The following is a 560260-nucleotide window of genomic DNA, read 5'->3' on the forward strand; positions in this document are numbered from 1 at the left end:
TATTGTCGTTGACATATAAAAATGCTTCACTTTTATCCTTTAGTGAATTGATACTACCATACAAATACTATGTTGTGTATAAGTGTATAGTAAAATGGCACAGAGTTGGATAAGGAAATTATAAGCATATTCTATAAAATAGTTGCTTTAAAAGTCTTATGATTAGGTCTATAAATTGTCATCTTCATTTAGGTTCCGGGTCTGGCTTAGGTTTTCTCCTTGGATCACTTACATCCAATGGAACTATTACCAGGTGTTCGTCGTTCGATTTTGATGGTTGTTCATACTCGTAATCGACACCTCTCGTAGGTTGAAACCGACTTGGTTTCAATGATACTGGTTTGCATCTGTAATAGTTTTGCGAACGCAGAGTTTATAATACAATTTTAACCATACGAAGGAAAAACTGTGCATCTTTTTAATAGAGATATTTTTGTTAGATACAAAAGTAAGCGTAGTGTATAGTACGTTAGTATTACAAACAATTTAGTAAGGCAGAAAAGGTAATTAGTTTTGTAATTCTGAATGTATTCAGAAAAACCAAGCTGTTAAAGGAGAAAATTCTTAGAAAGATTGGGTGCGGTGCATACAGCTTACAAGATATAAGAGGAAGTTGAGTGCGGTAAGAGAAATGAGGTATTTCCATAGTAGTGCTCCTATTCATTCTGTTCACACCTGCACGTAGTTTTATCAAAATAAAAACCAGTGGAACAGTCCAGTACATCTCTGCAGGAACAGGCGCACTGTTTCGAATCCCAGATTTTGATGTCGCTGCTCGCGTTGCATTTCCTTGCTTCGTCGACGTTCTTACATTCACATGTGCATTCGTTGGGGTAGTATTCTTGTTTTGCGTTGCAATGCTGAAAGAACATCATCGAGTAAAACGATTGAAAATTCAATCTTACTAGAATTTGATACCGATTCCGTTGCGCGGTAATCTAAGCTGACCGAGTTACCGCTTGCACAAGAAAAGTGCATTATCGCATGAAACCACTGGTGAATTATTAAGTAGCAGACCGTGAGTCGCGTTATACCGGTTTAAGAAGGAAGAACTCAATTATCGACTGTCCTCAAATTACCTCCTCCTTAATTTTGCAGTCACACTGGCAGCTCGTGTGCTCTTCCACCGGTACGATCCGTTTGTCTATATACTTCATTCTGATGCCGGATATATCGATTGTTACCACCTTAAAACCATTCGTATCATCTGATTATCTCGAACAGGGCTATCTGAATCGGGAGTTACAAAAGATGACTCACTACGAAATTTCGTATTTCCGTAGTTAATGGCTGGCACGAGTGTAACTTGGAGCCACAGCAACCTCCGCATCTCTTGACCCTGGTGCAGGATGGATAATAGGCAATAGACGGATCGTTGTCTTGTTCTAGAGATACTGTTTGTAATTCAGGCATGCACTTAGCCGGAGTTGGTTCCTCCGCGTTCGATCGTTCTCCGATTCTACCTGAAAAGAAAGTTACCGGTAGTAAAGCGTACACGTTGTGTCATGTTTCCTGAATTCGTCGAGCAATTTTTCATCGTCCCCAATCGATTCTCGTGGTGTCTGGTTCAGTGTCGTTCTTGTGGGTTCGCGTGGAATGTAGTAGCCAGTTGGAATATTTTCTAGGCGACTAAACGATGGACGAGCAGAGGCAAGCCATTTCGTTCGCCAACAGCTATTTTGCTTTGGCTGATGGTCTTGCTACCGGTTTAGAGAGCCACCTTTCGGAGGACGTGGTCCTCGATTGGTTCGGCAAAACAGTCAGAGGAAGGAGAAACGTGTCCGCCTTCTTGGGAGCTCACAAAGTGAATTCGAGGCATGTATTCCCGCACATCGTACCGATTACTGGCATCGATTACGAAAAGATTGAAGCGAATCGGTAAGGTCACGCGGTGGTAAAGTTACGGAACCGTCCAAGTGCCGGAAATGTATCGTAACGTTGGACTTTTACGCAGGAAGAGGTTTCGTTCGCATCGCTATCAAAGTGAACAGGAATGTTTAACAAAATCGAGTAATAACGACGCGAGCGAAACAGAAGTGTCGTTGACTCGTAACGGTATCACGGATATTAATCAGAACGAAATCGGCGCGAAGGAAGCCATCGCGAGGGACGATTACAATTTTGACGATGGTGATCTGAGCAATCTTTTCAAGCTTGAGATCTCGTCGACCAACACAGAAGAGATCGAGCTGAGCATTAATAGGATAAAATTGGAGGAGGAAATGGCACCAACCATCAAAGCTATCAAGCGAGAGCAACGTCGAGGAGATGGATCTCTTGTCGTTGAACCTACCACGGTTAAGTATGTGGAGGCCTGCGGCGAAATAGAATTCTCGCGCAAATATGGAAAACGAGGCAAGGGTTCACTTTTTCGGTCACTCGTTTAACTCTCTGCTGCCCAATAATAACTTTCAAATTGTTACGTAGCCGTTTGTCTAAATATTCCAATTGGAGTAAAATCTAAATTGGGCACTAGAGAGTTAACCCTCATTTGACAAACGATGATACTCCGTCAGAGTCACCATGTTTTCTGCCGGATGCAAATTTCAGTTTTGTTACAATCGAATTGACAGGTGTAACGAGCGTAACAGGTATCTCGTTTAATGTAATCATAGATTCTTGGAACGCGTACTTCTTGGTCCCAATTAAGTTGCACACTTGGAAACGGCCGTGCAAGTTGCAAATCGCCTATACAACTTCGAGCGAATATCCGACTGCGACACTGTCTAGGAAAAATAAAAGCATCGAGGCGCGATATGGGCAGCCGAAAGTCAAATTGCCCAGTCTGAACGATATCAATGAGATCACCAACCGACTGGTGCCAAACGCGAACGGTTTCGGGGGTTTCCTAAAGGACATCGACTTCTTCGAGGACCGCAAGAGCTTTCTGGAAAGCCTCGAAACGAAGATGATGACTAAAGACCCTTGTACGCCGTTATTTGTTGTCCCGCAATACGTGGAAGACAGACTTGTCTTCAAGAAACGGCGCGTCAGCGTGGCCGATAGCACCGGTGACAAAAATAAGAAAACATTCGTGTTCAACTATCAGATTCGTCTGATAGTATACGAGAGTAACAGTAAGTGTAAGGTGAATCTCATGCAGGAATTCGAAGAGGCGAAACTATAAAGCGGAACTCTGCTCTTGTTCTGTCATTTTTTCGAAAGTATCATGGACGTGATATTTCATTTTTTTTCCTTCAATTCGGGTTTTTTTACCGGTAGATCCGTGATAAGCGGAGATACGAATTATATACTTATGAAATACTTCCGCCAAGTAGGTTTCCTACGCTCCGATTAACCGGATGATCTCATGTTTACCGATAATCGAGTTGGAACAATGAAGTTGCCAGAAGATACCGCTTAGATTACGACGTGTTTATCGAATCGAAAAATATTTGCCACGATTACAATTCGTGCGCACGATACAATGTTTTTTTAAACGCTCAAGGATTTACGAGGGCAGCTGCGCTGCATTCTCACGATGCGTTCTTCCTTTTTTTTTTCTTTTTTTCATTATTGCATCGCGGAATTTTAGTTCTCGTTTTGCTTGAATAAAGTGGTTGTACATTTTTCCTCGAACCGTTGCCGATCAACCGGTTTTCCTTACGCATGTTAGCTCCTATAAATTCACACTAAGCGCGCAACTTGTTCATAATGAGTGCGTTAATAAACAGTATAAAAGGTGTACTTACTGGCCAAGAAGAAGTCTTGTTCCGACGGTGGTACATTTTCGACTAGCGCGAGGAACTCTTGCACGGAATTGGCAGAATCGATTTTTTTCGCTAATTCCATTGTGTTCTGAAAGCAACAGAGCAGTCTTAAAGGTAAAGGACGCAGAACGAGCGGAAGTTTTTCACATTTTCAAACATATCCCAGGATTATCTCGATTAGTCGATCGTCTAATCAACGATGACAAATCGATAAAAGGAGGATTGCGCTCGGGTGGCGCTACTCGAGTGCCTTTCCCGCAAAATAATTGCGATTTACGTTGGTGCACCACGGACGTTGCGCGTGTACAATTTCTTCAACGGGTAGCAACGACCATCGGTTCGTTTGTTTTACCAAGGAATTCCAACGTTTTGTTATGCGTATCGCGAGTCGCTGAATCGTACAAACGAGACAACTATTTAGGTGCACTGCATATCGTTGTCCATGACACACCTAGAGGTTTACCTTAACGATTGCACCTTGCCGTTAATCAAAAGCGATTACATTATCGTTCGATCGATCGGACCAGCCGGTAGGGACACGATCGTTCGTAAATATTCGTCGAAAAAACGAGTCTGAACGAGGGAATCTTGTCGCAATTACTGGGGTATTCCTGCCGCGGTATTCCCAGTAATATCTGACCAGTGAATCATCGACATCGATAGCGGATACTCGCGCAATTAAAATTAGAATTATAAAACGATCGCAGGTCAATCATCCGGGAAACCGTAAAACGGTCTACCCAACGCTCCAACCCCAATTGTTACATAGAGAGAGATCCTCCGTCGAAAAGCATTTTAAAGGCTAGCATCGATCGCCGAGCGACCGTTCGGCCAGTCGTACTTTTTAACTTGGAACAGGTTTTGAACAAGTAACTATCGTCCAGACACTGAAAAACGAGCGAACGCCGAACCGATTTCGAAGAAACGCATCTTCGGTGTTAGTGTATCGGCTCGATAGCCGCTATTTAAGTTATTTCTTTTTTTTTTATATTTCCATGTCGACAAATGAAATATACCCACGGTTGCAAATGAGGAATCGGCAACGATGCTAGAATTCAGAGTAGACAGGCGATTCGTGTCGTGATCCATACGATTAAACGCGAGAAAAGTACCCTCAGACGTTGTATCATACTTTCCAAGAAACGTCGGCTATTTCTACAACTTCGTAAGAATAATGTGGTGGCATTTAAAGGTCGTTTCTTAAACTCGGCGCCAGGTTCATTTTCATAACTGGACCGTAACAGTGATACATACCACGATTACGCAGAGATGAATTTCACTTCGATGAAATAAAATTCGCCCCGGCCTTGCCTACGCAATGGCACTTCGCTTCGAACCTTCCCATTTACGAACGCGTTTTCATAATCACCAGTCCGCTTTCCTTTCGATCGCGAATGTTGCAAGCGATGACACGTAACTGTCGTTTCTAACATTGTTCAGCTACTTCTCCTCCCCGTTCGCGTTTTCATAAACTGAACGAGCATCGCCGCGTCCGTTCCGATCGATATAATTAGCCGAGTACCGCGAGGTAATCGACAAAGTATTCGCACGTACGTCAAATACGTCGTGTGACGTGCGATCAATTACCGATATATCGAGTAGCGGACACCCGTGACGAGCATTCCAACCGCGCCGCGTTGCGCGAGGTCTTTCTGTTCCACTGTCGAGTACATACTTGACATTAAGCGTTCCGCGGCCTTCAGCGTCATCCAGCATCGTCTTTACGGAAAAACGGACGTGCTCCCATTCGCAAGGACGCCTGCACCGCCGACAAAAGGCATCAGCCAAGCCGATTGTCGATCGCGTTAACGAGCTCGCGGTTACGTCGACGCTGGATCGGAAAACGAAGCGGTAACAAAACCGTGACGAACCATTGATTTCCGCGCAATTAACCTACCTCGCGAGATAACGCTCGCCGGATTTTCTCGCAATTACGTAATTTGACAGGTAAAAAGGATGAATGGATAGACCGGCAGCGTTCGATCTTGAACAGCGTAAACGGGCGATGCTGGTACCGTTCGCACCGTGGACCAACGGATTAACTCGGCGCATTGGCCACGTACGATCCGTACGACGCTGAACGACCGGGATAACATAATTGCTACCTACTTATCAAAGTGAAAACGTGGGAGTGTTGCAACGCGGCTCGTGCACCGTTCCGTTCCGCTCACGAAATACCATAACACGCAGACGTATCGTTAGGCGTTCGAATAGTTTTGGACGATAGTCGAAATCGATTTACCGACACCTCGATGGACCCTCTCAGCTTCCGCGTCGGCTGTGTCGCAGGGACTGACGTCCTCCTCTGGATGGGGCCTGGGAACACGATGCCGTCTGGATCACCGTGGTATTGCGTGTTCTTCTGAGCCGCCGCGAACAGTCCGCAAACCATCACCAGAAGGAACGTTCCGCTTCGTACGAGGTGCGACATGTCTGCGCGCGAAACAGACGCTTTGTCGAGGGAACCGGAGGATCGCGACGATCGCTGTGCTCCGCAGTGGCGAACTTCCGGCGTCGCGTGCCCGTCGAATATACTTGCTCGCGATACGGTACAGAACGGTGGTAAAAATCGAGATCGCCAGATAGAAACTCGGCTCGCACGCGTCGAGGAGAAGCGGTACTCGCACCTGAACAGGTTCGTGTGTCGCGCCGCCGATCGACTGCCGAAGTGAATACGCGCCGCCGCGTATTTCTGGTCACACACACGCGAACGTACACGAGCGCACCGGCACACGTACGAATTACGATCGGCTTTTACCGCTCCGCCGTGATTACCGTCGCTCGTAATGACATTTTCTTTCCGGTTAACAACCGATCCTTATCAGGACGAACGTCTTAATGGACGCCGGTGTTATCATCGCGCCCCGAGTTTATTATTTTCCTTTTGTATCTTTCGAAAATAACGCCGCGATTACACTTGCGTTTACCTTGCGCGGCGAAGTAATTTTATTCCTGCGTCTTGAACATCGGTATGTACGCGGACGTTACAGCTTGTCTATTTTTATATGAAATAGGTAATTGCCTTGGTAATTGTTACCCGAGGAAATTCTCTGCACGTCTTTTGACACAACTCGCGAAATTGTTTGTCTTTAGATCGGTATCGAATCGTGGCTCCGTCTCGATGGTCGATAATGAAAATTTTCCAAGCAACACGGATAGTAGAACTTGATACGACTCTCGTTGATGTGAGTACGTCAGTTTGACCAGCAGATTTTCAAGATTGCAGGGCAGATTAGCGGCGTGGGCGTATGAATGTACGCGCAAGATTAATCCGTTCGCGGGTTGCCCTCCGTAGCGCGATCGTTCGGGATGATAATTTGCTTGAAAGAAAAAACTGCGTTAGCCGTGCAAGTAGTCGGGGGACTTGCGAAGCGTAACTCGTTTAACAGTTCCTTTCATGGTTAATTACGTGGATTACACGGATAATAGATTACGTATTCGCTTTCACAGTCGAATCGGATCGAGTCCAGGAAGCCGCCACCATTTTCTGAACAGAAATCTCGATAGATCGATACTCGTAACCGGTACACTTTGAATTCGCGTCACAGTTGCGTCGAATTGCTATATGCGTTACAATTATCAGTAGGAGACAGTTGTATAAACAGGAGAGTAGAGAATTAGCGTTGATAAATCGTTATTTATTGTACATTTGCATGATATTAGTCGTGTATAATTTTATAAGCGTCGATCGAGTTGTACATGCGTTTTATAAAGTTCTAGTATGGGATAGAGACGTAGTCGATCGGTTGTTCATAGTTGATACGATCTATTTAATTAACCGGTGAAGCGTATAATCTAGTCTTTCGCTGAAACAAGACAAAAGTGACTTACTGACTGAAAACGACCTCGAAGGCGATATGTTTTACCTGGTTTGTTAGCGGTTAACTCGGTTAAGGGCGCACTACTTTTCTGCACCCGATACGGCGAATCCAGACTTGTCCTGTCGGACAGCGTGATCGTGACGGCAGGGCTACAGGTTCCGATTTACCCGTGGCGATGAAAACGCACAGCAAAAGGGCGAACAGAATGAAACGCAACGGTGCCATCGCGTGCGCGCGGATTAGAGCCTTTTTCGGTAGGACTTGTTAATTGTTTCTCCTCGGATCGTTTCGCGTGTCACGAAACTGTGACGTCGACGGCGTTCAGACAGAAATTCGAAACTAACGTAGGGAGGTAGGAAAATCCGTGCAATATATTGCCCTTACTACGACCCCCCTCCTCCCTTTTCCTATATCTATCTACGTTATTTTGCGGTTATAATTCATCCTGCTTACGCACTATGCGGTTTCTGATTTGATAATTATAAGATATCGTAAAGTGCTCATTAAAATTAGTCATCAGCTTTTTGTTCGTCGCAAATTTGACTTAAATAGCGCACTGTATCAAGATTGTTCCATAATAGATTAGGATATCTTTTCCGCGTTCAAGTTTTTAATGGTATCGTAATTTATAATTTGGCGCAAAATGCATTGCTTACAGGAATTTAAAAATTACATAGAAACGATGTTACCTTTCGTAGCTTCTTTATCTCTGCATGTTAAGTTTGGTCCGAGCACGTTTTACCGTACGAATGGTACTCTTACACGCTTTCTTTTTTCGCAGTTATCTATCGTTTCGATTAGGATTTACATAGGCGGAGCCTATGTTACACGCGGTGGAAAAATAAAGGCGTTTCTTGTAATCTTTTCCAAGCGATAGCTATGTATTCACGGAAATTTGCGTCAAATTATGTACAAGCGATAAAGCAATTTCCTGCCTCCGTTAATTAGTCGCTAATCGTGACTTCTGGAGATTGAACGTTTACCTTACTCGTATCGTACTAACATCCCGAGACTAATGCTTCCGTTTTCGCGTGATTTTTATCTCCATCCGGGATTTTTTTCGAATTTTTACCGTTCCCATAGATGCCACCCTCGTCCGATAATCCATTCGCGTTCGTCATACTTCCTTACCGACCACACGATCGAGAAAGTAGTATCCTGCACGATCTCAGCGGATTTGCTCGTCCTTCGTGAAATTCTTAAAGTGTCAAATGTCCCAATAAACGATCGACCGGCTCAACAGGAACTCAACTGTGCTGAAAGAAAAAAAACATTGGTCCGTATAAGTATTATCGATCACTGTCTCGTTTATCGATGCCTCGCCACTTCGTGCCCGCGATTCTTCTTATCGGTATTTATCAACTGAAATTTCTGCTCACTTAAAAGACTGCCCTACAACGATCGCCGACCATTACTCTGCCTTTAGGACAGTTGATCGGAACGTTGATGAAGGATCCTTCTTGGACGTCTATGGATGCGTTTTGGGTGGCGTCACGGAAAAGCATGAATTGCTTTTTCCTCGGCGGTGCCGTCGAGTCGGAGCTTGTCGAGCAGAGGTGCAACGAGAAAACGAGAACGCACACTATCACCAGCACGATCCTCGAGAAGTTCATGTTGGGAATCAAAATCTCAGATTCGTCACGATTCGCGCAACGAAGCGATCCGTTTCGATTAAGTGTTCGATGGAACGCGGCGATGGATATCGTTTTAAGCAAGAATCTTAGTGAATCTTCACTGCCGCTCTCCGACGTGCCCTATCACTGCTGAGATTTCACTGCCGGCCACTGTTCGCATTCCTGTTAACCGACGACCACGTTCGAATACGAACACGCCCGACACAGAAGTGGAATAAATATCATCGATCGAGCCGCAGTCTTGTCTCTCGTCTAGAAAAACACTCTTATCGATGGTACAAGTCTCTAATAAAAACCGTTATCGCCGCGATAGCCAAGGTGTCTCGCCTCGAATATATATAGAGAACGATCGTTCGAAGCTTTTTCTTTCACCGTTCTGACGAAACGCGACAATTTTTCAAGGAAGATAACCCAGTTCCGGCCTGATAAGATTCACCGTTCATCACGGGCCCGCGCGAGCACGGAAAAATGCTCGTTCACCACGCACTCCTGCATTTGCCAAATCGGTCCCGTAGTTCGCCCACTTTGCAACGTTTCTTTCGAGGAGGGACCATTATTATCCGGCCAAGGGCTATTTTCTGTGTCTCGGTCGAATTGGCATTCCCGTCGTACGCGTTACTTAAGTCATGAACCGACTCTTCGTCCGAACTCGTTGAGCCCTGAATGGACGAGATGATGTCGCCGACGGACCAGCCATTCGCCAGAATTACGTGAACCAAGAGCAACATCACCGCCGTGCTCCACCAGCGCATCGTTTCACGGGACCGGAATCGGATGATCGCACACGTTTACCTGCAACGATCGACTCTCGAAACGTCTCCAACTTTCGTATTCGAAATCGCGAGCTACAAATTTCTTCTCCCATCCGATTTCCGTTCGCTACTGAGCAACGTTTTGTCCTCCCAAGGCATTTTATTTCTGTCGCGCACACGATAACCTTCGATGACACTCTTAACACAGCATCAGGGCTGATCGATTTTTATTTCGAGCTCACGATACGTTCTATCGAATCGTTCCCACAACATCGTCGGTCGATTAAATTTTCCATTTGCACGGTTGTGTAACGGGCCATCGCGCACCACGGAATTTGCAAAAAATTAGAAGCATAAACGCGTGTGTTCGCGCGTCGCGATAACCCTCGACGATCGAATGTTTCGCGCATACTTTTTACTCGCATCCCTGAAAAGTATCAACGCAAGCATTTCCCGCGATGCGCACTTTCGAAAGGTCAAGTCCGTCGTTTCGGAATAATCTCGGATCGAATCGACTCGAAAGGGTGCGAGGGATTTCGTTTAACGATTCGAACGGTTCGTGGCGCCATCGCGCGTTCGCTGTAAAAGACGAAAGCGCTCGCGAGGCGTGATAAGCGTTCAGCTTAGCTCCCTCGAGATACGATTCGTCGAGCTGCAATTGCGTCGCGCCGCCGTTGCATTTTTTTTTCCAGACGCTTCCGAACTTTGATCGAACGTACTTACGAGAGATTGCGTTCGCCTTCGAATTTCCGGTTCGTCGAACCGATGTTTAACGAGGCGATCGCGTGTTTCGGGTAGATACGTTTAAACTGTCCTATCGGTTGTTCGCGAAAACGTTCGAAACGACGCCGAACGGAAGGTGAAAATCCAATGGCGAGGAAATCGGGGCGAGCCGGGTTCGCGTGCACGGGAAAAAGGATTCCCATTATCGCGGGAACGAATCTCGAGCGTTCGTTACACTTATCCCGTATTCAGTGAAGGGTTGACTTCTCCCCGGAGGGTATGCTTCACGTGCGGATCGCGTCGCGACGATTTCTCATGCGGTCGGATTATATCCGCGATTCGCTTTGCACGAGCGGAATACCTGGCCTGTCGGTTATCGATTTGCCAGACGTCAACTTGTTCGCTTATCATTCGTTGTCGTCGGCCATCAGCGTTGTCGAAAAAAAGTGTTGGAAAATTTGCACGGCCGTGGTGCGGTGTAGCCTCTTTCGTGGTAGCACGGGACCAGGTTCCCACGGGTACGGCACGCTCGGTCTAGAAAGACAATAACAAGAGACGATTAAGATATAGTTGCGTTGCTTTTCGCTTCCCTCTTCCTGGACACTCGCGGTGTCGTGCACGAACGGCAATCGTAACTGCAGCGAGACGTACAATTATTCGTCATCGGTACGTTCGATTCAGAGAGGTGTGTAATTCATCGGCCATTGCTAGCCTCCGATGCAGGTGAAACGTTTCCTTTGGAGAAACGCGCGGAACTGTGTTTCGCTGATCTCGATTACCGACTCTGTTCCGGAGGTTAGGCAGGTTTGAAGGATCGCGGGAGACCGCGAATTTCGGAGCCATTGGGTAGGTTGTCGAATCGATCGAGGCCCCGACAAGTTCCCCGCGGATATGCGAGGCGGAGACGCGTCAGAATCTGTTGATCCGGTGGCTCGAACCGGTATTACTCGAATAATTTTCGGGTGAGAAGACGCGAAACGTCGTGAAGGAGAAGATGGTTATCGCGGATCTCGGATCTCGGACTCTGAACGTTGGGAAATTCTGCGTGCCGCGTGTAGGTACATTCGTATTGGGTTCTGTAGGTGCGCGTACGTGGTCGAAACACAGATATAGAGAAAAAGAGAGAGAGAGAGAGGAGCGAGTCAGTCCGGCAGTCCGTCAGCCAGGCAGCCAGCCAGTCAGCCAGCCAGTCAGCCAGGTAGAGGTAGGTAGGTAGGTAGGTAGGTAGGTGTAGGTAGGTAGGCTCGATTTAAAAAGTAAATGACTGACGGACTGAGGTCGCCTACCAGGCAATTCCAGTAGCGGGCAATTGCGTGCAAGAAATTACTTGGCAATGCTGACTGGCACGCAAGCTCGAAGCGGACGCGAACGGCGAAGGTTGATGGGGGCCGGAGCGGGCACGCGGAGGAGGAGAGCTCCGGGGGCCTTCTCTTCTTCTTTCAAGCATCGACGATCCCGTCATCGTGCATGCGAGCATCCGCGTCGCGGAATCAACCTCCGAAATTTTCATTCCTCTTCGGCTACGCGGTGTTTAAATTTCATCGCAATGCGACCGTTAATTGAAACATCGAAGACGGTTCGAAGAAGAAAGAGATTTGCTCGAGAGGATTTCGTACGGATAGGAGTTAGATCGAGGACGGATAAGGGGCGCGCGATCGAGACGACGAGCCCGGTTAGAGGCAGAAACGTCGCGTCGCGTCGTATCTGTCGCGGCCGATGCCGGGCTACGCCTCTTGTCGGCATTATACGGGACGCGCACACCGATTATCAAAACTGTCGCTTCCTTCGTTACCTTTTCACGGGCATCTGCGTCTCTCCTACCGCGGTCCGATGGACCCGTCGCGTTCCCTACCTTGGAACCGTGAAATATGATTCGCTCGTCCGCCGGCTCTCCATGATGCCGGATTCCATGGAACTCGGCCGCGTTTAAATGTCATTCCCTTCGTTTCAGCTCCGAGCTGGCCAAAACGCTCCGGCTCCCGGTCAAAGACTCGATCCCACTTTCCTTCCACTCTTTTGCTCGCTCGTCGCCTCGATCGCGCCGGGGACAGTTACTCGCCACCGAGAAAATTATCTATCGGCCGATACCGGCTAATTTTACGAGGGCTCGCAGGTTTCGCCAGCCAGCCAGCCAGCCAGCCAGCCCGCGCGGCCGCCTAATTTTACGAGCCTGTCCCTTTTAACGTCTTCCCCTTTTCAACGAGATCATAGCGTAGAGGCTTGCGTGCCTTTCGCCCGGCCACGATCCCGTTTTTCGAAGATCGTGCCATCGGTGACCTCGAGCTAATTCGAAAATTGAACCTGTTCGTGTCCCTGCCAATTGACGTTTTCATTCCGCTGTTCGTTCTCGATGACCAAAAAACGACGACTCAAAAGTAACAGGGCTGGGGGAGGCTATAACCAAAGAAAGAGAAAGCAGTAGGAAGCAACGAAAGAACGGCGGTTTTTGCGTTTACGCAATACCGCAACGTATGGTCCCCTCTTTTCTCGGTTCCTTTTCTTTCTTTTTTCTTCTTTCTTTTTTGGGGTGGACGGAATCGAAACCGCAGCGACAAATATCGTCGTGAATAGGGACATCTGCTCGGAACAATTACGTCCACGTAACACGGACGGGGTTCGTTCGTTCGTTCGTTCGTTCGCAGTAGTTAAGGCAGCCGCGAAAATTCACGGGGCCGAGGTAGCCCGAAGAATTATGCCGTTGCACCGACACCGACTGATTTTACGATGCGCCGCGTTGAGCTCGTATCTAGCACGTCGCCGCCTTATTTTACGAGGCTGCCCCAACTTAACGCCTCCTTAGCCACGTCGAGAGATCGGGCAACACGCGCCCGTAAACGTAAACGGCTATATAGTGTGTACACCGTACGCCCCATATACGTATGCGCGCACGTTACGTGCTAAATTTCCACCAGGCTCGACACACTTCGTCCACGATCATTTTCCTCCTCGCCCTCTTAAGCCTGGAAAGCCCGCCAGCTACCTTATTGCGCGCACCCTGCGAACCGACGCCACTTTCGTGTCCGCCCGTTCCTCCTCCTTCTCGAGCGACGCTCGCCGCGCTCCTTTTGCCCCTTTTCGCCTCTCTCTCTCTCTCTCTCTCTCTTTCTCTCTCTCGAGTTAGTATAACTCGACGTTTTACGCTCGGTGCGGACGAGCGAGTTTTTGACGCGCCACTGTACGCCTCTCCTCTTTTCCTCCTCCTCTTTTTTTGTTTCGTTTTATCCCGTTTCTTACCGGCGAACAGGAGAAACAGAAGCGTTAACCGTGCCTTTAACGCGTCCGTCGCGGACGAGTCGAGTTTCATTTATTTTTACGAGCGTCGACAAATTCGGACGACGTATCGGTCGCAAAATATTTAGAAAGGCTCGAAACCGGTACGCGAAGGAGATCGACGCGCGTCTAGGTAACGCGTTCACCCGGAAGGATCAGGCAGGAATCGTTTTCCCGCCGTTTATTATTATCGCGTGCGCGACTCGGTTGCGACATTTAAAAACGTACCGCGATCCCGTTCGCCTCGTTCAGGCCTCGTTATCGTTCGTTAATATCGTCGTTACGGTTCCGGTAATAAGCGTTCCTGTTTCGTCTAGCGAGTAATTTCAGTTATTATCCGGACGAGGTGTCGGGAGGAGGCGAGGCGCGAAAAGGGAACGGGCGCGATGGAGCAGCCTCCGGAGAACAATGATCGACTGCTCTGCCGAATTTTACGACGTGGCCCTTTTCTTCGCGCCGCGGCGCACGGGCCCCCTGCGTGCCAACCACCTTGACGGATGAACGCACCATGCATAACGAATGTGTTGCGGGTATCCCGTGCAGTAACCAGAGTAGAGAGAGTAAATATCATCCTGCCGCCAGCCTGGCTACCCGAATACGCGAACGTACCACGGAAAACGCGTACGTTAGGTGTCAAAGTGGAGAGAGCAGGTCAGAAGGCCCGGGGGCGTGCGCTACCGTGCGTACAAGGACGGTATCCGTATCAGAGATCGGAAATCGGGGACCGCGGCGGTTCCCTCTCGCCGCGTAGCCGCGCTCGCTCCTCGAAAAGTAATTAAAGAATTAATTAAACGGAGGGTTACTCAGCTAAGTTCAGCCATCGATCAAGGCTAACCATGGCAGGCCCTTGTTTGCCGCTGACAAAAAACACCGCTACCGAAATCATAGGGAGTCCATTGTGGTCCGTTTCGATCCGTCCACCCACCCTCCTATCCCCTATCCACCATGGACGGAACGCCGCAGAGAGGCATACCCGATGGAGGCCGCTCGGAATAGTAGGTAGGCAGGAGCTTGTTTTCGAACCGATGCTCCCGATCCGGTGAACGGCGAGGAAAAGGTGAGAAGAAGAGGTCCGTCGCGAGCACCGGGATCGACAAAGTAAGAATACAGCTCGCGTGCTCCGTTTCTGTCGTTACAAATTAGAGTAAAAATCATGTAGGAGAATCGTGGCAAATAACTTGCGCAGCGGGAGGGTTCCACCGGGTCCAGCCCAGCGAACAATACCTTCTTCTCCTTCTCCACCTCCATCGTTCTCTTCTCACCGCCTTGCACACCCGGCCGAGGGCCGAGGCCCTCTCTCGCATCTCCGTTTCCCCGTACCTTTCTTATTCTTTTTTCGCCCTCCACCTTTCTCTCCTTCGGTTTCTCACCTTTCCGTCCTCTCTCTTCTTTCTCTCCTCCACCCTCAGCCGCCCCCGTTCCAGGCCCTTTCTCCGCTTTCTTATTCTTCGATCGCACCGGTCCGTGTCTCCCGCTGTCTAATAACGATCGAGAACCCCGCGGTACAGAGTCGAACGCTATCCGTTCACGGGACAACGTTCCCTGTTTCATTGTTCATCGTTCACCGCGTCGCTACCGTTTCCTCGTCATCGCCACGGATCCGTCGATAGTTATCCCCGTTCGAGATTCCAGCACTAGCTACCCGCTACCGCATCGTTTTCGTAATGAAACGAGGCCACCCTTGGAGACTCTTCGATCGAACGATTCGACGAGCGCGACAGTTCGAACGATCGATGCTCGTCGCGATCGTTGGAAGCTGGAGGATTTCACCGGTGAGGCGAGTGTTGGCGAGCAAGCTGGCGAACAAATTGGCCAAGGCGTCTAGGCTGCCGGTAGCACGCCGACAGCTTCTCACTTCGGGGCCCCTCGATCGTTTTCTCGTTCGACTGACGAGGCGAGGCGAAAGCCCGTCGGCCATTAATAATTGTTCGTAATAATGGGCCGTCCTTGGGACGGGGCGAGGGGGCGGCAGGCCCATCGACAGGGGAGGTTGGATAGAAAAAACGAGGAGGCGACCGGTAACGAGGCTGACCGATTCACCGGTCTAATGCTGCTGCCGTTGCTGCTGTTGCCCGGCGGTGTTGCTCTTGTTGCCGATGCGAGCGATGGTGGTGTCGATGCTACCCGGAGGCCACCCCCGCTGCGTTCCTAATAAACCCACTTGCTGGCGGGATAATGGATCCGCGGTGACTACACAACTCTCCTCGAGAACGGTGGGAGACGGAGGATGGGCGAGAACGCCGATACAGGGGCACCATCGACGTCGCGATACCGACTACCGAGTGGTACCGTATCGCGAGCGAAAACGTTTCCAGCTCGATTCCAGGGTTGGGGTATCGAGAGGAGGTGCCATTTGCGACGCCGTTAACGAAACCCTCCAGCGAGATGAAAACCTCGCCGTATTTACGTCCGGAGAAAATGTTGGCCGAGTATCCACCCGAATGGGTCCACCTAAGGAGCGTCGAAGCGAGCGTCGTCTCGAATCGGACGCAGCCTGGCTCGATTCTTGTTTCCAATCACGAAACGATCCGGCCGCCGCGTAGTAGTAGTCGTCGCTCCTGGATCCAATTTAGATGACTCGACGGATTCGTAAATCGACCGACGCGCATCTCAATCTCTAATAGCCACTTTACTCCGCGGCCCGGTGTAATTGGGTCTTTCTTCCGTCTTTGCCCCACGAGAGCTTTAATTTCCCCGATAATCGTGCCTCCTTGTTTCCTCGCGCCTTCTCTCGGTCGGCCCGGAGCGAGCTACGTAGCTAACGGTAGTCCGGGATCGTCGGCACCGCCGATAGCGATCTTCGACAACGATCGCGTGATGAATCTAGCCGTGGAATCTGAAACGAGACGCCTCGATCGTAATGCATTACGGCCTCTCGATAATATCGAGAAGCGTCGGCGCGAATCGATTTCATCGATAGTTAAAAAAACGGCCAGACGGCTGTGAATCGAGGAAGAGCGCGACGTAAGAATCCTCTCGACGATTCTTCCGAGAATCTCCGCAAGATATAACGAACGGGTTTTCGATTTCGCGTCACGTCCGATCCATCGAACGCGCGTACATATGACAGCGATCAATCAGCCGGCACACGGGGGTGTGCGATAGATCGCATCGCGGGCGCGATCGCGACACCCCGCGTGAGGGATCGCCGCGATTTGCATCGGCCGTGCGCCGAATAATGCATTAGAACCCTCTCACGGCCGGGATCCGTTCGGATCGAAGCGACGCTGTCGAACTAATTACCAGCACGCTCGTGAATCGATTCGAGCGGCTCCGCTCGCTCGGGGGCGACTCCGCTCTTTACGATCGCAACCCTCGCCTTCGTCTCTCGTCGCGTCGAACCGCGCGCGAACAACCATTTCCAGAGGCGCGCGTTTACAAACGACGACCACTGGCGATATCGAGAGAAAAGGGAGTCTCTCTAGTCGCGGACGTCGTTCATAGAGCGCATCGCGCATTTGCGACACGTCGGGCGCGCGCATTCTTCCGAAAAGGGAGGGAGAGGAAAAAAGGAAGGGAAACGGCGGAGCTAATTTTTTATTCATTCGGGAGCCGGGATCGGCATTGTGCGAGTCGCGGCACGGTGAAAAGGCGCGGCAATTAACTCCGGGCACAATGCGTTTTTCCTCTTTTGTTAGCAGCGCCGGTGGATGCCTCCGAAGTCACGGTTCATCGCGAAAATTGTTCCGTCACGATGCAAATGATCCGCGCGTAACGATCGCGTTCTAGGAACCGGATGGCCGATTCGGCTCGAGGAACGGCCGAGCGATCGCGAGGCTGGGGCCCCGGTCGAGCCGCGCGTTTCCGAGGGATAAATTCATTAACGGAGCCGGACGGGGGAGGGGAGAGACGCGGTTCGAAGCGAGGTGGAAAAGGTGTTCTCGCCTCTCGAAAATTGGATAACACGAGGCGACGGGACCCGTGGTTCCACGTGTAAGAACGAGCGACAGGTAGACGCGGAATCCTATCGGGAATCGGTCCGGTTCGGCGATCGTATCGCGGTCATTAGGCAACCGACACTATCGTCGGTGAGATCGAGCCGCTTCCCTCGACGGAACGTAAAACGAGAGACAACGATTCCCGCGGGTATTCCTCGATCTTCGCGTCTCTGTTACCAACGCTATCGGCTCGATCGATCTTGCTAGATGTCCACGATCGTCCACGATCGTCCACGGATTCCTAACGTGTCCATCGTTCGTGGACCAGCCCTATAGAGTATTTTTCACCGTGTCCCGTTGATTATCGCATTTTACCAGGGGGGAACGTTGGTTAAACCGGCGATCGATCAGAATTCCATTGTGCGCGAGCTTTCGCGCAGAAGTGGGCTGTCCCGTGGTATCGCGCGTGTGCCTCTCCGACAGTGTCGCCGATGTTTCGTCGACACCGCCGGTCGGTCAGCCGGTTCCGAGCGATAGGCGCGATCATTTGTATGGGCTGGCCGTTGAAATCGGCTCGATACCGATCGTGAGCGGGCGGGTAAGGCGGGGACAGGGTAAGGAACGGGACATTCCAGGGCTAGGCGTATCCCCAGAAGGTGTTACGCGCGGCACGGGACACGGGGGACGTGTCTAATTGATCAGAAATACAAAAGAATCGGGTTAGGGCCCTCGTCGACGGGACGGTCGCATGCGTGTCGACCGGTCGCTTCTATAAACATGCTAATGGCGGTTCCCGATAATAAGTTAGTGGTCCCGATAGTCTCGCTCTTTCTGCGCGCGACACCCTGCCCCTATACAAATCTCCGTATACCTACGTAAACGACGACACGGTCGCGCGAGATGCGAGGATGAAGGAAAAAAGAGAGAGAGAGAGAGAGAAAAAGAAAGAAATGTAGAGTGAGAGGGAGGGGGAGACGAGGGATCGAAGAATCGAGGAAGATGGTCGCGAGACGAACGAAAATAGAGAGGGAGAGAGACCCGTGGTGGAGACAGAAGAGGAGAAAGAGGCTCTGGTCTGACCACGAGAGCGTGCTTTACACGCTGATGCGTCCGAACACGTCGGAGCCGGAGAAGCAGAAAGAAGCGAAAGTGGCGAAGAAAAAGGTTGCGGAGGAGGTGGAGGTGGTAGCGGCGGCGGTGGCGATGGTGGTTGCGAGCAGGGAGAAGGTGGCGAAGGGAGGAGAAGGGTTAGTAGCTCTTGTAACGCTATCAACCCTGTCGCTGTACATCACGTCGACACCATCCTAGTCGACTCATTTCAGCCCGCAAGAGTAGTAGGAGTCGGCTTCTGCGCCATTACTTCGCTCGCCGGGGCTACGTGCACACGCAAACCACGGGCCGAAGAGCCCCACGTACGCGCAGGTTGCACGCGAGCCCGGCCACCGATCGACCAACAGGGAGAGTACGCTCCGCGTCCTGGAACCGTATTTCCTCGAGCAACTCGACTGATTACGTGAAATAAAATCGCGCGAACGGAATTTTTGCCCAGGGTTAATCGCGCTCGTTACGCGGCGTGGTTCGATCGTTCTCCGTTTGGCGATGCGCCGCGACAAGAACGAAACTGAAACTCGGGGACAAATTCGCGTCCGGGGCTCGGGAAGGACGTTCGTCGATAGAGGGCCGCGGTCGCGCGGTCTCGGCCCGAATCAGACGAGTCCCGAGACGTGCGAGAACGTCTGTTTCTCGTGGGATATCTCCCGGCCATTTCCGTTTAATTGATCGTCCTGAAACGTTGCCACGTATATGTGCTCCGTGGATCGAAGACGATACCGGGACGGCGGTTTCAATGGTCAGTGGACGAGCCAATTAGCTCCGTCCCAATGCTCAGGTACACTCTTCTCCACCTCGGTCTTCCCCCCTTTTGACACCCTTCGCGTTCGTTCGTCCCTCTCGTCTCTTTTCTTTGGAGAGGCGCGCGCGTACACACGCACACGCGGACGCACACAGACGGGCCACGGATTCCTGGTCTATATGCGACCTGGAAGGCTTCCGGGCTGAAGCGGGACATTACGGGCCCCCCTTCTGCCTCGGACGGAACACAGAAAACCGTGGTCCTATCTTATCCGCGAAGAAGTTTATAGCCCGGTCGACTCTAATTGGGCGAGAAATCATCGGGCACTCCTTTCCTCTGTCCGCTCGCTCAAAAAGACGCTCACTAATTCACGATTTCTCGCGTATTATTGCCGGGCCTTGTCACCCTTCCCTCCGCCCGGGGCAACCCTCCTCCCTCGGTTTTCGATACTGTTCCTCTCGATACGCGTCCTCGTCGTCGTCGTCGTCGTCGTCGTCGTACGCGGCGTCGACTTCTTCTCACGGTGACAAAATTTCGTTCGGCAATTTTCTCGAGGCAAGAGCGGGGACGCGGCCGCGAACGTGCCCCGATACGCGCCGATATCGAACTGGTTTCGAGAGAGCCCGTCGGAAGAATAGGTGGAATTAACGTGGAAAAAAAGGTAGGTGTGTTACGCGCGAGGTCCACGGCGAAAACGACCAACAGGAGAGGAAGCGCGCCCGCGATTTACCGCGCGCACGAAAAGGCGGCAGGCAATATCTCATTGAGCAAAGGAGGAGGTGACGTTAACGTTGAGCCCCCTCTTGCCTTGCCATGAGCAATCGCGGTTCAGACGGGCCACGACGTGCCACGACGTGCCCGCTGCTGCGAGTAAGATCGTTAATCTTACCGTACCGATCGGTCTCAGATAGTAATTGTTACGTTCTCGTTTCTCCTGGCCCGACTGCCTGAACGTGTCCGACGATCCCTCCCTCTCTCTCCTCGCCGATTCTCGCCTCCTCTTTGTCCTCCTCGATCCGAGCTACGAACAATCCTCACCCACCGCCCGGTGTTAATGCCTTCGGCAAGTTTGTTCGCGTTACAATAACGCCGATCCCTTTCTTCTATGTCACTACCCTCCTTTTTCTGCCTCGCGCGATTCGTCCCGGCCCATTGTAACCAGATTTCACTCTCGCCGGATATACGCGAGATATCGTTCCGCGGGCTAATTTCGATTCCCGCCACTCCCGAACTCGACGCGAGATTCCTAAAGGTTCGACGGGACCAACGACCAGCCCCTCTCTCTCTCTCTCTCTCTCTTTTCAATTACCCGAATTCGAGCGAGCTCTTTTTTCACGGTGACGACGATTCCTCGCGCGCGCACGCGGTTCGCTCGAACGCCCTGCCCGGTTATAAATTTGGTAGCCGCGTTAACAGCTGACGGGGGCCACGATATCCGAAATGTCGGCGGATCCGGTGTTTTCGTGCGCGCTCGCCGGCGACAAGCGATTCCACCCGTTCGCCAAAAACCCCGTCGTCGACCGAGAGAAACCAGTTTCGCGCACGGATTCCTTATTTGCGAACCCGACGAAACCGTAGATTCGTGTTAATCGTCGATGAGCCTTCCTTCCCTCCGTTCCGTCTTTTATACGCGCGTCTGCCCGCGGATCACCGCCGAGGGGGTGCCAGCGCTGGCTAAATTGATTTTCTACAAGAGAGAAAAATAGAGGAGAGGATGGATCCGGATGCGGGCAAGGTTCGACGATGCTCATTAAAATCGTTTCCGCAGAGGCAGCGGTTATTTACAAACGAATTCATTTAAATAAAAGATCAGTTTAACAGAGTTCGTTTACAGGATTACCATCTGTGTATGTGTGTGTGTGTGTGTGTGTGTGTTTCGCCTACTCTTATCTAGGTAGTAGCGCCTAGGTAATACATTATCCGTGGCATAATGATTCGCTAGGACTAGGCGTTTCCGAAATTCGGCTCGATACGTCCGCGTTCGTTCGGACGCGGGATGATCCTCCTGCTGCTGCTGCTGCTGCTGTTGCTTGCTGCCGCGTCGTCGTCGTCGTCCGTCGTGGACAGAGGAGAAGAAGCGGGGCCGCAATTACGCGGACACCCGACAGCCCGTCGCCGAGCGCGATACGTATCGAGCAAGCAATTAATTACCTATCTAAATCCTCGGTAGTTCTAGCTGACGACAACGAAACGACGACACCGTTTATATTGCGCTTTTACGTTATTACACGACCATCCTCCTCGGGCACTTAACGTAATCTTAATCGTAATAAATGAACCGTAATCGTAGTAAGTAGCTGTATAGGTACTAGAGACGTATCGAAAGCGAGACCAACTATTATTTAGACACCGTCGACGAAACGATCGATCGATCGGCGTTCAAGCGGATACACTCTATTAAACGTGTGTCTGTCTGTCCGTCTCTCACTTCGTCCCGCGATCGATCGGTCGAGTACGCGCTTCAACGATCGTGCTTGGTCAGCTCCAATGGTTGCTGGTCCGTCCAATGGTCCCGCCAGGCCACGGTCGGCGATGAGGGAACGTCCTGGTCCGAGTCTTGAACGTCGATCTCCTCGTCCTCTTCCTCGTCGTCGACGCGCTCGAACTCGTCCTTGCGAGCCGAGTCGGATCGCGCGACGGAACCGAGGCTGGTCTCGTGCCTCCGTTGCTCGTAGGTCGGGCTGGACGGCCTGAGTATGCTCGGCGAATCGTCGCCGACCAGCTGGCTGATCATCCTGAACGCGCTCGGCTTTCGTTCCGGCTGTTTAGCGATCGCGTCGACCCTGTCGATCCTCTCGTTCCGTTCCGCGGTCGAGTTCGTCACGACGGCACGGAACGCGCTACTTTCTCCTCCCATTCCTGCGATCGAGCAGCTTGACGCACGGCTTATTTCCATACCGGATGCGGAATGCGGTTGCGGCGGCGGCTGCTGCTGCTGCTGCGGCTGCTGTTGCGGCAGCGGCGGTGGCGGTGGAGGCGGCGGTGGTGGCGGCGGCGAACGCTTTAAGAGGTTCATTCGCTGATGACGACGCCACTTTGCCCGTCTGTTGGAAAACCAAACCTAAGAGTCACGAGTTAGGTCGTTAGATGGCTCGTGATCAAATTTCTAAGCTTCCAAACAGAAGAAAAAAAAGCAGAAGAAGAAGAAGAAGAAGAGAAAGAAGCGGGGCTGCGCGCGCCAAGACGCAGGGCCTGTTCGAGGGATCGCGGCGTTCGTCGCGGAATCAACGTCTCGCTGCGCTCGGAACTCGAAGCACCGACGACGAAACGAGTAGAAACGTGGCAAAGCGGGGGAACGACGAGGTGGGAAGAAAACTGGCCACGAGGACATGCCCTGCGAAATCAACGCGCTAGCCCCCCCCCCCGGACAAAGATATCTGGGATGGAATTGATCCTCACCTGCACACGAGCTTCCGAGAGCGAGGTCTTCGAGGCTAGCCGTTCTCGCGTAGACACGCAAGGATAGTGCGATCTTTCGAACTCCTTCTCGAGTTCCTCCAGCTGTTCCGGGCTGAACGTCGTGCGATTTCTACGGAACTTTGGCTGTTCCGACCCGTCCAGACTGCCGTCGTCGCCGTCACCGTCTGCACAGAGAAACCACCGTCTCGTTCCACTAACCACGTCCATCGATCTCGCATCAACCCTCGATTACTCGTGCACAGAACATTCGGGAATATATCTCGCGGGACAAGTAATCAAGGGCGAATACCCGTCGTGGTTCGTCGTCGCTCCTCAACGCTTCTCACACTTACTCTCCCTGTTACTCTTCGCCAATTAATGGAAGACTAAACAATCACCTTGCAAGTATCCACGGGCGATCGCGTCCGCGTGCAGAGAATGATCGGCCGCCCCAGCCGCCGAGGCGGAGGCGGCTGCGGCCGCGGCAGCCGCCGCCCCTGGGCTCAAGGACGGCGGAAGTAGCAGCGCGGAAGCCGCCCCGGAGATACCAGTGGCCAACGGCGGTAGCATCCAGGGGTGGCCCGCGGCACCGGGTGCCGGCCATCCAGCGGGCAAATGGTGGCTAGTCGTTGGGTGCTGATGGGCGCTGTTGAAGTACGGATGCGGGCCAGCCGCGTACAGCCCGTAGCCAGCCGCTCGCGCGAATTCAGCGGCGGCTCGTTCCGCCGCGCGGTTCCGCAGGATCCGATTGATGCTGCTCACGGACGGAGCTGTCGCGTTGCTGCACACTCCTGAAAGTGGTAACAGAGAATGCACGCGGCGCTCGACGAAACGATAGAAGCGCACGGTCGACAGCGGGTTTGTCTTTGAAGCGAGAGCGTAAAGAGGCTTCGCGTTGGATTATACGATACAGACACATTGCGCGACACGAGGTGTCGCGCGTTATTGGCAAGTCAGTGGTTTCCTCGACCGACGTACTTACTTCCGCAGCGGTAATCGATTTCTCGGTGGAATATCGGTGTACAGGTATGTTAAGTACGCGGTTGATACTGAACGGGACTCTCGAGCCTTAAAAATAGACTTCCTGCCGTACGTCATCCTTTGAAGATCTCGTTCTTCTATTAAGAATCAACGATGAACGCCTCGCATCCGGTTCTTTTTACGCTGCTAAGATGTTCTCGATTTTCATGCAAATCGTTGAAAAACGAGGCGCGAGTTACGGTTTGAAAGGAGAAAGTGTCCACGGTAATAAGAGACGTGAATTCGGTTAATCGACGGTCAAAGGAGAGAATCGCGGACGAGGCTCGGCGAGCGTCGAGTAGTGCTCGCTTTGAAAAGTATTAAGTGTGTCGGTGGACAAGGCCGTGGAAGAGTTTCTTGATTCAGCTCGCAATTGTACGTTTGCTCGTAGACAGACACCGTACTATTATTACGTGCGATTTGCAACGGTGCGCGAACCACGCGGCTCGCGTAATGTTGAATAAAATGTCAGCTAACCATGTAGCCAGTCGGCCAGTAATTATACCCACGTGGACCGAACTTGTTGACTCGGTTATATAAACGCGCAGCGCGAACAGCAAACTCTCTTTCGAGCAGCGGGTCTTCGCTTACCTTCGGAGATGAGTCTCTCGCGGATCTCCCAGGCGAAAATCGTCGGATTCTCCCTCTTGTATTGCTCGATCTTGGCGACGACAGCCGGCGTCGCGACTTTTGGCTTGCTGCCACCGATCAGACCCGGCGGACGTAGCGTACCTGGAACACGTTAGAAGCGCGATTCAACCACGCGTTGTCTTTCGTCGTTGCTTCTGCTTCCGCGTCGAAAATCGCCGGGGAACGCGCATAATTTTCGAAAATCACGCGATCTCCATCGGACGTCGCATGGTCGTGTTACAAGTGTGCTCGAAGCACACGAACCGCTTCGCTTTCTACATACTTCAAAGGCAATGGCCAAAACGCTTTCAGAGACGCGGAAGGAAATGTTAGACTCTGGAAGCTTCCTCCATTTTGGTGTCATCTCCACTGGCCTACCATGAATATTAATATGTACCGTGCACATTGGCAAGATGGAGGCGCGGAGTATCGAAGCTCATCCCTCGTTAAAGTCTCCGGGGGCACAGGAGCCTCGGTCATCGGATACCAATCGCATCGTATCTGGGCGGATCCACGCGGCAGTCATTAGAAGCTTAGCGCGTGAAACGATACCTGCATGCGATAGTCTGCGATAATCAGAGGTATCTAATACGAGCCGATCGGGGAATAGACGGCCGTGTAACGTTTCCGAGACGCGTTCCTTCCTCCGCCTCTAGTTCGCCCTTTGCCACGTATTATGCGGAGACGTACGAGTCTACCGTCTACGCTTGCTTAATTATTCAACTGCACCGCCGTCGTTAACAACAATGGCTACGGTTAAGCCGAGTGAATCTGCGTCGAAGACGCGCAGGTGTTACGTGAATGCATTAATTGACGTAGAGAGAGAGAGAGAGAGGTTCGGTAAAATCCTCGAGCTCTGTTGTGAACGTATCGACGGTAGCTGGAATAAAACGAGGAGTTCGCGTCGCATTTACTTATTATGCACGCACGTAGCTCTAGTTCTCGGTAAAACTAACGCGGCATCCGCTGTAGCTATCGAGGCATCCGTTCGATCCATGTCCTACGATAACCGGTCACGCGATTGCCGAGAGAAAAAAAAGCGTCTCGGTTGAAAGGAGCAGTTGTTATCTACGGAAAAGTCTGGAGAGCAGATAGAAGGCTGTTGCACGCACAATACGCGGCGGTTGGAAAACAACCGTACGCCTCGCGTCTCTGACCGTCCGCGGAGTCCTCGGTGTTGCTGGCAAGATAATGGAAAGCAGAGGCGCAGGCAGACTTGAGCAATTATCGGTGGTTACGTCCTATTATTAATAACAATAATGACGGTTAAAGTCGACAGGATATCGCGTGCGCTCCCACGGGTGAAGTGCGTGCCTGGTATAAACGATGTACCCACCTAATAGGTATCCATGCCTCGAGCAAATTCCTTGCCTCGATCCGATGTCTCTCCCTCTCTCTCTCTCTGTTTCTCCCTTTATTCCTTCTCCTTCCCCGGGAAGGCCCCTCGCGTTTCCTTTTCCCTTCCTCTCTACTTTGTTCCGCGTGCACGGGTGCACGCTGGACCGTGCTCGCGCGTGCATATAAAATTTTCGAGAACGAACCACCGTTTAATGAAAGAAACCGCACGAACCGTCGATTCCTCTCTGTCCAGTGGCTACTCGTTCCTCCATGAGAAGAGGAGTCGAGGCTACCGGACCCGCGCGGATGCTTATCGGGGTGCTTATTCGTCGCGTCCATCGCGATGGCTACCAGCGCGTCCCTTCTCGGCGAGGATCGCCGCGCCATTATGGATATATCCGCGCACGGGCAAATATTATTCCGATTTTGATTAACGGGGTATCGCGAGAGTATCTTACACCCGCGATCGCGTACGATACCAGAAGAGTCCAACAATTATAATTAATTGGCTTAATACGAAATCTAGAAGCTAATGATCGGTATAATTGGTTCGTGTCGCGTCCGCGATGGCGTACCAATAAGATACTGTAATACGATCGCGAGCAATTAAAAAGAGAACGTACGCGTATGCAAATCCGAAGCCGCGGAGGGTTGAGCCGCGCGTGAAACGGTCTCTCTCCGCGTCGGGGACATTTCCATCGGCGACGATCGCGACGATCGATCTTGTTGCTCGCGGATAAGACGACCGATAGCGGAACGGCGGAATTAATTATCGGGGCGTACCAGAGAAATTAGACGATATCTACCGTCCCGCGGTGTACATTCTTCTCGACTCTTTCCTCGAGAAATTTATTGTTTGCTCCCGGATCCGGCTGCTCGCGATACATGTAACCGCGTCCAGATCTATCTTCGCGGATTCGTCGATCCCCGGCAGCCTCGCAAGATGGATATTCTAGTCGGATCGAGGGTTGCAACGGCCGGGGAACGCTCTCGACATTGTTGCGACCAGTCGAGAGCCGATAATATACGGTTCGCCTCTCATTGCGAACCCGCGGCGGAGGTTGATACGAACCCCGGACTCGGACACGGTCGCCTCCAATCGGCGAGAAGGATCGCTCGAAATACGAAATCGGCAATTCTACGGAGGCCAGCGACTACGGCGCGGCCAGGGGATTAATTGTTTGCCGGTGTTAAGTAATTGGCCGGCCGATTATGGTACATTATATTCACCTCGAGAGGCCTAAGGAGTCTGTATCCAGTGGAGATGAAGACATTACCGGCGAGCCGAGAGAGCAGCCCGAACGGTATTTTTACGAGCGGCTCGTAAAGTTAACGAGGACCAAGGTGGAAGCCAGTCCGAGAAAGAGAGAAACCAGCGTTCCACCGATGCTCGGCGGATCGCCTCCATTTCTTTATTGCTACCCATCGGCCACGTTCCCGCGTTCCTCATCCAGGTCTGCGGACGGAACGGACCACGGTTCGCCGTCGTCTCTTCTGCGGCACGGATCGCGAAAACTCTAAGAACAGTGTCGACGAACTGTTCGATCGGGTGTCGCGCGAATTCCAGCCGTAGGCGATGCCGCTCCCCCGAGCACCGCCGGCACGGGCTACGATCGGTTGGCAATTATTGACAAATTATTCGCGAACGGCCGCGCGGCGGCGATGCACAGGTTTTACGCGCGAAAGAAACAGCTGTTACGAGTTAATTTCTGTCGGCTAACGAGCTCGAAAGAGCGCCGCTTCTTCGTAACGATCGTTACGCCTTATTTGCCCGCGCCGATACGGAATGCGTGCTTCTTATTCAGACCCTGGCATCGTGGATGGAAAATGCACCGGATGCCGATCGATTTCGTACACGCGGTTTTATCACGGCCAGCGTCAACGGACGGTGATAAACGTCAACCGATTCGAATTCGTTGCACAAAGGGAACCGAATAACGCTCGCCGGTACCTGTCGTAAACGAGCACCTCGAGCAGCTGTCGAGTGTTGCCGGGTGATTGACGATTTTGACGTACGCCGAGTCAACGTAGCTTGCCACGCGTTACAATCTAGAATCGTTAAGCGTGTTCGACGCTTTCTACGAGTCGTAAATGTTCCTCGTATTCCCGTGGAATAAAGTATTACAAGAAGTATCTAATTCTCGAGATCGGCATCGAATCGTACGAGAAGAAGGTACCACTAAAACCAGACTCTCCACGATTAGCGCTCGATGCCGTTCGCCTGGACGAGACGAATTACTTCCTTCTTGGAATATAAATTCCAGCACGCGTCGGAAACGCGAATTACCCGCAATTTTCGAAGATACCACGGTCTCTCACCCCTGTAGACACTGTTGCGAATGCCTGCGCGGACATTATAGAAATTTCTGCGCAATGTAATCGCTTCCGTGTTACAAAGCGTTCAGCCACCGATACCGCGGTAGTAGTACACGATGGTATTCTCTCCGCTCGCGATCCCCGCGATTTTTCTGTCGCTTCGAGCGGAGAGCATGTGCGGCAAGATAACTAATTTCGCACGAGTCACACTCGGACGGTTTCCGCGGCGCGCGTGTCCTCGCCTACGGGCAGAGTTTGTCGGATTTTATCGCCGCGCGAGCCGAAGGATCTCGCGGAGAGGAACCGCGCGCGGTCACGCACCGATAGACGCGCGCGGAAATCCATCCCGGCTCGCGATGATACGCCGTTGTTCGCGTCGGCTCGCGATCTATGGAATTCTATTACGCGAGCGCGAACCGCTCTATTAACCAGCCTCGTCCGATTGAAACGGTCCCTCGAGCAGAGGTGAGTCCGGTTGCCCTCGCCGCGAGGGTGATTCATCGAGAAAGGGATCGAGCGTTGTTTCTTTTCCACAGGTCGCGATATCTAGCCGCTCGTTTTCTTCGCTTTATACGCGGACCAGCGAACGGAGCGCTCCGTCGCGAGGTTATTAACAGACTTTGCTCGCTCGATGGTTTATCAGCGGCTTATCGTTCACCGTTTCGTAGGACAAGGCGGCCAATGATCGACAGACTCGCGAGCTGGCAAACTCCTGGATAGTTTTTCGTTCGCCCGTTTCGTATTTAACTCGATCGCCGTCGGGAATTAGCGGGAACGGGAAACGGTGGAACGTTTACTACCGCTCGAGACGCCTCGCGGACTATCGGAGACGCGAGTCTCGGACCATCGACGGTATTTGTTCGAGTCGTTGGTTCCGATCGAGCGATCGAATTTATACGAGATTCAACTGGTTTATCGCGCTGGAGAACTTACCGAGTAGTTTGGTGACGACCGCGCCCTGTTGATTCAGCGACAGCACATGATTGGCCAGGTCGTTGTAGTGCCTCAGGGCTCCTAATCCGTGCGACAGTTCGAGCAATCGTTGTCGACTGGTTCCGCCGCCGTTGCCGCTTGCGAATGGCCCCGCGGTACAGTTTTGCAAGCTCACGCCTGAAATTGTAACGAAGCAGCCAAATTTTAGTGTCGTGCGTCGTGTCGCGTCTTCGATTGAGAAGGTTCACGGTGGCGTACCCGAGGGAGACTAAGGTTCGCGAGGAAGGGTGAAACAGTGGGACCAGATTGATACCGTCGTCCGTTCCGACGCGTTCGCCTAAACGCGAACGATCGCACGGCGATTCTTCAGCTGGTGAAAATCGGCGGAAACCGATAACGGGTACGATTTCATTAATAAACAAGGGTGTAACGAGGCGCGATCGCGCGGTCTCCGGTACCGGGCGTAATCGAGCGAATTAATTTAAATTACTCGCGAGGCGGCGGCGTCTCGCGCGATCTCGTCGATGCGATCTCGTTCGAGTTCGGGTAGGGATGTCGCTGGCTGAACGGACGAGGAACGGGCCAGAGGAAGAGAAAAGAGAGAGAGAGAGAGAGAGAGAGAGAGAGTTGTGCATCTGCCGGTTGAAATCGCGCCGATTAATCACCGGGAGGTGCGAGGGACCTCGTAATTCCTCGAAGGACACGGGCCGGGGCCGGTGGTTCGCTACTTCCTCGTGATTTTATAGGCGGCTAATCTCGGGGATGCGACCGCCGCTCGAAAGGTTCCGTTTCGTGCCACTCTCGCGCGTTCACCGGTGGAACAGGCGACGATTTACGATCGAACGGGCCACAGGTATTGAGAGCGATCCATTTTTCGCCCGGCGAACCTCACTTTAAACCTCGAACACCGATCGTATCTTCTCGCCGAAGGGTGGCGAGGGGTGCCGCGATACGGGAGGAGGATGACGGGGTCGTCGAGTCCTGCTGAATTTTTGCGCGAGACGGCTCTGGTTTACCCGCGTAATGGGCCCCGTGAATCGGTAATTGCCGGAGGAATAAACACGCGAAGGGTTTCCTCCGCTCTGCGAATTCATTTCGAAGAGGAACCACGGGCCCCGGAGAATAATTGCAATTATCGTCGAGCTCGCGCGGACAGACAGCGTGATTTTACGAGCGGATAATCTTAACGACGTTTCCGTGCGATCCGGCGTACCACGATTATTTACGATCGTACGACGATATTAAAGAACCGTTTCCTCGGGATCGGTCGCCCGCGGACCGGACGCGGCGAGCCGGCGACGACCGGTGAAACGGGAAATTAAATTCCCCCGGGTAGACGTAGAAGAGAGGAGAGTCGGTGGAGGACGCGCGTCTACTCGTTAACACACTCGGGGCCGTTTAATTAATTAGTGTTTTACGGGCCGGCCGAATTGCCGATCGGCGATGCCGCGATGGATTTAAACGCGGCGATGGATCCTTCTCGCGACTCGTTAACCGGGACGCGCGACGCTCGTTTCTTCTCGCCTCGACGCGTCGTCGCCTCGATACCGCGACAAAGTAACCATACCGGCAGTTATTACACCGGATCCCTCCCGGTATTTATCGCGACGCCGCGCGACTAATGGGTTAAACTGTAACCGCCTCGCGTTCGCGTTCTTGATGCATGATTCAGGGGTGGGTTATTAATACCGTCCGACTTGTACACGGTGCTGCATCGGATGCGTATCGTACGCGTATCGTACCCGTATCGGTGGTACCCCTCTCCGAAAGTATGCTCGTCGAAATACGTTTTATCGCGACCGCGACGACCTCGTTCGAGTCCGGACCGTGAGACGGTTTTAAAATATCCGCGAGTTCTCTTGGAAACCGCGAGGCCGTTCGAACGTAAGAAATTTCGACAGAAGTCGAACTCGTCGATTCCCGACGAGTGGAAGTTCACGGTGGAAGGTGTGCATGCGGACGGTTAGCGGATATACGTGTCGCGAACGATTTCGACTTGAAAAAGAGAAAGAGAGAGAGAGAGAGAGAGAGAGAAGGACGAGGCAGTTTGCACGGAGACGAGAGGCATCCGTTCGAGGATCGTCGTTCCGCGGAGCGGCCGGGCAAACCTACGCGTTCTGACCGTTCTGCCCGTTCTGGAAGGCGCACGGACGCGCATTCCGCGCTCGTTTCGTGTCAAAGCTATCGGGGGATGCCGTGAAAACGAAAGTAGCCGATGCACCGAAAGAAATGCGTCGTGTCGTTGCATCGACGCGAGGCTAGAACCGGTTCTGAACGAGTTCCGAGCCATCGAGACCTCTATATTCTTTCGTATATACGAAATTGCCCCGTGGAAAAGACCGATCGTTCGCGCGAGGCGACAGATAATCGTTTCGAAGGAAAAACGAAAGATCCGTTCCGTCCGTGACCGGATCAATGAAAATCGTTCCGATCCTCGACGCGATAAACGCGAACGGATTCCGGATCCGTCTAATCGATGGATCGACGCTCTTCTCTCGTCGCGATTCTCCACCGAAAATCCACGAATCCCACGAAACCGAACAGCCAGCCAACGAACGAACGAACGAACGAACGAACGAACCTGACCGGTACCTGTCTCGAAACGCGCTGGGTGTGGCTATAAATTCAGCCGGATAGGAACGAGATACTTAGGTTATCCATCGGGTATAACCCGAGAGGATAAATGGTCGCGCGGCTCTGGACACGACGAACGGACACGGAATCCAATTAGCTGGGCATACTCGGATCAAATATTGCCACCGTTTAATTAGTCGAAACGGCGGTGGTAGTTGCGCGGTTGGTACGGTACGTGGCCACGCGTAGGGGGTGGTTGACGCGCTGAAGTCTGCCAGAAGATTCTAATTAGGGACCGGTAGAGGGTCGCCGCTCGTCTCGACGGGGACGTCCGCGACAACGATCGTTCGTTACCGTAGAATCGAGGATATAGGATAGATAGGAAGAAGTCAGAGGGGCCGACAACCGGCGGCGGGGTAGCGGCGCGGGGAAACAAAGTGGCCGACACCGGACAGATGAAGATATCCGGGCAACTACCGGGGGCCCCGCGACTCGAGATACCTGCTCGCTCGAAAATACCCGGAGCTGGGTGTGGCGGTGAACCGGGTGAAACGGTATCGGGGCAGCAGCGCACAGAAGTCCCAGTCCTACCGATCGCGCCACGAACGGATATTGAAGGTTCAACGAGAGCAGCAGCAGCAGCAGCAGCAGCAGCAGCAGCAGCCTCCTCGCGAAAAGACGTACTGTTGGCAACGCAATGAAACCGGTTCTGAACGAGTATGGCTGGTAGCCGAGCGTCGTTCCATCCGGCAAGTGTAAACCACGGAAAGCATCTCCCCGAGTATATACCAGTAGTTGCCGTTCCCGGACACCTACCCGATGGTGTTTCGTCCCTCGCCCGTTTGTCAGCCGATTCTTTCGGCCTTCGCGGAAGGATCGACGCGCTCGTCCTCGATCCTACGCCCGAATAGCAACCACCGCGAACGGGAAGACGGGGCCCCGATCGCCGCGAGAATGATCCCGTGGGCGTTTCACCGAGCTCGTTACGATCGCCGTCAGGAACGATTCGACCCGTTCCCCGCCTTAACCGGCCAATTAACATTCGCCGGCTAAAAACGAGCTGCGCCGTACATTCCCGGTAATTCATGGTAAACATCGTAGTTGGTAAACTGCCGCGTACCCGCGAGAAACACCTTGCGCGTCCCCCCCTCGGTATCGATTCACCGAAACGATATTGCCGTCGTTTGTATCGCGACAGTTTCGATCTCGATCGAGCTCCGTCCGTGCATCGCGCGTCCCGCCGTATGGAAAATTGCGAATCTCGATCCCAACCAATTTGCGCTCGCCGTTCGATAAATATCCTCGTTACGCGCGCGAATCTTTCATCGACGCGATTGACACCCGTAAATATGGCCCGCGAGAGACCGTTCGCCGATTTCTCGCGTGCTCTTTTTACGCGCGTTTTAACGCTCGAGAGGGCCCGGAGAGGCCCCGCGGGAAGATACCATCGCGGACAGGGGAAGATCGTATCATCCCCCGAGAATCGTCGGTTTACCTACCGAGACCCCGATTTCGACACCTGGAGCACCATGAAACGACGTTGTTACGCTCGTTTAACGCGATTTAGAATGCCTTCTCCTTTCTTGCCCCCCTTCCGGCGGTACGAATCGAGGAAAGACACGCTCGACGGGCTCCCAAGAAAATTCTACTCGTCCCACCCCGTTTAAATTAGTCCAACAATAAGTTGTGGAACGTATCGCGTTCCGCTATCGTCGCTCTTAACGTAATTATCCCAATTAGCATTTTCGAACGTTCGGTAGAAACGAATCGACGCCGATCGTATCGTTCGTAACGAGATGGCGTGAAAACTGAATAACTGGTGGACGCGAGGACACGGTTCTAGCGAAAGACAGGGCGAGACGCGCGTAAACGAACGGAGTGTGGTAGGAAACAATCGAGAACGTGAAATCGGTTCCCCCGGTTTTTGCGAGCGCCTCTCGTCACGAGCCATCGACGGTCTACAATGCAAACGATACCGGTCCCAGGCGGCGAACAAAAAACAGCTGGGCGCCTTTAACGATTTCCGATTGTGCTCGTGGTACACCGGCGACCGACGGTTGTCCAATTAAATTTAATTGTCGCCGTTTTGTTGCGATTAAAAATGTGTGTAGCGCGCGACATCGGGGACGGCGCCCTCCACGGTTTGTTTGCGTTAGTTTGCGGAAATTTTCAGACCGGGACTAATCGAAGCGGAACGCGGACGTCTCATCGATTATCGCGAGCCACCGGTGTACTCAAGTGTTCAGGACCAGTCGATTAGACGAGCAACGCGCGACTTAATAAAGAAACGAATCGTACGACGTGTAACGTAGATACGCGGGCTCGTTATCGCCGTACCTGAATTAATTAGCTCGCCTTTGTGCTCGCGTGCGTTTTATTTCGTCGCGAGTCGCTGTTTCGCTGCTTCGACAATGGCGACGGCAAGGGGACGCGATCGTATCGTCTGGTCGATAGAACAGAGAGCAGAAACGAGATATAGGGTAGATCAGGGTTGAGAAGGGCGAACTGACCGTCGATCAAAGACACCGGTGGCACGGTCATCTGTTGATGGTGGTGCGCAGCTGGATGCTGATGATGGTGCGGCGGATGGACCTGAAGCAGATGGGACCTCGTCTGCGAGAAGGTCGGCGAGGGTGGTTCCCAGGGTCGAGCGACGCCGGTGCTGACGGGGGCATCGTCGTCGTGACAGCAGAACTTGTCGGTAGCCGCGGCTGGACCGCTACCGCAGTTCACCAATGCGTGTCCCTCGTTGTTGTTGTTGTTGTTGTTGTTGTTATTGTTGTTGTTGTTTGCGACGTCCCCGTGATTGTTGTTATTATTGTTATTGTTGTTGTTGTTGTTGTTGTTGCCGCCAGTGTTACTGGTGTTGGTCAGACGCGTAGTAGTCGCGCCTGTCGCAGGGCTACCACTACCACTAGCACTGCCACTGACACTACCACTGCCAATGCCGTCGACCTGTACCATTTCGCTGTCGATCGCAGCCGCCGACTTGGCAGTACCAGGAGGGGTCGCGACGCCGCCACCGATCATCATCACCAGACGATCACCTCCACCACCCCCTCCACACCACGGGCACCAGCTCCACCTCCTCTTCCTCCCCCTCTGCCTCCACTTCTGCAGTCACACCGTCCGTCCCCTATGCCGGAGTCGTTTCTTTTCCTGCTTTCGTGTCCGTCGGATGCGAGACGCGCGTCCCCTCTGTCGCGTATCTCCTTCCACGGCTGGCTGCGATTCTTCTCGCACCCGATCAGGGTGCGGCGGAGAACTCCCTCGCAGGGGTGGCGATCACCACCGGGTTCGCGATGTTCGTATCGCGCGGTTCACCAAGCGTTCGCCAAGCTTCTCGAGCAGCGGCAGTCCCGTGTTGTCATAGTAGTCCGTGTCGCGCGACGTACTCCCAGAGACGGACACGGACGGAACGGTGACACGGAGACAGAGAGACGGAGAACGGTGTGGATCGGCGGCACGTATCGCGTAGAATCGTCCGGCCACGCACAGTAGTGTTGTCACAAGAGCGGTTCGGTGGTCGTTGTGTCGCGCTGGCGCAGGACCGCGCGAGCGCAATCGACGCCACGGTCCGGCGTGGCTTCCTGCGTCCGATCAACGAAGCAGAATGACATCCTGTCTGACGGTCCGTCGGCGAACGGGAGTCATCGCGGCGCGAGCTTTCACGTCGTGCGTCGCGTCTCTGCGTGCGGACGAGCGTAGTCGATGCGAGGAGGTAACGGCGAGGAGTGCTCGCGAGCGCAGGCGCTTCGTCGAAGCTCGTGACTACCTATAGACGTGTGCCCTTCTCTGCACCTACCGCCCTCCACCTCCCGCCTCCACCTCTCGCGCGGCTCTCCTCTCTTTCCCTCTTCCTCGACCCTCCTCTGGCGTCTTTCGCTCCGATTTCAGCTTCTTCCCCTCGGGCTTCTCTTTCTCTTTCTCTTTACGACCGTCCGCGCTCTCCCTCCCTTCTCCAATAACGGCCGACGAGCGTACGCGCTGCCACGGGATAACCTGCTCGCGCTCCGCCGGATTCGAGCGGATTGCCTTCCGTTCGAGCTCTCGAAGCGCGCCAACGACTAGCCTTACCCCCACCTTCTCGCGGGAGCACACCAGCGGCTACTCGCGTCCAGCTGACATCCAGATTTTTTCCCAAGGTAACCGCTATTTCATTTCTCTACTTGCCGCGCCTTTCGTCGGTCCCCGACCTTGACGGGTTCTCCGTCTTCGCCCCGCGTTCCTCGCACCCTTCCCGGCGCCACGCCGAACTTGCGATCCTCCCTCTCGCCAGTGCTCGCCGAGTAGATCGCACCGTCCACCCACCAGCCACGCGCGAGCTTCTCTTCACGATCCGCCGAGTTCTCTCGTGTTTCACCCTCCGCGTCGAACAATAGAAAACGAAACGGACCAACGGGAACCAGAATAAGAATAAGAAGAAGTAGAAGAAGAAGAAGAAGAAGAAGAAGAAGAGGTACAACGATGTAACACGAGTACGCGGGGTAACCTGCTCGCGGTCCGCCGGATTCGAACAGATTGCCTTCCGTTCGGTGGCTCGAAGCGCGCCCAGACTAGCCTTACCCCCACCCTCCAGGCTGCTCAACCGAGGTGAGATCAAGATTTAAGGCGCCGCGGCGCGGTGCCGGTGGCGGTGGTCGCGGTGCCGGTGCTGACGAAGACGAACAGGAGGACGAGCGTACCGAAGGGAGGTCGTGGACGTCTCTCGGAGGAGGAAGAAGAAGAAGACGACGACAGAGAGAGAGAGGCGAACGCAGGCCTGCCTAGAAGACGAGGCTGGCAACGCGCAGCAGGGCATGCACGATTACGATCGCGCGCACAGCCCGACGAGGAGGCGATTACGGCTAGAGAAAGGGTGGGAGAGAGAGAAAGAGAGAGAGAGAGAGAGAGAGAGAAAGAGGTGGACAAAGAGCGGCTTAACCGAAGGGGGAAGGATGCATGGAACAAGTCGTCGCGTCGGCTAAAGGTAGCCAAGTGCGCACTCGTTGCCGCGCATCTGAGCTTACCCAACGCCCACCGACCATTACCGGCCCGATCGACCAATTGGGCGAACCGGTGGACGCCCACCGATCTGTACAACCTAGCGTTCGTCGTCGCCCACGCCAACAGCCGGGGCGCCCTTCCGCCTTCCATCGGCGCCCAGAGGCCTCTTTGTCCTTTCCGCGGACGGGATCGATTAATTCCCGAATCGGATCTCGATGTCGGATGCCGGCTATGCTCCGCAATCGCCGATTCGAACGATTATCCTGCCTCTCGTTACCACTCGCCGCTTCCGTTCCCGATTTCCACGCGATTTTTCCTCGCCCGTGTCGTCGTCACCGCTTTCCTCGATCTCGATCGCACGGTATCCTCGCGTCGCGGTGCATCGACCCGTCTTTACGGACCCGCTCCTCATTTTTCATCGTTTCTAGGTAATTACCGATCGGAAGGCTCGAAACGGGCGTCGTTTTCATGGGAAATCCGAGCGCGGCGGATGCGCTGGAAACGCGGCGCGATTGCGTGGCGAACACGACCGTTTCCTGTTCTCCACGCTCGTTTCGTTCCGCTCTTGTTCGATCGTTTGCCGGGTTTTTGTTCGAGCGCGTCTCTCTGTGATCGAAAGACACCGAGAAAGGTATCCAGATCGCTCGTCTCAATTTTTAAATGGCCGCAGAGACTTTTCCTCGTTCCTGCAAACGCGAGCAAACGAAGGAAGAGAGGATCGTGGCGATGCGCGTTCCAGGAACGCGTGGTTCGCACCCCGAAGGCGAAGCTGTACGCGATGGTCCGTATAAACCGGGGAGAAACAATTTGCTAGGCAATTCCTAAGTAACCGGCGAGGATCTCACGCGAAGATTCCTCGGGGGCAGTGTCCTTGCTAAGCGCGGATCATCAATTTCATCTGGTTGCGTGCACGCTGTCCGCCGCCACTTAAATTCCTTTCAGCTCGTTCGTTTTTCGCGTAATTACGTCCGCCACGGAGGCTGGGATCGCTTTGGTGACATCTGACGAAGAATTCAGACACGGGCGTTCGACGGTTCAGGAAGCGTTCGAGCAAAGAAACCCGAGCGGCGAGCCGCGGTTACCAGAAAATTACTGGCTGTTGGCCGGGCAAGACCGCGGCTCGGTTGTATTTTTGGCGCGATAAAGGCCCACTAAAGAGGATTACCTCCGAAGTTTCTTCACGGAGGCGAGTCACGCGCGCAAATCGAACCGACCAGAGGGAAGAATGCAAATTCTTTCTTGCAACGGTGGCCCCTTGCGTGCTCGACTCTCCGGTGCATACCGGCAGATCGATGCTACCTACCCCTTGGGAAGAGGTTCTCGAGTATCGATCTCGAAACGCCGCGCTTCCGCCGCCACGCTCGCGTCGAGATCTTCTAAATAACGCGGCTCGAATCATAGTTTAGAAAAGCAACGAGAAAACTGTTCTCTCCATCTGGCCATTTGTTCGAATGCGCGACCATCGTTGGAGCCTTTCAAGTTCTGCATTCGCATACTCGAAACATCGTTTAATTGGAGATCGAAACGGGTACGGTTGAAACGTCGAGAGGATTCGGTAGCGAGTTCTTATCGACTAAATCGAACGTGGAGACACGATGCATCGATGATCATCATCGCTCCGGCAACAGGAGCAATCCCCCGTTTCTGTTTGGACAGCTGAATAAAGCAATTTCCATATAGAGACGCCTCGCTCCCGCAGATAATAAAGTCGTTGACCCCTATCGAGCAACCAGTTTTTGGTACATCCTGTCCCTACTCGTGCGCGCCTCGAGCGGAATGCATTTCAGGGTTCTTAGAGCAACTTTTCTTATTTCTCGAGTTCGATCCCATTGTACCCTACCCTTGGTTGTATCTCTGGTGATTATCTGTCGCGAGATGGAAATCGCTCAAGGCCGTTTCGCGTAGCCGGTAAAAATCGCCGCGACCCAAGCTCGAGGAGCTCGTGACTAATTCAATTAAGGACGACGTTCCTTTTTCACGCAATGCGCCACGCGACCTGCGCGTCGTGTCCTTCCTCCGGCTATGCGAACCGAAGAACGCGGACGAAGAGAGCCTCGCGAGGAGTTAAGGGTGGGAGCAAGGCGGACGGCAGGACGCAAGAGGAAAGAACGCGAGGGAAAAAGGACGGGAAAAACAGCGGTGCATGTATAGGCGGAGAGAGAAAGAGAGAGAGAGAGAGAGAGAGAGATTACTCGTGGCACAAGAAGCAAGGGAACGCCACACATCGCATGAACGAAGATTTATCGCGAACACTTTGCATGGTCGTAGGCGCGCGGCTCTGTCCGCGGGGGCCACCGGCTATTACCACTATTACTGGCCGCGGTACACGGTTGGAAAAGGGCGACGGTGATAAATCATGCGACAGGAATGATTCGGCTAAATTGCTGCTCGCACGTATCCGCGCTCGAAACTGCCCCTCGCTCGTTCTCCTCTCGTGCCCTGTCGATTGCCGCGCGCGCGGGGGTTCACTTCCGCCGGGTGGAACCGTGAGAGGAGGCAATGTCCGTCATCCGCGTCAACTACGCACGCGTCCAAGTAGCCATTGGTCTATTGATTTTACCGGATCCCACGGGAGGGCTGGTTGCTCCTCGATCGTGTTACCTCGGCCCGCCGTCTACACCTTCGCCGTGTCGGCTCGCTACCAGGGATAGGCGTGTCCCACGGAGGCGGAGAACGGCTGGCCAACAAAGTGGGGCATAGACGAGCACGATTGGTGCCCAGGAGCGGGTCGCGGTGGCCAGCAGCGACGACGACCACGCTATCGTCACGGGTACCGACTCCCGCGCCTCCGACTCGCAGCCTCTTCTCTTCGGTACCGTAATGTCGACACCTCTGTCGTCGCTTCCGTGGATCTTCCATTTCGCCGTTTCGTCGCGGCTAACCTTTGCTACCGCTCTGCTTTCCGACTACCATCCCAACTTGCCACCGCTGCCATTTACAAGAACGCCCTTTCGCGTTCCGGTCTGCTTGCTCGCTCGGTTTTTCGTTCGTCCCGAAATCTGCTCGACTTTCGACCAGTATCGTTCGATTTCCTCGTGGGTGGAGCGAGTCGTCGGGTATATTCAATGACAAGAGCAACGGCGACGGTAGACTCTGCCATTTTAGATCCCGCGAGGATAGGATCGGTGGCACTTTAAGTAGAATTATGCGATCAGTCGGACCGATAGTTCTACAGAGCGGCTGTACTGCGAGTAATTTAGCGGCGGTCGCGGGGGCAAAGTTAATTGCAGCCCTCGCGTAGCTAAGTTAGCGGTGCGCTACGCTGTAAATACGTCGCTGGCCGTGTTCGTGGCTACGAGAGCGTGAACCGCGGGTATTTGCATGGAACGCACGATATTCGGCGCTTAATTGTCCTGTCGCGGCGCTTCTTCGTCCTTTGTTTCGACTCGCGCTGCGAGAAAAACGCGGGGAAAAAAAACCCATCACGATCGAGGCAAGTAGCCGTGTAACCGGTGTGCCGGCTCGTCTACGCCTTTTCCAGGAAGTGCGCGGATCTTTTATCGCCCTCTTCAACTTTCTCCAACAACGATCTATTCTTCCTGTATTCCCGTTTCGATTCTTCGGAGCGAAAATCGCTCCGTGCCTTAGGAAGCGCCATTGTCTGTGTTCTCCTTAACGCTGTTCTTTTTTTTTCTTCAGCCGATAACGTTGGACGTTACGGCCTATTATTCTGCCATTCTTCGTGCGGCACCGCAACGTGGGAGAACATTGACAAGTCCTGCGGGACAATAACGTTAAACGGTACCTGGTCGCGTCCGGCAATGTTCCATCGTTTAACGATAATTCGAGACAGAAGAGTTTCATCGTCCCCAACGAACGCGTCCTCGCGAACCGTTCGCCAATGTCGGATCTGTGATGGTTTTTATTCGCAGTTCTGACATCAGCCCGTTAACCCAGTTACACGCGGGACCATCTGGACGGGAAAGCGTTAACAAAAGGCTGCGGGAGCAGGATCGAGCAACTTTCGACGTCTGTTCGCGTCCTCTTCCCAGGGACGAGGACGCGCGCGACCCTGAGCGTTCGCGGTGCACGCGAACACGATTCAAGGCTACGCGGACCAGATGAACAAAAGGGACGCGTTCGTTTAAATTTCAGCTCGCGAGGAGAGTCGTCGAGCCGGACAAAAAGGTGAAAAGAGCCGCGCGGCCCGCCCTTCCGTTGCGAGCCGCTTTCCCTCGACCGGATGGAAACACGTGGCCGATGCCGATTTCTCAAGCCGTGGAAACGCAACCGACTGTGCTGGTTGTTGCCGCTGGTAATCCCGAGTTTCTCTTCTCCGTCCTCTCTTCCTGCCTTGGCCCGCGCAACAATGGCCTGTCCGTTCCTCGAGAGCTTTCGCGCTCTCGACCCCGAGATCCTCGCGCAGGGATCTCGATCTCGTCGCCTCTTTCGAAATTGAAACGGTCTCGACGGCTGCTCGTAATCCTTTCGAACACGCGGCTATTGTCGGTCCGAGGCGCGCCTAAAATAATTCGAAGGCAACGGCGTCGGGCAATAATGACGCACGAGCGGCTCAGCCGGCCTCGGGGTGCCATCATCGAGAGAGGGCAGAAGAGCGGTAGCAGCAGCCGCAGCTTCGCATACTTAGGTGTTACATATTAAACGAGAACGTCGTATCCTAGCTAGCCGTGGCAACCACCTGTGCGCATAGCTAATACCATATAATAAGGGCTCATGCATATGAATTCGGTGGGCCAGTCGACCGGCGCTTATCCACGACGAATCTATCGGACCTCTGCTGCGCCTCCGCGACCGTGCAACCCTTTTTTCTCTCTCTCTCTCTCCCTTCCTCTTCTTTCTCGATACGCCTATGAGGAACGCGCGGCGATAGTGTCTTTCACCGGTCCCATCGTGCGTGCCACCCTTTCCTTTTATCGGAGAGAGCACCTACGTAAACGGCCCCGGGGCAGATTCGAGCCGCGTCGCCGGAAGAAGCCTCTTAACCGGAACATTCGACGGGACGAAAAAACGAGTCGGACATTTTCGACGGGTCAATTTACCCTGGCGACTGTTGGAACGTCGGTTAATTAGCGCACGTCAATGTACTGTTCCTCTAGAAAGATTCCTTCGACTCTCAACGGTCTTTGTATTCGCCCCTCTTCTTATTTTCTGTCTCTCTCTCTCTCTCTCTCGTAGGAGTAGCATATGCATCGTTATTGGAGCAGAAGGAGAATTTTAAGCTCGTCGCAACGTGACGGATAATTAAGCGGATTGGTTTCGGTAATACGTCCTGTAGTTTGACTTGTAAATTACTAAATAATACGCGCGTGCTGTTAGACAGCAGCGGTGGATACTCGAGCGCCGACAAAAATGATAAAGAAGTACGCGCGAACATGACTATAAACATCGAACACAAATGGCAAAGTGTCGCCGGCGAGAGAATAATAAATTCCGACGACAAGTCGTGTGAATAAACTCGAGCGTTGCGCCGAACAGGTTTGCATACAACTTTGTCCCGACTATAGTCGAATGCACCATGTGCAATCGAACGTGGGCGCAGCGAGGAGATTAAAAAGTGCACGATCCCTTAAAGATAGATCCTCGATGAGGTGCAAATGGAATTTCCACTCGATTCCACGACCAATTTCCTCCTGGCGCGTGTCCGCTCTTCTTTCCCAGCGCGTCCACCGATTTCTTACGTTCTTACGGTGCAATAAAGACTGGCTGAAGGGGGACAGATGCGCGCTCGCGTGGCAGACGCGGCGATAAATTCCTGCAGCGATCGATTCTTCTTGTTTCGATCGGTGCGGCTGCAAGGCTGGCCCTCGGCGTCCGCGGCTCGATCGGTGATTTCAAAGAAATCGGTTTCGTTGAACGCTGACGGGCGGACTGCCGCGAGCGGGCTCGAAATTCCGCAAGGTTTCGCATTTATTCCCGAGTATAACGATACTTACACACCATTCCATCGTACGATTTCCACTGATCATTCGTCGTACGTTCGTTAGATATGCAAGCAAGACCATCGAGTAGCTATTATTAATAGTAATCGCCTACGCAGGAACGATATCCAAGCGAACGCGGCTATTAATTAACAAACGTTCGTCTCTTTAAGCGACGTCCTCGACGATATATCGAGAGGGCAGCTCGCGTCCGGACAGATGCTCGCGCGCAGGCGGTCTCCTTTATTCGCGCGCTGGTACCGCGCTCGAGACGCTCTCCTTTCGCGCGTCCATCTGTTACCCGGTGGCAGCCCTCGCAGAGAGACGCTCGGACGACGAAAAACCGACGAGTCCTAATGAATTCCGCCGCGTACGCCGCTCGCATATGCATGCCGTGCCGCGTTTAACGGCCGATTCCCAGATAAACATTACGGCTCCGCGCAACCGGAGCACCGCGCGGTGATCTACTTATGAATTAATTCCCTCGAACGGTCTCTCCGCGTGATAACGAATTCCTGCTTCCATCGCGAGCCAGCCCAACAAATATCTCCACCCCTGCGTATAATTTACGCGCGCGGATCGATCCACCACGGGCATCGGTCGAACGGTTTGGCCAGCGCGACGCGCGCGCTCGCACATCGACGCCCCGTCCTTTCGTACCTGTCGCTTCGTAATTCCTGACCGATCCGTCATTTTCTCTCTCTCTCTACCCCTCTCGCGGTGGCGCTCCGTAATGAATAGAGGACGATCGACACAGCCCTGGTTGAAACAAAAAGAGGGGCGGCGGAGATGGCCGAGATAGAGAGAAAGGGAGATCGAGAGGAACACCTGTGCCAACTGGGGCGCAACCAGGCCGCAGACCGATGGACGGGAGAGAACGGGTGGACAAAACAGGTGGGCCGTCACGCCGGGATTTTCTCAGCTTCTCCTCGTCGATTCCTGTCAGGGCGCCACCGCTTCGTCCTCCGCTTCGTATGCATTCGGGCGCGCGCGCGGCACCGTCTCTCCTCGAGGATCGCCCGCGGCGGTCCTGCCGTCGAGAATTCCCAGTCCTCGGCGATTTCTTCGCCGCCAGGTTCCTTCGTCGATCGATTAACCAACAGGAAAAGCCATTGTTTCCTCGAAGATTCCAGGAATCGCTTTTCTCGCGGTTTCTTATGCGAAATACTTCATCGAAGACCTTGGACGGTGAACAGTATAATGGCGTGGAAGGATGCTGGTGCGTCGATGACGTTCGAAGCGTAATTGAGCGACTGGTTTCGGTTCTACATCGCGGCTTCGTCGACCTCCGTCGCCAGTGCACTGTATTTTCAGATCCATTTTACCTGCTGTCGCGTGGAAAGGGGACGAGGGAGTATCGTGGCGTTCGCGAAACCTGTCCCGAGGACGGGATTGATTTTCGACGGCGCGTTTCCACGGTCGTCCCTGACTTTTATCCGAGCGAATTTTAATTTCGCGTGCGTGATCGTGCTCGTTTATGCAATTGTGCGCGGCTCGCGTGCAGCGAGCGGTAAACAGAGTAATCAGTTGCCGCCGCGCAGGGAGCCGAGAGCTCTCTGCGAGACGCGGACAAACATTTAATCGGGTGAGTTGCAACTTCGTTAACGCGTGTCTAAGGTGAGCGCGTGCTCCACGTAACGCCGCAATCGTATCGTAAACCCAGTCGGGGGAAAGAAAAAAATGAGAAAAGAAATACGAGAGGAAAAAAAGGTTGCTCGTTAAGACGTGGACTCGCGTCGCGTTAATTTATACGATCGATAACCTAGTTTATTCGCGCGAGAACCTCCCCCGCTTCCACGCGAGTCGAAACGAGCGTTCGTGAATTTTCATTAGCACCGCGATCTCTATCGCGGCCGGGATAATCCCGAGGGAAACGTTAATCCTAAGCTGCTCGACTTCCGTCCCGTTCGTTGCATACGTGCACACGTTGATCGACTTGGCGTTGGCCGCTGATACGAGCAAAACGATCGGCGGAACGATTGTTCCGCCGCAGCAAGAGTCAGACCGCCGTCGAAAAGGTGGGTCGAAGCGAACGGATCGAAGGGCCCCGTTTTTAGCGTTCCATCGAACGGTTCGACCGGTGCTCTCGATAAATCATAACATCGTCGAGGAGCACGCCGTGGATCCGTTCTCCACCCCCGCTTCCGGGCACGGTGGCCGGATATCACCTGCCGAATCGGGCGTCGAATAACTCTCTTTCTCTCTCTGCGGTCAGGCGAGTAAGCGTCGAAACCGCGGCCAGATGTTACCGCGGGAACCGACGATGAAGGTGGCGGAGATCGCGATCGTACATTACGAGAGTCGGTTTTATCGCGCGTTCTACGGGACCACTGGACGGGGGCCAGCTGCGCGGATCCGGACGACCCGCCACGCCGAATTTATCGCCGCCATCTCCGTATAATAACCTAATCGGACATTGTATCGTTGTTGGCAAGTTTTTTTTTTTCCGCCACCGTCTACACCCTCCTCGTTCGTTCCTCGTGAGACGCGCGTCACGCCGCGGCGATTTTCGCCCTGCCGGGAGGAGACCCTTTTCTTTCGCCGTTCCCACCCTTCCCCCGGTGGTTCGACGGAATCGATTCCACGGAACGAATTGCCGTGTAGGAATCGCGAGTGATTAGACGCGATACTCCTCCTGGCGACGGTTGCGCTCGGATCGAGCCACCCGGTTTTTTGTTAACCTCGATGGAATTCCTCCGCGGAGGCGAAAGAAACGTTCTTTCTCGTCGAACGGTCAGCCATCTATTAACGAACGACGCTTTCCGTCCCTGCCGAATGGTATCTTCTAATCTTTGCCTACACGCAACGCTGCCGGCGGATATCGCGGCGCGGCTCGAGCCACCGTACCGGCAAAAATCGCGTAAAATAATCGCGCGTACTCGGCCCAGATCCGGCGCGTCGAATTTATCGATCTGTCGATCTACGCATAATGAGCTAATCGGATGTTACATCGTTTGGCCCCGGCTGAAAGCGGTACGCGGATACTTGCGCGAACCGACACGACGAAAAAACGAAGAGAGAGAGAGAGAGACGATCGAGTTAAATCGAGTCGAGAAAGCATCGTCGAGGAAAGGGTGCGTAGGACGAAGAGGATCGAGAAGGGCGAGAAGGAGAGACGAGCCACTCGGGAGTAGGGTGAAACAATGAGAGGAAGTGAAGGTCCAACGAGTGCGGCTTCTTTCCATTCTCGATTGCCATGGAACTTAACCGAAGATATCATCCGTCCCTCCATTCTCTCATCAACGTGCCCGTTAGCTGTACATCCAACCGAGATATATCTAGCGTACGACGCCCCTCGCCATTATCTCGATCGCCTATTCACCCAGCCTATACCATCGCGATGCCATGCTAAATTACCACTCCAAGTTTCTCCGTTTATTCGCCCCTTTTCCATTTCGCGCAGCGGCGAACAGGCTGCTTTCGCGAGGCCTCGCGTCGCGTACTTATGCTTACTATGATTCTATCGTCGGTCTTTTTGTCGACTTGGTTTCGCGATCGTTTCCTGTTCAACGTCTAACGATTGCTCGATAAAAGATCGATAAAAGAGAAAATCGACAACCTAACCCTCGATTGGGTATCGCGAATTTCAAAACACTCGAAGAGTCCTCGATTAAACTCTAAACTCACCGTGTCTCTATCGACGATAGGGTAAACTGATAGAGACACTCGTACGCAGCGGTGGAGCGGTTATCTCGTACGCAAAGTGGACACTGGTAATTATTGGCATAATTCCGTGGAGGACGCGTGTACGTCCATTTCCAGCGGTCATTAGAGCACAAGCTCCTCAGCTTCCACTGCGTTATCCGGATCGATTGAGTTTGAGAGCCGAGCAACCCTTCGAGAGGAAAAACGAGCTCGATCAGCCGGCGATATGCTCGCGTACGTGCCTCACGTCTGGATCGGCTAGAGTCGATGGCATCGCGTGTCTCCGGCTAGTGAATCATCGACGAGGAATGCCACGGCGGCCGTCAATTATGACGACGCGAATTTTTCCAGAAAAGTCATCCAACGTCGATCGTTCGAGCGGGCTGCGGTCACGAATCGCGAGGACGCGCATCCGGTGCGACTCCACGAGCGCGCGAACGCCGAGCCAAGGGTATAATCAATTTTTTCGTGCCAGCTTTCTCTTGGACGATGTCTCGCTGCGCGGATTCGCATCCCGTGGCGTCGACGCGGTGCGCAACGGGTTGCGAAACAACGCTTCGATCGAGGAGAGAACCTCGTACAGGTAGCTAAACGCGTTCGATAAAGACAGCGATGTCATCGACGAGTCCTCGAGTGCCAATAGACGTGTACACGCGACGCTCTTCGCTTGGTAATTCTTCCGCGAAGCAAAGTAGCTCGCGAGTCGCGCGCTCCAAGGGTTAAACGACAGGTACGAGGCTCTCGAGGAAGGCACGAGAGAAAGAGAGGCATGAGAAGCGTTCTCAGCCGCGTAAGTGTGCGTAAACGGTTGTAATAGCCGGGGAGGTGCGTACCAGCTGGCGTCAGAGTGACAAGATCTAAAATTAGAGCGTTTGCGTGTCGATCGTCGCATGCGCTTATCGTACGCCCCCTTCCGGCTTCGCCTCGTTTTCCTAGCTTCTTTCGGTCTCTTCGCTCTCCCGCCCGTCCCTCCGCCTGTTCAACCCTTTCACCGCGACGGCCTCTGTGGCTTTCCGTTTGGGAACGCGGTTCCTCGACTGACGAGGTGAAACCGTGAGAAGGAGATCGATCAGCGAAGGAACGCGAGAGGCAAACCGGTGGCTGCTGGTCGACGTCGAATCGCTCGAGAAATATGAAAACGCTCGCGTCCTCTCGAATGGAGGATCGCGAGGAAATTCTATCTGTTATTTAAGCGCAAGACGAGTACAGGTCTGAAACGTACGGAAAAATTGAAGGGACACGCGACGTGGGCGGACTGAATCGTGGGGTTGTCCATCGAATCGCACCCCCGTCCCATTCTTTCCTCCGCTCGAGAGCCTCTCCGCTGACTCGTGACGCGCCGAGGCGTGCATAGGAGAGAGGACTAACGGCAGCCGGGCCGCGTGTGTCCGCCTGTAATTTAACCTAACTACGGTAGGTGGTTGGAACCGTGGCGGTTTGCGCGCGTCGCGTAGATAAGCGCGCACCACCTACTTTATGCAACCGACTCTGTCGTTTCGTGTCCACCGCGAAAAGAGGCAAAGAGTCCCTTCGGTTGTATTTAAGACCGCGGCGCGTTGCTCCCTTCGTCGTTAAAATTCTGCTACCCCGCGTTGCAAGCTCGCGCGCAAAACTTCTCGCGTAACCCTTCGCGACGATGGAGAGGTATTCACGGAACGATACGATTTCAAAGTCCCTTTCTTCCAGTGAGTGCGCAATCCGAGAGCAATTTCGAGATGTCTCGATACAGAGGGTAATTGGTATTCCGTGGGAGCCGGACGAACAGGGAAATTACACCCGTGTCTGGCGTACCAGGGCGACGTGCGATTCGGCTCGAGCGCGTCGATGGGATCCGAGGCTGAAACGGGCGACCGCTGGAAATAGACGCACGTCCCGTCTATTATCCTTTTATCGGCGGATCCGCGGGCTAATTAAGGATGCAGTTATTCCGCCCCACGGCGGAAGCCACCTCCTCCTCCTGTTGTACGGTTCCTCGAAAGGGAGCGCAAACGGGAGTATAGAGGTTCGTTTAATCGCGACTCGCGATCGCGCTCGTCCACGCTCCACATCGTTTTATTCGATTGCCACCGGTCCTCTCATTGTTCCGTTCTCTTTCCGCGTTCGAGGGATCTCTCCGGGGCTCTCTTTATCGGCGGCGATCGTTCGCTTCTCGCGGGGACAAACCGCGGCTGTCTCTCGCAGCCTGTCCCCGATTTCACGTTGCGCAACCAAGTTCGTACGGCGCGAGCCAACGACGCTCCCGCTTCCTGCCGGTTGTGCAGCTGCCGTGAAATCGCGGATCACGGCCGCGGTGTGAAATCGCGCCGCAGCTCCCTCCCTCGTCGCTTCGATCTCGCGTCCACGTGCCCACCGTTTTTGCGTCTACCCTTCTCTCTCTCTCTCTCTCTCGATTCTTCGAACGGGAGCAAAAAATTTGCATACGCGCGACGCGATCCTCCTAATTATACTCAGCGACGACGTACGCGAGAGCACGTAAACGACGACACGCCTATCGAGCCTGGCAAAAAAAGCTCGCTCGATCGGTTTTTCTCGCGGCGAATCTGCCGGGCGGACCGGCAGCGAGATCGCGCGGAATGCGAGCCGGGTAACCAGTGCGAAACCAGGGCGGCACATCTGCGCGCATCGCGGCGCAGCGAAAAGGCGAGCGGCGTGTGCAGGTTGGTCGTGCACCGGGTTAAAAGGAGGGTGTGCGTACCAGGGTGATAAGATCGGGCGCGGTAGCCGCGCGCGACCGGCTGGCCGAGATTACGATCGCCCCCGTCGAAACGAACCGCAACCCCTTCTTCCACGGCTGACTTTTCAGCCACCTTGCAACGATTCCTCTATCGCCGTCGATCTCTCTCTCTCTCCCTCGCGTTTCGGCCCACTTTAGATCCTGTGTACACAGCGGCGTGCGCGAACGGTGGGCCCCTCCGATACCTATCGCCATCTGTGGCTCATTAGCCTAAGCGGTACAAACCGGGCACAACGCCCGCCTCGCTTCGACGAGCCTTTACCTACCGCCCCTGGGCCCGCGACTCCTCGGCTATCGGACGCTTAACGGCCATTATACGGATTATTACCAAGGTAACGCCAACTGACGCGCCATTTTCGGGTGCACGTCCGAGACGAGGCTGCAATTTTTATTTCGAACTGAGACCAGTAAACGCGAGAACGCGTTCTCGTTCGATTAATCGTGCCGTGGGAACCGCCCGTTCTCGCTTCGACGGTATTTCTTGCTCGTTTCCTAGCAGGCGACGCTAGGAAAGTGTCGATCTCCGTTGGTATTCGTCACGCGGATTAGAAGCGGATAACGCGGCTCTGACGCAAACCAGCTGGATCGACTAAAATTGAACGATCCACGCGAGGTTCTGGGAATCCTATTAGCGACGCGCGTGTGTCTTAATCGGTTTTGCGACGCCCGCGACGTCTGAGAGGTGTTCAATCGTTGGTCTTCGCGCGAGTTCGATTAATCGGAGGATCGAGGATCTTTCGAATGCATGGCTGGCTCGTTTTCTGTTAGACCTTCGCTGGGACACGTGTAATTTTTCGAGAACGATAGTTTAGCGCCTGGTATTGTCGTAGCAAGAATATAGACAGAGTTCCGAGTAACGACGCTATTCTTCTCGGCTGGTTCGTGTGGTGCGTGCTGAATGCAGCGGGAAGGCCGCGCGACGGCAATTTCTCCGGGAAACGCGGTTTCCAGAGAGGAGCCGATGATCAGCTCGTCGACCGCCGCCACCCACGCTGCCAGGAACACGGACGAACAGGTAGGTAATACACGTTGTTACCGCGGCGGCGGCGACAATGCCCGCGTCGTTGCCACAATGGCAAGGCGAAGGGAAACCGGTATTGAAAGTCAAATGAGTGCCACCGGTGCTCTTCCTCGGCTTTTATGTAGTTTGTCATCTCTTTTCTGTCGCGCACCCACATCCGTTGCCTTTCAAGTAGCACCCCAAAACATACCTTACGCAAATTAATGTCGCACGGTAACAGCGGCTCGAATGACCGGGACAACGAAGCGCCTAAGGACAGTCGGCTCGTCATCGTCTTTAATATAATGATTCATCGCCATACGGCGCGACTAATTGTTTACCGGTCGTCCACGACCATCTCCTTCATCGTGGACGCGTCGCGTATGCATATTCTCACGCGGGGTCCCCTCCTTTCTTCTCTTTCTCTTCCTACCCGGCATTTCACGGACCGTTTTCTCGCCTACAATTCGATTTCCCGGTTTCCTGTTGCTCCCTGCCTCTCGTCACCGTTATTTCCTGCCCCGATTCTGACGAACGCCGTCGATCCCAACGAAATTGCTACGCGGATCGTCTTCGTTGTTTCATCGAACTTTCGCCGTGAGTTCTAAACTCTTCCGTCGCGTTCTTGGATTTCAGATATCGCGAGTTTTTCGTATATCGCGTGTAGTATTAACTTTAATTCGATTTGAATCGAATAGCGCGCAGTGTAACTGCATTGCCGGCGCTCTAGTCTTGTGGCGCCATGTGCGAAGGATCGTCCGAAGCACTTATATCGATGTTTTGTCGACTGGTGTCGATAACGACGATAAAGTTGGCATCTATAAAGGTGGTAACACTTGTTCACGATCGTGTGATTAATAATTAAGGTGTTTAATTGTTCTTCCAGACTCTCCAAGCCCTTCATTCCTTTGGATAGACGGAGAGGCGGAAGCATTGGAAAACGAGGACTACAGTAACTTTAACCAGTAATACAAGATTGGTACAAGTGGATAGGAGATTAATTCTTTGATTTTTAATGACAATTAATTAGTTATCTTTATCAGTCTGTATAATATTTAGTTGTAAGATGTATAGTTTATAATAATTAGTCTGTAAGAGTATTTCTGTAGCATGTATATTGTCCTAGAGCTTCAATAAACGTTTTATCATTATTAAATAATTGTTTAAACATTATTTATCTACCTAACAATCCTTCAATGACCTAATCCTAGTCCTTAAACGAGTGAAAACTCGTAAAAAAGAACTCCAGTCACGATTAAATTAGTTGTAAGAGCGAGTATAGCGACTTGTTTCTGAAAATTTTACCACTAACCGGAAGTGACGTCAATTTCCGGTTTTACGAATACCTCCTCTAACATCATGTTCTCCTGATACAAAGTCCGAAAATCGAGGTTTTTCGATCGAAAATCTGAAAATCCGGGGTACCGGCAATTCCAGGAATTCTTGATGACGTCATTTCCAAGAAGTGGCACTATTCGGATACCTCCTATGACGTCATGTTCTCCTGATACATTGCCGATTTTTCGAACAATGTCTTGAAAATCCGACTTTGTATCAGGAGAACATAAGTGGTGAGGAGGTATGCGCGCCACTTCTAGGAAAATGACGTCACTTCCAAGAATCGCCGAAATTCCAGGAATTGTCGATGACGTCATTTCCAAGAAATGGCACTTTTCGGATACCTCTTCATATGTTATGTTCTCCTGTTACAAAGTCGGATTTTCGAGATTTTGTTCGAAAAATCAGCAATGTATCAGGAGAACATGACGTCATAGGAGGTAAGCGCGCCACTTCCAGGAAAATGACGTCATTTCCAAGAATCGCCGAAATTCCAGGAATTCTCGATGACGTCATTTCCAAGAAATGGCACTATTCGGATACCTCCTCATATGTTATGTTCTCCTGTTACAAAGTCGGATTTTCAAGATTTTGTTCGAAAAATCAGCAATGTATCAGGAGAACATGACGTCATAGGAGGTATCCGAATAGTGCCACTTCTTGGAAATGACGTCATCGAGAATTCCTGGAATTCCGGCGATTCTTGGAAGTGACGTCATTTTCCAGGAACTGCCGAGTTTCAGTGACTCTTCTATCGAAAACCTGATTTTCAGACTTTGTATCAGGAGAACATAGCATGTGAGGAGGTATCCGAAAAAAGAGCGGGAAATTCAAATTTCAGAAATTATAGTCTTAGTTGAAAAATGCCGATTTTCAGGCTTTGTATCAGGAGAACATGAGAGGCAAGGAAGTATTTTACTGTTTCGTAGAATATGACGTCATTTCCGGTTATTGGTATGATGGTAGTTACTTCAGTTAGTTCTTTCAGGATAGGTGAATAGGTCATTAAAGAATTAAACGCTTAATTATCAGTAATGGATATTTATTGAAACCTTCTTATAATTTACAGGCTAATTGATACAAACTATTCTTATAATTAATTTACAATACATCTTATAATTAAAAACTACACAGCAAATCACATAACACTTCAAGAAGCACCAGAGTATCAGAGTGGTATTCCCAGGTTCCTTAACGCCACAGGAGTATCACCAGGATGATTAAATAGCATCAGAGCCATGGTACCAGCTGTTCCACTGCTGACACTGTCTGTAAACGCCGTTCATTCATTAATTTTGTATATTATATATAATAATTATAGCAATATATAACAAATTAGAGTAAAACTAATAAAATGTACAATAAATTACAATAAAACTTAAGTTTTATAAATTACAAATAGTTGTAACGTAATATTCTTTTGTCTATCGATGCAAAATTAATGTATATTACACATCTATTGCCTTCCTGACTTCGTTCTCGCTTCTCTTTCCTTCTCTCTGCTTCTCTCTCTCATCTTAATTACAGAATTTTAGAATACTGTTTGTTAAATAAAGAATTTCTTTAATTTTCATTGATTAGAAAGCGCTAAGTGTATTATATCTCCCGCTTTAGAGGTAAGAGAGAGAAAGATATATAAGAAAGCTATAGGAAAGAGTGAGATAGATGATGCTGACCTCACTCGGAAACCCCTGGTGCCATCTCTGTGAAAAGTGCTCAAACTGGTCGCACATAATTATCGACAGCGAAGTAAACTACTCAGGAACTACTATCGCCATCTCTTCGAGAAGTCCTGAAACTGGTCGGGCATTAGTTTCCCTACTTTCCGTAGAGATGACGCCAGTAGTTCCTGAGTAGTTTACTTCGCTGTCGATAATGCTGAGCGACCAGTTTGAGCACTTTGCGAGGAAATGGCGCGACGTGGAGTAAAATTAAATTTAATTTAAAAAAATAGCATTTTGGACCTTTACCCGCGCTTACTATTATGTCTCACGCATAGAAAGCAAAGTGTTAAAGTATAAAAAGATACTGGCGGACAGCTGGCAATGAAAATGTAGACAACAGTTCGGAACGGAACCAGCAAGCTGCGTACAGTTACATCTAGATAACTTTTATTAACCAATATAATCGTATATCGTTACAAATGACGGCGGCCCGGCACACTGTCATGCCGCCACAACGGGTTACAATGAAACGGCGTGTTAACGTTATACAATCAAAATGGGAATCGATGAATGAGCGAATCACTTTACGAGTGTTTAAGGTCGTACCGTCGCTACTCGACGTCGAAGAACTGCATACACGACAACATGTAATTTGTAGAAGTTTTATCCGTGTGTCCTACGTGTTTGAAACGTTATCCTAATCCCCAATTGCTCGCATGAAACCATCCCCGATCGCCACTACCCCCGATCCCTCCACGACGGTTGCCCGTATCCATCTGACAGAATGGTGAAAGTATGTCGGTTGTGCGCGCGTATTGTGTGTGTGTGTACAAACTGTAATTATGCTCGAAGACATCGAAAACTCACTACGTAATGTTTAAATGACGACTCGTCGCGGATTCGACGCTCTTCGACGCGTGTCAAAGCTAATTCCTAGTTCCTTATATCAACTGCAACCCCCTCGACGCGCCTTCTTTCGAGGCCGCGAGTACCAACCGGTTCCCAGCGAATCCGCGACCGATTGGTTAGGCTTACGGCTACTATCGAGATACTGATGTACATATACAAGAACCATGATGCTCCCCTGTTCGCTAGAACACGGCCAGAGTATACAAAGACGTTGTTCGCCGAATAAAAATGTGTCGCACGCGCACCATTCGCTCTCGGATAATCACGCTCGCACACGCACGCTCGATGAACGATTGGAAGGGTATTGGGTTCAACGTATCTCCGCTTGTTCGCCGCGTTGTCCGCTGGAAATGGGACGCCATTCTGGTTCCCAGTTTGAATTAGTCGCGCGCGCCACTCTCCGCTCGATTCCTCCCGGTCGACCATCGTTCCACCAACTCGTGACGCTTTCCGTTGGTCCTGTGTGTGGCAGTGCCTTTGTTAACTATGGTTCCTCTGTCAACCTCGCAGCGATTCCATCTTTTCATCCCCCTCTCACCCTCTGGCTGTCTCGACTCGAGCGGAGGGCAGACCAAACGAACGCTCGCTTCTCAAGGAGTTTTGATTTTTTTTTTTTTCCCCCCTCGTCGAGTTCTGTGGACGCGGGCGTACGATCGCGTTCGTTCGTCTATCGCGGTTTCGCGGTCGCGACGAGGGTAGGCGTCGAGGCCAAGGGGGTGCGAACGGTCGATTAAACGGAACTATCGAACCGGTGGCTGGCGAAATAATCGACGACGAAACCAATGACTCGCCGTCCTCGATATTCTGGATGTGACTTGGTCGCGAGGGGTTTTAATGGGTATTTTAAAGGGAACGCCCGAGCACCCCCTTTCCCTCGAGGTCGCCTCGTGAACAAAACTCGCGGCGCAATTGCTCTTCGTTTCACAGACACTCCGCTGAACAATAACTCTTACTGTGCATCGTTATTTACATATTCGCAGTCGCGCACACCGAAGTCAATAAAAGATCTCCATAATCGTATTTATATTTATATATATATCTATCTATATATATATAATATATTTTGCAATTCTTTTCATATTTATATCCTGTTGCTTCTTAATAATGTCGTGTCTCGGATTACAATTATGTATAATTAATCTTTATGTATAATTAGTTTCACAACTCCGTCCCTCTCTCGTTACCCCGTGTCCCACCCCACCCTGCGCTCCCACCCTCGTCTCGTTAACAATCGCCACTCGTCTACACGTACGTCTAAGAATGAAAATATTTAGACTCGGACAGCTAGGTACGCAGTTCGACCGGGTGAACGTCCTGTCGTGAAGGGGTTGGCTTCGTTTCCTCCCCAGGTATCGCGCGTGGATCCGCGGAGGGACCCTGAAGGTACGCGGAGATCTTGGCTCGCTCCTCCTCGCGACGAAGAAAACGCTCCTACCCTATCTCGACCCGTCTCTCCCCCCAGCTCCTCGAGATATCGTTAAACGCTAATCGACAATGGTAATTAATAATAATCATCGGTGAGAGTGGTATGCGTGAGACTGTGTGTGTACGTGTTCGTGTTGTGAGATATCACTACCAGTGTACCCGACTATTATAACCTCGTCTTCGTATAATCCTCCCTTACACGTCCGTCTCGAAACGTCGTCTACGATGTTCCGTTACCCCTTTAGCCTCTCCCAACCTCGCGATAAAATTGTCTCCCGTCTCCTCCTCCCTCTGCCGTCTCGCGAACATCCACCAGCTTGCCTCGAGATGTTCGATTCTACGTGAAACGAGAAACCGAAAGAAAGATAAAACAGAACAATACGCTCTACTCTTCTTCCTCTTTTTTTATACACAGTCAACCCCCCCGCCTTTCTCCACCTTTGTCGTCGTCGTCGTCGGCCGTCTCAACCCCCCCTCATCTACTGTCTCTCTCGTTTTGTCGCCCATCGAAATCGTCGGAAACGCCCTACGGAGCGCGAACGTCGAAACGGTGCGTCGATAAAAGATTCTAAAAGTTAGAAACAATTTTGTACTCTGCAGCACGCAACGAGAAAGAACGTCGGAATATTGCATTGGCGCGTCTCCATCTCCCACGACTTCCGTTCGCCAAGTTCGCCGGCGAGCGAAGACGGACGTCTGCGCTCGCAACCAAATTACCCTGTTCCTGCATCGAGCCTCCCGTCTCTCCCATCGCCGTCTACTTCCTGCTCGCCTTTCGTTTTCGATTATCCCTGCGCGAGAAATGGATCGCACGGTTGCTCGCCTACAAACTATCGTGGGCCACGCTAACGAAGAACGTACACGTTCGCTAATGTGAGGTGACTTCTCAACGGATCGTTCGCTCCCCGTTCCTCGAGGGTGAAACGCGAGGCGATGATTCCGTGGCCCCCGACGCGCGTTGGTCCTGGCGGAGTTTTGGGTGTTTGCCAAAAATCGGGAACTCAAGGAACGAATCGATCGTTGAGACGCTCTCGATGCACGATGGGGCGAAGAGAAGGTACACGTATAATATATATTTATAAAAGTAGAAAATTTGACGGCAGTATATAGAGATCGTAAAAGGGTGTGAAACATGGTGAAAGGAAATGGGCCCTATTTTCGTGAAATGGCATTGCACGTAACATCGTGTTCGTTTTTTTTTTTTTGGTTCTCTCTCTTTAATATCTATGGTTAATCCTCTTTTTGTGCTTCATCGTGGCGAATAGAATCGTCTAATCATACGCTTCGTCCCTGTACGTAATTTTTATTCTCTCGGCGGTGATCGATCGACCTGTCCCTCTTTCTCCCTCGCCCCTTCCTTCACCTCCTTCTCGCTCTTCTTTCGGTCCGATTTCACCGATCGAGAAAGCAACATGGAAGCTGCTTTTCAAGCTAAGCGAACCGAGGTGAAAATATACGTAACGCGCGTAAAAAAATAAAACGACGCTGCGCGAGCCCTCGTTTCCGGTGGCCGCAGCGTCGACAACCCGCGCCATTCGCTCTCTGATCCTCGACTTCCGAATCCCCGACGAGGACCCGTTCCACGCTCGATCGCGACCCGTACGATCTTCTCAAACCTCCACGGCGATTCTTGCGAGGAACGCCTCGAGATACGTCCTCGAAACCTCTCTTACCTTGCCTCTTATCGTTCGAGCCTACGACTCGTCCTCGTCGTCGTTCCAAATCTCTCTTTCTCTCTCTCTCTCTCTCCCTCTCCCTCTATCTCTCAACGATTCCGCTTACGAACGACGATCGCTCCGAGCCCGTCGATCTCGAGGAACGGGTGCCCCGTCTAGTCGAGGCGCGCCTTGTAGCTGGTCTTCCATATCTCCGCGAACGTGACCGCGCTGTGGAACCTGTGGAAGATGCAGAGCGGCAGGGTGACCCTCTGCACGATGGCCCAGGCGAGGAACCCGTAGAAATCGAGCTGCACGGGGTTCGCCATCACTTTCTGCGACTCGAACGTGTAGATCACCCACATGGTCAGGTTGCAGATCAAGAGGAAGGTGACCACCTGCCGTCCAGGCTTGCTACGGTCGTGCTCTGGCAGGTGGACCCTTCTGCGGGAGACGTCCGCGATGAACAGCATCTGCAGGATCACCTGCGCTACGGACAGCAGCCCCGTCAGCATCACCAACAGATTCGGCTCGTGCGTGAACGCGGCCAGAGAGCCGGCGATCACGCTGAACACCGCGTAGACGAACAGCCCAAAACCAGAGACGCGGAGGAGTATGTCGTTCAGGTCGCTCTGCTCCTCCGCCTTGAACTTCAAGCTCTGCACCCGTATGAAACCGACGATTATGGCCACGATCGAGAGGACCATCAGCACGCAATGGGAGACGTCCGCCAGGTAGATCGCGACCAGGCCAAAGTCCGGATGGTGGATCAGCACGAAGAAGAGGATCAGGCAGATCAGCGAGCCGACCAGCAACAGCAGCCCGAAGAACAATCCTTTGCTCGCTCCTACACAGTCCACCCTTGTGTGACCTATTTTTCCGTTCAGAGATCGTTCTTTAGTATACACGAAAACGGATCGTTAATTCGAAGCAAGCTTGCGGTCGATCGTTTCCAAGTCTAGATCAAGATCGTCTCGTCGCGCGACCAGCGAAAGCAATTAGCTGAAGCGGAGCATAACCTGAGAAAGATGGAGAGTTACCTGCGTGAGCCAAGGCGACGGCTCGACGGGACAGCATCGCTTCGAGGCGGCGTTCGAGGTCGGCCTCCACCTGGTGCGGCCAACGGGGATGGCGGCCAATGTGCTTCCACATCACGTAAATCACCGCTGCGCCGATCAGACTGTACTCGATGATGAACGGGAACAGATACGGCTCCGCGTCCTGCACGATGGTGCCCATTATGTTCACGCGGCCGCAAGAGTTCGATATGATCTCCTCGTCCGTCAACGCCTCCGCGTACACTCCGATGTTCGTCTCGATGTTCGCCAGGCTTGGACTCCAGTAGTCGCTGCTGTTCGTTTGATTGCCCACGTCGAAGGTTTGATGTGGCATCTGTTTCGCAAGTAACGAATATACATTTCATTCTCATCGTTAATTATAATCTTGTACGGTTCGATGCGATCCTACCTCGTCCTTGCTGTCCGCTCGAGGCGCGTAAAAGAATTCCATCAGGGAGAACGAGGCGGTGGTCGATGGAGTGGTGGTGGTAGTGGTACTCGTAGTTGTCGTGCTCGTGGTAGTGGGGCTGATCCTCTCCTCGGTGGTAGTTTTCGGCGTGAACGCGGTGAAGAGTGTGGAGAGGGTGTTGGCGGTGGTCGTGGTCAGGTTGGGCAGTGGCGCGGAAGTGGAGGTGGTCGTCGAGCTTGGGGAGTTCCAGACGCTGGTACCAGTGGACGTCGGTGTGGTGACAGCTCTGGCGATCGCTCTAGCCGTGGTCCTCATCATTCGACCCAACGAGGCGGCCGTGGTACTGGCGATGGACGACGTGACGGTCGACGACCGCGTGGCGGTTAATGGCGCCTCGTGTAACAGAGCCACGTCCCGAGGCGCTGTCCCCAATATGGCTCCCGCGTTTCTCATCGAGTGCTGCTTGATGCTCTCTGAACGAAGTGAGACGTTATCGAAATCTCGAGATAAGCTCGCGGTGAACTCGCACGGAATGGACTTACCAAGAATGCCTGCCTCGTACTGGCCCATTTTCTGATGGTGTTTCGTGATCTCCTTGATGCTCTCCAATACGAGGGTGCGGATCCAAACGCAGAGATTGGTGGCCACCACGTGCATCAGCCCGAAACGAGCGATCACTTTGAAGCGGTGGATGTTCAGCTAGGGAAACGTACGATCAACCCTCTGTTTGGAATACCATCACGAGGAATGGAAGATTGTGGTAAACCTACCCTCGAGTTCATGAAGATGAAGTACATCTGCATAAACGTGAAGATCATCTGGAGGACTGGATTCACGCCCTGGAGGATCTGGTAGCACGGTGACGTGGGTGGTACCTCGAAGAAGGTGCCGAATTCTAGACCGTTGTAGACCATCGTACCCAAGCCGAAGGCTGCGAAAAGAATCTCGATAATCTATAGTTCGTCGACCATGAATTTCATCTTCTCACCGATAGCTCCGATTCTAAGGAAGAAGCTCCCATGGCTCTGGTCGTTCTGCGAGGTCTTCCGTTTTCGTAGAGCTCTGGTAGCCACGCCAGCTTCGACGTCCGCTGCATCCTAAATTAATTGTTCCATTCTCAAACAATTGTTCTCGTTAACTTCTAAATTCCTATCGATTCGCTCGATGGAGATATCGAATCTTTGCGATCTCGACAACAAAAAGAACAGCGGGGAGTTTAAAACGAGGACGAAACTGCCGACGTTTCCGTTTAGAAGTACGTTCACGTGATAACGAATGGGCGGACCGTGACGCGCGTGCCTTCTAGTAGATGCTCGATGACTACGGATAACCCACTTACGTCAGCATTAGCAGCGTCTCTTTTAAAACGGTGCCATCGACTGGTGTTCCGTCTTAACCGCGAAGGACGTCCACGTCGACGAATTTGGTACCGGTTTCGCGTGTACTCTAGCCGTCGTAACAAAGAGGAAATCTAACCTGGTACTCCTTCTTATTCTTCGCAGACTTCTGCTCCTTGTCCTTCTTATCCTTCTTCTTGTTCTTCTCCTTAGGCTCCTTGGGCGGTTTCGGCGGTCTCGGGGGCGGCGGTGGCGTGTCGCTTCCTCTCGCGCAGCAGGCGCTTTCTTGCAGCAGGAAGCAGAACACGTACAGGAGGAATAAGATGCTAACACCGTAGAGGTACGTGAAGAAGCCCTCGTAATAATAAAGCGGCAGCTTGTGCGTGACCACCTCGCTTATCACGTAAGCGATGCACACCACCACCAACAGCTTCGCGTAGATAAAGCTCATGATGATGAACAGCGACGTTCTGGAAGAAAGTAAAAAAGGAAACGGTCATTCCTGGGGTTGTTTCTATCAACGCGAACCGCTGACGGATCCCGTAAGCGTCTCCTGAAATTCGCTGCACCCTCGAGTCTCACCGTGTTCTTCGAATTATCTGAACCCTACTACCCTGTCTCGGAGCATCCCCCGTTTTGTTTACGTTGTTGTTCTCCAAGCACGGGACGATCTCGATCTCCATTTTGAACGTTTCCCGCGGAACTGTACGCGTCCCACAGTCACTCTACCTCATCACCACGAATATACCCCGAGTAGATGAACGTCGAGTCGCGTTTAGACGCGGATATCAATTAGCGTCGAGGTTGGATTATTCGCTGGCGTCGACTGCCGCGCTGGACTTACGCGTCGATCGTCTGGCATGCTATTTTCGTTACACGACTACCGTTCGACCGCGATCACTGAACTCGTCGATTGTTCACAGTCTCTTCTGCTGGCGCGTTTCTTTCGACTCTCGCCACCACTCGCCGTGGCCACCGCTCGTACGATTTCAACGGTACACGAGTGGCGATCTCAGCGTCTCGATACCCTGTTCCCTCCGTGTTACGGTAATTCAGCCGTTCGCGAGACACCTGCGAAGCAGAATGGTTCGGACGTTTTCGCTACGCCTCGAGCTCTCTCACGCACTCCTGCACCGTTCTTTTCTCGTTTAAAGGTTAGGTCGCGAGATCGATAATTTGCGTAGGGGAGCGAGCGTTGTCGGCCGATCTCGTCGGAAATTAATCGCGCGCGAAACCGGATCACCATCCTTCGGGCAGCTCGGACCGGTAGACGCAGGCGTGAAACGGCACAATACCGAGGAGACGCCGACTAAGAGAACGGAAGGAGGGTGCCAGAGGAGCGTTTCGAAATCCGCGGAGAGTCAGCAGTGCGAGCGGTGCACCGCGTCGCGACGCTTGCACGGGAATATTGGGGGCTCGCCGACGTACGGTGCATCTTCCTCGAGAAGGGCTTAACCACCCTTTGTCACGCTGCTGCCGTTCCAGGGGCTGGGGCGCAGACTTTATTGTGCTCCGCACGAGTCTGTACACTCGTGTCAGGCATTTTTTTCCCCCTCCTGTTTCTTTCTCCCTTCGACGATCACCGCTGCGCTGGATAAAGGATCGTCATATTTATCCAGGCACAGTCTAATCCGTTCTCTAATCAATCTTCAACGAGCGACCCGATGATATTTCTTCCAACACCTACCTGCGGTTTACCTACGCTGTTCTTTAAATAATCCCCAGGTCACCCCGTTGCGTAATAGCCAAGCGGTATAAAAATACAGATAAGAGATCAGCCTTGCCACTCTACCAGGAAAGGAAGCTCGAACGCAGCCGTGGAACGTTCCACGATGCAAACCGCGAGTACGCTCGCGGCAGCTTGTTCCCAGTTCGAACGTCGCTTCGAATTATCGCGAGAATTTCGCAAACTTTTCCCACGGAACGTATCTTCCAACCCTCGCCGGCAGCAACGCGGCAAAGGGTAGCCGAGAGGCGGAGGAGGGCAGAGGCGGGCGACGCCTCGAGGGATGAAAGTTTTCCAAAGTTTTTCCGCGGCGATGGGAGACAGGCTTGGTTAGAGGGAATAAAGAAAAGAGGCGCATGCCGCGTGTCCCGCGGTACAGCCTTTTTTCCACTTCTCGAGGAGTAAAGCGACGAGAAGTGGAAACACCGGCGGATCGCGGAGAGCGAACCAGGCTGCGGTGGCACCGCTCGATATTTCGAAGTGCCTACTTTCAGCCGCTGGTCTTTCTCTCTGTACCTCTCGCCCTCTCGACTCACCCTCGCCTCATCTGTGTCCTCTCGACGAATTTTCCCTCCGCCTCACCCCCGGCCGTTCAATCACGCCCGTATTCTTCCCGGGGAGCCGTTTACAACCACCCCGGATCGGCTCTACGGTCAACCTCTCGCTATTGTTCGACGCGGTTAAAATCGACGCCGTTCACCGTCCCATTCTGCTGGTATCCCTCTCCTCCTAGTTTCTTTTCAGGACCCGTGCCGCGTTAATTTCCCGTTCTATTTTAACGACGGACGAGTTTAGCGCGGCGTTTCGTACGCGCGGTTCACTCCGCCAGAAGGTTTTAGCGTTATTCTGGGTGTTGCTGGTTGCACGGATCGCTTTGCTGTCGCGCCTCGTTTTGCTCGTGTTACAAGCGGCGGTGGTATGTGCAGCCGCGTCCACGGGACCCGTCACACTGTCTTGTCCCGAGCGTCTAGACCGACGCTAGCTTCGCTTTCAGCCTCTGTTAATGCAATTGCGACCGTGTAACCCGAGATGGTATTGCTCGAGCCGCGTACGCACCGCCGTGTACGTATCGCTGTCACGCTTTACCGCTTGATCGATATTAATAAATTGTAGGTCCGTGCGAAACCAGCTCGCGCCATTATCGCGCGATCGATGCTCGCTCCACGCGTGATTTCATCTCGTAGACATCTCAATTTCGTTCTGCGTCGTTCCATGAGAATGTCACACGGGTAGAAGAGAGGGACGCGCCATCGAGCTCGTTCGCGTTGCTTCGAGAAGCGAGTCGTTCCCCGGTTTCACGCTCGACACGCGTCCATCAATTTCCACGGGAACGGAGGAGGGTGTCGTCGCGCTCAGGGTTAATGCTCGACGGCCTGTCTCACCTTTTCTACCCTGTATGCGAGCCCACCACCAACTGGGGGTTGGCTCGATGTATCGATGATAAATACGCGCGTACGCGGTCCCAAATTAAAATACGCTCGCGCTCCACTTCCTCGATTCCTTTTCAGGAACGATTTCCATTCGTTTGACGGCCGCAACCTCGGTCGGTTAGCTTGGTTCTCTCGGTCTGGGGTAGTAGGTGGTATACGTGCGCGAGTGCATAACTCAGGGGGCGGCTCGCGTATAATGCACACTAGACGCAAGACGCCAGCCACCGCTACGGCTAACGAAGCGCGTCGTAAATAGACACGCCGACGAAACCGTCCACCTCTTGCCGCCATTTCGAGTCGAACGGAACGAGTGTCCCGTAATGAATGACACGGGTACGAAAGGTTGCACCATGGACGCGGAGGATTCTCCAGTAGTCAGGGGAGAGAAACCAGACGCGTCGAGATCGCGAGTCTAGCTGTGCGCGAGAGAAGGAAGCGATTGTAATGCTCGTGAGGAATTTAGAGATTCGTTCGCCCCCTTATATAATTCGTGGCGTTGTCGGCTGGTTGAAAAATTTATTTACCATGCACAATCGCCGACGATTACATCATTCATTACGAGGCTCTGCATTATTCTCTCGTTGCGCCCATTGAAACGGGCACGCATTCACTCGATCCGTTCGCACCCCTTGTCTGTCTCCTTAAATCGTGCGCGCGCTTTGAAAAGCATCGCGCCGCGAGATTCAATGAATGCAATTTATTCCGTCGGACGAACGCCTCAGATCGGCAGCGTGTGATTGGAAATCGTTACGGCCGTCTGCTTAGCCGTCCTCCGAACGGAAACGGCGTTGGACGGCCGTCGTTTCCGGACGCTGGTTTCAGCGCGGACACGCATCTCGTGCGCCGCGCGGCGCTCGCTCCAGTATTCTCGTCGATGCGTTATCGAAATTCCGGATATCTGACCGTACGTCCCACCGGAACAACGATCCTCCCTCCCCCCGTATCTCATCGACGAACTCTCGGAGCTGGCCAAGTATCGAGAAACTGCGCGCGAGCTTGATCGTGGAATTTCTGATAACAGCGACCTAATTAAACCGCGGACCGCCGTGTGCTGTTCGAAATTTTTCGTTAGTTTCTCTCTCGAAATCGAGGGCAATTAAAGAGAACTCAGCTGCGCTGAGCGAACAATTGAAAACTCTGAATCTCGAGAGAGAGAGAGAGAGAGAGGGGTTCAACACGTAAATAATTACCATTCGTTAGCGCGCAGATTACGGTAGTTCCGGTCAAGTGGATTCTTGACCCAGTCCCGTTCCACCGGAGTAATTGCGCCACGGGAAATACGTAACGTTCCAGCTAATCGTAACTTTGAAACGCGCTCGGACGGCGCTGTTCTAATGGCGCGGTTCGCGCGGTGATTTAATCGCAATGATAATGGAACAAGGAGGAACGAACGTCCCAGTTTGATGGATGATTCGATCTCTACGTTCTACAGCCGGTCTTACTTTTTCGCTGGAGTAGAGCGCACGTTCTTCAGCTCCATCTCTTTGTTCGCCGCGTTGTTCTTCTCGGCGTTGTCCTGCGCGTTCGGCGAGGAGTTTTGCGGATTCAGCGGCCTGGTCACAGGAAGCGTCGCTGTGTTGTCCGCCGCGGCTGCCTCCACCTCCACGGTAGCGACCTTGCAATCACCGCCACCGACCATCGCGGATTCCTTCGCCCCTCGGAACGGACCCTAACGATCGGCAAAAGAGACGAGACTGGATCTCACCGGGAAATCGACCGCGATTTCCTATCGAGATCCGACAGGACGAGCTACTGGATTGAACGTCGATTACGCCACGGTCGCCATTTTGGCGAACACCCTCCGTACCACCCGTCCGGACTTTCCACGGAATTTTCTATCGGGAGAACTTCGTTCTTTTGCTATCACCCGTCGAAATGTCCGCGACACTCGCGTCCCGTTTCGAACGATAGGTATAATTCAGGACGAACGAGAAGAATTTGTACGAGTCGAGCGGGTAGTGGTCGACAGGGGCGCGACGCGCGAGAGAGTCGACTCGTGATACGGGTTCGGAGACACCATTTCCGAAAAGGAGGGCAGCAGGCGCGAGTCAAAAACTCTCTCTCCCCGAATTGTTGGTGTCTGTTTATTCGATTCCACGGATCACGCCTGCGCGTTCGTTCCTCGAACTCTTTTTTTTTTTCGAGGACCGCGCTCGAGGCGCACCGCCTCCTGCGATTCGTCTCGAAGGACGATCGAATGAACGTGGGGGTTGCGAAGAAAATTGACGGAACGAAAGACGATCTTGCGTGAATGTTTTTTCCTAGCGAGAATTGTATCGCGAGACGACGCGTACTGGTGCGATCGTTTCCCATCGACCGCGAAGAGACTTGGGTCGAGCCTCGGTCGACCGGTCCTGTCTGGACGATAGAGAAGAAGGGTGGGTCGAGATTTTGGGGCTGGGATTGAAGCCGGGCATAGCCACGATCGAATGCGAGAAAACAAAGCGATAGACGGCGAAGGGACACGAGGGAGCAAAAGCGGCGCAAGGGCGCAAGGGTGAAGGGGGACGCGATCAGAGTTGGGAAAGAACGACGTCGAGAAGAACGGAGGTGGACCACCCCAAAGGTTCTCCTCTCCCTCTGATCCCGCGCACTTGCTCGAACGAGCTAATGGAAAATCCCGTGCACACGACCGAACCTGAACCACGGAGGATCGAGCACTCTCGCTTCGATGACTGATGACGAGCACGGCGACGCGCGGTTGTTGCGATCACCAACCGAGTGCAACGCGCGCGCACACCTCGACGAACCAACTCGACGCGTACCAAACGAACGAACGTACGAACGAACCAACGAACTGTCCCAGCCACCGAGTACGCGACCAAGAAAGCTCACCTGCTGAAGAGGTGGTTGGCTGAAGGTTCTCGCGGTGACTGCACCCAGGGTTCGGCGGAAAAGGGTGTGAAGCGGAGAGACGGAGAAGGGATGGAGGACGGAAGATCGGCGAGAGAAAGAGGAAGTTGATGCTGTTGGGAGAGGAGCGGTGAGGGGTGTAGGAGGAGCAGGCAGACACGCAGAACGGGGGACAGAGAGAAGGAGAGAGAGAGAGAAAGAGCGTTATATATAACGCGTACGTCGCGTAGAATCGGGAAAGGGAGACAGAACGAGCAGGGAAGAGAGAGAGTGAGAGAGTGAGAGAAAGGGAGAGGACGCAGGCAGAAGCTACGAGGGTTAATTCGAGAGGAACGAGAGCGAAGCGAGAGATGGACGGACGGACAGCGGCCAAGCGAGATGGACTATGTTATCGGAGCACGATGAAATGGGGGTAGAATCACGATCGCCGCCCCCAGCATCCCGGAGACTGAGGCTGGCCGGGAGGTCTCTTCCCGGGCAGCGGCAGCTTCTTGCACAAGCGCACTGCGATCCGCGGCCTTTCACTCTATACCCGCTCTTTTCGCCTGTCCCTTTCCCGCTTCCGGCACCCCTTTTTCTCTCCCACACCGTGCACACTCCTTCTCGCGATCTTTCCCCTAGGTGTCCCTCGTCTTTTTCACCCCTTTCGCCTCGTCCCGTCCTTCTTCGACGCGTCTCCGCGTTCCCTTCACCCTTCGCTGTGGTCTCGTACGCGGCAGGCCCAACGAGAATCCTCCACCATGATTCCTCTCGGCTGCTAGGCTACCACCACACTCTGGAAACTCCCTTTGTTACCCAACGGAATCTCGCGTCGCTTCATGAATTTTTTCTCCTCGTACTTTCCATGTCCTCGTTTTCGTCCCCGTTCCTTCCTTGCGCTCCTCTTCTCCCATCTTTCCCTCCGACCCCGCTCGCCGCCACTCTCATCTTTGCCTACGAGACGTTCCCTCGATCCAGCATCGATTAACGGGGCGGCACCTCGATTCGATCCGCGCTTTCCTTTTCAGCTTTTTCCGCGGAACGTCTTCGACTCTTTTTCTTCCTCTCTCTCTCTCTCTCTCTCTTTCCAGCGTTCCTCGCGATCGCGGTCACTGGGTTTTTAGAGTAGCTTCATCGCGTAGCCCGCGAGGTTTCCCATCGGTTGTAGCTCGAGTATTTTCCCGCAACCACCGTCTCGTTTCAACGGATTTTTCAATCTCTCCACCAGCCTGCTTCACCGCCCCGCCTCCTCCCTTTTAATCCGCGCTTTCCGCGGAACCACGACGGCGGAAGTGGTAACGGAAACAAAAATTGCTTATTCCCGGTCCCCGTTATCCTACCCCTCCGCGCCCCATTTTCCTTCTTTTTTTTCCCTCCACGAGTGTTCATTCAGACTCAGCCGATGATAAACGGTGAATAAATATTCAGGCGACGTCCTCTTTTCCATTTATATCCACCGCGATCTCAGGGGTTATTTAAATATCCTTTTAGATCTATTTTCAACCTCCCGGACGTAGCGGATGTTAAAGACGCGGCATCGATGCGTTTACCTAGCCGCCTTTGTACGCCGATCCTCCACCCTATCCGAGCGCGGAGTCGCTGTCTACGGTTAGCGAGAGAATCGGTGAAGCACCCTTTCGCCGGTAGCTCGTCCTGCATCGTCGCTGGGGGAGCCGCGTCTTTTGTCTACCATCAATTCCACTGTGGCGAACGCGTGCGCTATTGCGAATTCTTCTCGCGACCGGTCCCCGATCGATCCCCTCGAAAACTCGCACCCATCGTCCGACCACAACTTTCCAACGAGACGCAGCAGTCTCCTCTCGATCACCCGGCTCCTCCTACACTAACGTCTGTATTAATCATCTCCGTTTCGATCGGACGATTCCGCGCAATTTATTACCGTCCAAATCCCTGTCTGAAACGACAGAGCTGTTTCATCGATATTTTACGATCGCTTTCATCCCCCTCCAGCTGAAACTGTCTTCATTGACACGAAGATCCTCGTCCCCCATTTACTCCGCGTCACGAGAACCGCAAGATCGCGTCCCGGACGCGATAAGTTTTTAATTCCAGGAAAGAGGAGCCAAGTCTCTCCCGCTTCCAGGGACCGTTTCCCTGATAGTTGGTAGAGTTGGCCGCGCACATTCGGCTGCGTTCCCACGGGAGCACCGGTGGATGGGGTGAGAGGTAGGAGATCTGGACTGGGATGGTCGTCCAAGAGGGGGAGGGGGTGGAACGGGGTGATATGCTCTGTGGTTCTGCGACCCACTGACCCGCTCGATAACGCTAGCACCGAGGTCAGTAACCTTACCCTACCACTAAATTCTCCACCGTACGACCCTTTTCGAACCTACTTGACTGGAATCAGTCCCTGATTACGATTGCGATCGGGGATTATCTTTCGCCCCGTCGAAGATTGCCGCGGCTTTGTGTCCTTTGTACAAGGAATCCATCGAGACGTACCTTCATCTGTTCTCCCCCTGGATACCGCGATGGGAAGCTCGCGTAAACCCCGGAAATTCATTATTTTCCAGTAACAACACGCGATCGGAACGAAGCTCGACGAATCGATCCTTCGCCGCTGGGCACCCGCTCTAACCGTTAGCGGGGTTGTTTTTTCGATTCCGGAGGTCGGTGACCGGTTCGCTGCCGCGGATGATCGAAATACTTGGCAAGCGTCTACGGGAAACGAGCGCGGACGCCAACCACGATCAGAGTTTCCCCGTTTTTTTTCCACCCCCGTACGTTAGACAGGTTTTTCGACCCTCGATACAAGCGCGTATCCGATCGCGAGGAATCTCGAGCGCGCGATCGACTGCTGCCGTTGCGATAATCCGTACAAATGGTCGCGTGAGAATAATCGTGGCGCAGCGTGACACGCGATAGAGGCGACCATGGTTCTCGGTTCCTCGTTTCTATTTTTTTTCTTTTTTCCCCCCGTTCGGTTCGCGTTTATCCTCCATCTTCGTTCGATCGTGTCGAGCAGTTTCTTTAAGGGTGGAAGACCGCAGGAGATCGCCAGGCGTGGGGCAACGCGCGGCCGATCGCGTTCCCAGCGATGATCTGGAATCGGGTCACCGATACGGCGCAATACCGGTGTCCCTAGTACCTTTTTTTCTCCGCGTGTTGTAATATCGCGTTGCACGGATTGCGACAGGGCAGACTCACGCACAGCGAGTATTGATTTCGAGTCTCGCTGGCGGTGCTGCCACGATTCCGCGTCTCTAGAACTAAACCCCGGATGAGAGCTCGGAGCGAAGATCAGTAAAATCGCGACCTCTTTCAATTTTAGTCGAATCTGGATAAATCTCTGTTACGAAGATACTATTCGATAAGCAACTGGATACGAAGACTCGTTAAGAAGGCGGTCGATTTAGAATTTTTTTAAACTTATACTGAGAAATACTCGAGAGTAACGGAAATCTTTCAAACGATCGTATCGCAATTTTAATTCAATCGCAAGGAGAATCAAATTTTTTTAAATAAAATCGCGTCCTTCAGCGTGCGCGGTCCTTTTAAAGAATCTCGAGTAAGTCTCTCGGTTTTTTACCACCGATCGAGCACGGTACACCTCGAGGTCGTCGACGCAGCTTACCTTCTTCGGATGCAACTCGCACCGCCCGAGGGCCGCTTCAAGATGGCGTTCCTCTTTAACCGCGCATATTAACGAGGATAAATCTTGACGCAGAGGGAGGTTGCCCTCGTGTACAAAGACACGTTCGACGAGCCAGATAACGAAACTCCGGAACTTCCTGCCTCCGTGCATCTTTCCTCTTGACGCACGGCTTTCAAAGCACGACGCAAGTTCGCGCGTTAATCACCCCTCGAGAGCGAGCCTCGGGAGCCGACGATGCATAGATCGCGATCTTTTCTCTCTCTCTCTCCCTCCCCCGTGACTTAATCTACGATGACATCCGACAAATCGGAGCGCGGACGGAGCATAGTTTCGATCCTCTGCTCTCTCGGGGACGTAACAGAGATTCCAGTGGACCGCGTTATCGTCGGAACGCGGATGTTCGCAATGGACTTTCAAGAGTTCACGTACCGTTTCCGTTCGTAAACGTCAATACGGTGATTCCCCGAAATAAACGATTCCCCGGGCAGCCGGTTAACAAACGAGCCGCGTCCCCATGGAATTCGACGAGTCGAGGCAGCTATCGGTGCGTCTGCCAGCCGATGGGGTCGTAAAACGCGGAACAGTGCTCGACTTTGGTTATTTTCGGCTGGCTGACCGAAGGATACCAGGAACGGTACGTTTCGCGATAGCGGGAAATCGTAACAGGCCACGTGGCTCTACGGTTTCCTTCTATCTTCGAGCTGGAGTCGCGATGCGAATTATAATTAACCGGCGAGGCGTTCGATTGTTCTCTGAACCCACGCGCGTTTCCGTAATAACCTATTTTTATTCACGCGTCGAAGACAGCAGCGAGATGAGAAAACAAAGGAGGCACGAGGAGGCGCGGGTCGCGCGTTTATGCAAATCTCGGTTGCAGCCGCGCGAAGGCAATTGCGCGACACCCGGCGAGGAAGACGTCCTCGACAGGGGACACGGAGCGCGGAAAAAAGGGGCACTCGCGAGCGGGGTCCCGTCGTCCCGGGGATGTTAAGAATGCGCTCGTAAGAATGTACTCACTTTGCGTTCTTTGGCAGCGTGCCAGCCGCCGGGGCAGGGTGCGTAGGAGTGAGACAGAGGGGTGGATTGTTCGCGTTTTGAGGCACCAGGGGCTGTCTCGCGTGCGCCGGCGACGTGTGCGAACCGTAACCGTCGGAATTCAGCTGGAACCAACAGATTAGTCGTCTGTAATCAGCCGCCTCCAATGGTCGACGGACGAGTGTGCGTCTTTTCGCAGTACGGAGAAATCGAGCGAGGAATCTGTCGAATTAAATGCCAACGCCTTATAACTCGCGGCGTCTACTTAAATGCGTGAAACTGATATCGTTGAAATCTGCTTCGATAAATTCCTCGTGCCTCTCCGCGTATTTAGTACCGTCGAGTCGACTAAATGAACGAGAGTGAAAGTGAAAGTAACCACCGGCGAAATCGAACGATCCCGCTCGTTTAGTCGGATGTCACGGGAGAAACCCTCCAAGTTGGAGCGGCGCGTGTACCTTGACAACGGTGCCGATCAGCGAATCTGGCGGCATTTCCGGCGGCTCGGGTATAACACCCGGGTTCGTGTGGGCAGGGTAATCGTTGTGGAGATTCGGCTCCTTGACAGGAGTGCCGTCTAGCCGCTCCATGTCCAGGCTGTCTGTCGGCGTCGGCTGTGAGAGCAGGCGCTCCTTCATCTCGTGGAGATACGGACACCGTTGCATCTCTTCAGAGTTGATGTTCCTCGGTCGATCTGGAAAGCAACCAGGCATCGTCCGGTTAAGAGACGTGGCGAGAGGAAGCTGGCTCTCTCAGAAGCTTAACCGTCGTTCTACCCGTCAAACGTTTTCATTCGACGACGTTAATCACCGGTCCCGCGATCGATAATCGCGACAGAAGCGTTCCCTCGATCGACGCGAGGGATGATCGCCAGAGTCCAAGGGGGACAATCGAATCGAACAGTCCGAAGGCTTCCCGCGCACTTAAACCCATCCCGTCCCATTGGGATTAGAACCTCTCTCACCTCGTTAAGTTCCATCGAACGCGCGTTTACCGTACGCTCGTACCTCTTCGACGCGATTCACCTAGTTCGCGCGACCAGCGGCGACCTTCGAAACGAGACACTCGAACGCGGGGATGATCTTACCGCGTCTACCTTTCCTGCCTCTTCTCTCCGTTCTCTCGACAACTAGCCTGGCGAACGCGGAGCGCATCGTTTTCCTCGTTAAGAAACGGCGAAACGATCGATTCGGAAGTTCAGAGTTCACCAGTCGACCCCCGCGCAGCCTTCGAGGTTGAGAACTTACTCGACGCCACGGTGTCCATCGCGTGTTAGTCGGTCGAAAGGTCTCGCGATCGACGACGCGCGATAGGGAATCGAACGCGATCGAACCGGCACTGGTTCAAGGGGAAGTCTCATCCTCGTCGTAGTCGCGGCTCGCTCTCTCCCCATAGCGGAGATCGCCAAACATGGCACTGCGAACGGGCAACGCCGGGGACCGCTAGTCACGCGCGTTCATCTTTCCGCGCGGGCACGCTTCGGGGAACTCGAGGAGCACGAGACGGGAAAGCGAATGAGAGCCGTCGAGCACGTATCGTGGCTCGTTCGAGTTCTTTTTTACGTCCTCCTCGAGTGGCGCTCGACGGAGTGCCCGTAGTATCGAGCGGGACTTTGCGCCAATTATCGTCGAGGCGATTGATACCTATTTGTGTTCGCCGTCTAAATCGTTGTTGTTTCGATATCGACGCTACAGAATTTGTATTCCGTTCATTGGTCAAAGCAAACGGCTATCAGCTAAACCTGACGAATGTAAGAAGAAAGTGAACATCGATCGGGGGATGAATTTTTAATTTTCCAGCTCTACGCTCGAATTACGGTTCGGTGGAAATGGCACGGTTTTCCAGTGAAAAGCGTATCGATTCTCGTGTACGCCAGGTAAATAGGTCATACGACGCAGCGCTGGTAATTAGCAGGACTAACGAGTTTACGTAAGAACGGGTTGCTCGCGCGTTTCGCAGGTAGCCACCGTTTCGTGGACGATCGGCGAATCGGATTTCTAAGCCGCCTCCCTCTCGCGGAAAGGTGTCGATTGCCGTCGGTTTCGCGTGATTAACTGGGTCGTTCGTTGGGGAACCGTTTAATTTCCACGATACGACATATTGAGCTACATATTTAATACATATTGAGCTACGTATTGGGAAACGGTCAGCATTTTTCTTCGCCGCTCTCGCAGCGAAAACGGGGTGAAATGAAATGGCGCGAGGCCTGGTGTCAACGCGCTTCGAATTCGCGTTGCTCTATATTTACCGGCGCGTTACTTGCAGCAACGGTGTTCAAACAGGGGAGAAATTATTGATTATCGAACGTTGCTGCGCGTGAAGTTAACGGAAGCGATTATTTATAACTGCTGGGGAACCGATGACACCGGCGCGAACAATAAATAAACCGGTCGAACGAAACGATCCCGTGTACCATATACGCGTGGTGCCGTGGAAATGTCTAAGCGGAATGAAATAATCGCAATGCGTAACACGTGTGACGCAACGCCGATATTTTCAAGCAGATCTTTTTCAATTGTCTATTTCGCGGAGGAAACACGACGGCATCTTTATTTTTATCGTTGACCGTACGCGATCGGAGTTACGTACCGTCTGCTACGATTCGAATCGCATACATATTTCCGAGGCCGCAGCATCGAACGAATCAGACGATGTACCGAACGGAGTAACCACGATGTTGCGTACGAATGTTAGCTGTCGAATAAATTCTAACGAGCGCGTATTTCTACTCGCTGCGCATGCCGAATTGCGTAGCGGACCCAACGAGCCGTTTCGTAGAAATCCTCCACTGTCACAAGTATATTTCGGTTGTCAAGAGGTGTATATTTGGGACGCTCGACGACTTTGAAACATCCACTGGTCGGTTAATACATAAAACGGGAACAATGCTGTACGACGACAACGAGATGGAATCTGAAAAAGTTATTCGCGAGGGAAGCAACGGTTACTTGAATGAAACTGGGAGAGAAACGTGGCTCGGTGGATCGAAGGACGAGGGGTGGAGAGAGCGAGGACGTAGTTACTGACCTACCTCGAGTTACGATTGCGAGCTATTTCCGCGAAGAAACGAGCGAGAACAAGAAGATAGTAGCGGCCGTGGGGTGGCAACGACCGACCGCAGCGTAAATACACGGAAGCGTCTTCGGAGAAGAACAAAAGAGGGATCTAAAGGGGGCAAAGTCGCCTCGAAGAGACACTTTTTCTCCCTCTTCCCGTCGTACCTTTATTTATTTTTATTTCCCGTCTTTTAAACGGGGGTAATGTAAAATGTGCACGCGAAAGTGAAGGGGTTTCGAGGAGAAATTGAAGGGATGGCGTGACGCGTATCGCGAGCACGAACCGCGGCGGTGAGTCGTACAAGGGGGAATTCAACAAGTGCAGGGAACGGTTAAACGGAATAATCGGTCCGGTTAGAAGTGCGGAAGGGGTGGAACGAGCGCGAGATGATGAGCTCGGATCGCGGAACAGTCATAATCGATACGGGTGATTTCTCGTTAACGAACGAGCACTGGAAAGCGATCGAGTTAAAACAGCGAATGCGGTTGTGCGTTAAACAGAGGTCGGGAAGAGGGAGCGACAGACAGAGAGAGAGAGAGAAAGACAGAGTGTAAAGTAATCGGAAAATCCTTGGTTACCTGTGTGCGAGAAAGGCTGATACAGGATTCTAACGCGAACCCGCCGGCAGCTAGTTTGTTCCGCGGGAGTAAGCGACCTATCCGAACGCGGGTCCGGGTGACGCCGCGGCGTCGCGGTGCCCACTGCAAGCTCACGTTCCATTCGTTCTCTCTCGAGACGCGCTCGCGAATCGTGCTGATTGCCTCGTATTCTTGCACATCGCCGGCTGTGTATTTAGAAATCCGCGGTTCGTCACCGTCACGCAGAGTTTTAATCACGATCCACGAAGAGGGCGCGGGTGGCGAGAAGAGGTTCCTCCGCCTTCCTATATTCTCCTTCCCATATCCCCGTATTTTTGTCCTCCTCTAGAGGCAGATAGATCCGCGTGGCGTCCCGGCTTCTCTCCTACTTGCTTCCTCTCTTTCACCTTCCGCACGCTTTGGTTCACCGCGGTTACGGCCTCCGGTGTTCGCGCGTCCCTGTCCAATTAACGGCGCGGCCGCCCGTCTCTCTACTCGCGAACGAACAACGAAAAGGGACACGCGTGTGCGCACGTGTGCGAGCGCTTCAGCGTGCGACACGTGCGAGCCAGCTCGGCAAATGTGGAATTATTTCTGCCTTTTGCCACGTACCCCCTACCTGTCTCTTCCCACGCTACCTTGCTTTCCCCCTTCCTTCGTGCCTGCCTTCGAACGACGCTTGCTCGCTCGTGAGCCCGACGACGGCGTCGACGCCGATACCGGCCTCCAGAACCGCCAGCTACCCGCCACCATTCCGCCATTCCGCGCGATTCACCGATCGCTATTACAGATCTCGCCTTGTCAGCGAGCTACCGTCCGTTCACCAACCACCCCCATCCCCATCGCTCCCATCGATCCACCCTAGCGACCGCTAATGGAACACCGGGATAGGGAACTTAATTTACTCCCTCGTCGCTTTTCAGTCCCTCGCGAACAATTCGCGCGCCCGATAGATATCAGTTTTTCTCCCTCGCCTCTTTTGTCTCCCCGCTTCCAACCTGCTCCCGTCCGGAATCACCAAGATCCTGCTCGCGACGCGTATTTTATTACGTCCCGCGTCCGTTTTCTCTCCTCCCCGTTGCCCCTCGATTCGACCTCGTTCGATATTTTCGAATTCTGCCCGCGCTCATCCAGTTTGCGACCGGATTTAACGAGCAACCCTCCATCTCGTGCACCCGGCTCGAGGGCGTCCCGCGTGTTCAATCCGACCGATCCTCCGCGGGCCACGTAAACGTTTCAATTGTGCGCGCGACGCATCTGGTAATGGATCAAAGATCTTGAATGACGCGTCTTGGGATGGTATTCCTTTCAGCCTGGCTTTCGCGCGATTTCGGTCATCGGTCGCGGTTTCTTCGAGTCCGCGATCGATCGATCGATAGACTCGAGCCGGCTAATGGATTCTCGACTGCGAGACCGCCATCGAGACGGCATTGTCGCGCGTCTCGATCTCCTTCTTGTATTGTACTCTCGATAAGAATTGTAGAAACGTCGCCAATTATCGTATCGCCGAGGAATCAAAGAATTCCGTGGAAATCGCTAATACAGCCGGCGGATGCCTAATTAATTTCTTCTTTTCTCGTTGCATCCTAGAATTAGCATTTGAAATGCACCGGCGGCCCGTCCAAGTTCTCTAGAACGGCTCTACGGTTCTCGAGATCCATCCCCGTTTTCCTACCCCGGCCGCTTTCTCGTTTATTAATATTCACCCCCTCGTGTTCCCGTTTCGCTTGATTTCTTCGAATGTTTTGTTTCCAGCTCGAGTGCTTTCCGCTTCCGCGGCTTTTCGATTCAATTTCGCGCATCGAGCCGAACCTTCGTCCTCGCCCTCCGCTCTCTCGACCTCGGCTGTCTTTGTTCGCGAGCGTCTACCGCGAATAGAAGCGCGGAGGACGCGTCGAGGATCGTCGTCCCGGAATAAGCTCTCCTCCACGTTTGAAAGCCCGCGATAAACGGCTCGTCTTCTCGGAGATCGGTGATCTATAACGAATCGGCTGGTGACACACTTTCCCGACTAATCCCAGCGCATCCGATTGACTCGTCGCGAGATCGATTATTTCATTGCCTGAGAACGACGCCAATTATTATGGAAATCTACGCCTCCGTTTCAAGCAAGCTAAGCGCCGGAGATATCGCGATGCAGCAATTAAGACGCGGCTTTTACACGGCATCAACGATTATTCGTTTGCGCCGCAACCAACGTAGCGTGCATTCCGTCCGTCGAGGTTTTCGCGCGAGCCTTGCTTCCTTCAGCGTCGCCCACAATAGCCATCGCGTAAAAAGACCGCCGTATAAATGTCCGTCGGCTGAACACTGAAATGGAACTCGAGCCAGCGGGGTAACCCAGTTTCGCAGCTCGCAATTTAATTTAGACACACCGCTGGATCGCTGGAGCGCGCCGCGCCGGCTCTGTGCATCCGTCGTACGGTTTTGCGGCGGTGTGTCTTTTTAATCTCCGTGCCCCGGGATGCGGTAACGAATCGCGCGAGTGAAAGTTTCGGTTGTTCAATCCCGGTCGGTGTTTGCGGCTACGCGAACTCCTGCCCGCGAGCAATTGCGCGCGGCGAGGTCGAGCTGGCACACCGCGAGGGTGCGTGGGATAAAGTGGGCATGTAATTAAAAATGAAGCACGTGCTTCTATGCAATCGCAGCGGGAGTCGAGATCCTGTCGCTCCTCGAGTTCCGACACTATTACTCTGCGCTCGTCGAATTCCTGTCTACGGTTAGTCAGCAATTCCCCCGCGATTTCAGGCTACTCACCGCGTAACGGAAGATCGCTCAGAGGAATCCTTGCCTCGAAAGAGGAGAAAAAGAGAGTCGAATGAATCGAAGGGGGAATAGTATCGTCTCTCGGTCGAGGTAGTAGTGAATGGCGGACCGTTTCGAAGGGGAATCGGATCGCGCAGGAAGCCAGCGCGTCCAATACGTACGCGGATTTGCGCGATGTCGGAGGAGCAACACGTATCGAGCCGGAAGGCTAGCAAGAGGTTTCAATGAGCAGGTCACACGAGAACGTAGGGTCACAGATCGTACGGTAGTAACCGGGAAACAAAAACACCGCGGGGTTATCGCGCCGGCTCCGCCCGTACTCGCGTCCTCGAACCTGATCGATATGCCCGCTTGCTCTCGACATTCTCGGCAACATATCGAACCTGACCTGGGTATTTCGGGTCCACGAGATGCTGGTTACCCTTTCCTTCGCCCCGACCTTCTCCTTCGTTCTATTTTCTTGCCCCAATCTTTTGCCCCGTCGAGTGGAAACGCGATTTGCGATTTCATTTCGAGAACGCCGTCCGCGATTCACCGTTCAATCAATTTTTCGCAGTGAAAATTGGACACGACACGGTTCCCCACTTTGCGGACCGTTTTCTCCAAATTATCCGAATCTCTGAACAAACAATCGCTTGTTTACGACGCCTCGCTGATCGAGTGCAGGCCGTCGTACAGGTTAGAATCGAAATAGGTTAGGGTGCATCCACCCTTCGCGGCACCCCTTCGAACCATAACACCCTATCGTGCTCGTTTACATCGTCGTCAAAGAGAACCATTCTTAATAACCCATACGCACCTCTTTTGCGTATACACGTAAACTAGATCACCACCGACAGTTCACCATTCCTATACCAATTCGATCATCGTAACCGATATCAAACAGTGCTCTAGTCTCGCGACTCTGTCAGATCTAATCTGAACACGGTTCACCCTGTTCACTGCTCCTCGAGTCCCTGTTATCTAGCCTCGCCACTGATGAAACCGACCCCTCCAGCTGCCTTTTTACGCGCGACCATAAAAAAGGTTAAAGGGGATGAGCGTTGTCTAAGGTCGAACACGAAGAGGGAGGCTTACGGTAGTCCTCTGTCCGTAGTGGCCAGCGTAGAGGAGGAGGCCTCGAAGCCGGCGCGGTTCACGTACGGCGCGTCACGCGGCGTCACAACAACAATCGGCAACCGGAAGCGGAGGCGGCCGATCGATTTGGCCGGCCGGTCGTGGACCTCGAAAAAGCGGCACGCCGAGCTGCTGCCGCGGCACCCGACGCACGGAACACGGCCAGACTGCATGGCGACCACCTGTGAGCTTCGTGCCGGCGCCGGCGTCGCGACGCCCACGTACCGTCCATCGACCCAGCCGCGTCACCGCGACGAGATACCGCGACCTCGCTCGACCGAACCTGCGGACCCGGGATCGGTCGAGGATCCGCGCTCTTTTCCTCCATCGGGTAAAAAATGCCACGGTTTTCATTTCGTAACGCGATTCCACGGCGAGGAGACGCTTGCCTCGTCCATAAATGGGGGCGGTTTTTATGCTTAAGATTGCACGACCGAACGAGCGAAACGTTTCACTCGAGAGAGCGAAATAAAGAATTGTTTTTTTTTGTTTTTGATTATTCAGGAGATGCGAGGTTTTGTTCTCGCAGCTAGGGAAATGGTACCGACTGCGAGTGGGGCAGTAAGAAATAATTCAAGCGACTGCAACAAAACGGAGTCACGGGGCGGTGTTGTGCTTCTCGGAAAATGGAGCAAAGTGTTGGCGCAGTTTTCCAACGAGCCGGGGAGTCGCAAACATCTATTGTTCCGCGAGTCTACTAGAACCGAATGCTTCGACTTTCGTTCGAGTTACGAGTTCGTCGTATTCGATCTACCTCGTCGTTCGAATCAAAGTCATTGTCGTGATCGATAAAACTCGATGGAGAAATAGACCGTAGGACTGTTCGTCCAGCGATTCGAAATTCCATTCTACGGTTCGTTCCTTTTTCTCGTGAGCGGGGTATGCGAAAAAAGCGATCGTAAATTCAGGCGCGGATGCTACGTGGCTTTGGGAAGGCCTATACCGCAGGAGCGGGGTATCGCGCTCGTAAGATAATAATCGCAGCAATTACGATGATTACAACCGCCATTGTTCTTCCCGTCCGATATTATCCGCTTTCCGCGCTTCTAGGTATTCTCTGCCGGTTCCACGAAGCGGCGAAAGCGCGCGCGTTAGTTGGAGGGTAAAAAAAGAAAAAAAAAAGAGAGAGGAGACGCGAAACGGAGGGAAAAAAATATGACGCGGAGAGGGATGTTTGAAGGCAAAAACTGGGTCGGACGGTGGGACCGTAATCGGGAGCAACGCGCTTCGCGCGACGTTTCCAACAATCGAATGTTTAGACGAGTTTGCGAGAGCCTCCCGTAGAAACGACGTGGCCTGTGAAACGAGAGACGACATTCGATCAGATGCAACCGTCGACCGGAGGAAAAATTCTATTACGACGGATCTGTTACTCGTCGGTTTAAGCCAGCGATCCTCGCGCGTGCTTTCACCGGTCGGCGGAAAGCGTCGCGTTCGACGAACAATAAAGGAGAAATCGTGACTGAAGCCACTGAACGTTTTGCAATAATCTTCATCCTTAAATAACCTGATTTCGGTTCCTTACCTCCATAGCGAATATCGATATTCTTCCACGAAAGGTCAGCGAGAGATCCACTGGCAAACTCTGCTTCGAACGAGGCTGCTCGATTAAACTCGTCGATCACTGATAATTTCGAAAAATGCCACTAATCAAAATCGACGTACAGACCAGAGAGCGGTTGACTGTCAGGCAACGAAAAACCGTCTGTCTGGGTTCCTCGACGTCTGCCCTCTCGAAACCTCGCGAACCTCGTAATTGCTGGTGGCGAGGCACTCGCGTCGCGATTGGCGGCTCGCACACGAATAATCGTGGTTTTATGATGGGCGCCCGTCGCGATACCTCGTTCCTTTCTCTTCGAGGATCGCGACTTCCCTTCGGCTCTTGTCGCTTCACGGTTCGCGCGTCCTCGAAATTTTACACCACCGGTCGGTACGCGCGTCCCAATCGAACGTTTCCGTGTTATGCGATTGTAAAGTGTTTCGAATTACGGCTGGCCAAATGCGCCTTGATAAGCTTTAGAAAGCGAAACGCGGCGTTTCTTCTATTGTCGCTATTCGTGTCCCCGGTGACAAGTGACATTCGTTTGATTCGCCTCGCAACGCAAGATACGCGACGTGCTTGTTAATGCGGGTCGTAACACGAGACTACCGCGTACTCTGCTCGTTAGCTCGCGACGTTTCAGTGTTCGAATTGTACTGTTGGAATTTGAAGCCTGGAAATTCGCGTTGCCACGGTGCTCGCGAGGGACGCGTCTCCCCGACAGACGTCCCAGAAATTCTTCCCTGTTCGCTTTAATCTTGAACGCTCCAAAGCGTCCTTGCGCGCGACGAATTTCTTTGATGTACGCTAAGCACTGCGAACTGTACTGTCGTCGCCCAAGTTTCCGCTCGTGTCGGAAGAGTACGAAGAACGTTGTGTTAAGTTGGACACCTTCTAAATCGTATTGAAACCGTCTCTATAATTAATCCTCCGAGTAACGCAAGAATTTAAGGGGGTCGCTGATAAAAATTGGAACGTTGTTTTATTATTTCATAATCTTCCTACGAAACGAGCTATTATTTCCAGGTTAGAGGCAATCAATGGCGTAATTTGTAAGAATTTTATCGCTCGTTACGTACGAGGACATTTTACGGGCGTCCGAAAGGAAGAAGGGTCGGCCGCCCCTTCCAGTTTCCCATTTTCAGCACCCTCGTCCAACTCGCACCCCGACCTCGCCAGCGTGGTTCAATGCCACGGCCTGGTGAACCCAGACACCCGGTACACACGCGCGCATCCACACGATCCTCCCCGTATACGTGGGTGTTCGTGTTCGAGCGGGTCCGCGATTTTTATTTGCCGGACCTTGACTCGATTTTTGGCTCGTGCGTCGCTGGAAGTGCTGGTCGATAAGTTTGGTAACCGCCATTGTTCGCGTCGTAACGCGAGGGCTTTCAATTACGGCAACATGTTAATTGGCCCGTTATCGATTAGGGGTGCTCGCGGTGAAAGTTCCACGCTGGTGGGGAGGACCGATCGAATATTTGTGTCGAAAAAAAATTCATGTTCATGGTCATCCCTCCATTGATCGCGTTGCCATTTGTTATTCGTCGCATCGAATGAAAATCTCAACGAAGAAGTGCGCTGCGAGGAACAGAGAATCGATAAGACGAGATAAAAAGTAGGCAGCAAGATGCAACAATGGAGAAAAGAGTCGATTCCCGCGTCAGAGGCGTTAATTAACGGCGATCTGTCCATCACATTCGCTTATCGATTAGCGGAACGTTATCCCGTAATCGGACGATGTTGCGCGAGTAATTAGCTCGACCTCCGATGCTATTATCCCGGCTGTTATGTATACCTGTACCTGATGCGTTCGTTACACGCGACCGGCTTGGTGATCGATAAAGCTCGCGTGGAAATTGTTTTGCTGTGAAAAGTCGTTGACCGCGAAAGCGTCGTCGGAACCGAAATGCATCGCGTTCCGATCCTCCTCGCGCCGTTTACGCGGCTTTTCGCACTCGATCCACGGCCAAACCATAAATTCTCTAATTGGCCATGATCGCGTTCGCCATCGCGCGATCTTAACGCGACATCGTATTCTTCGTACGACGGTTCCGTCGACATTCGTGCAAAGAACGATAAGTCGGTAAGCGTCGTTGCAGCATGGCGAGCGTTTCACGGGACACCTTATAGGGTGCGTCATTAAGCGACAGAGCGCGGGAAAAGTCTGAGAACGCGTTTCGGTTGTCCACGTTCCCCTGACGAGCGTGGACTCGCTCTGACTTCGAATTTCTTTCGTCGACGACAATCGTACGAGCCGATTCTCTCCCGTAAGTTTGCATAAAACCTCCGAGACGGTGGAGCGTCTTTGAATAGTCGGCAAATTGCGACGAAATCGGATAATCCCGCGCGGCGAGGTAAGGCAAGGGATGAAAAGCGCAAGGGAGAAAGGCCACTCGACGCGCACTTACGCGAAGCATACTCACCCGTCCATTAAGCAGCGACGATGCGCCCATAGAACGCCATGGGTCGCGGATGGCCCCGAATCTATTCTCAGCGTGCAGCCCACGGAAACTTCGTTCTCCCCTGTCCGGATGCTCGTCGAATGGAATCACGGTGGCCTCTGTCCGGCGTCACGCGTCCACGTCTCTGGAGCCGCTTCGGTAATATTTTCCTCGAGCAACGTGCTCTCCTCTACGGCGTTCGACGAATGTAAACAAGGTGTTCGGAGCTTGCGCCGTGCCCGGAAGCTTCGCCGCGAACCACGCAGACCTTTCTGCCCGTGCACACGCGACTTCTACCCTGACTGCTGTTTCTCTTTCTCTTTCTTCCACCCTCGCTCGTTTCCCTCCTGTTCTCTCTTTCGCGCGGCTCCCTCCGACCCCTGTCCGGCTGTGCTTACGGTCGCTCGACCGTCTCCGTCGCGCCTCTGCCCGCGTCGGGCCGTCTTTCTTCCGTCAAAAGGGAAAAGGCTCCCTTCGTAGCCCCTGTGCGCGCGTTACGGTCCGTGGCTCGAGAAGTTCGGCCGCTTTTACCGCCGCCGCCACCGCCGCTTCGTCCCCGTACGATCCATGGCGCTGTAATGGCGACGCAACTGTTATGGGGGTCGTCGCGCGCGAAGCCACCCCCATGCACGATGGGGAAGCGCGATCAATACCTTAACCCCCCGCGATACGCTTTTCCACTCCGCGTGACGCTCGCCTGTCCCCCGACGATGTACCCTGCCCGCCTCGCCCCGCGCCACTCACCCCCGTCCACGACTATATATCGAGTCGAATCGGTCGTGGCCTCCACCTACCGCCTTTCATCCCTCCGCATCCGTCATTGCTCCTCTCGTCTGGTGCTACCTCGAGACCTTTCGAATCGGCTTCGAATCCTCCTTGCCTCGGCACGAGGGCGACTTGAACGGAGAATGAACGCGACCCCCGCGACGGTGCCTCCTTTATCTTATCCAATGCAATTGCATAGGAGGGTGGCCTCGAGTGGCCAGAGCGACGACTTAATCGGAGCACCGCGGAGGGAGGTTCGAGAACGCGATGGGGTGCGACTGTTTGGCTACCGGTTGCTTCGTCTGCTGTGCTTTCGATAAAATTTCTCTCTGCTCGATCTTGCGGTGTCTCGTTTCTGGACAGTGTTTTTTTCTTGAAACAGCGTCGCGAAGACCTTCATCCTTCCGTGGAGGATGTTCGAGCGCGCGTTGTACGGCTTGGGTAGTACAGATTTCGGGGGAGCTCGTTCGAGGTACACACCTTCGAGGTGCTTCTTCGCGGTTATTGATTTTTTCTATTACGATTTAAACGAGTCCCACAGTAACGATGGATACGAGAGCGTATTACGCCAGGTTCGACGACTAAAGCACACCCTCGCTGGCGAAGCGGGAGACCGACAACGCCCAGGAGGGTTGAATTTAGCCCTTAATTACGGGGAACCGGCTCGCGAACGATCAGCCACCAGAATGTTTGGTTCGTCGAGGGTTATCACGCTTCGCCAGATGCTTCCTTCGTTTACCCTAAAAAACGATTATTCTAATTTCGTTCGAGACTCGTCACGCTCGTCGAACGATATCTAAGTATCGTTTCTGTCATTCGCTTGGGAATGACGCGATGTTCAATAGGCTTCGCGACTGCTAAAGAAGAGCTGCGCCATTGAAAAGCGTTGCAAGCGAAACGCGTCGAGGGTAGGGAGAACAAAACGCGCGGCAGACAGGCAAAAGGCGAACGAAGAGAGCAAGAACCCACGTCGATCCACCTGCGAGCGAACATTATTATGACCGTGTGCAAAGGGTCTTTCCGTTCGCACGCTCTCTTATGCAACGCTCCCGTATCCTCCGCTCACGCGCCATCCGATGAAAATGAAGTGCGTCCACGTTCCGCGACCGATCCCCCGATTCCATCGAACGCCTCGAGACCCTCTGATCCAGCTCGATCGTTCGTAAACATTATGATTCCTCCTACGCAACGATCGACTCGAGAATTCGCTTTATCGCTTACAAATATTTCGAATAGCTCTCGATTAAAATATAAGGCGATAGCAGACGCGTAGAGTAGCTATAAGAGAGGTGGTTAAACGATTCGCAGGTGTACCAGATTAGAGCCATGAACGATTGTACTATAAACTAGTTCCGCGACGCCAACTTTACATACTACTACTCGATATATATACAGATACGTAGACGGAACATCGTTATCGCAAGTACTCTTCAAAGCCTTCGTCGTTAACAGCTCTGCACCGTGTACTTAGTATAATTAGAAATCACGTACGAAGCGATACAACACGGTTCCCGGTTACGCTACGCGACTAGGCTGCATTACGAGACTTTGATGCAAGCATGCACGCGGTCTAAGACGTCCTACTAGTTCCGTTCAAGCTGCCATCCATTAATCGCGCAATTAGGACAAATTGGGCCGCGGAAGCGCGCTAAGTGCTTCGTCGCGAACCACGACTGGCCTCAGACAACGGTTTGAACTTGAAATCCCCGACGGATCGAAGAAGCGGAAGCTGTAAACCGTATCGCGATGCCTGAAACAACGTTGATCGCCTTATAAACGATCGAGGCGACCTCCTGATTAAGAAATCACGCGTGTAACGTGGAAACCAGTTGCGTCTAGCGCGCGCGAAGGATGCACCAACGCGTGCATATCAACGAATGCAGACCTTGGCGATTTTAGTACATGCTCGCGAGAAACCAACGCGATTAGCGGAGGATTCATTGAAGATGTCGTCGCCTGTGATGCAAGATTTCGCGTCGTCACGGTTATTTTTGCATGAAAAGATTTTCTGCCTTCGTGAAATCGTAATTCCAATCACGAGAGAAGATCTCGCTGTTACCGGCACGAATATCGTTTCCGCGTGAAATCGCGCTCGAGATAGGTCGGTTCAGGTTCATCCAGTTAGCAGGAAAGTCGCGCATCCTGGCTCGATTTCCCGTCTTCCTCGGTTTCGGCTGTTCTCGCTTCTAATATCCGTGGATTCGAGGCAGTCCTACCTTAACATCTCGAGATCGTGACTGCGGAGCCGGGACCGGAATCGGAGGTATTTAGGTCGACGCTCCGCCTCGCAGTCGTACGACTCCCTGCTGCTTTATTTGCGTTGCTAAACCTCTCGAGGCAGATGGGATCGTTTTCCATCAGCGAAGGGAGCATCGAAGGAAAGATTGCGATCTGGATATTCGTGGCGTCGCGCCTACTTTTCTCGTTTCCTTACTTATCGCACGCCGGATGGGTATCTACAGGATGCCTCGCAAAGCTTTTTGCGTAGACTTTGATGCGTTCTAAAATGTTCCATTGGGTACCTTGAAACGAGACGAAGAAAAATGAAACGTAGAGAAAAGTGAATGATTTGTCTCGTGTACTGTCGTGATACAAATGAAACTTTGTCGAACGCTCCACGCGATGGATGCTGTTCCCGAGTCCCTTGGATTCGTCAGTCGGAGTGGGTTTATTCGAGGAACGTGCGTGGACGTTTTAGCGAGCGTAGTTATTATTGCGGACGAGTGTATTGCAATTCGTAAGGTACAAATAGTACAAAGGGTATAAGAGTACAAACATTGCGTAGGAACTAGAGTATGCGGACATAGAAAAAGTACAGTTTAGAGACGTGACATAGAAGGGTATCTTTTATCCCCCGTTCGCAGTTGCTCGAGTTTCGAATTGCGCACATCGTGACTTACCTCCGACTCTTCGTTTCGTGTTTCGCCTCGGTTTCGGTTCAGACTCGCGCCGAGATCGCGCGCGCGGCCGAACGCAGCGCTGACGCGAGGGTCGCGCGAGGAAATTGAACGGAAATTGAAGGTTCCTTATATTTTTTTCTGCCCACCCCTCCCACCCCGTTCGAAGCGATTCGAGAGGTTAGAGCGAGTGACGCACGGGACAGATAACGATAAAGAGAAGAAGAGACGAAGAGAAACGAGCATGGCGGAATGGATCTCGACACGAGCCACCGATCAATAAACGTAACGTGTCGCGCGTAAATCCTATATCTGATAATACAATAAATATTATAATAGAACAACGCAATAATAAATATATTTATATTTATATATATGTGTATATATATTATATATAATATAGGAAGAAACATGTCGACACAACTAGCTCTAAACATCGAGAGGATTCAATTCTTATCTTTCCGCTTCGCCTATCGTCGTCCTTCTTGCCACTTTTCCCCTTTTCTTAAACTCCGTATTTACAGCCGCCTCGCAGACGAATTTACATATTACAAAAGAATCAACCGGATCAACCGTGCACCGTTGAGACTTCGGTGTCGCTGAATCGTGATCGTTATCGACGAAGAGGAAAAGCGCCTACACCACGAAACACGCGATTAACTACGTAGAAAAAATCTTCCTAAAACCGAACGTTTTACGTTTCTGACGCCCTGCCATTTCTCTCTTATCCTTCGTTCGCCCGTTTTTCGTCGGTTTGTTCCCAAAGAACACACACACACACGCACCCATACACACGGAACATTGGAAAACAGTCGTTCGCCTCGCATTCTCACGGGACAGTAGTTATTGCACACCGATCGATTAGATTCGTTCTACGCTCTCTCGTCAGATCGTCTTAGACTCATTCTCCTTTAGATCGGAAAATGTACGAAACACGCTTGAGCAGGTCTCCTCGACTTCTTCTTTTAAAGTAGCGCTCGCGCGACTGTATCTATTTATTCTTCCATCTAATTAAACGAAGTTTTGGACAGCACACTCGACGGATTAAGGCTTAATGATATGATTCGCTGTGGTACTCTGTTCCCCCTTCGATCGTCACTCCGCTTTTCGATTTTCAGCTGACACGTCGAATTTAGATTCGCGAGCAACGTGGAACGCCATGCGAGAAGTCCTCGAAGGTGTGTAACTCCCATTCGATTCGAGTGGATTGGTCTATGATAATCGTTGGGTGGTTGCATGTCCTGCACTCGTGGAGGTTCGTTTTCCCCGAAACGCGAACAGTCGATCGATCGCGAGACGTTTCCACGCGAAATCGAGAGAAACAGACGTACTCTGCGATTATCGTGACGGACGCATTCTTCGTTTTCTTCGTTTTCATCCTCGAATTATCTACTTGGACGCGAGAGACGCTACGTTAAGTTTGCGGTTTTGTACTACGTGGAAGACGGATGTTCGTGAGAGTAATCGAGTAACATCGAAGGGCAGATCGATCGGAGGTGTACACCCTGTCGACGAGGGACACGGGTCGGCTCGCGTTAAAAACGGAATCGCTCGTCTATCGTCGTTCTAAATTCGCTTAGATCTCAGTCTTACGTTCACGACGTTCACGACCAAGAGAAGGGAAGAGCACTCTTCCCCCTCGCACTCTCTCTCACACTCTTTCTCCCATACTACATTTTGATCAGTAGAAAATCGTCTTATCGCTTACGTATCGAACAGAAATCTCATTGTTCCCGAGTCGAAATCGAAGGAACGGCTTCGACGATTCTAACCGACTCTAATCGTCTACATCTAACCACGATAAAAATTGTGCGTCGTTTATTGTGCCTCCTGTTGCCGCTGTTTCCCTCGAACCGATTACTATTAAAAAATCTGGAAAATTTCGAGGATTCTATCGCAGTCCGTTTCTGTATCTCGTCACGGACGAATCGCGTTATGTACATCGCACGAGGGGGGCTATCCAGCGCGAGAACGATTCGATGAGAAGCTCGTCATAAAGTTCGTCGAGTTCGTTCGCTCGTTATCGTACGTCGAAACGCGTTTAATCAAGTTAAAACATCGCGTAACGCCTTGGAACGCACCCTCGATCAACGTTCCCACCCTGCGCAGCATTCGCGTCGATCGCAGCCATTTTGGAGACGCGGCAAAGAACTGCGGGACACGCTCGACTGCCTGGCGAACGCGTACGCGATTACATGAAGTAAATCGGATCGTTCTCGATGATGACGTCCAGCCTGGCCGGCAGGGTTTTCGGTCGTTGAGGAGCCGCGGTCTTGTAGACGACCTCACGGGACCCCTTGCGTCACATGTAGGTGGGTTTCACCTTGTACGCCCGTTTCCAGACCTCGCACAGACAGACCGTGCTGTGGAACCTGTAGAAGATCGCCAGAGGCATCGACACGTGCGTGATGATCGTCCAGGCCCAGAGCCCGTAGAAGTGCAACTGCACCGGATGCGACTCCGCCCGCGACTTCTCCAGGGTGTTGATCGCCCACATCGCCAGATTCGTCACCAAAAGGAACGTGACGATCTCTCTGCCTGGCTTCCTCCTGATCTGCTTCGCGGTAGCAACCGATCGCCTCGACGCGTCCAATATAAAGATCGTCTGGAACGTGGTCTGCACGACGCTCGCTAACGCCGTCACTAAGACTAGCACCGTGTGCTTGGCTAACGTGAACTGGGCACCAATGATCGTGAACGTGGAATAAATGAACATCCCTGTTTGAGCAGCGACCAGAAGAATATTGTCCAGTTCCAGGTTCCTGTTGCCGTCGTAGCGGAGCTTTCGCATCTGGAACATCCCTATCAGCGTGGCCAACGTCGACATCCCGTACAGCGTTAACTCGCAGACGTTCACCTCGGTGACAGCGAAGCTGACCAGCTCGGGACGAGATATTAGGACGAAGAACAGGATCAAGGAGATGATCGTTAGTACTAGGATCAGGATGCCAACGAACAGGCCTTTGTGAGCGCGTGCACAGTCCACGCTGTAGTGGTGAGGCGATCGCCTGTGGAATTTAAGAGTCAGTTAGAATTTTTAGGTATCAGAGGAGAGAATACGAGTAGGTAGATATTTGTAAACGATATTTACCTGTAAGCGTGCGTGTGATGACGGGATCCAGGCGGCGTTTTAGGCTGCGAGAACGCCGCCTTCGATATGTTCTTCCACATTACGTACAAAATGGCCGCGCAGATCAAGCTGTACTCGATGGTGCACGGGAAAAGAAACGGGCTGGCGTCCTGGACCAACGACCCCATTATGTTCGTCCGGCGACACTCGTACATGTGATGCGGTCCTTTCAGACCCCGCGGGAGCCTCAGGTGTTCCCCGTGGTGGTAGTGATTGTTCCCACCGAGATTAAGATTGACTTTCGAACCTTAACATCATTTCAACTTCAATCTCCGTTCGATCGCGTTCGATCTCTCGCGTGTACGACTCTTACCTAATCTGTGAGAGATCCTCAGCGAGTTGTTCTCCGGATTGTAGAACGTCAGTATCTCGTGCTTCGTTTCCTGTACAAGAACGTTCAGCCAGACCGACAGATTCGTGCCGATCATGTGCATCAGTCCGAAACGCGCGACCACTCGATGGCGATAAACTTTCATTTGCTGTCGAAGAGAGCAGAGATTAACGTTTCTCGCGGCTGCCAGGAACGAGAATTCGTGTGCCTTGGTCGATTTCGAAGGCGGTGAGGATTCTCGAAACGTAACTGAGGAATCGCGACGATCGATCAGGCGTTCGAGCAGAATGATCCGATGATTGTTTCAACGAATCTCTACCTCTCCTCCTCGTTCAATGAGGTCGCGGAGAGGCAGAGGTATAATCGTATTTAAAAGACCTTTCTAGCGCAGAACGGTTCGAAATCCCCGATCGAGGAGCCTCGACGGAGTGTTTTAATCAAAAGCGGTCGAGCACGGCCGAGAGATATTCATCTGTCGCGAGGCAAAGGAAAGAGCAAAGCCGGCCAGGGTAGGCGACCGGACGACTCGTGTTCCAGTATTAGTTTCAGGGTTGTTCACCCTTCCGTTTCATTAACCTTTCTAGCCGAGGTTCTCGTTTTGCATCGACGCTCTCGCTCTTTCATTACGAGCCGCGCGCAGCATTCTGCAGCATCGATGCCGCCGATATTTTTAGCCCCCCTCACCTACTAAGCAGCAACCGTACCACCCCCTCGGTGATTTTCAGTCGATCGTCCTTTTCACCTTTTTTTTTTCGAAACAATCGAACCGCGTCTCACACGATTCGCTGGGAGGAGCACCCGAAATACTCACCTCGTTGTTCAGAAATATAAAGTACATTTGTATGAAGATGAACGCCATCCTGGTGGCTGGCGTCAGGGCTAACATGATGTTGTGGCACTTGGTGTTCCTCTCCAGCTCGAAGTACTGTCCGAACTCGAGGCCAGAGTAGATCATCGAGCCGATCCCGAACGCCACTGCGCCCATGCGTAGGTAAAAGCTGCCATAGTGTTGAGCCGGTCTGACGGTGGTCACGTGCGGGCACGTGGTGTCCGCCGCGTCGCTGTCGCCGCCGGCACCGCTCGACGATCGCGACGAGTCCAGGTCGCACACGTCCTTTCGTTTCTCTTCTCATGCAAATTATATGGTAATCGACCGGTTAAGATTAATACGATTTAAACGCGAGCTAAGATCGCTGTACGTCGCGTCAAGTTAGACATCGCCTCGCGATGTGATACTTCGACTCTTTAACGCAGGAGCAAAGATAATTACGTACATCGCGTTTCAATGAATAGCTGTACAGTTTGCGGCCTGATCAGTCTTGTCGTAATTCTACTGTCGCGGTCAGATCCGTGGGGGTATCAATTGAGAGGGTGGAATAAAGAATTCATAGCGATCGACTCACTTGACTTGGGCTTGCCATCCCGGATCAACGTTGCGTACGTGTAGACCAGAAAGATCATGCTCCCAAAGTAGAGGTAAAGGTAGAACCCTTCGTAGAACGACGGCGGTATGTAGGTGGATATCACTTCCGCCATGGGAAAGGCGATTCCCATGACGACCAGCAGCTTTCCGTACAGAGCGCTAAAAGTCGTCGCCAGGGCGTCGCTGCGCAACAAACGGAAATTGTGCTTGAACGAGAGTGTTCGATGTTCATCCGAGAGACGATTCGCGTTCGATTTTCTCCGTCAGGGAAATTGGACTATTTCCTGTCCTACCTGTTGTGTCGCCATCGCATACCAAGACTTCGAGCGTCTCACCGCGATTACCAGCATAAATGATCATCTTTCGATATCGTTCGCAAATCAGAGTCGCGAGCTACATTTTGTTCAATCGAAATATTTTCAATTGGCGAACATGTAGATGGAACGATCGTCCAACTGATGGACAAAGAAACGAGACGGTCCAGGAACGAAGCGTCGGGAAGCTAGAGTGGTGATACCATTGGCTGCGAATCCATCCACCCCCGTAAGAATTGGCTCAATTACGGGTAATCGTGTGCTCGGCCCTGTACGCGTGTGAGTGCGTGTTTGATTCATAAAGTACCGGTAATTGCGGTACAGACGTCGGTCAGGATAACCCGGAGGATCACGTGAAATTTCCGTGGCGACCGGCATATATTCTCCCCCTTCGCGTTAATCCGTCCGGAATAGAAATCAGTCGAGATAAAATCTTTCAGCTGATCAGTGGGTGCCCGTTAATGGGACGCTCGAGCGTTGAATCGCGAATATGACCCGGTTCGCAGTTAGCCACGCGCGTCAAGTTTGCCCATCTGGTCGCGGCAGGGCACAATGCGGCTTCCAAGTGCACGCGTTTATTGGCCGATTCATGCGGCGTAATTCGTGCCCGCGTGGAAATTAAATGGAACGTCTTGGCTGAAAAACTTACACCCTTCTCTCATTATTCGCGTTACAAAATATATACGTACACGTACGATGGATAGAGAAGAAATAAAGAGGAGCAATCTGCAGAAGGTACTCACCATCCGAGCTTCTTCCACATCCGGTCCTCCGCAACCTCGAGGAACGCCGGTGCTGGATAGCAGACCGCGGAAATCGGCTGCGAGGAGCATTGCAGGGCCAGGGCGAACTGGGGTGGCCGGTGAGCGCGGGAGGGTGAGCTGCTGCTGTGTCTAGACAGCGTTTCCGGTGAAACGATTACCGCGGACGGTGAAGCCGGTGACGGCAGCGCAGCCGGCAATCCTGGCCAGCTAAACAGAACCCGTGTTTCCTCATTATTTCTATCCAGTTCTTAGCCGATCGATTCATCGGTATCGACGGCTCAATTACCAGACGGATAATTACGAGCCCGCGTCTCCCTCTTTAGCCACCGTGCAGTTATCGTCAATGATACCGTCTCCGATAGTCTCCGCGATGTCTTTTTATCGTCAAGGGTGCTTTAACTCGTCGTGATTACGCGCTTGGCATCGAGTTAAGTATCGTTCCAAGAAGTACGTATACGAACCGTCGATCTGACGGCGCGCGAGGCGATCGTTCGAATGAAACATCTCTAATCAATCCGTCGCGCGAGTGGTACGCTTACGCGAATCACGTTGGCTCGTTCTTCCTCTTCCCAATCTCCATTTTCCAGTCCCCGTACCAATTTTCATCCGTTCCACGCGGATCCACCCGAGTCTGGAGTAATCTATCCCGAAAGCGTTCGGCGCCGAAGCTTATCGTTTCCGAGAGGGCTCGCGTCGCCGCGCCCTGTCCCCGTAATTCGCTTAAACGAGTTTCCCCAGCGTTTGCCAGCAGATCGCGGCGTGCCCCGATCCTCCCGCGTGGCTCGAACTTCGCCACCGTCAAACTGGCTGTCGTTACCTACCCGCTAATCGAGACTCGTTAAACCTCGTCGACTGTGAAAGTCAACGGATTCCTGTCGGAAGGACGCAGCTGCGTGTCTGAGACAAACCTCCGACGCGCGAACGTCGGTGGAGACAGTTCGTTCGACCCGTGATTCGACCGCGACACGACGTCGACGAGTATCGTCGAGGGGTTCAAAGGCGGTCGCGCGAATACGGGAAGGAGTAATTAAGCGGCTCGCGGGGGGGAAATATATTTTCCGACCCGTTTTCACCTCGCGATTCGCTTAATGAAAACGCGAGCCGACGAGTTGCGACACTCTAGTTTGCGTGGTTGCCTTCTTTTTTTTTTTTTTCACGCATTGCAGGCGTCGGTAATTAAAAAGGGCGTGACCTTTTGCGTTTGCTCGATCGTTTCCCATCTATCGCACCCTACAGCTTCCCAGCTGAAGCTTGTGTTCCCTTATTATTTAAAACAAAAATCCGGGGAAAAGGAGGAAACGAGGACAATTAACGTGTCGGCTGTTCAAAGAGGGATCGATGTCGAGGCATATCGTGCCTCCGTCGAGCCGAAACGCAACGGAATAGCGGCCTGGCAACCGAACGTTTCGAGGAATTGAAAAGGGTGCTCCGTTCACCGGTGAACGGTCTCTCGTGCGTCTAATTTAAGGTCAACGCGATGCCGTAACGGTTGATACACGTCACATTGACACTGGCTGCAGGAAGAGACCTACTATAGAGCATGCACGGTCTCGCGAGCATCATTACTGCGACGACTTTCGAACCGGTGACCGTTTATCTAATGATAGAGCTCCTCCTCCGATCCGGTGCCCGGCGAAACACGGTCGAACCCGTTTCTCACACACGTGCCGGGCTTCGAGATCCGCTCCCGCGTCCACCCTCGCACCGCGGAGACCCGGAGGAACGCCACCCCGCGTTACCATGGAATTCGCAACGACAACTTCCGCGCCGCGGTAGGACGGGAAAAGGAACGTAAATTATTTGCACCGCCGCGATATTGCGTCGGCGTATTTTCAGCGAAATTTCAATTTATCGCGAGACGAATCCATCGCCAACCACCCCGCTGGTCGGTCACCCTGCACCAGACGTGAGAAAGAATCTTCGAGACGTCGAGGCAGGAGTTATGAAAATTGGGCGGAAGCGCGAAGGATGGGTCTGGAAGGATCGAAACGTGCAGGGAATTCGGGTGAACGTATTCGTACGAACGATATTAAATTAACATCGACGTTTATAGAAATCGGAACGGGATTAAAAATAAATCTCAGTTCGGAGCGGTACGATCGACAGAAGTAAAGTAATTAAATTATTCCGTTCGTCAATCACGAAAGCGGGTCAACCGCTATTTTCGTATCCAAAATTTCGAAGGTATTCTCGTCTGCGACATCGTTCGTGGAACTTCTGACATCTCAGAATTATTTAACAATTCCATAGCTGTCCAAAGACGTCCATCCGCGAGACCTCGTTCAACCGTTCCCTAAATATATCTAAAACCGGGAGGACGTTGTTCCGCGCGTTTAAGAAGGTAAACGAGGCTCCTCGTAAAGCGACCTACCCCTACGAGGTCGAAAGTAGGCAGTGAGAGGGACGTGGATAAGTTTCGTCCTTTTCACACAAGTGATAGGACAGGGGTAGCTACCCTGAGTGTGTGCGCGCTGTTCTACGCACTGTGAAAGAGGAACGAGAGAAAGAGAGAGAAGGAGAAAGAAAGAGAAAGAGAGAGGAGGATAAAGAAAGGGTGGTCGAGCGTGGACGAGATAGAGGAAGCGGGGAAGAGGGGATGTCTCGCGTCTTGGAGCTTTTTGAAATAATCACGTAGTGTTGGAGAAGCAGAAGAGCGCGAGAGAGTGTTGCCGGACGAGTGAGAGCCCGTGGAGGGGAGCAAGAGGGCACTGAGGGGTTGATTCAGTGGCTGAGTGCCGTTCCCTCATTGTGGCACGAGTGTATCCGTGGCTCAAGGACTCTGGGCCTGGCTCACCCTTGTTTCGGTGGCTCCGCTACTCCGTCACCCCTTCGGGATATCCCTCAGGAATCTATTCCGTATTTTCTTTCCTCCATTCGTTCTCTTCTTACGTACACCCAGAGAGATGCGCCTCGAGAAATGCCTCCTTTAAATCGTTTCTCCGTCAAACTTCCGCCGCGTAAATACCTGCTAAACGTTCCTCACCACCTTCCCCATTCTTCCTCGTGGCTGTTTCCGCGAGCAGCCAGCGGGGGCTCGCGTTTTCGTTTCCTCGATTAATGCGGACTCTCCGGGTCGGGGATTATGCTTTTGACGTTCCACCTCGGAGGGTTGAGCCTTGGCTCGGCTCGATACAGCGTCCGCTCGGTGTTCGCAAATTTTTCGCGTCACTCTCCTCTCTCATTTTCGTTATCTACCTTCTCCTCGACGCTCGAGGGTTAAATGCACCGATTTATTCTTTTAACGTTACTCCCGGCTGGAAATGTATCAACCTCGTGCAGCTGAGTCTCGCGAAACAATCGCCCGCCTGCATCGATCGGCACTCGAACAGACCAAAATTCCAGGTCCCGTCCCAGGAATGAGTTCCGTGCAGGACGTTTCGAAGCGTTCCAACGCGGTCGATCGCAACCCCCGTAGGAAAAGCACGCGAAGCACACGAGAACGAAGCTCCTGCTCGTCGTCGGCGTCGTGCCATCGGAAATCGTAGACGGACGCGTGTCCGTGTTCGTGTGCGATTTTAGGATTCCCGACCGGTCGTCTGGAGCGAGAGAGAGAGACGAGGAAAGAGAAACAGCGAGCGAGAGAGAGAGAGAGAGAGAGAAGGAAGCTGATCGATCCGTGGTCTCGACAGGATGAAATCATAGTACCTGAGGGACGTCTCCTTGATGAGCATACCCGTGACCTTGGCTGCCGGTTTCCTCGGCCGTCTCTGTTGAAGGAAGGTTGGTGCTTTCGCACACCGCAGCGGATCGCAGCGCAGTCACGACCCAGCGGCTCGTGTCACCGGCACTCTCGGACCCCACATCGCAAACTGAGGCCCTGCCACTCTCGCGTGTCTCTCGCATGGCTCTCACTCTCGGCTAATCTCGCTGCCTCTATCTCTTTCTGGTTCTCCTCTCACTCTTTCTCTCTCAGTCTGTCTACCTCTTCTACATCTATCCTCGTCCCACTCGCCGGCTCTGTCCATCGTCTCTGGATACGTAGCCGTTTGATAGCGAGCTCGTTATCCGAATGAGATTCGCAATGGCGTAACGCTCGCGGAAGGATCGACCCGTAGCACGGTTTTACGCCATGGGAGTCGCATGGTGCGATTGGCCGAAGGGGTTGCCTCGACGCACGCGACGGGTTGTTCGAGATGAAAGAAGGATGGTCGTATGGAAACGAAAAGCGAACGGGTCTCCTCTGTGGTATGGCTCGAATTTCGAAATTTTCGCATCACTTGGTTACTTAGGACAGAGTTAAAGAGGGAGGTAAGGAGGATAGTCTCTTACTCTTCTCTCCTACTCCGGATGAGTTTGGTTTAAAGGACTCGAGCGTCGAGTGCGCGTGTACCCTGATCAAATCTGCATGTAAATCGAGGGAATAGGCCAGTCTCCCTGCTCTCGTCCGGATCGAAGGAGAGGACGGTTCACCCGGTGTTCCGGTGAAACGGGAAAGGAGGAGAAAATTGGTAGCAGCGGGAGCGGCGAGAAAGAGAGAGAGAGCAACGAGTTCGACGAGATGTAACCAGGGTTGCGAAGAGAGGAGATGAGTGGAGAGGAGAGGAGAGATAGGGTCAAGAGAAGGTCCGGTCGAGGGAAAAGAGAGAGGGGGAGGCACGAAGGTCGTCCGTTGGCCATAACGAAGCGACAGGTCAATATTAACTTGGGCGCCGTTGGCCTCTCGCGCGTTCACGAATTCACGTTCGATATCCGCCGGAAGTAATCGAGTTCCGAACGGAATGGAGGCGGCCCACGGATCGACTGCTCGCTGATCGATGGAAACTGCTGTCCGTGCGGCGATTAATTTGTCGATTCGTGGCGTCACGAAACGAGCAAACGGCTGGACAAACAATTCAGGTTTCGACAGTGACAACGCGTTCGCGGGTCGCGCGAATTAATTATAAGCGTGACCGCGATCAGTGTACACCGACGGCTGATCCATGTACGCGTCGATCGCCGCGATACGCCTTTGACGTCTCGTTTCTTGGTGACCGGCGGATTAAACGCGGTAGAAGCGGCAATTTCGCGGATTGAGGTCAGTGTTTCGCTTTGATCAGAGGCTCGCGCTCCGTTTCGTCAGAAACTAGCCCCTTTTCGGGCCGTCGAGCACTGGTGAACAACTTTGCTCGTCGTCGGTTAGGCTGATCGGATGTACACGCGACCCATCGCTCTCCCGATTAGGTGCACGTTCGCGACACGAACGGCGAATCCAGCCGCTCGTGGCACGAGTGGAAATTGATGGAGCAAAGTGGAGATGCTCGCGAAACGATTTTTCACGATCAAGTTCAATCGTCGACGGTGTACAAATCGGTGCAGACCGCTTCCCTACTGGATACACGGGAGTCGAGGGATACGCGTTAATCGCGGACAGTGACTAATGTCCCATGGCTGTGAATAGTGGCGGTCATTCGAACGAGGAGACGAGGAGGATCGTGGCCGTTTAAGGGGAGCGGGAGTAATTTACATCGTGACGTTGCGTACCTATGGGCCGACAAAGCGGGAAATAATTGACGTAGTCTGGAAAAATTTGCAAAATACTGCTTCGACCGATCGATACGTTACAAATAATCCATCAAACATCAGTCTGATCGCTGCGAGGTAAAAGTAGATGTAAATCTGGACCGGAAACGATTAGAACTATTTAAGAAATCGTTGATTTCCCCCGCACTTGACCGAGCGAACCGTCGAAAACGTAATTCAGACTTCCTGCCGCGAGGTGCCCGCGTCATCGCGTTAATATTTCCATTGGCCGTCGAGCTCGTGGCCGTTTTCACGCAAGTCCCAGCAAACACGCGCCACCTCGCGAGGCTACAGACTTGTTGGAAATGTTTTCGTTTACCCTCCGTTTTCCCGCGTTTCGTTCGCTCCGACGCTGAAGCCTTGTTTACCTACTTAACCAACCATTTTTACTTTTTCTCGCTTCGAGTTTCTCGCGCAATCTGCGGAGAATACGTCTGAGCGAGACGCATGGGGGATCCGTTAATGGCTCTGGAGTATCGCCGGCAAGAAACGCGGCGGTGCTAGAAGTGTGGCAGTCGAGAACGGCGTTAATCGCTGCCCGGTTATTTCTTCCAGTTTCCACGCAGCGATCTCTCCAGTGAAAACCATTTTCGCAACGCATTTCAACGGCCCTCCCCCTGGTTTGAATGTCGCACAGACATCATTTACGCGACGATAGAACATCGTTCCGATATATTCAGGCTTCAACCCATTCTCGACACGAGATTGCTACTCCTCATAAAGGAAACGAGACACCTTCTTTTAGAAGCCACTCGCCAATATTTACTCGAACCACCCTCCGACGCCTTCCTTCTAGGCTTACAAAACCGAACGGCCGTCGATCCTTAACCGCAAATACCCTCGAGCTTCGGACAGGCTCGTATTATTTACGGCCAGCTGAAATCGCGCCCACCAAGGCGAAGGGCTCTCGCGACCACTCGCCAAGTGGAGAAAAAAAGAAACGGGGAATTCCAATTAAAACAGAGATCTCTGCGGCGCGGATTAAATTGCCCTCGCAAGGAGACGCGCGCAATTTCGTTCCGCAGGATTTCCGTAGCGGCGTACTTACTCTTGCGGGGCGAGCGTGGAGAGCTGCGGCGGGGGTTGCAGCCTCGGTTTCTCCGCTTCCGTGTTAATTATGGGGCCCTCGGGTGTTCGTAGCGCTGCCTCCAGCGCCGCGGCTTCCTCCTCCTCGCGAAGCTCCTCCGAAGCCTCCTCCGGGATCGTGGTGATGTCTTCGATCGGCGGCAGTTCGCTCTCGTTCTCCTCTAGGTGGTTCTCCATCATCGGGTCCAAGTTGTTATCACCCGGACGCGTCACCTCCTCGATATCCGAGTCGATACCCTATGTTTCACAGCAATACCCGTGTTAATTTATCAACGCAGATTTATTCTACTCGATATACTCGAAGCTTTCAGACATCTAGACGTAGAGTAGCACGATTAAATGTACGTATCGTTGAACTACACAGGGCGGCTTTGAACACTCCATGCAATTATTAGTCTATAGCCTGCCGTTACTCCCTTTCAAAGCCGCTCTGTATCGATGTAAAAGCAAGCCCGTTAAACTTTCATCCCGGTGCCCGGCTTCCTTTATCCTATCCGTCTTCTTTTTACCAGCTACAAGTCAATCACCAGGGATCAAGGCAACGAAAAGGTTCCCCGCCGGCAAAGAAGCCTCTACCCGCTTATTAATATAAATTTTCCGATTTCCCTACCCCGGAGGCTGTTATCAAGGATTATCGATGTATCGTCATCGGGTTGATACCTGAGCGAAGTCCATGTAAAAGGAGTCCCTCGAGTCGGAGCTACCTCGGCGAAGCCGGAGGCTGAGATCCGGTGAGCTCTCTCCCATCTTTCTTATCTCCTTTCTCGCTCCTCCGTGTCCCTTGCTGTGTCTCCCTTCCGTGCCTCCCCTCTTGCGCCTCGCCTTCTCTCCACCCCCTGGTGCTACCAACCCCCTTTGTCTTTTACGAGCTTCTTGCTCCACGGACGGGGAATTCTAAAGAGGGTGGCCCTGCACATACAATCCAGCGAGTTTGCAGCCTGAAAGAATCGTCCTTGAATGACAGATCGTCGTCTCGTTCTATCCTCCTCCGCCCTCTTCCGTCGGTCGCTCGTTCCGCGGAAACGAGCACGCGTTAGAACAAGAGTTCCGTTCCGTCGCCGGCGCGAAACAAAAATGCCCCGATGAAAAGGAGGAGCCGCCGAGTGGTCGTACGTGAGACCGTGAATGCCGAGTCCGGATCTCTGAATATCAAACGTCCGCGCGAATTAAAATTTCACCCCTCGCTCCCCCGTGCGACGTCCGTGCTAGTTTCGCGTGGAAACGATCGCGCGATTCGGGGACAACGGGATCGTCCTGCTATTATTTCAGAGTCAACGAGGGCAGAAACAACGCTGCCGCGAGTTTCCTTCGTCTTTTCTTCGTCGCACGCCTGTTCTCCCCGCGAGGGGTTGTTAGACGCGCGCGCATCCTCCGACGATCATTCCGAACGTTCGAAAGGTGCGAACGTAAAACGGCAGTTCGCGATGATCGATCCTCGGTTATTCGGAAGGGCGGCCTTCGAAATCTCGATCGCAGCCAGGCGCCACTGGATTCGGTTACGTCGAAACTAATTAGGAAAGCTAGGAAATTCAATCGAGCCGCCCGTTTGTCTTCGAGTTAATTGCCTTAGCCGCGGCTCCGACCGGGTGGCTTTAATTAAAACTAGGAGATGCTGCTCCCGCGGCCTCCCCACGGGATCGAACGACGCGGAAAAATGCCTCGTTTACGCGAACGAGCTTCTTTCTCTTCGCAGCTTAATTAAGTTCGCTTACGTTCGAGCTGATATGCATACAACGCTGCTCGAGATCGGTCGACTCGTATATACTTTAGCGAGCTTAGTTCACCCGCTTTGCGAGCCTTAGGAGGCGGCTTAACGCGACGTTCCTTGCCGACACCGTAATAAGATACCTCGCGAGGAAAGCTCTTCGCACCGGACACGTTAACTCCACGTTCCAAGCGCACGAAACCGTACTCCCCTTTCGTCTGAGCTCGAGTCTCCCGAGACTTCGGTGACCGCTGCGTACCGGGGTGGTATCGTATTCGGAGCAATTAGTTCTCTGTTAAACTTGCTCGAAGCACAAATTTCAGTACCTGCTGTTACCGTTCGTTCCCTTTAACTAAGGGTATCGAATTTTCTTCGAGAATTCCGCTAGAATATCTCCCTACGAGGCAGACGTCTGCCACGGAGGAACAGGATGAGCTTCGAGCGAGTAAAATGTTTCAGGGAGAAATGTGAGAGAACGCGAGATCGTACCTTCAGAGAACATTCGTCTTTCTTGTGCGCGATCCACTCGCGGGCCAGTCGGACGCCGCTTCGCCAGGAACTCGTAACCCTGAACGTTAATGAACATTCTTCCTGCTCGGGATCAGGCTCGGGCCGCGCCGTGCCGCACAACGGGCTCCTCTTCTCGATCCCCCGAACGTTTTATGGCCAGCGTGCGTGGTGTCGAATATTTCTCCATCAAACGGCTCCCCGTTACGACATTACTATGGGCCGTGGGAGAGACAACGTGGGGTAAGACGCCACTGTATCTTTTTTTCACCCTGTGGGGACGACGACACATCGTACGGGGGTTGGAGTATCGTGTCGGGTGGATCTGCGACGCGTTTCCACGGCTGCCGCTCGATTATTCTACCGCGTATCGTTTTGCGAGTTATGCGAAAAATTTGAGGTGAGGAAGTTCATCGTTATCGCTCGAATGACTAATTAGAGGATCGCGTTACGTGTAACAATTTTCAAGAAAGCTACACTCGGAATCGATACGGCTAGTCTATAGGCAGCCAGTGCAATAGGGCTCTAGCGTAAATGTATTTCCCAGCGATCCGCAGCAACGATTTTCCGTCAGTTGTATCGCGTGTTCCGGGAAAGGCCAGGCATTTCCATCCGCGTTCATGCCCGACGGCAGTTCATTGGCTTTTCGCGTCGATAGCCCATTTCGATGGTTTATCTAACGCGTGCCACGATAAACCGGCCGGCGAGGGACGCACGCAACCGATTCGCCACTTTCCGGCGACCTTTATCCGCTCTCTCGGAGAGGGAAAGCGCACCACGGCCAGCAGCGAGCAAGAGTGAATTTAATTAGGTCGAGATTTCATCGAAATGGAAAATGTAAATTCGAGATGGAATTACTACCGGAAGCGCGAATTAAAAATTCTCTACGTCCACTTTACTTGTGTCCCCTTCCAGCACGAATGCTTTCTACAAATATACCATTGCCGTGGCTTACGCGCGTAAGCTGTAAAGAAGATAAGCGATCAAGCGAAACGTACGCATGTTCTACTTCAATTACGAATTAACGCAGAACATACACTATTATCAGTATCGTTCAATCTCTGATTAACTTAATTGCCGGATAATTCTTCTATAAGTGCACGGCATACAATGCGAAAAGTCGTAACGCTGATAACAATGTACGACGCAGAGGAGATACGAAACCCCATACCTATAAGTAAACTCTGCTTGTAAATGGTGGGAAAAGTGTCGTGTTTAAATTGTACGGGGATAAAAACAATACAGAGGTGTACAGACACGTTTCACTTACGGGGTCTCTGTACCAAACGATCGGACGTTCTCCACGCAGCGTATCCTTGCCCGTTCATCCCCCCGTGTCGCGGTCCGATTCGTTTTCACTTTCATCCAGCGGCTCGTAGTCCCTCCTACCCTCCCACGCGGACATCCGATCGCGCCAACCGACTCGTCAGCTAGCCTCCGGTATCCGGAACTTCCGCGGTCCCATGGTCAGCCGCGAAACGGTGTCGAACCGCACAAAACCACCCACACCACTCTCACACGCAACGGAGCACCGGTGCCGGCGGAGTAACAGCCGCGGGAAGAGGATTCGAAGCAACGCGAGCAACGGGAAACTTTCGGTACTCGGTACCGATGTTTCAACGCGAGATCGGCTGCAATCACAGCGCGTTACACGCGATGCACCACGCGTCTTCTCACGATAGCTGCCGCGTGTCCAAAGTCGCGGCCCCCGGGGGTTGTTTTCTATTGTATTTTAGTCTGCAACCGGAACTTGTTGATGCGACCTTGTACTCGCAATCGAATGTGTTTTCGAAGCGAGGGTTCAGGGACGACGTACGAGATCAATCGTGGCGCCGTGACCAACCACCGAGACGACACTCTTCGGCACCCCCCGAAGGGCGCGCCACGCGAGCCATCGACATCCTGCTGCCAGAACCGCCGGGCTGCTGCGATGGCCCGGGCGTCGCGACCACAGCGCCCGCGACGCCGCCACCCGTCCCACGCCGGCGATGTCGTTGCAGCTAATCCAGGGGCGTATCTACCCTCGTCGATATTTCTTATAAGCAGAAACGGAGATTGGAGAGCTTGTGATATGCGGATTTTTCATTTCGGAAGTAGGAATTTGTCGTTAGGTGATTTCTTCGGCTACTGAAAAATTCATCTACACTGTACAATGATTGTAAAGATTTGAAAATGATTTCTTTTACTCGTACATCCTTTTCATTGGTTCTTTCTACCCTATGGAATAAGATGAGGGAAATTTTTAAATCGGATAATTTCCAGTAGAAAAATGATTTTATTAAATGAACAGTTATTTGAATTAAGTTTGCGTAGGGTTTTGTTCAGCCTAGTCACAGGTCATTGGAGAAAGAAAAATGCATCGGAGCATGCGCTCGATGTTGGGAGCGGAAAAACTGTGCGCCCGGTGCGCCGTTCGAAGGCTTCCGCGTGGAAAAAATGCAATGCGTTTAATGGCTCGGAAGAGACTGAATATCCGATAAATTTTTGTCGCAACTCCATCTAGATTGCAAATGAAACACCCTCGCTCGATGATAGCATTTTCGATTTAACGGAATCGCTTTCGCGAGGGAAAAAATATGAACTATGTTTGTGATCTTCACTTGTTGCACTAGACTGTAAAGCCATTAAAACGTACGAAGGAGTCACCAACTTACATACTACAATCGTTTTATTTTTTTTTTTTCACAGAATGTATATAGGTATGATACATTATATATACGAATGATGTTAAAATCACGTCCGTTGTTTGGGACATGCGAAGGATATCGATATTATTTTTTGGAAAGATAATAAAAATAATATAAGCGTTATACACATTTACGTCTATACATTTCCTAACGGCATACCTTATCCTCCTACATTGTTTTCGTTTCGTTAAAGCCGCTGCACTGAACGTTATCTCTCAATTCATCGCGCGTATAGTGTACGAAAAAGTGAAATCTGCCCCATGGATTCTTTTGTCTGCTTCAGATACCTTATCGGCCTTACTCAAATTCTTATCACAATTTAGAGACACGACATTTAGAGAAGGACATGTCTGAATACCGGGAAGGTAAATTAATTTCCGACACACTTTGGCCAAGCTAGACCCCCGCAGGATATAGATACAATAACGTATATCACAACCTGTGAGATGTAGAAAATTATATTGAACAGAATACTTTGAATTTGATCGCACCTGAAATGTGATAGTGGTACTTACAATTAGGATGAAGCCAATAATTACGTAGATTTTAACGTTCTTCCAAAACAATGAACGCGCCAAATTTCTGCTGGTCTTTCTAAACGTAACTGACTGAAAACACACGAAATAAGTGATTTCTTTTGCAAGAAATCGTTAGCGATATGGTCGAACTCATACTTACATTGGCAGTTAAATTTTCAGTCTTGTTTACGAGAAGCTCTAATCGTTCTCCACGCATTGCAACATTATCAATATTTTTACTCATTATATCTTTCAATTCATCCAAATCGCCAAGGACATTAGCTAACACATCAATTTCTTGATTGGACTCGCTGTAGTGTTTCTGAACAACAAATGAACATAGTAATAAAAACGTCGCAAAATCAAATTTGAAGACATTTATCTATCTGTTTCTTACCATCGTGCTAGCTAAAGTCCTACCAAAATCTGTATTCATCGCATAAGGTACTGCGGTTTGTGCCTCCTGACCATATGCAGCCAAGAATCTTCTTTTAATTTCTGTAAGATATAAAAATGCTCTGGATCTTTGAAATTCCTGAAAAGTAAAAATGTCCATTACCGATGAATTATACACCAGATATTTCTCTAACAGGTTTACATTGTCTGATTACTTACATCATCTGTAATGCACATGTAAATAATATTATCTTCGCAGATATAATGGAACAGATACTGTCCTTGTGAGTATGTAAGGTTATCATTTTGTTGTGGTATCGTGGTTAGAATGTTATCTGTCACCTCATCAAAGTTTCCAGTGCAGGTAGCATGCTTTGCTAGTATGATTGTCCCTCGAGCCACCACGCTATATAAAATTGGCATGATGAATGCTAGAACGAGAAATAAATATTGACTTGAATTTAAACGAGAAACAATGATTAACTTGAGAAGAATGTTATTGAACCCACACGAATCTACCCAACTAGTGATAAAATTTTATTTTCACTACAATTATCTGTTATCATACTGAATAATAAAGAAAACATTGAAGTTCGTGCAAAGAATTGCTGTCTCAGCATGTAAATAATATAGGAAAGGAATTGTTACAATTCTCGAAAAAGCAGGGCAATCAACAAGTTTACGAAATAACGAAGAGAATAATTAAACGCATATAACGTAAAGTAAGACGTCATACTTTCTAACCTCTAAGAAAAACAATGAATCTTTCATGAAATCATGTCTACGCTAAGGTTAGGTTGTCAGAATGAATAAGAAGCGAGGTGATTCTGAAATAAATAGAATTCGAAAGACGATAATGGTAACATTAGGCTACTTTTTTGACCTACCTCAATTACTGGGGTGGCGCGAACAGGTTAACGATATTGCACTTTTCTCGATATTAATCTCAAAATCAGTATTTTTCTTCCTCTCGATGTTGTGTTTGTCACTGACGTGATTAATTAACGAACTGTCACTTCATGAGGAGCGATTCGAAGTAATTGAAATAGAACTTTGTTATGATTCACTGACAGTGTCCGTGACTATCTCCAACACATGACAGTTCATCACCAACGTCGCGACTATGCGCGTGACGTATGCTTACCATCTGTGCCGCGCGATTTAAAAGAATTCGCCTCTTCGCTCCATATCCTTTTGCTCGCAGAAAAGTACGAGAGTATTCTATACAACAAGACGAATTTATTCGACAATTAATCTTTAATTCCGGTATCTTTCGAAGTAATCATATACGCCGATATAAGATGAAGGCCCAAATTCTTAAGTATTGTTTGAAACTAGAGTATTTCCATTCCATAACTCCGCACTCTGATTCTCGATTTAATTACTTGAATTGGATAAAACTGCAATTAACTGTAAATACAAAGACCTATATAATAAGAAACTACTTGGAAAATTGCACATCGATATCGTAAAATCATTTTAGATCTCTCTCGATACTCTGTCTGTCCTCAATATCAACTGGAATTACATCCACTTGTTACGTGTATGGCGTTCTCCAAAATGGTGTTTGAATTTCGCTCCAAAGCGTACGGGAGCGAGGCATATGCGCGTTTTGCTGAGGAAATTCGGGGAATGGCATATGGTCGGCTTGGTAGGCGCATGCCAGTAGCCGTGAAGAGCCCTGGCGCATTGGTTTTCATCTGGTCTCACAGCTGCGTACAATTTGATGGCTCCTCACACGTGGATACGTACCGAGCGATGAACCAACGTTTGCATACTACAATGGAGAAGGGAGGTAGCAAAACGTAAGCGTGGATAGATAACGGTGTCTTCGTCGTGAGGAAGAGACGGGGTCTTCTGCACGCGGAGCCTACATCAGTTCCAGTCCGTCGTCGAACGGCAGACGCAAGACCGCTTCTTCAAGTGTCTCAGTTCCACTTGCTCTTCCGCTCTTCATCGTCTGTGCTACTGCAATCTTGGTCTGGTTTTGGGTCGTCTGGTTTCTGCAATCTTGGCAATGATATTGGGTAAATATATATTCATATATATATATATTGTCTCGTAACTTTTATACTATTTCGTTAAGCACATGTACTTTAATCGAGCATTGATAACTTGATTCGCGTGGACCCTACAATCTCTTGCCGGTATTGATCGCATTGCAACGATTTGTTGTTGGTCGATGAATGGTGAGACTGGTTCATTCATTTGTCCCTAGTTAGTTCAGATTAAGCATTGGAGAATAGTGAAGCCTGTTCCTTCGGTACTTCGACCTCGATCGTGAACTGGTTCCAAGGAAAAAGCGGTACTGGAGGACATGGGTCAGTTGCATGGAAAATTTCTCACGCCACGTTTTCACGCAATTTTCCAGCATAATTACAGTAGACACGGTATTGCAAGACTATATAACGTTAATTATACACGTGCATCATCATTTGCTGTGGTTTTCAATAGGTAAACTCGTTAAGAAATCGCGTCTGTAAATCCGATTATACGAGTCTCGGAGAACGTATAATTCATTTGAGATTCCCAATTTAAATCTCTCGTTTAGAGATACTTGCAGGAAGCATAGTGCGAAAGCAACGCCCTTGGTATTGATTCGAGCAGAAAGGTCCGTTGTCTCCCCTGTGCGTTTTCCCCTCGTTTTGCGACTCACTCGAAAATGGTAAATCGATAGCATCGAACGAGACCTCATACATTTGCGCCAGATATACTGTGCAGGGCAAGAAGTTGTCGCACGTTTAATTACCTGCGAACCTCTCGACCAATGTGTCGTTCGCAGAAACTAAAAATTCCCGTGTTAAATGAAACGAGTCTCTTCCATCCTGACCAATCGGACTCGCGTTCCTTTCGTAGGACAAATGTTGGCGGAATTTGAATGTCTTATTTTAGGTGCATACACCAATGGTTTACAGCCGAAACAAGATAAGTACGTTATTGCCATTTTTGCATGAAACGCAATTCCGTTATCAATAGCTGCATCTAAATATAATAATGGTAATAGTCATGTTGTTTACTTGAAAGGCCTTTTAAACCTGGTTTTGAGACGATATGTGTGCATATAACGAAAGTGTTTCGTCGTATATAAGTAATAATATCTGTTTGTAGTCAGACTAGATCAAAGTAAGGTCTATCTCGGTTTATTGATCGAACCCACCTACGTGGGGCAAATATTTGTGTCCCACTGGAAATCTTTCCGAAGCCATTAAGAACGTGTACAGGTACGATAGAAAAAGTAAACGTATAAGGTGCGACACTCGGCGCGTTTTTCGAAAGTGCACAGTACCTCTTTAGCCTACTTTCCAGCGACGATATCAACGACACGGGACATTTTAGCGCGAACGAATTGTGCAAGCTGTCTAATGCATGCCTGCTGTCGGTGTTCCGTTAGTCTCGTTCTGAATTCATACCAACGAAACGATGCTACTTCGAATTTTCGCAATCCGTGAATAAGGTTATTTCATCTCTTTCCGGTCGGCTGAGAAGAACGCCGACTTCTGTTTATCCCGGTACCGTTAATCGCGCCATGCTCATCGATGTTCAATTTGCATCGTTCGAGGCTGCTTTTTATCATCATCAAACCGGTAACTCCCGACGACTCTACTTTAAAGGAGGTCCGGTATCGACGCTCTGGTTAGTGTGAATTCAGATAGCGACGAAAGGTCCACGCGAAGATATGGATCGGTTATAAGGGTTTGGTCGAGAGTCTTCGTTCACCTCTGCTTCTCTTTGCAACCGTCCGCTTCTGTGGACATTAGCATTGCAAATGGCTCGACTCGCTGTTCGCACGCACTTTCCTCTGACGGCCTGAAACACGTAATCAAGAGTTTGAAAAATTCCAGGCAAGAAAACAAACCCCCTTTTGGCAATAAATATAAACCAGATAAATGAAAATTAAATTTAAATGAAATACCGTAGCCGTAATAAACGTTTTACATTCATACGTAAATTGAAAATGGCTTTGGTCGGTACGGGCTATTGTATGCGCTATTTTTTACACGTTTATCAACAGATAGAACGCGGCTGACGTACGTGTCGGCGGCCGCGGTTGGCGCTGGGACGGTGGTCGTATTCCTCTGGTGGTGGTGGGCCAAGAGGCAAAAGGATCAGCCACCCTCGCAGTGGCGGAAGGTCGGCGAGTTGAGCGACCTGGTTGTGTATCCGGTGAAATCCCTCGGTCCCATCCGAATGAACATGATGGAGTGCACGAAACTGGGCCTGAAATCTGGCTGGTTGAGGGACCGGACTCTGATGGTCATCGACTTGAACGGGCACTTCGTCACTGCCAGGCAATGGCCGAAAATGGTCCAGGTGAGAACCGAGCTGACAGAGAGTCCTGCTGTACAGCTAGCTAATTCCTTACATGTATTAAATATTCGTATATTCTGTGCGTTATAGTAAGTACCTACTGGTTTTGGTGTTTTCCAAAAATTGTCTTCGTCCATACTTTACGGGGCGATGATTTGACACTAGCGGATGTAATTAGTTCCTCCATACATCATGTTGCGATAACATGTGATATTAGATAGCCATACAATCCGTAATCAGGCAATTCGTAAATTACGTAATCTAATCAGTGCGTGTCCTCTACAAGACCGGTTATGTTTCGTCGTTAAGGCAGGAAGCGGGAGGTCATCCCGTATGGGACCGCGAAAAAAAGAAGAGTCATCGTGAAAGCTGTGGAGCGATGCACGTTAATCATGCCCACTTTTTTTGCCCTCTGTCCTCTTCACGGATCGAAAAATATCGTCATTTGCACGGTCCTGAAATTCTATCCAGCCGAGTTTCCTCTCATAAGAGCCCACGTTCATCCGGTTCACGTTAACCCTTCACTGAATGATACTTTTCTAATCAGGATTAACGAGGCATTTTATAAGCTCGAAGACTCGCGGATCAAACGATCGAAATCAGATGCGAACAGTTAAATCACCCCCTGCGGCATTTTTCAACGAGCACCTTCACTTAGTCAGTAGTTTCCGCTCTGATTCGTCGCAAACGCGTTCGGTGCTTTCGAGATTTCGATAAGAAGATCTCCTCTCATCTTGAGAGTTCGGCGCCTCTACATTTTCTCAGTCGTTTATCGATGAAACAACGAGTGGGGTTTGTGTGTGCTCAAAGGTATCACCCAGCATCTCCGACGCGATCCTCACGTTGTCTGCGCCAGGGATGATGTCAGAGACTATTGATCTGTCGCGACTCCGGGGTAAAGGGTTCCGCGTGGCTCTTTGGGGTCAACCCGTGGACGTCTACGACTGCGGCGAAGCACCGGCCAGATGGTTGTCACGGTTTCTTCTTCAGGAAGATACCGGATTCAGACTGGTTTACCACCCCTGGGATTACTCCAGGAGAGGCTTGAGAGAAAATCACAAGCAATTCTTGATAACTACTGACGATACAGTAAGTTTCGTGATTTAACCAGCTAAATTAAATACTCATTAAACATGATTCTATTAGATCAATGTAACGTTTGTCTGAAACAGGGAATTTATCCAGACTCAACCAGCTACTGTCTGATAAACGAGAGTTCGGTGACTGAATTGAATACTCGTTTGGACGAGCCAGTGACCACGGAACACTTTCGACCAAATTTTGTTATAAAAGGCGCCACTGCATACGAGGAGGATTGCTGGGGTTGGGTGAAGATTGGGAACGTTACCTTCAGGAGCGTTAAGCCGTGCACCAGATGCGTGTTCACCACTGTCAATCCGGAAACAGGAGTGAAGAATCCAAAGGTGGAGCCTCTGAAGACCCTGAAAAGGTTCGCGTTGAAATGAAACTTTTCGTTACCCATATTTCCTAATCGTACCTGATCCTCGCCCGTATATTAATCTGCTCTCAAGTCTAGATCAAGAGAACCATTGTCTACGTTACAGTTACAGACAAATAATGGATCCAGTAATTCGTCCCGTCGTTGGCGAGAGTCCAGTGATGGGAGTCCACTTGGGTCTGAGAGGATCGAATGGTACCGTTCAATTAGGTGACCCAGTTTACGTCAGCGTGCCGGACGAGCAGCCATTACTTATATCGCCTCCCTAGCTGTACCGGTGGTCTTCCTGCGAGGACGACTTATGGATTGCGTCCACAAGGAAGCCATGAAAATCACCAAAGGATCCTTTCTTTGGCAAGCAACGAAGATTCGTGGGGTCGAGCTTAAAATCGTGTGCGTGACAGTTGAATTGGGCCTGAAAGGAAGTGCTTGTGAGAGTCAATTAATTGTTCTCCCGATCGCAGGCGTCATTAACGGTGCTGATCAGGATCAACATTTAGCGCGTTGAAGATGAACGAATGTACCCATTGGACTAAAAAACATATTAAAAGATACGCTTATAGATACTACTTACGTGTGACATCATCAGGCTTGGCTCGGTTATTACCAGGTTAGAGGAGGATTCTAAAAAAAAACGGGCGGTCAAAACGTTTTTGCCAAGTGCATTCTGCTTTCTGGACGAAGCGTTTCTCGTATGAGATAATTAGCGAAGAGAATCTTGTCGGTTCTCGCATATCGTACATGTGCTAAACATTGATCGTCGATCAATATTAATCGGGGACAATAACATGGTTCGTTTGTACTTGTATCGCGTATACATATATTATCATAAGAAATAAACGAGTAATCAAACGAGCGAGTTTTTCAATTTACATCGAGGAAAGAACATGAAACTTTTTCTTGCACTTCTACTACACCCTATCGGCTTTCTTGCGACGATTCTTTGCTCGAAGCAGGAATAGAAGGGGTAAAAGAGACTTCTTATTCACGCGATCACAGCTTCACCGTTACGAGCGAGGAGAACGATCATCGATCGCGGCTTGAGGTCGTTCTTGCGATCATTTCGAACGGTCCTTTCTGCGCATGATCTCGAGCCCGTAACGGAGGTTCCGATTCGCCATGCTTGAACCGGGTGAAGGATGAACACACGAATTCCGCGGGATGTACGAAGCGTGAACGCGCTTTCCAGCCGATGACCGCTTCTTGCCAGCCCAGTACGTTTGACGGAAGTTACGCATAATGAACGCGAGATTAGCTTCGACCAGTGCCAACACTCGCTTGCACTTTCGCGGAAAAGGGCGCCAAATCGCTTTGACACTGGCGCCTCTTAATCACACGGCCCTGGAGGTGGCAGAACGTAAATGTGAACAGATAACAGTGCCTTAGTCGTGAGAAAGATACGCGATCTTGCGTACGCGGAGACTACATCGGCTTCAGTTCATCGCTGACGAGCGGTTGCGAGACCGCTTCCAAGTGTCTCGTCACCGTAATTCGTTCCACTTGCCTTCACGCTCTTCATCGTCTGTGTTGTGGCCTCAGCAACCCTGGCAATGATATTGGGTAAATATACACACATTATCTCGTCACTTTCCTGCTATTTCGTTACACGTATACAATATACGTATTCATATTCTTCTAATCGCGCACTGATAACTTGACTCGCGTAGATCGTGGGATCGCTTGTCGGTATTGATCGGATTGCCACGATTTGTTATCGGTCCAGTGTGTTCCTTCGTTACTTCGACCTCGATCGTAAACTGGTTTTCAAGAAAAAGCGGAAAGATTGGTGGAGGTGTGTCAGTTGTATGGAAAATTTCTTGCGTCATATTTTCTGGCAATTTTCCATCATAGTTATCATAGACACGATATCTCGCGACTATATAGCGTTACTTATATAATGCAAACGCATCTCAATGTGATGTCATTTCAATAGATAAACTCGATGAGATATCACGTCTGTTTGTGTGATTACATAACTGTAGGAGAACGCATAATTCGTTCAATGTTACCAATTGAAATCTCTCGTCGAGAGTTACTCGTAGGAAGCATAGTGTTAAAGCAATACTTTTAGCATCGATTCGAGCAGAAAGATCCGTTGTTTCTATTAAACGTCCCACGAGCAGATAAAATGCGGCTGACGTACGTGTCAGCGACCGCTGTTGGCGCCGGGACGGCGGTCGTAGTCCTCTGGTGGTGGTGGACCAAGAGGCAAAAGGAGAAGCCACCCTTGCAGTGGCGGAAGGTCGGCGAGTTGAGCGATCTGATTATGTACCCGGTGAAATCCCTTGGTCCCGTCCGAATGAACAAGATGGAGTGCACGATACTGGGCCTGAAAACTGGCTGGCTGAGGGACCGGAGTCTGATGGTCACTGACATGAAAGGACACTTCGTCACTGCCAGGCAATGGCCCAAAATGGTCCAGGTGAGAACTGAGCTGACTATGCAGCATTCTTACAGTAAGAAATATTGCTATGCAACTACCTAATATTTTAAAAGTATTTAGTTTATGCTGCGTATATTCGGTATGTTATGTGTACCTACCTCTACATTTTCTTAGTCGCATGACGATAAAATAGCGAGTGTTACTTGTATGTGTTCGAAGATCAAATGCACCATCTTCGATTCGATCCTCACGTTGTCTGCGCCGGGGATGGTGGCCGAGGTTATCGATCTGTCGCAAGTAAAAGGTAAAGGATTCTGCGTGACTGTTTGGGGCAATCCTGTGAACGTCCAGGACTGCGGCGAAGGACCAGCCAAATGGTTGTCACGGTTCCTTCTTCACGAGGATACCGGGTTGAGACTGGTTTACCACCCCTGGAGTTATTCCACAAAACACTGGAAAGCTAAGATAAGGAAGCAGTTCGCGATAAATGACGACGATGTAGTAAGTTTCATGATTTAGTCAGACAAGTTAAACACTCGTTAAAAATCATGATGTTAAAGCCATACGTGTAACGCTTGTCCATAACAGGGCTTTTACGCAGACGAAATGAGTTACTCTGTGATAAACGAGAGCTCTGTAACCGATTTGAATACTCGCTTGGACGAGCCAGTCACCCCGGGACATTTTCGGTCAAATTTCGTTGTAAGAGGCGCCACTCCGTACGAGGAGGATTGCTGGAGTTGGCTGAAGATCGGGAACGTCACCTTCAGGTGTATTAAGCCGATCGCCAGATGCGTTTTCACCACCATCGATCCGGAGACCGGAGTGAAGAATCCAAATGTGCAACCTCTGAACACCCTGAAAAGGTTTGCCTTGAAATGACACTTCTCGATACTCACCTGCACCTGATATTCGCCTTTAAGCTTAGATTAAAAGAACCACTGTCTACGTTACAGTTACAGACAAATATGGAATCCAGAAATTCGTGCTCTCATTGGCGAGAGTCCAGCGATGGGACTTCACTTAGGTTTGAGAGGTCCGGGTGGTACCGTTCAATTAGGCGACCCGGTTTACGTCGGCGTGCCTGACCAGCAGCCATTGCTTATATCGGGTCCCTAGCTGTACCGATGGTCTTCCTAGGAGGACGAGTTATTCGCGCACTAGAATGTCATGAAAGTCGCCAAAGGTTTCTTCGTTGGCAAGCAACAAAGATTTTATTACATTCGTACTGTTGTGCCGATAATCGTGCGCGTGATCGTTGAATGGGACCTGAAAAGAGGTGCTTATGAGAGGCAATTAATTGTTCTTCCGTTCGTATATTGAAAGATACGCTTACAGATATTACTTACCTGTAACATCATCAGACTTGACTCGATTATTACAAGATTAGAGGAGGATTGTAAAAGAACAGGAGGTCGAAACGTTTTTGTCAAGTGTATACTGATTTCTTGATGAAGCGATTCTTGTAAGAGATAATTAGCGAAGATAATCTTGTCGGTTCTCGCATATCGTATCTATGCTAAACATCGAACCTCGATCAATATTAATCGGGGACAATAAAATAGTTCTTTTGTATTTTGTATCACATATATTATCATAAAAAAATAAACGAGTTTTTCAATTGACATCGGGGAAGGCGAGTCGTGAGACGTGTTGTATAATTTTAGGATAATAGTATTTATTTATTTACACTACAAAACAACAGGGACGATTTACAATAAGACCGATAATACGTTCAATTTGGTGATCGATACGCTTTCACGCATAGGTGACCATTTGACGACGATGACCATTCTCTTATTGCGTATACGTTCCTGGACGATCCGAGGAGAGAATGACATCGTTCTCTTCTCGTGTGCAGCGTGTGGAACGATCGAATAAATAGTGTCGAGTACCAAGACCTACGTAACGTAATCTTAAAACTGTGCCCAGCTTTTGTACAAGGATCGCGAAACTGTTTTCTTCTTTAGTGATACCAGATGGTCGCCGCAATCGTCGCAGCGGCTTGACAGCCCTTGGGAAAGTAAGCGAACGGGGGAAAGAAACGGGGGCTGTTGAGCGAGGGGGGAAAAAACTACTTGGTCGTGCTGTGCAGCGACGAGAAGATAATTCGCTACGGAGAATTGAGAATCGTGCGTGTTTCTAATCTAAGCGTGGGAGCTGAGAGCCAGCCCCGTATCTCTGCACGGTGTATTTATCAAAGGGGATAGGTGAGCAAAGAAAGGCTCGATGCTTGGCACTGTTGCGTTTCGGGAACATCTATGTACAAGTTCACACGAGATTCAGCTCGAAACGTCATCGACACAGTTGCGTTCTGGGATCACGGTCTTGAGAAATTTTCAGGCTAGATTTCCACGAGTGCTCGAGCAACAGGAACCTCGACAATGGGAACTTCCTAATCGCTACTATGTAGAAACGGCAAGGGCGTAATAAGCTACGTACGAAGTAAAAAGAAAAAAAGGGGGAGGGGGGTGAATATAACGGGAGGAGTGATACGACGTTAGAGGACGAGAGACAGGAAACGAAGAGAGAAATAGAGAAGAGTAGAAAAATGTAGCACGAGGCAGGAGGACGGAGGGAGAACGAGAAGTAATCATTTTGTCGCGAGGTTACGGCTGTTTAGTATAAACGAGTGGAGGATTCATTGACACATCGACGAGACGTAATTCGGACCTCGGGGACAAGGGGGCAACGGCCAAACGTTGCCAACGTCGTACCCGTGTTCCTGCTCGAGACTAATCACACTGCTCGGCAATGTCTCCCACGTGGCTTCCGAGCGTTTCAGGACCATCGAATCTTCTCTTGTACTTCCACACCCTATCGCTGACGCGCGGCCTCGATCCCTAGATGATGGAAGTGATCAATCTCGCCTTGAAGTTGACGATGCGCTCGCTCGTCGCTGCCAGGCGCTGAAACAACCGAACCAGCCGCGGTTACATGGATATCAATGGAACGCGTGCAACTTCGCCGTAGAATCGAGCGTGAGCGTCGGTGAAAGGACACGAAAAGGGGAAGAGAATTTCTTTCCACTTAATCTCGATCGACTTCCCGATCTTATCAACGCGGTGGCAGACATTCTCTGGCTAGAAAGCCGCATTTTGAGCCGAAGAAATCACCAACAGCGGCGTTCAATCGCGTCGATTCTTTTCCCGCCGACGAGTACCATTTCGCGATTCTTTGCCCGATGACGGGGAAAAAGGGGGAGAAAGGGAGCAGCGAGGTACGTTCGCAACGCTTTCGAGGTGACGCCGTTTCAACGCCGCTTTCGACACTTCTTACCCACGCGACCGCAGTTTCACCGTCACGAACCAGAGGAACGATCATCGATCGCGGCTCGAGGATCGTTCTTACGACCGTTTCAAGCGGTCGTTCCCGTCCGCGGTCTCGCGCCCGTAACGGAGGTTCCGATTCGCCATGCTTCAAACCGGGTGAAGCACACGAATTCCGCGGGATGTACGAAGCGTGAACGGCGCTTTCCAGCCGATGACCGCTTCTTGCCAGCCGAGTTAGCTCGACGCAGGTTGCGCATAATGAGCGCGAGATTAGCCTCGGCTACCGGCGTCAACACCCGCGACACCTTACACCCGTTTTTCTCCAGCGTTTCTTTCGCGCTCGTTTGCTTTCTCCGATCCCTCGTCTGGAGGAGGTTACGGAGAGACATAGCGTGGGCAAATTACGCGCGCGACGCCAGGGAAAAACAACGGAACGCGGGCCCCGCTTGTCGATCGCGGATGATCGTTTTCGCGCGAACCCTTTTTCTTCCACTCGCCACCAGTTTCCTACCCGCTTCGAACTCCGAGACGAAAGTCGCAGACAGCCTGGTGTTCGAAATCGCGAGACCGATCGATTAATCGCGCGGGATTTTTGCGTCGGGTAGCCACGTTCTTTTAAAAATGGGCCAGTTTTTACGGGACTCTGGCGTGGGAGAACCGGTGGACCGTTGTGGGAATTTCGCGGCGCGAGCAACGGCCTCCGACCAGGTAATTCCTCCGCGTTTCTCTCGTCGATCGATTTCGCTTTCGTTCGGAGCGTGTGGAGCCAGTCAGAAGAACGATCGCTGTTATTTGCTCATCCAAGCCATTGCGATTGACGTTATCACTCGATACTTTCGAAACTTTCGAAGCGATGGCAAATGTATTTGAAATTCCAGCGAAGAGAAGAGTAAGAATGCTAATCTGGAGGTCGTTCGAGGGCGAAGGATCCCGCAGGACCGTGATCGAAGGAGCTAGTGAACCATGCCCCTGACAGTATCGCGTGCCAGGAGCCACGTAGCGGTTGCTTGCATAAGTCAGCCGGCAAAGTGGACGAGCTATTTCATAGAGAAAGTCGCTTACATTTTTGCTTTCCATCGATTCTGACGGGGACGGTTACGTAATCGGCCGGTTTTATATCTGGAACGACAACGCGTCACGCTTGCGCGACTTTCGTCAGAATACTCTTCGCGCGAAGGGTTGGTCCGGCTCGATAAGATTGCACGATCCTCACCTTTGTGGCTTTTCACGATTTTCTATCAGCGACGATTGCGCGGTTGGTTGCAATACAGCGAACAAAAGATAAATTACGAAGCAGAACGCGAGTAATTCGTGGCATGTTGCTTCGTCCAGATAAGAAGCAACGATATTAACTAATTGGCTACCATGTAATCACGCGGTTCACGAGTATCGCAACTTGTCCACGCAAATTAACCCATTCGCCTTCGAGCGTCGATCGAAACGGCGATTCGAATCGTGCGTCACTCCAGACGGATCGCTCGTGGCGAGTTACCAGCTTGATCGAAGGGTGCTCCTTCGTTTCGCGATCGCTAACGCCGATAGACCGTGCCGGGAGGTACGCGTTACGTTAATTAAACGAAAGCATGGATCGATACGAGCAAATAGGAACTGAAATCGAAATCCGGCCGCCGGTTCAAGTGCGTAGTTTCACTTCTGATCGAATCGGTTACATAAAGCCACATTAAGAAGGAAGAAATATCGCGTACGCGTAGAATTCGAGCACGTTTAAGAAAAATGATTGCCAATAATCTGAACGGGGTAAGTGGCGCTTTATCAGAGGCTCGACGTGCTGGAAAATCTCGGTGGAAAGTCCTGCCCGTTCGTTTCGCCGTGTCGTAACTGAGTTTCGTTTGGCTCCTTTTTGTTCACGCATTTCGTTTCGTGGCTTCGTTAAGCATAATCGATTTCTAACCGTGGAAAGTTCGCTCGACGATTCTTGCGACACGATCGATTCGCCGGGTTTCATTGATATCGTTTGCTCGCGTGGAAACGGACGTCATTGTCGGACCTTCTTTCAGCAATTATTGCGCAACCGAGTGGCAACAATTCGTTGATCGACTTGCTCTGATTCATTCTCGCTATCTTCTTTCATGATTTTCTTATTAATGGGAATTTTGTCTTTCTTCTGTTTCACTGACGCTCACACTGCTACTTGGCAATCGTAAGCTACCGACTAACGCGCTTGTTACTGTTACTCACAAGAATGAGGTCCTGTATGAGGTTCGAGATTCCTCTGTTAGCTACGACGAACAGCCTGGTAACCGGTCCTGGAATAGCTTCCTGAGATTCCTCGGCTTTCCCGGTGGAGGCGTTCACTTGGCTTCCGCTTCCGGCCACCAGCTGAAAATAATCGGAGCATCGGGTTAGTCGGATTCCTCCGTCCGAGCGGGGAGGATTCGTTCACGCGGAGAGAAGGTGAATGATAGACTGGTTGCATAGATCGTTCATTGTCATCGATCATCGTGTGCGAATCGTTGTCGTATCGTTTTAAAATTGGGGAGATAGTTGCGGTGTCTAGCAGCTCCACGTCCAGCATCAGCGCTCCCGACACTACGGTGCTTTTACATCCTGAATCCTACTTGCGGCTACGATCCATCGATCTTGCTGCTACGATCCTTACGTGCGCTCCTTCGGCTCGTTACATTGTATCGGTTATACTTTCTATAGGATGTCCATACGCGGATATCGTACTTTGCGCTCGCGCTGTATGGACAACCTACTTGGTGCACAGAGACTAGATATATGTATATATATATATATGTTCACCAGGACCCAAAGAGACAATAAAATTACTGTGATAATTACAGGCAGCATGACGCACGACACTCGATCCGCTCGATACTTACCCTTTCGCTCGGTTCGTCGATGAAACGTACGTCACGCACCGTGCTATCAATTTACTACTAGAACAATTCCGCGTGAGCGACCAGACGATTCAGCTACGATGAAAGTTCATCGATTTAATCATATTATAATAAGAAATTCTCATTGCTCGTTCTATCGACAATTCGAAGCGGAATCGTCTGGCGACGCGTTGCTTTCGGTGCGTTCCAGCAGCGACAATACGAGCTACATCTACGAGACTAAGGTACAACGACGTGTGTGCAATGGACGAGTACGAGATCACAACAACGAGAGAATCGGCAATCGATCAATGGGTTGCCCTTAGTTTCCGAGTCGAATCGGCCGGGATGTCGTCCATCAGCCAGCTGCTTCGTCGACTGTCTTTAGTCGCCGGTAGTTGGTGTCGCGTCGGGACCGTTGGCCGGGTGGAACGATCGGGAGGGTGTTTCGAAAGAGGAGGAACGGAGTCAGGGATTCACAGGGCCACTCGATACTTGTCCCAAATCGGGGAGGACTTTTTAACGACGATGGTTAGTATCGGTGGGAAGATATGACTGTGAGTCGTGTTAAATGGCCCTCGAGAGACTAAAAGGCACGTTACGATAGAGCTCTGGTTCTTCGTTGACAGACAGACATCCTTCTAGTCGCTCGAAACGGGAAGAGAGGACAGACGTGAAACGGGGTTCGGTTAGTGACAACGATGACGGTTTACGTCTAAGACTTGGCCCACGCTGGGACCGTGAAAGATCAACGAGCGTCGCAAGAATCGCGCGCCAGGATTTCGCACGGCGACTGTTCTCACGAACGAACTTCCTTAAATTGAACCAGCGATCAGGAGTCCTGGCGGGCGACTCGCGCGCGATCGAGATGCGGGAGAACGAAAACGAAGTTGAAACACGGGGACGTTAAGCTGACGAAGAGAGAAGAGGGGGCAGACAGACTGAGTCGAGAGGCTGTTCGAGTGGTTAAGTACATGGAAGACGAAGAGTAAACGAGGAACGTGCAGAGACGGGCGACGTGCGATCGTTAGCCACGCGCGGGAGTACGATACATGCAAATCAAACACGGTTACGACGGTGTACGGAGGATCGGGTGCAGTTAAATACGCGGCTCGCTGCTAACAAACGTGCAAAGTACAAAGCACTCCTTTCGAATACGAGAACAAACATTTAACGTATTAGACAGTATCGCTACCGTGAAACTACTGTTGCTACGTCCAATCGTTTACACGATATCACGACTTCAAGTATTTCCTACTTTTATAACGAAACACCAAGACAAATTTCGGAAGGCGTGCCTCAAAGTTCAAAGGGGGGCTGCACCGCCACCTTCGTATCGGCCAAGCACCACGTACCTCAAGCTTCGCGAACAAAAAGAAACGGAACGCCTTTGCCAAGTACCAACCAGGCAGAATCGCTACCAAAGAAACCTGTGGTATCCGTTCACCAGGTAGACAATTAAGTGAAAAAGAAAAGAAAGAAGAAAAGACACAAAGAGAGAGAGAGAGAGAGAGAGAAATAGAGAAAGAGAAAGAGAAGTAGAGAGTTGGCAGTGTCCGTTCGGCTCTGCTAGGAAGGATTGGCGTACCGATGGTTGGGTGCCGGCTCCTGACGCGGCCGGTGCGCTGGTCGAGGATGCCGCCATGGTCGAGGAACCAGCCTGAGCGGCAGCAGGGGCGGCACCTTCGGGAACCGGGCTCAAGTCGCGAGAGGCGCTTAAGCCGAGCCCTAGGCTCTGCGTACCTGCCACCACGCGGTACACCGTGCCCGCCGCTCTTGCCGCCCCGTCGGCCGCTTGCTAAACGAGAACAGAGACGAGAACTTTCGTTTACTGATCCGCTCCTCGATAGAACGCCTCTCTATTTACTTGTTTACTTTTTATCTTTTTTTTTTGTTTATTTTTTTCATTGCTTTCACATTCGCGTACGTCGTATCGACGATGAGCGACTCGTTCGTTCCGTCTTCGCGATGGTAGAGCTTGGTGTCCGCCGTCGAGAGACTCGTGGTGGATGATGTCCTGTAAAGCGGCTGAAAGTGTCTTTTTAGCGACTGAATCGGGCGAACCAGACTGCTCGAGTCTTCCTTGAAATCTCGCGGTATAGTTGATGTATCGATCTTGTCATTACTTTAAAGGTTTTGGGTCCCGCAGGGGCGGCATCGCATTTGTTTCGCTATCGGATGAAGGGTTCGAGAGAACGAATTGCTTTGGTTGGAATTGCTTGGTGGTTGGAGTACGCAACGATCCGATCAGATCGTTCGCGACAGGGTCTCAAGGAAACGGACGACAGTTTTTCGATGGCGTAAAAGGAGGTCGGCTTGGCGACCAGTTTCGACCGGTTGCACGCGTTACTCATGATCGCGTGGGTTTCCCCTGAACCCGCGCGGATCGTGGCTTAGTGGATTATCGTTGTTAATCGAATCGGTTATACGACTAGGTTTTCTGTTAAACTAGAATGAAGAACTACTGGCCGATTTGTCTGATTTTTAAGTCGGTTGAGCGAATTTTTATGATAAATTCAGTGGACAACCAGTTAGGAGACGTGAAAAAATGAGGTTACTCTCGCGACTGAATTCTCGATTTCTTTTGTCGCGTTGCGGCAAGGTCGTTTTGATCTCGTCTAATGGTCCGCGAGGCTGGGTCGCTCCTAGGTCAGGAACCTTGGAATCGTAACCAGACGACAGAGCCTGGGCGATTCGATCGATGACTTTCACCGGTGCTTGGAGTTGGCGCCCTTGCTGACGTCAACTCTGCCTACCTGTTACTCGAATATTTCACAGTCTGGCCATTCGTGTTTGCTCATTATTAGCAATTTATTATCGATAGTCATGCAAATCGCGTTATTAATGCGAAGCTGTATATTTTTTACGCGTATCTCTCGACGCATTCCTTTTTCCTTCCGAGCGTACGAAAACCAGTATGATTCGAGGGATATTTTGAAATCATTCAAGTTTGCGACGCAATTAAAATCATATAGGAAGGGGAGGGTCAAACGGAGGGCGAGAACTGTAAATCTCTATCTTTCATCCGATACTGAAACAATAAATAAATAACGCGAAGGAATCACTAGCCGTGGAGAACTCACCCTGATTATGTCGAAGAGGAAGTTGCCGGAACCGGCGCCGCTACCGGAACTGCCGCCAGACCCGGCGAAGCTGAGGAACCTCTTGTTTCTGTTCTCGTCGTCGTCGTCAGCCTCGGCCTCGTCGAGAGGCGTCAACGGCGCCGCGGCGTCGTCGCCACCTTGCTCGTCCGCGAACTGCACTTTGACCTCGTTCGTCTGCGACTCGGCTGCTACCTCGTTCGCCCTATCTTCCGCTTCCGGGTTTACGTCCTGCGGAGAACAGAAGGTTCACGGTCGATGTCGTTGGTCACGCACAGGCCGCGCCTTCGCGGTCTCCTCGCCATGGAACTCGACGACGAACAAGTGTCGAACGAGCGTGTTCAGGTCATCGATTAGTCGACGGTCGTTTATGTAAATTATTCATCCAGGCATCGAGTTCGATGGCGATCGAGTTACGCGAAACGTGCTGTTTCGCGCACACTGGCCACTTTTCCTTGCCAATGGAACCGTCGGACAAGAGAGATGATAGGCGTTTGGAAAATTGTAGCCAGTCCAAAACGACAGAGTCGATTGACGCGGAGAGTGGGCAGTGCATGCTGGGTAGAGTTGCAAAAAATGAAAGGAGACGAAGCGTGCGACGCGCGTTCTCGCGATGTCTCGTGATCGGAACGCACGCCGATCAGGAGCCGTGGGTGGCTGCCACGCTCCGCAAGCGGCGCAAAGAAACGTAAGTGGAAGCGCTACTGAGTCGACACGCATGGTTATTGGATTAGAACAACGATTGCCAACCGTTTTACTTGAAACGCGTTGGGAACCATGGTACATTGCGCGAGGAACCAAACAGGCATACTACGTGTCGTAGGTTTCTCTACGTTTGGCAAAGCTGTTGAATAGTTTATGGAGTGCAGAGACAATTGAACTTTGGTGATATTCCGCCGGTAGCCCCTTTTCATCGCCTCGCGTAGGCGAACGCGTTCACGGGGCGACGACTCGTTGGCAGACGTCCAACGAATCGGCTCGACGAGCGAGCGTGATGAATATATGATTGTCGATGGCGAGTCGAAAGACAGAGAAGCTAAGCGACGCGGTCGAGAGAGTCGAGGGTAGACAGAGCGAAAAGCCTCGTGATCGAAGATCGACGGAAGTCCGGGACCGGTTACGTCGAAGCTTAACGCGGAAGGAAGGCGGGCCTTGTGTAGATGAACGATAGATAGCGATGAATGTTCACAGGGAAGAGCAAGTGGCTTCTTGCTTGCCTCGATACGAACACAAAGAACAAAGAATGATTGTGTCGAGAAGAAGAGCGGATACTGAAGACGAACACAACGTGGATAGACAGACAGAGACAGACGGAGACAGACGAGTAACAGAAGGTAGGTGAAACACGTAGGTGCAGACACGCAAACGCACACAGAGATAATAAAATAAGAGAGCACAGTTAGCGGACAACAGAGAAGGTGTTGGTAGACAAAAGTAGAGCGAGACACGCTCCCGCAGCAGTCCTAATTGCGCGGTGATCATCCTTGCCGGATCGATCTATTCGTCTTCGTTCTGGTTCATTAACCTCCAACGTGTGTTACCGATCCGGGCAGCGACGCGATCACGCTACCGTCGTGGTAGCGGTGGTCGTCCCTTCCTGGTCTTTAGCTGTACCGGTCGTCTGAGTGCTGAAGAGGTCGGTAGCGGTGGAGGTCGCCGTCTCGCTCGTGGCGAGCGTCGGTTCTGCGCTTGTTCCGGGGCTAGACGCCGCTTCTGTGTTCTCCTCGTCCGGCGGGAATGTTGGCAACGATATCGAGACTTTCGAACCGTTCCCGCTGGTCGAATTAAACTCCTCGTCCTCGTCGTCGTCGTCGAAAGGCGAGTCCGCGACCGCCGCCGTTCCCTCGTTCGACGTGCTTTTCGACATCGCGGGCTGATTATTCCCGAGGAAACTGCGCAGAAGGGACGGCCCGAGCACTCGGATGATTTCCGCGACAATCGAGTTCACCTTTTGTTCGACCATCTAGAAAACAACAGCTCTTAGCTGGCCCGTACCATTGGGTTTCCGTGTTCTCTTCCTCCATCGCGTCAAGTTTTTCGCGAGGCCACGAGCTTTTCAGACAGCGTGGCCTCTGATCGGTAGGATTGTCGTGCGTTTCGTACTGGACGAACGGTGGCAAAACGTGTACGACGCTTTCCGATCGTTGGAACAGCTCTGTTGTCGTCGAGTTCGCGTCGAAATTGCCCGTCCACGGGATCGGTTATTCGAGCAACGAGACAACGTTCGTCGAGCTCGACTCGACGATGGTAGGCGACGGCTATCGAGAAGATCTCAAGGTAGCAAAGGCCGGTTCGATGGCTTCGGTTGCGTAGAAGCGTCAAACAAGGGGTACGACGGTCGTTCTGAACCGAGGAAATTTCGATCGACAACCGGGAGAAAGGGTGGACGTGTGTACGCGGCACGAATCGGTGGGGACTCTCGATTAAATACACGATCGTATCTGAATTCATGAGGCTAATTGCTTAAAACGAGCACGTAATTACGTAATCGAAAGACAGGACGCAGCGGGAAACGAGGAAACTCAGCGTGAATCGTGAATCGACCGTATAGCTTTCTTCGACAGGAATGCCGATTTTCGCTGGGAACAATTTCTCCTTCGCTTTAAATCGACCAGGGTTTACTAATGGAACGTTCCCGTCGCCGATGTAATTTCTCAATTATCCGCTGTACTGCGAGAAAGTTCGTAATTAAAAAAAAATGAAAAAACACTTCGACTGACCAAAAACCGATGCAGCGGGTACTTTCAAACAGTCTACGGGAAATGGCGGGGGGGTGGTGGCTAATCCGCGTATATAAATTAGTCCTGGTCATCTGCAGGATTTTACTGCGCTTTGTTCAGCAGCGGCTCACCTGAGATGCTTCGGGGAATAGTTCTCGCAGGATACCGATCGTCCGTTTGCTCCTTAGGGCGGCCACCTTGTCGGCTTCGACCATCACCAGCCGATCGAGTGCCTGAAAAAAGTTTACCCCGTTGCCCCTACAATGTCTTTTCAATGCTCTCAGATTACCCCTCGAGTGTTTGCTTTCGCGATGCCCTGTCCGCTCGTGCGATCGTCGAAACCTCTCGTTAAACGACTCGATAACGTGGTAACGTTGTTGTTCGACGGGAAGCTGGTCGAAAGTGTCGAACAGTGTCAAAGTGATCACGGTTGCGCAATGCGCTCACGATGATCGGTAGAAGAGAGAGGCGTGTGGACTCGGAAGGATCCCGTCGAGGCTGTTTTCAAACGGCAATCTTCCGAATTACGCACAATCGTTCGACGTGCGGGGAATGATAAGGTTCGGGTAGAGACGAGAAAACGTTGGAACTGTACCGTCGACCACGGCGAGATCGCCTCTACGGAATTGCACCGTTTAACGACGTGATTGCGTATTATTACGGGAGCTGCATTAGCGTCGGTACTAGTTTCTATTACGATACGAGGCTTTTATGGACTGGCTACGATTGTCTTGGTTATTGGAAACGCACGCCCCTTGCACGCGTACGACGATCGTTAGATATAAGAACACTGGTCGAGTTGCTACCACCCGCAATTGTACCAGCCGTTACGTTTCGCAGTAACTCGGACAACGAGGTGTTTGATAAATTAATCGAGCCGCCGCGTGGCGATTGCACGGTCATCGGACTTCAAAGTTGCTCAACCTGGTTACCGTGGTTCACTTTCCCTTGGACTGTGCTCACGTCCAACCAGCTGTTACGATATTCGTCCCTGCGTGTTATCCGCGCTCACGACTACCTTCGTCCGTTCGTCGTCGTCTGAGATCTAACAGATATGCCACACGTATTCGTTTTAGAATGGCCGCGTTCAGATCTAACTGCATCGAGTTGGACGTTATCGCTAGATAATTGCCACGTAGAGAAACATTTAAGGATGGAAGGTCGCGCTTATCCACGCGTCGAAGTCTCCACGGGTTGATACGTAACGACCGCCTCGAATTCTCAGAATAATCCATTACGATTCTTTTGTTTCCCGCTGGAAATCGTTCTCGTCACGGAACTAGAAGCCACTGGGGATCATTCGATACGAAGAAGCAGGAAATATGACGGCAGAATTCGTTTGGCCACCACTGTTCAGCGTGGTTGTCTGAGAGAGCCAGAGACACGCGTGCACGCGAGCCTGTGCTCGTGCACACGCTTACGCACGCGCTTTCCATTGGGCATCGATCGAGCGAAGAAAGTGTCCGCTGTAACTCTGTAAGTGTTCGCGGCCAGTGAAAGTGTCGGGCCGAAGAAGAGAGCCGATCGAGGTCCCTCGTTGGGTTTTCGTCGCTCGTCGAAGCTCGCCCGCCCTCGAGCTTGTCTAACGGTCCTGGTTAAAACAGGATTCCAGGAAAATCGCGGAACCACTTTCGCGCCTGACCTTCCACTACCGCCAGATTACATTGAGTTGCGTTAATTCCTCGATCGTTCCAGAGAGGCGACTATTCGAGCGCAGTTTCCATGATGGTTACTGTTGGCGTTTCGCATGAGCGTATGTGTAAACAGCTCATTAGAAGACATTAGCGACAAGATACTTCCTGCGAGCTCTATGTATATTCATACCGTGTCTGTCAAGATGCTACGAGCGCTGACTAGTCGATAAAAATATTTGCTCGCTCTGCTGCATCGTCTTGTTCGAAGGTCGCGGAAATCTCAAGCACCCGGTGGCAATGCAATCCGTCGTCGAATTCGAGTGGCTGTTCATCGATCAAACACGTCGATGACGTCCAGCTCGGCGTTGTTAAACGGAGATCAAACAAACGCCTCGCGTAGATCCGATGATCCACGGGCGCCGTGATTTCGTTCTCGCCGCGAGGTCGTAGCACTCGTCTCGAGTGAAAGAGGCCCCCGCTCGAAAGTGAAACATCATCTCCAATCGTCGGATCGATCGGCTCTGGCATTCAGCCGAACCTCGAAACCCAGAGAGTACAAATACCATACTTTCGCGACCTGCGACTGTGGTCGTCTCGTTCGTTGTTTATCTCGACGATTAACCGAACGGTTAGCAGCCGCTACCGAGAAAAATTTCGCCAATGGACAGCTGCGCTTTCTCTGATTCCGGTGCCTCTGCTGGGTAATAAGGTACGCGGCTCGGATGAATTCCGATGGGCGTCCATCTTGATGGCCCAGTAACACAGAGAAAGTGATCGTAACACCAATTACGTAACCCAGGGATCGGGAGTTGCTCGTTTCAAAATTTAGAGCGAACTCTTGAGAACGTAACGGCGAGGAAAGTAACCCTCCAGCGACTCGTCTCGTGTTCTGCGAGCAGAACACGCGACCGACGCTGGAAAGTTCAAGGAACGAATTCGAAGGTTGCACGACGGTGCCTCCAATGCGGCATGGAACGTACCGCGTGCCTATGGTATCAAGGTGGCTTGGTACGCCAGTCGAGACGAGTCGAGGGGAAGCCTGTGCAAAGTGTAAGTCGAGAAAGGACGTTTGATATATGGTCGCTTCTCGGTGGACTTACCTCGGAGCGAAGGCGATCCTCTTCGGGAATCGGGTACGAGCTGACCGTAGCCACGCATAACGCTGTTGCCAAAATGAAGATTAACTTCATGGTTGATCGAATGTTGAATAAAACTGAAAGAGAGATGAAACGTTATACTTTCACCCTGAAGAGCGCGTATTATTTTATGTCCTCGACGGAAGAGATATTTGGTAGCTTAAAATGGCGTCTATCCGCGGATGGTCCATCGACAGGAGCCGGAAACGATACGAGGGGATTCTGAAGAAGAACGATGAGAAGGTGAAGGAGTCCCGGACGATCTCGTGGTAGAGGGGAGCAATGGCTCTCCTTTCTCGAGCGTGGATACGTTCGAAACTATCACTTTCGACCGAATGAAAGTCGAGAACGCCGCTGGCATCCGCGACGCCGAGATTCTCGCGGAAAGATGGCCTGCCGCGTTTTGTCATTTCGTTTTACGACGCCGAGTTCTCGTTGCAACGACAGCGGATGGCGAGATCGTTAAGCATGCAATTTATCTCGACAATTGTTGCATCCGTACTGGGACAGATTCGTTAGATAAGGAGAAATTTGATAAGACTCGCGTCTCTTAAGCAGTTCTTCCGGTGCGACTAGCAGACTAGAAATTCAAATGCAATCGATACGACAACTAAGATCTAGACTATAATTGCGATAGCGAGCAGTCTGAATACAATGGTGGCCACACACCAAGGTGATATAAAATTCAACGCGTGCACCATCCAGGCTGATGGTGCAACAGTGCGCATTCGAGGTTAAATATTAGCAAGCTTCATTAACCATTCGCTATTGTTGCTGAAACTAGGCTCCAACTATTTTTGGAATACAAATTATAGGCGGTTCCCAATTATACGATTATGCAACTCGATTCGATCGAGTGTACTTCACTTTCCATCGTCGTTTCGAGAAAATTTACGATCCAACGGTGAAATTTTCCGCGATAGCTACCAAATATTTCTTCGATCGGGTGAATACTAGTCGACGACATTTCGTTGCCACGCGAAGATGACGATCGAGTGACGAAGGAAAGACACGTGGGTTTTGTGACAGCGTCCAGCGTATTTTCCACGAGCTGGAGCGGCAGCTGGACGCGAGTTTCGATTTTCTCCTCGAGCTCGTCGTTCCGGCGAGAACCACTTCACGAAGACTTTTCACTCCGATAATGCCTCTGCTTACCCGACGCAATCCCGTGACTGGGCGTTCACTGTCTCGTGCTCTCGAGGAAACTCGAGGAGGAAGCTCGAAAACGAACACGCTCTGCGTCCAGGAAACTATCGAGCGTTTACGCGGCTATCGATCGTCTCGAGAAAAATTTCCGTTACGTTGCGGAAAGAGAAGAGAAGGATCCTTCGAATTTTCCAATATACTCGATAGCTTCCACACTGATCACAGAACCCGTCACGTGGACCGTTCCTCGTCACTGAACGGTCGAGTAAAAATTTCACGAGGCCGCGCGTTCCACGCGACGGAACTCACCACACACCGATTCGTCGTCCCGTAAACACGTACGAACTTTTAAACTGGCCGCTTCTTAAGAGGACCAAAACGGAGCTCTCCGCGGCTCCTGCTCTCTTCGACTTTTCTGTGACTGTCTGTGTAACGGAGCTTAGTGAGCGGCTTTTATTAGAAGGAGGGGTCTGGCGCCACCTCCACCGTACACTTAAACCTCCGTCCTCTCTGTTTCTCTTTCCTCTGTCTCGCTGTCTCGCCGGGATCCTGAAGAAGGGATCGCCGTCGAACGTGGCCACCGGCCAACCGAAGAGATCCTCGACGCGGCCGTGAAGATGAAGGGGACGGAAGCGCGAGGACTCGATCTATCAATAGTTATCGCGTATTCGAATTTATGTTCTTGATCTATGAAATTTGCATTCCTCTGCTCTCCGGGCTAGAATTATTGAATTTTTAATCCTCCCAATACCCCTGAACCATCGAGAGTCTAAATCTGAACGTTCTTTTTTTTCATCTCTACAGATTTCACGATATCTTCATTTTTCAATCGTTGAACCTTGGCTAAAAATTTGTCAAAAAATTTCAACGTCGCTCGTCGCCTCGATTAATCGCCGCTTTCGATCGAAGCTTTTTCTCCACGATCGTCAGAGCTTCCGATCGTTCGCGAATGAGGGCACAGCGAACACTTGTACGCTTTTTTTTTACAGAACGCTCTCGCTAATTGTTACATCACGTGATCGTTTTCTTTTCTAAACGGATGCATATATGTTACACCGATTGAATCGTTTTTTGTTTTCACGCTTACGGCTAATTAACAAACTGGTTCTTCCATGTCCCACCATCGCGTGCCGCCGCGACTAAAACCTATATAAACGCCTGCAACATTTCATCAAATTCGATCACTCTTGCCGCGAACCTCGCCAAGAACGCTTCGTCTTTTAACCGGATCGCCGATCGCACTTTTGCATGCTCAATTTCCTGCAGCTGGACGAAAAGAAAGTGGCGATGCTGCGGTCGAAAGATGGCTCGGTCTAGCGCGGATGGCGCTCAGTAGATTCAGCCCGCGCGTGGTCAGACGCGCGCGCCGTTCTCAGCCGCGAGCGAGACAATTGTTTCGTGTCGTCTAATTAGCTAGGCCAGGGACCAACTTTCCAGCAATTATTCGTGAACACGCGCGCAAGGCAAATCGTCAGACAAATCGGATTCATCTCGATAACGCACCGTCCGTGCTTTCTCCGCGAATGGTTTCCAGTTTCGTTCCCGGTTCCATCGACCTTGCCGCGCGTCGCATGCGGTGAAAATCCCATTAAGATAGCCGGCGGATCTCGAACAGACGGCCGATTTTCATCGCGAGCCACTCGTGGAACCGCGAAACTTTCGTTCCAGATTATTGCCCAATTGTTCGCTCGACGAGAACCAGTTAGGAATTCGCAGATACGATTTCTAACGTTTTCTGCTGGCAACCTCCGCGACATCGTCCGTGAATTAAATAGACCGATTTGCCCGCGTTCTTGCCGTCCGTTGGACGTTTTAGATTTTCGGAAATCGCCCCTCGACAGGCCGTTGCTTTTTCACTGTGGACGCAGACCGAACGAGAAAATAGCGCTAGACACGCGTCGCTAATTCCTCGCGAAGAAATCGTCACGAGCGATCGGGTTCAGGAAACGGTGTCCCTCGCTGGTGTGCTCGTCTGGCCAAAAATTTGCTAACCGATGTCGAAATTTCTCTCTCTTGCGCCAGCTGCTGATTGAGTCCGCGGCTCGTTTCCCAATGATCGCGGAGTCAATTCAATTCGTGGCTACAGCGTGACCGGTTTTGCACGTGTTTCGGTGTTAGCTGAAATAGACCGCGGTCTTCGTGGGAATTCTCCACGATTATGAGAAGATTGCTTTTCCGATTTTCCTCGAACGATTGTGGTCGCGCGTTTCGTAACGCGCTCGTCAACGTTTTGTAAGCGATCGTGGCAACGTATTTCGACGATCCAAGGAGCAGAGAACTCGTTAAACGCGAGGTCGGAAGGGACAGTCCGAGTGATCGCCTTGAACTCTGATCGCTCGTGTAATTTCCAGGTTCTGCGCGTTCCACGGCCTCCAATTTTACACCGAAAACACGATTAATCTAACTTCATCTCGTTTACGACGAACAAGTGGCTGTTTATCGAACGATCGTGCCACGCTGACGATGTCCACGTCGCATTTGTATTACAGGAAAGAGGCACGCGCACGATTTTAACGCAATTCACGATCACCGTACATTGTAAACATTGCAAACCACTTAGGTTCCCAAGAATGATACGTGTCGTCGTTGAAGTTTGCCCTGTTACGACGTTTCCGCTTATTATTTGTCAGCGACCCGAACGACAGAAATGAGAGGAAGAGAGGATTATCATTGAATTACGAAATCGGGAATCTCCCAATCGAGCCGCTTATTAGTTACGAGAGGCAGATCCAAAAGCGAAACAAGGTAACAAGGAAATCTCCTTTCTCCGTGGAGATTGTCTGAATTTCAATCGAGGAAAGTCTCGGCTCGACTTACCGATTGTATCTCGTTTCAATTTTCGACGCAGCGTCGATCGGAAGATGTTAATCTCCGTCGTGCGTGGACCCGCATTCCATTCGTATCGATGCATAGTGCGGTCGTTAAGCAGCGATAAAATGTTCCCTCGATACCGTGTCGTTAATGATTCAGTGAATTTTTGTCAAAAATGTCCCTGGAGGAACTTTCGACGTTACGTAATGGCCACTTTCATGCATGATTTGATTCCGCGACCGATCATATTTCAAAAAGAATAATCATTCTTCTCATTCGACTGCAATCGCGACACGCTGAACCATCTTTTTGCGAAACCCACGAATAGAATATTCTCGATTTCTCCTTTTTTTTTCATTCACGATAGTCGGATCGGATCGAGCCGCGAACGAACGAGCCAAGACACGAGAACGACAACGCGCGGAAAGGCCATTGGAAATCCTCCTTGAAACGAATAAGAGGATCGATAAAATAAAGAATGTCCCTCGTATGACTCAAGAATGCGGCGATTCCTTCATTCCCGGTGGCATTTTAAACGACTTGCGTAATCCCGTGGCGAGAAAACGCTTGTTCGATTCTCGAATCGGATATCGCCCGAATATCTAGCCTGAATTACCATTGCTAGTTCCGGTACCGGTTGCCCGTCGAAATCGCCGCTGGAAACGAGCGAGACGCGAACCTCGTGCGTTAGGTGTCTGTAATTCCGTAAGAACCAACAGGTTTATTTCCGCTTCGCTATAACGTATCCGCGTCGGGGCAGATAAAATGAATTACCGTATAAAGTCGTTCCGTGGAATGGCGCTAGTATTCTACAAGGCTGGTATACTGTTTCGAGGCTTACGCGTACGTTTTAGTACACACTCCACACATCGTTATTCTTCTCACGAGAATTCCAGGAGTCCCGTCGATTCTAATGTGCCGTCGCGGCCGTGCCAAGCGGCAGCGGTTTCGTTTCTAATGAATTTTTCAGGGTCGTGCGTTTTTCCACGTCTCTTAATAAATAATTTACGATGCTGCGTCGCGATACTGCGCGCGAGCCGCGTCCGACGCGGTCGCGTCGAAGGGTTAGATCGAATCAGGAAGCAGAACAGAACCGCTACCTGGTAGCACTTCCACCTGGGGGTCCCGCCAACAGGCCAAGGACTATCGTTCCGATATATTCTTACAAAACTGGGTTGACTCACGATGTTTTTGTTCATATTCCCGTGCAACGGGGCCGCTTTCGACGGTGACGTTAGTTTGACGTTGCTAAATATCGTTTGCTCACGATTGTGCGGTTACCTGGCATACTCTCGTAAAATTGAAGTCCTCTATCATTGCGGTCCACGTATTTTAATTACCATGCGATTCTTTGAGACTTTATACGCATTTATGTCCATTAAATTGTTACTATCGGGTATATTTCTTTCAAAAATATCCCGTCTGCTGTACATTTGCATACATTTCCATCGAGAACCGAGGTTAATACTCGAAATAAATTTCTGGTACGCCCCGAGAAAGAGTATTCGACCGGTTTTTACATTCATAGACGTAAACGTGAACTTCTCGATTTTTTCCTCCTAAGAATTCTCAACGATTCGACGATCCGCGTTCATTGTGCAACGGAGTACTCCGTGCTCGTCGTCTGGCACGTTTTTCGCGTAACCCACCAGGGGTTTCGATGAGTCACAGGGTTCTCTCGACTACCACGGGCCTAGTTGGTTTTAGAGAAAGTGTCACGTGACACAATTTTATCCCAATAACCCGTAATCGCGACGAGAAAAAGGTGGACAATGGTGCACTGCGTGGGAACGTTCACCGATAATGTTCGAATTCACGCTTTTGTTCTTTCGGTAGGACGAATTCTTGGGTAATTTCCTGGTAATTCGATTATGTCGGAATTTACATAAAAGCGGGGTAAAAAGGTAGGCAAAATAGATACGAGACGCGGTCCAATTGTCAGGTCACCGTCCGAAAGAAAATCGCGACGGACTCGCGATTACGTGAACCCGTTAGAAAATAAGTTTCCGCCAAGTTTTCTTGCCGTACGAAATTCGCAACTCGGTCGCCGCCGGCAGCCGTCCTGTTTTAAATAAATAACGACGATCATCGCGTTCGTTTCAGTAATGCGACCGCTCCTCCGCGATAACGATCGCCATGAGGAACGATATCTGAAACATTCCGCATGCGCACGTTGAAAATTCCCGCGGAGAATGCTCGAAATTTATTTAATGCGACACGATATTTCTCGCACCGTCGTAAATGTAAAGTTATGGAAAACTATGTAAACGTGGTAAAGTCGCATAATTCATGCATAGACGATCGTATATTTAAAATAATATTTAAACCGTGAATGTTGCTAACCTTATAATTGCGCGATTTGCATCAGGTTGGGACCGACTCAGTGAACTCGAAACGGTTTTCAAACGTGACTGGAACCAGAATTTCCAGCGTCACCTCGGTTATTCCTGGATGATTGCATTTTTTATCACGTCGCGTGAAAGTGAAATCGATTATGACCCAGCAGCGGATATGCGACTTACGGCGCCTAGATTTGCATATGGAAAAGTATTCGTGCGCACCTCACTCCTCGATCGTTTCATATTCTATTCGGGGAACTATTCCGCGTAACCAAGCTGAAGCGTACCGCGAGGAACTAAGCGAGCGTCGGATGAACTTCAAAGCGATCCTAGCGCGATTCATAGACCAAACCAACAGTCTAGCATTTTGCAATGGCCAACGATCAATCGCGATTTTACCGACAGTAAGAGTCGACCGGCGAATCGGTCGCTGAAGTCCTCGATTATTGTTGCTTTCGTGCACGATCGCTAGACGGAGACACCTCAGCCGCCCTTTCACCGTTAAAACAACCCCCGAATCGGTCCCTTCCTCGCGGTCCTCTGCAACCCCGACCTCCATCTCGCGGAAGTAGAACCTCGACGCCCATCGCGCGTTGCGAAACGCGGGGATACGTGCCACCTGGCGTTCGCGCAGCGACAGGTGTTGGGACACTCCATTAACTGTAATATAACAGGGTGTGTTTTTTTTTTACCCGTTCGCCATTTTCTTGAGACACACAGATTTAAAATGTCGCCTGTGCACGGATCGACGACCTGCCGCGAGCTGGCCTCTATGTCGCACGGATGGCAAATGAAAGGTAGACGGTGCTTGATTATAGATCGTACAACCGGCGTTGATAAGTTCCTACGAATTCCACGGAAACCAGTTTCTGCTGGGTGCCGACGAAGTCGAGTGTGTTTGCAATCTGGTCAGCTACGGTCGCTCGATTCTGTTTGCCCTTTGCGAACGCTAGGCTCGATTTTTTCCACTTTTTTCCTCTTTGCGTCAAAGCATTCTAAAAATAAGCGAACGAAGAAAGGACAATCGTGGAATACTACGGATACACATGTTCCTTTCGTTTCGTTCCCTCCTCTTCGGTGTTCCCATTCGTTCTAATTGGATAAGAGACATCTGGTCGATATAATTGTGACACAATTCTCTCTCTCTCCTCTTTTTTTCCTCCTTCGACTGTTTCCCTTTCGTGGTGAACCTCGATCGAGCGCGATCCATTCTTGCGATCTCATTGTACGCACAGCGATGGTCGATGGAACGTGCACCGTTGGAGACGTCGAAAGTGAACGCGTTCGACACCGCCAGATATTTCAGATACTTATCGGCCGTTAAGAACTCGATCGCGAGAGATTATGCAACGGTGGTCGATCGTGTTGAATTTTTCATGTCCTCGGGTGAAGTTTTGCCCCTTTTATTACGCCTCGTCGGAGAAACGCAGGGGTTGCCGCGAACAAGATACACACGTTCCTTGCGCAACACCAACAAGCAGTTACCGAGAGAGAGAAAAAAAAGGACTTGGACAACGCGATGCTCACAGGCGAACGTTTTGACGGAGTCTAATAGACGGAACGGGTTCGATCGATAGAAAGTAGTGTCGCGCGTTTCAATTCTTCTCTTCTTTTTTCTAGCCCGTGGTGTGCTCGCTGAAGCGTCCCCGAGACGTTTATAAATATATTTATTAGACGCTAACGGGATGATTTTCCGATCGCGAAAGCTACTGCTAATTACCGTTGTCGTTACGTCGTCGCGCGTATCGGTTCGCTCGACATCGCGGATCCAGGAACCAGGAAGGAAATTAATGCCCGTCGATTATTCGCCTACCGAATCTCGTTTCTCCTTTTCTCTTTTCGCCGGCTGAAATTCTGTAACGAGCATTTTTTTTTTTTATTTCTCTCGGCTCGATCGACGGCATTTCGACGAATCGGAAGCGTAATTAATTACGGCTGGGCCTGTAAAAATTTCACGAGATTCCTGCAATGTCACCGAAGGGAAAAAGTGAAAGGCATCTCTCTGCTTTCGTGGCTGCTCTGCCTCGGATCACGCGCCGGGGGGATACGTGAAATTTGAGATCGAAAGCATGAAATTTGAATGACCCACTGCGAGCGGAGGCGAGGGATACACTTGCGAGCTGGCTTTCCGCGCGGACGCTTGTACTTTGAACCGAATGATTCAACGTTGACTCGGATTAGGTCGTGCGTTGTTGCGAAATAACCATAAAAACTTGACAATCATTCGCGTGTTATAGGGCGCAATGTCGTAGAACGTTTTTAAATAAGCGGTAATCACTTACAGCGAATTAGCCGGGAGTAGAAGTAATATAAATTACAGCTTTGTGAAACGAGCCCAGGGTAATCAACGCGAAACTGGGAAAACAACTCAAACTGAACTGCGTCGTAACGAAACTACTTGCTTACCATTGCCTTAGGAATATGCCATGCATTGGGGAAAAAATGCTACGGTATACGAAAACATCCAGTCGTCAAGGGCGGGTCGACGGGAGGAGAACACTTCTTGCGGCTGTCGTGGCAAAATCGTCGATAAAAAGTGAAGACCGACAAAAACGGCACCCGTTATCCTCATAAAAGCAACCTCTGCTTGCACAAGAAAAGTCCCCGATGCATTCATAATTTTTTAACAGCCGCCCGATTCTTCAATGTAACTTGCAAATTTGTATTGCATCGGTGAGCGCGTGAAATTCTACGAACGTGCGCAAACATTCGAGCGGATGAATGCTTGGCTAAAAACAGATGGCCGCGTTGCCCGGCGAACTTTCCAATCCACGTGAACGATCAATAATCGCTGGCAAACGCGCGTTAATTCTCAAACATATTTCTAAAGTTGAATTTAAATGTCGAGTAACGAGAAAATTTTAGCGTCGTTTCGCGAAGAGCCGTCGCCGATGACGGAAGCGGCGAGGGAACAACGACGCGTCTGATGGCAGCCGTGACGTAACGCGGTTGCACAAATAAGAATGGACCCGGCTACGCGTCGTTCGCGAGCGAATCGCGAATAGCCGCGGGTATTGAAATTCTATCGAGCAACGATACCGACCTTGGAGGGATCTGCACCAGAAAAGGTGATCAGCTGGCGTCTGGCGCGATCGTCGTGGCGCGATAAGGTCGCTTGAGGCTGGTCAGTAAACCGATCTAACGGTGTTTGTCGTAACACGGTTCGATCTCTGGCGTGCGTTGCGAAACCTGTTCGACCAAGAATGGTCCGCGCGAAACCGTAATAGAATTTACGTATCACACCGTAACTAATCCTAGCCAGGTCTCGATCGAAGCGTATTACTATTGATATTCCATCGAAAATTCATCCTGGCGTTATCTTAAAAGCGTTGCGTCGACAAGGGTCGATGTAATCCGAGCAAAGTCTTGAATCGACTCGAGACCGCATGTTATTAGCTTAACAAACACCAGCGAACCAGCGTGGTAACTTTCATCGGCGTGGGATCACGTTGAACTTGTCCTTGCTTTGTTTTTTACTAGGTATGATTAATGGTCGTAGTAGTAGGAGATCGTTCACCGCGTATAGAGGGCATTGTCACAATCAAACACCTCGAGATCGCTACCACCAATTGGAGAAGATTCTGCTGCTTCAAATGGTATTTATCAGGACCACGATTTGAGGAAACAGTCACTCTCGACGTAACCCTTTTGCGAGACACTTCGTTTCATTCAGGAAACATCGTCGAAATGTAAAATAAAATATGGAAGCTAGCTCATCCGTAAAGTATCATTCCCAAGTTCTTCAGGGTGTCCATTAAGAACCATAAATTTGACGTTCTTACGAAATTCTCGAATCGTTCGCAGACGATTTTCAGATTAGACGGACCCTACGCGTTGCGGAAGCCTGTCGTCAGTTGCGTTTCGCGTGTGCCGTTCCTCCTACTGGAGAACGCACCCCCGTAATTAAGAACGCAACGACGGAAGTGAGTGCACTAGCCGGGACGCAGTGCATTGTCATTAGAAATGCCGATATCACGATCGACTCACGGAAAAAGTGCACGCTTCCACGATCAAGAAGAAAGGAAAGGGGCGATCGATCCTCCATTCGCTATAAAACAACCACCTCCCGAGGAGTACGTTCAGTTTTCACGTCGCGATTCCACGTCGATTTTCTTTTTTTCTTTTAACTACGTTTGTGACCAACATGAGGAGCATCCACTAGAAGCGTACATGTTCCTCGTATCATTCGAGCAACTACTCATTTTGTGACGGCTTCGCGGAGATGTCACGGTGTCGAGAATCGTCGATTAAATTCGCGTGGACTTTGAAAGACGATTGATCTTTCGTCTAATTAAATACCATACACATATATTCGTATCGATTACACTTCGAAAGATTCCTGTTGCCCTCAGGATAAGATCGAGAAACGAAAATGATGTTCCTATTGTCGAGAATGCCACCAGGGTGTTGTCTGATGCTGGCGGTAGTAGCGACAAGTCTGGTGACTTCGATGCCCGCACCACCGTCGAAGCGATCGACGGAGGACGCGAGCGACGCGAGAAGCGGGTTCTCCAGTGTGCCAAAGATTCTAGAGATCCAGTTACCACTGAAGATCGCGTCCAAGGATGATTTGGTGGCCTGGGCGAAGTACGTGATGGGTCTGATGGCGTCCAAAATTAATATCACGTTGACCACCGTGAAAGAGGCGCCATCGAAGTCCAGCGGAAGCGTCAGGGTTCCCGATAACGCGAGGCAACCGCAGAACACTAGAAATTCCGCGTTCAAACATTTCGAGGACACCAGACCAATCAACAACGTGCGACATTTTGGAAACGTGAACAACTTGGAGAGTTCTAGATACGCGGAGAACATTAGGAACCTTGGACACTCAGCGAACTTCGATCGATTTAGAGTCCCCGCGAACGACGGACGTTCAGAAAACATCAGGAATTCATTGAGAAATGGCAATATTCAATTGCCCAAGGAAAAAGTACTTCCCAATCAGCAATTACCAACCATATCGATCAACGGGATAACCACAAGCGGTTTGTTCAATAATCGACAATTGTACCCGACGTTTGGCAACATCGAAATCTCGGACACGACTATTCCAAGCCCGTTGGAGATAGCGGCGAACATAAATGTCGCGAGATCGAAGATCAAACTGACGGAGCAACCGTTCGTCCCGCAGTTTCCGGACTTCGTACCTATCACGGACACGGATATCGATAGTATCTTTCGAAACAGAAGCGGAATTACGCCTCCCTCGAGGAACTATCTACCCGTCCCTACGACCACCGATAACATCAAGTTCCCGAACGACCCTTTCGTTACCAGATACTTCTTCGACGGAGTCGAGAGGAACATTTCCAGCAACGTAGACGTCCATCCGTCCGAGATCGCTCTAACAACGCGCAACCCTCTGTTCTTCGGCGAGGATCTACCCTTACCCGTGAAGAGCGTGGACCTTCTATCGCAACAGAGGAACACGAGCTCAATAAAGCCGTTATTCAACGTTCCTTTTCAGGCAGTGGTCACGTTCACTCGCGGTGAACCCGTCGAGGTGACGACATCGCGGAACGAGGGTAGTAAGTACTTCACGGTGGCGACCAGGGATCCTCTCGATCAATTTCCACCGTACTTCGATACCAATTACACTCTGAGCAACGAGCCAGGGACGCAGATCAACGTGGTTTTCGACGACGGCAGTCGGGTAACGGAAGTGAGGAACGACACGCGGAAGGAAGAGAGGAAGAAGCAAGAGAAGAAGAAGGGTGGTTCGAAACGGCAGAAGTCGCAGAAGCAAAAGTCGGACACGCGTCAACCGTCGCCGATTGGAGAGTTTCTGAAGACGTTCGTCGCGGTGAGGAGGAACAACACGCCGTCCGCGGATCTCACGCCACCCCCGCTGAATCAACAGGTGTCCTCGACGACGCAGAGGGTGCCTGCGCGACAGAGGGTGCCACCGCCTCAGAGGACGCAGCTCTATCCTCCGCCAAAGCCACCTGTAAGTACGGTTGCGACACGTTGCAGCAGGTTCCTGGAAAAATTCAACTATTTATGTACAAGTGCAACGAGCCTGAGTCCGTTGGTCTCGCTAATATTAATGCGACGGCAGTAGATAAAGTCGGTACAAATCGACCGGGCATGTCGCGCGTTTCTATTGGCGCGACCAATATCGAGCCAGAATCCGCAGCACATAGGCGATTGCAGCATAGAAAGGAACACGCGTGTCACAACGGTAGTTAAGTAGGAAAAAATAAAGAGAAAAAAAAGAAACGAAAGATGGAGAACCGTATGATTTGGTGATAACTAGTCCGGTGAAAGGCGCGCGCGTGTACGTGTCAACCATTAAAGCGGCGTCTTTTATAGCGCGAAATTTGGCGAGCCTGCCCTCGAGGTTCTCGTCGGCGCCATTTCGATGCGCTGATTGCACAATCCCTGACGAACACGCATCTACGAAATGGCGTTAGCGTTCAAAGGTTTCGCTCCGTTGGGAAGCCAATGAAATCGAAAGCTGCCGTTGCGTAATAGGATTCGTTAAACGATACGTATGCGACCGTAGGATCGTTACAGGAACGACGGAATCACGGGAACGAACACATCATGTTTAGCGAGAAAGCTAATTTCATGGTGTTACGAGTTCGTCCTGTTCGATTTTCCGGAAGAGACACCCGTCGACTGAGCGTTGTTCAAAACGATCGTCTCAGACTACGATTTCGTTAACCGCTTGCGCAATCGACATGCCGCGAAGGTTCCTCAGATCCGTCGAACCAATAATCGTTGCCTAACTCGCGTGTGACCTGACTCGACTTTGCTCGATGTCGCTTGAAAAGATTAGCGGACGCGCGTCAATGGAACTTTATTGAAGCTCGCCTCGTTTATTTCAGTCAACGCTCAGACAGGGAAGACGTAATCAGACGTCTTTGGCGCAACAACTCGAGGTACGTTCGATTTTCTCTTTCGTCGCGCACCCCCATATTGCGAGTATTTAACTGGACAGGGATTTCGATCGCTAGGACGACGATGAGGGCGGAAATAGCATGGAGGGTAGCAGCAGCAATGAAAGTAACAAAAGTAACGAGGGCGACAAGTTGGGTAACGTCCAGGGCTCCGACGAAAGTTCTTCCAGCGAGAGCGACTACGATGACTCGGATGAGGAAGGCGGTGGTTTCGTTAAAGCGTTGATCGATCTGCTTCAGCTAGCCGCGCCCATCTTGGACGATCTCAGCGATGTAAGAACAATGACGAGAATCACGTATACGTTTCGTCGTCGCGTTTACAATTGTTAATGCTTTCAGCCCGAATCGGACGCCGACATTGGCGACGTGCTAGCGGCCGCGGTTCCACTGCTCGAGGAACTTTCGGAGGTAAGAACCCGAGCGAGTCACCTTGAGCCACTTCTTTCATTTCACGGCAAATAAGGCAGTTGCGAGAAGAAGCAATCGTATCGAATCGATGTCGACCATATTTGAAACTTACTTTTAGGGCGACGGTGAAACAGAGGGGTTCGACATCCCGGCACTGCTCCTGCCGATATTGCTGCAGATCAGCGGAGTGAGTCGCCATGGTTCGTGCGAGGTGTCAGGTAACGTTGTAACGAGATTTGTTTCAGGGTATGGACGGGCAGAGGGACTCGGCCGCGATTTTAACGCCGCTTCTTCAATTAAGCGCACCGCTAGTTGGTCCGCTCAGCGGTCCATTGCTCGTACCACTGAGCCGTCAGAGCAGCAACGTATGTATATATATACAACAATGAACACTAATTATGTGTCGTTAGAAGCTAACGCAAATTGTAGCCTCCAGGCGAAGGTGGATCGTCGTCTGGTGATATAATCAAAGTCTTACTGGAACCCCTACTTCAGGTGACTACCATCATCTATATTGGTCATCTTCGAAGAGCATTTTATATACACAACTAATTTGCAATGAGATAACTATTTATTTTCAGCCTGTTGGGCCTGGGAAGATGACCGTACTCTCGAACCTGATCGCCGGAGTTATCTCTAGTCTTAGCAAAGTACGCATTGATCTTTCTGTTAATACGCCTCTGTTCTACCCTAATAAATCGTTTCGTCATTAAACCAGTGTCGTGTGTGTTATCGTATACCGCCTTTCGATGTTTTATTGCAACCGTACCGTTTCTAAAAGCCTCGTACTGTGACAAATATACAAGAGTTGGTTTTCTCGGACCTTTTCCAGAACTCAGCGCCCGGTGGCAAATCGGACATAACGAGCCTCGTGAAAGCAGTGGTCGCAGGGTCGATAGCTGGTACCAGCGCTGGTTCCAGCGGTCAGAAGGACAGCTATGGCGCGCCCACTGGCTACGCTGCTACTCCATACGGTAACGTAAGTTCTGCTCTATCAATTTGGTCTCTCTTATTTGGGAATCTAGATTCAACCAAGCGCCAAAGTTAGCCCGCAGTACTACAGGCCGGAAACGTCTCTCGAGATCTCGTTCCACGCCCTGTGACACTGTGCTTCTGAACTTTTCAGCCGTCGGACAACCAAAATCCGTTCCTCGTGATCGGCTCTTCGGTGAAAACCGTCGTTGACGCGGCGTTAAACTTGGTTACCTCTTTAGTGAACGCCTTCACGGGTATTCTTGGCGCCTCCTCGAGTTCTTCGAACGAACCGGCACCCTACGGTCCGCCACCGACCACCTATACCAGACGACCCTCCTACATGGTTCCTCCTAGCGATTCCGTTAGCATAACTACTCGCGGTCCCGAGCGTTTGAAGGCTTGAAAGACGTCGATCGTTAACATTTCCGACGAATCAGTGGAAAATAAAGCGAAACCTCCTCGTGTTCCATGTTCTTTTCTGATTTCGCTCGATATCGCGAGACCGTCGAGTCGTGCAACCGCTGACGATGATGCAAGATGTTATTGTAAACGTGTGATTCATTAAAAAATATGTAACGATTATAAGCGCGCGATAATTCAAGATCGCAGAATACGTTAACGAATAGAAACCTTCGATCCGGCCTGATTCGAAACTGTTCACCTTGCCACTATACTTGAACCCTTTATTTGTACCAGAATGCGTTATTAATCGAGGAGTCGCGTAACGATACTTTCATTATTTATAGATTATGGAAGTGGACCGAGCTGATTTTACGTAACGCGAAAACATAGGGGGTAAAAAGAAAAGCTTTTCCGTGAATAGCTCCAGGTATGCGCCGCACTTTCTCTAGTAGTACTTCCTCTGACTCTTATTTTAAAAAGTTAATTTACGCGTTGCGATAAAAAAGAAAATCTGTGCATAATCCGTGGTCCAATTCCAAACGTACGCTGTTACCGTTCACCGTGTTCCTTTTTCAACTGTAAATCAATGTCGACGAGACGTACAGCGCGAAATCGGTTGAACGGCGATAAACGATACGTATGGTAAAAGTGCGTGACGCGTAACGAGATAGTGGATGTTCCGGTCTCGAACAAAACCGATGCAATTTCACGTAACGATCGTTGGCTCTCCTGAAAAGGCTAGGGACGCCAATTAATTCGCGCGCGCCGCCTACGAAGCAAATGACTTCATCCTTGTAGGAGTCGGCGCAACTTCGAATTTCTCTATTCAAATTTCGAACCTTCGATCGAGACATCGAAATGTCGTTTAAATACGAAATGTAACGGTGTCACGTCTGATATTTTAGACGCGACACGTTAGGCGCACGTCTGCGAGCATTTCGTAACGTCCTCCTCAAGATGCGACCACGTTGCGCGGTTTTACGAAACGATGCCAATTAATCGTACGCATAACACTAGGAAGATTTATCGATTTATTTCCGCGCGTGTAAACGACTCCACGACACGCATCGTTATTATTGTCTCGTAACGTAACGTAACTCTTACGCGTCCATCGTTGATACTATCTGTCTCATTGCAGACTATCGACGAACCAACCCAATTCCTCGATTACGAGGATCGTTCTACTCGAACGAAAGTGTCTGTTAGAAAAATTCCGACCTCGCGTGACGTTCGAGTTTCTCGAACCACGTTTTACGGTACACAGTTTACTCAGCGATCGTCGATGCCTCCTACTAGCGTTAATTAAGAGTTAATTTACGCTCGAACGTGTTACACTTGGTGGGATCATGTAACGAGGCTGGGGGAAACGGGATCGTTGCCTGAGGAACGATCGCTCGCGTCGAAATCCTGTTCACGGTCGAGGCTGGCTCCGCGGTCGGATGGTGAAAGCACCATTTTCACCGTTTGACCTATGAACAACCGTCGAAGACCGGCAATTTCCGTCCATTCGCGGTACCACCCACAAGCCACTCGTTTTACCTGCTCCTTACACTTGGCAATATCGTCATCGGACCGTGAAAGTCACGGGTGGTACCAGCGAATTACCGGTTAACCGCAGGATCGACGGACACGAGTATCGATCACGGTATTTCCACGTTTTCGTTTTCGCGATTTTCCCATTCACGGATCCATCGACCGTGCCGTGCTATCACGGAAAGCCACGATCGATGGGTGTTCGCGAAGTTGGGAAAACCCGCTGACGAGATACGTAACCGATCTATTGCGCGCGTTTCACGTGTCGATCGTGCGTTAAATATGAACGATCGGTAATAGCGCGAATATTCCGCGCGATTTATTAAAAATAGTGAAGTAATCGGTGACAGGTTAAACCGCGATAGCCAGTCGGGCATTTCTCTTCTTTCTTTTGCGCGTAATAACGCGGCACGCAGATCGGGCGTCGACTCCGTCCGAAGGCCGTTCACTTTCGATTCTGGAAAGAAAGCCGGATTTTTTGACCGGTTGATACTTGGACATTTTTTGCGAAATTTCTACGCTCGCCTAGCTTCCACCAGTTCGACATCGAGCTGACCCGAGTAGACAAGCTGCAAGAGGTCGCAAACAACTTTTTACCTGTCAGCCATTTCCGATTTATACCCGGATTTTGTAATGCTGGTCGATATGCACCTAACGTCGAATTATGTCGCAATCCGCAGAAAAGATCGTAGCTGCGGGCAGCCTAACCTCTCGATTGCGGTTCGTGTCATCGTTACGTCTCGTTGTCCATCGTATCTGTACGTCTTTTGTTGCGTTAACGAACGCGTGGGAGTGTACGATAAGTTTTTCTCAGACGAAGGGGTTAACAGCGCGACGGAGAGGAGTTGCGTTGCCACGGTGGTCGAGATCGTTGCGGTTTCTCGGAGAAATAAAGAGGAAGAGGCCGTAAGAAATCGTTGGAGCAAGGGTTCCGTATGAGACTTGGACCGTGCCACGACAAAATCAACTTTCTACCGGAGGATATAAATTCATCCTGCTCTGACTACGTTTCGAAATGTTTTATTCAACGATCCTTATGACGAACCTCTCTCTCTCTCTCTCTCTCGTCTGTGCATCCGGTGTCTTCGATTCGAATTTGCACGCGGATCAGAATCTCGCAACAGTTTCGCGGTTACGAAATATCGCTAGATGAAATTGCAAGATTGGATATACCCGGGCTGAAGATCGATATCGTGGACAGCTCGCGTTAATAGTTTATGGCTTTGTAACCGGCTTCTGCGACGGAGAGCCAAGCCGATGTGATCGATCTCGAACCGATGTGACTCGGATATATACCGTTTTTATGTACGCAATCGGAGAAAAACCGATCCGCCGCAGAACCTGTTCGCTATTGAATGCGAAAATTGATAAAAATTGGAACGCTGACCCAATTACAATCCATTAATTGTTTTTTTCTTTCTTATGGCATCCCGTTGAATAACGCATTGCCACCAACCTACGCTTCAAGCGTGCGTCACGTCGATTCACTTTGCATAACTTAATTATTCCCCTTTCGAGCGAAGTGGGACCGTTTTTAAGTTTCATCGTCGTTAATGTCATCGTAATGACTTGTTCGTGGCTTTCTTTTTCAGGCCAATTGCCAGCGGCCCGGCGGAAGGTGTTGAGGAGTTTCGTCGCGACGAAGTAAGTCCCATCGTTAATGGCGGACGGAGCGGCGTAAAAGAAGAAGGAAGAAAAACTATGGTTCGCAACCGCGTGGATGTAACTGGGTCAGAAAACGTGCACGGTGTCAAGAGATCAGAGGACGGGTGATGAGTCTGTCGCAAACGTTGCGGTCTGGTATGCGTCCGAGTAAAAAGCAGCGCCGAGATTGAGCAACGTCGGTCTGCGAACCGTCCGTTTATATCCATCAGCTCTGAATGAATGTTGTCGTCGCCTTGTTTTCCAGCCTCTGATTACGCGCACCCTGCAGAAACTCAAATCAGCGCTATCGATCGGGCTTATCGCCGGCAAGAAACAGCCTCGCTCTTTTTCCGTGATTGTTAATTAAGCGCGAACATACTTAATCTTGTTACAATTTTTTTACATAATCGCAAGTGATCGCTGCTCGTGTATCGTCGATTAGATATCTTTTTAGAGCGTGCGATGTTAATTACCGTTTAGTACCCACTTCGGATACATCCATTTACAATCTAATTGAACCGATCCGACGACCGTTTTCGGCAGCTCGTGGACCAAATCTTTTTTTTTTTTTTTTTTGTCAATCTGCTCGAACGTAAACAGCAGCTGCAAAGTTTAAGGTCTTGGACTGTGTACCCTTTCATCCGGAAGTTTCGCAAGTTCGTCGCGTTACGCAACCGAACGGCGCGAAGGACTTTTACCAATCGTTTCTGATCTCTCGACGCGATCCAACTTTCTACTTCACGCGTTCTTATGTGCCGCCTCGAGATAATTCGGGGCTGAACTACAAGAATGATTTTAAACGTTTTTAATTAAGAAAGCCTGTCCTGTTCTTCGCCGGATTGAAGAACCGCGTAAAGAACCACCACCACTGCAACAATCGCCTCCGAAACTTTTTCTCCTTCACAGGAGAAATGTTCTCGTTGCTTTATCGAAAGGGCTGAAACGGTCCGCCTCTTCGCTCTGGTCTCGCAAGAATAATTATATAAACGTATTGTACGGGGACTTTCGTAACCATGTAATAAAATTGTTATGGCGAGTCGTAACGCTTCGCCATGGAATTCAACTGGGTACCCCGGGTCAAAGTTGTTTCCCCAAGGCTCACCTAATCACGGTTAATCTTATTCAGCTACGAGCTCTAACGTATTCTTTCCTCATTCTATCTCGAAGAGCATTCTCGAAGGAAACGAACCACGATAGAAGCTAGAAACTCGTTCGATTTAAGTAACATGTACGCGCCCACACGATGCAAGTGCAAATAAACGCAAATTGACTGTCACTAAAGTATCCTTATCACCAATCGTAGCTCCCTGCAGATCTCTAACCGATCGATATCGAAGCTTCGCTACGGCGAGGCTGCTACCAGCGACGAGAAAATAAGCGTTCGTTCTCCAGCTTGCGAAACCGACGTTAGAAATAGGCGCACTTTGCTGCACGGTGCACGCGTCGCCGAGGAAGGCTGCATCCTGCAATTACACGCAGGCTGGACGCGTGAAATTGATTCATTACAGACGAAACGATCCGTTTCGTCAATCAAAGCGGTTCCATGGAAATTCTATCCGGACACGAAACTCCGTGGCGTCCAATGGCCATCCAGGTTCGATTCGCCATCACGCGGCATGATTACGATGGAAGGCTGGACCGAACTTTCATCGGGTTAATCTTATCCGTTGCTCCTAATTGTACGATAACGCCCGTTTTCTATGGAACTTTCTCCGCAGAAAAAGCTCGCATGTCGTAACGCGTTATCCTTTTGCAGAAATAAGTCCGCGGAACAGATGTAACTCGCGTACGAGTAGTACGATAGAGTGCTGTTTACAAACATGTTGCCGATTCGTAAAGATAGTGAGAGTGTAGGAAGTTCCGTGGCCGAGCACTCCGGAGAAAGTAAGGACGGATATATTTATTCGACTTACGGACTGATATGCATATACGTAGCGATGACTACGAGCTGCTTTCGAATCTTATTTTAGCTATTATCACGAAGAAGTGCGATTGCTTGCGCTTCTCGCGCGTCTATGAACGAAAATGTTCGCGACAATTTTTCAAAATGTCGTTAAGTACCGTTAAGAGAAAGGAAGATGGAACGTGTCCTCTAAAATTGATCAGCGTTTCTCTCGGATGTATCAGAATTGTTTGCACCACGCAGATACCCATCGCTGTCTGTAAGAACACGTACGCGACCACGTGGAACCATTACACGCTAACAGAGCTCTGGGTAAAAGGATACGCGTAAGTATTAGGCACGAGCCACGTTACATAAAGGCATTCCGTTCGATCGACGAGGAAGAAACCTGTCGACTTTCCTAGGATGGGATCCTGTCGGGACCTCGCGCGAAAGCTACCATCGAACAAAAGCAACAGGCTCGGTATCGATCGTCGGATTATCCTGCGCCGTCGATCAATTCCATGAAACGCGTTCGAGAAAGTCGCCCGACAGAACTGGGCCGACGAGAGTAAAAACAGGTTCTGTCCAAAACGCTGGAAAGTAGGTTGAAATTAAAGCAGAACGCGCGATTAACCAAACTGTTACCTTGAATTACAGTATCCAGGTCCGTGAGGAGATTAGTCGTTTCCCACGGTATGCGAAGGTATGCCGTTAACGCAATCGAGACTCGATCCTTCGAATTTTTATTATCGACCATGCAGACCAGGTTCAAAAATGCTGGTGGAATTTTATGAAACGGGTAAACGTAATATACGCCTGGCTAATTAGAAACGGTATCGAGCTCTTACGGAGGCAGGAAACGGCGGTAAATACAGGAGAGGTAAAAGAAGGAAAAAATCGAACGGGTTGAGTCACGCGGCGTTGGGATTACGCCATAAATTTCGCCCACCTTCGTCAGTGGCGGCGTGCGTTTCGTACGGCCAATTTCCCCGTGACGACTTTCCTTCGAGGTGGCCGTCTCCACGCCTCTATTCCGGCATCGAGGCGTCGCGTATCGAGTTTCGACGTATCGACACCGGCCCGTTGGCACATCGCGATCGAACCGCCTAGCGATCCCTCGATTCGAAGCTAAGACCGTGCCATCCTCGCGGCTCCCGAGCGTCGAAGCCGCGTCGGATACCAGAGTGGACGACTACCACCTGTGACAGTGAATTTCGTGGTGATTATTGACAGAGAAAGTTGCGAATCTTCTCGTACCGACGTTATCGAGGAAAGAAAAAAAAGAGTTACGCGCGTAAATGGAAAGTCAGTTTCCACGAGTGTTCGACGGAGTTTTTTACGTGGAAAACTACAAGCTATGATACTAATTTAATCGCGCTCTTGATTGCCTGCAATATTTCTACTTTTCCATTTTTTCCCCGTCGTTTTTTGCGGTGACAATTCACGGGAAAGTGAGCGCAGTTTGTAAATTATACATAAATAAAACCAGTTAGCCCAGATCCTATATACGTCCCGCGTAGATCGATCGATATAATGGAAAAATCCGCGAGTGTGTGAAACAGTGTGCTTGAACCGTTGCGATATCCCGGTGAACTCTCGCGATCGATCTGCATGTCCTCGAGGTGATCCGGACAGGTAAGTAACTTAATGATCCATTGACGTATCTCGAGTCGAACGCGTTGCGTTCCAAACGCATCGAGCATAAACGCTTACCTTTCTTCTGCGTTCGAAAGTATTTCGTCACCAACCGGAAACCGCTCACGAGTGCGTCTCGCTTTAAACGACATAATAAACCACGACGAGTTCATCGCTCGATGTAACGCGTTGCACGTCGCAGAACGTCATCGAAGCATCCGTCTATGGATCCTGTTCGAACGACCGACGCGGAATGAGAGGAATCGAAGCATCCGCTTTCTTTTCGAGCTCGAACTCGGTTGCGCAACCGCCGCCACATCCGGGACTAGGCGTGCATTTCGTCCCGTCCTGGATCACGCTTCTTCGAAGCCCGGCAAAAAACCGTCCGTTTTTCTCTCAAAACTCGAGCGACCTGTTGCCTCCGTCGACTTTCATACGAGACGAAAAATCCACCCCACTCGTTTTACGTAACCGCGTGTTACTTCCGGTTTCTCTCCACTCTTCTCTTCTCTTTTTCGCTTCTTTTTTTTGGAAGATTACCAGAAGTCTTTTCCCTCTTCCCCATTCGCTGCTCGTCCCTCCCCACCCTTCGTTCCTCTTCCCGCTACATACTCTGTCCCTCTGTTTGGAAAGTTACCCGGTTTATTCGAGATCGGAATACCAGGTGCGTTTACGCATCCGAACGCTGTGTGGCACCACGCGGCGAGATACAGAAGATGACCGGCCGTCTGACCGCGTAACAGCTCTACTACTTGAGCGGGCAGTTCCTTGGGTCCTCTCCTCGTTCGAGGATAATTGCGTCGCGACTATTGCCACGATGACGTCTATCGCTTGTTTTGTCATTTTCGTTTCATTGGCAGTACCAGGCCTCTCAGTGACGAAACGCCCTTTCCTTTCTAAACGACGGTTTGCCTTCGCGGGAGACCAACGGTTGCAATCGATCAATGCAACTGTCGCATGAATATTAAAATATTTAATAACTGGGAAATACAGGTGTAAACCGACCCTGTCCGCGAACGGAACGTTGACGAAATTGTTGGGAAGAATTGTTAAAGGAAAAGGAAGGATGGTCGCGTTCGTTGAATTCGTATTCCGTTCTCGTCGGTGCTTTAAATCTTGATGTAACAAAGAGACGCAGAGGAGCGACCGAGTGATTTCGATTACACGGCGAACTTAGAATTCCATCCTGTTCTCGTGCAGCGGCCGTGAAATTTATTCTAATCCATCGGCGGTGCAAATAAAAAGTAAACGTTGCTCTCGACCGTGAAGAGGCGCTTTCGTAACAGCGAATCGAGCGGCAGTTCGATACGTGATAAGTATTAAATAAGGACGAGCTTTGAGATCGCCAGCCGTCGTTGCGACAGCTCCGTCGAGACGCATAATTCTGCCAAGTCGCGATCTTCCTCGCGTGTATCACGGAACTCGAGGACCGCCAATGCGCTAGCGTTTCGCTCTAGCTTTTCGTAATGTACCAAAACGGTCACGCGGCGGTTTTGCAAGAGAGTGAAACAAACCGACACCCGATGAAATAATGCGAGCACGTAGGTCCGCTGGTCGATAACACTCTGGGCGGCTTACCTTATGAGCCGCCAAGTGCATTCGAGCACCAACTCGGGAAACACGTCCTTGATCCTTTCTATCGGCGCGTTCGTGGGCTGCATTTTCAATCGCGCTTTCGAATTTCGCGCTAACGTCACACGCGTTGCAACCGCGAGCTAATTGGTTGCCCGTTTTACGGAACAATGGGAGCGTTCGATGATGTTGAACACCGATAAAACAATTTCTAATTGGCAACAACGTGTAATGGAAATTTCTAAACGCGCCTCAGATCGATCAGTGAAGATACGATGATTTTGTAGAAGTTTTCTCCTTTCCTAAAAGCGCCGCCTCGTTGTTGGTAAGGGTGGTCCGTGAACGGTATCAGGGTCGAGGTGAAAGTACATCTGGTCCCTCGATTGGCTTCCACGATCTCTCGATAAATTTCGTCTTCATCTTCGATCCTGATTGGCGCACACCTGTGAAAAATCAAACTCAATCAGAGATGGAAAAGTAGACGCAAATCGCGGAGATACGCCCATCGTTTTGTCGCTAGGTTTCAGGTTCGAGCGTGATATGCAAATCGAGAATGGTCGAACAGTCCAATTTAAGAGAAACTGGCCGTTGCGTAATTGGCGTTACGATGTTTCGACGTCGTATGAGATAATGCCACGACGAGAAAGCGACACCCGTGGTGCACCGTCCTAGGCGTCGGGAAAGAAACTGCAACCGAACCACCCGGCTTTTAACGACCACGATGATAATAGAGACAACTGTCGCTCGTGATTATCGTTCGAACGATCCGTTTGACCATTTCTGTTGGCGATCGTTGTACTTTAATAGAATCGCTTCGTGTCGCGTGTACAAACAGTTCAATTATATAAGAGTGTGTCATCTGGATTCACGTTTTTCTCATTGTTACGCAAATGAGTTTGCAGTAGCGACAAAAAGGTGACTACCACGCAGGACACGATTACGCGTTAATCGAAATTAGACGAATTAGTTTCGACCGCGTGGTTGATATCGCAGCCGTGGATGTGATCGTCCGATGACACCATTCTAATCTTCGTCCTCTTTCATACTTTCACGCCCGAATAATTCTGACCTTTCTAGCGTCCCACCTCGACGATCGACCCCACCATAGCCGCGATCCCATTAAACGCACCGCCACGCCGCGATTTTGAAACGCATCCCCGCACGACCGTCTGGACGGGCGTACGTCGCGACTGTCCCCGGTGGCATCTTCCCCCTGGATGGGGGACCGGTTGCGTAACCTCGCGAATCCCCTCGCCGCGGTCCTCGCGGGGACAGATACGCGGCGATTTCGAGAGCCGAGAGAACGAGGCTGCGTGGGATTCGCGGAGCAAATCGAACGTGCCCCACCTTGGCAGGCGAGGTGAGGCGAGGCCTGGCGATTCTCGAAGCTCGATTCTCGATTCTCGAAGGGGCACACATGCTCGCCATCGCTCCCCTTCAGCCTGCTAAGACATCGGGATCTCCTTCACCGTGGTCCTCAAACGAGCCTCGCGCTTCGCCAGGAACACATCTCTCGGCTCACGCACCACGCGTCCCTCGACACACGCTGTAAGTTGATCGCGCGCTCGTGCACCGCTCCTTCGACTCGCGCAACTCGATTTTCCGACGACCACGTGGTTCGAGTCGATCCGTTCCCAGCTTCCGACTAGAGCTTTCCCACCGTTTCGCGGCGTTTAGTTTCGTTCTGTCCGCCTTCTGTGTCTCGCAATTAATATTCCGCGCGGTTTTACTTTCCTTATTGCTCTCCGGTCGTATCGACAAGCGTCTCGGTGGTGTCTCGCGTATCGAAATCGAGCTCGTTCCGAATCGACGGACGATTTCGCGCGGCTAGTTTTTTTTTTTGTGGACGCAAACCTTGACCGATGTCACGCTTGACACTTGTACCAGCTAGTGTCGATCGGTTTCGTTGGTAGATTTTCGGTAAATCGTGCGTACCCGATCATCATCCTTTCACTTGACATTTCGGGTTCAACGACCATCGCGACACTTGGTCGCTGCCAACGCTTAACCGAACACGTTTCCACTACTACTCACCAGACACTGTTTTCCCCAGAGTAAACAAATTGAAACGAAACAGCAGGAAGCAAAATGAGAATAACCTGCCTGCTCCTTGGCCTCTCGTTGCTCGTGGCGTACGCGCACGCCAGCCCTGTCGTCAAAAGGGAAGCGGAGTCCGACGATCTCAGCCCGTTGAACGAGGTAAGACCTTAAACGCATCGATCCATCTACTAACCCCCTTGAAATTCGACTATCCTCGATACGCGGACGAGTTAGTCGTTCGTTCGGCACGTACGAATCAAAATGTGCCTCGTAAGAGCAAGCCCGGCGGGAATCGCGAAAGTGAAAGCGTCCGATTCAAAGTTTTACTCGGCTGTGTTTCCATCGTGACGAGGCAGAAGCTCGAATTTGTCATTGACTCTGAGAAACTCGCTCGGTTCTTCTTCTTCTTTTCCAACAAAGGTTGCATTCGCGACGGTCGAACGAGACGCGAAAGGGGAAGAACGATAGAGGAAACGACGGACGAAAAGTGAGAATCGCGACGCGGCGAGGAATGAGTAAAGAGTGAAAGTGGTTGACTAACTTCACGAACGCAGAGACGCGAACCACCAGCGGGCAACTAAAGTCCTGACGCGCACACGTGGCCTCTACGCGACGGAGTTGTTCGCCATGTCCTTCGCACGCGTTCAATGAACGGTTCTCAAAAACGTTCCGTCGCCGCGTAAAGGAGAACGTGAAATCGGGACCGTTTCGCACACGCGGCGTCGAGCGGATCTTATTGAACGATCGGCACGATACGTGCAACCAGTTTCACTGATTTCTTATTACTTAAACGAAACGCTGAACGCGTGTGATCCTTTCTCTCCTTTCCCCGGTTATCCAATCCGCTCTCGCGCATCTTGCCGCGTCTTACTCGATTATATAGGAGAGAAAATGATTCTACCTGATGAAACGGTTTTACACAACGAACTTCCTGCTACGAGGAATAAAGGCTAACGCGATTTCTATCGTCGTTCAGGTGTACATCCTGGAAGCTGACGATGACCAGGCGGCGGACGGCGAGAGATCCGACAGGGACAAGAGGAAGATCGGTATCGTGAAGCTGGGCGTCTCCAATGGGATCATCAATTTCGTGTTTGGCGTAAGATCGTGTCCTACAGCGGGGATCATCGCGACGAATCGCTCTTAGTCAGTTTAATCAGCGCAGCGATCACATTGCAGAAGCTGGACTCCCTCCTCGACGCGAAGACGAGGGCTCTGAACTCGTTGGAGGAGGCGAACAAGGTGAAGAACGCCGCGTACGGCATCGACGCGGATCACTCGGCCACCAGCAAGTTCATCAGCGATCTGGTCGCCGCGAAAATCAAATCTGCCAGCGGAAGTATCGGGCCGGTGGTGAACAGCGCGCAGACGTTCTTCGCGAACGCGAAGGGTGGCCTGACCAATGCCTTCATCTCGAAGTTGGCGCCGCTCAGCTCGATCGCCGGCGGCCTGTCGGGCGGCGGCCTGTCGGGCGGCAGCGCCGCGAAACACGACAACGATGGAGGTAATTTAGTCTGGCGATTTAAAAATCGACACAACTTACAGAGAGCGTTACAGTTTCAGGAGAATTCGTGAATACCGCCGCGCAACTTCTGGGACGTTTGCTGGGCAGCAAGGCCACTAGCCTGGTGGCGTTGCAAGAGAACAAGGGTGTACCTTCTGGCACTTCGAGCGAAGGAGGCGCATTAGGAACATACCCGAATGGCGGAGGGGTAGGATCACGATAAATCTTTTTCTTCTTCTTCTTATTTTCTCTCTTTCTTTCTCTACTTCGATCCGCATAACCTGGTGGTTACCCGATAATCGACGAATGTTCCTCACTGGATGCGGGACAGGAATCCGAACTGTTAAGAGTAACCAGTAACGAGTCTCGCGCATCTTAGTTTCATTTCTCATTCTGTCCGCCTCCATTTAATCCGGTCGAAAGTGGCTCGAGAACAAAAGTGGGCGTCGTTTCCTTTCTGCACGCGAAAGATAACAACGACTAAAACCACGATCTTGTCCGGCCTTCTATGCATGCGCCCGATCGGTCTATCCACGATTTAAATTCCTTTCACCGGATTACGCGCTAATTTAATTCATCGACTGTTTCCAATATCCACTTCACCAACGTGGTGCATTCTCATGGTAGTTTGCTCTCTAAACTAATCGCTTGTATGTGCAAACGGAGAACTAAAAAACGCTTAACCGAGGCTTCCAGTGCTGAATTAACCCGCTAAACGATCACGCTTGGAAGAATCTCTGCGAACGAGAGACACTCGTCCAAGCGACAACTGTCGTTTCGCCATAACCATTCCTGGCAATTAAAATTACCATTGTGCATAAACAGTACGAATACGATCCACCGTTGGGAGCGTATTATACGGCTTAAAATGCGGACGCGGTGCAGACGAGGAGGTTTGGACCCTGGACTTTGGACACGTCCAAAGGGACCATCGAGCAGCAACGCTTGTCAGAGGATCCTTGACGCAACTAAAAAAAAAAAAAAAAACATCCGTCTCAAAACGGAAAAAAAAAGAAAATACGAAAAGGGAAACCAAAAAAAAAAAAGAAAGAGAACAACGCTTTGGCACGCAGATATAAGTTTGGTCAACGACAGTACTGTATACGACAATGGATTTTTGTTTCTAGCACCGCCGATAAAATGCCAGGATCTTCTCCCCCCCTACTTCTGTGACAAGCCCTCCCTGACACAGTACCCTTACGTTTAGAATGATACGCAGGAGACCTCCCTAGCCCGTGTCTCGTCGCTTCCGGGCAAATGCCATCGAGATGCCCCACCCGTGACAAAATCGGTTCATCGCCGTGCGAGCTGTAAATAATCGTTTAGCTGTAGCTTAACCGCGGGACCCCCGTGTCTCGCGTACCTCGACGCTATGCGAATCAATGTAAATAGGATATCGTTAACCGCTCTAAGTACATATATACTTTGATAATGATAACAACGACGATGGTGATGTTGCTGATAATGATACTGATGTCAAATAAAATCACGACTACCTGTATTCTGACTACCAGTCGAGTACCTGAGTGTTTTATGAACGTCATCGACGTCCCCCGCTGTCCTTTCCTGTCCTTGTCCGAACGGACGATTAGATACGAAGGGAGATAACGAGGTGTAACGCAACCAACTCGTTCAGCGGGAATAATCAGGACCAAATCGACCGTAGAACGGTCCTACTACTTATTTACAAAGGCACGCGTGTACCACTCTTTCGCTCGCTGTGCGCACAAAAACGTTTGCGCAAAAATGCGTATGCAGATTCCGTAAGCGAGGCATGGCGCCATAGGTATATTGTTCGCATAGAAACGAGTCCTAGCCGAGCCAATCGTAAGAGCGAAATCGAGCTATTCCCGTTTCTCGCGCTCGCACGACGCAGCCAAGTTCCTCGAGGCACAATTCCATTGCGAAACCTCAACTACCATTGGCTATTTCTCTTTTTTGTCTGTGTTCAGGCGGCGATCTCGACCACCACGGAGGACATCCCCGTGTTCGATAGGACGAGGGTGTCCTTGGACATCCCAGGGCCCGCGTTCGGCACTGGTTTCACCGTCATTACCAATATCAGCAAAATCCTCAGTAGCGTGATACTCGTAAGTGGAAAACCGTCCTCGAGTAACCTAATTCGATCTCGATCGGTCGCGGCGCGACGGACGATTGCTCAATCCAGTCTACGACCATTCACAGCTGCGAGAATCGACGTTCCCTAATCGAGCGGCGCCAGGATAACCTCTCGCAACGATCCACTGGAGCTTCTATCCTATACGATCAATTTTCTTTCCACGATTATCGCATAAAATATAATCGATTGCCATCGAACGCGTCGCGTTGTTCATCGAGGTCATAACGAAGACTGATCTTTTCATGATTTTCAGAACTCAGCCCGCAGAACACAGACAGTACTAGAGGTGTTCAAGCCATACTTCCGCGGGGCGTTCGCGATCAAGGGTCTGGCATCGGATAACCATAATTAGAAGGATGTCTACGAGATACCACCATTGATACAGCTCAATCACCACTTCAGGGATCCCCGCGAGGCTCTGGTCGACTGTTCGCTATCGTTCTTAAGCGAAGAATCGAGGAACAGCGATGTCGAGGGCTCGCACAAATAGTCTGAATTGTCATCATAGTACTGGCATACAAGAATAGTCACTCTCTAAGAGAATAGTAATTAGAATAAATTAATTAAACGTACGGCAAGACATCTTGTCCGACGAAGGACAATCGCATCGATTTTTTTACGATATACACGATCACGCTAATCGCGCTTTGCACGTATAAAATAGCGCGCTGGTCAAGGCGACGGTTCAGTGGTCGCGTGCCACAGTCGAGAGAGTACAACCATGTAATATTTTAAGTATTCCTCTTAGCCGGCTCTAATTGTAATACAAGCGCGTTAATTAAAATACCTGCGGAAAGTTATTCAGTGGAAAGTTATTCAAAATGCCTGTTACCATTTAGAATTTACCCGATGGTTTCACAACAAACGCGCGAACGTTTTCGTGAAACGATATCAGCCGCGTTCTTCCTTCGATCCTCTCCCAGCAAAAGCCCTGTCCTTCCAATCTGGGATACTTTCTAGATACGAAAGAAGCGCGGGTCTGTCACGTAATTAGTTGTTTCATTAATAACGTCTGGCGTCCCCGTGTCGCTGGTATTATTAAAAAAAAAAAACTAGGTTGCGCAACGCTCAACTCGGTTCAGCGAGTCAAGTCGCGATTGAAAAATTTTCTACAAAGTTGAATCTGGTTCTTGTACGTTGTCCCGTAATTATCGACGGTGATCGAGCGGTTACCATGCAACCGGGTGATATAATATTTCTTTGCTCCGCGTCAGATCGTAGACGTAAGTAAAAGTATAATTCGACCTGTGTCGTTAAAAAATACATTCTTGTTAAATTTTTTATGGGTACCGCGAGACGGACTTGAATGGCGCTTGCACGCAGCGATGGTGCTGGCTCCTATCAACTTCCACTTGATCGTGCGTTATCGTGAGGCGTCGAAAATCGTTCCCCAGACTTCCGTGTCCGATGGAAACGTTAATCATGTTCGATCGACGATCAAAAGCGAGCCGCGTTCTTGCTATTTCCTATCGACGAACTGTCTGAATTATGCAATTAATTTTTAAGTTGATAAAACTATGCGGTCGCCACGAAAACGCTTTGTCGAATGGAATGTTCTTTTTTAAAATGACACGAAGAACTACGGAGTCGGAATTACTGGGAGGTAAGAAGCCCAATAGAGCAAGGATGGACGTCTTATCGTGAGATGTGGGTTTAAAAATTGAATGAACTTTCTATCCTACAGAAAAGAGTGCGACGGGAGGTCGACTCCTCTGCGAAAAGATGCAGCATGTGGCCTAGTTCCACATCTCCCAAGACACCGACGAGCAAAGTGCATTGCGACCGATTAATTATCATACCAGGTGTACGCTCCACTTTCCTCCTTCACGGCGGCCACGCGTTTTTTGCAGCCGCGGTAAGAATCTTTTACAAGACAGGCGAAATTACGAAACAGAGAGCGATAAATAACATCGACCATTCATTTATCATGACTCCTATCCGTGCCCCCTTTTTCTCTCTAACAAAGTCGTTAAACCTTTCGTTCGTAATATAACAATGCCCCTTCGTGCCGATTTCTCGTTGAACACGAGTGTTCGCCAGCTTGTCACGCGACAGGCGCTACATATGATTCTAGGCGCCAATTACGATTTTCCAGGCGCCATTCGAAGCCGATTACTAACAATTACGGCTAACAATTATCAATTTCACTACATACGATGCTTAATCAGACTTAATCCTTGTTATATCCAGCTCTCACTACGTTTTCCATTTAGTTCGCGTTCGCTATTCTAAAACGAAGAGCCAGCCGACAACTGGTCGCATTTACATAAGCATCGCTCGTTGCCCAATTTTCCACTCGAGAGGAATGTCGGAGGTGCGTCACGGGAAATTTGTCTACACACGCGCAATTACGTGCTGCTAGAAACGTACGGCGGGACCGAGGGCTGTCTCCGTAGTTTCGTAAATTCGCTCGGACAGCGGGGTAGGTGGGGTCTTTCGTAAAAACGCGGACGACCTTCGGGGCTGATTCAAGGCATCGAGAGTCGGAGAGGCTCATCTCGTTAGTGTCGATTCTGCCGTCCGGCAAGATGCATTTGTTCTTCAGCGGTTTCCCGATACACGTGTCGCTCCTTCGCTGCGCCACGAGGACCGGTCTGTGACGCGAGGCCAGACGGAAGTGCCGCCTGCACCAGCCAGTTTTTCAGCAATCTCGACAGATCCATTGTCTGCGACAAGGTGAGACGGAAATTTTTACGATTCCTCGTCAAATAATTTACAGTCGACAGGGTTGGGACGAGAAATTTTCAGCGACGTGTCGATCGTGAAATTGTCAGCGACGCTATTGTGCTACGAACAAAAATGTTCTTTTCCACGTTTGCCGTAAAAGATAGCGACCAAGCTCCTAGATCGGTATCCAGGTTAGAGGATCTACTTTGACTATTTCATAAGCCATTACGAGACCGTTGCGTAAGCATAGATTTGACCATGTCAGATTATACAACTGGAGAGTCGAAATGTCGCGCGGATGAAACTTTACGTGAGAGAAACAAATTATTTCTGAAATGAAACTCGTCGCGCTGCGCAACAGCGGTGTCGAGGACGAGGTGATCGATACGGAGTCGATGTTTTCTTGCAATCGATGAGGAAAATGTAATTTTTGCCGACACGCAAGTGACACGGCAAACTGCACGCTTGTTTCTTCCGTCCACAGTGCATTCGTGGCTGCTGCGAAAGATATCTGCGTTCAGTTCGTGCCGGCTGTCCCGTAGGTCGCGTATCGATTTCGAATTCAGCTACTCCATCGTTCGCGCGACTCGCTCGAAACCCGATTCTCATGGCCGTTCAGATTTTGCGGGTAATTTTTTCTAAATCGCCATCGAAAAATTAGATTAGTCATTTGCTGCAGGTACCAACGAGATAAGAAGGCGTTGCATAAGGGCTGTCGAACGAGGACGGCCAGGATTGCGCAATAGATATTTGTCCGGGGCAAATAAAAGTGAGCAGACGGTGAAACGGAGTTTTCGTCGAAAGGAACCGATTATCGGCGATTTAACAGCGAGAGATTGCGAATCCTTTCAGCGATCTGAAAATGTGAGTTCTCCTTCGAGACCGTCACGCTTGAAAATTTGAAGTAAACGGAACGCCAGGGTTGCTTTCTAAGGTCATTTCTCTCGATCTCTCACTGAGAACCGCTGGCCATAGGTTGGCACCTATCTTGCGTAACACGCATACATAAATACTTGTACGATCGAGAGAGATTTTAAATGACCATTAAAACGTCCGACGAGACTCAACTTTGAATGAGTCACTAATGGACATGTGAATGTACTTTTTAAACAGAGTTCACATTTTATTAACAAAAACGGAAATGAAGTAGTAATAGTTGAACGTGTTTCACAGCGAAACGTAACAAATAAAAGGCCGCGAGAGAATTAGACCGTGTGAGCAATGAATTTACCGGAAGCGCCGCCGCTCCTACCCACCCTCGACCGAACGGACGATTTTCGAATTGCATCTGATTCACTGCAACGAAACGCAACTATTCCGTAAGAGTGTGTTCGAGGGACGCTCGAAACGATCGAACGAAATTCGAAAAATGCGGAAACTATCATTAGTGCGTTAATTTCCGACGTCGAGTACGCGGAAGTGAATCGCCAGGTGTAATCGGAACGAGGCGCGATTACGATGGCGACCGAGCCATTTGCTACAAGTTTACGTACGATGGAACACGTGGTGGCGAGCGACGAGAGCCAGGAGTGAAAGTGAAAGATGGTGTCCACGTGCGTCGAACAGCAGACTGCGTCCGATCTGCAAGTACCGATTCTACCGAACCCAGCGCAGCACGCTTGCGTTCTAGCTTACCGATCGCTTAAACCTTCGCGCGCGCGAACTTTCGTAACAGCGTTCGAAAAATCGCGGATGACTCGCCGCGTCGCGTCGCGGAGCGAGTCAAAAGTGTCATTGAACGATCGCCAACTCGGAAACTCGAGAGTGTCGTGAGAAAGACGGGCAATCGCGACGATCGTCGCGGTTCGTTACCATTATTCGTTCCGTTGTTCCTGTTGCGTGGGAAGACTCATGCGAGCATTGAAATATCCTCGAGACATTATGTTCGCGAGGCTAATTTGAAGAAATATTCAAGAGCTATCGCCTTGTTAATTGTACCGGGGATTTCCACGACCGGTTTGCCGATTCTTTCGCGCGATCGCGTAATCGACAGAAGCCCCCCGCGATAACTCGCGAGACTTCCGTAGAAAGTCTCTATCGTTTGATTACCGGTTTGACTGCGACGAGGAAACCGACGAACAATGACCAGACTGTGAATCGCTCGCGTCGACGAGTTGCAAAAGATCGATGGTCGAAGGTGAACCCATAAAAATGACCGAAGTAAATGATCGTCCGGGGATTGCTGAAAAACTGGGCGGCCTCGCGTTCGATTTTCGCAAAAGCGCAACGTTCACCGACCGATCTGCTCGTATATCGGTCGAGGAACGCTTTCAAACGACGAGGAGGTACAGTCGATCGTTGTTCGCCATCGAACTAACGACCAAGTCGATCGTTGCGTCACATCCGAAATTCGTTGGTCGATCGTCGTTTCGCAATCGACGAAATATCGCCGCTACCGAATTCCTTGCACGCACCAGTCCGAGGTCGTGTCCATGTCAAAATGGAGCACAACGGACCCTTCGGTGAGTCGAGATCTCGACCGTTGCCGGACAGTCATACCCGACCTGTCTCGAAGGTTACAACCGCTCGCTCGAGACTGCTCGTTTAAATCGGCGAACAGAAGACTCGCGCGTTGTTTCGTCGCATCGATCGGTCTTATCGCGAGTGTTGAGCAGTGCCAGAAGTGAAAGCGCGACAAAGCTGCACGGAGGTTTTTGGAAATTTTTCTCGCCGCTAGGGCAGAAAGTTCGCTCGATTCGGGTCTCGCGCGTCTATGACTCATGAACTATGATCCTGTATCCGCGTCGCGTAGGACGTTCCGCGTTCCTCTAGCCGCGAACTCGCTGTTAGCTAATCAGTACCTTTTAAATCGAATCAGTTCGCAAAAGGAATAGGAATCGCCTCGTTAGCTCGCCGTTTTCCTCATTTTCCTGGCGGCCGCTCGCACCACGCCTACGTGATGGGAATACCGCGAATCGTTATAGGTACGAGTGTCTAACGGCTCGAGCAAACGGTCTAACGCTCTCCTGGCAGTCATCGTATTCTCAGTTTTCCAACTACTTTTCTCTCTCCACGCATGTCCTGTGTACCACGATTCGATCGATTTGGCTCGTGTACCCTCGACGAGTTCGGTGAAGCAAGTACTACGATCTCATTCAAAATCAGTCCGAGTGCGCTTCTTGCGGGTGGCATTTCTGTGATCGATGAAGAGCGTTTGATTGCAGATGCAGCTGACGTCGATCAATTTATTGGCAGCCGGCTTGTCGCTACTGTCCATCGTCGATCCCCTCCACAGTGACCCCCAACGATTCTACTGGGCGAATTACGAACCGTATCCTTCGAGCGATCCTTCGAGTATCCAGAAACCTTTGCCAAGCGTGACGAACGTTCGCCAACCGAATCACTTTCGAACTCCCTCAGCTCCATTGGATTATCCTACGGAAACACTCGAAACGAAATATCCACAGTCAGCTGAACACAGAGACTACCATGACTTTGGACCGAGTAACCACGAGGAGAAGCCAATGGAGCGTGGGGTAAAGTTCAATGATGAGGACGCAGAGGATGACACGAGGGAGCAGGAAATCGAGGGGAAAATGAAAATCCTTGACGACCTGTTGTCCGACGATTTAAGCGAGAAGGATCTGGACAAGAATGGAATCGATGACAAGATCATGTCTGAAGAGTCGAGGAGGGTTGTCAGGGCGGTTCGAAGGTGGAGGCCAGGGTTCTTCTGGACCCTAGCAAGGGTGACATTCGAGGTAAAAATTTGCGCGACTATTGTAAAACAAGTTTCACTGGAATTCTTCTTGATTTCAGATGGTAAACGACACGCGATCTGCGATTAAACAAATCAGTGACATCGTCAACAACAACATAGCGCCAGACTCTGCTACTCAGAGTTCGATGATGAGGGAATCTTTGGTAGCTGCGACGAGCACCGTAGGAAATGCGACTACGACGAACGGGACGGCAACGACAACCACCGAAGCACCCTTCGTCTTGACCAGATCAGGACTGCAAAGAATAATCAGACGAAACGTGCTGGGGCTAGTCAGACTCTTCAACATCGAATGGTCGGAAGCGTGGAACGTAAGACGATTCTTCGAATACCTTCCTGGCACCGTTTCTCGATGTCACTGATCGAACCTCTCGCATTCCAGCAATCGGAGACGAACGTGAGAGAGTTCCAGAGGGACCTAGGGAATCAAGTTGGCATGTATCTTCGAGACAATCCGAACGCGTACTAAAAACCTGCTCAAGACTATCCTACTCTTCACGAGAACTCGTGAACGACTATATTCTCGTAGCTCGTAGCCAAAGACTGAAGCACATATCGCTATTTATGACGTATGTTCGACTAGCAAACCGTGTATAGATCATTTTGTACGATTCGAATTAAAGCAGAATCGAAATCGATTGAACGAGGACTTCGAGTAGACATAGAACCCGATAGATTCTACTGTTAAGCGGATAATAACGTTCGTCCGAGTCTAATTGGTTCTGCGAAAGAGCCAAGGACAGGTAACCATAATTTCGACACGTACGAGGGATCGAAGGCATTTGTAACAGGTCTGGTTGCGACAGTTTTAAAAATCGTCTGATATTTACGTAACGCGATCCCGCGTATCCCACGCGCTGCTCGTGTACAGGTAATCAGTGGGAGGTCAGTAAGGATCAGACGTAAATTCGAGAAGCGGGAACCGGTGTAAGTAGAAAGCATGGATTCGATTGGTCGACGAGTGATACGACACCTCTGGCTTCGCCCTTATATGTGGATCACCCAGGTGAATCGTCAAGAGCAGGTTCAGTGCTCACCTATGGATCGCGTAGTATAAATCCAACATTTTGTTTATCGATCGTTTTTTGCTTCTAATGTCTTTTGGTAAGTATGGTAAACGCTGTTGCATCCGGTGATTCGTGAGCAGGTTTCACTTTCGTGCGAGTAATCCACCTACGGCAGTGCACGTACGTAAAAGCAACAGGATCGTACTGGGAGAGAAGATGAAGTAGGGGCTCAATCGTGTATGAGAAGATTACGTGGAATAGAAAGGACCAACGGTCAGACTGTGATTGGCTGATGCTCCGCGTGGGATCTTCCAGCCACCCTTATAGATCGGAGGATCGTCGACCCGTCTTGCAGTTTGTCGGTCACGAGAAACGTTCGAGTATTGCGTGGAGAACTCGAAGGAATGTTTCGAACGGGTTACATTGTTTTCACCGCTGTCATCAGCGTGGTAGCTTCGGAAGTAGTAAGTGTTTAACGCACGCTTAGATTTATATTCTTAGGACAGTGAATTAGTTGATTAGAAAGAGAAGGAATGTTGGTTGATAAAATTTGGAAATTTCGAACGCGACGCTGGTGCAAATAAAAGTACAGAAGACAACGACGATCGTTCGAAAGTCACGCGTTAACCTAACGATCGCCGCGCAGAAAAATCATTTGGCGCTCTTTATACGTAGAAAAGTGAAAGCTGTGGAGAAGCGTAGACATGATAATCGTTGAAAAGCAACGCTACGTAACGTCTTGTGCGAGCGTCCCCACCCGCATTCGCAAATTCGCTATCGCGTTCCCCATATACGGGACAAGTTTATTATCGCACTTTGCATTTACGACCACGTCGATATCGAAAGGCAGGTTAACGTATAATTTTTTATTTCAGGTGATTCTCGATCGAATAAAACGGCAGGACATCCCGGAACAGAACGGTCGTGTGATAGATAGCATCTTCAACGTGAGTACTTAATCTTCCCTCGTCCCCTGAAAGGTATAATTGAAATTCAATTTAACATTTCAGATACCCATCACGGCGATCAAGCAAACAGCAGCTGCAGCGCAGTCGTTCAGTCCAGAAAGTTCCCAGGCCATCGACAGCATTTTCAACGTACTGAAACACCAGCATATATCGTTCTATTAATTTTTATATCTTTATTCATCTGCAAACCTTCAACTCTCTCTCTCTTTTTTTACCCCTAGATCCCTGTATCAACTTTGGAGGCCGTTGGCAACCTCGTCAAGGCAACGTCTGGTCAGAGACGGCAAAATGCCGATGAGCTGCAACGAATACGACAAGAGAGGAGGACCAGGGTGATAGCACAGAGGGAACAACAGAGGCTGCAAAGGGAGCAACATCAGCAGGAACGTTTGAAACGACAGCAGATGAAGAGGACGATCAAGATTAATAACAAAGATCCGTTTGGTTTGAACAGTTTGTCCGTTCTCGTTGGCAATCATGGCGTTTTAGGTAGCATTCAGGGTGTGCTAGGTGGTCATGGCGGGCACGGAGGACACGGAGGACACGGAGGTCATGGTGGTGCTGGAAATCATGGTAGTTCTGGAAATCATGGTGGTCCTGGAAATCATGGTACACGCCTCGTTTGTTTCTAAGTAATTGTTGTCAGGCAACGACACAAAGAATAGAAGTTCTTGCAAAAGCAAAATGTTTTACAGGCAGTCATGGCGGACAAGGAAGCACAGGTGGTTACGAAGTTCACGAGAATATAGAGGAAGATACGAACTACTCCTGGCACGGAATCACCGCTGGAATTGGAACGTTCTCCGGTTCTCGACCAACCAACACCAAAGTTACCATACAGAACAAGATCGCACCCAAGTATCATTACAATAGCCAGCAAGTACAGAACAAAATTGCACCGAACGAGGAAAACAGATTGGAGTACGAAGATGAACCGCCACTGGAGAACAAGATTGCACCGAAAAGCAACAGGATATCCTTTCGATCGTAAGAAAATATCAAAATGGACGACAGAAATAAAACGAACTGAATTGTTCGCCTTTTAGTACGCGCTTCTCGTGTTTGAACAAAAGATAATAGTGGATAGTAGGACAAGCATGATATTAGTATCATATGAGGGCAAGTTTGACGTAGTATTTAATAGCGCAATGATTGTCTGCCACTTATACAGATAAGAACGACGTAGTGCGCGATTGTGGCATCCCAAAAACAATTTCGATCATTACCGAGGCGAAACAATAATTAACGAATGACTTCTGTACATTTATATCGTTTACTAAAATAAACCTTCCAAAACATAGGTATTCTTACTCCAATTATTATATTCGTACACTCTGCATCTATTTTTAACAGCAATTATTATATTCGTGTTGTGCAACACGCGACGTTCGCAGCAGGAAGTGCAGGAAACGAAATCGTTGTTTTGAAATATCGACGAAAACGCAGAGAAGTCGAGCATATTATTTCCTTGTCCTGCACTTATGATTAAATGTCGAACGTTTTACCGTAAATGGACTGATAAACGTATGTATAAATATCATAAGCTGGCAGAAAAAATAAGCAGAGCGACGAACGAAAAATAAAACTCTAGCGTCTCGTTATACTTGAAGCAAACAAAACCACGCAAGTATGAAAGGAACAGCATTCGTATTGCTTTTAATACTAGCCGGAGCATTAGCCTTTCCAAAAAGCAACACGGAGGTAGGATATTCCAGAATATTTTCTTAAATATTGTATTTACTATTAAACATTTCGATTCTGTAGGAAGGAAACGACGAGCGGTATTCCACGGTCATACATACCATCGAATTAGTCGAAGTAACCACGCCAGGTAATCGTTGAGAACTTTAAGAGTGCTATGTCCGTCAAGATTTAAGAATAGCGTGCGCAGAATATGCAACGACGAGGATAACGAGTGATAATAAAGCTTTAAACTTACCAGTTGCGGTAGTGGAGACAACCCCTGAAGATGGAGAAAAGAACGACGACGAAGACAGCCGAAGCACTTCTCTGGAACAGGTTCTAACAAAAGTGCGTCGAGAGATAGAGCGCGTAGGTACCGTGTGACGACTGCTTCTACCACCGCACGCGACCACCCTCTGCGACAGACTGAGGTCGACTGAAGGTACCACTATGCACGATTACACCGGACAGTTGTTCTGAGTTTTGTACATCTCATCGATTCTTAGTATCTGAATAAAGATAACGCTTCGCATTATGTAAATAGACAACCAAATCAATACCGCAAAGTTTCTGGGGATAAACGTCACGCTCGCGGTATTGTTACGCGGAATCGATAGAGCGAATGGGAATAGTTTAATTTAACGAGCGAACTTTGAAATCGCGTTTGTCTGCAGTTTTACGGTCATTATAATGCGCATTCCGAATTGAGTGAAAAATAATCGCGCAGAACATTTTCTACGGACTGTGTGTAACGCTTTTAACAGTACTGCGTTTATTAAGTAACAGAACGTACGATTTTTAGAGATCGAGTGTAAAGTTCGTTTCTCTTCTTTGTCTGGAATCATCGTTCCATTACGACCCTCGAACCTCGGAGTCACGTATGTACCACGAAAAATGTCCGTGGCTTCGGGTGGGGCGATTAAAATGCGCATTGAGTAGGCCTCGTGATACGGAAAACATTAGTATTGTTGGAATGTAACGACTTCGATGAATATCGAAAAGGGGCAACGATAAGCACGCGTAGTTGCGTCGAATAGCGAAAGAAGAACTTCTTTTGTCTTCCCCCGTAGACTTAATATTTCCCTCTACTCAGGATAGAAGTCGAGTATCGAAACTAACGATAGCGAATCTTGATAACAAATGTGAACTCGTTTCGACGAGAAATCGCGTGACGGTCTATGCTCATTCTACACGCGCGTATATACTTGAGACGTCACGACGGATGATAATTAGTTCATGATAGATTGTTATATTATTCCGTGGTTACGCCTGAACGGAGCATGGAAAACGCAGCGTACGCAAGGCTGAATGATTCACATGCATGGACTCGTTAACGATCTACCGGTCTGGGAGAACAACAAAGAATGTTTCCTGATTTTGTAGCTCTTGCAATACGCTACGCGTAAATGCAGGCGCTTCTTGCTTTTTACTGTTCCACGTACGTACGATACATTAATATCCTAACGGTTAACGTTAATGATATTCACGAGATTGAAATAAAAAATTGGGATATTAACGGGACTTTAAAAGCCATCGTGACTAGCGAAGAGGATCCTGGATCATAAAAAACTGTTGTTCCAACAATCGAATATTTTCGAAAGACCATTCGACAGCGATGGAATGAATAGCAGAAACTAAAGCACACGTAACCCGCAGACGACCGGTTAAACTTTGCTCGAAGAAATTAACATTCGACTGATTTCCATCCTCTTTTTACCGCATCGATGACGATCGCGTGGTCAGTCCAATTTGACAAAAAGTCGTTGTTAATCACACCGTGATTCAATCGCTGTTCCGTGTCCACTTTTTGCGTCGACGATCCTGAAATGTATTCCAATATCATTTCCCAGAATTCGTGATAAAAATTCGCGCATCGAGATTACCATAGGAAATTTAAAGCCCCCATGGATGCACTGTACATTTAAGACACGAGATCCTGAACAAATCGACGAGGATAAGGCGTTCGTGCCGCGTTTGCATTACATTCCAGCGACCAGCTCGACTAGTTCCATTTCGAAGGTTTAATTTCTTTCACCATCACCCACAGCGCAGCCTTCTCAAGGTTCACGCAGAGATGAAACAATTACTGCAACCCGTTCAACCTGTTATTTTACTTCCAAGAGTAAACACTCTGAAATCTAAGGGAATCGAACGAATCGTACCATCGACGATAGCTGTACGAAGACTGGAAATCAGTTCTGTCAACTGTCCACTGTTCCTCCGCGTTCATCACGGCCTTGACCCCAGCAATAATAGCATATTCGGAGAACAATAGTCGTTTACGATGGACTGTTAGTCACGCAGCGTCCAACGACTGCCGCTCTACGTCGATGCCTCATCCCTTCCCGAGGAGAAGGTAGACCCGAGATGCCTTCGAGGTCTTTTTAGAAATCGGTAGTAAATGCGTCGAGCACACGGTGCCGCGGCTCAGTCGAGAGAAAGATGCTGCGCCGCGAAGTTGCTGCTGTCCTCGCGTTCTCTGCACTCTCTCTGGCCAATGCGATGCCGCAGGATGGCGACAAACAGGATTCGTCCAGGGTAAGCACCACGATCGGTTCTAAAAATCTGTTCCCTCGCACGATTCCTTTTTCGCGACGACGTGAGACAGCGATTTATCGAATTTTACGTGTCACTGTGTTATAAATTTTTATGGCACGCAAACGGAAGTGTTGATCGACGAGCTTAAACGATCGTCCGCGTGTTTGCGATCTTCGAAACATTGTTTCCATGTTGCTTGGACACTTGTTTCGCTGAATGCACGCGTAGCTTCTTTCGATTTATATCGTCTAACTTTCTAACTTTTCCTAACGCGTGACGCAAGTATAACATCGAATGGAATGTTTCTTATTGCTGTTGATCGTCGCGAACGGGAAGGAATATGCGGCATCGAACGAAATGTCAATGCAAATTTTGTTAAAGAAAGGATCGACGTAGAATGTTATTAGGTAACCAACGGGCGTAACAACCACCGGAGAAAGGATCGCGGAAGCGTGCTAATGCGTTAGTTATTTCCGATGATTATGTAGTCGTTCGAAAACGATTAAAATTAATCTATACGAGCGAATGACGATTAGACTTTGAATTTCAATTATGTACGCCCTCTGACCTTTAATAGTAACTGTTTACGTCTACGTATCATTTACGGTTTCATAAAAAAGTGATGAACGTTTCTAAGTCCATGTAAATTTTCCAACAAGTCTCTCGAACCGCGACAACTTTGTCCTGGTATAACAACTTTTCCCTTTCTTGTCGCGACACCTGCTAAACGCTTCTGTCTATTTAAACTATTCCGCTAATCGAAACAATTCACACTTTTGACACTATTGTTTAAACAGCGACTGCCACACCGCACGCAAACAACTGTCCACCGGAAAGTTATTCTCAAACGCTTGTTTAACAGTTATTTCCAACATCAGTTTCGAGTAACTGAAACCTGGCCGCTAATTAACCAACGGCGTCGTACTCAGCGCAGAAATAAAATAAAAATAAAAGTGATTACTTCGATCTGTTCGCAGCTACCACTCTTCCAGTTCACCAACGACGGTGTCAGATTCAATTTCGGTGGCTACCACGCGCAAGCTGGATTGGGCGGCCTTCTGAGCGGGTCGCGAACAGGGGGTGGACTTCACGCGAGCGCTGGGACACCCTGGGGTGCCAATGCAGCCGCTGGTTTGGGTGGCTCGCTCGGCGGTGACGACGCAACTGCTGGTTAGCTTATAATTCAATCCTGTCACCGCGGTTTTTTCTCCCCGTCAGCAAGTTGTAACTCGTGTTTTCCTTCAGCCGTTTGATTTAATCCTTGTCTTCGTCCACTGAAATATTAAACGTCTGCGTGTCGAATCGATTCTACAGGCGGAGGCCTTTACGCGAGAGCTGGTCTCGGAAACGGAAGGCACGAAGCCGGGGCTGGATTGGGTGGTCTGTTAGACGGAAGCGGAAGATCGTTGTCCCCGCTCAGAGGAGGACTCTATGCCGGTGCAACCACTGGAAATCGTGGCATTGGTATCATGGCCGGAAGACCACTGACTGGCCCAAGTGCAAGCGGTGGTAATAACGAGGGGAGTAACCAACAGAGTGGACAAGGAAGCGACGCGGGCAAATCAGGCGGAGGTCGCTCGAACATCCAAGTAATTTCACGCTCAGGGAAGAAGCAAGACAAAGAGGTCCGTTGAATTATCAATTAGCGTATAGATAGTAACACGATGTTTTAATGAGAAAGACTTTCAAAGGTAAATATTTGCAGGTAACATCCGTGGAAGACGTCGCGTCAAAGGATCTACCTGCGGGCAAAGAGGTAAGACACGGTCGAATTTGTTAACTTTCAACTCTTAACGATTTGTCATCTGTGTACACACGATTTCGTCAGATCCGCGAAGTACATTCTTCTCAATCGGCACCTTTGGCAAGTTCTGAAGTATCCGGTGGTTTATCGGCGAATGCTGCTCCTGAAGTGCCGTCGTTACAGTCGATAGGGAAGGTGAAGTTATTCGGCGACACGATCGAGCCAGCTCCTCTTGTACCTCCTCTGCCCAACGAAGCGGACGACGCTTACGGTGAGAATGGATCCATTCGATGGGTGAATGGGTCGGTTGTAATGTTTCGTTGCACGTTTTGACCGGTTGACGTTTGTTTAACAGGCTATCGAAGGGTGAGGATCTTTCGTCCTAAGAAAAGATTTTGGTCACCGAGAAAACAGGTGATCATCGATTACGTACCTCCTGTAGAAGCTGAAGAGGTCGTCAAGTCCAATATTCAGAAACGTCAGACAAATACTCGCGTGGACATTGTGCCTGGCCCGGGAAACCGTGTGCCAATACGGGTACCCAATGGCGACGGTTTCTTCGACGATATATTCAAGGTAAAGAGAGCGATAGAATTCCTGATTCGATCCTGATCCTTTCGAAAACTCGTTCACTCAAGTAATTTCCATTTTCGCAGATACCGATATCAACGCTCGGCGCAGTCAATGAATTTTTGAACAACAACGCCGGCTGACCAAACGCTCGCCAACCTTCCTTTTGAATATTTATCACTTACTTGTAATAGATTAGCTGTACCGCGAGCAATTAGGTACCAAGGAAGACGGAGATAATTAAGAATGTATGGAGTTCTCGGAAAATTTTGTAATAAAACTGTTATAAAACCAGTTCTCCCCTATTCGTTCCCAATCTGATTCGCGTATTTCCTTTCGGCGCGTGGATTCTATTAGAAATGTCCTTCGGGGAACCGCACAAGCAATTTTCGACGGTGGTCTTGACTTTTAACAAATTAGGACGAATAATTTTTTGCAAATTGTCCAGATAGGTATTCAAATGCGAACGCTTCTAGTACAAAAACAACTGAAAGCAACTGAAAGAAACACCTCAATTGCAACCTGTTCCCTTCATTCGCGTGAACGAAGTTAAAGGAAAAGCATTGCTGAAACTAGACGCGATTGCCATGAGGTTACCGGTACTTTTGTTCATCTTCGTCCTGATAGCAGCGTGCGCTCCAAGTTTGGCGGTAAAACTGTATTCTAAAACGCAAATATCCACGGGAAAATTACCAAGTCCTCGTTGAACGATCTTGACGTTTCTTTTTGTCTTTCAGAAGAGTGAATCTGACCTGCAATTATCTACTACGCTCACAGCAAGCGTTGCGCGTGCCATACAGAAGCGAGCAGCATTTGGTAACGTTATCGTTCGATCAAATCAATATCAGATAAATAAAAAAAAAAGGAATACCCGTTTAAAGAAACTAGCAAGTTTTCTCTCGAGTAGACGCGCGAAGGCGGTGCAAAATTGAATTCACTTTATTAACGTTAATTTACTTTTGATTAGGATTGGACGACAGTAAAGTGGACCAGTTTGCAAACTTGTTGCAGCAGTTACGCCAAATTCCAGGCGCAGATCAAAATAGCGTACTTGATAAAGCCAACCACGATTTTGATGATGTAATCAGTAACTATTTACCCAGCAATCTTGCGCCTGTGATATACAAGATACCGATAATAAACATCGCTGCGCGGTTCATAGAGACCGCAGGAGGCGTAAGTTCTCGTTGAGCTACTTCTCCTGAAAATCGCGATCGTCATTATTGTAATTAACCACCTTCCCATATTTCAGGTTCCATCTCTAATAACCGTCACAGTGCTTAGATTGGTGACAGGTGTATTGAAAATTTTAGTATCGTAAGTTCTCCGTCGAGTCTCCACAGAAGGAACCGGACCACCCTACAAGCTTGATGATGCGTACTATAAAAAACTTATATAAAAAGAATATGTAAAATAAAATTTGTCCTGCAAATACTTGACAGTTCATTTTATTATTTACGTTATTCGATTCCCGATTCGCAAAGTATAGTAATTATCTGGTAGACATCTCGTTAAGTTTTCAAAGTATCGATTTCTACTCAATAATACCAGTCCCCCTAAAGTCGAGACACTGGCCATGTATGTATTTAAAAATGACAGGCAAGCAATCATGCAGACAATGTCTGCATCATGTATCGGTTATCATTATGTATGCTAATTACTGTTCAGTCGATGGCGTACTCAGAGTGAACGAGATAATAAAATCTATTTATAGTTCGATTTTCAAATCGACACGTGCCGAATTTCATTTTTCATTAATTCCGGTAATTTAATTAATTTAGGTAATTGTGTGCAAGAGTGACGCGAATCGCATCTTTCATTTTCAATCTGAAATACTAGATGATATTATATATTTCTGCTTTGCAATTTTCTTCTTTTTTGTTTTTTGTTACAAGGAGAATATTTTTCGTTAAATTAGCGATAAGGATTTGATAAGAATAATGCAAACATACTATGTTACTTATAACGACAAGGGGAAACCTCTCTGTTCTTTTGACAACCATCTGTACATCAAATAAGTAAACTAAATAATGATATGGAATAATAGTAGTATTTATGTCGATATTTGTAGTAGTAGTGTCGAAGATAACAGATCGCAATAAATCATATACCTCTGTACGGAACTGCGTCTTTTGGCCTTGCGAAACATTCAATTTTCGTTCGGTTAATTACCTTCCTGTTCATGGATATTGATAGTAATGCTAATCGTAGCTAATCATTTGTTAAACAGTATTTTCAGTTATCTTTGCTGTCTAATTACGATATTAAATATAACATTAGTCATACCACGAACTTACAATTGGCAACCCTCTTTCAGGCAACCCTTAACCTTTATCTTTCTGATGCGATGCGTTAACGATGATAAGGATAGCTGCCAAATTTCAGAGCAGGCATAATCAATTCGCTGCTACTTATCTTCTACAGAAATTCGTATCGATTCGAAACCATCGGTTATTTTTAAAATGGTACACACATTTTTTTTAATTTATGCATTTTTCGTATTTAAAATAAACTACGCAATTTGTCATATTATGTTACACAACGTTCGATGCACGAGGACGTTGCAATTTGTCAGGAAACACACGGAACAAAATGATATCACTGACGCTTAACCATATTTAAGCGTTATTAAAACTATCGAACATAATGGACAAGCAATTCGGATTGTTATTAAGTAGTTACAGCTAAACGATTATTTTGTTATAAACTGCTCTCGGATCATTTAAATACGGACAGCTCGGCTACAATAGTTACCAGAGCTGAGAACGGAAGACAGGACACTCTTTTTTGCGCTAGGACAAAACTTGTGTAGAACTCGATCAAGATGAAGTCGACGGCGTTCTTGTTACTCTTCTTGCTGGTAGGAGCTCTGGCCATATCGAAAAGGAGCGACGACGTAAGATTTATTTCGACGGATAATTCCTCGAGACGTTTACCCTATATTCTTCTAAATGTTCATTTTTATGGACTTGTTCTTACTATTTATTATCGATCCGTTAGGACAACGGCAATCAGAGTACAGTAACAGCTTCAATAACAACTCGTGGACGAATTGGAACAACAACTAGCAGTGAACTTTCAAAAGAATGTGCCGAAAGTTCTACAGATGGTAAGTTACTCTCTTTTTTTTCTCGATAAGTGAATATTGTCTATAAAAACCGACGAGAACAATTAATCACGTTACTTTCCTACGAGGCAATATTCTCTAAATATTTAACCGAACCATATTTGGCTCTGACATCTCGATGTCCGTGCTCTCTTCAATAGAATTATTTTCTAATTCCGCGTATTCGATCTCGAACCTCGTCCCTTCATCTAACTATCACATCGATTCGAATATTTTAATTTACAACAATAGACGTTTCATCGAACTTGTATTATTCTCCACCAGTATTGATTCAACTGGCTGAGACGCTCGGAACCGCGATAAATCTGCTCTTGAAGCCAATTGTACAGCTACTGGGATTCAGCAGCGTAAGAGAACTGCTTGTCTTCCTCGTAAACGTTGTCACGGACCTACTGGACGCGGTTGTTAAAATCTCAGCATCAACTCTGTTAACCTCAGACAATCCTCAGCAAGTTGTACAAGCATATCCCTCGCTTGTTACGCTGATTGGACTTCTGGTAAACGTTTTGCGGGTGAGTATCGTTTCATCGGATGGTCTCGTTAAACGATAATCCTCGCTACAGTCCTTCATTTCATGTGTTTCAGATCCCACTTGGCCTGGTCGGTACTCTGCTTGCAGTTGTCTTAGCCCTGCTTTCAGCATTATTGTAGATCCGCCGATAACCCGTCCAATACATTCGATTATATAGTGTAAGTTACATCGTCACAAAAATATACATGTATATTTATAAAAATAAACCTGTTTTGCAAGCGTGAGCGCTCGTTTTCTTCATCTACCATTTTCTTTCGCGTAGCGCCAGTGACAGATATAACTTGCGGCAGTTCAACCCTCTGCGCGACCCTATAAAGAGACTGAAACTAATTGATCGTTGACAGGTGTCCAAAAAAAAAACGGTCCACCGTTCGAGGTGATACCCGAGCGATCGATGTACCTACACCGTTGCTAGCGTCGCGAAGCAAATCGAAAGAGAAAGTAAAGGCATGTCGCAAGACCATAGGCTAACTTTATAACGGGGCACAATGAAATCTCTTAGTTGCCGCGCAGCTGCGACACCAAGAGCACCTTGCATCCGTTTTCCATTCGTTCGCGATTCTTCTTCGTTGGGGTGCGCGACGCGACGATCCGCCAGCAAGACCCGGCAGGACGAACTCTGCTGCGAGTACCGCGAATTCCGATCAAGGGACTTTCGTTCGAGAAAGCGGCGTTACGACACAGCCTGTGCTCATCGAGGAACAACGATGCGTAGGATACTCGAAGGGAAAGGAATCTGTTGGAGAGTATGGGTTCTCGTCCTCGCGTGTTGGTTGCATTCGTGCCTCGGTGTTCCTCTGGGGTATCCGGTCAAGTACTCGTTGAACACCAACAACGCGAACCACAGAGATGTCGCACCGCAGACGGGCTCCGTCATCGAGCAAGGCCGAGTGAGTTTCATTTTCTCGAAACCCCTTTCCTCCACGGTACGAGGAACGATCAACGATCGTTTGGTTTGTCCCTGGTCCCCGTCACGATTCCAATTCCTACGAATTCGAAAGCGACGCGCCTGTCGCGGGAGGAGGTCGAGGAAGGTTCAGGTTGAAGTAAAGAACGACACTGAATTGGAATGGTTGGGCAGGTCAAAATTGTGCTTCGGTTTTTGTAGGAATTGTTAGGACGTATCGCGGACGCGATAAGAATCGGCACAGGGAGGTTCGTGAATTCCGTCACGTTGGCCAGAAACATCATTGCCGGACGGTGGGAGGTAATTGGCGCACTGACTTCATTAGCATTCGATCTTTGCCTCATCCAGTAGATTTCTAGAGAAATATGTAAATACATGCGTCGACGGATAGATCGATTAATTTCGTAACTATCCAGTGCAATGCTGGCCTCTTGTACCCGACCCCATGTGCCAATAACGAACGAGCCTGACTCGGCAAAAAAAGTGGTTGCGCGCAATACCTCGTTTTTCGCGCGAGGAACGCTTCGATTACACCTCGAATCACAGCTCACGAAACGCTACTAGAACGTTCACCTAACACTCATACGTACACCGTAACTGAACTTTCAGCTGGACATACTCAAAATCGATTTGTGTTATCGCTTGTGAAGCAGGCGTTGGCCTCGCAGAACGACGTGGTCCCGGAGAGCGCGACGAAGACGACGGAAGCTCCGCGAGAACAAGTACAATTGGAGTACACGTCGCAGTATCCGGTAGTGTCGAGCACTCGACCAGGAACGAGGGAAACGGCGAGATTGCTGACCCAATCGGGGCAAGCTATCCTGGAGAAGCCAATCTCGAAGCCTATCACGGGTATTCTGGAGTCCATCTTGCGCCCTGTGCCAGTGGTCGATAATATAAGGGAGGAAGAACGGTACGGAAACACTGACGGCAGAGTGAAGGGACTTAGCACAGCTTTGGTCAACGGATACGAAGAATTTACCAATTTCCTGAACTCTTTCATCGAAGTAAGCTGAGTTAGACAGAGTAGTTTCTCTTTTCCTTCGTAGGAGTAAATCGATGATCGTTTTGCAGTTTCCACGCAGCGCCGCGCAAAGGAAGTCCCAGGGGCTCACAGATATACTGTCGAGAGTGGGGGAAAGATTGATCGGCTTCGTATGATGCGTGTAGATTGTTCGAAAAATGATTTGTTTTGTTGTTGTCTCATTTCTGAATAAATTAATCATTTTCTCTTTCTCGGTCTTCACTGGATCGTTCCGTCGAACGTTGCGCGGGACACCTCGTAACAGAGCGTGATCGCATAAATATATTATTTATTAATCGAACAATATACCAATGTAACGTAACAAACATCGTGTCTCGAACGTCTTTGCGAATACATAACAGGCGTCACGTGCTGCTAGATTGCCTACTACGCGATGGCGTGCACGATTAAATACTATGTACGACGAGAACGTTCGATCGGCGCACCGGGGGTTGGTTTAAAGCTAAGCGAGAGGAGAAATCGCGGTGGCTTACGAGTCGATCTTAAACGCTAGAAACGGGTAGAAATACTTGTGTGCTCGCGCTCGTACAACCAGGCGACGCTTGACAGACGGACAGAGAACGATCGTCGAACGGGGGTTGCACGAGAGCGGAATTTTGGTATGCGCCGTGTGCGATAACGATATCTCTAGTGAATAAACAGATTCGCATGCAAGATATACATAAATATTCGCATCCTACGAGAGAAGAGACAATGTCCTCTTGGTAACTGTCCACTTCCGTGTCCATCAACGAGAGTACAAGCAATCGTTACTGCTACCGACCGTGTGCGTTTTATTAAAAGCTCGTCAAGCTACCCTCTCGAACGAAGCAGTCGTGTATCAAAGTCTAACGTGGAGTGCCGTTCGATCGCTCCGCTTCACCGTCTCGCGGACGCTGATAAGCAGAAATTTTACGATCTCCGCGGCGATCTTTTACGACACGCGGACCTCTGCGACGATTCGCGGTGATCACTGCTTCTAGTTTGAACTCCGCGGCGAGCTAAGAATCGATTCCGCCTTGGGGGGTCGCAGAGGAATCTGTCAAAGGCAGGTAGGATCTACGGGAGTCCATCAGCGCGAACAAGATCGTGATCATCGCGGATGCATCGTGTGATATATAAGAAATTTGTTGGGACTCGATGGACCTTAGACACTGGTCTCGTCTAAGATCCATCTGAAATTCTAGGTGTTCGTCGTGTCGTAGCTCTTGTACGTGTGGGACGACCTCTTGTGCCTGACCGTGCAGAACAATATCATGCTCGCCACCTGGCCAAACAACTGAAGGAAGGCTACCACTAGACCGACGATCCCGACCACGTGGAGCCTGGTGACCAGCCACATTTGAATGGCCGTGGCGCAGCCTTCTTTGTACCAGAGCTCCTTGTTTCGACCAACGAGCTCGAGACGACCGCAGTATCGTTCCCTTTGGATGCAACAGGAATCAGGCACGCGATCCTCCGTGGGCCACGCGTCGATCCGGAACCAATCGGTGTAGTCTCGTACACCGCAACAGTGGAACTGAAATTTCGATTCAATTAGAGGAGTATACGTATGTGAAGAGACTTTTGGATACGCTTACCTCCGTGTGAATGTGGTCCCAAATGGCGGGTAGGGTTCCAGGTTCCCTGGTCGCGTTATAATGTTTCTCGATACCAAAGAGCAGCTCATCCTTCAAGCTTTTCGCCAGGTGCTCCCTGAAGATGAACGCCAGAGTGCCCAGCATGAACTCGGCTAAGAACATCAGTATTACCAAGCCGAAGTACTGCAAAGGGGAAGAAGATTGGATAACAAACGTTGTGATAATGTCCAGGCGGTGGTGGCTTAAGGTGAAACGGTACCAACCGTGATCAGCATGCATCTGGATTGAAACCATGCACCGCAGCATCCGAAGAAGGCGATGACGAAGGTCACGCATCCGGCGGCGAGGAGCAACGAGTCAGCTGACGCGAAACTGTAGTGCGGTACCAAGGTCGTGTATCCTGAGTAAGCCAGCCGCAGCCAGAGGCCTGCACCCAAAATTCCGCAAGCGCATAACTGTAAAGAACGTCACATGGGTCAGAATGGGAGCGACCGTGGAGCGCGTTTTTTGGTGTCGACCGTTCGTTCTGTAAACCAAGTAACGGAGCGACTGCTGGGTTCTGATTCGCAGCGGAGTCTCGCGAAATGAAAATTCGAAAAAAAGAGAAATGATATATCGTACACGATGGTGACGCATCGCTCTGCGTATTGGAGCAAGGAGAGCCTCTCCTTGGCGATTCGATGCACAAGCTCCGCGAGCAACTCGATCGCTTCCGTATTAGCGTCGTCGGGTTCGATCGTTGCGAAAGTTCGCCAGCAACCAGCTCGAAGCGAACTTCCACCTGCGATCGTTCGATCGACCTTCAGCCACTGTGCAACTTTCGATCGTCGCGGACGATTTCGTAGCCGGTCGATAAATTATGTAGAGGAGGAAGACCGTCGGATCGTCGACGGAAATAGTTTCCACGCTTGCTGAGAATCGCGATTATTCGTCGCGCGCGTCCACATAATCGCGGGTAAAAAGTGGGTCGCGAGAAAGCACGCTCGTCACTCGTATTGTAGCGTTAATGGAACACTAACGCGGCCAGACGATCCGGCAGCGTTTCTTTCCGCACGACGCGAACTCGAAACGCGCCAGATCGACTTACGCGCTCGGTTCCTTCCTCGTCTGGTGGTCAGGTGAAACGGGGTTTAAAGTGTGCTAGGCCTGGACAGATTATTGACCCATCGCTGGAAATTGTCGCGGTTTAGAGCGAGGTAAACGCCGCCATTTACGATTTCTACCTTTCATCACCTGCATCCATACTACAAGAGCATGTACCAGTTTCGTATTGACCTGCGTCGAATCAGACGCGTTTCCATCGCATCAGATCCGACGCGATCATCTTATACTACTTCGAATACAACAGCCACAATCCGATTTCGCTGCTCGAAATGGCGCGACGCGCGATCCAACAACGCAGAACGCAACCCAGAACCGTGCAAAAGAAAAGGGAAAGCCAGCAATTCCTACGAATCACTCGCAACGAGTAGGCAAGTGGCAGTACGTTATCAATTTGTCAGCCGTAAGTGCTAAAGCTGACGGTCGGTGCGGCGGATAAGACAACGGGTAATCGTGCCGCACAGAAACGCCGGCTGGCAGAATATTGACCCTTGCGCCAGCGATGTATCGAACCGGTGCGAATTAGCATCAACGTGGTAACGACGGACCGCGTTATCCAATCCAGTTAAACTAGTTCGAATGAGGTAATTTAAGCGTCGATGGAAGGAATCGTGCCCAGCCGACCTAATAATCCCGTCCGTGCTTTATCGTTGCCCGGCATCTGGATCTTGGCCGCGAGGAATGAATGAACTAACGAACGAACGGTCCAGCCGATTGGCCGATTAAACGCTGTACGATTTGCGTCGCGAACGAAACCGGGTACCGTTAATCCCTCGCTGGAATCGCGGAGTCGCGTATCGGCGAACGCGATTATCGTTCACCGTACAAGGAACCTTCTCGACGACGTCTGCGCGTTCGATTTGCAAATTCTGTCGAGGGGTCTGATTTATATTCGCTTCTTCGTGAGGAACGTTGGTACTCGCAGCGCGTAAAGTTCGAGCCCGTAAATTCGAATGCGCGACGAGATACGCGCGCGTACGGAAACGAGGAGCGAGCGGCGCGCACCTGTTGAAAGATTCACGGCGGGGAAACGCGTCTTCGCTGGTACCGTAAGTTCGTAGCTCATAGAGCACAGGTTCAACGTCCTATTTAAGAGCGGCTCGCGGCGGAGACGGCCGATTTCAAGTGGCACGATAAATTCGAGAGGAGAGACGAGGCTCGCGCGCGTTGGAATGCATCGGGAATGACAATGCGCGTCGATTTAATCGCATGCGTGGGCCGTTTATGCTGTTCCGTCCGCGCGCTTCTGCGCCGCGTCCCGCAGCATCGCCGCGATGGAGATCGACCCGGTCGCGATCGCGATTCCAGCCGTTCGAGGACGCTTGCCACCGCGTGTTTTCGACTCGCGTCAGCGGGATCGCGAATAATATTTATTTTTAACCGCAGGGTGGAGTAGAGACTTTTATGGTCGGTGATGAAACGAACGGGATCGGATGTTGCATGCGTAATTACAATTACGTGGAAACCGAACAAATTGTCGATGAGAAAATGGCTATAAACGGTATTTTCGTCCTTGATGGTTAATTGGTAGCCGTCAACCGAGTCTACGTACCCAAATGAGAACGTTGAGGGAGCAGAAGACGTGCCTGATGCACGTGTATCCTGTGCGGCCCATGGCTCGTTCCCTCGCAGGGTCCTCGCGTCAAGGGGGCTGGCAGTGTTTCCTGGAAACACGAGGAATTCCATCATTCTTATCCGCGAATCGCTTCGAGGCGACTTTTACCGTCGCCTGCACCTGTCCCACGACCGTCTAAACGGCAGAACTCGTTCCAGAATACCGTAAAACCCGACACGTGGACGCTGGTCTGGCACGGTGTTGTCTTCCGTCGCGAATTTTAATTGGCCCACGCGCCAGACCGTTGGATCGTTAGTATTCGCATTTTGCCGGTCGTTAACTGCACTTCTCGGGAACTTTCGCTGTTTGGTATCGCGTGAGTCACGCCCGGTCGAGATCTCGTCTCGAAACGCACGCTCGATCGTAACCGGGTTAACGTTTCGGGTGAACGACGCGAGACGAACGTACGACGACCTGCGAGTCGTCGCGGAGTTACCGGGAAACACGTCGACCACCCGCGAAACGGACACAGGCGAGGAGAAAGGGAAGAAGAAGAGGCGGCGAAAGATGAAGATAAAGATTTACAAGCGTGCTCGATGATAACGCATTCTGCTCGAGTAGCCTCTCGATAGGCGTGTCTACCCCTTACAAGAATCTGCCAGTTTTGGCTCGCGAAGCGCGGAGAACTCGATCGAAAGAATAGACGAACGCGAGAAGCTTCTTCTCCTATGGGATACGAAAAACTTACAGTCAACTTTCGACGTGAAAGTCCGCATCCTTGACACACGACGAATTCGATAAACAGTCTGCGCACTGGTCACCGATGTTTCAGCTTCGTATTGACAAGAGAAGAGACACGCGGCGCACCAGCGGACACATAAATTACGCCGGTCGACTGGATCAACTCGACCGGTCGACAGTCGATCCTCATCGGACGAGGACCCGTTCCGGTGTGTTCGGAACCAGGTTGATACGATTGGCTGTGGCCCCTTCTGGGCCTTCTAGGTCCCCTAACGGGACACCCTGCCGACAGCGAGGCCTCTCACCTATACGCGATCCCGATCACGATCGCGTAGGTCCGCTCCGTCGCGGAGGCACCACCTATGGAAAGGCGCGTTCGCGGCGAGACGTCACTTTCCTACGATCGCACGCTCAGAGAGACCACTGAGACTGCCAAGGTCGCAGGAAATCGTGCTTTTCCCTCGGTACCGGTCACGTGTCCGACGCGCGCGATGCGACGCTTCCGGACGATCGAGCGATAACTCACGTATTTACAAATAGATATGGTCGTAGCTGCGTTTTAATAAAGCGTGCATACATTGCGAATTCTTGGTCACCTCGTACTCGCATCTGCTGTTTGAAGAGTAGTCCTCGTTATCGTGTAACCAAAGGATTGTCGGTGAAAGTAGAGAAAAGATTGCAGATTCGTGGAATATCGTTTCGATAAAGTTATCAAGTTGCCAAGATCCACGCGGATATACTGATGCATAGGGATGCATCGCACGGGGATCGCTTAGAAAAAGTAACGCGGGAAATTCCACGGCCGCGGTATCAAAAGTCGGAATCTCGGGAAACAGAGCTCGCGTGTTTTTTTTTCTTTCATGCATTAAACATGGGCACGCGCGCGTACATAATGGATCCAGTGGCGCGTATCAGGTCGCTGAATAAAAGATCGACGATACGGTTTTCCTCTCGATGCGTCGTCCCAATTAATCGCGAGAGGCGCGCGCTTCGTCCCCGTCTAATTGGGACAAGTGATTTCACTGATTCCTAAAAGTGTTCGCGTTCAAACTCGCCGGACACGTTGGTCCAGCGATTCATTGAACTCTCTGATCCGATGGAATAAACGTCGCGTTCATCAACGCGCGTGAACGAACGGCCCGATACTGCTGTGCGTACGCGAATCTCTCACCTGAACGCGCTCGGCCGTGGAATGGGTCTCTTTGCACAGGTGAGGCGCCTCTTCGAAAGCGCGAAAAGAAAGGGAACCGTGACACGGCTTATCTTAAGTGCGACATTAGTTTCCCTCGATAGTTAAACAGCTGCAAATAACGCGGTAAATGGAATTTCTATTACCACCTATTACACGTCGATTTACGTCGATGATGGGAAACGAATTTTACGATCGCGAGTACGATTCGTCTTCTTGTCAACGTTTGCACGCGCGACGCGATTCCAACTACGCGTTCTGATCCGTTTTCTTTTTTGGAAAGCTGCCACTGTTGGTTGCTCCGTCGCTCTTCGACTTCTCGACGGAGTAACGGAAAGATCCCAAGACCCTTCAACTCGATTCGAATGTGCTTATCAAAATTGGATAATATTGATTCACCTTATCGCCGAAGCGAATACGACCACACCGTGTAACGCGTGGTACCACTTGTTGCAAATGGTGCTCGTTAAACAAACGAGACCCGAGAACGTGCTCGCGACTGCTTCTACGAACGTGTCCCCGCTGCGAGGAATATAGTCTTCCTCTCTTGCCTCCGAAATAACCAACGGGGATCGCGATTAAACTTACGATCTAAGAAAAAGGTAGCCACTCGCCACGCCTCGACTGTATATGATTGCAAGCGAAAAGAAGCTGAACTATCAAGATTCTAATTTAAGATGACGGCAATACCCTCGTAGGCAAATGGCTAGCAGAATTCCGCGAAGGTGATACCTACGTACCTACGTTCGAGTTTCTCGCGCGGCATGGTTAATCGTACTTGAAATCAATTCGTGCGAGCGAAATGGAACCGCAAACGCGGCTAATGAACGGCGAAGAGAGTTGCGAGGGGGCGTAGGAACGGTCCCCCTTGCCACGACTTCCTGCCAATTGCGGACAATTTGCGATCATCTATGATCTCCCCGCTCTCGTCGCCTCTCGCCGGCGCAACGGTGTGGATGGTGCTTAAGCGTGCAACAGTTAACGCGGCACGATTCTTTTTTCTCCCCCCCGTCTCACTCTTTTTCCCTCTTTCGCGCTTTACACGACGATCGTGCGTTAACGCGTCCTACGCAGCTCATTTCCCACGTGACGTAATCGAGGAAAGGAACGACGAGCGCGGATGGTCCCGTTTCGAATACGCGCGCCGCTCTACTCTCCCAGGTTCCATCCATTCTATCCATCCTTCTTCTATCTCGCCTCGATCGCGATCGATACGCTGGTCGCGTGGCGATTCGCGTTTCCCCGCGATCGAACCGCAGGTATTCGCGTTTTTCGTGTCGACCGCTGCGACTTCTTGCGATTGTACTTCGCCACGTGGCTATCTGGGTCGCGATTCCGATGAAATCGCAGCCAAGCGAATTGCAAGCGTCTGGATTCTCGTCGTGCATTCGAAAACGTTCACTGGAACACGTAATTCCTAAATTATTACACAGCGCTCGTTAATCGCGAGACGATATGCAACAGCGTACGCGATCCTCCCCTCGCGTGACACAGCGAGGAATCGAACAAAGGGCTGTGTATATGAGTACAGGGCGCCGATTCACGGCCCTTAATCCCTCGTTACGTGATCGACTGCCTTATCGCCGGATTACGCGCGTAGAACTGTTGGACGGAGACTTTTCTTCCTCTTCGAGGCGAGAAGACGATGTCGCAACGATGCTACTACCCTTTATTTTTCACGGCGGTCGATGGTTGGAAAGTTTCGGACAATTTGAATGAGAAGCGGAGATTTCCCACGGACGCGAAAGAAAGCGAACGATAATAACGAAGAAGAGCGTACGGGCGAAGAAAATAACCGCCACCGGCGATTGTTCCTCGAAGAGGAACATGGGAAGAGAAATCGACGTTCGGCTGGTTCGCACGATCGATTTCCTCGTCCCCGCGATTACACGACGCGGATTATCCAAACGGTCCGCTGCGACATTTAATTAACGTTTCTAATCCCTAACCGCGATGGGGGACCGCGGGGTCCTTGATCTAGAAACCTGTTCTAATCAGGGATCATTAAAAACGACGGCTTACGAACGTGTGCTTAACGACGCCCACCGCCGCCCTATCTCTGGCAGACGACCTCCATTGATTAGCCTCCTCTGCTTAACGATTCCGTTACAGCTGTTTGGAAATTTCTATCGATCGGAAGCAAGACGATCCGGGTAAGAATCGACGCTGAGAACGTTTGAGAACGGTGTCGAGTAACGCGACGATTTGACCATAATCGTGGGGCAGCGTCGGTTCGCGACCATGGTCAGAGAGGATCGTTTCTCATGCGGCCGCGGGAGAAACATTGGGGAACGGGGCCCGTAACGAGACTAGTGTCATTGAACAATTCGCGTTAGCTTGATTATGAGATTCGTTTATAATCATTATTATGTAATGCTCGTCACGATTGCGTTACGCAACCGGTTCCACCTACGAAATTGCGCGATCTCTTCTCTCGCAAGATCGCTTCTCGTTTGATAAGACGATATTAGTATGAAAAGAAAGAACGAGAAGAAATCGTTCAGCGGAGGTTATTTGAGTAATTCCAAGGATTTAGATCATTAAAATGCCAGAGACCGGTGACGAATTAACTCTTTCCGCCGTGGGTTTAGAAACGTTTCTTATCTAACGAAGACCTCGCGAGAAAATTATCTCATTGGAGTCGCTAATTTTCTGCACGAGACAACTCGAGATGAATTGCACGGTGGTCCAGTTACGGATTTTGCCAGTCTAGAAATCTTGAAACTTCGTCTCGCCTTAGGAAAGTGGAACCAGGAAGAGAAGTCGTAAATATTATTTCTCGCGTAGGAAAACCTTGGATGAAACGAGAAACAATGGAGTTATTTATCACAGTAGGAGACTGTTCCTCGTGTAATTACGTAATTTTATCCGCGTACCAACATCATTCGCAAAACGTTGGAGATACGCGGCGAATGCAAATGCGCGCTCGCGCAGAGGCGCTGAATCTTTTTTAAACCGCATCGCGACCGGAGTGAACGAATAAATGGGACTTGTTAAACGGTGAATAAAAAAGTGGACCACGACGACAACGCGTTACGATCGCGACGAATATCCACAACGAGGCGTCTTCATCGATTTATGCTTGCCACGCAGAATTCTGAAAAACGATACCACTCGCGGTCGCAACATACGCCGTTTGATACCAACGGACAGGACGCAAACTGTCACTTTTACCGCGATTAAACCGTGAACCAGAGGAAAGTCTCGAGCATTTCGTTTCATCCTGTCCTCTACTCTCTGCTTTTACTAATTTACAGGCGAAGGCGAGGATGAAACCGTCGCAGCGACAGCGATCGTCGATCGAATTGCGCGAAGCGTTCAAAAAGACGGAAGCGTAGCAAGCCGGAAGACCGTATTTGAAACGGGCGAAGATAGTGCTTTGGTACCACTTACAGGTGGGATGAAAGTGTGAACGGTCCAGCGCAGCGGTGCTGACAGGAGCTGTCACGAGCTCTTCGACACTGAGTGAATCACGACAGTTCATGGAAAACGGAGTCAAAGGTCGGCTTGCGTTCGCGACAGGTTTCGAGTTCCCGGATCGACTGGACGCCAGAAACGAGCACGGCCCTCGCACATCCGTTCTCCATCGGTCCTCGCGGAACGAATGTCGCCATCTGACGAGCACCGTGGAAATGCGAGCGGACGATGGAACGCGGCGTGACTGATCGCCCGCGGACAAAAAAAAAAGTCGTGTCACGGCTACGACTCGTAGAACTTCCTAACTTAATCCCTATTTACCATTTCGCTCGTATAGGCAACCGCGCGATAAACATTGCAAGATGAATTCAATTTTTCGTCTCGATCGTACAATTTGAGCGAAAATGTATGCTTATTACATGGAACCGGAAACGGCAAGAATTACCTTGGTGTTAAATAAATAATTAATGCCGGTTACGCAAAACCGCTACAACGAAGGTTCTTGAGTCACGTTCGCGTCGTTTTACACTCAAACCATTTTCTTTATAAACAAGATCGAACATTAAAAAAATATACAAATATAACAGGGGGAAGGTGGAATGAAGTGGAACTCATCTTCAGCTCTGCTTCTTGTACTTCTGCGAGGATTCTTGCATGGAATCGATCCACAATTGTGCATCCTTAGTTAATTCAGGTCGTTGCGCGGTTGGATCGACTTCAGCGATTAATTCCGCCATCGACACAGGTAAACCTGTGACCGTTTGTTTAGCCATGGCGACCGTATAAACGAAACCGTCAAACAAGTTGATAAATTCGTGCTGCAGGTAGACATGTCTGTCTTCCCAATAAAGCACCTGCAGGAGAGAGGCAATCATTAACGGTTACTGTAAAGAACTAAAAAGCACGTTTAAACGATTGTCTAACCTTTGTGACTATCTTAAACGGTGTGAAGATAGGAATAGATCGACGATATCGGATAGATACAGCACCTTGTACCGCGTTACCGCCTTTTTTCAAGACCAATGAATAAATTCCATTTCTATCATAAAAAAGGAAGCGAGCAAAGTCCAGTTCACGAAGATACCTTGCATTATTCATGTGCCGAAGCACGAAGTCTATATCTTGCGTAGTACAGATACCTGAAAGGAAAGAAGACATTATTAATGTTTTCCTCTTACAATGTTAACTTTTCTACCTTGTTTACCTTCCTAATAGAAACCGCAAATGTGTTAAATGTAAATGATTGAAATGACAAGTATTAGTTACATAATCACTTATCGCCTGGCGATATTTATATTCCCTTGATTCAGGATTATATCTATTTTATTACGAATAAAACTGTTTTTCCAAAGTCAATTCTAAGTATACGGATACGATGCTTTTTTTATGAATAACTTTTGTCCGTGCTCGATATACGTACAGAATAAGATATGTATTTATAAACAGCTGACAAGCGAAACAAGCAAAGGGAGGCAAACGGGACAAAAATGAACTCTGACAAATTCATATTTTCGAGCCTTCGAAATTATGATTGCGAACGTACTTCCGGTTTACGCGTCTGTCTGCCGGCGCAGCGACCTTCTCTGCCGATGAAGACGATTTTGAATGCAAAGCGCGTGTAAATCAGGTGATTTAAACTTATAATTCCTAACATTGTCGCATGTTTTATTTATAAATTTTAATTACACTTAATTCGCCCAAATAAAATATTTCTCAATATTTTATTCAGCTAGCTGATACCGTATATATATATATGTGTGTGTATATAATCAGTTAGCCGGCTAACGGTCAAGGGTCGATATTTGAGCCGAGACAAAAATTACGAGGGAATTAGGAATATTAAATATCTGTTGAATTTTTTTTTTAACACGTTCACGCCGGGGTGACCCACCGGTGGGTCACACTTGACCGTTCCGTGAGGCTGACCGTTACATTTGACTGTTCTGTGGGGCGGCGTGACCCACTCGTGAGTCACACGTTTTCAGAAAATTAGTCGATAAAAAAGATAAGTGCTTGATGCAAGAAATGTGCGCTCAAAAAAACGTAGATTTTCGCCCCGGCGTGAACGTGTTAAAGGTGTTCGATATTTAAAAAAAAAATCGATAGCCTGTAGAGAAGCAGACGCTCCAGATAAATATTACCATAAGTGGTAACGGTGTCGAGGACTTTGCTCTTCTTCCCCATGAGCCTGCCCAGGCCGATGATACAGATGATCCTGATGAAGTAATTCACATCGAAGAGTATGTACAAAAGAAGGGCGAACGTGACAAGGCAAGTGCACACCATTTTCTTATTTCGTTGCGACTCCGAAGAACGGGACTGGAATGGTCGACGTACGATGTTCACGGAACAACAGTACCCAAACGACTGCGTGCAGATACCATGAAACTCCAAATAGCAGAGTCACTTCTTACACGGCAGACGTTCTAACCGGTTCCGTATTCTATAACGTTACGTGGATTCGTTCAACCGATAACTACTCCACGTAGTCGTAATTCCACGTGGATTACGCATGATAACATGCGTGCATATATGTGATATTGAACTTTGTCTGCCCTATCGATCACTTCTATTTACGCTCGTTTCAATTATATACATGAATAAATATCTCATCATGAATAAATATTATTATAGTTCGTGATGAATATGAAGCGCGTTGCTTCAGTTTGCTGTGAATAAAAAAGGAAAGATGGAAGGAAAAGAGAGGGAAGAACGTTTCGTCCTGGGCCTGTTAGTGGACTCATCAGTCAGGCTACCTACCAGGACCTGCCTTAGACGCGGAGATGTTAGGGACAGATCAAGAAGTGGTGTATATTGAAACGGAGAAGGAAAATGTGCACTGTCGAGAGTTCGCGGGTGTTCTTGCCCCACTAGTAACAAGTGTTGGAGGGTCGCCATAAATATATATCTGTGTCAACAGTTATTACATAGAGTATACATAAGCTGACCAAGTATTCGCAAAAGGAGATAGATCGACGGCGCTAATCAACGTATTTGAGATCGATATTGCGTTTAATTTGAATTAAAATCACTTAAACAGGGCGTTTAAAAATATGCCTTAAATGTTAGAAAAGAGCAGACTTTGCTTAAAAAGTTCCGTTGAACTTCATTATATTCCGTGACCTCTGCAGTAAATTGTATGAAATTATAATGTTCACGCCGGATTTTTCCACGCCGGAGTCTTGTCGAGTTCTTCGATTCGAACGCCTCAATATCGTATGCCTCGATCGAAATTGTTTAAAAGAAACCACTAGCGAATTTCAATGCGAAACTCGTGTTACCCATCTAACGAATATTTATTCTTTCTCTTGGACAATAATATATTCAACGACGTGATCAACACAGTTATTATCTGACGAGAATGGCATTATATTATTATCTAGAAGTATAGCAACATTTTAACGTACGTATGTGCACAATGCTATTTACCTGTTCGAGACTCGCTAAGTCTTTGACTACTTAAATGACCAAACTATCAATACCGATTTAATTTGAAATTTTAAGTGGAATACACTTTACGGATTTCCTCGCGCAAACGACGTCGGTAATTATTGAGGAAAAAAGAGAATTCTATATATCGTATTTAAAAGATCGGTTACACATTTGGAGTCATCTGGGTGCATTCAATCTGTAAATCGTTAGACTTTCAATGGTCGAAATTATAACGATAATGAAAATGATACTTAAAAAGGCAAACGATCGAACGGAAAAAATTGTGACCGCTTGGTCGAGAATGTCATGGTTAAAAGTGATCGATAATCGCAGGAAGGCGAATATTCACCACTATTTATGTGAAGGCACGAAGAAGTATAAACGGTCGCTTGTAAATAGATTGTTGTTACATCTCTACCGTTCCTGCGACAAAAGAATTCCTCAATCCTAAAGGCATCGACTTCGTTCACTTGCCAAGGATCATTACCGACGTCGATCATTAATTCATTTATAGAATATGTACATAATAAAAAATGTACGTGTAAATATAACGTCTCGTATCTCACGATTACTTTCAACGAAGAATATTCAACAAACACGGCTCCGCAGCTTTGGAAGCCTTTATTTTTGGAGTAGATAAATCTATCTCCGATCTGCGATCGTCGAATATCTTTCTGGCGCCCCGTTTCACGGTTGCGCGACAAGTATTTCGTAAAGGTATTCCGAGAGTAATAGTATCCAGTTCACGTATCGAACGATCCATAAAACAACTTTATTTCTCGCTCCCCACGCGGGTGCGGAGGCTCGCCTGATAGTCACGCGTATACTGTCGTATACTAAAATATTATAGTTCCGCGTCTCTGTCTGGTCTTTGTACTCTAGATTTTTGTTTCACATCAATCCAAAGGTACTTTCTTTCGCGTGCAACTCGAACCGCGTACAAATTCATGTACATATACATATACACGCTCTAAATAACGTTGAACGAACATCAACCTTCGAAGCTCGCCGGACGTACACCTCAATACTTGACTCAATCGTTCGGTCAGCAATCGATAAAAGCTTCAAACTTAACGATCACCCGTAACTTGTTCACCTAAGACATTGATTCAAAGCTAGCACGTGTGCCGCTCGTAGCAGAGAAAACGGGCGACGCCATTGACGCTGGTCACGGTACCAACGCAAGCCAGAATCGATCGATCTTCGACCTTAGACGGTCGTGGTCGCGTAGACGGAAGTGGAGATGACATCGTTCGCGGTGGATGCCGTATCCTCCTTTTGTCAGCAATTCGTCACCGGTGCTGGGTTCTGTCGCAGGAGCGCTGACGAGATCTCGTTACTCTCCATCCACCTGGCGACTTCCGGCGGCATCTGCGGCCTGACGTGAGGTATCTGCGACACGTGTTTTAATTAACTTACAAGATCGCTGGTTGCTAATGTGATAGTGACAACGAAAACTTCAGATCGGTTTTTAGAAACTTTTCAATACTGTTTTAAAACATCGATTCACGAGACAAGCAACCATGACTGCATTGAATGCAAGGATAGTCAGGAATATAACACCGGTCACACCGGTCGGAACAGGTTTAAAGGAATAATTCGAATCTTCTTGCCGCTTGAAAACCAATACTCTATCCTACGCTTGGGTTCAAGGGCATCAATTGCAACTCGATATATAGGGTAGACCTAATCGAATGTACATCAAGGCGGAAAAGGCAAAAAGCGAACTTTACGAACTTCAGGGTGAACCGCAGTTTAAACCGGTCCAGCTGTAAAAATCTAGGTAATTGGAGAGGATGTTACCTGTGTTACTCCCGCCTCGACGCTACCATTTTGCTTCACGCTCCGTTCCATGAGGGTGCTGATCACGGACTCCGCACTGCAATCCAAAAGCCTTTGTCTGCAAATCGCAATGGCCCTGATGAACCCGTCACTGGGAGTGATGAACCGGTGTTCCATGAACAGGGTTTTCTCGTCCCAATATATGATCTACAAAAACAGGTTCCATGAAATCGTTCAGGAAGCGCAATTCGATCCTGGACTACCTTGCGAGCGCAATTAAACCGCCTCTTTAACGAAACGATCAGAAGGGCGCGACTGATTCCTATTTGATATTCCGCGTGTACAGCGATAAAAGTGATAGTGGACGGAATGGAATACGCTTCCGATACGATGCGTCACGCAACCATCGGAACGCATACAAAGCTAGAGTAGTAACCTGCGGACGTTTCGATGCTAACTCCTAAAGTGCCATTAGGACAATCGCCTCGCGGATTTGCACTGCCAGTGTCAATGGATACGTTTCCTTTCCGGTCTTATCGATGTTCCAAGAAGTCCCGGACAGCAAATGTTGATAATCGGTGAGAGTCGCGAGATCTCTTTGCAAAGGAATCGTAAAAAGCGGCCAGAGTACGACGAACGTGACTGGGTAATACGATTTCAATGGAATAGATTAACGACTGACCTTGGAGGTGATTTTGAAGATCGAGAGGGGCTTCAGGAAACGGCGATAACGAATGGTCGTCGCTCCCTGCACGACGCCCGATCCTTGCGAGCAAATCTCGCGATAGAGACCCGTCCTCTCGTAGAAATCGGCTCTGGCGAAGTCCAGCTCGCGGAGATACCTTGCGTTGTTCATATGGTACAGCAACGTGTCCACGTCAGTGGTGGTACAGATGCCTAAGAAAAACAAATATCGTTGTAACCATGAGAGTGCGAAGAACAAATGACCGATGTTTCCTTGGGACTCCATTATCATAAATTTTTCAGACATTATCAACTACGAAATAAACAGGAAGTTGTCAAGGTCGAACAGGTTACGGTTGATCTTTTTTGATAATGTGAATATCGATTAGAAAATTTCCCTCCTATGTTGGCTCTACTATACTCTTTAATATCGCCGAGAAATAATTAGAAACGTTATGAAATTCCTCGAAAGGTCACGTAATCGCGTGCCACACCTTTGATCCTGAACCGACGAGGGTCAATAATGTTATAATAGTTCGATTAGTGCAATCATTCAACGGTTAAGTGAATAAAAGAAGAAAAAAAAAAAGAAAGATTAAAGGAGCTTGCGTTTCCTTGTTAGCCGTAACGATTGATAAATAAAAGATCAGTACTGGTCAGAATATACAGGCATACTAAGCGTTTACGAAGAATGAATTATTTCTCGTTGAAGTTGCATCACGGAGATGCACGTCTTCTCGTTGGACACAAATCACTGGTGTGAAATAAGCTTGCCGTTCGAGCAGGAAGTGATTGTTTACATTAATACTCTAATATTTACGTTCACCGCGTAAACGGACCCCTCTGGTCCAGTTTTGTGCAATTTCATTGCACCGTGCACTACCCGGAATCAATACTCGCGCGAATTTGCGACACGAGCAACTGGCCGGACAACTGATTCGCGCATGGTAGGTCAAGGTTTACCGGAATGAGTCCCAGATAAGTCGATGTATCATAAGGATTCCGAACTTAGGTAGAGACGTAACGGCGGCCCGTAAAAGGCATTTACATGGAATCTCTGTTGTTGCCGCGGTGCAGATTCCAGCGATATCTCGGCTTGTCAAAGTAGAAGGTAAAAATCAATGAACGTACCGTAGACGATGGTCTCGTCGAGGATGTGGACCTTTTTCTTGCAGAAACGCGCGAAGAACAGGGTAAGGAACATGCGCAGGAAATAGTGAACTTCCAGTAGGCCGTAGAGCAGCACAATGGCCCCGAAGACACCGGTCAGGACCCAGCAGGTCAACATGCTTGCGGACTGGCCCTCTCACTCGTCCTTGAACCGAACCAGGAAAACAGATCTCCGCGTGGTCAGGGTTTGACGTTTCTCCACCGTCGTGCAACCGCGCTCCACTTTATCGATTGGTCGTCGGGGCTGACGGCGGCGTTTCCTGGCTCGCTTCTCGCCGATGAAGAGTCGCGTTGCTCGACTAGCATGACAGAGGAGCACGGATGAGCGGACGGTGCACGGCGAACAGACTCATTTTGAGATGCGTCGTCGGGTCATGACACGATGACGGCTGCGCGTATCAAAAGACAAGCCCGGCTCTCGTTCGACGGTTTGTATTACATGGGTTGCACCGCGAACCTGAAACGTGAGAGGGAGAGACGTCTGAGTGCTTCAGGCGAATATTGTTAAAAGTCATGTTTCCATAAAGTGTCTTCGCTTTTCATCAATAGCGCACGCAGACACGCGCGCGGCGCACAAGGATGACTTCACTCGAGGGGCTTTTAGCACCACCGCGAAGCGCGCGTTCGATAGCGAAAAACGCGAGAGATAACAATCAACGTCAAATGACATCTCGTTTCCGGAAACGGGCGACTCACGCACTCCGCGAAACAATTTGTGTAAATAAACGCGAAGCACACTCCGAGAGGTACGAAACTATGAATCTGTAAAAATTCTATTAGCTAATCAGCAAGGTAAATATTTAGCATGCGCGTTCCCCGGAATAATTGCGCGTTGTACCCCTGCCAGGGAGGCAGGAGGATCGTTCACGCACGACTGGTACATCGGAAATAACTATCGACGAAGAGCGCGCGTCTGGCTATAACGTTGATCGCTGCACGTAGATGAGTCAAAAGAATTGATGACGAAGCACGGCCGACCAAGAACGACCAGGATACATTGCCGCAGAGGTGACCACTGATGCAACGTTTGTACGAGCATTGGATATCTGGCAGACCGGTAACACGGGCACGGGTCAAAATTTCCAGCGAAAGCTACTTTCGATACTTTCCCCCTCTGTTACTCTGGATAATTGTCACGCGAAGCACGTTCCCGGCCGGTCGCGTTCTTCCAAAAAAATAGCTCCCGATATTGGCGGCGTTTTCGATCTCGAGGTTCGCAATGCGTCACTCGCGGAGGCGGCGTACTTCCTTCTTTCTATGCGTCCACGGAGGGTCACTTCCGTGGAAATCCCTTAAGCGTTCAAGCTCCCAGAGAAGAGCTTAGCTCGGCGAATCGATGTTGGCACCTACCTAGAACTGGCCTCCGTCAGCTGAGGACACCGAGGACGCGCGGCTCTGTGGATGTGCCCGTTTCACGGCTGCTCGTATCTGCACATGCTTAAGAACGCGCGCACGCACACGGGAACGCTGGTGGACGGGCAAGGCTAAAAGATATCCGTTCGTGTCGACGACATCTCACGGACTGCTGATGTGCGCGTTCCCGGGTTCGACGTCGTCGCCGGCGTCACGGGCGTTGGGATGTCCCTTTCCAGAAATCGCATCTGCGCCGAGGACGCCAAACCATGAAGCCGGTACCCAGTGGGAGGTGAAGCCTTGTCGCGTGTTGACGTCAAAATCCTTGTCCGCCTCGCTTTTAATGGAAAACTGGACTTCGATAGTACGCGGCACGGGGATGTCGTTCGTCTTGCCATTTTTACAACCACGGCCTCTAACGGGGGGAGTATTGCAAAAAATGGAACTTAAAACGGCAGAGTCGACTTATTCGATGCGACATGCTCTTTGCGTAGACTGTAAACAGTAACACTATCTTCCTGTGTACATATTCCAACGTATAATTTAAATGTCCATTAATTTTTAGTGGACCAAATGATACTGACATTTGCAATTGCAATTTGAACAGATTTACATGTACAATATGCCAATACGGTATTAATATCACTTCACTGCTACAAATAAGGTATAATTATGAAGTTTAATTACAGTAAATTAAGGCACTTTCAGGAAATTTTTAATCGATCACTCATTTCAGGTTGCGCGATGCATTCACAATTATAGTGCGGGTATTATCGATAAAATACTTATATTTACCACAACCTGACTTCGTCGCAACATTTATATTCATTTACACTTTAAAAGGACTTTTTACGTCTTACGTCATTCATTTCTTTCACAAGATGCATTTACTAATAATGCAAGCAATAATAAGAAGCTTGGAAACACTTCTGCATTCCTAGATCGTCCTTCATTTAAACTCCAAGGTTTTCAAAGTTTCGAAGTTAAAATATCTCTTCAATAGTTAAAAAACCTTGTTAAGACCGTGGAAAGTTTGTGATCTTGTTGGTTCCTGGCTCACTTTACGAAACACACTACGTGTAATTGGTGCGGAGTAGAAGAGTAAGCAAAGGTTCGTTAAACGTTGTTTGAAGGCGGGGCATGCACAAGCAATACGATGCCACGTCGGGCAGGCGCTGATCAGGAAACACTTTCCTGCTGATGTTTTATGGAAAACACGTAATCCGCGAACGAATAACCACGAAATCGGCACGAATTACGAGTTAATCGACAAATAAGTCACGTGCATAGTGAGAATTTCGGACAAACATAAAATTTCTATTAGTATATTGAGAATATCATCATGTAAATCATTACATTCCGATTTTTAGTATTCTTTCACTGAGATCCTGATATCAAATTACCATATTTGATTTAAAAATAATTAATACCGCATTTATTATTAAAAAAAATCACATGTATATTACATTTGTATTAATATTCTGCTTCCCAAAAAATAGACGAAAATAAATAGGCATTTCCAGGTATTATTCGCTGGAGAAAAATTCGGTAACAAAAGGCTTATCATCACTCCTGTATCGAGTTAAAGGTAAGTCGTACGGTATAGGAAAGACTGGAATGCCCGCTTCCTCTTCTTGAATAGGAAATGTTGTCGATTGGACCTATAAAAAACAATATTAATATATGTCTTCATTGGCGAAACATACATATACGGATAACAATGCTTTTACATACAATCAATTGCGGAATAAATACAACGCCTGCTTCATAATTCATTATATAATGGGATTGGTCCTTTCCTACTTTCCCCCACGCGGCTTTACTTAAATTGGCGCTAGTGAGAACGAACCAAGGAATTTTCTTCAAATCGGGCGAAATTCTCGTATAAGTTTTTATATGTGGCATTGCTCTATCCCTTGCAGTACGCGCAGCCTTCCATTGGCTGTTCAAATTTGATTAATATTTGAGATGGTTTAATTAAAATAATATACATATTTAAATAAAAACGTAGAACTTACTACATATGGGATTCTATCCATTCTTGTTTCGAATGCGTTTGAAGACTGTACGGCAGACAGCAAGACCCGACTTGACAATCGAAACTCTCTTTGTAATTCTTCAAAGAAGGATAAATAAACTGAAAATGCGGCTGACTTTTCAGACTCCTTGGATTTTCCTTTGACATAGAAGATGTTATATTCTGTTGAAGCCAATCTTCGTAGTTAGCACCAAGGCTACCGATACTAGAACTTTGAGCAACTAATGTCCACTGTGGCGCATCTGGCGGTAATTTAGCATATTGAGAAAGTATCGAACTTAATCGTTTATGCCCCCAATAATCGTTCTCCATGCCTGTGTGTCGCCCAGGGACTGAGGCTAGGAAGAATACATTCACTGATGAGAAGTCTGCTCTTCTGACAGCAGAGATCCATTCTGTTATAGCTGGCTGCCTGTATTTGTGGAGATAACGTTGCAAATCTCTCTTAAAATATGTCTGAGATTCTCCGTCGTTGGAATTTGCAGATTCTGGTAATGGCGGAAGATGTGGCGATATCCAAACTCTGATCAACGAAATTGAACGAATCATTATCCCCATTAAGTCATGTTAAACCAAGCAAAGGAATAACCAATGATATTACATTCGTCCCTCGATTTACACAAGAGTTACTTTGACGCATATAAAAAGTATCGCGTAAATCGCGGGACGAGCGACTACATTCCCACACACCCTTGTGTTCTATTTTCCCAATCGTCCATGTACAAGTTCGCGGTGGATACAACGACACGTATGCCTTCATCTTTATACCGCAGGATCATAAGTTTCGAATGATGGCAACCAAACTTTGTTGGCATCTGCACCGGTAGCATGGTAATATTTAAGCTTAACTTTTCTTCGTCTACCCTTTCCCCATATAAAATGGTCATGTCTGTGCGCTGACCAGCCAATAAGTATTGCAAACACAACCATCCAACATCAACCATGAAATTAATATGGAAGCTACAGACAATCTCTCCTAAGCTAGTATCTAGTATCTCAGGAAATGTTATAGAGTACTGTTGATCATATGTCGGCTTTGATTTCTCAATCCTTGAAAAGAAAAAATGATACGGCGCCGAAAGAGCATATTTTAAGGCAAAGTTTCCCGGTTCAACAACGGATACTTCAAATCCCTGTTGTCGTAACTTCCTAATGGCTTGTTCTCTAACTTCATTTCTTGACTTTGCAGAATTGCATGATTCAAAAGTTTCAATCAAAGACGCTCCTTTTGTGGAACTAGAACTTTGAACACTTTCTACACTTTTGCTTGTACTTTGAGTAGATTCATGAACTTTCTCTTGGCGTTTATTATCATTTGACTTTGATTTCTTTGTTTCTGTTTCACAGTCAGCGAAACCATTATTACCTCTCTTCCTATCCTCAGAAAAATCTTTCTCTGTACTTTTCTCAACTATTTTAATATTATCTAACTCCTGTCTTACTTGAATAAGTGTTTTCGCATCTTCATTACTTTTCTGGTTAGAAGACTCGTTAGCAGAATTTATTTTCTCATCTAAAGAACTGCCTTCATTTCTATTCTTCTCTTTCCTCAATACCATTTGTAACACTTTCAATTGATTTCTCAAGCGAAGTCGATCGGTGCAATCGAAATTAAGCTTTTCAGGTATCTTTATTTCACCTTCCAATTGATTCGCTATAATTTTTTCCACTGAAATTGAATTTATGTCCTTTATTCTTTACGATGATATCCGTATCAGTAGATTATGAATATATATATATATACATTTACTAAAGCTATAAATTTGTAGAAACATACAAAATATATGTAATATGCAAAAATATTTAAAAATATTCAAAATGCAGAATACATTATAATATTCAAAAGGTGATGGAAATCTTTATTTGTCTCATTCGTTTGGTGTATTTGTACAAGTATGAATTTGCATAATCATTCTTCGTCTATCATACTTACAGTGCGGATGTGACATCTCGTTGAAATGAATCGGATTTTGGCGATAACATTTCTCCATGTATGGACACTGTTTCTTGGATAAGACTTGTATAAAACAGTGCAGATCTTTATGTATTATGACATTCAGTTTTAACCTCAAAATCATCATAATTTAACTTACCATTGCTGAGATCAAGACTTGACATCCTGTATTATTATTTATTTCATGTAAAACGTGATAAAGGAAACTGTTTAGTACTTGAAAGGTAACAAAGCGATTACACTTGACAGTATCAAAATTTCTATTCTAATCGACAAACAATTATCTTACTTTATCGACAAAGGAGAACAGATGGCACTGCAGTCGACATGGGGGAAGTATATTTTAAATCGAAACTAGTTCCGGTCTAAACTTCTTAGCGTGTGCGTATATCTTATGATAAATCGGTTAAAAAAAGTTCAGAAAACATAGAGTAATACTGAGATTATGCATCTCTAATTGTCAAAATTCATTGTGCAAGTGTCAAGTTGAAGTAACAAGCATATTTATCGTTGTTTACCAGACTGTTGCTGCAAAATCGTGATTTGCGTCAAAGCTTTCGTAAACATCAAATTCGTGTACCAAAATGGTGTTCAACGCAGCTACCGATTTGCAACAGTGCACACCGCAAATTGTTCGTAAGCTTCGAGATGCTGTTAATCAACAATAAACAGAGAAGAAGAAACAACATCGGTAAGTCAATAAAGGCATTAGTATCTTTCTTAATGCAAAGTTCGGAAGTAGAATCTTAACTCTAAAGTATTAATATAAAACATATATACATTATTCCAAATAATTCCTTTCCTTACATTTTCACTTCATTTTTTCACTTATACTTCTCCATTTCACTTGTAAATATACATATATCCTAAATTTGTATATTTATGCTTTATATCTCTACTTTTATATATAGAGATATACGTAAATATTTATATATGTGCAAAAATTAGGACTCTGATGATGTAAAGTAAGCCTACAAATAATTTCGTTCTTATTTTCCATATTAAAATCGTTCGATCGAGCATCAGAGCCAAGAATTTTATAAAAAATGTTGATACCTGACAGCAAGGTGAAAGTATCGATATGTTATCCCATTTTACAGTTAGAGATACTACTTCCCTTTAAAATATTTATCTCTAAAGAGGTTAAGAATGTCTCGAGGCGTAACATCGCATCCTTTGACCGAGCGTGGGTTGAGGTTTCGGCCAAAAAAACTTGTCGATCGCGTCCTGCCGCATTCAACGCTCGTAAAACATCTTTCGGTAAAGAATTGTGCCAACGAATTTCCATTTATGCAAGAACAATTAGTCGCAGCGCAAAGAATCGGGGGACGGTCTTGAAAATCGGTCCGCTTTAATATGCATGCGCATAATTTACAGGCCGCTACCGGTATCGGACTGATTAAATTAAAGTCACCTCAAGGGGTGGGATGTTCCTCGAGCGTGCATCTCCGTTTTAAAAAATGGGATGTCGTTCGGAAAAAAAATACACGCGAACACGAAACGGTCTAAAATTTACGTTACCTGATTGAAAAATGCGGAATAAGGTTGGCTGAAATGAGTTGGCTTCCCTAGCGCAGATAATTTCTCTTTTTATATGGGCAACTTGTAAAGCATTAATCTCACCTTCTGAATAAGCGTAATTAAAAACGGTTGTCCTTTATTTTTTAGTAATTTAAATAATTTCGAACGGAATACGCACGCAGTCAGCTTGATTTTAATCTATATTCCATCAAAGGGTAGTTCATTCCCTGTTTCGAGTGAACTACAAATTTTCAACGAGCTCATTTTCGTCGCGTTAACCGGAACAAGCTAAACGGGGAACGTTTCCGGCGCCTAAGCAACGACAATTCGTTATTCGCTTGGCAAGAATGGGGCTGGCTGCTGGGTGGATTTAACAGCTTGCTTCTTTAGTCGTAATTGTTTCTGGAAACGTTTGTTCGCCGGGCTGCGGCACGATCGAGTGGTTGGTAATTGAAAAGCCGTTTCGTCATCCAGGAACGCCCAGTATCCAGAAAGTCGACATTCGCATTGAATCGATTCCTTCTGCCGCTTTCTATTTTCATCGACTGGAACACTCTTCTCGTACGAATTCGTCTTCGTGAATATTTCACGAAATTTTATTTCCCTCTGTCTGTTCGGCTGCGCTCGAGGGCGATCTGAAACGGTATAACGTACGAAGAAACGAGAACAAGCTTAATCAAAAGATCCAACATTTCTGTCGCCTTCCTTCTGTCGAAGGCTAGAGAAAAAGTGAAATACAGTTGACGAAGATTCGATTATCCTTAGGTTTCACTTGCGTAACATTTCTACAGTTTCTAGGAAGATCTGAACTTATCGATGATCGAGTAGCATAATATATCTCGTCGTTACGACTTTGATGCAGTTGCCTATCCAACACCTTCTTTCGTCAACTACATAATTAACCCGAGCGTTAACACCGAATTTTTTATAGACCATTAACCACTAAAAAGAGAAGAAAACGCCAGCGATATATCCTCGTAAAGCCGCGGGTACGAGCAGCGAAGCGTATCGCGGTATAGTAAAACGAGATGATAGATCGCGTAACCAAGGAAGGGTTAGCGCTACCCCTAATTCTTATTGCCAGCCGTTCCATTCCCGTTCCATTCATCACCTTTGTCTAATTTCTTCGTTTAAAAGGGCCACGAACCGTAAGGGTCATCTCCCTTGAAATTACCGTAGCGCACGCATCTCGAAGTTCCTACGCAGACACACGCGTACCACGTAAGTCTCGGAGTGCGCGTCGAACGTGCCGCGGAAAGGGTAAATATCAACAACGTCGGATATAACGCGGCAAAGTCGGAGGCGGACTACGGTACAGCCGAAAAGTGGTATCCGTCAGGCTTGCAGGATGTAGTGAGAGCAAAAGAGAGAGACAGAGAGAGAGGGAGAGAAAGAGTGAGTGAGCGAGAGAGGGAGGGGGGTGTCGAGGGGAGAGATGCCGTGCGTCGAGACGCCTCGGTCCGCTCAGTCACCGCCCAGACCGCGCCGCGAACGATTCAACCGTGGAAGGTTTCGCGTGCTTCGATCGGATCCTGTGTCGGTGTCTTTCGTTTCACCCTCACCCTCCCACCCCCTTTTTTCTTTCTTTCACCAAGAAATTCCAACCACCTCAGCGTCCCTCGGATGTATCCCAACCTCTGGCGTCGCGGTGTGAAACGTTCCGGTCACGTGCCCGTGTTTTCCGGCTATTCTTCATTCAAAGAGTCCGGCTACCGGCTACCCCCGGTGGCAAGAGGACCGCCGCTGATCCAGGAGTCGCGTGACCGTGTGATCACCTCGCGTTGAACGCACGCAGTGATTCCCTCTCGCGCATCGATCACGTGAACCGCAGTGCGAGGTAGAGAAGTGGTGGTGCCGTGGCGGAGTCGGCTGGAACGCATCCCGTGGAGAACGGTTTCCTCTGGAGGCACTCAGAAAGCAATCAAGATCTATCGCCGCCCGGAAATGCCAGAAAGTCAAGGTCGCTTTATTTACACCATTACATTACCGATTCGCCCAGTTAAAACGTGCCCGCTCCTCAAAGAGGCAAACGAAAGTTTCGTGAATCACTCTTTATTTTCGATCGCGCGATATTGTGCGACCCGTATTTTGGTTTTTTATTTGCCACCTTCCCCCGCGCTGGTGCGCCCGAAAGATTCGAGCATGGTCGTTCAACCGGAAGGTCGAAGACGCTTATCGGAGGACGAGCGTTGTCTCTTATTTGTTTCACGGTGTAGAAAATTTGTCTCGTAGTTTTGTAAACACTTGGCAAAGGCATGGTGGATTCGACCGCGCGATATTTACAGGAAAATTGCGATACCAAGCGTGAAGTGTGCAGCGAGATTACGACGAAAGAGGTTCTCTCGATCCTGCCATTTCTTGTCAGTTTCATCCCGTTCGATAGCTTCGCTCGATTTAAAAATTGTACGCACCTTTCAGTCGGATCGCGCAACAAATTATTCTCGATTATGTACACCTCTTGGCTCCATTCATAGCCAACCGACAGGAGGAGCGAAAATTTTCCGTGGGAAGCACAAGTTTTAAGCCCGTTATTGTTACAACGGGAACGGCAGCAGCATTGCAATAAAAAGCGCGCGAGCTTTCGCAATTACACTCTCGTATTTCGCAATCTCGTTCCGTTTCACCCTCGAAAACTTGCATCTGGTTACCGTTAAAAGTTTCCGAGCCGATCGATCGTCAATCACGAGCGTAATTTCCAGACAAATAGTCGCTCAATGTCTACTCAGCTCGGAGAATTCGCAGATCTCTAAAAATCACCCTAGGCTCGTAGGTGTCTGGAAACTCTCATCCCGCGTGTCTCCGATTTTTGCCCTGTTTCGACGCTCCTCGCCTCAACGACACGGCACTCTATCCGAGCATGTCCCGCTGATTGAACTATTCCGGTAACCGAGGTGACGGACCAGTCGTATAACTTTAATTAATTTCAAACGACCAGCAGCAAAGGCTTCGCGTAGCTGCGGCGAAATTTATAAACTGTAGAGATCCGTTAGCGATCGTTACCGAAGGAATGCACATTTCCCTCTATCGAGGCGGAGCTAGTTCACGAAACTTTCGTTTCGCTCCTGGAACGACAACAGGTATATATACATTTTTATTTCAGCATCAGTGGTTTTTATCCCTTTTTTATGTGTATAATTTCTATCGAAATGCGTCGCAAAATGGGAACGATGGGAGGGAAATCCCGTTATACCGCCTGAGCGAAGCAAAAGAATGAAGCTTCGTTCGAAACTCCATTCGATTGTGGTGCGCTTATCCAATTAAAAACATTACTCGCGTAACGAATATCGGCGCAGAATCATCCCTCTCTATGATTGTAATTCAATTCGAGGCCGGAACGTTTACACGAGCGTTCAAATTTAAAAACGGCTCCGAGTATCGACGCGACTATTACTGTAGATTAAGCAGAATTAAGCGTCTCGTAAAGTGTTCGCCGTTCGATAAATCGAAATTCGAACGGCTGGCCGCCCTGTGCCCCCGAATTCGAGTCGACAGATATACGACATCATTTTTCGACGATGAATCGTTCGCTCGCTCGTATGAATCATTACACGCGGAACATTCCGCCGTTACTTTTCTGCCCGCCGTATGATTTATTAATTTTACTTCACCCGGCAACGCTTGGAATAAAAACTACGCTGGCAGTTGGTTGGTTATCGAATCGGAATTCGTATCGTTGCACGTTACCCGTGTCTCTCTACAAGCGAGGTTATTCTCGACTGTGATTCAATTATGTCGTTAAAGATGCCGGTCGTAAAAAAATCGTTGAGGCGAATTACCAGATGCGAAGTGCTTCCTTGCTCGAAATGTTCTCTACTGTAGTTTATAAAAATGGCCGTTGCAAGTGTAATCGCAGAAAACGGCGGGCGGAAGGAACGAATTCTAAAGGGACACTCGATGCTTTAGAGGAGCGAGGATCGTCCGATGATTTTACGAATAATCGAAATACCGTTGAATCGTTGTATTATAGATAGTTTTCGCCGAGTGGCTCTCGTTCTCAGACACAAAGGAGCTCCTTCATATTTGCATTTAAACAGAAATTTACCATAAACATTGGCTTTAGACGAGACGTCTCCTCAAGAGAAGAAAGGGTTGAAATCCCCTTCGAAATATTTGGCATATATCGCTCGGTTACGGAAACGTTCTCCTTGGCTTCACCGGTTCCCTTTTTCCCCCATTTGTCAGCGAGGGTGGCGGCTATTTATTATAACTCCGTTTAATGAAATAACGTGACTGCGGACTAATATTTCAAAATCACAGTCGAAACGAATCGCATTTTTTATTGAATTATACATCCGACCCGGTGCGCCAGGACACGTGCCCCGACGTCGGGAAATAGTGATAAACATGGCGCCGATTGAAAAAAATGCCCGCGCATCCGATAGAGCGGAACGAATATAAATTGCGTTCAGCTTTCGTAGATTATTTGGTTGAACGTTGCTATTTTTTTCCCACGGATAAGAAACGCCGGCACGGTATTGCGCCATGTGGCAAATTGTTACGTAATCCACCCGGATTCATCCGTTCGTCATGCTGGAAGATGACGAACGAACATCACTCAAATTCAATCGTGATATAAGTTTACGCGTTCTCCCTGCTGTTTTCAAGAACCCCTCGTTCGTTTCATCTTGAATAATCGCACGGTTAATCGTTAGATACTACAATTGCTCGATTTACAAAACGTCGGATGATAAACGTCCTTCGATCGAAAGATAATCTTCTGTTCGTTAAGAACTTGGAAATCTCCACCTCGATACATAGTTTCGAACACTGAAACCTGGTTACCGGCAGCGTTCGCGTGCACTTCTTAATCTATCCGCACGATCTAGTTTAACCCGTTGGATTTCTCCTCCATTGTCTGATAAACCATCCCGAAGACGGCACGCAATGAATAAATTCATTCCGCTAACCACCGCCACTGTTTCACCCGGTTTAGTTGGTGTAGACAAATCGAATGAATCCCGGACCCGTTCAAGCGGTATAATTAATCGTGTCGCTTTCGAGAGCCTTTCCTACCTATCCTCGGGCCCGTTTCAAAAGGGTCGTGCATTTTTTTAAGCAACGCGAATCGGCGAGCACAATAGGAGGAGGGGTCGCGGGTGAAAGTTTCTGCGCGAGTCGAGAGAAACGTTGAGAGCAACCACTGAGTTTTCGTAATGGAAGTTGTCGCAGGGGATGACGCAGGAGAAGCGACAACCCCTTGAATGAGAATGAGACGTACTTTAGATCCATCCCAGAGGAAAGTGGCCATTTACATTTGTACCGTACGAAATAGGACGAACTGTCTCGTGTCTCGTTGTCATCGTTTCAATCCGCGTCTTCGCTTATATTTTCCTGAAAATAGACAAAATTTAGGGAAACATACGTACCGCGCTCCTCCACTGATTTCTCATCTTCTGAACAGTTTTCTCTCTTCGCTGTACGTCGCGTACCTACATTCGTCCAGTTCGAGATTTCGATCGAGCAAAGTTTCGAGAGCAATTCCTGGTCGAACCTCCCTCCGCCCCGCTCGAGTCAATAATTTCACGGGCACCGCGACGATAACGAGGAAGCAATCTATCAGCACCCGACATCTCCACGGTATCCCAGCTTCTTCCATTTTTAGTTTTGTTTGAAGCGATAGGACGTAAGTGCGGACTTTTGACATTTTATTCGAGCGCAGATCCCCCCCTGATTCGTATACAAACTTCAATCTCGAGGTACGACATGTTTACACGAATCCACAGACATTTCCCCAGATCGCTTGGCCGTGCTGCGTTCCTCTCTGTCTTCCAACGAAGAAGCTCCGTTTGCGAAATTCGCTTCCTTTGAATCCGACTTTTGCCAATTCGGGCCCGGGGTAACCTTAGTTAATCGAGAAACGTCCACGTAAATATTACATTCCCTTCTTTCTGTCTCGTATTTTCTGCAACTGGTCTTTCTACCAGAGAAAAAGCGATCATTCTCGTTCGAACGAAGCGTCGTCGCGTTCGTGAAATTCGCAATTTTAAACCAGCCGATTTTTTCCTACCCGGAGAACGAATCAGCACAGCTTGAGGCTTGCTCTCTTCCGGTTATACGCAACAGCTCCCTCGTTAACCCACGGCGGCGTGTCGAAACAAAGAAAAAGAAAAAGTGGGCGAGCACTCGAAGGAAGTGCAACGCCCACGTTTCTCGTCACCTCACCTCACCTCTCGACTAAAGTCTTATTATCCTATTTCCACGCTTCTTCATCGGTCGAATCGGGGTTATCGGAGCGCTCATCACTATTTGGGTCGTCCGTGGCTATCGTTTTGTGCCCGGCCATCGGACACATCCGGTTTTGCACGGACTATTTTGTTAGCTGCAAATAATCCCACCTCTGCGATAAAACAATGTAGTGGAGCATACTTAGCCGAGGGGAATTCCCGTATTAATTGTCGCGCGAAGTTGGCGCGTTTCAAATATTAATCGCACTTCCGCTAAGCAGGAGGACTCGCGAAACGCCCCCGAAGTTTTCGAATTTTCTACGTTGCTCAGGATTAACCGCGTTGAAGGGTTGCACGCGCGATTAATCGCAACGCGTGAACCAACGCGGTACTCTTAAAAGGTTCTTCTATTTCTGGATCCGGGGTAATACCAACGGAATGCGTCTTGCGTCTATTTGGAATTAGTCGGAAACTGTTAAACAGGATCGAATGATCGTTGTACAATTTAGATGGGATTAACAGAGGGAGAGCCGACGTGCAATTGATTGGCAGCCAAAAATAGCTATATTTCGCAAAGTTTCAGTCGCGGAAGACCGTATCGTTTATTACCAGCAGGTTGGAGTCTGCGGGACACAATTTAACGCGCGTCTATATACTCCGTTTCTGAAACGTCCAAAAGAACTCGGTTCGATGGATGGTGAAACGACGTCTTTCAAACATCTCGATTCGCGACACGAATGACCGTCGTGCATTCAACGATACGTACCAAATCCCATTTACCTTTCGTCTTTCTCGTCATAGACATCGTCCAACGTATCTACCAGCCAATACCACCGCCTTTGAAGCATTATTCTTCGTTTCTCGTAACTTACGTTCGTCCTCTTCATTCTCTTTCTTCGAAAAAAGAAGAAGAAGAAGAAGAAGAAGTTGCAGGAAGTCTGAGTGTTCGATCGAACTCACTCGACGACCGGTCCGCTTCGACGAATCGAAGTGGCTACCCGTTTTAGAAACGGAAGCGCCGGTTGCGAGAGCTCCCGGAAATTAAACGCCACGTACGGGTTGCAGGAAGAGGATCACTTCTTCCGCGACGTGGCGTGCATACGGTTGTTTACAGAGCCACGAAATTAGGAGCCGCACGAGATGACGATTAGGGCGAAACAATTCCAACGACTGAATACCTCCGTAATAGATACCCTCGGGGATTCTATCGGTACGCGTGCACAGAGGAAATGTATCGCACACGCGTAGTACTCGCGGCGGCTGTGCCGTCTACACAGTGTATTATGGGTACGTACGTATATCGACATCACCGACCAGGCTCCGATACACTTCTGCATTCAATGTCACGGTGCTCGCACGTGCGCCTATCGCGTTTCTATTTGCATGCGTGCAATTTGTATGCGCCAGTCGATGCGTATGCAGATTAGCAAGCGATCGCCGTTCGCCCCGGCAGAAATATAAACCTTGCCAGGTCGTACGTCCGCGGGAAAATATCACGGGACCCGTCGCGGAAAATTGTAAATCGACAGGGGGAACACGCGTAATTCGATCGACGAAACGAGTTTCCCCTCGCATCCGCGACGTTTTACGCGGTGTTCGACCACCGCCGGTATATCCGCCCGCACAATCGAACCGTTTCGATAACAGGCGGCAACAGACGTCGCGTAATAATTTGCCACGGACACGACCAATTAGAGAGGGTTCGATTCTATTTCACGCACTGCCCTGAAACGATACCGCGCGACGATCGAGGACTTTCAACTACACGCTGCTGGGATATCACATAAATTCCTGAGCGCAGCGTGATGCTGGACACGACTCCGGGACGACAAAAGCCGGTGCTCGCCCTCTTTTCGCGCTGACAATCGTAAACAATGGAAGATTGAACGATTCTCGATAAAACCCTGACGCTGTAATTAAGGTTTAAAGGTCTCAGCGTGACGTCACGCGTACGAATTGTCTCTTTTGGAGCGCGGCACCAGCGACGGAAAAACTTTCCGTGGAATCTGGCTAAAGACGGCCTCGGGTAGTGGGACGCAATTACGTTTGCGCGCGGGTGCAACCTTAAGAGCAACCGCCACCGCGTCGATTGCACTCTATTAAACGTTGTCCCGCGTACTTGTTCGCCGCGCGAATTCCTTACCCTCGATCTAGATTCACCAGTCGGTGACGGTGATTTGTGAGTTCATCGAACTTCTCTGTCTTCCCGAATCGATCCCATTTTGCCTAGGTACCGCGTTAAATTCATAACGAACAGTCAACGGTTCCCTACGCTTGCCGATGCAACTATTTCGAAACGCGAAATCGTTGCCCGCTGCGAACGGTACTCTCGCAAATTTTCGCTGGAAAATCCACGAAACGTGTTTGAACGGAACTTCGTTTAAGTTAAGTTAAATTAGAGTTTCAACAACCGAAACAACTCCTCGAACCGGCTCGCGGCCTTTTGTTTGCCGGCGTATCGTAAATTTTACGTTGCTCCGCGGGGCGCCGGAGTAGGCTAGAATTTCCTGGATTCTACGCTGTTAAATTCGATTTAATTCGAAGTCGAATTATGAAGACTCGAGGGCGAACTCTCGAGCAACGGGCGAAAAGGCAATAAGGTAATCGCCCCGATCGAGCGAATTCCGTTTCTGTTTATCTTCCCTCGGTCGGATGTTTGAGGAGGCGCGGGACTCTCGCGAGTAGTCGGCGTCGCGGCGCGTAGCTAAACGTCGACGCCCCAGAGCGACGCCATTCTCATTGATTCCCCCGGACCATTCACAGCCCTCATGCCGCCCTTCCTCCACCCTGTCCTTCAACCGACCTCGTTACCTGCCATTCGACCCTTCCTCGGTCACGAGGATCCTTCGAAGATCGTCGTTGTAGCGCGTCTCGAATGGGAACGACGGCCGCGGAAAGTTCTTCGGGTGTTCCCCGTCGAACTTTCGCAATTTTCATGAAATTCTGTCGTCGTAAGTCCGGGTCGCGTCATCCCCGGGGGAACGCAAAGTCGACGATTAAAGGGCTTACGACGCGTTCGAGGTCGAAGCCGACCGAATCGTAATCTAACGATCGCTCGAAACTTGCGAGATCGTTTTCGAACAGATCCTGGACCAACCTGGGACTAAGAAGAATGGAAAACTATCGTCGTCCGGCTAGTCGTTTTCCTCTGAAGTCGCTCTCGACGGAATCGTCTGCTCCGTATTCGTCATTGTGTTCCACTCTCGTTTCGTAATTGGACCGTTTCCTGGTCACGCGTGGCCGCGTACCGGCAAAATTGCAAAGAGAAAATTTTCATCGCCATTACGATCCTCGAGGGAGAACCGGTCGGCTCGAGAGGCTCTCAGAATTGCCAGAGTAGGAGTAATAGTAGAACAGACGGAGTCACGATGGTGCGGTAGACGATTCGTGAATTAAAAACCCACGAAAATTAGTATTTCCATATTCGGTACGAAGGTGGTTACCATTAGTCCCGTCAGACAACGGGCTCTCGTGGAAAAGAAGGATTAATTGCGTCGCATGGAACGATGAAAATTCTATCCAAACCACAACTCCGCGAGGCACTTGGATCAAAGCCAGACAAATGCATGAATTAATTAAATGTTTCTCTGATAGACGATGCACACGCGATTTTACCTCACTCGTCCAAAGGTTTATTGTAATAGATGCTCCTTCTGAAGTGGATCCTCCTTCGTATCGTGTATCACAGTTATCTAAATAGACGCAGTAACGATGTGATAATTTACGATCATCATCGATGGCGACCAATGAAACGCGTTAATCGACTTTTAACTTTGATTTCCTTACAGTACCAATTGCAAACTGAAACAATTACGGCTCGCAATTGACACGAGCGTGAACGTAACGAGCAGAATTTCGAGAAAATTTCTGATGACTGAGCGCGAACCGATTCGAAGCTTGAAATATTTAATCCAACAAGCGGCGGGCATTAAAAATTTACGCGAAATCAGCGCGACCGCGAACGTAACTGTGTAATCCGCCAGAAGAACCGTGGGCGTTCCTTTTTTCGAACCCGCAGTCGGGAGCAATTTCGCAGCACGCAGGAAAACTTGTTGCTCTGGATTCCGTCCAACCGGACAATCGCAATTACTCTTTCAATCGATCACGCGTTTCGACCGCGGGCAGACCGGCCCGTCATTTGATAATCGATGATTTCAAGCTGTGGATCGACACCAGGTTTCAGCGAGCGTCCGCTACCGCGCCGGAACCACGGTCTGCCGATCCTCCAACGAAAAAATCAGACTGTCACCGTTTGACGATGGAAAATATACGACTCGTCCGATTTTCCAGGGTCAAGGCTCCCACGATAACCGTCTGGAAAATCAATATGGCTGCAGGACGCGTCCCGTAAATATTCGTAACAGCGAACCTCGTACGAAAAATAGTTCACCATCGATCCCTGTTTAAACCCGCATTTCGATACCCTGTTTGATAAACCAGACGCGGCGCGATCACGGTTTATACCGAACGTTTCCCTCGTCCGCGGAGCGCGAAGCACGCATTCGTTTCCGGTAGCGCGCGTCAACCATTTGTTAGGCACGTACCACAGCCCCAACACACGGAGGACGCGAAGATTTTCAGGAAGTACCACCCCGTGACTTCTTCTTTGATCACGGAAGCGAGCGTGTAGCCTCACGATTCGTTTCCGTTGGGAAAAACAACATTATTCGAAAGTTTACGCTCGCTGAAGTTTTTCCATATATCTCAGCCGAGAGCCACTCTGTGCGGCGCGGATGGGAAATGAAAATCTGTCCCAGCCTCGAGTCCCCGTCTCCGCGTACCTGAGCACCTCGGATAGACGCGTGCGTGTATTTATGGATGCGTTTCGACGACACCAGGAGGTCCCACGAGCTACGAATAAAGCAGAAATGATCCGAGGGAGCGGTGGATGTTCTTCAGTAGAGATATCGAATTCTTGTTCGTTCAAGTTCGAGCACGTATACGCGTTATTTCGTTCTGTCAGCAACCCGAATAGAAAATTCTGTGATCGCGTTGCGACGAGGGTAGATTTTGGAAACTGCTCGCAGGATCCTCGTAAATGAATACGTAATTTCTGTTCGCCAGGCCTTCGATATGGATAACGAAATGATCGGGGATCGAAGTTCAATCAACGCGAACACTATGATTTTAATCTGACCTGGAATCGAAATCAACTCGAAGACTGTTCCGAATGAAAATACGTACTTCACGCGAGCGTACTTTGTTGGCTCGACGAACAATTGCAATTTTTTAGTGAAATAGGAAAGTGGGTCAAGTTGAAAAAACCAATTTCACAGGGAAGACGCGGAACGTTTCGAGTCTTCTCGATCGTTCCGCCGTTTACCTTCTCCGTTAGGGATTGTCCTGATCTCGACGATTAATTAGAAAAAGTTACGAGGGACGTCTCATTGGCGGAGTTCCACGATTCCACCTCGCGAACACGTCCGTTCTTTATCAGACGGCGGAGCGTAACGTCTTAATCAAGCCGCTATCGTCGAATCTCTCGTGGTTTTATGAAAATAGAATTTAATATCCAAGCTCGTGGCGAAAGTAGCGGCTATGTCCCGCTGACGCGGTATGAAACTGGTAATAATCCTTATACGGGACCTCCTGCCGCGACTTTCTTGTCTACGACATTGTAATCACTCATTTAATATCCGCCAGGGAGAACTAATTCCTGGTAGTCGAGATGAAAGATCCTGCGGCGCGGCGTCGTCGATTGGTACCCACGACGAGCGAGCCTCTCTCCGCTTTATCCGATTAAACAAAAATTCCCTCCCACCAATTTTATTACCGGCAATAAAACAGCCAGCATAAATTTCATCGAGAAGCGACGAGGGTTTCCCAAAACTGTTTTCCATCGTTTCTTTTAGGATATTTTACTTGCTCGTCAGAGATCCAATAAAAATCGTCGTTAACATCATCGCGATCCTATTAAACCGACCCGCGTGGATCGACGTTTCGATCGCAGCTAGCATAATCGTCGAGAGAATCGAACGACCGTGAATCAGAAGTGGAAAAAGTCAGCTGAATGGCCCGGTTGAACAAACCGGACGACGTTTCGCTCTGACGTTCTTTCATCGAATCACGTCGGGTAATATTTAACGTCGAATTACACGGTTCACTTTCTTTAGACCTCCTCGCTCACGCTCTGTCTATATTCCCCGTGGCAATATACGAATAAACGTTGACACTGGGGCCTTGCATAGAGCCGTCACGCTCGCACCGGTTAATTAAACGTCTGTATGTGCAATTGCACAATTATCGACAGCGTCCGAATCGAACGCGCTAATGAATTGTCAGCGTTCGAAAGACAACATTTCACGTCGCGCCCGTCCATTTCATCCGTTTTGCGGCGCCATATGGGCCGGTCCTCGAACGGCTGGGGGTCTCGTTTCCATGCGAATTCGAAAATTGCTCGACAAACTAATTCCGTCGAGTCCTCGCGCCCCCGTTTCGTCTGAATCACGACCTATCCACGAATCGCGGAAACTTATCCGTTAACCTCCCCCGATCCCATTCGTCTTGCAACGTTCCGCCTTGTCACGTACTCTTAGCGGCCAGCCGACCGACAGCGGCGAATTCGATCGATCGGTTTCCGATATTCTCATTTTCCACGGGAACGAAAAAAGTTGCCCGTTCACGAGAAACACTCTGTGGCGCCGTTCGCACCCAGAACGTCCACTCTTCTCGCTTTCCTCTTTTTACGATTGTCACCTTTCCTTCGAAAGTGTCCAGAGGGAAGAAGCAGGTCTCGACGCGAGTTTATCGTATTTCTCTCGGAGAACTTCGCAAAAGGTGATACACATTCGCGATGGCGTTCCTTCGAACAAGTCCGCTGGGTATATATACGCTCGCTGAACGATTTGCGCGAACTCGTTGGATTGGTCCGCTCCGCGCACACAATTATTAGCTCCGCTTGGGATTACTCCACGTTACGCTGACAATTAGGCTATTTGCGTACCATCGAGTGGCCTGCCAGGCTGATTACGATTTTTAGGAGGGGAAATCAAGGAATACCGTTCTCTCAGGAAGTCGGTAGCAAGAAAGTTTAGTCTGCCCCGACGTAACACGAGGAAAGAAAAATAGCGGCAAGCCAACAAGATCGATTGCCTATATATTTCCCTTTGCAATAAGCGGAGCTACTTCGAAGCGTGAATTTTGCAGAGAAGTACATAAACCGAAATGAACCGACGCAACCCAACTGATTCCCAATGAATTTCAAATTACGACACGAGGCGTGGTTGGAGCCAAAGAAGATTCCCAGGGAAATTTAATTTTTATTCGAACGCCGATGGACACTTTCGTCGGGTGATCGATAAACGAATCACTGCCGACTGGAGACCGTTCGCCAAAATGATATCGAGTCGTTTCTTTTACTGTCTCGAATTGTTTGGAATATCGCGCGGGTCTCGCGTTCCGTGAGATTTCGAATTCATTCCCAGAACGTCGACCAGATGATATCAACGCAGATCTCCCCGCTGTCCGTGCGCGGGTTAACAAAGCTTATACCCTTCCAATAACACTCGCCGTAGTGGTGCGTTTTATTGGCCAACAGAAATGTTTGCCGAGACGTGAAGCTCCTCTTGGACGCAGTCGTCCAATTTTGTTCCGTAGAACCCGAGGAGACCCTAAGGGTATCTTATGAAAAAAAGAAAAAAAACTCCTCTAATAGAATGACTCAGCTATACAGCGTCCTTTTCTTCTAATAAAACTGCGTCGTTTGTTTCTATTAAACACACATGCTCCGAGAACGAGGTGAAAAAAAACCAACGATAATTAAAAAGAAACCGGGCGAAACCGTTCCGGGAAGCACACGGTCGACTTCTCCTTAGTTTAATTATTCTCTCGACGACTGAAAAGTTCGATTACTTTTCTAGCTACAGTTTAGCCAAAGAAACTTCAATTACGTCTGAGTGGAGCATTATTTTCGAGGCGAGCACCTTTTTCCGACGCTGCCCGCGCTGGCGACGCTGCTCCCTCGGCTAGGGGTGGTAATTCTCCGAGGGTGTTCCTCGAGAGCGGAGCCTGATCGCCCGAGGCGATGCTCTGAATGTACATTAAGCTCGCTTTCCCTTGCTCTGTTTCCTATTTAAATGTCTGTCACAACAACCATCTAAAATCGCGATCCTCCCGCAAACCGAGAAGCAAGTTATCGCAACGAGGTTATTCCATGCGCCACGGATATTATACCTAGCGAAATTTTCAGTCTCATCATTGAATTTCATTGCGCGCCTGGGGGAAACGTAAATAGAGTTCCAGCTGTTATATCGTAGGTATAAAATTTTCGCGAAAACTGCACGCGCGAAACTTTGAGTCAACTTTACGTGCCAGCCAGCGGGATAATGGCTGCCTGACGACGAACTTGAAAACGCGAGTCGAGGGTGGATCGAGGCCCGCTAATTTCGTGGATGCTGCGGGAACGTAATGGCCGATTCGACGGTGCTCGTAAACGCGTCGACGAGAGTCGTTGAACGAAACGCGAGAGTCTCACGTGGCCGGTTTGCCTCGCGAGTTCAACAGCTGCGGGCCATCCAAGAACGTGTACGCTGGTGGATCTCGCTGGGTGAAATCGTTCAGCCCGGAATTATCATGGCGCCGTTCCGTCGTTCCAGCTTCCTGTTGCAACCGTTATTTTCTCCGTGTTTCGTTCAGCTTCCCACTAAACCCGCGTCAAGATCGTCGCGATTAAGCTCCGAGCGTGGCCCTCCGTTTTCGGGAAAGTTCTCTCGTTACCTTTTATTTTATTCGATGGCTTGGACCCGCGCCCTCTTTCCTTTCATTAAACCAGGCGTAATACCCTGCTCGTCGCACTTCCGTGTTCCTCGCGGATGACCAGCGAAATTCCTGTTATTACCTGGGTAGAAACTCGGTGGCATCCCCGATAATTTCGATTATCCGGCCCAGCATAGGAACGCAACTCGGTCGGTGCTACAAGTTCGCCTGGTTCCGAGAATACAGGCCGGTCGTAAAGTTCGTTTAGTATCCCGCCGGTTGTTTCGAAGCCCTTAGCTAATTGTACGTATCTGGCAAAGTGTGAGATATGATTATGGAAGAGGCAACCGTGTACTCGGGGAGTTACGAGCCATTCGTTGCCCATCTTTATTTCCTACGCTCGTCTAGATCCATCGCGGTGTCTGGGTCGCATCGGTAAATGGGGGCGTTTCCGTCGAAACTGTCCGCGAGATGTAACGAGAGTGATCGCTCGGCGGTACGCAGAAGGGACGCTCGACGGAAAGGAAGCTATTGTGCTTCTCGTCGCGCCGCTGAGTTCCTCGTTTGTCTCGACAATAACGAGTCCTTGAAAGAAGACAACAAGGAAAAGGGAACGCGACACGGGATCGCCTCTGTCGTGTCGGCTACTTTAATCCCGTCGCTGGACGAATGCTTGGTATAAAAGAACGTGGGAGATACGGATAATGTCGAGTTCGAAAACTGGGTATACCGCGCTTTCTATCGCCTCGACTGCATCCCCTTAATTACTCCTGCGGACGGTGTACTAATTAACAGAAACGCCGTTCTTTGTTCTAGGTGAGGCGAGGACGTGAGGGCTGATCCGATGAATGGGACTCAGCTCTGGCACAGGTATTGTTTAGAAATAATTTCGAATGGCAGGCCACCAGCACAGGGAAGTGGCCTCAGTCGATCGTGAGTTTAGCTTGATATCCGGTTTCGTAATTCGTCGATGATTCGAATTCCGAGTCGATATTCTTTCGTGGAAATTTTAACGGGACGCGAGACGTTCGAGAATGGATGCAATTAGGCTAGCAATTTGGGTCACGCGTCCCTCGAAATACGACTGACACGTTTCCGTTCGCTTCGTCTTCCATCGCGGAGAAGACCCTCCTGTTGGAGCCTTTCGTCGGTCGTTTAATTATCCGAGTGATCGCGGGAGCCTTCGTTATTAAAGCGCACAATTCCGTAATCGATTATATCTGACGGGGGTTTGTCGCGGCGGCGGAAGTACCTAGCCAATCTGCGCGGAATTGTCCGCGAGGATTCACGGATTGTCGAGCAGTCGGAAACGGTGGGCACGGAATTCGAACGGATTCCACTCGAGCCTGCGACGGAGGCATAGGTATCGAGCTTCAGTCGATGAACTACTGGCGTAAGCCAGGATTATTTTCTCTCACGCGAGATACAAGGCCGACAAGCGCCCCTGAATGCTTTGCGACGTATAAGATTACGAGAGGCACGCGCAGCTCGTGCTACGCGCGATAGAAATCGACTTTACCCAATCGATCGAGCGCGTATAATTTAAACGTTCAACTCCCCCGATCCAATTAACCCAAGAAAAGTAGAGGAGCAAGAAAGTTGTAACGAAATCGACCCATCTTCTTTATTTGAGGGAGCTCGCGAACGCGACGATAAATCTCTGCGAACGTTTCGAGCGTGAAATTCTGAATAAAGAAACGTACGGAACGAGATTTAAATTTAATCCACGAAATAGGAGTCGCGACAATCCGCGCAGAGGGAAGCTTGCGACGAGCGATGGGAAGAAGTGTGTACTCAGTTTCCGTTTTTAATATGCAAGCCGCTTGGATCTGGGCGATCAGATATCCTGTCGTAACACTCTCGAAAAACACCGGGTTCCGCCGTTGGGAACATTTGCATTAGCACCTCAATGGCGAAAGTACGGCTTTGTGCCGGCATTCCGCACGGGCCGGTGTTTGTACTTTCGAAAATTAAAGGGTCGAAACCGCAAGGTTCGAATCGCAACGCCATTTGCATCAAGGGGCGGCGGAGCATCCGGCTTAGTCCGAACACTTCGTTGCGTTTTCAACCCCTCCGGCCATCCCACGCCACGGCAACACCTCCACGATTCTGTCTGAAAATAAAGAAGAAACGGAAGAAGCCCTTTACGAACGGCCTACCTATCCTCTCTCCTCTCTCAACGTGCGCCACGATCCCCTGTTTTCCACGTCGCTTTCATCCCTTACGGTCTTTCGTTCCCTCGCGCTAAGGAAAGGCGAAAAACGGCGACGCGCCACGCTCGAACGGGCCAATGGGAAGGACAGTGAGAGAGGGAGGACGGGAAAGAGTAGGTCGAGGAAGAAAAGCCTGAGGGACGGGGGTATACGTGGCTTATCTTCAACTCGACACGCTGAAAGCGTTTCTGCCGCTTTTACCACGCCGTCCAGACAAAGTTGAGTGGCAGCAGCGCAGCATTATGGCCTTTTCCGCTGTCCTGTGTTCCCCGCGCGGCTCACGGATGTCGTTGAATACCAGCCTAATTGGAATTGAAAACGGTGCCCGTGATCCCGTCTTGTAATGGCATCGATAACGAGCGCTCCTCTGGATTCAGCCTCCACTGCGGATCGGGGCGCATGAAATGAAACGAAACGAGACGAACGGTCGAAGGACGATTCTCATACGAGAGAAACAAATTTGCAATCGGTCAATAGTACCAAAATGGGTGGATTTAGCGATTATAAAACCATTGCGAGTAGTATTTATTACGTAAGGGACATAGACTGAAGTCAGTGCTTTAGAAGTATGCTCCCTTTCAGTGGAGAAACGTAACGTATCGACGAGACGTTTCGATTATGTAAGAGTATCGTTTAAATATAGCATTGCACCCAGATGTATCAACTTCCAGGTGTTTCGTAAGATCCACTTGGTCAGGGTAGAAATTTAAATCCACTAGGTAGCTAGAAATTACAGGGGACAGTAGTCTCCTCGACGGTTTCGATCGTTTCGCTGAATTCCACCCTGTCACGATGGTGGTCCGCGTCGAGGTGACAAAGAGTCGAACAGGAGGATAGTCGAGTGGGCCGAGTTCATTCGTCAAACGGCACGTTCCGTGGGAACGCGAAGTCGATTTTCGAATAAACAACTGACCGGACACCGGCGCGGGTCCACGGCTGATTGCGGCCATTGTGTATTCCTGAATCCGTGTCCTTCCATCTTGTTGAACATTGTTTAACCCAAAAACAGCCGTTCGCCGCGGCGCGATGGGAAATCGAATGGAAAACTAGGAGGTTCGTTTGAGTTCGAATGTTTATTTTCTAGCTGGATTGAGCGCGTGTCTTCCGACGCGGATGAATCTCGCGAGGGAACCCTTCGTTCGCTACGAAACGTTTGTGGAACTTGAAAAAACTGAAGCTGAATGGAATATTTAATGAGCCGTCCGCGCAGGTGTTGCATAGAATACTCGACTGTGCAATGCGCTTGCGAAGGCGTAATTAAATTTCCAACAATGTTTTCGCCGCTGAGACCAGTCGCGAATCTTGAAAAGAAACATCGCGCAAAGACGGTTCGCTAAACCGAAGTATCGCTTTCCGGGAAAGTTGAAAGCAGGCCGAGGTGGGAGCAAGAACAAGCGCGTGTACTTCGCGAAACATCGTGGTCAATACCGACAGTCGTGGCTGAAAACTCGGGGTGGAATTCGCGCGCGATTTATTAAAGCCGCTCCCGTGCTTTCCGCGGTGTTGACTTTCCAAGTCTTCGTCTGCGCCAGACGGAAACAGGCTGCCCTACGAGACAGTTCCGTGGAACTTTCGCGATGAACTTTCGCGCGTTTGCCAGCCGCGAATCCAGCTGCAACTTCTCCGCGATCTTTTCGCGCCTAGTAAGACGATCGGAACATCTGCGACTTTCCCTCGTATTTGTTCCGACGTCGGGAAATTCTTTGGCAAGGGAAACGATCGTATAGCCGCGCACAAAATTGAAAATTGTAGGCTTCGTAATTCAAAGAACGCAACCTTTGATTATTGCCAAGATCAATATTTCCATTCATGTACCACGAAGTTTTATAAAACGTTTAGTCTGTCCCACACCCCGTCTGTGTTTAAACGTCTAGCGGTGGATCGATAGTTACATTTGTGGATGACAGTCCTGGCGGTAATTTACAAAGTAGGCGTCGCCAGTCTGGAATAATTACAGGATGACGACGGTGTTGCATCAACCGTGCAATCGGATGCAATCTGCTACTGGGCACTTTTAATTCGTGTCGCGAAGGAGTTTCGACGATTCGAATAAATACAGAAGATCGCATAAGAATCAGTAGCAGCGATAGAATAAGAGCTTCTCCTGCCACGCGTAAGAAAGGAGAGAGAAATGAACGAAAAATGATTGGCGCGGCGCCAGACCTCGCTACACCTTCCCTCCTTTCACCCCACGAAACGGTTTAATTCCGATTATATGCAAATCGCAGCCGCGAGCACCGCCACCGCGCTTAATTATAGTTTACCAGGCGTCGCGGTTTACGATCGGTCCTTTTGCGGCAAATCGGTCGTCGATACGTCCTGCGAAATCACTGCCCCTGTTGGAACGAGGCTCCCCGCAATCCCCGCGTTTTGCAATTCCAACGAGTGTCTTTGAATTAGACACCGCGCCTCGTATAGTGGCGTAATAGGTAATAACGTGAAAATCAGCGGACCCGCTTAGGTAACGACATTCGAGCGGCTCCGTGTTATCCCGCTTCGAAGGCGGTTACATCGTTTATAGTCCCGTATGAAAATACAGTAACATTTTTACTCGGGAGCCAGTTTATTCTTCTATCGGGAGGAGAACACGTAAACCGGCGACGTGATACGAATATCCGCGTCCAAGGCGGGTAGCGTCGTCTCGTTTCCATCCTCGGTATTCCTCGACGAAAAGCGTTTCAAGGAAGCTTGTAGGCGAGTAATCTGTTTTCCAGCGAGCATCGCGAGATATGTCTGTTGCCAGCGAACGGAAAGAAGGATGGAAGACGCGACCGATCGCGGATATGTAACGCGGTCCCGATTGCGCGACGGTCGTAAAACGGTTTCGGTTTTACGCTCCGCTCGATTAATGCCCGGCAGCGCGAATTTAACACGGGCGACACGATCAATCGTATAAGACGATTTACGAGCGGCAACTTCGGGTGGAAATCGGCTCCGTCCGTGCGGTTCGATATTATTTACTTCCATCCCCGCGAACTGGAGTGGCTTTCTCGTGGGATACATTTGCGACGCGTCTGCGGGGACCGTCGTTTCTATCTTGTATGGTTGTCCAGTCGACTCCATTGTCTACACGCGGAGGGCGTAAAGATAAGGCTGTTGCGCGAAAACAAATTTAATGCATCCGGGGGAATCGCTGATGGCGACCAGGAAACCGAATACGGAATTTATGGGTAGTTACGACGAGCTTCCCCCGTGTTCAGTGTCTCGTACTTTTTGCAAATCTTCTCGAGAATGCACTCGCCTCGGGGGAAAACAGGGGGTAGAGCTGGCAGAGAGACTTGTTGCAATTTCTTTTTTTAATGATACAAAGAACTCTCCACGGTTCGTGAAGATCCAAGAGGAATGGGTTGCTTTTATCGCGACTTTCTGTTCGTCTACTCAGTTTATCTTGGAATATTTTGGTGGAGTAAAAATAACAATTTCGTAATAAGAAACACTATTTCTCGTTTGTCTATCGTACAGTCTACGAGTGCGAACAATGGTAATTTCACCGCGATCGCATTTGTTCGAAGGCTGAGTACCCGCAATTTCGACACCCACACCAGCCTCGATCTAATGCTAACGACCGTATCCGGATTCCGGTCGTTCCGCTTGGCACGGTTTTTCCGCGGAAATCTGGATGCCACGCGAATGTTCAAAATGGTTCCGGTCAGATTAATATTCAAAACGGGGCGCGCGAACCTTGGGTTCGAGCGAAACTATCTTAACTAGCATCCAGCCGCCGCCTGAAATGCATTCGAATGCGAAGGGTGCGCCCAAACCCGCGGCAGAATTATTACCTTTCGCGTTCGCCATTTCATCGTCCTGCCTGACGGTGATTGCGTTATTAACAGCCCGTAATTGTTCCATTCGCCGAAGGTTACGATCCGTTTCGCGTGCGACGCACAAAAACACGAAGCAGAATTCAGCCAGAAGGGTCGTCCGCTAAGCGAAAGATATGGCCCATTTTCCATACGTTTTTATTTCCACGGTATACATTACAATTTGTCAGCGAGTATCGAGAAAACCATTGCACTTACGTGTCGCCAGTTTACGATCCCGATAAAAGCTGTCGCGATGAAAACCGGGTACGAATAACACCGCGTCGACGCGCGCGCGCGTATAAATTATCAAAGGACTCGACACGTATTTATCAAATTCGAGTTTCCTTCGCTCCTATTGCCCGTATCGATAACGATTCCCTAGCCGTAGTTGTTCGTAGGCGAAAAATTGGTTTCCCCGCGATAAATATCGACGATCCTGAAACTCCCTCGGCTACAGCTGTTATCGGGCGTAGCCGAGGACCGTCTCGGTGATGGTTGATTTATGACGGCGAATTCACCCGCTACGTTTCTCCATTGTTACGATCCTGTTGTGCTCGATGGAATATCCCCGTCTATCCTTCATTCTGCCCGCTATCATTATCTCCCGCCCTTATTTTCTGCCTCCACCTCGACCGGAGGATCCCGTTTCCTGGAAACACACGTCGAAACGGGGCTTCATTTATTTTGACGAGCGCGGAAAGGGCGGAGGTGAAAAGCGCAGGAAGAAACGGCGAGTCGCGATATCGCCGCTCGTCGTCCATGGTTTCTTCGCTTCCCGATTAGAGTCTATTTTCGAGCTGTTCCTTCTCGTTCCGACCATTCAAGCGACTCGTTTCTCTTCGTTCCCGCGACTCTTTTAGGGAAAATCGTTTACGGTGTCCATTCTCGGCTCGTATTTCCACGGGACGAGGCGTATCTCACGTGTCAACGCCGGCAGAAAGAGAAAGATATTGTTCCTGGCCGACCCTCGAAGAAAATCTAGACGCTTCCCTCGAGTCGAGCGCTGGGGAGGATTGCTTTGAATCTCGGGAGATACAATAAACGGACACTTGCGAACGGACTGACATCGCAATATGCCCGAACGGTTCCCATCATATCTCATTTTCCGCGGGACAGATAACACGAGCCACTCAAAATCGAGTTCACGGCGTTTTCCAATTAAAGGAAGAAAATATTACGATCGAAACCACCCCCGGGTGTTCTTGCACGGTCCCATAAATCCTTCGTCCGGGCTACAACGAGGAATAGCTCGAAATTTATAAGCAACGTACATTCGATCCGAACGTGGAATGGCTATCGATGTTAACGTCTAAGAAATAAGCAAATCTGGGAATTTATTCGATTTCCTCGACGCCATGCATCACGATAGCTCGACACCCGGTGAGTTAGCAAGCAGTCACAAGGTTGAAAGTCATAAATTTCTTCAATCGATTCGAAACATCCCCGTTCCTCTTTTTTTCAGCGACGCGTTTCCCCCAGTGAAAGGGTTGCTCGGATCGCGGACGATAAAGAACGAAAACTCGCGCTCTGTCAATCCCCGGAGGACTTTCTCGTACGGAGATAATGTTCGTTCCTCTCCGTTCTATCGAACGTTGAACATTTCCAGATAAAACGGGCAATGAATCCGTCCCTCTATCGATTGTCAAACTGGAGCGAACGCCGTTACCAATTTCGCTGTGGGTGTTCGAACGCGATTTACCACCCCACTGCTTGCCCCTCGCCTCGTGATCGGTAACTCACAATTAAGGATAATCGATCGTTTAGCCGGTTCCTCGTCGATTTCCCGCTCGAACAAGACTGAACTGGGAAACGGGCTCGCGTCGCAGCTTCGTTTAAATACGTATCGCTCTGCGCTCAGATTTAATTAATCAACGACGCCGCGCGATTTAATAATCGAAACCGAGCGAGAGAATTCTGTTTGGGAAATCGCTGCTCCCACCAACGGTTAACCGTAATCGGTACGCGATTAATGTTTCGTTTAATCGCCGACGCCGCTTTCGCTCCGCGCGTCGCCGCAATTTTTCACAGTTATCGCAGTGACAAGGAGACGGAAAGTAATAGCCCGATGCTGTCTCCGGGATCACCGTAATGAGGGTCGCAGGTGATTAATTTTTATACTACGTAATGTCTTGTTTCCGATACTCGGTTGAAAGTTCTTCTCCTTCTGGTCATCAGGCTGGACGGGTTAGGGATGGATCATAATCTATATCAATAAGAAAATGGCAGAAGGTATCAAATTCCCCGCAGCCAGAAGAGTCGAGATTGTCTTTCAAGCACCTTGCCCGATCGAATCGATTATGAGGCGATTTATTCCGCCATTCCTCACCGTTCGAGGGTGAAATATTTTTTTCAGAAATATAGAGGTACATTCGCGAGGATTAGGTCGTTCGCCGCCTTTGTAAATGGTTGTGGGAGGGTAGGAACAAAAGGGTGAGCCACTGAACCGCGGGAACGAGGAGATGCTCTGCTTAACGGGCATTGAAACGATTTCCTGTTGCCGAAGGCAGTAGAAAAGTCGTTCGGAATTGTTCTCACATAATGTCCCGGCATGGCGGAGCGCTGCTCCGCGTTATCGCGGACACTTTTCCAAGGAGTACCCGATTACGGTTATTTCCATCGCTAGACTAGTGGAATAAAAATTTCGTTGCGGGAGCATAATCTTCGAACTATTCTCGTCTTCCTGGACATTTATTGGATACGTCCTCAACGGGGAATCTACAATTTACAAGCGATAAGTACAAGCACGCGACGCTTCTCCGATATCTCCTTCCCACGTAAAACAATCGATATCGCGATTTTCACGGATAACTCGTTTTGCATCTAAATGATGGAATTTTTCAACCTCCGACCTCCCACGGTCGTTCGAATTTCGTGTCACCCGGTGTGTCTCATCGGACTCACGTCCCGTCCCGTCGCCTCGTTTTTGCGACGAATCATCCTCGCTTCGACTCGCGAAAACGAACCCAGCGAATTCCCCGAGACACACCGCCCGTCCGAGTAAAAAGCCGATTCCCAGCTAGGGAAGAAATTTCCAGGGCGCGCTCGCGCGGAAGATATTTCGTCGGATCGACGCGGAGAACGCGTCACGTCGATATTGCTGGCTCTCGCGCTTCTATCCATCGGTATATTTACAAAAATCAACCGCGCCGTGTGCCTCCGACGTTCCACAAACGGACCGTATCCCATTGAGGACGACTTGGACGTTTCGTGTCAGCGGAGAACCCCCGTCGCGTTCCTCTTTCCGGAAGCGAAGCTAACGATCCCGATCGCGGTTGTTTCCGAAGCCTTCGAGGCTGTGTTACACACGATTTAATCGAACCACGAAGCTAGTCGACGTCCCAAATGGATACGATACCCGTACAGCTGAAGCTGAAACGGAGGATGCAACCGTGTATCGATTCGATGCCGCGAGTGATGGCACTCTTTCGCTCGCGAAGTAGAAAGCTCGTTTACGGGTAGACGGCGCTCGCTAGCTCTTCGCGAGCAGCTGGGAGTTTCGCGCGTTGCACGGCCCCGGAAACCCTCTTTGGTTTGACTTCTATTCCTCGTTGAGGCAGGCTTTGAATAAACCTGGTTTTCTTTTGGATCGCGGGTGGGATCTGTTTTCTTTGGAGAGTGGAGGTTTGCGTTGGAACGTCTGAGGTGAACTGTTTGCGTTTGTTGGTGTTTTAACGTATTCCCCGTTTGGGGGTCATCCGTCAGCCCTCTCTCGCGAATTAATTCAGCGGGTTGCGAGATGCATTCAGGGCTAACAGACATAACTCTGAATCGAGGATTGTACAATAATATCGCGTTGAGCTCGCAGTTTCAATGCTTCGAAAATACATGCGTTCCTCGGCGTGCCGGGTACTGGCTGCTTAACCCAGAAAGGATATTTTAAAGTATTTCCTGCGTGTTTACACAGCTGCCTCTCGACGTACTAATAAGGCAGTGAGAAGAAGGCGATGAAATTATGCACGGGCTTCGAAGCGTGCGTCTAGAATTCGTCGACGAGATGATCGAGCAGCGGAACGAGTACAGAGAGTAGAGAGGATAGGGAGTTGGATACGGGGCAAAAAATATTTTATTACCGAGGATCGATGTCCGCCATCAGGAAACCGATAAATTTTCTTCTCCTGGCAGTATCCTATCCCATGCTAAAAGGTTTCCCTCCCCTCCGATCCATTTGGTCTGTCTTCTCTTCGCTTCGAGGGTGTATCCCATCGAACGCGTTCCATTAACACGGAAATATAAAAAAAAAAATCTGCCCACGGAGCTAACCACGCGTGGATACGATCTCTGTATGCGGCGAGCGGAGAAAGGGAAAGCGTTTAGCCCGCGTGAGGTCTCGCGAGAACCACGCGACCAGACCGTCGTCCTCCTTCAATCTGCTCTTCTTTCTGTTTCAGTTTTTCACCGAGGGAAATCATGACAGGAACATACAGGAGATCGGTGAGTACACGTAACGTAAAACTTTGAGTACAGATAATACGAGGTAACCGTAGAACGGATAAATAGTTGAGAAAGATCGTCGCCGCGCGAACGCGTGGTCCGCGAGGGGTGCACGTAGCGCGGCACCAAGGGGTTAACTCACGTTTCCCGATAACACCATACACGGTACTTCCCTTACGAGCTTCCTTTCGCGTCGCGTGTTTGGTGCCCGCGTTGCATCGATTTTTCCGTTGGTTCGTAGACCCTGAGCGATCCCTGGTAAAATCGCGCGATGCATTTGGGGAACGCCCACTAGCGCGAGGAGCCGCGACATCGAGGGAACGTTTTATAGTGGAAGAAGCTTGAAAACACGTTCTATGGACGTTCCCCCGGTCGTTCGTGTCGGTCGAACTCGCATAAATTTCTTTACTGGCCGAGGCGCCCGGGCAAAAATCGCGGCACGCGGCTTCCTGCTTCCGGTTCTCCGCAGCGCCGAAGACCACCCGTGTCTGGGGTCGTCTTTGTCCCTCGAAAATTACCTGTCGACACGAAATGCGGCCGAAAATTATTCTCGGTGCATTTCGACCGGCGCCGTTTCGCGAACTCAATTTCCTTCGTTCGTTTCTCACGGGCAATCTCTCGATCGACTTCGACTTCGACGGGACGTAAACGGTGCGCGCGAGGGATGATTAATGGCGGCCGGCTATTCAAACGCAACGTGCCAACCGAAAGGAACCCGCGAAATTCTTCCCTTATCTACGGAAGCCAGGTCATTGCCTCGGGTCACGCAGCCTTCGAATTTTCAGCCGATGCACCGGTGCAATTTCCTTTCGCGTTATCGCGCTGGCACATTCATTCGCTTATTGTTAGAACGCGGTGGTAAATCCTCCGCGAGCGTGGAGAAACACCAGTCCCTTTCATCGTGAACATCGCGGTGATGTTATCGAGCTCTGGTTCCAGCCACGTAAAACAATGGGAAAGTTTACCAGACGGTATCCGACCGTATTACATCGCGAATTCCCCTACTTATGCAGTACACGTTGAGCTGACGACCGCCATCAGTACGTTTCGAACATCCCCTTCTATTTACTCGCGGCGACACCGTGACACCCCTTGAATCGACGCAACGATGCGACTAACTAGAGCTCCGCGCGACGAACGCCTGGTAACAGGACACGATTGTACCGCGTCGCTAGCATTTTCGACGTTAATTTCATAATAGCGCGAGATTAATAAGTCACGGAACGCTACTCTGCTAAGATTCATGGTCCACGGTGCTCTATAAATTCTCAACGCTGAAAAATTAATATTTTCGCATGGCAATTCGTAGAGTTTACGGAAGTTCCTGAACGTTACACAAGAGGCGACTTGTTCCATCAACGTCTAAACTCTCTCCATTTATATGTGTCTCAGGTAATTGTAACCATACGTAACCAGCGTGCATTGTCTCGCAGTCGCGAGCACCGAAGAATGCGCGGCTGAAAATATTTCAGCCCCGATCCCCTGGCTCCTCGTCAGCGAAAATAATCCCGCGTTTTCTTCGTAAACGGACCGACCGCTAGCCTGTCTATTATTAAACGTTACTTACTAGAGGATGCAAATCACTTTACGCGAACGAGACAACGTTTTAATTGTTTGTTCACGCGATTCATGAAACGACATCCGTTTATCCTCGCCACGCCCCCGCTATTTTCGCCTCGGTTGTTCCGTGCTCGCACGAACCCGGCCGACCGTAACGTCGCCATAAATTCCGCCGAAAGTCGCGCGGGGCCACGTATATGGTGAAAATTATTTAAATATTCCGCCTGTGCTCGATCATAAACAATCTGGCGAAATTGCATTATCTCTGTTAGATAGAATCGGTGAATCTTCTCTGGAAATAGACTGTATATAAATACGTAGGGGCCGTGGTACTCGAGGATCGTCGATAAAGAAAACCGGAAATTGAGTTATAAGTGGACCAAGTCACTCGACAAGACTGAAATACCTTGATGACGCTAAGCACGACGAAATACGGAAGGAAAGTCCACGGTCGAAACTTGGAACGGTGATTCAATTTCGCCCAGGCGGAACGACGGAAGCTGAAATGTAACGGTGGAGAGAAGAAAAAAAAGAAAAAGTAGTAGCCATAATCCAGTTGATTCCCTGGGAATTGCATTTGCCTCTTAGTAGCCAATACCGTGGCGCTTCCTCGGAGACTCGGGTCACCGAGGGGTGGTTAGCGCAACGCCAGGCGGACGGTCAAGGGTGTTGAACCTGGTAGTCTCCGGAAAATATACAGGATCGAGGGGACGTCCACTCGGAGCGTTGCGCTGGGGGAAGCTTAATTCCGTGACAGGATAGGGGACACCGATGGCCGAGATACGGATTTATGGAAAAGCCCTCGCGCAACTTTCGTCCCTGGGCTGCTCTGCTTGTTTATACGTTCGCCACGCACGGAGATCCCCGCTTGGCAGCGACGTTGTTTTCGAAGGATCCGCCTTTTACGTTACCCAGGGAGGGTAACTTTGAACCGATTTCGTTTCGGTGTCGAGTTTCGCGCGATACGATCCCTCGATCACGAGGAAACTTTTCTATCGGAATACGCGCGGCAGGAGAAAATTACGGTTACGCGCGATCAATTAGAAAAAGTTCGCCACGGTTTCACAGCCGTCGATTACCGTATCGCCTGCTTCGAACTCGGGTTACGAACGATCCATTATCATCACGCGTACTGATTTTCTAAAGTTTTACCGGGGAACGTTCTTCATGGAGCTCCATTTCCCCATCGAGCCAGTGGATCCATTAGTACGATCCAATATCGTGGCCCTATAAAACGTTGCGAATGGATCATCTGGTAGTTCGCTATCCAGTCGGTAACGAGATTGGTGATCATAAGTCGCACAACAGCTGCAAACCTGCCCATAGGCTTATTAGTTAATAGCCAAGTGATTATCATCTTGCGAGCTAGGTAATGGCATTCCCGCTCAATTAATCCTAATTAACGATAACAGCTTGCGTGGGACACCCTGGCCACGTTCATCTGTTATCCCGCGGAATGATCCCAAGGTTTTAATTGCACGCGAAGCAGCTCGCGTTCCGTGAAAAACCACGCATCCGATGAATTACGCGTTCTCCAACTTTCATTCCGTACGATTCCGTTCTCGCGTTCTCCAACGCAGTCGTCTCTATTACACGAGGCAGAGCGTGCAGATTTTTAGCCTCAGATCGAAAAACACTCCCGCTCGAGCGACTAAATCCGCCTTTCAACCTAATTACAATCACGCGAATGTCGCGTTGTCTCACGCACGGTGGCATACGCGATCTGCACAGTTGCGCGAACGCGAATTGATTCGTTTGGAAGTTCGAAAGTGGCTCGATCGATCGTAAACGGATCCGTTTAACGTCCTATCGAGAGAAATCCCCGTGAAATCTGAAGGCGCGAGCGAGACGCGGCCGTGCGAATCTAATTAGAAGCGCCACTCTGCAGACCTTCGTTAGCGACGAGTCGCTTAGAAGGCACTCCGGCGTATCTTTGACCCGGTCCTCCTGATATACCGGTACGCGATCGCGCGCTAGCTGCCTGAAACCCGAGACTGCTTCAGCGGAAAACTTCTCAGAGTTCGCGTTTTAATTTGCAGTTTTTCCCAGCGAAATTTTACACTCCTCCACTCCGCGACTTCTTTAAATACACGGACACAGGTTGAACGTAATTATCTCTACAAAGTTTAAAGAAATTTCCCGGCGAGTGTCAGGCGTTAATTCAGCGAGACACTGCGACGAACTGTTTGGTTTTACCTACGCGAAAGATTCCGATCGATCCTCTCGAACGAACGAATAAATTAATTACGCTAATGGCGCCTGCCAGCGGCGAGGAAGCGTCTCGCGAATCGATTCATCGAATCATCGTCGCTGCTTTTTCCTTCGCACAAAGGAGGCTCGAGTTTCAGAGAGGCATTTCCGTCGCCTGGTTTCCCAGTCATCTCTTTTTTTACCGAAGGAAGACAAAAGTTCTTGTCGCTGCATAATCTCCGAGCGGTCAGCTCTCTGCCGCGCGAGCAATTAGCGAATAACTCCGATAAATGTCTACGACCTGAACCAGCTTTCAAAATTTTCTAACAGTGTCACGCACGCTTCGTCGCCACCCGCGACGCGACACGCTCGCAAATTAGCGAACTAATAAACGGGTGTTCCTGTTTGGAAAAGCAGGGATGTCTTCTCTCGATGTCGAACGATTTCGCAGCGCGCGCGGCGCCAAATGGGAAATAACAACGATTAGTCAACCTGTACTCGAGACAGGTGAAATATGCGGGCTCGCACGGTACCTCCCGAGGGAATTATGTTTCAGGAATGCCGTCTACTGTCGACGTAGAGCGTTGGGAATTAGCTAAGCTACAGGAACCTAGCGCCACGGTCCGGGCACTAAATTTCATTTAATTTACCGTTTTAGCAGCGATCGAAAGACGTCTCGTTTCTCTACGAAAGTTGAATTGTTTCTAGATAGTTGTCAGCTGAAAAATCCCGACTTGGTACACAATGAATGTACTTTGCATCGGAAGTGATATATTATTCAGCTTGGTGCACGCTTTAACGGAATAAGTATGCAGCGTATAACGCAGGAAGAGGGGTCGAACGGTTGACCGCTCAAAGAGTTGAAACGCAAATCGGGACGAGCGCGAATTAGCGAAGTTAACGCGATAATAACCGACTGTCCTATTATCGAGGCCGCGTTCCGCTGCATTTAATTAGAAAAGTTTATTCCGAACGACGAAAATACAGCAGCCGCGGGAATCGTGGACGCGTTTAAAAATCCAGGTTAGCTTGAAATTTGCAAACACCGCGGCCGCTTCGGGCAGTTCCCGAACATCGGCCAGATTTCATTAAATATTCAACTTCGTCGTCCAAGTTACGTCGAAGGATTATTGGTTCGATTGGGAAGAGAATTTCGCTCGACAGAGTGAACAACGACAGTCGCGAGAAAGGGACGAGGGACAGATCCCGTTTCGCGTCATTCATTTTAATGCGTCTACGTTTACGACATTACGATTATAACGCGAGCTCGCTCGCAATCGAATTGGTTTACCATCGATTCCATTTATGATAATTTGCGTTCGAGCTCATTAAATCTTTTAACGTAGCGCAGTCTTGTTTAACTTGCCCCCTTTGTCATGCAGATCAGTCGGCGAATTCTCTGTTGGCAGCGTTAAAATTGGCATTCGGTAAAACGCTGAGCAAGCACATGTTGCGTGCAGGTGTACCCCTCGCTCTTTGCGGACATTTCCCTAATTGTAAGCAGCATTGTAATTAGCAGTGGCGATTTCATTGAACGATCGATATTGATACGCGACCAGCATCCTCGGGAAAGTATGCGGCCATTATTTGCCATTATTCCGTCTACGTAATCCGCGTGACGGGCTTCCATTTGATAGCCCCGCGCGAGATGAATATCGATGATGCGCCACTTGGAAATTGAGCATCAAACCGTTAATTGTCGAACAATACCGATACGCAAACGACGATTAATCGAACGATCGTGTAACACGAGAAACTCGAGGGTCGAGACCAGTGAGAAGCGGTCAAGTGGTAGCGAACTGTGTTGCGTCAAACGTGGGCGACGTGATCGCGGGACGAAAGGAAGTTATTGAATTCCCCAAAATTCGTTTACTTCGTTACGCGCGTTGCTGTTCTCTCGACTACGAGCTCTGCTTTCAAATGAAGGCTAAATAAAGGGAACCGCGCAAAAGTAGGTGCGCCGAAGAGAAACAGGACAGGAAAAAGGGACAGCAGAAGTAGATCACGCGAAGTCAGACAGAGTCGAGAAGCGGCCAGAAGGGACCAAAGTTTAACCGTCGCGTCCTTCCAATTTCTCGAAAGAAGCCATCGCGCAACAAAGGGCAGAGACAATGTACACGTGAACTCTCGGCAAGAATGTTGTCCGTTCGAATCGATTAGGTTTTCCTGGCCATGTTTTCTCCACGGAAAAAGGTAGTAGGAATTTAAAAACGGAGAGTGTATATCTGCTCCAGAGATGACTGGGGTCAGACGGAATGACGCCCACTGTGTTAAGCTTGATGAATACCTTTTGCGCGTCGACGGGGTGGGTTACAAAGGCCGTTTCACGGCATTGGCTTTCCGCCAAGGCACATCTCCGCGCACCACCACACGGACGTCGTCGCCAATGCTAACGCTTCGATGCCGTATACATTTCCGCCGATGTTCATTTGTTTACTAACGCCTCAGAGTGACAAAGAGAGAGGGAGAGAGAGAGAGAGGGATAGAGAAGGAGAAGTCCTGCGGACTGGAGAATTCGCATAACTGGACAGTCGGAAGGATGGGAATTGCGGTGTGACAGGATGCAAGGGACTAATCGATGCGAGGACACATTTCCTGGGTCACTGGCTGCGATATCGTGTTGGTGGACGATGGATATGTGCGAGTGCGCTTCAGGTGTGCCCTCGTATCAATCGTCTCGATGATAAGCGATACCGAAATTCCTCCATATATAGCCTATTCACGCTTAATGCGCGATTCATTGATTGCCTTCCAGGCGGATATTGTCCGCGAAATACCAGCTACATAAAGGGTATTCATGAACCAAGGAATCCGGTTAGTCTCTCGCCGTATATCGCAGGAGATTACGAAGGGCGTTGATGATCGAAGGCTTTCTTTGCGAACGTATCCGACAGTGATTTTTCCGCCCTGTTACACGTGGTACGAGGAGAAATGGACGGATTAAGCTCGTACATTTATATTTTCCCTTAAACCAGGCAAGCAGAACTTACACGCGCGACACACACGAATGTCGCAGGCAAAAGTATGTTAACGTTTACCAGAATGCTATCCCTTGACAAACAGTACACCACGTCCCCCAAGCGTGCGCTAATCCAATTAGCGTAGGCACATCCCGAGTCTTTCCTCACGTCTGGCCCCTCGCGTTTATCCCAAAGGTGTACGCGGCTCGACATGTCAGCCGGGATGATAAGCGGTTTCCTCGAGTCATGTCTTACTCGTTTCCTGTCTGGGAATTTATGGCGACCCATGGAAACGTAACACACGTTGTGGAACGCGAACTACCGACCAAACTGTACCTATCAATTTGCCTAATGAATCCCGTATTAAGATTAATCCTTTGATCAGCCAGACGTTTCTCTACTGTTCGGTGAATTTTAAATCCCCCGGATCTCGTAAACATTCGTAGCCTGCGCTTTGAAGGGTTAACTTGCGACATTATTACGTGGCTAGCAGAACCACGGAGAATCCAACAAAGGTGGATTGTCGGCGGATGGTTCGTCGTTAACTCGAACCTAGGACTCGACCATTAGAGGGTGGGACTGTAACACTCGACAAGATGAGGTCGGCTATGGTAATACCAGCCGAAATCTGGGTCAATCAGTTGATCGTCTTTAGTTAAGGGGATACGAAATAGTGCAATTAGGCTCACCTCCCTTGCAATTAGGCTTACGTCACGCGGGTGTCGAATCACGCCTGTACTTCCTAACCGCACGGGCCTCGATACCCGAAAGAAATTAGTCTGCTGTCGAGGAAAGTAGGTCATCGTAGCTACTTTACGTGGCAAAGGGGGAAAGCAGAGGAAGAGGTCGGAAGGAATTTTTATTATACCACAACGACACCGTTGCAATGTCTAATTTAATTATCTCGGCGGTGATCGTCGTACGCCTCGTAAACGACTATACCCCTCTTCGCCCAGAGTCACGTGCGGGGGACGAGCATTTTTCTCTCTGACGACGCGAAACTTTGAACCGTTTCAGACAATCGGTCCGTGAACCGGGCAGAAACGAGAAATTTCTGCTCGATAGGATTCCCTCCGCCGTTCTTTCTTATTTCCCATCTCGGGCGAATATCTGCATGCGCTTCGCGACACACCGTTGAGCGAAAAGGATGATATACGCCCGAGCCGATCCCCGCTTTCGACGGGGAGGCGAGTTGCACGGTCTTCCCGACCTTGGCAAGTCGTCCTGATAAAACGGATTCTGGTCGAATCGCCGCCGCGCGTGAAATTTATAGCCCCGGATGTGAATCATCATTGGCCGAGGAAATGGCTTCAGCCGCGACACGGTTGCGTCGCTCTCGCGATCCCACCTGAGAGGCAACAGCCACCGCCATCTTGGTCTCGCTTGGTCCCTGCCGCTGGCAGCTGGATGAACGCGAAAAAATTACTTTTCCGCGGCGTCCCCGTTTCCCGGCTATCTCCGTCGACTGTTATCGACCGTTTACGATTCTAAAACGACCCCCACCAGCGGTGGCGGAGGCTCGATGCCCCGTGAAATTGCCGCGGCTAGTAATCCGTGGCAACGCGATAACTTGTCCAATCAACATCAACTTCCAGGGTCGATGAACCGCTCATTTATCTTGGCGCAAATTGTTTCGCGCGAAAGATCCGCCAATTAAGTTAAAAGGGATTCGATTAATCTCGAGGCGAGAGCTCGTTCCGGGGGAAGGCGGTCGAACGAAATTCTTGTTTCACGATGCACCGTAATAAGCTCGATCGATAGTTGCCTTGGAAGTGGATCGCGGTCTCGCGGAGCACCCAGTAGATAGGAAGTTTGGATTCCTTGATTTCGCGGGTTTATATCGATTGCCGGATGGACGAGGATTAAGCTATCATCTACGGGGTTCGAGACGGGGCAGAAATTGGCGAAGTTTCCGAAATATAATGGAGCCAGCTGGTCCTGCTCGTATTTCAGGCCTGTACCTAACCATCCGAACATTCCCTGTTCGAGAAGTATAAATCGTCGTCCTCTTCTACTTTTTTTTTTTTTCTTTCCAAAGAGACCTTCCTCCTTTCCGATCCAACCTTTCCTTTCGTACTCGAGCGCAAGGGGAAGGAACGAATAAATAAAGAACGGTTCGAAGCGGGTAAGGGCCGTAAAGCTCGTCGAAGCTGGAGCGATCGTACATGCCACTGAAATTTAACGGGCGGCGTCCTTAGCGAGAAATACTTTTGGAATCGTGCTCCCAGGGATTATTTCCGTTTCGTCGGAGTCACTTCTTCCCACCTCGGATCCGAGGACTCGTCCGTCGCGTTCGAACTGCGATCGCATGGCGGTATCGTCGATACAGTTTCCACGGTAGAACGATTTTCATCGCAACCAGGTGACGAGGAGCTCTCTCTTTCTCTCTGTCCATCTATCTCTTCTCGCGTTTAAAACACCTTAATTGGTCGTCGACGACGCGAAAACGTTACAGCCTCGTCGAGGGTATCCCAGATCGATCTTTCCTCTAATTACCTATCAGCGAAGTTCGTGCTCGCGCACGATGCTCGAGCATCGATGGATTGTTCCGGGAAATTTAGACGGATTCGCTGCGAACTTGACACCGGTGGAACGAATTTTGAAGGAGAACACGGGAATTCTTAGCGAGTTGCTTCCAAAGGCACGGAACGAAGTGGTCCTCGAAATAATAACGAGGTCTTGCCGCGGTCGAGTACAATTCCACGTTCACGATCCCATTGCTTTACGACCCGATCGATGCGGAACTTAAACGTACAGCAACTTCTGCAGAGACGAGTGCGGGGAGATTCTTGCACGACTAAGTAGTATCGGGCGTCGATAATCAGCCGCGTCGCGGCTGACAGTAGCGGTGGCACAATTACGCCAACTTAAACTCCACGAGTCTGTCTTCCTTCTGTCAGCGTCGCAGCTTCGATTCCTAGCTTCGTTTAAACGATCGCTAATTAACCGCTCTAAATACACAGACTGGCGAGTTACGAAAAACGCGGTTGGTACTCCTCGGTCCGCAGTTTCAGGTCCTTTGCGTTTCACAAAGGATCACGGGTCTCAAAGCACCGCGCAGATCACGTGACTTATGCATGAAATAACACGGCTGCGGGCACTCTCAAAGGAATGCTTAATTAGCACGCGCGATTGTGTGGAATACGCGCGCGAACTGATAAACTCGTATGGTTTTAGGGGAAGGAGCGCGTCATTTGTCTTCGAGGGATGAGGGGTTCTTAATGATCGATCCGTTTCTACTCGGATAGGATCATCTTACGAGCCGGTGAAAGCTTTCAGAAAGTGAAAGGACCACTATCGCACTGGCCAATATTGGGACGGTCTCGAAAGGTTTGAACTCGATGGCCAGGCTTCTGTTACGTGTATGATCTCGAGAAGGAAGCTTTTAACGTTTCGAATTAAACTCGGTGGAGCCCTACCCTCGACCAGTTCCGTCCTTTTATTGACCAGTGTTCTTCACGACGATACTCGCAGCCGTTGGATCCTCCTCTTCTTAGCCGAATTTCTCCCCTTTCGACTGCGCCATCCATTGCACGCGCTCCGGATCGCTCGTAACCGTTCGATCGACTCCGGGGATTCCGTTTATTTTCGTTATGGAAAATATATCTCCTTTAAGCCTGGTTGCATAAAACTTGGAACCGAAAAGTAATATTAGACTTTACAACCGACGCGTGCGCGCCGCGTATTTCTCCTGGCGGCCATTTAAATCTTCAGTTATCGAAACGAATTTCTATGCAAATGCCCCGCCGTAGAACCGGAGACCGCGTGGGGCTGCATTACGCGAAACGAATGCACTCCCGTGAACTCTCCCGTGGCAGTTATTCGGGGACGATACGGCGATATTCGAGAGGACAAGGTCATCCACGCGGGGATTATTACGCTACGGACGGGGAAACTTCGGTCGTGGATTCCCCAAACCCTCGTCGCGTTCCTCCTCCGCCTCCCGTCGAGGCCGCGGTAAACTTGGGTGCCTCGCGAAATAATCGAGGACAAACCGTTCGTAGATTCGGAATAATCCTTCCGGAGGCGGCTTCGCGGCTACCGAACTTCAGCCCTCGGATACGAAATGAATTCTACTGAAACGGGAACGGAGCAGCCGTTCTGTTTTCATTCTCACCCCGCGTGTTACCGCTCCGTCGGGGTACGCGATATTTACAAAAACCCGGAGAGCGTCGATATTGACCGGGAGAGTCGGTTGATTGAATTTCAAGGGGTGACGCACACGGCAAACGTTACAGAATAAGTTTACAGGCAAAATTGGCAAGCACGACGTACGCACTTCGCCGTTCTATAATTCATACAGCCAGGCAGGAGGATGCGCGCGGCAGGACCCGTTCTGTTTTTTCTTCCTCGATCACACAGAATAAATAAGCAAACAGACAGGCGAAATTGTTGGTACGCGCGCACCGAGCTGCAGGATTTTTTTGCCGTCGCGCTAGTTTTTGTTCGCCAGCGTCGTTGTTATCGGGGAGGGCGAGTTCGTTCGCCGAAAAACCTGGTCTCAATGGAAAGGATGCTCCTCCGTACTCTCGTGGCTTTTCCTACTGGTAAATCGTAATTCGCCATGGGACTAACGCGCGTCGAGCTGCGTAATGGATTCGCGCGTGTGTCGCACCGGGTAGGTCGATGAACTGACGCGGGGGCAAAAAGTAGAGGGATAGGTAAAAAGAGGAACGACGCGCAGGGCTTTGTCTCGCGAGAGTTATTAGGGGCGAGCTGTAATTTATCCACGGTACAAGGTGTCCGAAAAAGCGTACCTCGACGTGTCACAGAAAGAATAAAAGAGAACCGGGAGACGAGATCCAGAGGAAAAAGGACGGATAAAGTATTACGCCTGCCGCGTCTTCCGCTGGCCCATTTCAAATCTGATCCACGCGTTTCGCGGTGGTGTTTCAGGCGGCGTTAGTATTTGACGCGCGGTGGAAATTTTAAATTCGACCGTGCGGCTCGATCGAACGTTCTCTTTCCCGGTCGCTCGATTGGACCGCTGTCCCGTTTCTGTCGGCCAGTTATTTCTGGACAGCGGTGGGAAAAAAAGGCAACGTATTCGTCCATTAGTAAAAAGAGAGGCGGAAGCGTACGCTGGACCCGTAACGACGTTAGATTAACTTTCGAACGTGGCTTCGAGTTTATTCCCCGGCAGGGTTGAATAAAAACAACGGAAAGGGAGCAGAAAAAAAAGAGACGAAAACTACGGCATTCCGAACGACGCGATTGGAATAAAATTTGCGATCCCTTGATCGCTGAAGAATCCCGTCGTTGCGTGGGAACGAGAATCTGTTTCCAGATACCAGTGGGGATCCGAGAAATATGAGAGGAAGAGAATGTATACAATAATAAATTCGCAGAGGAGCATCAAATTTTTTTTTTCGCGCCACGCGTTGCGAAGAACCGGGTCCGGCTTTCGACGAAAGTCTAGACTGGTTGGCCGATTTCAAACAAACGTCAAAACGAGGCGGTTTGACCGAGGGAGAAGCATGTTTAGCATAAAAGGGACACGAATCGGGAGCATTTCCTCGAGCGGCGGCGGAATTTCGCTGGGCTCCTCCTCTCGCGACAACTTGGCCATTTTTGCCCGGTGACACAATGGATATTCCGACTGACGAACAGCTCCTGAACTTTCACGCTCGCGTGCTTTTCAACGCGCGGAATTTCGACGGGGTGATTTTCTACAATGCCGGCACCAACAGCCGCCGGATGTTGATCGAACGCGCGTCTCCGCTGTCGCGAACGATATCGCGGGCACGCGAGATAAACGGGCTGTGAACGAGCGCGCAGGAATTTAGTTCCGGTTAATTGGAGATCGAGGACAAAAAATAAATTCGTTCCCGATACGTTAGCCGTTCGAGTGGGGCCGGCTTATTATCTGGAAAAAATTGCATTGCTCGCGGTTTTCCGTATCGATTCCGCTCGCCTTCCGCGTTTGTTTCTTTTATCCTGCCGATACATTTGCCGATCATTTGACGCTAGCAATATTTAAACCGTCTCTTCCCCGAACAAATTCTTTTCTTCAACGAGTTTGTTTCGCGCTTTTAAACGCGCGATACATCGGAGCAAACACCGTTCCGTGTTCATGCCAACGATAATTAAATTGCACGCTGATGTGTTCGCGAGTTATCGATTTTTTCCGTGACAAATGAACCACGTCGCCACAACTGTTTCGCGTTTTTTTAACTCCCACCCCGTTGATTCTTATTGTAACGCTGGATTTGCACGGGTTTGCCTCGTAAAATTGCTCGTTGCCAAGGGAGCCAACCGCTCTCATTAAAAATGCTTACAGGGATAAAGCGTAATTCGTGAAAATGCCCAATGAATCGAGGCGATAATAATAACGAACTCGTTCCAGGGGAATGAAAGAGAAATGTAATTTTGAGACGGGAACGATTGTGCAAGCGAATTCACACGAGGGACCTGAAATAAAAAGGGGAAAAGGGGAAAAAGATTCCGACTAACGTATTTTAGTGACTCGGGACAGATGCTGGAAACGAGGGCAGCGAAGAAAAAAGGAACGGAAAGTACAGCGTCCCAGAGGTTCGCGGCTGACGGAATTTCAATCCTGGACGGACGTTTATTGACTACTGACGAGCCCGAATGCGTCGCGTAAATTTAACTATCCCCCTGTTCATGACAACGCGAGTGTCGCTGATGCGAGAAAGAATGAAACATAGCCACTCGGAACACCGTGTACCATTTATCACCTATATGTCTTGATTATTACACTATGCGAACTCCATTCGCGAATCCATGATTTATATGTCAGGGTGCACGGAAAAAATCTCTGGAACCTGGAGACATTCAAATAAATGACGTTTTTAAAGTCTTCGCGAAACACCGCGAAACGTCCCATCGCACGAAACTCCGTGCCATTACACAAAATGAATGCGACACCGCCAAGTCTTAAATTGTTACAATTTTCCTGGGAAAAGTCCGAATGTTCGAAGGATCGCTCGCAGGCCAGCCATTCCAGCCAGAATTTTTCCGTACAATGCCCATAATTTTCAGTCCTTTCGCGGGCCCTGGATCCTCCAGGACCGCGTGCCATCCGCTTTTGCACGTCCGCGAAACGTAATCGGTCAACGGCGGTTCGTATTCAAATAATCCGGCGCACTTGCACACGCGCTTCGTACGTACGAGAACGGAACGCGAAAATGCCCTGGAGCCGAGCGATGATTCGCGTTAATTTTTCCTGACGCGAGGGCGGCCCTTATATTTTCCCACGAGCGGGTGAAAAAGAGAGGCGAAAAAAAAGAGAAATCCCGAATATTTAAACGCGCGTGCGGGCTTCCGTCTTCGGGGAATTTCATTTCCATGCAGATTTCAGGGAAATTAAACGCCCCCCTTTTCCACCGCGGCGATAATAAAACGACCGTCCCTTTGCCGCGCTGCGTGTCACGTAGTTTTCGTTCGAGGGCGTTGCATTCTACAAACGATTTTTCTCACGGATTAATCCGAACCGTCCTACCCGAGGCAGGAGTTCGAGCGAGAAAGTTGCATAAACGCGGGGACCAACGGCGGCGTTGGTAATTCAATTGAGGAGGCGCCGTTTCAACCCTCCCGGAGCCACTAATCCGGTAATTAGCTAGTTCTTAGCCGTTCTTTAAGCCAATTCGTGCGACGAGTCCCGATTAGCCGAGTTTCAAAGGGGAGCGATTCAAAGCTCGCGTTTTATCGAGAAACTTATTATATACCGTGATTCCATTCGTCCGTCTCCGCGAGTTTCGTCGCGGAAGATCGAAAGCGAACGTCCTGGTTGCGCAAAGTCAACACCATCTTCGAATACCTCGACGTCTACTCGATTTCCCTTCGAATACTTCCCTCAAACTCGTTTACCCTTCGAAGGGACCCATCGATGCTTCGTCGAAACCGCGCACTTTGGAAGCGTTTCGATAAACAGAAAAACGACGGCTCGATAAATCTCGCGGCTTCGTTTATCCTCCACCTACGACGTTCTTTGAACCATCGAACGGTGCACGCTCGTCACGTTGACTGGCCCGGTTGCACGATGATGACTTTGACTCGTGGAACGCGTCCCGTTTGACGGATGCGCGCTGATTTACGGGAACGCCTTCAGGTTTACGATAGAAACGTTCGCAGCGCTGGTTTCGTTTTAAGGGGGCCGTAAAACGAGACGGAAGATGTTAACTACACCGCTCGCCGTTTCGTCGACTGCCTTTGCAGGCGAAACTGTTATTCTGTTGTCAGATCCGCGGCGAGTAAACCGGTGGATGCAGCAGACGTTTACGCGTGCTTGAACATCGCGAACCGCGAAAGGTCTCGAGAAAGAGGCTCCGCTCGTTTCCTTCGCTGGCAGCCGAGCACCGTTCTTCACGGATTTACGGGCATTCGAAGCTTGATTCATACGTTTCACTGCCCCGTACAATTTCAATCTTTTACGATCCGTGCGCATTGGCGATGAAAAAGATCCGCATTACGCGACACAATTGGTACTGCAACCGACAACCAATTACGCTCGATACGGTAGCTTAGTTTCCATTGGCTTCCGTATTATTTAATCGTTATCACTTTCACGGATACCGGGCGTAATCGAAGCGGAATCCTCTTACAGTTTTTTTTTTTTTTCTCGCTGATAGTTTAGCGATCGATCGAATCTTCCGAACACTGATGCGCCATTATCGAGGTGCAGCCAAGCCAAGTAGATCCTGACAATCGCGTCGCCATTTTGCGCATTTCACGGGCGGTAATTCTCGATCACGCACCGAAGCAACGCGGACGCGCGAAATTGGCAGCTATTAGCGGCGGATAATTAGGCGACGGCCCTCTTACGGGTTCGGCCGATCGTGCGGCTGTGTATTCGTGACGAGCGTGGTTCGTTCGCGTGCACTCGCGCCTCTCGTTTTCTCTATGCGGCCCACGCACGCACACGATCGGGTAATTACAGGCGAAATTCGCGCACGAACGAATGTACGCGCGATCGTTCGGAGTCCGGCGCCACGCCATTTACCAAGAATTATTGCATAATTCGCTCGGGTCTTAGTCTGATTCGCGAGCTAGTTATTTTCTCGATTCCCCGCTCGTTGAAATCCTGCGCGATATACATAACGCGTCTAATAAAATGGAATACGATTCCTTGCAGCTATACCCTCTCTATGGCTTCTGTAAATTCCTTCGAGCCACTCGAGTCGTTCGAGTCTCGACGAATCTCCGCGACGTTTCGAGACTCAACGTTAACCCGCGCTCGCACGAGGGTGGATTCTGTGAAACGCTTTGCCGTGGAGGCACGGGATATGCAACAGGTGCGGGAACACGTAGTAGGCTGCCGCATAGGCGAACCTGCAGTTCCGTCCTGCTTCTGATCGCCGATTAAGTGGCAGATTTCGAAACTTTGACGACGCGCCGCCCATTAGCCACTTAGCAACGCAACCTGGAGCTCGCGTAACACGTTCGCCACTAATATCGAGCAGTCGAATCCTGCATCGTTTTCAATTACGATCTCCTCCTGCGCAAATTGGAACGGTCTAATTAGCCTTGCTGCGTTACCAGCGATTCCTCTCGAGTCTGTTTCTAAATGTAATTCCAAAGCGATTGTCGCATCGTCGATGTTGAATCGTCGAGGGTAAAGGGAACGCGAGGATTAATAAAATTGTCGAAGAATCGTCGGATCTCCAGTTAAAAAAACACAAAGTAAGATTACCTCGGTGAAATTCCTTCTCTGCTGAACCATCCACTTGCCCCGCGTAGAAAGAAGATTCCGTGACCGGAAGAATTACCAGAGGGTACCGGAAGTACCGGTGCTACCGCCTCTGGGACCTCCGTGCAGCCGAGGAAAAATCAGCGCTCGTACGTAACATACCATCTCCCTGGCTCATTTAACGTGGCTATCGTCGGATACCTCTTCCCGCGTACGATCGGAAACGTTGGCCCGCGTAATCGACGCGTCGGCTATCGATCATCGTTTACAGAAATAACCAGTCGATTCGTCCGCCGAAAATTCTTGTTATTCTTACCACCAAGCCGGGAGTATCGGCATGCTGCCGCTTATTTTTGATTCGACGCGCGCGTAGACGCCAGACTACACACGGGCGACGAGGGTATTCGTCGAAAGTCGCCTATCCATTACGTCCACCGTGCACGTTCGCACACATGCACAGATTTATCGATCTAGGTGGGAACACGCGATTCGCGGCGAGCTCAACGACCCGCGCGAGGTCGAAGTACCAACGGTTAGAGGGTATTTGCCTCCCCAGTGTATTCCACGCTTTCATATTCCCCCGTCCCCCTCATTCCGAGTGCAAAAAATGAACAAAGCCGATGTACGATACCGATCACGGAGATCGGTAGGAAACAACCATCAAACGAACCGACCGTTTGCTTTCGCCGCTCGCGTACATACCTTCGGGCTTCGTTACGCCAAGTTAAACGCTTTCGCGTTTCGAACGCGTTTAAAGAGTCGTCGTTTCCTCGAAGTTTCCGTTTGAACCGACCAAGCATGGACGATGCCAGGCACCGATGCTCGAAGCGTGCTTTGTACGCGATGTTAAGAAACTACCCGAAACTCCTGGCTATTTAAGGAGCCTGCCTTGCCTTCGCGGAACGTACACAAACGCGTCGAGTGATTAAAGGTCTGGAAAGTGTAACTCGCTGGCGAACGGAAACGGTGCGACCTCGCGGGTTTCCGATTTCTGCGATTAATCTGTCGATACTCATTTTTCAGGAGCAGCTCCACCTTTTCGCGATCGATGCATACACGTATTCATGAGATGATTTTATTTCCGTTTACGTAGTCAGCGAATCAGAATATAAATGGTTCTCCTGTAACGCCTCGCTATGGGAGAAGATATCCCATTCTTCCGTGCGCCGCTGGATATTTTATCCTCTCGACGCTCACCCCACTTCTCTTTTAATTACCTCTGGAGGTAACGAAATATGAAATTATTCGAGGTATTACGTATCGTGAAAAACTACGGGGCGCATTCTCGATGGCACGCTGCAATAAACAGCTTAACGAGATGCCACGGGTATACCGTGGAGTCGCGAACCATGGAACACTTGGGGTGGAATTTTCTTTTCCCTCCGTTCTTCGAGGCGGGTCGTTGTTCCTTGATTCCGATTCATTACGCAACGCACGCGTGGCCATCGCCTCGAGGCCCATTCACGTGAAATACGGTGCACGCACACACCTTGGCTTATGTAAATCCTCGGTTTCTAACGATCTCGTTGCGCAACCCCACCGCAACGTCGCGACGTTCGATAAACTAACGATGGAACCGCTCTCGTGATACCCACGTATTTACGCTCAAGATTAATAGCCCCTAGAAGGTATTGTTTCGATCACTCTCGACCACCTCTGCTCCTCGACGATTCGAGCCGTGGCGTCATCTTCTAGTTCTCCGGCGCGCGCTCAAGTGTTCAGGAAAGATGAAAGATTTAAAAGGCGATGGTGGCCAGGTGGTCGTTCGATTGCCACTACAATTTTTAAACCAGAGAAGAACGGAGGGTTTACCAAGCGGTTTGCCAAACGGTTTACCAAGAAATAGATGAACGGACGATACTCTTATCCGCCTTTCACCGAAGCGCATACGGGCCGACAATCGGGGATAAATGGACTGGAAGGATTAGAAGATCGGTTAGAAACGATAGCGCGGTATCGAAGGGGAAAAGTCGTCGCGCTGCCGAGCGTCGATCGATCCGTATAGAACGAAACAACGGTATTCGTTCGGTACCAGGGACAATGCGTTTGTTTAAACGCAGCCGGAAACAGTTGACGATTTTTCGATCGCCTCCCACGAGGCATCTGCTCGACGGTTGAACGGCGGGCATTATTTTCTTAAGAACTTTGTTCCATTGAGGAGGGCCGCCCATTGAAGTCGAGCGAGGTCGATTCATCGATCCCGGAGGATTTTGCGTCGCAATCGACGTCCTCGGGCGGAGAACGCGAAAGCCCCCGAAAATTACGTCGCGAAGAGCTGCAGCCGTTCGATGGTACGCGTCTACTGTTTGCGCGGTACCAATAAGGGTGAGTGTATACCGCGATCCATCATCCGTTTCGATTACCAATAGGATGTATTCTGTTTCGTCAGCCGCGTCGTTGCCACGCACGTCGCACACTGCTACCGCGTCATTTTTCCGTTCTCGGTTTATTTACCTTCCCGCCGGTATCGCGAGCTACGCGACATAATGAAAGTCGAGGGTGGCCGGGGGTGGTGCCGCCGCGCGATTTAATATCGGGTGTAAGAACGCTCGAATCGGACGCGCGCTCTGTTTACCGGGAAGCAATCGCGTCTAAAAGGGATGCCAGTGTCGATTTTATCGTCGTTGTCGAGGAAAAATGTATGCTCGCGGGAGGGCCGAAGAGGTTTAGGATAATACACTTGTCATTGTCACCGGTAAATCCTTGAAACGGAAAACCGAAAGGGGCGACGATGTCAGATCGTACTGGAAAACGTCACCGCTGACAAATCGTTATTTTTAAGGCGTTCGAGGGACGTCTCACGACGGTGTCGTTCGAGAAGTGAATTAATTACCGCGCGTCTGTTTCAGAAAGTGCGCACAAAGATGAGGAGCATGACGCCAGGGGCGGGAGATCCCCTGGTGAAAACGGTGCCGGCGAAGAAATCGGTGCTCCAGACGAGGATTCCGCGAACTCTTCTCTGAGGATGGACAGCAACGCGAACAGGGGCTGGAACTCGAGCGTCGGGGGCGGTTTTCTGCGGAGCGTCGGTCAACGCGTGACCTTCGACCCCGAGGCGCCGCCGCTGCCGCCCCAAACGACGCAAAGAAAAATCGACGATAAGGTCAAGGTGAGTCTCTACGCGTTGCATTAAATAGATTAGAAGAACGCGAAGGAACCTGGCGAACATTCGACGGCAAGAGGGCGCACGGTGGAACGCGAATTGCGCAATATTTTGCAACCGAAAATGAAGTTTGCGGTGAAGTTGCCGTCGCGAATCAGAACTTCTCTTTTACGACACTGTATACCCTGCAACCCTTTATCGCATTTCTCGAGTGTTCTCCCCGGACCGACAATTATCTCGCGATCATTTGAATCCTCGGTAGCGAATCAGGTCGCGGGAACGTAACTACTCCCCAGTCTAATCACGGATAATCGGATTCCGCTGATTGACGGAGGTGATTGCACTTTGCGGATAGAATGCGAAACGTTCGCGCTGAGAGAGTCATTCCCATCGTGTTCCCCGTTATTATTGCCCCTTCTCAGCGATGGATATCTTCCCTCTGGATCGGAAAGAGACGAGCAACGGACAGAAAATTGTTTCGTAGAGGCTAGAAGCAGGCGACGATAACGCGTACGCTCGTACACGCAGGGCTTTTACGAGTGTACGCCAAAGCTTTTACTTTTATTGCCTCGTAAAAGCCTGATCGTGGCGGTCCCGCAAAGGCAGACCGAATGATAAGCCTCGCGCCACGCAGGGTCATTTGTATCTCGTTCAATCAAACGTTCCGCCCAGGAATCTTTGCATGACAGTTCCACCATAATCCTCCGCAGATAGTCCTTGAGAGGACCGTTCGCGCGTTTAGACTTTTTTCCCTAGTGTCTCTAAGGGGTAGTAAATGGGATCTCACAATTCTCCCTTTGGTTTATTGCCTCGTTAAACGTTCTCGACCAGCTTCGTGCCTATCAAATTCATTCGTAATCCCAACGGTTTCAACCCTTCAGGAGCAATCTCGCGTTTGCTCCTCGGTCTTGGCGCGGTTGCGATCACCAGCGCGATCCATCGCGTTCGCCTTTGTTTCCCGAGAGAGAGGTTTGATTCACGGCGCGGCCACGACGCATTAAAATCTCCTCAGCCGCGCGAAAAAGCGGCGATGAACCGCAGCTAAATCATCCGACGAACCCCTGCGCGCGATCGGTCGGACAGAGAATGGAGCCACGCTCCCTTGAATAGCGAACAGCGGGGGCTCGTAAAGATCCAGGTGGCTCTAACGGGGGCTCGCCGCGAATAAAAAGGGTCTGCGGAAGAAAACGCTTCGTTATGGCCCCGTTCGACAGAGGGACGGATGGAAAATAATGAGGCTACTAGAAGAAAGGGGAGAGGACGCCACCGCGTACCACCGTACTCGCGAGGTACGCGTAACCTCGCGATTACCCCTCTCCCGTTCAAGAAGATGACACACCATGCCAAGAGCCGACGCTGACAGAGAACGAGTGTTTGCCCGGGCGCACCCTAATTGTCGAGCCGCCACACCCTTGGCAAACACTGTCCATCAACCCTCCGCCAAGCCTCCTCCTCCTTCTCCTCTCTATCGCAACCCCTGTCGGCCGACCCTTTTCCACAGGGATCAGATATGTATGGTGGTCTCCGTATACGTCGATGGTGTCCTTGTGGCCAAAGGACGCGTACAACTCTATGATTAGAATCGGAGAGCCGCTTAATTGCTCCAGACGCCGTCATTAACCGTGGGATCTCGTCTCGCGTTACCCCCGTTCCCATTCCCAGCCCCTAGCCGCCGATAATTTCATTTCCGCTTTGATCGTCGATATGTTTGCGCCCGGCTGCTGCTTAGAGTTCGGTAAATAGATGATTTCTAAGTTTAACGTCTTGGGCAAACTTCCTGATAGGCCGCCTCCTCCTCGATTCTTCTTGGCAATTTTTGGGGGGAAACCGAAACGTCGCGAACGTGGCCAACGCGACGGCGGAGATAGAGTCTTTTCTGAAAATTGGTTGTTACGTAACCGTCTCCATTTTGAGAAAAGTAGTCGAACACGCGATAACACCGGAACCACGAACAATTACACGGTAACCTCAGACACCTTCCACCGTCGGGTTTATCTCGAGGATCTCGAGGAACCGGGTAGAAAAGCTCCGCGGTGCCGGAAAACGGTGTCTCATTTCGAAGAAAGTATGCAAGCATAAAGGTTAATACCGCCTCTGAATGGACCGCCCCGGCCAGAGTTGGCATTGTTTCCGTTCACGCTTGATCTTTACGTGTTGCATCGGCTACCATTCTTCCCTTGTTTTTGCAATCTAATGGCAGCCGTAACGAGAAGTTGCCTCGTAACGAGAGCTTTTCCACCGTCGAACAATGGACGGCTATCGGAGTCGTTAATTGCTTTCCTTCTTCCTCCTACGACCGTCCCAATTGCAGTCGGACCTTCGATCCGAATTCCCATCCCTGCCCACGCCTCTGACCATCTCTTCTTCGTCGATCGATGACACGATCGAATATTACCGTCGTCCGCGTGATCGAAGTAGCCAATGCTCCGCGACGCTTGAAACGAGTTGATCGGCTTACTATTCGATTTCAGCGGAGAAGAGATTCTCGTAAGGAGAATGAACAACGGTCCTCGAAATGAACCCTGCCTCTGAGTGAACAGGGTGATACGACGTAAGTTTCGAAAATTGGAAAAAAACAACCCCGAACCTTTCGCACTCCCTTACAAAAAGAAGTTTCGGAACCTAGTTAGCTAGCAGCCCGCGAGAGTATCAACTTTAGGGGTAGCAAACTTGAAAGTTCCTCGAAACTGCCGTAACACCGGGATCCCCTGATGGAGCTCGTACGTTATTACCCACCGCCACGTCGAGAAGTTCGATAACGTCGTTGCGCTTTAAATCGAACGACTCGCGACGCTTTCCTCGATCCCCGACGCGAGATCTCTCTCTCCGTACGCGCGTCTCTCGCTTAAGCAACCCCCGCCAACGTAGCGGTACATTTATCACCCTAATATCATCCATCTTTCAGCGGAGCCTCAGCCGTCGATCAATAACCCTCGCGACCACCCTTCCAGTTCCTCGAGGATTCGAGGGTCTTTTTTTTTTTGTCGCCAGAAGAGCGATGGCAAAGTGGTAAATTTTACCCTCGAGAAGAATCGCGTCTTAGATCGGTGGATAGTGCCTGGTGCGTACGAACGGAAGCGCGCTGAAATTGGATTAGAAATTGTGAAACGCGGACAATTTCGGTGTCATTCGTAATTTAGGAATATTCGCGGGAACGAACGGGCGCTGCACCTGGAAAAGAGCGCGGTGGACGGGCGAGAGAGGACGAAGGGGACGCGGTCGCGAGTTTTGATTAACCCTGTCGCGGGGATGAATAGCACGGGGATGAAATAAAGCGGAAGATAGGTTCATTTTTCGAACCGTGGACCTGCCGCGCTGTTCCCGTCCTCTGTGTAATAAAAAGTTACGATTATTTCAGAGGCACAGTATCCACGGCATGATAGAGGAGGAGAACGTGGTGAGACCGCACCAGGAAATGGCCAGTCTGTCCTACCAAGAGAAGAAATACCTTCTCGCGGTGGAACGTGGGGACGTTGCCTCTGTCAGAAGGTGAGACTACGGATAATCAAAGGTGTACGTGACGCGCCTGTGTAGACGTCGCGTAAACGAGAAGTAATCCTGATGAAAATTTTTAAAAGCACGTACCCGGCTGCGTTACCTAACGAGGATAACGAAGGGTCGGCACACTTAACGCAGGATACTTTCACGGGGAATTTCGCTGTTTGCATTTGTTACGACGATAACATTTACCGCGCGCATGCTGTCTTGCGAGCAAATGTTGCTCGCGCTCGCGATTCAGAACATCCACGCTGGTTTTCACCACTTTTTCCCCGGAACTCGTTCGCAGACAAATTTACCATCTAACATAAATTATCGCGGCAGACGAAAAATAACGGTATCACCGGGAATACGGGCCGGTGTTTCTCGTATAGGAAGAGAAATTGAATTTTCCTTGGCGAGGATACGTGGGATACGTGAATATTCATCAGGCGAGAATTAGCGAGAAGTAACGTATTGTTCGGTACGCTTTCAGTGCGACTACAATAGCTAATTTGAAAGGTGGAAAGAGAAACGGCGCGTGCAAGCATCGCGATCGTGGCTTTCGTGCAAACGAGCACGAAATGCACGCGAGCGCGGACGGAAATCGGTCTCTCGGATCTAGGGCTCCGTCGAGCATCTTTCGTCTCGAGGGAAGGTCAAAAGGCGCGGCGTACATAGAATCCTCCATCGCGCCGACAAAGGATCTAATTATCCCGCGATCCCGAAACTTCTCGGAATTCTTCGCGTTGTTGCTCGCCCCGGCGCAATTAATACCGATTGCGATGTACGAGGAAGTTTCAGCGGCCGTGGAATTCTCATTTGGCTCGCCCAACGGGCGAAACGGGGCAACGAAATGCGTTTGTCAAGCGGGAATCGTCGACGACTCGTGCGAGCAGCGTTTAAATAAATAAGGAAGAGATAAAAGGGAAAATAGAGTGTGGCGAGAGCGTGGGGGATGTTGTTTCAGGATGCTGCAGAGGGCACACGAAACCGAAATGAACATCAACTGCGTGGATCCGCTGGGACGGTCGGCGCTTCTGATGGCGATCGATAACGAAAACCTAGAAATGGTAGAGCTTTTGATCGAGCACAAGGTCGACACGAAGGATGCGCTTCTACACGCCATCTCCGAGGAATTCGTCGAGGCGGTGGAGGTGCTTCTGGAGCACGAGGAGAGCCTTCATCGAAACGGGGAGCCACACGTTAGTCATCGTCCAGTATATGTAACTGTATCGATCCAAGATATTTATTCCCCTTTTTCTCCTCCGTAGATGTATGAAATAGATATGTCCGTCAGCTCGTTCCCTGTCGATTCTTAAATTCTTTGATCGATCTCGACCGAAATGTAAACTAGCACGAAACCTCCTCGACGCTTTGCAGCGCGTCGCGTGAACTTTTAAATTACCTGTCGCCACCTGCTACAAAACTGTGTCAACTTGGACGCGTAGTTTACCGATTCTCACGTTCTCGCGAGAAATGCCGGTTAACATCGAGCGCTTTTTATCTCGCGAGTGTAGTTAATCCTCGTAGAGCATGCTCCTCTTTCCTATCGGGGACACCATGATTTCGCAGCGACAAGCTTCGCCTCGCAATTAACCGGTGATTGCATTTTTCCGGGCAGGCAATTTCGTTTCAGTCATCGAAATTCCATCGTTGATTCTCGACGCGTTGTCCGCCGCTACGTGAGCAGTTAAGTAGATTTCGATCCGACAAATGGCTCGAGCCACATTTTGCTCAGGTGTAGCCCGGGGGATTGTCTTTCGCGGACCGGCACCCCCTGGCCATCGGCCCTCGACAAAGCGCGTCTGTCCGTTCAAAGCCAGCCAACTACCGGATCCCATTTCCGGCGAAGCTTGGAAACGCTCGCGCCGTATAAATGTGAAATTCCCGCTGAGTGGGCATCGACAAAAACGGAAAAATAAAGAAATCGCAAACAAAAAAGAGGGAGAGACGGTTTAATCGGCTTTTATCCAACTCCTCGAGAGGAGGGGAATCGGCTTACGCGGAACTTTTCGAAATAATTGTGTCCCTCTGGTTCGCGACGATCAAAGTATTTATTATTATACCCAGTGCGTTCGTTTCGAGATAAATAAACGATTATCGCAGTACATTTATTGATACACGTTGCTGTCCATAACTCATCGAGCCGTTAACATTCCCGCGAACGATCCAATCTGACGATACCCTTTCGAGATCTCGCGATGATTTATGGACAATGGCAGCGTGAGTCGTGAAACGTGTAAAGTCGGAATCTACAAGAATCTATAAGAATCTATCCCACGATCCTGTATCGAGAAACGATTTGTCATCCCCACGAGCACGCGTAAAGGCAGGGTTTATGTGTCTCTGTTTCAGAGCTGGGAAGCCCTGCCATCGGACACGGCCACGTTCACGCCGGACATCACACCCCTGATCCTAGCCGCGCACAGGGACAATTACGAGATCATTAAGATCCTCCTCGACCGCGGATCCACGCTGCCCATGCCTCACGATGTTCGTTGCGGGTAAGCTGTCCTCCAAACAAACAACCTCTCCCTTTCATCGCTCCCACGAGCATAATGAAAGTCCATTCGTAAATAAATCCGACGATACGTAGGCGTCGCCGGCTATAGTCTCTCGTTAAACGCATCGTTCCGCGTCGATTAATTTCCCATGGATAATTAGGATCGGTCCACGCGATCCTCGCGTACAAAAACCCACGCTGATCAATTAAACTGTGGGGGTATCCACGCTGCAACCTTCGTCCCTAGACGTACCTTCGTGAGGGGTGAAATTTCATCCGTTGAATAAAATTGATCGCAAAACGTTACGCGTAAGTTGGACACGTCAAAGCGTACGGATGGCTGGGAATTATTCACTGAAAAGAGGTGAATAGCGGAGCTGACGAATTGCGGTGGCGTTTTTTGTCGACAGGTGCAACGAGTGTGTGACATCCCGAAGGGAAGACTCTCTGAGGCATTCCAGAAGCCGAATAAACGCGTACAGAGCCCTCGCCTCGCCGTCCTTGATCGCACTCTCCTCAAAGGATCCGATTCTGACTGCGTTCGAGCTCTCGTGGGAACTTCGCCGGCTCTCGTTCCTCGAGCACGAGTTTAAGTGCGAATACCAGGTGAGACGGCAGTCAAACGCGTACCGAGAATTGTCGATAAAGGAATGTTAACTCGATCGATCGATCCCCCGCTTTAACTGCCGGAATTCGAGGCGATTCGAGGCGATTCAAAGACGCAACTGTGTTTTAAGTAATCTTCGCTGCAAGAGGAAATATTTACACGGAAAAGAAAGGATTCGGAACGCGAGGGATTAAAGTAGCGGAGTCCAAAGCGTTCGTACGCAAAAAGTGAAAGGGAATACCTCTCAAAGGATCCTTCCTCTAATAACTGGTAGCCGGTGTTATTTCGTCAAGTAGCTCGGTCTCGTGGCTCGCGATTTCATTCGGCAGCTTTGAAGTTGTCGCTTAAGGATCTCGATTACTCCGGAAAATAGAGTCCGTCGTCCAATTTAACGTTGGGAACGCGATCCCACTCTAACGTGTCCGCGGAACGACGAGAGGGAGAGTACATAAAACAACCGTTGAACTTCAGAGTTCGCCAGGCTTCTCAACCGTGTTGGCCCACTTTCCTCTTCGTTCGATTACTTCTTTCGGGCCACGAAATTCCTCCGGCACCGTTCACCGAACCGTACGTCCGCGACGCTTTTACAAACGATCCACTTCGTCGGTTTAGAAACGGCTCACATATTACGCCACCTCGGGGAGAGGGAATTGCGGAACGAGAAAGAAATGCTTCCCGAAACGCTACCCCGTGATTTATCGAAATGTAGGCGCCGCGTAAATGGGGAGGGTTGCGAAGTTTCGAGACGAAAGGATTTTCGAAAAATACGCGATGGCGCCCGCGTATCATCCCCTTTTCAGACGGCAACGTATAGGCCTCTCCCCGTGGCTCCGACCCATATTATTCCTATCATCCGTTTCGTTTGTCCACGCGAGTAGGGCGCTCTTGACCCGGGGAGATATTCCGTACTCCAGGGAGGAGTAAAAAATTCGCGGATCAGCCGGAGAACCAATGGCCGTTGGAAAGTAGCGAGATATGTTAAATCAATACGATGCGAATCGATGGTTCGCGGAGGCATCCACTCGAATTGTTTATTCCGGAGCAAAGGGTGCGCGCGAGGCGAAGCTGGTCCTCGGGGTGGCGGATATCGAAGGGCGTGTACAGGCCGTGGAACGCATGAATGGAGCCGATCTGGAGCTCGGCTCTCGCATTTGCCAACTGGAACCGGTCTCTGCTTATTTCTGCCAGGCAACTCTCTGTTGACTCAACGCGTCGTCTTTCTCGCGTTGCAAACGCGCCCGTTGTTAATTCGTGTAAACAGCCCGGGCACACGTGGCTGTTCACATTCGAGACGGTCTCGAAATACTCCGGATTTGTCCTCCCCCGAGATAGAACGTAGGAAGAGCCCGACGGACCAGCGACCGTCCGGAGGTTTCATGGCCGAGTCGATGGCGAATATTAACGTCTCGTTAACCGATCGCGAAGTACGCTGCCACTCGTCGATATTACCGGGCGTTTGCACAGTTTGGCGTGGCGCTTTGATGTCGTAAATGTTTATTTTGGCGCGGAGCCGTACATGAAACGGCGATGCATGGGATTCCAGTTAGTCCACCGGTTTGTATCTTTTTCTAGGAAGGCACGCGGTGCGTGGCATTTCTAATTTCGCGACAACGCCGCATCGATCGCTGCGAGTGACGGAAATAAATCATCGTCGATAACAAATTAATTAAGCCCGTGTGGGTGGGCCGACGAACGATTAACGAGAATTGATTATGGGAGGCTAACCCTCATCTGTCTCTACGTTTTTACGTCGCGGTAAAAACCTCTCGATTCTTTCCGCGACCCCATTCCCGCCCCGTCGAACGACATTTTATCACTTGCCGGCCATTTCAAGTTTTCTCTTTGAGACAGATGGTCCACGGAGAGGATTCTGAAGAACTACATACTTTCGACACGTTTTTTTCTTTTAATATTAAATTTCAAGCTGGAAGCTGATTACGTTTTGAGCACAGTTCGATCGAGACTTGGATCCAGTAACGCGTGATGTTATTACGAAAACGATATTTTCCATTTAAACCCACAGCTCTCGTGGCGTATGAATATTTTACTCGGCGATATATTTTCTTTTCATTCAAGGGTGGAAACAACCCTCCTCTCCAGTCACTCCCCACAATTTGAACGCAATAACGATCGAACATTTCACTCGAGATAATCGTCTCAATCTTCCGAGCGATCGACCAGCGCTAAAGGGGAATAAATTACCGATCCATCAGTCCCTGTTCTCGAACCACCCTCCGTCATCTCAGGGATAAAGTATCCACGAGGTTGGTACCCGTTTTTTCGCGAGCCCCCAGCCTCGTCGAACGGCCGATTGTCCTTCGACAAGTCGATTGACAAACGACCTGGCCGCGAATCAAATCTTTTTATCCGTCCCATTCATACTTCTCGTCGTAATTTCCTTCCCCGTTCGAAGGACGGAGGGTGCGCCCCCCGAGGAAGCGTCTTTACAATTCGGCACAGCTCCTTCTTGGCGACGTTTCGCACACGATCGTACCCGGGAGAGATCGTACCCGTCTCCCGTGCATTCGAAAAAGTTTCACAACGATATCGCGTGTCGCATTTAAGAGCGTCGCCAAGGAAACTTCTGCCTGGGAAAAGTTGGGACCCGCTCGGACAAAGAAGCTTTCCTTGGCGCGTGCGACGCGCGATTCGAGTTGCGAAGGCCTGTCGCTCGAGCTTTTGGCAACGTTACGATTTCAGGAGCTGCGAAGACAGTGCCAGGACTTCGCCACCGCGTTGCTCGATCATACCAGAAGTTCGTACGAGCTGGAGGTGCTGCTGAATCACGATCCCACCGGGCCGGCGTTCGAACACGGCGAGAGGATGCATCTGAATCGACTGAAGCTGGCCATTAAGCTGCGACAGAAAAAGGTGACCGTTCGAAATTGCTATGCTTTAGCCGTCGCGTCCTAAACGGAAATCGAGAATACCGTAATGGTTCCATTTCGACTCGATTCGTGCCCGAGCCGAATAAAGACGGTAATCGCCGGGTCGAGATTGTAAATTCCCGGGGAAAATACATTGTCCGTTGGTAATTTGTCCACGTAAATCTGAAATCTCGACGGATGGTCGAATCGAATCGGTCCTTAGAGATAGCCGTCGGCGAAGGGTATCGACGTAACCTCGTTAAGCCTCAGCGGGATCGGCCGCGACGAGTCCTAACTCCGAAATTAGACCGTAATAAGTACAATTTCCTAGTGACATGACCGGAAACCGTCGACCAATATCGGATTAACTCGGAATTTCCAGTTTGTGGCGCATCCTAACGTGCAGCAGCTTCTTGCGTCGATTTGGTACGAGGGTCTTCCGGGGTTCCGCAGGAAAAACATGGTCCTCCAGGCGCTGGAGATCGTCAGGATAGGCGTCCTCTTCCCTTTCTTCAGCGTCGGATACATAATCGCGCCGCACAGCGTGGTCGGCCAGACGATGAGGAAACCGTTCATCAAGTTCATCTGCCACTCGGCCTCGTACTTCACTTTTCTCTGTGAGTATTCTCCTCCCTCGTTCCTCGACCCGTGGTACACTCGAACGCGCCGTTTCATAACATCGCGCCAACCTAATAAAACGTTCCAAAATTAATCTCGATCAAAGCGGTCGCGATTCTCCTCGCCCCCCTCGAACGCGAACTCCCGGCGTTCCGTCGCTCGAACGGATAAAACGGGAATTGAAAAAAGCCCTCGTTTACATTCAACAGTTTTTTGCTCGATAGTTTATCGAATTCGTTCGGCCTAGTTTCGACGACGACGTGGCTCACCCTTCGCCGCGTCAACGAATCAAACGTCGGCCACTGGTTCTAAACAGTTTACAAATACCTCTCACCGGGTACCACGGCCCGCGAACACCTCTCACTACCAATAATAGCGGAGTGCGGTAATGCTCTAAATTTGAGACATCAACTACCATTACCGGGGAGCGATAAACATTTCAGACGTACGCTGAACGGGAACACCCTGGAACCGGTTTCCATTCAATTATACCACGGAATTCAACCCGCGGAATACGACCGTGGACGTGCGCAAATTTCCGCGCCACCGTATACAAGTCTCGTAAATATCCGTGGATCGCCAGCGGAGTAAAAAAACAAAAAAAAAAAAAATAATCGACGCACGAGCAAAAAGAGCGAGGGATCCAAGTGGTGGTCGAGAGAGAAATTTGTCACGTGCGTTGTCGCGAACTTCGATTCCACTCGAACTTTTATCGGCCTCCTCTTATTTCTATCCGTTACACCGCGGTTAAAGCGATCCGCGTGTATGGACCGTCGAGTTTTGAACTTTTGTCCACGACATCCACGACAAGAGAAAGTTGCTCGTTTCAGCTCCATAGAGGAACAGCGTGGACTCGTGTCCGTGGATAACGTCGTTTCCCGATCGATACGCGCGCCTCGTTGAAAGTACGTACGCGTAGATTTAAATCTCGGCTGTTAGGAACTCGGCCGGTGGATATCGGGGAGCAGGCTCGAGGGTGCCGCTCAAAGGACCAGGGCAAAGAGAGAAGTTCCTCGCCTGGTTCCAGGCACCCTCGAAAAGCGTAATTGACCTCGAAGTTAGACTAACGACGTTTTGAGTCACGGTGAACGCTGGGAGATAATGTACTCCTCCAGGTCGCGGGCGGGGCGCAAGGAATTTCGGGAGATTATTCAGGAACAAGCCAAGTTAATCCCGCTGGCTGTAGCAAGAGATTAGCCTCGCGCCCGGCCAACGAGCATCATGTTCTACCGATCGCGATAGCGGGGAACGGTTCTCGTGCCAGCCGCTGAGATTTCTCCAATCTCGAACTTTCCGACAACTTTTACAACGGTATCGCTTCGACGATCCGACGGTTGATACACCTGCGATTAACACGATGGCGCATTTCGCGATTCGCAGTCATGTTGATCCTGGCCAGCCAAAGGATAGAGAGCCTGATCGGGAATTGGACGGGTTACAACGTCGTGGAAGCTGAGCACGAGCCAGCGCCGACGAAGAGAGGCGCTGCTCCGACGATCGTCGAATGGTAAGGCAATATACTCTTAACCGTCGCTTACTTTTCATTTACACGCGCCTAAGCGAAGAGCCTCGACGGATGAAATCGAAATAGAGGACCGCTGTTATTCCCTCTAACAATGTTTTCCTAATTCTGCTGGACGGTTAACCCGTCCCACTGAAATCGAGTGGAATCCAAATAACACCTACATCTCGAAAGTAAATCCTCGAGACGGATCCCCTCGCGGCTTCGACGAGCGTCCGAAACGTTTCGCGTAGGTATCGTAAGGTATCGACGCTGTCGCAGGTTCATCCTGGCCTGGGTGTCCGGGCTGATTTGGTCCGAGGTGAAGCAGCTATGGGACGTCGGCCTCGAGGAGTACGTGAACGACATGTGGAACGTGATCGACTTCGTTACGAACTCGTTGTACGTTGCGACGGCCGCGCTCAGGGTGGTCGCCTACTACAGGGTGCAGAAGGAAATGGAGGAGCGCACTGGTTCCGGATCCGAGCTGCAGCGCGAACAATGGGACACGTGGGATCCGATGCTCATATCCGAGGGCCTTTTCTCCGCCGCCAATATATTCAGGTCTTTATTATACTTTGGTATTTCGTTTGAAACGCTCGCGTCATTTTAATCGAGTCCCGTCGACGGTAGCGCTCCGCTAAGCGTAAAATTCCACGGTTTTATCAGAGAGGGTAATCGTTGATTTCTGTAACCTTGCTTCAACGAGTCGTTTGGACGTTGAATTCCCGTGAGAAGTAATTAGACTCCGCTCTTTCGACATAAATTCCAATTCCACGCCCTTCGTTTGTACAAACGCAACGCCAGTGTTTCTTTCTCGATCTGCATTGTAGCTCGCTGAAACTCGTCTACATTTTCTCCGTGAACCCGCACCTCGGCCCGCTCCAGGTCTCCCTCTCCAGAATGGTAATGGACATTATGAAGTTCTTCTTCCTCTACGTGCTGGTGCTGTTCGCGTTCTCCTGTGGTAAATGTCCACCTAAACGATAACGAATCGATCCGTTCGAAGGTGAATTATAGGTAACGAAACACGATCTCGTTGGCTCAGGTCTGAACCAGCTGCTCTGGTACTACGCGGACATGGAGAAGAAACGGTGCCCAGCCGCGATGCCCCATTCCTCCGTCGCCAACGTCACCACCGACTCGAACGCCTGCATCGTTTGGCGCAGATTCGCAAAGTACGTGACACACCTTAATATTACACGACGTCGTAAACCGTCGTCGAATAGCAAGCTACGAACTCGACCGTAATATTCCAGTTATCCAGCTGAATTACGCGGGAATCGAGTTCGTACTTTCTGACTTTCGAAAACCTATGCCCCCCCCCCCCCCCCCCATAATCGATTTCGAGAGCACACGATTGCATTCGTCGTTTAAAACAGCTTGTTCGAAACCGCGCAAACGCTGTTCTGGGCCGTTTTCGGGCTGGTCGACCTCGAGAGCTTCGAGTTGGACGGCATCAAAGCGTTCACCAGGTTCTGGGGCATGCTGATGTTCGGCACGTACTCCGTGATCAACATCGTCGTGCTATTGAATCTATTAATCGCCATGATGAACCATTCCTATCAGCTGATCTCTGTAAGTGACCCGCTCGCCATCCGTCTAATTGTCTTTCGCGGACACAATGGAGGAGAGAATCGAGCGAGTTTCCTTTCTGCCCAGGAACGGGCGGACGTCGAGTGGAAGTTCGCCAGGAGCAAACTCTGGATCAGCTATTTCGAGGAGGGCGGCACGGCACCGCCGCCGTTCAACATCATCCCGACACCGAAGAGCGTCTGGTACATAGGCCAATGGATGTACAGGAAGCTCTGCGGGCACAGCCGCGCGGCCAAGAAGGAACACATGAGAACGATCAGAGTGAGATTGATTCTAGTCCGACGTATACGACTTTCCGATCGGATCGTTGTCAATTGCGCCGGGTCGACGTCGGCTCGCGAACACGATGGAATCAGGAGGGGCGTTACGTTTGGTAATTTCGTTTGTTCGACAGAGAAAGGTGAAGCAAGCGTCGGAGAGGGACTTCAGGTACCAAAGCATCATGAGGAATTTAGTGAGAAGGTACGTGACCGTCGAACAAAGGAAGGCAGAGAGCGAGGGCGTCACGGAGGACGACGTGAACGAGATCAAGCAGGACATCAGCTCCCTCCGATGCGAATTGATCGAGATACTGAGGAATTCCGGCATGAACACGTCCACGGCCAGCGGCGGCGGAACTGGTGAGACATCCTCGCGCGATAACTTCGCTGCCGCGAACTACTTCGATTTTCTTGTAGCGTATCACGTAGAATCCTTTGTTTCCATCTTGTGTATTTGCCTCCTGCACTGTCCTTTGAAACCGTTCGAGTTCTAAGACGGACCAAGTTGCCGGAGCGTTCCTGTATCGTCCCAAGGATTGCCGCGTCGCGACGAATTTCATCCTCCGTAAACGAAAGTTCCGAACTTCGTTACAGGAACGTTATTAATCACCCGGCGTCCCGCGATGTCCTAATTAATGATATGAAACGCCGTGCGGCGGGAATATCGTTTGGTAGTTGGCTGGTTGAACTTAACGTGGCGCGAAAACTTCCTCGGAATCGGAGCTGCGCGTAACGGCGCTCACCGCCGACCTCCTCGCTTATTAACGCAACGCAATTAATCGAGCCTACGCGCATCATCCCGCGTCACCCTCGTTAGGCGGTCGTTTAAGTTGCTTTCAGTTTGTTAGTAGCCGCTTCAGAGTAGTTCCTTGGTTTTCTGTCTGCCCCATAGACGGTAGCCTTAAAGAGCTGTCCATAGGTGCGGGCGGTAAGAAGAACCGTCAGAAGGAGCGGCGGCTAATGAAGGGCTTCAATATTGCCCCTCAGCCGAGCGGAAGCGGCACTCTGCCGCCGGTTGACGAGTTTACAGCCTCGCTGCAGCAGGTGCACCACGAGAACTCTCACGACGTGTTCGGCTCCACGTTGAGCGCGATATTCGGCCCGGGTACCACCCCCAAGAAGAGTCCCCATCGTACCAGTACCAACAGCGTCCCCGGACTCGGTACCAGTAGACAAAGCCGTCGAATGAGAAGCAGCTCGAAGGCGAAGAAGTGGGAGAACATCATCGAAGCGGCCAAGGTTCGAGACAGAGTCTCGCGGCTAATCGGTAAGTTAAGCATGATTGCGATATCGTGCGTGCGTCTCTGACGTAGATTAAGCGTAATGAAATCCCTACATTTACTACGATAGAATCCTATACGTCGCTTCGCGTCACGTCCAAGGTCGAGCGTGGACGCGAAGCGCGACAGAAGAATATTAAAAAGCAACTCCCCTCGTTACCTCAGGTAGATCTCGTTCAGAGGATTCCGTGTACTCGCCCGCGTCCGAGGACGGCGGCTCGAGGTCGGAGGGATCGTCGGACTCTAAATCCTCGCTGGAGACACCCGGACCCGAAGTCCAGCCCGCGCAGCATTCCCACCACGCTCATCACGCGCACCATCACGAGGGTCATCACATGCTTGCTCATGGCCTAGGCGCGTTGGTGGCGCTCCGGAAGAAACGGAAAACGTTCTCCGACTCGAGGTCCTCGAGTTCTGGCATGAGGAGCGGGAGCACCACGAATCCTATACACCCGATCACTTCCGCCCTCGTCTCGAGGATCTCGAAGAAGCAGCAGTTGCAGAGGGCCAGCAGCGTGCCTGCTAGGGGACCGGAACTGGGCCAGACGATACCACCCAGGAGGCATGAGGTCACGCAGAGTCAGCAGCCCAGCATCGACACCCCGGAAGGTGCCAGCGCTAGCGAGCAACCCGGTGAGTACATCGAGACGATGTCCTGTCAAATAACTCTAGCCTGACACTCGCATTCTAACCGATCCATGTGTATCTTGATTGTACGCTACGCGTTTCAATGTATCGTGTCTGCTTAGCGGTTCGCCGACTAGTTCGCTAGACTACAGGAGTCGGTGACGAAGACTCGGTCGAAAGTACTTCTCGCGACTACCCGTCCCTCGAAATTAAACCGCGATAGTTCCGGCTAGTATGGATTAACCTAACCGAATCTAACCGAATCGGCGAGCGAAAGTTACCGACTCCTGGTACTAGAGGAATAGGACGATCGTGGAGTTTGTTTAGAGAGCGACGGGTATGAGTGAATTCTGGCAACAGCTGGAAGGTCTCGTTTATTTGTGTTGCACAGTGGTTCCCGCGGCGGCACCGCTAACGCCGTCGACGACCGAGGAGAGCGTGGTCGCTCACAGCTCTCTACCCGCGACCATGAAGAGGAACGGGTCGGCGACGCAGCTGCAACGGCTGCCGGGTATCGAGCCGATATCTGGCCACGACGTGTCCGGCGGGTGGCTCTGAGAGGACCCGTCGGTCGCCTCGTAGCGACGCACCAGCTAGCGGAAACGGAACTCGGCCGTGAACCAGCGGACAGGGGGGAACGGACGAGAGACGATCGTAACCGGTGGATCACGCGAGATCGCGTGGTCGTCTGCACACGCACAACGATGCCTTCTCGCGACGACGCGCGCCTCGCCCGAGACAAACGGAGACTATCTTCTACATTACTTAAATAAGCGACGTCGCCCGTGAATATCCGAACAACGCCAGCTCGTCGACCTACCGTACGGCCCTGTTTCCCTTCAACGTCTCGAGGAGAACGAGGAGCGATCCACGCTGGAGATCCCTCCCACTTTAACGCGAGAACTTTTCCCAGTTCCTAGGAGATTAACTTTCGCAGTGCTTTATGGCGGCGTATGACGTCACGCGATACACAGCTTGGAAGTTTCTGAGAACACGCGAACGCTTCTTCGGAGATGGGAAAAAATGTTTCCTCGGGAGAAAGAGATAGAGAGAAACGTAGCGTCGTGGGGATCCTTCGTCGAAACGGGCCAAGTTTCCTCGCGTCGATTAGGTCGACCGTATCCGTGTTCCTAGCCGGCCATCGAATGGCGAACCGTTCCCACGAGGTCGGAGATAAGTAAGCAAACGTTGTCACTGATTTCGTACCGCGGGGAGACCGATCGGAACGGACGGCCGGATGAAAATGGAGAACCTGGCTTTCGATCCGTTCCGTATCGTCCCGCGACGCACACACTACTGTACTGTTACTACATACTACTGCTACTACTGCCAGAACGGAAGGGGGCAAGTGGGTTGACGACAACTAGCCTAATCAACATTAGTCTGGACGATCTTGTACGGAAGAGGATCACGAAGATTAGCCGCGTTGTTGCGTTTACCTTCAACGGATAATTGCAAGTCGTTATCGTCGTTCACGACTGTGGACCGACGAGCGCCTCGAATTTATCCTAGTCGCTTCGGGAAGCTGGTCTGCCGAGGATCGAAGCTTTCTTCGGTCACCCTTTTTTCGTCCTAATAGCCTTTATTTTCTTCTTATTTATTTCACCCACGCAACAGACTCTAGTCATTGATCTAGTCGAACTTATCGCACCTCCTTTCCTTTTCTCTTGCATTAGCGAGGAGACAGACTCGACGAGGAACAGTCGCGCTCGAAAATTAGGGCAATCTTCGTTCGAGCCGTCGCGACGGTGCCCGTTCCCGGGGGAGAATTACCCAACAACTACAGAGAATCTGCTGACAACGACTTGGCGAACGAAACGATCGGGGACAATTGCCTCTGGCTTTCAGGAAACTTCGAGCGCGGCTCGGCTCTCGAGTTCAGTCCCTTTCTTCTTTCCCGCGAGAACGAGGAAACCGTGTGCGGCAGTGCTTTCCTATTTATTAAAATAGCGGTTCACGAAACAGGGAGGACGAGTCACGGTAAACGTGTCACGACCAAAGAACGAGCCGTAGCGTAGTCGAGTAGAGGCCTAAAAACAAGAGATTTAAGATCCGTACTACTTCCTAGATATTACGTGTACCTATGGTAATTAAGTATAATTAACGCGAACGGCCTGTCCGCGGCGCGAAATGAATGTCTCGCGATTCTAAAGGACTCCCGCGAATCTCGTCCGCTTCGTGTCCGGATCGAGTCTCGCGAGCCTAACAGACAGTAACGTAATAGTAACTATACCGCCTACGTGTATTATTTATGAGATTATTATTGTAAATGTAAAGTTAGATGTCCACTTGGCAAACGTCGTAGTGAGTGTTATCCTGTGAGCGGTTATTATTGCGAGGAAACAAAAAAAAAGAGAAGTATATATCAGAGAGAAAAAAATATAACGGAGCGAGAGTATGTGAACGGAAAAAGAAATACGAAAAGATAAAAAAAAGAAAAAAAAACGAAAAAAAATACAGAACCAATCAAGTTTTATTAACGACCTAAACCGGTTAAAAACAATAGATCATATATAAACGGAATGTACGTTGAAGACGAATCGTAGAATTTAGCGGAATTTTTTAACGATTGAAATTGATATCATTTGCGACAGCGCCAGCATCCATTCACGAGAGTTCAGATATTTTCTAGGGAACAAGCGATCTATATATCGGGGACAAGAACGAAGTGAAATGGGAGACCTTGAGTGTAGCCGTTTTGCAGCGTTATTGTTTCCCAAATTCGTTGAAGCTTTCAGAGGATCTAAAACTTACCGAAACATTGTAAGCGTTTAATGATAACGAACGACTTTTGTATAACTGTCAGGGTACGACTCGAATCATCGACGGTTCGAGAAAAAACGAAAACGAGAAACAATGAGACTACGGCACAGAGAAACCGATCATTGGACGAAATTAATTTTTTGGAAAGAACTTCTGTGCTTGTTTGTACAACAACAGCGAGACTTCAACGGTTTATCAAATGAAGATGAAAACCGTTCGATTCGTTTGCGATCGTGACCCAGCGTACTCGAACAACTCGAACGAGAGTAGGAAGATCACGAATGACCATTAATAAAATACCATTTATTCTGATACATCGGTTTATTTTATACCTCTCATCTTGTAAAAAAATATATGTATGTATATTCAGCGTTTTTATTCGTCTCGAGGATTTATGACTTTCGTTGAGAAACGATGTCTCTTGAACAATTATCCAAAAAAGCAAAAACAAGAACGCATTTTACTAACTACTAATCATGTTTCTTCAAGGTTCTATTCGCACGGCGCTAGCTGACACTTGGAACGCCGATGGAGCTTCTTCGGGCAAGGACGTCCTCCGTTTCGCGCCTCTTGCTGAACGTACCAAATCGATACCGTCGTTAATCAAAATTAATACTTTCGTTTCACCGTCGCAGGATTCAGCTAACTCACCTGGATTGTACGAACGCTAACGACACGACCGGTACCACACGTAACGCTGCAGGGTGTCCAACGTGACCAGGAACTCACGATACAATCGACGGGTGGTAGAATCGGTGGTTCCGCGTCTCGAGTTCTAGCATCGCTGAAGGGTTGCCCAGTAAGGAGCGATCTAACCTGAAAGTCATCGAACATTCTCCATCGTCAATCACTGTCCAATGCAAGTCCTGGCGAACAGTGTACTTACGATACCACAAGTGTTGTTACACTCTTCAGCAGTCAAGAAATTGTTCCTATTACCACGACAGCCACCGTAGCCGAAAGGCACGCACATTAACTTCTGAGGAACAAACGCCCATCGCTGGAAGTAACCTCTGCAGGGACCAGGATCTGCGTCCTCCATGCAGACCACTAGAAACGCAATAGTCGGACATTAAACTCCACCTTTGGGATCTTCTAAAACTTCGTAATACCTTTCGCGGTTGCCATGTCGAAGGTACAATCAGCCTGCTCCAAGCAAGGTCGTTGCTGGTGCAGTTCCACTTTGGAGAAACACTGTTCCTGCTGCGAGGGATCCACCATCAACAGTCTGGTCCTGAACTTCACCCCCTTTCCACAGCTGGCACTGCACGGCGACCAATCGGTCCAGTCGGTCACCTTGTGATACCAAAAACAATTCATATGCGATAGGACATGCTACGATGAATGCGGGACACTGCGCATCCAAGTGACAAGATCGCGACACATACCTTGCACGCAGGATCGATCTGTTCCTCCGTGCCAGGCAAACATGGCGGATTCATACATTTCTCCTTTTGAACAAGAGACACGTGAGGACACTTCTTACGACCCATATCATTTATGAACCGCCTCGTCCTCATCTGCACGCCCACGCCGCACGATGAGGAACACTCGGACCACTGACGCCAGGCGGTGGTTGCACAGACACTATGGTCGAAGGGGATGAGACCACCGTTGTCTGTATCCTCCTCGCTCCTAACGTCAGATCCGCGCGTTCGAGTAATCGAAGATGACCAGGTCTTAAGGTGGAATGGAACCAGAACTTCATATAATACTTACGAGCACTCCGGAATCGACGCGACGCACATCTCCTTGGACACCAGCTGTCTGTTGCACTTGAACATGGCTGCCTTTTCAGGCATCACATAGGACCTGGTGCGCATCCTCAGCCCTTTGCCGCAACTAACCGAACAACTGGACCACGTCGAGTAGTCTGTGGTCTGACATTCCGCTGAAGAGAGCGAGAAGAAAGGCGACGTTAAGCGGGAACAAGGAATTGAAACGATTCATCGATAAGAGAACATCGAATGGTCCCTACGTCTGACGGTATCCTCGGTGTTCTCAGCGACCTCGAGCTGCGCCAGTTGCCGTTGAAGAGTTTCCTCGTCGCAGCCACGCGGAATGATCTTCTCCCTGTTCAGGTAGAGCCTGGCCAATGGTAGCATTGGTCTTCCGGTCGGATCGTAAAACGGTGACCTGGGATCCTCAGGGTACAGGGTGGTGATCGGTTTCATCTTCTCGCGTGGCTTCGTCTCGGAATTCGGCGACATGTAAGAAATTCCGTTATCCGTTCCAGCGTCCCACGGGTAGAGATCGATTATCTCGCTTTTGGTCCACGTGCAATCTTTCCTGCAGAGGTTCAGCTTGCTGACACCGACCACCCAATCCGGAGAAGGTCCGAGCATCGACGCCACGGAGAGCAGGGGATGTTTCTTGTCCACGCTGGGAGACAATACAGAGGTAAGATCGAGATCATTTTTTTACGCAAAGCTAGAAAGAATCGGGTACAAGGTTTCGAAAGGAGAAAAATAGAAGCAGCTACCTGAAACTAGTGGTGGTGTTAGTGTTTACGTTCGGGTACCAGAGTCCAGCGGCCTTAATCAACGTTCTCAATTGATGAGAGTTAAGTCTAAGCTCAGCCTCGACACCGGACGCGGAGCCCCACTCGGCCAACAGCCGGAAGCCGTCGGTGGCTATGTGGTCCTTACCCCAGAAGGAGAAGTTCGACACGTGAGAGGCGCCGATTATATCGCTGAAGTGGGTTAGCCAGAGCGAGAACGGAAAGTCCTTCGGATGGGTCACGTTCGACCAGATTCCTTCCATCGTCAACTGGAACGAGGAGGTAGGAATTGCACGAGGTTCGCCGACACCAGCTTCGAGGCTTTGTATTTCCGTATGCTCGATAAACACTGAACGTACTCACCGAGTACTTTGCCTCGTCGCAAGCGCAACACTTGCCGTCGTCGCTGCTTTCGACCTCGGACGGCTCCATCTCGCAGAAGGTCTTGGTCAGATGTCCGTCCTCGGCATACCAGCGCACGTTATTCTCCAAGAGCATGGCCGTAAAGATAACGCACCCTGATCCTGACGGCGGTGCCCTCCACATCGCTTGGACCTGCGCCAAGGTAAGAACATTTTATTGTCTCGTTGCGGAAATTCGCGGCCCCCTGGCAACGATAACGCGGAGAGAATCAAACAGCCGACGACGGTTGGCCGTCGGCCAGCTGTTAGATATTTATCCACCCTATCTGCTTCCGCGCGTTTTCACCGACACTGTATGCACCTAAAGCTCGATACGTCTCGTTTAAATAAAAAAAAAAAAAAAAGGAAGAATTCGACTCGAACGTAATTCACCTCGCTCTTCGGATAATCAGAGGCCTCGGATATCGTGTTGACGCAGTCTTCGTTGAAGGTGGTCAGACCATCGGAAAACAGTTGAAAGTATCCCACGCGAGCTGCTGGACTGTTGGGTGCATGCTGAGAGCTCACGGATAGCGTGAAACGAGTGAACTGTTGCAGCCTCTCGTGCGTTTGCGAGCCTATAAAATCAAATTGTCCCTTAATACAAAATACACTCCTCCTCGAAAAGCGTCCGTTTTGAATATTTCTAGTAGACTAGGGCTGTAAAACGGATGGCAAACATTATTACCTCGCAAACTAATCGTGTAAACAGCGTTAGGAATATATTTGTCGGCCTCCCCGCTAACTAGTATCCTGTAGCCACCGTCGCCCGCTGTCCTCGGGGCGGAAGTTTGTTCCGTGGTCGGTCTCATCGGGCATCCGGCCTGGACCGCGATAACCAGACACGCTGTCACCGTCAGGAACAACATGGCGCAGCCTGCAATGATCGATCAGGCTCTGAATCGAATCTGACATAGCCAAAATTGTCCTTGTTAGAGCAATAATGAAACAATTCGATCATAATTATCCCAGCCAGTTGATGGTACACTTGCGTGAACCAATTTAACTTCAGACCACACCGGCGGCGGCTTACAGTAGCACAAGTGAGAAGAGTCGGACAAGAGTTTTCATTCTAATAAACGAAGTTCTAATTGCCAAAGTGTGCAACGCTAAAAACTTTTCTCGAACTGCAGTTACGTGATTTCGCCGGCATGATTGGAAATGGACGAACCGAGAGTGGAACGCGCAAACAAGCCAATATCTTCGATCTTGATCCACGCGTACGAGCGAGGCAACGAACGATGTCACGGGGTCGCATCCTTGAATTCTCGTTTCGTTTACTTGGCCAATAAAAAGAAACAGAAAAGATGGCGTTAATCAGCGGTGTCTCAATCGAGCGGGCGAGCGAATCGTCGCTCGTAACCGGGCCAATAAACCAGCTTAGTTAAAAGTTATTGCGCGTCGGTCGATTACGGTTTCCACGATCGCGATTTAATCGAGAAATCGAAAGTGCGGCTCCGAAACCGGATCGTTCGCTCCCAAAACGTTTCCTGATCGCACATCGATCCTGTCCCCCTCTCGATCGAGAGGTTTCTCCCGTTGGCTGATCCCGCTTGCGACACACGCGCGTATCCTCATATTTCGCGTGCATTCGGGACGTGACGTAAGGAACGAAGTTACGAGACGGTGTAAACTGGCCGTGACGAGAAACCCCGACGCGAGCCGCGATTAGACGAATCGTTCAAAAGCCCTCGATGATAAACGACCGTCGATTCTGGGGTCGTGCCTCCTCCACGAGGGGAGAAACACCGTAACAATGTCCCATTGAAGTCGCACGTCGTCCAATTGACGTATTAGAAGGGAATGTTCCCTCGAACCTTTTGCGATAAACGAAGGAAAAGGAACAAACGGATAACTGTACGTAACGTCTGCACAATGAACGTCTGATCACGATTCATCAAACGTAGCGATCGTTACGAAACGAACGCAACCTCTCCAGGCGGTCCGTTAACGAATTCTGAAAGACACGAGAGTGCCAGAGGGATAAAGAGAAACCGATCGAATGGCGAACACGCGCGTGCTCGAGAGATTCAGCCACGGCACAATGAACGGACGGCTAATGGTCCAGCAGAGGACTGGAGATGCATCGGATTACGCGCGAGCGTGTCTAGGAAGTGGGTCGTGAGTTCGAACCGGCTCTCGAGATCGCCATTCCCGACATGTAGGTGTAGGTTTCTAGAACGCTGGACTCGCCGCTGATCCGAGAAACAGGGACACCACATTTGACAAATGGCAACCGCCGCGTGCTTTCGCCAGGAATCGAATGTTTTCGTTTCATCTTAAGAGTCAGTCGTTCAGCGCAGGAATCATTAGCCGGCGAATTGAATTAATTTCACGAAACGTCCGTCGCCATCTATTATATTATCCCTCGCGTGGAAGGAAACTTAACAAGTGACACGCAATCGATTCATACCTTCCGACTGAATCCGTCAAGTGGGAACCTCGCCGGACAAACGAACGACGAATCGCAAACCCACGAGCGCTCGTCGATTGCGGGAACGTTCGGCCATCGCCGAGCGCAGGGTCTTCGCGCCCCCGACCGATTCCGCGTGACTCAGAAAGAAGCCTCCTCTGTAATTAAAATTAATAACCGTCGCGAAGCGTAGCGTCAGGGGAATTTTCGAAACCTCGAGAAATCGACGAGCCGATCGTTCGGTTTATCGGGAAGGAAATTAACGATTGCGCAAGTGGTCGTGTTTGTCCGTTTGCTCGGAGCCTCGTCACGGCGCAAATATAGCTGCGAGGAATAGATAAGCGAATGGTTACAAGGGTGCGCGTGGATCGGAGGAGCACACGAAATCGCGGATATCGAACGAGAGAATGAAGCGAGACGCGAGATTCTTAATTATCTGCGAGGCGAGGTATTCTTAATCCACGTCAACTACCACGTCGAATGATCCAATTACTCGGCCGAGGCGGCAACGATCGTCCGAGCCAATTTACTCGCGGACTCGTCGATCGTTTCTGCCGCGAAATAACGAACACAACGAGATCGCACCGTCTCTGGCCACGAACCTTGACAAGCGACAGAGCTTCGCGGGTGTCCGTTGCGCGCCGTGCAAGGTTACGACCGGTGAACTTCGCGTACGTCGCCGGCGAATTAGAACGGACCGAGTGTCGGCGGAGGACGAGATGCTGCTTCTTTTATGAGGCTCGCCCTTTCACAAGCGCTCGCGATTCCACCGCTTCGGGGTGTTTCGCTCGCGGCCAAATTCGAAGCGGCGAACATTTCACCGTCGATTACTTAACGGTGGGCTCGTTTAAAAATCGACGCGCACGCGGGCGTCGGGACGCTGTACCCCGCTGCGTTACATTTCGCAACAGAAGTGTTGCTCGCGGCTTTGTTCGCAGTTAGAATGGTAATAAAGTCCACTGAAAACGTCCGCGAAGGAACTAGGCACGGAACGAGAGAGCGCGGATCACTTTGCGATCGATCGAGGACCGCGGAACAGCGAAGCGTCACTTCGCGATCGATGAGAGAATTTCGTGTGATCACGCACCTGCCTCGATGCTGCACGAAGACACGATCACGCGTACTCTTTCGCGCAGATGGCCAGCAAGAAGTCGGGTCGCGTCGAGCGTAGCAGAGTATGCGGGATGTTAAGTAAGACTGGTGAACGATCGTGAACGACTGAACGAAATGACGAACCGGACAGCCAGTATCGCGAATCAGGAAAGTCAGCGGCGGCCGCTCGAAAAAATATCCGCTCCGGAAGTACGCCCGCGTCTACAATTTTTTTATCGAATCTTCGATCGCTCGTTTCTCTCCCTAATTTTGTTTCTCTCCGAGATTTGCCTATTTTATAATTTTCCTATTCAAATTTTCCATTTCGATAAACGAAAGATTTAAAACGAAAGAGTTATAAGAATTCGTTTTTATTCGTACCAACGTAAACATTATTCGCCACTTTAAACATCTATTAACATTTTTATCAAGTATTTTATTTTCTTTTTCAAAGAAACATATACGCGGCGCCAAAGTAGCAGACGTCAGTCAGCAGCCATTATCTGAAGTCACGAGGTCAATTTCGGATCGTCGTATCTCCCTGGAAGTGGCGTTGTCTTCCAGATAACGCGTACCAGATAAACACCCACGTTTCCATTCGCCTAACTAAAACGACCCACTTGAAACGCAATCGTCACCCTCGTACCTCGTTTCCATCGATCTTAAACCACCCCAGCGCTCCTCTCGATTTCAATCGTCTACTCACCCTCCGCGTGCCCATCCGCGCGATCCTCTCGACGCTAGATCGAGAAAAATAACTCGACTGTGCGCCACTGAAGTCCCTTTCATTTCGCCGTTCGAGTCGTCGGCGAGTTGCCATCGAGAGGAACTCCGTTCGAAAGGAGCGCGCCGCTGGCGCGAGTGAATTCCTGCGTTGGCTCGCATGCGCGGAATTATCGACGAGTCGAGTCATCGGCTCTGTTGCCTGTCCGTCCGTCGTAGAAGCGTGAACTCGAGCGTATGCTGGAGACCCTCTGACAGCAACGACAGCAGTAGCGGTGGATCGTGACGCGAGGCGGTATCATTTCCTTCGGTTCTTGTCGCGAAAACGCCAACAGAGGAGAAGGAGAGAGGCCATTATCGTGGCAGCTATGGCATCATCCTCGCGGGCGACGGTGTAAAGCTCCGCTCTAGATCGCCGGAAGAAGCGTGGATCCAGCGACGGGAGGCATGACGTCGATCGCAGCCGGTACGCGATGACCTCTGTCGTTCCGTTCGGTTCCATCGCGACCGCGTCTCGACCGTGATTCGACGGAACGCGCGCGTCGCGTTCGTTGTTTGTGTACGTGCGACGACAGCTGGGACCGAGGAGGGAACGCGGACCACGAGGGGACCACCTGGGTATGGCCACTCTGGCGGGCAACTCGTCCTCGGGCCTGGCCAGGCCGCTGACCATGCTGGAGCAACTTCTCGAGGAGATCAACTTCCAGCGGACGAAGGAGTCGCGGCAGGTGCTCAAGGACGGTTCGTATCGCCGCGTTCTCTTTTTCGAGTACTCAGGGGAAAGAGAAGTAGAGCCGTCGAGTCGACTCGAGTTTAAGCGACGTTTACTGAGGTCCGAGGGTGGCGAGTGCACGCGACGAGGGTGTGTTCTTCGAGGGAGCGGACCCTTTGTTTGGTGGACGCCGCCAGACGAGGGTGATTCCGCGATCGATGGGTGCGTGAGGGGAAAACGAGCGAAACTCCTTCGCGTATTCCTATGGTTTTAGGGACGCTCGCCTACTACTGCGACGAATTATTCTCGAATACAAAGATGTAGGTGCAGGTGGGATGCACATGTGTAGACTCGTGTTTTCAAGAGTATACGATATGCGTCGCGGCTGGTATAGTTGCGTGCGATCTACCGTGGAAGGTTTGATCGAGTTGAATATATTTAAATAAATTTGTATTCCGAATAAAGGTGGCACGTCGCGGTGGAAAACAACGGGAGACGCACCAAAACAAACGCGATGCGTGGTTAAACACCCACGGATCTGACGTTCCTCTTCAGCGTCCACGCAGTTGTCGCGCGCTATCATTTTTCCAGGTCAACGATTCTTTCCCGATTCCGACTATCGACGAGCTAAATCTAGGTGTTGGCCGCGCGAAACGTACGCCGAGCAATTGTTAAAAACTCCGTCGTTCTATAAATGCAACGTGACGTAACGCGGTGTCGAGAGGAAATTAAGCGCACGATTCACGAATGAGTCAATTCTAATAGCTGGAGTGCGGTTGTCTGCGCGTTCATGGCAGATCGAAATGCGTGTGGAAATACACAACGCGTAAAATACGTAAAAAGAACCATCCCATTCGAAGAGCGATGTTTACACGGAACATCTCATTATTTCTCTTTATTCCAAAGATCTGTCGAAGATACCACTCGCTGCTCGCCAACAATGAGAACATCCTCAGGCAACTATTTATACGCGAGATCGCGAGCATATTTCCGCTTTAAGGTAACAGGCGGAAAAGGTCAACTTTCAATTAGAAGTTTAATAAAAGCACGCAACTCCAGGTTTAATAAAAGAGGTAGGGAATCGGGAGAGCTGTCGAGCTGCCAATGGAGGCTGCAATTAAGTCCTCGCGGAACGTTCTTATCGATTATCGATTGCTTCCGCCGAGATTCGGTCGCTTTAGTCCGTGCTCCCTCGAGAGGATTATTTTGTTCCGCTGCTCGTTCGCGGATAAGATCGGGTCAGCCACGTTGCCGCTCTTAATTGAAAATGCCAACCCTATCGTTCATCGCGTACATCGAGAACCCCTCTTTCCTTGACGAACTCCTCCTCCTCCTCCTCATCTTTTGTCTTCTATATCGACTGAAATCCATCGTATGTGTTACAGACTCTGGCTTCGTGATTCTCCAAGGCACGACCTACTGGACGGACCTCTTCGTCAGACACTTCCTCTTCCAGGCGGAGCACACTATAGACGGCGACGATCTGTTGTTCTTCGTCCGCAGGAAGCACGTGAAAACGTCGTCGCGGTACCTACCAAAGTTCGAGACGGAGGTGGACGTGTACCGGAAGGACAGCAAGAAACTGCCAATCGGCGATCCCGACATCGATTGGGAGGAAACCGTGTACCTGAACCTGGTCGTACATCAGTTCGACTACACGCTCACGTTGGCGATCTGCACAAGGACGAGCCCCAAGGAATTGCAAGTGAGTCACCACCAGCGACGGCTCGCTTTTTCGTATCGACTTTCTAACGCGGTGATATAATCGCAGGTATTACGGAGGCACTCGCAGAAGGTATACGCGAGCCCGAGCCGGCGTCGAATGGACGCGAAGGGCGATCTAGAGGAGATGACGTACCCGCACATATGTTTCATGGTGGACAATTTCGACGAAGTATTCTGTGATATTCTAGTCAGGGACGGGGAGATGGTGTGCGTGGAATTGGTCGCTTCCGACAGAGAGGGCGTCATCCAGGGCGTCATCTTCCTCGGTTCCATCAGATACGACGCGTTGAAGAAGGTGTACGACGCGAGGGTACGTTTAATATCATCGAGCTCTCGTTCATTTTACGTAGCCACCTCCTGAGAAAAGAACGCTTCCACTTTCAGTCCAGCCTGAGCACCAAAATGGCGCAGCGTATGACCTTTGGCCTGTTCTCCGGCGCGGCGTCGCAGCGGATAGAATTCGTTCGAATGAAGGGACCCCGCGGTACGAGATCGCCTCAGTAACAATCGCAAAAACCTTTTAGTTCTGTTCGTTGCACGCGTCGACGACGTGTCGTCGCTGCAAATTCACCAACACGCGACTAAGCAGACGTTCTCTCGTCGCGTTTCAGGCAAAGGCCACGCAGAAATGGCCGTGACGAAGCCAAAAGGTTCAGGCGCGGAGACGCCCACATCAGAGCCCGGTTACTGCGCCACGGATTCTCTCTGGGACGCTGACTGGGACGACGCCGAAGAGCTGTTCATGTATCGACATCAACGAAGATTGTCCGACCCCAGTGCCAATCTGAACAATTACGTACGCGGCGGATGGAGAACGAAGCCGGACACAGCCGCGACGAAGGCCAGATCGGAGAACGAGGGGCTGGACTCGATGGCGAACGGGTTGAACGAGATCGAAGCCGGGGACGTTCGAGATGGTAACTAAAAGTAGAAGCTCTTCTATCCTACCCATGGAAATTCGTCGAATTTAGACGAAAATGGGGTTGAATGGGGGTCGCGGGCAAACAACGACACGCATACTCTTGCTCTTTCTCTCTCTCTCTCTCTCTCTCTCTCTCTCTCTCTCTTTTTCTATTTCTCTCTTTTTCACTTACCTTCTCCCTGTTCTCTCTTGTGCCTGCCGCCCTTCATGATCGACTGCGCATGCTGTTGTGTTACGTATCTGTGTACTACTTGCACATTTCTTTCTCTCGATAGCTAGTTGGCCCTCTTACGAGTCGGTCTCGACTTTTAATCGATTCGTTGCTGTTATTATTATTCGCAGAGAGATATATGAACCTGTAACATAGCATTTTTGTTTCTACGTCGCGTTCGAGTGATTCTTTCGACACGTTGCGATCGAGACGCGATAGCTGTGCATGCCACCGAGCGCTCTTTTTCTTTACCACGCCTCTGCGATCCGAGTATACAATTTGGTTCGCTCGTTCGTCAACGAGCGGTCCGTTCAAGATCGTTTGCACGCGGTCACAGAGGCGCTTTCTTCTCCGTGGTTCTCTTTGCTCGCCGTCGCCGAGTCGCGAAAGCCTCGGGATCGGTCCGGAGGGACCGAGTTGATTCGTGCTCTTGTATTCCCTCAGACCACGTCAGTGCCACGAGACGCAGTGTTTCGATACGTTTCCAGATTAGCGTTCGAAAACCGCAGAGAAAACGAAACAGAGATCATAAACGGAAACACGTCGAGGAGAAAACGGCCGTAGAACACCACCACCAACACCACCACTCGCGTATCTCGTACATTTTTCATCACGAAATGGACTAATCGCTTCGAGAAAAAAAAAAAAAAAAAAATAGAGAACAAAAAACAAATACATACATACATAGATAGAAAAAAAAAGAACGAATCGAGAAAGAAACCGAAACGAGAAAAAAAAGTAAAAGCAAATGCCTTGTGTCTAATCTGTGTGACGTGCCATGCCGGCTCTTTCCTTTGTAGCCGACCTACAGGATAGCAGCTGGGGCGGCCGGGGCTCACCAGGAAATCACAGGAGTCCTCACGCCAGACGACGAAGATCCCCGCATCTTCCCGGCAGACAACAATCCTCAAAGCAAAAGCAACGTAACTCGTGGGAGCGTACCGGAAACGAGAACTCGCCGAATCGCAAAGAGGCCTACCACGAGACACAGGGTGAGCGTGCTCCTGCGCGTCCGAGCCGCGTAACGATCGTTCGTCCCTCGTGCACTCGCTCTGGTCGATCAGGAAACGGGGGAATCACGATAGGGGAACGGGAAGAAGTCTCTCGCGTCGGACGCGAACGGAAACGAGCCGGAAAGCGAGAGGGACGAACGACCGCGAAGGAAACGAGAAAGTAGAGAGAACGCGGCACGAGCGAATGTGTCTGGTGGCAGGCCTCCGAAATCACCGGCACAACAATATCGAGGTAGGAAGCGAGATACTCGTCCCATCCGCCGCTTGCCTCACGGACGACAACGTCCGACAGAAGCTGGACGCTGGCGCGATACTGGTCCACGGCAAGGAGGAACTGCCCCTCGGATACGAGGTGCCGGACAATAACAGGAAACGAAGGCCGTACAGCACCGGGCAGATCAATCAGGAGCGGATCAATAATCTGGAGAACGACGAGGAGCATCGACGGCTGAGCGACGACGAGCTGGTCAGGGTGCGCCGCAACGACGGCCGCAGGCGCCTCCGTTCAGCTGGCTCCGACCACGAGGAGTACTACACAACCGTACGGAACAAGAACAAAAACGACGACCAGTTGAGAGATAAAAACGCGAACGCGCGTATCACGCGCGGGAACCTGACCACGCACAGGCAGAGCGCCACCCTGCCGCGAAGGAGGCGAAGACGAGCGTTGTCGGGCAGCTTCGCGGGCAACCCACTACCCCCGCATCGAGTCACACCAGACGGCACAGCAATCTACTATTGGTGCGAGCTCCCGCGCCGCCCCGGCTCACAGGGTAAATTCTTCTTCCCCACCCTGACCGACACACCTCTACACCACCCTACATATATATGTATATATTTATTGCTAAAACGATCACACGCGACCACGCGTTTACAGCCACCACGGGTTGCTCCGTGAACGACGCGTCCCTCTCGTCCGTTACGCGCGATTTTCGTTTCTGTAGAGGAAGCTAGACTGGTCTAGTTAGCCGTCGTTCACGGTTCAGCCTGTGGAACACCATAAAGAGCAGTCACGCTATATCCATTGTACTCGATCCGTACCGCTCGCGTGCATTCATTCCTCCTTAGAAAGGTAAACTTGTACAGCCACGCTCAGCCAATGACTGTGTTTATGAGGATGGTGAAATGAATGGTGGCAACAGGGGCTGCGATCCTGAGGCTATCGAGCGGCGAGCACCGCTCGTGTTTCGTAGTGCTGGTGGTGGTTTCTGACGGTAATTGGTCCAAACGATTGACAATGGTTACACACCACGTGAACCGACGAAAGCAAAACGACCGTTTCTATCGCGCGAGTTTCACCACCGGTATAAACATAGTCATCCTCAACGAGGAGGCAAAACATTCGCCAACACCGACAGAACCGAGATAGATCGAATAGTATCGATTGGAAAATGAAAATCTGAACGCCTGTTCACGGAAAGAGGAAACATCATAGTGCATCTCTGTTCGTGTTGTCTGTTCTACGCACCTGTAGCTAATGTGTATCATTGTACCACCTCTACATACTATCGTGCTACACCTGTTCGTCCCTGCCAAACGATCGAATCCACCCCACCCAGATTCGTTTCTGTCCCTGGACCCGTCGTAGCTCGTCCAACCCGTCCTCTGTGGCCGACACGAATCATTCCAGGTTGTCAGAACCGTAGGTCGAGCCACCGACGAAGCGTCGAGAGTGACTAGCTATAACCAGGTTCGTTCTCTGTGTGCTCGCAGAGCTGGACGACGGCGCTTACAACCCGCTGTGGACGATGCGAGGGTTCACGCAGACCTTCCACTTCTGGAAGGAGACCAGACGGGCTCAATCCGTTCCATTAAACGCGTTTCTCACGTACATTACCTTACCCTGGTGGAGCATTGCCAAAGGTGCGTAACTGCTCGCGTTTAGAGATAATTAAGAAACTGGACGAAGAAGAATGTCGAACACCCGCGTGAAATTTGCCTTTGCGTTTCTTTTCAGATATTCTTGATCATCGAGAAGGACCTATTCTGACGTTCTAGCCAACGCGAGGACGTTTCGTTTTCATTTCGAACGAGTCTCCCATTTATTTCCTCACTTTGTACGCACTCGGATAGAACTGTGGCCCAACAAGATCGAAGTGTATAGATTAAGAAATAAACGAGATACTATTTATAATCCCGCTTGAGTCGATACGATCGAACAATACCGTAGAAAGGGATCGACCAACGTCGTAATCTTGCGCGCACGAATGCGAATGTACTTTGGCGAACTTTATTCCTTTACCCGCAGCCTCCCTCGAATTCTCGCGGTTTCAGCTGACGTTATTCTCTAACACGTTCCGGTAGTCGCCAAAATTGGTCCACGTGTGGTCCCACAGCTCTGGATCGGCTCTACTGTCCCATGGGAGGTTACCAGGCCGCACCGCGGTAGCGTTCAATCTGCTCAACTCTGCTCGTAAACGATTCACCACGCTCGGATACCTTCGACGCAACGAAAAACGTTTTTACACCAAGAGAAACTCTCGCCAGTTAGGCAAACGTAATTTCACTCACTCGTTTATAAGATTATTGTCCTCGCAAGGATCCTGGCGAACGTTGAACAAGCACGGCGCCTCCAGAGGCTTGCAGAGCGGCAAGCTATCGTTTTTCACAGGACACTTGACCATGGCTTCCTTCTGGAGCCTGCGAACGGTGTCCGCGGACAAAACGGAACCAACGCTGGCCACTGCTCGACTGGCCGTGCTACCTATCACGCCTCCAACGTCGTACACCCATTCTCTTCCGGATGGACCGTACCATCTGTCCCATTGACCGTTGTACGTTGTCCCTTGAACGTCACGAACGACGTACAGATGAACGAACGAACGTAAGGATGCATAGATCGTACGAAGCTTCCTGGTGGAGGCGATGCGCAATTACTTTTTACCCTGAATGAATTTCCAGTCGTCGATCATGATTCCAGCGATGGCAAAGATGTCGTCGATATTGTGGAGAACAGTGGTGCGAGGCGATTGCGTGTCCTCGCTCAAGGCGCGCCACATGTCCATACCGTCGATGTTTAAGCCGGACGGATCTCCACCAGCGGCGGTCAAAAGCGTTGGTAGCCAATCGCTGATGTGAAACAATTGATTGCTGATCCTTCCGGGACGCACCAGCCTCGGGGACCACAGTAAACCGGCCCCTCTGACGCCACCTGATCAAAACCAATTGGTTAATGCATCTGCAACGAACGAGTGTGACTGTAGGGAAGAAGCAGTTGGTCTTAAGCGGTCTGTGTCTGGCTAGACGCGTCAGGATCTACTGCCGCGGTTTGACTCATCGCTACCGTAATCTACGAGGTTCCCAAATGGGTCTATTCGAGTATTTTTGATTGGTACCTTCCCAGAGAGTGTTCTTCGTGCCTCTCAGAGGCCAATTCGAGGCGGCGTTCAAATTGAAACCGGCTGGCGGCCCGCCGTTGTCCGTGGAGAACACGATTATGCTGTCTTTGAGCATCCCCTTCTTGCGCAACGCCTCGACCACCTTGCCGACAGATTCGTCCAGCTTGCTGAGCATACCTGAAACGAAGTTGCGATGTCTCCTCTCGAGGAACCAGCGATCGAGGTGTCGCCAGGATCATTTTAAATCGCGGACAAGCGTACTCTAGTTACCAGCGAAGCGTCTGCGGTTGTAGTCGAAGATGTTGGTGAACTTGGCGACGTCCTGATCGGGCGCAGGCAAAGGATTGTACGGATTCCCGGAGTGTACGGCTCCGTGAGCCAAGTAGAGGAACATAGGACGACTAGAGTTGTGGTTATCGATTAACTTTACCGCTTCTCTCGTGAAGATGTCCGTGGAGTATTGCCCGTGGAGGTCCCAGGCTGGTTCCATCCCTCTCCTCATGTCGAATCCCCAATACGGCTACGTTCAGGTGTCAATTCAGATCGTATCGAAGCTCGAGTCGATGGAACGCCGGGTTACTTACAGATTCCACGGCGGTGTGATCGAAATAGTCTTGGTGGCCGCTCCAGAAACCGATGTGCGAGTCGAATCCTCTGTACGTGGGCGTGTACTCTTTCGTGTAGAAGCCCAGGTGCCATTTTCCTACGATGTGCGTGCTGTAACCGAGCTCGCGAAGGTACTGCGGCAGCAGCTTCTCTTGAAGAGGCAGTCCCCTTGGTTCGGCACACTTCAGAACCTAATCACAGTCATCATTTTTCTTTGACGATATCAACGTACTCGTTCGCATTTATTTCGCGCGATCGCTGATCGACAAAGTTGTTCGATCCCCGCGATTTCTACGGCACAGAAATGGCAATGACCTATGCGATTTCGTAACGGAAATAGAAAAAGGTCAGCCGTTCTTTTGCCAATGTGCGACAGTGCGAGAATTGAATAGTTCACGTAGACGCTAGAAACGATCGCCACTCAATCGGCACGTGACTATTTCAAGGAAAATCCTACGATCCCCTTGAAACGCACAGTACAGCATCGTCGTGCCGTAACTAAACACGAGAGAACGAACGTTGCCGCTGTACACAGTTATAACCGTTTTATTTACAAGCTGATTGCGCGGTTAAATAGTTAATGGCGGAGTCACGTACCCCGTGCTGCATTCCAGTGTGAATGGGATGCTTGCCAGTCATCAGAGCGCTCCTGGACGGCGTGCAGATCGGGGTGACGTAATACCGGTCCAGTATCAAACCGGTGTACGCGAGAGCGTCGATGTTCGGCGTAGGGATCTGACCCGACCCGCGAAATCCAACGTCGTTCCATCCCTGTGCAACGAATTCCGTCCAATTAATTAACATTCGACCTGTAACCCGGTTAACCAAACGAATCGTGCGAGCAGTAAACAGCCTAGCAGCTGAAATTAATTTGCAAGCGTTGCATGACTAGTCGTTGCACTGTTTTCCTCTCCGTCGTGGCATCCGTTGCAACGTGAAGCAGCGACGTAAGCGAAGCAATCGCAGAAAGCTGACGACTCGTTCAAAAACGAGTATCTCACCAAATCGTCGGCCAGGATGAACACGATGTGCGGCTGCACGGTGGAACCAGCGCAACCGATGGCGAACATCGCCAAGCAAAGGGAGAATGCTGTTCTCTTAGCCCTCGACATTCCGCTCGACGTCCACCCGGAAAATGGCTCGCCTTCCAGGGACCTGCAAACCGGTTTCCTCCAGACGGTACCACTTGGCCGTTTCTGTCTCGCACGAGTCAATTCTTCGAAAAGTCTATTTGCAATCGACGCGGGTAACAACGTACGTTCAATCGCGCTCTCGATGGGAACGTTTGACGACGGTCTTTCGCGGTCTTAACTGCGCCACCGTATGCAGGATGGTACCAAGGTTGGACGATACGAATGGCGTTACGATAACAGAGAGATAAACGGGTGGATGTAGATTAAAACTGACGGATTTCGTTGTTATCCAGTGAAGAGCGACACGAGAGACGAGCACTATGGCCGGCAGCCGTTGTTAAACTGCCTGCGAGTCGTCCTCCTCCACGCGTCCATGGTGGGGCGAGCCTCCCACCTTGAAGAACGCTTAGAAGAAGCCGGGATACCGCTGAAAGGACCAGGATTTTTGGACACCGGGTCGTTGACCGCCGACTAGGGACCAGTAAATGTAATTACAGGAATCCTTTGACGAACGTGTCCAAATTGTAAAGGATTTGATCGATAATGCCCGGAAAAAGCAAAATGTCGCTCGTTCTCGTCGCAATTAGACCTTATCGGTCGCATTTCGGTGAAAGCATAGGCCACTATCTGGTCGTGAAAATGGAGTCGGGTCGATTTAGATGTTTATCAAGCGGAACGGTTACCACGAACAGGACGTGTCTTTATTCAGAGAAGCGACCGTTTCAGTAACCACATCGTCGTTCAACAGTGGCACTGTGGCGAGCTTTTCGAGGGACTTCGAGCCAAGGATCGAGCCTGCGGAGGCTACAGTTATCGCCCAGCGGGAATTACTCCAGGAAAGGAGTCTCGAGCGAGCGGCACCGCTCTCGACGCGGTTGGAATTGAGTCTCATTAGCATCACTTGACCCACAGTGCACGAAGCGAGGTTGTTTGTTCCCAGCGATTGTTCCGCAGGAAAAGTGACGACGCGCATGCTAATCGTGCCGCGAGCTATGCTCAGGTGGAGCATCGTCCTGTCGCTTACCACGCTGATTAGCAACGCGAGTGCGGAGAAGAAGGTCACTTACGACGATCTGGTCCAGCGGACGGTACTCGAACGTGTTTCTTAACTTTCCACCATTAAAATTCATCTTTAACGATCCATGCTAGCATCGAATACATCGTTTGACGATTGCAGAGGATAATGTAAAGGGTTGTCAAATTTCGCGTGTCCTCAGATGACCATCGTTCAATCCTGCGCCGTGTCCGATCCAAGCGACGTCCTTCTACTAGCCGGAGATTACGAGCGCTTCTTCGAACGATCGCTCCTCGAGGATCTACCCGTGGCCTTGATCTCGGAATCGAGGTCGACCGCCCCCGATCACATCATCCTCAGCAGACACTCCTTCGAGGCGTTCAAACAGTTCGCTTTTCTGCGCGTGCTGCACAGATTGAACCGATTCGTTGTAGTCGCATCCTCGCAGTCGATGCTCGATCTCCTCCTGATGACCATAAGGAACTCGCCATGGGCGAACCCCAACGGTCTCCACGTTCTGATCGACAGGGAGACCGTGGAGAACGGTTGCGCGAACGCTTACAGGTTCCTGTGGACAGGCTGGATGTACGACATGCTTCGCGCGATATTCGTTTGCATCGATCCTGTCGAGGGACTCCTCATTTACACCTACAATCCGTATTCCAGCGAGGCACCAAGTACTTGGCGGCACGCTGGAAGCTTCGAAGGTCGCGGTGGCCATCCTTGGACTTTACTCAAGAGGAAGTACCAATCTGGTAACTAATATTTCGAAGAATACCATCGATAGTGTACTTGTTGATTAATTTAAAGGGTACTGTGTGCGTAGGCTCGAGAATGTGCGTCGATTTGATGTTCGACAAAACGAGGAACCTGAATGGCTACGAGATCAGGCTGAACGCTGTCGCCTTCACGCCCTATCTCGATATCCACCCAACTAAGAAGGGCTGGGATCAATTTTCTGGTGATAACTGGGAGATCCTGAAGATTGTGTTCCAGAAATTGAACGCTACCTTGAACGTAAACGTGCATAATGGTACTGTGTACGATCTGGGCGGCTTGGACAGCGAGGGGAACGTGGTGGGAATGATGGGAGACGTTGCCACTGGGGTAGTGGACATGGGAATGAACGCGAGGGGACTCTACGCGATGTGGAAGGTCCAGTACGTATCGTTCCAGTTCTGAGACGAATGTAGAGCATCGTTGAATGGGATACGAAGCGTTTAGACGATGTGCGATCGTGACAGAGCGATCGTTGTATTGTAGTTTTATTTTATTACAGGTACACGTATCCTCATGTGACAATCAATCTCTGCGCGATCACCCAGAAGACAGGGGAGATATCAGAATTCATCAAGATCTTATCTTTCATGTCACCGCTAGTGTTCTTAGGAAACGTTGCTATATTAATGGTCGCCAATTGCATCCTCGCGAAATATCAAGGGTTTCTGCCAGCGCTTCTGAATATATTCCGTCTGATAACCTCAGTATCGGTACATGGACTGCCTAACAGAAGTTCCATCAGGATCTTCTTCTGCATGGTGTTCGTGCTGAACTTGATAATGAACGCGTTGTTGGACAGCAATTGGGCCTCTCTGATCACCGTTCCTATTCCTCAGTCGAAGATTAGGACCTTGGAAGATCTCAAGGTACGTGATCGTTTAAATATGCCACTCCCGTGAAATGTAATAGGAGCGACGAGTAAATAATTGACGGAATTGAATTAAATCATTTGTCTCGTCGTTTAAAGAACTCCAACTACAAGATCCACAGCTCCAAGTATCTCCTGAACATATTTCACGATCCAGAGCTGCGCTCGAGGATCCAAGAGGAGACCTACGATGGCTGCAAGCAGCGCGTACTCGAATCACGTTATTCAGCCTGTTTGGGGAACTGCCTTCATCAGACGATGAGGATCCAGAACGACCGCCTCCAGCGTTCCAAAGCAATAATGCGGAACAGGCAGGTGTATGTGACCAGAGAAAATTGGCCGCTGTTTAAAGTCGTAACGAAACTGATCCAAGCTACCGTGGAGGCTGGATTGGTGGGCATGTGGCGAAGGCAGAACACGTACGGATTATATCTGAGATGGAGGAGGAAGCAAGTGGAGAAGAAGAGGAGATTCAGGATCTTGGAAGTCAGGCACGTGTCGTTCTGCTTCTACGTACTTGCCATTGGACATTCTTGCGCGATCTTGGTTTTCCTTACGGAACTTATTATTAAGAAGACGTATAATCGAAGATCTTGAGAACAATCGACAAGTTTCGTTCGATTAAATTACAGAATTTTAAGGTACTGCTGATTAAATAAAGAATTTCCTTAGTTTTCATTGAATAGAAAGAGTCAGATAAATTATATCGCCCGCTTTAGAGGTAAGAGAGAGAAAGATATATAAAAAAAAGCTAGAAGAAAGAGTGAGACAGTTGATACCGACCCTACTCTCAAACTCCTAGCGCCATCCTTGTAAAAAGTGCTCAAACTGGTCGCACACAATTATCGACGGTTCTTAAGAAGTTCACTTTGCTGTCGATAATTGTGTGCGACCAGTTTGAGCACTTTTTACAGAGATGGCGCCAGGGGTTCTAGAGTAAGGTCGGTATTATCTGTCTCACTCTTTCTCATAGCTTTTTTATATATCTTTCTCTCTCTTATCTCTAACGCGGGCGATATGATTTATCTGACTCTTTCTGTTCAATGAAAATTAAGGAAATTCTTTATTTAATCAGCAGTACTCTAAAATTTTATATCGATATTCAGTATTTATAGGGGAATTATTATATTTTTTATATAAGTATACCCTTAAACTATTTAATTCCATCGATAGATAGAAGAAATATTATATTACAATTATTTGTATTTTATAAAACTTAAGTTCTATTGTAATTTATTGTACATTTTATTAGTTTCATTGTAATTTATTATATATTTCAATAGTTTTACTGTAATTTATTATATATTTCCTTAGTTCTAATATAATTTATTGTATATTTTATATTATATACCATATGTTACTACTATATATTATATTATAAGAATAGTTTATATCAATTCGCCTGTAAGTTATAAGACAGTTCCAATAAATATGCATTACTGTTAATTATGCGTTTAATTATTTAATGACCTATCCACCTATCCTAGAATGTTCTCCATGTTCTTTTTTCGAATACCTCCTCGCACATCATATTCTCCTGATACAAAGTCCAAAAATCGAGTTTTCAATTGAAAAATCACTGAATCTTGGCGGTTTCTGGAAATTGACGTCACTTCCAAGAATCGCCGAAATTCCAGGAATTCTCGATGACGTCATTTCCAAGAAGTGGCACTATTCGGATACCTCCTATGACGTCATGTTCTCCTGATACATTGCCGATTTTTCGAACAAAATCTTGAAAATCTGACTTTGTAACAGGAGAACATAAGTGATGAGGAGGTATGCGCGCCACTTCTAGGAAAATGACGTCACTTCCAGGAATCGCCGAAATTCCAGGAATTCTCGATGACGTCATTTCCCAGAAGTGGCACTATTCGTATACCTCCTATGACGTCATGTTCTCCTGATACATCGTCGATTTTTCGAACAAAATCTTGAAAATCCGATTTTGTAACAGGAGAACATAACATATGAGGAGGTATCCGAATAGTGCCACTTCTTGGAAATGACGTCATCGAGAATTCCAGGAATTTCGGCGATTCCTGGAAGTGACGTCATTTTCCTAGAAGTGGCAAGCATACCTCCTATGACGTCATGTTCTCCTGATACAAAGTCGGATTTTCAAGATTTTGTTCGAAAAATCGACGATGTATCAGGAGAACATAAGTGGTGAGGAGGTATGCTTGCCACTTCTAGGAAAATGACGTCACTTCCAGGAATCGCCGAAATTCCTGGAATTCTCGATGACGTCATTTCCAAGAAGTGGCAAAATTCGGATACCTCCTATGACGTCATGTTCTCCTGATACAAAGTCGGATTTTCGAGATTTTGTTCGAAAAATCGACGATGTATCAGGAGAACATGACGTCATAGGAGGTATCCGAATAGTGCCACTTCTTGGAAATGACGTCATCAGGAATTCCTGGAATTCTGGCGATTCCTGGAAGTGACGTCATTTTCCAGGAATCGTCACGCTTCAGTGATTTTCAAGTTTCAGAAGTTTCATTTTAATTATGACCAGGTCTGTTTTTACGAGTTTTCTCTCGTTTAAGGACTAGGATTGGTCACTGTAGGATTGTTAGAGCAGGTTAATAATGTTTAAACAATTATTTAACAGTGATAAAACGTTTATTGTAACTTGGGAACAACGTACAGACCACAGAAATGCTCTTACAAGCTAAATATTGTACATTATTTATGTATAATAGATCTTACATTAACGCTTTACATAAATTTACAATAAGGACAATGTAGGGTGTAACAATAATTGATTGAAAATCTTGTACCCATTGCCTTTAGCATGCTGATTTCTTGTTGCAATTGTTGCACAAGTGTGCTGGTAACCCAAGGATCGGGAATACGTTGCATTTTCTAACTCCTCGTTGCAATTCCTCGTTAAATCATGCATTACGCTGATACAGATCTACTTGGACGCATCAATGTCGTATCTCTATACTCCAATCAGCTGGCAAAGTACTTGCGTGTCCACGAAATGGAGTAAGAAACCTGCACACACAATTAAAGTTGATTAGTGATAAAATCATAAAGGTGTACGTAAGCATGAATCATAAATCTGTAATCAACAAGTACTAAATGATAGGTACTGCAGATGGGATATTAAAGAATAGATGTTAATTGGTCAATATTTTATTTATTCCTTCACTTTATTTTAAACAATTTGTTCATTCGAAGGATCTCGTAAATCCCCGTAAAATGAATATGTTATAGTAAATACGTTCCTTTTTACAATTTATACCATATACACAATAATAGTAATAATAATAATAATAATAATAATAATAATAAAATTAATAATAAAATTAATAATAATGATAAAATAAGAATATAATGATAATGACGGTGATAATAATTAATTAATAATCATCAATAATAATAATATAATAATAATATTAATAATAAAATAATAATATAATAATAATAATAATATTAATAATAATAATCAGATTAATTATAATGCAAGCCTAAGGCGCAAAACAAACAAAACGTAGAGTATACGACATAGTGAAACCGTCGGAATCTTTTTAGTCGACGATTAATTACCTATCTTTTATGTACGCAATTTACAAACCGTTTGTCAGCTGCGCATTAAATCTCTCTCTTTTCTCTCCCTTCTCTCTCTCTCTCTCTCTCTCTCTCTCTTACTCTCTGTCTCTCTCTCTCTCTAACCACATGATCGCAATTTATATTTCTTCACTCTCTTTCTCTCATTCCCTTTGCCTCCCTCGCTTTCCCTTCCACTCTCTTTTTCTCTCTCTCTCTCTCACTCTCTCCCTTTCTCACTCGTGTCTCATTCATCGTGTTTCTGTAATTACATCTTGTTTAACGAAACCATCTCACTCGCTCGCTCTGCCACTCGCTCTCTCAATCCGCTTAAGCTGAGGTTACTATAAAATAGATAAAAAAGCCCTGCTCGCAAAATATTTTGCAAATATATAGATATATATATGTATATATATATGTATATATATATATATTGTCACGGTCTTTCTGTTTTCTCCGTTCTGTCTCGTCTCGTTTCTCTCCTCTCGCCCGTCCTACAACCCCCTAAAACTCTCGCAGCCCCCGATCCCCCATTTGTCTCTAAAGATCACGGCCACGAATCGGTCCTCGAAGCGAATCCACCGTCGCGATTTCCGCGTTTCCGTTCGAACGGGATCCACCGAAGCGAAGTAATAAGAGAGAAAACCATCGCGACCGACCGGTTCCCTCGCAACGCGACAGCCTGCGCGATCGTAAAGACTCCCTTCCCATCCCACCTTTCTGCCCTCCTTGCTGGGATTTCTCCGAAGAAAACAACACCCCATCCGGTTAACACCGCGACAGAGAGATTCGGTAAAACGGCTGACTTCCGGTCGAGGAATCGCGCGTGGCAGCCAACGGATCGCAACTACTTGTTCGCCACTTTGGATCGTCGAGACCGGAAGCGCGCGACCTGCGTTGCGTCCGTTCACCAAATCGAGCAAGGCGAGGAGTCGAATCAAATCAGTACGCGCACGCGCAAGACGGGCTTCCGTTTTGAATCTTCCCCTATCCGCGTATCACGTTCGACTTGAATCGTGTCGAGTTTCCATCGAACGAAGCTTAAGTAACAATAATTCCATTGCGATCCTAGTCTTCTGTTATCTCGCGGGTGGGGATGGTCGGACCGAGTTCCATCTACTTCCGGCGTCTATCCCGCGAACCCCAGCGTCCCTCAGCCTTCCGCGCCAATAAATACAATAATTAATTAATTAATCAATCGATATTAATAATTAAAATAAATAAAAAGCAAATAAGTAAGTAATTATTTTTCGTTAAGCGAGTTTGGTCTCTCCTTGGTGCGGTTGCCATTCTATGTATCTCTCACTCTCACTCTCTCTCTCTATCTTTCTCTCTGTTTTATTGCTTCTTCGTTCTTCCCACTTGTTCCTATCCATTTCTCTCAGGCACACGTAAACGACGCATTCACTCGTACGCACGCACATACTCTCTCTCTCTCTCTCTCTCTCTCTCTCTGTCTCTCCTTTCGCGTCACAGCTCCCTTTCGAACCTGCGAATCTGCTCGGTTGCTCGTCTGCTCCGTCTGGCCGTCTCAGCGAGATGATCTCTCGGTCGGGCGCGGCCGATCGACGCGCGATTCCTACTTAAAATTTCCCTGCCAAGCCGTCCGCGGGACTCTGACGAGTGAAGGGTAAGAGTCTACCACGAATACGAGACCGACTAGAGAGAGACACTAGGAGCGTCGTTCGTAAAGTAGAGATTCGAGGGGGTGAAAAGGCCTGTGCGCTACCAGGGCCTTCGCCCCTCTCTGAGAATTATTGCGACACGTTGCGGGTCAACGGAAATTGGCTTACCCCTCGAATCGTGAACAGAGTCCACGCCGTTTTGCGCGTCGATCGCGCCGCGCTTTAAACGTTGACTAACTAATAAATTGCTTGTGCATTGCTCGTTGCTACTTAGTAGTGTACGGCTGCTCGTTCACCGTTTACGTGAACTCTCTCGTCCCCTCGTAGCACCTCACACTCACTCATTCTTTCTCTCTCTCTCTCTCTCTCTCTCTCTCTCTTGCTCTCTCTTTCTCGCTACCACTTGCCACCTCTGTATTAACGTATAAATATAGGAATATATGTGTATGTAGCTCGACAGCTACGTCTAGCTCGTTCCATTCGACTAGTCCCCGCGATGTTTCGCGGTGCTCCAAGTCGAGGAACCTTTTGACTTCTCTTTCTTTCTTTCTGAACGACGAATCGATTCGAATAGTTACGCAGAGGACCAGAGAGGTCACCGAGTGGAGTTGGTGAGCAACGCGTTTACGAATCGGAATTAAATACTACACGCGGGATACGACCGTATACGAGACTATAGTAAAATAATGTGATCGTATAATACTATTAATATAATAATATAATTATGATTGCATGTCTCTATGTTTACATATATATGCTGTAAGTGGGTGTACTCCTCGTGTATGTGTACCTGTCCGTTTGGATGGGGTGAGCGTCTCCTGTGTATACATGTATATAAATATATTACAGTTTTATCGGCGTACTCGGTAAAGAAGGCAAAAATCAAACAGTAATTTAACTAAATTTCTCGAGATTATCATACGTGTGTGTCTCTGTGTATATACGTATATATACGCTCCAAGTATATTGTATCAAATTGTCGAAAACCGTTTCTGCTGCTGTATTAGGTACAATGTACAATTTGTCGTTACGACGTGCATTGTTTAATCGTTCCTTTCTTCTCCTTGCCATTATTCGCGATCTCTCCTCTGCTACTTTCTCTCTCCCTCTCTCTCCCTCTCTCGTACGCGCATACACAACCACACGGAACACTCGTTTCACTTTTTCTCTCAGCCTCGTTCTCATCCTTCTCATTCATTCTTATAAATACCTCGAAAAATAATAACGATGAATAGTACCAATAAATCAAAATAATAATAATAATAATAATAATATAATAATAATAATATTAATAATAATAAAGGTGTAGATATATAATAATGACAATATATAATAATAATATATAATATAATATATAATATATATATAATATATAGGTGACGATAAACTTTTCTCTAAACCGTAGCAAAAGGCTCGCGTGACCCGGTATAAATCGATCGTTTGTCGATCGGTACAAAAGAAAAAGGAAAAAAAGAAACGAAACCAGAGAAAGGAAGTAGAAAATAAAAAACTGAACCACGAAAGGTTAGAGGGGCGTACACAGCGGCCGGATAAACGTCCGCTGCCATCATCCCTGCCAAAAGGAAAAAAAAAAAGAAAGTACCCCCGATCATGGCGATTATCAGAACGGCAGCACCATTCGCTGTAGTTTGTCTCTTTGAAAGTCGATAGGAACGTAAAACTTGTCCGAAACGTGCGCGCCTCTTTTCTCAGCAGGGCGGCCGAAAAAGTGCGCTATTCGATAACACGAGAAGAATTGGGGAAAAAACATAAAACAAGAAAGAGAAAATAATAAAAAGAACAAACTGGTCGCAGTAACAATCAGCGAAAGAGAATAAAATCACAAAGAAAATGATCAAAAGCGCGTGGCTTGGAACAAAAAAAATAAAAGAAGAATAAAAAACAAACAAAGATCCGTGAGCTAACGATGGACGCCCGGTTGCGCCCCTTCGACGAAGTGTTTCCCACGCAGAACACCACCCTTGCACGCAACTAATTTCTCGATAAAAGCGCGGGTATGCTCGATTTTCATTGCAGCAGCCGAATTGCACGAGTCGCCGAGGTCGTTTAATTAGTCCTCGGCCTGTAACTGTGTCTCTGTGTAACCGTGTGCCTCTCCGTGCATCGTTCAACGCGGTCCGACGAGACCGAGGGGCCTGATATTATACGTATCCGCTATAAATATGTGTCTCGAAAATATCAAAACTTTGTTTTTTTTAATAGACTTCTCTTTTTTTTTTTAGTCTCTTTTATCCTTTAGTCCGTGTGCACGCGCACACGAGGTATAAAATTGTATCCCGTGAACCATTGGACCGCGCTTAGTAACTCTATATGGGCACCCCGGAGTCTCGTCAACCCGCGCCCTCGATCCATTTGTTTCACTCCCGTCGTGCTTGCTTCGTTCTCGTATCTATTTACTTGCTCATTTCTCTCGTGGTTGCTGTCTAACTCTCTCGTCTTCCCGCCTCATCCTCTCTCGCTCTCTTACGGAAAAGCGTTGGCGACGAGCCGGCCGATGCAACAGATCTCGTCAAACGTTTCAGCGGATAATAAGATTGGTCCGATTTCTATGTATCTCTTTCGTGGTACCATCAATTTGAACGAAAAAGGCGAGTTACGTGGCGTCTTAAAATTCAATTGAATGAAATTTCGATATGTTTAGCTAATTACCGTGGCAAATGATTCTGGCCCAACGAATGATCCGCTCTATCTGAATGCCAACGTACATTAATCGCCAACGCTCTTCCGGTTCTGTCCTCTTCGTAGTTTCTACCGTACTCATCCGGTTACAATGATCATATCGAATCGAATTCGCCGTTTTATCGAGAAAGGCCGGAACTACGTTCATTTCGTTCGTCTATTCTGCATTCTCGTCCCTTTTTCAACATTCAGGCCTCGTATACTTTGAACCCACATTTCCACAGCTGCGAAAATATAGGAAAAACGTTAAATTGCGCGCGCATCCAGCGACATAACGGTTTCTCTCTCTCTCTCTCTCTTTTTTTCTCTCTCTCTTCACTTTGTCGGTGATAGAATAACGAAAAGAAAAGGAAGCGTAACGAGTTAAGTATTTCGAACGAACAAGAGACAACCGATTCGAGAGAAGCTCGGATGAAGGATGATCGGTCGAACAACGGAAAATGACTGACGATAACGGAAATTAAAAGTAGGGGGGGTTTGGGGGGACAAAAGTTCGAACGCAACGCAAAGCGTTTGTAAAGAACTGGACTCGGAAAGAACCTTCGGGACAAATTCGGCGGACATGTAATATCTTGTGTACGTGTATTTTAATATTTTTTTTCTTTTTCTTTCATTCTTTATACCAGAAATTTCCTGATTCTCGATAAGATTTGTGGTAGCAAAAATTGGGGCGGGCCGGCCTGTCGCGTACATTTGAACGTCGACAGGTCACCCTCAAGGCGGCGGCACTCGCAAATACCTATTTACAAAAATATACACATGAGCAACTTACTTATCCGTTACGCGTGGTTTTTTTTGCATTTTTTTTTCGTTTTCTCCTCGCACGTCTCGTGTAACGAGAGCATCGCGCGGTTAAACGCGTACCCTCCACTCCGTTACACAAGCTACTTTGTTAGTTTTCGTCTGGTGTCTGTTCTCTCGCTTTCTTTCTCTCTTTTCATTTTTTCCTCCTTTAATAATCGCACTATTTATAATGTGGTTTATGCGCTATGTATATTTATCTGAATATTCTTTTTTTTTTATTTCTCATCGCTAGAACCTCTACTTATTTCCCCGTTTAATTCTAAGTAATGTAAATAATATGTATTGGTTGTTTTGTATTTTTTTTTTTTCTCGTTACCGTTTAACTTTGTTTTCATTTTTGTTGCGTATTAATTATCTAATCTAAATTACTCCTTTTTCCTTCGTAACCTATCTACAAAAAAGAGTCGTGTCCTTCGCTCGCGGACGTCAGACATTGTATAGTAGTAGTGTTGTGTTCGGTTTCGGACAACCGTTGATCTTGTTGCTCGCAACGCATCCCCGTTAAAGAGAAATGCATCATCACACTAAATTCTTTCGCCGCCCTTTGCTTTCACATCTCGCCGCCTCTACTCGCGTTCTCCTTCTCTATTTCTCGGCCTCTCGCTTGAAACCCTCGCGAATCTCGCGACCGTCAATTTCCTATTACCTTTTTCTCTTTGCTAAAAACGAAACGCCAGCGTGCGCGACGCGTTGGTTCTCTTTTCATCTTCATTAAATATATTCGTATCTATGTATTTATAATTATTTATATATTTATATAGGTAATAAACTATATGCATATATGTATATCCTTGTGTATTCGTCGCATTCGAATCGCCGAGACGAAACTCATGCTTCAGGTAACGTCGGCTGCGGCGCACCGTAAAGCGAGAACACACGGGCGCTTCTGTGGCACTTCTTATTTCCATCTCTCGTCGCTTCCTAACCCCTATATTTACGGTCTATCCTCCCCGTTCTCCATTGCCGGGTTCTTTTTTCTCGTATCGATTACCGTTCGTTAATTTACAAAATTTATCGTTACTCTGACAAAAAATAGGGACACCGAATATTTTTTCTTTCCCTAACATCTTCTCGTTTCGATCGCATTTATCTTTCTTCGTTTTCGTACTCAGTATCGTTCATCGTCTCGCCAGCAAATGTACACATCTCGTTTCTCGTCTCGAAAATAAGTAACGCGTGCTACGCACCACCGATCGCGGATCCGCAAAACGATCCATCATCTAGCCCCCTTCCTCTTCCGTCGTTCAGTAGACGAGTAAACTCACTTCAATTGACTATAAAGTTGGTGCTAGGAGTTTTTCTTTAAACAAAAAAAATAAAAAAATGCCGTCCTCCCCGTAACGGAGGTACGTGGACTCGGAGCTTCTCTAAGCGCGAGTAAGTAATCGGACGATCTCCTCGCTCGATCGAATAGTAACACCCTCTTTTCGTTGCTCCCCCAGACCGTCGTCGATTTTCTTGCGTTTCTACCAGAACAGTCCCTTATTTCGTTCAGAATACAGTCGACTTCTCCTCCCCGATTATTCGTCGCACGTCGTCGCGTTACCGCGAGCGCAACGGCGATCGCCATTCGTACACCGTTCGAATACCTGCGAAGATCGCTCTCGACGTCTTTACGTGTACATCGTTGGATACGTGGCCATGTTCTGCGGGAGAGAAGTAATGTAATTCGGGGTGGGCGGTCGGGGGCTGTGCCACTGTGGTCAGAGATCTCGAAGCTTCTTTATGCCGGCTTGAACATAGCGAACGAGATCGCGCAAGGAGCTTTTCAACGTGAGGGGTCCCAACTTTTCGTCCAGCTCGACGAAGAAATCTACGGGAACGGAACCGCGTTAATTCTATGTCACTTCCTCTACGCTACATCTCTCTACGCTTAGAGTTACCACTCACCTCTGTGCTTATCGGTCACCAAGGCGTTCGCCTGGTCCCATAGATCGTGGCAGCTTAGCAGCAGGTTGAAGTGGTAATACTGTTTCGCCATAGCGTTGTGAACGCTTAGCGGAACGCTAACGTACGGAGCTGCCTGCGGTTGACCCGAGGCCGCTCCTCGGTTCGCTAGTTCGCCGCTGCTGTATCCGGAGCTTTGGCTGCCAACGGACCCCACGGAACCGGCTGGCGATGGTGTCGGCGATAAGGAAGGCGTCCCTTGTCCCTCCGGTTGTACCGGTGTTGCCTGAGCAGGCTGAGGGCACAATGAAAAATTCGCGAGATTCGTAGAGACGTCCACGACTCGAAACTCCTTCTTCAATCTCCTATTATTTCGGTACCATGACAAAGGCGCGCTCCTTACCTTGTGATGATAGTCGCTAAGGATTTTGTGGTTCTCTTTGGCTTCGTATTTTCGCATCTTGAACAGCTTCAAGTATATGAGGGACTGGCAAAAGAGACTGTAACAAACAAGCGGGAGGGCGGTGCAACAGCGTTTTTGAAACAGGCGCACGACACTCGCGCAACTACGAGATAGACGAGAAACGCTCAAAAGTGCGCACTCACCTCAGAATGGCCAGCTTGTTATGTATACTGCTCTCCGGCGAGTTGTTCTGCTGACTCTTGAACTTCGAGGAGATGTATCTGAAAGCGGATGACGGTGGGTGGTACAGTAGGGGAAATCGGGGATCACTTTAATTAGGAACTACTATTCGTCGTTGGTTCGCGCTTAATTAGAGGTGTACTCACTTGATGAGACTGAGAGTATCCTTGTACATGGTGAACGACGCACCCTCGGTGAGAGGATCCGACTCCATCGCGTTGCCAGTGAGCAGGAAACAGAGAACGGCTTCTAGGTAAAGCATTCCCTGCGCCGTGAGCTCGCACTCCTTGTCGGCGCTGTGCTTCAGCCGTTTCGCTTCCATCAGGTACTGATTCTGGTCCCTGGTAACCGCGAATCACGCGAAAATGAATTAACGTATCCATCTGCGTGGCGAACCGTGGAAAACGTTTACTCACCACCTATCCTGATCCTCCAAAACTTCATTCTGAGGATTAAAGTAGGAATAATAGACGCGCTGAGGCGGGGCTGGTGGCGGTAACAAACTGGTGTCAGGCTTCTCTTCCCGTTCGTGGTTTGTCGGTTGTATATCACTTTGCTAGGTCGACAAACATCATCACGTTTAAGAAACGCAAACGGATCCCTAGCGGAATTTTATCAACCCTCGTGCACTGGCCCTGACTGAAAGGAGCCGCATCGTTGCCGCGGAACACGAGTAAGCAACGCCAAATCGAACAGTGCACGGGGGTTGAAATACCTGTTACAGCCTGATTACCTGACTGGAAGATGGCCTGGACGTGATAGCTTCGACGTCGGCGTGTTTTCTCTTTCTCTTCTTCTTCTCTTTGTGCTCGCCCGATCCTTTCGTCTTCGTCTCCACGGAACACACAGTACTCAAACTGGACACAGAACTACAACTCGGATTACGTTTCCTCTTGGGCGCGCTACCCACGCCACTAGCACCACTACCACCTCCACTAGCACCTCCACCAACGGCACCGATGCCGCAATTACTCTTCGTGTCCGACATAAGTTCGCATTTGATCATACCGCGGCTCTTGAGCTCACCGTCGACCAGCAACGCGTCACCGTGGATCCTCGTGTCCGGGACCAACTGTTGAGGCGGAGGTGTGTCGACGATCTCGCCTTCCTCGGGCGTGGGCGGTCGGGGCGGCTTGATCGCCAGCGAGGCTTGCCTCGACGACGGCCTGGTGTCCGGGAGTTCCGTTCGCTGCCTCAACTCTTGCCCCCTGGATATTTGCGACATGCAAGGAATTTTGCTCAGCTCGATCCTGCAGAGCAGGCTGGGCACGCCGTTCACGTGGACCAGCGTCGGGAACGACTGGATCACGCTGGACGCCTGCGACGACGGCCTCTTGTACGGGCTCTCGCCTCCGGTAGGTGTGTTCGCGGACGTCGTGTACTCGGCCACGTAGATACCGCATTTGCCGCCACCTTTGCCACCTTTGCCACCTTTACCACCGCCCTTCCCGCCGCCCATCGACGGGAGGAACACTTTGCGCAGCGTGTCGCTCTTCTTCTTGTCCTGCACATTGCCCGCGTCCTCCTCCTGCAACTTCGGCCCCGGACTGTTGTCGCTGTCCGAATTCTCCGGCGATGTGGCGCGAGTCGGCGGTGCCCTCGGCCTTGGCGGTACTCTGATGGAACGGAAACGGTGCAAATCATACTGTAATAATGAACTCAACGTACGGCGACTATCGTCGAAATACTCACCTGGCGACTTGGATGCGATTTCTGCTCGACAGCTCCGACTCGCTGTCGGAGTCGGAGCCTCCGACAACGTTGGTGACCCGCGAGCTGGATCTCCTTGGCTTCGCCTTCGCTGGACTCTTCTTCTTCTCCTGCTTCTTGGGCGAGTCCGCCAGCTTGCTCCTCTTTATAGGCATTCTTCTCCAGCGACTGGCATCGTCCTCAGAGGCACTATTGTTCTTCCCGTTGACGGGACTCTCGTCCTCGCTGGACGAGCCGCTCAATCTGGTCCTCCTCTTCTCGGTCAGAGCCGGCGACACCCTGGTCTGACGATCGCTGTCAGAGTCGCTGGAGGCGCCCTGCGATCTGTCGTCGCTCCCGTCGTCGCTGGTCGAAATGGTGGGCTTCGAGAGCGGCGCCTTCTTCTTCCACGGACTGCCCACTCCTCTCGTTCTGCTGCGCGGCTTCCCGTTCTTCAGGGTCTCCTCGGACGGCCGATGGCCACCCTTCGGGCTCTTGGTGGGCTTTCTGGGTCGTCCACGCTTCCGCGCGTCCGCCACCTTCGGCTTCTCCGGCTGGACTCGGCTCTCCTCCGTCGGCTGAACCTTCTCGTGATCCGACGGGCTGTAGTTGTCCAGACAACTCAGTATCGTCGAGTTGTGGGTCCTCTTCATGGCCTCGTCCAGCTGCCAGTCGTGCGCCGTCGTTTTGTCCCTGTGCGCTCTGGCGTCCGCCGTCACCGCTGGAGAACCCTCTCGCCTGTTGCAATCCTGTGCACACAATCGCTTTTTATCGAACCTGCCAGAGGTGTAAGGGGACGGGGGGTGTGACTTATGGTTAGGAAGCGGGTCGGACTGTTAATGCGAGTCGGTCCAAGTCCACGTCTGGACTCGAAGCTGAACGTGGGTTCAGCGAAGTCCGCGGGAACCGGACGGTGATCGTGATGCGTGTCCTAACAGTTGCCAGCGGTCATAACGAATCAATGAGCACGCTGTCGCTATCGCCACACTATCGATTACCGCTAAACGTGACCAGTATTAAATCCTCCCCTTACACCGGGCAAAATGTAAAATCTGGACTAGGGTCGGTTCGAAAAACTGCCACTCGTAAACCGTGACCGTAGACGCAACGATACGTTTACCCCTGGAACGGGGTCAGTTAAACCACGGACGAGGCAGCGATAATTCCCTGAACCAACCCTGATCGAAATCCGAACACTCGAACGCCATCGAATCGAACACAGACCAACGACCGTAAAACGTACCTGCGCCTGTTTGTTCTCCGAGTTCTGCTCCCCGTGCGGCATGGCGGTCTTGTTGAAGAACGAGCTCAGATTCCATCTGGGCTTGGCCTCCTCGATCGCGGGCGGCGGCTCCTCGATCAGGTTCTCTTTCTTTGGTGAGACGGAGGGCGGTGTCGAGGGGCCCTTCGACGGTTGGTTCCCGGTGTCGTCCTCGGAGTCGTCGCTGCTGTCCGAGCCGGAATCGGAACCGGAATCGGAGCTGGAGCTGGCGCTTCCGGAACTCTGTGGCACCTGGCCAGCCGGACTGGACGGCCTTTGGTGCATCGTTGGGCTCGGGGAACGTTTCGACTGCAGAGGACTGACGGGTGGCGGCGAGAGCACTTGCTCGGGCGTCAGTTGCTTCGTTGGCGAGGGTGGCCTTCGCGGCGACGGCCTCGTTGGACTGAAAGGCCTCGTTGGGGACAGTGGACCCACTGGTGATAAGACTATTGGTGACATGGGCGCTAAGGGCGGAGGGGCTGGAGTCATCGCTGGTAACGACAGGCTGTGAACAGGAATACAGAGACACGTTCGATGAATTTGTTTGAAATTCTATCGACTTAGGTGGCGGCGATTTATGGGACGTTCGACGATATCGTATCGGGGAATAATCGAGTATCAAAGACGAAGGTAGAGGTGGGATAGTAGGTTGGTTCGTAGAAAGCTATCAAATGGCCGGGCAATTAGTTATAAATAGCTCGGGCGCATTAATTTTGGGACGAGAGATAATCGAACAGTGTATAACAGGAGTATTAATTAGCGAGCGTATCGATAAACGGATACTTACTCGACCGTGAGGTCGGGGCTTCTGTTTCCCCTCGTCGTTCGCGATGACGTTTCCTGCGGAAGAAAAGCGGAACGATTACCAATTAATTTTATACGCCGATGTGATCGCGATCTCTTCCCACGTCCCTCTCTATTCGAACGTACGCTCTAATAATCATCGCAAATAAGAACCGTAACCTATAAATTCCGCGATATGCAAACATTTCTACCTTGCTTGCCTCATCCTCGCTGTCCTCGGACAGGCTCAAGTCTCGTTCCAATTCTCTGCAACAGAAAACAGAAGCAAAACGTTAACAACGGAACTTTTCGAATAGCCAAACGGCACCTGTCCGCGAGATAGAACTCGTTAAAAAAACCCTCTGGCGTGCGCGTGGTAACGTACGGGGCGTAGAAACAGGGGCGGATAAAGGAAGGATCAACGGAGCACTCTCGATTAGAATCAACAAGAAGAAGAACGCGTGACTGCAGGCTCCGGCGACGCGACGCGACGCGAGGCGACGCGCGGGGCAACCTGTAGAACACGAACGACGCGAGAGGCAAGGTAGGAAACAATCGTTCATTGATCTCTGAAACTGCTGTTTCACGCACGCCTCTCCTCCGCCGGTTCCTTTGTCGCCCAGCCATCGACCTGTTTCTCGCCTTCCCCGATCGCACTTTCGCTTTTAACTTTTACTAAACTTCCCATCGCATCGCTCCGTCTAATTACTCTCGTCGTCCATCGAGACGTTCGATAACAATACTCGTGTAGCGATAGAGCTGCGGAGGGGCGAAAAAAAGAAACCATCGAGATGAGAACCTAGAGGCGAAGAGGAAGATGAAGAAGAGGAAGAGGCTATCGAAAGTTTAACGCGAACGTGGCCAAGCTTGGCCTAGAAATGTCCGCGATATTTCATCCGAATCGAGCCACGAGCCGCGGTAATAAAGTAAACACATTATTCGTTCGACCAGTTGAAAAAGACGTTTTGAAAACTGTGAAAGTTGTGAAAGCGGCGGCTCGTGAAAGTAGCAAATAAGAGGCGCGCGATAACCAACGGTATCGTTATCACCGCGCCTTCTCGCGAATTTTCTTAGCCAGCGGAATTTCGTGAATCGCTAAGCGACGAGGAGGACAGAACCGTTGTCAAGGGTCGCGACGTCGAGCGCACGCCAGCGCGAGTGGTACGCGCGTAGGCAGGCAGGGGCACGTGCATATGCAGGAAACGAGGATGGTAGAATAAAAACGAGGGTCCTTTCACCCTCGATCGACGAGGCACGCGAGATGCGGAGATGCCGCTCTAAGAACCGGGTAAAGTACAGGCGCAACCGGAGGGGAATGGAAAGCAGCGGCGAGAGAAGTAGCTACGGGGAGGCAGCCGGCGCACACCGATGCGAAAGAGAGAAGAGGGAAAGTATATATACGCGAAGCACCGAACGCGGATGTGCGGAGGGTCATCGACCCTAAACACGCTGTCCTGCGTCCTCGTCGATGCCCGTGGATACGGCTGGCTGGCTGGCCGTTCCTAAGGTCGGGGGCTTAGTCTCGCCTGGCCTCGCGTAACCCGTTAACCCTTCCCGTGCAGCCGTGGAAAACTCTTCACCGCGTCCGATCGAGGCCCGGATGCCCCGTCCATTTTCCTCGATATTCCTCGATTTATCAAACCAGAGAGAGTTTCGCGTGTCTGCATTCAGATTGAACACCGTGCCGCGAACGACTCGACGGTGGCCCAAGCGAGCCGCGTTCGAGTGAAACGAGAAAGAAGCGAGGGATACAGAGGGTTTAACGATCGCGGGTCGCAAACTCGTGGGAACCCTTTCAATTTCGTAGCCACGCCGTTCGTTACCTTCGACGGATTCCTTCCCTCCCTCTGTCTCTCCCGCGGGAGAGAAGACGGCCGCATTATCTTCTATCGGAGCGCGGCCGAACCGGGGAGGTACAAAGTGGCGTTTAGCAAAGTTCAACGATCTTATTCTCGGCGGAGCGCTCTTCTTCTTCTTATTCTTAGGAGCGTTTCGCGCGTCGTTACGCGATGGGACGAGCGCGCGGGACCGAGTCCGAGCCGCTCTCGCGAGCCGCGCCTCGCGTAACGGTGGAACGCCAGCTATTCGCGCGATTATCAACAGCGTCGCCGAAATAGCCGCGTAACGTAATACATTCCCGCGACGGAGGGTACATTTTTCCTGGTCGCTCCTTTAAATCTCAACGATCTCCCGTGGGAAGAATTCCGACTGGCCAGCGAGACGAGGAGGGACGCGATCGTGACGCATAAACATCGCGGGAGCCGGTCGCGAGGCGAGAAGGAAAACGGTACTCGCGGCTGGAATCCATTTCCATCTGTCAGCGCGTTAACGCGGTCCCGTCATCGCGAAAAAGGAGCGGAACCTGTTTGCCACGGGCGGAGGAACGGGGCGAGAGGGCACGCTTCTCTTAACCTCGCGTGATCGCGCCGCGCGGGTCTCTCCTTGCAACGGGGGAACCGGCTCGCGGTTACGCGCGTGAAAAGCAAACGGGCGAGCGGCGAGAAAGCGCGAGCATCCGGCCCCCCGCGTTCCTGCCCGCGCTCGTAACGTGTTTCCGGTGGAAAAGAAACCAAAGAGAGAACAGCGAGAGAAAGAGAGAGAGAAAGAAAGGGCCGTGACATTATCACGGCCCGCCCTTTCATCGAATTAAACGCTTTGACGACGTCCCTGTGTAATTGGCAACGAGAAAGGGACGGGAATCCGGCCGCGAGAGGAGTCCTTCTGGCCGGCGTTCAATGGAATATTTTATTCGAACGGGAAATCCGGTTATCCGGTTGCGCGTTCCGGTTTAAAACGTTTGGTCCCCGTCGAACGCGATCTATTTTCCGTCGGGGTTATATAGGAGCGACGCGTCCTCGCAATTCCCTCGCGGTGTTCGCGCGGAACAGAGGCGGAACAGACGGAGAACGATATCGTTCATCGAGAGGACCGTTACGGACGAGGGGACAGTCGCGCGTGTCCATTGTCTTCGATAATCGAAGCGTCGCTAGACGTTTACCAGGAACGAGTCGATGGACGATTGTAAAAAGAGGCTGGAGAACGAGGCGATGGCGATCGCTGAGTTGGTATCGAGCCACGGTGTGCTCGGCTGGTTATCCATTAGCTCGTCCGGCAATGTTCTAGCCGTCCTCCACGGCGCCAGCACGTGCTCGCCAGCCAGAGCTCGTCTAGAGCTCGATGAATCTCGACCGCGAAGAGTGCCACCCCACCAATGTGGGAATTAATTAAGCCGGGTAAACGCGGAGGAGCACGTAAGCAAACGATCCGCTTAGAGCACGGTTTACCTAATTACTGAAACCGAACGGTTGGGAATCGGGTCGAGAACTAGCTGGAAAAACAGCGGAGAAGCTTCGCGAGAGTTCAAGGGAAACTTTGGCTGTGATTCTCGCCAAACCGCCGTTGTCTAGCTTCGCTGCTACCGTTCGAGCAACCGAACGATGGGAATGATCGTTTTTAAAAGTTTTACGAGAAGAAATGCGAATCGTCCGGCCGCGTCTAGAAAGTGGTAGTTGGACGCAATTAAAAGGATTGTCCGGACGTACGATGGCCGCTCGCGCGGCGGCCGTGTTCGAGTTGCATAATAATTAAAGCGAGAAGTGCGCGTCGGGCGAGCCGCGCGGATCTCGAACCAGCGACTGTTGGGCAATTCGCGAAACGAGGATCGCATTCCTCGTTCCGGGCGCATTTATAGACGGTGGCGGTCGCCGACTGCGATAGTAAGTTCTGCTGGCCATTAAAACAGGGACGACGAGGCGGTAGGAAGTGTGGAAGGAGGCCGTCGTCGGTGGCGCAGAGGGTGAGCGCGGTGGAACCGTTCGAGGTGGCGATGGAGCACAGAGGAGAAGAGACAGAGAGAGAGAGAAAGGAGCATAGAATTCCACGAGGCAGACTAGCGAGCTGCCTGTTGCGAATAACTTCGGAAGTTCCAGCGTGTATACCACCGTGTTTCTCTCTCCTTCTCCTCCTTCCCTCCCGTATATATCCTCTCTCGTTCTCGCCGTGGTGAACCCTTCCGTCTCCTCGCGACTCGACCCGTCTCTTTTCGTCCTTCCTCTCGCTCTCTCCCTCTTCCACTTCGTGGTACCGCTTCTCCTGCCACCCTTCTCACGCCACGGATAGAGTTCGTTCTCTCGTGTCTCTCGTCGTTCGTTTTTAACCCCCTTCGGTGCCGCGCCACGGATATACAGGGTGACACAGCCAGGCAGGAAGTTGTTCCTCACGAAGCAGCAAAATGAAAACGTGGAACAAGGTATCGTGTAATCGAATCTGAACGTTCGATAAAGATCTGGTTCAACTTGCTTTGTACGCTCACTAAATTGTCGATTAAGTACAAACGTAACTAGCAAACTTCTGTTAGAACGCGGAACAATCTTCCGCCCAATAGTACCACCCTGTATGCACGTTCATCCTCCGTCACCGCGACCTCCCCTCGCGTTCCACATCTCCGTAGGTTTCCTTTTAACCCCTTATTATTTCCCATTGCTTCACCGCGATTCGACTGTCTCCTCCCTCGGCTTCCACCCCCGCGCGCCACCCGATCCTCTTCACAGGGCGCTTCCTCCTGTTGTCGGTGTCTCGTTTCTACTTCCCTTCTTGAACCCCTCTCACGTTCCGCCCCTCGCTTCGCCGCTTCTGGTTATACGCCATCTGCATCCGAGTTACCTCCACGAGTTGCAACCCGTAACACGCGTCGCACACCCCTTCGCTCCATCCCTCTGCCCACCCTCCTCCTCCCTGTCATCCGTTCCTCGTTCGACCAGGACTTTTCTCGCTTTCCGCTACCAGCGTAAGCGAAGACGTCTGTTTCCGCGTCTTCTGTCAGCGGCTTCGAAAGCCCTTCGGAGTTCGAGCCCCTCGCGCGCTCTACCGCTTCCGGAGACGCGCAGCATCTGCGTGCAGCGCGCGCGATCGTCGAATACGCGGTTACACCCATCGACGATGTCGAGGGATTAGCCGGAGACGACGGGAAGGGTTGGCGAACTGCGACGAGCGTACACGGGATTAAACGATTAGCCTTTAATCGGCGAGCCATAGAATTTTCAGAGGAACGTACGAATCTCGTCGAGCGGCGCCACGACAAAAGAGCCACGGGCCCGCGCACAATGCGCCCGGGGGAAATTGAATTTTTCACGCAGGATAACGTTTTCGGAATTCCCGGCCGCCGTCAAACGCACCCCCGCCGGCCTGTCCCGCTTCGATTTTTATGAAATTCCGCGGCATACATCTCGCGCCGCTGGGAATACGTGCACCCCCGCCCCTGCGATCGGCAAACGAAGTCGAATCTCTCCCTTCCCGGATCCATCCGGGTCGCGTAGAAATCGGGAGGCCCGAAAATAATCGGACGGGTCGGTGTTCCTTTCCTCCGCAATTAGCCGTCGATCGCATTTAATTCTCTCGTTGTTTGTCAGACGCGTGTCGTTGGTCCGTCGACGACGCCGAGTTAATTCCGTGCCGGCCGCGAAAATAGACGCGCGCTGCGAATCGAACCGGGGACCGGTCCGCGGCGTCGATCGACGCCGGTGAAAAACCCGCGTCCTCGCGAACCGACTCGCGTCGGCTCTTCTATTAATAAAACATCAGAGGCACGCGGTTTCCCGCGTCGCATCGAGCTACCCCCGACCTGTCCCTCCTCCGACGTCGACCGTCGCTTGAAAATTCCCAACGAGATCGGTGGGAACGGATCGCGGTGTCGTCCGCGACGGCCTCGAACGCGGCCCGCGAAAACTCGCGGCTACCGACTGAAATTTCTATTGTACGGATTTCTCATCGAGAGACTTGCCTAACTGCTGCTACGATTTACGTAACGCCACCTTTTTTTTCCCCTCCTCGAGCAGTCGAATCGGCGTGAACCGTGCAAAGTCGACCGTTCGAGGAGCGGACGGGCGGCCGAGGGGGGTGTCGGAAAAAAAAGAGAATCCCGCGCACGGAACGCCGGTCGTGTTTCGCGTTTCCACGCGAATCGCATAATCGACGCGGTATCGTCGGCTTAAACGGCTCGATTCCGTGAGAACGGGGTTCGGGATAAATTGAATAACGACACGCTTGTTCCGGCGAAATTGCTTAGGCGCACCGTTCCGCACGGCTCGATTTAACGGCAATAAAACGACTTCCAGCAACGTGAGACGACAGCGGGTCCGACTAGGTCGTCCGTCGAACCGAAGCCTTCCTTTTATTCCGATCGCGCGAGCGGGTACCACCGGGCCAAGAATTTCGTGGGCGCCTCCTCTCTCGCGCACGGGATGAACGCCGTGACAAAGAGGGATAACGAGATTCCTCCGACCATCGATGACTGCTCGACTGTTTTAAACGGAGCCGGAAAACCAGTTAAGAGCGAACAAACGGAGCCACGGGGCCGCGCCGTTGGTCCTCGATCAACGATCGCGCTGATCCGGCTTAATCCGCGACTTAGTTAACACCGTGGAAAATCCGTGGCACATCCTGAGAGAGAGAGAGACACCCCCGGTTGAACCTTATTCCCGCCTCGTTCCACTTGCCTCCACTCCCGCTACCTATTCCTGAATCACGCTGAATATATTTCGTTCCTGACTTCGTTCGTAGCACTTGCGAAGAACACTGGGGGGGTGAAGAGTAATTGTAACAGGGGGTGGTGCGAGAGCGATCAACTGGTTTGGAACAATTTATCGAATCGTCGACCGTGTACGACAATATCTTCTGAGAGGTAACGGAGACGGTTACCACGGATGAAGTATCGCGTCCCAGGGATAAATATCAGAGGGTCGGTGGTTAACTCGTTCCGGCAAACGGGTAGATTCTTCCGAGCGGAGACGCTCGTCGGAAAGGTCAGGGGCTAATTCGATAATTTCGATTAATTTCGCGAGAAGAAGCTTATCCCTGGAGGTAATGGCCATCCGGCGCTCAGCTCGCGCCTACCCCCGCGGGAAAATTCAATTGAAGAAATTACGCGGCGTCGTTCCCGTCGAACGACAGAGTTTCGATGAATCCCATTAGCCCCCACCGCCGGCGACGATTCCGTTTCTAATTAACCGCGTTCGATCGGATCGTTGCGATTTAACGCCGTCGTTCGTCCCGCTGTTTTAACCAATTTATCGGTAAGCAACGTCGTCGAGGCGATACGTCGTCTCCGGGAACAACCGGAGCGATCGATGTCGATCGAAATGATGCGGGTAATCGAGAAACGGCGTCGAGGAGTGTTTAAAGAACGCGTCGTTGTAGCTGGCCGACGTTATCCTTGCCAGTTCCTCGAAGGAGCGAGCAATCAGCCGTGGATTATCGTCTGCTGCCTTAACGAGTACGCGAAATACGTTAATCGCGGTCAGGCCAGTCCGTATTTACGTGCTTGCTCGCGTACGCGAGCAGCCAAGCTGATAAATCGCGGCATCTGTCGGGGCGCGGCATCGCGATAACCGTTCGCGCTAGAAAATTAAGAGAGATCAACGGGAGAAAAGACAAAGAGCCGGGACGGAGAGGGACACGGTGAAAAATAAAAATTCCAGGCTTATCGCGATCCGGGGCGGGCAGCGAAATCCGTTATCGCTTTGCACAGAACTCGCGGTCGACGTTATCGGAATTGGACAAGGCCGTGGAGCCTGTTGCCTGATAACGCACGAGCCTCTCGCGTTCGACGTACATCTTCGCGATACGACGGTAACCACCGTCTCGTCGGTCGCTGCCTCGTTTTATCGACGCCTTAACGATCTGTCACGGCTGAATTATCGTACCCGTATCGACTGGCTAATTAAGATCCGCGTAGTCGTATCTTCGAGATCGATAAGATCCATCGAAATTTCCAAGGGGCCACCAGACACTTTTCCCGCTGATTGATCGACCCGCCGTAGAAATATTAATTAGTCAACACGCCTGGCTCGATTTATCGCCCCGTATGATACTCGCCGCACGGCTGGGGAATAATTGGCAGCGAAACGAAAAGCGGAACGCCTCGACGACACACCTGTTCCGAGTTTAGTCTTCGAGGCGATTACACGACGGCTCAGGAAACAATTAGGGCCGATGATACACGTCCCGACTACTGTATCGCGTGCGCGCACCAGATCCCAGCCCTTTCGCCTCTCCGTCCCTCTCCCTTTAAAACCGAGTACCCACGAGGTGTGTTCGTTCGAACGTGAGTCGACTCTTGCTCGAAACGCTCCGTCGAATCGATCTCGCCCATCTCGATTACCCCCGAGACTGTCGACGCCTCCCGGATACACCGCCGCTTCGACTAGTGTTTTTTTTCCTCCTACTTCTTTTCGACGCGTAAAAACGCGAAAATCGCGCAAAGTACTCCGATAGGGGCCTCGACGCACGTATTGGCTCGAAACGAGTTAACGAGCTCGTAAACTCGACGCAGAATCGCGTCATCGACGGATCGAATCGCGTTTACGCAACACCGAATTCCGATCGTGGCGAAAAAAAAGTCACGTCGACCACGCGATACGACCCAGTTTTCTAACGAGGAACCCCTGGCAGGGTTATTAGGGGCAGTTACGACGGTCGAAAACCCACGACGAACTGCAACGGACCGGAGAGAAAGAGAGGCGATCGAGAAAGAGAGAGAGAGAGAGAGAAAGAGGATTGAGGGTTGAAAGTGGGAACGTGTCCTGCCTACCGTTTCGAGGCTCGTTAATTTTCTTTCCGGCTCGATAGGGGAACGATGAACGCGCCGATTTCAGGAAATTGTCCGACCCGTTCTATAAAGATACTACCCTACTAGTCTCCCGCGATATTGCCCCGTGCCCGTCTAACTTTTAACCCCTTCGACCAGGGAATTTTCCCTGCTTTCGAAACGACTCGCTACCCAAAGAGTTAAGATGGAAGAATGACGCGGCACGCCGTGTCGTACGGTATGCAAATCCACCGGGCATAATAACGCACGCTTCTGATTAACCATTCAAGAGATTGACGGCCGTGTGCAGCCAGTAAATGCAACGTAGTCGGCGATTCCATCTCGGAGTGTGGCAATACGGTTGACTCGACCTACGACGCTCTTCGTCACGTGTTTCTCAACGGTGTTTACGACAGCCTGTCGTAAACAGTTCGAAACACGCGTGCCTTTTATTCGAAGCAACGTACTTTGATATATAAAAAACAAGAAAAAAGCGCTACAGAAAATAACGAGCCGAATCGAGCGAGCGAAACTCCCTCGCAAATTCACCGCTCGAGAAGTACAACGATCCGGATCGCGAGAGACACGCGAAACGGAAGTTCCGGCGGTGCGGAGGGGCGAGAAAACGGCGACGCCGCTCTTCCTGCGTCGACACACGTGGGAAAAGTGTTCGAGCGGTCGTTCGTTTCCAGGTGTGCGTGTCCTCGACGCGGGGCACCGACTGACGAGTCAACGGTCGAGAAAATTGAGACGTACGGGGTGGAGGGCTCCGATCGGGGGAAGAATTTAATTGAGGCTCGCTGATAAGGTGAACGCGCACGCATAATTAATCCCGTCTTTGACGGATTGATTCCCGTTTAATCGGCCCCGCTCGCCATCTACGCTGCGCGACCTCGAGTGGAGGAGTCGTTCCGGGAGTACTCGTTAAAATCGTTCGACGTCCCTCCAGAGCGGAATGAGATTCGCGAAAAATCTTGGCGATCGATCAACGTTCCGCTCGGTTCTATCGAGGATAATTGGTTCCACGGAAAATCGATAGCCTCCAAGGAGAACGGCTCGCGGCTCGTCCAACCGGACGACCCAAACTTTTTCGGGAAATTGGTGAAAATACTCACGTGGATGGCCTCCTGGGTGCGTTGTGCCTCTCGCGTTCTGGAACAGAAAGAAGAATAGACGGCAATTAGCGTCGGCTAAGTTAATTAGCGTTCGATTATCTGCGTCCAAGGACGGGGATCGAGATGGAGAGAAACGTGCCAGAAACGATCGTTCCAGCTGGCGTAACGACATCGTCGCGGCTACGTCTAGGCAGGACGTGATAAACTGTCGCTCTGTTCGCTGATAACGGACACGTGAAAGTAGAAAAAACGATCACCTGTGCGATAAATCGATCGCCTGGCTTGTCCTTGTTATACGCTACCATTCGACGCGTAAATCGGATGAATCACACGATGTGGGTACACTCACGATTCCGTGAAGTTTCAGCACCAAGATTTCGAGCCGTTTCGAAATCGCCAATGCCTCATCGATCGATCGGTCGTTACGTCTCACGCGTGCGAACCGCGTTCAATTTACAATCGCGAGCGTTACAGCGGGACCGCGTCGATCCTCGACATCTGCCGCGAAAAGAATCATTTTCCTGCAAGTTCCAGCTCTCTTTTCATCGAGCTGCCGGAGAGATGAATCGCGGGGCCGTGAACGCGCGAGGGGGAACGTGAAATCTCTCGGAGAGATCCCCAACCGAGGATCAATTCGTCCGGCGTAACCTTCGTAACGCGCGCACCGTCGCCCCGTTGCACGAGCAGCTCTCGCACCCTAGGAAGCCCAACGAGCTGACGAAGGAAGAAAGGACGAAGAAAAGGGCCGAGAGAGGAAGGCATCGCGTAAACAATGGAAGGCAACATGCACGCGCGCACGTACGCGATCCATGGGAAAGGGGCTCTGTGCTCGTAGACGAGGATAGGGCGGTGGGACTGGGTCAAACAGAGCGAGAGGGGACACCAGCAGGAAAAGAGGGTAGCTCGGCCTCCGACGAGAGGGTTGCACGGCTCGACGGCAATACTGCCGTCGAATTCGATCGCAACGCGTTTCGCTAGCCGCGAATAAAATTCTGCCTCGTGGCTGGGAAACTGGTTTCAGAATGAGAAATCGTTTCCGTAAAGATCTAGACTTCTACCAAGCAACAACGACTATCGACTCTCGAGCGTTAACGTTGGCATTTCTAATCTACGCGCTTTTTGCCGTCTCTATTAATATTGTAGCTGTAAATATTGTTTATGCCACGACAGAGAGAAATTAATGAGCAACGCGGACTTAAATTACGCGTGGAAATCCGAGGGACAAAAAAGTGACGTATCCCGGCAAAAACTGAATCACATAATCAAATGGTTGCACGGTTTTTCTAAGGCCAAACGCGGACGATGTTTGCGTCTTCGCTCGCGTATCCAGGAAAAATATGCGTATCGTTTGACGCGCGCATTAAAATATCCTCTGACGGAGAGGATACTCCTTGATCTCTGGCTGGTGTTATTTCCATGCTGCGTTAATGAATTCCATATGTAGCGCGATTAATATACGATTACCGAGTTAGATGCGTCGCGGTGTCCAATTAGAGGGATGATTTATCGGCACGATCGTCGGCCGTGCGGAGGAACGCGGCCGCTAGTGGTGTACACACGCGGATCGTCATAACTCTCGGCCGTTTCGAACAAAAGCTACGAAATTCCCTGGCAATGTTCCACCGGCTAATTATCACTGTTCTCGTGCCCCGCGGTAACGGAAACCCGTGCGAAACCGTTCGAACGGATCGCCGCGATCGATCAATGACACGCGCAATCGCGCTCGATACAGGCCTCAGGGGTGATCGGAGGAGGACGTTGCATAATTCCCGCGATCGCGTCACGCGAGAGCCGAAAACTCGAGCCTTTCTCCTTGCGCCGCGCCCGTCGATCGAATCGTTCCGTCAACCGACGACGCGATTTCTCTCTCGACGTCGATGACACGAGCCGACGCGTCACCGTCGAAGACTTCTCGCGCGTGCAACGAGGACGCAATGGGAAATCGATGCAACCGACCGCACGAAAAATCGTATCACAAGCTGGGAGACCCTGCGCACCTGATAGCAGAAGATAATGGATGGCGCCCTGGAGGAGCTCGAAGCCCGCGAGCATGACTTATCGGTCCACGTTCCAGTCGATAATCGATGCTGGTGGTGCTTGGCGTTGCATATTTCGCGATCGTGCGTGCACGCGTCGCGTTCTAACACTCGGTCTCGCATAGAGGAGCTCGCGATCGGGTTCAGCGAAATCGAATCGATCGCGAGGACGCGCATGCAAATCGCGCGCGAACGCGCGGCTCGCCCTCGATTCCGCGACGCGACGTCTGGCCCAAGGTCGTCCGAGGAGCGCTCGATCTTCTCGTAACCGGAGATTCGATCGAGGCCTCGCCTCGATAGAACGCGCGTAGAGATTTGATTTACGAGGGACGACGTACGTACGCACAGGCTGGACACACGCGTGACAGGAGTCGGTAAAAAGCGTGGTGCCGGTAACGGAAGCGGGCGTCGTGCCGCATACACTCGCAGTGGCGCGCATCGGTCGACTGAGGCACGGCTCGAGGCCCACGAGGGCCTGGCCCATTCCTGCCGGTCGAGTTTTACTCTCTTCTGCCCGGTGGTAGTCGCACACGCGCCAACCGGGGACTCCGAGCCGCAGCTTGCTAAGCAGACGGTCGCTTCACCTGCGTACCGATGCCTTTTGTTCGATGCGCCCCACCTCTCGTTCTCTCTCTCTCTCTCACTCTTTCTCTTTCCCTCCTTCGATCGCCCCTACACCCAGCGATCCTCCGCTCCGTTCGCGTCCTTTACAGCTACCGGTCGTTTTTCGTCTACGTGCCAACTTTGCCCGTCTCCTGCGGGCACCCTCTCCTCCTCGTCCCTCGGATCCTACCGCGTTATTCAGACAAAGCGCGCCAACTGTATCTCTCTCGCGACTCGATATTAAAGCGAGATTAAACTAAACGATCGCCAAGGACTTCGTCGATCGTCCGATCGTTTTCTTTTTTCCCGATCATCGAGAGCTGCTCGATCGAGCGAGATCGGTTCAACGTTCGATCGAGCTGGCATAAGAGCGACTGGCATCGATCGGTGTATAACGCGCAGGCTGTGTTTATGGAAATGTGTGCGTGCTCGCGGCCCGTAAAGGATCGAGCGTGTGTTATTAAGGTGTGCAGTTAGCCGGCACACGCCTCGACGGATGGCAGACCGGTGCACCTGTTTCAGCGAAGGGATCTGGTTGGACCACCTTACCCCTTCGATTTTCGCCGTCTCTCTCTCTTCCATCGTCCGCCACCGCTCGAACCCGGGCCCGCTGTTTCGTCCACTCGTCGAACTCTCTCTCTGGGTCTCGCGCGATCGAAATTCAATGAGACGATCACGGACGCGACCGTATTAACCGGGGCTCGATCGCGAAATTAGGTATCCCCGATGCGCCACCGAGCAGAACAGATGAGCTCGCCCCGTTTTTGTCCAACGAAAAAGGTTCCCGCTTCGCGAGGACGCTCGTGTACCCGTCGCGTCTCTCGACGTATCCGCTCGCTTCGTGATCCGAATGGAAACCACCGGACGTCCATCTCTAGCGATCCATTACGATTCGACCTGCTGGCGGTGAACGCGTAACGAGTATTATCCTCGATGCTCCGGCGTTCGTTCCATCTCCGTGGGTTGGTTATTAGGAACGTACACGCGTGTACGCGCGTCCTTGCGGATAGGGTGGAGGAGATCGTTCGATCTTCCACGTAACGAGCCGCAGAGGAGATTTGAAATATGGTGTCGCGAGAAGATACGAGGCCGGGGCCCCCCGGTTAACAGCGCGCGATTACTCGCTCGAGGCTACTAATGAGAGCTTGATTGTATTTGCAAACGCTTGCGCAACAATGGACGATTGTTCCGCGCCGCGAGCGGATATAATCCTTCGACTTTCGTTTAATTGATACAGACCGGTTGCGGTGCGGGTTTATCGGTGCGACGCGTCCGCGAGCGGAGAATGGAAATCTCGCGGACTGGTAACGCAAACAAGTCGAGCGCGGATCGCTCTCCGCGGGGATGGAATATCGCCGACGAAGAGGCGCTCGAGCCGTGTCTTTCGTTTGAACGCGTAACGAGATTATCGAGGCGGGTCTGGCTCGGTTTTAACGAACACCGGAGAGCAGCCGATCGCGAATAATGGAAATTCTCGTGGGCATTGACGGTGGGAGCCTCGATGCGTCCGATAGGACAAAGGACGTTTGAAAGGGGAACGATGAGATTGATCGTTAAGGTAACCCAGATCCGCAGGAACGCAACAATGTTCTGGCTCGCTTGCCACGTTACCTGGAACACCGCCTCGTTGAAAAGTCACCGTGAGGCAATCGTTCGATTGCACAACTAATCGATGACAACGGCTGAGCTGAGCTCGGTTATGACGATGATCCATTTGCATCCGTCCAAGGATACAGCTGGCGGACGATGGAATTTTCAGAGATCACGCTCCAAACGCGATAAACGTTAACGATATCGCCGTGGATTTTGGATGAAACGAGAGGACTCTCTACGAAAGAGGAACAATGAGAATCGAAATCGACAGGTGCCAGAGGCAACGTCGACCTAGTTGGCCGACTCCCCAGGGTGTCCTAACGCGAAATCGTCTTAAATGAACGCTACGAGGGTCCGAACCTACAACTTCGCCCTTCTCCGCCTCTGTATTTACTCGCTTCCCGACATTTACATGATTACAAGCCTCGATTACCTGTTTACCAACCATAAATATTCGATCGCCGGTAAACAGAGCCGGTTACGTGCGGAGTAGCACGAGAACGGTAACCGGATGGAGGCTAAATTTAGGAGAACGAAGCGTATTCGAAGGTAGGAAATGAAACGCGGAAGACACGGAAGCGTTGAAGGTAACGGGGCTCCTCGAGACGTCGGTCGCGGGTGCGCAAACACGGATTCCACCGATTCCCCACGCATCTACGTATTTATTAAGGAGGTCGGCCTCGGGCGACGGCCGGATCTCGAAGGACGGAAGCTCCTTTCAGTGAAAACCGGAAGTTGGCCGAAGTTCGAGGGAAGTTACCATCGAAGGAGAACCGCTCGCACTTGCGGCTAACTTTCCAGTTTCTCAGCCGAAGGGAGTTCCCGAGACCGAGTCCCCTCGGCTCTGGGGGCATCTCGAATGAAGAGCAAACATTTAACTGGCGCCCGCAACCACGGAACCCGGTGATATCGCGGAGGTAACGAGACGTTCCGTCGACCCCTTCGACTCGAAAGACGCACGCGGTAGCGCTTACGATCTCAGTTCTTTCGAATTCCCGAATTCCCGAATTCGCAGCAGTCGATGAAAATCGATGCGATGCCCGTTTGGTTAATAAACTCGTATACATCGACACACGTCGATGGCTTCGCGTCAGTATTTTAGCCCCGTTCGCCGCGCGAACCGCGCCAACCGACGGCCCTCGGCGACCGCCACGGTCCGCCACTTCGAGACTCGATATCTCGGAACTGGGTCAACCGAATGATGTATTATCGAATGCGCCGTCCCATCAAACCGTGCGTTCCACGGGCGACCAGGTAAAAAATAATAAACCGCGTCGAGAGAATCCGCGCGCGGCGTTCGATCCGATTCGAGGCGCTCACCGGTCTCGTCCACCCACGGGCTGCTGCCCCGCGCGTATTTATTTGCTTGGAAATGAATGGGCCGTTGACCTAATAATATATTGATTTCGACCGCGTGCACGCTCGATTGACCAGCAATTGCTAATCATTTGAGCAAATCCGATCGAACGGGTAATATAGCCAACGATATTAGATTATCATCCTCGTAACAGGATTAATGTAACCATTCGGGATGCCGTGGAAATTGTTGCGAGGAATACGATTCGAACCCCCGTCGATCGCCAATATTCTTCGATGGGGGGGCTGTTAACTGTTAATTCGTTTTGGAACTCTTCAAATTTAACCAAGTCCCAAGTATATCCTATTCATTTCTCCATCGATCCGTACCAAATTACCTCGGATAAATTAAACTCGACGCGTCTGCGAGTAACTTCAATGAAAATATTGACTTTCTATCCGTTAGGAACGTCTCTATCCCCACGAGTCGTTTCAGCCGCGAGAGTTTCTACTTACGTTCGTTGGCGAACGAACTGCCGCTAAATTTCTAACCGAGAAACAACAGGATTACGGTTAAGTGGAATAAGACAGAGCGAGGTTACGTTTAAGTAGAATAATACAGCCAGATTACGCTTAAGTGGAGTAAGACACCGCGATCGAATCAGAGAGGAGGACTAGCGAGAGGCGGAGCGGGAAAACGAAACTACGAACCGCGGCGGAACGGAAAGTTTCCGCGGCGAGAAGTTCGCGGGCTCGTCCTTCGTTAGTCCCGCGAGTCGCTGACTGGAATAAACGAGCGATATCGCGTCGACGGGGCCGTTCGCAGATTGATTGGCCCACAAACCGCGGCTTGCTTCCTCGGTTTGGCATTGCGCTTAATCGATACGCGGCCGAAGGTCGTACGCTCCGGTGGCGTCTCCGCCTTTTTCCCTCCTGCCGCGAATTCGGGACGCACGCGAGGCTGGCGCGTCGATACCGCGACGCCAACGGGACGTCCGTCGACTTTGAATCGCGATAAGCGATCGCGCGTCGCCGATTCGCGCACGGAATCTGATATCCACGGGAGGGAGAAACGAAGGGAATTTTCAAGCACTACCTCGGTAGACCGTAAAGATTTAACTCCCGTGAAGTCGCAGTCGAGACCTTGAACTTGGAGAACGCTCGGAGAACCCACCGAGTTTCTACTGGAATCTCTAGGTGTACGCGCGGTCGAACAGCCGTTAAAATTCCACCGTCACCTTCCCACGTGTATACCCGCGCCCCTTCCCATAAAATTAACCAATTGGCTGAAACGCAAACCGAGCAAGCCCCCGAGAAAGAGGCACCGGTTAAGCGAGAGGGAGGGTTAAACGAGCTCGAAGAGTTTTAATCAAGCCTCTTTTGCTTCTTCCTTCCTACTCGTCGTTCCGTTTCTTCGTTCCTTTTGTTTTTTCCTCCCCCCGCCCGCCAGTCGTCGCCCCCTCAACGAGGAGGAAAAACGAAGATGCTCGACGTTTCGGCTCATCGTTGACTTCCGCTCGATTTGCATTCGAGAAGCTGGCTCCGATATCTGCCTTATGAATAACCAGCCCGGCTCCGGCCGGATCGGCAACCAAAGGGTGAACATCTCCGTCCCGCCCTTCCGACCCTGCTAATACTACCCCGCGCACCTTTTCATATAAGATTTCCCGTGGAAAATCCTGCCCGTAGACGGGCGTATCGCGCGGCCCAACCGTTGGTTCGCAGAGGCAACGAAGAATCTCAATGGCTCGTCCCTATTCACCTAAAACTGGGGATATAAAATAAATTTCGCGGACTTAGACGGCCGGTTGCCCAGCAAACCTCGCCTCGAATGCCAAGAAACGCGGTGAGAATATATATATATAGGAAGCGAGAGAGAGGAAGAAAGAAAGCAGAGGCCGTAACGATAGAGAAGGGGTGAGAGGAAGGATGAGGGAGAAAGGGAAGAGTAAAGGGTTCCGCAGGATGTTCTTGAAAGGTTCGTTTATATCTTCGTAACGGCGAATTATTAAGAGAAAAAGAATTCACTTCGCGTTCTAATTGCTAAAAGAGCCCTCCAATTAAGACGAGAGAAAAGGAGGGACCGCAACCTCCACTCTACTCTTCCTGTCCACCGCTGTACGCCCGCTCGCTCGCTCTTAATTAACTTCTCGACGCATAACAATTCGTCCGGGCAAAAAATTGCATTCGATGAACCGAGGAAGCCCCGATCGAGCTGGACGAAAGCCGTGCAAACGGACGCTCGACCGTTTCGTCTTCGAAATATATTCCTCCTCCTACGGTTTCCACGGGTCGAAAAGTCGCGCAGGAAACAACGTCGCGGCGCGTAGATACGTCCGATGAAAATCGAATCGGCGACGCGATACCGGATCGCTTCATCCTGCGATTACGAGAAAGTTGGGGAGACGTCCGTTTCCGCGGCGTGTTCTCGCTCGCGTGTGTGCGCGCTCGCTTGGGCCGTGTTGGTGCGCGAACGGGAAAGGAGGAAGGAGAAAGAGAAGGTGGAAGAGGAGGAGACGGAGGTGGGTCATCGACTTCCTCGACGTGACGCAACGTGCACCATGCGTCGAGACGCTTCGCCCGAGCGGATCGGCCTGGTAACCTCTTCCTTCCGGAAGTGGCCCCTCCCGCTCGCCTGCTCCGTTTCTACGCCGAGTGAAAGAGACGAAACGCGCCGGCGATACACGCTCTTCTCGTACCGCGACCCACAAAATATCGCGGCCGCGTGCGAATCGAACGTTTTCGAACTCGGCTACGCTGTTACGCGGAGATCGTCGGCGGTAGCCGACAAAGTGTTTACGAAATACAAACACGAGCGACGAAGTGACTGAGTCATCGGCCGAATGCGCGAGATATTACGTGACTCGCGTGGCGGGTCATCAATCCTGAATTATCGTCTCGATCAGCGATGCGTGGTTAGGAACGTTTCGCTTTTGATACGAGCACGCGCGCGTACCTGGGATTACGCTCGAAAATACCGTTCCGCGTCGGTTTCCAACATTATTATTACATCATGACATACCGCCGGCGATTACGTAGCCGAGGTGCGACTCGAAAGCGACTGTCATGTGTCGGGTAAAAATACATGAGTCACTGTTTTCGTTCGGAAGCCAAACTATTCATAGACGTCGAGCAGAGGCGAAAGTCTAGAAAGATTCCTCCTCCCGCGCCATTTCTCGAATCTTAAAAAAAAAAAAATAGAAAACAGGAATACCCGAGTTTAAAGAACGGCGAGTCTGTGTACAGGACGAAGTATCACCGAATAGGTTAGCGAAGCGAGGAGTAGCGACGAGTGGAGCGGAAGATTGAGGGCGCAAAAGGGAAGTTCTGGGTGCGCGCGAACAGCGCTTTAGCGATGAAACGCAAACAAGTTAACGGCTCGCGATCGGGACCAGAGGAAGGAGATCGGCGCGAGGATAAAGGGGGCGAAGAAAAGGCTGGAGGAGACGAATCGACGCGGTTAGGCGGCGCGGCGCGGTGCGGCACGGCGCGAGGGTTGCCGGGGTCGAGGGGGAGGATTTAATCACGTTAAGTAACTCCGAGCCGCTTGCTCGCTAGCGCAGAGAGTGATTCGAGGGTGTTCGAGGGCAGAACAGATAGGAGAGGCCACGGTAGAGGATGGATATGTGTTATCGACCCCTTTCGCTTCGCCTCGCCTCCGCCTCGTGTCCCTTCGAGTGTGGCCACCACCCCCGTTTTCCACGCTCCTCCTGGCTGCTGTTCGCACCCTTTCTTCCGCTGTCTCTTCTGCTCCCCGTCCACGGAATCGTTCACCCTTGCCTGAGTTCCCGCCTGGTGACTCGCGCTCGATCAAACAACGAAATGAAATTCCGCGCGAATTTCGCGAATAAATTCCACCGCTTATCCCTCCGTTCGCGTCTCCCGCCGGCGTCGTGGCCACTGGTCCCCCCCCCCCCCCCCCCCCCCTCGCTCTTTTCTTTCACCGATCCGTTATAGAAAAGGGAGGAAAAAATGAAGGAGAATGAAATCCTCGAAACCCTTTCTGGGCGCTTCCACTCTCCACTCGACCATCGTTAACGATCCTTTCTCTTCCGTCGTTCCTGAATGAGCCAGCAACCCCTTTTCAAAGAGGCGTGACGCGCGCCGCCCGACAGAAAACCGCGTGATCGATACATTATATTATATAAACGCTAGTGCGGCTCTCGTTTTTCGCGGTCGCATTATGTGCCACCGCTCTACGCCCGATTATTTATCGCGCTGTAAAGCGCCTCGCCGAGGAAATTCGAAGGGTGGCGAGGTCGAGGAGACGTCGTTCGTGTCACGGGTACTGGGAGGGGCGAAAGAGCGCGCGTAACAAGAGAAGGAAACTCTTTACGGCGTTGCCGGAAGAGGAACGAGGAGGAACGAGGCGGAACCTCGGATAACAGAGGAAGCGAGGTGGTAAGGGATGAGAAGAGACTCGAGGAACCTAACCTCCTCGGTCGAGACCAGACGTTATTAGGAAAATGGACCTTCTCCTTGTTGAATCCCTCTGCCTCCGTTGCGCCCGTTGTTCGACAATAAACCTCGCGTCTCCTCTCTCTCTCTCTCTCCTTCTTTCTCCTCCTTTCGCCCACGCTCGGGCTTTTTAACGTCTGGCTTAGCTCGCCGCTGGCAATTTGCCTCGAACACTAGGAAACGTCGAAACGGACGTCTTCCACGGCGATCGATCGCCGCGATCCGCCATCGCTCGGCTATGTGGACGACGTACGCGTCGAACGCGTGTATGCATGCACGCGTTGCGGTTAAATACGCAGGTAAACGGAGGAGCCGGTCGGTTAATTCGAGAGAATAAATTAACCGGTGACCGGGACAGAAATAGAACGACGGGTAGGTACGCGCGTTCCTGCTGCGATGCCGCGCGAACGGGACCGTCAAAGGAGATGGCGACATCATTTGCCGCGCGTCCCCGTCCACGCTGACGGACGTACCACACCACCGGTACCCGCTGCTGCCGCGTCATCTCGCAGTTACGCGATCAAACACTACAAATTAGCAGGCACACGCGAGCAAACGTCATCAGCGTGACAGGAACACGATCTAGCCGCGATCGAGATACACCGACCGTCCCCAACGATGTAACGCGACATCGCTGCATCCCTTTAATCGACCACGGCGACGAATCGATCTTACTCACGAGCGTAAAATAGCGGCGACGCCGATAAAGAGGGAGCGTCTGTGCGAACTTAATCCGCAGGACGATCGAGGATCGAGAGAACGCGGAAGCGAGCCCCACTCGGTCGATCCCAAAAGTCGTGATTTAACTTCGCGGCGCGCCGTGTAGCATAATTGGACAAGTAGGTCAAGCCCGCTCGATAGTACACAGAGGTAACTGACAGCGCCACGGGGGATGAGGACGGGGCCGGGGGGTTCGATATTCAATATTTAATTTGGCTCAGCACGTGTACAACCCCGACGGTATAGAGCCGCCCCTTCGCGAGGGGTTGTTCCGACGCTGGTTAACGCCGCTTATACTCGGGAACGAGCGAGGACTTCGAAAGTAATTCCAAGAGCGTGTCACGGACTTTATTCGCGTACCGTTCCCCTGACGCGGATCGACCCAGCTCGAGGCTCTCGCGCGAGAGTAGACGCGCTTTATCGACGCGCAATCGAGACTTTAACGAGTCTCTTAATCGACGGGAATTTTTCCGACGCTGGTGTCCCGGGAATCGGTCGATCCTTCGAGGAGCGCGAACGACGAGGCACCAACGGTGCTGCCGTGGCGATATTTTTTTTATTACGAACACGCATCGACTCGCGTGGCATCTGGCCAGATATATCGGGTACAATCGAATATCCCGCATTGAACTCGTAATGGTTGTTACGCGCTCGTAATCGCCTCGACTGGCACGCGCGCGAGGTGTATCAATTTTCGATCGAGCCTGCTCGCGCAAATGGCGCTTGTAATTCTTCGACGGCGGGGCGCGATACTCGAAACTGGATCGCGCGGACCACCGCCAGGCTGGGCATTAAAGTGACCTGGGAACTACCGGCGAACGGAATTACGGTTAATTGCCATAATTAGAGCCGTTTTATTGACTGGACGGAATCGTCCGCGCCGGGAAGTCTTTCAGGAACGGTCGAGATAAATCACGGGTCCCGAGCGTCGGGACGGCGCCAACAAACTCAGCTCGAGACGATCCTTTGATTAATCGAAATCGAAACGATTCCCGTGCATTATTCATACGCTATGATCGTCGATTAACAGTTGGCTCGATCGTATCTGCGTATCCCGCGGGGGAAGCTCGATTCGAAACGCGGCTGAAATTATGCATGCAAAAATGATTTACGACGGACTTTTCCCCCCTCCTCGTCGGACCACCTTTTAATAATTGAGATCGCGCCGGTTTAATCGAAGAAAGAATCGCGTTATCGATCGCCGCGACGTGCCGGAAGAAGACAGACAGAAGGTGCGTGTATTCATGAACTGACATAATGATACACACACCGTGGCCCACGGACACGTGTACGCCGCGTGTAATAATACCAGCTGCACACCGGGCCGTACGACTACGGCGAACGGCTCAACAGGTATCGATTCGGGCAAATGTCAAAGGTGTGCGTCGCTCGGTGGGACTGAATTTTCCCAATAAATTAACCCGACCGGTCATCCTTCGTTCTATAGACTTTTCGAGTTTAACCGCGGCCAGAATCGCGACACTAATTTCCACGCTGCTCGCCCCACGTCCCACGATCGTACGTACGTGGATGGCTCGCAATACTTCTGTGGAACCAGCCGGCGATCGCGTTTCGATCGCGTTAAAAATCGGTGGTCGCGTGTCGAAGCGGAAGTACCTTCACTTAGACGGACGCTTTACGAGGCTGTCTCGTTCGAGGCAATCGTTTCGCGTTTACGATCGCGAAAGGATTGCCGCAAAAACGCATGCGAGCGGCTACGAGGTACCCGAGCTGTCTCCTCTCGAACACCCGCCCCGAGATCCTGCATTTTATTAAGACAAATCGAGCGAAGTTCGCGTGGCACAGTTCCACGTTGCGTGCAACTTCCTTGAAAGCTTCCTCGATCCCTCTAATTACGTCGATGCGTGCTCGTATCGTTACGGTCGCTGTTAACGATGCTTCCTTTTCGGGACGGCGGATCGTTGGAACGGATTAAAGTGCTTGTTAGAGTCTCGTTCCGTGCTCTTGCATTGTTGCGGGGATATCTTCATCGAGTCGCCAGTCGAAAACTATTTCTAATGCGAAGCAGAACTGCGTCGATGCGAATTAGCTAACCCGTCTATTTCTTCGTCGATCGAGTCTGACATTTTGAGCTCGTTTCCGTCGCCGCGTGGTTTTTCAATTAACTACGCTGGTACAATAGAGAATCGTGGAACCTAGAGGGCCCTCGGTCGACGAGATACGTCCGAGACGAGATAAAGTCGCAGGCAGAGACTAGATATTCCGTCAGACTTCCTCCCAATTTCCTCGCTATCGCCATTCCCTTTCAGCCGTCTGTCGGCGTTCGACAATAGCGGTAAAGAGTTTAATTAGTGGAAAAGCGTAGGGTTGGAAAGAATTCATGGGACTCTCGTTCGAGACCCGTTCGCGGTTCGCGTGACGCGTTTCAATTTGTACGGGCTGCTCGATCCTGGCGCGCGGCCATTATCGTGCAGTTTTAATGCCGTTAAAGCAAGTTTCCACGCACAATATTAAGCAGCTTTCGCATGGTTAGATTGCGATCGTTCTGGCCGCGGCGACGATCGCCGGGAGACACGCGACCGGACGAGTGGAATAAAATAATCGCGATTCGCGTAGCTACGGGCGAGGGTGGACGTGCTCTACTCGAAAACGAAGGTACTCGCGTTCGCGAGCGGATCAACGTCGAATCGATCGTGGAATTAACGGAAGAGTCGAGTAAGAGATCGTTAAGACAGGACGTCGCGTACTCGATAAACAGGAGCGAACATGCTCCGTTCCTCGCGACGAAAGGACTAAGGAGGAGCAGACTAAGGGGCGGAGGGTGGGCCGATATCCGAGCGATATTAATTTATCGGGCTCGTTTGTTCTCGTCGCGAGCCACCAGCGGCAAGACAGCTGAGCGATTGAATATTAAGTGGCGTAGTCTCTGTCTGGCTCTCGGGGAAGTTCGCCCAAGGGAGTTCGTTCGTTGGAACCGGGAAACGAGGCTGAGAGGAGGATCGAAACGAGCAGCGGCGAGCGCGGAAGAGATACTGTGCGGGAACGAAATGGAGTAACGGAAAGAGGGAAAGAGAGGCGGAACGGAGGAGAAGGCCGCCGTGGGCGATTTCAATAATTAATGTCACGGGAATTGCCGCGCGCAGCCGATGGTACCGTCGGAGTTGCCACCGCAAACTTCGAGCCCCCTGTCGCGGTATTCGAGCCAGATCGGTCCATGGATAATTACTGCGATTATCCCGGGGACAAGCCGGCGAAGTCCTCGCGAGTCTATCCGGGCCCGGGTTCTAATGAAAACTTCGCCAAGTAGTTGAGACCCAAGCGCTCCGTCCCCAAGACCTCCAACCCACGTTCGATAAATTTCTTTCGCGGAGTTTACGCTTTTTCCCCTCTTTCTCTCTCTCTCCCTATATATATACAGAGAGAGAGAGAGAGAGAGAGAGAGAGAGATGGAAAGAGAGAGAGAAAAGGACATTCTTCTATATATCAGAAGAAACGACAACCTTCGAAGGAGTACAGATACCGTCGAGTATAACTCACCGGTCCATTCGAGCGGAATGAACGGAACACGGAAGTCCTGAGGTACCTAGCTGCGGCGATAGAATGGGCGTTACGTGTAGCATTTGACCCGATCGGCGCGTTCGAACCCGGTAACAGAAGGAAGAAAGACGTCGGATCGGGGCACGGTTGTTCCGGCTGCATCCGCGGTCGACGCTGGCAGGCTCGAACGCTAGGTGGTTGGTCCCCATGGAAACCATCTTTCACCGTCTCTCGTGCCGTGCTCCTCTGTCGCGACGTGTCGCGGGAAGAGAAACGGCCGAGGGAGGAGAAGGAAAATGCAGACAGGGAGGGATGGAAAAACCGCAGGGCTGCGTAGACGTGGACGCGACGCGATATTGGCTTGGAAAATTGTTGCGTTGTTGCACGTGCCCCGAAAAAAAAGGAAAGCAGAGAAGAAAGAGAAAAGGAAAAACCAATCGATTCGATCGTTTCGCGAGGGCGAGTCAAAAGTCAAACGTCACGGTCGGAAGAGGGGCTGGTTTTGGTCATGGCGCGGTGGTGCCGGGCGAAGCTAAAGGTCGTCGGTCACGCGATCACGCCCTCGCTCTCGTTAACACCTACACGGACGGGTCTGCGCAGGTGGATGGATAACAGCGCGGGAAGCGTGCCGGGCACGGCCGTGGCACGCGCATTACAATTCCGACGCGGTTAACGCGTTCCCTCCTCTTAATCAGCTCGAGAGACGTCCTCCGTTAGGTAGCTACTCCCCGATAAAGAGGAAGAGCACGGTGGCACGTTCCCGGGTGCTAAGATACTCTTGGCGGTGGTGGGCGTTTCGACGTTTCCGAGCGTACCGCCGCGCCTAGGCGGGAAGTGGCGGGAAGTGGCCTGCCCCGAGAAATATACCAACCGCCTTGCTAAATTAGGAGAGGCCAAAGGGGAACCGGATGCGGCAGATTTCGAGATTAGATTCCGACGCTCGTCCCGTAAAAGTCTTACGTTTCGTTCGAATTACCCTCGCGTTTCGAGGCGCCTCCTTCGCGGCTCGAATAGAATCAAGGCCTGTCGGGTGAAATAACGAGGGGTCGTATTCCTCGAGAACTCGATCTTCCGTACACGCGACAGCGAACAATTATTCTTTCAATTTCTTTCGAGAAATCTTCAACTCTTCCGTTCGCAACCGCGAAGCATCGATCGCACGATGGGCGATTCGAAGGTACGCGCGCAGCCAGGTGGGTCAAGCCGCGAAATCGGTTTACCAGGCGCGATAAAGGCAACGCTGAAACGTTCCCGGATGAAAAGCAAATTCTGAAGCCCCGCGGGCCCGAAGGGGCGAACGTCGGCGCGGAACGTTTGCGCGCGCTTGTAACGGCCGATAATAGGCGTCGCAAAGTGGCCGGAGTATATCCGAGCATCGACGGCAAACGGAAGGGAAAGCCGCCGCGTCGAATGGTTAATTCATGAAACAGTATCCCTTGCTTCACCCTCGGCCACTCGCTACCGAGCTTCAACCCCCTCCTGCCTGCCTGCCTGCCTGCCTGCCTGCCGGCTGGCGAACGCGTCCGGCATCGTTCAGAAACGTTCGAATATCAATGAATCCACAGGTTTTAGCCCGGACCTCGGACAATGCTGGCGTGATTCTCGCGTTTCGACAGCCGGTACCGCGCCGCTGTTATCCGCGCGGCGAACCGCGCAAAGAGCCTGACGAAAGCTAAACAAATATTTGGTTTTTCGGGAACAAACATCGAAGCTGGTGGAGTGCAAAAAAAAAAAAAATAGGAAATAAAAAACTTTGACTCCGCGCACGCGTCACTGCTGGTTGTTGGTCGTCGTTTACGTAAGGTTTGCGCTTGTAATACTTCGGAGGACCGAAGCTATCAACGACCTTTCCTCTCGACGTCTCGTCTCGGTTTTCAATTCGTTCGTTGGTATATTTATGAAAAATCATTCGCGACGTCCACCGCTTTGTTTTCGACTGATTCGCTTCTCATCGTCGTCCGGAATAGAAATGACGCTCGGAACAATGGAGAGGAGCGGAGGGCAGCGAAAATAAAAAAGTGAATTCCAGGAAGATCGGTTTGATAATGCTGGTAAAAATGAGTGATTCATTCGCGGTTATCGAACCGCCGGTAGTAACGCAAATTTCTCACGCGTCACCAGAATATATTTCTCGGTTGGCCGTTGGTGTGCGGGTTACGTAGGTGCGCGCGTCTGGCCGCGTGTAAAACGGCGGTCGGCTGCGTGTACACGGTGTAGCGGCCCGGTGAAACATAAATTTCCCCGGACGGTGAGTTAATGGGAAAGATCAGTGACTGCGAAACGCGGCTGCAAATTGACGGTTCAGGCTTTTTCGCGGATCGCAATGAATCCACAGGTTTTTCATGGGCCGCGCGCTACTTTGTTTCTCGCGAGGGGTGGACTGACGCGGGGAGGGTGGGACCCTCGCGCAAATAATTCCCGGGAACCCGCGGTTTTATGAAAATATTTCTCGACGAGAAGAATAATACGAGATTCGCCGACCGAAAAAAAAAGACAGAAAAAAAGAAAAAGAAAAGTGGAAAGCGGAGAGGGAAAAAAAATGAAAGTTGCTCGCGAACAGCGCGCCGCGCAACGATTAAATTAGTCCGCGGTGGTTTCCTCGTCGTTTGCCATTGTCGCGCGTAAAATACAATTGAAAAATAAAAACGTGAAACACAGGTGAACCAAGAGGCGAGGGAGGAGGGAGGGCAAAAAAAAAAGAAGAAGCACGACGGTGAAAAGGAGCGAAACAGGGAAACGAAATTAAACTGTCCCGAAATATCCGTTTCCGGCATTCATCGCTGGCAAACAAGTGCGCCGCGTTTAATAAGGCTCGTTCCATGGGGCAATAAAATCTCTCGTTCCGTCGAGGTTAATTGCGTAATGGACTATAAATGTTAAGTGGCTCCCCGGCAAGTCGGAGCACTTTTCTGGAAGACGCGATAAATGTTGCAAACTGTGGCTCGCTCTTAGAAGCTGATCTTTATGTACGATCTCGTTGCGATCTTTATTTGACTAACGCGAAACGGTGTAAGCGTTGAGCGAACTCGAACATCATCGTCGTCGTCCTCGTGGTCGTTCTTTAAGATCGTTTCCATCGGAGGGTCGACGGACGATATTAAGAGGCTTGTTATCATCATCCTAGTAATGGGATAACTTCCTCGCGGCTCGCGAAGGCAAAGAGAATCGTGTCCTCGCGGAACACGCGAGACGCGATTTCCGACTTTGATCGAGCATTTTCGCTCGATAACAGATTCACTCGGAGAAGTACAACAGCCATGCGATGCATACGCGCGCATATATACGTCAGATCGTAGAAACTGTACTTACGAGGCTTGGCGGCTTCCTGCGGCGTCACTTCGGTCAACTGCAAAGAAAAACACCGATTGTTCAGAACTGATAGTGTCTCGCAGGAAACGCGACCTACATAACGCAACCGAACTCCTCGATCGAACTTCCACGCCTAATAACGCTCCGCTCCATCTACTTTCGCGCAGAAAAAAGGGAAACGTTCAATTTTCATGCCCTCGAGCGACGCTATATAGAGTGGCGCGGAAGAAACCGCGAGCGAGGGACTTCTTCCGAGAAAAGAAACGCGGGAAAATTGATCAGCTTTCACGGGGAAACCGCTGATATCTCTTTTGATATCTGTTTTTCTCTTTACTCGAACCGGCTGACGCTTCGTTCTTTTTCCTCTTCTTCTTCTTCTTCTCGTGAGGACAACGCGATGTCTTTCGGGACAGAGCGCACGAAACTCTTGACACGAAGCCAAGTGGCACGTGAAGCTAGTAGAGCCGTTCGGCTCGAAAACGGCGGGCATCGATCGATCGAAGGCGCGTTCCACGGCGAGGAGAATTCGGTGGGCTGCAGGAGAGACGGGGAAACCGAAATTCCGCGTTTACGGCCGGGCTCTGGCCGTTTTCTAGAGCGGACACGAGCGCCGCGCGAAAGCCGATTTATCCGCAACGAAAGGCGTCCGTCTCGGCGAGCGCGAGCTTCTTGACGCGGTGCCAAGTGGCACGAAACACTTCTCGGCCGCTCGATACAATTCGAAACGTTTCCACGATCGATACCACTCGCTAACGTCGCTAACCTACGATTAACAGAGAGGAGGAGGAGATCATTCTCACCTTCGCCAGCACGGGGTTGAACGTGAACTTCGACTCGAGCTCCTTCCTCGGCGTCTGGGCGATGGCCGTCAGAGGCGTGGGCGGCATGGTCATTTCCTGAAACAGTGACGATCGATCGTCGATTAACGTTCGCACTACCCGCAGACTGATTCGACTCGACCCAACGCAGCACCCTCGAAACTCACCCTCGACACTTCGATCTAGGGCTGACGGTGTGCACAATCGCGCCCCATTCGGACAAACCTCAGCAAAAGAGAGAAACCGACAGAAACAGAAACCAACGCGAACGTGTGTCACCCTTTTCCGTCGCCCATTGTCGCCGCCACGGAATAGGTGACCCTTTTCCTTTCATCGAGCCATCGCGTCCGCTCGACGTGCCGCGAGTGGTGCACCTCGCGTTCGAGCACGTATACGTGGTGGCTACTTTTGCGTAAGACCAGTCGCATCTCGGCCACCTATTGCGTCGATGAGCGACAAGAGAGAGAAAGAGAGAGAAAAGGAGAGGGTGAGGACCACGAATTTGGCGTATAAACAGCCATAGCGAGGGTGAAAACGTCGGACGGTTGAACGAAACGCGTTTCCACCGCAGACGAGAATCGTCCGACCGATTCATTGACCCGTCGAGACATCCGTCGACGCGAACAAAGAGCACCAGGACAAAAGCCTCTCGTCGAACCGCTTATATTCCTCGCCGGATCAACGACAGGCCGTGTGTGTTTACGCATTATGCAGCCGTGAAAATTCGAGCTGCTCGAGCGGCTTCCTACGAGCACGCCTCCTCGCGCAGGTAGCTCTTGGGTACGTAAATTCGATGACGCTGCAGGCGTTGGTGCACGTTCGAATCGTGACGCGACCGACGTCGCTCTTAAACGCCACCCACGCGAGAAGATTCACGCACGTGCGTCCAGAAACGTGGACACGTGCCACGCGCACGCGAAAAGAACAACTTTCTTCTCGTTTGTTTTCTTAACAGAAAAATTCGTCCCGATGAAAATCGGTAGGAGTCGCGCGAGCGTCTTCTCGAGTGTTCCTCGTTTGGTCGCACGCTTTCGAGATCTCCGTCGCTCTGACACGTGATAAGTCGGGAATCTGGCCTGGGTCGTTGCCATCTCGCCACGTGACACCCAACAGATCTTCGACCCGGTGACCCACGCACGTTTTCGAGTCTACAAATATTTCTCTCCGCGACGGGATAAAGGAACGATAATTCTTCGTTGACGACGACGCGTTGACTGCGATCGAAACTTTTCTATTCACCGTGTTCAGAGTCGAATCGATCTCGCGGCAGGGATGATTATTAGACGAGCGCTTTCCATCGGTTACCAATCGGTTCGTGAAATCTGCATCGCCCGCGGAAAAACGCGAAATATTCTATATTACACGTACACACGTAGGTACATAGGTTGCCCTGCGAGAAAGAATAATGCAACCGCAGCGGGATCGCTCCACGATCATGCATAATGTAACGCGGCGCGTCGTGAATATAACGGTGAACGGCAATGCCAGCGTTATCCTTCGAGCGGAAACGCACGGCGGAACATCGTTACCGGTTAACGTTCCGATATTTTTCCGCTCCACATTTCGCTCCTCCGCGCGAGCTTCCACTCGCTCGGACCGCTTCCCTTTTAATCATCGACGGTGGTCGTCGATTAAATGGAGAACGAGACCTTCGCGATGGCTACTACCGACTGGCATCGAGAATCGTGACCTTTGATACGGGACGCAGCAGAAGAAGATCGAACGCGATCGAATTGGATTGCGATTCGCACGCGGAATCGTCCACGGTCGTCGAGAGAGAAAAAAACGACGAGAGAGAAAGAGAGAAGGTACTGAAAGAGAAGAGGGAAAACAACGAAAGAGACGGAACGAACCGGCATCGTTAATCGCGACTTATTATTCCCGCTCGACCGTGTGCAACTCCGAGACACGCGTGACTCGCGTACGAGATCGTCCATTTGCATCCCAGCGAGCAACGACGACGACGACGACGACGACGACGCACAGGGCCGAACGAAAAAGGACTCGACACGTTTGCCAAGAGGAGAGAATTCTCCGAGGGCTGAGTCACCCTCTTCGAGGGACGTACACCATTTCGCGCGAACCAGTTACACGCGCTACCAGCCCCGCTTTATTCGCGACGAGCACGGAACAGTCGCGAGTGTTAGCGTCGATTCCACCTCGACACCTCTACGGATCCGATGAAACGGAAGCTGTCAGTGAAAACGTATCGTTCCACGATGAAGGACTACCCCTGCGAGGGCTTCGACCGCGCTCGTTCGCGTCTTTCGATCAAGATCGTCGAGACCGACTTGCAGGAGGAATTTCGAAAACCGGCCACCGGCTACGATAAGATAGTCTGTCCTCGCGACGGCCGCTGAATTATTTATTCTTAACAGGCGAGAGAACAAAGGGGTATACGGTGATCCGTAGCGTGACTACGAGCCAGACAAGAAAATCGCATGTATCGTCGTGCGGCTAGGGCTATTTACTCAAAAGCTGTCCCTCGGCCAGGGGTGAAAGAACTCGGGATGAAAGAACCCAGCCATCGAACGGGTACGTTGTCCTCGCAGCTCGCTGCTGCCCTACGATGGCAAGCGGCGAATATCGCGCGTAGTCATGCGAGAACTGGGTGAAACTGCTCGTTTATCGTCGCGTTTCACGATCGCGCGGGGGCGATCCGCGAGGATCGCGTCCCTCGAAGACGGAACGAGCATTTTCCCCGCGGCGACGCGTCGATAATTATGCGGAGCACGCAGAGAGGGAAGAGGATCGCGGAGACCCGTTACCGGATAGTCGACGCGGCGGTGGGCGCTGAAACTCGCGGAATCGTATTTGCGGCTCTTCACCAGCCGGTGTACGCGCGCGGGCGTCTCTAATGGACCATCCGGAGGACCATCGATTCCATCGTCGGCAACGAGCATCGGCGAAAATCGCGGTCTCTATGGCACCGTCGAGGCGCGGCGAAATCGAGCAGATCGATCGCGCCGCGTCGCGTTCGACGCGCTTCCCATTTCCCCGCGTAGGGGTGGTGGATACATCGCGCCGGTACTTTTATTCGCCACCACCCCCCCGACGGCGACCCCTTTTCCCGCGAATTTACGGCCCACCGACACCGCCATCGTTCGCGATGCAATCTTTTATTTCGGTTACGGTTTTTCGAACCGTCGAACGTCGACCAGCCGGCTCTCTGTTGCCCGGATAAATATTATCCTCGTCGAATATTCCATTCGATAAACGCGCCACGGAACTCGGATTTCCCCCGCAGACGGTGGGGGGAGGGCTACGCACGCGTATTTCAATTTTTATTTCGTAACGCGAGTTTCCGCGGAATCGCTCTTGTTCGTCGCATCTCGAGTTCCGCACCCCTGTCGAGCTTAGTTGGACTCGCGAGGGTAAAACGCAGCCGTTCTTCTCATTACTTATTTATCTCGACGGAGAAGTTCCATCGAAACGGCGATACGTTTCCGACAAGGATCCTCGAGTCGCTCATAGCCAGCTCGAAAGTGGTAAGCTGACCAACTGTTGGGGGGTTAGTCACGCGGGACGTTAGAACGCGGCACAAAAGGCACCCCGAGTTCTACGGACTGTGGGGTCTGTCGACCTTCGACCCGAGATTCTCAGCTCCGACCCTCTTCGTGCGACTAGTTCTTGGGTTCGATAAAACACCGTAAGCAAAGTCGATACTCCGTTTTTTCGATACACGTAGTAACGTTGCAGCTTGGGGTGGAGCGTTCGCGAGAGACAGAAGCCTCGAGTTAACTCGATCGACCTCCAGAGTTCACTCTATTAGAAACTCCGTGCCGATTGTCTTCTCTGGACGCGGCACGGTTAATCGATGCGGTCGCGAGTCCTGTACGGGGGTGGCTGGAAAGGTGCGGAGAAACGCGATCGGACTGCAGCCGAATCGAAACGCGCGTTACTGCGACGAACCGTGCGCGCGGCCGAAAACTGGATTAGCCACGATTTATAGGGATGGCGTGGGCAGAAGGGTGTGCGGGGACGGTGTGGCGCTATACACGGGAATCGAATTTAAGCTGAGGGAAAAAGCTCGAGCCCGCGAGCGAAACGGCGATCGTCCGGCCAAGAGAGTTCGCCTCCTAAATATCCCCGCGGGTGTGCCCGCTCGTCCGTCCGGTAATGGAAGTTGAAAATCTCTCGATTAATCGCGGGGACGGAGCGGAAAGATGTGTAGGTGGTGGTGGTGGTGGTGGTGATGGGTCCGAGGGTGGACGATAACGGTGGCGAAAGAACGCGATATTCAGGAGGCGGTCGCGCGAGCTCGCTCGCTCGCCCGCTCGCTGCCGGTCGTCGTCGGCGAGCGCAATTAGCAGCCGCATTTACGATGCCTACTGGCGCAACTCTCGTATTTTCCCACGGGCAGAGCCGTGAGAATAATTCATGGGCCTCGACGGTGCTTCTATACCAAACGGCCAGGCCAGTCTGCAGGAAGGCGGATGCGACGGGAAAAGAGGGAGAGCGAGGGAGAAAGAGAGAGCGGAGTTACAACGCTGACGACTGCCCGGTAGTATCGTCATAAATTCGCGCTGAAAGTGGAAAAGCCCGGGGAACGGTAACGGCGACTCTCGACGGAAACTAAGCGAACGGATGCTCCGTTTCTGCGGCGAATCTCAGAGTCTTTGACCCTTTGCTTTCCCTCTCCCTCTCTCTCTCTCTCTCTCTCTCTCTCTTTCTCTATCTATCTATCTGCCTGACGAATTAAACGTCAAACGTTCAAAGATTCATGGAAAATGTTTCCAATGTTTTACCGTTACGGAGCGGCGAGGGAAAGGTAAAGATATCGAGATAAAAGATCGCGTGTTTCTATCACGGTGGTGATTAACCCTTTCACCACTGCCGTCTGGCCCGCGGTATAATCGTATAATACAGCTGTACGAGCTGCGTGTTGCGCGTTGTCACGCTAGTTTATATATTAAATTGTCTAATGTAACCTACGAGTACGAGCGCGCGTTAAATAACGTTTTTCTCATCGCACGACTGGCTCCCTAAAATGCGACCGCCAGTAACGGCCAGTGACTGTAGAGTCGCTCGCGGTGGACAAAGGGTTAACAGAAAAGGTCGTACGTATCTCTCTCCGCTTAGGCGTGAATTAAGGATACGCGATCACGAACGTTCCAACGATCGAAAAGCGGTCTATCGCCTAGCGTCCGACTCTCCAACTTTTAAACGACTATCGATTCTCCTCTAAACTCGAGAAATTTTCCATACTTCTTCCACGGCTTGACTGGCGGTTATTGATTTTTCGAGAGACCCCGCGCACCCTCGCAGAAGTCGCAGGGTCGAGCGATGTCTCGACAGGAAGGATCACCACCCGCGGAGCCCATCGAGCAAGCGTTAATCGGTCCCCATCGACGCGACAGGGACGACGCCGCGGTATCTCGCCACTCGATCGTGCCTGTCGCGATATCGCAGCCCCGTAATGATATCAATTCGCTGATAATCGGTGTTAACCCGTGTCCATGAATTAACACTCGATCCGGGCGTAGCCGCGGACAGCTTTTACCGATCCCGTTCTACCCGAAAATCTCGTTACACGGACGATCGACGGGTTGAAACGGTGGGCGGGGTCCGTCCATCCCCTGGCCCAAGCCGGACATCTCGCGCGCGCTACTAACTCGGAAGATCGGACTTTGCAGACTCCCACGGGCGGGCCAGCTATTCCCGCGTCGTCATTATTCTCTATTCAAGAACGGAACTGGGTCAGCCGGCAGTTTATCAGCCCGATTGCAACCGTGTATCGCGTCCAACGGTCCGCGTCGATGGAATCGAGCCCGTGAAACGCGCGACAAATCGTTACGTGTCCGAGGGAGGTCCCTCTCCGCCCTCGTCTACCATCGCGCGCGCGGATTAAACCGTTCCGGCCCTTATAAATGCGACTCTGCGGTGGAACTGTCGAAGGGACCAACCGATAGAGCCTTATCTCCTCCCGCGAGGTCATCGATCTGCGACCACGCGCCGCTCTTTGTCGTCGAATCCCTTTATCGTCGGGCACGTGTAACGCAACAGCGCCACAGGGACAGCGATGCCTCGCAGTCGTTTCGAGTAAGTTGAACGATTGAAATTCGAACCGGTGAGAGAGCAGGATCGACGATCGAAGCCTCGATTCGATCGTCGATCCAGACGCGAACAAGATCGCGCTCCAATGGAGAACGAACCGAATCGAAGGCACTTCGCGTCGCAAAATTAACCGAACGCGAAGAGCAGAAAAAAAAGCTCGCTCTCGTGAAATTGGAAAAACAACGGGGAGCAAGTTTCGAAGAGTGGACGTCGAGCGAGGAAAGTCGACTACTTTGTTACCTCGCCGGCAATCATCGATCCGCTGGCCAAACTTTCGATTAGTTTCATGGTCGTGCCCGTGGATTTACAAGCTCGAAATAGCACGAATCGAACGTACAGCTCAAGGATAGGTCTCTATAAATAGGAACGTCGTTCCGCTGTGTAAACCACTGCTTAGACCACCTCGTTTCCGCGGAGGGATCGTTCCAGCTGCATCGCGTCGGGACTAATGAATCGACATTTGGATGATCCTAGCAACACCTCGCTCCGACAGAGACGCGGGGCTCTGGACCACTAGTTTCGCCTTCGATCGAACTCGTCTTTCCATCGCGACGAGAGGGCTAACAACCCTGGCACTTCGAACAAAATCGTTCGACTTCGTCGAAACGCGCGTCTCCGCGAAGAAGAACGCAACGGAAGGAACGATTCGCCGCATGGCTGGTTCCCATTAACGAAACCGGCGACAAAGTTCCCGGTGCCCGTGGGGGTGCGAAATTGTGTGCTCGAGCAGCGGTGACGAAAGCCGATACGGCCAGACCAAAACGGCGGCTCGACTCGGTTGAACGACAGCCACGATATGACCGCGAGAGAGATAGCGTTGTATCGGCGAGAAAATTGGCTTATCGACCGGAGCCGAAGTTCGAGCGACGTCCAGGCGGCGAGGGTAAACTTGGACGTTCGCCGCTGGGAACCGGCCACAACCCCCTATAGAAAACTGAACGCTTCCGCGGGTCCCGTTCCCGAGATCCCGCGGAAAAACTGCCGCGATAACGGTAATTGGAATTCACCGACGACACTCACCTTCAGAATGTTCTCCACATCGGCCGAGTTCTCCGTGGGACCGGGCCTCGAGTTCGTTCCCTGAAACAGAGCGGAGCGTATCGATTAACAGCCAGTCGTTTTTCCAGTTCGAGATCCGTGTACGCGTGTGTACGTGGCTATTAGCGACGATAAGGGCGTCGCGTTCGTTATCGCGTTCGATTTATCGACGTGGGAATTAACATTACAAAGTGACGCATTTCGAACGCACTTAAACTACGTGGAAATAACGATATCGTACCGAGAAACAGTACGCTGAGACCACGGGTTCGCATCACTGACTGGTAAGAACGCAGAAACGTAAAGAAGGGAAAGGCAGAAGAGAGCATGAAAAGCGAGGTATAAAGTAAACGGATTTTCCTTCGGTACCGTGAACTCGCGACGTTGTCCCTTGTTCCGGGTAACGCGTCGATATAATTGAACGACGATAACGCACGCCACTGTTAATTAAAACGATTCCGTTTCGACGAGGCTGAAACTCTCGCGGCGTCCTTTCCGCGATTTATCACGAGCTCTCGAGCGATCATTAATCAACACCCTCGGCTCGCTCTTCCTCGAGGAAAAGAGGCGTTGAAAAGAGCGGTCGCGGCGCGACGCGCACGCCCATTACGAGCAGAACGAGTCGAGTAGCCATTGCTGCGAGGAAAAGCGCGGAGACAATGGGGGGGAAAATGCGTGGACCTGGAAGGCTAAAAAGCTTAGGGGTGAAACGGGCTGACGGAAGGTGGTGGCTCTGCGCGGGGTGACTGTTCGCCGGAGGACGCGTCACTGGAGAGAGAGCTACGGAGACGAGACGATCGCGAGGCGAATGAGAGAGGAGAATGAAAAAGAAACGCGTGAGAGGATCGCGCGTCGTTCGTGTTAGTAACGCGAGGACGCGTCTCGACCCACGGCTCTCTCGCCTTTCCACGGTGTCGCGCGTAATTCCGAGCTAATTTCGCGGATGAAAACGAACGACGAACGAACGAGCCGAAAGACAGGGAGGTGGAGAAAAAAAAGAAAGGCAAAGGAATCAGTAGGGGAATCAATTTTCTCGACTACGGTTCAACCGACAGAGGACGTCGGCGTTTCTACCAGCCAACCCTAATTGTATAAGTACGCGAGGAGGAGAAGAGAGACACCCTCGAGGACCGGGAGGACTCGATCGATAGTCAATCTGAATGAAATTTGCACCTCGAGGAGTCACGCGTAATAGGGCTCGTCCAAACTCGCCCCTTCTTCGTGGTCCTCCGAGTCGTCCCGCAGCACCCCCGTCACGTGTACTCCTCCGGCGGGATTTCCATTGAAAAGCAATTCGTTTCCTGTCAACGAACCTGTCGCCGCGACGCTTCTCGTCGAACAGAGAGCGTTACGTCTGGCTCGCGCGATGGAACGCGATAGTCGGTAATAACCTCTTTATTGTCACTTCGCGGCCGATTAATATCCGGGATCCTCGGTTGATCCTCTTCCCCCGGTTCGAGCGGAGGAGAGATCGGGCGCGATACCACGTTTCTTCGACCAATTTCGAATCCGTCCGTCGCCGCGTCTATTTTCCGCGTTTACACCGTTCGCTGGCCAGGAATCATCGGTGACCACAAACGACGATAAACATCGATGTGCCGACGTCAAAGCGAGCGTGTGATCGATCGTGTTTGTCGATGTCCACGCGAACGACACGGGTATCCGTTGCCGCGTCGGTTCGATCACGCGCGTATTGGCAAGAGCAAATGTTTCAAGCGAACCGTGGCCCGATAACAAGACTGTCGACGGAAGCAAGTTAAAGCAAAGGAAATAAAATAAAAACCAGCGGGTATTCGATAGATAGAAATCGCGCAACAAGTGCAACAGGGCGAGTTTAATAATAAATAGGCAAGGCGAAACCGGATAAAAAAGCTCTCCTGATCGGATAGCTGTTGATAAAGCGATTAGGGGCGCGAGGGTGGTACCGCGCCGCGGGGCACCACGGAATCCACGGAGACCCCGTGGCCAAGGTATCCCAGGAGTGGCACACCAGCGTCGTACTCGCGGCGGCGGCGGCGTCGACGACGACGTTTTACTCGTGTAAACAAGAACCAGAAGAGAGGAGGCGTACGGGAGAGAGCGCGGCGTGTGCCAGAGGACCGCGGGTCGGGGGTGGCGTTCGCCGCGAAACAATGGAAATCGATACTCACGTTATCGAGAGGTAACCTGGACAGTCTGCTGCTGACACTGTGAAGCCTGCTGCTGCCGCTGGAATTCCCGATATTCGAATTGCCAACGAGCGTACCGTTCCCGGGCGAGTTCTGGGGCGGTCCTTTGGCGGGTAATAAACCGTGGCTCCGATGATCGTTGCTGTTGCCCCCGTGCTTCACCACCGGTTGCCCGGGGTAGCCACCCCTGCCGCCGTACGGCGGCTTCCCGTCAGCCGGTTTCACGAAGCCGCCTCGTTGATGGCTCGAGGACGTGGACGTCGTCGTCGACGAGGATGAGGTGGACGAGGAGGTGGACGAGGTGGAGGAGGCGGAGGAAGAGGACGAGGCGGAGGACGAGCCGCCCGTCCTTGGCCCGCCGGGTTTCTTGAATTCTTGGGAGGACGGCGAGCTCCTGGAATTCGCGGCTACCGAGCTGGAACTCGTTCGAAGAGACGAGGGCGACGGGGACGGGGCTGGGCTAGGCGGCACACCCTCGATGCCGATCAGTCGTTTAGGCTCGTCCAGGAGATGCTTCACCAGCGAATAGTTGCCTAGCTTCGATTGGATCTGCTGCGTCGCGCTGTCCCGGGCGTCTGGGTTCACCTGGAATCAGAGGAATCTCGGCTTCAGCATCGATCTTTCGCCAATTTTCCAATCGCTCGGACGAGGTAACCGCGATCGCGAAAACGCCAGCCGGAATAGAGATTTGTGGAACGCGTAACCGTTCGATCGAGGTCGCCGTCTTAGCTCGAAAAAAAAAAAAGGAATCGGTCCAGCAGCCTCGACTCGTCCTCGGTCTCGCAGGGAAAACTGTGCGAATTGATGTTCGCGCGCGGCCACTTGTACGTACGAGCGATAATAATTAATGCGGCGTAACAGCGGCTGGCAAGTTTACGACGGTGGGCGAGGAGAAATTCGTGTTCGACCCCGTGTGCCGCCGCGCGCTAGTTACATTGTCGAGCGGCGGTACAATATAACAGACAGACAGCTCGCGCGCGCGGTTTCACGATCCCCTGCCCCCCTTTGTCTTTGGCCGAACAATGAGATCGAATCGCGGTTTAATAAGGAGGCGGAGAGGCCCAGCGAGGAAGCTTAACGTGATTAACGACCGCGCTATAAATCACGCACGGTTGTTCGCACCGTGGCCCTTTTTCTGCCGGATCGCTAGGGCGCGTGGCTACCGTTGCTACTGCGCGCCCATCGTTTTCCAACAAAATCGTTCGTTCCACCGCGGAGAGAATACGTAAAGATCGATAGCTAATTACGCGTTAGAGAGGGATCCGCGAGTCGAGAGACGACACAAACGCAACCTCGCGAGAAGCTGCCGAGGAAAGAACGGAGGGGGACAGCACGCTTACGCGACCAGGTCAGGGACTCGCCTTCCATCGAGACCCTCTCTGTCGTCGCCTCTTTCCTCTCTAATCGTTCCCGTTCCCGTGTGCGCACCGCGATAAAATGACGTGTCGAGCGATAAAAGCATCGTCGACTAAAGCGTCGTAAAACGGTGGATGCGCGCGTAGGGGGTTGTAACGCGGCGGCGACGCAAATTCCTGCCACGGTGGTTGCTGGCTAACGAGAACGTATCGCGAGGGTTCGAGGGATCGAGCCACGCGAAGGGAAGGATGGTATCGTAAATTTCTCGGTCTCGACGAGTGATAAATCTCCGATCGGTCCGGCCAATAGAGACGCGGCGACCCTCGAGAGAGAGAGAGAGAGAGAGGGAGAGAGAATCCGATTTCTGGCGAACGGATCGAGGGTTTGTTTCGCGTGGGAGCGAGGAATGGTTAAATACCCGGCGGTGGGACCGAGTCTCCGGCACGTGAGAGAACACATTCAACTGGCACGTACGAGGGTGTACGCACACGCCCACGCACGCGTTCCTCGGTTCGTGCGCATTCCTCCGGTGAATGGATAAAAGCGATTCACCGGCCACTTTGATCCACTTACGGGCACGACACCGCGCGTCCCCGAATCGATCCGCTTTCGAGATTCGTCCGACCGCCGAATCACCGTAAATCGAGAACAATCAGCGGATCCGTCCACGACCCGCTAATTGCTCGATCACGTTCGACGATGCTTTTCTCGCCGTGCCGCGTCTTCTTTCTCTCGCGCGGAGAGACAAATCTGTCCGCGCGTAAAAAGTTGCAACAGCCGATCCGAACGAATTAACGAGTGGACGTCCGATGAGTTTTAATCAGGGATGCCGCGCGTAGATTTCTTCTGGGAACCAGTGGGGGATGGAAAATAAGTCAGCCTCGCCCGACTCGGCGAGGGCGAGGGCGGAAGGCTGTCGCTGCAAGGGCGAAACTTTTTTATTTAACGGCAGCCTTATGCGGTAGGAAAATGGGAGCAAAGCGAGTAAAACGGGGAGAAAAAGAGCGAGAGAGTGGACGTGCGTGTGTGTGTATGTGTGTGTGCGGAGCCTCGGCAGTTGGCAAGCGGCGGACGCGACGAATAACGCTTTCGTACGTGTGTAAAGCATAGCCAAAGATTGCTTAGCCCGCGTCGTCGTGACGCGTCGCGAGAAAATTTGGTTTCGTGCCTGCGCTCCGAAATTAGCAACCGCTCGTGTACACTGTGCGGCGTGCCTTTTCATCGAACCACCGCGAAGGGAAAATAACGAAGAGGAGAGAGAGAGAGAGCTACTCCACCGTATCCGCGATGTTCGACTAACTAGTTGTAAATTAGTTGGACGCTCGATTGCGATATCAAACGATCCTCGATCCCATTCAACTTCTGCTGGTGTGTAAGAAAGGAATCCAAAGGAGGTGGGGAAGGGTTTCGTGGGATCGCCAAGAAGTCGTCCAAGCGCGGTTTCTTACCGCGTTACGTTTCGAGCCGGCCAGCAGAATCTACCCGTGGGTTATCAATCTTCCCTTTGCCACGCTCGGAGTTCAACGCGACAGAAATTACCCGGGTGGCATCTATATCGCGCTCACCACTGGCAGCCGTATCGCGCGCGCCACGATGTCTATATAAATTACACCGAGGCGGCCAACTTTCCCTTCGCCCTGCGAATTTTCATCGAACACCGTCGCGGTTGACTTACGATCGATCTTTTCCGACCACGCTCGACTTTCCTAAATAGATTTTCGACCGGAACCCGTGGCCTTTTTGCGAGCGACGCGCTAGATCCGCCAAAAAAAAAAAAAACCGACGAGTCGTCCCTGGTAAGCTTCTTACCACGTCGCGAGGGAATTCGTTTCTGTCGTCGACGAAGAAAGAGCGTAGGTAGCTTAAGATCGACTATTAATTACCATCTGTCCACGTGTTTGTCTTGGCGAAAAGAATGGTCCTTCGATATTTCATCCGTCGCGTCCGTGCGTGACAAAGGCAACCGGATCAGTTGGACAACCTCGCGACTCGTTAATCAACAAGTACCAACCGAAAACGTTCGCCAAGGAAAACCAGCCAGGGAAGAAGTTGACGATCCTCGATCGTCTCGCGCGTACAGTCCACGAGAGATGGAAAAAGTTCTGGAAAGGGTGGGGGAGTAAAATCCGCTGTTGCATCCAGTTCTCGAGGAGAATCGTCCAAAGGGTGCACCGAGGAGTAACGAATTGAAATAACAGAGGACGCCGGGGTATCCGGAGGACCGATGCGCGAGAAGAGTTTCTTGCTCGAGAGGATTTTCGGTCGTTCTGTTCTTTCGTGGCTGCCTTTCGAGGTTCCCTTTGATATTACGCGCGGAAACGGTCTGCAGCGCCGCGAGGGATGAAATATCGTCGGAGTCGCGATACCGTCCGGGGGATGAACAGGGATTTAAACGACTTACCTAGGCGTCCTCTCCACGGTTCTCCCGTATGCGCGTACGCATACATGAAAACGTAATGGACGCGGCCTCGAAGGGCGAGCGTAACGAGTAAAAAGAAAAGAGGAACGCGCATCCATCGATGGATCGCCTCGCGAGGAACGAGCATTCGGCGGACCCTTTCTTTACCCTCCGATTCGGAAAATCGAATAAAGCGTCGCAGAAACGTTAAATTAGACGTTGCAACTACGACGTATCAGTCGACTGCGTACAAAGTGCACACTGGCCAAGCGACGTCGCGATGAAACCGCGACGAAATTGCAGGACCAACCAAAGTACCTTCGAACCTCCGCGCAACCTGCTGCGGTTGACATTCGTATCCGGAAGGTTTTCATCGGCAAACGAAACAGCGGCGAATGCGGATACTAATTAACCGGGCAGAAGCCGATACGAAGGCGAAAAAGGTTAACGGTCCGGCAAGGGTCGCGAAGGATGGGGTGGGTAGTAGGAGAGGGAAGGAAAAAACCGCAAAGATTTCAACGAGGCAGGTGGATGTCTCGTTTGAGGTTACGGGTGCCCACGTATATACACGGCGCCTTCTTCCTGCCGCTTTCAACGAGCAACAAAGATAGCGTGGATGCAGCTACCGACCGTTCAAACCGACTACCACTGGCTCCGTTCGCCTCTCTCAGAAATTCTCTTTCCAGTCGGCTGCCTCCATCTGACAGCTGCTCTCCACGGCTGAAAGCTTCGTTCCGCCGCGAAATAATACACCAACCGAGCACCGTGTATACACACGTATACGCGTTGCACGCGGCGAAATCATCGTTCCTCCGGACGTGTGTAATCGAAAGCAAACGATTACGTCACACACCGCGCTGGGGATACTCCGGCGGGTGGATCGAGGGGATGTAACCGCGAGGAACGATCTCGCGTGGGGTTCTTTCCGATTTCCGCTCCGACGCTCTCCTCGAGTCCTTGGAATCCCGTCGATACCGAGGAGAGCCGCGTATCAGAGATCGATGCGGTGGCAATCGCGCGCGGATGAATTTCAACGACGCGGTACTCGTCGATGTTTAATAACAGTAAACAAGAGGCGGAAGAGGACGGAGGAGCCGATAGAACGAGGGATAGGTTTCGCGAAAACCGTCCAATCAACCCAAAGCCAAGACTCGAACGATTCGACGACCTCGTTCTAACAAAGTTCGCGTCCTAATTACGGGCAGGAGTCGAGGGGCGGCAAAAACTTCGGCTGGCCAGCGTTGTTCGTCTATTTGGCGCGTCCGATAGAGAGGCAGCAAACAATTACGAGAGGAATCGAGCCGCGGCTATCGGCGGAACCTAACGGTAGTAGATAGTAGATAAACCAGTTCCATTCTGTTTTCTTTTTTTTTTTTTTTTTTGATCGTCTTCTGTTCTTTTTTCTTTTGCAGCGTTGAACGAACGCTGAACGCAGTCGAGCGATCGCGATGGCCGGTGAAATTGGTGGCGAAAGGGCTACGCTACCGGTAATTAATCAGCTGCCCTATGAAGCGAAGACTCCGGGAGCCGTGGCTGGTTCGATTCGGCCGCGGTGGCGCGCGTTCGCCGAGGCGGAGCGTTAATTAGCGCGTTTATTAGCGACTGCCCCCGGATCGAACTGTCGCGAGAAACAGCGCGTGGCGCCTCCGTGCTTGAACCATGATCGAGGAGGATCGAAAACTCGAGTGGAGCTGCGTATTGCTTTGAAATTTTCGCGCGACAAATAAAAAACGATCGTTGTGAATTGGCGGGAAAAAAAAAGCTAGGATGGACAGAGAGAATCGTTCGATTGTTCGCCGTACTGGTAAACGATATTCCACGCGGATTCATCTTGAGGCTTATGACGCACGGTCGGTTGCGTTTTGCGTGCAATATTAAAAACACTATGGGCTGTACGGGTTGTTTGCTTTTCTCTTTGCGTACCGTGGAAGAACGGAGGGAACGCGGTGGAATCGAAAGGGGGATGGAGAAGCGACCAACGGCCACGAGCCGGCGGGTAGACGCGCTGGGAAGGGTTGAAAATCGAGCAAAAGAAAAATGGCGGGAAAAAGCGTGAGAGGGAGAGAGAGAGAGAGAGAGAGAGAACTGGAAAAGGCAAAAAGTAGATGCTTTTACGCGCGGCGAGGACGAAACGCTGTCGTCGTCCGCGCATCGGTTCTCCTCGCCTCTCCTTTCCATTTTAAAATGCTACGTGCTCGGCATCGCTTCCTGCGACTCCCTCCCTCCCTCTCTTTCTCTCTCTCTCTCTTGGCTGCTCCAACCCCCCACGGAGCACCCCCTTTTCTTCTATGCATGTAAAATTCGCATTAAACGACCGACGACTGCGTCTCCCGTGCTCGTCGGGGTTCCGACTCGCGGAGGTAAGCAATTCAACCCTCTGTGTCCCGCTGTTCGGAGCTCGTCGAGTTAATTGCGCGTCTGCCACAAATATTTTTTCTTCTCGCCGTAAACGCGGGCGCAAATTCAATTCGAGCCAGGGAACAATCGCGTCGCTTCCCTTTCGATTCCGGGACGGAGACCACGCGGAAACGCGTGCCACGGATCAAAATGGTTCGCGTCGTAATTGTGAAAAACGTTTGTACCAGCAGCGAACACGGTGCGCTATTCGAGTTTCCCCCAATTTCGATATTCGAGCATTTTTGTTGCTCCCGTTCCGCTCTTGTCGCAACGTTGTAAACGCTGGAGAAAAATAGCCGTGGGTATTTAACGCGCGTCGAGAGGGATTCCGCGAGCACGACCGCGAAGGTATTACCCAGCTGTCACGCGAGAAGCAATCAAATTCGATGGGTGGGAAGAGACGGGGACGGGGGGCGGGCGAGGAAAAGCGCGATCAGAGGAGAGAAAACGCGACGAACGCTTTGGGGCTATTTGCTGACGCCCGACACGGTGTTCCCGACAGCGGGAAACGTCTGGCCAACATCGTCCAGACGTTTCCATTTGTTTCCCTCAAATGAAATGTGTTCATCGCGTTCCGTTGAAATCCTGCGCACCACCGTCTCCACCACCATCGACATCGCTGGCTAGCTGCTGTCGCCGCGTTTCAGAGCGGAATAGATTTCCACGCTTAAAAAGCTTCGTTTCTCTTCCGATATCATTGCGACGCGACGAATTTAAACGATATGTTTTTTCCCTCCGTTCTCCCTCGATCGAATTCCAGCTGTTGTTCTTCTACGAAGTTGTAGAGGTACGCTCGACGAACGGAAGAGAGACGCGATAGATACGAGAATCCTAGACGCGCACCAGTTTGCGGCAGTTCCGCGGCGGATTACGACTCGGAGGATCCGGTAAGGACCAGTCTGAGATCCGATGTTTGGTCGGGATCATCTTGGAAGGAGGGTCTTCTCGCGATGACCCTTGCGAAGTGATAGCACTTCGAGACGTCTCGATACGCGGGGGCAAGCTTCTCAAACACTTCCATGGAAAGCGAGAGTGTACGCGAGGGAGAGGTAGAGAGAGAGAGAGAGAGAGAGAGAGAGCTGGGATGGTAAAGGAGGCGAGAGCTGAATGGCTGTCGTTAAACTGCATTACGCTCGTGTGTGGGACACTGCTAGTACCACCTGTTACTATGCACACCTACGTGCGAGTAGCTTGCCTACGCTTTCGAGGAGAAGCGTAATTGTAAAAAAAAAAAAGGAAAGAAAAATCAACCGAACTCCGATCATCCGATCGATAATTTAAATCGCGTCGGTCAACGATTCGAACAGCTGACGGATAAGTTACGTAACGAGCGAGTAAGCACCGCGAGCCTCTGAAACGAGACTAACTACATGGTACTTCCAACGAGCCAGGCTGGAGAAGAGACAGTCGATGAAGAAGACGACGACGCTGTTCGTTTTGATTAACTTTTTCACGCTCCCCGTTTGCCTACCTTCGAAAGCCCAGGCTTCGATCCCCCGCTCGGAGGGTTGAAACATCGGGACGACTAATTAAACGAACGAGGCGGGAAACGTGACGCGACGGTATTGTCGAGGATATCGGTTATTTTCTTCTTTTTATTTTTTCCCCCTTCGCAGTGGGAACCGGATCGAGTCGAATTCCAGGGGCGACGAAAACGAAGAGCGTCTCGCGATATCCAAGAGGTACGAAACCGCTTGGAGGCGGCCCGATAAATCAGCTGTCCGGCGTCGAACGTAAACCGCGTACGAGATATTCCGGCAGGGTTAGTAATCGTGGCCGAGGAGGAACAAACGGACCACTCGTCATTATGCCACCGTGTACGTACGCTACTAAACTGGTGCAAACTCTCGCCACCGGGTACGTCCGTGACTTTAACTACGGCTCTCATCGCGCGAGGCTGGTTCGCGCGGAGTAATCGCAAATCACGCACCCCTATCGACGATCGGGACGATAAAGGCGAGCCGGGAATCCAATGAACCGTGGAGGAGAGCGAACGGTCGGCAAACTGGCTCGCGTTCAATTGAATCTCGGGATGAATTAGACTCGCGCCCCGTTTCTACCGAGTACTCTCCAAGGGAGACGCTGCCACCGTCGATTCGCCAATGAAATATCTCATTGTCCACGTCGCTAGGACCAACGACGCGGAGAACTTTCCTACGGACGGTCCTTTTTCTCGTTCGTTTCGTACGCGTTCAGTTTGCGCGACCGTTAAAAGATTAAATATTTGCCAGTCGACGGCTCGTTTCCCCGTCGCAGTCGTAGTTGGTTTAATTTCGCCGTTCCACCCCGAAGAGAAGAAAAATTACGAATGACAGAGCACGGCCAAGCAGCGGAGTTACTAATCACAGTAATGCCCAGGATGAAAAGTACCAGCCCGCGCGCCTCCATCCATCGGCGGCGCTTCGCTCATCCGCGATTATTTTTCACCCTCCTATTTCCACGCCGGCCTCGTCAACGACACCAACCACTCCTCCGCTTCCACCGCCATCCGCCTCCTCTTCGCGTCGCCTCGCGTCGCGTCGGTCCATGACCGAGCGACGACATCCTTCGTCCTTTTTTCCCCTCCAACCACCACCCACGTTTAACTCGTTCCAACGTTCTCTCCCGCAGCGAGCGTCGCGCCCCTTCGCCACTTCCAACCATCCCCATTTCGCGCACAGACACGACCTCCCTCCCTCTCCTCCCTTTCCTCGTTTCTCATCTTCTCCTTTCCTTCGTCTCCAACCTTCGCCGGTTCCTCTCTCTCTCTCTCGAAATCTTTCTACTCGGTATCCTTGCGTAACCCCCAGACGCCAGACGTCCATAACTAAACCCGAGGAGTACGAGGGAGGACGAAATTACGCCGGGACCGATCCAACGGGCGCACAACTCCCCTCTGTATTTATAGCCCGCGCGCACCGGTTTCTCATCGGGTCTCGTGCACGACCGAAATAGAGTCATTCACATCCTTCGCGGCGGATGACATACTTTGTAATCCGGCCCCGATGCCCCCCGGGCCCGATAAACCGAATCGCGCGGACAATTTCCTGTCCATCCGCGAGGACGAGCGACGCACCAATGAAACGGGTTACCTAACGTCGAGTAGACAGTAACGAAGGAAGCCCTGCCCTAACGACGAGCACGTTAAGTAATAGGAATCAGTCTCCGGAACTAATAGGCTAACGTGCACTTCCGCGACGCGGGCACCGCTCGCCTGTTAATTATTTCGAACCTCGATCGGCCATAGGTTCGATCCCTCCAGGACTATTTTTCTCTCTCCTCCCGCCTCGTTTCTCCGAATGATCGCGTGCCAGTGGGTCAATCGATGCTCGAGGACGCGAGAACAAACTTGACACAGTTTCGCGTTTTCGCGGCGCACGTGGACCGACCACCAATCGCGATCATTATGCACCGGCGTACGATTAAATAGCGGCGAGGCGCGTGCGACACGCGGTGTCGTTCGTTCCGGGACGTAGTCACGGACCGTCGATCGATCGATCGCGGCGAGGTCGGCTCGATGAAATTACAATCGCGATCCTAGTCTGATTATAATACGGACCGCCGCGTAACAAAAAGAGGGCTCGGTTCGTTCGTTCGTTCGTTCGTTCGTTGAAGCTGGAACGCTCGCGTCCCGTTTCGATTTTCTCGTCGACCTATAGACACCGACCTCCCTCAACCCTTTCGCGATTGGCTTCGTCTCCGCTCGCTCGAGAGCGCGAACCACGCGAACGGGTCTGTCGTTCGACCTCTCGCGTCGGTCCGCGCGAGTGCATTGACTCGCGGCATCTTGCGCGCCTTTACCCAGACCGTGTAAGTGCACCGCGGACAGACGCACGTTCCGGCACACAGCCTTCTTCGACCGCTGGCACAAAGGGAAACGGTATTGAACGACCAGATTGCCGTGGAATCGATTGGCCGGCTGACACTAGAGTCTTCGAAGAACGCATCGCGTCGGTTGGAAACGGACGCCTACGGGATCGGAAATGATCGGGAGAGACGCGCGTTCGCGGGGCTGAACCGCGAGAAGGGCGCGCGGAAACGAGAGATTACCCGAATTCACGACGGACATTAGCGAGGTTAAGCGAGGGCTACGGCTATATTCGAACTCGGTGGACTCGTGCCAAGGGTGCAATTAATTAACCCCCCTAGCATCCCGAGTCTGGTAGCCCGCCGTCGTGCTTCCGTCGAACGGGACGCGCATACCGAGGAAAGGGCCTCGATGTACCAAACTATTTGGGTCGAAGACGAGGTAAATGCAACGCGGATCGATCGCGGCACCGTACCGGAAGAACAAACCGATGAACGGAGACACAGGGTGAGAGAGAGGGAGAGAGACGGTATACCTGGGCGCAGTCATCCTCTGGAACTTTACTGATAAAGGGAACGAGACGTAGAGGCAAGGGGGCGGAGAAAGAAGAAGCGACGGAGAGTACGAAGAAGCTAAGATATCGCCGGATTACCGAGCTTTATAACGAACCGGAGGAAAAAAGAAACGAGATTGCACGCCGATGAACCGCTGCGGGAAATAGGGAGATGGAAAAGCGCGGAAAAGAGTTTTCTCCCCCCAGGGACAGGGAATTATTTGTACACGGTGCGCGAGCATGCATTAGCACAATGGTATTGCCGTCGCAATTATATTCCCGCCGGTTGTTTTACTCTTTTTTCCACACCCCCTCCCCTGCTTCTCCTCCTCCTCGCCATGGCGAGGAGAGCGAGCCAAATAATTTGCCCGCGAAATTAACGTATTTAGAACGGACTCCCCCTTTAATACGCGGCTGCCGGGGGTGTGTATGTAAAACGGTGAGTGGCCGGCATAATGCGATTATTATCGTTGCCTCCCACGCGGAAAGAAAAATAGCCGGTATAACGGACAAGGGAAACAAAAACGCGGCCTGCCGGATCGGGTAGGGGGAATTATAAAAAGATCGGTAGACGATGGCGAAAATCTATACGGCCGGTCGTAATCTCGCGGTCTTCCGCGTAATTTCTTCCCCTCCCGGCCGAGCGGTGAAATTAATGCGTCGGATAGCCCCGGCCGCTTAACGCTCGAATTACGAACAACGCGGTCCGTTCGTCCTTTTCTGGTATTTGTCGTCGTTGCGACGCGATCGCTGGATTACTACCGTGCCGGGACTGGGCGCGCAAAAATGGACCCGGGTGGTAGGTGCGCCGCCGTAATGCTCGTGATCATTACTTGCCAATAAAGAGAAAAAGAAAAATGTCGATGGCGCGCGGCACGGTTGGAGGGGGGACGCGAAAAGGGGACGCGAAAAAGAAAAAAAGAAGGAAAAAAAGTAAAAGCCGAGAAGAATGGCCGCGCCGATCGCGGAGAAGGTGGTTACCACCGCGGCACAGCTCCGCCGCTCTTCTTTCTCTCCATTATCCGGTATCGTAGGTAATTTTCCAGCAGCGTGTACCACCGAACATGGGTTACCAGCCCATTGTTTATTTCCTCCGCTAGTCCTCGACTTGTACCTCTCCCTCCGCGCCCTTAGCCTCCTTCGGTACGCGCCGTTTCTTCCTCCTCGAGCAGCACCCCCGCCCTCGGCATCGGCTTCACCGTCTGTTACTCCTCCAACCCCTCCCGTGTCCCCGCCGTCTGTCTCTTTCCCTTTCCACCCTTAGTAGCTACAACTCTCGTCAAGCCGCCGCATTATCCCACCCTCTCACACACCGGTATTGATTCCGTCATACCACCCCCGCCGTGAAAGCCAGGGTTGCGCTCTTTGTGTGCGAGGGCCGTGTGTGGCCCCCGGTGTGCTCGTTTCTCTGTATTTTAGCCAGCTAGCGGGCCGCGCGCGCCACCGACGCCCACCAGCCACCCCCTCGCGCGCGCTCTGCCACGGTCAAAGCGATCCGGAGAACCCGACGGAGGCGGTTTAATAAATTACGCTAAATACCAACGGGTTACGCGGCGATGCACACGTGTACAGCCGCGGTCACGCACGCGTCCCAAGGCATACGACACCACCCGCCTCCACGCTCGCCCGACTCGAGTACCGCGAGTAAAACCGATCGGGTAATTAATAACGCGTGGAAAAACGCGCGAGTTCTCTCGCGCTCGGATTATCGCGAGCCGCGTGAAACACATTTTAATTTCACCCAGCCGGGTTGCGTGCCAACCGATCGACCGGATAGATAATGTTATATAATCGCCAGTTATTTCCATCGACCAGATCGAACCTCCCACCACCTTCGATTCACGTTTAGGGGGAGGAGTGAATTTTTCAGGAATTTGATTAGCCCTATGTCGCGACGAGGTAACTCGCAACTGCGTGGATAGAGACTGGTGGCCGAAGAGTCGTTGGAGTGGCATTACAGGATGCACCGGATTGGCGAACGGTGGAAGTCGGGCGAATTTGCAGACGACGAGGATCGGGAGGAAATTGCAAAAGTCTGGAAACGGAAGAGGGCAATGACAAAGAACCTGCCGGAACGGGGGAATGTTTGCCACTCTTCGACGTCTTCATTCCCTTAAAATTCACCCCGGCATTCTTCTCGCAACAGATTTGAATAATGTAGTAGGGGCAAGGCGCGCCATCAACTCTTTTCCTCCCTCCGGTTCGAGCGTCTACGAGAGGCGAGAGAGGAGCGTTGGAGATCGAAAGCACGAGAGTCGCGCGAGGGAAAATGGAACGAGTGGAGGAACGGCCGTTAGAGAGGGGAGGAGTACGCGTTTCCGGGACTTGGAATCGCTCCCCCCACAGGACATTAAAATCATTAAGACCGATCTGGAGAGCTCGACACGGGTCTCGCGAAGCTGTTCGCGGTCCATCGACTCTCGGTTATCTCGATGATACTCCATTTAACTTCCAGCCGAGATTTACCACCCGCGGTTACGCGCGCGAGAGAATCCAACGTTCATCGATAACTACACTTTTCCTAGCCGTTCAATTAATTTGTTCACCGATCGAACTGGAATCCGACGACGGTGTTCGCGTTATTCCGAAGAACCGCGACAGAAGGAAATAACGGTCACGTGTTCGGCTGTTCCGTCCTCCGCGACTCTACCGATCGACGACACGGACGGGACGATAATGGATAGGCTCTTTTTATCGACTCGAACAATGGCGAGGCACGTTTTCGACTCGCGCACGTTAGCCTGATTTACTTTATATAATGCCGTGCGTAAACAATGCCCGGTTCCAGCGCGGTTCACGCGCCCCATCCGAGATTCCGACTCCGTCCTACGGAAAATGACAAACGACCGACAACGAGAACCGGTATACAGATATACGTACTCGCGGCAGGCGGATCGTCGATAATATCGTGAGAGACGCTCCAGACGCAGCTTTCCTGCCTTCCGTGGGAATATCTCCGCGACGAGCAAGCGAATCTCGCGCGCGCGCGACTCTCCTCTTCGCCCTTTCCTCATTTTTCCATTCCCTTCTTTATCCGTCAAACGGACGAGATAACGCGAACGCCCGTGTGCTCGATACGACAGCTCGAATTACACCAACTGTCCGCGGCCCGACCATTTCCACGACGTGTGACAACCAGTTATCGTTTTTACCTCCGAGCCAGATGATAACGCGCATTAGAAAGAGTTAATTAATTCCGCGAAAACTGGCCAACGTTTTTTGCGCCTCGATCGAACCGGTTTCCACCGAGCCGTTAACACGACGCTTTCGCTATTTCGCGTATATCGCGAATTATGGTTACGACGCTACTCGACGGAGACGCGTAGAAACACGAGCGCAGCTTTTTCTTTCTTTCGTTTCGCGTGGAAAACGACGACGCGGGCGGACGTAACCGCGAGGAATTTAACTTCGGGCGAGTTCCGACGTCTACCATCCGATTAGTCGAGCCAACAGCCACGGTGAAAACGAGGTCAGAGACGAGAACGAACGGCGAAGACGGCCCCACTGCGGTATGCATGGACGCGCGAGCCGAACGAAGCGAGCGCACGCACCGACACGCGCGCGCCTCGACGGAAATGCGGCTGAACCGTGCCGACTTCCCGTTCGCCGCGATTCGTTTCGTTGCGAAGATATCGCCGTGGTAACCGTGGCAGCCTTGATTAGGCGCCGTGTCCTCTCCTCGGCCCCGGGAACCGACGCGACCGAGTCCAAATTGTCCTTGCTCCTGTTTCGCGTCCTGCGCGCGCTGCCACGTCCTACGCGACCGTATCGGTTGGAAAAAAACCTCGAGGAAAACTGATTCCGGTGTCGCGAATTAAGGTGGGGAGAATTTAATTGAACCGCTGCGATATCTGTTGACTACGCGATAGAAACGCGCCACGCAACGACGATACGAAATGTCCCCGATAGACGAGGCGCACTGCCGTCCAAGTGGCCTATAAATCTCAGCGCCGACCAGTTCGATCAAAGGTCATAGTCCAAGTGAATCTAGCAACCACGAGCGACTCTACTCGACGCCCGTTTCGATTTCGAACACGACCTCCGAAATCACCAACCGAGCCAGGTAGAGATTGCTCGAGCAACGCCTGAGGAGGGAATTTTGCCGAATCTCTGCGAAGCAACCAGAATCGTAAAGACGGAAAATCGGGCAAAAGGAGGAGAGGCGTAGCAGAGAAACTCTGCAGAGAGAGAGAGAGAGAGATAAAGACAATCGTCGTGGATATCTAAGCTAACCTATAATCTGGCGAAGTTAACGTTGGCGCGCGACTACTACGATGTACACGTTGCATAGATACGTGTGTATATACCAAACATACGTTCTAACGAGAGAAAGAGAGAGAGAGAGAGAGAGAGAGATGACCACGCACAAATGCAGCTACACACGAACGAACGCCGGGATTACGTAAACCACGAGCGCGGGTATAATGCGATCAAACGACCTACAAATCACGGGCTTCGCTTTCCGCTTAACGCGAGAGCACGACTTAATCCTATAGACGATCGGCAGACGATCGGATGATCGCGAAAGGTGAATCCTCTTCTAGCCCGATCCAGCGACGAATTAACGTGCCGACGATGCGTTCGACGATCTTTTCCAACGCCGCGCAGTCGCAACCTATCGTTCACCGATCTCACCAGCTCCTACACGTCTCTATCCATCCATTTTTTAGAACAACCGCTTTGCCATTAAATCGTTACGAACCCCCTGTAACATCTACGCCAAGTTCCACTCGAGTTTCTCCAGTTACAAACTCCTCTCACAACCTTTTGCGTGCGCGCAAAAGTTCGACTGCGAAAGAGTCGTAGGCGCGGAAGGCATCCCTCGAGCAGCGAGAAATCTACCCCCCCAAGGAGGAGCGCAACAGCCAGTGGTACACGCTCTGGAAATTGATATCGTTGGAAAATGTTGGCAAGAAGAGATTCGTCGAGGTCTATTATCGCGGCAGATTCGCGTGATTCGAAGCTCCTTCGGAGCGGAGTATCGATCGCGGGGTAGTTGGTGGGCCGTAATGAATTTCCAGCTGGCAAAACGCGGTGTACGATCGGTATTCGTCGTCGCTCGGACGACGGCCCGTCATCGTTCGCGGTGCTCCTCGTCATCGGCACGCGGGCACCGCTCGTGCGCTCATTAAAGCTCCGTACCGAATTACGTAATCCGCGGATCGATATATACCGTGCGACGCGAGCCACCAACCGGGTAGAACGTATCGACTGCGAGCATTCGCGTCCACGACCGATGATTGCGCGGATAACAGAGATTTTCCTCGCCAACCGGGAAAACCGATCGCGTCCCATCGATTCGTCGCTGGTTCGAACAACGCGGTTCGCTTTTTACCTGGTGTGTTTTTATCATTCGAGTCTTCTATCTCGTTGCGTAAGAATAAGACGAGGCTACGGAGAGGAGCGTCGTTCGTCTTTTGTCGCGTTGCGTAGTTATTAAGTACAGAGGAGGCGTTGTTCGTCTCGCTCTTCGACGAACAACAACCTCGCGAGCCTATTTCTCGTTAATTATGGCCTGGTCGCGGAAGTTTGTATTCGCGTATCGCGATCTGGTTGCGATCTATTTGGTGTTTCTCTGTTTAGGAAAAAAAGCCATTTGCATGACGGGCGGGAAAAGTAAAGGGGTGGATGATTTATGATCGCGCGCGATGCGAGCGTTACGGTGATTATTCGCGATTATTCGGAATGAAACGAGGGCTCCGCGTAAATTCCGCGGGACGATTTCCGGTAAAATCGACGAATCGCCGGTGGGCGGGCAACCAGTGCTCCCGGTCCCTAACGAGTACGTGACGATAGCTAATTAGGTTAATTGAAGGCGTGAGGCACCGGCATACCGTCGACGTTGTCTCGTATCTTACTCCTAAACGATCGTAGGACGCTCGCCGACCTGGTTCTCGCCGATTCTGATCTCTACGATCCTTTAATTATTTATTTAATCAAGGGCTCGGCTCGAGCTAACCGGAAAAAGAGATCTAGATAGGTGTACGTGCGTTACACGAAGACACTGGGGACTGCGAGCGTTCCGTGTATCAAATTGGAACGGAACTTTGTTGGTTTAGAATTGCGCGCAGAACCCAAGATAAGTGAAAAAAAAAGAAGAGAGAGAGAGAGAGAGAGAGAGTAGAACGGATATCGAGAGGATGACAAATTCAATGGGTAATTTATCGTTGCATCGCGTGTTGCTCGTAAAAAGAAATCGCGCGTATGATAAAAATTCCATCAGGATCCTCGGATGATCTACACGGCGCCAAGCTAAAATCGTAAGCAAGACCGTAATAGACTACGCGGCGCCAAATGTCCCGGAAAACCGCTCGGTATCTGAAGAAGTAAACAGCTCCGCCGAAATCCTGCGTACCATTTACAGTTACCGCGATTTCTAATTATACCGGAAAGATACCACCGAGATAACGCACTGTTCATGTCCGTATGCCAGAGAGACGCCACTCCGAAATAACTACTCCTGAACTTTAACGTCGAATACGATTCTTCGTTTAGAAGAATGATATTTTTCCCCTTACACTTTGTACTGTACTAAATAAATATTTTTTCTTCCTATTCTTATCTATCCACGGTTATCTTCTCATTGTTGACTGTGCGGTGTCGTCCACGAAATCGAAACGAGCGGGAACCAAATATTTCTCGTATCGCTGTCCATCCGCCCTCTTGCTCGAGCGTTAACCCCTTCGCGGGACGAAAAGACTTTCCCTCTGCCCATGTAAATCTGGTAGCAAAGTTCTCTCAGTGAAATGCAATTCCCACGGCGACAACTATTTCTCCAAACGAGCGCCAATTTCGAGGAGGATCGTGCGGCAAGATTAAAACGGACCACCCTTGTACGCGGTTCCTTCTTCCACCCCCAACGGAAACTCGTCCTCCGCTCTGTGCATCGCGTTTCGCGCGACGCGCGTCGATTTCACGGTGGAAAAATGAGAATTCACGGCGTTGCGTAAACGCCGTTCGTACTAAACGCGATCGAAAATCCGGATTCACCGAAAGGGCGCTAGTCGCGTTACTTCCCGTCTCTCTTCCGCGTGCACCAATGAACGAAAGTTGCCGCGACCAGATTTCTACGATCCAACTCGTTCGTTACGATGGTTGTTTACGAGGTACGCGTAACAGTCGCGACGTATTCGATAACGACGCGATATCGCGTGGAGAGATAAAGCTCGTGGCAGCTGCATCGGTGGCCGATCGTCTCTCTCGAGCTTAGAGAGGCGTGTTCACCCTGAAACGAGCAGAAACGGAACGGGTCGCGTTCTCCACGTGTAACGTTTCCCCGCGGCTGCCCATCGGCGACCTTCGAGCCTCTGAATTCATTAATTATTATCTGTTACGCTATCGCGACCTTTCCTTCGCCGATAAATTACTTTCACTTTCGCGCCGCTGCTCTTTTGAAACCTCTGACTGGCGGTTTCCTTATGCCCGTACGTGGCAATAAAGTAAAACGCGTAACGAGGGACGACAGTGGCGAAAGGTTAACGAAGCGAGTCGATTACGAGTCGAAAATACGAGAGCCGTGGGTCTCGACGGATAAGAAAAAAGGGGAAAACAAGCAAAATGGGATGAAAAAAGGACGACGACCAACGACTTCTCGCGACTCGACACCTGTACAAGACGATAACACTCTATCTCTCCCTCTCTCTGTTACGTTCTCCTGGTTACTGCAACAGCTTTCAAGGTGGCGATGAGACGTTTCCACCTGCCCGCTTCTGTAAACACGTCCGTGTACACCGAGAAAAAGAACGAGACGAGGAAGAAGAAGAAGAAGAAGAAAAGCAACGAGCGACCTCTTATCTGCTGCGCGCACAGGAATAAAGTGCAGCCGAGACCGTTGTCGAAAAGAATGCGTCCACCCCTGGGACCAGGGGGTTGAAACCGAGCACTCCCGACGCGCTACGAGTTCTTTTACCTGATTAAATTTTCGATGACTCGCACTGGAAGCGTATCAAAAATGAGGGAATAGAAAGAGCATGCTTCTGTTCGATAAAATTAGCTAAACGATAGAAAAGTTATCGTCGAAACTTATCGATGCAGACGCGATGGAAGTTTCTGGAATTACTACGAAGCTTGAGTCATAGCTGCTCGAGTGTCTGGTGTGAAAAACTAGTTTGCTCAATCGTTATCGCGATTCCCTCCTCGCGCAACGTCACGTTACTACGATCGATAAAACTTTCGAACGGCGACGGTAAAGATCGGCGACGGTTCCGCGTTAATCTTCGAGGAGCGACCGTGAAAATGACCGCGGTTACTTCCCGCGTGGCGGAGAACAGGTCGCGCGCAATCGATTGCTTTTTTCCCGTGTAAATGCAAACGCGTGACGTCAATCGCGGCGATAAATGCGCGAAACGTGGCGAAGCTGGGTCGAACAGCTTTGAAAAATCTGATAAGCAACAGCGCTCATGCGTGGACGATTGGTAACGTTATCGAGGTTTCGGGACGGCGAAACGAAAGTCGCGCGCTGAGCAGCAGGTGCGCCGCTCCGTGGGAGGGAAATCCACGAGGCTCGTAAAACGGTTATTAGGAAAGTTTAAAAGTCGCGAAACACCTGTTGAGTACCGTGGAAAGGTGCACGCCGGTTACGTTCGAAGGGTGATTCGCGCGTCGCGCGAGAAATCGTATCGATGATCGCCGATTCACGTAATCGGAAACCCTTTAAACGCGCCCCCAGCAATCCGCTCTCTTCGTTTTACGCGTTTCTACTTCGCTCCGCGGAGCATCGTTCCGCCTCTAAATCGTTCTTCGACCTAGGGTATATCCCTCTCGAGTATCTCGAGGTACTTTTATGAAAACTCTTCGACTAACTACGATTCCTTTGTTTCCGTCGGGTTCCCAGGGTTCGAGGCGCGCGTTCAAGATCGGCAACAAATCTGGAGTCCTCGCGAGCGGGGGATAAGTCTAGTCGATGGCCGAGTAAAGTGGAAGAAGAGCCGAGGCGATGTTTACGAGCCGTGAGAGAGGCTGGACGAGCCTGTCGGGTTCGCCGTAACGGTCGTATGGGATTTCTCTGCAGACCCAACGGGCAGCTGCTACCGCTTCGACGTTCGTGTTCCAGACGCGGGCCTGAAATCGGAACACCCCGGGTATCGTAAGCCGCGGTCGAGGATCCGGCCCAGGGAAAAAGGAGGAGCGTGGCTGCCGCCATATGGCGCGTAAACGAGGCATCGAGACGACGAACACCCTAACGAGCCGTGGGCTGCTAAATCTGGAAGACTCCGGATAAGAGTCGATGACAAACTAATCCCCTGGCACGAGCTGCTCGATTATCGAGATTCGAGGGACACGGATGCATACGTACGCGCGACGATGATCCATCGGATCGCATAAAATCACGCTGCGTCTCGCGACACGCATGCTCGCGAGTTATGCACGATCGAAAGAAAAAAGCCGCAAAGAGCAGACTCGAGAGAGAAACGGCTGGAGGTCTGTGATCTTTGCCCCAATTCCAACGCGATTTTACACCCTGCGAGTCGACGTCCGCGCGAGAAAAATCCCTAGTATCTTCCGTGGTTCGAAATAGACCACGGAGCGGGCGTTTCGAAACCGCTGGATCCTTTAATCCCTTGTTCGCCCGGAAACGTTCCGACGAGCCCTCTGTTGCGGCCTGGATATCGCAACGGACGACACGCGACCAGAGAGAAGGAGAGAAAAGAAAATAAGAAAGAAAGAAAGAGGCACTTACCCTGACGGGAGCACGGAAGAGCGGAGCTGCGACGACGTGCGGATTAGCGTGATTGTGACCGTGGTTGTGGTGGCCATGGGGATGGTGTCTGTTGTCAGGACCACCTCCTGCAGCCGCCTGTTCGGCCTGGACCGACATCGCCGCGCGGGCCTGTCGTTCCCGCTCTCGAAGTCGGTCCCGGTCCACGCTGAAACACCCAATACACCCTTCCATCAATCCTATACACTCGTACGTCTCGATGCTGGTCGAAGATTGCTATACAGAGGATAGATTTCGCAAAAGCTTATCGCCGTACCCACGGAATTGTCCCACGAGTTTTATCGCTAGAGATGTGTACAAAGCGCGCGATAACGGAGTCAGCTGCGCGCGTACGGGCACGTACACGTACCATTCGCCTCGCCATTTCCTCTTTAACGGTAAACAGAAGGGTATGAAATAAGAACGAGGAAGAATGGAAGACGAACGCGAGGACGACTTCTCGAGCCGAGTTAACGCGCGGCTCTCGTTCCTCCGCGTCCGATCTTCGATATCCGTGACATTGGCCAAGCAAACGTTTCGTTTTAAGGAAAATCCTTCTCGAGAGTCGAGGCGAACTCTATCTTTCCCCGGGCGGAAATCAATGGGCAAGAAATTACGTCGCGCCGTCTGACGCATGCCGGAGAATAACTCTCGCGTTTTAGGAAAATACCAGTGGTGCAAAGGCGAGCTGTGAACGCGAATGGAGACGGAAAAGATTCGTGACGAGCCATAAAGAATAAAAGGGAGAGGGAGAGAGAGAGAGAGGGCAAGCTGCAGCTGCCGAGAACACCTGTTTAGCCGCGTTTCCGGTGACGACGTCGGGATTGCGTACCCACGAGCCAGCCGACACGGCGCGTCAGTTATCGATTCCATCAGGATCGCGACTGATTACCGAGCGCCTCCTCTTGCGCGCGCGATCGAAACCTTTTTGCTTCTTATCGAGCAACTGCCGCGTGAAATCGAGTTACTCGTTGCATTAGACCAGCCGCGAACCTGTTCGATCCTCGGAAACTCGGTCGACGAATCGCTTTTCAATTCGACTCTTTCCCTCTCTCTCTCTCTCTCTTTCTCTCTCTCTCCACGAATATATTCCCACGCGGAGAAGAGGTTGATACACTAGCAAAGAATTATTAATTTCCGTCGAACGGAGATCGAACCCACTGTTGCTAATCCTCGTAGCCGCGTTCATTAGCGACCGAGGCTTACCGTGGTCCGAGCAGTTGCCAATTTTTCACGTTCACTGGAAATATCGGATACGACCGCCGTCAGAAGGAGAAGGCAGTACGGGGATTCGTACGATGGAGTCTGGGACCAGTGGCCGACGCCGTGGCGTCGCCAGGGCGGATATTGCCATTGCGTTTCGCGTCGTTCGTTCGCCAGCGAATTTCTCTGTGCCCGTCGCGAGTTCAGATACGACCGATTTCCGAGAACACGATCGACGGGATTGCCCCGTGCCCGTGGTGTTTTACCGGAATCAGGACGGTTCCCACGCAACGGCGACCGTTTACTATCGACCGTGGTAGTCGATTTCTGGCGAAGACGAGCTGAACGAGGAACGCGGTGGGCGAGGAGAGCGTTTTATCGAGTAGTTCGACGGGTCACAAAGCTCGGCAAAGTTCATCGCACTAACGAAGCCAGCGCGCTTTCATGATTAACGCCTCGGTAAATGGAAACGGGATACGCCGCCCTCCAGGTTCCATATTCGCTCGGTCGAACTTCCGGCTGTCGGACAATTTTCCAAATTTTCCACCGGCCGTTCGCCACGGTCGTCCTCGCCGCGCCTATCGACGGCGTCGTTCCACGATTTCGCGAGGAATAAAGAAGGGGAAAAAATAAACGATAAATTATTCCCGCGGCGACACGCCATGCGTGTATCAACTAGTCAGCGGCGGGTTTTTCTTTTTTAATGAATCATTCGGCGGGAGATCGATCCGTCCTGGGACGGAATATCACCCCAGGAAATAATTAACTAGCATTAATCGCGGTCGATTTGAAATGGTAACGAAGGAGGGACGATATAAGAGGGGCCATGGCCGTCTACGATTCGCGAGCGAAGAAGGGTAAGTGGTGAAGCTAATAAATCGGATTCCTCCTCGGATCGAAATTAATCATGAATCAACCGAAAGAGTTCATCCAGCTAATCCTCTCCTCCTTGAATACTTAACGCACGTTCCGCAACACCGACAACTATATCTCCGAGGAATATAGCTTGCTCGAACGACCACAGTCAGCCCTTTTTACAGACGGGTCGATAGCCGGCGCTCAACATCCAGAACGAGATTCCGCTGACCCTTTTCCGTCCTCGGGAAAACCTATTAACACGCTGGACCGGCTCGATTAGCGAGAATCGTTCGCGAAAATACGCGAAACCGTTTCGGGAGTGTGTTTGTTGTCGAGCCACGCAATCGTGAGGGATCGTTGTTCGACTCGAAGGCGATTTAAAAGAATCCACCGTGCATCGATCGGAGAATAAAGAAACCCCCACCCCGGACACTCGTTAATCGATAATTGGAAACGTCCACGGTCAACCCGTTTTCACAGAATTCCCGGCGACGTGCGTTTCGCACGGAGTCACTCGTTTCGATTTCCATCGGTTTCGCAATGCTTGAAACACGGAGACGCGACCGTCAGGTTAGGATCGATCTACGTCAGCGGTGACGCTCGAGAGCAACCAGTGACGCGGTACCCTCCACCGGCGGCGTGCGTACTACTATCCTCGTGCAGAAATACCGGAAATCGACGCCGGCTTTTAAATTCGTACGCGTACCATCGTTCGTTGGTATTTCGGATATCGATGACGTATGAATCCCCTCGTTCGCGTCTACGAGCAGCGTTATCGATTCGTCAGAGTCGGCTGAACGAATTAACCAACGACGAATTAGCCAAGCTTTTCCTGTTACCAAATCCACCTGCGCGTAACGCGTCGTACCGCGGACACCTAGTTTACCTCGAATCCTTCGACGGATCACCATCGTCGAAGCTCGCAGCTTCTTTTTTGGCGCGAAACGTAACGCCCGCTCGGAGAGTCGTCCAAGTACGCGGCGGGCGTGCATACGTGTGCACGCGAAAGGGTAACGCACACGCGCCTCGGTCGCACGCACGTGGCCGTACGTGTGGCGAATTCGATTCGAGCTTAGTTAACCGCCGCGCGACGACAGACGACCGAGACAGCGAAAGTATCCGCGGTGGAGAGACGACCGAGAGAGAGAGAGAGAGAGAGAGAGAGAACGCGTGGAAACGAGACGAATCGAAGCCGCGACTAGAGGCGGAGGGAATCCTCGCGAGTTGTCGCGGTTATTTTCAGACGACGAAGGCTAAATGCCGGATCGCGCGCTCGCGAATTCCCGCCCGATTCGACGGCTCCATTTCTCTTTCCCTCCCGTGCCTCCTCACGGACACCCAAGTCACGCGCCGCTCGTTAATTACCGATTCCATTAGCTCTCGCCACCGAACTAACCGGCGGGACGACGAGGGAACCCGCGCGACTGCATCGAAAATCGTTCCAGCGACGGAAAAATTTCAAGTTCGCAACAACAGGAAAGTACGAGAGTAGAGTGCCGTCTGCAGTCTCTCTTCTGCGTCTCGGTTGAAAATCCGTGGTGAGACGGGACGAAGAGGAACGACGGGCTCCTCCACCGTCGTCCACCAGCCACGCCGCGCGGCGAAACCGTCTCTCTTCCTGTTGAATCACAATCGACAAACCCAATGACTCGGTTCCATTGACACTGACACACTGACATCGTTTCGCGGTACGAGAACCTTCGAAAGTCGCGTTTCGTTTCACGCTCGCGCGGCTAATCTCCTTGAGCGGATCCGATCGAGCCTCTCCACGCGAAACATCTTCGATCCTAATCGACGCTCGACGACCCCCAAGGCGGAGACCTTAAAGGATCGACTCGCGGCCGCGTTCGCTTCGATTATTAATTGCTCGAGGAACGCGATAAATCGAGTAGTCGCGCTAATTGCAAGCATCGCGCGTGCGAATTTCGACTTTTAAGCATCGTATCGCTGGAACGTTTAAAAGTGACGAGCCACGACTTCGACTGGCTTTATCCAGAGGAACGAGTTGCATGCAATTCTCCTTCTTCGACTCGGAGTTCCTTTAACTCCAAAGATTCGAGAGAGAGAGAGAGAGAGAGAAAGAGACCTGTCCAGTGAGAATACCGTAGAAATGCTGGCAAACACGAGTCGACGAGGAAAAAAGTTGGCGAATTAGTACGAACGAACGAACTGCCGACCGACTAGTGGCACGTAACTCGGTCAAAGTTCAAGAACGGCCGGGGTCCGTCTTCGCCTCGAATTTTTACCCCGATCCCTGGCATCGAACGGGTCTGACGGTAATGTCAAGTCCAGTCGCTTCGACGACGCGAAACGCGAAGACGTCGAACGGCGAAGCCGCGGTTTTATCCGTCGTCGATAACCATTACACGAAATGTCCAGCTTGATAGCGTCCCCCGCATAAATTCAACACTCCCGTGCAACGCTCTCGACGTCTCAAAGAAATAACACCGCGAAACGCTGACTGCAGTTTAACAGGATGTCCATGCTACGTTTGCAACTAATTTATATTTCCTCGAGCATTCGACGCGATGCCCGATAACAGTTGCCGATAATAACGCGCCGATGGGACTATTCCGAACGCTTAATTGTAACTGGCGGCGATATTCGCGATGTAACGCGGAAAAAAAAGGAATTACTTTTCCATTAGCCGACGCTACCGGTCCGTGCGATCATTTTTTTTACAAATCCCTGACGATAAAAGTGAACGTGTTAAACCGTGTTTATTGCGACCGGCTGCGAGCGTTTTAAATAAATCGCTTGTTCAACGGGACGGGGAACGGTTAAGCAGTCCCGATGAAAGCTTAACGATCTGTCCGCGCGAACTTCAACGAACGACACGATATTTGAAATGTAAATTGCGGTTGAAACACGCGGACGCGGCCGTGCTGCGCGGCGAGGACGAGCGTAAAGAGTATCTGTAATGCAAATCCTCGTTATTTGTACACAATATTTTCGCCGCGATTTAGTCAACCACCCGCGCGCTAGGCGAAGGAATTTCACCGGGCGAAACCGAGAGCAGCCGCGCGGAGGAATTTAATACCAACGGGACGCGGAGTTCGCCAAACTGTTTGCGTATTACGAGCAATAAAGAATTAACATCTCGTAACGTCGATGCTCGACGGTGAACTTTATCGCCGCACGGTCGCTCGTTATCATCGATTAACTCCATTATCAGTGGTTATCGGCTCTCTAATCACGATACAAAAGACGCTCCGCGTTTCTCGCCTTACGATCGCTGCGGAATACCCGGCGGACGAGCCGGCCTTGCCCAACGAACGCGACGATCGTGCGAAACCTAGATTCCCCCCAGATTCGACCGTATCGATGTTCGATAACGATATTCCGCCGAGTCGCAAACTTTTCCTTTTTGCATATTCGATTTTCGAGCGTCGAGCATTATCTATTCCAGCTCGCGAGTGCGACGATAATACTTTGATCGTCGCGCGGCGTACGCGATATCGTTTCGCGAAAAATCCTGCCTTCGTAACATCGAACGCTCGCGCGGAAGAACTTTGTCGACGCTAGACGAATCTGCGGCTGTTTATTCGCGAAATAATATAGAAAGCTCCTCGCGAAAAGAGAAGGAGCTCCTGGTTGTTCCTTTTCTCGCGAGCACGCGACGCGTGCTACTCTTCCGCGACGTAGAACGGCCGATGTTTTCGACACGAGATGATGTTTCTCTCGGGCCCCGCGGACGGCCATTTTTAAAAGGAAACCAAGGCTCTTTCGTAGCAGCGCTCTCTGTCGCTTACGTAATCCGAAGTTAGCGCGCGCCGCGACGGTAGCGGAACGGAGCGAGAGAGGTCCCCCTGTTCGAAAAAGTACGACTAAGTTCGACGACGGTCAGCCGTGAAATTTTCCTGCTCGACCGCCCCTCCGACGAGCGACGCTTTGGCCAGCTTTTCGCGTTCCTCGCTAATGACGTCACTGGAGAACGTCCCACCGTGTGGCACGATCTCGAGAGGAGGACCGAATTCGTTTCGAACGTCGGTGTTTGCCGAACGTCTCGGTTTTTTCCGGTCGAGTCGAACGTCGAGCGAGTCGAGGCCTGATAACGCCGAACGGCCGGTTCGACCATTCGAAGGACATCGCGCGCGAACTCGCGGCGACCTCGAGACGCTATAAACGATCGACCGCGAGCAACGCTCGAATTTTAAGGGAAACTCGCGGCGATCAAAGTTTATTCCGGTGGCTGCGTAAGTGGGTAAGTCTAATGGGCGAAAATCGGATCGTGAATCATACCTTGGCACGAGCAGGTTCTAGAATCGAGACGCGACGCGCCACCGCCGTTGTTGTCGTCGTCTTGCTAGGCGTTTCGTGTAAACAGGTATACGCAATTGGTAAATAAGCACTCGAGAATCGCGCGTACGCGCTGATCGAGAACGCCGTACGACGAGGACAGTCGCCGAGGTAAACCTCGCGTTTCAACGTTTAGAAGAAGAAGAAGAAGAAGAAGAAGAAGAAGGGAAAAAATGGCGGCACGTGGCATGACGAAATCGCGATATCTTCGCGAGCGAGCGCTCTTGAAACATGGCTGCCAACAGACACGTTTTTACGCGCGAGCATCTGTCGATAATTTTCTGGAATTAACGAGAATGCTGGCACGCCAGACCGACTCTGCTCGACCGCTCGGTGACCGTGCCACCGCGAGCACGTTTACGATGTTCGCGCCACGGTATTTATATCGTGCGAAATCTAGTTTCGTCCAGTGTCGTGGATCGTGCAAGTAAACAACGCGTCAGTACGAACTACCTCTCTCTTTTTAATCGAGGGGGTTCTTCTATGTGTACCTGATTTTGCCGTCGAGGGCGGAACATCGACTGTCGTCGAAACGACGAGACGTTCGTCTAAATATCCCCCACGTGACCCGCGCCACACGCTTCGGTCACGTAAAAGCACCGACCAGTCACGAGAATCGCGTCGTACCTTCTCCAAAAGTTGCGATCGGCAAACTAGGATGTACGCTCGTTCCGTGGAAAAGAGAAAGAGAGGAAAAAACTTGGCGTAACACGCGATCGAGCGTCGGCGTAGCGGCGAACTGTACTCGAACGCGAATATCGTGACGTTCCAACCGATCGTCTCTTTTTTTCCTTTTCCGCCACACCGTGGAAAATGTTCATCCCACGCGCGACCTATCGCTGTACCGCGTCACAGTAGGATCTAATTTGTCAGCCGTGCGAGGCGAGCGAAACGGAGCACGATCGGTGGAAAAGAGGGAAATACAGAAAAAGAGAGAGAAGGATGTACTCACCGTGTGTTCAAGAAAGTGAAAACCGGCTGGTCACGGTATCCAAAAATAATCCTGACAAAAAGTTATCACTAGAACTGCGATCACTTGAATCACCAGAAATACCGAGAACCGACTGCAAAGAAACGGCTCGGGGGCCCGCCAGTGGCGACGCGATGTTCGCGCGGAAAAACACTCTCATTCTTTCGTCGAACGCTGAAACGATTCCGCGAGCAGAGGCGTCGTTCGACGTATCAAAGGGGCACGAGAGGAGCGGCTAATCCAGAAACGCGCGCTCCAGCTCGTGTTGAACACTGCGAAACGATTCACCAAACACTTCCCGGTGGATTCGAACGACGGAAGGGACTCGCACGTAGACGAACTACGTACGCGAGAGAAGCGCACGGAAGAACGCGCGACGGCTGACTGACTGACTGACCGAGACGTATCGCGCGACCGCGAGAGAAGGAATTCGAAGAACAACACGGGAACGCTTACGAGTCTCCTTGGCGCGGCAACATTCTTTATTTACTTGCACTTGTCGACAGCCAGGCACACGCGGCGGCTCGATTTTTCGACGGCGACTCCGTAATCCAAATTGTTTACAACGCACCGTGGTCTGCCCGAGGTTGGACGGGAACGACGGCGGCGGTGGCGACGTTGTCCGAGAGAGGTACGCGACAATTCACGAAACGGCGACGACGTAGCGCGAGTCTGCACGAGACGATCGTCGACGAGAAACTGGCACCTTCCGGTCGAGACGAGGAGAGGGTGAGGAGAGGGAGCGAGATAGAGAGAGATACACACGTACACGCGAGAGCACGTACACCGTTTGCACGTGTGTGCGGTGTGCGAATGCGCGCGTGCTCGCAACGAGAGAGCGGGAACGAGAGAGAACGAGGAAGAGCGACGGAGAAAGAAGGGAAATCGCGACACTAGCGACCACGGGGGCAACTCTTCTGCACACGCTCTTTTGCCGCAAAAGCTCGCGCACTACGAGCAGCGGAAAAAAGGAAAAAAATATATATATATACGCACGGATCCTCTCTGTGTACGAACCTCCACCCTCCCCTCTTACTCCTCCGCGTTCACCATCCTCCACCTCTACTACATCCTCCGCGCGCTTTAACGATTCTTTCTCTTTCGTTCTTCCTTTCTTTCCGTCTTCTTCGCTCTTTCTCTCCAATCCGTGCGCGCGTACGTGCTGGTGCACATGAACGCGACACGACTCTACGTACCCGTTAACCGTGTGGAACGCTGGATGAGCGCGCGCGCGCGCGCGTATCCGTGCGCGTGTGTGCAGCACACGCGAGAGACAGAACGGACACCGGTGGAACGGAGACGGGTGAAGGGTTGACGGGCACCGAGTGGGAACGAGAGGGAACGACCGGGAGGAAAACGGGAGTAGCAAGGAGCGAGGAGTGAGACAGAGGAGTGGGAGATTATCAAAATGGCCGCGCGCGCAACTTACTCCACCTTCTACTCCTCCACCACCGCCGCCTATTCCTACGCTACTATTCCTCCTCTTCGGTCGACCGACACGCCGCCTCGCGCGGAAACCGCCAGGCGCATTGCCGCACGACATAATAGCGACGGACTACCGTGACACGCTCGTAACGCCGCTCAAGTTCCTTACTGTTTGCGGACGTCGTCGTTGACAATGCGTGACAAAGCGCTGGCGGGAAACTGCCGACCACCGTGTGCAACCGTTTTTCTCCTCTTCTCTAGTTTCCTTTTCTCTACTTTTTCTCTTTTTTTTTTTTTCTTTTTCGAAAAGCCCGCCAAAATGAAAATGAACTCGCGATATCCACCCACGTACGCGCGTTATCTCGCCCCGGATACTTTTTCCACGCGTTCCCGGCTCGTTGCCTCGATAATTATCGAATAGACATAAAAAATGAAGGGAAAAGTTTCGAAAGGCTGCCCACCCGTGCCAGCCAATTACGATACAGGCTCGCACGGCTCCGTGTCAACGAGAAAGCTTTTGTTTCGCCGGCCGAAATTTTTCCAACAATCCAGCCGCGATCGACACGGTTCGATTATAATTCAAAATTTACCCGCGATCGAGCGTTAATTGACGAATCAAGTAAATGTGTACGTAGCGCGTTTAAAATCTCTTTGACATTCGAAACAGCCGCGCCCGCACATTTGACTAATTTTCGGACAAAGGACGTTACAATCGACGGCACGGGTTAACCCGGTGGCAAGCCGGTTTTCGGAGGAAATTGGCATATTAATTTCCGATACGTTTTACGACACAAAAGCGAACAGGCGCGTATGGAAAGCACCGGACGCACGCAACCTTTATGAGAATTTTTATCGGCTCGTATCGAAATCCCCTTTTACGCGACCCTATGCCCCGTTTCAGGGTGCACGCCCCATTGCCACCGGAGCTCGTTCAAAATAATATCGCCAGCCCGTGGGGGAGAGGGATTTTAAATTTAATTTAATAATCAGCCTCGGATCGCGATCGTTCGTTCCCCGTGTAAATGCCGTAATAATCGGACCCGTCCCCGCTCGATGTAATTGACCCGAAACGAAAATAGAGAAAAAAAAACCAGGAAAAAAGAAAGGAAAAAGAGAGTCGACGAGTCACTCTACGCTACAGACGCGATAGGTGGTACACACATCTGGGTTATCGTGGAAACGCATCGAACGGATTAACTCGTTCCCGGCGTTCCTCAAGCCGTCAAAAGCTGGCGGCTGTCAGTCACGGGGGTAAATTGCCGTGTCGGGGGAAATCCCAACGGCTCCGCGATTCAGCTTCGACAAGCGCCGCTGACAATCGAGCGCACCGCTCCGCTGACTGCTCGGCTACGCTGACCTACGACACCGGCGACCGCGTTGTTCTTCGAACAGACGCGTCGCGTTTAAACGAGGAAAAATGGAGAAGGCGAGAGAGCACGCGGGGGAAACTTATTCGTCTTTTCAACGACCCGATGGCTACTCTCTCGCCTGTTTCCTTTTACTTCGCGACGCCCTCGCTGCTCCGCGTCGACTCGAACGTTGAAACACCTAAGGTTACTTCCCCTCGATATTACGATCTTAAACCGATCGGAACGAGAGACAGTCGGATCGACGGAGTAGCGCGCGTATACAGGCAAAACGGTGGGTGAAACGCGTCGAACGCGCGCCTCCGAATATCGTACGTCTCGGGAAGTCCGTGAAATTCGAGTAAATGCAACGCTGCTGCGACGTTCCCCGGGTGGATGTCAGCGAAATCACGATCCAGCAGAAAACGCAACCACGCGAAACGATCCGCGCTCGTCGCCGGCGATTTCGCGGAAATCAAACTAGCGGAATAACGGCGGTCCGTGGAGAGCGGCGGATAATATACGCGGAGGCATTACGTTCGTCGGAATAAATGGAATACCGGGAACGCGAGGTTCGACAGAGTAGAAGAGGTCGCGACGCGGGGCGTCGGAAATAGAAATACCGACGCCGTAACCAGGGGCGGGCGTTTTAAGAAATCACTTTTCTTCTCGGTCGTCACTTTCACCGGGGGAACGCAGGGGCTACTCCGCGTCTCGCCACGACCCCTCCTCGGAGGTGAGAGCGCGCCGCGTACCAAACGTCGCGCCCATTTCTTTCGGCCTGTCTCTATCTCGGGGGAGAGATTCGGGATAATAATAGTCGTCGAAGCCTAGATGTTAGTCAGTGGATTATTTTTATCGCCTGCTGCTCGGTGACGGAATCGCTCGCGATTTCTTCTTCGGCCGCGCGAGCCTCGCACACGGTTTCTTCGAGCCGACCGAACGGCCTTCGGTTCAACCGGTTAATCCTCTGTAATCGAAATTTTATTTTCTCGCGCGAATGAATAAAATAAGATCGCCGTGGAGGGTAGAAGAGGTAGCGAGGTGAAACCGCGCGAGCAATGGACGCCGCGTTACCCAAGGGTTAATTCGTCCGTCCGTTTCCTGCGATCGAGAAGAGGATTTTGCGAGCGCAACGGAACGCGAACTGGAGAATATTTCGATCCCGACGACGTCGATCACACGATCGCTGATACTTTGGCGTCCGAGCGGCACCGTCATATTTTATAATTAGACCCCGAGGGTGCAGTTTCCTCGACGTTACCTCGACCCGGTCGAACGCCGCGAAGAGGTCGGTAGGAGGGCCGTGATTCGGCCGAAAGAAAGCCGATAAGGCGGTCAAAGGGTAAAGGGAGAGCGGCGTAATTGCGGCAAGTTCGTCAATTAATTTTCACGAAATAGCCAACACGTCGAGGACATTCTCGCATAGCTCGATACGCGGCGGCAGTTTACCGATCCGGTGTCGACAGCGAAATAAGAGCAGAGCGCGAGGTTGCGTTCCATTGGCCCAGATAACACCCAGATGCCGTCTCTCTCTCTCTCGCATCTTAAAACTCTGCTGGCTCTCTTCTCCGGTCTACGGAGCAGACAAAAGAGAGAACTCGTCTTTCACTCCGGCAGGGAAACCACTTTTGGTCGCCGCGCGCTCGAACGTACGGTCTCCTCGTTGGTCGCGGCGTTAAACCGAAATAGCGAGGAGGAAAGAAAAGAAAAAAAAAAAAAAAAAAAACAGTCCTACCGATTCGCGATTATGCGAGCCTTATAAATTCCTGCCGCGGAACGGACGGAAGATACCGCGACGCGCGAAATACGTGCGCAGTATCGACGCATAGCATTGCCGAGACACAGGACGAGGAGTGGCTTTCGACGGTACCGCGCATTGGCAACTCTCAAAGGAAGGGAGACACCGCTTTGATGAAATTCAGGGAACAGCATTCACGGTTCAAAGGAAAACCGTCGGGTAATGTCAGGTAATAACTAACGCGAACCGAGGTAACCCGTGAGAACCGGGATCGGAGGTGGCATACGGGAAAGGAAAGGGAACCACCACCAGCAGGGCTCTCCGTTCTTTTACTCGCTTCGTCTCTCCCCTTTTTCCTTTCTTTCTTTTTTTTTAGCGTCAGCCCATTTCCTGTCTACCGCCATCCTTTTCGCCGGAGATATAGAATCGCCCGATGACCTACTCCATAGCGGCGCGCGTCCGTCCTTCTTCCACCCTCCACGGCCGGGCCGAGGTAAAGAGGCTAGCCGGGCGAAGGTGAGGCGAACGGAAGTGATCCCGATGGTCGCGTGCGAACCCGATATGCCAGCGCGAGAAAGGAGCATGGATTATCGAATGAACATCGCGGCTACTTCCCGCTGACTCACGATCTACTCTATCTACTCGACTGATCGAAATCGAAAGCAGACCACCGGCTCCGTGATTCTGCCTTCTTTCGAGCGATCGGTTCGTTCGAGCATCGACTTGCCGCGACTCTGTTTCCTTTCTTCGTTTTCGACGAACCGTCGACGTTATAAGTCGCGAATTCGCCTCGCTAATGGCACGTTTCGATGAACCCCGACGAAGCTGGGGAAAAAAAGCGTGGCGAACATTACAATGGAACGAGGAAACGCGAAAGAGGAGGAGCGTCGTTCACTCTGATAAACTCGTGGAACACGAGCAGCGAACCGATCGTTTATCGGTCACGATGAATCGGTGGTTCCCCCGCGAAGAGGGCTTTCATTTACTCGATCGTATCTAGACATTGATCAGCCGTATTTGCGCAGGTGTATCGCGCGTACTACGGCTACCACCTCGTGCCTCGCCTTTGCACTTTCGAGGTCGAGAATTCATTAACGAATTCTTCGCATTTCCCGCCGCGGGACAAACAAAAAAGCGAGAAGAGAAAACTTTCTTAACGAATTATTAGCCAGTCAGCTGATATACCTGCCACGAGCAATCGCACCATTTTTGTCCTACATATCACAATGGTATTACTCGCGCGAGCATTCCGCGAGCTCGTCCACGCACGATTGCAGCCATTACCAATGAGTGATCGATAATAATTATTCATGAAGGAATTTGTCCACGTGCAAACGGGAGCGGAATACGCGTCGAGCGTGCAGGCATGGTAAACGAAACACCCGCGCTTCCTTTCTCCACGACCCAGCAAAGAGATTCGCGCGATAGCACCTCGGGGCACGGTTGGTCTGGCGCAAAAATCACCCCTTATTCGTAAAGCTCTCCACGCGTTTGACCATTTTCGAATACGTACTACTTGGAACGAGGCTCGACGAGGCGCTATACGAGGCGTTATCGACGCACGCACACGCCAGACGGAACGGGTCGCGCGTACTCGAGCCGCGTTATCGGCGGCATATCATTTTCGCGGCACGAGCTGCCGCAACGAGCCACCTCGTTTTATGCTCAAGTGCACTCGTTGCGCTCGCACGTGCCCGCGCGGCTACCCGGTGCACACTCGAGGCTACTCACCGACGATCCACCGTTAAGAAACCACCGTCGTCGGTGGTTTGAACCGGGGATTTTTCCCGCGGATCACCGTCGAACCGGCCGGGCACCGGGCCAATTCTCGGCCGGCGTGCCATCGAGCCACGGAATTCGGCGAGCACGATTATAGAACGCGTTACGAGGGGTGTACTACACGCGAAACGAGCCAACGTGTCACTAGACAGTGAGACGCGAGCTTGGGGATCGAATCGGTGGAAGAAATGCGACGGCTTACTTAAAAAACGGGGGGATGATCGGCTCGGGATCATCCGTTCGAAGATGCCAAGTGGAATACGCGATGATTACGATCCCTGACATCATTCGACAAACTAGGATAATCCGTGTACACCTCGACAACGCGACGACCAGGCTATGAGCAATCGATAGTAAAAATAACTTTTGGGACAAACACCGATTGCTAGCGATTAGGTTTCGTGAAAACTCGATTCCCTAAACGGGACTCGTAACGGCGATACAAAGGAAGAAATATCGGCTGTGAAAGAGAGCGAGAGAGAGGGAGAGAGAGAGCTCGGCGACCCTTGCTCGGTGACCAACGAGGAAAGGGGCTGGGTTTGTAATAGGGTTTCGAGAGTCCCGGGGTGAGTCAAGGTTCGACAGGGTCGTATAATACGCGTCGGGGAACGATGGTGCAAATCCGGGCGTGTCCCCGAGTTGTAAAGGGAAAAAAGGAAAAATACGACCGGCAAGAGTCTCTATTAAACTGGAGATAAGGGGTTATCTAATTGCTCGGTCGAGCGCAATTAAGGCAACCGCTGTTAACCGATCGGATTGAGTGTCTCGTCGAAGGTATCGTTAGTAACGACGAGGGAACAGGTTTCGATGCGGGCGATCGGTTCGCTCGCGAGAACCGCGCATTTTTCGCGACTCGCCGCACCCTCTACGGTCAACCACGGCCAGGGCAGGCCCTAAACCGTTTTACTACTCGTTTTTACACGGCCCGTATCCTCTCTCGTATTCCAAGTCGATCGTGGAACTCGAGTAGCCGCGATAAGTTTTCTACGGCCAAACTGTTGCGCCTCCGTGCTGGTGGAACGCGCCATTTCCGCCTGTTTCTTTCCTTCGCTCCCCCTTTCGGTTCCTATTCCGTCACCCCGACACCCTCGTTCCCATTAGACCGCTCCCTCTAAGAGACTGTATCGTTCCTCCTCGAGGACTGCGCGCCATCAAATAGTTGCGGATGTACCAGCGATAGAATCCCTACCGCCAGGAAATAACCATATACTGCGACGAACAATGTAGTTAGGGCAGAAAATAAGGGAAGAGTGGCAAAGCGAACGGTCGCGAACGTATCGCGGTCGAGCTCGAGATCCCCGGATCGTGGACTTTTCCAGCCCCCGTTTCGTCTCTAACCCTTCGATTACGTGACGACGGAGAAGAGTGTATTCATAAGATGCGCTTTCGATGTAACGAAAAATGTTTGCCGCGTTTACGAGCAGTTCAAGACAAATACTCGACCGAGCTACCAACAATTCGAGGTGTTTGCCAACTCGGAAAAGCAAAGATCGATCGTCACCGTGTGTCCCTGCCTCGAGTGCCGAGCAGCCACGCGCGCTACCTGAACGCAAAATCGGATGGTCGAGGCGCAGGTAGCGCTACGGGTCATCTATAAACAATGACTCGCTCCAATCGGTCCGTCGTTAGGGAAATTCTTTTCAATGCGACACCGCGCGAACCAATTAACCAGGCGTCGCGCACATCAGGCACAATTGGAGACTCGTGAATACAACGGGATTACCATCTTAAAAGGGGACCACCCAATTTCGAGGAGTTAAGCCGGCTGTAAAAGACATCGTTCAACGACGACCGCTGGTCTCCTCTACCTGGTCCCGAACGCATAGTCGCGGGCCCACTCGACCGACCAGTCCTCGTGAATCATCGACGGTGGAGCCGAAACGAACTTCATCGGGGCCCCGGATACCGGCTAGCCCTACCAAAAAATTTCTGCCGCGATACCATCTCGCCGGACTGAATGAACCAACAACCGGCCGGACATTAACCCTCTCTTCATTCTGGGACGCTTCTTACTTTCCACGGCCCTTCCACCCAACCCCCTCGGCCACGCTCTCTCCTCGTCTTCCTTTCGCCCTTTCGCTCTTCGTCGTTCTTCTGCACGGCCCGTCCGTCCGTCTTGTAACGTAATATCGTCGAGTACAAGCGGAACGAGTTCATAAAACTGCCTTTTGCCGGTCCATCCCGGGCCAAGCGAGATTACGCATATAGACGCAAGCGTGTGCCCCGCGAATTATGCTCGTCTGGAAAGAATCGATTGGACTCGGCGGCGGGGACCGGTCGGCTAGCTGTACGCGTGGGCCAAGAATTTAATTAGGACGTCATAGAATAATAGTGTCCCGTACGCGAGCAAACAGCAATTACGCGCGATCAGTGGAAGGCAGCGGTGGTGAACGATAATTACCGGCGCTGGTCGTATTCGAGAACGCGACGCGCACCGCCCCGAACGACAGCGGCGACCTCGAACTTTACCACCGCGAAAAGACACGCGAGCGAGGAGAACGGACGCAGCTCCGACCTGGATCGCGTGACAGAGGGAATTAGAACTTCGGCACCGGTTAAAATTCGACGCTGCCGCGGTTAATTTTCACTTAGGAGGGAAACGCAGCCCCGCCGCGAGCGCCCATCGTAAATCGAACCGATCGATCTGCCTACGCTTCTTCGTAGTACGACGATCGGAATCAATCGTCGTGACGCGGACGAGAGTTAATAACGCTCGCGAATCTACCAACTGCCAAGTAAAAGTTACACGCGCATTTAATCGACGATCGCGATTACGATTAGCAGAGCTCCAGCGAAACCACCATGGGAGCTATTGGAAAAATTCTCCGATTCCCATCGAACGCGTCCGCCGAGTAATTAATGATACTCGATGGGCCGTGTCGACCGAGTAATTAAATGAAATAGTTGTTGGCACAAAAATATCGATCGAATCAATGACCAAACCCGCGAGAATGTTTTCAAATTTCTGTTAAAACACCTATCTAGTAAACTGAATAAGGAAAAGCAAAGTTCCGTAACCATTCCAGGATTTCGTCCATTTATACATCGAATCGATCGAACGCCCTACACCGCGGCGTAGGGCAGGTACGGTTTGATTTTGACGCGCGAATAAAAGAGAAAAGGCGAGAGGAAGTCGGGCGAGGAAAGGTTCGGATTAATGCGGCGTATCGGAAGTCATTAGCACGTGAAAAATCGATGCGGCTGGAATCTCGCAACATTTTTTTCTCTACCTCCCCTGATACCCAAGGATAACTCCCGTTTCGTTATCGCAAACACGATTAATAACAGCGGAGAAATGATCTCGTTCGCGATATGGGACACCCGATCTTCGATCGTAACCAGCACCTCCGAAAATCTCGCGATCCCCCATTCGAAAGGGAGGGAGCGTAGCATTTTTGAAATCGCAACTTCCAGCGGCGTTGTTATCGGAATAAAGGCGAAGCTTGTTTCGATAAATATTTTCGCAGGCGAAAAAGAGACATCCGCGAATGGAAAAGCGATACGAACGATTTTTTTCCCCACTTTTTATCGCGTATCCTCCGAACGGGACACACACGCGTCGTTGATGGTACGTCGGCGAACGTGTTCAGTGCGACTGAACCGTCCCGTAAGTATCAATTGCGCCTCGAATTAAACAGCCGGTCCAATTAAAACATTATGCATCGCATCGCACGAGACGGCCGCGGTACAAAAGGATAACGAGAACTTGTCACATCGCGGATTCCTCTCTCTTTCCTCGTAGCCGGAGGGAAAAATCCGGAAGGGCGGGAAAGAGAGGAAAAACCTCGTCGAGCCGCGTCTCTCCCGGCTTTATTACGAGCCGTCCTCGTCGGAGAGGTCAAAGGAATCGACAGACGCTGATTCTAAATAATCATCCGGGTTTTTCGTTTCAAAGGGGACTCGATCGAAAATTGATCTAACCGTTATTGATAACTTCAGCCCCGTTCGAGCTATTGTCTCGCGGCGTCTCTTTCGGTGAGCGAATTTTTAAGGGATGAGAACTTGCGAACAAAAAGCAAACGTGTATATATATACATATAAATATCAAGAGAGAGAGAGAGAGAGAGAGAGAGAGGGAGAGAGATAGAGGGTGGGAGGAGAAAAGGGGAGAAAGACTACATCAGAGCGTAACCGCTTTAAAATAAAAGTAAACGCGCGAGAGTTAGGTTTAATAAATAACCGATTCCGGGCAAGCAAGCAACGGCACAGACGGAGGTTTAATCGACGGAGAAGATTGCTATGAAAATATTTCAGGCGTGCAGCCAGCCACGGTTGGTCTCCCCCGTGCGACGTCGAGCTTCTATCTCGCCTTACCCCGTTCCCTATCCCGGTTCGCTCGCTCTCAAATAGGGTGGCGGAGATTTTCATTCCGCTTCCCGCGCGGCGGTACTCCGCGATTCTCGATTACAACCTCCTCCCGGTCCGCCTAGCTCCCGCCGTTGCGCTCTCCGGCCACGACCAACGGTACTTCCGGTCAGGAGGTAAATGAACCGAGATCAGATATATCCGCGAAACTCGCCAAATCGCGTAACGACAGCCTAACCTTGCCGATACCAACGGAATTTCACCTCGACCCTGTCGGGGGGAAACGCGTTTTTTTCTTTCTTTTCAATAGCCAACGCTCAGCTTCCGATCGTCGAGAGGGTTATAATTGCCGGTATCGCGCGTGTCCCCACCGACTCGATGGTCGGACAACAAACGCCAACCCAGGCCCCGTCGATCGCCGGGCACATCTCGTTATTTCTCGCGATGGGCGTCGACGAATTTAAACCGCATTAATTAGTAGCTCGATCGATGATGACAAGGGACGATAATTATGATCGCCAGCCGGGAGTTTGGGGCGCAAAAAGCTGACGGACGGGGAGAGGGAGAGGCTCGCGACGCCGTCGACGCCGTGGAACAACGGGGGTTTCGCCGATGAAATGGAGTAATATCGATCTCGCGCGGAGGACGATTCGGTGCCGCTCTCGAGAATGCTCGAGCAACGATAAGCCACTGTACGTTTGCGACCTATTCCACCTCCGTTGGAAACGTTTCAACCCCGTCCAACTTAAAGGTTACGCTTGTTCCCCGTATCTCACCCCTTCCGCCAATTTCCAAGACCGCTCCTGAACTACTGGAACTCCACCCACGTGGCTCTCTAACTAACCACCTACGCGTACTCTCCGGCTACCTGTGCCCTCTATTCCGCCTCTCTCTCTCGAAAATGCGTGGAAACGAGAAGACGATGGAAAAACCAGAGAGCTGTCCGAGAGCCGTTTCTCACCCCGTTTCTACCCACGCGGTGGCGCGATCGACGCGTTCGCTTTCGTCTCCGAAGCTGGTAAACGAGGAACCAACGCGATACCGACTCGTACGATTGGCTCTAGTTTTCCCAGAGACCCGTAGCATCCTCGAAGCAATCGAGTTCCAATGGGGAAAGGTCGACGAACGCGTTTCGCGCGGCTCTCGTCGAACTTTCCGACAACGGTTCTACGTATCGATGTAATATAAAGCGTCCTCGAATATCGAGTGGAAACAGGCAGGGAGAAAGACAGAATGCTCGAGTAGCTTGAAAAATGTCGAAACTAGTATATCTAGCAGGTATCATCCTACGCGACGATGTGGAAGAACTACGGCCGTACGAGCGGCCTGGCCCGGGTAAATAAAATATAATCGTCGCGTGTAATGCTCGACGGAATCAATATGGGGTAGAGAACGACATCGGCGCGTCTTCGAGCTTTCGCCACCGTTCTCCACCAGCTGCTCCTTTACGCGCGGAAAAAAATCGTCCACTCCGGCTCGCGTTCCATTATAGATTCGTCGGTGCGCGCGTGCGAGCATCGTAAACCCGTCCGCGGTCTTTGTTTACTGGAATTGCACCGGAATTGCTCCGTTTCCGGGTGCGCAGAACGGTGATAAAAATTACGAGCCTGCTCGTATCTCGCATCGCGGATCTACCCGCGTGAATCTCGTTCCTTGTCCGCGGGGGGTTCAACTCCGATCGGACGACGGTAGTCGCGTAGAAACTGATCAAAGGTTAACCGAATCGGAGCGTCACGATGGAAAGACGAGTCTCATTCGTGGACGCGTAATTCGATTGTCATCCAAGCCGAGAGTAATACCCCGCGAGGTGTACGGAAACGTCGACGGGCACGTAGGGGACGAGGATGAGGAGCTTTGAGCTCCCGAAATTGCAAACAACCGAGACAATAATGCTTTTATCAAAATGCCTTGTCAGCGGCAGCCTTTATCGTCGAGTTATCGAACGGATGGGAGGGCGGAAGGTGGACGGAGGGTGGGACGGGACCGACTGCGACGGTCGTACAGAAAGTCGTACACGGTTACGCGAGCGTCCATGCTGAATCCGACAGAGGGGTTAAATACAGTGGAGCGGCGGTGTAACCGCGTCGAGTAAGACAGATTTTCTACCGTGAATCAATGTCTCGGAAACAGCGGTACGAAGGGACAACAAAGGATGCTCGGTCTGTTTGGAAATGATCAATTACTAACCGCGGGTACTGAGCGCTTCCCTCTAATTGTGCTCCATTAATAATAAAGCTGACATTACGTGTATATTACACGCCGATCGGTTTAGAGACGAGCCAAGTACACGCCTCTTCGTGGAACCTGCGATCCTCTCTGCCTTTCGAGACAAAGTAGTATCTGTTGGATACGAGTTCCTTACAAATTCCACGCGAGTCTACTACCTGGAACGAGTCGGGTACCTCGTAAATCTGCAACTGAAAGACGGTGCTACGGTGAATCCGCGCCTCGGTATCGTAATCGCCGATACCAAGTCTATTACGTTCGTCCCGAAGCAATTCGCCAACGCTTCGTCAAAAGCGTTGCTGCTTCGAATCCAGCAAGATTTTTCATCGACGAGAACAACTCGAATAATTGCTGCGCGTTATCGCAATTGATTCTTCTGATTCTCAAGGGGGTTGAAAAAAGTTGAGAGGAAAAAAAATGCTTGAAACCCACCGATCAGCGGAGCGGCGGTGGTGTTACGCAGTCGATTTTCCGCGATCGTTGGAGCATCGCTTGTGTTCGATCCCCCGCGTGTTTGTGTCCGACACAGTGTTTGCAAATACAAAGGCAGGTAATGCAGCCGTGCTAAGCGGCTGAGCACGTTACACTGCATTACAAATCGCGCGGAAACACGGTCGTGCTCGGCCGCGTGTACACACGCGCGCGTACGAACGCGTGTCGGTTGGCAACGCTGCGAGTGCGTGCCCTCCGAACTTTCCGTCTTTCTCTCTCTTTCACCCCCTCACCCCTTCTTTTACCAGTGGTGCATCACCTGCCTGGTTTTCTAAACCCGTACGGCGACACCGTTGGCAGACTCGCATAAAGGACCGATCCATCCGATCCCGCGTTAGTTCTCGTCCCACGGAATTTCCATGAAGCATGCCCCCCCACCCCGTTAATTGTTCCACCTTGACACGGTGCAGCACGGAGAGCAACAACGAAACGAGGGAATTTCGGAAGATTGAATTTCCACTCCCGAACACCTTCGAAACCGCGCGAAGGCAACTGAAAACTGACGATGGCGAGGGTAATCGAGAGGAGGCTACTCTCCTGGCGGCGTCCATTCGCACCCCCGCTCGAAAACCGAGAGGATCGTAGCAATCGCGATTTAATCGCGAGGACAACTAGCCGTGAAATTAGACACGCGGAACGGGAGAAACGGGAAGACTTACGGGGGCGATACCAGGCCGCGATTGAATTAGATCTCTGTATACGCGCGAGTCGATGGCGGTTAAATTTGCGATAATGGGCCAGCGCGATTTTATGGAGGCGGGGCGGCCGCCGATACGAGAAGAAGATCGACTCTAAACACGTACGAGAGTACGAACGCCGCGGCTCCACGGGGTGAATAAGCAATAAAATCAAGCGTGGAATGGCGCTCGTTTTCTGCATACTTTATGTCCCCAGCACCGGCCCGCCGAGCGTTCGCCGGCATACTCCGGCGAGGTATGCGCGAGTTTTAGATCGGTAACACCGAACACGTACCGCGCGCCGCGGGCACGCGTGTACCCCCCCGTCAGATCCGTGGCGCGCGTTTCGAAAGCATTTCGCGCGCCTCGCTCTCTGAATCAGCCGATCTTTCTTTACACGCCGAAACGACCGCGAGAGAGATTCAGACAGAGCTGGAAAAAGAAACGGTCACGCTCGACGGTGTGCGGCGCGATTGAAATTTCTCATCGCGCGCGCGCGCGCGCGCCAACTCCCGTCCAAACGGAGTAACTTGCACCGGGGGTCCGGTGTCGGGAGCCGAGTGTCAGCTGGGGAAACGGGGACGCGTCAGAATCTGTCGCCGTGGCAGCAAAAACTCGTTTGCCGCGGGGTCTCCCGAGTACCAGCCGAGTTTACGCTAATAACACCGGAACGATCGATTAGTCAAATTCGCAGGCTCGAGTCGTTTCGATCGACCCGCGATTCGCCGCCGCTGAGCACGAGCGATCGAGGTGGAAAAATTCCCGTCTACGCGCAAAATTCTGATCGACCACGGACGATGCTAATTAATAATCGTCTCGTCAACGTCAACGGCTAATCGCCCGGCAGATTTCAGAGAAACCGTAACGGAGACGACCCAATTGTATGCACCGTAAGACGAGAACGTTACAAACTGTGCGACCTATTCGACTGGCCGGCTACGGGGCGTAAGTGGCCGGACAAGAATGAACTTATTATGACCCATAAACCAGAACATTGTTACTGTTTATCAGAGCTTCCTGAATTGCACGAGGTATACGGAGAGTTTTACGCGGAGAACAACCAGGCGGGGCTCGTGATTGCTTTCCCGATTTGTTTCGCTGCGGCGCATCGCAATGCAGGGGGCTCGATCAACGGTTCCTCCTCGATTATTTACGCAAATATCCTCGTAACTGAATGAATAATAGAACGAGAAATAATGGAGCACGTTTTTCAAGGCCGCGGGCGAAGATTTCCAAGCGCATCGATTCGGTTAACGAAGCAGCTTCCCGTCCCTGATAATTCCACCTTCGTTACAAACGCATTCCCCGTCAACTTTTCCCTACAATTGTGACGAACCTGCATCCAACCTAAGACTCCCCGTAGATTGGAAAGTGTTTCACTTGGACGGACAGTAAAAAGCAACCTACTAAGCGATGGTTGAAAGTTCGACGTGGCTGTAGACACGTCTCCGCCAGTGGAAGGCTAACGTCGCGCGTGCATACACGTCGATGCGATTGCATTTATTTTTCTGGTTATTTAGCGAGCCGCGCGGCTCGATTCGATAATCGACGATGCACCAGCGACAAGCATTCCGAACGTTCTCGTCCGCGACGCGTCGCATAGATATCGCCGAAGAGAGCCACCGCGCTTCTTTCCTCTCGCCTTCCTTCTTTCGTTATTTGGCTCGACCGTGCAATTCCTGACACGACTCGATCCGCTACCGCTAAGTACAACCGTGATCGTTTCTCTGACCCGAATCGGATTGCATCAGCGACCAGCGACGACTACCAATCTTTTCGGATGTTTCCTCGCGAAACAAAGCGAGGGGAGGAATCGAGCGAATAAGGAGAAAGACTCGGGGGAACACGCGTATCTGCTGGCCCCCACGCGGCTACCAGTAATAGCCAAGATAATTAAGTAGGACTCGTAGATGTTCCGCTAAAAATAGAGGCCGCCGTTGGAAGACGGAATGAATCCCGTGAACGTATGGGCAACGGACAGCCCCCTCTCGAGTCGCTTAGTAGTCCGATAGAGATACCATCTCTTGTCGAGTAACACGTCGTCGAATCGACGAAACGTTACGTACGGTCGACGGTGTTGTCCAAGTACAACGATTGCCATCTCGAGGAGCATACGATAGAACCTGGGCATACGCGATGATCGTGTTTCGACTTCGAAAGCCTGCCACCGTTTTGCAAACGTGACCGCACAATATCGATACGGTTAACAAGCATCTAGGGGCGTCAAGATCGATAAACAAGGCGTCAATCTTCTGACTCATCCCCCCATAATCGCGTCATTTCGCCACCGCGACGTGCACCCGCTTCTGCATTCAGTAACGTAGCCGCGGATCTAAATCCCCTGGCAGCCGGAAAATTCGCTGACACCCACCGGCAGAGCGCGGCGCTAACCCCTATTTACGGTCTTCGCTACGTCGTGCCGCGTTTAAACGCGGCACTTCACGCGACACGTAGACCACGTCTTTCCTCGAGCGACGGTGCGACGTATTTTTTCTTTTTTTTTTCTTTCACGCTCTCCATCGACTATCGATCGTGCGGCGTGTAAGAAAAAGAAAGAGAAAAAAATAGAAAGAAAATAGACACGAGTAGATTTCGAAATCGAGTCCTCTTCGTCGTCCCTCGTCGCGCGCGTCTCGTAATCGAGATCGCGCGAAATGTATGCATCGAGGCGCAAGAACGCGATGGGAAAGCGAGGGGGGAAAAAAAAAAAAAACTTACCGTGGCTTCTTCATGGCTTGTCGATCGGCCCAACTCGGCGTGTCACGTGTTTCGTGTGTACGTCATTGGGAGTCGTCTCGTGGTATTCACGAATCACGTCCAGGGGGCACGGACGAAACTCGACGTGAAATCGAAGAAATCCCAGGATCGAACAGGAAAATATTTCCTAGATCGTTTTCGCGCGGCTCACGGTTAACTCGGTATACGCACCGTCTCGCTTTAGCTCGTATCTCTGAGCTGCCTCCTCGCGCTACTTTCCTCTCGCTCCTTGTCACATTATGCTCCGTTTCGGTCTCTTTCTCTCTCTAACGTAGCACGAAGGGACGTGCTGTACGGTAGGGAACGCGAGAAGGAAAACTCTGGCAACGTCGCCTGACTCACTCGCTCGCTCGCTCTTTCGCCTCTTCTTCTCTCTGTTACGTCGTCGTGCTCGTCGATGTACACCCTGCGCCTCTCTGTACTCTTTTTCTCATTCTTCTACGCTCATTCACCGTCCAACTATCTCCTTTCAATTTCCAACACCGAAGGGATCCGCGCGTACACATAAGAAGACGAGGGACGTCACGGCGTGTACGGGACGTAACGCACACCGACAGAGGCCACGCTTTCGATGTATGAGTCGCGCGCACCGCACTAGAAACTATCGAAAGATTCGGTGCTCCCTTGTTTTCCCACCGATTACAACATCTACGTCGCGAAACCACGTCCCGGGTACACCGGCCGTACTAAATTCCCTCCTAGTCGAAACGATACACATTCGTGTCAGAAACCTCCAACCTAACGAGCCGATGTATCACACTGCCACGATCTATCTTTCTCCGACTCGTGGCCCGTGCGTGCAGTTTGTCTCGCTCCACCGAGACAGAACGGTGTCTCGTTCTCTCTCTCTCTCTCTTTCTCTCTTTCCCCCGCAACTCTTCTAATGTTTTGTTTTTCGATTCTACACACTGTTTATTCGACAGACGATCGACCCGACGCACCGTACACCAGTAGAACACGCTAGCGATTTTCACACGCGCGACGCTTTTCGCGCACCCCTAAATATTCCACCATGTTTCGATGTCACCTTCGGAGGTACTCTCACTTGCTGGCGGTGGCGGAAGCCATATTGCGATCGCTGTTCGTGACACCGCCGGAGCGCCAATCGGTAGATGGACAAGGGGGATTGCGCGCACGCCGATTGGTCGAGTGCACCTGTTCCGGAGTCGCCATCTATCGGCGTTCCTCGACACTAAATACCGTCGCTCTACTTATCGACGAATCGGAAACCACGCTAGTCCGCGACGTTTCAGAATTTAAAAACGTCCATCGACACGCCTCGCTCCAACGACTCGGCTATTTAAATTCCCGCTCGTGTAGAACCTTACGTGACAAAGACGTGCCAGAAAATATAACCGTATACGACGATAAATATTAATCGGTTTCGTTTCGATCCGTTACTCAATTACGCAAATATTCGGATCTACTAAAATCATTTTATAAGGGATGTTTTTTTTTTTCAACAGTTAATGATAAGATTACGTTCCATAACTCCCCGTAAAATACCTATACAAGAAAGCGGTCTGTCGGCTGGCAAACCGTACATACGTAAACTTCCGCTCGTAGCATCGAAATTCTGGTCTTTATACGCATAATACCGTTTATAGACAGGAAACAGTCTAAAACCGCATGGAAACGGAAAAACAGGAAACACCGGCATCGCAGCCTACTTCGATAAATCGTCTTAAACAGCAGATGAGAAATACTTATGATCTCGATGGTAAATAGGAGAAAGAAGATATTCAAACTTTCTCGAATAAATCAAAGTGAAACAATGAGGCTGGATGATGATTAAAACTTGTTCGATGGAATTTAAAAAAACAAAGAAATACCTTGGCGACTGCTTCGGAAAATTTCAATCCGTCCTATCGGCTCGAACCGTTCCCTCCCGGCGAGGGAATAAAAAGGGAAGGAACCGAAAGGATTATGCAAATGAAATTGACGGACACGATGGTGCGTCTCCGCGGTGTACAGCAAATTACTCATTCACAGGCCGATGGAATCGACTTAATCGAAATATCCGAGCCATCTCGCGTGACTAGGCGCCAACTCGGGGCACCGGGGTTTGTTCAATCTAGACGAAGATACGGACGCTTGATTAAGCCGAAGCTGAAGGCTACTTTTAAATTTCGTACACGCGGGGTGACAAGAGTTGCCAAGGGAACGCGACGACGGCAAACCTTCGATTCCATTCCGTCGCCTCGACCGGCGTTCAGGGACCAACTCTCGACAGAGTGCGGTGGACGGATGGTTGGACGATATCCGTCGTCAGTCGGCGAGGAAATCGCGTCTCACGAATCCGGCGTGCCAGCCGTCGAAGATCGATCAAGAAGGATTTACGGTTCCAGCTGCCGTAAAACAGTACGACGAACTTTCCCCATTTCACCGGCCTACCACCGTGATACCACGGACAGCCAGTCGGGACACACATGCGCGAATGGGTATGCAACAAGTCTACCGCTACTTCGCTTCGTCTTACGTGCTCTCCGGTTGCTCGAGGTTCGCCAGTTGGGGCGGCTCTTCCGCGTAAAACCAGCGACAACGATCGTGGTCTGAGAGAACACGGAATTACGCTGTGTAATTACGGCTAATCCAAGGTGGATGACAAGATCGAAGGAATACCGCACGGCGGGGCACGCGTATCCACTTAGAAAAGTACGCGCAACAAGTCCCTGCCATTTCGCCCTTAATACGGAAGATCCTAACCGGGCTCGAATTGGAAGCCAGCTCTCCTTAGACCCCCGTGGTTGCATTCGAGGAGAGGTAAGAGAGCAGAAATAGCTGGGGCTACGATCTTTCTAATTGAAGGCTGAATTACGTACACCGCGGATTATTACGGGTGACAGGAGCGAGAGATGGCTGGTGCCCACGCAGAAAAGGACGTGCAACAAGTCCTCTCGTCAATGGTCCCTTCTCGGACGTTCCTCCACTTTCGACTTTTGCCTACGTCACTGGTGACGCACGACTTCCGCTACGTCATGCGAACGCGCCGCCCATCTATGCACGGCTCTCTACCTCTGCCCCCGGTTCCCTGCGCCACGACCGCCATGCGTGCGGACCGCAAAATCGAAACGGAATTGCGCTTTTCGCCATCAGCCGCACGAAAATTTCCGATTTTCGTTACCAGCCGCACCACCGGCCGCACACCATCGACGGCGATAAACAAACGCGGTCCGTTCAACGGTCAGACGTCGATCCATTGTTGTCCACTGGTCGATTCTTCCGGTTTAAAGGGCCCGAGGAAAGAGGGAAGAACCAGTGTGTAACTCGACCTCGCTGGAGGAAGCTACCTGAATCGTTTTAAAAGCCTGCCACGAGACCCTGTCTGGCCCCGATGGTCACTATTTCCTTTCCCTTTTCTCTCTCTCTCTCTCTCTCTCCTCTCTCTCTCTCTCTCTCTCTCTCTCTCTCTCTCTTTGGCAACGAGGAAAATGGATTTCGACAGGGGGCCACCGGCGGTATCGTGTTTAATCCCTCGATATCGATAACCTTTGATCGAGTTACGTTGACTCCCTGCGCAAGGGATGCAAATATCTGGGTCGGGTGGCGATTATCTCGGACAAACGAATCAACGCGTTCCGACACCTTGACCGTTACTTCCGCCACTTGATCGAAAACTATACGCGCGTATGGGGAAAAAGTCGTCGCGACAACGTTTCCAGGAGGATCAGGAGCCGATCGTGGTTTCTGGTTCGTTTTGTCATACGTGCCAAGAAGCAGGAGAAGAGCGGGGGTTGATCTGTTTCTAAACTTCCCGAAACGAGCGATGCCGCGGCCCTACGGATACGGGAAAGATAGACGAGCGCGAAGACGAAAGAACAACGAGACCGAAACACAGAGACAGAAAGAAAGAGAGAAAGAGAGGTGGGGAGGGATAGAGCAGGTCCCTCTCTATTGATTTCCTGCCGAGGGTGGGCCAACCAAGGGAGGATTAGGTATCGGCTCTCTCGTTGCTGCTTTCTCTGCTGTCTCTCTCTCTCTCTTTCTCTGTCCCCCCAAACCCTCGTTTTCCTCTCTTTTTCACCCCTGCGTCGGTTTAGCAGCGACTCGAAGAGCGCCTAGCCGAGATGGACAGAGAGAATGAAGAGCGACGATCGAGCCGAGAAGAGGAAGAAGAGACGAAAGAAAGAAAGAAAGAAGGAGATACGCGCGCCTCCCTCCCGCCGCGATACTCCCAACTACCCTCTGTCCTGCTCGCCACCCTCCTTCTGTCTCCCTCGGCCAGCCCCGACGTGTCCCAATCCTTTTTCTCTCTTCTGTCCACGGTGTACACGAGTGCACTGTCTGTCGGTGGACTTCGTGGTGGTAAACAGTGCCGCCGTAATGCAACGTGGTGCACGGCTGAACGCGAACGTGCGGTTCGACGGTGTGCAGTCGTCGCGGTGCTGGTAACGGAATGGTGAGAGTGACGCAAACACCGACAATCATAACGATAGCGACTGTGATAGGTATATACGTCGAGATAGCGACACCGAACATCCGTATACAGAGAGACACGTTATACGGTGTTGGTGTCGCAGACACACACCCAACCCCTACCCCTCGTGCACATTCGTCGCCGACAACTATGGTCGTGGTAGTGGTAGTAGCAATAGTAGTAGTAGTAGTACTAGCAGTAGTAGTAGTAGTAGTAGTAGTAGTAAGAGTACTATATAGTAGTAGTGTAGCAGAGCGAGTGGAGCATAGTAGGGGACGGCGGTGGTGGTAGTAAACTTGCGTACAAGCGACGTGACGTCAGAACCCGAGTAGCGTAACCCATGAATCCGCACCTCGTTCACTCGTTCCCTCTGCTCTCATCCACCCTAACCGCTAACCTCCCTCGCGCATCCAGATACTATCGATATTACTCCGGTACGCGTAACGGACAAATTAATGGAGCAAGCTCGTCAAAGGGGCGGGCGCGTGGCGCCTGGTAAACCGTGATTTCTTCGGGATTTAGAGGATCTACCGTAGACGATCCCTGGGCATATTTACACGTTCAGGTTGTAACCGGTTAGAGTCCGGCCCGGGGGATTATCCGGTTCATTCCGCTCGATTAGATCCGTCTACTCATTACGCCGCGCGGATATTGATTCCCGAATTCGCGTAATTTCGCAACGGTTGGCATCGATGATCGCGCTCCAGCGGGAGATATTGTCGGGCGTCAGAAATATCTCGGCGATCGGTTGCAATGAATTTTACAGCCAGCCAAGTGGCTCGGACCATAATTCACCGTCGTCTACTTTCCGTTCTATCACCTACCGCCTTCCGCCAACCTAGATATCGCCTGTATTAATGGACCGACCGTGGCAAACCAGTTGACGCCGGGCTACAAGGTATCAGAGATTACTGCGATTAGTTTGCGCGGCGGTTACCTCGATATTACGATCCGCCGTCATTATATTCCTGGACGAAGCAAATTATTTCCTGGCGCATTGGCGCCTCGCTCCTCCCCCGTACCGATCTCCACCTTGCTCCTAACGATCCAGCCACGATTCCCCGTCCATCGTCCAACGCGTCGAGTGGAAAAAAGCATCGAGATGACCGCAGGGAAATGCTCGACCAATCTCGAATACCATTTTCTCCGTCACTCCGTACGCGAACAGTCAATTAACGGGAACTGTTTTATCCGATCAGCGTCCGATCGAGTTCCAACCACAATGGCGAGAAAAGTGAACAGGTCGCGGCGCGAACATTGCCACCGGCCACGGGGGGGATTACGATGACGTCGCGGGTGCAAATATTACATTTCATTTACGATTGATAGGGTGTATTTATTTACGTGGCCTGGCGCGCGCACACCCCACGGCCACGCGTGCCAGCCAGACACGTTATCGATTCAATAAAACGTGTCCGAACAATGCCGCCGCGATCTAACGCGATTTTACGCGCTACACGGCCCCCTATACGATTTATCGACGACACGGCCAATTGTCCACCCGTGACACGCGACCAACGCTGACCACTTTCTTGCATAATCGAAACGAGGAGGAATCATCGATTCCCGGATTTATCGCAATCGTTCGAAGATCGTACGAGCGCGAGAAACCAATTAAGGGAATTATCTTGTGTACTATACGTCGGAGTAGCCAGGCCGGAACCACGGGCATGAATTTATGAAGCGTGCTCTTACGGTTTGCACGCTCGTTTCACGTCATCCGCATTCTCTAACGCTTCTCCAGCACGTTCCACGGTTTATTTCTTGGTTTTATCGCGGCCGAGGCACCACCGCCGCCGCGGTGCGAGAGAACGAGAGTTCGAACCGGGGTCAAGGAATCCGAGACGGTCGCGACGAAACGCCTCTCGTCGAGGAGGGCTCCACTTTTCCGTACGATCTTATCGATTTCCAGTCGGGGACACGGTCACGCACAGATGCACAAAATGAATCGGGAAGAGAGGGACGCGACCGATAATGCACCGACATCCATATACACTGCACCCATTGATTTAGTAGCGGTTACCCGAGCTCCCCTAGCACCCCGACAATGACTCATAGTTCCTCTTCTCTATCGTTAAACGCGATTCCTCGGTCGCGACTCGAAATTTCGCGCGTGTCGTCCCCCGCGTACGAGAAAGAAATTTCACCAAGGGAGAGACGCACAAATCGAGGAGAACGAAACGGGGAAAGGAACAATGTCTTTGTCGCGGCGAACAGTGGGACGACCCCACGCATACGAGACATTCTGCCTACCGACGAGTATGTGGGTCGAGAAATGCCGCGCTAAATATATCGGATGCATACAGACGCGTGTAACTTTTGCGTATGAAGACGGGCGTGAAAGAGAGAAAAAAATAAAAGAACCCCCCCACGCCAGAGACGAGAAGGTTGGAGAAGTAGACGGGAAACGCGTTTGCTTTCTACCGCGCGAGGGAATAGAACAGAAACGGTTCCCCTTCGTTCGCGGCCGGCCTTCCTCCTCTTCCTTCGTGTAGGAGCTGGTAGAAACGACTCTGCCGCAGAGAAATCGATTCGTCAATCTGTCATGGCCGGGGACCTTTGCTCCCGATGCCGGTACGCGCGATCCGAAAATCTCGCGCGCGCCTCCACCCCCTCGTTTGCACGATTGCGCGCAAGTTTTTATTAACAACGTCACAGGAGAGGATCGACTGATCTCTCTTTCGTCCGCTCGTCTCTCTCCCTTCCTTCTTGTTCTCGCGATTTGGCTGCCCGTCCCTGTTGAGCGTGCTGGTACCTTTCAAGATAGCTCGCAACGATTACGCGCCGCGCGCCGCGTCAACGTTTAATTATACAACCACCGACGGTTAATTGGTAAGTTAATGGAGGGGAAAAAAAAAAAAGGAGAAAGAGGGGAAAGAGAAGCGCGGAATGGGACGGAAAGGTCCGGTAATCGAACAGGGGAACGAGCAAAGAAAACGCAGCGCGCAAGCGAGTTAGCGATCATTGGCTCCGTACCTAAACGGGCGAGCCAAGGTTGAGCGTGAAACGACGCCTCCGTATACGACCGACCGAACGGCTCGAAAACTCGCGCTGCTGCTACTTTTAACGTTCGACGGTCCTTTCTCGTTTGTTTACCAGGGAATTTACCGACAGCTGGTAACTGACCTCGTGCAAGCGCGCCAGCCCGCACGCTTCGAACGACCGGGACCTCGCAAAATTGATACCGATGACGCAACACCACGGGCGAGCCACGGGCGAACAACGGGACGGCCGCGGGGAGATGGAAATCTCCAGCGATAAACGGCACGCTTTCTATTCGACGTGGAAAATTCGCCTCGTACGTTACTATTTGATTTTCGAAGCAGCCGGTGAAATTGTCGCGATAAATCGAGCGGACGCGAGGGGCCGCGGGAATGCTTTAACGGCGAATCGTTTAGCGGCGGGACGCGGTCTTCGTTCTCGCGAAAATGGACGGCTATAAGCAGATTCGAAAAAGAACAGCTAGAAGACGGCCAATATAAATAGCTCTCCGCCGCGGTAGCCTGTCACGAGGGTGAAGGTTTACGGCAGAATTACAAACAGCCGAAGGTCGGTCTTACCGTGGAAACAAATTACGGTGCTTCTATCCAGGAGAGAACGCGCGCTTGTAAAATCAACAAGCAAACACAAATGAGTATTTCCTTTTCGTCTTTTACGGGCATCGAAATAACAAGAGAAACGCGATAAACTTCTTTCTTTATTGGGGAAAAGAAAAGAAAAACGGGAAAGAGTACCTAGAGATCGTGGCGTAGCGCGGTGAAACGGAAATGTGGACGGTCGCCGAGTGTATCAGGCTGGACGCGACCAAGTATTCCGGATCGGCGAGGACGACGACGAATCGACACGGTTAGCAAGTTTGGTCAGCCTGGATTCAGGTGATTTCAGAGTATATCCGCGAGTCTCTTAATTCGTGGCCTCCGAACGGCAAGCAGAGTTCGGTCGAGCGGTCGGTTCATTGGCCAGGCCACTTGTCGCCTTGAAGGCAATCTCGCCTGGCGTTCCATTCGTATTCCGCTTGTAACGCGACTCGCCCCGAACGCTGATAATTTAATAACACGACCGCAATTTACGATAAACCGATTTTCTCTTAATTACTTTATCATTCGCATTATTGCGCGTCATCGTTCGCGATCGTGTGCTCGCTCTTTCGGAGCGAGGAGAGACTACGCCGATCCATAGCCGAAGCGAAGCTTCGAGTTCAAACGGAGAAACAGAGGGAGAGGGAGAGAGAGAGAGAGAGAGAGAGAGAGGGAGAAAGAAAGAGGTGAGCATCCGTGAAGCGTTTTAGAGCGCGGCGACCGCTTCGAAACGTACGTTCGCAGCGGCGTACTTACTTTACACGCGCAAAAACCGCTCTACCAGGCTGCCTGACGGAAACTTTCACTCGCCTAAGCGACGTAAACAAAACACGCCTGAGAATACAACAACTTTGCGCAGATTAGATACCTCCACTTGCTCGGTATCAAGTGGAATATTCGTGGCGTCGATTCCCCAAACCCCCTTTCCCATTGGACATGCGTCTTCAATGCTCTCCTAAGTAATCGGACGACTCATCGCGCGATGTCGTAAGACAGCGACGTTTATCCTGTTACATGGCAATCATAAAAGAATTTTAATACGATGCAACTGCTTCGTGGCACGCGACTGTCCGATCGGCCGTATCTGCCGTCGAAAGTGTTAAATGTCTCCGCTACGAGAGGGACGAGAGAGGAGAGAGAAACGGCGACAAGCTCGCGACGAACGGTCCACCGAACGATCTCGTGGCGTAACGCATCCGACGCACCGGGTTAAAGGGATCTCTTGTTACTTTCGGCTAAAGAAGCTCTCGACGCGATAACGATAGGAAGGGAGAGAATAAAAGTCGTAACGGATACGAAACGAGCGGGGTAACCCGTAACGGGCCTCGAATATTACCGTGCCGCCGATGCGTCTGGAATAACCCAACGGCCAGGAATTTATCGGGGATTCTCGGTGCGAGGTAGGGCCAGGACGGTCTACCGATGGTCCCGAAGATCGAACGAAACGCGTACACGACCGTCGACGGTATTTACAGAGCCGCTGGTTGAGGGCACGAGCCACGCAGGAACCAGCAAAGACCGGAGGGATCGAGCGAAAGGGAGACGGCGTGAAACGCAAAGGGAGAGAGGGGGCGGGCTCGAGACGCGGAATAAAGAGAAGGGTGGAAGCATCCTCGGGAACCTGGATCGATGCCGTGTTATCAAATCACGTCCTCCGGTTCTACGTCTCCTTTTCTCGTCCATCTTCTTTCTTCGTGGCAATTGTTTCGCTTCCTAATTCCTCTCGACCGTCACCTCGTTCCGACTGAACGTCGCGATAGTTTCGTCCCAATTCGATATCTGATACGGCATCTAGCAGAAGGGGTACCACTCGACGCGCATATGTAAACCGAGGGTAACGTGACGACCCTGCGACGCACGTGTAATGCACACGGAAAGCAAACGTCAAATCGAGTCCCATCCTGTTATATCGACTCGTGGGTAAACGTCGCCGAACAGAGGATCGTCGAAACGAAAGTAAAATGTACGAGCCAGAAAGGGATTGATTGTTCCAGGTAGCTGTGCGTCGATAATATCGCTGAAACGAGCGAAACAAAAACGGGAGGGTCGCTATCAGCTTTTTCAGCACGAGTATCACTTCCTCACCCGTGGTTCCCGATCATCGAGATAATTCGCGTTTCGATCGTTGTTGGCGAATTCCGGCGTACGAGCGCGTATTATGCAACGGAGCACGCGAAACGTGCCGATGGGAGTAACAAAAGTAACGTTTTCCGTACTTGACCCAGATCTTCGACCGCGAATCCAAGGACTCTCAGCTCGCGACCATCTGTTGTACGTGTCTATACAACGAGTCCTGATTAACGACACCGGTGGCTGCTACGGACGAGCAATCGTCGAGCCGACGCGAGAGGAAGAGCGAGATAGATCGAGAACGGTGGACGGGTGTCGAAAAGTCGGGGCCGCGTTGCTCAAACCGGATGATTCCCACAACTCTATAGAAGAGGGAGAGAGCTAACGGAACATTTCTACGCGTTCCTGACGCGTCGCTAAAACGCGAACAACCCGAGCCTCGCTGTTTTTACCACGAGAAACTGTAACGACTGTACGCCTCCTCTCGCGCCTCCTTCGCCCGCCTCGACGATCTCTTCCTTCCCCGCAAAAGACCTCGCTAGGACTAGATTTTCGGCTATTGTTTCACCGCGAGTTTCAATTTCAACTCGAAACTGCTGAACCGCGTAATTGCGCTCCGGCGTTATTCAAGAGAAACGAATTACCAGCCAGAGAGAACACCGGCGGGTAGCAGTCTGAACGTGTCGTCTATCGGTGTATCGTGAAATTGCGCGGATTTCATGCAGCTACACGATTGCATTTAGAGATTCGACCGCTAATTGCACGGTGAAGACGTAGTCGTCGGAGAGGCACGATTATAGTGGCGTAATCACGGCGAGCCGTTGGGTAAGAAACTATAATGCGGCCGGAGGGCCGCGCGAAGAATACGCAGAAGAGAGGAATAATAATATTACCAAGACCAGCCCGAGATTTATCGTTAATGTCCGGCTTCATCCGGCTATACTCGATCAATTACCCTTCGACCCTTTCTTTTTCCCGCGGAAAAGTTACACCGACTTCATTCGATTGTTCTCATTCGCGCGGTTAAAAAAGATGTCACGTGGCTTTCTATAGCTACTCCTTTCTTCACTCCGTCCATGGTTGACGCTTTTAGGTATCAAATTCTTAATCGTAACGCAATGCTACATTCGGTATCGATTTAAACAGGCCAGGAACAGATGCTCCTTGGATGGACGAACGCACTCGCTGGCAGAAGGTGGTCCCATTTTCGAAAGTTGCGGCGGAACGGAAAGAAAGCGATCCTAAAGGCAAAGTTCGAGGAGAACTACGGGCAACCGACGCACTCCCGCAGAGCTGGGTTCTAAAAATTCACTCGTGACAGCACGTGGCCAGGGTTCGGGCACGCTCTGGCATCTATAAAAGAAGCTAGTCGCGGGACACGTTTCGATTGCGAGTACCGGAAAATTATGAATAGATCGCGAACGTTCCGCTTCGGTTCGTACTACCTAACCTTTACGAACGTCCTTTCGGATCGTTCGTAGGTGGATCAATCATACGGTACCTATAGCCGTTAAGGCTTGATATTTGCATCGGCTGGAACGGCATCGTCGAACGGCCCCGATGGATTTTCTCACGAGGGAAGAAACACACTGATGAGACTTAACTCGAGGAGGTTTTTCATACCCCCTCCAGAGGCGATAGCCTCTCGTCAACAGTCCATTCAGAGTGTATCGTTTATTTTCCAAGCTTTCCTTAAGAATTCATTCATCCACCGTAACTTCGTCTCCTCGCGTGTATCCCGCCTGAAAGGGGGTGCTGATACGTAAAAGAATCGATCCCAACGTTCCCACCGCCTCGATAACCGATCCACCGTTTCTTTCGCGCTCTAAACGAACGTCGAATGCCGAATTCTGCGCGACAATTTCTAAATTTCCTTTCAAAGATTGCTAAAAAAAAAGAGAGAATTGAAGAGGAAAACGATCGTCGTAAATCGAGAGAGACTAGGTGGTGTACGTGCGTCAATCGAGGTAAGGCTAGTCCGCCGCGTTTTCCCCTTCCTGTGTTCCCCTCCTTCGTCTTCTTCGTTGTATCTCCCAGACACAGAGCGGTGCTCCGGTCGCCGCGAAGCGCAATGCTACTGTCTTCTATTAGGGGGCGTTCACATCGCGTCGATAACAAACCGGAGAACGAGGCCATGCACCTCGACACTCAAACTTTCACCGCGAACGAAACCGAGCCAACTGGCGCTCGTTCGATGCTCACCGAACGCGAGAATAATTTCTTTGTAGACGCGCCGTTTTATCGGCCCCGTTCAACCACGATCCCCCAATAAAACGCAACAACGACAATTAACATCAACCGGAAACGACAATTATGCCGATATTTAACAGCGATATTTCTCGCGAAATTACCGATGGTGTACTGCCATCTTGAGCTACGTAAATCACGACCCTATTCGAATCGATCGTGGCCGATTTTTGAAGAACCGATTCCGAGACTCGACTCGGACGAATCGTAAATGCAGACGCGGCTAAGGCTCGAGCGTCGCGTTAGAAATCTGCGGGTGAAAGTGTTTAAGTGGACGGCATCTTTTGCTTGAGAACCAACGGCCGTTAGAATGTCCGCGAACAAGCGAGCGAGCGATGCTTTCTGCCGTGGTAGATCGGATAAAGAGCGGAGAAGAGGTGCGAACGATTTTTTAAACCATCGTGGACGAACCAGAATGTCTCGGCTTTGGTCCGCTAGATGGGACGCGAATAAAGAGAGACGCTATGGAAGAATCGAGAAGACCGGCGACCAACGGATACTTTCGATATGCGGCTAATTTTACCCGCGATTACAAAGCCACGAAATACAATTTGGTCGGTTGTAACGAGCCAGCCCTACCTCCCTTTCCTTTCAAACGCGTTCGTTATCAGCTACACCGCTCTAATCTAACAGACCATTGTGACACACGCGTGACGCGTGATTCCGAACGCGTTAAACTCCATACGAGAACCCAGACTGGTCAGGTAAATTATCGTTGAGTATTTTTGCCACGAAATAAGATCGCGCGTACACCATCTACCGTGTGACACGGGTATTTCGTTTGGTTCGTAGATTCTATACGTGCCAATGTGAAAGTATGCGACCTACTACATATGTAAACGCATCGAGAATTGCCTGGACGGTGATAAAAGGCTTTCCACCACGCGCCGCAGCGGCGGATTTGCTCTGAAGAAAAAAAAAAAAAAAAAGGTCCGAAAATAATTCGTTGCGGCGCGCGGAATGGCGCCTGCTTTCTGTCGCGGCGATGATTTCGCCTGGAAAGCGGCGCTGTTCACGGCATCGTGGGTAAACACAAGGCTGCCCTCGCGCACGCAAAGGAAAGCGACAGGAACAAATCGGCGGGGACTATTCGCTGACAATCGCGATGGTTACGTGGGCGTTGGCGCACCGGCCGATTCTCATTCATCGGGATAATCGAAAATTCCGTGGAAACGGCGCTTACTCTTTCGGTTTCTCGTTATACGCTAAAGCGAGTATAAATACGGTTAAGCTAGCGGTGCTCGTTGCGTCAGCAAAAGTGAAAATAAACGCGGCGCGATCTTCACCGGACTCACAGAAATTTTACGGACCCTACGCTGATTTCTTCACCGCTGTTCCTCTTCCGATAGATCGCGCGTTTAAATAGCTTTTTTTTTTCTCCTCCGTTTCCTACGATCGACCAACTCGTGTCGCGCCTATTTAAAATTCAATCGGCTGATATCAAGCAACAGTGGAAATGTTTCCATAATACAAATCTATTAGCATTACAATACGCACCGTACTTATTAATTAAATTGTGATGCAGGAAGCGTGTATCTAAGCGTTTCCTACCTACACGTTGCGTAGGTACATGGAAATATTCTTGAAACCTCGTTTCGCGAATCGTTAAAATTTGTCAAAAGAAAAACGGCCGGTCATCCTAACCTTCTACCCCTCCGGCCCCCGGGCCATCAACATTTCTGGTTTGTTATCGCGCGGGCAAAGTCGAAGACTCGGCTCGATTTCTGCCAAGAGGCGAGGACCCCTATTTTTAAAAGAGAGCACCGTCGTCGCGGTCTTTGCCCGTTACACCGCGGAGCTAACTTCGACTAAACGAAGTTGGCGAAAGCGCTTCAAACGGCCTTTCTCTTCGACGAATTATCAAGAATGGCCAGGTGCCTTTAGCTTTTTTCGCGCGATCTATCCGCTCGAGTTCGATCCGACTTCGAGTCCGACTTTGCATACGATAACGAACCGAAGGTTTCCACGACGATGCATGAAATTCGAACAATTGAAATAACAACAAGTTTCGCCTTGACAGTGCTGCTTTTATATGATAAGATTATACGCGGAACGCCGCATACGTCGCCGCTACTCCCTACCTCGAACGGGTAAGCCGACGTTTCTGAGAGCTTCGCGAATCTTCGCGATCGACCTTCCCCGGAATACAAATACGAATCGTACTATCGTGGTCGTTTCTTTGTTCGTTAAGAGGAATTTATTAAACGAACGATACGGGACGGCGGAAAAAACAGGTTACCGTACCAAGAACGCCGCGCACCACTGGAACCCTGTGGTTACGATAATGAGAAAAGAAGTACGGCGCCACCGACTACTACCTTCCCGCCTCTTCGTTCCCCAAGTGTTTCTCTTCTCTCTTTCATGTTGTTAGTTCGCGAACGTCACGCGTCTAATGTGCAACACGTGTGTGCAACGCGACAGAAATTCGTAATGCAACAACTTTCGTCGATCGCGTCGGGCGACTTTTTCAATTTCCGTGTGAACTCCAAACTAAACGCGGCGCGAGCCGCGTATCCGAAATTTCATTCTTTCGTTCAACAAAATGTCGATGTTGAAAAATATTTCGTAGCCCCGAGACAGTGTGACTAGCCAGCGTTCCAGTGACCGTCACTTTTTGTGCCGCGCGAGGCATTCGACTATTTTTACAACCAGAACCGAAATGATTCATCCTATGCTCAGAAATAACACCCGAGAACTATCAAAACACAAATGTTTGAACGAAACTTGTTAGAGAATGCATGCTATATATTGTTACTCTTAGCGCGGTGAACTTTTCCCCTCGATTAAAGTATCAAGCTATCAACCTGCTAATTAATTACACCTATTAATGCAATTACTTCGAATCCGTCGATATTGGCGCGAAAGGAAGGCTCACGAGAGCCTGGTGCTCGCCTTTCCGCCGCCCTCCAACGGGCCGCGGTAATGAAAATAAAAGGGCACCGCTATCTCCCACCTCCCCCGCCTTCCCTAACTCGACCTTTTCACCCTATCACCGTGTCTGTTTTCCACCCTTTCTCCCCCGTGGTTTCTCATTATCTCGCTTGTATTCCGACGGTCGTCCTACGTGCGATGCCCAACATCGACGACGTCAATAACAACCATCGTGGTCGAAATGGTTCACGACGCCCGGGACACGCGCGATAGAACGCGTCGCGCGGCAATTAATTCGATTCCGGCGAGTTCATTTATTACGATCCGGTGCCGATGTCGTGGCGGCCGGAAAAATTCGCACATCGATCGTTTCCGCGGATCTTTAACTTCCACGGTAATCTCCGCTTTAGTTAGACCGTATATTTTATGCAACCGCGGCTTCATTAACGTCTTATTGTAATTCACCGCTTGCGTCACGTATTAGATAAAAGAGAAACGGTTGTCGACAAAGCGTTAGGAATCGTTCGTGAAATCGGACGCTTATCGCGGACGCACGTTTCGCAGTTAAATATTGATACCGTCGACTATAGATTAGCATCAAGTACGTAACAGAAAATCTTATTAAAGTAATATATCCGATTACAGGTCTAAGCCATTAGGCATGCGTCGAACCATTGAGCACTTCTCCCAGCTTCGTCCTTTTTCCAGGCCGCGCGGCCATTTGGTATTCGTCGATTATCATTAAAATTCAGCGACGTCGAACGAACGGAGCGAAAGACCGCGTCCTTTTTAATCCGAGCTCCATGGCTGCCGCGATAATGAGAACAGAAGGGCGGTGCTATCCGGGGAGAGTCTCTTTCTCTCGCGGCCATCCTTTGCGACCGGAAGCGAGCTCTCGCTCCGATATACGCACAACCTGGAACAGCCCGCGTGCCACGCGCCGGGCAAATCGTCGAAACAAACGCGGCCGCGAAAGCTCGTTAGTTGCGTGTACGAGAGAATATACTCCAAGAGCCGGCTTTAATTCCACCACCCGGGGACCATTACCGAGTTACCCGCCCCGGGCCAATGGAGTATCGTCGATAATACAGTGTAAGTGCTAGTGTGCATAGCTGACTACCAGCCACGTACGCAACGCCAGACGCGCGTACAAATTTATCCGCGACCATATTTTTCGCGTTCTTGATTCCGTGAATCTACTGGAAGTTTATCTATCCTGCGCGAGGAAGGACGCGGAAGATACTTTTCGAACGAAATCGACGCGATTTAACGAAGCTGTCGTATATTTTTGTCAGGAGGAAATTGTCGCGTTACCGCGCTCGTTAGCGCCGCCAGTCGACGACGATTTCTGTGGAATTCCCAACGACGAATTTTTTTTCTCTTCTCTCCGCCGTTCCTACTTTTTTTTACTCGACGGACTTTTTACGAGGATTTCGGAGGTCGTTACAGAACGATCAACGTCATTCGACGCTATTGACACCATTTACGGCGACTTTCTCTCAGCCGTAGTGATTTAATACTCTTCGGTCTCCGAGCTATCAAATTGGCACTGAACTCTTCGTTTACACGGAGGACGAACAATGCGTTTGCGTCGCTTTAAATGCGCGCGACGAAGGTTTACGGTTGTGTGCATATTTCGCGTAATCTCGTCGACCGTTCCGCGACAAAGGGTGAAACGCTGTGACACATGGAGGCGCGATAATTTTCGTGCGATCGACCTTGTCCCAGATACGCACACACTCCCGATCAAAACTCTATACTCCTTGCTAATTCGCAACCCCCGCGAACATCGTTGCTGCCAGGGAAGGGGCAAGGACGATACTCTAATCACGTCGTACTTGTTGCGCGTTTATTCGATTCCGTTTTCCCCGGCCTACGTCGTATCGTATTAGAAACGATGCTCGTGTTCCAACCCTTTCGAATTTCCAACATCGCCATCATCAACGGCGAGTCGAGCAGTCTTTAACTGGCTCCAAAACGAATAAATGGACACCTCGAAAAAAAAGGAGAGAAAAAAAAAACGGTAACCGCATGTCAGCACCTCGAGGCTGCAGCGGCTTTTGCCTCGCTTAATCGGCCTTATTCGTAGCCGATGCGGAAACCGAGACTCCTAACGATACCTATCAGTTTTTAGGTCACTGTCAGCTGATGCCCTGGTTACGCTTCCACCTGAGTTGCGCGCCTTAAATTCCCTGGTATCCCTTTACCACGTTCCCGTCCGCTAACCCTCGATAATCTTACCTACTTCGTTTGGTCGGCCACGCGATCGCCAATTACGACACTCTACCAACTGCCTAGTGACTCGGAAATACGGCTAGCTAAATCGTTTCGTTCGTTAACGCGGCTACCTGGATGCTATTCTACGAGTTTCAGGACACTCTATTATTGAGACTCATTGGGAATTCCCGAACAAGTCCTGACCAGCCAAAATCAGCGAAACGATTCGTCAGTTTCATTATGCGTAGCTTCCTAAAGAAAACCACTCTTAGAAATGTTTGTAAAATGAATCAGAACGGTATCAAGGCACATATACGTAACCGAATTATACAATATTCAATGGCAATATTAATCAGAGGTAGTGTATGCACATAAACGCGACACTTGGCGGCGCTGTCAGCATTTACAGTTGTCTAGCCACATGCGTGACATCACACAAAACGATTTAACGCGATCAACTCGCATTAGATACGTTAAACGAAAACGGATTCGTGACGGTAATTCAGGAGGATGAAAGGAAGACAGAGACAGAAGTGCATCCTGTCAGTCGTCACATTGTACTAAACTAATCGAACAAATTGCAACTGAATATTAAATCGATGTTGATAAGAGCACGTGAGAAACCCTTATGTGCGCAAACGAAACATCTCGATCAACGATAGCGCCCTTTCTACGGATATAACTACACGTTCGACGAACCGTACATTTTCACCCCTAATTATTGTTTCCAACGTTCGTTGCGGAACAAGAAAGTTACACGATAGCCATCGATAGACGAAAAATGAAGAATCGAATGTTGAACGGCGAATTATTTGATTCGACTTGAACAGCACGGTCCGTACGATCAGAGACAGTCGGTCGAGTAGAGGCCAGCGTATTTTAAAAACAGAAACGAACCACCAGACCGGTTAGACACCAAGGAGATCAAGCCACTGGTCGAGTAATCGGGTAAAATGAATCTTTCATGTCACACTTTTCCCCGGTCACTATCAACGCGCACAAACGAACACGGATTGTTTGTACTCGTTAGTTTCTTTTTTTTCTACGAAGCAACGCGATCCGGTAGACAGGAATCGATCTTAAACGCGGCCGATCGCGAAAGTAGGATAAAATTCGAAAAAGAATCACGTAGACTCACCTCGATAAGGTGCCCTTGAGCAGAGGATTCCTGTCGTCATAGTATCCACCGGACGACGACATCTTCAAGTAATCCAAGCAATGGGCACGTGGCACTTGGCACTGACACTACGGCACTGCATCACTGTCGCGTGATCTGTTAACTTTCCATTCACCGTACCGACGTTATACTCGGTTAGCTATGCGCGCGACGCATCGTTTTCCAACAACGGGAAAAAACTGAAACTGTCCGACAATTAGGAAACGATCGGCACTCGCGAAAATGCATATCACCGCGAAGCACGTTACATCGCGAGCCAGATAACCGTGTTTCATAAGTTCTGGTATTACAATCCCCTTCTAACCCATCCGGCGAGATAACAACCAGGCAACACTGTCAACAAGTTGCTACTACGTCTCACAAGGCGGCTCTCACCAATTATCTAGAGGTGGTAGTAGTTTCTCATTTTCTTCGACAAGTAGAATTCGATGCTAAAAGCCAATCGTTAGGCGGCGCCTCGGCGGTCTTCCTCAAACTTCTGATCACCTGAAGGCAGAAATTGTCGAACTTAACCAACCGTTCTTTCCGCGCCTTCTGTCTTTCCATTCGAACTGAATAGCGGGCAGCTCCCCCTAGACACGTGCGAACATTGCAGCACGACCGTGGTTAGTTTTCGAACAACCACCCTCCCACCGCCGCCATTTTATATGACGATCGCGTTCAAACATTGTAGCAACTTTTTACGCGATAGCACCGAGAACGCAAACACTGCCAGACAAATAATCGTCCAATTATTCGCTCCACCGTTCGTCACATTCGACGGTTATTTTCCATTCGAACTGTCGAGGTTAACGTTATTAGGAACGGTTGGCGCCAAAATCGAGCCGCGTTCAATCCGCTACGGTGAAAGTCCTTGCAGCAGGCATTCGAGGATACTTTGTAGTAGGTCATGCGAATTTTCATGCTTCTCCGCGAAATTTTCGAACGCACTGAACTTAGCAAGCCGGATCGAACGATTCATCGTTTCTAATTTGACGATCGAACGGGATCGTTGAAATATCGTACCGCGGAAACGTTCCTCGAATGATCCGGGAATGAAACGATCCGCACGTGTCTTCCAGTAAAGAAATGTTAAGATAAGTGTCACGGTTGAAAGCGGAACGTGCCAGGTGAGTCCATCGAGCACATCGTTTATTTATAAACTAAGGGAACCCGGGAGAGAACGCAGGAGCGACGGAGGCCAACGGAGTGTCCCTCGCGTTTCGTTTACCGTTCGTAAACTACACTCTGAACGTACTTGAAGGACCACGTGTTACTTGTTCGATCTCTCGATTGGTCGTGCGATTCCAAGATGGCGCGTCTATTGACCTGTCAATGGAAATTCATGACGCTACAATTTCTTTTTTTTTTCATTTGAAATGTCATCCCTCCCGAAACTTATACTATTATATGTATTAACGAAAGCTTGGCTTTTATAAAATTGTTGAATCAATTTTTTTTGTATCGTTCCTATTGCAAATAAAAAACATAGAATATAAACGATATTGAAAATTTCACGTAATTATACAATGAAATTAGTCGAATAAATTTGAAACATATCACTTTGTACGCGAGGTATCATCCATTGCAACAGTATGTCATAAGCTATAATTATTCCTTTCTCCCACAGGTTCTGACTCGTCAATGCACTTTCACTATATCTTCTACGACTGTTTGAATCGAATGCGCACTAAAATTGTCGACACAATGGCAAATAAGACGTACACTTTTTATCTCTGAATCGTTTCTTTCCCATCCGGATTGTTTGTCGAGAAATACATAATCTTATAGCTACACGGATTCAAAGTAGCGGACGGAAAGTCGGGTAGAACATTTGTGACCGCTAAAATTTTATCGAGAACCGCGATACATTGCAGAACAAGTACTCGACATACATCGAATATTAAATCGTAATAATCGTGTACCTTGGTCGGTAGAAACACGCGAACAGACCGCAATCCTTTTACGAACTGATGTACCGTTTTCGCCGGCAGCTCAAGTCGAAAGTATCCGGCATAACAAGGGCAAATGACCTACTCGTCGATTCACTGACATTCTCTAACGATTCATTCATACGATTTATCCCACTTTCTTCAATGTTCACCGAAATATAACGTGAAACCGATAAAAATCTTTGGACGATGGAAGAAAAGAGTAGCCCCATTCACTCGAGTAACGTCGAAATTATGTTAATCGGTTGTACAATATTTAAGAGATGGTAATGCACACTTTTTTGAACCGTAAACCAAGATGTTTTCGAAGGATGGGTAACGAGGCGAAAAGTCGAGGAGTAAAAGCGTTACGTGATTCAAGGACGTACGCTAAGTGGGATCGTGATCCAGTCGATAAGCAGTTGTAGGTGCAACGATCGTTCTACCCTTGTAGTTCGTGTATTTGTGCGCGGCGCTGATCGGCGTAGAAAAAGCGCCCTCACCGACTCTATCCCGGCTTACCACAAAAAAAGAACGCGAGACTCGAATGCTTGCTGGAAAATCGGTACCGTAAGCGTTCTACTTCTCTTTCGTTCTCTTTCTCTCTCTTCCTCACTCCCGCTCCCCCTTCTCCGCGCTCTTTCTCTCTTTCTCTCGCTCTTTCTTAAAAGAAAACCGCTCCGGAATCCGCGTCTCGGAATGCGAGGCGACGAGACTCGGCTTAGCACGAACGCAACCTGTCCACGCTGTTTCCCCTACCACGGCCTGCTGATCCTCCTAACTCAACATACCTATCCCCACTCGGAGTCTGAGCGATGCAAACATGATTGCACTCACACCAATGAATATACCATCATTTGCTACTTCGTATGTGTGTGCTCGTGTATACGATGCGTCGTTTGCCAGCGTCTCGACTCATTATTATTCATTTACATACACACGACGCGTTTCAATTCATCGAGAGGCAAAAATTATTCTAGCGATTTAGCGGGCGGCAAAAAAATGATCTTTGACTTTTCTCCCAACGGAAAATCATTTCCCGTGCAAGTCTCTTTCGTATTAATGAAAATAAACGCGAAATCGATCGAAGATATCGATAACAAGTAACACTTTGACAAGAACCGATACGTAAAGTTCCTACTTAAAATACAAAGATTCTGCTGAACGCAAATGGAATCTGTCCACGCTATTTCCTCTACCATCGCTCCCTCCTGTTTCCCCTTCACCTCCTTTTCTATACTGTTTTTTACCTGGTGTGAGTGCCCGCACACCAACATCGCGAGCATCTATATTTATCGGATCACCGTCCGAGATGTGTGGATACCAACACTTCCCCGAGCATTATACGTGCAACACGGTTTCGCTTATTTATCCTACACATGTGAAGTTGATACGTGTAGATACAGCACGCGTCTTATTTACCAAGCGAAGGAGAGAACGAGAGGGAGCAAACGCGCACGCGAATAATCGAGAAAGAAAGAGGAATAGAGAGATAGCGCCGTGGACGACACGAGTTATTTTTCAAACTCATTGCACGTCTAAGCGATGATCAGCTTTAGTGACGAACCGGGCATCTGGTTGGAAAAGATATATCTGTGGACGTCTCGTAAAAAATTCGGGAATCAATCTCCCACGAATACTTTTAACGTTATCATCTATTTGTTTTCTCTTTTTCTCGGACAAAGAGTAAAAATTCCAGAACGTTAACGACGTAATTTTAATCATTGGAAATTAATAGGGGCTCTAACCGATGCATACTTACGAATGTATCGTTGTCTCGGCCTCCCGAATTCTAAAGCGGAATCAAACGAATTTTAATATGCAAAAGCGAATACCAAATATGCATACCATTACCACACACTTCACTGTTACACGTACTGGGATATGCGTACGATCGCAGCCACGAATTCTGGAATTTTTTGCACCCATGAGTCGTGCGACATACGTTGTGAATAGACGCGCGAGAAACATACCCCTCCGCCGTTTTCGTTTCGCATTGCCGGGCATACAGGCCACGTTCTGTTTTCTTGTGCACAGTCGCAACACCACCGATCATTCCCTAGGAATAAGGTCGTTCACAAGATCGTGCCAAGAAACACTGCTAAGAAAACGACCGTTATTTGTGAACGTTCTCTTCGATAGTGTTTAACGATGCTTTGTTCACGTTCGTTTGTAATACATCGACGTTAATAATATCAACAGCTAATTCGAATAACGCGGAAAACGCGGATTAAAGTTTCACATACGGTGAAAAGAAACGCGGCGTCGATCATCCGTAACGCACGGAACCCACGAGTGTTTCGCGATGTTTTTTTTTTCTTTTTATCCGCGAAACAACACAACGTACGCAATTTCAATGATCAGAGTAGCTGAACGTCTAGAAAGTAACGCTCTACATCGACGACCTTGTTCCTAGGATCTACATAGACGTCAATCGCATCAAGCATCTATCAACACTAGAATCAAACGTAAAAGCTTTGCTCGAAACTCGTAGAGGGAGCTGACCGCAGTTGTCAACGGCGTACGTGAACAGAAGGCTGGTCGATATGGGTAGAAAGAATACTCGTAAAACGTCGATCGTCGAGTAGCACAATATCCGTGGTACATACTGGAAAAGAACGATTACTCCACGCGTTCCTCTTCTTTCTTATCTCGAACGAAAGAGAGCACGATGACAGTTTGCTCACAATAATGGCAGATGCGCACGACGGTCCGTCACGTGGTAAAGGATAAAAATTACCCGTTTGCACGTGTGCGCCGACTGGCGTTCGTATGCGTAGCTGTACACGTGAATCGCGCGTGCCTGTGTACGTTCGAGGTAGAAATGTGTTTGCGTGTGCGGATGCACATGTATAGGTGAACCGATGGCCGTGCAAAAACGTAGTAACAAGACGGCGCGTGGACGGTCGCGGCTGAACTGATCGTGGGGGTCGAGCCACAGGTGTCATCAGACGGCGGCTGCTCCACCCCTCTGCCCCCACCCCGGCTCCCTCACCCGCCCTCGGTCCCCACTCTTCTTTGATACTTTCACGCACACGTCCACCCGTGGCGGAGGAGACGCGTGCGCACACCACCCGGCTTCCTCTGTAATCATGCGATATCATTTGCCTCCGTACTCGCGGCGCCTATGAACCGAGCGAACCGCGCGGGGCACGTGCTTTGCATCCCATCATTTAAACGATATCGAGCTTACTTTTTTTAAATCCTCCTCTATCGCTGTTAGAATTAATGGGTACCATTAGGAAACAATAATCGTCGTTTAACCATTCACCGCGCATCCACGGGCGAACCTGTTCAACGGACATCGTTTATTCATTAACGGGTCGAAATGTTACGCAAGCAAACAAACATCGAGGGGATAATTGAACGGCTACGAATCGAACACTTATTCATTACTACCGACGACTCCGGGAAGTCTAATATACTCGATTATTATTGTACGTAAGAGTTCTCGTAAAAACCAGGATTGAGTTCAAGTGTACGTAATTCAAATAGATATTTATTCAAAAACCAGTGTATTTCGTGACAAAACATATAACGTCAGTTACTGACGCAATGCTCATGACGTATATTCTCACTCACCCACTCGCACTCACACGAATTCCTCCCTCTCTGTGATTTATACTCTTTACTAGCTATATGTATATATTTTTTTTTCTTTATGTTTGCTTGTAGAATATTTAATATATATATATATTTTTTTTCTATTTAACCGTCATTCCTGTTTCATCTCTTACATATACAATGTACCATTGTATCGTTAGAACTATCGATAATCTAATTACATATACAGTACTTGATATGGGTGCCTAGCCACTGTTTTAGAGCTATGCGGTACGTAATTTCCCACGCATCAAAAAGTTTGTCTCAATCGACGAGCGAATAACACGAGCCTCCCTTTGCCGTTAATAAATGAAATCGAGTAAAAAATTTGTGTAGCACGTGTACATCTTGGTTCGTATCGTTTAAAATCAATATCGTCCACTGGGATGGTCACTTTCAGCGAACGATTATCCGTTACCATTAAATTGCTTCTAGAAAAATATTTACCGATCTTTAGCGGGCGAATGTCAGTGAGCGCAACTATTTTCTCGTCTCTTAGAACGGGGAGGAGAAACTTGTCGATTTCTCATTAGCACAGTAAAGGCAAACTCGTACGATTTACTCTAAAAACAAATTCGTTCGCGAATAAATTTGCAATCTTTCGGTCGTCCTCGACTTCGTCGCGTGTCGCTTGTGAGACCCGCACGACCGTCCTGGGAAACGGAAGCGCCACTCACTTCCCTCCTCATCCAGACGATTCCCTTCCTTTTCTTAAACTGATCTTTAAACGTGTGCACACGAGAGAGAGAGAGAGAGAGAGAGAGAGAGAGAGAGAGAGAGAGAGAAGAGAGGGAGAGAGAGAGAGAGAGAGAGAGAGCCGGAGCACGTTATCGTAGAAACCGTTCCGACATGTCCATGTTAAGCACGCGATACCATCGCTTATGAAAGTCAGTAGAAAATCGTGGATAATAGAAAGATCTACGCGTATTAAAAGTGTTCGTTCCTTTTTTTTTTTTTCATCGTGGTGAAACAGAAATTTTCCTTAAAGTTGAAGCAACATCGTGTAAAACGTACTATCGAATGTTTAATATGGTTTTTCCAAAAACAGCTGTTGATGAAAGAATCACGTACAAGTGTGTTTGTGTGTAAATATAGACCACGTCCCATACCAACATTTAATAAAAGTCTACAATTTGTAAGTAATCAATTTAGTCTTAACGGATAATAATTAAATGGACACTCGTTCGGTCCGGAGAGCCTCTATGTATCGTACCATACGTGTATACTAACCAATGCTCAATTTTCTTCTACTTGCTTCCATTTTTTTTTTTTTTTTTTTTTAATGACACTAAGGTAGAATTATCTCGCGCTATTTTTCGGCTGTATAAATTCGTTGAGAGCCACGTCGATGAAAACAAAAAGCCGAGGTCGCGCTAAGCGCTAAAACATTTCTAATTACTAGAAATAACTGAAATTTTTACGGCGATATGTTAGAAGTTTCCCTTAGGCAAATATATAATTCGATGACGAAAGTTGAGCAACATTGTTTTCCATTGGTTTTATATAACGTTAGATGGCTAGAGTAAATATTTACAAATCATCTGTATAGATCACCGTTGCATAAGCATAATACACAATTAACATGTACCATAAAGTTCTATTTCGATGCAGAAACTCAAAGTGATTGCTCGACAAAGAAAAGGCAAAAGAACGTTGGCCACCGTTTACTGTCACCTGATCGTTCATTTCAAAGGAAGCTTCTAAAATACGGCCAAAAACTTCTCAAATGTTCACAAATTCGAGAATAAATTCTCGATGAATTTTATCTTATAATTGCACCAATAAAATCTACAATATATCATAATCATATTTTTTTTCTAACATGCGTCGTTCTCTATACGTCGCCCCGTTAGTTGTCAATGTGAAAACCGAATCCAGTTGAAGAATTCCGTTACTTAAAAACTGCTCAGAAGGTTCAATGTGCAGCCTAACGAGAAAGGAAAAAGGGAAATTAAAAAGCCTTGCTTCAGAGAGTATCGTAAGGCACATTTTCGACAAGTCCCAAGTCTCTCAAATTTTCAAGCGAGGGATGCGTTTTACGGGATCGAAGTCGGGAAGCGACTCGAGAGATCGACTATATAAGACCCACGCTGTTATCGAGAAAAGTAGTCGCCGTGTATTAAAACAAAATGGAAGAAAAAAAAGGAAAGTCACTCGTGTATGTGTGTATACGCAAAAAAATCGTCATCTTGAAAAACATGTAAAAAAAAAAGTACAAGTACAGTGATACTTCCCATTTTCGTCGCATTAGATATGCGACGAGGCCTGTGCAGCAACTTCTCTGCTATTGTAATACAAGTAACAGAATTTGTTCTATACCTTGACAACTGTATTGGGTACTAACCGCTAAGAAATATGGCGGTGTACTTCTTTCAGCGATTCGCAACGATACTCCGCTACTCTTTCAGCAAAAAATAGCGCACTACTCTTCTCTGGTAGCGACGGGAAACAACGTTAGATATTGCAATAAATATGGTATAGCAAAAGCCTGACGATAAATGGTCCGTTAGAACCTGGCTCTGATGTAAACGGCTGAGGCATCGTGTTCACCATAACCAAGACGTTTAGCATGTTTGTAAACCTCGTTTGCTGCAGCAGCTAAAGGTAACGGCTGTTCCAACTGATCGCTCATACCTAAAGAGAGTCTTAAGTCTTTTTGCATATGCTGAAGGGGTAGCTGCGTCGGGAAGCCACCCTCGATGATGGCTGGAAAATTTATACATGTTAGCGATACCATGTAACCGTGAATCATATTTATCGTAACCAGTGAAAAGTAAGAAGCACGTAATACCTTTCCCTTTGTCAAGAATGGCGGGACAAGCTAACGATGTCAATTCTAGAACCTCTAGCACGTCCTTCTGTTGAAGACCAGCACGATCTGCTAAAGCCATGCTCTCGGCCAAGCCAGCAAGAGTCACGCCTGCCATCAGCTGAAGCACGAGGTTCATTTTGGAAGCATTGCCGACCTCGCCGAGATAAAAACTATTCTTGCCCATCGCCTCGAAGCAAGACTGACATTCGTCGAAAAGAGTTCGATCACCAGCCGCGAGGATCACCAAAGTACCCTCTTGTGCTTGCGTCTTGCTACCCTGTACTTGAGCTTCCAAATAACGACCACCCTTTGCGTTTATTGCCTCGGCGATATCTTGCGATGTTTCTGCGTCTATACCAGTCATCTCCACGTACCCTTTCTCCGGGGATATTTCCGTGAGGACCCCACAATTTCCAAACACCATCTGAAAATATAGTTCATACGTTTCGCGTTATCTTTCATAACGTCCCATCGAAGAAGGCCCATCGAGTATAAGACAGTTTAAAGCATGATTAGATCGATCGGTTACTCACATCTTTGGCAGCTTGAGGATCAGCTACACATGAAAATGTGATATCGGCTGCAAGCACCACGTCCGATGGCGTCAAACCTTGCTCCGCTCCCGCTTTTACAAAATCTGCGCACTGAACGAAAAATAGGATTACGTTAGATTTTTAATATTTTTAATTCAAGTGTCACTTCTATCGAAAATTTGATACGATTTCGAGAGGGTCAATTTTTTAAAGGAATAAAAGAATGTTGGAAAATGTATGTGGATATTTTTATACGTGGACTTATAAATTCAAAAGTATTTTATTACAGCCCTGATATGTTTTGGTTTAGCATCTTGGCGACATCTCTCGGCGCAGCGTGATACTTTCAGAAAAATCTAAAGATCGCGGCTCTGCCAGATGTCGCCACAACAAGCCACTCGCCATTTGCGTCGCCATTCTGGTCACGTACGTTGTTTCAACGGCTTCGAAGCTAAACGTTTCCAGGTTTACTTGCCACATCAGCAAACGACGCCATTGCATCATTTAAAGATATTTTCCGCATACGGCCAAAAGGAGCATCTACGTATTCTTTGAGATTCGAAGGATTCTAAACTCGTTTAATTTTTACTTGTGACGTAGAAACGAATAGCTTCTGGTAATTTCTAGAAATTTCCAAGCTTTCCAATATGTCGGAAACCAATGCTAAATTAATAGAAACCGTTAGTATCGCACCGTCATACACACACCGAATTAGGAAAACATATGTAGGTATCTCTTTGCACATATATAATATTTGATTTGAAAGTTACGTTGAAATGCGATACAGATAAAAGAGACCCGATAAAATTTATAGCATTTGCATTGGGTATTTTATTAAATTTCATCGGAAACATTTGACTGGCACGATGCCATTTGTCTCGCGTGTACGAAACTAAGTAGACTCTTTTCCAGATTTTCGTGTTAAGTAGACGCCGTACTTTTGTACGCACGTAATGGCGTCACTCTTTACCATTTTGCAGCATCTATATTCCTGCAGAAAATACATTTTTAAAGCTATTAAATGTTAATATTAATTATCAATAACCCGGTTCAGTTATTGTACTATCATTTATATCTTAATCATTCACATTTTTCAATAGAATATGGATAATATCATTACTGGAAGAGGAGATTATAATTCTGATACCGACAATTACATATATATTTAGCTACTGTGAACGCGATGAGTCAACAAGTCAGTCAAGTGTTGTCAACAAAGAAACAAAGAAGACAAATAGGTTACACGCTTCCGGTCAATAAACAATTTTTGATCATCACCGACTGATACTTTTCATGAGACCACCACGTTTACCAGCGAAACAAATCCCAAACAGGTTCCATTATCAACTGACACACAAAAGCAGTGAATGCAATTCGAAAAAGAACAAAAAGACTGATTTGCGTCTTCCATCGAATCATTGCACTTGCGCAAGTGTAATAGAACAGGAAGTGCACATCGATCGTATTCCTGATCCGTATTATTTTGCACGACCAATTTACTTGGGCAAGTGCAGGAATTCATTCGCCCGATGAAGAAAATAAATACGATTAAAGATCGAAAAGTCAAGAGATATCGATGTTATCATATTAACAATGCACTGTAGTATTATAAACATATTTTTGATAAATATGCGTCGGAGGCCGCTTTACTCTATAGCGCAACAAATGTCGTAAATTCTCCTTATGGAAAATTTACATAGTAGAGATTGGATAAGTGCTAAATGGAAAAACTGACACAAGAGATTGATGACCAAGGAACCTCTCCTTTTCCTCTCTTTTTGCATGACATATGCGGATGCAATACGAAGCGATTGTGTGTCCTCGTGTTCTCAATTGCTCGCATCGTTGCCACGTCCACACTGCAATGCACGCCCAAATTGGAAAACAAAAAAGAAACAAAATATATAAAGCAACTCTGCCGTTCCAGCTTGACATCCTTGGCCGGTTGATGATCGAGAGAAAGGGTAATACTGCCTTCAACGTCTACTTCAAGTTCTTAATTCCTTTAACGATTTTTTTTTTATGGACGTAAATTCTTTTCTGAACCAACCTCGACGAACGCAACAAGAATTCATAACAGCCTGTATACACGCGAATGCGTGTGCCAATGAATGGCCTTGAACCAACTTAACCGACTTGTATGGCTTCCAACCAGAGAAGATATTCAACGGTTTCCGGGGACAAACACCGACCATGTACCCTCCTGGATTGCATTCAGATTGCACGAAATATCGCCTCTCATCTTTCGAGTACAATGCCTTGGGATAACATATATATCGAAACGTATCAACGCGATAAATAACTAAATTTGCACTGAAACGCTTCGTCCAAAAGTTACACGTATACAAAGTCGAACGATCATAAATCGACTACCATCGCTCATCTAACGGTAATCAAACGCTGCCACTATAATAATGTGAATAATATTTTGACTTGGCGTCGCAAACACGAACGTACATCTGCTAATTCTGAGTAATAATAACGTGTACCATGCATAACCATTTATAGGCAGGAAAACGTTCACTAATCCGCACCATGTGCGAACATTTCAAGCCCACGATGGCACGTGGGTGGATGATTGCACACGTTGGACACCGATACCGGATGGTCTACAGTTCTGTGTGAAGAAGCACGATCGGTACACTAAATACTGTACATCTCTACAACTAGTTGAAACCTATTTCTGGTCAATTCACTTTGTTCTGAAATTTTATCGCTCAAATTGCAGACGTGCGTCCTATCTGGGATTGATTCTAATTCGGTTCGCAGGCTTTTCTTCTTGGATACGAGTGGCCGCTTTTTTCGAAAAATAAACTAGGACACTGGGTGGCAAATAGTTATACGTGTACACGTGTCGACCGACACGAGAGTTGGATGAGTGGACAAGCACGAAACCGGTGCGCTAGAGCACAGGCTATACAGAGGTAGCGGCTCTAGAATCGCGTGTGTAGTGGTGGAGATAGAGAGGGAACTCTCTGTTGGTTGGGTATAACGACCTTTGCGACTCACGGTGAACGTGCGGAAACCGTTTGTATAAAATTTCTAATCGCAAAGTTCGCGCTATTGTTAGCTAGCACACGGCGCACGATCAGGAAATAAAACGGCAAACTGGAGGCACGAGCGTGAGAAGTTACACGGGGGACAAGGTGGGATAGTGGAAAGGACTCCCACAGGGTTCCGAGGAATTGCCCAGAACAAGTTCTATGAAAAATTACTGCTGGAATTTTCCAACAAGATACGAATGACTATACAGACTGAAATAGCCGTGCATCTAATCTAATCACGTATTCTTTTAGTAAAGGAAAAAATGATTTCTTTTGGGATTTAATGGCCTAAACATTTTACGGCGATATCGCTTATTATTATTATCAGAGCACCAGGCCGAGAGCCTGACTAGCAATTAATTTCGTCGGTTCTGCTGACGTGACGCTGCCAAGAACAAGCACTACTAAGGTGAGACGGCGAGGAAAGCATGGCGTAAGAAGGATAATTTGCAGACATGTAATTAGTGAGTTTCTTGTTTCTGATGTTACTTACTGCGGAAATTTGACCGAAAGCTTTGCAGGAATAAAATCATTATGCCAATACTCAGTACTTTTTAAACTACGTTAATGAGAACTGAATCCGTTATCCGTTACGAAGATAATGTAACGTTCGAAAGCTCCCTAGTGTTATGAACAGTATCCGTTTCAGATGGAGGCGACACACGTCCGATAGTTCATAATATCCGTGTTGCGAAGCGAGCGAACGAGGAGAGGTTGAACGACACAACGTTCATTCAGACTATCCGTCGGAGCGCGTTGCACTTGGTATTCGTTCGTCCCTGATCGCTTGGAAATCTATATATCTACCATCTGTAGAGATATTTGTACGAAGCGAGACGTTACAACGAGTATGTTAAGGGATTCGAGCCTCCAACCGAATTCGTCGAAGCGACAATTGTTTCTGGCCCATCGTCCGACATTCTGGCGAGCAATTAGTCGTGCTTAAAATTACCGTAACCGTAGATAAACCGGTAAAGGCCAAGGGAACGAAGGCGGTCGAAGGACAAAGGCGACCAAAGGAAGGATCGGCGCGGGGCCTGCGTCATCTAACCGACACGTATAAATAAAGAGTTGGATAGGTACGGTGTTGCCGGATCTTGGTAATATTGATCCGCAGAACCGACACGGTCGCCAGCCGGGGGTCACGTTCCGAAATATGGCAACGTTGGCCCGTTCTCAGCTGATCGAGCTCTACTCACGTCTGGCTCGACGGTCGACCGTGTCTCTCCGTTTCTTCGAGTTCTCTCGCTTCCGCGCGAGCTTCCCTCTTTCTCTCGTAACTAGCAACCGGCACTTATCGCCCTGCCTCGAATCGCAGAGGCCTTTCCTTTCTTACATCGCCGCGCAATAACCGCTCCGTTTCGATTCGAACACGCAAGCGAACGATGCTTCCTTCCACCCGTTAACTATACACAGCTCTACCGACGATATTATGCAATAAAGAAAGGCGTTATAATCGGTGAATACTCGTTGCTCGTTTGCTTCTAGAAATAAAACGCGGGAGAATGTATGGAGACACGAACGTGGCTACCTCCCTTCGAATCTCTTCTACTCCATTACTCTCCATTTTTGCTTTCATCGCGGCAGGGCGATTTCGTGCCAATTTTATACACGAGTCGCCAACATCGACGGCGAAAGAACGTGCTGTCCTTTAAAATAGCTACCCCTCTTCTCTTTCCTCCGTCTTTACTAACCGTCTGACGTCTTTCGACTCTCCTAAAACCCGTGCGCCAGTCCCATTATGTAACGTACAATACCGAAATCGGCTAACTTGGAAATTTTTCCTCCTATTTACTGGCCGAGAAAACACTATTCTCGTTAATCTTTAAACTTAACATTTCTAAACGGTACTCTAGTAGATAGATTTACGGTAAACCTCTGCAAAAGCTATCACTCCACTTCATTGCACCTCGTTTCGAAGGATTCCCCTATCCATTGCATTTTGACGTTGTTACGTAACACCTGCTGCCGATAACAACGAGCTTATTTACATTTAGGTTTTCCTCCCATTAAATTATTAACGTTATCATGCTCAAAGATCAAACGTCACATTTTATTGGTAGAGAAACATCTTTTATGTTTTCTAATCGATTCAATATCGCGATATCGGTTGTTGTTTCAGTTGTGACTGAAAATTCGCTTCTTTCAGCTAATGTAAAAGCACGAGGAAGAACAACTTCACGTACGAGGGTTTAGGACACGAAATTGGATGGTTCTACCCTTGCAGTTGCCACCCTTGACCATGACCGACGACAAGAAAGAAGAAGAAGATAGAGACAGAGAGAAAATCCTTCGCGTAACCTACAGAAGTTTAACAATCAAGGTCAAATTCAATCTCGTTACGACCATGCACGCAAATCAAGTTTCGAAACAAATTACGAAAACGATCTACTAAGCGTCGCTTGGGAATTGCACAATCATCGTTAATTCCGATCCAAGCTTAGAGTATAATTCAATCAGCTATTTGCCAAAACTCGCTTTGTTTGCCTCGCTGTAAGCCGTTCAATATTTTGCGACCTCCTTAAATCCAGTTTATGAGACGCAACGAGGTGAAATTCGATGTTGAAACAAAAATACAACGAAGAAAAAGAGAGAGGAGGGGGTTCGAATGTACGTAAACGAAGGCTTATCAAGCATATCTGCAAGCGTAACTGGAGAATATTATAGAGCCATACTTGCCAGTATTTATTATCGTTACTGTGTCTACATACATATGTACACACAGAATAACGCTCAATTTCAAATGTATCAACATCGTTCGTATACTGAAGTTTATTCAGGTAAAACTTTTTTTAACACGCTCCACTAGTACAATACAACGGATATATTTTTAAATACTTTTGCAATTATAATACTGCTATGTTTTGTTTGCTTTTTTCCTTTACACAGTATTCACAAATCTCTAAAAATTATAGGTCTATCTGATAATCACCGCACGTGGACATATCGAACTATTCATAATAAATAGTACACTGTAACAATGGCTCATCAGGAGGGCATTATAATTTAATTCTAATTTCGAGTGACCTTCGAGTATAACCTATGAAGTTCCATATGAAAGATGGTGTATCAGGATCGTTAGTGAAATAAATATTAGGGAAACTGTATAGAAGCGTTTGTGAGCACAGTTATGCGGTAACAGGTAAACTCTAAATTACATAAAACAAGCACAGCTCTTAGAAAGAAATGTTCGATACCAAAGAAGAATGTTAGCGCTATAAAGATCTGAAAGTCACCTTGCTTTATAAATAAAACAACGGGTTCCGTCGCCACAATTAGTCTGGAAAAAATGCAAATATTTTCGTCCAAGTACTTCTCCGTTGAATTACTTTCGTTTCATATTTGGGTACCAACTTAGCTGTACATAATTAGCGCGCAGACACGTTTCCGAGCGCTCTTTGCAACCGACAAGACAATAATTATGCTGGATATGGTCGTGTTTTTCGGTTCAGTGAAAACAGAGACCACAAGTATGCCAGATCGATGCCACGCGATAGCAGAACGATGTTCCTAAAATTTCAGGTGAAACTAATAATAGTTATCCGCATAGCGCAGTACCTTTTCGATTAAAGAGAAAAACGTTACTGCCATCCTAATTGGTTTTTCGATACGTAATAATTTCCACTCTTCCCGGAAACGATCGTCAGAACTGTATTTATCATACTTTACAAAATTATCCTAATACATTTCGAGATAACATCACCTGCTATCAGAAATAATAAGTAAATAATGAACACGACGAAAAGAGCTGTATCATATCTCACAAGATACACTTTACCAAAAGATTCGAAAGGTTTATTCGAGCAGCTAGCGATTGCTGGTTACCAGGATGAAAAGACGGCAGATAAAAGTGTGGCTAATTAATAAACAAGATAAGGAGACCTGAAAACGTACAAGTGTATGCTTTCATCGTGCGAAGCAATAAATTAACAAAGTGCCAACCAAATTCTCGTTACGTCCAAGATTCGAATGCACTTCTCTAAATTGCAACAGTGTTCTGGAATGCAATTCCAGTAAAACGGAGTACGATGTGAAATCGTTTCTAAGCGATGCGCTGATTCGAGTTAAGCAAAGCTATCGAAATACCGAATATTCCAGCGGGGACAGAAGGAAGGAAAGAATCCTGGGTGTCGGTCGGGAGAATAGAGGATGGAGGGTCGGGTGGGCAGAAGAATCGGGTTGGAGGGCTGGTGTCTGGCCGTACTCGGATCCCCAGTCAGGGCGGTTCGTTGAAGCGAAGTGCAGAGTGGCGAGGTCGGTTTTGCGTCGGCGCGGTTCTTCAGCCGCAGCTGGCAACGTTGCCGGCTTTCCGAACCGAGGGTTACCCACGAGGAGAAGCCAGAGTCGGCCGAACGGATCTCTCGCAGTCAGTTTTTGCTTCTGATACGCGACGGACGATGCTAGTCGTGTCGCGATGCTCGAGTGTGTCATGTGACACGCGAAAACAACAGTAAATTTCTGCGTTGCCGCTGCTGCACATTTAACAGGGCCTGATTACATAGAAAGAGCGAGCGAGCGAGCGAGCGAGAGAGAGAGTGAGAGAGAGTGAGACAGAGCTACGTTGTACCGCCGGCAGAAAAAAAAAGCAAAAGAAGGAAGGGAAGCCGATGGTGTGCGTGAATGTGTGAGTGAGTGCATGTGTAGCTTATTTGTATGTGTTACCCATTTATATATTCGTACTTGCACGCGCGCGAGTGCTTTTCATAATCATATATATGCATACGATACACAGTAGCCGTGCGTAGCCGTGTCGTATGCCGGCGGATTCCCCTTCCCGTCCAATTTCGGGACTCTGTAAAAGCTGTTCCATCGGAGCGCGCACAATTATGTTACCGACTCGAAACGGCAAAAGCAACAACACCACTGCCGCCGCCATTCTCAACAAACCCAAGAGTCTCGGTACGTCCATAAAACGGTGGACCGTATTTTTTGCGAACGGTTAAAAGAGACCGCCAGGCTAGAGAGAGCCCGCCGTCTGTTCCAGCCCGAGAACGCTCTCGGCGCTTCGCGGCTTGCCCGTGATCATCGCTAGGTACGTAGAGTTCAGCACCGAAAAGAACGCAAATAATACGTGAGAGAAGAACGGAGAAATGAACGCGTAGCTTCAGGGATAAGAGTTTCGCACATGTTCCGAGGCAACGATGCCACACGGTTCGCCTTCTCGCGAAGCTAGATCGACAAACGCTTAAAGTTTAAAGAAAACATAGAGAATATCGAAGAGACATAAGAAGAGTGCATAATAGATCGATCGATTAATCTTTGGTTTACGCGAAGACACATCAGGACATGGGAATTCTTGGTTGTATGCGTGGTAATCGTCATATTACAGGTCATAGGAATGAGGGAGCGGGTTTTCACGTGGGACTCGTGGTGGTGGTTAATCGTTCTTCTCATTGCGGTGCACGTTACGGATACGCAGGATCTCCCGTCGCCAGGCTCCTCGACGTCGTTCACGGCGAAAACCTCACCGTCCTCGCGTGCAACAGAATGTGCCACGGGCTGCGAATGCTCGGCCCATGGAAAGAGCCTGGTATGCCAGGAAAGAAGCTTCCTCGGACTCGGTCTGCCGGCACAGGCCACCGACGTAGTGCTGCGAAACGTAATCGCCGCGACCATAACCGTCTCCGCCCTCGAGACCGCGGTCCATCTCAAGAGCCTCGCCTGGACCTCGAGCGGGATCGAGAAGATAGAGCCAGGCGTGTTTCTGGCGACAACGTTCCTCGAGCAACTCAACTTAGGTGACAATAGGCTGACGGAATTGCCGTCGAACGTCTTCCATCCGTTGCACCAACTTCAGTACCTGAATCTAACCGGGAACCGGTTGAGCATACTCCCGCGAGCGCTGTTTCAAGGTTTGGATCGGCTCGAGGAGATCGAACTGGCGCGAAATCAGCTCGACGTACTTCCCTATCAAGCGTTCGCTTCGACCAAATCGTTAACGCGCTTAGACCTCTCCAATAACTTGTTGGTGTTCCTGCAGGATCACAGTTTCAGGCCCAACAAACAGCTTCAACAGCTCTACTTGTCCGCCAACAGGCTGACCAAACTTCCATCCCGTTTGTTCTCCGGTCTTAGCCAGCTGAGGATCCTCGAGTTGGCCAACAACGAGATCGACACGATCCCGCGCGGTCTGTTCGCCGATCTAGCGTCGTTGCAGCATCTCGATCTTTCCGGGAATCCGATCACGCGTTTGACGAACATCGCGTTCCAGAGCCTCTCCAACTTGCAATGGCTCAGTCTGAAGAATTTGCCAGTGACGGTACTTCCGCAGGATGTCTGGCGACCGGTGAAGAAGTTGCGCACATTGTCGCTGTCCGGAACGAGGCTGGAGGTCCTCCGTAACCAAGACTTGAAGGGACTGGAGAATTTAGAGACACTGGAAGTGAACAAGAGCCCGTTACGCGAGATCTCACGGTGCACTTTGGATCGTACACCGGCGCTTCGTAAAATCGATCTACGCGACAGCAATCTGACCTTCCTTCCGGCGAACGTGGCGCAGCTGGCGTTTCTAAACGATCTCCAGCTGCAAGGGAACCCGTGGGCATGCGATTGCCGTATGTTCTGGTTTGTAAAATGGGCCGAGAGCAAGGAGCACCTACGTACCGCGTTTCAGAGCGGTTTCAGGTGCGGCGACGAGATCGACGGTACCGGCGATATGCTTAAAACGCTTCGTTACTTGAAATGCACACCGCCAAATTTGGCGTACGCAACGCCCACGCAACAGTACCTGTTGTCAAGCTCCGTTCTACTCGAATGTGAATTCAACGGCAACCCGACGCCATCGATAACGTGGGTCACGCCGAAACTTCAGGTACTGCATTGGAATCCTGATCCAGCTTTTCCCGACGCTTTTGTCGAACATCCTCCCGTACACGGATGGGAACAAAGTGTACCGTTCGTTGATGATGGTCGCGTACGCATCCTCGAGAATGGATCTTTGTACATCACGACGTTGCTCAGGCAGGATGTTGGACAATACAAGTGTTTCGCGGTCAATCCGATTGACAATGCCACTACCTATATTAGTTTGCAGATGAATCCAATAACATTACATAAAATCAAGATCATCAGCATCCTGGTTGGCGCCGCTAGCGCGACGGCCTTTCTTCTCTTCACTCTCTTCTTGCAATTTCTCCGTTATCTCTTGGCCAAGTAAGTATTTTCCTTCTATTCCATTATCGTTAAGCATGAATGTTAATAGTCGTTCGACACGTGAACCTTACGCGTTCCAAAATAAGTCGCGTGTGCCGTATATATTTGCTTCGTTAGTACAAATCGATACGAGTACTTTGTTGTTTTCTTCATTTTCCTGTTCGTTTCTTCGTTTTGCTTCGTTCGAACGTTTCATTCGCTCGTTACTGTAAACTCACGTTTTGTATAAAACCGTCTGTTTTCCCCTGTTGCAGGTGCGGCTGTCTGAAATGGTGTTTGTGCTGCAGACGCGTCGGTTCCACTCCCAGAGCGAAACAGATCTATCAGATGTTGGATAATATCGAGCAATACAAGAGTCAACAACTTGAAAGACTGCGCGAGAATTACACTCAACAAGTGCATAGAATAAAAGAAAATTGCGCGCAGCAAGTAGAATGGATTCGCGACAGTTACGAAGGCCAAATGAGGCACATTAGAGACATAAGGGACTACGGGACGAGTCACCTTACAGCGCTCAGAGATCAGTATTACGACCAGGTAATCAAACACTGCCGTCAATTTGTTGTCCAACGTAGAATAACGTTCGCCTTCTTTCTCGTAATATTATACTACTATTCGACGTGATTTTCTACTTCTTTTCTTTATTATTCACTCTGAAATAAATTGCAATCGTATAATCTTATCTTTTTTAACTTTCTATTAACGAAGAGCAGAATAAAGTTCAGTCGGTAGATCGAAACGTACTTTACCTGTGACTCGCAAACGTTTAACAGCGTTACTTTTCTGATTTCGAAACAGGTGAAGAAAGTACGCGATTACTCTACCAGCCAGCTCAATTGGGTGCGAGAGAACTATGTCTTCCAGCGTAACAAGATAAGAAAGTTCAGCGCCCACCAGGTGCTGCGACTACGCGAGAGTTACAAGTACCAACAGCAGACGTTGAACAAGGTATTGGAGAATCTACCGAACTTCTATTTCGATAACTGTCGAAGCGGCTCCTGCGGGAAGAGCGACTCGATGGTGTTCGATCTGAAGGAGGACGGATCGATTCGCGTGGACACCTATCTGAAGACGAAAATCAACGACTTGGCGAGTGGCATCAGTATGGAGGACGTTAACAGCGAGTATTACACGCCAACGGAATTCTCGTCGGCCAGTCCCCACGGAAATGTACTGGAGGGGATCCACATAAACTATATCGAGGAAATCAGCCCGCCGTTCCGACTGGATCCGTTGCCCCAAGGAACGATGGTACCGCTGCATTCGATAATGCTGCACAGCATCGAGGAGCACGCCAGCTCATCCTCGGTGTACAAAGACGCAGACCATGCCAAGTCAGTTTTCAGAGGCTTCAGCACGGAGGTCTTAGCCAAAGAGCCTAAAGAAATGCCAGAGAGTCTTGGTCTCCTCGTACCCAGCAACAGTTTGCCCGACCTACCGCGCGAAACCAAACTTTAGACGACTTTAACGAGTGTTTAGCGAGAGAACGAGCAAAAATGGGTACTACCCTTTCTTTACGTAGCGGGATTACAATTAAGACCGAGAATGTACTGCCACTGGATAATTATGTGAGAAAAATATATAGAAGTGCCTCTACACCGGTAAGTGGGAATGCGTTCGCGAGGATAAAACAGTGGTACCTTTCTCTATCGTGGGACTTCTTCGGACTCTATTTTTGTTTTCTTCCCCTTACTTTGTTTTGCCTTTTTTTTTCTCTTTTCTCTATCCTAAAAATGCTCCAGAAGAGTACACGCATATATACCTCTAAGAACGATAAAAGAAGAACGCCTACGATTACCAAGGGACGGGTACGGTCCCTTTGCCGACATCGATCGAACTATCGATTGTGTGTACGCGAGTGTTGTTGAAGAAGAATAAAAAGAAAAAAATCGCGGACAGCTTCCAAGGACCTCTCCGTGACTCGGTCGACGACCTTGCAACCTGTCCGCTCTTACACTTTGTGCTTTTAATCATTGCCGTTTTCATCGCGAAGACACCAACGACAATGTTCGGCGGTTATTAGAAGATTTAAATGCTGGAGAGAAAACGCAGGATGTCATAGTGTTACTGCCAAATCTGTCGTAAGCCAATTTCAATTCAAACGAAAAAAATAAAAAACTAATAAAGTAAAACTCGGGAAACGACGAAACAGAGAGGAATAACAAGAACAGAGAAGCAAAGATAAGCAGAATTGACGCGTGTATAACGGGTCTGTAATAATTCTCGCCTAGTTGTCAATTTTACCGAAGATCAACGATTTTCGACATAGGATCGTATCGCTTTTATCCTGTTGTAAATAAGAGCGCGTGCGATTTTATCAGTTTGCATAAGGCGTGTGACTATAATTTTTATGAAAGACTGAAACCGCGGCCGAAACACGCGTCGTTGACGATTGTCCATTGATCGAAGTCCGACTAACCGATATGCTGCTTATTGTTCCGCTTGTATCATTCTTCCTCTCTTATTTTATCGATTTCGAAAGACCCTATCATTCATTTTCTTTTTCAACGCCCGGATATTCTTTTAGTGAGATGCATGTTGCCCGAAGCACCGAAATATAATTATTAAAGAAAGAACGATTTTATTGAAAGCAAAAAAAAAAAAAAAAAAAATGAAAGAAACGTACTTAATGATCGTAACACCGCCATCTCTAATTACTCCCACGGAAAACGAAAAACATTTCTAAATTTGTTATTTATAGCATCAAATTTTAAACACGAGGATTCGAGCTAAACGAGACGATATTTTTCTATCGTTTGTTCGATTCACCCCGTCTTCCGAGGTTAAGTTGAAATTTAAGTTTTCTTCAAAAGATCCAACTGAATCGAATTAGAATGAATAATTGGTTTGCTGATTTTACTTGTAAAATAGCTTTGCCAATTCATCTGAAACATCTGATCACATGGATAAATTGAAATGGCGCGTGGAAAGAGATCTCTGTCCACAGGCGTTAAACAGACGAATATTCTAATCGCGATAATGACGATCACGAAGGTACGATAATGACTGTGCAGTTGATCGACGTGCAGTTCGAACGGCCTAAAGGCTATAACTTCAGACCATTCTTTCCTCCTTTATGTGCTTTCCTACGTGTAAAAAAGAGAAAAAAGAAAAAAAGAAAAAAAAAGAAATTCGAGCATAGCTAAATTCTCATTGGAACAACATTTTGGCGGGCTTATTAGATAATGCACGTTCTATGTGGAATTTATGGTTACTCTACTTGGCTATGTTTCATTCTATTTGAAGAAGCTTAAACTCGTAAAGGTAATCTGTAAATTATTGTCCATCCGAAAACTAATCTATTAACGTTGTATTACCTATTCTGATTTCACGGCACGTTATCTCTGTGATTGATGAAAAGAAAAAAATACAACCGTAAGAACGACATCAACGTGTTTGAAAATTATGAAAAATGATTTTTTTCCATCCTATTAAAACCTTTTCTTTTTTCCTGTAAACGCACTCGGTGGAATGCCATCAAGGAGAGTATATTATAATGCAACTAATTCACGATAAATCCGATTTAAATGTATACATCGAAACAATTCTTAAACCGTAAGGAATATAGCAAAATTGAAAAGACAAACCAGAATTGAATTTAACCCTCTGTTATTAGCTACAAAGATTTCAAGGTCAGCTTAATTATTTATAAAATCCATATTAAATTCATCTTGCATTGTGTTCTAGAGTGGATTCAATTGGATGGATTTAATCAGTGATCAACCCCTCCCGGGGCAATCCTATGAACAGTAGCCATAAATTTGCCACCATTTTCCGCGCCAAGCAGCGGTTCTCAAACGCAACCGTTTCACCTAACAACAGCTAAGAATTGGTATCTTCTAAAGCTAAATGTGACTAACGATACAGCTGGATAATTTTTAATATACACTATAACATATTTACGCTCTTAATGCACCATTTAATTGCATTTCACTCTAGAACTTGTAATAAGACTGGTAAGATTCATTCAACAAGGCAGAAGCTTGAAATCTTCGGAAGAGTCAAAAATACTGCAAAGAAGGAATTCAATTCCACGGTGAAACTTTTCCTTTAAAAATAAATGGTACTCGTGTAAGCCACTCATGTCGTACAGCTCAATAAAAATAATATTAATAATAATGTTAATGATAATAATAATAATCGAACGAGTACACTCGGATTTGTATCTATGTATCATCAAATGCACGGAGAATCTAACGCGCACAGTTGAATCAATCATTTTAAGGGCATAAGGAATTAGTTTTTCATCAAATTTACACTTTTAATCTCTTGCGTCTATGCTCGTCTTTCCTCTTCGTTCGCACTTAATAGAAAAAAGAAACGATTACCAGAACCTAGCGGTACGTCACGTCTCGTAGTTCTTTTCGGAACGATAAAAAGAAAGAAGGCGAACAGATCGTAAGAAATAAGATAAGTGGGTTTCATGAAAATTAAACTCGCGGTATGCCTAAAATGACTAATTCAATTCTGGTTCTCGATCCACGAACCTTTCAGTTCAAGTTGATAAGTTGAAACGCGTTCCCAGTTTCCTTCTTTCCTCTCACGCGTCTTTTCCCTCTCTCCATTTCATTCGACCGCCTTCCCCTCTTTTCCCGGCATGCTAACATGCACGTAACACTAGCAAGCGAAGCGAGCAAGATAGCTCAACTAACGCATGTATGTACTAGATGTATGCTTGGCCGTTATTTTTGGATCGCTTCAGCGACTTCAAAGAGATAAAGTTTTATCATCCCTCGAAAACGAGGACGCGGCGAACGCGGGAAACGTGCGCGCGCTACGGAGGCACAGCGCGGCGTGCCGTGCCGACTGACAAACTGCTGTTACCACAGATGACGTTGTGCAAAAACGGATTCGAACCGCGTCTCGTCGTGCGAACGAAGGAAAGTAGACGTGCTCGATGATTTCGATGACTGATACGACTACAGATTTTTCTAAACCCCCTCGGAGTAGCTCGGTGCGCGCGCACCAATTCCCAAGCTTCGAATTGCAACACTTTTTTCGGATCACCGGTGCCGGCGGATAATTCGAACTTCTTGCTGAGATTAAAATTAATATATCGGCATAGTCTCCTAAACAGCTTCGTTATTTAACAGTTTTCGTTATACGAAACAACCGAAACTGAAAAGCTGAACTTGTATTTTTGAGAAGATTATTTTTTTTCTTTCCATATACCAAGCTGATTTTTTTAACAACAGTTCTACCGGAAAATCATTGGAAGTTAATTATTAAAAAATAAAAGTACAAGTGTATGCGTAAAAGAAATTTTATTGAATTTCGATACTGCATACGTTACCGCAAAATATTCACTTGTTACTTTCGTGTGATTATCTATTAAACGCATTTGACCAGAATTTATACTAACGTACGTTATAATATTAATATATCTCCGCAACCGGAAGTGCAGAAAGGTTACTTCTATACAGCGAAAGGTGTAAGGCTGAATTCCTTTTAAGCAAAAAAGACACAATACAAAATAACGAAGACTTAATGACGTGCTTTTAAGGGTTGCCCACGTGAAATTACGTCAGGCGCTGCTGAACCGTTCTCAAACGTTTATTTTCGATAATATAGTCGAGAATTGTAACTCGTATTAAATGATTAATGGAACTGATTATAGGATTAATTCATTTAACCGTTGAACGCTCATTAACGCTATTAGGTATACAAATTAGGTGGCCGCAGATGTACTTCATCGGAACAACCACTCAAAAATAGGCTGTGGAATACCATGAAAGCATTCGCTCCAAGATATTATGTATTGTGTGGCAAAGTGAAAGAGATGAGTCGCGTATGTATACTATATTTTGTTATATTAGATATTATTCAATTGCATAATCGTTTATCACTATAATCAAAAGTTCCTCTTACAAAAATACGATTTCACGTGTTTCCGAATGCTTTTGGTAGTTTATATTTATCTGCATTTTTTTAAATGCCTACTATTGTAAACACACGTTATGACCGCTAGTAAGAATTTGTGAAAGAAATTATTTTTGTAGGAGCAATATCGATACCTTTAGGGAATATTAGAACATTTTTTAAATCTAATTTATAAAAATGGAAAATTGTTTTATCACTGTTTCAATTTTATTTTCAAATTTCTTTTTCTTTTGTTTACATCGAAGAGTATGAGAATCATACACGAAATCTAGTTCCGAAAGCTAAATGTTATAGATTTCGTGACTGTGAAACGTAAAGATAAAAGTTCGAAAATTTTTCCAACGTCTATGTATCTTATTTTCTCCATCACTCATCGTACGATAAGTATAAGTCAGGCAGTGTTACTGAATTGCTTTACAATTCAGATACCTACACATCCCCGCAGAACTTTACATGTTTTGCGTGGCAAATGATTTCATTTTCTGTTACCACCTTATATAATGTTTGTTTAATATTATAATCTAAGACAAGTAGTTTGAAAAATGTGCTGAGTATACGGCGTAATGAATAAAGAAGATCGTTTATCGAAATATTATTTTTTTTACTACCTTAGGAACTTATTCCCATAAAAACAATTGAGAATATTTTTTAATAAAAAAAAGACAACCGCGAATCATTGAACATAAAATGAAAGAATTAAATTTGGGAAGGACCGTACTGTGCATACCGTGTATGATAAAAGTTTCATTCAGTGAAGGTCAAAGGATTCGCTACCAAAGAAATGAAACACGGCAATGTCCGTTCTTGCTGACAGCGCGTCGACATAATTGATATTGAAGGTGATCGATGAAATATAAAATAAGAATATCTTTTACGAAATACTAATTTCGAATTTCGTTACAATTAAAATTTTCACGGTATCTGATTTTACACGCGAGGGCAGTCATATTCTAATTGCAAATAAACATCGTATGATTGTATTACATCATAAGTAAAGTGTACATACCTTTTCCTGTGTCCGATTCCACACAATTACGCTGTGTCCACTGTTGATCAGATTTTTTACGATGCCGCTTCCCATGATTCCCAAACCGAGGAACCCAAATTTCAAGGCCGACGGACGGATGTTTTTTTCTTTGAGAGTTTGTGATAATGTTTCCACATCCAAAGGAGGTGTCACCTGTTATGTAAAGTATCAACATATTAACAACTAAACGTTTATTCGTTTTATTTCAACTCAAGTGTAACAGAATATTATACCAACTGTATAAATAAATTATACTTCAATCAGACAAGAATTAATAATTATAATTGTGAAATGTAAAATAACATAAAACTATTAATTAATGATAGGATTGATGCATTAAAAAAATTATATTATAATGGAATGTAAGCCTAGGTGCTGTCATTTAAAAATAATGGCCCGTGTTAAAGAGTACTAATTTAATGTCAATGGACAGGAGTTAAAGGAAGGTACAAAGTTGTTGTTGTTTATTTATTTATATGAACATGTAAAAAATTGACTAGACATAGTATTCGAGAAAAAGTAATGTTCTCCATTTCTAATACAAATACTATTGTACCGTATTTGATATTCTGAATGAAAATGTTCACTTTCTCCATACGGAAGACACTATTATGGGCAAAGACTTTATTTAAGAGATATGTCTAGGTACATACTATTAATGTAAAGAAGTAATATTTAATATACATACTAAATACTTACGGGTCTAACAATATTTGCAGGCCTGTTAAGAAGAGTCGATCCAGACTTTCTGGGAGGGGTCGAATGATTTAATGCTGGACTAATGCTGCCGACTCTATTACTGTTACTTGTACTTGATTCCCTACGTAGCTTCTTAGCTGGCCGACGAGCATCGCTTGCACTGGTTTCCAGCCTTTTAATTTTTGGTGTTTCCTAAACCGATAATTCCGTATCACACTGTATATTAGATCCTTGTTATAAAATACAAAATTGTGTGTTAATATTGATAACAATACTTATTAGATTTTCTCAATGATACCACTCTATTAAAATGTACATATTTAAAATAAAACTGAAATTATAATTTGTAATATAAACCTAACCTTACGAGGTTTAGGTGTTTTTACAATGTTCTTCTTCTCTGATATACTTTCTTCCTTAAGCTTGTCGAACAACGAGTCTGGATCTAAGCCATCCTCAAACACCTAAAGCAAATGACGTTACTATACTGAACTGTCTAGGACATCTAACAACTTTTTATTTCAACTTTAATTTTAGGTAACAACATTTGTCACGAATGATATGTCATTTTTAAAAATAAATTTCATTATATCGAATCTAGACATGTATATTACACGACTTGTATTTTCATCATGTAACTTACCTCTCCATTAGCAATAAACTCCTCTATTGCATCTACTGCATCTTTAAATGCACCAGATTTGCTAGACTTAACTAGAGTATCTTTGTATTCTAGATACGGCTTTATATTAGATTCTTCTATCCATGCGCTATAAGAAACATTTTTTATAAATTTTCAAAGATAAAATATTACAAAACATGAACAAATAAGAAACTTCATTAAAAAACTTACTAATTATTTGTTCCAAAGAAGAAAATACATTGAACTGGCCCCTTCTTAGTATTCGTTGGTTTCTTTAAGTCCTTTGAAGGATTAGACACCTTAGGATGCCATGGAGAAATCAGTATACGTATAGAGTAAAAATTTTAAACATATTCTCCAAATTAAACAACAAAAATAGGGCTATATAGTATATTTTGCAAGAAGGAAAATTATATATTCCTACCATTATGTTTCATGTTTTATAATAGATTAATAAACGTTACGAGTACGGACAGAAATAATATGAAACACTTCAATTTAAATAAATAAATTTCAAATTCATTAATATTTACAATTTAAACAATTTGAATGTAAATATTGCTGTTAATCAAAACGTAAAATAACACTTTAACAAAATTTCTCAATTTTATCTTCTCAAAGTACACTAAGTACAATAACAAGTACACTAAGTATAATTAATAAATAAATTATTACTAAAAAGAGATACAATTCGTATTTATGTAATATGTTTCAATGAACCTATAGCTAAAGAAAATTATGATTAGCGCGCAATTTTTTTTTTTTTTTTTTATGAACTTTAATCCCGCAACGAAACGAAATTTCTTGTTTTCAATTGAAAAGAAGGAAGATATCTAAACGACGATTGCTTGGATGTACATAACGTAAACATAGAAATTTAATTCATTTGTGAACATTGTGGTTAAAAATTATTAAACGGGCGAACATAATTTAGGTTATATTTTCATAGTCTGCGCGCCAATTTAAATTTGAAGGTCGGATGCGGCGGGAGATATGTAACGAGGAGCAACAGTAGCGTCGATATTGTGCGAAATATATTAATTTACGATACTATAACAGAGAGTTAAAAAAATCTAAACGGAACTGGGGACGTTCCCGCCAAATGTGATGGCCGCGTTTGACTTCGTGGCGCGTACAACCAAGCAAAGTGTAGTTAGTACAGAACCGTTAACAGTTAACTCGACTTACCCGACCAGGCCAAGGCGAAAATCCCTTCATCTTCGCCCTGAAATCCATAAAGACATCAATTAATAATCACTGCGATTTGCATCTCACTAGTTTCATTAAAAACATTCATTGATTATCACGTAAGTACACACCATACTAGATCACCTAGTTTGAATACCTCCGACATAACGAAACCTCTGTACCTGTCTCACAATCGGCAAGCGACTGACTGACTAGTAGAGCGTTGTTTGTGCATGACGACGTGATCCAAATTACCCCCTCCAAAGCACTCGAGTCAAACGGACACCTCGTTCGTGTTTATAGTTTTCATTCGTAGAGCAATCGCGAACCTATAAACACATATAATATTAATCAATATTTAACTATTATTTTAACTAAATATACTATCTCTTTTGTACAAATAGTAACGATACGATAACATTAATTATCAATTACATACTTCCGGCGCGGAGAAAAATTTTCATTTGTTAAACTCCCGTCCTAAAACCGGATCTTCAACGAGAGCTCGTAGAGAGCCAATCAGAATTTGATTCGGAACCCATAGTTCTATTGCGTAGAATTTCCGATAAATGTATCTAATGTTATTGGAAAAGAAAAATTAAAATTTTCACATATCAGAACGAATACTTATCGCCGCATAACAATGAGGTTGATTGTTGAGAGAAAGTGATAAGAATGATAGACGTGAAAGAGTAGAGAAATCTACGGTCACGGTGATACAGCCTTGCCAGCTGTCAGCCATCGATTGTAAGAACTTTTGTTACCTTAGAAAACGGCGATACAAACGAAAACAGTATTTTTGATTTCTTCTACGTAACAAAACTTGTTCATCCGCGCTTCTTATAAATTTCACCAAGAATGGATAATAATATTCATTACAATATGGTATGTTTCACAAACGATGCTGATTGCTATAAATAATTCTTTGTATGCAATGTTTTAAAGGCGATAATGAATAGTTTACAATTCATCTGTAGAAGTGTTCTTTTCATTGTCTCAATGTAGTTTGCTTACGTAAAACGATGCATAAAAAAATATTGCTCTTGCCACTTGTCGTTTGTTCTTTTTAATCGAAATTTAATATTAAAACTTAATAGAATCCCTCTTGCTTTGTTATATTCTTTTAGTTTCTTTAACGGTACAGAGCACTATGAAATGTTTCATAATAATTTAAGAAACATATGGTCACTATAAATGTTTTGTTGACCAAAGGTATCAAATTTGTGTATTTATGATTGAATTTTAGCCTTCGCAAGCAAACAATGATTCAAATAGGGAATCATCGACCCAAAATGAAGTACCCACGTTGACTGTGTCATTGCCAGCTATGCAAAGTGATACAATTAATTCGGGAAACATTGCTGCAGCACAAAGTTCAATTGAGAATCAAAGGGTATGTTATAAATTTACTGTTGCATAATTGAAAGCAGATATTATTAAGCAAATTGTGATTATAGGCCGAAGGTGAAGAAATACCACCTCCAAAGGCTGATTTTTCAGCTCCACCACCTTATGAAGTAGCTACAAAATTACCTAGTTACGAGGAGGTTCAACGCGAGAAAACTTTACAAGGAGAGCCTTATCCTCAAATACATATGGTAATTATTCTTTTACAGTTTTAATATATCGATACCTTAGTTCTGAAAGCTTTAAATGTTAAACAATATTTCTAAAAGTTACACATGCGTGTGTTTTGTATGATTATATCATATTTTTATAGCCTGACAATATTAGAACACCACCAAGGCCTTTAACAATTCTGGCTATAGACACTGAAGTAACAGAAGGAGATCCGGAAAGTGGTTTACTTGGCACTGATTTTATGTTCTTTACAGCATTTTTAGGTACAATAGAGTGCGTGATCGTTTTACTATGTGTCGTTTAATCAAATATTTATACACGTTTCTATTACAGTTGCATTTTTGTTTAATTGGATTGGATTTTTACTCTTGATGTGTTTCTGTCATACCATTGCTTCTCGATATGGAGCATTATCTGGTTTTGGTCTATCTTTGACGAAATGGACATTGATTGTTAAACATTCCACTGATCTTGCATCCCGTGAAAATTCATGGCTATGGTGGCTGATAATGGGATTTGGTTTGTATTTTTGTATTAACATTTGCTAAGTGCTTATATATTAATCTGTAATAGTAATATTAATATGTAGTATGTTTAAATTTTCAGGAGTTTTGATTTGTGCACGAGCGATTGTCCAGTATTTGAATATTAAACGCGGCTGGAGATTACTACCTGGAAGTGCCCAGGAACGCTTGCTCTTTTTTTATTAAGCTATTAATCTTGCACTTTCATCTAACTTGGCTTTAGATCAAGCAGCATTTCTAACTGGGGTTGTATTTGTACAATATATATAGTCTACACCCTTTAAAGATATTACTTTGTATTGGCTACTATACTATTCTATTACTAGAAGAGGAATTAAAATTATTGTAACAATTTGCCAAAATTGCTTATACCTGAGATAAACAAGGCAACATAAAAAAGAAGCAAATAAGATAATTTTTGCACACAATATTATGTGTTAGTATCACATAGATAAAATAAATTGTAAATTTTCATTGCTCAAATAGCGTGAACAATGCTTTAATGTGAAATACTGTTATTTTCTGCATTGTTCGTTTAAATATCAGTTGCTTCGTAACATCTGATACATATAAGTTTATTACTTATAAAAATTGATGTTATAAGTAAAGAATTTATTTTGAAGGAAAAATCATAAAAGATCATTGTTCTTAAACAGGTATGGAAGTATCAAAGTTCTCTAATAGTGGTATTGTGTAATACATTTTAGTATTAGATAAGCTTTTAGAATTTTTATTATATATGATCTATGTACTGATAATCTGGATTGCTTGTTTGTATATTATTATAATTTATATAGAGAGAATTCTTATTGAATTTGAGGATATAAGTTACTCTTATGAAATATGCATACGTATGTGCGTGTATACATTTATGTATATGTACACATACAGATATGTATAAGAAAAATTGCTGCGAATCTATATATATATATATATTATATGTTATACTGTCAAATACTTCATTGTTATATACTTATTACAACAATATAAAAAGTTAATGTGTCTTATATTTTTTATCCATAATTATGTATAAATATACTTTTTCTCTATTACTTTGGACAGTTTTAAATCATTATGAAATACATTATAATGGTAGTATATAAGATTGTCGATATATTTGCACATATTTGCATTAATAGTAACAAAATATTTTTAAATGTAAGAAATCTCTGATTTATATAATATTATATAACAAGCACTTCCAAGTGGTCCCATGGTGTAATGGTTAGCACTCTGGACTCTGAATCCAGCGATCCGAGTTCAAATCTCGGTGGGACCTACCCTCATAACTTTTTTCTCTTTTATACTTTTTTATTATGAAGCTAATTTCGCACATAATATGTTTTATTTTATAATAAGAACTTTGTAAGACACATCTACTATAAAATAAACAAATCATAAAATTGTAATATCATTATATTATATATCATTTGAATATTTCCCGTTTTAGAGGTAAGAGAGAGACAGATATATAAGAAAGCTATAAAAAAGAGGGAGAAAGTTGATACCGACCTTACTCTAGAACCCGTAGTGTCATCCCCATGAAAAGTGCTCAAACTGGTCGCACATAATTAACGACAGGGAAGTAAACTACTGAAAACTACTGGCGCCATCTCTTGGAGGACCGCTGAAACTGGTCGGGCATTAGTTTCACTACTTTCCGCAAAGATGGCGCTAGTAGTTCTCAGTAGTTTACTTCACTGTCGATAATGCTGAGCGACTAGTTTGAGCACTTTTCACAGAGATGGCGCCAGGGGTTCTTGAGTTGGGTAGGTAACATCTGTCTCACTCTTTCTTATAGCTTTCTTATATATCTTTCTCTCTCTTACTTCTAAGGTGACATCACAGTGCTCTTACTATGACAGATTTGTGTTGTCGAGGTATAGATTTAACATATAATATATTTTTTAGTAGGCACTGTTACCATTTCAGTTTCGCTTTCAACGTTACCAATTCAGTAGAGAAAATAAGATGATAATAACGTAGGCGGAATATTAATATAGAAAGATGAAATTCCTCTAGTAATGTGGTCATTAATTTGCTTCCACATAATCTGAACCGTATGTAAAAGTGAAGGGGGAAGTAAAATTTGTTGAACAGTGAAATGAAATTTAAAATATTTACTAGCAGATGGCACAACAAAAACAATGTTTTTTTAGCATAGTCGATACTTCAGTTCATATAACACAAACTACCATTAGATATTAGGTCTATGTAACATATCATCTATGCTATTATTTAGAAAAACAAGATTTTAAAAACTCACTTCATATGCATGGAGACGTATTAACTAAAATATGGAAGATTCATTAAAAGACCAAAGCAGTAACTGTAAAAATAATCCGATCGTTTTCTTAGATGTAGCAATTGAAACAGAAAAAGGTAATGTTTAGGGTGTACAATCACAAAAGTATATATATCAATTTTTAACTTTCAGTGTGTGTATTACTGTTCTTTTTTATATTTTATATTTGTACTTCCATTAGAATTTTTTAAATAATTTATATATATATATATAAATATGTATGGTGTATACTATGTGATACAGTTGGAAGAATTGTGATAGAGCTTTTTAAAGATGTTGTACCTCGAACAGCAGAGAATTTTCGTGCATTATGTACTGGAGAAAAGGGTATTGGAATTAGTGGGAAGAAACTACATTACAAAGGGTCAATATTTCACAAAGGTATAACAGAATAGATGCGTCTGTGTTTGTTAAAGGTAATGCAACAAATGAATGTATCTAATGAAGAAAGTTTTGATGATTTAGTGTTATCACCAATTATGATCCAAGGCGGAGACATAATAAACTTCGATGGAACTAGTGGAGAAAGTATATATGGAGCACAATTTGAAGATGAAAATTTTAAACTCTCTCACTCATCAGAGGGCCTATTAAGCATGGTAAATGAGGGTCATCCAAATAGCAACAGTTCTCAGTTTATTATTACTATTTCACCTACTGTACATTTAGATAATACCAATGTGGTATTTGGTAAAGTTTTAAAAGGAATGGGTGTTGCAATCGAAGCATCTCAAGTCGAAACAGATGTGAAGGATGCACCCAAAAAGGTGAGCATGAATTTTAGTTTTGTATGTGTAATTTATTAATATATGTGAACATATTTTATTATAGAGGATACATATAGTTGATTGTGGTGAGTTGAAACAAGATCAAAATTGGGGTCTGGAAGAGAATGATGGTACTGAAGACGTGTTTACTCCGTGGCCTGAAGATTGGAATTATTCAACAACAAACATCAAAGAACTAGATGTAATTATACTCTAACTGTATGTGCTCCTAAGAAAAGAATCCTTTTTTTAATAGACATTCATGGATATTTGTAGCAAAATTATATAATGGAGGTCGTTAGGAAGATAAAAGATTCAGGAAATCATTATTATTCGAGGAAAAATTATATAGATGCTGGTCGGAAATATAAGAAAGCATTACGTTATTACAAGTGGATGATCAAGACAGCAGATGTACCAGATTCTTCCAATAAATGGGTGGAGAATACCAAAGTGGCATTATTACTGAATCTTGCAGCTGTTAAACTAAAAGGAAAAAATTATCGTGATGCTTTGAATCTTTGTTCGGAGGTAAGATTAAATTCAGTGTGTTATATTGTTAGTTGTTATTTAACAATTTTATATTTAGGTTCTACAATTGAATAACAACAACAGTAAAGCATTATTTCGAAGAAGTCAAGCATACATGGGACTAAACGAATATAATTTAGCTTTGTTGGATTTAAGGCAAGCGTTATTAGAATCTCCGAATAATAAGGATATTTTATTACAAATTTATAAAGTTAGAAAGGTTATGGATTCATATTTAGCTGTCGAAAAAGCTTCCTGTCAGAGAATGTTTAAATGAAAACAAGGCATTTTATAATAAACTTTGTAAATATAATAAAATTTTATACATATATCACATAAATCAGAAAATAATACAAGTAAAACCGTTTTTACTTGTATGTTTAATAATTTTTAGTAAATACTGTAAATTAATTGTATGCTAGCCAAAATTATTTAAAGACGATTTCTTACACGAGAGTAGTACCAAATTTAACCAACATATAAATACCTTTCTATTGCAAATATTTTTAATCCTGAGTTAAAAAATTATCCAAACTATTTTTGTATACTTATGTGGAGTATTCAAGAAAAGGGCAAGAACATAAGCTGTAGCATTGCGAACTTATATCGAAAACATTAATGTGAATCTTGTTACGTTAAAAATGTAGTATCTTATCCATAGTTTGTTAAAAGTTTCTAGAAACATGAAGTAAACATATAAACCATGATTACATCACATCAAATACTCATTATGTCTAGCAAATGTTACCGAATTTTGACGAATTGTGCGCGCGCGTGTGTATGTATGTATGTGAATTATATTTTTTTATAATTTAAAACGCTATATTCCAATACAAAATTTTAATATGCAAAAAAAAAGCAAATATGATCGAGAAAATCATATAGAAGTCAATTATATAAAAGTAAATGTCATTATGTACAATCTTCCTTCGGTGTATGGTTTATTCATTAAAACCTGAAACCTGTATAAAGCCCTTAGCAATTCTGAGCACTAAAGTGCATTGTATCATAGCAGGAGTATATCAGATAAAATAAATATTAAAACAGTTTTAGTTGAGATTCGCTTGTAGCTTTTTCCTTTTTACTGCAATTATATTTTTACAGTAACTACTTTTTTATATGATCGAAGAGTTTCGAATATTAAAACTGAATCATTGTACGTACATAAAAAATTCTTATAGCTCCTATAAACAAAAACTTGCGTATTTTAACAGTTATTTCTCTTTTTCTTGAAAGATTTTATTTGTCATAATAGCACTGTATATCTATACAATAAGTTTCAGTTAATATCTACAGCAATTACATGTAGGAGCTTTTGCAGTGACTAGATTAAAAATGCTTTCATTATCAACTACATTTTGGAGCAATATTAAATGTTTTTCTGTACGATTTCATAATTCTTATAATAAATAAATAAATTAATAAATAAGAAAATAAGTATAGAAAAACTAATACCTGTTTATGTAACATTATTGAAGAAACTTCTTGGTAAAACGTAAAAACTCTTTTATCATTAATAAGGAATGTATTTAAATCTGAAAATCCTTTTTTATGTCCTTATAAATAATTTAATCTGAGAATTGACGAATAACAGCGGAGTCTATGGCATAGAATGTATAGTTGTTCCTGTACAGTAATATTTTTATTACAATCTTTTAAGGAAGGAGCAAAGCTTTCTGCGAGACGTACCTATAATGGTCTTAAATACTTAACACTTTGTACATCGATGAACGTTTCAAAAGCCAGATATGTGGACGGAAAAATCTCAAAATTGCTTTAATGACCACGATGTACGACAGTGAAAAAACTTAATGACATGAGTATTTAAAATTCAGTTATTGATATTTGTTCTTCTTTAAATGTATTTTGTGATAAACTTTTCGATTTTAGCGAAATATCTGTTTTCGTTATTTTAAAATGTAGGAAACTGTATGTGATTAAAATCATTGAATTTGGTTACCTGGGTATAATTAAGACTATTTCGAATTTATATACAATGAGCAGTTTTTAGTTACAAATTTTTATCAATTTCATTGATAAATCGGATTCATTGGAATTCATGTTTCTTTCTTACTAATGTTTCGGTTCACGGCTTTAGACTTTGCACCTTCGTTCTTTTCTCTACCATTCTCTTTTTAATATCTCGTCTTCTCAGATTAAAATTATTCCCTCTCAACTTCTTCTGAATTTTCTTCTTTTTTTAAACTCGCGCAATTTTCTGTTGTAATTTCCGTTTCAATTAAATTGTGTAATTCTTTGCACAATGTTTCCTCGCATACTTCCCCATTTATAACTGCGTTGTCGATTACATCGTATCCATTTTTTGTATCGTGTTCTACTACATCCTTAAAATCAGTCTCTATAATCTCCTCGCAACTTTTAAACATATCAGGATGTTCGATAGAATTTAATACTTCAGGATTTTCATTAGAGTTTAAAATGTCGGTATTAACTTCGTCGTCCGTCGTATCAGTAGACTGAGAAACTTTTTTTAATACGCTATCGATCAAATTAGATGCAAAACTTTTATTCTCGTTCCCTTCGTGAATTGTTTGATGAATTGGCAAAGTTTGTGGTCTATGTGGCCGTGCGTAAGGAAATGTATTTTCCTCACCCGCTGGTGTATGAACAGCCGATATTTCCGTTTGAGTTGCAACACCATTGTCGATAAGATTAGGTTTCGATTGCATATTCGACATGCAACGTTTTATCTCTGACATTGAATCTTGCAATTGTTGAACCTAGTTACGTACCGGAATTTTAGGGTAAAGAGATAGCAATATGCTCATATAGATTGGGGAAATATATAGGGTAATAGTCGTTTTACCTGAGTGTGTAACAAATTACATGTTTGCGCTAAATTAGTCACAACATCTACGTTTTGGACAATATTTTCATCGTTATTTGCAGTATCTCGATTAGCAGTGGGTTGTAGACTAACAACTTTCTTCCATAACGCATTAATTGCTTGCATTTGCAATAATTGCAATTTATGTTCACTTTCCAGTGCAGTTCTGGTAGCTTCCATATCAGTAGATAGTTTCCTAGGAGATTAATAAATTATACAATATTTTAAGAGAGGGAGAAACAGAGAGAGAAGAAGAGAAGAACTTAAAATCGTACTGTATATATTTGTTCGTCCGAATCATTTCAATAGTTTTTAGTATAGTGGTTGCCTTTTTATTAAGATTTCTAGTATGATATCCCCTCCACATCCTCTGAATGCATATTGCTGCTTTTTCAGCTTCGTCTTGATCTATGTTAAAAGTAGAAAGATTATTATGCCTCGGAATGTTCTATTTTAGTAATCGATTAAGGAGAAAGTAGAATCACCTTTATTATCTTCTTGTCTTCTCTGAATAGCCCTATGTCGAATGCTATCCAACTTTGCTTGACATACTTCACTGTCTTCGTCGCTACTTTGAGTAGCATTCCCAGCATCTCCATCTCCACTTTTTTTAATTACACTACTTTTAACTTTATCGTTTGCACTCTTTGGCCTTTGTATAGTTCTACCTAAGTTTGGCGAATGTTTTGTACTTCTTTTTACAGGTAACGTTTTACTTTGAACGTAATTGTTGATTTTTACACTGTGAGGGCATTTGCTGCTAATACTTGTAATAATAGGTTTAGCGATATTTGGTTTCCCAATAGCGCAATTAGTTGCCGAGTTACTTTTTACAAGTGCGTTCGCTTTTATAGAAGCAAGATTTGTCTTTGCCATTGGATTTACCGTATTTATTATAGGAATAGCTTTCCCATCTCCATCAGAAATGGGTTTATTCGGCATTGTAATTTGACACGGTGACGTTAATTTACTCGGCGGAGTTTTTGCTAAAACTCGAGAAAGGCCGGACGGTGGACGAAAATCTGGACTCATCAAAGACTCCGGAACTGGTACTAATTTTGTTGCAGCTTGCAAAGGACTAGATGTTTCTGGAAATCGAACTTCCATCTAACAAATTCCAAGTAAAAATCGATAACGTTTATTTACCTTCTGTTTCTTGTGAAAGAGCAATATTCGATGTTTTGCTGTTCAGAGTATTACAAAGCATATTTGGATCCAAACTTTGGGTCATCAATGACTCTTGGTCTTCGTTTAATATGGCATGACACGAAGAAACCATGGCATCGGTATGGCAACTAGCGATCATTCTATCCGGTGATCTTATTCTTAACGAATTTCTTGATGTACCTATTTAATTAAGCATCATCCACCTTATATATTCCTTATTAATTTCACATACAATTATATATTTGATTGTACTTAATTCCTTGTGACCGACTTAAATTATAGAGACATGCAAATGATATCTGGCTAAAAACAAATAATATACGAATTGTGAACTATGTGAAATATATTTCCAAATCGTCAAATGCTAATTTGCTAAACAAATTTTCTAATTAGCATCAGTATCATAACATTGCTGTATTTTCATTCTCCAAAGTCATTTTGCGCGCTATAAGCTTAAAAACGTAATCGCTTACAAAAACATACTATATACTATTCTTCATTCATCGAGATGAGTCAGTAGCTGTAAACAGAAGCACGCAATGGCTATTTAGGTTAGACAGAAGCAGCCATATTTGTGCTTTGCACAAGGATGTTTTGTTTATTTCTCCTGATTCATCTCGCTGAATAAGGTATAGATATAAAAAAAAGACATAAACATGTGCATTAATCCAAGATGAAATTTTTTCACTATGTACAATATTATATTTTTCAAAAATATCACATAAGATTTTGGTTTTTAATATTTTTTAAAAATACAAATATTATTTGGTCTCAGATTTTTACACATGCATTTAATGCAATTATAATTGTGTATGATAAATTTTCATCTTGACTTTGGATACCTTTACAAGGTGAATGGCACACACAGTATTTTGCTTCATAAAATTTTGGTGATTGTAAACATTTATCTTCATAGTATGTCAACATTGGCGCAACTAGAGAAAATACATTATAACTAGAACATATAGGTGCATGACGACTGGAAAGTGTACATCACTACTAGTCCACGTTTAACAATTATGAGAAGAAAAACTTTACGAAATCCCACTTTTTCGTTATACTTGCGATAATAACAATGAAATGAAAGATTAATTAACTCACTGGCACGTCTAGGTGAACTTGTCCTGTTATGACTAAGTCTACGCCTAGTAACCGGAGAGGGTGTCATTCCGACGCTACTTAAGCTGTGCACACTTCCAGCATCGCTTTGTTGATTTAATTGCTGTTGATGATGTTGTGCCTTACTTAAAATCAGCCTAAGCTTCCTGTCAGTTTCATTTTCTAGAGATTCACCAGAAAGTGGGCAGACAGACGCTAAATACTGTGCAAGCAATGCATGTTCGCCATCACGGAATTGTCTACCACGTCCCTGAGAATATAGCCACTCTGCCTTTAAACTGAGTGGCCATTATTTTGAATGAATTTTAATTCATTTAACTGAATATATGCTGCTCATTAAATTATACATGAAATAACTAATATACAAAAAGACACCCACCTTTCAATAGGGTCAACAGGATAGCCATCAATTGATTTCAAGCTCATACACCAATTGATAACAAAAGGTCGATAGTCAAAACCACTATAAGCTATCTGTTAAGAAGCTATAGCTGTAAGTCTACTATTAGTATGAATCGATTTTTCTTTGGTATCTAACTCTACAAGCAGATTATATTTTATATATAAAGAACAAGTCTATGCAATTACATCAAGAGATATGAGGAAAGATAATATTTTGTGAAAAGTATTTCTGTAGTATATTGCTAATTGATCTCTAACATCTAAATGAAAATATAAATTAAACAGTTTCAAAAAGGATACATACTGTTACCTGTCATACTAACGCATGGATTATTAGCAATTGAGAAATTTATTACATTTTTTAAATTAGCCAAATGTGACATTTCATTTAAGTCAGTAATGTTGTTATTTGCCAATGTAAATGTCTCAAGGGAACTGGGTAGATAGCGTTCGCATTGCCTTAATGTTATTATGCGATTGTTATGTAAGAACAGCTCCTAAAATGTCATTAGTTTTCTATTAGAATTAAAATTAGAAATTATACATTTGCTTATTTAAGGGGAGAGAGAGAAATCGAATAGGGATGAAAGAAGTTAATTTTCATAGATATTACCTTCAAATTTCTTAAATAAGATATATCCGAGACGTGACTGATGCTGTTTTCAGATAAATCTAAGTGTTCCAACTTCGTATTCGTATGCAGATGTTCAATAGACTATAAAATGATACGATGTTATAAAGATTCAATAAGAAACTTTACCAAAAACTTATGTCTGTCATACCTTTATATTATTACCAGCCAAGCAAAGAGTTTGCAAGTTTATCATATCTTTTATACCTTCTATGGTCAGTATACCATTATTTGCTAGATTAAGAGTTACTAGATTATGTAACTTCGATACGCCGTGCATACGTAGCAATTGATTCCGTACTATTGAAAGCTGAAATAATTGAATTAAAAAGTTCACATAAACTTGTTTGTCATATGAGAAAGTTGATTGACATGTACAGAATAAAGACATGTCATGAGAGAGACACAAAATTATGCAATAGAAAGATCTGTATTTTATATTAAATATCCAACGTGTGCTGTCATAAACGTATTACCTTAGTAATTCTGTGATAAGAATCAAGATTATCGAGACGTTGAAGCTTATTATCGTCTATGATCAATGTACTGATGTCTGCATCCGACGGGCAACGGGGAAGCTTCTTCAGACCTTGATCACTTAAATCGAGTGTATCGCATACTAAAGATTCTACATAAATAACACAATTCCATTGTTATTAATGCTGAATTAAACGTATAAACGTTAATACATAAAATAACAGAGAATGTCAAAAGTGGCGTGTATGAAATCGCAATGGAATTACACTACTTTTACGTACAGAACAATTAAAGAGGAAAAATTCTATTAAATTAGAATGTACTCAGAATATCTAGCATGCTATCGCGAAGATGCTTCTTTTAAACGTTATCTAATAAAAGTATGAAATTTTTACTAACCCGTCGAAGCCATGATGAACACAATAAACTGATAGACGCTATGAAGATGTCGTCGTGATCACTGTAGTGCTTAATGTAAGAAGAGATGACATAAAGTATAATAAAATTAATTTCTAAGATTAAAGTTTTATGTAGGAAATGAAGGAAATAACATTACATCAATGTCCTTTTTTTCTAACTTCAATTATTGTCATATTCATCGCATTTCCGTGCGATATAAATCTATTGTTAAATACTTCACATACAGTCGAATGAAAATATATACATTACACATAATAGTTTAATACTGTATTTACAATATGTACATAATACAAATTCCTTGATTACAATAAGCGGTACTTTCTACGATGAGTTTTGAAATTGCGCGTTTTAACATGGCGATAAAAGAGTTCGAAATATTTGACATATAACTTCACTAGTTTTGTTAAATTTATCAGCTAACCCGAAAGTTTTCATATATTTTTTAAAACGTACTTGTTATCAATAGGTAAGACTATATTTAAGTATGACTATTAAATATACAAATAATATATTTTTTATACATTCTTGTAATGATAACGTCACGCGTTAATTGTGAGTATCGTGAAATTGTAAGAGAATGTGAGAAATAACTTAACAATGAAACGCCGCTTAATTGATACATCTATTGGGAATTTTATTTTAAATCAGAACATTAACAATTCCCGAACGAAGCAGTTTACAAAGAAAATTATTCGTTTTAAAAAATGTGAATCTCTTCTAACCTCAAACGAGAATACCGCTACGTGCGATAAAAAACACAAAAATAACATTAACGATGACACTTCCAAAGCTTCAATTATTTTACCAAATGAAACTGAAATACTCGAATCTTCCATACCTAAAAATTTTGAACAAAGTTTTTGTATATCATATTATATGAATAATAATAATAATAATAATAATAATAATGACAGTGTTAACGCTGCAGTAAAATGTAAGAATACCCAAAATGTGCAAAATGAGACTGAACAGAAGGAAACGAACAATAAAGGGATTAACAAAAGTGAAATAAGAGTTAATGAAATTAATATGCAAATGCTTCCACAATCATTGCATAAGCAAATATTCAAAAACTTTCAGAAGCAGGAACAAATATCAAAGGAAGAGATAAAAGCTATAAAACGTGATTTACTTTCATATGGAATAAAAACTGAAGATGCAAGCAGACAACCTAACGTAGATATAAATATACCTCCTTTAGAAGGTGATACTATCGAAGAACATTTTTATAACATTGGCGCAGCTCAGATCAAGCCTTATGTAAAGCTTGTAAAAGATATTATGAAAGATATTCCTAAAATGCCAAATAAATGGATGTTAAATGAAGGATGGACTAGATATACCGCTGATGGGATAGAAAGTGTAGATCACCCATTGGAGGATGCGATTATTTTTGATGTAGAAGTTTGTATGAAGGAAGGCCATTTACCAACACTCGCTACTGCTGTTACTGATCAAGCATGGTATGGTTGGGTGTCGAAATCACTGATAAATGGTTTAGGTAGAAATTTTGAAGGCAAACAGTTTACTATGGATGAATTAATTCCAATGGAAAGTACAGCTACCGAGCACGGAGAAAAATTGAACACTTTTCACAAAAAACCAAAACTTGTAGTTGGTCACAATGTTTCATACGATAGGAGTAAAATTAAGGAGCAATATTGGTTGAAATGTACAGGTTTACGATTCATTGATACAATGTCACTTCATATATGCATCGGTGGGATTAATAGCTATCAAAGGGCAATTTTAAACTCTAACAAAGTCACAGAGGAGAAGCTGGATTTAAAGATACACACTTCCTTAAATAGTTTAGCAGAGGTTCATAAATTTTATTGCGGTTCGGAAATAAATAAAAATTTCAGAAATTTGTTTGTAAATGGAACATTGGCAGATATCAAAGAAGATTTCGATTCTTTAATGAAGTATTGTGCAAGCGATGTAATCGCCACCCATAATGTATTACGCCACTTGTTTCCCATTTTTGAAGAAAGATTTCCTCATCCTGTTACCTTAGCTGGGATGTTAGAACTTGGTACAGCATATCTGCCCACTAATTCTAACTGGCAGAGATACATAAATGAGTCAGAATCTACGTTTGAAGATTTAAATTATGAAACTAAGATCATTCTCGCTAACAGAGCTAATGCTGTTTGTGGACTTATGCACAATGAGAAATATAAAGAGGATTTATGGATGTGGAATGAAGACTGGAGTACACAAACACTTCAAGTGAAAGCACAATCTTCGAAAACCAACAAGGAACAGATTAAAAAGCAAATGGCAGCAAAGGAAAAAGATGTAGAAGCTCAAAGTCGTTTAACAGATGATGATGAAGAAGAAGAAGAAGATCCATTGGAGAAAGAATTTGCCTATTTAATGGAAACAAGAAAGTTATTACCTATAAAGTTACCACATATGCCGGGATACCCTGCCTGGTATAGAAAACTTTGTCCCAAAGCGAATAGTGAGAATTGGTTACCTGGTCCTCAAAATATAAGCACGTCTATGCAGATTACCCCGAAACTTTTAAATCTGACATGGGAACGTTATCCTTTACATTATGTAAAAGAAAAAGGGTGGGGTATTTTAGTGCCGTATAGTAACGACTTAAGTATCGAAACCAAAGTGCCTTTAAAACAACTTTTGGCTCAATGTCCTTTGCCTAAAATGGAGCATTCATCCAACGGATCCGATTATACAATGTTAAATCTTAACAAAGAAGTACAAAATGAACTGCACAAAACTGAGTTTTGGTATAACAAGACGAAAAAGCCGAATGTCGAATTAGCTAATATTTATAACGGTAGCGCACACTGGTGCAACGTTGCTATAGACAATTGTTGTTACTTTCTTAAATTACCACACAAGGATGGGAAAAATAATAACGTTGGTAACCCCTTAGCCAAAGATTTCCTAAATAAATTTTCCGAGCACGTTTTGGCTGGTTCAGACGCAAGTGCTACGGAAATATTAAAAATCGCCAGAATGTTATCCTACTGGAGGAACAACAGGGACAGAATCATGTCGCAGTTTGTGATTTGGTTTGAAAATTCCTATTTGCCAAACAGTATTAGAAATACCAAAAAGGCGATGCGTTATGGAGTAATTCTACCTTTGGTAGTCGTCTGCGGAACATTGACCAGACGCGCAGTAGAATCTACGTGGATGACCGCTTCCAATTCTTCCGCTGAACGCGTTGGTTCTGAATTACGAGCGATGATTCAAGCCCCGCCGGGATATAACATTGTTGGCGCCGATGTTGATAGCCAAGAGCTGTGGATTTCGTCTATGATAGGGGATGCTTATTACAAGAAGATTCACGGAGCTACACCGTTCGGTTGGATGACGTTAATTGGGACGAAATCGAATGAGACCGATATGCATAGCGTCACCGCTAAGGTAATCGGGATTTCTAGACATCAAGCTAAAATCATTAACTACGCTAGAATTTATGGTGCCGGACAAAAGTTTGCCGTGAGGCTCTTGAAGCAGTTTAATCCGTGTATGACGGATGGCGAAGCGATATCGAAATCTCGAAAAATGTTCACCATGACGAAGGGCAAAATGGTTTACAAATTGAAGCCTGAATACATTCATGAATTCACCGATAAAGAGTACTCGTCTTACGAGGCGTGCAAAATGTCCAAATTACACGGTAAAGCGGTAACAGAAATGTTTGATAAAGGTAAATGGGTTGGCGGTTCAGAGTCAGCGATGTTCAATAGACTGGAGGAAATCGCCGGGAGTGCTCATCCTGTCACGCCATTTTTGAACGCCAGATTAACTCGTGCTTTGGAAGGTCAAATAAGTAACGAGAAGTATTTGCCTACAAAAGTGAATTGGATAGTTCAAAGCGGAGCAGTCGATTTCTTACATTTAATGCTGGTCTCAATGAAATGGCTGATGAGAGACAACGTACGATTTTGTTTGTCGTTTCACGACGAGGTCCGATACCTGGTGCAGTCGCGATGCAAGTACAATGCAGCGCTTGCCATGCATATCACTAATCTTCTGACACGATCCTTTTGTGCCTCGAGGCTTGGAATGAAAGATCTTCCCATGTCAGTGGCATTCTTTACCTCTGTCGAAATAGACACTGTACTGCGTAAAGAATCGGATAACGATTGCATCACGCCCTCGAACCCTCATGGATTAAAAAATGGATACGAAATTCCTCTAGGGGAGAGCTTGGACGTTTGGTCGGCTATAGAAAAATCTAAGGGTTCTCTAGGACCATGGCATGACGCGAAGAAACCGACGAAAAATATCGATTAAATAAAAATGAAGTCGAAGACAAAGACAATCACTGAAAGCTATCGATTAGCTTTGAATTATATAAAACAATGAGCGATACACAGAAATGAAAATTTATATGGAAACAAATTTACTTAGCATTTTTGTTACGTTTGAATTTACAGATCAGAATGTCCAAAACAACGAAACTTAAGCATGTCGCCAGAGAGATCGAAGATATGAGCATTCCTACCGAGTCACAATCGATCGTGCGAATAATTGAGTCGCGTGGTAATAATCTGCATGAAGTTGCGGATCCGGATGGGACTCAATACCTCGTATCAATGCCACCGAAATTTAGAAAAAACATTTGGGTGAAACGAGGAGATTTCGTTTTGATAGAACCAATACCGGGAGGGGATAAAGTGAAAGCTGAAATTGTCAAGATATTAACACGAGTACGTTCCGTTACAAATAAGTTATAAATTTTTATATATGTATAATTCTAATTTGTTTGAGGATAAATTTCATTTGCCAGGAACATAAAAAATGGTATCGCGCTCAGAACTGCTGGCCCAAAGAATTCGACGAAACTTTAAGTTCCGATCAAAGAACAATTGGAGACGAAGATAACGAAGAAGACGACCTCTTTGTAAATACTAATAGATTAAGGCATAATTATAATAGGACGGATAACGATGATGATACAAGCTCCGATGAATCTGATTCTAGTTAATATTTCTGTTACAATAATGTAAGTATTAAAGTTAATTTGTGTAAGAAAAGTGTCCGTTTGTGAAATAAATATTTTCTTCATCTATTTGTCTTGTTATTTTAATATGTTCCTTGCAAATCGGTGTACCCATCGATATGGAATTAATCGACAGAAAAATTGACTATTTTATTTCACTATAATAAAATAATACACCTTCGTTTGACGTAGTTAGGTGTTATCGCAAAAATTATCGTTGCATTGTCCGATTAATCTTATCGACCAGTTTGATTTTTGCAATTTGATACGCGGTTTACTTTTCATCAATTATTTTCAGTTATGAAATTATGTAAAATCCTCTTAAAAAGCTGTGTTTATAACAGAAACGAATTTTGCAGTAAAACAGTACGATAAACAAAGTCAAATATAAAGAAAGATAAAACGCGAATACCACGGCAATGATTAATATTTCTTCAATTCCCTTGTAAACATTATAAATCGCAAAATGCATCGCATCTATAAATTTAAAATATTTTTTGGCGTAATGAATCACAGTCGTATAGATAAGACAATGATACGATAATAAATATGCATATTCGAAATGCAGAAACATACTTGGAGTCGAACAATCTTTCTTCTCCGTTTTCCGTTGCGATCTTTCATTGTGATCTTCATTCTTAAAAATCAAAACTATTACAGTTATTCACGTCTTTGACGAATGGTTAATTAACACGAATAAAAAGTTATGACCAATATTTTTCTCATTAAAAAAGAAAAAGAAAGAAGAAACGTACCTTCACGATCGGTATTAGTACAAATTATACTATCGCACCGCTAAGATTGCACTCGCGAAACATTAGGGCAGCTTTGAGGGTACTTGGTACAATCAAACACCTTGGAAATTCTATTAGAATTGAACTGAATGTCAAACTGATTCTCTTATCTCTGGAGATGAGGTTGTTGCGACGACAGGTGTCCGACGGTATCGTTTAAGAATGTTACGTTCAGTCATTCTATGCGGTAGTCTGCTCCCGGCAGTGCCACTGTTCTCCCCTTTATTTCGGCTATTTTCAATTTTTGTGTGCGCGTTCCTTTATCTATTTATACACTCGTCGTGTCTCAGAAAGTAAACGAATTATTATTGAAAACATTCGGATACGAATTTCTTGATTGTTTGGCGTGTACACTGGTGATGTCGAGATGATTCGCATCTAGAAGAAGAATGGAAAGACGCGGTGAAATATTAACAAGGAATAATCCGGTTGGGAATGTTCGCGGAAAAGTACGTCGTATTCAATTTTTATCGAAATGACAAAGTGAATTATCTGTAACCGGGCTAAGCTGGAACAACTGTCGAGTGAAATCATTTCTCGACGCGGGAATTCGAAGAAATTGGCAAAATTTCTTTAGTTTACCGAAAATTGGTGACCTATTAACAATCGTCTGATCGATGTTTATTGACTCGGCGTACGGGCAATCGAGCAGCTCAACAGAATGCTTTGTTTACCGGTGATAATTATTTCACAGATGTGAACGTACGCTATCAGAGTAGATTGTTGCCAGATTCGAATCGTTCTTTCTGGGGTGCATGTTACCGTCGTTTTTAAATGCTCGACGATCGATGCCCGGCTCCTTTCGTGGGAGATTCCATTTGACATAAGGAGGAATAGTTTCATTACTCGATGGAGGAAGCAATTATGGAAACGTCGAGCAATGACTCGAGCGATTTGCACGATTTCTGGAAGGACTGGGACTTGAGGAATCTAACGGAGACGGAGTACTTGACCAGGGTACTTGGGCCAAAGTATTTGCCCATGAAAATGGGGATACCGCTCACGATAACGTACGTGATCATTTTTGTGACCGGTATTTTCGGGAATATCATCACGTGCACTGTCATCATTAGGAACTCTTCGATGCAGACAGCGACGAATTACTACTTGTTCAGTCTGGCCATATCCGACATTATTCTACTTGTTTTGGGTGAGTTACGCAAGTGCATTAAGGCGCGTTTATGTTCCGCGTGTATCGATACGTTTTGCCTTTTCGTGTGCGTCAATTCGGTACTCGTTATTCAAAAATACAATGTCGAAGAACCGCGGAGATGATAGAGCCCGATAAACGTTTATTGATGATAAGCGCGAACGAATACGCGGCAATCCCTGTACGAGCAAAGATTCGATTTTGTAATCAACGTTAAAATTTATGTTCCCTCTCTAAATTAGTGCATGACCCATTAATCTGTTAGATGGTTGGCGTTTTAATTGAAATTGCCAGCATTTTAATAATTGATGAACAGGAATCGATATTAATGTAGGAAGAAGCACGAACGGGAATGCCGTTAATTTAATCGAATAAAACTCTGTTCGAGTGATTACGTGGATTACGTAATTAATTAAGAAAAGGAAGACCAGAATGGTTCCTTTGGAACTGGATTGTAAATGACACGTTCGGGTTGAAACAATCTCACCTCTGTTTCCTTACATCGAAGCTCGACGATAAGGACATTAAATTAATCTACGCTTGTGTACATTAACGATTGTTATCTGCTCGGTGGATTGTTTGCTGATCGTAACGTCGTTTTTATTTACGTCATAGAGGGAATTTATTTCGGGGTAAAAGTTGTCCGCGCAAATATGCGTGCCAAAGTCTTCGTCGAACTGCGAGATTTAAGATGCTTGAAATGTGCGTAACAAGACGGTTACAAGTACTTTGAACTTCTGGCAAACGTTCAGCTACAAACATTTACGAAATTTCCTGTCACGTTCGTCGGTTGAATAGTCGAAACTGAAAATCAAGATAACGAGGCGACGATAAGAGTACATATCGTCTACATATATAGGCTATAATAGAATAGAATTTGAATGTCGCTTCATCAAACGTTTCTTCATCAATCGCATCGTATGAAAGTTATGTAAATAACTCTTTTTTTTCCGGAGCAAGAATCAAGAACGATCGGCTGTAATTCATTGAACTAAGAGGATCATGATAGGGTGTACACGTACACATTCAACTTGATCGATACGAGGTATCGATTTTATGAGGCATCAAGTCTGCGTTTACACAAGTATTGCTTACAGTAATTATCATAGGGATCGTTTCACTTTGGCAAATATCAATATGCATGCGATATTATTCAGAAATAAATGCGCTTTTCTGTTCAAGCGCATTTCAATTTCACCGGAAGAGCATTTTCCGAAGAGGATTTATTTAAGCTCAATTCAATCATTCCTTATTAAACGATTCGTTTTACAAATATCCACATCGTTTTGACTCTCGCGTCGCGTTTTAGAATAGAACCCGCATCCTCTTGTATTGTTGTAACATGCCATCGTTGTAAAATACTGTTGATCGTAAGTCTAAGGAAAATGAGTTTGTGTTTTTTTTTTTCTAAAATCTGTATTTTTTTTTTTTTATTAAACGCTTGACGTCAATTGTACGATCTTCACAGAAATTAATCATCACAGATAACTCTCTTGTACAGCAGTAAAAAATATAGACTCTTGTTAACTGAATCGAAATGAAATACCTCGATCTGTCGATCGTTATCTACGAACTGTTCGATCGTTATCGTGCAATGTTCGATCACTTTCAGGATTGCCTAACGAGCTGAGCCTTTTTTGGCAACAATATCCATGGGTGCTAGGAGTCGGTCTTTGCAAAATCAGGGCATACGTATCGGAAATGTAAGCAATTTGCTCTCCATATAACTGCAACGGACCATCGAATTTATCTAACTATAATTGCTTTCCTACTCGATAGGTCCTCCTATGTATCGGTCCTCACGATAGTGGCTTTCTCCATGGAAAGATACTTGGCGATTTGTCATCCGCTTCGCGTTTATACGATAAGTGGTCTCAAAAGACCGATACGGTTCATCTTGTCCGCGTGGTTGGTCGCATTGGTTTGCGCCATCCCATTTGCCATCTACACGAAAATCAACTTAGTCGAATATCCACCAGACTCTGGGAATTACTCGGCCGATTCCGCCATTTGCGCCATGCTGTTACCGTATATGCCCGATTTCCCTCTGTACGAGTTAAGCTGTATCATATTTTTCCTTATACCGATGATGGTCATTTTGGTGGTGTACATCCGGATGGGATTGAAAATCAGGAACAGCACGAAGCTGAGCTCGGTGGTGCAGGGTGCTATTCACGGGGACACGAGACAAATTCAATCCCGGCAGTCCGTAATCAGAATGTTAAGTAAGACATGTTTTATCGCTCGTGTTGTTGCCCCATGTGTTTCTTGCTACGAGGGACGGAAATTGTATCGATCGTTTCAGGTGCTGTGGTTATCCTGTTCTTCATTTGTTGGGCACCGTTCCATGCTCAACGACTGCTCTACGTCTACGGTCAAGAATCTGATTACTATCCTGACTTGAACGCGTGTTTGTACATTTTAAGCGGATGCCTCTATTATTTCAGCACAACTGTGAATCCTATTTTATATAACTTGATGAGCATGAAATTCCGGAACGCGTTCAAACAAACGATCTTCTGCAGAACGAGAGTGACGAGCAGAAGGAGTTGGCTCACGAGGGAGTCTCAATTGAGCAATAATAGATCGAATGGAAAACCACGGAACTCGAACTTCAGTCGTTCCGTAAGGTAGTGGTTTTAACTAGCTAGATACAAAGGATTATCAACGATATGGATGACATTTGTACAATTTTCTGTCTAGGTCTACTATCAACCAGGCGAAGGAAATGTTTCGAATCACTACGAGTCGAGAAACTACAGGCAAGGATGGAAACATGAACGACAACGTTCCTCGTAAAGCTTACACGTTGAAGAAAGAGGATTCCACGTCGAAACCTCTTCTGAATCGAGTGGACTCCGCTATGCAGGAACAGAGGAACTCTGCATGCAAATTAAGAGAAGAGAAGTCCTCGTCTACGACCAATGGCAATCTGTAATTAACCATACACATTTTCAGCGACTAAATAAGTACTGTATATAATAATTTTTTTAAGTTAATTTCTATTTATTGTACAGCCGAGTTTATTACTCGATTTTTACTTGATTTCAAAGTTTATATACCTAATAAATGTTTTACCGAGTTAAATCCTGGACATTTTAATACAGTACACGTCAGATGCAAACGAACATTACTTACTGCGGAGTTTCTTTCTGTAACATAATGCTTTCAAAGGGCAGAAATGGTACAAGTAAGGCGAGTACTGCATACCTGATAGTCTTTCGTCGCCTGCGAAGAATGGTTTTCTTTATCAAAGAATACCGACATCAATTACGACCTACCTTTTGTTAAAGGTATGCGCGATGAATTTTTAAAAGAAAACATTTAGAATACTTATAGCTTTCTTATATACCGACAGTATCATAGTTTTCAATTTTATTGTTTTGGAAATTAGTTGCTCTGCAATACGAATAAATCTCCCCTATTCGCTTCGCGTTGCTTCGGTCTCCTCTCTCTTTTCTCATTTATATCCGCATCAAAATTTATACATCGAGAGGGAGTTAATAAAATGAACGCAATTAAATATGACCACCTTCCCAGAGAATTTGCAGCAGCTCCATAATTTGTCCCGTCGCACCCGAAATTGTATAAAAATCGTTTCATTTGGAAGTACGTTTTAATTGCTTTCTGACAAGTTTCGAATATTGATTGGAAATAACTTCGGACTTTGTAACGGCCGTGTTCGAAAGAAAGTTTGTTACCGTATAAATTAAAGTTACGCAGCCGGGAGCTGGCCACGTTTCGGTTTCGCGTTCGCTCGCAAAAAATCCCGGAGGATCTACGATCCGTTAAACAGGATTTTGCAGAAACAGAAGCAATAGCTGGAACAGCGTAACTTTTGGCAAGCTCGTTACCTAATTCACTTATCTTGGCCAGGCGAGTTTCCCATTGCAAAACTAACGCCGGGATTCTGCGCCCAAAAGACGAATGGAACAGTGTTCGCTGGCAAAGTAATAATTATGTGCATACGTATGTTGGTATTGTTTCCAAAATTAATTCGTCGAATAATTTCTACCGTCGAACAGGTGAACGCGTTGATGCTATTGTTGTGAAAGATGTCAAAATGAATGGTGTAACCTAAATTTATCTTCTCGGTAGGATACTCGCTCGCGATATTCCATCACTGTCGAAAGAATGTTAGGAACAGTGTCTGATGGGTATGAAAATGATGGTGCTCGTTTGGTCGGAGTTTTTATGTTGTTTGACAGAATTGATCATCCTCGTGGTCGTCGAAGCATCCCTTTCGTTATATCGATGCATTATTCGGCCGATTGTCCTTCAGCTAATGGGGGATAAACCATTGCAATGGGTAATATTGGTTGATCGTACAACGATAACAACTATTAGACTTCGTACATGTTGTTTAGTGTGCGCGGTTTTATTGATTTTCCTCTTTCCGTTTCAGACGCCACGTCTTCTAATCCAATGCTTATCATCTAACTTCCTCGTAGATTGAATAAGGACAAAAACGAGGAAACGTAATGCTATTATCTTGATACACGATTGGGAGGCATCAAAGGTAAAATGTGAAATTTATGCGTACGTAACCCAGATAAAATAGGAATTATCCTTGTGTCCGATGTTTCCGTTTTTGTCCACGTTCATTCGTTGTATCTAGCAGACTTTTCATTTATTTATTTATTGTTCTGATAAAATATGTGGTAAATGAAGTAAAAAGTAAAGGTATCAAACAATGTATCACGTATTTTTCAGTTCTTTCTCTACTTTTTTATTCTTGGCACGTTGGTCTTAATCCTCGACTCGCATGCTCCTCCAATGGAAGTTCCTTTCAAATACGAAGAAGCCTTCTTACTGTGCCATTTTCACCAAATACATTTGCCGCAACAGGCAATTCAGATTGCCCGATTTGACCAAGACAGGAAGCATTTATTACAGAAAACTTCGATCGACGAATCGGGGAAAGACGTAGTTCACTTCTTGCTTGGCAATAAGTTACAAAGAAGTTAGTTACAAAGAAGAATATCCAAAGATCGTCCCATATTTGGAACACCATTTTCGTAATGAAGGAAAGTTCTATCATAATGAGAAGAATATGCAAATAGATGCAAAACAGAGTTTCGGAGGTATGCTTCATGGCGATGAGCCGAAACAAGATTCGTGAATAACCGCTCGATAAAATGGAAACTCCAAGGACACGAGGCAAAATTTGTAAAAGAAACAGAAACATTTTTCCATGATAACTAAAATAAATGATGAATTTTAACGTCTTTATATTCTTTTATATTCTTAGTCACGTAGATATAGTATTCTAATATCAATGAAAACTTCAATTTTCTTCTGAATACAATTGGACAACATCAAAAATCTTTTACAGTTTCTCCAGCAATTATGTTACATCGTTCTCCATCGGTCTGACCTTTAATATCTCGTTGAATTTCATACTCTATTTTCGGGTGAAAGCGCGAAACGGAGTTTCCGGCAAAGGTACGTGTCCCCGGTGGGTTATGAATTGCTAAAATATGCCGATAGAGAAATTCTCTATGGTAATCGGGGAGATGAAATTGCCATAAAATATTTTGAATAGTTTCATGTTGGCGAGGTACGCGCAATTTTATTGGTTCAGTTACGAGGACAGCGGTACCGCCGCTGGGGGTTAAAGCGGAGGGTTGGGTGCGTGGTGGATGAGCGCGTGGTGCAAAGGTGAGCAACTCCAGAGACGTCACTTGTTCACGATCCTGCAAACGGTGCGTTTTTAAGAACAACTATCACGTTGGTCTGTCGGTGTTACTGCTCGACGGATTACGTCGCGTGACATTTTAATTAATTCGCATTCAGCACCAGTGCCGATATTTTCGAGAATGGACCGTACACGATTTCGTTGATGAATAGACACGAATGAAAGTTCGTTTGTTCGCGGAAAACGATGAGATTTTTATGGGATAAACGGTACGCTATTAACGGGGATAAAGGATCGCGAGTCAGGAAGTTCTTCACGAGAAAAATGTTCGCGGTTTTCGAAGTGAGAGGGATTGTTTTATGCTGTGTGACTTAAGAGGGTAAACAGAGGAATAGTGGTTGATTTCCTGCCGCGGATGGTGGAGATTTGTGTGAATAATGAATGTATCGAATGAGTATTGGTTTTACGAGAACATCACCGATGAATCGGAGTATCTCGAGAAAGTACGAGGTCCTAAGTACCTGCCCTGGACATTAGTAGTGCCTGTCACCCTTGCGTACGTTCTTATTTTCGTAACAGGATTTGTCGGCAATGTAATCACTTGCATTGTTATCTGGAGGAATCCGTCTATGCAGACTGCGACGAATTACTACCTGTTCAATTTGGCGGTATCCGATCTGCTGTTTTTAGTATTGGGTAAGTTTGTAGACGTGTTCTTGTCTGTTCCGCTCCTTTCTCTTTTCTGTACGCTTCACACGTTAAAACATTTGTCAATGTTGACTCGCGAAAGTGGTCTGGAAGGGTTGAAATTTTATGTACAAAGTACGATTTACAAATTTACGATCGCAGAATATTTCGGGGTGGCGCCAAGCGATTCTAAGCCCGTCGACATCGTAACACTGTCAACTTTCGACGATCTCGTGTTAATCGGAACGGGTAAATTCACTGGTGATTTATGCGCGATGCCGTAACTCGAGGCACGCGTAGATAACGTATCCGTTTTTTTTTGGTACGGTTAATTCATACTGTCAAACGTGAGCACGGTGCATTGAAAAAATTCATACGGTCGTGTTTCATTGATAGAGTCGTCGATGTTTATTTGCGGGATGGGAAGACTGCAGTCGTGCATCCAATTTCGTCGCTCGCCACGCAAATAAAAATACAAAAAAAATATGGATGTGCAGTAGATTAAATGGCAAGAGGTAAATAACTATGAGAGAGATAGAAAACATAGGAAAACAGAAACAATTTAAACGTTGTGAAAACGATTTAGCGCTTTTGTTTCGTATCTTTTTCGATACGCGACACAAATCGACTGATAAGTGGATTTGGTGCGAAGTTTTATGCAGAAATTATCGGCTACGAGACAAAGTTTGCAGGGTCGTCACGTATCAGGTGTTAATTGCCGGCTAATGGGTTGTCCAATCTTCCTTGGGATAACGAAGGGTTTGATGTTACTCGTTACGATTTCATTTGTATCACGGTGTTGGATCGTGGTCTGACTGAATGGATTTGTTTGCATGGACAATAGCCACACGGTTAATTTATGCCCACTGGTTCTCTCTTATTTTCTCTCGTGGGTAATTATTTTACGTGTTCCTTTTTTTTCTCAATTCGTTAGGCTAACGTGAAAATTTACACTGGCAATTTACTCTAATTGCAAGCGTCAACTGGAATCTGCGTGAATGAAATTTAACAGATGAAATCGCGAAATAAAAAAATAGCCAATATGATTGGAAATGTTTCGCATCTAAATTTCTGCCTCCTCTTCCATTTTTATGTTTGCATTATTGAATCAAGTATTGGAAAAATATCTTTCTCATTCGCGTTATGAAAGTCTCGAATATTTGTAGATAGGGTTGATCGCGAAAGGAAATTGAACGAATAAACTCAATAGGAACGATATTTGCCTCACCTGAACAAGTTTACAGTCATTTTATCCTTAATGCAGCATGACAATTTATAAATGAAGCGCATAGGCAGAAGAAACAATGGGTCTTCGTTAAAACGATTGCGACACGTGTACAAGTACGAATCTTTCAATTGTTTTTTCAGGTTTACCCTTCGAATTGAGCGTATTTTGGCAACAATATCCATGGCAATGGGGATTAGGTATATGCAAACTAAGGGCGTATGTCTCTGAAACGTGAGTCGACGTCTCATTTTGGATAAAGAATAACTTTGTATGTCGTATATCTGAAAAAAAATTACAATTTTCATCTTAAAGGTCCTCTTACGTGTCGGTTCTAACTATAGTGGCGTTCTCGATGGAAAGATATTTGGCAATCTATCATCCCCTTCGTTATTACGGAAATGGCAGGGAGAGATCTATACGGTCTATATTTGGTGTATGGCTGATAGCTCTGATTTCTGCTGTGCCGTTCGCCGTTTATATCGACATTGATTACATTGAATATCCACAAAGTGAGTTATTGTCGGACTTTCTGTTTCTCAATGATTTTCGCACGTACTTATTCGCGCGTTCACCGATGAGGTTCGTTAGACATTCAGGATAATGATGGCAGTAAAAGCTACCCTAGCCTGTATTTTTATCTGATTAAAGTCCACGACGACAGTTCATGAGGATGTAGAAAGTACAGAGGGATAGAGTTACATATCCCATTAAAAGTTTCGTACCACAGAAATGCAACGTATCGATTTTACGTACTCATTACGTATCATATTACATTAACGCAATTTCCATCTAATATTGATACGTTGTCAAGTCAAATATTTATTTAACATAAACCGTCATTCGAAAATGCTGTCAATAGCGCACGGTCAATCCGGAAAATCCTCTATGTCAATCGAACAAACGGGAGACAGAAAACGGGCGTCGGGGTCGTTTAAATAAACGGTGCTCGTGTTTCAAAAGGCTTTAAATTTTGCATTTTCAGGCTCGAAACAATACTCGGAAGAGTCAGCAATTTGCGTGATGCTAAGAGAAAACATGCCCCAACAATTTCCTCTCTACCAACTCAGCTGCATCCTCTTCTTCCTGATACCAATGGCGTTCATTGCGGTGCTTTACTTGCGGATAGGATTACGAATACAAAATGACACCCTCTCGCAAAACGTCGAGGGATCAGTTCACGGGGAAACGCAGCAAGCTCAGTCACGGAAAACCATCACACGGATGCTGAGTAAATGTCCAATCTTAAATAAATCTCACCCTGTCCTTTGCTCTTGCGGAATTTCACTATACCCCCTGGTAAATGTACACGTGTACACGTATCAGATCCGTACAATTTTTAACCACGCCGACAGGCGTTACGCCACCTTTGCAGACGTTACATTATCAAGGGCTACGTTCGAAAATTGATATGGCAGCCGACGTTCGAACGTGGATGTCAAAGTTTCACGGCAACGCGACGCGTGTCATCGTGAAACAATTTTCATCTTGTCGATAACGCACGCGAACCAAAAATTTCCGTTGCCCAAAAATACAAACATTCATACTTAACAAATTTTATTGCTACACGATTGGCAGATTATATTTAATTCTATTTGATATTTGCTTTATATAGGATTGAAATATAAATTATAACGTGCTCGCGTCGTTCGCGTTCTCGAGAGTAAATTGTCAGCGTCCATCTGCAGTGTTACCGTGCTAGAAACGATCGAAAGAAAAAAGAAAAATTGATAGAAACATGTGCCGTTTCCAAACGAAATTCGTTATACGACATCGCGTGACCATGACATCGGGGTGACGTTGAAGGGCAGGGTGAAAAGAATTCGTGCGACTTGATTCCACAGGTGCCGTGGTGATCACGTTTTTCATCTGTTGGGCGCCGTTTCACATTCAACGGCTGTTATACGTGTATCAGGTCTCGACATACGATGATGTAAACCAATGGGTGTACCCGGTGACTGGCTGCCTTTACTACTTCAGCACCACCGTCAATCCAATTCTGTATAATGTGATGAGCGCGAAATACAGAGACGCGTTCAAGGAGACGTGTCGATGTTCCCCGAGCAATCCATCCATTAGCAGAGTTGGTATGAGTAGCGTTAGAGAATCCAGCATGATTTATGGGGCCGGACCTAGCAGGGAATCCCAAATATTTCGAGGAAGAAGCGTAAATTACCAGCACAGGACGAAGTAAGTTAAGTATGTTCGCGTCTGAAAGCGTACCGCAAGATCAACCCTTTGATCCTCGTCAATTCATCTTTACTTGCCTGCACTCTGACCCTTTGCAACACTTTCCACCGCTGCAAATGATCGCAAAACGGGCTAACATTTTTTGGGAATTTTTGTTCCCGGCACAGATACAGCGCGTCAGACTCCATGGAAAACAATTTACCCGTGGCAGCTCAATTTCAGCCAGACGATGATGCAGAGAGGGAAAAACGATCTAATAAAGTGGCTGCGGACGATTCGTCAACAGACGCGGAGAGCAATAGTAAAGTCGTAGCTGAGAAATTTTTGCAAGAATCGAAGAAGTCGTTGTTCTTGGTGCACACGAAGAATGGACGCCTCAGATATCAGGTGTCTAACAAGGAGAACACCCTCTCGAACGAGACGCACATCTGATCTTCGTGTCGCGAGAAACAGAACTCGATAATCTCGTTGTATCATCGTGGAAACGTCACGTTATAAACCCTTGAGGTACCCAGGTTTTAATTTCATGCAAAAAAAAATCGAACTTCCCATGAGAATATTTGAGAAAGCATGATCGAGAGTACATGTCTCCTTTGACTAAATGTAGCATATTGTAGAATATTTATAATAGCATGATTGAATGTCAGTAAAAATTGGTATTTCAGCTTAAAGGAATTAAGGAATGATTGTCATGAATTTTCGCTGACATTTATAATAGATAGACGGAGAATTGCGATAAATGAAGGAGGAACTTTGAGCGAATCCCAGTAATATCGACAAATTGTTAAGTTTTACACGTGTAGAGTACGGTTGTATTGCAACAATGGAAAATGGAATCTATTGTATTCCAGTTGCTACACCATATCGATGTGGTTTCAGTGAACTTCGATATTTTGTTGGATTTTTGCACTATCACGTACAGACAAACATACAGGGTTCAATAGCAGGATATTTCCTTTTTTTAATCAATATTGTCAATGTACGGACTGTGAATCTATTAAACGTATAAACGCATCTCGTTAGATTGTAACAGATACATAATTACCACATTAAATGTCGCTTTGTATTACGTCCAATAATTTTCAATTTCTTCCTATTCAAGTTTTTCGTCCATTCCCAATGTAATACCCTTCGTTCCTGACATGCATTATAAAATGGAAACTGTCTAAAAGTTCTAAGATTCGAATTCAGGATCTCCTGCATTCGTGCATTTACCCGTTATCCGGAACGAAGTGTTTTTCATGCCCTTACTTCGGAGATCCCAAGAGCTTTTCAAACATGCGAAACACGGAAAGCCTTCTCGAGTGAAGTAACGAAAAAGAATAAAACGGATGAAACGGAAAACTTCATTGGCATTTTCCTGTCACGAAGTGCCATGAAGAATATACGATCGCGTCTTTCGCAGAGCTTTAAACTTCAACAACTTTGTCGACAATAGCTCCAGGATCAAGGCGTCTTGTAATGGAATATAAAGAAGACGTTTCACCTTGTTAAAAATTTTTAAAAGCTACTTTGGCACCATTTGCCTACATGTGTACGCATCGTAAACGTTCCTCTCCTGAAAAATAAGGTCACTATTGAAATTGAATTTCCAATGTTTTGCTCGCCCCTTACAAAGCGATCAAGCTTTTCCAGTGAACTTTCCATCAACGGAATTACGATCTCCTGGAATGAAAGTCAGCGTGATCAACTTTCTTCAGTACTTATTAATACTTGTCGAAAGTATCGACCCTCTTCGCTTCAACGAATTTCCCTGAATATCGAGCAGCTTCATGGTGTGCTAGAAAATTGTTGGAAGTTTCACGGCGCCTTGTAACGAGATTCGCAATATTTCAAGTTTAGAAGTGATGTGTAACAACTTCGATTGAAGTTTAATTAAGCTTAATTTCAGCGGCGACCTTTACTTTAAACAATGGTTTCGAACATTGGCTGTCGCAAAGGGGAATGATTCAGTACGCTATAAAGCGTTTCATCTTCATTTAGATTTCTATCGTCACTAATACCGTCTTTTATCGTATCAAATCTACCATTAATAGCGTAATTCTAGGTCGTTGAATTAACTTCTTGAAATTTACGAGAATATCCTACGGCTACGAATACGTGGACCAGTGCCAAATGCCTTCTCCGTAAAGAAGTGGCTTTCCCCATTTAATTTCGTTCTCTTCGGGAATACGATGATGAATCGCATGGTTTTGTTTAAAGAACTAGTTTCATTGAACAAATCTGTTTCAGAAGTTATAGCGGAATGTCTTCATGGAGAACTGGAGGATCCAATTCTGTCCACGTTCTTGATTTCAAGAATATTAGAACCCATGCTTCTTCGAATCACATTTCCACGTATTCATCGAAAATTGTACATTTGTTTCGCCTACGGAATCCGACGATATTTATTCATTACGCGTGCGATGATAACGATATTGGCTTCTGAATCGGAGAGTGTGTATTTGACTTTTCTATTTGAATGTAAGGGAATCCTCGCCTACGTTTGAATATCAATCATATTAAAGATACGATTTTTTGCTTTTAGTTGTAATACACTTAGAGATGAGAGAAATTTCATTTTCATAATTTTGCTTTTCTTAAACAAAAAAAGGAAAACCATCAATAAATAACCCCATAATTATAAAATTACATGAATTATATTACATGGTAATTTATCGGCAGTTCGGTATTATCAGCGGAGTTAAAACTAACTTTCTAGTTACATTTTCGTGAATAGTTGGCTGTACCGATTTAAAATTTTAACGGCCTGTACGTTTGAATGATAATGTCCTGATGAGCTTTAACTTAAAAGATATTGCAAAGCAGTTCATGCGACAAACAGTGCGTAATGCATCTTAATTTTTTACTTTATAAGATAGTAAAAGTATCAGACTAATTGCTGAGTGTTTTACTCTACAATTTCAAGCAGATGTACGTAATCAGTTTCTTTGAATTCCGTTATCTGCTTTTGTTTACACTCCTGTCCTTTATTCACACAGAGGACTATTTTAACCAGAGTCAAAAAGGAGCATTGTTTGAAGATTACTTATTAATAAAGAATGTCTAGTCGCAGTAAGTAAATTTTATACATTTCACACTATTTAAAGTTTATTTTTAATAGTTTTTGGTGATAATTTTAATAAGTTGATTTCTTCTATAGAAAATGAGTTACTGCTTGAAACAAAGTATAAAACGCTAGATAATATAATAATGGGGATCGACGAAAAAGAGGATGAATCTCTTGGTAGTTCACAAAATTTTTGTTTAAAGTTGTCACAAGATTCCGCTATATCTGATAATCAAGATACCAATAACGACGAAGACATAATAGTAATAAGTGACTCTAGCTCTACGTGTTCTACCCCTAAAGATGCCTCTCAATCAAGTTCAGTATCAAAGAAACATCCATTAATAAACAGTAATGTTTTCATTGTGGATTCCTCTGATTCTGGTTCTTCGAACACTGAAAATCAAAAATATTTCCAAAAATGGAGAGCAGAAGCAAAATCCCACTTTATTGACAATTATCAAAATGATATTCTAAAAGAAAATAATATATCATATACATCTGATGAATCTTCATGTAACAGTATCGAACATATCAAATATGTACAAAACATAACAAGTTCTAACAAAACCAGCAGTAGTTATATCACATGTACTACAGGAAACATTAAGTCAAAAGAGATTGTTAATTCTCATGGAAATATATATAATGAAGGAAATTTATTATCAAATTACCCTATTAATAGTAGTAGAAGTAATTCCAAAAGTTCTAAAACTCCTAATAACAGTACATGTAAGAGTTTCAATAGCAGTAAATCTAAGAGTTCTAATGACAATACATCTAAGAGTTCCAATAGCAATAAATCCAAAAATTCTAATAATAATTTCAAGAACTATCTTTCACGTAAAGATATGAAAAATATTATTAAGAATATAAAATCTAAACAAATGGTGTACGAATCACCAAAAATACGGCAAAAAAATGTGGAAGCAGACAAAGATGCAGATGATGACATACATTGTGCCATTTCATCTGGAACTAATGTAAAACAAAGCGATGTAATAATCAATGAAACTGTGGATTCTGAAAGTGAAATTATTCCAGCCTCTCAAACTAACATAACAAATCTTTATAAAACCCATATTAGTAAATATTTTAATGGACAGGATCTGGAGAAAAATATAGAAACAACATGCACTGAACTGTCAGAGAGAAAAAAAAAGCAGATTTTACAATGGCTTATGGTAAATTCACCTGACTCACAAAGTGATAGTTCATTTAGCATCGTGTCCACTAGTAATAAGGATGGTAAAAGCTCTGGAAATAGCAGTTTGGAAAGATTAGAGATGAATTACGAAACTCCGAATAATAGGGAAAGAATACGGCAGCAGCATACGATTGAAAAAGGAATCAAAACTACAGGTTGCGATAAAATACCTCTCTCTACACCATTACGTCAACCTGCAATAAATGAGTTTGTTCAGAGAACAGAAGATAATGTTTCTGTACATTCTAAGTTGACAAAGGGTTGTGCTAAGAATAACATGTTTTCAACATCAACAAATCCTACAACAAATGTGCCACAAAACATAGACATCACGGATTGCGCAGATATATTAGATAAATTGTATGGAAAATCTTGGCGTGACAAAGCTGATACATTGTTTCCAAAAACTGAACCACGTAAAGTTGTTCCTACAAAAAATAGAGCTGTTCAAACTGAAAGGTATGTTACAAGCATTATGTTGTCAATATGTTAATAATTAAAGTTTATATAAATCTATTTTATAATAGAAAGATAACAAGACGAGGAGGATTTAATATATCAGATTCAGATGATTCTAACACATGTAAGTATTTGCATTGTGAATACTATTATTTCTAACGAGGCCATACTAATTATTTAAAATGTTACTTAGCCATGAAAGAATTAAACTTGCAAAATGAAGGCTCAAGAAAGAAAGTTGTTCAGAGAAGTGTTAAACGAAGAGATAGTTTTATTAATGATCAAACATCATCGGAAAGTGGATGTGAAAGTTCCTACCACACTGCATTAACAAATCTTAGAACATCACCGAATAATTTACGGACAAAACAAAAAATGCCGTCCATTGTGCAACAGTAATAAATATATGCTTAAAATGATTATAACTATAAAAAGTTACTTAATAATTGCTGCAATTTCTTGTTCAGATTGGGTGTTCTATGTGATGGAGAGTCTGAAGATGAATACTATGAGAGTAACAATAATCAAAATCTCGATATAGGAAGAAGAAAATTGTCGTTCAATAATAGCGGAAGCGAGGATTCCAGTACTAGTGAATTTGATCCTGACGATGAGGTGCCACCAAAACCTATAGTTAAGAAAGGTATAATATATAAAATAAAGTTACATATAAATTTATATAATATAAGAGATACATTTTATAGATAGTACTAAAAATGCACGACAAATGTATAAATTAAGTACTCCAACTAATGTGAAATATAATAAACTAAAGTCTGAAAAGCATAACAGCTTTTTGGCATCTCTGTCTGAAAGTGTTCCTATCGCTAATGTACATCCAGAAGCTAAGAAGTATAGACTAGATTATAAAAATAATAAAGAAAATTTGTGCAATTATTTGTATAAATTATACAATGAGAAGGTATTCGATAACGAACTACCAGAAGATATGAATATAGAGTGGAATGTTCGTATGAGAGGAACTGCTGGTTATTGTTATAATAAAAAATCAGTGAAAACGATTGGTGGCATCGTAAGATCATCGCGAATAGTCTTAGCGACGAAGGTACGTTTATATAACTGAAGAGAAAAGATATCTGAGATTTGATTTAAATTAACTGTTTTATTTAGATTTTAGATACCCCAGATAGGCTTAGAGATACATTAATTCATGAAATGTGTCATGCAGCTGCATGGTTAATAAATGGCGTATCTGATGGACATGGTCCATTTTGGACAACATGGTATACTGCTACTAATAACTTTGTTAATTACTTTAGCAACAATTAAAAACTACTGTAATTAATTATATTTTAGGGCTAGTAAAGCTATGAAAATATTTCCTGAATTGCCACCAGTAAGAAGATGTCACGATTATAAAATTAAAACTAAATTTACATACAAGTGTGTAAGCTGTGGGTACAGGTAAGATTATATATTATTTATGGTAATTTATAATTGTAAATCCTTAAGAACATGTATCCAAGCAACCTGAAATGTTATTTCAGTATCGGCAGACATTCCAAATCTTTGGATATTGAGAAGAAAAGATGTGGACATTGTTATGGTAAATTTGAATTATTAATAAATAAGACGACAAAGTCTGGAATTGTACAAATGCAGACGCCAAAAAGAGAACCTTCTGCATTTGCACTCTACGTGAAAGAAAATTACAACACTGTTAAGAAAGATCGCAACGTAAGGCATGCAGAAGTGATGAAGATTTTAGGTCAGCAATTTTCAGCAATGAAAATCGCAAAGAGGAAGGAAAATATTAATAACAATTCAGATAATCCTGATTAAACAAACAATCGAAACTGTGTTTAACATATTTTTTTATATGTTTTTTTATTGTACTTATAGCTGCGGATTTCTTTTAGATAACTTGACTATTCCCATTTTATGAGAAGACTTTTTTAATGACTTTCATAACTGACATAGCTTTACCATTGCAGGCATTGGAATGTGACTTGTGAGATAAAATGTTTATTGTAGACGAGATAGGATTATTATATTTGTAAAGATAGATAATTACTATCCAGATAGATAAGTCCGTATAAACGTGATAACGACTTGTAAAGTTTCGTATCGAAATTTTGTAATAAACTGTATGCCCGAATTACAGAGTCGTACCTTTGTTTTAACTTGTACGGATGTATGTATCATAGAAGTAGCATAGAATAACATGTACGTAGATTGAACCGGTTAAGAGGTTAACGTAAAATTGACGTGCATCATTTTGGAAGCATCGACGGCCAGCGTGATGTTTATTGGCAATTAAGAGAGCGATTAATCGTTTTAATCGTCGAGGCGATTGAACGCGTTTCTATGTAGGATATCGTGGTTGGATCGTGCGATGGAAATGTCGCTTAAGATAATTCGCATTGCGAGACGCATGCGTTGGGTTCACGGTGTGGCGGCGGCATCAACAGCGCACTCTAAAAACAGTCGAGCCGAAGATGGCGACGTGCGAGTGGCGGTGTCGGTGCGGTGTTTAAGAGAAAGGACCATGTTGTTACCGCAGTGTTCGCAGTGTTTCCGTGATCCGCGTTGAGTTCGGTGCAAATGTAGGAATGTCAGAGGCTAAACGGGTACCTTTGCAGACCTTGGAGTTTCCGGAGTCCTTGGGCTACGCCGCGAAGAAGGAGAAAAAAGGGGAAAAGGGCAAACAGCTCGCGCCCTCCTTCCGCTTTACACTTACCCTGCCAGAGTCGAACGAGAAGGCATGTCCTGAGTTCAACTATGCACAGCTTCTCAAAGCAGCCGAGGTCAGTTCTTCCTTTCACTCGTATATCCACCAAAGAGAAAACAAAACCCACGACGCGTATCCATACGGTCACGTTTTGCCCAAAACATTTAGATTCGCGCTAAACACCGGCTACGATTTTGTTTCACGGCACGCACTTTGACAAGAAACTGCAAAAATGCCAATGGGATCGCCCATTTTCACAGTACACGAAACGAGGAGAACTTGTACGCGTTACCCGAGCGAATTGTCACGTCGCGGTTACCGCGTGAGCGTCGGCTATCCCACGATATCTCGGACTTTCTTAGTCGCCTCTATCTTCGACTAGAATGCATTAATATTATGTCCAAACTAGTAGAAAAAGATGTGATCAATTCGAAGCCATTGAATAGAAACGTCACTACGTATTGCCGGTATGTGTCCCGTGCCAACGTATGCTTGCTCTCGAACCACCGTATGTTCGAACCATCCTTTCAAACCTGATCACGAACGAACATTTAACGTTTATTTTCGTGACAATCATTATTCCGTGTATGTAGAAAAAACCTGTAAAATTGCTAAAATACGACGATATCGTTCTGCGCTACGAATTCGTAGGAACCACATTCATCTCTCATAGTTACGTACGTGACCATTTGGTCTCGTCGAGCTACGATATATTCAGCAACGGTTTTTTCATCGGTTTCTACGTAAGCGACAGAGTTTAATTTCTGTCTTATCTTGGTGACTTTATACACGTATGTAGAGGATACATCCTTATTAGTTTTGTGATCGATGCACCGAGAGAGAACTCGTGACGACGACGTGCATAAAACACGTTGCATTGTACTTCAGACTAAACGAGTATTCTAAAATAGCGTTATTTGATTATACCGCTTCCTTTTTTTCTATCTTTTCATCATCCATTGTTTGTAGTAATATATTATTAGCATTCGTATCGTTTTCTCTTCTTCACCATTGTGTGGTACAAGGCATTTGACTTTCTTCAAACAAGCCAGATATTAATTTCGTTCGTATCGAACAAGATACAGTGCTCCATAATGATTATTATTTTAATTAACATTTTTAATCACTTGTTTAACTTCTTTTTTTACAAAAAATTGTAATACGTTTCATAAGTTTTGTATTCGAATGCGAGATCAACGAATTGTACATTGAATTGATTTTCGATAGATTTCCGATAGATCTTTTTTGATATTATATTTTAATTATTATGGTGGTACACGCATCGATTCAATTCTGGACGCGCCGATCTTTTGAGGAGTTACATTTGAAAAGTTATTAGTATTTGTTATCTTACAGCATGGCGTAATGCTACGTATGTATAAAACTATCGTGTGCAAATAAAGTAAAATATGAAATATTAACAATGATATTTGGATTAAGCTACATACGTTCCGTTAGAAAAGAAAAGAATCTCTTTCAATAATTTTATTATACACTATTTTAATTATTCGATACAATTAATTTTAAATATTATTTGTAATATAAAATATATCGCTCGAATTTATTGACGATTTTTGTTGGGATCAATCATTCGTTGTAGCGTCCCTCGTACTAGGAGAGCAGAAGATAACAAGGAGTTGCGCGCTTCGGAAGAAAGTGCAACAGTGACATTCTGCTCGTAGTATGTGCTCCTAGTATGAATGGACAGTTTATGGCCCTCTTTTGAGTTCTATTTCTCATTCGTTTTTGTTGCTCATGTTTCAGGATGTACTCTTTACAATATATATGTATGTATATATGTACGAAAACATAAACTGTTCATTCATATACAAATATAGAATAATATTGGATTTAAACATTAACCGATAAATAAATTAAGACAAAAATTGTAATTTCATTTACTCTGGACGCATGCAAATATTTGAATTCTAAATACGATTATTACCGATGAACGCGTGCATGCGCAAAACGTCGAGCTATTCTTTAATGTTTAATAATCTCGCGGACGCGCGCGGCGAACTTGAAACGGATCGTAATTTCTCACGCGTTTAAGAGCCGACGCATTCAGTTAACGATTGTAAATTGTTTTCGGATGATTTCCTTACAAGAGAAATATGCGTCATTTTATTTTATAGAAGAAACGTAGGAAAGAATTGAAACGAGGGGACGAGAATGCGACCAATGGACTGTCTTTCGATGACGACGATGACGATGACAAACTCCGCGATATGGCGAGAAGGTTTGAGGCGAAATATGTATGTAAAACGTAATTTTTTTTAAATACTTGATAATTCCAGTGAATATCGGACATGTGCAAATTTGTTTTTTATTAACCACGAAGCATTTAATCTTTGCAGGGAACATCTACTACGGGAAAGAAGAGGCATAAGTATGACGAGTATGTGGATTTGGGAGCTGGTTACGATGAAAATGACTCTTTCATCGATAATACCGATGCGGTATGTAACGCGGTTACCGTTTTTCATTATTTCTATCGGCACGTGTATTATTGCATCGATGTTGCATCCAATTCAATTATTTTAGTATGATGAAATTGTACCAGAAGAGATGACTACGGCACATGGAGGCTTTTACATCAACTGCGGGGCTCTTGAATTTAGAACAGCCGATCGACAATCGTTGGTCCATAATAATAATAACAATAATCAGAGCAACGACGATGAAAGTAGCGAAAGTAGCGAGGAAGATACGGAGGATGTGGACAGTCCCAAGAGATTGGAGAAACGGAATCTCAGTTCATCGGATGAAGATGATACTGAAGATAACGCGGGTGATCAGCTAAGAAAAGTAATGGGGTCTATACAGTACAATATATTTTTTAACGTGTTCTTCATTGCGCGTCAAGTATTTTTCCTATCTTTTCTCTTTTTTTTTTAGAAACAAAAGGTAGACGAGAACGGTGAAAAAAAGCAAAGTCAAGAGAATGTTATTAAAAAGAAGAAGAAACCACAAACTTTGCAAGAACAGCAGAATTTTCAGCAGGACGCGGATGTTTTGAACAGACCGAAGGAAAAGGGGGAAACTACAGATGCTGAAGGTGACGAAACTGCATAAAGTTTTTAAAGGAATTGCAATGCTGCAGAAGTATCGCAATGATATACATTTCAGTTTCAGAGGATCAAGAAGACAAGAAGAAATCTGATAAAACAGAAGCGCAAAAGAGTAAAAATGCAACGGATAAAAAGTTTGATATTAAAAAACTTGAGAAAAAGCCATCAAATAGTAATGGTTTTGACGGGAAAAAGTTAGAGTTAAAGAAATTAGGTGATAAAGATAGTAATATTGATGACGCGATAGAGAGTGTAGTTAATGCTGCGAGAGTTGAAGATGAATCGAGTAGAGACACGACAGATTCCGGTAAATCTCGGTGTATAGGTACAGAATCTGAGTGTGACGATATTGACAGAATAGAAGCACCATTGCCTGATTCTCTTCCAGAAAATGTTGTAGAAATAGTCAATAAGTTAAAGGCACGGGCTGAAAATAGTAAAGAAGGAAAGACTAAATTTTTTAATCCAGCAGTGAATTCATTATTATTTGGGTAAGTAATCCCAATTAAATGTTTTATACTTAAATAAAAGTAAACATTAGTATTATAATTCCAGTTTAGAGAAAAGGTTACGGATGCTTTCACCCCCGAGTTTAAGGCTAGAAACGTATGGGCATCTTGCACGATTTTTACCACGTAGTAAAGTAGTACTTCAAAATAGAGCAAAGAAATTGTTTGTGCAAGATCTTGACGATAAAACTAAAGAGCTTATACAAAGGTAGTTCTTTTGCATTATTAGAGACTTGATTGATATACTATAATTGTAATTAAATTTGGCTTATTCGTAGGTTGAAAACGGTGATTGATGAAATAATGCCATCTGTGATGTATAAATATCTAAATGAGTGTCAAAAAGTGGCTGAAGGAAAGTAAGTGTTCTTTTTTTTCAAACATGTATAATTATATTCATAGATAGAAAAGACAAAATTAGAGATAGCAATAATTTTTGTGATTTTAAAGTATAAGTGAAGTATATATATATTTTTGAATGGAAACTTACTACAATTTTTTATTTCTTAGTCCTCATTTATACTGGGATATATACCGGTACTGTTGGTAAGGTGCCCCTCGTAAGAGGAAACCTTTTCTATTTTCATCTTTTCGATTGTTCTTTATCTTCCTTTTCTCGATCTCTTCTAGTTTTTCCTAATCATGCTTATATACATATATCTAGCTCAATGTTTTATATCTTCGAAGGATAGTTACCATACTGCAGATTTTTTCTAATTTTTTTACTATTCTTCTTGACATAACAAAAAAACGAAAACGGGGCTTTTTATCATCAGTATCAGTGTTTGGTTCCTCATACGCATCCTCTTTTCTTTTTGTCAAGCAACAAAACTTTTTTCTTCACTGAAGTTCGATTCAGTGATCACACATATATTATATGCTGCATATATTTTTACTTAATATAATTCATAATAAATGCTTATACAGGAATTTTCTGGTTTATAGAATTTTATCATGATAAATGCTGATCATCATTCTTCATTATCGGCGTGATAAACATTTTTATATAGAGTTTATCTATTCTTCTTTATTCGTAATCAGTGTTTCCATTTCAGGGAAACGGAAGGATCACCCGAAGATGTTGAAAATTCGGTTGACGAAGATATTTGCGAGGATGTAGATAAGTCAAAAATTCCTAAAAAACAATTTCCTTGGACCGAAGAAGCAAAGTAAGTTCCCAAAATAGATTTTAAATAAGTGAAATGAAGAGATGTTACGCGACAATTAATCATTATATTTTTTTTCTTTGAGTAGAAAACTTGTTGCTGAGATCGCTAATCTACAGAGCCAATGTTACGATGTATCAAGATCGAGAAAATACAGTAAACATAGTTTTGTTGCGTCTTTTATAATTCGACAAGTGCTACCGTTATGGCCACGTGGATACATGTCGGGGCACGAGTTATTGAAGTTTGTTGGTAACGTTGAACCTACGTAAGTAATATTGCACACTCTACATAAGCACGAATCCTTCAAGAATTATATCTATCATAATGAATTAATTTGTTTTTAGCACAAAGAAGAAAACGAAAAAGTTAAAAGAGATTGGCAATGGTAATGCTGTCAATTCTTCAGAAAATGTGATGCAAAACTACAGTTCTGCAAAAGTTGAACCATCAAGTACAAGTGCCGCTTCGCAGGAGAAAGTTTCATCGAACGTGTCTAAAATTCCGAATGTTACAGAAAATTCTACAAATTATGTAAAACAAGGAACTACAAAATTAAATGATAATACAGAAAAGAAGCAACATAGTATAAAAAATAAAGATAAAAATAAAGATAGTAACAACTCAGGACAACATCATGAAAATTCAACAGTTACGTCTAATAATTCCAGTGTAGGTAAAATTTCCGTTGTGCCTACAGCCCAGCTTATGGCGCAGAACCCTGTTAAAAGTCACGTGGAAAAGATTAATTTGATGGATTTAGGTAATAGTTCTCTCTCTATTACGCCAGTTAATGACTTTCACAAATCGTCTAATAAGATTAGTGAAAATAAGAAAGACGTAGTCTCTATTACTGCTTATTCTGAAGCTTCAAATGTTCTTCCAAATATAAATGAAGTGCCTCATAGTGGACATCATTCCGTACATAGACAGGAAGCTTCGTATACATGTACAACACAGTCGCAACATTCTAACTATTCCACGTCGAATCAAACATCTGTACATACAAAACCTGTTTCTTTAAAGCATAGACTGTTACACGAAAACTCTGACGTAAAGCACGACAAGAGATTAGAAGATAAAGATGCCGATTTGATAACAAAGACTGAGAAGAGGGACAAAAAACGGGAGCGATGCACGGAAGTGAAACACAAGTCGCATGACGTGAAAAAAAGGAAAAAGGATCAAAAGGTATTAGATAAACAATTAGGACATGTTAATTCAGATGTAGTGCCTATACAGCAGCAACAGAAACCATCGCTTACGAAAGAGGAACAAGAACAGAGACAGAACGAAGAGACAATTGCTGCTACTAATTATTTAAGTCAAATCGTTAACGATGATGTAACATTGAGAGGAATGTCGGATAAACGAAAAGATACTGGACTTATTTTGGAAGAATCGGTAGGCAACATGGTACAACCCACGGATCAAGAGAAACACGTTCAAATGGTGATGAGATCGTTAAAGGAGTTGCAAGAATTGCAAGAGATGAAATATTCCCCAAGTAATTCACCAGTTAGTAGTAATATGCAAAAACCCAACAAATCGAATACACAATGTGCTACTTACCAAGATGAATATTCACGCTTATATTTAAAAAAGGACGTTAAACTAAAGTCTAAAGAAGATTCACAATGGTAATGTGTCTTCGATCAATATGCACTGTAGACGTAAATTATGTTGAAAAAAAAAGAAAAAAAAAAGAAAAGCCAGTGACCAGATAATAATTTCATAGAAACCTATAGGCGGACTTTTTTCAGTAAATCTGTATTATTTTTTATGAGAAACCAGTTAGTGTGAAACTGATCAGAACTTCTTCCATTACTGTCAAGTCGCTATTTATTATCGACGACCAAACCACATCCAACTGATAAAATAGCGTGCCGCGATTGTATCGTATATATCGCATCAATTTTTAAATATTTTAATAAACCGCCAAATTGTGTAAATATATTCATTCGTAGTAATTTGAGAACGCGCGCGTGTACAGAGTAAGTATAAATTATAGAAAATATATTAATCGTATAGATACTTGTAAATAAGTTAGCGTCCATTCAATCGCAGTGAATGGGGTGGTCTATGGAGATCTACTTTTGTATTTGACGGCGTATCGCTTGCCGGTTTTAACGTGTTTATTACCGTAACCGCAACGGTTAAAAACTTGCGGTATGGTCGTGTACCAGCGTCATCTTCTTTTAGGGGGAAAACAAAAAAACAAAAAAAAGACTAATCGCGAAGTGCTTCTTTTACTTTTACGTACTGCCAGGATGTAGGGAGGGACGGGTCGATACATTTATTTTATCGTAGTAGCTAGAAAATACCTGGCCACCCTGAATCACCGAGCGAAAAGAAGAAAAAAAAAAAGAATATTTCGAACGGTGTTCCTTTTCGTGCACGAAAGGTAATTATGATTTTACGATGCGATGCTGAGAAGAATGGTGATGTGTATGTATATTTTTCGATGTGTATTCGGAGTTAAAAGTTATTGCCTTCCAAATTGTTAATTTGAAACAGTTGTAGAGGTGAATCGACTAATTCGCCTCTCGAAAGTAAAACGATAAATGTTACAGCAGGAGTACGTATTGTTGTTCGCGTTCGCATTTTACGTGTGTAATGAAAAGCCCAACGTGTGTTTAAAATCCATTCAAGCGGACACTGAATTATTTTAAAGGTCCCGGCAAAACGTTTATTTAATCGTTTATTCAAAGTTGCGTTCAGAGTTTGTAAGCCTGTATAATTGGTATGCGATTTAGCTGAGCTGTTGAGTTTAACGAGCAATGTGTAAAAGTGCGAATGTGCGTGAAAGTACTTTTTAGAAAGAGCTGCAATATTTTTGGAACACGAAAATGATTAATGATTATATTATAAGCCACAGTACCCTTCCCCCCTCCCCCTCACCTCTCCCGTCTTACCCTTACGATACTTAGAGTATGAGTAAGCGTCTTGTACAATTCTTCACCGAGAATTTCCACGAAGGCGACTTAAAATATAAGTTTTGAATATTTTTTACAATATCTATACATTTCTTACCTTTTTTTTGTTCACCTCTGTCCGGCATCTGAATTGCAGATGTGCCTTTTTAATATTTGGAAGCTGTATATATTATACGATTACCCGTACGAATAATTTATTTCAAGCTTTTTTTTTTGTATAATTTGTACGTTCTAACATACACGCATTAAAATGATTCTAACGCAACGAGTGTTTTAAACAGCAGAATTTTCAATAAAACACACGAGAACCGTTCACGATTACGTTTTCTGCGAGTATTTTTTTCAAAGTTATCCGTGTCGTTCTACCGATCGGTTAGTTTCTTAATGCGTAGAGCCGACAAAAACTCCAAGAGTTACGTAAATTCATCGGATGTCCGATCCTTCCCAGACAGGATGCATTTAGATTCGTCGCTTAAACAAGGACATTCGCCTCTATATAATAGACTAAGCTGTCGGAACGAGAAACCACGTATCATCGACACTCGCTTTCGAACATGTCCCTTTTCATTTGGTGCACGGTGCTCCTTCAATTTCTTCTACTCGAATTCTCTGCTCCCAATCTGATTGATCCAGAGAGCGACGAGCGATCGGGATCTCTGTCGGATGGCGTGGAAAAAAATCTCGACGAGGGTCAGGCCACTATCGACGAGAAGAAGACGAGCAAAGAAGAGAACTCCGTACGTAACAGGGGGCAATTGGCGTTTAACGAGCGTAAACGGGATGAAAAGAGATACGACGAGAAGAGTACCGTTCGCAAAGGGCACGACAAAGGAAGTCAGAGGTTGGGAGAGTCCGATGTCGTCGATCATGAGAGGAATTCTTTTGAACGACACGGCAGTCGTTATTACAAGAAAGGGCATCGCAGGACCGGTTTCAACCGCAACTACCATAAAGATGAATCGGGGAATAACTCAAGCTTTTACGAAGACAGCGACGACGAAGGAGGGCATAAGTCGTCTGGGAATAGTGGCGGATACTATGGGCTAAAATCGCAGGACTCGTTCAGAGATGGCATGCAGGATGGATTTTTCACTGAACGGGACAGAGCCGAGAAAGGAATGTACGACAATAGAGAAAAGTAAGTACATTAAGCATATTTCTTCTGATAAACGTTTATGTTTTCTTACGTTAGTTGCTTAACATGAAATTAAAACCCCGTTTTCTTGGACGACGTTAGCGTTAACAATGATTACGATCGCGTCGGAGGATATAGAAACGATCGGTACAAAGACAACAGAGGAAATTACTTGAGTAACGAAGCAAGGCGTTATTTCGATAAAAATGGGAAACGTGTGCACCATAATAAGGAGAGATATCACCCAATTGCGTATCGCAGCAATGATTATGTACCATCCATCGGACATCCACGATATTACCTGGATACGCTACCCAGAGATTATTATAAGAGCGATCGATATGTTGTACCTTACTCGAATGGCTATAGGTAACGCTGTACTACTGCAACGATTCTATTATATCAATTGAAACACACCCAACGATTAGTAATCATTTTCCACGTTGATCAGATATTTTCCATATTGGCAATGGGATTACGAACGGGAACCGTATTATCTTTACAGGGGACACTATGGCAGAAACTATCGGGATGATTTCCGCGGCAATGAATACTCAAATAAATACAGAAATGGCTTCTAAAGGAAATATAGATATTGTATCTTTAGTAATAAAATAATCTTTTATCTTTGGATTTATTTGGTGCGGATTTAATTTGTAATACTCATTGTAATATAGAATACACCAGGAGGTCCACTATCACCATGAATAAAGGATATGACAAAGCGTCTGCAACTTTAATATATTCATTATGCGAGCGACATATATTAACCTCGATGGTTTAATGCGAAAATGTTTCCTTCTAATGAAAGCGTTTGCAACTTACGAGAGGTATTTGGCTGCATATTCACGGTATTATCGTAAAAAGTGAAATGGAGCATAGTTAAATACACGTTGAATGCGTTTATACAACTTCGTACAATCCAATTATATTCAGGATCGAATTGAGACTTCTGATTCATTGTATAATATTCGTTTGAATCCTTGTCTCGTCGATAATTGTTCGAAATATTAAAGTCCAAGTATGGATCTTATAATAAAGATGATTTTAACAAAGATTATATTGAATCGCATGCTTAAGATTTTGATTGAGAAACTTTTAAACAAGTGGCGCCGCTAGTCTATTTAGTCATCCGTGGCGCCATCTCTTCGAAAAGTGCTCAAACTAATCGGGAAGTAGTTTCCGCTTTCCACCGTTAGACGCCGCCACTAGTCGTTCGTAGTTCACTTCGCTGCCGGTAATCGTGCGCGACCAGTTTGAGCACTTTACGGAGAGATGGCGCCAGCAGTCTTTCAGTAGTTCACTTTGCTGTCGATAATCGTGCACGACCAGTTTGAGCACTTTTCGGAGAGATGGCGAAACTGTCGTCTCTTAACTCAATTTGCTGGCGGTAATTATTTCAAAAAATCGCAAGGTAATCTCTTTTAAGGAATTAAGGGAGATTAATTCTCCCAGATTTTTTAACGTAGCAATGAAGAACGTTGGAAGATAGTTCAATCGATGTTTTTATGTTATAAATGAACATTAAATTTAATTATAAGATGTATAGTGTAAATGGATTTGAAAATATTATATGTGAAGGATACATTTATAGTTTGTAGATTGTTAAACAGATTCAATAAATGTTCCATCACTGTTAATTAATTGTCTAATTATTTAATAACCTGTCCAATAGTCCTAGAATGTCCAATCCCAATCCCGATTCAAGAAAAATTCGTAAGAAATAGTTGGCTGACTGCTTTACTATTTGTAATGTTAAATCTATAGCGCGTAGTCCTTAGCATGATATCATTTTGGAAAGACAAGTCTTTCCAAAATGATACCAAGTACCCAGGTCCACCAACGAGGAGGTGACTACGCAGGGACCCATCCCTATTTCCCTAATCCCATCCACCCTCCATTACATCTGTGTGTTCTCGGTACAGAAGGTACCGAGGACTGACTCTACTTTAATCATTTAAACGCGGAATCCATAATACATTCTCTAAAATCTAACACAGACTTTAGAAACTGCAGTATGGAATTTACGGAAGGGAAAGTCTAGGAATGCTATTATCTTATCCAAAGTGAAATTTCTAAAATGACTCTACTCACACTTTAGAAAAATTAAAGTGTTCTTCGGTACGATATTTAAGATGATGGAAACAGAATGAAATTAAACTAAAGTTAGTAAAAGAAACTAATTCGAAGCAAGATGAAATTCGCGACGCGATCAAAACGAACAAGTACCAATAAACCTGCGTTAGATTCTCGCGAGAGCATTCTAACCCGATGGTTCGATACTAGTCACTAGGTGAACCATACCCGACGCGAATCGCGAGCAAATTATATTTATGCCACGTCTTACAACGAAACAGCTGATACCACGCTCTCCCCAATGGTGAATGCGGCTACCATCAAGAATTCAGCGAGACTTAGCAGTAGGACGCATTGCCCAACAACGAGAACGAACTTCGCAGACCGCCCCAAGTCGTCTTACAGCAGGTCCGAAGACCCCAGCGACACGGGGTAGGAGCTACTCGGAACGAACCCGTGTGAGCGCGTCCAATGTACTAAGCCTATACCCAAGTCGAGTACCCAACGGGCGTACCAATCGACAAGGGCTGCGAAATCTCAATGGGCTCCGAAAACCACATCAGTTTGATTGAGTATCGACTATTTCGCTGCGTGGAAATGGAAGTCTAAATCTCGAACGAATAAAAAAGAAAAGAAAAGAAAAATACGTGAAGCGATTTCACGTAACAGAAACTTAGAATACTCAAGGGAGAATGTAACGCATATTTATCGGTACTGACTACACGCGATTGTAGAAATGGCTATTTCTCTCTTCGGATAAAAGAATGGATTCCTTTACAATTTTGTTACAATTGAATTACAATTAAATTACTTAAATCTAAGGGCTTATAACTAAGGACGCACGCATCCCACGGCGATCCAACGGCGATCCAGCTGTGATCCAGCGTCGAACGTAGAAATTGAAATGAAGAAGGAACGAAATCGATATCAAACCATCAAATGACGAGAAAAACATAACATTCACGTGAAATAGTTGGAAAGAATTTTGGAAAAGATGGAACTCCAACGCTGTATTCACCGGAAATACCATTTTCTCATTTCCAAATGAAAAAAAGAATAGTGAAACTGCTTTACAGAACAACCCTCCGCCGAGAACAAACACCACAGACAGAAAAGTAATGAAAATGATACCCAATGAACTGATTAACGACGACCATAATTATACTCGATTGAGATAAATTAGGGAAGTCAGGATAGGAGGGATTCAGGTTACACAGTTATAATATTATATTATGTGAATGTACAGATACGTTCCTTAAAATTAACTTAAACTATTTGCAATCCAACTTAAACTTTCAAAGTCCTGAAAAGGACTTGAGAGATTTAAATTGTACTGCAAAAGACTCGATACTAAAAGTACCAGTAATTAAATCATTCTAATTTACTACAAAGTTAATGAAATAATAGATAATGAAATAAATAAATGTAATAATAGTTAGATAATGAAATAAATAAATGTAATAATAGTTAGATAATGAAATAAATAAATGTAATAATAGTTAGATAATGAAATAAATAAATGAAATAATGAAAGTAAATCTATGAACCCTTTACACAAGACAGAAGTTAGAAATCGTAATCTTTTAACTGATTCTGATACTTTTAGTATCGAGTTTACAATTATACTTATATATACGTGCGTAGTCCTTAGCTTGATACCGTTTTCGAGAGACCGGTCTCTCGAAAACGTTACCAAGGGCCCAGGCCCACCCCGTGGAGGTGACTACGCAGGGACCCATCGATTGTTCACTTACCAATCGACAGGCAAAAGTCGTAGTCATCACCGTCCACCGTTGTCCACCACTGCCCACAATCGTTCACAATGGTTCACAATCGTCCACAGTGGTCCACAGTGGTCCACAGTAGTCCACAGTAGTCCACAGTGGCCCACGATCGTCCACAGTAGTCCATAGTGGCCCACGATCGTCCACAGTACTCCATAGTGGTCCACGATTGTCCACATTAGTCCATAGTGGCCCACGATCGTCCACAGTAGTCCATAGTGGTCCACGATCGTCCACAATCGTCCACAATCGTCCACAATCGTCCACAATCATCCACAATCATCCACAATGGTCCACAATCATTCACAATGGTCCACCAGTGTCCACTATCCTTGGCTACTCCACCGTCATCCACTGTCATCCACTGTCATCCACTGTCATCCACTGTCATCCACTGTCATCCACTGTCATCCACTGTCATCCACTGTCATCCACTGTCATCCACTACCGTCCATAATCATCCACAAGTGTCCACTACCCTTGGTTCGTCCACAGGTAGCCACCAAAAGCAACCATTCGCATCTTCACCCTGACCTTCTCGCCTCGACGTCCAGACAGCCAAAAGGCCCTTGACAGTCTGGCACTGCTTATATACCCATCCCCAGTGTCGTCACTCCCCCACTCTACCGAAGGTCGCGAGTTGACAAAATCAATTTTTATAATATTTCAGCTCATAATTTATTAATTTTCATATTTTTATTGTAAATTCATGTTGTTTGCAATTTGTGGCAGTATTATATATAGTTTTTTATAATTTTTTTTACAATTTGAAGTTATATTCATACTCTTATGCCAGTAATTATCTATGAATTCTCGAATACTCTTAATAAATTGAAATATAATATTAGTTGTATCATTATTATTGGTTTCAATCTTTATCAAAATGCATCGAATATACATATCTAAGTAACTAACTTGATATTGAAGCAATGAAATATGTATGTGTGAAACTACCATTGATTCATAGACATTTAATGTTCTGGTCACTATTTTATCGCTATTCAAGGAATATTCATCTAGTCTATAATACGTACAAACTAATCGAGTACTATCATTACGCTTAATTTTAAATTCAAAGACCGTATGCTGAATCGGTAACATTGCGTGTGGCGCTGTGGTAGTGTGGGAACTCGAGTATCGATTGGTAAGACACGAAGTTGGTACAAGATTAGCTTCGTCAACGTTAGTTTCTTCCTTCTTCTCATCGGAAACGTTAAGACGTAAAGTTCTTAATTTCATTCGGTATGGGAATATACCGGCCGTCGATTTCAAATGTCATCTTCGCATATTTCTCGATTTTATTGTATGTGGCGCTGGTATCGGTGATCGTGACGTAATACGAAATACTCGATAGTCAGAAGTCTGGGGATCTGCTGTGTGACCTTGCAGTGTTTGTAAACAGACACACGTTGTCGTTGCGAAGTGTTGAAGATAGGACGAAATCACGATCGAACGAAGCGTGTCACGAAGGATTCGATTGAGGGACGTCGAGAAGTAGTAAATCAGCTTGCGTCATGGAAGTGGAGCCAATGTGTATCGTAGAAAATGAAACGGTGAGTCGACAATTCGAGGAAACTATAAAGTGACAACGTGCTCGCGTGATGCAAACTGCCATGGAAAGCAGGCAATAAGATTACGCGCGTTAAACAGATTACACCATGTTGTGCAAAGAGGGCGCGCGTACAAATTGTCAGCTCCTTTTCCGAAGCATGTTGTTTTCGAATTGATGACAAAGGGCGTTGTTTCTTTCGTTTGACGTCAGGACCTGCGGGATCGAAGGTTTGGCAAGGGGTCGTGGGGTGGGGGGCAAGCTGAACCGAAGGGTGACTGTTTGCTTGTATGTGCTTCTTCTTGGTGTTCGCATGCTAAAGCTGACGTTCGATGTCGCTGTATCGTTTCGTTCATTCGCATTTTTCTCGGCTGATAGCGCCACGTGTCGTTGTTCTTCGTTCCCTCGATCGCCCCACGATGACGTTGCCGTCTTTAGTTTGTCACGTGGTCCTCAGGCGCGGAACATATTGGAGTCCATTTTCTGCCAACATATCGTCCACTTATTAACGTTGATACGCCTGTTAATTACGCAATTAGTACTATCGGACTTGCGGTGTTATTGTAAACAAAATGGAAATCGTTTTCTTAAGGTTAGTAACCTTTCGATGTTTTACCAAACCAAGGGATGATGATGTATCGATATTAACAGCTTTATTATTTCGATCAGAGAACATCGTAAGGTACTTGATCCTATCGTTACATGCGCTTGCCAATTATGGTATCGTAATGCACAAAGATGTCTTAGGCAAAGTTGTTCGCAAATAACTCTCACGAATCGTGTATTCAAAGTTTTCTCGTCCATCGCATCAGTCAGAACAATCGAGCACCATGGTTCACATTCCACGTGACAAGAACACATTTCGTCACGCATTTAATCGAACAGAAATCAACGAAATGCCGTAGTTAATCGAATACATTACAAATCTCGAGCAGAATCACGAAACGAGAAGTGAATTGGGAACTGATTAACGAGTAACTTCGATAACTGCAGATCGCGTAGTTTGAGGTTATCGAAGCAATCGATACGCTCGAAAAATAGGGCGCGAAACTTGATCGTAGATGGGAGGAATTTGAAAATCAGTGCTGGGAGTTTCGGTAAATCGCCGATACGCGTCGCGGTGGTACTTAAATATTACCGGTTGCACTGTTCGGGCACCGGTACCGAGCACGACGTCCCTGAACACAGCGTTTTAGCCCGTCAACTGCGCAGTTGACACAGCTCGCACGTCGCGTAGCACCGGTGAGTTTTCTGCATACACATTTTACATACTTTTCCTCTATCACGTAGCCTTTTCACCCGTAATCGCCAGCAGAGTAACTCGACGCTCGCCTCTCTCGAGTCCGCCGTGAAATTGGCTCCGTTTTTCGAAACGGCTTACATGCACATCATTTACGAACGGCACCCGTGTCGGTTCTATCCCCGTTCAGCCGACAATAAGTACGCACGCACGTTTTTTAGCCGGCACAGATCGAGATCGCCGATACTCGGGCGCGCGGAACCTTTTAAATTTCGTTGATTATCGCGTGATCTACTACGACGTCATTACGCTCGAAATGCCGGTCAAGTCTGGTGTATACCGTTTTACTTGGTCGCCCACACGCGACGCTACTGCGCAATTCAACGGTATGCATTCGTCGCGGGGGGAAAACGGTGATGTTAATCGTGAAAACTATGGTATATACATGGTATACGGATATAAGGGGTGGCTATTTTACGGACCAACGTATATCGCCACCCTGGCGATAAATGCTTTTGCGTTTCAATGCGTTCGCGATTCAAATCCGCGTTACTTTCGTTCCCATAACCCGCGCTAAATCGAACCTTAAGACGGTGTATCGCGCTTAATCGAATTCGATGTCCGCCGTCGTTTACTGGCGTATTTTAATTTCACCCGATTCTCGAGAACGTTTTTTCACGGACTGAACGCTTTCCGATCGGAGCAGGATATTTCGCTGTTATCGTTTCGTTCGATTTTATTGAGCGAGTTCGAGAAAATTCCTATGGCACCGTTTCTTCTCGCGATTGCTTCGTCAAGCGACTCGAACGGCAGCCGATATTTTCCATCGTTGCTACTTTGTTACTACAGCCATCGTCGAAATTTACATTCCGATATCGAGGTTGTTGGCAAACACTTTTCGGATTTGAACGGTGCTGAGCTTCTCGACGCGAGAAACTCGATACGAGGAGCCACCTTGTTTACTCATGTCGCTGATAACTATTGAATAGCGTTTACGGAATCGCCGTGTGCCGCGACTCGCGCTGCGAGAGAGGATAAGGATGCGCTGGAAATGAAATTCAGAAAAAAACATTATCACGAGTTGGTCCGCAATCGGACGAAGAGATTCGCGTTTAGAAAGCGAGTCCAGCCGCCGGAGAAACAAAGTATTTCGCGCTGAAATAGGTTCGCTTAAACTAGGTCGATACCAATAGGGTTTCAACAACACCGCGACGCCATAAATCCTTGGACGTTTTTAGCTCGATCGTTAGGAGATGAATGCCGGTAGGTGGAAGGTATTTCGCAGGCAATCCCGTAGCGCAGCTCTCTCTCTCTCTCTCTCTCCGTTCTATCGAGATCTCGATAGGTTTGCGAAGCAATCGAACCATGGCGAACGGCAACATCGTCGCGACAGATGTTCCACGGTTCGTAAATCTCTTACGGCGGTTGCTTATCGTTGCAAGCTCGATGGAACTTTTTCCCGAGCGAGATCCGCGAAAGCGCAATCGCGTCGATCCTTCGTTAGACGCGCGTCGTGGGATACGTTCGGGGCGATGCTAAGTAGCAAAAGGAGTAGCAGCTCTGGAAACCGCTCTTGTGCCGCGCGACGTTGGACAATTAGAGCATCCCATGTAGAGCGAGCAATGTTTACCTTGAACGCGTGGCTACGGATTTAGAAATCGCAATCGGACGGCCGCGAGTCGGCAGCGAAATTTTCCAGAGATCGCTCGAGGAGAAGAGCGGTATCGTAACCACGGTGGTTACGTCTGGGAACGATGGTAGATTCGGATGGGTGGATCGCGGATTTAGCGCGGGAAACGATAGGACGCGCGGCCGTTGAATTTACGGGATTTTCGTGGGATAATTTCACCGTGGCGTTTTGCCATTGTGCTCGCGGAACCTCCCCCGTTCATTGTTACACACCGGCGTCCACGGCGCGGTTGGAAAATTACGAGGCTTCCTTCGCCCCCCTCCTTCCTCTTTCTTCGTCTCCCATCCGGCCCGCGTTCGTTCTCCGTTGAACAATGACGTGGAAAAGCCCAAGGAGGCTTTTACGCGCGTTCCCGGTGTCGCCTCCATTTTTTTGCCGACCGTTCTTTGTCTTCTATTCGCACCTGGCTGCAACGAGAATGCCGTTCGCGCGTATTCCATCCTTGGATCTTGTTACGTTCTTGGTCTCGCGCGTCACATTGTACATCGTTTTTTAGGTCATTCAGGAAGTCCCCCAGCGTTCAGAGTAATGCGAAATAATCGCGACGGAGATATCGCCAGGAATTTTCATTCGGAGGTCCACGTTCGCTGTAAAGGAAGAACCCGCCTTTTGGAGAACACTCGTGCGATTCTAGCGGTGTTAAACTCTGTTGGATGCGCATAGGACCTTGTTCAAGTCGCCGCTTCCTCTCGCGAGATTCACTTTATAGGTCATCGCTGAAAGAGCACCGGAGGATCGTGCAACCTTCGGTGAACGGAGGTAATAATAAGGTAGTGCGCTCGGTGGATCCGGTAACAGCGAGCGTTGCACGCTCGTCCGATGCTTCGCGTTTTACAAGCGAGAGGTTCTGGCCACGTAAATCGCGAGGGAACTGTTCTTTGCAATACGCATTACGGATTCGTAGGGACGGAGCTCGGTGTCGTTCGACGGCTACGAATGTAACTCTCTCTCTCTCTCTCTCTCTCTCTCTCTCTCTCTCTCTCTCTCTCTCTCTCTCTCTCTCTCTCTCTCTCTCTCTCTCTCGCGTGTTCGCGATGCTCGCCGCATTTGGCTAGTTTCCCTGTGCAGGGTATTCAGTAAGAGGATCTACGAGGTTCGCACCACTTGCCGAGAAAAGATTTAGCGACCCGAGCGAAGATCTTGGAAGTACGCGAATTAAAAGAGAGATTCTCGCGACACGATTTTATCGATTATTCGCTAGAAACGAGTGTATCAGAGCTTCGCGAGTTTCGAGAGTACTTTGTACATCGAGGCAACGTAGACATCGATTCGAGCCTAGAACGAAACCTGAATACGTAACTGCAGAATGCGTACGGCCTGTCAAGAGGTAGAAAGAAAAACGCAAAGGCGGTTCGTCTCGTTCGAACGTTGCTAGAAATCTCTAAGATACTCTATCACTCTCGAGGAAAGTCGTCTCGATAACGCCCGTGAGGCATAGATTTGCATTGGCACCTTGACGCGCGAAACTCCGAGCACGTTTTATTTCTCCTCGTGACTCATCCTCCGCGACGACGGCGGCGAGAAACGTTCCGCTTGGCGTCGGAAGACACGACGAACACTTTGGCAAATTTCGATACGGCCGTTTAAACAGCTTAAAATTAGCCGCGTTAACGAGAGACCGCGTCGTCGAGGTCGCGGACGGTGCGCGCGAAACGGCGAGAACGAACGAGGACGAGAGACCAGGAAGAGCGAAAAACGACGGGGACAGACGGAAAGCGAGACCGCGACGAGCGTGCCGGAAAGATTTCGATGTAGCCGAGCGGAGGAGATCGGCGGGCGAAGGGGTGGCTGGGCGGATGGGGTGGCTAAACGCGTTTAAGAGAGTCTCGCTAAGGGACTCCGGGAGTAATTCCGTTAATAATGAAAATTAATTGAACGACGAGTTCTTTCCGTGAAATTTGAGAGCGGTCTGGCTCGCGGAGAAGAGCCGTGGGGGAGGCGAAAGGATGGAACGGCCGGGCGAGGTCCTCCCTCGTACCCTTTGTAATTAAAGACTTTCCACTCGAGAGGCGATCGTCCGAAAGTTGTTCCGTCGACTAGAAGGAACGAGGCTCGCGTGTTAACGAACGTTATTTTCGCGGGTGGTTACGAACGAACCGTAAATGCATTCGTGAAAAACGACCACCGTCCCTTCTCGTTTTTTCTCTCTCCACCTTTGAAAATCTCCCCCGTCATTTTCCTGGCGGTTCTCCGGAGAATTTTGAAATAATAACGAGGTGGCGGGATCGAGGAGCAGCGGGGTAGTAGGGGTTTACAATCCTACGCTTCGCGATGGTGTGAGGCTCCCGTGGAATGAATCGAATCGAACGAGAGGACTCCGGACGAGATGTGCAAATACTTCATTAGCGCGGATAGAAATCCCGCGTAGAGTAATTCAGCGAAGGAATTTTTATCCGTGGATGTTCGAATGGCTGGGCAGTGGTTGTCGATCGAGGCGTTCCATTTTGTCCTCGTCGCGAACCGAACTCCACGAGCTTTCCACGAGGCGGAACTTTTAGCCTCAGCCAGTCGGACAGGATGTCACGGTTGTCCTCCCGCGTTTCCATATGAATTCGTCCTTGCGCGTACGCGTAATTGCTGTCCCATTCTCTGCCGGTCGAATCGATTCGCGGAAACGGCAGATGGATAAGATTTCTGGCATAGCAATCGCGATCTTGCGACATTAATAAGCGTGACACTATCTCTGGATAGGTGTGGCCTCTGGATTAATCGTTCCGTTGATATTCGTCAGCGTGGAAAGCAGATACGATAGGTTATCGAAACCAGACGCGCTACGGGGACGAGGAGCGACGCGATCGCTCGATTCTTTAACTCTTCTTAATAGGGTGCGAGATCGCCTTTGACACGAGAGCTCGACCAAGTACCGGTGGCTCGATGGTACGCACAAACTCTGTCGCGGGTAATAGCGTGCCGCGGCGACGAGTCGTGCGTTAACGCTGTTAGATTAAATCGCGCTCGACGCGGAACGAAGAGCCTTGGCACGAACTGAGCCGCGTAACCCGGCCTTTGCGCTCGAGAAATACGCGTAAGAGGGAATCGGCCGGCGAACTGCGAAACTACAAAGCCTCTGTGCTCGATTGTGTACAGTGCGGTTTACGGGCTTCCGGTCTATGCGTTCCTGCCACGTATTCTCTATCGAGCATCCGACTAGGCCGCTCCGATGCAATCTCCCTCCTCCCTTCTCCCATCTCTCGTCTCTCGAACGAAGAAGAAAAAGAAGAAAAAAAGAAGACGAAAGGGAGATCCTGCCGGTTTCCAACATTCCAGTCGGTTTTACTTGACGGCCGCCTCGCGGAAGGGTTCGAAAATGAAGAAGGTAACAGGGTTGGGAATCGGAAGGCAGAAGCGTTAAGCGTGCCGAGACGGCGCGAATCGACGGGAGGATTTTAGCGGATGATGGACGAAGTCCGGATACGAGGGAATCGCTACCCTCGACGATCGGATAGACGTCAGGAATCCGAGTGGAATTGTCAGGCGCAGGGATGGCGGTGCAGGTAGCAAGCCGTACGCGATAGGGGCGACCAGGAAATCGACGGAAGTGTCACTGTCAGCGGGGAGGTTTGACGGGTTCCTACTCTTCCGGCGCCTGGCGAGCCGTGACCCGAATAACCCATCGCGGGAGCCAACGAAACACCGATCGATCCGATTTCTCTCGATTCGACCGTCTTGGCGCGAGTTAATTACCCATAACGTCGCCCGTAAAGCGTGTCCGGCGATAAACCGCGTGCGCAGACACGCGCCCTCGAAACCTCTTGTCTGCGCGTTTCCTGTATCTCCTATACCCATCGTGGAACATCAATTCCATTTTCTACCCACAAAGAGCCGCCGCGCGAAGAGTCGTAGCCGCGTAGGGAGTGAAAGTAGTGGAGAGAGAGAGAGTTAGACGGATGAGACTAGGGGGTGCGAGGGTGAACGAGGTAGGCGGGCAAAGAAGTCGGAAGCGGTCGAGGAGAAGAAAGAGGATTCGAGGAGATTTAATACCAGATAGGATTGAGAGGAAAAGGATAGGGCCGAAGGTAAACAGCTTCCCTAAAAGGGGACTGAATTTGTATTTTGTCACTCGTGAGTACATGCATAGCTAAGCCTGCGGCCGCCTCTGCTCGTCGCGACAACCGTGCTCTAGGGACGCGTAAATTTTAACGGCTCGTGTATGGGGTAGCTGCGCCGGGGACACGCCTATCCCACGCGCGTTACACTCGCCTCTCTTCCTTCTTTTCTTCCCGGCCGTTAACCAATCGAGCTGTAAACGTTGATTCTTCTTAAGACGCCTCGACTTTGAGTAACGTCTTTCGATTTACCGGAACAGCTCGATGTCGGTCGATGACGCGTTCGAAAGTTAACGATTTTCGACGGGAAGAGGCGCCGTCTGGGCTTTCGAGCCACGGTTAAAGGGCGTTATTTGCCGACACAGTTATTCCAGGGACGAAAACTCGTCGACGTGGCTGACGGTAAACGTCTGCGGTGCGCTTTAGAGTTGCTCCGATAGAGCTTTTAGCGGAGCTAGCCCCGCTATTTCTCTCTCCTCCCTTTCTCTCTGTCTGCTCTTTTCGGGACTCAATAAGCTTTTGTTTCCATTGAAAATGTCGGACGTTGTTCTCCGCGTGCTCGAACCGGCTCGTTCGAGATATTAATCAGTGGCAGAAAGAAACAACGGATCAGGCGGGCGTTACGTCGCCGTGGGGATTCGTATTATCCACTTTCAGATCTGGCTGCTACCCGTTTCGCTGCCGAGATTCCGCCCGGTAACCGGGGACCGCGTACCAAATTTTTCTCGCCGCACGTGCCCGCATTTCCCTATCTATTTTGGTCTCCAATGTATTTTACAATTGTTTGTGACACGGACAACCCTCGACCGGATTGTAAACGTTTCCCGTCCAAAAGCTTCGACCCCGTTCCACCCTTTATTCCGCACGATTTTCCGCTGTCCGAAACTGTTATTTTTGTAACGAACCTTTAATTGCTACGGATTTGTTTTCTTCCTCCTCTGTTTTTCCATTGCCGATCGTTTTTCCGCCCGGTTCCGCCGGCCGTGTTCGACGCTATTTTTCGATTACGCTAAATCACCCGATTCTCTTTTATTCCAGGAGGGATCTCGCGGTGATCGGAAAGAGGGGGGTAAGAGGGGACGGAAGCCCGGAAGGAAGGCGTCCGACAAGACGGACATGAAGGCCAAGCTTGGTAAGAATTTACATATTCATACGCGTAATCTATTTCACTTTTATACTTAGCATTAACGTCCCGATTTACGAGAATCTTATCTTCACGAGGAAATATGCGTCGGATAAAAGTATAGAACGAAATTTTATGCGATAACAGACTTCCCACCCTTACAAGCCCGCGGCTATCCTATACACGGCGATACAATGTACATGCAAATGAACACTGTAACTTCTGCTACGAAATTCCTTCCTGCACTCATTCCCAAACGGGGTTCCGCCACCCCAGCCGCGGCGAATCGTTCTTCCCTGGTTGCGGTCGGCCAATTGTATTTCCATTCCGCCCTTAAGAAGTTAACGCCTGGGTTTGCATTTTCAGCGGCGTGTTGGCCGAGAAAACACGGTGTAACTGGCCCGCGTTTACACAGGGACACGTGAGAAATGCACACGGCGACGGTCCTACGCTCTCGAGACACGGTACGAATATTTATCCCCGAACGGATGAATATTTATACCGGGTCAACTCACTGCCGCGAACCGATGTTCTCAAATGATCCCGCGCCGCGGCGACTCGAAGGGGTGTGTTCTGCAATTCACACTTCCCTGTACACGCGAGAATCCTTCTACGTGTCCGAGGTTTTCGTACACCCTCTCTCGCCCTCTGCAAGCGCGAACTGCTTTCCACCGTCGAGGAGAAAATAAAGCTGGTGAGATTTAAGCTCGTTTTACGATCGACCAACTTCCGTCGCCGCAATCCCGTGCAGCTACCGAACCGTCTGACCGAAGGTTCACACCCACTACCAACCCCCTGCTCCTCTATCTCGCGATTTCGCAATCTTCCGTCCAACTTTTCTCGCTCTCTCCCAACGAATCTGCGACTATCGAATGAAGACGCTACCACCAGCCGGCACCTCGACACCGGAAATTTATCGCACCGCCGCGATCGCTTCCTGTTCCTCCTAGCCCCTCGATAAGCGTCGTAAATCCCATTCTTCTTAATTTGATTCACGCGCACGATCCCCCACGCGTTCTGATCGGCTCCTCTCGCCTGGATACACCTCGGTTCCAGACCTTTGTTCGTGCCAGACAGAGGTCGTTCGATCTCGCCCAGATGCCGGATCCTCCTAAATGGACCCGCAAATTGGCTGCGTGGGAACGTTTCATTTCTACGGGACGGCTACGAATCAATCGATTCTTCCTGTGACGGCGTGCACCCATCAACGACGCTACGCGATCGATCCCTTTCCGATAGAATGCCCCTTTCAAATCCATCGAAAAGCCGAAGCTCTTGTCGTCGAATGCCTCCCGGTATTCCTGGACACGGCGTTCCTTTAAAGAAAGAAAGCTCGCGAGTTGTAGACGAGGGTTGGGCAGGGACGTTTATTGCCCCGTAAAACGCGCGCTCACCGAGCCGTAGACGCGATAATAGCCGCGACTCTTGATCGTAAACGGCTTTATCACGCCGTGGAAATTTGCAATATCTTGAATTACGCGTGATTACGATCGATATTAGCCGGTACGCCTCGTTTTGCCCGCTGATTCGCGCCGAAAACGAGCCTCCGCGTCTCGTAACTCGCGTTACCGCGTTGGCCATCCGTCAGGAGCGCCCATGAATATCGTCGGCCGCGTGCACGCGTGAAAAATCGCGCGTCACCATTTATTTATCGCGCGAGTTACGTTCCAATATGGACGCGCGCGTCTTTCACCTTCGTTTGTAATTTTTTCCCCGCGATTATTTACGGTGGCCCCCGTACGCAGTCGGCGGCGAAAGTCATGGAAAGCATGGGATATTTATGGACGTTCGTTTCTTTCCCAGCGAATTTATCGCTGTCAGATACCAGCCGAAACTTCGCATTCGTTTCTGCTAGCATGCGAGCTACTTAGCTCGATTCGGTATCTTCGACTTTACAAGGGATTCTACGCGCTTCCCTTTCTTATTTCATGCAATCGCGGACAAGGCAGGGAAGAAACAGTTTCGAATTCGACTATACGCCTTTGAACGTAACGGCATTCGTATGCAGAATCAGACGCGACTCTTTTGGCGGTGGGAAACTTCTCTTTCTCGATACTCAGCTGACACGTTCGTCCGCTTGATTCTTATTTCGAGCACAGAAGCTCCTTTTCTTTTCCTAAACGATTTCCGTATCCGAAGAAAAGTTTGAACTTCCAATTCTTACCAGTACCATTTGTTCATCGTGACTGTTCGGTCTGGCGAAGAGAAGTCGGGTACGGTGGTGGTGTTCGGTGCTTAAAGGGTCTCCGCCCGGGAGGAAATCTCACGATACGCGGCGAGCTTTACGAAGCTGGTTTCAACGCGCTTCCAGGTATCATTAAGCCGTGAATTTTTACAGCCGTGGCATTAAGCCGTTCATATTTCTTTCACGGGCGCGGTTTGACGCCCGAGAACGGAGCAATATTTGCATTTCACGTTGGAAGTTACCGCCGCAAGAAAGCACCACTTCAAAAATACTCTGTCGAGCGTTATTAGAATTTCGTTCCGCTTATCTCACGCGCGGCAGACATCGCGCGGAACATCTATTTTGAATTATTAACGTCCAACGCGTTTCGCTCCCGGCGTGGCTGATCTCGCGTGAAAAATTCACAAAAGAAGCGGCGGCTGCGTTACACGCGCCCGTTTCTTTGGCTTCCCTTAACCTTTTCCCTACCTCCAGTAATCGCCTTTTCGATTCAGACCGTTTCGCGCCTAAGAAAACATCGAACGGCCAACGATGGCGCGCAGCTACTCAAAAAATTGAACGCTTTTTGCGGGATAGCGGGTAAAAATTGTGAGATGCTTCCTCGAGACGTTCCACTAACACCGACGACGTCGTTTCCTCGGGTTTTCACGTCGTCTCTGTTTATTTTTCCAGAACGAAGTCGCCAGAGTGCGAGGGAGTGCCGTGCTCGAAAGAAGCTGAGGTATCAATACCTCGAAGAGCTGGTGGCCGATCGTGAAAAGGCTGTGCTCGCACTTCGAAAGGAACTGGAGATGGTGAGTCGACCATTCGAACCTCTGCTACCCCTTTACCTTCCATCGTCTTATTCACGATGATTTCTACATCATATTTCGCGCGTTACATCCCCCTCCCCTATCCCGTGGCTGCGTCCCGTGCAACGGGACGATAATAAATCCTTTCTCTCGGGAAGAAGTTCCCGCGGCTGCCAAGTGAGTTATGCGCCTATTATTCCGGCGTTTTTCAACTCGTACGTGTTCTCGATTATGCAATCGCGAGCGTCTTCTACCAGCCGCGTTTGGAAAAGAGTTACAGCCGTCCCGGAATCTAACGCGGACCCCGCGTTTGTATTTTCCGCGTGCGTTAATATCGTAAATTCCCGCGTCGGGACAAGACGAAGGGGGTGGGGACGAACATCTGAGGACACGAACTTTTTCCGAAGAACCGTAAACATGTCGCCGTTTTTCCTTACCTTATCCCCTACTTCTTTCCTTATTTTCTTTTTTTTTTTCGAACGGAGTAATGGGAGCTCTGAAGTTTTCAGAATTAGTTTCGGTACCCGGAAAACGATAGGGCTCCTCCTCCACGTAACAGTTGGAAAATTCTATAATTTTCGTTCAGACTGCCCTTCCTTCTTTATTTGTTCGAGGGCTGAACTTATCGAGTTTCCTATGGCGAATCGAAATATCATTTTTTCGAAACTTTGCCCGATTAACAGGAGCTTCTTGTTCGATTGATCTCGTCGATAGTCTTAAATAGTGTCTGTGAATCGGTCGAATGAACGTAAGTAAATCAGATCGTTTAAAAGCTTTCAAAAGGTACGTCGATACCATTTATCAATGAGAGTAAAGAACGCAGCCACTTCCGGTTTATTACGTTCTAAGGTTCCTTTGCAGTTTCTCCTGACAATTATCCTACGTTCACTTCAACGCTTGTCCTGAACGATCATTTCCACCATAGAAGACCATCCTAGCCGAGAGAAAAAAGAGGAGAAAGCTTATCCCGTATCGTCACCCCTGAACCTATCCAGTTCCTTTAGAGTTCCGAAGATCGCTTTTGGTATTAGACTGAACGTTTCGATCGCGTATCAGCTGAAAGCTCGTTTAACCCGTGTTCGTTATTTTCCTTTCAGTATCGACAGTGGGGACAGGAATTGGACGCCGGACGAGTTCCCGAAGGGCTACAAGCGATGCTGGAAGAATTCGGCTCCCTGAAACGGGAGAAGGTGGCCAACTAACCGAACAAGAAACAGAGAGAAACAGAGAAACACGAGTCACGAACATCGAACTCTGCCCATTTCCTTTTTTTTCCTTCGATCTACCCTGTCTTCGCCTGTCGTATTCTACTAGTCCAGTTTGTCCCCTGGTTCCTCCGATTGTTCTTCGTTCTTCGCGCGAAGGGCAATGCGAGTGGCCGAGTTCAGTTGAACCCACAGCGGCTCGTTCGAGTTCTGTCTTGCGTTTCTCCGTCCTGAGAATGAAGAAAGTCTGTCCGATCCCAACTTTTAGCTAGTCCTTGCTCATCCTTCTTCAGTTTCGTCCCTCCTTCACACGGTGGGGAAACCAGACCGGTGTTGTCGCTTCTTTGATTTATCACCACTATTGCGCCTGCCGTTCTCTTCTTGACGTTCCACGGAAAATTACACTCGTGCCCCATTATTGTTCGCGATCCGTTTAGTCCGCATGCTGTATTTCCCCTCGTTTTTGCTCTCGTTGAGATTCAACGATAAGAGGAACCACCCTTGTCGGCCGTGCACGGCCCGACGCTCATTGTACCTATACAAGTATGTACCTTTTCTGACGATTGTTGGAAAGAAAGAGAGAGAGAGAGAGAGAAAGAAGGAGTGAGAGGGAGAGAGAGAGAGAGAGACAGATAGAAATAGAGATAGATAGAGAGATAGAACGAGAAAAATTATTATATGTCTCTGTTACACGCCGACGAAGAGCGGTCGTTGTGTATCGTAGTCGAAGGAAAGAAAGTTACGCAGTATTGCCTGTTCGGAGAGATTCTGTCTTATTATAAATGTATGTATTATAGTGGGTGTATACTCGTTGAACGATTTAGACCTCGTCCTTTTTTTTTTTTAAATTGTCGCCAGGAGCGTTGTTTGGTTCTGCTGAAAACAGCCGCTTAACTCGCGGAGTTCTGTGGAGATCGTATCGAAACGGTATTTTTATACTGTCGTATAAAAAGATATCACTTTGTACAGATTACTGATATTGCGGAAACTTGTTCATATATATAGATATATATAAATATATATATATATAGGTATATATCTGGAAGAAGTCTAAAGATCGAATGAAATGAATATTTTTAAAGGAATCTGTCTTGTTGGTTTTTCTCTTCGTCTTTCATAGCCAAACGTTCTCACGTCCGTCATTTTCGTCACACTTCTCGACGTTTCCCGTCACCCTGAAGGAAGAGCGCAGTTGCGTTGGTATCGTTCCGAAACGATATTATTGACATTGCGTTCTCGCGCCGTACGCGAATTTGCATATTTCGCCGTGAAATACGCTCGACAACGAAATCTCTGTTGCGATTTACGCGGATTGCAACGCGATCTCCTATTGATATTATTCAGTGCATCGAAACGATGTTACCGGGGTTTGACAGAAGAGGAGAGGCGGAGAAATAAAAAACGGTACGTATCTCTCGGTGCGTGATCGCGTATCGCTGATACAAAATGTACGCAACGTTTGTTCGACCGTGTCCGAACCAGATCGAACCGCACCAGTAACGACAGCAATAATAATTGAAAGGAACCAGCTGACCCGCATCCCACGAGTAAGATATTATTTCAGCTTTCGAGCTTTCGAATAATCTGTGCCATTACTCTTGATTACTCTCTAAAAAGAGATCCTTTCTGGTAAATATGGAAATGTTCAATTTTGCGTGACGCAAAAATGTCCTCAGAAATTAATATCACTGTGCGGGAAAAGAGCGCTTTGTGACGTTTCATTCGCCTGTGATTATATTATCATACGTATTATCATCGATTCTTTAACCGATAATATCTCGTACACGATTTCTCCCGAAATCTGGGCATCCGCTCGCGAAGCAGTTTAATTTAAACAGCTTGCATCCGTCCAGCGTTAAACGGTACGTATAACCATTCGTCCAAATGTAATTACACGCGTGTACGAGAATTTTGGACGCGTTACGCTTTGAACAAAGTGTTCCTTGATACTCTTCTGGCGGATTACGGGTTTGGCTTTCGCATGGAACAGAACGTTAACCGCACTTGTGACGATCGTAAAAGCGTAGATCGTACACGCGGCAGATAACGACGCGCAATTACCCGCGCCATAAGCCGCGGGCGTTCGATTCCTATCCCCGCGGAAAAACGCGTTTGCTGAACATCCGGTGGCCAGTTCCTGAAACACGGCTCGCGTTACCAAGTACAAAAGGGAAAGGACAAATAGAAACGTGTAAAGGGAAAAGGATGGAAAGCTGTCGTCGAGGTGGACGACGGGTGCAGGTAGAAAGAGTGTATATGGTAATTCGATAAACCTAGACAATGGCAGCGGTCGGTTCTCCGACTGGGTTTCCGCGTTCACGCGACCGTAATTGGTCCGCGTTATGAATTTCAACGGCGTCCAGCCGGACGGTAAAAGTTCTGCGTGCTTCGAGGGAATTAAGGTGGCTTGATATCCAGAAGCGGAGGTAACCGTGGCGCTGGAACGGCGCTAAAGACTTCTGGCTAAAGTGCCGTTTTATTATTTGCCATTTCGCTCTTTTGTTCACGGTTAACGCGGTTCGTTTCACGCGTGTCGCGCTATAAACTTTACATTCTATTTCCAGGGATTCCAGCGGACGGCAGAGCGTTCTCGTAGAAAGGGGAGCACTCCATCACGCGACGTTCCATCTACTTACGCGTGTACGAGGTAATGACGCGAAAGTACGCCCGCCCGGAGCTTTGGGGGATTGGAGTTCGGTAAGTGTTGCTTTTTATTGAAAATTCATTACCGCAATGGCGATAGCTTATCTTCGCGACGATGGTACCAACTTGGCCGCTATTGCCCGCGGTATTACGGTCCAGATAGGCCACCCCGTTTAATTTGTGTGCTAATGTCGCTGCCGTTACGAGCGGAACGTGAAACGGACCTGCGTTCTAGCTCGCTTCGTAATTTATTCGATGACCGACACTTTTGTTTCTCAAAACCGGGCTCGAGAAGGACCGGTTTGATGCACCGTCCCGGTGCAACAAAAAGGATTCGCCGCTTGAAACTTGGAAAGTTAATCGCGAACCAACGACCGTGCGCAACGAATAGTTTCGCTATTTTACCAGCGCCGGAAAAACGAGCGATATTTTTTTATCGCGACTCGTGTTTCTCGTCCGATTCGCGATACTCAAGTTGTCCACGCGCGAACGGTTAAGAGTTACCATTCCGCAAACGCTTGTACGTATCGAAACTCTTAAGGGAGGCGAATTGCAAGCGCTCGATAATTCAAGCCTCGTGGCGATTTAACGAGCGAAGAAATCCGAGGGCCCGTAAAGCGAGACAGTCGATTGTAGGTGGCAAAGTGAATTTTGTAGAAACGGTAGAAATAGAACAGGCTCGCGGAATTTCTCAAAGGGCCCGGCAGATACGGCCCGTGCGGATCGGGTCGAGCCTCTCTCATCGATTCAATCAGGGCCGCGATATAATATTCACGAACGAGGGATCCTGTGAAACGTAGCTTGGGTTTTGCGACGCGGCGGCTGGAAATGGTTTTCCGTGAGAGTCGGCCGAGCCGGCTGTCCGAGCCAGGACAGGGCCGGCTATCAGGCTTTACGATTGACCGAATCGTAAAGCCGCCCTACCTAAACCGGGATACGATCAACCTGCCGGACGATATTTGCTTCTTGATCGTATAAGCTGAAAGCAAGGTCGCCAGTGCACCGAATTCCCGCGCGAACGCGCCGTTAATTCCCTGCGAACCCTCCACCGTCGTTTCCGTCTGCCCTGTCGGCATTACCCTGTCTTCCACTTGATACTCCATCTTCCAAAGGCTTCGGGGCTAAAATTCAGGCCGTCGATAGTTCATTTCACCCCGCTCGATACGCTTGATTGGACCAGAGAACGTTCATCAACGGTGTTTTCCTCTCGTAGGAAGAGTTTTCTTATTAAATTTCTCCACTACCTCCGCTGTAACTTTGAAGTTACGCACGTTTCCCGGTTAAGTATATTTTCATTCGAGTACGACGAGTTACATTCGAGGATTAATTTAATATTCACGCGAACTTGTCTCCCGTGAAAGGAACGTTCGTTCGACGGTAGATTGAAAAAATGAATTTCGGTAATAGAAAGTTAATATTCCTGGCTCGCACCTGAGACGATCGTAACGTTCCACACACCCGGATTCTGTCCTTACTTTATGATTTAGCGACACTTTCCGAGTTGCTCGGAAGTTCTTCGTAACTGTTCTAAGAATCCGTGAAAAGTATCGCCCGGTGGATTCCGCGCGAACGATATAACTCGTCTGTTTCGCATTATACGTGGCGCGGTTCGTATTAAAGGATCGAATTTATGGTTCGAGTTTGAACCATAAACTGAACCGATATCTCGCCGAGAGCGAAACAATGAGAGTGGCTCCTTTCCACTTTTCTCGCAGCTGTTCAGGATTCCTCCCCCGTCGGTCCCGGTTTCCATTCAGGATATTTTTCCTTCCCTCTGTTTTCTCAACCCTTTCCACCGCGCGAAGTCATCGGCGAAGGTTGGACATTTCCAAGCAAAGATTAGACCCGGAGAATAGAGAGGATCCGTGGAAGAGCGACAGCGAGGGGCGGAAAGAAAGGAAAGGATCGGGATGGGTGGTAGTTCGCGTTTGTAACAGTGGCTCGGGCGAAGAAAACCGACTGCTCATTCAGCCCCGGCCCGCCGGGGGAAGAAGCTTAAATGGTTTTTGCACGGCCGAATCCGAGTCTAAACGTGTCAAAACTTTTTAACGAGCTCGTTAAGGACCCGCCAATGGCGAGAAATTAATTACCACTGGAAGGCCGGTGTTCCTTCGGCCCCGTTCTTTCGTCGTCTTACCGGGGCGCCCCTTTTTTCTCTTCCGCCCCGTCTCCCGGCAACTTTCGCGCGGACATTTTCGATCGTGAACACTGTTAAACGATTACGTGACGGGAGCTTGTTATTCCCGTGGGACGCCAGTCAAATTGGAACCTTTGTTATCAAACTTCGTAACTGGATTTCTTTTTAAACAGCAGAAATTGACGAATTAAACCCTTTAACTAGTATAATCTTGTACTTGTATACCTGCGAGCGGGCGTGGAGCACGTCTCTGTAAAGCTGATGAATTCCTGAAGTAACAAGAACAGTTCGGTATTAACGTAAGAGTAGTCTTAAGTAGTACGTAGCTTATGTCTGACCAAAGTCGGATCTGTACTACTGTGGCGGTTCGAGCCACTGCTTGGGGGGCTGATACTGCTGCCAGAGGGTTGATATTAAAAAATGAAATATACGTGTATATACGTGTACATGTCGTTCGTACGATAAAGTCGAGGTTAACAAGTTTCGTGGAATAACAGGCGGCAGTCAAAGGGTTAAGAACCCGGCTTTAATGACAGTCTGTGAAACATGCTGCAGCGGGGGATAATCAAGTTCGTAGGTTGAAAATAGTTGCGTTTCAGTTACGAGATAATAAGGTGTACAGGATGCAAACAGGAAAATAACGCGCACACGTAGCCAGGCAAACAGCGGTCGCGAATAAACCTCGCTCCGTCGATTTTCCGGCTGTCGCGCGTGTCGCGCTACGTCAAATTTTGTACCGCGGCGGAGCACGATTGATTTATTCGATTGATGGGTAATCAGCCATTATCAAATCCGTGGAACGACAATCTAATCAAGCCCACGGCCGGAATTTACGGCACGTACGACTCCGAAATGCCAATAAACCAAGCCGCGTTTACGATTTCAACGTGTGCTTTGCACTTGATTGCTCCCTACGCGCTCTGTGAATCGCCAACGAGCGGGATACCCTTTGTTACTTGTAAATTGCCGAAACAGCGCACTCGATTTACAGCGTCGCGTTTATTTTCACGATTTATCCGCGTCGCGTCGACTTTCGACTTCGATCTCGTACTTTCGTCCAGCTGGCGCCATGGAAATCTTGCGATAAACTTTCGGATACGTAGGATCGTCGACAACCGATGGTAGAAAATTTGAGGAGAAGTCCAAGTAAGGGGAAAATGAGCTACGACAGTATGGCGTTTGATGTTTCGTCGAAACCGCTCCGAAATTTTCTACCGATGATTTCTGAATTACCAGGTACTTACGAGGGGAGGAGGGGTCGTCGAGAAAGAAAGACTCGTTCAGTTGAACAACGACCGTATTTCGATTTGTCGTCGATTTATTTCGGGTATCAGTAACGTTTGAAATGTTAGGATATACTCACGAGGCTGACGCTTCGTTGACCTCGACTACTTGCACAGGAATGGTCAAGTCGATCGATACGAAACAAGTCTTATCATTATCGTTATAATTTTTTTTTTTTTTGTTCAATCACAACGTAAGTGGCGTGAGTTCGAAACGACGCGCAGGTTCACGTAAAATTAACGACCAGATGCGTCGATGGCACGAGGGAAGTTGATATTACGTCTTCGATTTCTCTCCTTTTTCATCGCTCTTCGTTTCCTTTTTTTCTCTTTTTTTCTTTTTTGCTTCATGCTCGTCCGTTTTAAAATCTGGCTATATTAAAAGTTTAGTGTAAAAACATCGTTAAGAAAGGATATTTTACTCGGTGCGTTAGTTAGAATATACGAGCCTTAAAGTGGTGGTTACAATGAATGAGACGCGTTCGAAAAAATCATCCGTGAACGTGATAACGCGTCGACGCGCGTGTCGACGTCAACTTCGATCGTGCAAAATCGTAGGAAAGTTCTCTCGCAGCGTGCGCTACAACGCGCACTCGTTGATCTCGTCAACGTTTTTATATTTTCTCCGCTTCCCCGGTCTAATTTCGTATCTAGCCTCCTTGAAAACAGTCTGATCAGACCGGCCGCTTGAATCCTTTAAACGAAGGTGAGAGCAGAGTATTCCCATGCGTGATTTATTAACGATTTTAGGGGTGAAAATTAGAAAATCTTTTCTTCTCGTGTACGTGGCGTCCGACGAATGTACGAAAAACACGAGGACAGTGATAGAAACGAGAGACGCGTTTGAACTTTCTTTGCGTCCCAAAGGGTTTAGTCCTGCTGATTTTCTCAGCAGTACGGATTCAATCGCCTTCGTTAAAACTTCGCCTATGGCCGGTCTGCTCCGCAGGAGGGTGTTCAATATGTTCATCAACTTCAGGTACCATATGTACAAACATCGTTAGTTCTCTCTCTTTTTCACACAGGCGTACATACACACGCGCGCGCACACTCACACTCATGCACAGCACATCGAAGCAGTCATGCTGTCGAACCGTGACGGCCATCGTCGGCCGTCGCGATCGGCGTGAGTCGTTCGCGAGATCGATCGTTATGTGTACATATTTTATACATAATACAATTAATCATATTGACTAGAACAGTGTTGGTTCCAGCATCGACGAGAAAATCGTTTAGTTGCGAGTTAAACACATCGACTATGGCTGACTTTAGATTCTTAGACGCTCGGTACGCGAGTGTCCGCGTTGGTCTCGCGAAATCGCACGGGCGCGACCATCACTCTCCGGCGTCGGTCCTTTCGCGTTGCCCGCGAGCACTCGTGGCTCGGGAATCTTCGAAGGAAATCGAGTTTGTCTATCTACTTACGCACGCGGCGGAAAGAGGAGCCAAAAGAGAGAAGAGTCGAGAGACTCGAGTCGTTCTTTGTGGAAGATTCGCGAGCCAGAGATTATCGTTCTCTCGTTGCCGGGACGACCATTCGAGTCCTCGCGGTATTGCTTCCTTTTCGTCCCCCTCTCTAAAACCTCCATTACGCTAGTAGCTTATTCGTAATGGCTAGGGTGCCATCAGTCGTTTCACGTTGTAACGGCAGTAATCTCGACCGATTATGTCCTCGTGCGGAATCTCCTCCTCCAACGGCTCGATGCCCTCCGCGGCCATGTCGTCTCGAACCTGCGAACAGCAATTACTAGTTTCCCCTCTTTCTCTCTCTCTATCTCTCTCTCTCTCTCTGAATTCGTTAGCAAGGATTTTATACGGTTACGAAATGGGTGAAAGGGGACGAAAGGTGCGGGACGACGGGACGGTCGATTTTCACGCGGAGAGGGAGGAACAACGGAGCGTAGGGCGGGAAAATTTCTTCGGGTAAATGGAGAGGCTCGCGTAAACTCGATATCGACGATCCCCGGGAAAAAGTCAATCAATTTTCACGGTGGTTCGAGTCGGTGAAAGCTCGTCGCAGTCGAAAGAAGGCGGCGGCGTGCCTCGTAGGGTGCACATGGCGTCGCGAATATTCCGAGGAAAAATCACGGCCGGCGATCGCGGCGGTCGAGGAGAAAAAGGGGGTGGCGGTAGACGACGGTGCGCACCGATGAAAGCCCCGGGCCTGGCCGAGGGAAAAAGTTTCGCGTTGCACGGTATTTCATGCGACCCTGCACAGCCATCATCAATTTTCGGTAAGCCCATTAACCTTCCACGGCCATTACGGTCCAGCCGAAGCTTTCGGCGGCGGCGGTGGCGCACTGCGAACGCGTAACCGATGTTCACAACTTTTTTTCGCGCACCCTCCACATCTCCGGTCCATCCCCCTCCCTCTTCGTGTCCCAACTCCATCCTTGTTTCACCCTGTCTTGCGTCTGGTGTTTCTTTTTTACTCTTTAATCGTTTAACGGGACGCGACACATCCAAATGGGCCAGCGAGTTCCTATCGGGGATCGTCGTCCCGTTTTGTGGGTCAACGAGATATAATCTTTTAACCGTACCGCGTTGTCGAGTGGAAGGAAGCTGGGGGGGCGCGAAGTGCGGAAATAAAAAATATCGCCAACCGTGGCAGTTCCTCGTGGCTCGTAAGAGACCGAGACTCGATCGTTATTATCGTTTATTCGACGGGAATTGCCACTCCGCGTTATTGTATTCCTTTTCGAGGATTCGCTTGTATAAATTCGAACGAGACGACCGACACTGGTCTCGGTGTGCCCATCCGCTTCTTCTCTGGGAAGGCAGGGACGAAAATGAGCTCGCCGCGCTACACTCGACGATTCCAGCTTCCCCTAATCAAATCCAGTTTTACTGTCGCCCTCGCGGCCTGTGTCTCGGAACGACGTCGCGATAAAACATCACCCGTGGACCCGTTACGAACGTCTACGCCGTAATATATGCTCTTCTCTTCTTCGTCCGCGTGCCCGTTATCTTTAAATTGAATTTTTTTCTACCCGCTGTCGCGCATGTCCCCGCGCACACGAGACACTTGCCCGGCGTTGAGCAGCACTCCGTGGGATTGTCCGGGAAATTAAAATGTTAATGGACGCCCGGATGATTCGTAGGTAAGGACCCGGAGTCCTCTCGTCCCCGTAGTTATCGTCCATAAATTCTGAATGTTTTTAATCAAACGCACCTTCGCGGTAATGGATTCTTTTATTCCCGTGCCGGTTGCGCGGAACGTATCGTTCGGTTATTTCGAAGATCGTAACCGGTGCGCGAGATAGCGCACGAATCGCCGTACCATTTTTTAACGCGCTGCTCCGTTTCATTTGGTTAAAATGACAGACGCTTTCAGCGTAATTATCCGACTCCATCCGCGGCTCGTCCGTCTACGTCGGGGCGTCCATCGAACGCGGTTCGCGAGAATTTCTCGCCGATTTTCCTTACATCCACGCTGGTGCAACGCGACTTCGAGCTTGCACGGAACGGCAGAGGGTTAATTCACTTCCGGACTTTATCCCATCAAACTACCACAGCTTCTTGTTTCTAGAAATAACCGTGTTCTACGCGACGATTCACGGGATGCAATTAACGGGACACAATGGCGCCCGTAAAGCAATCGCGACTAAGCACGAGTCTCAATTTCCCGGGGAATCTTTTCGGTCCCGCGTTACCGTCGTGGCAGCTGGCACAGTCTCGAACGTCTGTTGAGCTTCTCGCGATAGAACTTTCCAAGGAATTCAAAACAAAGACAAGGGTATCGGACGTTCGCCTCGAATTTCGTTCTCGCTCGAGACGCGCCATATTCGAATTCAATTCCACCACCGAGTTCCCTTATCGCGCCGCTTACCAGGCTCGCTTATTGTTTTAACAATTACACCGTTTCCCGTTCCCGCTAAAGAGCACCTGATTAAGTTAACGGCCAGAGGATTCTGCTCGTCCGCGTCGGACAAGTGGAATTAAAAATCGTCCGATAACATCATCCCTTCGTGTTACGGCTCGCCTCGACGATTATAACGCGATGCGAAAATAGCCTCGGGCGCATGCACGAGGGAATTCGCACGATCGAGCTTTCACGAATTACCGCCACCTACAAGTTGGAGATGCTCGTAGGTGCAATGTTTTCGCGAGCACTGGTGCGAGCGTTTTATCGAGAACCGTGCTTCATCGTGCGGATGATTCGCTTCTCCCGGATCCTTCGGCGAGTTTCCGCGGGCGAAACCGTTTAATTGGATCGATGGCGATCCTCGATTTTTGTTTCTCCTCGCCGTGTCTCGTCGAGGAGCAATCTCGTTCCGTTCCGTTTCGATTTCGTCGCTAAACGCCGGGGCAACATCCCGGCGTTACTTTTACGTATTAACGAAGTCCGTTTTGGCCGGTGTTCCGTTGCGTCCCGGTGCGGGTCGCGATTAAATTATCGTTGTAATTTCAGTGACGGTCGCGTCGAGGGTCGTCAAATAACCGGGTCTATTTGTACGCGTAATTTCTCGCATTACGGGTTGTCGCGTGTACTCGACTAATGTCCTGGTTGAAGCACGCTCGAACGCACTTCGTCCTTAACGGTTCGCTTTCGATCCGAGACTCGACGATGGACCAGTCGTTGGAGCAAACGGAATGGGGAAAGGACGCGTCGTAGGGAACAATGCGGGATCAGCAACGTCGGAAAAGTTTCGAATTAATGCGGTTCGTAAAAAAAAAAAAAAAAAAAAAAAAAAAATAGACTGTAGGGACCAGTGTGCGACGATGCGGCAAGAATTATTCGTTTCCCATTCGTTCGCTTGTCAGATCCAGGAGACTGCACGCGACTCGCTTCTCTCGACCACGCGAACGATTAATGTTGCAATATCCGTGGCTAACAAGGAGACCGTAACAAACGATTCTGACGGAATTTCCGACCTTGTTACGAGCTACCGCGTAAAAACACACTAGACCGTACATGGTATATCGTCGAGCAGAAGGCCGGTATAAATTTCGCAAGACGTATCGAAATTTCCTGATCTCGACAAAGGGATTCGGACCGATATACGAGCCAGTGGGAAAATCGTAACGCTCGATCGCGTGCTTCGCTCGCGGTATTCCTCGATTTCTTTCACCGTGGCCCGTGGCTTCGTTACTTTTTCTCAAAGTTCGTTCGCCTCCTCGAAGCCAGAATAAACGTTAACATGTCGCTGGCTCCCGCGTTACTAAAAGCAGCCACGGCTTATATATCGCGGACGTACGAAGGGAAACCCGCCAACTCCATTTTTGGCTTAATAAGTTCCGGGGATATATCGCGCGGTTGTGTTCATAAAAACGTCGCGCTGTTGAAAATGAAATACTCCAAGGGAAACCGTAACGAAGACTTCGCATTTTTCGCGGAAGGAGAAATTTCTAATTTCCTTAGCCGCTCGGAGATTTTCCCCGCGGACGCGATACTTCCGGTCTACGCGGCACGCACACGCACATGCCAGACGGATACAAATTACGGGAAGAGGGACGGTGGTTTGAACAGGTGGAGGACCGAGCCAGCTGGTTCTCTGGGATTGGCAGAACTCCAGCGGAACAAAAATGGTCGGTGGGTATTCGCGCGGTTCACCCGTCTCTCTCGACGATGCGCAGCCGGATGCATGATTTGTGTGCTTTATTAAATCCGATATTGGTCGACTCGGGTAACCCGGTTCCTGGCCATCGGTTACACCCCGCCAGAGACCAGGCTACCATCCGACGTCGGTTCCACCAGGCTTTCCCTCGGTCTTTCACTTTCCTCTCTACGCGAGAAGCGCGCGATATCGCACGGAGATTCGTTCACCTTCTCCACAGCCTTGAACACGCGGATCAGATTGAGGCCTGCTAATTTCTGAATGTCCTTTTCCGACCAGCCGCGCGCCAGCAGCTCCGCGAAAAGCTCCGGGTACTTGCTGACGTCTTCCAAACCTGTTGGCGTTCTGAAACAAACGAATCGTCGAATGGTTTTACTTTGATCTCGTCCAGCAAGACTTCTTCAGGTTCGTCGAACGGGAAGTTAGCCGGGATCCTCGAATCCGCCACTGGCGTAAATATTCCCGCGCGATAAAATGAGGTTTTAATGAACCGCGGTAAAGCGCGAGCTTAAATTAGAAAAGTACTCGAAACTTTTCTAAGAGGGCCGGCGCACTTCACGTGCTTCATATTACTAGAGCAATTTCGCCGAGGCGTAATTCTTAGGAGGAGAAGTTTAATGTGTTACGCTGGTCGCGGGCGAATAATCCTTTTCATGTTTCTTCGTTTAACGCGCGTAGCGCCCGGGCTGAAACTCTTCGCGATAACCTTTGTTCATAATGCGCGAGGAGGACGCAGGCGGGTCTCTTTAACGCGTATAAAAATTCACTTGCGAAAGAATTACGCAACTTCTCCTCTTCTCCCAATTTCTCTCCGCGCACTCTCGCGCTGTTTTTAATAACGACTTACTCGATTTCTCGCCCGGCTTGTGTACCGTTTCCACTTGAACGTCGTTATCCGGATCCGACGTGGCTTTTAGAGATGTTACGATAGAACAACCCCCTCTGGTTAAATTCAGTTTCACGGCGGAGCTGCGCGAAGGTACCATTAAACGGTCTAACGAGTATCGCCGGGCTTCTAATATTTGCGAAATTTTTGGGGAAACGAAACAAAGGCGATGACGAAGGTAATTACACAATCTGCGAAATGAAAGATATTACTCGAGACGATACGAGAAAGAAATTTCGGATGTCACGTCGCAATTTTTCATTCGAAACAAAGATCTTGGACGCAAATCCAGGGTGCGATAACGAGCTTGTCGAATGGCGAAGCATTCGGCTAAATTATAATTCTCCCCGGGCGGTTTATCCCTCGTTACTTTAATTGTTATAGGGAGGGAGAAAGAGGTAGCTGGCTGAGGGACGGCGCGAAACGAGAAACGTCGAGCGGACGACTTCGCTTTTTAGGGGCTCGACCGCTTTGCTAACCGAACGTGAAAATGTGCCACGAGGTCGAGCTCCCCGGCTCGTTTTACGACGACTTCGGGTGAGGAGCCCAGGTGAGCCTGCGGGCGGATAATAAAAATTGACGATTACACGTATATTCATTCGCGACGGTATTACGGCATAATTGGGGTCGAGTAAAGTACGTCTTCGGACCGCGAATCGAACGGTTCGCCTTATCTCACCCCCTACGTTCCTCTTTTAATACACTTTGCGTCGAACGCTCGATTTTTTCGCAACTTTCACGCGGCGCTACCTATTCATACGTAGGATCCTTTCAATTCGCTATAAAAACGCCCCGCGGCAAGCGTTCCTCTCCTCCCTTTTTTGACATTTTAATTAGACCGCGTATATATTCCGGTACGCGATCGCGAAAGAGTGAATTCGTTTCCGATATTGTGGCACCGCGGCGGAATATTAATTCAGCAATTAAACGCGTTATCTGGATCGGCGCAGGGCGGAATTGGCGCCGGGCGTCTTCGTCGAGGCCGCCACCCGCGCAGCAGCCCCGCCGTCGATGGCCTCGTTACAACGACGGTTGCTCTCGTCGATTCTCCTTGGGCAGCGGTTGTCGCGAAGCTCGCATAAATATACAGGCGATAAATCGACGGTCCTGTTCGCGAGACGAGAGGGCCGCGACAGCGGGCATCGGGCAACTAATTCCGATACGGTCGATGGCACCGCGTCGATGCGACGCGCGCGCGGCAGATATTCACGGCGAATTAGAGGGATGACGAGCGAACGGAGCGTTAAAAGGGATCAGTCTGAATTTCGACGTTCTCATTACGCGCCTCATAACGAGCCGGCAGAGGAGAGGACCGCCCCGGCAGCACCGACAACGAGCGTTGCGCCAGCCCGTTGAAAGCTACCTGCTGACAATGTCGGCCCAACAAGAGCGGTTGGAGACTTATTCATGGCGCGTCATATCGCGGCTGAAACTGGCAGTTATGCAACTGTATACTGTGTGCAGACATCGACTCCGCGCGGTCACCAGCGTTGTTTCAATCTCGGAAATTTCCAAATCGAGTGTGCCGGTCATTACTAGGCTGGCCTAGTCGACGTCGCGGACGTGCCGCGATCGTTTACCAGGGGGATACGTTTCCCGTGTTGCCCGGTTATCGATGCCTGCCACCTCGTGTTATCGATATCGCCAGCGGAGCACGCCAGTCGACCGGGGATCGATGCGCGATTGCAACGTGACGTTTTTCATCGACCGTACGGGATCGGACTTTAACCGTCTTCCTTTCTCCAACGGAGAATACGAAGAGTAACACCACTTGCACTTATCGAGGCTCGACCACGGCGGTAGCAGAAGCGAAGGCTGCTGAAAAATCGAGTCAGAGAGATTTATGGAAGTCACGGTTCTAATTTCGCGAGCCTTTCCGCCGCGAAGCTCCTATCCGCGAGATCTGTCCGGGGTCCGCGGAATTTCCAACGCGATCGTTACGAAGAAAAAGGTCGAACGAAACGGTACAAAGCTTCTATTCACCACGGACACCGGAACTGCATCACGGCCATCTTCTTCCATTCTTCCGCGCGGCATCGACGCCGACTGACGGCGAAACCGAAAATCCTATTCGAACGAGAAGACACACACGTTTCGTCCAACCGTTCTGACGGTGATTTATAGGCGCGAATGAAAGGCGAAAGGGGGGGAAAAGCTGCGCTGCCGATGGAAGAAACACCTAGGAGATCGATACCGAGGGAAAACCACCGGTCAGAACGAGAGAGATACTCCCTGGAACCGATCGCTCCTTCTTTTCCACTTCTGGCACTGTCCATTCTCTTTCCACACTAATCGTCAAAATTGCTCGGCTGTACATTCTCCTCCGGTGACATCGATTATCTCGCGAATAGAAATTGCTCGCTATTCCGGTCCTCTCTAAAGGTGGAAGTTTGACGTCATTTGACGACTCCACTTTTTCATCGCTGTCGTCGAACTCTACCGAATCGTGCCGATCGATACCCGTGTACATTTATTTCTGTCTCCGTAGACGCAGAGTTGACAGGGTAATCCAAACAAAAGGGAAATTAAATTAAATTACCGAGGCTTCTTTTTATCGTCAGCGAACGGGGATCGAACGGAAAGTATTCGTGGTCGGGAGCGAAGTGTTCTATTAATGAATAACGATCCCTCTTCAAAGAGGTGATTACGCGTGGAACCCGCGAAAGAAGAGTAAGTACGAGTGGGGTTGCGCGGCGAACGGAAACCGGGCTAACTTCGACGTTTCCGATCGCTTTGTCCGCCCCGTGCTGCGAACTCTGGCCAGCTACAGTTAATTACGTCATTAGAGTAACGATTGCTTCGAGGCTGGCCACAATCCTGATATGATCGTTAGCGAGGTAACGACGTTGGATAAATTTGAATCGCGTTCGGAACAATCGGTTCGAGCACTCGCACGGCTCTTGCTCTACACGGAACTCGCATTTGCGCGTTCCTACGATTTTCGTTTCTTCTCATATCGACTGGGAATCGAGACGCAGGAGAGGGCTGGAAAATCGTCTCTGAGGAAAGTACCTGACTGCAGCTACACGACAGTGATTTATAGCGAGTTGAGGAAAGGGGGAAAAATATAAAAAAGCCGTAATCCAAAATTTCCATAAAATCCAGGTACGCCCTGGGTAAAGCGAGAAGCGAAAATAGAGATTCCTTTAGATGCAAGGATTCGGGGAACACTGGAATGAAACACTTTTTTCCTTTTTTTACGTTCCTCTATCGAGTTTAAGAATTCTCGCGAAAGGCGAACGGCGGGCGATTATATTAATCCTTTGCGCTCGACGACTTTCTCGAAAGTGTTATATTTTAATATATTATCTGCGTTTACATCTTGAAAAAGATAATTATCGAAGTTCAAGTTCTGTAGCGGTGTTTGGTGTGATATTATACAAAACACTTATCAGGGCATTCTGAGTTGCCAGGATCTTGTGAGGGTCATCGCAGCTACTTCCGGATTCACTGTCTATCACACTAATTTTTCTATTTCTCACACTCGATACGTCACTACTGTTTACACTTGCTCTATTATCAATTTAATCATGATCAATTCGAAATTAAACTCGCCTTAGAACTTTAAAACGAGTGGTGGAAAATTTCGCGATACGTGTGCTTGCTACGGTCGTTGAAACTGTACAAACGCTCGATACGTCGTATTCAGGACTACAGTCGTAGAGGAATTTTATGTCACTATGTCACTTTCCAACTGAAGACATAAACAGCCTAAGGGACCTATTCGTGAACCAATACTTCGCATCTATCAACTGGAGATAACGAAATTCAGCGTAAATACAGCCGCTCGAAACATCGTGGCGAGTGAGAGTCACCGTTCGAGCGCAAAGGGTCAAAACTTGAAGCGCATATCGTAATTTGTTTTTAACATTTATAATCGATGTAATATCGTTACATATCGCCACGAGTTGGGTATATTTATATGGCAATTCGACGTTTGATCGTTGCGCCCGAAACACGAATTTTAATGCCCTTTAAAAGCCTGTTCGTTAATGTGTGATTAAGAGAAATATCGAGCTCCATCGATTTCACGGACCTGTTTTACCTCCATTTATTTCTGATTCATCCGTTTTTGTCTGCCGAAGCGAAGAAACGAACGCGCTCGTTTCATATATTTTATTTCGAAGATTTCCATTAGCGAGGATTCATCGCTCGAGTTTGGAAATTAATCAGCGTGAACAATGATCGCTTTTATAGGGAATATGCTTTCTTACGGGTTCTTCGCTGTTTTGTCGAAAAAATAAAAGAGCTCGGCTGCTCGACGATAAAAGTCTCCGCGCGCTTAATCGATTGCGCTTATTCAAGTTAATTTAACTATCCCCGATCGTTATTTCGTTTGATTCGTTGAGAACGCTCGGTAAGCGTATCGAATTTATCGGGCGAACAGTTTCTTTCAGTTTTCGTTCCGATTCCAGCAATTCGCGAATCAGTTGCTCTTCGGACGATACGTAATAATTTCGATACTTCGTTAAATTTCTACAGTTCGTTATTATTCGATATTCCAATTTTCTGGTCCGATTAATAACACTCTCTCTCTCTCTGGCTTCAACCCTTTGACGGCGAGGCACAGTTTTAGTAGATTATTAATAATACGAAATAATCGAGTGTTTTAATCGACTGCCAATATTATTCGGTTCCTTTACAAGTTGCGCATTGCTATAATACTAGGAAAAATGTCCAGAAAAATTTCACCGTCCGATTGGCTATTATTGGCTCGGTTCGCGAAAAACTCGGAAGCGTTCAGTCCCCCGGGCAAAAATGCGAAAACGTTGCAGGCGGGTTCGATAGGCAGCGACTTTTTCTTCTCGTCTTCGATTTTTGCCGGTTTTGTTTATTGTTCGATGTGCAAATCACGCGTTGCTGCGCGCACGTTGTTTTTCCGTCCCTTCCAGCCGCGCGTCGCCACGCCCACGCGTGTTTTTCGCCCGGATCTGGAAAGCCCGACAACTTTTTAGCAGCTGCTGTCCTCGCGCTCTTTTTCGTTCCCTCTTTCGTATTTCGGTACCTCTTTTCATCCCTTTCCCTCCCTCTCCCTCTCTCTCCTCTTTACGTACCTTTTTTTGTTTTTTTTTTTTTTTTTTTTTTGTTTTTTTCGTCCACCCAGTTTCACAGCGAACGCTCTGATTCCCACCTCGGGTCGGGTATAACGTGTCGCAGTCTCGCGAACAGGCCCTGCTGATAGCCACGCGTTTCACCCTATCCTTTCACGCCTTTGTTTCCCCGGCGACGGTGAAATTCTATTAAATACCTACCACCGGCGAATTATCACGCAAACAAAACGGGGCGACGCGATAATAACGCGTACCAAGCGTACCCGGGTATAGCGCCGCGAATCCGCTTTTAGCCGTACCGGGATGTTTCTACCCGGCTCGGTTGATTCCGCGACAATTAGCGACCGTGCGAGTTTTAAGGACGCGCGACAGAAATTAACCGTGATGCGAAGGCCCGCATGTTTCAATGCTCGACGCGTTGGGAACGTCTGGCGAAGTTGGATCCGCGATGGTCCCCGGTGAAAAGTTCGCCTCGCAGAGCCTTCGCGTAGCTTCTGTAACGGGGAAGAATCGCGAGGGATATAAAAATCGTTGAAAGGGAAGAAGCATTTCGTTTTGAAATCGGCGCGCAAACCCTTTGGGAGGATCTCGAGTTGCACGCGAGCTACGCCGCATACGGGAAATCCTGTCTTAAACGGGGGTGAACCGGCGTTACAGGGTGCATACGCGTTTAACGTCGCCGTTTGATCCACGGGATACATAGTTCGATTTTTATCCCCGCTATTATCGTTTCCTTCCGACCCCTCGTGTTGCCTAGCGTTCGTTTTTATAGAGGGGGCGTCACGCACGGCAATTTATCTTCCCGTGGTTATAAAAAGTACTCCGGGGGAAACGCGCGGAATCTCTCTCAAGTAGAAGATGCAGCGTGCACCGAGGGACCGGCACGCGGAACGCGGCTCGCACGTTTCAGCCCCCGTCGTATTACGCTTTTATAGGGCGTTGGTCAAACATAAAAAAGGGCAACACGTTCTTTACAGTAGTTGCACGTTGGACCTCGTAAATCAGGACCAACTAGTACCGGTAGAACGTAGTAGAACCTAGCCAAGTATTACCACCCTCCGTTCCTTTTTCAGCGCTAATTCACTGCCCGTTCATTAGAGCCTGCTTATTTGTTTGCACCCTGGTGTATTACCGAACGGTTCGCCTGCTATGATTTATCGAAGCTCCACGCTCTCTCTCGAGAGAGCGTAATCGTACCTTTCCAGTAAACGGTTGTAAAGTTCCCCGGTAAAAAATCTAACAGAGAGGAAAGTGAAACTTACAAATTGATCCCGTCGTAGCCAGCGCCTATTCCTACGTGATCCACTCCGGCTATCTTCCGCACGTGGTCGATGTGAGCTGTAACAAATTAGAACGAATTAGCCGCCAGCATCCCCGATTACCCCTGCGCTTATTTATCTAATTACTCGCGCAGCGTCATCGGGAGCTGTACCGCGATAAAGTAGAGCGAGCGTCTCGCGATCCTAACTCGTCTGGCTTAAAGCACGAGGTGAATTGGATTAAGCTGAAATACGCCGGTTGCTTCTGACGTTCCCGCGAAGATCTGCTCGATAAACACCGCGCGAGCCGTCTTCCGCGCGCGCTAAGTGCAAACGCCAGTTACACTCGAAGGGGTGAACGTAACCACCGCGGAAGGGGTGCGCTTGACGCGCTGCGCATTATTCGAGGAACGCGTGTGCGATCTCAGCCCCGTTACTATCAAGTGGCCGCGATCGTTGCACCGCAGCCAGCGGGCTCTGAGCAACGCGTAACGAGAAATCAATCAGGAGGGTAATACTGTGAATGGACCGACACACGGTTCTACTCGCGGTAACTGGCGAAATTATTATCGCGGCGTCGGTTTCACGCGCCGCTTTCTACCCGCGAGCGTGATTTTCTGCTCGTTTCCTTCGCGAAGTGAAAAGTCTGCCTTAAAGTCGGATGTAAAAATTTCGATGGGTCATTTAATCTGTCTTTTCCGTTCGTTCGATTACTCCCTCGATCGCCTCGATCGGTCCACGTCGAGAGTCGCGAACTTTCTGCCATCGTTCGATCTCTGTCGATACTTTTTTCAAAAGTGGCGAGGCGCGTGGAGGGACTGGCGCGTCCAGCGGGATGAAAAAATCCGTGGCGAGAGCGAGCGAATGAAATTCGTGACTCCTGGGGGAGAGCTTGCGGCTGCCGCGGCACCATTTCGTTTTAAGCGCTTTTCACCCCCGGCTCTGCGATATTTGCCTTCTGCCGGACGCCATTCGGTGTATTCCCAGTGCCGCGGCGGCGCTCGCCTAAAGTGTGAAGGTTAACGCGACAGCGCCCCGGGACTGCTAATCCTTCGATCGATATTTCATTTTTCGGCTCGGTCGGATATTCGCAAACAAACCGGAACGTAGCCCGAGGGATGGGTCGGCGGGAGTTTTCGAATCGCGAAAATGACGTCGACGTTAAGCCTCGCCGGGAATTTCTGTCGCGAGCGATTATCGAGCTGGCAGGATGTTCGCGTCGAGGATCACCAGCGGATAATACTTATGGTCGTACTTAAAAAGTCCTATTCTTCGCAAATTTCCATACTCGCTGGCAGTTCGTTCCGACGAACGGAAACGTTATGCGCGCGACGGAAAACTATACCGTGAAGTGGAAGGGGGCAAAGTGGTAGCCGAGGAAATGCTAAGTTTCGCGGCGTTCGCGTTGAAATTCTAAAGTTAGCCAGGTTCGCGTCCTCATGAATCACAAAGGGTTCGCAGATATGAAAGTGCAATTGCCCGTTTGCCGCCACGGCACAGTCGCGTTCGATGAAGACTTCTTTTTTTTTCGCCTCTCTCTGCCGCCGGCCGGAACCGTGCCGGTGGAACAGGCTGCTGCATAAATTCGCTCTTGCCCCGGTATATTTCATTGCTACGTAGAAAGGCGAAGTTTATTCAAAGCGCTGGCCCGTTTGCGCCGGATACCCAAAACTGGGAGCACTCTGAAACGTGTCCCGACGTTGGTTTCTCAGCAGCGCGCGGCTGTGCTCGATCCGTTTCCTTCCACCCCTTCCGGACAAGCTCGCGAAACGACTGGTTTTAATCGTCGCGGTTAATTTACTCGAACGTTCGAGGATTTGTCAAAAAACGATCCTTTCCGTGGTATTAGCGAAACGCGAACATCGCGATAGGAGTAAGTCGGGTGTGAAAGAAGATTGGCGGTCGTCCCAAGACCACTTCGCTTTTTGGGAGCCGTCGAGGTGGGGTTCGGTCTCCAGATGGTCGAACGATGAAACGCGTGGCTTAGCCGGTGAAAACCATATTAACGTCGTTGGCGAGGCAGAAAGGAACAATTTTGTCGCGATTCCAGTGTCCCCTTCAATTAGCTTTTATCCTGCAATATGGGACGCGGATCGTGTCAGCGGCTCGAAGCGACAATAAGCTGGAGGGAAGGCAGAGGGTAAAATCCTCGATCGAACGGGGGGCACGGGAAATAATTAACCACAGGATTTTATCGGCTCGGATAGAAGCGACCGATTCTCTAGCAACGTAGAGACCTCATCCGCGTCTCTCTTACCGGCTACGTCCTCCAGCGTCGATTTCTCGCCACAGCTGATAAAATGAGGGTAGAAGGACACCATAACTATACCATCGGTCTGCGCCTGGAACAGGAGAACGATGGGGATAATTTCAGATGTGGAAGGGACATTTGAAATTCTCCCTCGAATACTCACCAAACGTCGCAGGGCATGGTCAGGCACGTTTCGCGAGGAATTGCAAAGAGCGTGAGCGCTGCTGTGGCTGAAGATAACCGGCGCCCTCGACGTCTTCATGGCGACCAGCATCGTGGGCACGGACACGTGCGAGAGGTCCACCATCATCCCCAGTCGATTCATCTCGAGGACGATACTCTGGAAGCGTACAGTCGAACAGAATAATCGTAGCAGGTTTTTTGCAACGACATGGCGGGAATAGATTCCTTCCACCCCTTCTCTTTCGTTACTTCTTCTTTTTTTTTCTCGTCTTTAACGATCCTCGAGATTGCTGCAGAGCCGGTTCCGAAGATATCCCGGGGACGCCGCATTAAAATCGATCGGGGGGCATTTCGCGGATTTACCGAGTGCCTTAAAAATCGAATAGCCCGGATTAACGCGGCTTAAACTGGTCGAGGAGGGATGGCCGTTCGAGGAGCCGGTACGGAAGAAAACGTTCGCCGAGTCTTACGGGATAATTCGCGTATTCGTTTTTGTATCCACGATACCAGGGGGGGATTACCCCGAGAGGTTTAAACCGGCTTCACGTCCGATCGACCGGGGAATGAAAATTCCCTCCAGACACGAACGTCACCCGGTATTCTGCAACGTGCTCACGTGTGATCCGTGACACTTATTGCAGTACCCGGCTCGATCGGATTGAAATTCACGACAGGCGATCCCTGGAACACTTTGTTCCGAAGGAATTCCCACCCGGGAACGTGGAGCAGAAGATTCATAGGTTAATACTCGGGGTGTTTGAGAAATCGTCCCGTCTTTCGTAGCCGGATCGCGGCGCGGTCACCGTGGCTGCCCGCTCCACGATTTCGAAAACGTTTTTCGCGTTTCGAGATCTCTCTAATAACCGATTCTCCGCGGGAGCAGCGACACTTGCCCGAAAAGTGCGATCGAATCGTGCTCAGAAAGCTGTATTTCTGTCGCAGATAAGAGATTTCCAATAGCTTCCATCGGTGGAGCTGCCGTCGCGACCCGTCACGGGGAGGAGGGAAATATCGTTCTTGATATCTGACGTCGGACCGGCTGAGATACGGCTACTGTATAATACAAAATTCGATTTCACCGTTGACACTTGTCATTCGCGCCGGAAGAAAATACGAGGAGGACCAGTTTCGCTTCTCACCCCTCGATCGTTCTCCTCCGCCACCCTCAAGAGACGCGAGCGCGTCGTGTTTGTCCGTAGAAATAAAATGCTCGAGAAACTGGCACGCGATCGATGAACACCGAAAGATTACGGAGGTCGTAGCTTCGTCCCTCATTGATAATCCTCAGCTGCGACGAGAATGCATCGTTCGAGCGATTCATCCTCGACTGAGTTATACACGGAGGTTCGCCGGAAACAGAGTTATCGTTTGCATTCCAAGAACATTCCCGTCCGTCTCTACGGTGGTACGGTCGCATCCATTAAACTGGTCGGATGCTTTTGTTAAATCAGCGCCGTCATGGCTCGAATCTCTCAAGATTCCTGTTTATCTCGTTTCTTGTTCGAAACTTCGTATCTTCCCTCCCCGCCGCGTCCGTTCGGTTCCCTGGTTCGACGCGGGGGTGCAACCCTCCCCAGCGGCGAAACGCCGCATCCCTTTCGTTCCCGCGTCAGCTCCGATATAACGCGATCGTTACTTCCGGCTCTATTCGAGGGAAATTAGCCGTGGGACGAATTTATCGTTAACTGCAACGGCCATTATCACGAAATTAGCGAAGTTGCAATATCTACCGGCGAAGTAGTCGCCGTTGGAGGGGCACGAGAGAGTTATAACGCGAATCCCAGGGATTTCTCGGCCGCTATCTTCGGCCTGGTACGCTTGCCATCCGTTAAACGAGAATGCTTCATTAAAGTAACAACGCGATAAACTTAACTCTTCGGGATTGTTTCTCTCCATCCCTGCGGCTTGATTCGCTCCGTGCTTCGCGTTGCGTTCCCACCCGGGTGTGTACGACTCGAAGTCTCACCCCGTTCTCGCTCCGTTGCTCTCTTCCGTTCACGTCAACGGATGATTTTAGCGTCAGCCTTCGACGGAAACGTTTCGCGACGACGCTGCATCCGATTGCCGCAAGCGACGGAAACGCCGCTGCATCGTAGAAAACGATACGAGGGTCCCGTGAAAGGAACGAGCGCATTAGAAACTTATGTTCCTCGCAGCGAACGACTATCAAATTCCTCGATCGACGAATTTCATTCACGTATAGCCGCGCATTCCATTAGACGGGGGCAAAGAGGATTAGCGTTCTCCGTATCGAGTCGCGTAGAATGGGAATTCTTTTCAACGGCATGCCCCGCCGGATCGCGGGATGATGAGAAAGTTTTAAGAGCGAATAAAATTTCCAGATGGAAAGGTTCCATTAAGGACCGCTTGTCCGCGAGTGAATGAAAGGAACGGTGGAACGCTAAGCGTTTCGCGGCACGGGAGCGTAGAGAGGGTGCACGTGCGGGTGACGCGCGATAGGGTGATATTCACGGAGGAAACGACAGCTTCATAAAAGCCTTTGGAGTCTGGTTGGGGCTCTCTGTTCGCCTGGTTTTCTTCGGTTATTCGAACGATTTATCAGCGAGCGTTATCTAGTCCATTATAGTTTAGTCGCCGGCGTTATGCTCGCTCAAACCACCCTCGCGCTGTTTCGTGATTCCGCTTTCATTGACCGCGAAATCTCGTTCACCCTCGGACGACGATCTCGTCGAGTTTCCTTTTTAATTTCTCATGGGACACGATCGTACGTAAAAAGATGTTTAGGGGATGAAAAATCGCCCAAGGGCTATCCCACCGCGTGGGGACTTGGACGAAGGTCACTGATTTCGCCTTTCACGATACACTCGCGATTCATTTCTCACGGGGCATAAGTCAGCCGGCTGTTACATTTTTTTCCCTGACCATTGAAAGAATTCACCCTCGTGAATCTTGCGGTTAAGGTGGCGTAACACCGTGTAGTCCGACAGGATGACGAATAGACTTCATTCTTCGGCCGATCCTTTTGAGGGGCACTCACCGCGCTGGTATCGTAGCCACTTTTTCCCCGCCCCGTGGTTGTTGTCTTTTTGTGCGCCATTACCAATTCAATTTTTTTCACGATAACATTCAAGTTACGCTCTCTAACGTATCCAGCTCCACGGTTTCCGTTTGTTTGTCGAAAACGAACGCGAAACGTGCAATTGATATCGTCGTACCGATGCACCCGTCCTTTCTACTAGCTTCTGCCTTTGTCGCCAAACCTCCCTTGTTCTCTTCCCTTTGTAAAAATTCGGATTCCCAGCACAAAGGGACAAAATCGTTAACAGCGATTCGTAGTCCGATTAACATCGATAGATAAAGCACGAGATGTCGCAAAAATTTGTGCGAGAATCGCTTTGCCAACATATGGCCGGGCGATATATGACAGATCCGAGGGGGAAAAGTTGCGACGTCCTCCATTATTCTTCCCTTCTCCTTCTTTTCTTTTTTTTTTTTTACCCTAATATGAAACCTGCAGCCGCCTCGTAGTTTTGATCAAGCAGAAGTCGTCCTGGTGGCGGGAGTCGTCCGTTTATCCTGTTCTTTCCAGATGGGGAAACTTCGCCTCTTGATACTTCTGTTTGTTACCGGCTGCCGCCGTTATCGTCGGGCAGCAACTTCGGCTGCGAAACTGTCGATGCCCCCGTGGAGCCTATTTAGACGGCAAGTTTCAGAAACAAGCTGCCAGCTGGCCTCAAAAGGGCGGCTGGTCATTCTGCGGAACCGTTCCGAAAACTTATCGGTCAGACGCGGCGCGGAGTGTCGCGAAGTTGTAGGTGTTCAGCGATCCGTGCTCGACGAAACACCCCCACGGATCTTCGGCTGGCCTGTCGACGGAAATCGATAAACGATCGCGACGGGGGTGGCACTGCTCGAGATTGCGTCGGGCGTCCAGCGATGCGAACGATTTAATCGAGTCCCGACGGTTTTCATCGGAAGTTCCCGCCACCTTCGACGCCGCGACGGCGTTCGACAGTCCGGCTCGGATATCCTCGATAGAGTCTACCCTCCGATCGAGATGCAAATCAACTGGAAGAGAACACGCTACCTTTTTCTTCCCTGGCATTTTATTATTTACGAAAGCCCACGCGACTTTGGGCCGGAGGAGGGTGTCTTGGATCGAAACGTAGCCAAGCGGTTGTACGGGGGAAATATGGAAATGAACGTTTCCAGGGTGTGTTTACACAGTGCCGAGGGAATGGTATCGAACAAAGACAGTTTTACGCGTGTTTTCCCGACCGTGTCCTCCTCGCTCCAGAGACTAGCTAGGGGAGCGCGAGATATTCGGGTCATCGATTTGGTCGCGACTTCGAACGGCTGCTGGATTCCGTCGTGCTGTTTACGAAAACGCACCGTTGCACGTAGGGGAGGACAGATGTCCAATATTTCTCGAGACGTACGGTGATTAAACTTTCAAACGGCGCACGTTGCCAATTCGGGAACAGAAGGATCGGGCGGGTAACCGTGGCCTCCGCGCGTCGAAGCGAAAATCGATTCACGGTTATGTTTGTTCGTCGTCGTCGGGGCGCGAGGAGTTCCGCTGGAAACGAAGAAGTTAATAAAGGGCCGGTGTTTGAAAGTTTAGCGGCGCTGATGAGATGGTCTATAGATTCTTGGAATTAAGATCGGTGCCGTGGGGAAATGATAATGCAGTTTTAAAGACTGTTCGCGTGGTGGAGCAGCGGTGGATGCTTAGGCGTCCCGGGAACTTGGTGTAATTAGAGGGTAGAAACGGCGAGAGTTCGAGGCGGCGAGATATTAATAACGAGGAAAGTCCGCCGGTAAGAAATTCACCGTGTACGTTCCCGATTTCTGTTACATCCTTGCAAGGGCACGGGGCGTCGTTGCGATTAATGTTACCCGTGTCGAACGCTTTCGAAGAAAACGCTTCTCGTTAAAAAACTGTCGAGCATTCTTTACACGTGTACTCCATTCCGCCCGTTCTCTTTCACCCTCGACGGTATTACTCTATTGTCCGAATGCTGCGCGGCGGAACATAATAAATCATGCCTCTTCTTCTCTTCTCCCTCCCTTTATCCCGCTTATTATAGCGTCCCTCGATTCAATCGAACGTCCAACGAACGATTAATCACCGAACTAAATAATCAATCAGCCTCTAAATATTCCAAGCACGATCGCGTTCGTCTCTAAGCCGAGACGCGGCATCCGACGACTCGCCGTCTCGCCAGTCGTCGAGGCAATAACTCTGCTCGTTGAAACGGTGTTAAGGCTTTATCCTTCTTCTGTTCCTCGTTCTTTGTTACGATTCCCGGTCCGATGGACGTGGCAATTAGCCGGGAGAATTGAGCCGCGACCGAGTGTGCTTTTAGCGCGGCTGCTGCGCCACCGTCCCGTAGACGTTTCGACATTTTTGTGGCGTCCGCACACGCTCGTGCCGTTTCTCTTCCCTCTACGTGTCGATACGAACGATCGCGCAAGGAGCGTTTGGAACGGGCAGCTGGAGAACGGGCCGCTACCCTCGTCAAGAGATATTTCTCGCAATCGCGAGCCACGAGACCGCGAGATATTTCCTGCGAACGATACACCCGGCTCTAATTGCTCCGCTCGAGTTATGTTTTCTCGAATTTACCACGACTTACGGCCGCGAGGCATCCCCATTGTTTGGGAACCGACGTCTCGCCGGAATTACTCCCGGCTTCATCGAGGTCGGACGGGATACACTAAATGTCCTCTTCGGGGGAATTCATGTTTGTACTTGCACCCGAGTTTGCGGCTTGGAATGGTCGATCAGCCCGTGCCCTCTTCGTCGGTTGTTCGCTCGAGTCTGTTCGCTCGAGAACGAACGCCCGCCCAATGAAATCTCTTCGCGATTCCCGACCCCGTCCGTTTCGCTGGAACATAATTCCGGTGAAATTCAACGTTTTTATTCAACACAGCACCTCTGTCTGTCTTCCCGCTGCATCGAGCACGCTCTTGCCACGCGATACGAGTGAAAATTCGGATCCGTTGGATTAAGAAGCTGCTGGAAATCGTTTCCAATGTTCCACGGTTCGCGCAGCTATTTTTCTTTGAAAGAAGTTGTTTAAAGTGACGGAGCGGAAGTCACGAAGGCGGAATACGAATAACTGAGTACGATGGGGAAGATATTCCCCGCTTCAATATTCACTCTCCTGGTGGAACTTTCGCGAGGTGACGTCGCGTCGTCGAGCAATTTTTCGCATACCGCTATCCCGTTCGTAGTTCTCCGGCGATTCTCGTTCGATTCTCGCGTCGATCTCGAATCCGCAGCATTCTCGAGGCATATTTATTTCCGTCTCGCGCACGATCATGATTTTACGCGAAACGTAAACTCAGCCGTTGATTCCGTAACAAAGGGGTAGCTTTTTTTTTCTCCACCTCCGCGGATCTCTCCAGGCGCCATTCTTTTCCACCGAAGAATAAGAGTTGCCGCATCACACCGTCGAACACAGGATTACTCTGGCAGCACCCTTTGAAGCCGGTAACGCGATAAGCGCGAGGGGGCGAGAACAAAAGTACAAATTTTTCAGAATCATCGAGAAGCAGCTTTTCTCATGCGGAGTGGGATTCTCTGGGCGCGTCGAGCACCCTTTCGCCTCCTTTCGCCTCCTTTCGCCGCGGCACGCTCGCCTTTATTTCAATCTACTCGCTTTTGTCGCAGTCGTTTCGAGTCGTATCGTTTTTTTCTTCTCTTTTCCTTCTTCTCCTTTTTTTCTTTTTACGCGAACGTTCCGAGGCGTTTCGCGACCTCGTTCGCGGCAGACGAGGCGGAAGGGAATAGACGGCGAAATGGCGGAAACACGCGAAACGTCGTTTCTGGTGTTTCTCCCGCGAAAGACAAGCAGCGTCTTCCATCGATCGATCGTCGAGAGACGCGGCTTCGAAATCACGATTTCGAGGAAAGAGTCGTGGGACGCTGCGGCATGGGGTTTGGTATCGAATAGACAGACAGGTATCGAGGTACGTAAAGGGTAAAGGGGAGAAGGTATCCGCTGGAGGAGCATACGTGCATCCGCCTCTTCTTTTTCTGGCGGGACCGTGTGGAATTTTTATTAAGTACTTCAGGGAGCTGTTTATTACGCAGGCGTGGGTGAGAAATGGCGTAGCCACCGAATGAGGTGCGAAAGAAAAGTAGAGGTGCTCGGGTGCGCGGATGAGGCCGAGCGGAAAAAGGGCTGATTCTCCTAGGGGTTGGAGACATATATCGCGGAGGACGCGAGGCGTGTTTAACGCGTCTTCAAGTCCGTCGTTTATTTCACAGAATGAGCTTTACACGGTTAAAGGAATGGCCTAATTTGCGAAATAATTCTCGCGAATTTTCTGAGCTTTCGTTCGAAGACAAGAAACGTGCGCGTAGTCCTTTAGCGGTTTAGAGCGTGGACAAACGTTTTTATTCGTAAACTATATAATGTGGATGTTTTGGTACGTCAGGATGAAACGAGGGCTCCACGTTAGTCGGTTGGATTGCTCTTTTCTCCGCGCAAATAGACAGGAAGTTTCGTGGATAATGCTGGAAAGTTGGGGTACGCGAAGTTCGAGAGGAAAAGAATGGCAACGAGGGAGGACAATCGCGTTGGAAGCATCCGAAATTTCGCGGTGGAAACTTAGAATGGACTCTGCGCCGCCATTTCCCGTGATTAAGCGAGGAGGAAAGAAGCAAATCTCTAAACATTGTTCGCCCGCTTGCTTTTTCCCCTCTGCTCCCTTCGGGAAGGCAGGAACAACGGAGGGAGGTCAGGTCGCGATCGCGAGGGGAGGGACGATTTCGGCTACGCGAACGAAACAAGGGTTCCGCGTGGTCGCTGGCGCGTAACGAGGGTAAAGTAATCGCGGGAAAATGCAAGCATCTTCATTGGATATTTAAACGAACGTATTCCCTCTCTTTTTATCTCCTTTTATCCTCTGGAACTTTTCCTTGACTCGAGTCGAGACCGCAGTTTCCGAGTCGTTTCTCATACGCTTCTCTTTTTTCGCTCTCCACCACCGTCCTCTTCGTCTTCCTCTGTCTTTCCCCTAGCAGGAACGCCCCTGTGGAACGTCAGCTTTTGTTCCACCGGCTACGTGGAAAAGAAATTGTAATAAATACTTGACACGGTACACTTTCGCGGTCTAACTTATGAACATCGTTCGTTGCCATCCACTCCGCGGCTACCGCGTCCCAGCGTCCCTGGTAACCGGTTTCCAACCAGAAAAACCGTGACCGTCCGCCGAAAAATAATTAGATCGCAATGAAATTGACTAAGCACCGTCGGGGAGACACGTCGCTTAACACCGGGATAATATTTTATCCCGGGCTTTCGTTTCTTGCCCGAGGGGCCACGCTTGCTGGTTTATATCGCGGTCAGAGTCCCAAAGTCGTTTCTCATATATCTCCCCCGCCCGCCTGGCTGTTGGAAAACATCCCTCCCCGGGGCTGTCTGGCGTTTTTCCGGCGTTCGGTAAATAGAACACGCCCAGGAGCACTCGTAACTTCCGGCGGGGCGCAGCTACCGCGCGACACGCCGAAAGAAACGCGGCGGCTGTTGAACGCGAGCCCGTGCCTCGTCCGCGTATCGTCTCGCTCGTTTCGAGATTACTTAACGTCGTTACGCGAAACGACGTCGCGTCGTTTAAAACGCCGCGTCGCCCTTAGCGAGAGTGAAATTACATCCCTCGAACGCTCAAGCGGCGACCCTCTTGCCCGCGCGCCTCCTCGCGGATACCGTCGTGGAGCACTTTCGAAATTGTTTCCCATGCATTTTCGACTACGTGGGATGCCTTTGGGGGGAGGGGCGGGCACGTCTCTTATCCACCATTTTAGAGCATCCACGCATTTTCGCGAAAATATCGCGGGACTTTTATCTCGTCGCGGAATAAATTGGTTTCCCATCCTCCGCCGTTCACCAGCCTCGCGCAAGCAGTACGCGCAGCCGGAACTTCCGAAAACGATATTTAGATCGAACGTGCGACCCTCGCGAAACTTCCGACGGCCACCGGTTCGGCTCTCCGCGGGATGCAACTTTATTCGTGGTATGCGCGCGGTTAAAACGCGAACGATTGTTCGCCAGGGTTGATCGATGCCGGCCATAACTTTCTTTCGCGTACGGGCGACGTTCCCCGGGGAATTCGTGAATACTTGCCCCCGACGAATACCGCGAATACCGACGGGTAATTTTCATAAATAACTTCGCTTTGAAACCCCCTTTGAATTTCGAGATCTTAGCTCAACCAGCGTCCGCTGCTATCGCTTTTCTCTTGTTTCTTTCGCGCTCAGGAATCCCAAGTATCTCGAACGTTCTCCGCTCGATCGATTTTTCGCTCGAACTCTCATCGAATTCCTCGATATTTGCACTCCATCGACCCGACGGAGGCTGGAACGTACGCGATGGATTTACGATCCACGGCGAACGATCCAAGGCAGACAGCGGAGCCTCGTCTCGCGACGTAACGCGTAACTAGACAGACGGACAGGCGCGGGATGTTTTAATCCTGCCCGCAAAACACCGTGGGTTTCCTCGTCATTCCGGAAAATCCCTCTGGCCAGAACGAGAGCCGTCTTCCATCTAACCTGGATCCGCACGCGAGTTCGTTCGCCTGTTTCTTCCATCGCGAAGACGTGATTCGCGTCGATTAACTCGTAAACGGGGGATGGTCTTTAATCGGTCGATTCACAGAGAGAGAGAGTGGTTAATTATCGGGTGTTAAACTGTCGTTAAAAGTTAGCCATTTTCACGGGGGCTCGCGCGTGCACGGCACGCTCGTTACAGTCCCATTCGCGCGGCCGTTTCGCGTTCAAGGGGTGGAACAAATGTTTCTTTTTACTTACCTTGCCGAAATTCGAGAGGCCACCGATGCGAGCCACTTGGCCAGGTTCATCCGCTGTGCTGCATTCTGCCCTAACGAACCAATAGGTCAGTAACTCAATGGCAACAATCCTCGGCATTACCATCGTACAATGCCCTCTAATCATAGAGTTCCACGTACGTGATACTAAGCGACGCGGCCGGAATTGTTCACCGGACCAATGACCACGGAGATTGTGTCCGCCGCGTATACAAACGTCTTGATTTGGCCCACGGATACCTCCGAATATCCAACTAGCCTCCTTCCCTTTCGACGCGTGCCTCTACGCGTTTTCATCGAGAACAACTGTCGCGCGTGTCCCGCGGCTACGCGCACCGACAGCCCTTAAACCCGCGGACGCGTTAATCCGAAAAGGTAAGATCCAACGGTGGAAACATCGAGCGAACCGTAAATTTCTGCTCGCGAAGGATTAATTACCATTATCTTGACGAATTTGCCGTGAACGATAACGCTGCCGGACAGATTCGTAAACATCTCTCACGTTGATAGGATTACGGGGGTGGGGGATGGGCGCGTTGGCTGCGAGGTCTACGGGGCAATTTCGGGGCGATAATCGTCCGTATTAGCGCGATGTTCTCTAAGCTGGCAAATAGAACAATGATGCGACCGCTGGCAATGCTCAGCAGGCGGCGTAATCGATCGTATCCGAGGGGGTCGCCCAGCGAACGGCGCGAACGCGAATCGATGAATTTGAATCCCGACGCCGATCTGTCACTTGGTGCGTTCGCAGGGCGCGCGATTCTCGGGGACGCGGTTCAAATGTCCCACCGCGTAGATATATTTATCGACGGGACGGGAATCAGTAGTCGGATCGGTAGTCGCGAGCTCGATGACCGGAAATTCTGAATCGCCGATCATATTGTTACGATTCCATTAATCCGCGGCGTGATTCACCGCCGTTGCTAGTTATGGAACGTCGCGTATAAATAAAGGGCGGATCTGCACGCGGCTGTGAATATAAATTTCACAGTCGAAAGGCGGGATCGTCGATCATCGGGACTCTCGTTCAGCCGTGGTTTTTAGCCGGGGCTACGCGCGGCTACGCGGTCTATCGCCGTTTAAATTAACGCCGAATTACCGCGGAGCTGTACGCCCCTCGGTTACCACGCGAACTTCGCCCCGCGCCGTTTAAACCCGTTCCACCATTAAAAGCCGCCGTGTACTTGGTATTCATCCGGCTGTTTACCAAGCGAGACAATAGTCGTTCGACGAAAGTTTTATTCGTGTTAACTATCCTTTGTCTAACGATATTGTAGTTAAGACGCGGTGAATCGTGGAGGGTTCCGCGGAAGTTACGGGAGAACGGTGAATTGAAACCGCCCCTTCAAACGCGGTAACCGTACAACTGGCAAGTAGGTAGGTAGTTTTGGTTTCGACCGAGTAGTTAGCTGGTATTATCGTACGTAATTCTGCATTTTAATCAATCCACTAGCATTCGAGGCATCTTCGAAGAGACCCAGCGAAGGTGGGTCCCCCATCGTGCCTCGGTAGTTGCAGGGTTAAACGCAGTGGCGTTGAAATTTTTTTGCCCTCCATCTCGAGAGGGGTGTCCTACAATCCTCCGCAAGTGTTTCTTTTACGTCGGCGCGTAACAATTTTAATTTAATGCCTCGTGCGAGCAGGTGTAAAATAAATTCGGACTTTATTCCAGGGAGACTCGAGCGATGTGTCTCCGGCAAGAGCCGCCGGTCCGTTCGAGACTTTTTATTGTTCCCTACCACCCAGTTTTCTACTTTGCCCGGTTTTTTCCTCCCCCTCTCGGCTACGTGCAGCCGCTGCACTCGCCTCGTAAAAGGGAATTCGTTCATTGTTTGTCCTGGAATAATATTTCTGTCAACGCTCCAAAGAGCTGGTGCGAGCCGTTCTCAACCCTTACGCAATTCCGACCGGTACTCTCGAAGACGAGATTTCACTTCGCGAGCGACGTAAGCCTGGCGTTAAGCCAGAGGGGGGGGGGGGGGGGGTGGAAAAATTCCCACCGTTTTAATCAGTCCCGAATCTCTGCCGCGATTTATCGACGGCGGCGAAACAATTTTCGCAGCTGGAACTTTGATTCTCGAACGCCAACTCGGCGTCCGCGTCGAGTTTAGAAATTTCATTTCGCCCAGTTAACGAAGCATGTTTCAAATTTATCGCGCGTGCAAAACGGCTCGCCGTTGAAGTTTCGCGCTCGTATCTCGCGCTCCCCCTTTTACCGCGTCATTTATGACACATTTTTACCGCGCGACAATAAAACCGCGACGCGAGCCCGGCAACTGTCCGGGGCTGTCTTTATTCCCGCGGTTTCGGTACCGCGCTCGTCGCTCCAACCGCGCGGAAAACAAATGGTCAGCGATACGGGAACGACAACGAATACCCCTTTGATAAGGCAATTTGCGCGGAGGCACGCGTCGCGCGATAATAATATTACAGTCACTCTGCCGTGGAACTCTTGGATTAGAGTTCGCTAAGATTGTAGCCGAATTAGCCATTATCTCAATTGGTAAACTCACCAAGGCGTGTTACACGTATGCGTGAGGGTGAGATATCTTGCTCCCAACTCGTACAGCATCCTCAACACTGCCAGGCTGGCTCCAACCGCGTGACCCCCTTCGACCCCTATCAGGCTCGCTAATCTACCCTCCTTGTGCGCTCTCTCTATACCTGAAATCAGACAGTAAATCTCCTTTGAACAACCGAACGATCGTTGCTACTATTATTATCATCTTAATTATCCTCGTACACGTGCGCGGATGCTTCCAACTTAGACCCTTGGCCGCGAGTATCCCCCGAGTGCCGTCGTTCGGCACTAATTATTGCGGGGCTGAGCGATCCCTCGCGTGACCCTTGCTCTACCTCGATGGACCCTCCTCGAATCGCGAGCGAACGCCACGACGTACCCACGTTCCGTTCTCCGTGGTACCTCCGATCGGGTTTGATGAACGCGATTAATTAAAGTTATCTGTCACCTTCGATCGCAGGTTTAATTGAATCATTTAAATTGGCCATCGCAGGGATGGCGTCCGTTATCGGCTGGATCATTAATTGCGAGCCGTAAACGAGGCCTGATTAATCCCACTCGGAGAATAATGGAACGCGGGGCTTTCGAAGAACGCCAGGGCGAAATCCTTCTTGCGGCTGGTATTTTGTCAGTATTTAGCCAGAGCGCCGCGAATTCGATTCCAGGTCCCCCACCACCCCCTCCCCCTCTGGTTTAATCGTTTTAATCGGGTCCACCCGTGTAAAGGTGGCTCTATCCCGGCTCCGTGAAATCGGATTCGCGGGCTCGGTGTCGTTCCGATTCGATTAAAACACCGCGTACAAATTGCGTTAGGCGGCCCGCTTCCGGGTTAACGGGTTTTACGCGCGCACACGGTGCCCGTCGTCGCGTGGCGCCGAGGCGACCGACCCCTCGCGGTGGTTCACCCCCGAAACGGCCATTTGTCGCCGGTGAACTCGCAACTTTTTCGACCGCGACCGCTTCCGGTCGAGTCTCCGGCTCGCGTTAATGGAAGGCTCATCCTGCGGTGCGGACGAATTTGCTCGCCCTTCTGTAATATCCGCCGTGTAAACGGGGCCGAGCGCCAACTCCACCCTGGCCCGCGCAACCCGTTTCAACTTTGCGGCGTGTCGTCGGTGGAGTAATTGGGTTTCGATACACGAGCGGGCTCCAGTTCAGGTGAATTCGGTTTTTCAGCTTCCTTCGCGCGTGAACGATCGTTGCAGACCCGGCCATTTGTCTCGAGGAACGTTCATTTCCTCGCGCCACGTGCCCGGTTCCCGATTACGCTGTGTTGAACCCCTAAATGGAGGTACACGACCGAGAAAGAAACGGGCAGCGGCGGGCCGCGCGTTGTCGATGAACCTCGATTTACCGCCGCTCGTTGATTTATACCCGTTGCTCGACCATCGTGAGCAAACTGGTTGCGATTCCGGTTGTTCGTTCCACCGTCGACCGCGTGCTTCCAGTTCGTTCCCGATTACTTCGCGTAGACAGGGGGTGGCCAAGTTTCAGAGTTGTCGGTCGATTCGCCACGCCTCCGTTTCTCTTCCCTCGGAGGTCCCGATCTTCCGCATTCGCGGCGCATCCTCGCCACCAGTCCTGGCTTATTGCACCCCTCGAGACGTACCCCCATTTTTCCGCAGCCCCACCGGTGTAAACGAGCGGACATTAGCGTCTGTTGCGATCCGTTAAAGGGTTTCGAGCCGGTTATTCGATTTGGCCTGGCGAGGATCGCGAAGAGGGATGTCCTCGTTTCTCGTAAATCGTCCGCGTCGAACTTCCGGAACATTTTGAGCTATTGTTCTTTCCAAGTAACGCCTCGATAGTGTGTGCTTTACGTCGAAAGTTTGCAGACCGAGCGAACGATCGATGGCGCGGTAAACACACCTTGGCTCTTTAATTGTTTCTTAGGATCGCGAGACCCAGCGGATCTCCGCGTGCCCGTCGATGGAAAAGCAAAGCACCGTTGCGTAACACGTAACCGGGTTCGTTCGTGCGTGCCTTTCGTTTATTTGCTCGATTCTATCGGGGGAAATAATACATCGTTGAAGTTCCGTCGATGTAACCTGCATAAATCAGCGAGGAATCGCGGGGGACACGTTCCTGCGGAGGCAGAAAGGAGTTTGCAAATTTTGAACAATCGTTCCTTTATACGTTCGAGTGAAGTATATACGGCCGAGTATTGCGCGTCTATTTACATATGCATGTGCATGCCGACATGCAGTCGCCGTGGTTCAGCTTATCGAACGCGGCAGAACGCTCGGTATGGCTTGACATTTTTCCATTTCAGCTGGAATTTACAACTGGCTGGATCTTCTCGAGCCATCCGACATTTTCTCATCAGGCTCCCGTTATATTTCCGTTTTGTACCCCCGCGGTGAAAACACGCGGAACGGGCCTCGCGACGGCGGCTGATCGCGAACCTCCTGGCGTCGGGGATCCGTCTGTAATTTTATCGTTGCTCCCTCGTGGTTTCCCTTTGCCGTCTGGGAAAATTATCCCCCGCGTTCGTTGCGTAACAAGTTTCTTTTCTCATCCTCGCGCATCCCTGACGTCTGACCTCGTTCCGCTGTACTCCGCGCGAACGACCCTCCACTATCGAGTCCCGACGATCGAACGTCGAAGCCGTTCGCTGGTCGTACGTTCTTCCTCGCGTCCGTTCTATTTATCGGCTAGTTTCCATTTTCGAGACTGACGCGAGATTACGAGACGGGTATCGAATTTACGCCCGTCGAATAAATCATTCTCCTCTCCGAGCAGACGCGCAGAAACTCGAGCGTGTCTTTCCTCTCGGCGCATCCGCTCTCAGACAAATCATTGCGAAATAAATTATAATTCGCCGCTCGTAGCTACGAAGTTGGTCGTTACGACGAAGAGCACGATGGCTCGTTTCCTAAAGGACGCGCCTCCCTCCCACTCACGACGGCTTAAGATGCATCCTAAATTCTCGAAAGTGTATTCACGGTGACGATAATAATAGGGAGTGCTGGCCCGACTTTTCCACGACGTCGAAAGACTACCAGGGATTCGTTCGGAAGGGTTGGCGCGCGTCCAGGGATCCCGAGGACGCGCCTCGACCGGAAGCAAACACAAGACGGCCGCCTTCGGACGTCCGTCGACGTCGATCGAACATTTCATATCGTACGTGCGTAAATTTTCCCCGCGACACTCGATGGAGGGTGGATTGTTTTCCGAGCACGTTCTTTCGAACGAGGTAACTCTTCTCCCCGTTCCTCGAAGATGGCCTCCGTTTATTATCCGCGCGGCCTGGCGAGAAACGCTGGATCGCGACAAGGAATTAATTAAGATAGCAGCCGCGACGCGTACAGGAAGATTCATCGGCCGATGATTTCCTCGGGACGAAACTCGAGGGATGATTCTTTTCGCTGGCGCGTCCCAGCCACCCCCTCACGTTTGACATTGGCGGCTGGCCAGAAGTATGGGGGCTGGTGTGTTACATCGGACAGGCCCATTCTAGGAACAAATAGGGGATGGTAATTCCTAACGTTCGTCGACCTCCAGGCTCGATTTCATATTCTTCGCGTGTAGACGCTCGCGAACCGTAACCCCTTCCGGCTAAGTCCTCCTCGATCGGACGACTTTCGAATACGACAGCCTCGTCCTCCTTTTCGAGAACGCTGACTACGCTCCGCCTGATCGAGTACCTCTCGTGTACATTGCGTTATCTCTACGAGGCGTTCGAACATTATACCCGGTCCGAAAGTTCGTCGAAAGACGGGAGGAAGTTTAGGTGCGCCGGTGTTTCCGGGGACGAGCGCACCCCCGGCTGTTTAGATTGTGCAACAGCTGATTGGCAATTAACAATTTCCTGTTTAACTTGCGAACCAGTTCGGCGATTCTATTAAAGAGTGATACAGCGGGGCTCTCGCTGACTCACGATCGGATGTTTCGCGTGTTGATCGAACCGCGCCGCGTCCCGTTTACTTTCCCCGGCGATTTAATGCGCGCCTCGATCCAGTTACCTAATAGCCCGAAGAGGGTGTAACGACTGTCGGACGCGTATACAAAATTTGTTTAGGCAGCAAACAACCGCCGTGGACGGATCGATAGCCGCGTTTGTCGTTGTCAGCTGGTAACGCGGCGTCGCGTTGATCGTCACGAGGGGGCGGCTCGCTTTCCTTTCTGGAAGCCCGGAGGGGTGACGAAAAAAAAAGGAAAGAGAGAAAAAAAGAGCGGAGGAAGGGAGGAAAAATAGGTCACGCGTTCGCCGGAAACTCATTGACGAACGACACGCGAGAGTCGATAACAATTCGCCCGGGGGTAAAATCGAATCTGTTTGGCTCGGCGCCAAACGAATGCGCGCGATTGAAAATTTATCTTCGCGGGCCGCGTATAATGTATAAACTCGATACCTCGTCGCGCGCGATCCTTTGAGCCATCCTCGCGCGACCTCGTCGAAAAAAACGGGGGCGACTCTCACCGACTCTGAACCCGTCACGCGTACTTCCTCCCTTTGCCAGCGTTGAAACAACCGTCGCTGGGAACACCTTGGCGAACCGAGCTTACGGCTGGCCGGGCGCGGGGAAACTGGGATGAGGTTTCGACCGGTTAGGAGGTACAAACGTGTAGAATTGCTGGCGAAATGGCTCACCTTCCGCTGTGGTAACGAGAACCATGCTTTCAGGATGCTTGTTGACCAGTCGACGAATCAGGTCGATCTGCTCGAGGGCCAGCTGGACCGAATCGAGGTGCTGAGAGGAGCAGGGCACGTAAGCTGACCAGAACTGCAACACAGCCAACGAGTATCGGTGAGTGATTCCTTTCTCTGGCCAAATCGGGCGTACGCGTAGATTGAGTGCGAAACTGTCGCGTATGATCGTCGAGCGCAATGCGAAGGGTAACTCGAATCGCGTCGAGAGGTCTTCGTTTTCGAGAGGAACGACTTTGAAAATCCGTTAAGTAAACGGGGATTAGCGGTAAGAGCCCATTACCGACGCGACGCGTGACGAGAATCCCGTGTGTGCTCGTGTAAATGCTTGCCATCGGCGCAGCCGAACTTGACGGATTTTTCGAAAGTCACCTCCGTCGAGAACGGAGCCCCGAAAATTGCACCTGAATATAATCGAACGATCCTGTACGTATCGTACACCGTAATAGGCTTACGTTCGTAAATAAATGAATAAAAATAAAAGTCCCTATCGCGTTTCAAATTAATCCCCGGAGTTACGATACGGACACTCGCCTGTCCGATTATCGATCGATCGAGACGCATGGGTGTAAACATGGAATTTCTGACGTGCCTCGTCGATACTCGACGCGAGAAATGGTCGTTTCCCGTTTCAATTCGGCATCGGATAGAAGTTTGGGAATAATTAAAAGGGCATTAACGGGACCGTGGCGGTGTTTCTGTGGCCGCTTTGAATTTTAAATGCGGCTGATATCGAGGCCCATAAATAAGGGAGTATTTAACTTCGTGGCACGCGACGTATGAAACCCAGCTAAGAATACATTCCAGCCGGGAGTAAAATAAACGGATGTATCAGATCCACGGGATTAAACGCGAGCCGTAATATTTCATTCGACCTGAGAACGGGTGAACGTAAGCTCGTGTAAAAATCCAACCCGTGACCCGCCACCCCCTGCTGGCCGTGTCACGGTTGTTACGTGTCAAACGGAAGCCGTGAGGACGGCGATTCTCGGAAATAAAATCCTTCGATTCTTTCGGCTATTGCGAGCGTAACGCGCTCTCGTAGGTACACTGGTGTGCCGCTACAAACCGTACGTGTACAATCGTTTCGTACCAAGAACTCTAGACCGTAAAACCCTACGAGGTCGGATAACCTTCGATTTATAGTCAATGAGCTCGAAACTGACCGATCGCGATCAACGGGAGCGGAATACTTGCCAGAATTCTTCCCCCTCTCGTGCGATTTCGAAAAACTCTCTCCCCTTTGGAATGCTCTGTACAGACGGACCGGTGGGAAAGTTTTATTTTTAACAGTGTCGGATGAAATGTGCGTTCAAAGCGTGACGTTGTCGTCGAGCTGTCGTAAATCAGAGAGTGGGTCGTTCCTCTATTTTCCTTTTTTCCCCGTTTCATTTTTTCTCCCCTACCCTGTCTCTCTCTCTCTCTCTCCCTTTCTCTCCTTTTTATTCGACTCTTTCCATGCCCCTGCTTTCCATCAAGCGGCGGTTTCAACGCGTGACTCGCGACACTTTTCTCTCCGCTCCGTTTCCGCGACTTCGTTACCTTTCCGACAGAGTCGTTGCGGGTTGGAATTTGCCTGGTGGTTACCGCTGCTTAAGGGACTTGAACGACGTGCTTTTCATCCGCCAGCCAATTACCAGACGGCCAATAATTTAATCCTCGATGAAGTTCTCTCGAACTTTCAACCGGTGGATCGGGCGTAAACACCCGGCTCTGTAAACGACCGCCTCCACGGAACTTTTCATTCCCCCCCTTCCCGTTAACGCGATCATTGCTTTCACTCGCCCGTTTCAACCCCTCGCGGTGCCTGTTACCAAGCAATTCCATCCGCGACAGGAATTTATTCTTAATTAACGGGCCCTCGCCTCGCCTCTAGCCGAGGGCACGTGCGAAATAGCGAACGGAAAAACCGCCAGATTGCACGTTTACGCCGTTCTCGCGGCCAACCTCAGCTTTTGATCGCGTCCCGCGATAATACCTGTTAGAAATCGAGCGGCGATTAAGCGCACGAACCGTTGGTAGACCGCGGATGGTTTCCACGACGCCACGTGGCTCGTCGACACTCGATTTCCCTTGCAATTTTTCGTCCACGAGGATCAAAGTTGGTCGGTTTGGAATAACGTTGCTCCGATTATAATCCACGCGTGTTCCTCTCTCCACGTTTGCGTACGGCCCACCCCCCGTGTTGTTCGCTCGATCGCGAACGAATTCATTCAGCTCCCGCGGAGGGTGCACGGTTTGCGCCCCTATCTGAATTTTTCCGTCCGATACGCGCATTCTTCTGGCTATCGTTCCCATCAGTCGGGTTACCCAATTCCCCCTTGGATCGGTCGCTCTGAATGGAGCGCTTTCGCGTTATTTCGATTGTGCCGGAATTCACTTGACGGAGCGTAGCCGCGAGGAATCGCTCGCGGAGATCGCTCGAGCGCGTCCGCCTGGCCTGGCGCAAAAATGGGGAGGTTGAAAAAAGGGTAAAAGAGACGCGACGCGCGGACTGTACGCCGCGGACGTCGCACGGACGTGTCTGAATTTTCAACAGAAATTAGCCCGGCGACGGGTAACGTCTGCTTCATCCATAAATAACACCTCGTTACGAAGTTACGCGTTTTTAAGTTAAACACGAGCGGCCGCGGGGGCGAAGGAAGCCGGGTGTTTCGAGTCCATTATAAGGGGTGGCGTCGCGATCAATGCTCCGTAACCTTTTCGCGACGGATGCCTTCGCCCTGCGTCTGAATTAACCGGGACAGTGATGGATCGACTCCAGACCGGGTTACCAGATTCCGTATACGCGACGTCCGCGTATATCTATATATGTATTATGCATACACGGATACGTACGTGTTCGTCTCCGCGGACATAACCGGGCTGCTAACCCCTTTCCTCCCGATCTAAGCAAACCGAATACCTCCAGGGATACTCTGACATTGAGAAACGACCCAGAAAATTAGGCGGCTGTTTCGCACCGTATTACCCGCCGTCCTAAGCGGACGCTATGAATCCATTAATGGCACCCGAGAACCTCCCAACCAGTTTATCGACGTAAATTTGTTTATCGACCAAGTTATCTCCCTCGACGGGTATCCGTAATTGTTCCAACGGACCGTTTTCTTGTCCCCGCTGTCCTGCGAAACGTAACCACCCTCCACCTCGAGCCTCGTCTATCCCGATGGCGACGATGGCGGGGGAGGCGCGCGTTCCAGCAATTCATAACTATCACCCCTTGGTCCCGTGCTATTCGCGGAATTAGTATTCCCTTTTAATTACGGCATTAATTAAATTAGGCGGGCGCACGGTGCGAGGTTACGTGTGCACGCGCATGTGCGCCGCCATAAGAAGCTTATTTGAATTTCACCCCCTCGCCGCGGCCGCTGCTCTGACACCTCGGCATTACGACGGGAAGTAATGGAGTGGCATTCTCGGGTGCAAACCCCGTTACTTCGCCATCCGACTCGGCAACCCCCGACTTTTCGGACCCTTTCGCCCGCTGCTCGGCCCTTTATCACGCGCCCAGGCCCCGCAGATTATGAACCGCGCTTCCCATAATCGCATCTAGACGAGCTTCTAATAGATGGGATCAGTCGGGGGGGGGCTCTGTTTTACTAACGAGCGACCAGGGCGGCAGATATTTTCGCAGCTCCCATAGGAATACTGTGTTTTCGCAACGCAGTCTCTTCTGCGCGAAGGGCGCAGATGTCGCGCGTCTCTTCCACCCCCCATCCGGATAGGAATTCCATTTCTAACGTCTTAAAGTTAAACCCCCTCGGATAAAAGAGAACCAACCGTCGGGCTCGGTGACGATTCAAAGAAAATCGAGGCTCCCGGTTGCAACCGCACCTGTGCTCCTCGAGCGTCGTTCCCCAAGATCGTTCCTGCTCGATTTTAACGCGCGAGACATCGAGCCTTGATTTTATTCCCCACTCAAGCGATCGCTCTATAATTACGCAGCCGACGCGATCGAATCGACGCAGACAGAAGGGGACCAAGAAGTATTCCGAGTATTTAAATACCCCGTCGAGCTAAATCCGTAACCGGACAGAGCCTCGCGCGTAGTCGACGCGACCAAATGGCATTTTCATCGAGGTCACATCGCTTATTCAACGGCGAGCTGGCTCTTATTTGCGTCTGAATGAAATAGCTGCTCCCGTGACGCGGTTGTGGCGCTTCATCGAGTTTGGCGTTCGCGCGCGATCCGCGAGACAGACGCCCACCCCTTCTGGGATGGAAGGTTGCTGGAAGGACTCGCGTCGAGAACGTTCTCGTCTGATACGTATCACTCGGTCGCCGCAGGACCAGGGTCGTTCGACTCGGTCGATGGCTGACGAATTTCATCGCGAAAAGCAATTTCACAGGTAGCGACTTTCATTACGCGACGCGGGCGCGAGAAAGACTTGCTCGTCGCGGGGCCAAGTGCTCGTAATTATAGTCCACCTTCCTGTAATATTACTCGGCCGCGTGCTTCTTTCAGCTCTGTTCATTCGAATGCACGGGCCACCGCGACCAGGTCGAGGAAACGATGTTACCGTCCACGCTTGAGCCTCGACACGGCCGTTTTCGCGAGTATTTCCACGAGGTAAAAATCGCTTCCACTCGTCAACGCCAGGAAACGACGACGCGTCTGGAATATTCGTAATTTCGTCTGGCTAATAGCATCGCCGCCGCGCGATGCTCGCGGAGGAGGATTCGAAGAAAAGCTAGGGAGGGTATTACATTTTTCCAACCCCTTACGGTTGAGATATGGCAGTTAGTTTAGAATCGCTCGCTCGCAGATCGTAGCTCGACGAGCGTACATACGTACATCTCTCTCTCTACCAGCGGTTCTTACAATAAAAGTAATAAATTAGAGTTTCACTAGCAGAAGATTAAGTGACTTTTTCCTTTTACAGTCAGGGAGGTGAATCGAAAATCGATATCCGCGCGAAGTTCGGTTAACCGGTCCCATTGTTCGCGAACTAACAAGATAAGATAAATTGTGATCACAGGAAATGTTAATCCCGATAATGAGTTTGGTCGAGTTTTCGGTGGAAAATCGTCGGATTAAAGTACCCACCGCTCTAGGCAGTCGCCGCGCGCATAAGGAATCGCTTATCGTCGGATTTACTCGATCACCCCGCCCGATTCCACCCCTCCGCGACTCTGTTTCGCGCGCGCTTCTAACGGTGACAATTTTCTGTTACCACCGCAATCTTCCCCCGGCGTCGTTTAACTTAATGCCGTCATCGGGGATAAACGGCATAAAAGAGCCGGAGGGGAGAGGAGGCGAGGTAAAACGGGTGGGCGATTTTCTATTTCCACGAAAATGGTCGGCCAGTCCGATTTTCCCCGGTATTCCGAGGTTTCCGCGCGAAACACGAAACGGTTCCCTATCGTACGTACCGAGAGTGGCTCGAGAGCCGAAAACCCGCGAAGAAAAGATTTATCTGATTGCCAACCGTGGACCAGAGGCCTTTCGATCCGTCTCGAGTGTATAGACGGTTCCATGGTAACGCGAACTCTTTTGGGCCTTTCATCCGGCTACCGCGAGGGACGTTTTTCTCGTGCGACCGTGAATGGCTACGGCCCCGTCGATCGGGAGCGTCTAAATTTCCCGTGCTGGTTTTTCGTGTACGAAAAGAGTAAGGGGCACAAGGGACGAGATTAATCGTAAGGATATCGGAGCGCCACGAGTTCGGTGCGAGCGGTAAATTTTCGTCACCCGTGTAATCTCGACCAGCCGCGAGAAATTAATTACCAAAGTTGCTCGCGAGCTCGCTGGTTCGTCGCGCGGTCGTTTCCCGTTACGTTAACGAGCGGAGATACCCCTTGAATTTTTCAGAGGGTAACGGGTGGGTGGTTTCGAGCGTCGATCTCGATTAATTCTATCCCTCGGAAACGAGGAAGAACCGAGCGGAGGCAATTGAAAGGTCGCGGGACAGAGAGCCTCGCGACCGGTAAACACGCGATTCGTGCGTTTGCGGCCCCGTTCCCGTAATTGCGCGGACTTTAAATACCCGGGCAGAGCAATTTTTACGTTCGAACTGCGACCTGGGGAGACGTCCGAGCCAAGACGACACGCGATTCTCTCCCTGCTTCCGTTTCGTCTCCCGTCGCTGCTTTTTCTCCTGGCTGGGAAATCGCGTGCTCGACTCGACTAATTGGCAAGCTGCCTCGTTCGACGAACGACGACCAGAAAGAGAGAGAGAGAGAGGAGAAAAAAGGAACAACCATCGTTCGAAAAGTGATCGTTTCGTTGAGCGATTCGTACACGTATCATCGTTCGATTTTCTCACATCTGCGCGATTCCGTCGATCCCTGGAGCAAGGCTGGCGAACGGGGGTGGCCTCGTAATTTTCGTCGACCCATAAATCGCCGGTCGAAGGGGAGAAATGGTGGACGTTCGAGAAAACTGTTTCAAATGGCTGATGCATCGACCTGCTTTCACGGGACCGGTTTCTTCTCGCACGAGAAATTTCGCAGGCGAGCTACGTACCCTCGTAGCGACGCCATAAGGACGAGCGATTGGACGCTGTCCGCGCGCTCGAGCGAGATATGCATCGCTCGATCTCGCGATTCGCGAAACAGCCACCGGATTAATGCCTCGTCGCGTAATCGCGGTTATCATTAAGCTCACCTGCGCCGCGACCATGCCCTCCTTCAATCTTCTCAGGTCCGTGTGGCTCCAGGCGCTCCGTGACCACGGATGGGTGTCCCTCAGGTCATCAAACCTGAACTCCCTCAGCTGATTCTTCAGGAACTTGCGTATGTTCCACGGTAGGTCGTTGTGCCTGGAGCAAACGTAAAACAGAATAGAAACGTCATTTCCATGGTTCGTTGTTTAACGAGCGACACATCGTATCGCTCGATCGCGAGCGCGAACTTCGAAGCGGCGAAGGGGCGCGAGGGTGTTCCGTTCTATCGAGTGTGCGACGCGATAGGGTGAAATGGTCTCGTTTCGAGCAGCGCGCCGGGGTGTCCGGCGTTGTACGCGTCTCGCGGACACGGGTTCCCAGCCCCGTTCTCTCTCCCCTTCCTGGGAACAGGATGGGACGGAGAGATATACGGCGCGAAGGGACGGAAAACCGAGTAAACTTTCCCTCTTACAATGGCATTAGCCGCGTCGTACAAGTTTCGCCGCGGGTTCGGTTACTCCGCCCCCGCGGCGGCCCCACGGTAACGTATTTCATCCGCGGAGTCCTTGATTCCTTTCTGCCAGCTGTTTCTATAGACGGACGCTGGACAAATATTGTCCGTGCGGTTTCGTCGTGCAGACGCGGACGTCAACATTGTTAGCGAACTACGAATAGAGTTCGCGAAAGAATCGCTGGCCAGCGCGTAAGATCCATCGTGTTTGCTAGTCTGCTCGTCGTTTCTGGCTGGAACGCTCGAGCAATATAAATAGCAATATCCCAGTCGCTCGTAGAGATGGAATTCGCCTCGATCGAGATCTTTACCAGCGGCCAAGATGGACGTTTCGAGGATCCAGCCACCGTGAAATGACTCGTGCCGAGACTATCGCGCCGCCTGATACGCGTTACCTGTCGGGCGAAAAGAGGACGCGATGATATACGAACGGACGACGGGAGGATCCTGGCGAGTTAGGCGGGTAACTTCGCGTCTTGGAATGGCATTAGCCGACGTCTAACTTGGCAAGTTCTGGTATCTCCTCCGAGTGGCTCCCTCGCCTTGTGGTAACCCGCGTTCCACGTTAATTCACTTCGTAGCCGAGCGTAACGTCGCTGTTCGATCTTCGCTCGCGATCGATGTTCCATCAACTGTCCGTCCTGCTGGATGACCCGGAGAATGTGTTCATTTGAAACGACTGGCGAACCGCGTTTGGCTTCTAACCTCTCGAACGTGAGACAGGAAAAAATAGCGGAACTCTTAGTAGGATCGTGGAGGGTTGCAGACGCGTGACGAGTGTGATTATGGGGTTGAGACGCTCGCGTAAAGATATATTTCTGTTAAGGTGTAATACAGGAGCCACGGATCGCAAATGATCGCGAAGGATAACGACGAAAAGCTGTCTCCACTCGCCTGTCGGCTCGACGTTATGTTAATCGAGTCCTGTTCCTCGATAGCGTCGCGGAGTTGGATGCAATTACGCGAGGAAACTCGTGAACGCGTTTCGCGGCCGCCGCGATGAACTTCCGCCGCGCGTGACAACGCGTGATCTTGGAACGCATCGGGCACGATTCGAAGTTCAGCCTCCTTTTCCTAAACCACGCATGTTTGGTAGTTAGACACGCGAATAATCGATTTACCGCCGGTCTAATACGCGACCCGACGCGGTGTTATCGTCTCGTCGGAGCTTTAATGCGTTTACTTGGAGCTTTAATGCATTTCGAACAGCGTTGCAGCGCAACGTAACGGTCCGAGGGCTTAATTAACGCGAGCTTAATTAACACGTGGGCTTGAAAAATTTATTTCGTTGCGTTTCGCGGGCGGGGGGAAGGGGCTGGGAAAAGCGAGGAAGAAAAAAGCGTAGCTCGCGCGATATTTGCGTTTACACGGAGTTGTTTTCCGTGTTGATTCACACCGCTACGTATGCGTACGCCGGATGCGTTTAAATATTTGCCAACACTCTCGCAAACTGCACTGAATCCAGTTCCGTTGGCAATCGTTCCGTAGGAGGCGACGACGCATCGACACCTCGCGAATTCTTCTCTCGTCGCCTCTAATTATCAAATTCGTTGCGGAAATATCCGTGCAATTTTCACGTAGCTGCCAGGGGCGCGGAACGGACGCGGGGCACAAAGGAATTTTGATGCACGAACAGAACGAGCGAGTGGAACTACGGGGTTGCCCCGAATGGATAGCGAGGGATGGAGAACGGACCAACAGACGGTAGCTGGTTGTGTGCGTGCGTATTGTTACTCCAACAAATCTGACCTGAATCAGAGATGGATCTCCCCAACCGTTTGCCACGATCCGCACCGCACGGTGGCTGAATGCACTTTGAACGTGGTGCGAGGGGAATTTAACTTCGAACGGAATTAGGTAACCAAACGAGCAGCCCGTGTTCTCATCTCCTTCAGCTCTCCTCGTCCTACGCCACCCTTTCACCCTCTCTCTCTCTCTCTCTCTCTCTCTTTCCCTCTCCCTCTTTCTCGCTCCCTCCATCCTATTTGTCGACCGATAATTCTGAAAGTTTACAGGGATCAAAACTCCCTTTCCAAACATTTCCACTGATTAACGTCGCTTTAGAAGCTGTCGCGAACGTTCACTTTTTAGTCACCCAGTCGCGTCCATTTCTCTTTTTTCTCGTCCGTTACACCAGAGAGGCAGATTGGCAGGACCCGTTCATGAGGTGGACGCGTTCCAAGGACTGACATTCGACGACTTCATCCACCGATTCGTCTCCGCGCGACAGTTCCTGAGGTTTCTTATGATCCATCCGAATCTAGGCGTTCCGTATATATAATAGATCGGTTTATTGCACGCGACTATCGCTGACAATCCCTAGGATTTGTCACTGTCAAACCATAGGATCTAACCGACGCTAACAGCGCACCGAGTAATAAGCTTCCTGATGCCGATCTTAACGACCAGTCGTTAACCCCTCGCTCTTGGCAACGGTGAACGAAGTCGTTCCCCATTATTTCTTCGAACGCGCACTCGGACAGCTCGCGTTCTTTGTTATTCTCTGTACGCGCGTGCCGATTTGTATTCCGCGCGTTCGCGCGGTATCGTCGGATCGCGAAGCCGGACTTATTTGGAGCACGATCGAGCGCGACGTACGAACGATTCGATCGATGATCGCGGAACGCGGCCTGGTAATAATTAGGAGAACCAATAAGCGTTAGAGCCGAGGGGAACGTTTGATACTGTCCCTACGTGCGACCGCATACCGTATGCGGAAGTGAATCGGATCGCGCGAGGTATGCTTATCACGCCGCAAGTTCTGCTCGAAGCTGCCTCTCAGATACGCGATCGAAACAGTCGAGCGTTCCGGTATTTTCCATCGAATATAATGGGGATCTGATGGCCGTTCCGATGGGCGACGAAAGGTTGCCGGTGTCGAAATAGAAATTACGAACCGCGCCGTCGAAATATCTTTCGAAATGCAGTTTCGCCGCTAATGGCTGGGAATCGGAACTGGCGACGATCGTGAATCAGAGTTTTCGATCTGGCTGACGAGAAGTTATGGAATCGAATCGGCCGGCAAATCGACCGGTAAACAGCGCGCAATTTACCGGGCAGTGCGCGAGATTGCCCTGTATTTTTCGGGCCACTGTCAATTAATTAACCGGCGGGGACTGTTTGCGGACCAGTTTCGACTGGCAAACAGGGGGTAGAAAATTTTTCATCGAAATTCCTCGGCCTTTTCCGCGCCCGTTATTTGTCGCCGGCGAGATATTTGCTCGACCGGCGAGCGTTCCAATTTTTAATTAAATAAATTTCGCCAAGTGTCCGCGTTAGCCGCGGTCCAGCGGTGAAATCCTGGTCGTTTACCGAATTCTCGAATCAGTCGCGGTTACAGAAAGAATTATCCCCGCGAGACGAGCGTTGACCATCGGTGCTCGAGGCTCGGGAGGGCGCAGGAAGGTGTTCGCGAGGGTTGGCCGACAGCCAGACTCGTGTTTGCACTCATCGATAACACAGGCTGTCGTAAAAATTCCGCCGCTTATTGCTCGTACCCGAGCAAATTATTCTTCCGCCCCTTCTTCCTCTCTGTCGCGGTAAATTTCATCGATCGTTCGGCCCACGCCGCGGGGGAGTAAAAAAGATCAACCCCCGGCCGATATCTCGTTCGTTCGTTTTATCGTTCCCCATTAAAGCGGCTTTCCCGGCATGATTGCCCTAATTACGTTCCGCTGTACAAAGAGCGGCCGAAATTACACCCGCGCCGGATCTCTTCGTCGATCTTCGTCAGTGTCGTCCGAACGAAAATTGGATACGACGCTGGCCAATTCCGACGACCGTCTTTCTCAACATAATTGCCCTAATTACGTCGTCCGTGGGACAAAGTGCGCCAGCGAGGAGATAACGCGGTTCCGCCGCAGCCACGACTCCGTCTTTCCCGGTTCCGTCCACCGCGACGGAACGGAGACGATTTCCGGTCACGAGTCGCGCGACTCCTTTCGTCGAGAGTCGACAGCGACCCCTGCGCGCTTTTCGAGCGTTTTCCCGCTAGCCCTTCGTGCATATTCAACGCGGGTGTGGTGCGCAACTCGTGTCTAAGAGACGAGGGAGATATTACATCTCCACGGCGTCGATCCTGCGGGGTGGTACGACGGTGGAGTCTCGTCGTTTCGAGGGCGCGGGCGGGTGAAACGTCACAGGAAGCGCGCACGTACGCGTACGAGGCTGCGTTTTCGCCGGAAAGGGTTAATTGGCAACGCGCGATAAGGTGGCTGGCCCCGATATGCATATGAATACCGAATATTCCGTTTGCCTGCTGCGATGACGTCTCCAGGAATGCAAATCCCAGGTTCCGGTTTTAGCAGCCAACCCGAGCCTATCGCCTGGCCGAAACGCGTGCGGTCCTTTCACGGCTTTGATCATCCCCCGAAATTAACTGACCCTTGCTCGCGTAAAACTCGGGTCCGCCATGTCAGAGGGGCGAATTATTAAAGTAACCCCGCAGTTCTGCCGCTATTTCTGTTTCTCTTATATATTACTCTCGTAATTAGAGGGACTGAAATCCCCTCTCTCTTCTTCTTCTCTCTCTCTCCTCCCACCCTCAAGAAAGTTCTGAAACTGCAATAATTTAAAAGTAACACGTAGACACACGCGTGGCCGGCCGCGCACGCGGAAATTGCGTTACGTATTATTTCAATCCTCCGGAAACGTTAGTCTGCGAAACACCGCCACGTGGCAAGCATCTGGATTAAATCCGGGGCGAGAATTCGCTCAGGCCAGTGTTCCCAGGGTTAATTCGCCTTCCGCTTCATACATTCTTCACGTCTGCCGATGCCGCGCCGCTACACTTTTCCAACCCCTCGCGTACACGGAGCGTAACACGCGAGGACGCGTTAATCTCGCCCCGGAATTGACCGCGAGATGGAACGCTGATGAATTCCCTGCCTCGAAACCGCGTCGAGTATTTCTTTTGGAATGCTCGAAACGGGAAATCTCGGCGAATTTCCTCGCGACCGCCAGCAGAGAGTTAATTCGCTCACCGATTAACCCGGGACTATTTAGGCCCGTTTCCCCGCTGCGTTCGCGGAATCGTAAAGTCTAATCCACCGTGAAATCCGGCGACTATCCGGGAAACTTTGTTACCGCCCCTTTAAAGTTCGCCGCTCTTGTCTCCGCGTCCCGTGGAGGCAGCCAGCGACGCCTCGCGCGCCTCCGCCCCGTCAGGGTTAATACGCGTCGCGGCACAGCGATTTATTTCGCGAACCCTTCGCCCACACCCCTCGCGCACCCCTCGACACGGCTAACGCCGGTAGTTATCCGCCTGCTCCGACTCAATGAAGTTATTAAAGTTCGCGCGAGTACCGTCACCCGTTACCATTGCATCTGCGTAACATTAGAGGGGTTATCTCACCTGGCGGAGCGCGGCGAATGAATTGCGGGAGACGTTAATTATCGCGACGTCGCGCTCCCAGCGAAACATAAATATTCAGCAATTACACGGTCCCGTTTAGCGCCACGCTATCGCGCGTTCCTCTCATCCCCCGTCCTCGAAGGTGCTCCTCGAACTCCCGGTCACCGCTCGCCCCGTTTTACCCTCCCGCGAACGAACCTCGCTCGTCCCGCGTCTCGACAATTTCACGGAACACCGTGCGGAATCGGTTCGAGTCGTCCCGTGGCACGGTCAAGTTTTAAGTCACGTACCCAGGATCCAAGATCCGTGATCCGATTTACGGGCCCCATGAGAATGGACTCGCTAAGACAGCATCGACGCCTTCGACTAACTCCGTGGAAATCGAGTTACGCGTTGCAGGTACATTAACTCTGTTCGAAGTTCCCGTCGCTGTCCGGCTGCTCCCTTTTAACGGTGTTCACGTTACGTACACATCGATGCGGACAGATGTTCCTACATATCTCCGTAAACCAGCGCGTCACGGACCGGTGTTCTAACGAAAATTAACCATCACGCGTACACCAGCAGATAGCCGGTAGTTCGCCTCTGGCGACCGCGTTTCCGGATTTACGAGGAGCCTCTGTTCCCCCGTTACGCCACCGACCAGCCATCTTCAACCGTTCAGAGGCAACCCCTTGCCACGGTTACCCTCGACGCGTACCGTGCGCGTGAGCTTCGACGATCTTCAACGATCTCCCGGGACAATTTCTGTCTGGTTGCGCTTGAATCGCGACGTGGACACCGCGATGCCACCGTGGATTTCCGTGTCGTTCCTCCCTGGAACGCCGCGCTATACCCCCGATGCATTATTCATTAAATATGGACGGAGCGGAAATTCTTGCTAACGGGTATTCACTCGACGAGACAGCCGCGACGAAAGATAATGTCGTATCGGGTAAGTTTCGCCGTAGGAAAGACGGTCGCGTCGGTTACAGACGTCCCGATAACGACGACGAGCAACGCGGGTGTAACGCGATCTCACGCTCGTCGATCCCTAAGAATCCTCGGTTTTCTTACAAATTCGATTCTCTGGACGGTGGTAATAATTCGCCACCCCTGGTTGTCGAGCGCACAATGGCCAGCTTAAACCGTAGGCCCGGTCTCGCCGGGGTAACTTCGATCGTTATCGCGGCCCTCTCTTCTTTTCCATTCGTTCGCCTCGTCCGCGGAAACGTTAACGAACCTCCGGCGGGACCGACGCCAAAGTTCCGCCGCGCGGTCGATGGTTTCGCGGTGCTCGTTAATAAAATTAATTAGAACGACGTGAAAAGAGTGACAAAGCCGGCTGGTGGCGGGAACTTTTGTACCGACTTCGCGAGCCAAACTTCTCTGTCAACCGGGGTGGCTGCGCCCGATAAAACACGCTTCTTCGCCCTGCTCGAGGATGACCACTCGTCTTCCCTTTCCTTCGAGCTGATCTGCGTAAGTCGCGTCTTCGTATCGCGTCTTCTCTTACCGAGTATTCCCTGGCTTTTAATTATCGCGGATTAAAACGCGAAGCTAATCGTCGACACGTTGGCTAGATTCTTAGATCGGACAGGTTAACGGAAACCAGGTCACACGTGAAACTTGAAACTTCATTGGCTTTTATTAGACGGGCGAAATTAACGAGGAGTAAAAGGCGAGCGTATATATATACAGAGAGCGGTTATCGCGGGGACGAGTAGCGCGGCGCGCGCGATCTTCGAGCGAGAAAGCGTGGCGGACAGCTAACCGAACGAAATTAAACGGGGGCGAACCCGTGTGTCGATACGGAACAGCCGACAGTTGTTTCCATCTGGAGGTGAACAGATTTTTGCGTGAATTGCTTTCCGCTCCGGCAACTCTCCCCGCCCCTCTCGCCTGTATCCGTTCGGTTCGCAATTGGATTTCTTCCTTTTTCATTTTCAATCGCACTTTTTATCGGAGAAATTGAGTGCGACGAGAAAATAGAGGCCTCCATCCGAGAGGTGCTTCTTCCGCGGGTGCGCCGGATTAACATCATAAAGGTTCCGACCGTTTATAGCGTCACGCGGCCCTCGCATTTGGGATGCAAATTTCGCGTCCATACGAGGTAGGGACCGTGCCTCGTCGATGCCCTACCGGTTCAAATTTCTAAGTTCCATTGTCTTTCTAAAAGAGCTTCGACCTTGTCGCGAGTTAACTAAGCATACGGTTTGTAAAGCATTTTTTGGGGGATTCCTTCCGCGCTTTGCATAACGAACAGAGTATTCCTTGGCGCTGTCTCCGATTAATCAATCGTAATTTCTTGCCGCGACCTCCTTAACAGACGGGCGAGGGTGTCTCCGGCGAAAAAGGTGCCATTGTTTCGAATCGAACAAGACACCGTCTCGAAAAGAACGACGCTGGGAGATAGCTTCGTCGATAGACTCGAGTCGAGTCTCGCTCGTCGCAAGAACGACTTGAATACCGTCCCATCGTTCCCAGGACGGTGCTTTCTTGCCGTTCGAGTCGATCGAAGGAAGCTTCCTCTCGCTCGTCCGGTCACAGCGTAGGTCGGTTTCTTTTTTTTTTTTTTCTCTCGCCCTTAGACAGGAGAAGTCGGATCAAAGGCAGCGGAGAACGGGGAAGGGAACTCACTCCTCGGCTGTTTCCTAATTCCTCTCGCCTTGAAACGGGAGCGTCTCGAGTGCACCGGCTGAAAATCGTTTCAGGTCGACACGCGAACGATTCCGAGTGGATTGAAAGCAGCGGAGAGGCCAGGGTAAATCGAGAGCCGCGCGCGTCTCCTCGCCGCGAGCGACCAAGAGAATGGGAGGAAGAAAGGGAAGGAAGCGCGCGATCGCGTATGGGTTATCGGCTCTTGAACCGGGGCGACTGCTTTTAACGAATAATTCTCTACATCGGAAAAACTCCCGCGAAATTGCGAATATCCGTGGCATGCCCTCTGATCTTCCGCGCACGGGGTGGATACGCTTCGAATAGAGCGCTTTGTAAGGTCTCTCGCTACGATGCGCCAGGCGAATGAAAGGATTTATAGCGCGTGCACGTTCTTCATCTTTCCTTCTCTCTCTCTCTCTCTCTCTCTCACTCTTTTTTCCTCTCCACTTTTTCTCCTTTTACTTTTCCCTACTCTTTTTTCCCGCGCCCCTCCCTCTTTTTTTTCTTATTTCCAGTCCGAGCATTGAACGCGCCAGGCGGCGAAGGGGAGGCGTTCGATTTTACGCGGCACTTTTAGCGAAGCTCCCGGAAATCGTGCGGAGAAGCGGTTCTCCCCCTTTCTCTCACTCTGGCAATGATCGTACGTCGGACGGGTTTCACGTGCCGCGGTTTCGATAATCTTTCTCTACGGCTATTGCGATCGTTATCATTGCCTCGTAGACCGCATTCTTTTCGAATACGGTTACGAGCCCGCCGAGTGCGGTACGGAATATCGAAGCATCCATATTCCTCCCTGTTTCACCCCTTACCGCGCTGGGACTGCGTAATAAGCTTCGTATCTCCGAAAGAGATACTCCATGCGATACCATGCATCATCTCGACTCGAATCCCCGGTACATTTCGCCGGTAAATTAAACCATCCGGCTGGATCGACCGTCTAGACGTTTCGGAAACTTTAAAGAAGACAAACAGGGTTAATTGAAATCTATGTTCCCGGCCCTGATAGCCGCGCAGACGTTCCTCTTCCATCCACTTCCGGCCGCGCGGCGGTTCCCCGGCAACTTGGCTAACTCCACGTCGGCCTAAATCTCCTTTGCCGCTTTTAAGCTTTAAGCATCATCGTGGACGCTACTTGCACCCTGTTCCGCGTGTACGTTATCCCCCCCCAGCTTGCCCCAACCCTCGCGCATCGGGTGTGCTTATACATTTATGCGCCGTTGGGCGGATACGACCGTACGTAGACGCGGCCGCTCGCACGGAACTTTGAACCCCTCCCGTATCTCGAGCCCCGGAAGAATGTTAATGTTCAACGAAAAGCTTTCACGCGTTCAGACTGCATTATGTATCGTCGTGGCGTACCTCTTCTTTTCACGCGCGTTCCTTCGATTTTCTTCTTTTTTTTTTTTCGTTTTTTCCTTTTGGAGACGGAGGAGGAGGTGGTGGCGGAGGCGACGAGAGGGTTGAATATCCTCGACGATTCAAAAGACGAAGACTTGTTGCTTCGGGGGTTGCGGGATCGCTGCGTTTAGCCGGGTTTCTCCCGAATTTTCACGCGCTAACGTTTCGCGCGCCCTGTCTCGCGCGTGTTTCCACCCTCGGTTCGATTCGATTCGCGAACGACGAACAAAAATAGTGGAATACCATTTCCACGATCTACCGTGCAAACGTTCCGACGAGGGTTTATCAAAAATTATATTAATTTGTGATGTAATTAATCAGAGTTTGATGACTCCGATACAATTCCATTTATACGGCTTGTTTGCTCGTTCCAGAAACGAGCGCCTGTATAATCACCTATTCAATTTGCCTTGAAATAATCAACGCGCGCGCCTCCCATGATTATTTATTAACCTCGAAACGATGAACTTAACGATGAACATTTGCTGGTTTATCGATTCTCGGACACTCCGTTCGAATGTTCAGCTTCGAGGAAGATCTTCAACTTCAATTAACAAACGCGAAGTGTCTCGACTGCCGCGATTACCCTAATCGTCGCGAGAAGATATTAGAAACGATCTCTTTCTTATTCGACGTTCTCGTTTCTTCTTGGAGAACGGTTGAAAAGACTCGCGACGCGGTAACGTCTTTCCATCCGTTTTCTTCCTGAAAGCGGGGACCTGTCGACGCACTCTTCGCGGTCCCGCGGCACGAAACGACCTGGGTAATTAAATATTTCCGTACGGCAATGAACGGTATAAACAGAATCGTTGAACGGCGTAATTACAGGCCGGTGTCCAACCGGGTTATCAGCTTCGCAGGGGAATATTTTCATGAATTTCCTCGCGTTTAGAGCGAGAGGGAGAGGGACAGAGGGAGAGGGAGAAAAAAAGGCACGCTTTCGTTCTCGAAACGTTGTCGGTTCACGGTTTAATGGTCGTATATACAAGCAAACAACGATAATTACGGGTCTGAATTTTGTTCAGCCCACCGCAAAAGAAAACGACGCTCGTGATTTCGCTCGGTTCTCTTTCACCTGTGTTGGCTGCGATCCGAGCGCACTGTACACGCGTTTGTTCCACCTTTTAAGTGAATTTCCGCGTCGGAAACGCGGAAATAATAACGCTCTGATGAAAAAGTGTTCCTCTTTTTTCCCTCCCACCCCTTTTTGTTTTCATTTCTTCGTCGAAGAACGAAAATGCACAGAGGTCTGGCGGTAGCCGCGGCAGGTAGACGGCTCTTTCTAAATGAAGCGAAACCCGGCAGGGTTCCTTTGTTTTTCGCGTGTTCCTCGCACACGAGACCCAGAGCTCGGTCACGGTGCACGGATTGGCCACCAAATTCCCGACGAACGATCGCACTCGTTCGTTCCCATCGTCTGGCGAACAACGCGGCGACGCTTATCGCACGATCGTTGGATAACCTCTCGAACCCTCTCGCGGGCATTCGACGGGGCGAAGGAGATGGGAGGGGTAAAAAATGCAAACTATTATGCGCGTCACAATAGGCTCGACGAGGCTTTCACTCGTTATCGGTAACGAATCGCCTTCGGCTGGTCGACAATCGGCGAAATCGCTCGCGTTCCACTTCCGACCCGCCACCCTCTCGCGCAGACGATACCTCGGAGGGCTCCACGAATTTCTATCGCGATTCAGAAGGAGGCCGCGGGTGAAAAGCTCCGACCACGTCCACGGTTACCAGGGGCTGGGGAAGGGATCGTAATTTGCAACAACAAAAGGACCGTTCCCGTCTTTATCGCTGAACCACTTGGCTTCCACTCGAGACGTTGCTAGGTCCAGAAACGCGGGCGTACCGTTGAAAGGGAGCCACGCGTCGAGCTATTTAAATGCAAAGCGCGTCGGGGGAGTTTTTATCGTATTTGTAATCGTTTATTTTACTCGACCGTTCCCCATGCGCCGCGGCACGGAGAACGAAAGAAAATTCAAACAAATCGCTCGAGCGAGCCGCGAACTTTGATCGCTCCCGCGCGCCCCTCGAATGAAATTTCGCGGACGACCTCGTTGTTGCCTTTCCATCCGATGGATCGTTTGGTTAGACGTCGATGGAACGACGCGCGAACAACGCGTCTAGAACCAGAAACGACGAGAAAAGACACGCGAGGTTACGCGGACGCGGGGACCGGAAGTTCGTATCCGTTTCGTCCCGAGTAACCCGAGAAACCGGAGGGAGGCGATCGCCACGGGCCATCCCTCAGCTGAATTCCACCTCGTTTCTGTCTCGTTTCTTCGCCCTCTCCGTTCAACCCGTTCGGCCCTTTTTTCCCACTCCTCTCCGCGCCCATTTAATTCCCTCTCCGTTAATGCCTTTTCCTCCTTGTGATCGCGAAACTTTCTCATTATCTCCGAGAAAATGCACTATCCCCGAGTCTCCTCCAATTGAATCGAGCGCTTCCGTCCCGTGCACGGGATAAAAGAGCAACTCCGGGTCACGACGACACCTGGACGGATCCTGCCGCGGCGGGATCCACTGTTCTCGTGCTCCTCCTTTTTATCGCTTTTCCATCCTCGTTCGAGCGGGCTAGCTTTTTGCCGGGACGCGGCAACGTCGACGTTTCTTTCGCGGACGCGCGGAAGTTTCGCGCTCGTTTGCTTCCGATATTTCGCCCGAAAAACAATTAATTGCTCTGTTTACCCATATCAATCCGAGCGACCGCGGCTATTTCGTTCCAGCGATTCCTGCGCTCCTTGATTTAAAGTTGGGAAATAAAACGCGACGATACAGGGTGCGTTATTCCGTTCGCGTTGGCGTTTTCGCATCGATTAATCAGGCACGAGTACACCGCGCGATTCACGGTTGAATGCGATTATATTTTCAGCCCTTTCCAGGCGCGACGGGGAGGGAGAGTTTGGATCGCTTCGAAGCAACGAAAGAGCAAAAGTCCCGTAACGGTTCGACGCTCGATCGTAAATCGGACGCACGGGGGACGCTCCCCTCGAGCTTAATTCCGGTGTAATTAGAAACACGCTTCGGCTATAGAACGCGGCCGCTCTCCGTCCGTGCGCGTCGTTACGACGACATTGTTCTCCGGCGGCTATAAATTCGTGCCTTGCGGTTCTCCTGTTTCAACGGCACTCGAGCTAACGATTACGCTGGAGTTTTCAGTTATTCATTAAAATTTCAACAATTTTACGAGGTGCACGCCAAAAATTCAAGCACCCGCGGAACCGGCGGGGGTGGCTTTTTAGGCTCCATCAGAGAAGGTTACAACCCTCTGAACGCGAGCTCGCCTACCGCGCGCGCGAGTCCCGTTTTAAATTCCACTCGCCGCTGTTTCACGACGATCCCGACCACTCTGTATAAATTACTAATTTATCGCCTCTCCACCCCCCCTACGGAACTTCAACTTACCCATCTATCAGTGGCACGTCTCTGAGTATTCTGCGAGCTGCCGCGAGCCGATCCCCGGCATGGGCAGCGAGCAGAATCCTCGTCAGTAGCTGACCAAGGACCATCACGACCATCACCATCCTCATCCTCCTCCTCGCTGGACCCGCAGCTCCTCCTTACTAATGTCCTCATGCCATCACCGTCGGCTGACCGGCTCACCCGCAGTAATCCCTCCCAGCGCCGATTACCACGATCCCCTGTCTGTCTGTCGCGTTCAACCCCTTTTCACTCGGACGATGTACCTGTTTCTCACCGCTCACTGCTCACCAACGCGGTCCATTCCCGTTCGTTCAACCTCGCGTCCTCGTGCGACTGACGCTCGAACAAGCGGTCCCACGAATTTTCAATCGCTCTTCTACGATCGCTCGCGAGAATTCCGCCCCTTTCGCTTCGCGTCGCCTCGCGTCGTCGATATCGCTGCACTCATCGATCACCACCGTGGATGCACCGTGGATCACAGCTCGGAGATCAGTTCCTCTCGCGATCCTTCGGTAGTTTCTCCTCGCGTTGATACCCGCGTTCACGCATTTCTAGCTGCCGCTGTCCACGCACGCGGTCGTTGGCTAATCCTTTTACGCCAGCGTTCCTCCTCCCTTCGTTTATTCTATTTGCTGCGTCTCCGCCGGCATCCCTCGCGGCTCTACCCCCGTGCGACAACCGGCCCACTGTCCTCTTCTTATCTTTACGCTCGGTCTCCACAGAGCGCGCGTCGACTGCTTTTAATTTCCCCCCCGGGACGCGGCCGAGATAGAGATGCACTTTTTAACGGAAAGTTTTCGCTCGGCTGTACCTTTGCGCAGCCTCAACGGTAATCCCCGCGAATCACATTCATCGAGCTTCCTCTGTTCTTCGACTGCGTGTCTCTCGTTTCGTTGCTCAGCCCCGTTCCCACCAACGTCCACCCGTTTTACCGTTTCCACTCTTCTTTTTACGTTCCTCGTGATCGTCGCGCGAAATCGGCTACTTAAGATCGAGCGCAACGATACGTTTTACACCTCGCTTCGATCTTCGCGAAGAGTCAAAGGAGCTCGTAGAGCAGGCTCTTCTATCCGGCGTCTTCTCAACCCGACCGCAATTTGCACAGCCGTTCGTCTTTGATCAGAGCCACGTCGTCCACCGGTTGAGAATGTTAAAGGAAATCGAACCGTCCTCGCGGAAACACTCCGCGGCGACTGTTTGCTAATTACGTCGAAGCACCAGGAGTCGAGGGCCTCGACTGCGTCCGAATTATTTGCCAGTGCGGAGCCACGATGGAGCTCGTTACCTGCACACACCGCGAGCCACTCGCGGTTCACCCCTGCGCGCGATACCCTCTTCTCTTCTTCACTTTTTCTTCTGATCCTCGAACAGCTCGCGACCCGTCGTCGAACCCCGCCTCGCGGCTGCAAGATTAATCGGCGACGCTCGAACGAGAGCGAAACTCGAGCGTGAAAGGCTCGTTTTGCTCGATCGTTGCTGCTCTTTTTGGGGGTGGCGCGCTCGGATCGGTGTTCCGGCGGACAAGACGGTGATGTACGATCCGCTCTAACGTCCACGGCTCTCGCCGCGGTCCCGCGCGGTCCTTTTCACCTGCGACCGCCGCACGGTCGTCTGCACGCGCCGGTGATACTTCATGATCGCGCACGGTATCGCGGTCCACTGTCACAGACCCCGATCGTAAATCTGTCCCAATTAATTCGCCACTCGATTAAGTCTCGCGATTAATTACGCAACCCTCCTCTCTGTCTCCGTCGCTGCGCTGGTACCAGCCCCCTTTCTCTGTCTTTCTGCTCCAGCCAACGCCACCCGCGAATGATGGATCGTCCAATCGGACGCGGAGACCTTTTCCACGGCCCCTTCGATTGTGTCCGCGCGCACGACGCTCTTTCTCATGAGCTCCACCGGGTGACCGACGAACCGATCGTTTCGACGCTCGTGCGACGCATCGCTGTCTTCAATGGAAGAAAAAAAAAGGAAAGGGGAGAAGCGTCAGGGATTAGAATCAGGGACGATTTTTTATCGCTCGACGATTTCAAGAATTTCTTCTCTCTCTCTCTCTCTCTCGTTTTCTCTTTGGTTTTCGCAGGAAACTGAGAGAGGAGAAGCGAAGCGGATTCTGGCTGTCGCGCGATCGCGTTCTTTCGCTCGTTGCCACGGCGCGTAAACCTCGATTAACAGTCGAACGGTCCGGAGGAACGCGGTCGAAAACGGACGACGCTGCGAGGTCGTTAACGTCCGCTACGACTAATGAGTCGGCCTCTGTTCATAATTATTGGCGGAACACGGCCGTATAGGTTCGCGCCTGGTTATCTCTCTGCATACGCGATATTTATCTGCTTGACGGATGATTAATTAGCGCTAACGACGTTAACGATCACGCCCTTTGATCCGCCTCGAACGCGATGACCACCCGGTTCGTCGCTCGCCTCTCGCGTTCGAACGGCCACCCCATTCACCCCCTGTCTTTCCTCGCGAAATTTTATTCCCCTTTATTCCAGGCTATTTATCCAACGATGGACGACGCGAGATTTATTATCTTCCTAACGTCGTCCGAGCGACGCGACGTGTACACGAGTCCAACGCGAGCCGTCTCTATAGTCGTTTAATTAATGTGTACAGATCCGAGGAATTATCGCGGATAACACGATTTCCTCTGCGCTCTGTCTGATGAAGATATCCCGACGATTATCGTCAGAGCGACGTTCAGCCTCGATTCATCTCGCCCAGGGATTAAACGATCGACACCGATCCATCGAAACGATCAAACCTTTACGATCGTCTCGTTTCAACCGAGAGTGTCTCTCCGATTACAATCAGATCGAGGCTCGTTTCTATTAATTTCCCAATCCCTTACTGTTACGCGCGAGCCACAGCCACCGCCAGAAACCAGCGTTGCATCCGGAGAACAACGGTGGGGGCTCGTAAAAATTCCGCGTTCGAGCGCGTCCCAGTTGCGTGGCTCGTAAAAATTGAAAAGGCTGGTGGACAGACGGACGAAGAGGAACAAATATGGTAGAAAGGGTTGGCAATCGCCGTGGAGATTCTCGAGGAAGGTGCACGCGTGCGGTAAAGTTTCGCGCTGGGAGGAAGTCCCGGCGCGCGTGAGTCGTCCGCGAACGAGATCGGCGAGGGAAGTTACGAACTTTCACTAGCGAAACCTTTTTCCGTCGACGGGTTTGCGGGTCGCGCCGGCTCGTCCTCGAGTGATAGTGAACGTCGAGGAGTGGGTGGTAGCACGGGCGACGAAGCGACGCGGCCCCGATCACTGGTTGTTCGCGGCCCGGAGTTGAAGACCCGACTGATGGAAACGTACGCAGAAACTCGGTCTAACCAAGGGCGCAGGCGCTCCCGTTCCTCTCGACGATCTTCCTCTCTTCCACTGGGACCCGCTCGCCTCTGTTGCTCGCCCGGCTATCTCTCGATTCCCTCTTCCGGTACCGTTACCCCCTTCGACGGTTCCCTGGAACCGATCTCACGTCGCCTCGCGGCTCTTCGCCGTCTGCACACCGCGAGTTCTGACAGTCCTTCGAATCGTCGCAGTCTAACCACCCTTGTGGACGGATACGTACAGGGGAGGGTTCTGGCCGTGGGAACTCGGGGGTGAAACAGACGGACGAGTCGCGCGGTTCTCCGTATGATTCCGTAGGCGACGAGCAGCCAGCCGTTGGTTTACGACACCGTAAAGCGGATCGCGTCCCCTCGATCTTCCCTTTTTTACGACGCGAGCCGATACGACGGACTCTTGGGAGAATTGTTTCGGTGGAGGGTGGACCGTCACCCCCTTCTCGTCTGTTTTTCTCTTAGCCCGCGCGAGGAACCGTTTCTATCGAGGATCTATTTTCATTTCTTAACACGTCCCGTGGCTGGGATATTGAAATATATTTTCGACGGGAGACGGCACGATCGGCGTCGCTCGAATGGGAATCGATTATCCCTGGTACGAACTCGTTCCACTCTCGTGGAACGGGTCCCGGCGGTGCGGAAGCTTCTTTCGGAAATTCATAATTAATTTCGTCAATGTCACAGGGTCGGTTGCGCCAGACGCGAAATACAAGCGTCCCGGAGGGATATGAATACCAAATGAGCTACGAGGTGCCGTCGGTCCTCGGATTCGATCGTTATTTCGAACAGGCCACCGCGAGCGTATCGAGAATCGTTAAAAAGAAAGGGAGAAAAGGGAGGATGGAGAGTAGGAACAGAGCGCGTTCACAGGAGCGAAAGGCTCGTACGTACTGTGCTGATTTTTTTTTTCATCCACCTGCACGCGATCCGAGTAATTACCGGTGGGACGCGGAGTAATTATTATCGCGTCGCGTTAACGATGAGAAACGGTCGGGGGCTGGTCGTCGCGCAAATTGCGCGCTGCGACGATCGGTTATTTCCCGCGTTGACGAGACGTTGCGTGCACCGGAAACGGGCGATCGCCAGGCTGCTCGCCAGCTCGATTTCGCGCGATTCCTGCGTCGCGATCGGGAGGAGACTGGCGACGATCCAACGAAGGCTACTTTGGCGGACGACGCTCGATTATCGCGGGACGTGCCGCGGGGGGTGTAAGTAGCTCGCTGAAGGCTCCATCGAGAAGTTGAGGACCCGTAACGTCTCGCGAGATTTGCATCGCTAGCAGGCGCCAGATGTACGCGTCGAGAAAAGTTTCCGCGCGTGTTTCCGCTCGCGACAATCCGTACAGACGATGCAACTGTCGAGACGGTGAGATGCGCGGTGAAATTTGCTTAAATGCCTCTGATATCGCGAGCATCGCGTGTATCGCGATACGGATTTCGATCGCGGGCCTGGAGAGAAAGGGAGCGCGCGATAAACGATGGAACATCGGTTGCTCCCTTGCCACGTACAGCACCACGGTTTCGATACCATTGAAATGGCCGCTATCCTGGTATCTCCGATTTTTTGCCGCGATATCGTCGGCTAAATGATCGAAACGCGGCCGCACACCAGATCCGCTCGCGCAGATTTCTCCAATTTTTTTCATCCCGCTCGTTTTATCGCGGCATCGATACGAACTTTCGTTTCGCACGCACGGGACGAGGTACGCGAAAAACGGTGAAACAAGATTCTACGCAAACGTTGCCCCGGTTCAGCTGAAACTCCCGATTCCAGGGTGGTATCCGCGTTCGTCGAAACGCAGCCAACTCCAGGCGAGAGCAATCGTGGAAACCGGGGTTTCCGTTTCTAACACGCTCCTCGTGATAATTGTATCAACTCGTGCACCAGAACGTTCCAGAAACGTTTCTGTTTGTCAAGATCGCGCTGGGGGATGTCGCGGGTTACAAAATTGCGGGATAGCTAGCCAGGTTCGATCGGCGGAGCGCGGACTATATCGAATTGATATTCCTCCGGGCACTAACTCGCGATCTGGCCATCGGCCGCTGGGAGCTCGATAAACGATGCTCTATTGTGCGCTGTACTAAACGACACTCAATTATTGACAGAAATAGCGTGAGAAATATGAATAAAGCCGCGGCGGTGTGTTCGGGGATTCGCGATTTCGTTCGCGTTTTCGCCTGTCCGTGAAACGCGTTTGAATATAATTAGAATTCGCTGAATCAAATTGCTGGGCACGTCGATACGTATCTCGATAGCGACTCGATTTTTCAGAAGGGTGATTGGATTATAAGTTCGTTCGATTTCATCACCACGGACGATCGCCTCCGACTATTTTTTTTTTTTCCCCCTCTTTTAAACGAGCTCGGGAAAAACACGCCCCTGTTCTGTTTCTGCGGCTAATATTTATCAATTCGTGTCGTTAATCACGATATCCAAGAATATTCTAGCGAAGCGTGATCGAATTAGAGGATACGTGGCGAGTATAATTTCGCATCATTGGATTGTAACTTCGTTTTATTCGAGCTGGGTTCGGAAAATATCTTTCAATTTCCGATTCGGTGTAGAGGAAAAAATTTCGAAATATATCAATTTGTATCTGTAATTATAACGTCTACGCGTACCTCGCGGACCGGTATGTTTCGCAATCGAGTTAGAAATAATTGAATTCTCAGCGAAACGATTTAATTACAGGTTCGTTTGTTTCCACTGTAAACGAGACGATTCGAGCATTTCGCTGGCTGTCCGATTCATTTTTCTACTTGCTCGCAATTACGACTCTCTGTTTAGCATCCGCGATAGGGCGGCTCGAATTAAAGGGTGCGCAGCGAAACGTAATTTGTTCGGTGGCGACGATGATCCGTCGTCGCGTGACTGACACGCCCTTCCGTGTCCCGTGGTCGCGGGTGAGATTCAGACGTTTCCCAGGACGGACGTAACGGCGTTCTGCCCTTAAAATTGCGTCCAAGAAGGGTAGCTGCGCGGGCTGCGTAATAGCGAGCGGGTCTGGCCGCGTTAACGCGATAAAAAAACTGCCCGCTGCGGATTGCTCGCTTTAGGCATGCAATTTCTCCAGAGGAAATTACCAGCCAGAGGGTGGTTTACAGTTTTGAGGAAACGTCGGCTCGCGTGACGACGCTCTCTAATCTTCGGCGGATAAATTGAAAATTATTTCCCTTCCCATCCTGAGAGCAATTTTTGGCTGGAACGTCGCTGCTCGAAGAGAACTTCTCGAGAAGCCTCTATGAACGATGAACAGACAGGCCAGCGAGGAGTAACAAAGGTACAAGGTAGTAACAAACGAGTGGAAACGAAGTGACGGCGCGAAAATCTGGCTGGGAGATCGTTGGACGAAACGGAGGGGCTGTTTTCGGACAGTCGATGCTGGCTCGACGAGAGGGATTGACCGTTGCGCCGTTTAAACTGCAGGTCCACGCCCAAAGTGGCGATCTCAACGTAATAACGATATCGGTTAGGTTACGCGATACCTGCCATTAGCCTCGCCGGTCCCGATATCGATTTTATTGACCTATCGGTGGCAGCCGGAGAATATTTGCCGAATTCCCTCCGGGCGACGGGGGTTTGCGGGCAGCGGTTCTATTATGATTGAAAATTCTAACCTCGGACGAGGTTTTTCAGCCCCCTTCGTCGGCTTCCTGCGTCCAACGCTCCTCGTCCCTTCCCGCTAAATTATTCCCCGCTCCCAACGAACGCGATACCCGCGCGCAATAATTCTTTCGTTAACCCGTAACTAGCTGTAGGCGGCTCGTTGCTCTTTTCGTTTTACGAACGACGCGTGGATCGGTTGCGAACCGGTTTACCGATAACGTTATATCCACCCGGCATTTCCCTGGCATGCAAACGTCAGCCAGGCAGGTGAACGAGCCGTCGACGTTATTAAAACCTCAAGACGCAAATCCTCCGGACGTAGATGGTAGATGAAGGTGGCTGAACAAAGGCATTTTCCCTCTCTACCTCTCTCTCTCTCTGTTCTTATACGCGAGCTAGAGCAGCGCCTACGGGATCCGAGGAGAAGATGGCAAAGGGCGAGAGACGCGTCGCGATAGAGCCGTTTATCCTGGTCAGGATCGGTAAGCGAGAAGACAGGAGCACGCGAGCACGCGTGTGTGTCGCTGCAGGTGCCAGATTGGGTCGCTGGCAGGGTCGACGCGCCGCACCTGTGAGAAATTACCCCGAGGCACGCAGCCTCGTCCCTCGACCGCTTGTCTGCGCCGTGACTCGCGTTACCTTACGTACAATCGAGACCTCGTACCTCGCGAAACCTACGAGAACCTTGAAACGGGATCCTCGGGTACGCTCCCCTTGAAACGCGCTCGTCGACGGACCCACGGCTCCGCGAAAGGGGTGAGTCGAGCTCGACTCGTGGACATTGATAAAGACAGAGAGGTTCGAGGGCGTCGAGGGGGCGAGGGAACGGTTGGTGTACAGCTACAGGACGCGGCGGGAGAGAATGGAATCGGCCGCGATCGATTATCGATAAATACCAGCTGGATTGCTCCTGATGGTCCAATTGTTACACGCGTTTCCCTTCAGGGTCGATCCGCGCGCACGCGCGCCACGCGAAATGACATGACGGGCTGCGCTTTTGTTTCTGTTCCTCGAGAGCGCGAGGGGACCCCGCTGGATGCCTGGAACGATGGGTCTATGATCGAATCAAAGAGGCAATTTGTTTCCCGCCGGAAGCTAGCTTCTCCGAGAGGAACGTCGGGTGAAGGGTTTCCGTACACCCTGTCGAGGATCGGTTCGCGTTCAAGTATTTATTAAACATTAACTCCGTGGAAAGTAACTTCTCTCCTCTCGACGGGTTCTCTCTTTTCAACGACGCGACGCTTTGCCTCCCCGCTAATGGCCGCCTCTTTTTATCCATCCGTTTTGGCGATCGGGCGAAGGACTGAATAGGAGCTCTCGTGGCACGATAAAAGGGTCCTTAATTGTTAAATATTGCCCGCATTTCGGTTTTTCTATCGCGTTCGCCGAGAGAAGTTTCAGCTTTAACTTGGCTCGTTTTTTCTTCCTCCGTTTAGCCCCCTCCGCCTGCCCCCTTCCGGTGCCAGCGCGGGTAACCGGGCAAGTTTTTAACCGTGGAATTTAAAATGCACGGAATATATTAAATCGTACGGCTATTAAAAGTGCCGGGGAGCTTCTCTGGTTCTGTGGTTTTTTCATGAACTTCATTATTATAAGTGGCTCGCGGCACCGGTAGGTCAACGACAGTCGCGAATGACGCCGCCGGGTGGGCCTCCCTCCTCTGCTCTAATGGTCGCCGCGGTCGTTAGTTCAATGACGACGGCGATAAAAAAAGGAGTCTCGAGGACGGTATTTGCAAGTGCATGCAGATTGCCGTGATTTATCGGGATCCGTGACGTACGTATCAAGAATAACCGGGACCAGCGGCTCGTAGAAGTGGTCGCTGGGGGGATGCTTTCTGGGACGATGCTCGAAACTACCGCGCGAGACGCGCCTCTCCCCTCGCGCGGGAAAACTGTTTCAGACGCGGTGCGTTATCCGTCCGTGGTCCGTCGAGAAGTCAACATCGACGTCGAGTTCGTACCAATTTCTGCGCTTACGTATACACTCGTTGTTTCTCGAGGTTTCGTATGCTCGGCGCAATTAAAGTATTTGCCGGCTGAATCCTTCGCGAACCGACCGACGATGAAGAGAGGAGGAAAAAAAAGAAAAAGAAAGGGTGGTGCTCGAAACTTGACCACCGCCGGTGGTTTGCACTCTCCTTATGCAACTATCGGGAACCGAGTCTTCTTTTCCCGCGCCTCATCCCGCCCTGGCTCAACTTTCTTCGGGCTTTCCCCTCACTTTCTAGCGAACTTCGCCTCAAATTAATTTTGCAACTCTAACTTCTGCCCGCCCTCGGATGCTTGCTGCTCTCTCGACTCGATCGACGTCAACCATCGACCGTTGCGCGGTGTCGAGTGCACTTCCTCTCCCTCTCGCACTCTCTCTCTTTCTCTTTCTCTCTGGTATTCGCGTTCGAGTCGTCGGAAATTCAAATGGAATCGCGATACGCGAACACGGGCCGCCCGTTGTTCATTGGTCGGCGCTTTAACGGCTGTACGCTCGGTACCTTATCGACGATCCACCTTAACGCGCGACCCTGTCGTTCCCCGTAACCGCCTCGCGGCTGCACCCCCGCCCTCGCCGTGGAAATATGTAACTGGCGCTTATTTCCGATTTTCTTCGCCCGCTCGGTTGCTCCCTGCCGGCACCAGCGTGTAATACGATTTCACCGGCGAACTCCTAAATTCGAATCACCGCCAGACAGGGTTTTTCAACCGTACCAGCTCGCGAGAATGAATTTACTTCCGCGGGAGCACTCCGCCGGGAGGGTTGGAAAGGGACAAAGAGGAGCGAGCGCCGAGGGGCGAACTTCCGGTAAGGTCCTTTTCGTGGTACAGACCCGATTTCCTGCCAGCACTTTTTCAACTAGATTTTTCTCCCATCCCAACCCCCTGTTCCTATCGGACGTTGGTAAAAAAAAAAAAGAAGAAATTCTCCGCCGTTGCACGTCATCGCGGCGAGCGTAACCCCTTGAAATTAGATTGGACGGTATCAGCAATCATCTCTCTGGTCTCCGTCTCGCCTGACCCTCGCACACCGTTCCACCGTTCCCTCTCCAGTTTTTTCTCGATCTTCGCGCGTCTTCCTCGTGTTCTTCTCGTGATTTCGGTAGGAACTCTTGGACAGCGTCGCAGCCCGTTCCAAAGATCATTAGGAAAGAAACGAGCGTAATTCTGCTTCTTATCTTGTCTGTACTGTTCCCACCGTTTCCGTAAGAAACGTTAATTGCTCCCGGAACCAGGTGGCTCGCGTTACCACGCTCTCCTTTCTCCGGAGTACGCGGTTCCAATGGACTTCCGGTTCGAACGTTCCGCGAGAGACTGCCGGGCTATCGACTGGCCGCGCGATTAACGATTCTCGGACATTTGCATGAGACTGCGCTCACCTGAACGCCGTTCCTCTTAGCTGTCGGCGATCCATTCCCTGTCTTATTCTTCCCTAACGCGCCGCCTTTATTTTGTCTCCCGTTAACCGCCTCGAAGCATAGGTGCCAAGGAAAAACCTTTTACCTCGGGACTCTCGGACCCTCGACAGCCAGTTGAGTTACGAACGTAATACGTTTCCGTTAGAGAGGCCCCGTTGCCTCGCTCGATCTCCCTAGCAACGCGATTTGTATCAGCGTATTCGAGTTTTTAATTCGTGGATCGCGCAAATTCCGCGCGACGAGGAAGAAGGGATGAATTCCCGCGGAAAGTCGCGGGCGCACGCGGTTAAAGTAAGTTTTTCGTACCGTTCGACGACGACGACACGAGCTGTTAAACGTTTCGGGTGCGCGCTGCGCGGGGCCGTAATGGAGATCGCATCGCGTGCAAATTGTCGATCAGATTTTAACGAGGCGCGCTGCGGGGACGGAAATTGCGGCGGTGATGAGCAGTGGTCGGCGTGCGGTTCAGCGATTTCGATTGGCGCCCGCGAGCGCTCGATAAATATTCGCCGAAATATGATCGAGCCCCCAATTTCGGGTGCGCCCGCGTGCCCGTGGTGATCTACGACGGGCAACGGGGGCGAAAACAACGGCGAAACAATGCGAAACGGGGGCGAACTCAGCGTGGAGAGGAGACGGACGAGGGTGGATCGAGCGGATGTAACGCGACGTTCGAACGATCGCGGTGGTTCTTGTTCGAGCTACGATTTATTCATTCGACTGTTTGCGCCGCGAAATCCTCCCCGTCTGCTGGTTCCTCTGGTTCCGCCTTATCTGCGCGTCTCGCGGCGGCAAGAAAGCTGAAACTGGAAAAGAGGAGCCTGGTTTGCTAGGGGAGAGCGCTTTCCAAGCGCCGGCCAATGCATGCTGATAAACCTGCCGGACCAATTTAAATCCCAAGATGGCGTCTGCGGCCTCCAGCCAGAGGCTCTTTCCCTCCCCCTTTTTTCCTTCCACTCTGCCTCTCTTCTTCTCGTTTCTTTACTTCCCTATCTCTCCCTATTCGCTCTTTCTCTTCCACCCTCGTTCTTGGTTTCCCTCTTCACCCTGCCTTTCTACCACCCAGGGATCTATCGCCTCGAACGATTTATTAACCCATTTCGCCGGCAGACATCTCTAGTTTTGCGAATTTCCGCGGAAAATCGACGGCTTCTCGACTCCCTTCGATCCTTCTCGTCTTTCTTGGGTGGCTCGTGGAACCCTCGCGCTCCTCTAATTTTCTCGCGAGTCGGCTGGATCAATTTTGAGATCACCCAAGTACCCGCCCTCCTCCTTAAAGCGAACTAACCGTTCGATGTGTCGCTACGAATATCAGAAAAGCCAGCCGTGGCGCTAGGGGTGGCGTTAGGGGTGGTTTAGGGTGCGACTTCCAGTGGACATCGTCCGCGAAAGTCTGACGCACGCTGTTTACTCTGTTTGCTAGCTGGATAGCGGCGCCAGAGCGAAAAGCTCCGGATATTCTTCGTCGAACTGACCCGTGCGATACCGGAAACTCGAAGAATATCGAGGAGAGCCCGCCGGATGGTTACGCGGCAGCGTGGAAAGAACATGGATGTCGCGTGAAACTAATCTGCGCGCCGAAATCAGCTCGAGACCGCGTTTCGATTCCGTAGCGAAAAGTTCCCCTTTTGTCTCGATAGAGGACACGGAACGAGATCAAACTCGGCCTGGAAATATGTATTACCGTCTCGTATCGGTGCTGCTGGTACGGGAGATAGCGCGGGAAACTTTCCTCGCGTTCCGCCATCTGTGTTTGCGTTTATCGCGCCCTTCGCCGCCATCAACCGTTTAGTTGAAATAATAACAGCACCCGCGCAGTTGTAGGATTATTCAGAAACGGTGTGCTCAGAAATTTCGCTGCGACGTTGCTCGCGAAAATTCCGAAATCGAGAATCGAAAGCGATGCATCGTTTAGGAAATAGAAAAAATCGGAATGACTTGTCTCAAGGTTACGATCTTCCTCTAACTTGGTCGATTCTATTTCCTCAACTTTGAACTACGCTCCATTCAGTCATTCGTGATATTTTCCTTCAATCAGTGGAAATTAATTAACAATATTATGCTCGAAAGAATAGCGAAGACAGTTCGAAATAGTCGCGCTTCCCTTTGACGCGCGTTCAACGGATCTGGAAAGTTTAACGAAGCATGATATCAATCATTATCCTCGAATATGATCGCGTCGTTTCTAACTTATTATATCGCGCTCGCTTTTATTCGATCCCAGTCTGGCACAGCTTCGTCGAGGCATCTCGCGTCGATCACGGGGACGCGAAAACTTCGCGAGATTCAGTCACGGCATTGTTAAAACTTATCTTAGACGCGAACTCGGCTCGAACGAAATATCAAACGGACCGCGAGAGGGGTTAATCCTGTTTCATCCATCGTTTGCCAATGAGAGCTTCGATCTGTGTTGCGAACTTGAAAGCTGGGATTACAACTCGCGGCATAAGTCGTTCGAATCGGCGAGTCATTCAAGAGAAGAAGGATCGCTTCGTCGTATTACCACGGATTACGAATTTGTTTCGAGCTCCTCGATGAGCCCTTCGAAGCCGCTGCCAACTTTTCACCGTCGGATCTAGCTCGCAATTATTGGCTACTCGCGGCGGAAACTGCATCAGTCGACTTCGACTCGCTTGCTTGTCTCGTTGCTCGCCACGACTTT

At 49.0% G+C, this 560260-nt stretch overlaps 40 protein-coding genes, 3 long non-coding RNA genes and 1 other non-coding gene across 82 annotated transcripts; 27 read left to right on the top strand and 17 right to left on the bottom strand.

Annotated features, from left to right (window-relative positions):
• Nucleotides 1–274: 274 nt before the first annotated feature.
• Nucleotides 275–6252, bottom strand: Pvf1 (PDGF- and VEGF-related factor 1). Its single transcript, XM_076904844.1, has 6 exons — nt 5953–6252; nt 3693–3798; nt 1261–1463; nt 1080–1187; nt 598–860; nt 275–347 (listed from the first exon to the last, which is right to left on the bottom strand). The coding sequence occupies exons 1-5, from the start codon at nt 6139–6141 to the stop codon at nt 657–659; spliced, it is 810 nt and encodes a 269-aa protein (XP_076760959.1). The 5' UTR covers nt 6142–6252; the 3' UTR covers nt 275–347; nt 598–656.
• LOC143429142 (uncharacterized) lies at nt 1352–3134 on the top strand. Its single transcript, XM_076904603.1, has 4 exons — nt 1352–1481; nt 1626–1878; nt 1955–2361; nt 2616–3134. Exons 2-4 carry the CDS (start codon nt 1637–1639, stop codon nt 3125–3127), a joined length of 1161 nt encoding a protein of 386 aa, XP_076760718.1. The 5' UTR covers nt 1352–1481; nt 1626–1636; the 3' UTR covers nt 3128–3134.
• A 1079-nt stretch (nt 6253–7331) lies between the features above and the next one.
• On the bottom strand, nt 7332–8092 carry LOC143428886 (uncharacterized). Its single transcript, XR_013102482.1, has 2 exons — nt 7577–8092; nt 7332–7516 (listed from the first exon to the last, which is right to left on the bottom strand). It is a non-coding gene; the product is annotated as an uncharacterized LOC143428886 (long non-coding RNA).
• Nucleotides 8093–22066: 13974 nt separating this feature from the next.
• On the bottom strand, nt 22067–35025 carry Eyg (eyegone). Of its 2 annotated transcripts, none has more exons than XM_076903980.1 (6): nt 34361–35025; nt 29277–29453; nt 24651–24791; nt 23438–23830; nt 23040–23224; nt 22067–22701 (listed from the first exon to the last, which is right to left on the bottom strand). In XM_076903980.1, the coding sequence occupies exons 1-6, from the start codon at nt 34881–34883 to the stop codon at nt 22102–22104; spliced, it is 2019 nt and encodes a 672-aa protein (XP_076760095.1). In that variant the 5' UTR covers nt 34884–35025; the 3' UTR covers nt 22067–22101. The 2 variants fall into 2 exon arrangements, with proteins under 2 accessions (XP_076760095.1, XP_076760096.1); XM_076903981.1 differs by having other exon boundaries at nt 22335–22684.
• Nucleotides 35026–56417: 21392 nt separating this feature from the next.
• On the bottom strand, nt 56418–82031 carry Otopla (proton channel otopetrin-like a). Of its 9 annotated transcripts, none has more exons than XM_076904277.1 (10): nt 82012–82031; nt 70987–71222; nt 70511–70653; nt 60029–60359; nt 59541–59649; nt 59323–59483; nt 59095–59251; nt 58553–59025; nt 58126–58477; nt 56418–57956 (listed from the first exon to the last, which is right to left on the bottom strand). In XM_076904277.1, exons 2-10 carry the CDS (start codon nt 71191–71193, stop codon nt 57262–57264), a joined length of 2628 nt encoding a protein of 875 aa, XP_076760392.1. In that variant the 5' UTR covers nt 71194–71222; nt 82012–82031; the 3' UTR covers nt 56418–57261. The 9 variants fall into 9 exon arrangements, with proteins under 9 accessions (XP_076760392.1, XP_076760391.1, XP_076760388.1 ...); XM_076904276.1 differs by lacking the exon at nt 82012–82031 and adding an exon at nt 79571–79592; XM_076904273.1 differs by lacking the exon at nt 82012–82031 and adding an exon at nt 74164–74428.
• Nucleotides 82032–86037: 4006 nt separating this feature from the next.
• On the bottom strand, nt 86038–100730 carry LOC143428995 (proton channel OtopLc). 2 transcript variants are annotated; one of them, XM_076904334.1, is made up of 9 exons: nt 100433–100730; nt 98899–99147; nt 98201–98475; nt 91633–91860; nt 90556–90758; nt 89964–90277; nt 89135–89300; nt 88783–89068; nt 86038–88699 (listed from the first exon to the last, which is right to left on the bottom strand). In XM_076904334.1, exons 2-9 carry the CDS (start codon nt 98983–98985, stop codon nt 87994–87996), a joined length of 2265 nt encoding a protein of 754 aa, XP_076760449.1. In that variant the 5' UTR covers nt 98986–99147; nt 100433–100730; the 3' UTR covers nt 86038–87993. The 2 variants fall into 2 exon arrangements, with proteins under 2 accessions (XP_076760449.1, XP_076760450.1); XM_076904335.1 differs by lacking the exons at nt 98201–98475; nt 98899–99147; nt 100433–100730 and adding an exon at nt 95299–95486.
• Nucleotides 100731–102684: 1954 nt separating this feature from the next.
• Nucleotides 102685–105167, bottom strand: Vamp7 (vesicle-associated membrane protein 7). The gene is made up of 6 exons (XM_076904637.1): nt 104939–105167; nt 104271–104482; nt 104053–104190; nt 103816–103977; nt 103653–103745; nt 102685–103576 (listed from the first exon to the last, which is right to left on the bottom strand). The coding sequence occupies exons 2-6, from the start codon at nt 104472–104474 to the stop codon at nt 103508–103510; spliced, it is 666 nt and encodes a 221-aa protein (XP_076760752.1). The 5' UTR covers nt 104475–104482; nt 104939–105167; the 3' UTR covers nt 102685–103507.
• An 867-nt stretch (nt 105168–106034) lies between these two features.
• LOC143428832 (mitochondrial amidoxime reducing component 2) lies at nt 106035–110670 on the top strand. Of its 2 annotated transcripts, none has more exons than XM_076903984.1 (5): nt 106035–106078; nt 108064–108362; nt 109170–109448; nt 109532–109809; nt 109925–110670. In XM_076903984.1, the coding sequence occupies exons 1-5, from the start codon at nt 106069–106071 to the stop codon at nt 110085–110087; spliced, it is 1029 nt and encodes a 342-aa protein (XP_076760099.1). In that variant the 5' UTR covers nt 106035–106068; the 3' UTR covers nt 110088–110670. The 2 variants fall into 2 exon arrangements, with proteins under 2 accessions (XP_076760099.1, XP_076760098.1); XM_076903983.1 differs by lacking the exon at nt 106035–106078 and adding an exon at nt 106352–106372.
• Nucleotides 110671–111214: 544 nt separating this feature from the next.
• LOC143428831 (mitochondrial amidoxime-reducing component 1-like) lies at nt 111215–113781 on the top strand. Its single transcript, XM_076903982.1, has 5 exons — nt 111215–111378; nt 111942–112240; nt 112421–112702; nt 112790–113067; nt 113158–113781. Exons 1-5 carry the CDS (start codon nt 111369–111371, stop codon nt 113318–113320), a joined length of 1032 nt encoding a protein of 343 aa, XP_076760097.1. The 5' UTR covers nt 111215–111368; the 3' UTR covers nt 113321–113781.
• Nucleotides 113782–114661: 880 nt separating this feature from the next.
• On the bottom strand, nt 114662–128487 carry LOC143428861 (uncharacterized). Of its 4 annotated transcripts, none has more exons than XM_076904092.1 (7): nt 128363–128487; nt 126872–126984; nt 124269–124370; nt 121400–121648; nt 119905–120114; nt 117673–117813; nt 114662–115110 (listed from the first exon to the last, which is right to left on the bottom strand). In XM_076904092.1, the coding sequence occupies exons 2-7, from the start codon at nt 126959–126961 to the stop codon at nt 115045–115047; spliced, it is 858 nt and encodes a 285-aa protein (XP_076760207.1). In that variant the 5' UTR covers nt 126962–126984; nt 128363–128487; the 3' UTR covers nt 114662–115044. The 4 variants fall into 4 exon arrangements, with proteins under 4 accessions (XP_076760207.1, XP_076760208.1, XP_076760209.1 ...); XM_076904093.1 differs by lacking the exon at nt 128363–128487 and adding an exon at nt 128063–128162; XM_076904094.1 differs by lacking the exon at nt 124269–124370.
• A 9045-nt stretch (nt 128488–137532) lies between these two features.
• On the top strand, nt 137533–141891 carry LOC143429310 (uncharacterized). The gene is made up of 10 exons (XM_076904845.1): nt 137533–139150; nt 140034–140087; nt 140163–140378; nt 140445–140513; nt 140632–140700; nt 140759–140878; nt 140943–141008; nt 141095–141163; nt 141346–141492; nt 141640–141891. Exons 1-10 carry the CDS (start codon nt 137576–137578, stop codon nt 141889–141891), a joined length of 2637 nt encoding a protein of 878 aa, XP_076760960.1. The 5' UTR covers nt 137533–137575.
• Nucleotides 141892–151576: 9685 nt separating this feature from the next.
• On the top strand, nt 151577–156174 carry LOC143429206 (uncharacterized). Its single transcript, XM_076904708.1, is given in 8 exon segments — nt 151577–151688; nt 152237–152358; nt 153176–153298; nt 153379–153711; nt 154751–154772; nt 155514–155656; nt 155659–155793; nt 156076–156174. Coding segments are annotated over 8 exon segments (1089 nt in total).
• A 2172-nt stretch (nt 156175–158346) lies between these two features.
• Nucleotides 158347–162848, top strand: LOC143429311 (uncharacterized). The gene is made up of 4 exons (XM_076904846.1): nt 158347–158498; nt 161654–162190; nt 162249–162521; nt 162593–162848. Exons 2-4 carry the CDS (start codon nt 161654–161656, stop codon nt 162677–162679), a joined length of 897 nt encoding a protein of 298 aa, XP_076760961.1. The 5' UTR covers nt 158347–158498; the 3' UTR covers nt 162680–162848.
• Nucleotides 162849–163201: 353 nt separating this feature from the next.
• On the top strand, nt 163202–165187 carry LOC143429312 (uncharacterized). Its single transcript, XM_076904848.1, has 5 exons — nt 163202–163261; nt 164093–164164; nt 164228–164314; nt 164407–164758; nt 164881–165187. Exons 1-5 carry the CDS (start codon nt 163202–163204, stop codon nt 165174–165176), a joined length of 867 nt encoding a protein of 288 aa, XP_076760963.1. The 3' UTR covers nt 165177–165187.
• A 545-nt stretch (nt 165188–165732) lies between these two features.
• On the top strand, nt 165733–166402 carry LOC143429231 (uncharacterized). The gene is made up of 3 exons (XR_013102512.1): nt 165733–165886; nt 165950–166016; nt 166128–166402. It is a non-coding gene; the product is annotated as an uncharacterized LOC143429231 (long non-coding RNA).
• A 1848-nt stretch (nt 166403–168250) lies between these two features.
• On the top strand, nt 168251–171008 carry LOC143428858 (uncharacterized). The gene is made up of 7 exons (XM_076904082.1): nt 168251–168406; nt 169384–169576; nt 169721–170031; nt 170112–170162; nt 170235–170421; nt 170506–170726; nt 170807–171008. The coding sequence occupies exons 1-7, from the start codon at nt 168311–168313 to the stop codon at nt 170861–170863; spliced, it is 1116 nt and encodes a 371-aa protein (XP_076760197.1). The 5' UTR covers nt 168251–168310; the 3' UTR covers nt 170864–171008.
• A 2470-nt stretch (nt 171009–173478) lies between these two features.
• Nucleotides 173479–174564, top strand: LOC143429224 (uncharacterized). Its single transcript, XM_076904731.1, has 4 exons — nt 173479–173616; nt 173721–173829; nt 174112–174359; nt 174433–174564. The coding sequence occupies exons 1-4, from the start codon at nt 173545–173547 to the stop codon at nt 174496–174498; spliced, it is 495 nt and encodes a 164-aa protein (XP_076760846.1). The 5' UTR covers nt 173479–173544; the 3' UTR covers nt 174499–174564.
• A 522-nt stretch (nt 174565–175086) lies between these two features.
• Nucleotides 175087–176447, top strand: LOC143429313 (uncharacterized). The gene is made up of 4 exons (XM_076904849.1): nt 175087–175269; nt 175488–175586; nt 175940–176293; nt 176361–176447. The coding sequence occupies exons 1-4, from the start codon at nt 175087–175089 to the stop codon at nt 176445–176447; spliced, it is 723 nt and encodes a 240-aa protein (XP_076760964.1).
• Nucleotides 176448–176582: 135 nt separating this feature from the next.
• On the bottom strand, nt 176583–186138 carry Tsp5d (Tetraspanin 5D). 3 transcript variants are annotated; one of them, XM_076904097.1, is made up of 5 exons: nt 185870–186138; nt 180544–180655; nt 178154–178345; nt 177891–178073; nt 176583–177829 (listed from the first exon to the last, which is right to left on the bottom strand). In XM_076904097.1, the coding sequence occupies exons 2-5, from the start codon at nt 180604–180606 to the stop codon at nt 177494–177496; spliced, it is 774 nt and encodes a 257-aa protein (XP_076760212.1). In that variant the 5' UTR covers nt 180607–180655; nt 185870–186138; the 3' UTR covers nt 176583–177493. The 3 variants fall into 3 exon arrangements, with proteins under 3 accessions (XP_076760212.1, XP_076760214.1, XP_076760213.1); XM_076904099.1 differs by lacking the exon at nt 185870–186138 and adding an exon at nt 182177–182195; XM_076904098.1 differs by lacking the exon at nt 185870–186138 and adding an exon at nt 181295–181745.
• Nucleotides 186139–186414: 276 nt separating this feature from the next.
• Nucleotides 186415–188265, bottom strand: LOC143428970 (protein THEM6). Its single transcript, XM_076904272.1, has 3 exons — nt 188035–188265; nt 186818–187032; nt 186415–186747 (listed from the first exon to the last, which is right to left on the bottom strand). The coding sequence occupies exons 1-3, from the start codon at nt 188177–188179 to the stop codon at nt 186511–186513; spliced, it is 597 nt and encodes a 198-aa protein (XP_076760387.1). The 5' UTR covers nt 188180–188265; the 3' UTR covers nt 186415–186510.
• Nucleotides 188266–189068: 803 nt separating this feature from the next.
• On the bottom strand, nt 189069–194705 carry LOC143428866 (protein THEM6). 2 transcript variants are annotated; one of them, XM_076904104.1, is made up of 5 exons: nt 194312–194705; nt 192923–193418; nt 191790–192004; nt 191129–191314; nt 189069–190717 (listed from the first exon to the last, which is right to left on the bottom strand). In XM_076904104.1, exons 2-5 carry the CDS (start codon nt 193077–193079, stop codon nt 190607–190609), a joined length of 669 nt encoding a protein of 222 aa, XP_076760219.1. In that variant the 5' UTR covers nt 193080–193418; nt 194312–194705; the 3' UTR covers nt 189069–190606. The 2 variants fall into 2 exon arrangements, with proteins under 2 accessions (XP_076760219.1, XP_076760221.1); XM_076904106.1 differs by lacking the exon at nt 194312–194705 and having other exon boundaries at nt 192923–193682.
• A 1060-nt stretch (nt 194706–195765) lies between these two features.
• On the bottom strand, nt 195766–198513 carry Gkt (tyrosyl-DNA phosphodiesterase glaikit). The gene is made up of 6 exons (XM_076904383.1): nt 198446–198513; nt 198286–198369; nt 197043–198021; nt 196333–196875; nt 196049–196256; nt 195766–195975 (listed from the first exon to the last, which is right to left on the bottom strand). The coding sequence occupies exons 1-6, from the start codon at nt 198468–198470 to the stop codon at nt 195841–195843; spliced, it is 1974 nt and encodes a 657-aa protein (XP_076760498.1). The 5' UTR covers nt 198471–198513; the 3' UTR covers nt 195766–195840.
• A 166-nt stretch (nt 198514–198679) lies between these two features.
• On the top strand, nt 198680–260579 carry Trpgamma (Transient receptor potential cation channel gamma). Of its 9 annotated transcripts, none has more exons than XM_076904030.1 (20): nt 198680–198997; nt 215502–215555; nt 225090–225132; nt 244341–244600; nt 247953–248083; nt 249042–249297; nt 250430–250578; nt 250988–251183; nt 253885–254055; nt 254434–254668; nt 256050–256176; nt 256453–256734; nt 257004–257137; nt 257219–257348; nt 257553–257748; nt 257833–258027; nt 258161–258386; nt 258919–259293; nt 259472–259939; nt 260325–260579. In XM_076904030.1, exons 4-20 carry the CDS (start codon nt 244457–244459, stop codon nt 260489–260491), a joined length of 3582 nt encoding a protein of 1193 aa, XP_076760145.1. In that variant the 5' UTR covers nt 198680–198997; nt 215502–215555; nt 225090–225132; nt 244341–244456; the 3' UTR covers nt 260492–260579. The 9 variants fall into 9 exon arrangements, with proteins under 9 accessions (XP_076760145.1, XP_076760146.1, XP_076760144.1 ...); XM_076904029.1 differs by lacking the exon at nt 198680–198997 and adding an exon at nt 201308–201787; XM_076904033.1 differs by lacking the exon at nt 198680–198997 and adding an exon at nt 201308–201787 and having other exon boundaries at nt 258946–259293.
• A 2399-nt stretch (nt 260580–262978) lies between these two features.
• Nucleotides 262979–269264, bottom strand: Fat-spondin (extracellular matrix protein f-spondin). Of its 3 annotated transcripts, none has more exons than XM_076904044.1 (12): nt 269123–269264; nt 266286–266492; nt 265991–266175; nt 265560–265751; nt 265179–265465; nt 264675–265078; nt 264416–264587; nt 264085–264331; nt 263809–263992; nt 263583–263746; nt 263348–263512; nt 262979–263269 (listed from the first exon to the last, which is right to left on the bottom strand). In XM_076904044.1, exons 2-12 carry the CDS (start codon nt 266464–266466, stop codon nt 263189–263191), a joined length of 2262 nt encoding a protein of 753 aa, XP_076760159.1. In that variant the 5' UTR covers nt 266467–266492; nt 269123–269264; the 3' UTR covers nt 262979–263188. The 3 variants fall into 3 exon arrangements, with proteins under 3 accessions (XP_076760159.1, XP_076760158.1, XP_076760161.1); XM_076904043.1 differs by having other exon boundaries at nt 266286–266474; nt 269098–269256; XM_076904046.1 differs by lacking the exon at nt 269123–269264 and adding an exon at nt 268613–268632 and having other exon boundaries at nt 266286–266474.
• Nucleotides 269265–269964: 700 nt separating this feature from the next.
• LOC143428829 (uncharacterized protein KIAA0930 homolog) lies at nt 269965–276542 on the top strand. 4 transcript variants are annotated; one of them, XM_076903976.1, is made up of 9 exons: nt 270088–270566; nt 271923–272242; nt 272309–272572; nt 272647–272746; nt 272874–273179; nt 274196–274387; nt 274609–275181; nt 276122–276271; nt 276366–276542. In XM_076903976.1, exons 1-9 carry the CDS (start codon nt 270446–270448, stop codon nt 276404–276406), a joined length of 2067 nt encoding a protein of 688 aa, XP_076760091.1. In that variant the 5' UTR covers nt 270088–270445; the 3' UTR covers nt 276407–276542. The 4 variants fall into 4 exon arrangements, with proteins under 4 accessions (XP_076760094.1, XP_076760091.1, XP_076760092.1 ...); XM_076903977.1 differs by lacking the exon at nt 274609–275181 and having other exon boundaries at nt 270094–270566; XM_076903978.1 differs by lacking the exons at nt 274196–274387; nt 274609–275181 and having other exon boundaries at nt 270101–270566.
• An 80-nt stretch (nt 276543–276622) lies between these two features.
• Nucleotides 276623–279559, bottom strand: LOC143429094 (arylsulfatase B). Its single transcript, XM_076904503.1, has 8 exons — nt 279354–279559; nt 278950–279123; nt 278331–278543; nt 278017–278266; nt 277744–277923; nt 277293–277559; nt 276920–277193; nt 276623–276847 (listed from the first exon to the last, which is right to left on the bottom strand). Exons 1-8 carry the CDS (start codon nt 279462–279464, stop codon nt 276679–276681), a joined length of 1638 nt encoding a protein of 545 aa, XP_076760618.1. The 5' UTR covers nt 279465–279559; the 3' UTR covers nt 276623–276678.
• Nucleotides 279560–280329: 770 nt separating this feature from the next.
• LOC143429019 (uncharacterized) lies at nt 280330–282748 on the top strand. Its single transcript, XM_076904374.1, has 5 exons — nt 280330–280573; nt 280703–281255; nt 281327–281660; nt 281780–282146; nt 282248–282748. The coding sequence occupies exons 1-5, from the start codon at nt 280457–280459 to the stop codon at nt 282743–282745; spliced, it is 1869 nt and encodes a 622-aa protein (XP_076760489.1). The 5' UTR covers nt 280330–280456; the 3' UTR covers nt 282746–282748.
• A 6811-nt stretch (nt 282749–289559) lies between these two features.
• Nucleotides 289560–402065, bottom strand: Lilli (AF4/FMR2 family member lilliputian). Its single transcript, XM_076904116.1, has 19 exons — nt 401757–402065; nt 397199–397723; nt 354565–354751; nt 334377–334979; nt 332209–332268; nt 325114–325209; nt 324314–324350; nt 306801–306837; nt 297314–297368; nt 297106–297158; nt 296301–296823; nt 295061–295806; nt 294102–294984; nt 293785–293924; nt 293515–293709; nt 293332–293409; nt 293129–293225; nt 292729–293020; nt 289560–292651 (listed from the first exon to the last, which is right to left on the bottom strand). Exons 2-19 carry the CDS (start codon nt 397258–397260, stop codon nt 292542–292544), a joined length of 4254 nt encoding a protein of 1417 aa, XP_076760231.1. The 5' UTR covers nt 397261–397723; nt 401757–402065; the 3' UTR covers nt 289560–292541.
• Nucleotides 326438–443556, top strand: LOC143428867 (putative RNA-binding protein EIF1AD). Of its 2 annotated transcripts, none has more exons than XM_076904108.1 (3): nt 326438–326442; nt 442922–443194; nt 443275–443556. In XM_076904108.1, exons 2-3 carry the CDS (start codon nt 442928–442930, stop codon nt 443470–443472), a joined length of 465 nt encoding a protein of 154 aa, XP_076760223.1. In that variant the 5' UTR covers nt 326438–326442; nt 442922–442927; the 3' UTR covers nt 443473–443556. The 2 variants fall into 2 exon arrangements, with proteins under 2 accessions (XP_076760223.1, XP_076760222.1); XM_076904107.1 differs by lacking the exon at nt 326438–326442 and adding an exon at nt 438812–438966.
• Ndf (Nucleosome-destabilizing factor) lies at nt 402625–425979 on the bottom strand. The gene is made up of 10 exons (XM_076904649.1): nt 425860–425979; nt 425729–425765; nt 424751–424839; nt 424541–424667; nt 424260–424361; nt 423898–424089; nt 423178–423351; nt 406096–406206; nt 405542–405986; nt 402625–405456 (listed from the first exon to the last, which is right to left on the bottom strand). Exons 1-10 carry the CDS (start codon nt 425892–425894, stop codon nt 405257–405259), a joined length of 1512 nt encoding a protein of 503 aa, XP_076760764.1. The 5' UTR covers nt 425895–425979; the 3' UTR covers nt 402625–405256.
• On the top strand, nt 408553–411973 carry LOC143429170 (uncharacterized). Its single transcript, XR_013102508.1, has 3 exons — nt 408553–409603; nt 409789–410218; nt 411289–411973. It is a non-coding gene; the product is annotated as an uncharacterized LOC143429170 (long non-coding RNA).
• On the top strand, nt 413321–418779 carry LOC143429167 (uncharacterized). 5 transcript variants are annotated; one of them, XM_076904647.1, is made up of 5 exons: nt 413321–414171; nt 414469–415950; nt 416173–416291; nt 416579–416828; nt 417090–418779. In XM_076904647.1, the coding sequence occupies exons 2-5, from the start codon at nt 414478–414480 to the stop codon at nt 417747–417749; spliced, it is 2502 nt and encodes an 833-aa protein (XP_076760762.1). In that variant the 5' UTR covers nt 413321–414171; nt 414469–414477; the 3' UTR covers nt 417750–418779. The 5 variants fall into 5 exon arrangements, with proteins under 5 accessions (XP_076760762.1, XP_076760760.1, XP_076760761.1 ...); XM_076904646.1 differs by having other exon boundaries at nt 413323–414171; nt 416546–416828; XM_076904645.1 differs by having other exon boundaries at nt 413322–414171; nt 414469–416291.
• Ndfip (Nedd4 family interacting protein) lies at nt 426406–428235 on the top strand. Its single transcript, XM_076904650.1, has 6 exons — nt 426406–426613; nt 426975–427121; nt 427186–427326; nt 427449–427572; nt 427643–427828; nt 427916–428235. Exons 1-6 carry the CDS (start codon nt 426587–426589, stop codon nt 428017–428019), a joined length of 729 nt encoding a protein of 242 aa, XP_076760765.1. The 5' UTR covers nt 426406–426586; the 3' UTR covers nt 428020–428235.
• Nucleotides 429041–429112, top strand: Trnaq-cug (transfer RNA glutamine (anticodon CUG)). The gene has a single exon. It is a non-coding gene; the product is annotated as a tRNA-Gln (tRNA).
• Cyp40 (Cyclophilin 40) lies at nt 429906–431938 on the top strand. The gene is made up of 6 exons (XM_076904119.1): nt 429906–430215; nt 430382–430519; nt 430604–430905; nt 430970–431107; nt 431182–431436; nt 431495–431938. The coding sequence occupies exons 1-6, from the start codon at nt 430131–430133 to the stop codon at nt 431711–431713; spliced, it is 1137 nt and encodes a 378-aa protein (XP_076760234.1). The 5' UTR covers nt 429906–430130; the 3' UTR covers nt 431714–431938.
• Nucleotides 431986–438622, bottom strand: Cep97 (centrosomal protein 97kDa). 3 transcript variants are annotated; one of them, XR_013102479.1, is made up of 13 exons: nt 438480–438622; nt 438080–438231; nt 437755–437913; nt 437586–437687; nt 437273–437469; nt 436950–437033; nt 436553–436848; nt 435431–435631; nt 434770–435372; nt 434560–434692; nt 434264–434480; nt 433126–434177; nt 431986–433062 (listed from the first exon to the last, which is right to left on the bottom strand). XR_013102479.1 is itself a non-coding variant. In XM_076904040.1 (12 exons), the coding sequence occupies exons 1-12, from the start codon at nt 438490–438492 to the stop codon at nt 433599–433601; spliced, it is 2736 nt and encodes a 911-aa protein (XP_076760155.1). In that variant the 5' UTR covers nt 438493–438622; the 3' UTR covers nt 431986–433598. The 3 variants fall into 3 exon arrangements, 2 of the variants coding, with proteins under 2 accessions (XP_076760155.1, XP_076760156.1); XM_076904040.1 differs by having other exon boundaries at nt 431986–434177; XM_076904041.1 differs by lacking the exons at nt 436553–436848; nt 436950–437033 and having other exon boundaries at nt 431986–434177; nt 437277–437469; nt 438480–438621.
• Nucleotides 439098–442791, top strand: Tam (DNA polymerase gamma, catalytic subunit tam). The gene has a single exon (XM_076904028.1). It carries the CDS (start codon nt 439098–439100, stop codon nt 442776–442778), a length of 3681 nt encoding a protein of 1226 aa, XP_076760143.1. The 3' UTR covers nt 442779–442791.
• A 1235-nt stretch (nt 443557–444791) lies between the features above and the next one.
• LOC143428855 (neuropeptides capa receptor) lies at nt 444792–448518 on the top strand. Its single transcript, XM_076904058.1, has 5 exons — nt 444792–445431; nt 447044–447134; nt 447211–447656; nt 447737–448061; nt 448135–448518. Exons 1-5 carry the CDS (start codon nt 445131–445133, stop codon nt 448367–448369), a joined length of 1398 nt encoding a protein of 465 aa, XP_076760173.1. The 5' UTR covers nt 444792–445130; the 3' UTR covers nt 448370–448518.
• Nucleotides 448519–451463: 2945 nt separating this feature from the next.
• On the top strand, nt 451464–455672 carry LOC143428854 (neuropeptides capa receptor). Its single transcript, XM_076904057.1, has 6 exons — nt 451464–451765; nt 453125–453215; nt 453297–453493; nt 453967–454212; nt 454826–455171; nt 455339–455672. The coding sequence occupies exons 1-6, from the start codon at nt 451507–451509 to the stop codon at nt 455601–455603; spliced, it is 1404 nt and encodes a 467-aa protein (XP_076760172.1). The 5' UTR covers nt 451464–451506; the 3' UTR covers nt 455604–455672.
• A 2436-nt stretch (nt 455673–458108) lies between these two features.
• LOC143428848 (uncharacterized) lies at nt 458109–462008 on the top strand. The gene is made up of 9 exons (XM_076904039.1): nt 458109–458225; nt 458314–459886; nt 459955–460010; nt 460080–460281; nt 460354–460529; nt 460591–460952; nt 461018–461130; nt 461204–461311; nt 461395–462008. The coding sequence occupies exons 1-9, from the start codon at nt 458213–458215 to the stop codon at nt 461687–461689; spliced, it is 2898 nt and encodes a 965-aa protein (XP_076760154.1). The 5' UTR covers nt 458109–458212; the 3' UTR covers nt 461690–462008.
• Nucleotides 462009–462307: 299 nt separating this feature from the next.
• Nucleotides 462308–469925, top strand: Yem (yemanuclein). 2 transcript variants are annotated; one of them, XM_076903866.1, is made up of 12 exons: nt 462308–462654; nt 464714–464833; nt 464936–465037; nt 465123–465386; nt 465477–465636; nt 465708–466140; nt 466205–466366; nt 466437–466517; nt 466669–466704; nt 467214–467327; nt 467413–467592; nt 467672–469925. In XM_076903866.1, exons 1-12 carry the CDS (start codon nt 462460–462462, stop codon nt 468966–468968), a joined length of 3144 nt encoding a protein of 1047 aa, XP_076759981.1. In that variant the 5' UTR covers nt 462308–462459; the 3' UTR covers nt 468969–469925. The 2 variants fall into 2 exon arrangements, with proteins under 2 accessions (XP_076759981.1, XP_076759982.1); XM_076903867.1 differs by lacking the exon at nt 466669–466704 and having other exon boundaries at nt 462309–462654.
• An 889-nt stretch (nt 469926–470814) lies between these two features.
• On the top strand, nt 470815–471986 carry LOC143429314 (uncharacterized). Its single transcript, XM_076904850.1, has 3 exons — nt 470815–471398; nt 471498–471764; nt 471847–471986. Exons 1-3 carry the CDS (start codon nt 470815–470817, stop codon nt 471974–471976), a joined length of 981 nt encoding a protein of 326 aa, XP_076760965.1. The 3' UTR covers nt 471977–471986.
• A 4626-nt stretch (nt 471987–476612) lies between these two features.
• Reptor-bp (REPTOR-binding partner) lies at nt 476613–490169 on the top strand. The gene is made up of 4 exons (XM_076904352.1): nt 476613–476808; nt 484819–484912; nt 487761–487882; nt 488977–490169. Exons 1-4 carry the CDS (start codon nt 476770–476772, stop codon nt 489079–489081), a joined length of 360 nt encoding a protein of 119 aa, XP_076760467.1. The 5' UTR covers nt 476613–476769; the 3' UTR covers nt 489082–490169.
• A 6335-nt stretch (nt 490170–496504) lies between these two features.
• On the bottom strand, nt 496505–547524 carry LOC143429004 (dipeptidase 1). Its single transcript, XM_076904351.1, has 10 exons — nt 547224–547524; nt 533916–534069; nt 527252–527384; nt 522650–522800; nt 520120–520189; nt 510316–510492; nt 510159–510243; nt 507905–507980; nt 500915–501050; nt 496505–496878 (listed from the first exon to the last, which is right to left on the bottom strand). Exons 1-10 carry the CDS (start codon nt 547346–547348, stop codon nt 496762–496764), a joined length of 1224 nt encoding a protein of 407 aa, XP_076760466.1. The 5' UTR covers nt 547349–547524; the 3' UTR covers nt 496505–496761.
• Nucleotides 547525–560260: the final 12736 nt, after the last annotated feature.

Source organism: Xylocopa sonorina, chromosome 11 (assembly GCF_050948175.1).
Source record: "Xylocopa sonorina isolate GNS202 chromosome 11, iyXylSono1_principal, whole genome shotgun sequence".
NCBI classification, from domain to species: Eukaryota; Metazoa; Arthropoda; class Insecta; order Hymenoptera; family Apidae; genus Xylocopa; species Xylocopa sonorina.

What these genes read in the sequence shown, in the direction of transcription:
- Fat-spondin (XM_076904044.1), bottom strand. Translation starts at nt 266,466, where the DNA reads ATGTTGTTCCTGACGGTGACAGCGTGTCTGGTTATCGCGGTCCAGGCC. An exon ending in TTACACGATTAGTTTGCGAG is followed by an intron (nt 266,176 to 266,285) that starts GTAATAATGTTT and finishes TTGATTTTATAG; the next exon opens with GCTCGCAAACGCACGAGAGG. An exon ending in GTAACAACACTTGTGGTATC is followed by an intron (nt 263,513 to 263,582) that starts GTAAGTACACTG and finishes GATGACTTTCAG; the next exon opens with GTTAGATCGCTCCTTACTGG.
- Lilli (XM_076904116.1), bottom strand. Translation starts at nt 397,260, where the DNA reads ATGTCGTCGTCCGGTGGATACTATGACGACAGGAATCCTCTGCTCAAG. An exon ending in TCTTCCGTGCTCCCGTCAGG is followed by an intron (nt 334,980 to 354,564) that starts GTAAGTGCCTCT and finishes CTCTGATTCCAG; the next exon opens with GTGAACCCAGACGCCCGGGA. An exon ending in CCAGGTTACCTCTCGATAAC is followed by an intron (nt 332,269 to 334,376) that starts GTGAGTATCGAT and finishes GCTCTGTTTCAG; the next exon opens with GGAACGAACTCGAGGCCCGG.
- LOC143429314 (XM_076904850.1), top strand. Translation starts at nt 470,815, where the DNA reads ATGTCCCTTTTCATTTGGTGCACGGTGCTCCTTCAATTTCTTCTACTC. An exon ending in ATGTACGACAATAGAGAAAA is followed by an intron (nt 471,399 to 471,497) that starts GTAAGTACATTA and finishes GGACGACGTTAG; the next exon opens with CGTTAACAATGATTACGATC. An exon ending in CCTTACTCGAATGGCTATAG is followed by an intron (nt 471,765 to 471,846) that starts GTAACGCTGTAC and finishes CACGTTGATCAG; the next exon opens with ATATTTTCCATATTGGCAAT.
- LOC143429224 (XM_076904731.1), top strand. Translation starts at nt 173,545, where the DNA reads ATGAAGTCGACGGCGTTCTTGTTACTCTTCTTGCTGGTAGGAGCTCTG. An exon ending in TGCCGAAAGTTCTACAGATG is followed by an intron (nt 173,830 to 174,111) that starts GTAAGTTACTCT and finishes ATTCTCCACCAG; the next exon opens with TATTGATTCAACTGGCTGAG. An exon ending in TTCTGGTAAACGTTTTGCGG is followed by an intron (nt 174,360 to 174,432) that starts GTGAGTATCGTT and finishes CATGTGTTTCAG; the next exon opens with ATCCCACTTGGCCTGGTCGG.
- LOC143428831 (XM_076903982.1), top strand. An exon ending in CGATAAATGACGACGATGTA is followed by an intron (nt 112,703 to 112,789) that starts GTAAGTTTCATG and finishes TGTCCATAACAG; the next exon opens with GGCTTTTACGCAGACGAAAT. An exon ending in CCTCTGAACACCCTGAAAAG is followed by an intron (nt 113,068 to 113,157) that starts GTTTGCCTTGAA and finishes TCTACGTTACAG; the next exon opens with TTACAGACAAATATGGAATC.
- LOC143428858 (XM_076904082.1), top strand. Translation starts at nt 168,311, where the DNA reads ATGCTGCGCCGCGAAGTTGCTGCTGTCCTCGCGTTCTCTGCACTCTCT. An exon ending in CGGTGACGACGCAACTGCTG is followed by an intron (nt 169,577 to 169,720) that starts GTTAGCTTATAA and finishes TCGATTCTACAG; the next exon opens with GCGGAGGCCTTTACGCGAGA. An exon ending in TCTTCGACGATATATTCAAG is followed by an intron (nt 170,727 to 170,806) that starts GTAAAGAGAGCG and finishes CCATTTTCGCAG; the next exon opens with ATACCGATATCAACGCTCGG.
- LOC143428855 (XM_076904058.1), top strand. Translation starts at nt 445,131, where the DNA reads ATGGAGGAAGCAATTATGGAAACGTCGAGCAATGACTCGAGCGATTTG. An exon ending in AGGGCATACGTATCGGAAAT is followed by an intron (nt 447,135 to 447,210) that starts GTAAGCAATTTG and finishes CCTACTCGATAG; the next exon opens with GTCCTCCTATGTATCGGTCC. An exon ending in GTCCGTAATCAGAATGTTAA is followed by an intron (nt 447,657 to 447,736) that starts GTAAGACATGTT and finishes CGATCGTTTCAG; the next exon opens with GTGCTGTGGTTATCCTGTTC.
- Ndfip (XM_076904650.1), top strand. Translation starts at nt 426,587, where the DNA reads ATGGATAATAATATTCATTACAATATG. An exon ending in ATAATATTCATTACAATATG is followed by an intron (nt 426,614 to 426,974) that starts GTATGTTTCACA and finishes ATTGAATTTTAG; the next exon opens with CCTTCGCAAGCAAACAATGA. An exon ending in GTGGCTGATAATGGGATTTG is followed by an intron (nt 427,829 to 427,915) that starts GTTTGTATTTTT and finishes TTAAATTTTCAG; the next exon opens with GAGTTTTGATTTGTGCACGA.
- LOC143428854 (XM_076904057.1), top strand. Translation starts at nt 451,507, where the DNA reads ATGAATGTATCGAATGAGTATTGGTTTTACGAGAACATCACCGATGAA. An exon ending in AGGGCGTATGTCTCTGAAAC is followed by an intron (nt 453,216 to 453,296) that starts GTGAGTCGACGT and finishes TTCATCTTAAAG; the next exon opens with GTCCTCTTACGTGTCGGTTC. An exon ending in TTACATTGAATATCCACAAA is followed by an intron (nt 453,494 to 453,966) that starts GTGAGTTATTGT and finishes TTGCATTTTCAG; the next exon opens with GCTCGAAACAATACTCGGAA.
- LOC143429310 (XM_076904845.1), top strand. Translation starts at nt 137,576, where the DNA reads ATGATGTTCCTATTGTCGAGAATGCCACCAGGGTGTTGTCTGATGCTG. An exon ending in TCTTGGACGATCTCAGCGAT is followed by an intron (nt 140,379 to 140,444) that starts GTAAGAACAATG and finishes TAATGCTTTCAG; the next exon opens with CCCGAATCGGACGCCGACAT. An exon ending in CTGCTACTCCATACGGTAAC is followed by an intron (nt 141,493 to 141,639) that starts GTAAGTTCTGCT and finishes TGAACTTTTCAG; the next exon opens with CCGTCGGACAACCAAAATCC.
- Tsp5d (XM_076904097.1), bottom strand. Translation starts at nt 180,606, where the DNA reads ATGGGCCGCACAGGATACACGTGCATCAGGCACGTCTTCTGCTCCCTC. An exon ending in CCCTCAACGTTCTCATTTGG is followed by an intron (nt 178,346 to 180,543) that starts GTACGTAGACTC and finishes CGTTCTTTACAG; the next exon opens with TTATGCGCTTGCGGAATTTT. An exon ending in CCAGATGCATGCTGATCACG is followed by an intron (nt 178,074 to 178,153) that starts GTTGGTACCGTT and finishes TCCCCTTTGCAG; the next exon opens with TACTTCGGCTTGGTAATACT.
- Vamp7 (XM_076904637.1), bottom strand. Translation starts at nt 104,474, where the DNA reads ATGCCAATTTTATATAGCGTGGTGGCTCGAGGGACAATCATACTAGCA. An exon ending in GGACTTTAGCTAGCACGATG is followed by an intron (nt 103,978 to 104,052) that starts GTAAGAAACAGA and finishes TTTGTTGTTCAG; the next exon opens with AAACACTACAGCGAGTCCAA. An exon ending in TTATTGGCTTCATCCTAATT is followed by an intron (nt 103,577 to 103,652) that starts GTAAGTACCACT and finishes TACATCTCACAG; the next exon opens with GTTGTGATATACGTTATTGT.
- LOC143428867 (XM_076904108.1), top strand. Translation starts at nt 442,928, where the DNA reads ATGTCCAAAACAACGAAACTTAAGCATGTCGCCAGAGAGATCGAAGAT. An exon ending in TTGTCAAGATATTAACACGA is followed by an intron (nt 443,195 to 443,274) that starts GTACGTTCCGTT and finishes TTCATTTGCCAG; the next exon opens with GAACATAAAAAATGGTATCG.
- LOC143429019 (XM_076904374.1), top strand. Translation starts at nt 280,457, where the DNA reads ATGCTAATCGTGCCGCGAGCTATGCTCAGGTGGAGCATCGTCCTGTCG. An exon ending in ACGATCTGGTCCAGCGGACG is followed by an intron (nt 280,574 to 280,702) that starts GTACTCGAACGT and finishes GCGTGTCCTCAG; the next exon opens with ATGACCATCGTTCAATCCTG. An exon ending in TACGCGATGTGGAAGGTCCA is followed by an intron (nt 281,661 to 281,779) that starts GTACGTATCGTT and finishes ATTTTATTACAG; the next exon opens with GTACACGTATCCTCATGTGA.
- LOC143429313 (XM_076904849.1), top strand. Translation starts at nt 175,087, where the DNA reads ATGCGTAGGATACTCGAAGGGAAAGGAATCTGTTGGAGAGTATGGGTT. An exon ending in CCGTCATCGAGCAAGGCCGA is followed by an intron (nt 175,270 to 175,487) that starts GTGAGTTTCATT and finishes CGGTTTTTGTAG; the next exon opens with GAATTGTTAGGACGTATCGC. An exon ending in TCCTGAACTCTTTCATCGAA is followed by an intron (nt 176,294 to 176,360) that starts GTAAGCTGAGTT and finishes ATCGTTTTGCAG; the next exon opens with TTTCCACGCAGCGCCGCGCA.
- LOC143429004 (XM_076904351.1), bottom strand. Translation starts at nt 547,348, where the DNA reads ATGAGGATGGTGATGGTCGTGATGGTCCTTGGTCAGCTACTGACGAGG. An exon ending in ACCATGCCCTGCGACGTTTG is followed by an intron (nt 510,244 to 510,315) that starts GTGAGTATTCGA and finishes CTCCTGTTCCAG; the next exon opens with GCGCAGACCGATGGTATAGT. An exon ending in GACGCTGGAGGACGTAGCCG is followed by an intron (nt 507,981 to 510,158) that starts GTAAGAGAGACG and finishes AATTTGTTACAG; the next exon opens with CTCACATCGACCACGTGCGG.
- Trpgamma (XM_076904030.1), top strand. Translation starts at nt 244,457, where the DNA reads ATGGACAGCAACGCGAACAGGGGCTGGAACTCGAGCGTCGGGGGCGGT. An exon ending in TTAAGCTGCGACAGAAAAAG is followed by an intron (nt 254,056 to 254,433) that starts GTGACCGTTCGA and finishes CGGAATTTCCAG; the next exon opens with TTTGTGGCGCATCCTAACGT. An exon ending in ATTCCTATCAGCTGATCTCT is followed by an intron (nt 257,749 to 257,832) that starts GTAAGTGACCCG and finishes CTTTCTGCCCAG; the next exon opens with GAACGGGCGGACGTCGAGTG.
- LOC143429312 (XM_076904848.1), top strand. Translation starts at nt 163,202, where the DNA reads ATGTGGATCACCCAGGTGAATCGTCAAGAGCAGGTTCAGTGCTCACCT. An exon ending in TGATAGATAGCATCTTCAAC is followed by an intron (nt 164,165 to 164,227) that starts GTGAGTACTTAA and finishes TTAACATTTCAG; the next exon opens with ATACCCATCACGGCGATCAA. An exon ending in CCATCGACAGCATTTTCAAC is followed by an intron (nt 164,315 to 164,406) that starts GTACTGAAACAC and finishes TTTTACCCCTAG; the next exon opens with ATCCCTGTATCAACTTTGGA.
- Cyp40 (XM_076904119.1), top strand. Translation starts at nt 430,131, where the DNA reads ATGGAAGATTCATTAAAAGACCAAAGCAGTAACTGTAAAAATAATCCG. An exon ending in TGAAGGATGCACCCAAAAAG is followed by an intron (nt 430,906 to 430,969) that starts GTGAGCATGAAT and finishes ATTTTATTATAG; the next exon opens with AGGATACATATAGTTGATTG. An exon ending in CAAACATCAAAGAACTAGAT is followed by an intron (nt 431,108 to 431,181) that starts GTAATTATACTC and finishes GGATATTTGTAG; the next exon opens with CAAAATTATATAATGGAGGT.
- LOC143429142 (XM_076904603.1), top strand. Translation starts at nt 1,637, where the DNA reads ATGGACGAGCAGAGGCAAGCCATTTCGTTCGCCAACAGCTATTTTGCT. An exon ending in GAAAAGATTGAAGCGAATCG is followed by an intron (nt 1,879 to 1,954) that starts GTAAGGTCACGC and finishes ACTTTTACGCAG; the next exon opens with GAAGAGGTTTCGTTCGCATC. An exon ending in ATATGGAAAACGAGGCAAGG is followed by an intron (nt 2,362 to 2,615) that starts GTTCACTTTTTC and finishes ATGTAATCATAG; the next exon opens with ATTCTTGGAACGCGTACTTC.
- Cep97 (XM_076904040.1), bottom strand. An exon ending in CTTATTTAAGAAATTTGAAG is followed by an intron (nt 437,470 to 437,585) that starts GTAATATCTATG and finishes ATGACATTTTAG; the next exon opens with GAGCTGTTCTTACATAACAA. An exon ending in AAGTTCACCTAGACGTGCCA is followed by an intron (nt 435,632 to 436,552) that starts GTGAGTTAATTA and finishes TTAATTAAATAG; the next exon opens with GTACATCAAGAAATTCGTTA.
- LOC143428848 (XM_076904039.1), top strand. An exon ending in ATGCCGTCCATTGTGCAACA is followed by an intron (nt 460,282 to 460,353) that starts GTAATAAATATA and finishes TTTCTTGTTCAG; the next exon opens with ATTGGGTGTTCTATGTGATG. An exon ending in TGTGTAAGCTGTGGGTACAG is followed by an intron (nt 461,312 to 461,394) that starts GTAAGATTATAT and finishes ATGTTATTTCAG; the next exon opens with TATCGGCAGACATTCCAAAT.
- Yem (XM_076903866.1), top strand. Translation starts at nt 462,460, where the DNA reads ATGTCAGAGGCTAAACGGGTACCTTTGCAGACCTTGGAGTTTCCGGAG. An exon ending in CGGGTGATCAGCTAAGAAAA is followed by an intron (nt 465,387 to 465,476) that starts GTAATGGGGTCT and finishes TTTTTTTTTTAG; the next exon opens with AAACAAAAGGTAGACGAGAA. An exon ending in GTTGGTAACGTTGAACCTAC is followed by an intron (nt 467,593 to 467,671) that starts GTAAGTAATATT and finishes ATTTGTTTTTAG; the next exon opens with CACAAAGAAGAAAACGAAAA.
- LOC143428861 (XM_076904092.1), bottom strand. Translation starts at nt 126,961, where the DNA reads ATGAAGTTAATCTTCATTTTGGCAACAGCGTTATGCGTGGCTACGGTC. An exon ending in AGGATCGCCTTCGCTCCGAG is followed by an intron (nt 124,371 to 126,871) that starts GTAAGTCCACCG and finishes AACTTTTTTCAG; the next exon opens with GCACTCGATCGGCTGGTGAT. An exon ending in GAGCCGGCACCCAACCATCG is followed by an intron (nt 117,814 to 119,904) that starts GTACGCCAATCC and finishes GATTATTTTCAG; the next exon opens with CTGGTGGCCGGAAGCGGAAG.
- Tam (XM_076904028.1), top strand. Translation starts at nt 439,098, where the DNA reads ATGAAACGCCGCTTAATTGATACATCTATTGGGAATTTTATTTTAAAT.
- Otopla (XM_076904273.1), bottom strand. Translation starts at nt 74,305, where the DNA reads ATGGAACGTGAGCTTGCAGTGGGCACCGCGACGCCGCGGCGTCACCCG. An exon ending in TGATCGGCACCGTTGTCAAG is followed by an intron (nt 70,654 to 70,986) that starts GTACACGCGCCG and finishes TGTTGGTTCCAG; the next exon opens with CTGAATTCCGACGGTTACGG. An exon ending in CCTTAGAATCGGAGCTATCG is followed by an intron (nt 59,484 to 59,540) that starts GTGAGAAGATGA and finishes TTCTTTTCGCAG; the next exon opens with CCTTCGGCTTGGGTACGATG.
- Eyg (XM_076903980.1), bottom strand. Translation starts at nt 34,883, where the DNA reads ATGATGATCGGTGGCGGCGTCGCGACCCCTCCTGGTACTGCCAAGTCG. An exon ending in ACCGGTGTCTTTGATCGACG is followed by an intron (nt 29,454 to 34,360) that starts GTCAGTTCGCCC and finishes TTACAATTTCAG; the next exon opens with GCGTGAGCTTGCAAAACTGT. An exon ending in CGAGAGACTCATCTCCGAAG is followed by an intron (nt 23,831 to 24,650) that starts GTAAGCGAAGAC and finishes TACCACTTTCAG; the next exon opens with GAGTGTGCAGCAACGCGACA.
- LOC143428829 (XM_076903976.1), top strand. Translation starts at nt 270,446, where the DNA reads ATGGCCACTCTGGCGGGCAACTCGTCCTCGGGCCTGGCCAGGCCGCTG. An exon ending in TCGAATGAAGGGACCCCGCG is followed by an intron (nt 272,747 to 272,873) that starts GTACGAGATCGC and finishes GTCGCGTTTCAG; the next exon opens with GCAAAGGCCACGCAGAAATG. An exon ending in GGCCTACCACGAGACACAGG is followed by an intron (nt 274,388 to 274,608) that starts GTGAGCGTGCTC and finishes GTCTGGTGGCAG; the next exon opens with GCCTCCGAAATCACCGGCAC.
- LOC143429094 (XM_076904503.1), bottom strand. Translation starts at nt 279,464, where the DNA reads ATGTCGAGGGCTAAGAGAACAGCATTCTCCCTTTGCTTGGCGATGTTC. An exon ending in TCATCCTGGCCGACGATTTG is followed by an intron (nt 279,124 to 279,353) that starts GTGAGATACTCG and finishes TTCGTTGCACAG; the next exon opens with GGATGGAACGACGTTGGATT. An exon ending in CGACTGGAAATTCATTCAGG is followed by an intron (nt 277,194 to 277,292) that starts GTAAAAAGTAAT and finishes GTGACGTTCAAG; the next exon opens with GGACAACGTACAACGGTCAA.
- Ndf (XM_076904649.1), bottom strand. Translation starts at nt 425,894, where the DNA reads ATGTCGGAGGTATTCAAACTAGGTGATCTAGTATG. An exon ending in TTTCGCCTTGGCCTGGTCGG is followed by an intron (nt 424,840 to 425,728) that starts GTAAGTCGAGTT and finishes TGGCATCCTAAG; the next exon opens with GTGTCTAATCCTTCAAAGGA. An exon ending in CATTCTTGACAAAGGGAAAG is followed by an intron (nt 405,457 to 405,541) that starts GTATTACGTGCT and finishes TAAATTTTCCAG; the next exon opens with CCATCATCGAGGGTGGCTTC.
- LOC143428995 (XM_076904334.1), bottom strand. Translation starts at nt 98,985, where the DNA reads ATGGGAGAGAGCTCACCGGATCTCAGCCTCCGGCTTCGCCGAGGTAGC. An exon ending in GGATGGCAAGCCCAAGTCAA is followed by an intron (nt 90,278 to 90,555) that starts GTGAGTCGATCG and finishes TTGCATGAGAAG; the next exon opens with AGAAACGAAAGGACGTGTGC. An exon ending in TTATATTTCTGAACAACGAG is followed by an intron (nt 89,301 to 89,963) that starts GTGAGTATTTCG and finishes TCTCTTCGACAG; the next exon opens with CAAATGAAAGTTTATCGCCA.
- Reptor-bp (XM_076904352.1), top strand. Translation starts at nt 476,770, where the DNA reads ATGGAAGTGGAGCCAATGTGTATCGTAGAAAATGAAACG. An exon ending in GGACATGAAGGCCAAGCTTG is followed by an intron (nt 484,913 to 487,760) that starts GTAAGAATTTAC and finishes TTATTTTTCCAG; the next exon opens with AACGAAGTCGCCAGAGTGCG. An exon ending in TTCGAAAGGAACTGGAGATG is followed by an intron (nt 487,883 to 488,976) that starts GTGAGTCGACCA and finishes TTTTCCTTTCAG; the next exon opens with TATCGACAGTGGGGACAGGA.
- LOC143428832 (XM_076903984.1), top strand. An exon ending in AATGGCCGAAAATGGTCCAG is followed by an intron (nt 108,363 to 109,169) that starts GTGAGAACCGAG and finishes GTGTGCTCAAAG; the next exon opens with GTATCACCCAGCATCTCCGA. An exon ending in CCTCTGAAGACCCTGAAAAG is followed by an intron (nt 109,810 to 109,924) that starts GTTCGCGTTGAA and finishes TCTACGTTACAG; the next exon opens with TTACAGACAAATAATGGATC.
- LOC143429311 (XM_076904846.1), top strand. Translation starts at nt 161,654, where the DNA reads ATGCAGCTGACGTCGATCAATTTATTGGCAGCCGGCTTGTCGCTACTG. An exon ending in TAGCAAGGGTGACATTCGAG is followed by an intron (nt 162,191 to 162,248) that starts GTAAAAATTTGC and finishes TCTTGATTTCAG; the next exon opens with ATGGTAAACGACACGCGATC. An exon ending in AATGGTCGGAAGCGTGGAAC is followed by an intron (nt 162,522 to 162,592) that starts GTAAGACGATTC and finishes CTCGCATTCCAG; the next exon opens with CAATCGGAGACGAACGTGAG.
- Gkt (XM_076904383.1), bottom strand. Translation starts at nt 198,470, where the DNA reads ATGTCAAGTCTTGATCTCAGCAATG. An exon ending in CGAGATGTCACATCCGCACT is followed by an intron (nt 198,022 to 198,285) that starts GTAAGTATGATA and finishes ATTCAATTTCAG; the next exon opens with TGGAAAAAATTATAGCGAAT. An exon ending in TATTTATTCCGCAATTGATT is followed by an intron (nt 195,976 to 196,048) that starts GTATGTAAAAGC and finishes TGTTTTTTATAG; the next exon opens with GTCCAATCGACAACATTTCC.
- LOC143429167 (XM_076904643.1), top strand. Translation starts at nt 414,478, where the DNA reads ATGAGGGAGCGGGTTTTCACGTGGGACTCGTGGTGGTGGTTAATCGTT. An exon ending in CTCCGTTATCTCTTGGCCAA is followed by an intron (nt 416,292 to 416,545) that starts GTAAGTATTTTC and finishes CCCCTGTTGCAG; the next exon opens with GTGCGGCTGTCTGAAATGGT. An exon ending in GAGATCAGTATTACGACCAG is followed by an intron (nt 416,829 to 417,089) that starts GTAATCAAACAC and finishes ATTTCGAAACAG; the next exon opens with GTGAAGAAAGTACGCGATTA.
- LOC143428866 (XM_076904104.1), bottom strand. Translation starts at nt 193,079, where the DNA reads ATGTTGACCTGCTGGGTCCTGACCGGTGTCTTCGGGGCCATTGTGCTG. An exon ending in CGACGAGACCATCGTCTACG is followed by an intron (nt 192,005 to 192,922) that starts GTACGTTCATTG and finishes TGTTTTTCTTAG; the next exon opens with GCATCTGTACCACCACTGAC. An exon ending in TCTTCAAAATCACCTCCAAG is followed by an intron (nt 191,315 to 191,789) that starts GTCAGTCGTTAA and finishes CTGTTTTTGTAG; the next exon opens with ATCATATATTGGGACGAGAA.
- Pvf1 (XM_076904844.1), bottom strand. Translation starts at nt 6,141, where the DNA reads ATGTCGCACCTCGTACGAAGCGGAACGTTCCTTCTGGTGATGGTTTGC. An exon ending in ACAAGACTTCTTCTTGGCCA is followed by an intron (nt 1,464 to 3,692) that starts GTAAGTACACCT and finishes CTTTCTTTTCAG; the next exon opens with GTAGAATCGGAGAACGATCG. An exon ending in CGGAAATACGAAATTTCGTA is followed by an intron (nt 1,188 to 1,260) that starts GTGAGTCATCTT and finishes AATGGTTTTAAG; the next exon opens with GTGGTAACAATCGATATATC.
- LOC143428970 (XM_076904272.1), bottom strand. Translation starts at nt 188,179, where the DNA reads ATGGTGTGCACTTGCCTTGTCACGTTCGCCCTTCTTTTGTACATACTC. An exon ending in CGACACCGTTACCACTTATG is followed by an intron (nt 187,033 to 188,034) that starts GTAATATTTATC and finishes CTTTCCTTTCAG; the next exon opens with GTATCTGTACTACGCAAGAT. An exon ending in CGTTTAAGATAGTCACAAAG is followed by an intron (nt 186,748 to 186,817) that starts GTTAGACAATCG and finishes TCTCTCCTGCAG; the next exon opens with GTGCTTTATTGGGAAGACAG.